At 43.3% G+C, this 486,112-nt stretch overlaps 11 protein-coding genes, 3 long non-coding RNA genes and 1 other non-coding gene across 29 annotated transcripts; 10 read left to right on the top strand and 5 right to left on the bottom strand.

The window, feature by feature from the left end:
• Positions 1–17,997: 17,997 nt before the first annotated feature.
• On the bottom strand, positions 17,998–25,532 carry TMEM100 (transmembrane protein 100). 2 transcript variants are annotated; one of them, XM_064676035.1, is made up of 3 exons: positions 25,257–25,532; positions 22,348–22,534; positions 17,998–19,252 (listed from the first exon to the last, which is right to left on the bottom strand). In XM_064676035.1, exon 3 carries the CDS (start codon positions 19,188–19,190, stop codon positions 18,786–18,788), a length of 405 nt encoding a protein of 134 aa, XP_064532105.1. In that variant the 5' UTR covers positions 19,191–19,252; positions 22,348–22,534; positions 25,257–25,532; the 3' UTR covers positions 17,998–18,785. The 2 variants fall into 2 exon arrangements, with proteins under 2 accessions (XP_064532105.1, XP_064532106.1); XM_064676036.1 differs by having other exon boundaries at positions 25,252–25,532.
• Positions 25,533–33,817: 8,285 nt separating this feature from the next.
• On the top strand, positions 33,818–42,099 carry PCTP (phosphatidylcholine transfer protein). Its single transcript, XM_064676057.1, has 6 exons — positions 33,818–33,840; positions 35,776–35,893; positions 39,098–39,177; positions 39,512–39,683; positions 40,332–40,399; positions 40,910–42,099. Exons 2-6 carry the CDS (start codon positions 35,851–35,853, stop codon positions 40,973–40,975), a joined length of 429 nt encoding a protein of 142 aa, XP_064532127.1. The 5' UTR covers positions 33,818–33,840; positions 35,776–35,850; the 3' UTR covers positions 40,976–42,099.
• Positions 42,100–45,799: 3,700 nt separating this feature from the next.
• Positions 45,800–66,786, bottom strand: LOC135424625 (uncharacterized). The gene is made up of 3 exons (XR_010435286.1): positions 66,137–66,786; positions 63,224–63,306; positions 45,800–47,280 (listed from the first exon to the last, which is right to left on the bottom strand). It is a non-coding gene; the product is annotated as an uncharacterized LOC135424625 (long non-coding RNA).
• ANKFN1 (ankyrin repeat and fibronectin type III domain containing 1) lies at positions 66,187–198,412 on the top strand. Of its 3 annotated transcripts, XM_064676040.1 has the most exons (21): positions 66,187–66,211; positions 71,582–71,639; positions 72,543–72,783; positions 127,513–127,648; positions 130,822–131,023; positions 137,808–138,018; positions 142,420–142,614; positions 144,531–144,644; positions 158,220–158,317; positions 159,812–159,902; positions 162,945–163,052; positions 169,498–169,597; positions 170,726–170,858; positions 171,470–171,586; positions 175,224–175,439; positions 177,560–177,726; positions 179,181–179,331; positions 181,125–181,293; positions 184,657–184,823; positions 187,994–188,213; positions 190,381–198,412. In XM_064676040.1, the coding sequence occupies exons 5-21, from the start codon at positions 130,838–130,840 to the stop codon at positions 191,175–191,177; spliced, it is 3,240 nt and encodes a 1,079-aa protein (XP_064532110.1). In that variant the 5' UTR covers positions 66,187–66,211; positions 71,582–71,639; positions 72,543–72,783; positions 127,513–127,648; positions 130,822–130,837; the 3' UTR covers positions 191,178–198,412. The 3 variants fall into 3 exon arrangements, with proteins under 3 accessions (XP_064532110.1, XP_064532109.1, XP_064532108.1); XM_064676039.1 differs by lacking the exons at positions 66,187–66,211; positions 71,582–71,639; positions 72,543–72,783 and adding exons at positions 86,958–87,233; positions 127,265–127,362; XM_064676038.1 differs by lacking the exons at positions 66,187–66,211; positions 71,582–71,639; positions 72,543–72,783 and adding an exon at positions 86,958–87,233.
• A 2,549-nt stretch (positions 198,413–200,961) lies between these two features.
• Positions 200,962–290,771, top strand: LOC135424627 (uncharacterized). The gene is made up of 3 exons (XR_010435287.1): positions 200,962–201,477; positions 283,489–283,581; positions 285,663–290,771. It is a non-coding gene; the product is annotated as an uncharacterized LOC135424627 (long non-coding RNA).
• Positions 217,107–219,160, top strand: NOG (noggin). The gene has a single exon (XM_064676037.1). The coding sequence runs from the start codon at positions 217,871–217,873 to the stop codon at positions 218,540–218,542; it is 672 nt and encodes a 223-aa protein (XP_064532107.1). The 5' UTR covers positions 217,107–217,870; the 3' UTR covers positions 218,543–219,160.
• C19H17orf67 (chromosome 19 C17orf67 homolog) lies at positions 287,063–292,885 on the bottom strand. Of its 2 annotated transcripts, XM_064676059.1 has the most exons (5): positions 292,799–292,885; positions 292,152–292,402; positions 291,379–291,479; positions 288,231–288,370; positions 287,063–287,582 (listed from the first exon to the last, which is right to left on the bottom strand). In XM_064676059.1, exons 2-4 carry the CDS (start codon positions 292,204–292,206, stop codon positions 288,254–288,256), a joined length of 273 nt encoding a protein of 90 aa, XP_064532129.1. In that variant the 5' UTR covers positions 292,207–292,402; positions 292,799–292,885; the 3' UTR covers positions 287,063–287,582; positions 288,231–288,253. The 2 variants fall into 2 exon arrangements, with proteins under 2 accessions (XP_064532129.1, XP_064532128.1); XM_064676058.1 differs by having other exon boundaries at positions 292,152–292,885.
• Positions 292,886–294,157: 1,272 nt separating this feature from the next.
• DGKE (diacylglycerol kinase epsilon) lies at positions 294,158–311,284 on the top strand. The gene is made up of 11 exons (XM_064676049.1): positions 294,158–294,730; positions 296,379–296,538; positions 297,019–297,138; positions 298,040–298,183; positions 301,022–301,179; positions 301,465–301,516; positions 301,661–301,774; positions 302,244–302,315; positions 302,839–302,966; positions 303,873–303,984; positions 304,302–311,284. Exons 1-11 carry the CDS (start codon positions 294,300–294,302, stop codon positions 304,455–304,457), a joined length of 1,647 nt encoding a protein of 548 aa, XP_064532119.1. The 5' UTR covers positions 294,158–294,299; the 3' UTR covers positions 304,458–311,284.
• Positions 311,285–311,415: 131 nt separating this feature from the next.
• LOC135424621 (meteorin-like protein) lies at positions 311,416–318,748 on the top strand. 3 transcript variants are annotated; one of them, XM_064676054.1, is made up of 5 exons: positions 311,416–312,388; positions 312,597–312,688; positions 314,362–314,771; positions 315,133–315,192; positions 317,635–318,748. In XM_064676054.1, exons 3-5 carry the CDS (start codon positions 314,438–314,440, stop codon positions 317,949–317,951), a joined length of 711 nt encoding a protein of 236 aa, XP_064532124.1. In that variant the 5' UTR covers positions 311,416–312,388; positions 312,597–312,688; positions 314,362–314,437; the 3' UTR covers positions 317,952–318,748. The 3 variants fall into 3 exon arrangements, with proteins under 3 accessions (XP_064532124.1, XP_064532125.1, XP_064532126.1); XM_064676055.1 differs by lacking the exon at positions 311,416–312,388 and having other exon boundaries at positions 312,580–312,688; XM_064676056.1 differs by lacking the exons at positions 311,416–312,388; positions 312,597–312,688 and adding an exon at positions 312,704–313,478.
• A 1,455-nt stretch (positions 318,749–320,203) lies between these two features.
• Positions 320,204–329,869, bottom strand: TRIM25 (tripartite motif containing 25). 2 transcript variants are annotated; one of them, XM_064676041.1, is made up of 9 exons: positions 329,132–329,869; positions 327,931–328,026; positions 327,295–327,528; positions 326,673–326,832; positions 325,972–326,049; positions 325,517–325,597; positions 324,807–324,833; positions 324,358–324,468; positions 320,204–323,657 (listed from the first exon to the last, which is right to left on the bottom strand). In XM_064676041.1, the coding sequence occupies exons 1-9, from the start codon at positions 329,750–329,752 to the stop codon at positions 323,137–323,139; spliced, it is 1,929 nt and encodes a 642-aa protein (XP_064532111.1). In that variant the 5' UTR covers positions 329,753–329,869; the 3' UTR covers positions 320,204–323,136. The 2 variants fall into 2 exon arrangements, with proteins under 2 accessions (XP_064532111.1, XP_064532112.1); XM_064676042.1 differs by having other exon boundaries at positions 324,358–324,456; positions 329,132–329,868.
• Positions 329,870–330,466: 597 nt separating this feature from the next.
• On the top strand, positions 330,467–349,910 carry SCPEP1 (serine carboxypeptidase 1). Of its 4 annotated transcripts, XM_064676051.1 has the most exons (16): positions 330,467–330,625; positions 331,619–331,715; positions 333,496–333,581; positions 334,317–334,477; positions 339,729–339,874; positions 340,744–340,833; positions 341,756–341,911; positions 342,273–342,347; positions 342,554–342,626; positions 342,961–342,998; positions 343,182–343,310; positions 344,792–344,876; positions 345,660–345,773; positions 346,102–346,239; positions 347,559–347,722; positions 347,844–349,910. In XM_064676051.1, exons 5-16 carry the CDS (start codon positions 339,800–339,802, stop codon positions 347,907–347,909), a joined length of 1,203 nt encoding a protein of 400 aa, XP_064532121.1. In that variant the 5' UTR covers positions 330,467–330,625; positions 331,619–331,715; positions 333,496–333,581; positions 334,317–334,477; positions 339,729–339,799; the 3' UTR covers positions 347,910–349,910. The 4 variants fall into 4 exon arrangements, with proteins under 4 accessions (XP_064532121.1, XP_064532122.1, XP_064532123.1 ...); XM_064676052.1 differs by lacking the exon at positions 330,467–330,625 and having other exon boundaries at positions 331,610–331,715; XM_064676053.1 differs by lacking the exons at positions 330,467–330,625; positions 331,619–331,715; positions 333,496–333,581 and adding an exon at positions 334,124–334,202.
• On the bottom strand, positions 333,211–338,576 carry COIL (coilin). Its single transcript, XM_064676048.1, has 7 exons — positions 338,304–338,576; positions 336,195–337,371; positions 335,782–335,868; positions 335,383–335,430; positions 334,703–334,778; positions 333,913–334,001; positions 333,211–333,413 (listed from the first exon to the last, which is right to left on the bottom strand). Exons 1-7 carry the CDS (start codon positions 338,555–338,557, stop codon positions 333,324–333,326), a joined length of 1,821 nt encoding a protein of 606 aa, XP_064532118.1. The 5' UTR covers positions 338,558–338,576; the 3' UTR covers positions 333,211–333,323.
• A 2,837-nt stretch (positions 349,911–352,747) lies between the features above and the next one.
• Positions 352,748–356,547, top strand: LOC135424624 (uncharacterized). Its single transcript, XR_010435285.1, has 2 exons — positions 352,748–353,086; positions 355,216–356,547. It is a non-coding gene; the product is annotated as an uncharacterized LOC135424624 (long non-coding RNA).
• A 483-nt stretch (positions 356,548–357,030) lies between these two features.
• RAB11FIP4 (RAB11 family interacting protein 4) lies at positions 357,031–472,427 on the top strand. 5 transcript variants are annotated; one of them, XM_064676043.1, is made up of 15 exons: positions 357,032–357,402; positions 392,673–392,760; positions 401,972–402,060; positions 452,289–452,506; positions 455,591–455,782; positions 457,270–457,404; positions 458,874–458,909; positions 459,811–459,910; positions 460,324–460,427; positions 460,971–461,111; positions 461,641–461,722; positions 461,978–462,115; positions 462,600–462,758; positions 463,109–463,252; positions 464,487–472,427. In XM_064676043.1, the coding sequence occupies exons 1-15, from the start codon at positions 357,259–357,261 to the stop codon at positions 464,601–464,603; spliced, it is 1,887 nt and encodes a 628-aa protein (XP_064532113.1). In that variant the 5' UTR covers positions 357,032–357,258; the 3' UTR covers positions 464,604–472,427. The 5 variants fall into 5 exon arrangements, with proteins under 5 accessions (XP_064532114.1, XP_064532113.1, XP_064532116.1 ...); XM_064676044.1 differs by lacking the exon at positions 455,591–455,782 and having other exon boundaries at positions 357,031–357,402; XM_064676046.1 differs by lacking the exons at positions 357,032–357,402; positions 392,673–392,760; positions 401,972–402,060 and adding an exon at positions 409,182–409,204.
• A 5,152-nt stretch (positions 472,428–477,579) lies between these two features.
• TRNAT-CGU (transfer RNA threonine (anticodon CGU)) lies at positions 477,580–477,651 on the top strand. The gene has a single exon. It is a non-coding gene; the product is annotated as a tRNA-Thr (tRNA).
• Positions 477,652–486,112: the final 8,461 nt, after the last annotated feature.

Here is a 486,112-nt window from a genome sequence, read left to right on the forward strand (position 1 = left end):
CAATTAAAAAAAAAAATAAATAAATATTAAGATACAAACTGTTCTCTGAGAAATTAATCCCGTGCTGGAAAGTTTTTCTAGCAGCTCGAAGAAGAGGCAAGAAGACAGAAGGAAGCAGCTCAGGGATTTGTGTGCAGCAGGCTGTTCCCTGCCCTGCACAGATTACATTCATAACATAACCTCTCTAATTGAAACAGTTTGATCACTCATAAGCTAGCTCCAAAGTCCTCTGAGCTCTGTAGGAAATTCCCAGGATCCTGGATGGGCTTTTGCTCAAGTTCTCTATTGTTTGCATGAGGGGAAAAAATCTGAATATCGATACAAGCCCTGCAACTTGGAGGCCTTGCTAACAAACACTGAATCTGGACAAGGGAGGACAGAGGGATATAAAGTATGGCCAGAAAACTGGCACGGTCCACTGAAAGAGTGTTTACAACTGCTATCTATGGCTCTGGTCTAAGCCTGCAGCACTTCAGTTGCTTATATTTGGTATGTAAATTGTAAATCAAAGAGCACCCCACATTATCTCCAAAATGCCTTCTGAGGCACCGTCCTCAGAAGTGACGTTATCAAAGTCACTCAAGCAGTGGCTGTAAATTTAGTGGGCAGTGTTATTTTCTGTGTTACCTGCCTACCCATATAACTCCAGGAAAAGGTGTTATCCTGGTACACAGAGCCCAGATTTACCAGTGTGGGCTGTGTTCTGATGGACACTGCATGCAGGGAAAGCTACAGAATCCAAATATCCACCCAGGTTGGGAGCATCCAGCTTTCCACCTTTCAAATACCTCTAGCTCAGATTTTACTTCTGCTGAACCATGATTTAAAGTCAACCACCTCCTGTGAGCTTCAGGCCCATCCATGCCAGCTTTGTTTATCCAGACCTGTCAGCAGTTTAAGAAACCAGACTTAATTGGGCTGACTCCATCCCCACGAGAACACTGTGGTCATTCTTTTCAAACACTTCCCAACCCAACATGTTACTGAAACCAGAGAGCCCACACCAGTCCTCCTCCCCCAGCCACTGGGGTGTACATTACATTCAAACAGGTTCACCACCTTCACCAAGGCTGTCACCTTCTCTCACTGGGTTATTCATTTTTGGTGTATTTATTTGCCCAGTGCTGGAATATCCCATGTCTGCTGACACCGGGGATTGCACGGCAGCCGGGGCTCCTCTCCCACACACAGAGTGTGTTTGGGCTCGTTTGGGGTTTCTCAGACCTCACAGGCAGCTGGGCTCGGTTCTCTCAGCCACTGATCAATCTTTCAGAGCAGCAGCTGACAAATTTGTTTTAACCCAAGTTGCTAAACAAAAAAAATCCTATTGCTCTTTTACTGCAAGAGTTAAGGGGGAAAAACTTGTTTTTCCTACGGTGAAACCTGACTAGCAGGCCTGCTTCAAATGGTAGAAAACATAAATGTTATGATTAGAGAATTTAGCGTGGAAGAGGACAGTGCTTTCTACCTCAGACTGAGATTCCACTGTGCAGCTACAAAAACATGCTGGGGAAGGTAAAGTCAATGCCAAGCCCTAATGACTTGCAGTCAGTGCTGAAGTACACAGATACAGCAGTGATCTCTGGGGAGGGCATCACACCCCTCTGAGCCTGAGCAAAACACCATTCCCAGGGTTTCCTCCAGTAATTTCTTTAATTTGCTTAAACTAGAACATAAACTTCTCTAGATTTGATTTCTCTTAAAAGTTTAGAGCAACAGGCCACTTGCTTAATCTCACGCCTGAGAGGCAGAGCATTCATTAAACGAGCTCGTAATGTGCTAATTCGGGGGAATATCTTTCCTAAAGGCTAGCATTACAAAATAGTGTCACTAAACACTACCAGGAAAACAATCCAGTCGTCTCTAAAGTTCAGCAGTGTTCATGACGACATTCCTGTCCTGAGACTGCCACCAAGATGTTCTCATACAGCCCAGTCATATGGAAATCATAGCTCTCACAGAGCAGCTGTGTTTTTTGGAAGTGACTTCATATTTTTGGATGTTGTCTACCACATGGAATCTAACATCTTCAACAGCAAATTAAGCTCTTCCTTTCATCCTGTGCCCTGCTTCCTCCATGTAATAAAGGTGGCAAATGATTTTTAACTCTACAGTGACTGCCACCATTCCTTAAAACGCAGGGACTGTCTCTCTGTGAATATCTTCACAAGTTTCTGGTATTTCTAATACAAATTGAGCTGAGATTTTATACAAAACTGGAAGGATTCTTATTCCCTTTTACCTCATATCTGGGCTGACTTGGATATACTGACTCACTCCCAAATAGTCACTCTTGCAAGTGAGTTCCTTTCCCAAAATTACATGTTTCATAATGACATTTCTACCATATGTATGTCCAGCAAGCCACAAGAATTGTTGGTTACCATCTTGAGGAGAGGTCCAGACTGTGTGGGACATGCCAAAACACACCTCTGGACCCTTCCCTGGGGCTGTGTGAACCAGCACCTCGGAAGGCTCAGGGGTTGACAATGGCCAACACCTCCACAGCCTCTGTTGTTAAAGGGATGTTGACAAGCCTTGTAAGAGGGTAATGAGAGAGGACATGGCAAGACAAAGGGCTGGGGTTCACCTTGTTCACAGGGGAAAGCTGGAGAGAACTTGGCTTTTGACCAGCCCCTCACCTTCCCCAGCCACCCCTCACACATCCACGCAGAGGAAGCAACACTGCTCCCCACACACTGAGGCAGATGGGCATAGGTACAACAGCAGCCTGTGGAGTCTCAGCACAGTTCCAGAAATACCAGTAAAGGTGAAAACTAACACTCCAATCACTCCTCCCGCCCTGCTCTACGTGATAACCAATTCCACTCTCAGCCTTCCTTCAGCAAACAGTGCTCAAGCCTCACTGCAAACAGCTGAGGAGAGCTGTCCTTTTGTCTGCTTGGGAACACACTTGACAAATAAAAAACAAACATTTCCATCTGCAAGAACAACCATCTGCACATGCTGCTGTAGTGTATTTGCCACTCTGTCTCACCAGTCAGCTGCTCACCCCTGGAGAGCAGCTGGATCTCCACAGGCACCAAATGGACACACAGCAAACACGGCTAAAGCAGCACAGGGAATGCTGCTCCCTGAGCCTGCACTCAGGATCTGCCCCAGATTTTTTGATTTGAGAAGTTGTGACAGTGACTCCCAAATCCATTGACTCTTATCAGTTCAGGTCCTGTAGGTTCAGGTGACCATATTTACTCCCTGGAGTGCCAGGAATTGATAAAAGAACAGTTGATTTCAGCATTTTGAAGTAAACTCCAGACATACACCAGGATGTTCAGCTGTTCCAGGCCCAGATCCCTCAGGCTATCTGCAAATTGCAGATTTCAAAGAAGTGCTTGAGGATCCAGATGCTCAAAACAGCACCAGGATCCCAAGTGGCTTAAAAAAAAAAAAAAAAAAAAAAAATCTTTCTTTGCATTTGTAAATCCTTAAAGACCTTTTATTTTCAGGGACCTTTGAAAGTGGGAGGTATGTTGGTGTAAGCAATTAAGGCACTAAAGGCCTTAGCTTCAAGTGGACAGACCTAAAACATCAACATTCTCCCTCAAGAGCTCCATTAGCTGCATTTGCCTTCCAGTTTCCTTACACCGAGATCAATGTAAACTCAGATTTATTAACCAGGTTCTGTATATAATGGTGGAAAGATCCATATGTGATTATCTATATACATTTAAATAAAAAAAAAAAACCAACACACTCAAACCATTTTTTCTCTTCAGCTTAAAATTAATGGCAACAACACAGTAAATGTCTTATTAAAAGATAATAACACAACGAGGTACATAAAAGTATCTAATAGAGCCCAGGTGATGAGTCTCAGCCAGTGACTGGGAAGAGCTACACAAAATGGTTCCTTTTCTTGGGTAAGACCTGCCTGGAGTCGAAAATTTGCATACATATATAAATATATATGCAAGCTGCTGCTAGCCAGGAGGGAAGCAAACAAGGAAGTAGTCAGGAATTGGGAATAGCAGGGTGTCTTTTAGTTATTTAAGGTATTAGCTGAGCCAATGGGCATGCTTTTCCTGTTTTAAATAGACACAATAAGATAAAGGTCAGCAGGGGAATTGGTTACATTTCTCTTTCCCACGTATAGGTATTGCTGTGGAGGATGTAATCCTGTCAGAACACTTTAAAGATACAGAATGATTTGGAGATTTTAGAAGGATCACACTGGCTTCATCAGCCCAGAGCACAGTACATTACAGGTACCAATTCCCTGGGAAAGCCAGAAGAATTTGGGCTTTCTGGTACTCAAACAGCAAAACTAAATCCTGTTATGAAAATAAGGGACCCCATAGGAAACATTATGTAGCATCAAAGCTAACTACCCTGTATGCTTTTTATATAAGAAAACATCACACTGTAGGGAAAGCACATTTTCTAATCAGCTTTTCTGTGCTTCAGTAGATAATTGAACTAGAAATCAAGCTCCAAGCACGCCAAGAGGCTCAATAAATACCACCAAAACCGAAAATTGCTTAGGCCAGGCAAGAAGATATTCAGTGGCTCTGTTCCAGCTCTATTAACATGCAAACTTGATACAGACACCAGGCCACCCACAGAACACACCTTCGTTTTAGAGTCTTTCCTTCTTAATTTGTAATGAAACCCATATTTTGTTCAGTACACTAAACAATTATAGAAGTAGTTCTTTCAGAGAAAAAGAAATAAAAGATACCACAGTCTTACAAACCTGCATATCCCACTGGGATCAGTAGGAGCTTTCAGCTTGCTGGGAGCTCAGGCTGGCTTGCAATTACATTTATAATGCACTGTGGTTCATTAGAAACCAATTAAGAACAGTGGCAGCTGTAGATAATTCAGTTAATCAGTTGCCAGCTCTAAAGTGCAATGAAAGTAATGCTTCTTATTAGAAATGACTTCTAAAGATTACATAATTTCTTAAAGGAAGAATATTAGAGGTTGGGGGGTTTATATGTGTATTTACAAACATGTATATAAAAGCCCAAGAGAATTTGTTTCATGGACAATTGTAGAAGGACCTTTACAAGGGGCACAATGCACACTCTGAGTGCTGCTTCTGTAGTCTTAAACATGAAATCCAAGACTGACCTTGCAAAATACCCAGCAGTCTGGCTGAGGTTTCAAATATACTGTGTCTTGTATCCAGGTTCTGTTTTACAGTTTCCTCATTGCCTCCAGGATCAATACTCTGGAGAACGTGCTGTTAACTCAGCAAAAGTCAGAACTCTGCTGCCAAGAGCTCAGGGAAAAGCTATTACAGAAGCCAAAGCATAAGGTGTGATGTTATTGGAATGTTCCTGAATAAGGAACTCAAAGCAATCAATTTGTTCTACTTATGTTTCAGAAAGAGAGTAACGAAATATTACTCTCAGGGTCCAAAATGAACAAGAGATCCACTCTGTGCCTTTATTGTAAAAAAAGCCCCACATCTTGCAAAATCTGTTTTAATGGCTTAATCCTGGTCCAGGGATTTCAAAATGTATATGGCTGCCCTCCAAACTTTCCTTGAAATAAGGCTGTGTTTTGGTTCAACTTAGAAAAAAATATTTTCATTGTATGCAAATTCCTTCCCCGGCCTACGGCAAAAATACGTCAGAGTGAAACCTTCAGTGTACCAACCACGATGTGTGACTTGACAGACACCTCACTGCACCTTTCTGCTTGACCCCTTTCAGCTGTCACTGAAGGGCAGAAGTACAAGAAGTCACATAGGGTTTGGCTCAGGAGTCACAGGCATTAGCTCAGACTTGGTTCAGCAGAGCATTAGAACCCCAGTTTAAACCTTAAGCATCTCTGTATTCTTTGATTCACAACAACAGCAGAAAGTCATCCCAAAGTGCAGCCCTCGCTGTGACTTTCATCTGAACAAATGTAGCCAGTGGTTTCCAAATAAAATACGTAGGCCAGGGAATAAGGGGATTTGATCCTGAGTTTAACTGCTGTTCTTTGGATGCGTTCAAACACCGGTTTTTGGAAAGGCTGCTTTCACAGCTCGTTGTGATACTACCAAGAACCTCTGGCATGGGAACAAACAAAAGGAGTGCAGAAGAGAAGGGAACTGGCTCTGTGATATGGCAATTTAAAGAATAATGGACCTCTAGTGACAAAGTCTCCATGCTGTGCTGTTCTGTTAGCAATTACTGCAGAGGAAGTTTGTTTAGGATTTAGGCCCAAGGGTCCCCAAGCGAGGCTTGTAAACAGTGTGGAAGTTGATTTTCCTGTTGGTGATAGAAAGATTGACAGCTAAGAGCAACCTTTTGTGTGGCAATGACAACTGTGATCACTGTGCAGTTTCACTGCAACGTGATTAGACTGTAATCAGACTGCGACTCTGCTGGATTTTTGGATTGCTTAATTGATGGCCCCAAACCAAATGACTTTCACTATGAGAAAACCCCTTGAAACTTGAATTCCCTGACGTTGAATAGGTTTAAAGTATTCTAGTGCTGTTTCATGCTTGTGGCAAATGAACCTTCTTTCCATATATACTTTGGATAAAACCCACAGAAAGCATGGAAAGATCCACTGACAGATTCTGGACCTCAGTCCAGGTGACATCTGTGACTAAAAAGTTCCTCAAATTTGGTTGAGAGAATTAGTTTTCTAATTTCATTTAGAGATAGTATAAATTTCTTTCCTCGGTTCCATAAAATTCTCATGAAAACAAAACTCCTTTTAGAATGAAAAAGTTGTCGCCAACAGATAGACAACTGTGGGTAAAATCTTTTGGGTTTACAGAAATCTGAAAGTTGGGTTATTATCCCATTTTGGGGATTCAGAATAAAGGAAGTGCTCTAGATTCTTTATATTGTATGACTTTTATAGGTGCATTGCTCAGGGCACATTTCTAAATTTGCAGAATTACTATTTACTTTAGTGAAAAGATTAAAGCATAACAGGATGATTGTTTTTATGCACGAGAATAATACATTTCTTAATTGAGCAGATGCTAAAGGCAAACAAACAACAAAACAAATAATGTCTGGAAAAAAAAAAACAACTTTGAGAAAACCAGATCACAATTATTTTCATCAATTAGGAACAAGTGTCTGATGGAAAGTGTAACTAATGAGCCCATCTTGGAAATTTTTAAATATATCCAGAAACTTGAGCAACAAGCTTGTGTTTGGCAAACACTGTCAAAATGTTCCAACATCGTATGATAAGACTGTGTTATATAAACACAGCACATGCATGAGAAAGTTGCCTCTTTATGCTTCATAGATCAAACAAGATGATGGAAACATGCCAGTATTCAAGAGATGCTGTTAAAACATAAAGACTTCTCTTTCCATTCTCCACAAACTTTAAAGATGGGAGCTGAATTCTCTTCTCGGGCCCACTACCAAGGTCTCCATTCAAAAAGCAACACTGCTTTTCATTCTTTCCCCTTTCTGGCATCTAGGTTTGCTCTCTGCTCACAAGGGAGGAGGCCACTTCGTGCATGTACATGTTCATCTACAAATAGGCTTCAAAATCCCCTAAACTGAGCTGATGTTTTAGCTCACATCCCTCCTCCGTCGGGAGCCTGGAGCGTCTCTCTGCAGCTCAAGGCCATTCATTAGCAGCTGCCCCTCTCTAATCAGTCATTCCATCATCACTTTAGGACACTTGTAATGCTTGACGGGACTTTAATATAAAACTTCCCAAGGCAGTTGTCAGATGGCCCCGAGTTCTGACCATGATATAACTCACATGTCCAGGAATGTAATTTCATGCTGAACTGCAGGATTTTAGTTCTGACTTCATGGTGCTTAATCCCTTCCATGTCAAAAATTGCTTCAATAACATCTTTTCTGTTCAGCTGAACTGCTGCACAAACCCAAAGGGAAAACTTTGTTTCAAGGTGGATTTTAACTCTGCTGGAAAAAAATAATCTGATTAGACTGTTTAATATAATTTACACTGTTGATCCTTCTGTGTGTGACGTGCAGGGGATGCAGAACAGCTCTGCCCACCTCGCCCCTACCAAGGAGCAGCACACAGCCTCTCTCTGCTGGAAATGAGGGTTGCTTCTCTTCTTCCCATACCCAGGAGCTTTTAGGCCCCCTCAAAAACTTGCTGGTCTGCTGGAGCTGCCCAGGTGTTGGAGCTCTGGAGAGAGCTGCCCAGTGCTGTGCTGTGCCCTGCACACCCACACGGCACTGACAGCCCTGCTCTGGGGAACCTGCAGTCTCACCAGCAAGGCAGATCAAAAAGCACCATCTGGGGTATGTTCCACACACCCCACAAAGACTGGAAGATCTAGAAACTAAGTACTAATCCCTGAGCACTGTCATACCAATAGGTCAACCCTCCCACTACCACTTTGGAGCTGGAAAGAAAGTGAAGAGTGACTTTTCAGGGTGTCCTTCACATGGCTCCTGCTCAGACTTGTCCCGGTGATTAAATGATCCCTCTGCTCAGCCCATCCCAAAGAAGCTAAAAAGAGTGGCTGAATGAGATGGAAATAGCAGTTGTCCCCCACAGATGGAGTGTTACCATCAGGGCTAACAGTGCTGGAGTCTGAACAGCAGCCCTCTAACGCTGGTCAAAACTGGCCATTTATTGCAACAATCATTTCGCTGTGACTGCAGCTTCTGTCTCAAACATTTCTCTGCTTCTCTTTCTCCAAATTGCTCCTCAGTCTGCTGCCCTGTGTCCAGACTGCAGCTTTCTGCAAAAAACTCCCCAAAACCTGATGTTCATTCAGGGTACGATGCTGGGGAGAGACCAGGGGAGATTTTTCTTCTTTCAAGGCCAGATCTGTGCAGAGGAGAACTCTCAAAGTGCTCTGCAGAGCTGATGCCAGTCACATTTTCAGAGTTCCAGCATTTAACAAAGACTTCACTCTGGGGACAAGAGCATTGTCCAGCAAAGGAGGTGACAGAGACACCAAATCTATCTGCCAGATGTCGGTGTCGTAACTCGTACCGAGCCTCCTTTCTCTTTGTACACTTGGCCCCGCCGCCTGCAACGTGCATTTCCCAGCTGGAAAGACCTCGCACACTTCTATTACTGGGAAAAAAGAAAATTGCCCAAAGGGAGAAAGTACAAAAGGTTTGCCTCTGCTACAGGAAACTGGAACTGCCAACAGTCTTGCTGAACTGAGTACGTCGGCAGAATTAGGGTTTAGCAAGGTATCAGCAGCGGGACAGACACAGGGAGAAAGAATTTCCCAAGTCAGGCTATTTTCTCTCAAAACAACATAAAATGGAGAAATAAAAATTCAGGGATCAGAGCTCTTCACAGACTGGAATTTCATTCCATGAAAACCTCCAGGGTCGTTCTCATTTTGTTGCCTTCCCAAATAAGGATGAAAATCTCAGCCTCAGGAGTTTATCTATGCATGGATTTAGGTACAGAGCTTTCCCACATGTACATATTCCATTTCAGCAAGATGAAAATCTTTTGTGCTGTCTTTCCCTTTCTGATTTTTTAAAAACAATGCAGCTGAAAATTAAATGTGGTAATCCAATGATTACGATTTCCTGTAAAAATGAATAAGCAATAAAATTGTTAAGTTTCTATGAAATGTTTTGGCTTAATCAGATCATCATCTTTCAGTGGAAGACTATTCCCTTGGGAGTTTCTGACCAGCTGTAGCTCTTGTATTGGGAAATCTGTCACCCTAGGAAATGAAAGACTATCAGAACCACAGGAGTGTGACAAAGTGCTTGTTGTGACGTTGGGAGATGCCTGAGTCATGGAGCACTGTGGTGCTGAAATCTTACTTTCTCGTTTTTCTCAATTTTAAATCCTTCATACCTCTGAACACAGACTATTACAGACGTAAGAACACATAAGCAGCACACCAAGTGTGCAAACAATTAGAAAACAGATAAAACTCCAGTAGATGGCGCTCAAAAATATCCCAAATTTGTGTCCAGAACCTCAGTGCTGTGCAAAGGGCCTGGTGCAGGCAGCTCTGTGCAGCCCTGAGCTTCTGAGGACTCAGGACAAGGTGCTGGGCTGGGCTGGCAATGTCACCGTGATTCTGGGAGACTGAGGATGCTCAGAACTGCAGGACCTGCATGCAAAGCAGGGTTCAGCAGTGACAGGCAGCTGCTGCTCACCCATGCAGAAGGAAATGGGGTTGTGCGTGTCCCAGTTCCCCCAGTTTCCCTCAGCACCCTGCTCTGTCATGCACTGCCATCAGTTGTCCTTACTGGCCGTGGCCTGGCTCGCTGTGAGACTAAACAGAAAATACATCTAAAGCAAGTGGATTTAGAGATCTGGGTCCTATAAAAACACAGCGGAGTTTTGGAGAAGTGCTGAGACCCAGGGCAGTTGTAGAACATGACCTGCCAGGCAGGGGAATGTCTGGCTGCCCATTCCTGTGCAGTCCTGTTGTTCAGTAATGGCCACTTCAGGTGGCAGCTTTAAATTTTGTAGTTCTGACTGGAACAAGCTTGTTGTATTCCAAAGGCAATTGAACAGTAATTCTTGCACAGAAGCACAAATGGTTTCACCACCACCAGGGGAATGTTTTTTATTGACCATTTTGGCCAAAAATCCAAGTGAGAGTTGATACCATCTGATTGAGTCCCCGGCTGGTGGTCCTGGGAAATGATCTAATGGCCAGTTCCCCTGAAGTCCCACAAAGTCACTGCCAGAAGTGCATCAGAAACACCCCGCTGTGATTCATCCCCTGCTCCGGGGTGTCCAGCAACACTCTGTGAGGAGCCCAGACCTGGCTGTCATTGCTTTATGCAAAGGAAAACAAAGCCCTTCACCCAGCCAGGGATCAGACCCGTCACAGCAGTAGTGGTAAAAGCCTCCCCGAGCTGGTTGCCAACGTGCTTCAGTCCTGCCTGCAGTACTTACCTCTGCTGTAGCATCAGTGTGAGCCAAGCACATGTGGGCACATGGATTCTGCCTTGGGCTTTTTTGTCCCACCCTGAGCTCCAGGCTCCATGCTTTCACTTCTGGTCGCTTTACAGACCAACTGTGCTTTTCCATGTCTGGAGGTAAGTTCCTCCAATCCTGCCTGGCATGATCGAGCAGCCCAGACTACAGTGAGGAAGAGGTGGTTGCTCAGATAAGCCACCTTAGACCTCCTGATGTCAGCACACAGTGGGGCAGAACCTCAGCAAGTCAGTGACTGTGAATGCTGTGCCCAACACTGATGGTTTACATCTTTCACAACACTTGGTGCTGGTGGCAATTGAGGCTATGACATCTGTCATGTCCCAGCTGCTGTGGTGAGGAGCTGAAATGCTCTGCCAAGGGAAGAACAGCTCGTTCTCTGGCTTGTTGGGGTTTTTATTGTGAAAGACAAATGAAGGTGTTGGTCCTATTACACTTAGTCACTCATCTTGCAAGAGTTAAAACATGAGCAATAACTTGACCATCTCTATGATCTTTTGCAGGAGTTACATTATTGACTTTAGCAGTTTTGCCTTTGAGCAAAAAGGAAAAGGGGTGACAGGAAGCTTTGCTTCAAGCCTGTATTTCATTAAACTTCTGCTGTACCTCTTCTGCTCCAGATCAGGCAACAGTTTTGCTCCACATCCAGTCATTTGACTTTCTTGAGGAAAATATTTATAGGGAAATGGTTAAGAGATCAGGATGTTTCTTTACAAATTTATTTTACAAGCCAGAGTGAAGGCTGAAAAGCCCTTTGCTTGTGTGATAGCAGAGGTCATTCTTTGAAGCACCATCAGTTGGTAGGCAAAGATGAAATGATCTTTGTCTCTATCTAGCTAAAAGCAAATCAGAAGTGGCAACACAGATGGTCATACATAACATACCCCATGGAGTCCAGAAATAAGCCTGTTCATAGACTGTGTATCTGACCCCAGCTTTCTTAGCCGAGGAGCTCTTGAGTTACATGATGTGAAGTACAGCGGGATTTCAGCTCTTCCATTACATGTGAGATGAGGGGAAAATGGTCATGGCTTGATTTAGAGGAGAAGACATCTCACCACAGGAAGCCAGAGCTTCTTGTGATCAGACATTTCTTAAACCACCAGGCAGTGGGGAGCTGGTGAGCCCTGGCTTGCAAATAAACTTCCATTTCGGCTGCAGTCCCAACGTGCCTGGCCCTTCCAGCAATTATCCTGGCTCTCAGCCATCAGTCCTGGGAAGGAGCTTCCTTTGGGGGAGTGCATTTTTATGTTGCAAGCACTAGAAATAATTAGAAAATTAGGGGCTATTTGCCCCTACGTGTAGTCAAAGAGTGTGTGTGAGTATATATGATCTTTTATCTTTTTATATTTATTTTTACCAATACAGAAATTTTTAAGATATAATAAAATGGACTAGTGACTTTGGGTTTAAAAATGGTATGTCTTTCAGCAGAACACAGCTATCTCCTTTACCTTTGAGATGACGAACAAGAGGACTTATATTCCAGATTAATACTCTGAGTACCTCAGAGAATGTTTGCCATATGAGAACCTAAGCAGATTTGTCACATTTGGTCTGGCAGAGGGAAAAATGGGAATAAGAAGTCTTTCTGTCCTCTCTGCATTCTGCCCAATGCCTATGCAGTATTTGGGAATGCCAACTAACCAGATGGACAAGGGGTGGCTGGGGTGGTCTCAGAGAACACACATTTCAGTGTGCACTGTGTCAGACACTGAGCCTAAGCCTGATTTAAGGGTGATTTGGGCTCCCCTGACTCACCACCTAACATCCCAAGAGTTTGTCCTGCAAAACACCGAACTGAGGTACTGTTCTCAGGCACAAGAGGAGAAAGCCATCTGCAAACCACTTCAGGCTCATAACTCATGTTCCCCCACCAGTGCATTTCCCTCTCGAAGCAGTAAAAGTTGCTCAATGAACCTTTTGTGCTCTTTTGGGGGGGTCTCAGCAAACTCACATACCTGCCTGCTTTGCACTTTTTCACTGTGTGAGGCAGCCCTCGTGCTCTCTGCAGCACAGCGAGCGTGCAGGGCGAGAACAAAGAGCAGCAGGCGGCGAGAATGTGACACCGTCCCTTCCCATGCGGCTCCTGCCGCAGCTCCGCCGGCTGGATGTTATTTTAGTGGCTGTGCATCCCACCCATGCGCTGCCGAGGGCCCGGGAGCCGCTCTGCTGTGACGCCTGGTGAGCTCGGAGCTTATTCATGTTCAGGAATGGGAGGGTCAGGGCCATCGACACACACCAGCATCCTGCTGCCTATTATTTCCTGCCAGCGCTGGCGTCGCACCAAGCCCTAACATGACAGGTGGATGGAGTTCACAAGGAAATAATGTCATGGGCCAGTTTTCCAGGAAAGCTGTTAACTCTATTCACAAACTCAGGCCTTCAGATTGAAAGTGAACGTGGCTGAGAAGGGCTGCCCTGCAGTTATTTACCCTTTTTCATAGATAATTCACTGACATCTCTCGCTGCAGTTCAGAAATCTTTACCTCTACACAGCACCTACCTCTTGAAGAGCAGACTGTGGCTGAATGCCTTATAACTCACAAAACCAGGGGGCACTGCATTTGCAAATCCCAAATGGCCATTTGATTTCAGTCAGACTGCAAAAGATGGTAAGAGATTCTGCCTTTTGCTGAGCTAAATGGTTCCTGGGAAACAGAAAATAAACACGAGGTGAGATCTAAGACTCATGTTAACCTGGGGACTTTCAGGCATATTATAAGAATGAGAATGAGGATATAGCCAAGGATGTTGCAGAAACAAGACTTACATATTTTTTAAAGTCTCTGTCTTTCAACAAGGCACTTATGTAAAGCTTTACTATCCCTCCACGTCTTTATGCATAGTCCAACATCTGCAGTTGTGTGATCTTCACTTGCTTCCCTCCTTTTTGTCCCTGTTTTTAAAGTTTAATAACTCTTTTTCTCCTAGTCTAGAAAGCACGGAAGAAGAGTTAAGAAAAAAAGCAATCAAACAAAAAAAAAGGCATTTTTCAAAAATGCCATGTTAGCCACAAATGCAAATTTTAAGATGCACAGAATCAGGACAATAGGACTCCAACTGGCTGCTCAGAAGAGGAAGGATTAGGTCCTGTGTCATGTTAATAGTGACATCAACAACCTGAATAAAAGCCAAAAATTCAAGTCGATTCTGCAGTTTAAGACCATTGTTCTCCCATATGGTTTAGCCTGTAAGATTTAGTCTACACACAGATTTCTGCCAGGATTTATATTTGTTTGCATCATACAGTGCAATTCTTGATATGTAATGTAATTTTATATATAGAAGCCCTTAGTAATTGGCAAATATTTATAGTGATATAGCTAAAATGTCCTACAAGCTAAAGGCATCAGAGGTACTGGAAATATAAATGCACAATGACAGCTGCTAATACTTAGAGGTGCTGGAAATATATATGCAAAATGATGGCTCCCAATATTGTTCTGCTCTTCTTATTTTGGAGCCCATTTTAAAAACATTTAAAACATTTTAAAAATTAGGTGGAACCTGCTAATAACATACAACAACTTCCATCTCAGATATTAAAGGATTTGACTCTGGATAAGCAAAGCTGAGACAAGAATAGGGGATATTCCAGAGGGCTTGTTCCTGGCCTGACCCTTCCGGATCCTGATGAGACTCTCAGGCCTGTCTTGGTTCCACACTGCGAGCCTGGTTCCTGTTCTGAAGAGCTGCAGTAATACTGTACATTTGGTGTTTGGTAACAGGAGCTCTCCCAAGTGTCCCAGGCAGAGAAACTTAATTCTTGACTCAAGTCCATGAAACTAACCTTTATCTCTCTCTCTCTGTCTCTTCTTTTTTTTTTTTCTAAACCTGGGAAATTACGGTGTTAGAGCCACAGTCACGTACAAAACACGACACGTGAAGTGACTGGGGAATCGTAAATTGGGCGTTTGGACTTGAGCAAAATCCTTAAGCATTGTCATACCAAACCGATTATTATTCTAAAATACTGTCCCAGGCTATAACTGTCTTTGTGTACAATAGCAATACAGGGTGTAGTTACAGACACAATTTCCTGTGCTTGGGTTTTGAAATTATTATTTAAGATCGCGGCAACGTTTGCCCGGCGCACCAGCGCAATTCCTCCATTAGATAATTTTCTATCCTTGTGAGGGCAATTTTGCTTGCACAGTCCTGCCAGGGCTTTCAGGAAGGGAGAGACAAGCAACTGCGACAATAAAATTTGCATCAGCTCCCACCCAACCTCTCCCAGAAATATCATTTGTGGCATTCAAAGCCTTTTCACACCAGAAGGGAAGGTGTTTCTAAACTGGAAAGTCACTGTGATCTCCCCAGGGCTGCATCCTTCTGCCTCCCAGATTCCCATGGGAAACACCAAACAGCAGTTGTGGAGTTCCAATGGCTTTGTATCAAAGACTTGGTGGACTTGGCACACAGGCATGAAAACCCAAATCAATCCAAATTAGGTCATTAGGGTTGAAAATCTGAAGCAGAAATTTTGCTGGTTGTATCCAGTTTGAGGGGGCTGACCCTTGTAAAAGCACTGTAAATGTGCTCCTGTCAAAAAAACTTCTCAGATCTAACAATATCACCAGACTGTGGGAAAAAGGAGGTGCTGAGCCTGCACACTGTACTCACACAGCACCTCCCAGAATGGCTGGGCTTTAAAGGCCAAAAAGGATGTGTTGTTCCTGTGTTGGAACCAGGACAAGGGGTGCTGGGAGAGAGGATAACAATGAAAGTGTCTGAAATATGTAGATTTGCAAGACTTTGTGAGACTTGTGTTGAACTCATCCTTGGCCATTCAGAAAAGATGCTACTACTGCTTCAGGTTGTTCCAAAATCAATGCACACAAATCGTGGTGGAGAAGTCTGTGGCAGTTTCTAAGACCATGTGACCATTCAGGTGATGAAACATCTGAAAACATCTTCAACAGCATAAGGTCTCTTACTAAACTATTCACAACCTCTTGCTCCTGCAGGACACCAGAAACAAGTGCTGGGATTCTCCCCAATAAAGTTACTGTTTTGCTTCTCTGAATAAAGGCCAAACAAGACTGAATTCCTGCACAGACTTTCACTCAGTGCTTGATATGAAGATGCCTGTGCATGTACCTTCTCTCTCTGGGATACAGCCAATGCTACTGAGCTCAGCAGTGTGTGCTCTGGCAGCCCCATATCACCTGGAGGGCTCCCAACCTGTCAGTTAGAGGGTATTATGGGACACCACGTTGTACCTGAAGCTTTGCTGTGCCAGGGGATCATGTCTAGGGTCATGCAATGCTGCCTGTCACTGCTCACATGCTGCTTAGTGCCTGGGTGCCCCACAATTAGCACGGCAGAGGGTGGAGCAGGAACTCTGCTGTGGCCTTGTATGTGCGCTGCAAATATAAAAGAGAGCAGAGATAAGGGAAAGGAAAACTTCTGTAGTAGTAGCAGAGTGACTCTTACTCACTTTTATTTACCCTTCCTGAAAAAACTGCTCCCCAAACCCCATTGTCTCTGTCCCACTGAGTCTGGTTTTATCTTTTGACTTGGAGCTGAGCCTCACCTTTTACCTCTACTTTCCTGCCACAGCAAGCTCAGCTGTATCACAGCAGTGGAGAAGAGAGATGGGAAAGGCTTGAGGGAGGAATGGGCTGCTCCTGCTCTGGGCTCAGCCTGGGAATTGTGGGCCTGAGCTGCCACACATGTAGTGGAAATCGTTGCATCTCTATAGCCCTTGCAATTCTCTCCTCGGCAGCCCCCCAAAATTCCACTGAGGAAAAAAAAAGAAACGAGGAAGGGGAGGAAGGAGTCAGAAAAACTATTGTGTTCCCAGGGAGGGGAAAAAAAATAAACAGCCCTATTTAACTTATCCAGCTTTGCTAATGTCAATCACTTTTCTCATTTTAAACAGGAAAGACACCACTTTAGTCCACCTGTTCCATTATTTATCATGCTATGCATTTCCCATGAATTGTCACTCATGCAAAACCTGTACATCGTAAGGGGACACCCTAATATTTTTAATGACCTTAAGCAAAGTGATTGACACTAGACACCGGTGTCAGATGTTCTGGTGACGCAACATGTTCTCCTAGCAGCAGGAAAGCTTCCTGCCGTGATTAAGTTTGGGGCTATGGAAGTGCTAAAATGTGTTGTCAGCTTTCCTCTGATGCAAGTGATTTTATTATAGCGTCTGGTAACCACGGAGTGTGGCAACGCAAATACTGACCCCAAACATCCCCTCCCCGCACATATAGGCCTGCTCTATTTAAAAACACGGAGTGCACTCTGCAAATCCGGGGATAAGTTATGGATGTAACAAGCTTAAAGCGCGGAGGGCAGAGGAAATGGCGGCACCTGAGCCAGGATGCCCGGGCGGTTTCGGCAGGAGGAGCGCGCGGGTCCGGGACGACCTGCAGGAGGAACCCCCTGCGGCACCTGTTCGGCAGGTGTGCTCTGCAGGGGCATCACCACAGCCCTCGTGGCTGCCAGAGCCTCTGGAGGGCAAAGAGGAGGCACGTTAGCACAGGCCGTGCTCACTGTGGCAGGGGAAAGCAAAAATCACATCCAGCCTTTTGGAGTCTGGAGATAGCAAGGGGGAAGAGGACTTCGTGCAGCTCCTCTGGCTTCTGACACCCTCACACAGGCCAGGGAGGAAATCTGTGACTCAGCTCACTTGTCCTTTAAGATATAGACAAAGAAATCATGTTCTGGTTTGCTTCAATTTGGGACCAGCCCCTCAACAATTCATTAACTGAGAAAAGCTGGAAGAGCTCTAGAAACAAGAATTACAGAATCAGCATCTCAGACACACACAAGGGACACCTGGCACCTGCTTTTCATAAAGATTCATAATCCCAAAGCTCAGTCAGCAAACACCACACACGTGGCTTTGCTTCCACGAGTAATTATTAATAGTTGTGTTTCAAACTGACTGTGCCAGTGTTTGCAGAACTGACTGCTATGATTTTTCAATAACCGAGCTGGTATGCAGAGGGATGGGCTATCAAACCAAAGTCCACAGGCTACAGAGATTTTTGGAAGAGATCAGCAGTGCATGTGTTCACACTTATTGTCACAGGGGTTGTTCTACAAAAATAGAATCATAGAGCAGTCAGAGTTGAAGATACAGGCTATCTTGATAGCAATAAAGATTTTCTAAAGGTCTAGCAGCACTGAATATTATTTTAATGAAATTTACTTTTTAATTTTATAGCAAAATAATCAAAAGTGCTAAACCTGACCACTTTAATTTACAAAAAAAGTCTCATGTTTTAAGCTATAATCATACCTCGTTATTCAGGTTAGACAATATAATTACACATTTCTACTTATTTCTATTCAATAGGAAAACAAAATTAATATTAGTTGGTTTAAAAAAGGGGGAAAGTACCACAGATATTGTGAAGGGAAAGTTACATAACATATAAGAATCAGCTTATTGAGCAAACTGCAGTGTGTTCTTATTGCCTTCTTTTTTTGGTTTTGTTTGTTTGTTTGTTTCTGAGCTACAGTTTAAGTCCCAGGTACTCTGACCATAAGCTTGTAGTCACTTCAAATGCTGTGACTTCTCCCTTGGTCAAATGTCACAGTGTGTGTTTAAGGAGATCTCTGGCATGTCAAATCAGTTCAAATTATTTTCTCAGTTCCCACAGGTTCCCTTTCCAACACGATCAGCATGTTGGAGAATGCAGTTAGGATGGTTGCAGTTATGATGACCAAGTTTTCTGTGAAGGAAAAGTGGTTTTTCCTCCGTCTTGGAAAGAATCGCTACCAAGTCTGCAGTAAGAAAATATCAAGAGCACTTGCAGAGTTAAGGGTATTTCTTAATCCATTCCATTTCCATTTCCACTCATTTCCACAGTTAAATTAAAACCTGCAATCTCTCCCACTGATAAATAGCCAAGCTGACTTACAAAGGCTCTGCCTTCTGTCCAGCCTTCTCCTGGTTGTCTTTAACCAAACAAGGTTCGCTGATTTGCCACGAGCGCCGTCTGGCTCTCCCGCCTCTTGGCTTTCTTGTTTTGCTGCCTGATTTTCCAGCACACTGCACTGGAAGCCAGCAAAAGGAGTCCTGATGACAGGAGGACCAACCCAAACACGGAGATGATGGATCCATGGGAGTTGAAGCTGTATGCCACGGCGGTGACCACGATGCCGGCTATGAGGATGACCACTCCGAAGGGCACCGTGCAGCGGTAGCAGGAGAGCTCTGCTCCCCCCGTGGCTGCCGTCAGCTGGCACTCACTGACCAGGGGGATGGTGGTGACCACACAGTCATTGTTGTTGCTCTTCTCCGTGGTTACAGAATCAGGATGCTTTGGGGAGCCCAGGATCTCTTTAATAGGTTCGTTTGTCATCTTGGTTGCCTTGAGTTGGGCAGTTCCTAGGCTAGAGCAGGCTCTGCTGAGCTCGGGCGGCGCTGCGGAGAGAAGAGCACGAGTTCAACCAATAATCACCAATTACTGCTCTGTGACACGTGGGTGATCCCAAGAAGAACTGTGATCCCACCTGGGATCACAAACAACCAGACGCTCAGAACCCACAAGGATTTATGCACAAGATCAGTAGTGACGCTTCTGGTCGTGGAGGATTAGAATCAAATAGTCATCCATCTAAGTTCTAGAAAGAACAGAGTCACAGACCAAGACAGACACCAATCTTGAAGTGTTGTGAGCCAAATCCTATTTTAGGTTACATCCTGAAGTCAGCATTTCTGGATGTAATTTAGATTTCAATGGCATCACATCTTCTCACACAGAGGTGAAGTTCACAGTCTGTTTTGATTTTTGCTCACATGCTTTTTCACACTGTTTCTTTACATATACACCTAAACACACACGTTACATAGATTTGCTCCAGTGCACATCACAGTACTGTGGGCAAGCATGGGCCCAGCAAAAACCAGGATGAGCAGTGAGCCTTTTCTCAACACAAGTGCTACTTAGGGAAACAATTCAAATGGCCATGACAAAGTGTGGATGTGGGGGGAGTGGGGATGCAGAAAGTTCCGTGCACTGAGCTCAGTTCAAAGCTGGTGAACCTCCCACTACAGCAACTTCAGTGCCAGCCTGACAGCTTGCCATTTACACTGGCTTCATGCAAAAGCAATGAAACCATGAAACCACATCCCTGTAACCGTGTGGGAGGGAGTTTTATATCCATATTCACTCCTCTCAGTTACAACATGTTGTTTTCCTCCTGTCTCCATAGTGTAAACACACTCTCAGTCCTACACACGGCAAGCACAGTTTGACTGCACCTGCATTATGAGGCAAATACCTTCTGGCTCCATGGAGCCAGTGTGTAACTGGAGTCCACCTGATCAGGGGAGGATGAGCCCACAGCTCTGCACTGCTGCAGGCTGCCTTCACAGCCCTGGGCCCTCTCACTGGGGCTCTCGTGGTGTGGGACCACCCTGGGGCCTGTCAGTGACCTCTGCCAATGCCAAGGCTGCCGCTGCTGTGCTGCTTTAGAGCAGGCTGTGTGCTCAGTGCACCCCAACATGTGCAACAGAGGCTGGAACACTGAGGAACCAGTAATTCTCCTGCTGCAAATAGCTCCCTCCACCACTCTGGTGTGGGCTGTGTAGCTTTTGCTTTCATGAGCAGCATGATATGCAGCTCAGAGAACAAGGAAGAGCGTTGGCAATGCCGTAATGCTTTTATCACTTTTATCACCTTCACATCTGTGACTAGGAAGTTAATTGCCAGATACTTGTATTCTCCTTTTCCTTTCCCACCACTCCACCCTTGTTGCTAAGATATATTCGTTCATTGTGGAAAGCCCTTGGTTTTATATCTCAGCACCTCCTATAACTGACCATGGGTTTTGAGAGAAAGAGGATTTCACTGCTTTCAAGCACAGGCACAAACAGGCTTTACACTGTTTCTACTCAGAAAGTTTGTATCTGAGTGTCAAGCCCTCATGAGAGAAGGACAGTTCAGATCTGGTTTCCAAGGCTGTTCTAGTGCTCTGTGGAGGAGTGCTCAGCACACAGCCACACAACCCTGAGCACACACTGACAGCACCAGGGGCCACGGGCACACACCGGAACACTCGGAACACCAGGAAAGGCTTTTCCAAGTGAGGGTGGTGGCCCAGAGAGGTTTTGGAGCCTCCATCCTTGGAAGTATTCCAAAGCCACCTGGACAGTCCTGGGCATCCTTCCTAAGGTGACCCTGCTCGAGCAGGACGGGGGGGGACCAGACAGCCTCCAGAGTCCCCTTCCAACCACAACCATTCCATGATTCCATGAGTTTCTGTCAGAGTACTTGCTGCCTCCAGGGGCAGGAAGGAGACTTGTTCAGTGCTTATCAGAAAAGCAAATATATCTGTGCTGACACCTTAGATATCCTAAATTCCCCCAGGTTCTGTTGCTTTGTTCTTTGAATCACAACATGATTAAGTACCTTTTATATCAGAGAGGAAGAGCCCAGGAAAGCCATGGGTTTGCTCTAGAGTGCCATTGATCTGTTCCCACAGGGATCTGAGCCCAAGTTCTGCATTTTCAATAAGTCCCAGTGGCAGTGGGACTTACACTGGTGCCATCATGTTGCTGCATTATTTATCTATAAAAAGTTACAGGAGTTCAGCACAATATAAGAATGTGGCCCCCAAATGTCACCTTTTTCTTTGATCATACCCTTAGCCATATTTAATTAGTTTAACACATTATTATTAAAGTTGAGGTAGAAAAAAAATTAACAATTTTCCATATAAAAGATCTACTGGTACCAATACACTGTAATAACTTCAAAAGTTCAGATACTCTAAGAGTCATAGACATACGGAAAATTCTTAATAACTTGAAAAGGCTTTGGATTAGGCTCATAATAAACACTATTATTTTAAAAAACTGCAACATTCATTCAAAGTATATTTACTCCTGTCTCTAAACTCATTGTCCCTCTGCTTCAGATACATCCCCAATGAGCATTTAAATCTCTTAGATGTCTTGTACAGACACTTATGAAGAAAGAAGATATGTTTACACAGTTAAAACTAACAGGAATTAGAAAAAAAATCCTCTAAACTACCAAAATTAGGTCAATGGCAAAATACCTGTTGACTTCTGAGGAGCACAGTTCTTGCATGAAATAGGATGCAAGCAGACGGGCATTCACACAAAACAAACAAACAAGCCTCTATTGAAAGCCTATTAAGTTAAATAAACAACAGAACCTATTCAAAGTGTGAGTAAAGGTATTCAGCCCTAGAAAAAAGGGCACTGGATCCTCATTGCCAGCAAAGTCAGTTCTGACTTACGCCAACAGGTGATTTGGTTCAAGTTTCAGGGTAAGAAATTTAGGCAAAGATAGCGACAGCACCAGCATCCTCTCACTAATCATACCACAAGTACTGCCTTAAGGAGCTACTTGGGGCTGAAGGAAGAATGTGCTTCTGTGGCAATCCGTGGCCAACACTGGGTAATGGGGAGAGGAAATTTTTAGCCACTACTAATTCTAAGTTGAGATTTACTGAAAAGACGTGAAATCCATCAGCATGCACACCTACCAGCTCCATGAGAAATCCATGGGAACAAATCCTTGTCTCAAAAGCAGAGGGACACTGCTGAAGATGTCTCTTTGTGTCAGTTGAAGGCAGAGTCAGGCAGCAGAAAGAACTGCTTTAGGCTTTGAAGTGTCAGATGTTGCTGAATGATGAATTGGAGATGACAATATTCTAGCATGGAAGTTTCCTCCTACAAGAAAAGTTGTTGGATATTTGTCAGCTTCTTAAGAATAAGACTCCTGCTTGGAAAAGCTCCCACTGTATGCTGACTCCTGCTCCCAACCTAACGGCAGCAGGAGATGTTCTCCCTCTGGCTCTTCTCTTTTCTTGGCAGCAGCCACCCATGTCTGGCCCTGAGTAACATTTTCCTTTGATGATGTGACGTCTCGATAATGAGTATCATAGCCCAGGCAAGTCCCCCAGAAAGAGCTAGGCAGGAAAAGGTAATGCACATGAACTTCTGCAGATAAAAATCTCATTTAACCTCATTTCTATTGCTCACTTCACCTCTGTGAATAACAGCTCAGAATACCTGGGGGTTGGTGTCTTCCATGTGTCCAGTTTCTTTGAGCACATCACTCCATCTCCTGACTCCATGAATTGACCATGACAACACACTTCCCACTAAAAAGAACCCTTTTAAAACTACCCTACTATAACAAAACCTAAGTAATATGATCCCAAAAACTCTTCTCAGAAAAAAAAGGCAGACTAACAGAGTCCAAGAACCCACTGTAATAAACATAACTCCGTAATATTTATCATTGTTCATTTCTGTTATTATTGGATTTTTTTAAAACAAGATTCATAACTCAAAGAGGGACAAGGTGGAATCTGCAGCAGGGCAGTGTGAGGACTGCAGAGAGCAGAGTGATGGAAATTGTTATCAACTGCAGAAACAGCTGTGAAACCAGCAGGCAGCTGGGCAAAACTGACCAAGCAGCAGAGATTTATGTTGCTAATCTTATTTGACATTCCCTTTCTTTATGTGCATGATTATGGAAGATCATTTCCACCCTAAAACAGGAGTTCTAAGTGACAACGAGAGCAAATTCAAGAGAATAAGTCTGTATAATGATAAACTTCAAGGGCTATTCTCTTTTTAAGTTATTTAGACCATACTAACATTTCACTAACACAAACATTTACAGGCACAAACTGCTGCTGTTCTCAGGGGATCCTTGGAATAAACCTGTGACATAGCTAAAGTATATTTAGCTGATTATTGAACTTAGCTAATAATAAGGAAGTCTCCTTGCTTGTCTCCTTGACTATATTCCTGTACACACCACCTAGCAATTAGTTTAACTTTCTGAAAAGTTTGGAGGGCAATGCAGGAAAAAAAACCACTTTAAATAAAAAATCTAAATTACATTAAAACAAACACACACCTCGGAAATGTACTTGCAGCCAACTTCCACTCGGATCACAGAAAGGTTACAATTGTTTGAAAACCTCTTCCTAGAGCAATTGTGCCCCCTAAGCCACTCTGCCAGCATCTTGCTTTGAAAAGATTAATTGCTCTGTCAGTTCTTTATTTGCATTTATTCTTGACTACACACAGTTTAGGTAATTTTCTCAAATTAATGTCTTTATCAAAAATCCTGACTGACAGAGCAACTTTTCAGAGATGAGATTTCTTCTTTTCCACTTCCCTCCCTCACCACAAAGCTGAGAATCAGAAACACATGAAACCTACACATGAAGCTTCCAGTATTTTAACTCAGAATCATTTCAATGTGGTGCTCTTTCAGGAGCTTCCCACATAAGGAATATCTCTGTGCAAGGGCAAAGAGATGACATTGTTCAGCCACTACAACCCTTTCCTCCTTTTTTGCATTTTACTCAGAACCAGCGGGTCACATTTGAGTTTTCTGCCTCCAGGCTCTGGACCTGATTCTCTCTATTTTGCACAATACTTCAGACACGCTTTTTGCTTATGTAAAATTCCAATAAATTTTTATAATGCTTACACTTCACACTTGGTTATGCATTAAAGTGACTATGGAAAACAGTGTAAGGAGTCCTCCTGTACCGAGAGAAGAGCCAGAGTTAATTTGGAATTCAACAGACTATAGTAACCCTGAACACAATCCCTAAGCTCTTCCCCAGGTGAACATTCCTGGAAACACACAACTAGAATTTGTATTTACCAGACTCGAGGATCAGGCTCTAAGCTACAGGGGCAGGAGGAGAACACACCACCTCCACACCAGCTGCCTGAGCCGCAGGATGCAGTGAAAGTGTCTCACCAAGTTTTTACGTAAAATATGATCAGATTTAAGCTCACACCTTTTTCGTCTTTCCGACACAGGTGAAGGGTAGGATGGAAGCCAACCAAACCCCTCCACAAGCGGACTTTGTCATCTGCAAACCGCAAAACTTTCAAACGCTCCCATAACACACAACACGCACACACACCTGGGGTAAAACCCTGCGTGTTACGCCTGTCCCCGAGCACCTCTGCGAGAGTGCAGGGACGGGAACAGGCGGGGAGAGCCTTGTGCACCCTGTCTGCCCGTAACCCCTCCGGGCACAGAGCGGCACCGGGAACCCCCGACCTGCCACTGGGGCAGCGGCTCCGGCTGCGGGGACCCCGAACTGCGAACAACCGGGAGAGCCCTTTGCCACGGCCGGAGCGGGTCCCGCAGTGTCCGAGCAGCCCCAGCTGCCCCGGAGAACCGGGAGCCGGGAGCCGGGATCCGGAGCCCCGCGGGCACCGGGAGCCGGCGGGGGCGCGGCCGCCGGGCGAGCGGGTCCAGCGGCTGAGAGCCGAGCCGAGCCGTGCCAAGCCAAGCTGAGCCGTGCCACTCCATGCCGTAGTACAGGCGAGCGTGCCACGGTGTGCCGAGCATGCCATGCCTTGCCAAGCCGAGCCTTGCCGAGCCGAGCCTTGCCGAGCCGTACCTTACCTCCTGGCCGCCGGGCGGGACTGCGGCGGCCGCCAGCCCGCAGGCAGCGTAAGAGGGGATGCAGCTCGCTCGCTGCACAAGGGACTGTAAACAAAGTTCTCGGTGAGAGCGAAACAATTAAGGGACCGGAGCAAACTCAGCCGCGGGCGGGGCGGCAGCGGGACGTTCTCCCGGGTGCGGGGGGGCCGGGAAGGCTGGGGAAGGCTGTCCGGGGCTGGGCAGGGCACGGAGCCGGCCCTCCTCCCTCCTCCGTGCTCGGCTCACACGCCCGGCTCAGGGATGCGCACGGCGGGGACGCGCCCGGCTCCCGCTCGGCACCGCGGGGACGCTCCGCATCGCGACAGGTCACACACGCGGGGCGTGGGACAGCGTTCCCCAGAGCTCCCCAGCCTTCCCCTGCCCTCCCTGTCCTCCCGCACACCCACCACCACGCGGGCTGTGCGGCCACATCCCCGCTGGAGCGGGGCGGGTGAGGGTCACTGCCCGTCCTGAGCCGCGCCGGGTCACTTGAAAGCACAGGCCATAGCGAATTCCAGATGAACTCCCAGTTCGACTGCTCAGGAATTACATGAGGAGGAGCATAGTTTTGGGTTACATTCTTAAGGGATAAAGTTTTGTGTATCATTTAGAAATATTTTAACTGGCTTTTCTAAGCTTTAATCTCTCGTTTCTGTGGCACATCAAATACTGCAGGGGTTTGGAGTGGATGGATGTGGGTGGGTGTTATTTTTTTTTTACCATGATTCCTGTTATTTCAGATAAAAAGCAGACAAATTATGCTTTTAAGTCTTGTAAAGGACGTGTTTGAATTTTGCGGTTAAGCTTACCCGAAGTTTATATTTAAAAGGCACTATTTTATCAATGATTGATAAAAGAGCAGTGCAGCAGATGTATTTAATCAGCCACTCTGTCTCTGAAAGCATGCATGTACTTTTGACTCCCTTTCTAGGGTGAAATCCTGGCCTCACAGAAATTAATAGTGAAACTTCCACCAACTTCACGTGGGGCAGGATTTCACCCAGTGTGTTGTTAAGAACTGCCCAGTGATGGAGATCCTGCCAAGGGTTCATCTGCTCCAGACAAATCAACCAGGAGGTTCTGGAAAAGCTCCACAGCTTTATATGAGAAACTGGCATTTTTTCCCCCCATTTGCTGGTGCTCCTTTCAAATACATCAGCATTTGAGCAGAAATGACAAGCCAGCTGGGTCTGAGGGGAACTTCATTAGGCCATGAAGTCCAGTCCTTCCTAATGCAGGCAGCAGTGTCAGTAATAGCTTTATTAAACTTGCTGAGTTCCACCTCAAACCAACTGGGTTTCCTACTTCTCCTATTGGAATGCTATGAGTCTTATTCTGTTGGTATCTAGGAACCTCTGTCTTGTTTCTAGCTGCATGGATTCATAGACAATTATACATGGACAAGTAAGCCTTTGGCTGAAGTAGATGTTCTTTCCTTTGGCAATTAAGCCTCTACTGTCCTAAGAGGGATAAATGAGACTATCTCAGGCTTATTTTCAATAATTTTTTCAGATGTGGCCTTACCAATATTCTGCATGGAAGTGCAAGTATTTTCCTGTCCTGCCAGAAATACTAACATTTCATAATTTTCCTCTGATTGTTCAGGATGTCTGGATTTTTCTCCAGTATCAGTTTCATTTTTCACTTTATATCAGAAATTCTTGCTGTTAGCACATGTGTGCATGACCTAAATTTCACCCCATTCCTATTACATCAATTCCTCTCTAGTCCTTCCAGTGCAGTGTTTGGTTCTCCCATGCTTACACCATCCACAGTTCCACTAGTACATTCTCACTTTTCTATGCCAACTTTATTACTGACAGTATTACATAAAATAACTCCCAATACTGATTTTTTGAGGAACTAATCTGAAGTACACATAAACAAGCACTGAATGCTAAGCTGGGCTTAGAATTCACATTTCTGCACAAATAGATGTCCTAACAATAGGCTAGAAAGTCAGACTCTGTCCTAGACTATTGTAACTCCTTATTGTGAAGCATAAAAGCTGCCATGAAAAGTGATGGGAATGAGGCCTCCTCAGTGCTGGGAGATCAGCAGGCTCTCCCCTAGAAGGGTGGGTTTCTAGCACTCAGGCACTGAAGGGTCACACACAACTTGGGCACCACCTCTCTGGCCTTTTTTGAAAGGGATGAGTGACTTCCTCTGCCTTTTAAGGTCCTGCTGTGTTCTGAGCACAGCTCTCCAAGGATGTAAGGAAAGAAGGACCAGACATACTCCAAGCAGCACGTTTGGCACCTGTAGAAATTCAGTGCAAACAGCTGAGAAAACTTCAGGGCTGAGCAACAGCTGCAGTGAGGGGTTACAGGTTCACAGTTTTGGACCGCCCTGCTTCCATGATACATAGTTCCCCTTTAGGACCTGCCCTAAATGACAAAATCTCCTCCCTGGGGCCGTAGCACAGCTGCTCAGAGGGAGGTGTAGCCCCAAAGCTGGGATGATAAGCAAGAAGCCTGTGTGATTCTGGAACCCACACAGCCCACTGAGAGAGCAGAGTTCTGCTCCTAAATTGAGCAATGCTGTTGCTCTGCCGACTCAAACACACTTGCAATACTTCATGGCTTCCTTTGAGTTTCTAACAGTCTCCTGGGCCTTGACAGCACAGCAAACAGTGACTCATTAATCTGGCAAAGTACAGCCATTGTGGGCTCCCTATTCAATTAGTTTTTCTTGCCTTTTCCCTAACCCTCCACTGAATTTTCCTTTATTTCATTCCTAAGCCCACACACGGACACAACATGCCAGTTTACTGCATTTACTGAAACTTTCAGAAAGCACTCTTTCAACATGTTTAATATGTTGTAAATTATCCTTACCATGTCATGCAGCGTATGTGTTTTGTGATGAGGAATGGAGTCCAAAAGGAGCCCAAAGCCAGTTAAACCAGAGAACCAGATCATTCCACATGAAAGGCTGTAGCTCCCCTCTCATTAACACAGTTCAACAGCACAAGGGAGTTCAGCCTGGTTGGTTGATGGCTATGCAAACCACCCACTCCGGGGGTAATCAGGCTCATGAAATGGATGTGCTTACAACGACTGTGAGAAACCTTTCTGGTGACCAAGAATATGGAAGGAATTTTCTTTGAACTCCATTAGATCCTACCAGTGCTTTGGTCAACATCAGTTATCCTGCCGTGCATGTGAACTTTGTTATTGCCCTGCTCGACTTTCACTTAATCATCTCCCCGCGGTGCTGAAGAAGACAGGACATCTGGAACTGAAAACAATTATTCTTATCTCCTACTGCTTTCATAATTACATGACGTTCCCATTTGAAGAGCTGCATTCCTTATGTGGACAATGTGCTTTTAATTAGCACAGGGATACACCACACCACCAGAAGCCAAATCCTCAGTCTTGCAGAAGTTGGTTACAGAACCTCTGAATCTTTAGCCACCGTGGCAGCTTTTTGGCCAAGCCAGGGGGAAGCCTGGGAGCAAACTCCAGGCCCTGTAATTTCACCACAACCAGGATTTGTGTTAGAGGCTATTGCAGCAGGATCCAGCAGATTCAGCTGAGATTTAAGTCAGAGTGGGAATGATCTCCTCCCACAGCTCTACAAAGAGGGCTTTTCTTGTTTTGCCACCTGCACTGAGTACCCCAAAGAACTTACAAGGCACAAAGACATGAAGGGAAATGCAGACAAAGAGCTGAAAAAGTGACTTGTCCAAGCTAGAGGATGGTGTCAAGAGACATTTTGTGGTTTGCTTCCCTGCTCTGCCAGTAGGTAGGGCACGAAGAGCACACACTGTTCCCTCTGAACATGGTCAGTCTAATGAACATGGAGCATTTCAGCCACTTGTTGTGGACTCTCCAGCAGTAAAAAGAAAATTATGAGCTTTAAGCTAACCTACAGGCCATTGGCTGAATTACTGCCTGACTGATGAGCCTTTCTCTGTCCTAGTCTAGTACAAGTTATGCACAAGATCTATCTAAAATACTGCATATAGGTAAAATACACAGATTTCCTCCTGCATAGTAGATGACTTCTGGGAAATTAACAGTAAGTCAAGTGTCTGACCTAAAGGGTAGTTAAGAAAGAACAAAAAAAAAAAAAGAATTATTGCAGTAAGACCAGTTCTCACAAAAGAGAGCTATTCCTATATATCATCTGCTTTAGCATCACATGCTAAAGGAAATGTTTAGAAGTATTTCTACATCCATGTAAACAAGTTAGGAAAGTAGAGGGTGTGGTGGAGGTGACAACCATTTTCCAAATCAAGTCAAGATTTAAATAGCCTTGCTTATCTTTTGAATGAGTCATTTTAGGTCGTGCAGGTAATGGTGAAATCCCACCTTTCCTACAGCGAAGTTTTAAAACTACCCCTCTTTCCTCAAGGCCGGGTAAATAGGTTACACCTCACCACTTCCAGTTTATTTGCACTGGGAGTGCATTACTTTCCAGAAAAACTGTGGCTAAAAGGTCTAAATCAAAATGGAAGAGAGGGGTCTTGACACGAGGAGTCCAGATGATAAACTATCTACCAAAGATAAAAAATATTTAGTATCGACAGGCAGAAAACCAGCAGAACTCCAGTTATTTTCTGAATCCTATTTGGGTGGAATTCTGTTGAAATGAGATACTCAATACAGATACAGTCGTAGTTTGGGGTTCAATTCAACTCTGTGAAGAAGACCATTATAAACCAGTGTTTAATGGCCACTTAAGACACCTTTTGACAGCTCAAGCAGTGCACAATTCTTTGCAAAAGAGGTGATTGTCACTCTGGATGCCCCTTCCTGCCTAAATACTTAGGAATAAAAATATATATAAAATATATAAAGAATTTTGGTCTGGCAGACAGGCTGGATTTTCTGCACATTCCAAAAATGTTGAAAAAACAGATTTCCCTTTGACTCATAGAAGAGAGGAGAATATAGACTGGCTTCCACATGCATGGCTGTGATGGGAGATGCTGTTGTTACTTCTCAGCTTTCTGGATTTAGAATTTTCTTCTTGAAAATTGCAAAAGTCATGAAACAATTTGTAAGAAAGGCTTTTACATAATGCAGTTGATAAAACAACAGTAGCAGAAGCTTATAATTGCTCTGGCTGTGTATAGTAGAAATATGAACGTGCACACTGTATAAATGGTGTGGCAGGACTGTTCAGCACTTTTGCACAGTTTTTGGAAGGCACTGAGTAAAATGAAATGACAACAATATATAAATGTCTGCACAGCAGCTGAATCCATCAAAATCCCACATCTTTAGTTCATCTTCAAGAATTTCTCAAAGTGCACCAGTGCCACACAGAGACAGATGCAGGAAAACACAATATAGCACTGTTCCATATACCAAACCCATAGCCAAAGCACACACTGAAAATCATCTGGGGCCTGAAACATCAGTGGAGTGTTCATTGCTGTTTTCACTTCTGGCCATGGAGGATTTGCTGATGGGGGAGTTGTCCAGTTTGCTGGTTTGGTTCCCCACCATGGAATTCAATGGATTACTCAGCATTGATTTCAGTAGCAGGAAGGTTAGGTATTAGGCTAGAATTAATACAGATTGTTTTCATTCTAAAAAACAGGTGGGTGATTTAGGTGCACTAATCCCATTGATAGGCCAGATCAGCAAGTTTCCTTGAGGTATCATTTCCCACTGAGAGGAGCAGCAGCTAAAGAGAATCATAAAATCACAGAATGGTTTGAGCTAGAAGGGACCTTAAAACTCATCTCATTCCAATGCCCTGACATGGGCAGGGACACTTTCTACTAGACCAGGTTGCTCAGAGCCCCATCCAACCTGGCTTTGAACACTTCCAGGGATAAAATCAAAAGCTTCCCATACCAGGAGTTCAACCTGGACCACCTGGATGAAAACCAGGTATCTGAACTCCTAAACCATATGGGAGACTATCCTAAAGCCTGAGAAATACTAAATATGGGGGTCAAATTGTGGGCACTTTTGAAACTCCCACTTCTGGCCCCAGAATAGTAACCCTCTGTTTTCATTCAGTTAGTATTTAAGTCCCTGATCCACGTGTGGGACTGGGTTGTGCTGTATCTTAGGCTGCCTTTGGTAGCTGTGCTGGAGCTTGGGTTTGTGTTCCCAGACCCAGCTGCCCCAAAACAGTTGCTATCCCACTGTGTTGAGGCAGAGCTCTAGGAAGTCAGTCTCTGAACTCACCCCAGCCTACAAGCCACACTACCCAGTAATGCAGATACCAAAGGTCTTGGGTTCAAACTTTAGCTTCTGTCCCTAAGCTAAGGGCAACACATGGACATACAAGTGATAAATAACAACACTTACATAAAGGTACATGAAAATAGAAAATAAATTCTCTTTTCAGAACTGTTTGTGCTTTCTTAGTAATCACCACTCCTTATTTACCAAGAAAAAAGGTCACAGAGTAATGCTTTTTTTTGAAAGCTTTGGTCCCTGGAGTAGCCTTGTGAGATAAATCTTTTTTTCCATGAAAGTGCTGGGGGAGGAGGGAGTGGCCAGGCAGCTGTGCCAACTGACTGATGCCATGTTGACAACCATATAATGCAAAACATTGACCCTAAAACAGTCGGCAATGTTGAGCTGTGATCACTTCAGTCCTTTTGCACAAACAAGGCTCCTTAAGGGATCCTGCAATCTCACAGGCACGTTTCCTTGCTGCATGTTAAATATCAGCTCGACTCACAACTCCTCCTGTTTCACACCGGGTCAAAGTCACCTCTGAGCAAACAGGAGCCCCAAGCTCTTCCAGTTTCACTGAGTGCTATTGCAGAGCAGGAACGGGAGACAGCAATCTGACAAAATCTTTGCAAAAATCAAGAAATATTTCTGCAAGATAAACTAAACCAGTCTCACCTACAGGCCATTGTCTCATATTGCATTTTGAAGACCAGCTTCTCAGCTGGGTGGGCAGCACAGCTCCCCTGAAGGTAACTTAGCAAAGAATTTACTCATAAGGCTTCAGCCATAAGAAATGTATTGCCATGACATTTGGAGGACCAGCTGGGCTGACTGAGAGCAATTGTAATTTACAAAGAGCACAAATAAGCCAAAATATTTATATGTATTATATAAATATTAGTAATAAAAGGTCATAACACATGTAAGCATACTACAAAACATAAAAGAACTGAAAAGTTTGCCTAGCAGTTTCACTGGGGAGCTGACAGCAGATGAGATATGAGCAGATATTTATCACCATTAGTGATATTAATTTATAAAGGTGCTACAGGTCAAGTTCTGGCATCAAATTTACATTCTGGGGGGAAGTTTGATAGATACCATCTTGCCTTCTGCCAAAACTCTCTGAAAGTTTTTTGGACTGTGCAGGGATGATGGTCAGCCTGTATGTCCAAAGCAGTCAGCCAGAAATCCCCATGCACTGCTTGCAAACCAATTGACTGGAACTGGAAAGGACAGCTGACATAAGTGAACCCTTTGTCAGAGCTCAGCCCCTTGGCAGGGAAGCTAGAAAACACTACATTATTCCAGCCTTGCACAGAGGTTACCACCAAGTACTCTGGGCTAGTGCTGCCAGTCAGTAGGTTGATGACGTCCCATGCCTCAGAGCTGCCTTCTGTTTTATTCCAAAGACACAGTGTTCAACAGGAAAATCTCATGGGAATTAGAAGAATAAAGCTGTAATGAAAACAGATTTACAGCTCCCAGGAGAAAACCGGCTTTAGCCAGTTACATTTTGAGGGCCTGATGCTTTGTCTGTGTGTGGCAGCCTCACACTGTTATAGGTGGTGTCATACAGCAGGAGCCCAAGCAAGATGTGAAGTGTGTCCCTGTCAGTAGATTCCTCCTGCCAGGGAGCTCAGCCCAGTGGGAGTTTTCTGTCCCCTTCCATCCTGTCCACCCAGTGCATCCCAGATTGCCACAGGGCAGAGCCTGCTGCCCCCTCCTCTTTGCCAGGGTGACTGGGCCTCCTTGGAGTGTGCCAGGGTCACCCCTACCAACCAGCTGTACAGCATTTATGGGTTCTTTATATGTTCTCATTCCTACACTCCATAAGGAGAACTGCTTTTTAGATAGTGAAAACGTATAAAAATACAAAAAAAAAATTACAAAAATACAAAAAATACACAAAAATACACGTGCCCACAGTGTTCAATCTCTATCCTTAGGGAACACCCGAAAGGAAAGGCCCTGACCATCACCCTCACAGAACCTGTTCCCATTCCCTCACCAGGCTGATGAGACGCACATTTAAAGCCACCACCGAGCGACTGAGACCCCACAAGGACGGGGAGCGCACGGAGCACCCCTGAGGGCCTCCAGCGCTCCGCTGTCACACCCCGCATACCCCGGCCCCGCAGGCTCTGGGCGGGCGGGAGGGGCGCACCGCGGCCGAGGCAGCTTTCCCCAGCAGCAGGTAATGGGCATTACCAGAAAGCTGCTTGCTGGGAGCCCGGCGGAAAGCCGAGGCCCGGGGCCTGGCAGCGCCAGCCTGGCCTGTGCGGGGAGCCGGGACGCGCCGGGGCCCCCATCGCGGGCAGTCCGGCCGCCCGGCCGGGAGGCCCGCCCGCGCCGCTCGGTGGGACAGGGCGGTAGATCCGGCACGCGTGCGGATCTACCGCCTGTACCACGAGGTGCGCGGGCGGGCTCCCGGCCGGGCCGGGGGATGCCCGCGATGGGGGCCCCGGCGCGTCCCCGGTTCCCCGCACAGGCCAGGCTGGCGCTGCCGGCCCCGGGCTCGGTTTACGCCGGGCTCCCAGAAAGCAGCTTTATGGGTAATGCCATTAACTGCTGATGGGGAAAGCTGCTCGGCCGCGGTGACCCCTCCGCCCGCGCAGGCTGCCGGGGAACCCGAGGCTTTGCAGGGGTGTGAACAGCCGGAGGCTGGAGGAATTCCCGGGGGAAGGTGCTCCGGGCGGTGGGAGCAGCCGTGGGCCTGTCGGGGGGTTTGCTGTGCTCTGCCGAGCCCTCTCGGAGGGGGGTGTGTGCTGAGGGGAGCTCTGTCCCCGCTCGCCTGCTCCGAGCATCTCCCGTGCCAGAGCATCCTCCTGGTCTCCAGGCTTCCGCCTCCCTTCCTGCCGCTCTCCAAAACTCCCTTCACACTGATTTCCCACCATTCTCCCTCTAAAATCGGGTAGTAGTTCAGAAAGGGTTGAAATGAAATTCCACCCCTTTTTGGGGGACTGACTTCTTTAAAGAAGTTCAATAGTTTAGGCTTCTGGGACTGGCTTGTAAGTGGTTGACAGTGAATGTTTGTATTCTGATGCAGATTTATGATTTATCAATGACTTTAAAATCCATATATAAATGGATTAAATAAATTTATAATAATATATTATATATTATATATATTATAATATATATTATATATTGTATGTATTATTATATATTATATTTCTACATTATATAATATACAATATATAAGTATATCATATATAATATATATTATATTTATATATTACATATAATGTTATATTTATACAATACAGATTATATTTATAGAATATATATTTATAATATATATATATTAAATCCATATATAAATACGCTATTTCTTGAGCTCAGTGATCACAGTTTCCTCTCAGCTCCTTACAAACCTGGATTTCATGCTGTTCTTTGCGTGACAACTTTGTATTTGTATTCTGAAAAATCATTTCAGACATGGTCATGTGTAACAAAAACAGCAAACATGCAGGTCTGTGCAAAAGGCAAAACGGGGCAGGGAAAGGCTCTTTAAAAACACATCATAGACCTTGGAATTTTTTTGGTGATAAATAGTCCCTGTTTACAGTGTGGATGTGGTAACTGGTGGTAGCAAGACAAGCTTATCACTGAGTGCACACAGCACAGGCAAGGCTGGGGTGCCTGCCAGGTGTCCATGCAGGAATTAAATGTGCTGATGGAATTCAGGGTGCTGGGAGTGTTGCTTCTGGAGTGGATGAAGTAGAGGCTTTAGGACTGGAGCTCATCACGGAGCTGGAAATGCATCTTGTGGTGGATGAAGGCAAAGTAACTTTGGGAAGCTGGAGGCTGGATTTAGCCACACAAAAGGGACCAGGCCTGTGCTGGGGTACCTTGTGTTTCTGCAGTGGCTTTGCTGCTGTTGTGTAAATGGCAGCTGGCAAGATGGAAAGTAGCTCAGGCTTCTTCTTGTGCTTTTATGTAGAAAGACTTGAGCTAAGAAGACTATTTGAAGCTAAGAAACATTTAGAGGTGTCTGTCTTTTTTTTTTTTTGCCTTTTTTTTTGGTTGTTTTTTGAAAAGGGATGTATGTGTATAGAAACATGCTCCCTTTGGAAGTACTGATGAAGTAAAAGGGTACTAGTGTAAGGGAAGGAACAGCCATTGTGCAGGGCAGGTCAGGCTGGCTGGGTTTAAACTTTCATGTATAGATCAAAAAGTCGAGAGGTTAAAGACTGAATCTTGCATTGTTTTTTGAAGATTTGCTTTCACAGCTCTTGAGCATATTTGTAGTTTGTGCCCCACCTAACTTCCTTCAGCTGTTCTCCCTGATGCAGAGTACTTCCCTTTCCTGCGTGACTTTTCCTCTCCCCATTCTGTTTCCACAGCAATCAGGACTTTATGAGTATAAAATCTTCGGTGGTCTTGCTGATTGTCCCCCAAAACTGTGTGCAGATGTCTACATGGACTTAGATTTCAGAAAAGAGTGGGATCAGTATGTTAAAGGTAAGCTCATCTAGGCAGTGTAAAAGCAAGCTTTAGTCCACATGGATTCTTCCCACTAAAGCTTTCCTCAAAGGTATTTTGAAGTTGCTGTATCCAAAGACTTTGGGCCAGACTTAAATATCTCTTTGGGATAAGGTTGCCCTCTGCAAATATACAAGTAAACACTGATATGGAACAGCTAATGTCTCAACAGCATATGTCTTTCCTCTGGAATGAATTCTTTCCATGTTGGTTAAAGCATATAATTGGCATCACTGGTTATGCTGGAGCACCTTGTAGCTTCTAGTTGTTGCAATTCCTGGGTTAAATTTTAGCAGGTGTTCCAGGGAGAAATGGAGATGGTACCTTTTGAGCATTGGAGCAGAGCAGTGAGCACAGAATACCAGGGGGTGGAGAAGGGACCTCTGGGATCATCTGGTCCAACCTTCCTTGGCAAAAGACAAGATGGCCCAGCACCCTGCTCAGCTGAGTCTTAAAAATGTCCAGTTTTGGGGAATCCACCACTTCCCTGGGGTGATTATTTCAGTGGCTGATTGTTCTCACTGTGAAAAATTTTCCTCTGGTTTGCATCAGTTTGATGTGTGATGGAATGACTTTCCTGAAAGCACTGGTTGTTCTTGGCACCTTTTACCATCAGCAGTGGGTGTATCGAGAGAATAGGTGGTGGCTTTGGCTTTTACAGAGAAAGGAATAACTAATTTAGTTGTGTTTATTTAATGTTGTCTTTGAAAAAGGGCATTGAACCTGGATATCCATATGATGTTAAAACATCTTAAGTCAGCAGTTACAAGGTAAGGATTCAGCTGATGCAAGCATCCAGTAATCCATTTATTTTAAAGATGGGGAGCCTTTCCTTTTTAAGCCTGTGCTTGGAGTCACTTCAAGCCAATAAAACTAAAACATGGTCACAGTGTTTTGCTGAACAAAGAGCGTGCTAAAAACCAAAGGATTGTTAAATGTTTTGCTTGATAGGTTTAGGACAGTTCCATGGTGAACCTTTACTGGCAGTGCCTGTGGCTGTATTGATACAGAGAACCACGTTTGACTCGTGCCAGTACTTGGTCAAGTTTAAAGTGTGGTGTCTTCATCAGTAAGTCTTATTTGTCAAAATGATCAGTAGCTTTCTTGTAGCAAACACCTCTTTTGAAGCAAAAAGAGCCAGACAGGGACTCAACATTATTGTACTGGATGTTAAATATTATGTTGAGTTACTTTAGTAGTCCTTAAGTGCATTTAGGAGAACTGAATCTTTCTTAACCAAACACTTTTTTTTTTTTTAATGCCTTCTTAGAGATAAGAAAGGAAGCTGTTGGGGGAAGCTACACCCTTAAACTAAAAACTAAAAAATGTTGCAGAGCTGACATTTATATCCTTGCTGACCATGGTTTGTTCATCTGTGAATTTGTACTTGTGCTGGTGCCTTTAAGTCCAGCATTTCAAGAGTTAACATCTGTGAAGGGCATAAACATAACAGCAGAGCTTTCCTTCCAGCTTCAAAATTGCCACAAGCCCAACTATTCTTTAGCTGTACATATTATGAAATAGTGCCAGCCAACATTTTTAATGTAGCCCATTTAAGCATGTTTTTTCTCCTTTCACATTCAGGGAGAAACCCCAGAAAACTTCCACTGAGAGCCTTCATGCTCTTTGTGTTACTGTTTGTGTTCCTTGGTGCTCTAACAGCTGTGCAATAGTGGCAGTCCAAAGGAGAGCTCTCTGCTGAACTGCTGGCTGGCATTGAAATAAAAACCTGACCAGAGTAGAAGAAGCTGCCTCTCTACTGAAAAGGCAACTGCTCCCACGTGGTCCAGAACATCTACAAGATGTGGCCATCCTGAGGTCTGGCTTGTGCTGCAGCTGCCAATTCAGCAGGGAAGCCGTGACTGAACTGCAGAGTTGTGACTGAGGAACCAAATGCTTCTGTGGCATGATACAAAATGGGGGGGGCCTGAGCAATACTGAAACTTGCTACTCCTGATTGCAACACTGTCCTGATTGAGATCACACTTCTCAATAACTGAACAAGTGCTGCTGTGCCTGTTAGAATAGAATGGATTTGTGATCTTTTGTAGCAATGCTACAAATCTGGTTATTGATTAAAATGTGCTGTATTCTGCTTTTATCAGAAGCTGTGCACTAGTACTGACAGACTAAAGTGAGTGCAGGTGGGACTTGGCTTACCTACTCTATGCTTTTCCTGTAATTGTGAAGATACAAAGGTAGATGAGTTAGGTAATAATAGTTGTATCAGGGTCTTTAAAAGTGTTTTAATGCCTTTGAAAAAGGAAAGTTCTGTGGTTAGAAATGAAAGCAAAGTGAATAATCCAATGCTCCAGTGACCTCTGGTGGAAAGCATAATGCTGTGGGTTGTGACAACACCGGGTGCTTCCAGTACTGCTCCAACCTGGAGGAGAAGGTGTTTTCGTGGGTGACAGCTGATTTCAGGACATACTAACAGAAGCCTGGTTTGGAACATGTTATATAGGGAAAGAATCTCCCATCTGTGGCACTGTTCTTGCCTTGGCAATGAGATTATCAGTCTGTTCTGGCCTGGTTTTCAAAAGCACCGAAAGGATGTGGCTGGCTGTGGGCGTTTTAGCTCAGGAGGATATAGAGCCCCTCAGGAGGATATAGAGCCCCTCAGGAGGATATAGAGCCCTTCAGGAGGATATAGAGCCCCTCAGTTGCCTGTATATACTGCTGTGAGATTCCTGATAGCTTTTGGAAACTTCATTAATCCCTCATGTAAGACCTCTTCAGATGTTAGAAAGCTGCACTGATCCTAGTTCCATGTTAACTCAGAATGATTTACAAGGATAATGACATGTGAATTGTGCAGAACATGCAAGGAAAAAGCTTTGAGATGGCAAAGCTTTGAATGAGCAAACTGTCTGCAAAGGAATTTCACTCTGCCTCTTCCAGAATTGTTCTACTTTTGTCCTTTTGGTTTTGTTTTTTTTTTCCACCAGGGAATCCAGTAGCCACAGGAAAACACACCTCCTATTTATGCATATTTGGTTCCTTAACAACCCTGCTACAGAACTTTTTAATGTCTTCTACTGCTACTTTACATACATATCAGTTTTGACTTCAGGGTTGTGTGTAAAATATGCTCATGTCAGAAATCTGAGCAGTTCTTGATGTCATCTATAGTCCTGCAGTAGAAATTAAAAATATCTCACAGTCTTCCTCTTTCAACTGTAGAACTGTGTGAGAAAACATACGATGGTGAAAAAGTAATCTACTGGGAAGTGAAGTACCCTTTCCCTCTCTCAAACAGAGATGTATCCTTTCAAGCTTTTGTTCCTCTGGCAGTTTTTGTCTCCTGGTCATCCAGGAATCCCAACAATGAACTGACTGCACTGCTCTGCTGCACTTGATCTAAGATCCTGCAGTCCTCACGTTACATGAATATGTACAGCATGAAGGAGAGCGTGGGTGCCTCTTCCCACACACAGCTGGAACTCACATAGCTGAGTTATTACTCTGCAGGACTGAATCCTGTAGAAGCATGGGAAGTAACTTGAGGGAGCTGCTGTTTGTAAGGGAATTCACTTGTCAATTTTTCACCCATCAAAGTGACAGTGTTTTGACGTTCCTCCTCAACTCTGAGCACAGTACGTCTATGTTCGGGAACGTCGGGAGATGGACGTGGATGGGAGGAAGATCTGGGTTGTGTTGGCTCAAAGTGTGTCTGTTCCTCAGTGCCCTGAAAAGCCTGGTATTATCAGAGTTAAAAGCTATAAACAAAGTGTGGCAATTGAAAGTGATGGCAAGGCTGGATCTAAAGGTAAGAGGCCAAGAAAATGTGTCACAAGTCATGTAGGCAGAGAATGTGTGGATTAGCAAAATGCATAAAGAGGGGGACTATAAAGTGAATGCACTGAGCCTTGGGACCACTTTAAAATGAATTAAACTTGAGAATGTCCAGTGCAGTGTGCTACTGTGAAGAATCTTTCATTTAACAGTTGGGCTGGGTAGTTAAGAATAGTTTACTGACCATTCTGCCCCCCATCCCACCCCACCTTCAGCGTGCACTTCTTTTCCTGCCAGCCAGTTCAGTAGGAGAAAGTCTGCTGCAATCTGCTTAACTCAGCAATGATTTGAGGATCATGTTTGACAGATGTAGAGATGAAAGGATTTGCCTAGAGTTTGTCTCCTGTCTGAGATTAGTCCTTTAAAGACAACGGTATTTTATAAGACAGGGTGACTAAAATGGTTTGCAATAATCTAAATTAATGTTATGGCTCTGTCAGCTTCACTGGCAATGCCTATAGTTACTTCACATTCCTCTTCAGGACAAGTTGACTTTTTTGTGAAGAATTAAGAGCAGAACTGTTGTACTTGGTGCCTCAGTCCTGCACACTGACAGCTTCTGTTGTGGGGTGTTAGAGCTGATACTCAGAGAACTTTCTGGTAACTCCTCTCTCCTCTCCAGTCTATATGTACTACTTTGACAATCCTGGTGGCATGATTCCATCGTGGCTGGTCAACTGGGCTGCCAAGGTAAGGGAAAGTTAACACACAATGAAATATCCATTTCAAACAAGGGAGTCACTGCATCCATACCCATCCTCTGCATGCTGGGTAGAGTTATTTTTTCTGAAATGGATGTATCCACCTTTCTGGCTCTTGCACAGTCCTGGTTTTAGAGTTTCAATGTTGTCTGCTCTCATGACAGTAGTACTAGTTTATTCTTTTTTTAATTCCTGTCAAATTCCTCTGGTTCATCAACCTGGCAGGTGAATTTCTGCAGCCAGCCCCAAAAATCCATGTTCCAGAGCATACATGAATAGCCTAAAGACAAGCAAACTTCAATAATGCAGTCTGTTCCCAAGGTATTAAAGGAATGGTTTGCTGCTTTGTACCAGATCTTAGAATTGTATCTTAGACAATTGTATCTTAGAACTGTATCTGTTTGGAGGCCTTGATCTATACAATGGGAATTCTCATCTTGCTTATAGTTGTTATTGAGTGCATTATGCAAGAATGACTTTTCCACTTTTCTCTTTACAGAGTGGTGTGCCTGCTTTCTTGAAGGATATACAAAAAGCTTGCCTTAATTATTCTAAGAGAACATAGCTCAAAATTGATCTTACTTCTTTAATTCCAAGAGCTCTGCACTTACAGGAATGGCTGTTATATATTACACTGGATAAAATCTACCTCTAACATTGGAAAGAATTTTATTTTAGTTGAGTTATGCCTTGAGCTTTATTAGAGTCCTTTTCCATCTCCAACTGAAGAGCTGGGCACTGTCAAGGTAACACCAACATCAGCTGCAGCTTTTGAAAGTACTCAAGGATAAGCTTTGCTTATCCTGACTGTCCTGTCAACTGGAGCTCTGTGATGAATATGTTATGTCCTTGCACAAGAGACAAAGATTTAGCTAGGAAAAATGTCTGAACTTGGACTGCAAATTGCATGTTTGTTGCCCTGCAGGGTGGCTTCCTGCTGAAACTCAGTGATGGAACTTGCATTGTGTAGGAGAAACACTTTTGCTACCCAAGTTTGTCATTCTTAAACTGCCTAACTGCTGTAAACCTAAAAAATGCTGAGGGCATGTAGGTAAATCACAAGAAGTCTGCAGTAGGAACTGGAAGTCTGTGTCACTGAGCTTCCTTGTGATGGTTTTAAGTCCAGATGTAAAAAGGACTGGAGCCTAAAGCCTTGCATTCCCAGTTCTGTACCTCTATATGAAACCTAAAACCCACCAAGAAGAAAAAGAAGGAGTTGGCTTCTTCCATGTCTGATTTAAGGGGAACAAGTTTTATCTTCAGAAGTCAGTAGCCTTTTCTGTAAAGCAGCTTGGATACCAGCTTGAAATTGGAAGTAATTTTGAACTGGATGCCTGCCACTGAATGTGAATGAATTTGATGTGAAGCTTGGGCTTGCTTGCATTTTTAAATTTCCTGCTGATCTAAAGACTGAAACTGTAATTTTGGATGGTAATCCACTAAAAGCTCAACTGAGCAAAAAATCAAATTTCCAGCACCTTTGTGGGGGGTGGGGCAGGGAGTGCATAAAAGATGAGAGGACCTCAATCTCAGGGATTTAAAATATTCTGCATTATTCCTAAATCTAATCCTATTTCTGAATAAATCTTGTAATGGGGTAGCTTTGTCTTGTTAAAAAACAAATGACTGAAATGATTACCTTTTTACTTTGTGTGAATATTTGCTTCCAATAAATCGTTATTTTATCCATGTTCTTGTTCTGTCTCTCCTGTTTAAGAGTGGCCTTGCTGGGCAGGTCACAAATGACAGGCTGATATCATGGGCTGCTTCTTTTTTTTAAAGGGTTTTGAAAGAATAAGTTGGATTAGAACCAAGCAGGATTTGATGTGTCCTGAAGAGCTTTCTGCCAGCAGTTTAGGCATTTTTCAAGTGTCTTTGGCTTGGACACCATTACTGTATTGAGCATTACAGTGTCACACAACAGGATACAACAAAATTTTAAAAGGGGACTGACTAGCTGAGGATGAATCTTCCTGGAACAGTGATGCAAACTAATTAATTTCCAGTTCTTTCTGAACAAAACTGACCTCTGTGCCACAGCAGGACAAAACCTGTGGGCTTTCATTGTGAGAAAGGTATGCAGTGACACCAGTTTAAGTCTGGATTACTGCTCCTATCTTGTATTACTAGGGAAGACCAGGAACTTCCAGCTTTGTGTGATGTGGTTTCTTGTCTAAATGGGAGACTGTGACAATCTTTGGATGTAGAGACATTCTTAAAGCATTTGAGAGCTTTTTTAATGACTGATTAAATATTGATCTCGTATAAATTATACATGCATCATGTGAACCTTTCTGGATAGCTTGAACAGGAATTTTCCTGCTGTGAAAGTTTAAAGTCATCATGCATTTCAAGTTCTGGTGCACAGGGTTAAGAAACATGAAACCCCCTTCCCATGCTGTTTGTTATGTAGCACCTGGAAGTCAGCTTTGTTTCCACCAACTTGCCTAAAAATGGAGTGCAAAGTTTGTCCTTTTAGAAGGATCTGTTGTAAACAAAGTGTTGTTGGGTTGTTTGAATAAAGAGAATGAGGTATTTCTGTTGGATGATGATTGAGCCTCTCCTCTTCTATATCCTACCCCAATTCACAGATTGGTAGGGATCACACTACAGGCTAATGGGGACTAATGAAGTTTTCTCAGTAGCCCAAAAGAACTAGAAAAATGCTGTAGTTTCTGGCAATAAACAGGCATCTGCTCCAAAGTACAATATCAGAGTTTCCCTAAATCATAATGATATATTCTCATACAGAACTTCTGGTTTTAAATTACCAGCCCATACAGAAACATGTTTTTGCATGTTGTTCTTCTCAAAAAGAAGTGGTGTTTTTTTGGGTCCCCCATCCCCTATTTCTATAGGGAATGATGTTGTAACAAAGTGAATATAAAACATTCTTCCATGTTGTGTTCTAGTCATTCCAATCCATTCTTTCCATACGATCTCTCTGTAAAACTGATGTATTTGAGTTGGAAGGTAAGTAAAGGAAAGATTCTCAGTAACCCAAAGTCAACACAGTGAATGATGGCAGGTTCCCAGTCAGTGGTGCTGCCCCTCAGAAGATGGTGTGTAAGGGGAAACACGAGTCTTCTTTGCTCAGGAAACATCTGGTTGATGCTTCATTTCTCAAGCAGGTCATTGGCTGGTTTTATAATTTAATGGAACAAAAAATGTGGGAAGACAGGAACATAGACTTCTGATATTAGTGCATAGTAGTAGATGATGTATCTTGCCACCAACACTTTTGTTTCCCAATATGTTAGTTTTCTGTGTATAAAGAACATTTTCAAAAGGGATCTAATGATACTTAAATTTCACTTAGCTGAGAGTAATTCCTTCCTGAGCATAGATTTGCCTTCCTCTAAATAGGAGGATAGTTCATAACCAAATTTACTGTCTCACTGTAGTCCTCTGATCAGAGGAGACTACTAGACTTTCACACAGAAAACTTTGTTTTCACTCATCTCAGTTAAAAGACACTGAAAACTTCCATACAAAAATAGAAAGGAAGGCTTACAGCAGGAGGAGAGTTGCTATAAACCCAGATGGACTGTAAAAAAGATAACTGCTTTTTGAGGAGTAATAAAAAATAACAAATCTTTATAGCAAGATTAGTTTTGCTGATTTTTTTTCCTACCACTCTGGCTTATAATTGCAGACTTAGGAGGAATCCTGATCAGTAAGATAAATAAAGTTGGTGTTTAAGCATCCTACTAATTATTCTCTGCACCTGCCAGTGAGCATATTAATTGGGATTATATATATGCACATATAAAGAGAATGTCATCTTTCTCTGTAGTTCAGTATTCCCTGTATGTTGAGAACTTGACCATAAACAATTATTCTCATCTGGAATCTGAATTATAAATGTATCCTGGAATCCTGCTGTGAGACAGGAACATTTTACATGGGAACAACTCTCCACTGGAAACCTTCATTTCCAGAGTAAGAACTGCATCCTGTGAGTGTTTCAGTGGAATCTGTCATAATAACCAATTATGTTGAAAGGCCTTGAATACACGTAATAATTTTAGCCTTGTGAAAAATTTCCTGCCTCCCTGCTGTGCAACATGTTAAACTGAAAGCTGTTCCTGCAGTGTAAACACAAGTACCTGTAATACTAAGATTTAAGTGAGTTTGCCTTTATCTGTCCTCACTAGATTTCATGCATATTTTTATATTTTTCTAAGGCCTATTTCATCACTGGAGGCACAAGAGGTTCTCTGATGGACCTTGGGACCCTGGAAGAGTCAGTTTTTGCCCCAAGCTTAATTGTTTTATTATTCTTAATCTATGGAAGAAACGCCTGAGAATTAATCATTTTAATAGATTGTGGTGTTCCTAGAATGGCAAGTTTGGGGGTTTTGCAGTTGTGCAATATGGAAGGCCAAGGGTTACTTATGTGCTGCACATACTTTGACTAGATGCCTGCTGGGAAGTCACAAGGCTCATTGCATTTCTGCCTGAGCATGTCTGGAAAGGGTTTAAGTCTTTCCCTGTTTCACTTTGAGCTGTGGGGGGTTTGGCTTTTAATATTCCTAGTGCATATACATCTTCCAAAGCAGGATAGAAATTGGGTGTAATTGGCTGGAAATAGATATTTCATATTCAACTGCAACTTGGAGTTATAGTTTAAGAGTAGGTTTTAAATATTTTTATTGAGACCAGGCTACTGCTGTGCATTTTAAAGTTAATGTGTTTTCTCAGCATGGAAGTCATATAATTGATTTGTACATTTGAGTGGATCCTGCAAAAAGCCAAAATTGCCTGGCCAAGCCATTTACCCTGTGAAAGGCTCATGATGCTGTTCAACTATTCAAATTAAACCAAGCAGTAGGAACATTCTTCCAGCAGGAAATTACTGTGACACTGGAAGGGCCTTTTGCCTCAGAGTGTGAGGTGGGTATGTGAAAGAGTACATTGCCTTCCACTCATTTTTTTCTTTTACCATGGGAATAAACTGACCCTTGATAACACTTGAGGTGTGGTTCTAGGAACCATGAAATTCAGAGCTTTATCATTGAATAATGAGCTTGATTAATTCACTACAATGGCAAGCAGACACGTCAGTAATTTAGAAAAATCACTTTAAAATCCATTTGGAACAACTTAGAGATTAAGAACAAACAAGTAATCTGAGGATCCTTTAAGGTCTTTCAGCAAAGACAGGCCTAGAAATACCTGGCAGATCATCAAATGCAATTATAGGCATCACATTATAGAAATCATTCCCTTGCATAAAGTGTGTTTCACAATTATGTGTTTAACCCATCTTCTCTTTCAGACTAGTAACTCTGTATGCTCGATATCTTTGCTAAAAGTTTGTTGTGAAAATATGACCTGAGTAGAGAACTAATATTTTGTTCTTCACCTTTTTTTTATAGTCAGTAGATTTCAGAATATTTTATGCCAATATAAGGGAAGTTTTTTCCAAAGTGATCATTATCAGTAATGAACCAAGTTGCTTTGAGAGACTGTGAAGTCTCCAGTTTTGGGGATACTCAAGGCTAAGGGGGACACAAGGCCCTGGGCAATTTATCTGACCTTGAAATTAAAGCCAACTTCAAATTTGGTGCTGCACTGGGCTGTGAGTTGTACCAGGTCATGAGATGATCCCATATGTCCCTTCCAAGCTGAATTATTGTAAGAATTTTAATATTAATAAATCCAGGAGATTACAGTGTGAATCCTTCTGAGAAGGCAGCACTATTTTCTTTCCAAATGCTGTTATTTAACAGATGGACTTGAACTGAGATACGAGATGCACAAGTGTATGAAAAACCTATAATCAAGATCTGTATTAGAAACAGGTGCATACACATTTCTGGCAAGATGCTTCTTGTGGGCTGCATTATTGCTTTAGTTTATTATTTTAACTAAAATTATTGGTAGGGAATTGGTGAGAAATCTGGGAAATTCAAATTAAATGAAAGCAGACTTTCTGAATTTTTGCTAGTGAAGGTTAGTATCACAATGATTACATTATTGAGTGAAAACATGATGACTGTGTTTGGAAAAGGCCAGCAGTAGCAGGCAAACTGAGGCTGTGCTGCACACTCACAGAAGTGTTGCTTTTGCCAGTTGTTACTGTTCATTTCCTGTTGCATCCAGCAGCTGCAGATCAGACCTGAAAGGTTAAAAGCTGGGAAAGGGTCAACCAGGCCAGGTTGAGATGTAATAAAAAGAGAAGATGAAATGCAGGTTTAGGATATCTAAGCATTCCACAATGATCCTCTGGCTTTACCTGAACTGTCACAGCACAGTATTTTTCAGGCCAGCATGCTGAGCCAAGGGGCACTCACTAAATATTAGCCTAATGCATGATGGGATTCTCTTTTTGTCAGATGGGAATATATATTCAATCACATTTAATTAAAATTAAATTATTATTAAAGGATGTTTAGTGTTAGTAAGTAGAGCCTTCTTCACCAGATCTGGTGCTTGTTACCAGCCTAATTCAATATTTAGGAACAGAAGAAGAAGAACCTTTGTGTTGATTCTATAGAGGCCTTTCCTCTCCCAGGTCCAATGATGGATATTTCCAATCAACATTTACTGCTGAATACAACGTCCTTTACTGTCACATGCCTTTCCCTTTCCCTTCCCCCTTCAATACTGTGTCAACATTTGGGATGAGCCCAAATCCTAATGTGTGATCTGACCTTCTGACACCGAGGCCCCGTGAGCTACCAACCTGGCCATGCTTCCTGCTCCAGAGTGGGAGCACAAACACCTCTCCCAAGGATCTCCTTCTGCCCATCAATTCTTTTCAAGCCTGTTGCTGCTTGTGCATTTTACCCTGGTATAAAAGTCTTGCACGTGTTCTTGGTTGTGTCCCCAGAACATGGACGTGGATCTCTTGATATGTATTTTCTGTGGGAATAAGAATTATGTCTTTTGGAATTTGTAACTGTTGAAAGAAGATAAATGAGGAGGAAGAATAAAAAACTGGACTGCAAAGACAGTACAAAATATGAAATTATGTTGGTCAGCTTTAAGAAGCATTCTGAAAACAGAATATGATTTTGGTTTAAAACGATGTAATAAAGTATATTCACTATATTTTATAATAAAATCTTTGCTTAAATTTCCATTTAAACAACAGGCAGGGTTTTTTTCAGGTACATTTGTCTTTCTTTTCATTAAGCAGGGACATATTTTGAAATATGCAAATTGCATGTTTTGGTTTGCTGGGCCAACTAATCAATGTTTGACAGAGTCCCAGTACATGGGACTGTCTCTGACTTGTAGAACTGCAAACCTGTGCTGGTTTAGCACTGTTGCACTGATGGAAACACCAAGTTCTTAGAGAATTCTAGATAAGAAAGCATCAACTTTTGCATGTTTTCTCCTGATATTTTGAAAGGTAAAAAAACCCCCAAAACTGCACTGCTCCAGCCTTGCCTTGCACAGAGGCTCCAACTCCAACACTGTTTTCTTTGTGAGTAATTGTAAGTTCACTGCCCTACAGCGGCAAACAAGGAGGAAAACAAAAAAGATTCCTTTTTTTCCCCCCTCAGAATGGCAGTTTCAGTAACACCCCATCAGTGGTTTCCACAGCAGAGATCAAAAGAGTGAAAGCCCAGTGACAGTGAGGTCTATTGTTGGTAGTGAAGCATCCACAGAGCTCCTCTGGTTCACTGGGGACATGAGAGGAAGCTGCAAATACTGTAGAAGGCTGTTCTGATGTCATGTGCTTTTCGGTGGGTTAAAAGGACAAATACTGAGCCTTTCACTTTGGATTCCTCCCTGTCAGTTGCTGTTTATCAAGTAAAGTTGTGGTTTTGTCTACATCACCTACATTGTCCCTCAAACAATTTTTGTTCAAGTACTGGTGAAATGTCATGGAGTAAAGTACATAAATAAGCAGAAAATTAGTTTGGATTTTTCACTTGGTTTTCAAACATACATTAAAAATAGTTAATGGATTTGTTTCAAATGCAAACACAAAACATTTAAGCTTTTCCCACCTCATTTTCTTCCCACTTTTCAATTATTAATTATAACAAATATGATGGGCTAGAGAAAGATGCAAAGAAAGGTACAGCAATGAGGAAAATAAATCCTCAGGTTTGGGGGGAAAATGGGGACAATGTTCCAACTGTCGTTGAAAAATAAGGAAAATAGTATTTTTACTTTTGTGAAACAATTTAACATTTTTTCAAAATACTAACAGCATTTTCCACTGCTGGAAAGGAGTTAATACTGTGGACAAAACAGAGACAAAGCATTAAATCTGCAGAAGCAAATAACTCCTTCCTCCACTCACAGCTGGGGGACACAAGGTCACACTGTAAGACAACGAGGCTGCCAATTTAGCAGACATCATCCCCTGATCAGAACACAGAGTTTTGTTTTCAGCATCCTGCAAATCATCAGGATCTGCTGCCTCAAGCGCCATTAAGCAACGATCTGCCTTTCCTGTGGGTGTGTGGTTGTGCTCTCGAGGTAAGCTCTGCTGAAGCCAAAGTTAGGGTAATACTAAATATATTTATTTCTAGATTCCAAGGAGTCCCAAAATTTGGTTCCAAATGAGATAAAGTAGTACTTAAGATTGCTTCAAGTACTACTTTATCTCATTTGGAACCAAATTTTGGGAATCTTGGAATAGAAATAAATATATTTAGTATTACCCTAACTTTGGCTTCAGCAGAGTTACCTCGAGAGCAAACCACACACCCACAGGAAAGGCGATCGTTGCTTAATGGGCTTGAGGCAGCAGATCCTGATGATTTGAGGATGCTGACAAACAAAACCTCTGTGTTCTGATCCAGGGGATGATGTTGCTAAATTGGCAGCCTCGTTGTCTTACAGTGTGACCTTGTGTCCCCAGCCTGGTGAGTCAGCTGGCAGCAGGATCAGCGCCTGGAATGTGGCAGAGGGGAAGGAAAGCACAAATACCTACGCACACAGAGGCATGGTACAGTTACAGGGGAAGCAACTGAGGGCAAAGCAGCACCTGGAAAAGGGCAGTAAATAGGGCTTAGGAGTGAGGAAAGACTACAGGAAACTGGATACCCAAACACAGGAGAGCCAGGAAGGAGCATCAAAGCCTTTGGAAAGGGCCACAGGTACCATGGAACAAACAAGGGCACCAGCGGGCACACAGCGCTCGTGGTCTGTGCAGGGATTTGGGAAACAGGACCAACAGAGACACAGCATCTTTTTTTTTTTTTTTAATCTGAGAAGTCACATCAGCATTTGGTTTCCTTTTTCCTGATACTTTCCTGATGTTTCACGCCAGGTTGGAAAAACATCAGAAAAAAAATTGAAAAAACGCAATTACTTGGCTTAAGGAAACATAATTATTTTGCTAATTCTTGCCATTCAGAGACTAAAGTACATCTCTAATATTTCTGTGTAGGAAAAAAATGTAGGATGTGGCCATTACTGAAGAAAATACTGAGGCAAATTCTGAGTTGGGAGTATCAGTTCCTAGGAAGGACCCTCAGGTCTATGTAAGAATCACACTCAGAGGTCAGTTCTGGAGCAGATATTAGACAGGAATCTTACCCTGCAGTTTCACTGTCTCAGTGAATCAGAAACATCAGCACAAATCCTTCAAAATAGCATTAATTCCCTCCTTACTCGAACAGACACGTGCACACACAAAGCATGTCCCTTGGGCAGCTTTGAAAGTCTGTTGGCTGGCTTTGTAACCTGGAATACTGCAGAACTGCTTCAGACCCAAGTGCTTACTGAGAGCTGGAAACGGGAAGTTTTAAGTCCTCCCCAAATAATGAAACTCAGCAAAATGATGAGCTGCCAACCTTGTTCTTAGATATATTAATTCCAGTCTGCAACTGCCACTTGGAAAGCCAGGGTGAAGTCCTGCACTCATCACTGATTTAAAACAGCCTGTGAAGAGTTCCCGGCTTTGGTTGGTGACACCCAGTGGTGACGATTGTATAAAACAGGCTCCCTGGAACATGGAAATTCCGGGCTGTGCCATCACCGAGCAGGCTGGGGCCATTCTTCTCCAAATTTAGCAACAGCGTTTGCTTCTTGCTTATAAAATTGCAAGCAAGGCTTGTGTGAGGCTGTGAGACCTCCCACAAATTGTGCACAGTGACAAGTATCCTTCTTGAAAAGTTCTGCAGATATTTTGTTCCTTCTTCAAGAAACTTCCCTGGGTGACAAATAAACTGTTAAATGCCATACTTTTCCCTGCAGTGCTGCAACAGGTGACATCCTAAAATATTTTTTCTCCCTCCTGAACACTCTGCTTTGCAATCTCGTGATGTGCAGCTGAACATCAGGCAGTTTCAGAGGGCCCATTCTAAAACAAATTAAGAAAGTGCAAAATCCCCAGCACTGCATCTGCAGTTGGCTGCCCTCTGCTTTCATTTACAAAGGCAGATTATAATGTACATTCAACTTGCATGTAATTCATTGTGATCTAAGGTTTTTAAATTAAAAATATTTTATTACCATTAAGGCCCAAACCAAATCTGTTTAGGTCATGGACATTTAATGACAGAAATCTTTCAAAGGGTCTGGACTGCTAGAGACAAATCTTTAAAAGAATAGCAATAGATGGATTAAAAGCCTGGAAATTTTGCTAATCCCATTTAGGGTTAGAAATCCAGCCTTTAGATTCAGCAGGGCTGAATGGGATTATTCACTCAATTCTATTAATAGTTTACTATGTCCATGCCAGGGTCACTTAATATTCGTGTGCTTCTTTTTACACCATCTTTCATGTGGGTGTAATTACTGTGCAGAAGATTGATGGTTTCAAGGAACAAACCCTGAAATGCCCCATTGGAAAACATTAGTGATGTGCATCAAATCGGGAAGAGACATTTGTTCCTGTTTGAGGATATTATTCATAATAATAAATTCATGGAATCAAGGAATGTCCCTGACATTACTCACATTAATCTAATATTCAGAGCAGTTGCATGATGGTAGATTTGCCTAAATGTGATAAGCATAAAGCTGTTTGATTTTACTGGTGTCTGAACTCCCAATATCCACAGTTTCCTTGGCAGATCCATAAAATTAGCTGTCCCTTGCAGGGGAGTGTGCTGTGTGCAGCATGAGAAATGGGGCTTGTGGGCAGCTTAGATCAACTTCAGACTGTGGACCAAAACAAACTCAGGGAAGAAATGTGGTTCTATTTTGCACTCAGTTTACATTTCCCAGCCCAGATGAGTAATGGCAGTGAGGGGATGATTTCCCTGGAAGTGCAATATGGTACTGCCATCTAGTGCTGTGCAGCAGGCTCAGCCTCGGCCACACAACTCAAATATAAGGTTTTCATACTACACATGGAAGCATTAGACAAAAAGATCACATTTCCTATCCGTTGATCTATGAAGTTTAGGATTCTGTTGAGTGACATGAAGACTTTGAGTGACATGAAGACTTTGGGTCAGGCTCTGTGATCTGCCCACTATATATATGGAATAAAATAAGATTGCAACAGTGAGAAAGCTCCATAGTCAAACAAAAGGCGTGATGGAAATTGTGTTAGAAAAGTGAAGACTATTATCTTCAGAGACATCAGACGAGTGGAGTTGCTCAATGAGCCAATAATCCCCAGCCAGGATTGGGTTGTCTCTCCTTCTATTAAATAAAACACCCAGAACTCTCAGGTGGCCTACAGATGGTTTCCCATCAAGGTTTTCCTGAGATCATATGGGAAAAATTTGTCAACATTCAAGAATAAGGCAATTTCTTGGTCAATATTTAGCCCCTTGACTCATAATGAAAAGAATGATAATTAAAGTTTTGGTTTATGAGACCAACTTCTGGATGCTGATAAAACACTGGGAGGGAAATGATGCTGAACCACAAAAAAAGGCTGCCAAAGGAAAAACATATTTTAACTGTAAGGACTCTGAGCACTGTTAGGTAGGATGTGACTAAAATAACTTTGGCTGTCAGCAGAGAGGATCTCATGTTTATTGACAACTGTAATTGTTAGTGGTGCAGTAGGAGGAAAGTTGAAATTCAAAAAAATATTCATCCCAGAATAGTTCAAAACTTGATCCAAAACCTATCAGAGTCCATTAAACTCTTGGTTTGAATTTTGGGCCAGTACTTCAAAATGTGCTAAGAGAACTTCAAGCATGGCTTGTAACCAGAATGAACAGTGCAGTTAAAATATTTGCAGGGCAAGGCTCATGAAAAAGTCTTTTCTGCATTTCTCTCATTTTAAACTCATTATTATTTCTCAGAATAGAGGTGCTGCTCAGGAACTGGAAAGGTCAGGATAATCATTCACTCGCTTCGGACAGTATTGGGAAAAGTCCCTCTTCTTTTTTATAGTATATTCCACAGCAAGATGGAACATAATGAATGTAATATATAATAATATGCATAATAAATAATATATGGAATATATATGAATGTATGCAGTAAATATGAGCTTCATTCAGTATCCACTGAAATCTTCAAAAGTCCTCTTCTTACTTAAGTAACCAACTGATTAAGCCCTAAGAGTAAAATTAGAAGTCTAAATTGAAATTTAAATTTTTTAAAGGATTCAAAGATTGTTCTTTTTCAAACATGGCTCAAGGTAAAAATGAAACACATAACTTTCTCTCTCAGGGCTTTTTTTTGGATCAAACCTGTAAGGTTTTTTTTATGCTTTCCTTTTTACTGAAGCAAGTGAATAGCATCTTCATGGTTTGTCCCACCGAGATTAAGTAGTTTGATAAATTCTATATCATATCAAAATGTGATATTGTAACATTGTTTTTTTGTATTGACAAAGGATGAAATGTCACACCAGCTGATGAAGCCATACATGTTTTCATAAGAAGTTTGTGGCAGCCTCTTGATATAAAAAACTTTCCATAAATTAGGTAGCCACCTCCATTTCCCCATTTGGTGAAAGTACACTATAAGAAGTTATTCTTTTTGTCATTCTTTTCCAGTTAATTGAATCACACAGCTTGCCACTAGAGTAGGAATAATACTTCAGAGTAATTTCTAGGAGAGCACAGAGAAAAGCAACCCATTGTTATAGTTCAAAGTGAATCTTTCTCTATTTCTATGCATTTCTTTCTTGCAACGTGCAAGAACCCTACAATAACATCTAGCAAAATACACTTCAGTCCAACTTCACCCTATAGCAAATGGAATGCTAAAAATGGTAAAATCCAAGTCAAAGTTGTAACATTTGTTTCTTGAATTTAATAAAAATACCAACCAGGAGTGCTGGTGAGATCTGCAACAGCCCTCTGGTGTTATAAGAAGCAGATTACAGATCAGATCTTCATTTCCTTTTGCCCTGCATTGGACCAACGTTTTATGACCTTTATAAAACTAAGAAACCAGTGGAATGTTGTCATTTTGCACTGTTTTGTGTAAGAACAACCCAGAATCAGTCCTGTCTTGGATTTACCATTGAACCTGCAAGTCATCCTCAGTGCTGCAGTGATTGCAGGAGCTGATCGTGGCCTCTGTGTTCTCATAAGATGCAGCAGTGATGTTTCTATAAATTATCTCCTCGAGCAAAGGCCTGCAAGGTTGAGCTCTTCCTCCCCTTTCTGGTCCCTTTCCCATCTCCATGTTTATTCAAGTCATCATTCAGGATCTTCTGAAACCACACTCTCTACTTCCTAGTACCAGTGTCAGTTCACATCTTCCAGCACCTGCCCGGGATGGATGACCAATAATGTAGGTTTGGAATGAGCTTTTTATTACTGGAATTCCTTGTGCAGTGCAAACCCACAGTAACTCAAACCAGGCACACAAGTCTCCTGGCTGGGCAAAGAATTCATCTCCCCTCAGGCTACTAAAGAGTGAAAAAAAGCACCTAAAAACCTGGCCTTAGGTGGTTGTTTTCTTTGCAATGTACATAAGGCCAGAGCAACAGCAAATGTAGTTATTTCCCACTGAAGAAAAACTATTTGCTTTTTCTAAGCAGCTTCAAAACAAGCTTGGTATGCTTTAGTACAAGAATATTGCTTTCAAGTCAGACATCTTCCTATTGTTGCAACCACAGCAATGGAATAAGAAACTGAGTAACAGAAGTAGCAATCCTGGAAGCTGTTAATGATGGATCTGGAGCTGGGTTTGTTCTGCGACCTTAATGATAGGTATGAGAGACAGGAAGAGAGGCTGCTGAAGCGTGTAGGAAACAGCCCTGTTCACAAATCAGACTTAGTTAAAATCAGCTTCTAGAAGAGATTTAGCCAGACTGCTTCCCAAGATTAAAGGAAAGGCAAGGAAATAGAAAACAAATATTCAATTCCTGAATAAACAGCACTACTGTACTAAATCCATGCAACTCATTCCTACATCCTCTTGGCAAAGACCAACACGTTTCTTCTACAATGCAACTGATGTCACATAAACTAAGCAAACAATGGTAACTAAAGAAGCTCATCCAAAAGAACATCAGCAGAATTGAAGACAATTAAGCAAAGACTTAACTACAAAAATGAAATCGCTGGTCTGGAGTGCAAAAACCAGCCAGAAAGATCATAACTGTTGATTCTAAGCTCAGTAAGTCTTACCAACCAAATATGCAGATATGTCCCTGTCTGAGCCTGGAAAAAATGGAGCACATTCTGATGGTAGGATGACTTTTCTTCAGATTATATCAAAAAGAGAGATGGGAATGATTTGTAGCATGGGAAAGTTTGCTCTTGTCACAAGGGAAAGAGCTACTAAAAAGGCAGCCTTGGATTGTCTCAGGGGCAAAGGTTTTCCTGATTAAGATTATTTATAGAGAATTAGCTTTTACGGTGGGCGTTTTATGATTTTCTTTTTCTCTTGAAGATTCCACCCGTTCCTTGTTCTTCATTTCAGATGCTCCACATGAACGAAGCATAGCAAGGTGTCCTTTGTAGAAAAGTTCCAGCAGCATCTCACTAAACTCACCATCACTGTAAGTAACTTCAACAATCAGAAAATTACTAATATTTGCCAAGAATGTTTTGTGCTTTCCCTGCTAATCAGCTCGATGGACTGGAATAAATGGGGTGCTTTAAAGTGAATCATCCACATCACAGAGTGGATGTATTTGTTATCTATGGTGTAATTAATTTCTCTCCAACCAGATCAGAGCCCTCGTGAGCTGTCTGCATATTTAAGATATTTCCTGGGTTGTATCTGCCAGGAAGGATGTTTTTCATGGGAAACTGATTGCTGCTTCTGTTTTATTGTACTTGCAGAACTGGCTTTTTCACAGTGGCTGATTACCATGACTGTGTTTTACCAGGATTAGTGTACCACACAGTCTTATACACTGTTAGCAGTTCTAATATACTCAGCATGATTATAATACAAGTTTCCATTCTCTGGAGTTTTTTATTCCTCTAGATTTCTCATTAGTGACTCTAAGGAAAATAACACCTTCCTTGTTTGATTAAAATATCCCATGTTCATGCTTTCAGTGATAGAAAAGGCTCTTTTAAATCAGCCTTTAAAACCATATCAATCTAAGAATGTCTTTATTTATGAAATCCTAAGCCATTTCAAGATGATGATTAAATGATTTAAAATTCAGATTAAAAAAAAAAGAATCAATCACATACCATTAAAACTTCAGGACATGCTTAGAGGACTATACTGAGAGATCATGTCCTTGCCCATCTTCCAAACTGCTCTTCAGATCATGCTGACTCTCCTCTGGATCTCTGATATTCTCCTCCCCAGAGAGAGGTGTTCCTCTCCCTGTTGGAGGTGAACTGCTATATCATATCCCACACGTGCTTTTTATCTCCAGCCTCACAGTGTCCCATGTCCACTTTATGAATACAGAGGCTTCTAAAGTTGTCAGGAGCCGTAAGAGCTGTGGGCAAAGTGTTTTCTGGGCTCAGATCATATGGATGCAGCTTCTGTCACAGTGGGAGTGTGGGAGGATTCGCTTTCGAGTTGTTTCTCAGCCAACTCTGCAAAGTGAGGATGAAATGATGACACTTCCAGTGGCCACAGAAAAGCTGCTCAGTTGTCTTACAATCTGTGCTGGGTATAAAGTAGAGTTTTGTTTGGGGTTTTTATGCCTGTGAATGTTGTTTCTACACGAACCCTCTCACCTTTCTGGGTGACTTGGTCTTTGTGCTGTTTCTTTTCTCTGGGCACAGAGCACTGCACAAAAACAGGCACAGAAAAAAAGGGAATTCTCCCTCTTTCCATCCCTTCACATTTTTAATAATTCCTATTGACCTCTGGCCACTCTGCAGAAAAGATGCAGAGAGTTATGAAACTGTGGACTGTTCAGCACCGAGATTCTAAAATATAATCCTGATGGGGACTGAAACAGCTAAATCCCCCCAAAACAATAAAAACAAACAAACCAACTCCCAACATTATAGTCTCTGAGTCAATCCTATGGCTGGTGTAAATCATCACTCCTCCTCTGACTCCCATGTATTTCTGACCATATCAGCCACCTGAGACTGGTCCTCCTCATGCTGGAATGTGGAGAGTATCCTGCTTAAAAAAACAGCTCTAAAAACCAGCAATTATCATTTTGACCGCCCTGCTCTGTTTTTAAAAGGACAGTGAGGAAGGAATGGACTGTTTCCTTTCTTTTAAATAAGGTTTTTTCTTTCAATTCTCTCTTCCTGTGCAAGAAAAAAAAGGAATTGTAAAGGCAGTTTTAATTTCCATCCTTCTTTTTTTTTTTTAATTGAAAGATAATGTTCTTTTTCAATGAAAATAGAAAAAGGTTATTGAAGATGGCCTTCTCTCCAGAGAAAATATATAATTAGAAAGCAATTTCTTCAATGAGGAGTGATTCAATAAATGACATTCGTCCATTTGAAGACACAGGATCTTTTAGCATAATTAAAATGGGCTCATTTTACAGCTGAGTACCAGTGTCTCTGCCCTCCCACCTTCAGGTGTTGGCTTTCAACATGCTGAAAACACTGAGGCCAAGTTTGAGACATTGCATATATCAGTCTTTCCCATTTGAACCATTTGTAGTTCTCTATCTTTGGAAAGAAAGTGCTTTAGATAAGCAAAATTTATTTATGAATCAAATGGACAAATCCTTGCTTAAGAGATTAACATTCTTCCTAGTTCACATTCCCTGCAGATTTGAAATATTGAATAATTTCTGGCTTCAAATTCTAAATACTGAAGCATATAGTTCCTTGTAGAAAACTGCTTGTATATTTTCTTCCAGAAATAACTGGATGCATGAGTTTGGTCTTTATATATTGCATGTGAAGTGTCCCTTTGATGTGTGACAAACAAGGGCACTACAGCTAAGGACACCAGAGTTTTGGTTCCTTTCTTCTGATATGAGTTCAGACAAATACTTCTAGATCTTGATTCCTCATCTGTGAAATGGAAAAAGAATCTCTGGTTCCCTCAGATGGAAATCGCTGTATGAGCCAGAAATCCTGTCCCCTATTTCAGTAATATGAAGCACTAAATAAGTAATTTGTGCTGCAAGAAGATGGGTTTGTCTGTGTCATAAGTAGCCTGGAAGCTACTCAGCTCTACTTCATTAATAACAGCAATGACTGACTGTGTTAGAGATTTGAAATGCATTCAGATCTGCTCTCTGCCCCAGGAAACTTCAAGCTTAGGTCTGGCACAAACAAAAGGTCGCTGCCACAATGCACTGAGAGATGCAGGAGCCCTGGCTGGTGGGCATTTATCAGTGTTCACCAGTGAAAGGCTCTTTTTGTCTGCAGCACATTTAAGCAAGTAGGAAAAACTAATAGCTTTGACTTCAGGAGGCCAGACAGTCTGCAGACAAGCCCTGTGCAGATCTCCAGACCGCCCTGCGAAGGCTCCTCAGTTCTTGCCCTCAACACTCCTATTATTCCCTTGCAATTGCTGCCAGTTGGCTTGGTAACCAGGCAGTATTTGAACAGCTGAATTCTTCCCTCAGTTACACTTGGCACCGCCATGGACTTCAGGGGAGCTCCAGGGTGGAACTGAGGGCAGGACTTGGCTCTGGGCACCCACTACAAACCAGGTCAGGGCCACCAAAGGCAATTCTGCCCTTAAGGCTTTAATCCACACCCTCAGCTAAAGGAACCAAAAGCCTTTAACTGTGTCACCAAGAAGGTCCTGCTCCTCCATTTGGGCGCAGGATCATGTGCATGGAGCTCTGTCCACGTGCCAGGGAGTGTGAAAGCAGCACATTTGTCATCCCTGAAGTGTGGCCTGGGTGCCACTCACGCCGACCACACCGAGCTCAGCCAGATCCCCGAGCTGGGCTTGAAACGCTGCTTTGTTTTAACCACATATTTTTATTTCATGAAACAGAGCTAAGTATCCTGAAACTAAAGGAGTATTTTTTCATGCTGCTATAATTTGTGAAATAATGAGACATTTTGGTCTGTTAACTCCTCTTAAGTCTCACCACAATGTTATGCTTTGACTTCATTTGTGGTTGCAAAATATTTACTTTTCTCTTTAGCAGATTATATGAAGCTGTGTATTTTGTCTTGGGAGATATATACATATATTTATATATATTTAATCTTAGTAGAAGCTGTTAGTAAAGCTACTTTTGTGCTCTGATCTGTTTTTGGATCCTCTTTAAAAATATTTACCAGGATATTGTGGATTTATTTGCTGATGCCATCTTTTCTCAAAAAAAAAAAAAAGTTAAGACATACTAATAGTGTGGGGTTTTTTCACTATGCAGGTCATACACACACAAAAAAAAGTCCTCACTTGTATGGGGAATATATTCCCCAAACAATTATTTAGTAATATTAAACTTTCCCCCATTAGTGATTATTAATGGAAGGTGGTATTTCTAAAATGGCCAGAGGGAGTTAGAATCTTAAGCCTTCTAAAAAGTCAGAGTGAGTTTTTACTAGGACAAACTACAGCATAAAGGAGGCTGTACTGTCTACTTAGGATTTAAACAGCAGGACACCTGAGCTTACTTCCCTTCCTTTTCCATCACCAACCAATCATCAAAACCAGACCATCACTCATTTCCCAGCTGAGCTGCCACCCAAGGAAAATTCGGGCAGGGAAGATCCAATCCCAAAGCGAACAGCTGCAGTGTTCAGGACACTTCTGATTCCACATTTGAAGCACCTGTAGTTACACTGCTGCTTCTGCAATATGGCTGTGAAGTAATGAACTATTTAATTTAATGTTTGGAAGAGGGGGTGACATTCTTTGGAAAAAAACAGCTGTGTGTCCAGTCATCCTTCTCTCCCCCCACTCCTCCAGTGACGATTCAAATCCAACTTCCTCCATGTCCAGGAATGCCCCCTTACCCAGGTTTTTCATGGTATTTGGAGTCCATCTCAGCTCTACTACCTCTCTCTTCATGCCCTACCAGCTTAATGCTTTGATGTCTCCATCACTGCCATCATCTTGGGGACTTCTGCAGTTTCCCTACAGAATCCCTAAATTTCCACAGGCAGCTTTTCCCACATATATGGTGTTTTACCTGGTTATACTGAAATGCAGTTTAATGTTCTCACCACAGTGAGTGTTGCAGACTCCTGTCAGTGACCTAAATTGTTCCTGACTTGCCAGTCTGTATCTGACCTGCCATTCCTGTCACTTGGCTTACATCTTCTTTTTGCCTGATGTGGAACTCTGGACTTGAGAAAATTAGATTTTCAGAAGTCTTTAGGCACCTAAAGAAAGGCACTTTGTTGCACTAAAAAGGGACTTAAAGAAATAAGGTACCTAATTCCTGTTGACTGGCAGTGGAAAAGTGCTTAAAATATTTAATGAGTCCTAGCAGTTTAATTAGCTGCTCCCAGGTGCTGTAAAGTCCCCAAGACCACTTTCGAAGATAACAACCTTTCCTTTTAATTTGTGCATTGTTTCCTATTGTGGAAGCAGAGAAAGGATGCAGAAATGAACACAAATTATATACATTATATATATATCTGTATTGGAGAAGCAGGATAAAGAAGGTGTTTCTTGTACTTTCTGCTTGTGCTGTTTTTTACCCCCACTTCCAGCTGTATACAAGCTGCAACTGGCAATCTTTCTATTAAATATCTACATTAAGTAAAAGATTCCTCAAAAGATATTAAAGTAATTCAAACTGAGCCTAAAATTCACTCTTTTTTTGTTGATGTTGTTGCTTTATTTGGGTATTTTTTCCAGAACTTAGCAAGAACATAAATGCCTGACCTTTGTTTTCATTCTTATATGGATTTAAAGCAATCTGGGGAGGGTAGGGGGAAGAGGGAGGAGTGAAGGGGAGTTTCTAATTTTTCCACATCTTGGAGAAAGATGAACTAATTTAGGAAACAACAGATGCATATGTTTTCCAAATGTCTCAGGGATTTTTGAGCTTGTGAAGAAAAATGATGTGTTTTATTATTGTCTTTGATACCTCCTACTTTCTCCTGGTAGAATCCCAGGACTTCTGATCCTTAGGTTACACAGGAGCCACAGGAGCTGGATTGAATGAGACACTCTGACACTGCTCTTGCACAATTCAGTTTTGCTGAGAAACCTCAGTCTGGGGATTCTAAACCAAACACTGAAATCTACACTAAAGAATTAGAACACAAGCACTGAGGTGATCCTGCAAGAATCACTTATATTTTAATCAAACACTTTGGGGTCTAGCCAGGGATGAAATCCTACATAGTAACATATAACCCGTGCAAACATGATCCATGCCCAGAAAATTCGGGGCTAAGTGAAGTGAAACACTCCCTACTCATCCTGCTTTTCAAAGAGCTTAGCCAAGGCTTTCCTTTTTCCAGTGATAATTTTCTTGGATGCCATGAGGAAGAGCAGATGCCTATAAAACTTTTACCATGTGGTGCTTTGTCAGTGTACTCCAGAGGGCAGCATGGTAGTGCCACTGAGATTGTCTACCAAGTCAGACAAGATCCCTCTGAAATTTCTTGTTAAAAAGAAACATGAAATTATTTACTAATATTTTCTACACGCCATCAAATATATGAAAGCACCATCTGAAGAAATGCAGTTCAGACTTCAGAGGTAACGATAAAAAAGTGGTTTATAAGGAGATGAAGTTTAAATTAAAAATAGCAGTCCTCCTCTGCAATATGTTAGTTTTATAAAAGGATTGCAAAATCTCAAGCTAAATTCAAACAGAAAACAAAATTAAACCAGATTTCATCTTCTTTAAAAAATGTTTTTTTTCTGATGATTTTCCCACTCAGCCTCAATTTTGGATGAGAAAAATGTTAATATATTAACTTAAAGTATAACATGTTCTGTATTAAGTGCTCTCTTCAAAGTCAAAGTTATATATGAAAGATTTCATGATTTACAGTATCTAAGTAAGGGAAGAAAAAAAATCAAACTTCTAAATACTTTAGAAAATGTTCACTGTGCTTTTGTTGCTTCTACATATTGCAGCCTAAGAAATTCCTTGTTTTGGTGATTTATATGTAAGATAGATCTTAATGAAAATCACACCTCTTTACACAAAAAACCCCAACAGTCTGCAAAGAGTTGATTACAATATTTGACTAGATTATATTATTGGACTGAAATGTATCCCCTTTATCATGGTCCTTAATCTGGCAAGTATCCAGTCCCTCATTAAAAATACTCATACACACACACACATATAAAAAAAAAAATAATATATATATATATATACTAAGTATGCAGGTGCCAGAATGCTGAGCAACTGAAAATCAATTGCCACCATCACAGTAACATTAAAAAACTATTTCTCAAGAATATTATTATATAAAATTACAATAGGATCATATTCCAATTGTTTTAATAAAGTGGCTACAATATAGGGCATTGTTTAGTCAGGCTTGGCCATAAAATGCTGAAATTAAGCCCCAACCTATATGTAGGAGAAGGTTTCTTATAAATAATGCCAGCAAGACGAATGAGAATCCCTTTATATTGCAACCATTAAAAAGCTTATGGAGTGTTGCTTTGCTTATTATGGATTTTATCAGGGTTTTGTTGAGTGAAGTAGCAATTAAACTAAATATGCTGTCCCAAAACCCATTTATTACTGCTCTGTCTGCACAGAGCAGACTATACAAGAGGCCATGGCTTGCATTTCAAAACATGATTTAGGCTTTCTCTTCCATGGCTGTAAAGAACCTGGTATGGCTCTCTCACAAGCCACCTGATGAAGCCAAAAATCTACTGGGTCAAACTTTTAGAATTTTGAGTCCTATGCCACTTGTCTAAAACAGCAGGTGCCTTTCCCAAACGGTTCCAAGGTCATTTCTGATGCCTTCAACAATCTGATACAGTGTTCCTAAAGTCAAAGGAAGTCTTTTTGTTTGATGAACCCTGGAACAAGCCTTGCAGCCCACAGATATTTTTCATTCTGAGAGTTTTTTCTGGAGTAGTCTAGATGTGAGAAAACTTCCCAAGGAATTTTGGAGAAGTTACCTTCTCCTGAATAAGTTTTAAAAAATCAGGATCTTTGGAAGAAATATTTTGCAGAATCACTTTTATACCAGGGCCTTTCCAGTCCTACACAATGCCAGGGTTGTACCAACACAGGACACTTGAAGAGCTGTAACACTTTGGCCCACAGTCCCCTCCAAAAGAAGGAGGTACTTAAGGAAGGCTCAGTCTGAGAAGATCAGTAATTACAATCTGTAGACAATTAAGCTTAGAGGAAGGTTGGTTAAAGATAGTATCTTGCAAGAGAAAACACATTTTCTGCAGTCTGAAAAGACATAGATGCTATCACAATATATTTTTGACAGTTCATTAACTTTGTCTGCAAGCCCTGACCGTGGACACGGGGATTTTGGGCTGAGTTTTGCTTCACTGTTTATCTGTGTCCTGCAGGCCAAGCAAAGCTGCTTTCATTTCCCTTTGTCCACTTACCTGCTATGAAAATAGATTTTAATAGCCCAACTATTTTAATAAATGTTAATTTGTGCAACTCAAACTGCATGCAGCTTTTGCTACCTGTGTTCAAATGTGCACCAACCTGGGCAGATACAGCATTGCTTTTCCCTGTAGTGATCCATGTCTCATCCTTCCGTGGGAATCTACGAGGATTACAGTGGACATCTAGACACAGAAAACATGACAGAGATGTATTGTGATAAAAATATATGGTAAATATGTATTTAACTGACCCCTTTCATTAAACTGCAATAAAAATATTCCATTACATAGTAAAGTAACAGTGTGGATTGTCACAAAAGTGACCAGCAAGAATACTCTTATAGGTAAAATATTCCCTTCAGACTTGAGATCTGTATTCAGCTCCTCCCAGAAATATTTTCTGTTTCACAGAGAAAAACCTCAGCTTTTTTATGCTGTATTTCTCCATGTGTAAAACTCACCCTTTGTCTGGCACACTAAACCAAGACAGAGACTGTGTAACTACACTTTTTGTAGAACCTTGTAGTAGTATTGGCTGATGGCAGCTGGGGCTGCTGAGTGGTGTACGTTAAAAAAAAAAAGAAAATTCTTGGATTTGATTTGATTTCACTGCCAGCACTTTAGGTCAGCCCCTAAGCTGCTTTAATTTTTAATTAAAATACATGAATAATACCCTTTGAATTCTTGCTTCTCTGTTGTTTCCAGCTACACGCTAATTTTGTTGTCCTCGTTTACACAACATTTAATTTTCTGGTTGTTATCCGGAGAATTTCCATGGTATTTTTTGTTGTTGTTGCTGCTGTGGTTATACTGGCTTTCTCCAAAAGACACTTGCTTCAATGGTAAATCAAAACCTTTACCATCTTACTCACTCCCCATGATTTCCATAGGGTAAGAGCATCAGTCATTGGCCTGTAATTATCTTTAATACACCAGTACTTTCCTTGGACCAGCTGCATGAGGGACTGAATTTGGTGCAATGAAAAGACTGCAGCAGATTCTCACAGCAGCAGAAGAGTGAAGCTACACAGTCTAACACATAACTGCATGTGCACCACTCAGCCACAATACAATTAAGGCTCTGGCTCCAAAGAAATTGTGATCCAAGGCTTTCTGCAAGCTTTAAACAAGGGCTTCGATGCTCACTGTTGTGTTGTCTGCGTTGCCAACTCTCTCAGTTCCTACCAAGAATCTTACAATGATATCTGCCTAAAATCTCATTTCTGAAAGTCATAAATCTGCATGAGAACCTCCAGATTCATTTCGGGGAAAAAAATAGAGTTTCTGTCATTGCAAAGAAAAAGGCTGGAAAACATGACACAGATGTTTCCTTAAGGCTCAGTAAACAGAAAGCAAATTAAAAAATACCTTTTTAAAAAGTTCTTTGATTCACAGATCAATCTTTTAAAACTTAAAGGCCAGCCTGCTGATGTTTTAGTACTTCAGGTTGACAGAACAATCAGTGAGACTATTCACAGAGTATAAAGATAAAAATGTGCAAAAGATCTTTGTCAGATCTGGGCCTACAGCCAACCTCTCACTCCCCAAGAGCATGTCATATGGCACTACTTCTAAATTTGGCTCAAATTTGTTTTGGTGAGTGCGAAATTTGTCTAGATCCAAAGCTAGTTCTGCATCTACCATTTAAAGCTTTTCCATCACATGCAGAAACCTCCAAATAAATAAAATTTACAAAGAAGCTTTTATCTGGATGTAGATGTGTTTATAAGTAAGAGTGAAAGTAAAACAACATTGGGCAGGGACCCAGAGCCTGATACCTGAGCTATAAACTACCACTGATCACAGTATTGAGTAAATTCACTAAAAATATCTTCCTCAGCTTCACTGCCTAATGCCAGATAGACTCCACAGCCTCCCAGCTCTTCTTGCCTGGACTACAATTTGCCCCCATAAAGCCCCAGGGAATCAAGATAAAAGCAATGGCAGAAACTGAATGGGATAATTTCCTTCCTCTCCAACATTTTCCATGTAATGTTGGCTGCTAAATCTGCAAAGTAACAGTTAGCAAAGGAAATCTTTGACAATGACTGCATGTCTCACATTGCAGCCCCTTCCTCCCCTTTTTTAGTTGTTTATGCTAAATCACTTTTTATTTGCCACATGGAAAAAGCCAGTGCCCAAGATGACGATACACTGAATGCAGCATCTCCCTTAACCCTTTCCAAACTCCAGAAAACTCGGGGAAAAAAAGGTGGAGTTCACTCATCTCTCAACAACAGCACAAAATATAAAAACCAAAAGAAAATATCTATCAAAGCAGAAAAGGGTACTTTCCCTTGATCTGCTGATACACACAGAATATCACATGAATAACACCCGTCTTCTGTCCCTCCCTGAGTGATTCCTTCCTCTGTGAATGTGTTTTGCTCTGAACAAGGGGAAAAATGACAACAAAATAAACAGCAACATGGCAGTAAAATATAACCCAGATCTCGAAAGAGCTCCTGGACCTGTGGCTGGACCAGCACTTTAGCATTAAAGCCCTCAGGAATTTTCTGACCAAGGACCATTGGATCAGTGGGATGGCAAGGAAATGGCTCTCCTCTTCAGCATGATGGCTGAGGGAGATGAAGCAGAGTTTATAATCAAACCTATATATAACCTATGTATATCAAACCTGAAGAGTGGGGATTTCTGTCCCATCTCACCTTAGCTCAGCACTGAGGGAAAACTACTGTCACCTGAAGGAAAACTACTGTCACTTGAGGGAAAAATCCTCTCTTCTCATCTGAGAGAAAACTACTGTCACCTAAGGGAAAGCATCTCTCATGACACCTCAGGAAAAGCTTCTCTCCTGCCACCTGAGGGAAAAATGTTGTCACCTGAGGGAAAACTGCTGTCACCTAAGGGAAGACTCCTGTCCTGCCACCTGAGGGAAAACTACTCTCCTGTCACCCCAGGGAAAAATCCTCTCCTCTCATCTGAGGCAAAAGTACTGCTGCCTGAGGGAAAGCTGCTCTCCCGTCAGGAGGAAAACCCCTCTCCTGCTCACCTGAGGGAAAGCATCTCTCTCGACGCCTCAGGGAAAGCTTCTCTCATCTGAGGGAAAGTTTCTCTCCTGCTAAAGGTCAGTGGTGACAGAGCCAGATTTCAGACACCACTACACTCTTTCCCCACAGCTCCACCGCCCCTGGGGCTGGAGGGTGGCAGTGGGATGGGATCCCCTGCAGAGCTGTTTTGGTTTTTGGGTGTTGGTGGAAGGTTTGGCGGAGGCCGAGCTGTGTGGGCAGGTGAGCCGGCGGCTCCTGAGGCCTCACGGGCAGTCGTTCAGCCCCCACTAAACCTCTGCTTGAATTTCAAGATGAAGTTTTGAACTTCAGCCACGTGATGGCCACGTTTAAAAATTTAGGTTCGGACAATGCCAGTGCTGTAGTCTCGGAGATAACGAGCCCAAAATTTACGTGGTCGGAACATCCTCGAGACGACCCCACACGGGAGTATGTTTGCGCACGTGGCCATTTTGATTGCGTAAATATTTACTTCAATACCTCTCTGAAACAAATATATAACGTAACGTGGGGGAGAGGCAAATGTTTTACAGATGAAGTGGTATTTCCAATTTAATGCTCCGGTCCCGTGGCCTGGGATGTGGTGGCTCTTTGGCACCTTGGATCCTGGAGCCTCGGCTCACACTGCAGCTGGGATGTGACTGCCCAGAGGCTTGGAATAAACATAGCACTGCCTGTTTATGCTTGTACACAGCATAATAACATAAAAATAGAAATATTAATATTATAGAAATAGAAATATAATAATGTAAATATTGTTTCACACAATCTGTGAAAGAACTAGCTGCGGTTTGAGACAGTGCCCAGCCAATCCCTCCCCTGATTTTAATACTGAAAGAGAACACATGATAATATATTTTGAGATTTGCTAAGTTTCAGATTTATAAAGAAATGTGGAAGCCTAATGGTGCTTTCAAACTGAAAAAGGTAAGACGCTTCATGTGGAAAGTGGGTGCAAAATTGGCATTCTGATATTTTTCAGATTTAATTTCTTCCTAAAAAAAATTAGATAAGTCAAAATGATTTTTTTTTCTGTTGTAAATTTGTGTTTTGAGCCTTTGATTGAACTCTAAGCCATTTTGGCTGAGATCATGGTCTGAGCCTTTCACCTGAGAAATGCAAACCTGCTTTTGACCTTTTATTTATTTTGAAAGTATTAACCTTCAAATGATTCAAGGATATAATCCTAATGGATGCAATATCCTCTTGCAATTTTCTTCTGACATGGCACATTCAAAAGTTGTGGGACTGGTTGTCATTGCTTGTACTAAAATTCTTTTGCTCCTACCATAACCTCAGGATTACAAGGGCTCATTGGCAGGATAATGGCAGTGTTACTTCAAACAGCATGGTTCCTTTTAATTGTCTTGAGAGAATCTGACCATTTTATAAAAGGAAAACAAATAAGCTTATTGTTGCCAAAGGATCTTGGGGGGAAAAAAGAAAAGAGGCTGCAATAGTACTAAATAAAATAAAAATGGTATATGTTCCTATTGAAATTTGATAAAATCTGCAGAATTTAAAAAGCCATGCTTCTTTGGATTGCTTTAAAGATTCTTGGTTATATTTTTAGACATTAGGCTGTTTGTTTCAAACTTAATTAAAAAAAAGGCATGTTTGATATATTTTCATCATGAAATAGTTTATCAAAGACTTTGGGACAGTCTCATGAAAATTCACCAGGATGTACAAAATGAAAGGCTCGAAGGAAAACTATGAGTTAATTCATGCTGTTTCGTAAGTTTGGGTTTGGAACTCCCTTTTATTGAAGGCTGGTTCATTTGGCTGACTGTTTTTCTGTTCAACTGCATGTGTATATGAACTGATGGACAAGAAGAGTATTTATTGTTCATTCCTTATTTTGAATCTGCTTGAAACTTTGATTGATAAAATCTAAAATGACCTGTCTTCACTTTGCCTACCATGGGTTCTAGTAGTTGCTCTTATGTAATAATGAAGGAAAAAAAAATCATGCTGCAATTATTACTAACCTTTGCTTTCTTCTTTCACTCATTTTTGCCTTTCCTCATTTTCCAGTGTGACTGTGGCATTGAGACAGAGCTGGTTCCAACCTCTGGTACTTATTTTTGGTTCATTAATTTTTGGCAAACAAGGGACACTTAATAGGTCTGACGTTCCTGGCTAGGTGGTGATTGATCAAAAGTCAGCACAGTCAATGTTGTTATTTTTTCCAAACTTGTAATAATGTTATTCCCTAAGAGCCCACAAAAACAAAGCAATTAGGCTGGCTTGATAGGAGTGATGGTGGCTAACCTGGCATCAGAAGTGAAGACAGCAGCTTTCTGGATTACCTTTCCCCTATCTTAAGTCTGCTGCAGTCCAATTTATAAAATGGGAAGGTAATGAGTGTTGTATTTAAAGTACATTATCTGCATTATGCCAACTGTGCTCTTCAGGAATGTGACATTGTGAAATGAGATTTCCACACACCTACAGGAATGAGCAGACACTGTATTTATTAGCCTAGTAAAAATACAATCTTATATCAATAACACCCAGGCTCTCTCTCCATTTCTTCCTGTTTGTGTTGTGTGTCTGTGTCAGCCTTGTTCTGAGCCACTGTTGCCAGGTGCACTCGCCAGAGGCTGCTCAACTGGAGCTGTGAATAGCAGCCAAAAATAGCCAGCCCTGAGCAGAAGCCCCAGCCCTCAGAAGGTGCCTGCAGAAGGTACACACAGCTATTGCCTGCTGGGGCTTGAACTTCTCCACTGGAGATGTGGTTGTGACTGGCAGGGGCTGTGGAGCTCTGTCAGCTCTCTGGGCAGGCTGGTTACTGAGGATCTGGGTGGGAACTTCAAATATTCAGGTTCTAAGCCAGCCTTGGGCTGTGGAGTACTGGGTACTTTTACTTAGCCAGTACCTTTCTTGTGACTTGATTTCCCCATCTCCGAAGCAGAAGGGTGCTGCTCATGAAATGGAAAGATTGGATATTCCAAGAAAAAGCCATTATTGCTGTTATTGAAAGGGAAAATATCCCACTTGGATTGATTTGGGATTTCATGATGTCGGTAATACACTTCTGAATAAGGTGGTGCTGCAGGTGTTCAGTGGATGATGTTCACCTTTGCACAAATTAGGGACTGTTGAAATTGTTTATATAAATGTGCTTTGTATACATTTCAGTAACTCCCTTTTGAATCTCTGAAAGAATCTCTGTGGGTGTTGATCAGGCCCAGAAAATTGAACAGCTGCCAAAACTCTGGCAGAACTTTTTCCTTCATTTGGACATGGATGGCAACTTAGAAAATTGAGAATGTCCATTTTGGCTTTATCTCAGCAGGTTTAGTGTCCCCCTAATTCTGATAACTCTGTTTTGAGAAACTGAGGTTTTGAGTGAGCCCCTAGAAGCTCTGCTTCCAGGGTTAATGGAAACAATCCATGGGTCTGGTACCCACTGAAGCAGCTCTGGACTGCCTGCTGCAGCTGGTAGACTTCCAGGAGGGGTCAGAAAAAGGAAAACTCACCTTTGGTTAGGAATACAGTTGGATAACAAGGCATGGCAGCCTGAATTCTCTGTCAGAGTCTTCCTCTATAACGACAGACACAGCAGGACATCGCTTTCTTTGGATGGCAATGTCTGACTCGTTCTCCTCTGAGCCTTAGTAAAGCTGAACTGTTGGTGCTTCAGAGAACCAGGGAGCTGAAAGATCTCTGCTGAAGTCTGAGCTTGAAAGGAGTAAAAGACTGTTTATGTGTTATTTGAACTTCAGGAAGGAATGAAAAAAATGTTATCTAACTGTAGTGCTGAGTCATCTGAGCCTGGAAAGTGTTAGGAGCTGCTTAGGTCAGCTGAAAGATTGAGGAGGAAAACACTGACTCAAGTATTTTCTTGTGTCAGCAGAGGGTCCCTGCTGCAGTTTGGGCTCAGATTTAGAAGTGGAAATCTGAAAGGGAACATTATAAACAGCAGCTGATTTTAAAATAGCCTCATTCCTTTGCTTCTGACAATTGCATAAAGTTGTAGGAAATCCTGCAATAGCTGTCCCTGCTAATTTTTCAACAAGCAATATTCACATCTCAGTTATTTTCTAGCCTAGTTACATTACTTGGTGCTTGTTTAAGAAAACCCTGGTTGTACATTCTTTCCTTAGATTGGCTTCATCTCAAGCACAAGTTTCAGATGCACCTAAGATGATTTAGAAGCCTGATCTGACTGAATCACTCCTGAAATTTAGACCTGCCATTCATGAAAGTTTTATCTGTGGGCTATTCCTAAAATGAATCAGGATATAATATTTTTTGTCTTCTTTGGCTGAAGGTCTCAAGAACCTTGTAAACTTCTAAATTAATAATTTCATTCTATCTAAGTGTAAAAATACTTATTGACTGTCCCCCCATATGATGACATCAGCATGGCTCCCCCTTGGTTACAGGAACATCTCAGGAATTTTCTGACCAAGAGAGTGTGTTGATGGAAAAGGCTTCAACTGGGGCTCTCAAGGCTTCATTTATTGCACTTTCTGCTGTTATTCCTGTGAGCTCTGCAGACCAAGACCTTTATTTTGGGCCTTGAGCACAGTTTGGTGTGAGCCTTAAAACCTTGCTTCTTTCTCCATTATAAAAGGGTCTCCTCAGGCTCCTCTTTGCTTTTTGCTTTCCACCTGAAATGGAAGAGATACTTCACTCCTCTGCTCCTTCCAGCTACACCTGCTGCATCTCCAGCAGGGCAAGGTCTGTTAAGAGTTGTAAATAGCTCAGCTGTGAGAGACTTTTCTTTACTTAACTTGTGAAATGGTTTGTCTTCTACCAGTTCTTTGCGTGAGGTAAAGGAAATAAAGATTTACAGCAAAATAGGGAATTTTTGGAGTGCATTGGAAGATCTTTCATTCAAACTATGGGGTACAGTGAAATTTCCCCCGGATTCCCCTCTCCTCCCTCTTCCTTCAGTTTATTATCTATCCAGGGGACGAGAACAGCCCCTCACTGGCTGGACTTGTCCATAGAGGGTCAATCTTAAACCCTTGTGACTGTGATTATTTTGTCTCCTTGCTGTCCAACACTGCCATGTGAATGAGGTCATGGTGTTAAGGGATTGTAGGCTGGCTCCATAATACCTTCACTTTATGTCCTAAAGGATCTCTGGGATCTGAGCCCTGTATTGGGGGACTATTAGGCAGGAATCTTTCCTTTAGATCTTAATGACATTGTTGGAGTTATATCCTTACACGCTTTTGTCTTTAAGTGATTATTTCTTCCCAATAGTACAAACACTTTGAATGTCAAGATTCTGATACTGATTCTGCAAGGAGAGTGGGGGGCAGAAATCAAATTGTTGATTTCAATTCCAAAAGGCAGTGCCCTCTTATAAAAGTTGTGTTATCTCAGATCCCAATGTGGAAAAATGAATCAAGGCACTTAAACTTTTCTTCTGCCACTGTGTTTAACATTTCTTTCTTTTTTCTCTAAAGTGTCAGGAAGTGGTGCTGAGTTGGCAGCAGTATACACCATCCCAGAGGAGGCTGTAAAGTAAGTGTTAAAAATGTTTAGTCCTGTCTATAAAAATGAGTTTTACTGAACTTTAAAAAAATTAGTAACAGAACTGCCTCTTCCAGCAGTTTTTGTGGTTATTAATAGATGTTAGTGAGTTAATTATTTTCCAATGGACATATAAATTCTTATCTGAACTCTCTATCCAAATTGAATAGTTACCTAACCTTAGCTATCTGGTAAAATTTCTGTGAACTCCTTTATATAGAATCAAAATAAATTAGTAGGCTTGTGGGAATGATTATTGATTCATACAACTGAATCTTGAGAAGTCTTCTCTTTTTGATGGAGAGCTTGCCTTGAAAATTCGTGTCACAATTCATCTGTTCACTTGTTTTGCCACAGAAGGTATCTCACACACTAGAATAAATTTAGGAAGCTGTGTTAGAAAGATGGCCCTTCAGTAGAATATTAGAATTATTTCTTGTTATTCCTTTATTATTTAGACAGTTACACTGTTTCTGATCCTCATTGTCAGCATGATAGTGCTAACATCAATAGTGTAATTTAATTTATTGAAGGGAATATCGTATCTGTCAGGAGTATTTCAGCCTTTGCTGTTCTCTTGGTAAAGAAAAATTGAGGTTTTTGTCCTCTTATTAAAACATAACTTCATTTTAAAGGAACATCTCCCTTTTGGACACCATGCTATTCATGACACCGATTATTTTACAATCCTTTTCCATTGCTGTTGTGCCCTCACAGGCTTATTACCAGTATTTTATAGTTTTTCTGTGGGTTCAAAATGCCACTGGAGGACAGATGACACACTGCAGTGTCCCCTTACCATCTAAAGTGTTGCTCTGTGCTCTCAGGTTGCCTTCCCCCAGCAGTTGCACACTATCCACTGTCAGCTGCCCAGCTATTGTTTCTTGCCCGCAGAAGCTCCGGGACTGGGAGATGACAGAGCAGCCACACTGCCCGTGCTCGGGGAGCAAGAGAACTCCAGTGGTGACATAAATTATTGGAAGAGTGTTCATCCAGGGAATTGCAGGCAGACAAAGCAGCTCTGATGAAATGCATCCCCGTCAAAGACAGTTTGTTTCAGCTGAGGCTTGAATAACAGCACAAGTGAAAAACAAAGTAGCCTGGAGAGGGGGAAAGTGAAGTGGAGTCACTGTACGTAAGTATTTTCAAATAATTCCTTACATAGTTCACTTATCTGATGAGCAGATTACTGTCTGTGTTTCTGGACACAATTTTTCATCTTTGAAGAATGAAAATTGCATTTTCTTTGCTGTGATGCACAGGCAGATTATTTCTTTGCTGTTCTCTGAATACTTAAAATATTTTATACGAAGAATGGAATTTGAAATATCTGTAGGGGAGAAAACACTTTTGTTTTGCCTTCCAAGTATATGCTGATATTTTAAACCAAGTATATACTGATACTTTGATGTGTGGTCAATACCTTTTCACAGGACATACTTATAAACAAGTAATGGTCGTATTTAAGACTCAATGTTTATACTTTCCATTTACAGAACTGTTTATATTTCTACTGTTTCCTTCAAGAGTCAGTTTAAGGGAGGGTGTTAATAGTGATAACTTACCTGCATTTACACCTGAGCAAACTCAGTACTAAAAATTGGCAAACTGGAACGAGTGTGCAGAGAGTTTTATGACAGTCTGAGACAAACTGTGGTTTTTTAATGAAAAGTTCTTCTTTCCTTTGGTTCTTCCCAAAAAGGTGCGTGTTTGGTTGGGATAACTAAAGAATAAGTAAATTTGGGAGTTACCAAAAGCTTTAGGGGACCAGTTTTGACTGGAACAAATCAACTCCAGCCAATGGAAGATGAAGGAACCTAATTAAGATTAGGTAGCATTGTGCTACCAGACTCAGACTGCTATGACACATGGAATAAAAAGGGATCATTTGGATTTTCTGAAACCTGGTTATTAACCTGCAATTATTTCTCAGTGTGTTTTCCAAGCACTCCTCATTAGCAACGAATTCAAAGCTCATGTTCCTGCTGTAGCAACAGCCCTTCTGGTTTTTAGAACATTTGTGGGGAACTGACACTGCAACAGGCTACATTTTTTTCACGTCTCATAAACTGATTATGTCTTTTTGAAGTGAAAAACAGGGATATAACTTAGCCTGAGTCTGCCTTCTCTGGAAGAAATCGATTTGGCTCTATCTTGTCAGAGGCTCCAGATAAATAGTGATTCATGTAACTAAATAGTCTCCTGGAGACTGCTCCTTCTGATGGAAGAAACTTGGCCTGCACATGCATGGTACAGTTTAATTGACTGCCTTGGAAGTAGCATGACATTCTTGTCTGTACTCTTTCCACATACTGCATGAAGTGGTACTGATTTCTTTTTTTAAAGACTGTTTAATGGTTTTAAGCTCATGATAAAGAAAGTCTCCAAAGAACTTACCTAAAACTTCGTTCTGAGCTCAATACAAGCAATGACAGAAGGGCAGCCAGTAATTCACTGAGGAATTAATGCCCATTTCCTTTGTTTTCAGTGTGATGGCATGTCCAATTACTCTGAGTCTTTACTGCTAATCTCAACAGGCCCTCTCTTGCACTTCTTGCCTTTATTGTTCCTACAGCTTCCCTGGTGTAGAGTTAGTGGATGATGCTATCAGATGTTATAAGTCTAGGCTTTTACAAGTATTTTCTGCATTTATAGAATAAAGTGAGGAGTCCTTGTTCAGCCAAATTGAATGATGACGGGTAATTCTCCCTGTCATTAGAGCTGACTAGAAATCCTTTCCCCTAAAATCAAATCAGTTTTAGTGAAGTTACTATGAAAACTACAGCTGCTCTTTTTAGGAGGTTTTAGGACAAACTTGGTCTCCCCCCCAAAAGAAGATAGATTTTTGTTTCAATGAAAACTTATTTCCCCATAGATTTATGACTGAAAAAAGCTCCTATATAAAATAGTCTTAATCTTTATCTGTTAGCTATATTTATGATATTGGAAAAGCAGAGTGAAAGTCACCAATAAGTCAGATGAAAACATTCTGCAGCCTACAGCAGTTTCTGTGCTCCATGGCCTTTGAGTTGCCTGAAGAACAATTGGGGAATTGCTTTAGAGAAGTCATAAATTGTTTGGGGATTTACTCAACAGATTCTAATTTTGGATGAAATATGTGATTATGGAAGCACATAATAAGCATTCTCTCCTACACTCACAAAGAGTTTTATTTTCAAATCACTCTGTGCTACAAATACTCAGATTCTATTGCACTGTATCAGCCCCTTCACATGCTCCAGTCAGGCTCCAAAACAGACTCCTAAGGAAGAAGTGATTTTTTCCTTCTAAACAGATAAACAAGCAGAATTCCTACCTGTCCTACAAGCACCACTGTCCTTGTGACAACTGCTCTGCAGTGGTGCTGGCTTTGTTCCATGGGTTACATCTTCCATCCTGCCTTAAAGCACAGAAAAAGAGGGAAGAGCCCAGTCATTAGGACTTCTCCACAAGAGGTGGAACCTTTTTCTCATGTTCTGTTGAGGAATGAGCAGACCAGGCCTGATGGGAGCAGCAGGTGGGGATATTTGGCCAACATTCCACCCAAGCTTCCAGCAGACTGACTGAATTAAGACCTTGGCTATCTTGAGGTCCCAGCCCATAATAAGGACCTTGGTGACAAAATGGGAAGAAATTATATCAAAACATGGCAAGGATGAGAACATTCTAAAAATTTCTGAGCCATGGTAAAACCCACAAGGTGCTCTTTTCTTAGCTAAGGAAGCAGTTAAAAGGTTTATTGCACATAACACTTTTTTTTAAAGCACTTTTACAATCATTAGCAAAACTATGTATCAATTGGCACTGCTCCTTGGTGTCCTTCAGTAATGACAAAGAGGTAAAACAAAAGCATGGAATTAAGTGGAGAGATCCAGAGCACTGATTCATGCCCTTTATATGTAAAAAGCATGCCCTGGAAAGTTCATATTTAAATTTTCTGAAAGCATGAGTGAATTTTCTCCTGCTCTTGTCCTTACCCTTATAGAGTAATTTTCAGTGGCTATAAAATGTGGTTATTAAACCTAGAATGTATCTTCTGCAGTGCTATTTCTTGTCCATATATAGATATCAAGACAGCTACAGATTGCTTCATGACAGCCTTTTGGTCCAATGAATGTGTCAGTAAAGGAAACCAAGCATTTCTCTTAATAAAATGGTTTTCAGCATCCTTGAGGACACATTAAGTGATCTCTTTAGAAGTCATATTCAGTAAGCTAATTAGCATGATCAGAGTGTGCATTCCTTCCTTATGATTAACTCCATGGCTCCAAAAGGAAAGCTCTAGGTAAAAGTCTTACAGTGACACTAAATACATAGATTCCTATATTCTGTATTGGAATGCATGACACACTGGCTACAGTTTTGAATAACTGTTTCAAGTATTTTGAAAGCAGCAAGGACATAATTCAAGTTAAGCTCTCACTTTCCCTCCGCAGAAATACACAGGGCATTAAACAGCTTGGGCAAACAGTCTGGAAAGTTACATTGCGGTTCAGCTTGTTACACTTGGTGCTTTATGTGCAATGGTGGTTTTTACTCAGAGTTCTACCCAGTAGAGCAGGGACTTCAGCTTCTTTATGAAAACATGAACATTTGCAATACCTAATCTTCTTTATTGTGATAATCTCCTCGCCCTGAAGCAAAGATGAAGCCTCTGTAAGTGACAAGGATCACTCTCATCACACTCTTAAAAGTTTGATATTTAAGAGGTTAAGAATGATACAATATTAGGTACAGCAAAAATATCACTGATGATTTTTAATTTTTTTTAAAACTGAGATATAAGTGACATGACCTATTGCTGATGCACTTGCATTAAAGTTAATTGGCACAGTGGTGTTTTCCCAGCACCCACATGAACACTGCTCCATAGGATTGTGCTCAGGGTAGAAGATCAGCAGTGATGCTCAGCTTTGCTGTTCCCTATGAATTAGTCTAATCTCAGTTTAGCTGATTGAACTACAGGTATATTATTGGAAGACAACAGCCTTTGGTGATATCATTTTGATTGTAGTAAGATGGAAACCCAAATGTTATAATCCTTAGAGTCTGGGACTGAAACAGTTCAGTGAGAGGGTGTCATTTAATACTGCCCACAGAGTTTAGGTGAGGAGTTCTTCAGCAGAATTGCACAGCTTAAACATTCTGTTTTCCTCTATGTCTGATGTGCTGAACTGCCTGCCTGCTCCTCTTCCTTTGCTTGAACAGATGTCTTCTTTAGCTGTGATGAGATACATCAGTGTAGCTCCCACTGATACTCTGATTTCCATTTTATTGCTGGCTTGTATCAGTTTATTGATCTGTCTCCATTTGGAGATCTCTCCATGTTTCCATTTGTCAGATGGTCATTGAACCACTTCTAGCTGAAGCCATACACTGAGACAACTCTTTAGATTAAACTCTTTACTGATTTTGAGCCCCCAGGTTCATATGAAAATGAATGGGATTTGGTAATTGAAAGATAAGTTTTGAAACAAAAATAGGAATGTGCTGTATGTTGCAATTTATTGTACATTATAAAATGATAAGCTTTCTAAAATTAGAAGATACTGTTCAAGTAACAGAACAATGATGCTTTATTCGTAAATAATGCTAATTATTAACTACTTAAAAGGACAAAATTGCATTTTTTCAGTAAAAAATTTTTATTGATATATCTGGCATGATGGCAATGTAATTAAAAAAATAAGATTTTAATGAAAATACATATCTCCATCCAGACTTCTGGTTACTGTGCATGTTCTGCCTGTGGTCATGAACATCTCTTTAAAGGACTAGTACACTGGATGAATGACCACCATTTATGTATTAAAGATGACAAATTTAAAAAAAAAGCCCAACCACCAGATCAGTATACCAAGGGGGGGGTTGCTATTAAATTAAATCTGGAATCAGAACTGTCCTGGTTGTTTTCAGCACTTCAGTACTCTCATTTCTTATTTAAAATACTAAGCTCTACTTAAATTTTATCAGAGAATGCTGCTTTATGGGGGTCTGTAGGTACAGATTACAGTCTCTGAAGTTTGTCCCACAGAGCAGAGAAGGGGAGAATGCAGTTATATGTTCCATCTTTACTACTGCATTCCTTGGAAGGTTCCAGATGTTTACCTTTATCTGACTTTAGATTTTGTGCCGTTGTGGTTGCTGGCAAGAGCAGTTGAATTCTTTCATGCCTGTTGCTTTAATAAGGAATGTGAAGCCACATATATAGTAACACGAGAACACAACAGTCTGAAGCACAAATAATCCCTGATGAGATGCATATCTTGAGTAGGGATTAGGAATGCTTTGCACCCGATTCTTTATTTGGACTGTTACTCTGAAAAATTCCAAAAGGGGGCAATCTTACCCTCTGCCTGGAAGTCTATAAATATAATTCAACTGAGAAAATACAGCACACTACTTTCTAAGTTCTCATTTACCTTAGAAAACTGAAGGTTAGCACAATGGTAAAAGCAACTTTTAAGGGCTTGGGTTTGTTTCTGAAAAGCAGATTTTAAAAGTGACACTGGATTTTCAAACTTTATTAACTGCAGTAGTATGAATACCTGTGCTCACTTTCAAATTGAGATGGTTAAAATCATCTGATGCCCTTATAGTGAAAAATCATGTTGTTGAGAGGGAGAAACATTAAAAAAAATTATACACTGAAATTCCTCTTGGATATAAGTCAAACATGCTTGTGATAGAAATTTAGGGAAAAATAGAATCCTAGACTCGCCCTCCTTTACCAGCTGATTGATGCTTATTAATTTGAGACAAAAACTGTGTACACACTTGGAGGAATGGAAATATGCCTTTGTAATTTCTTATCTTTCTGTAGTGAAGCAGGAAAAATAACCTGTAGCCATGTGCTTGCCACTAATTTGTAGCAATTTTTAACTATATAGAATGTTTTCCTTAAGGAGAATGCCTATTTCCTTTGTACATGCTTTCCCAGCAATGTGTTGTTGACCCGTGTTTTGTAATTCGATGGCAACAATCATTGAACTCTGCAAAATGAAAATATTTCATGTGTATGATATATATGCATCTACTGCACACACACACACCACCAAATAGTTTTTAAAGATATTAAAAAGCTGATACTAAGCCAATATCCTTTGGTTGAACCAGATGGATGTTCAAAAGGAGGGCTGCAGGAATGTGGTGAGGACCATTCCTGCTCTGGACTGTGTGGCACAGGATGCTGCAGTCACAGCTCACACTTTTCTCCAGGGACCAACTCCCTGAGCATCCTGTCTTGCTCTAAGACTGAATGTCTGCCACATGTTCATGATTCTGGCATCTCACTGATAACTCTCTGCCTTGGAAATCCCCTCACCTCGACTAGAACAGACCTGGCAGCCAAAGGAGGTGTGGTGTTTGTCACAGGGCAGGTGAGAGCTGAGCTGGGTGGAAGGAGATGGACACGTACACCTGAGGGGTATCTTGGCTTTATCTTAAATTTATAGAACACTTCTGATGTTTTAAAGATATTCAAATTTTTGAGAGCCATCTGAATGGTGATATTTATGAACTGAAACATCATTGTTCAGAATTTCTCTTTTTACCTGAGGCTGATCCCCGCAACGCTGGGGCTGCGAATTCCCCCTGATAAGGCCAGATCCTATAATGAGTCATTCCTGCATGGAGTCTGGCTAAAGCTGGCAGATTACTTGTAGTTAAATGAGTTTCAGTTTGTGATGTTTGGAAGCTTGGGCTCCAGTCCATATGGTATGAATAAAGAGGTACAGACTGTCAACCTGTGTATGCTGCAGTGGCTCTGACCCCTGATTCACAGCCAAGAGTGAGGCTGCTCCAGTCACAGCTCCATAAAGCGTTATGGTTAAAGATGTTTTCGTAAGATGTAAATGAAGCTAAAATAAATTATGGCACCACTTTATTTTTATTGTGTTAAGCAGTATACATAATAAATTAATTTTTTTTTTTTTTGCCTTGCTTCACATTCATATGATGTGGACTATTTTAAACCCAGCTGAGGTTTTTTCCCCTCTGCAGAAGATGACCATACCAATTGCCTCACTATCTGTTTACATTCTGGAAAGAGTCATTTGGGATTTTCTCTTTCTGAAATAAACGTTTGCTTATGGATTTTTTTTTATTGTCACATCCATGGCATTTTTAAAGTAAATATGAGTACAAGGTTTATATTATTTTAAATGTATATTGTATTTGTCTTCCCAACACTGTGGTTTTTAGTACTGTGAATAACGTAGTATGGAGCCAGCCTATTAAACAGCCTGTTTTTGTAAGGAAACTGTTAGTCCACCTACAATATTCTATTGCTTACTGTGTTCTTCCAATATGCTTAGCATTCCACAACCTAAATGATCATTTGTTGAACAAATTCATGCTTTTATTAGTCAAAATACAGAGAAAACAGAGCCCCCCTGTTTCAAGATATTTGCTAATGCACGGTTAATTATCACATATAGCTTACTATAATTCATTTTACAGGGAGACCTCCTGCAGGTAACATACTAGCAGTTTATGAAGCAAAATAACCTCACTATAGATTAGAACTGTTTCACTACTGGTCAGACAGTTGCTGCTTCTAGGCCTTCTCACTTCACATTGCTAATTTGAACAAGGCTTTATTTTTATATTTGTCAGCAGCAAGACTGTAGCATGGTTGTTAAACCTCTCCCAGGCCTAATTAGAGTAGCAATGCTCGCATTCATAATGAATCTCGTGTCCTGGGTTGGAGGAGGTAGCCGTGGTGCTACAGTAGCTTCCTGGCAGACAGTTGCTGGCAGGTTTAAGGTAGCTTGTGGCTTGCAATATTAAGTGACTGTTGAAATTCATTGACTCCACTGCGGCTTATGTGTCTAGATGACAACAAGTTTACACGGTTCTTTTATAGTTACAGCAAATGGGTCCATTTAAATATTTATTAGGTGATTATGGTGATGTGAAATGGAAAAAAATTGCAAAGTACGGTATTGCATGTATAACTGTTTTAACTGTTTGTACAAAATGGGCCTGTGGTATCATTCGAAATTACAGCATCTTTTTTTCCTCATAAATATTTATAGTGTATCAGTAGCTAGGAATGCTAATTTATTTGCATTTTGTTTCTTATTTAATTTGACAGCCTTTTGGGTAGCCATTAAAGGCACTCACTCTGATTTGAATGAAGGATATTTCAATCAGCAGTTGAGTGGCATTTTGATTGGAGTGGGTGAAGTTCAATTTTAGGAGTTCTTTTCGCTTTATGAGACACAGAAAGGAGTATTACCTGTGTGTGCTCGATGATGGGAGCACCCCCAGAAGACCTGCTTCTCTGAAAATCTTACTTCTGAGGAATTATTTGGCATAATTGTTGCATTAAATGCAGTCAGCTTCTTTTATTTGGTAGCTTGTCTGGCTTAATCAAAGTGAAAATAACACAAGATCCAGGTAGATATTTCTGCAAAAGATTAGCCAAGAGTTTTTGTAAAATATGAATGTGACTTGGATTATAGAACAAGGTATCTCAGGTATATAGCTAAAAGGATTAACTGAAGACAGAAAAAAAAATCCAATTCATTGACAGCTTTGTAGCTACTGTTTACTTTTTCATAGCAACAGAAGAGATGGAAGTGAGTCAATCTCACTCAAGGGCATGAGAGAACATGATGATGATATCCAGAGGTGTCAGAGCAAATATGTACATTGGAAATGCTCTCAGTGGTGGCACAGAAAATAGTTATAGTGAAGAGAAATCAAGCATAGTACAGTAAATTCAGTCTGAATATATGTATGTGTCTATATCTACATGTAAAGTTAAACATAGCTTGAGAGACTTGCTCTTTGTAAAGAGAATAATTATCCTTCAGCAGCCTCACTCACGACGCTGTTGCTGAACTTTGCTGTTGTTTAGAAATTTAAATTTGCTGCAAGTGGGTGGCAAAGCTTTCTAAATCTACATCTTATAAAGAACAGCAATCAACAGCAGAGATAAATCTGAATTCAGCTCGTCAGGGAAGTGTAACATGTCATTGTCAAGTAGAGGAGCGAACACCAGCTGAAGTCATTTGGCTGTTTTGAGATATTGAACAAAGTGTATCCACAGGTCTGACTTGTTCTCTGCTAACTCTCTACAAATACTTCCTTTCATAGTTTCACACCAATTTCAGCAGGCTTGGAAAACTTCCTATTTTCTCCTGTGGAAAAATTAATTCTTTATTGGGAAAAATTTTGTCAGTTGTACTTGAGGAAAGTAGTCACACAGCCCAGGAATATTGAAATGGAGATGGAGAAGTTTCATACTCCTGAAAATGAGATGAGTTACTCTTCCAAAGAGAACAAGAATTCTAGGGAGTAGAATGGAGACATGAAGCTGAATCAACTCTGCCACACTGGAATGTCCACAGGCTTCCTTAAGATTTGCTGCAGTATGTCCAGGATTGGGATTTAGTCTATACAGCTCAAGTCTGGCTGACATTTTGTTACTGCATTAATGCTTATTTCATTACCAAAAGTAAGACAGCAATCCTATAGGCATATGTTTAATGCTGATTTTGGTTCAAATTTGGTGCCCATGCTCAAAGTTGAGAGAGCTGGTGACTGAAGGATAATACTACAGTACCAGTAATGAGAATTCCATATCAGTGCTCAGGTGAGAATGGCTTGTTCAGGTTTTTTTCTGCTATGAGAACTCAAAACCTTAGGGGGTGAATTATTGCATTAATAAAGTGTCTTTGTGATTATAGAGATATTTACCCTCAGGCTTAAGGGTGAATATCTCTGCACTAGTTTTGAGTGAAGTTCTATGATGCCCAAGATGGGAAGTTTAACTTGCAGCTCAGTGTGAAGGCACCTGAGTGTGAAAGGAGGACACTGAAAATGTCTGTATGTTGGGCACCCACAACAGCCCTCGGGCCTTGCACTGTCCATCTGATGCTTTTCACAAAGTCTAAATTCATTTAAAAGAAGACAAGGTAGGAGGGAGGAAAGAACATTCCTTAGCTTTTTGAGTCTGGAACTTCTGTCCTCTGTTTTGCTCAGATTTTCCAGTGAGATCACTTCCTGAATGGGGCGTAATGAATGAGTGTTCTGAAGGCAGGTCAAGAGCTAAGTGTGCAGGAACGGTCCAGTTTTGCAGTGTCCCATCACTGGCAGAACTGAACTTGGTTCAGGTTTTCCAATAAGCTCAGAACTGTCACATATGCAGCTTGAATAAGATGAGCTAAATTCTATATATTACATATACACTTTTGTCCTGAAGAATCTGTGGAATCAAATATTTGATGTGTGTGGGGGTGTGTTGTATTTGCATTCAATGTACAGTTGACTATTCACCCAGTGCTGTGCCTTCTCTACCTCAGTTTTGTGCCACAACTTGTGACATCTTTCCTCAAGATAGTGTTAAATATTTCACTTTCGAGAGATTTATGAAGTTCAGTAGTTGAAGCTGATACGTTTTCTACACTTGTCAGAACTGTTACAGGTCTATTGTTATAATCCATACATATTAATTTTAAAAACACTGCAAGGTGTACTGTTTTCCCTACTGAACTAATACAGTAAGACAGAAATCGAGTTCCAGAGAGAGGTATTAAAATCTGTCTCTGAGTACGAACCAGTGGTCTCACCACTCTGCTGACAGTCCTTGTGACACTGAGGGGTGAGGAGATGCCAAAAAAGCATGGAGGTATGAGACAGCAGCACTTGCTGCAGATGGCAAAATAAAGCTTCTTTTTACAGTGTCAGGAGAAATCATTTTATACAATCAGCAGTACAGTAAACTACCTTCTGTCTCTGTGCATGACACCGGGAAATAAAAATCCATTCTTCAGCTGAATGAAAAATACGAAGCCCAAGTGTCAGGATCTTAGCACTGGGACAAACTGGAAACTTTCCAGTGGAACATTTTTCCCTCAGCTAACGCCGGTTCACCAAAACCTAACACGTTGCATGAAAATGTCTATTCCAATGAAATTTTTGATGGAAATGTTCTTGGCCCCCTGCCAACTCGCCCGCTTTTCCCAGCTCTCAGCTCCCCGGCATCTCACGTGGAACGGTGCCAGAAAGTCAAGTTTCTCCACGTTCCTGGCCTGCTTGGCAGACTGCCAGGAGGGATGGGAGTCTGGGCTCCCGAAAGTGGACAAGAAACCTTATACATGCACATACAACCCTACACTTACTCTCACAGGTCATTTAAATCCATGTCAGTTCATTCAAACTAAAGGGTTGGTTTTGTTTTGTTTTTTTTTTTTACATAGAGGGTCTTTTAAATATGACCCTCCTATGGAAAATTTCTCATGTCGGACTTTTAATTCCAACTCGCGACTGAGAAAGAAAAAAAAAATTGAGGAATATGAAAAATTTTCCTTACAAGGGGAATACTGGTTCCTGTGCGACTGCACGTTGCACTATTGTCACTGAGGCTATCAACAGCTCCATCTGCTTCTCCTTTTCATTGCATAACGAGATCTATATTTGTAACAGGTACGGTGTTTACACACTTAGCCTTAACAAAACAAGATAATATTTTTAGAGCTTTTGTAAATATTTATTTTAAAAATTCCTCTTAAGCCACCTTATATAAGGCAGGCAATCTTTTCTTGGTCACTAAGTGGACTGAGGGGATAGAGAGTTTCAATGTTTTTGGCTGAATAATAAAGAGAAAATAGGCACATATACTGAAATTCTGGCTGAGAGGGCCCTGAAGCAGGAGCACTGTAATGTACTTTTCCATAGCCTCACTTCATGCACTGCAAGCTGCTCAGTTCCTTATTATATGTAAGTAAATAAATAAACTTCAATCACACTGTGTTAGGTAGTTTCTGACTGGGGGGATGTGTTCACATCTGGGACAAAAAGTACTTGATTCAAGTAGCCATTAATGAATTCCTTTTCTGACTATTCTTAATACCTTGGATTAGCATAACAAAGACTCTTTAGGACATCAGTAGTTAATGCAGTTTATTTTTAAATTGAGAAGATGGGATTTATAGTAATAGATACAGTTCTTACTATTTCAGCGAGGAAAGGTTCCTGAGTAGAATTCCACTTCGGTGTAAAATCGCTTTTTTATCATCAAATCTGAGCCTCACTGCCCGTCTGTCAAAGAAGTGTTGATCTTGTAATAATAGGAAACTGGTCATGTCCTGTATAAGATGCTAAAATTTCTATTAAACAGAGAAAATTCCTGTCTTTGTTAAAATAAGGGGAAAAAACATCGATTTTTTTTTTTTTTGAGGGGATAATTGTGTAGCAGTGCAGGAGGCTGCACTTTCACAAATGTGATCTGATGTTGCTCCCTCTGTCTTTTTATTCTGAAGTGATAAAGTGCAAATGATCATCAGAATGTTCCTGAATTAATGATAGCATTACATACCCAAACATTTGTAAAAGGCTTAGATAAAGCTCACTGTTAGACTCACTAAACATTAATTTGAGGTGCTGAAGAATTTTATTGTGCTGGGAGTTAAATTTGAATCCTCTAAATGTGCATGGGTTTGCCCTTCTTGTACTTACACTGAAGAAGATTCCATGGCTTGCAAGCAGCAGAAGAAAGTGGGTAAAGAATTTATTGGCAGAAACTTTAGTTTGGTCCTAAAAACTCTTGTCTCCCTGGCTGTGGCTGCACAGAATCCCAAGGTCCTTCCCTGGCATCAGCCTTGGCATCAGTCTATCCATGAGAAGGAGAAAATGGGATGAGTGTGTGTGTATACCCAGCAGGACTGAGCAATTCAAAGCAAACCTCTGAAGGGAAAATAATAAATACAATCACCAACTTTTTAATTGGTTTCCAATTAAATGTTCCTTGCTAGAAATGATGCAATGGCAACCTGTATGTTACCTTGCTTTCTAATGCCCCTAAACTGAGCTCTCAGTTGCCCCTCTCTAACCTCCTAATCCTTTTGCAGAGGAGAGCAGAAGGGCCTCTCCACAAAGCAATCCTGACTGCTTTATTGGACTCATTGGGGTGAGAGGAAGAAGGGAGGGGGTTTGCAGCACATATCACACTGCAAATACAATTCAACATGTGCACTGAAGTGACAGCTGAATTCTTCAGGTCTTTATGTCACAGAGTCAGTGCTGAACTATGGTGTGTAAGCAAAGACATCTCATATTCATTTCTGACTGGAGTTCTCTAAGAGGGGGGGAAAGTCAGCCCAGCTCTCTGGAAAATAGAACACTGGCCCTGACTCCTCTCTACCTTGCAGTAAGTGAAGCTCGGCTCTTTACCACAACACCAAACTGGCCTCCCTCCACTATTCCAGGCTCTCACAGCTGCTCTCTGGCAGAACAAGAAAATTCTGTTTTCCGTATAGAAGTGCATCATCTAAGGTTTGAACTTTTGTCTGTTCATTCAGACATAATGTAACACATTTCTCTGACTGTTCTCTGGATGTGCTAAGAGCCTCAGAGAAGGCTGTGCTTGAAAATTTCTATCTGAATCCAAGTCTTTGACCATTTCTCTCCCCGTAATATTGAGGTACTGAAACAAGTAAGTTCACGGAAAAAAAATTGCCCTCACAGTATTTCAGCGTGCTGGTTTTGGTGCCAGCTGAGAGAGAGCAAGATACAATTGTGTTGTGCAGTGCATGTTGTGCTATATGTTTGCATAAGGAGGCTGATTTTCTTCATACAAACAAAAAGTTTGAGGTTACACTCAAGGTGCTTCTGTTCTCAGTGTACCAATCTTCCTGACAACTTCTATTAGTTCCTCAAGTTGCAGGAGCTCAGACTAGCAGGGAAATCACCCTTATTCAGAAGTACACATCCTGGTGTATTCTTTAAAACCAGAGATGGACAAAGACAAGAAACAGGGACTCCTAACTCCATATGCTGGATTGGGCTGAGCCCAATGGGCCTGTGTAGAAGGTAGATTCTCAAATATTTGGGGGTTCAGGAACACGGTCAGTGCTGGACCTGGAAACTCAGAGGCAGCAGAGCAGAGCAGCTACAGAAATCAGAGCTGTGGATTCAGGCTTGGATTTTTATAGGAGCCTGTGTAAGTAAGGGCATCTCTCTTCTAGTCCATCATGGATACCTACTGTAAGTTTTATTTCTTGCTATTGATCTCTCTCCATTCGCTGCTGTAAACTGGACCTGATTTCTTGGTCTATCTCTCTGTAACCATCTACCTTGACCCCCGAAAGCTGATTGCAATAAGTAAATTAAACTCTGTGCAGTGGTGTATTGTCCCATCAGATGGCACAGATGAGTTCTACAGCCTCCTTGGAGTCACCCAAATCAACTATTAATAGCTGCTTTTCATGTAAGAATTCCAAGGCGGTTCAGTTTTCCTTTGGTCGTCAGATATTCCGGAGGGTTTTTTTTTTCTTTCTTTACGAAATTGTTGTGCTGTTTTCGGTACTTAAGAGACAGACTCCAAACGAAGCAGCCATTCCTAACCTATGCAGACAAAGGGAGTGGTTCCCTTAGCAACAGGAACCATGTGGAGGTTCTCAGAGAGCTCTCTTTTCCCCCTACTCGTGTTTTCTTTTAACTCAACATTTTGCACAGCATCTTGCATGGAGACTCCGGCAGCTGGGCTGGAGGCAAACAGTTCTTCCAGCTCTGGCTAAGCAGTGCTCGGAGGGCAATTGTTCCACGCTCATCAGACAGAAAAAATGATAACCATGGGTAAGTGAACTGGCACACAATCAGAGTTCATGCTGAGGAGGGGGAAAGTTTCCTGGCTGGCAACCAGAAGTGGCCAGCACTTCCCAGTAGGGCATGGATGTTTGAAACAGGGGTGCTGATGTGATGCTTGCCTTGTTTACTGGGAGGGTTGCACGTCTGCATTTAGCATTTCAGGGGTTTGGGAACATTAGCACAACTGGGTTCTGATCCTTAGCCTGCTGCTGACTTCTTTTCTAGCCCTGAACATCTCACCTCTCTGTTTTCCTTTCTCATCCACCAAAAGGATATGAGGATATGCCATGAGGACCTGGAAAGGGCTGTAAAGTACTGTAGGAATAGACCAGATTGCTTGTGAAAATCATGTTTGCTTTTGAAGTTGGTGGCAAGGTGTGCAGAACCTGAGATAAAGTATTGATCTTCTATTGCAGATTTAACTGAATTAACTTTTCTGTAGATAGATCTCCTTGCTTTTCTTCATAGTGCACAAGAGGTGTGTGCATGTAGTGTTTGTACATGTATGTCTATATGTAGAAAAATTTGTCTATGCTGATGTAGAAATAACAGAAATAGAGCAGTTTATTTCCTTCAAAATAGCTACAGCATTGATAAAGTAGTAGCTGTGATTCAGTGAAATCTAGCATACTGTAAAATAATAAAATTTAATTTTTGCGTGTATTGAAATAAATACTTCATCTGCTGAACCTAAAGTGTTACGTATTATCAGAGCTCTTGCCAGTCTCAGTTAGAAAAGCCTAATACATAAACTCCCTAAGTCTGTAGTCATTTGATCTAAAAAGAGACATCTGAATTATTCCAATTTTAAGTCAGTTTATTTTGTGGGGGATGAATTAGTCTCTCAGTTCTTCCTACTTTAATGTACAAAATTCCTCCAGTCACAATTTTTCATCATATTTGAATTAAAATTCGGGCACCCAAGTCCATATTTTGCCAGAGGATGCAGCACACTGACCATTTGGGTGCAGGCTCCCTCTGGCTGCACCCTCACAGACGAGTCTCACAGTGTCGCAGTGGGTGCATTTCCCACCACAGGCAACTTCGGGGTTCGTCTTTCAGCTGTGACACTGCAGGAAAAAGGAGCTGTTGGTGCCTGCACACCCAGAGCAGCTGCACAAGTGTCACACACCACCTCTCCTGGGGTGTGCTGTCAGTAATAATGTCCTGTCCTTACTTTTCCTATTCCTCACACAACACTAACCTGCAGATCACTTGCTATGTGCTTGTCCTGCTGAGCTTTTCCTGGGTGATCAGAGGTTCCAACAGTCACAACACCCCCTTTTGCGTGGGGATTGACAATTTGTCTCTGAGCTCCAATTTAAATTAAGAACAATTGCCACGTTTGCACCTTTATGAATAATATTAGCTTTTGTGCTTGAATAAAGATGAAGGCAATAATGAGTCACTCAAATTGTTTCCCTTTTCTGTCTGTGCTTATATTTCCATCTTTTTATACCCTACTTCAAACAATATTACTGCTTGAATCAGTGACACCAGCTAAGGTACAGGATTAAAATATTGTACATTTAGTAAACAGTGTTTGAGTTCCTAATTACAACTTGGCATGTACATTTTGCAATATGTGAAGAAAATCCTGGATTTATGGTGTGTGGGGGGTTTAACCAAGGATTTTAAGTCATTGCAGATTGATCTTCTTAATTTCTTCCCCCGTCCCCATTTGGTGTCTAGTTCTGCAGTTCTGCAGTTTTTCCTTGTTTGACATTTACATTTTTGGGTAGAGTTTATTTTCAATTTTCATTCAGATGAACAAAAATGTCAGTACTTTTGCCAGGCCTGCTGGTAGAGATTTTGTATGAATAAACCACTGAGAGCACTTTTAGTTACTTCACATTTACTGAGCCTGTCCTGTTATCAGCATTAGTTATAGTCTGCCTTTCATCCAAGCATTTGAAGTGCACTGCACACGTAAATGAAGCCTTCCCAGAAATCTGGAGACAAGGAAGTAACACCAAGGGATCACTTCATCCAGAAACTAAGTAAATAACAAGAATTCTAATAATATAAAGTGCTGCATATCTTAGAAAAGGCAGCAAAGATCAAATGTAGAATAAGCAGATCAGATTGATGACAACAGCTATTTCAATTTCTTAATGCTTTACACATAGGACACATACGTATACACTAAGCTGAAACAGGAGAAAAAGTGGAAGTTAGTCTTAAAGATTAAAGAAATGAATGATGATTGACCTATAGGAAGAGTTATGAGAAGCTGATTTATGTGGCTGGCAGCCAAGGAGTTGGCAAAGTTTCATGCTTTTAGCAAGAGGGATAATCTCATACAGATCAAATATCAGGATCTTACCATTTTTATATAGTATATGGTTTTTCAACACCAAGTAAAAGACAAGGCTTATAATGTGGGTAGTTCTTTGATCAATCTGATTTACTCATTAAAAGATCAGCAGGTATAAGTCCTCCAAGACACCTCTAGATAAAAGACAGATCATATATCAGCTTGTGCATGGCTCATGGCTTTTTATAGTGTAGCCCTGAAAAGTGGACTTGTGTGATGGTCTGGTGTGGTGCTGCCCCTTGCAACCTGCTTTCACTTGTCTGATTCCTCCCTAAAATCCATCACTATTCCATGAAGGTAGGCAGTGGGCATCCTCTTCTGTGAAAGCTTTTCAGCATCTTTTGCTGGAAGAGCCAGAAAACCTAGGAATTGTGAATGGTCCTTACACAGGTGTTTCCAATCCTAGAACAGGTCTGCCTTTTTCAGAGAGCCTTAAAGGATTTGAGAAGCCAGGACTAGTCACCACCAACAGTGTGTGGCTGGAGCTGCAGGCTTTATGCCTGTGTCATCAAAGTCCTGACTGGGGACTGTCTACTTTGCAGAGTTTGTGTTGTGACCAGAGAGATGTGTGTGGATCAAATACTGATCAGTCTGTGGGACTAATGGCCCAGCTACTTGCTTGTATAGATGGAGGCTCTGAAAGCAGACAGATCATCCCAAATCTTTCATTGCCCCAACATCCCACTCAGTCATGTTGTATCACTGAGCCAGCTACAATTCCTGCTGCAGCACATGTAAGAGCAGTGTGCTCTGACTGACAGAGGGAACAGCAGCTGTGAAAACACTGCAGCAGTGGGCTTAGCTTGTTCCAGGTTGATGAGAAGGCAAACTCTCCAAAGACCCCCGAGAGCACTCTGGTTTCTAAGGTGTACTAAATCCAGGGCTTTCACATCTTCATTGCTGGTGTCACCCTTGCTGTGTCATTTAGGACAAAATTTGCTATAATCACATTATGTTGGCTTGATGTGTAGGCACTCAGGCACACTGAAGAAACAACTGGAAAGTGTTGGAGCCCAAAGATTTATTTTACTGAAAAAAGCATATTCCCCAGCAATTAAGATGTAAAACTAACAATGTGATGTGTTGAAAAACGTAAAGGCAATGAGCAGCACAATTCTGAAGTGCAAGAGTAGGTGGGACATCTGAAAGTGTTCAGGAAGGAGTTTGGGTAAACAAACCTCACCTCAAAGCCTTTTCAAATTCACAAACATCACACATACAAGAAGCCTTGGATTAATGTTTCTTCTCTCCTCCTGAATGTTTTCAATACAGTTTTAATGGATCACCCTATGGAGAATCAACATTACTTCCTCATGCCCTGCTTTTATTAATTCTCTAGCCATGGGATTTGTGGAGCTGTTCTCTCTTCTTCCTATGACAAGCTGGTTTTACTTTTTCTTTTACCTGAAACAAGTCCATCATTGATTTTGCAGCCTGCTTTTGTGTCATCTTTGAGCCTGTGCAAAGGATCATCTCATAGAATATTTGGATTGGGATTTTTCTGTACTAGTAAACCTTGAGAGTTTGGAGTGCATTTTGGAGGAAGGTCCTGGAAATTCAGTATGAGCTTGAAGTTGATGTCTAAACTTGCCTTCCCCAGAGACATATCAGAAATGCATCTAGAGCAGCTCTGAGGTCAGGGTTAGTGTCCTGCCTTAAGGCAGAGGGTGCACTGGGAAAGATGGAAATCTGCAGAGGGATCCTAAAACACTCTTTGCTAAATATTTTAAGGCTAATGTCTCCTTTGCCTTTTGCCTCCTGACAATGTTGAAATTAATGATCTTTGGATTTAAATTTCACATGGAGTCAAGCTGAGATGATGTACCTGCATCCAAGTTCCTTCTAAACACAGAGTTGCTGCAGCTTTTGTTCCAAGCTAATCCTTGTGTGAATCATATGGCAACGCTCAGCAGGCCTGGGCTCCTGAAGATGTTCCTCTGAGGTCAGCAATTGTCTCAAGCAAATATTTGCCACTTCATAAATCTCTGCTTGTATAGGCTGGATTCTATAGCCTCTCTTTTTGGGCAGTGCAAGATTGTACAATAGCCATCATGCATCACCGGGGAGTAACAAATTCTTTTGGAAAGGGAGAGTGGATACTCAGACTGAAACACAATGTTTTTCGTAGCCAAACTAAGTTTTAGATCAGTCAAACTGTCACTTGAAACAGAAATTTCAGGTCCAACATTTTAATGACCGAAGTTATATGTTGTAGCAGTTGACATGTGCAGCCAGTGCACTTTTGAAAAGCAAAGGGAAAGTTTGAAATATTTCGCTGAATGCATGATTATAGTGCTTGGGGAAGTTTATGTAAGACTATTTAAAATGATGACTATATTTCAAAAATTGTTATAATGAAGTGTATCAAATTTGTTCAGAAGTTAATGTTGAGTTAGAATTCCCATTTAGCCATTTGTTCCCCTTAAATATATATATATCACTAGGCATTTTATATATGGAAAATTTGATCTATGGTCATTGCAAAAGGATATGGAAAAGAACTGGCCAGTTTTATTGGATTCTGTCTGGTGTGACAATACTTTTTGGCTCACAAGTGAAAGTAATCATTCAATTTTTATTTAATATATAGCCAGAAAGTTATTCTTTAAAATAATCAACATAGCATTTTACTTTGTTTGAGTTGGAATTTCAACCAGATCATGGTTGTTAGGGGCTTTTGGGAACTAAATGGGTTAATACAGTATAAAATCCCCCCCATCTAATTAGTTAATGTTGATTATTTTAGAAATTACCTCTATTGTGTAATTCCTTCTGTATAACCTGACAGCTTTCCACTGCTGGAACTGTGTACAAAGAAACCCTAAGACATCACTGGGCACCTGAATGTCTCTATGTTGTTTATTTACAGTGTTCTTCAGATTTCTGACACAATGTTACATGACCTGGACTGATACTGCCTGAACTTGACCATTGTGCTCAATTTGGGATTAAAAACAAATGTCATAACAGCCATATCTTCTTATATAACATATATTTTTTATCATTATCTGCCTCTATTTCGAGCATTTGGGACAGCAAGTGGCTGCCTGAGTGTTTAGAGGGGCAAGGAATGAGCCTCAGCTGTGACATGTTTCAGCACTACCAAATCCAGTTGAACTCCTGCAGTTTATATCAGCCAAGGAATGGTTCCTTTCCATTGTAAAATAACTTGATTTCATTTTGATAACAATAAGAAGCTGAAAATTGCCACACTTGATGTCTTACAGCTAAGCCTGTATTTTTACTTCCCGACACGCCACGGACACGATGTTATAAGGCATTTTTAAATTCTGTAGGATGATGGGAAGATGAAGCTTTGGAGAGCACACCAGATTCTGAGAAATGTAAGAGAAAAACAGGATGGAGGGGAAGATTGGTGTGAGGAGTTGAAATTTCTTTCATTTTGTCACTGCTTATCTGCAGTCTGGGGACAGCCATTGCTCCAGACAGCTCCCATCCCATCTTGTTATTGTCCCTATCGACCAACAGTAGCTCCTTGCTATTTTCTATTTAAGGGAATGAAACAGGATGGCAAAAGCATTTCTCCAGTTAATATCTGCTGTCGTGTTCATAAGGCTCTTTATTCAAACCCCCAGTATGCCTTAGTTAAGCTGTGAAAGGGCTGTTATTTCCACTGAGCACTGTCAGCCCTCACAGCCTGATTATAGTGCCAGTTAGGATTAGATTCAGATTCATCATTCAAGAGGCAAAGAACTGGGATAGAGAGAGGAGAGATGCTATGGGAGGATGGTAATGGGAAAAGTGAAATATTTTAGCCTGTTACCCTCTAGTCTGCCTGGCTCTTGCAGGCAGAGGGGGCCAAGTGAGAGATAAATGTATGTGGTTTTAAACAAACTTCATAACTTGTAGCTAAACATCAGTTATAGATATTAATTAGCTCCCTGTCTCTGCTATTTTGTTATGAACCTCTGTCCACTTTCTGGCCCACTTTTCATTAGGTTGACTAATAGTGGATTTTTAAATGAATTAAAAACGAAGTGCCCTGCAGGAACGTGTGGAGAGCAGAGGTGACAGCAATGCACTGCTTTAGTGGGAGCCAGAAGCTGCATGTTGAGAGTAACTGTGGTCATTGTTGCAGGGGATTTTATTTCCTTTGAAAAGTTTTACTGAGCTTAATATTGCTGCTGAGAAAGGTGATGTTTTAGACTTCGTATTTCAGTTGTTGACTGAAATATGTTGACTAAATACACACTGAAGTGTATTTAGTTGTAAACTGAGCAAGCTCTCTGTAAACCATGTCTCAGTCCTTACATTTTCAAACACCTACTCACGGGTCTTACCTCATCAAACCCAGCTATTTATGCATACAAACGTGTTGATTGGCTTTCCTTGCTTTCTACCAATGAGGTAGAAAGACTCCTGCTTTCAGGACACTGATGGATTTATTCATGTTACCAATAAAATACGTAAGGTACCACAGTCCTTTCAAAGTGCCCAGCCAGCTTTATTGGGGCTTTTATCCTGCTCACAAACTTTGCCTTACAGGACCAGGTTTCAGCACTGATAGACTTCTCAACAAGTGGTTGGATTGTTTAATTCATGTTAGTTAGGCCCTTACATTTCTTAAAGAGGGTTCTTAGATTTATCTTAGAATTTCAAATTAATATTATAAAAGGGTTTTGTTGGGACAGAAAGGGAACATAATCCAAAAGCCTCTAAAATTAATGGAAGTATTTAGCTGATTTCAATGAGCTTTGAATTTAACTGTCAAAGGATGGTTCAGAAAATTAATTAGCTTATTTAAATAGAAACCACATTTATGAAACTGATAATAAGTTCTTCTGTCTTGCTAAAAAGCACATGGTCTCTAGGATCAGAATCCTGAAATATTCAGTACTCAGTAATGTAGCTGAAATAGTAGCTCCTACTGCATTTTACTCTTTTTTTTTGTTCTTAGAGATTGAAATTACATATAAAACCCAAGACACTCAATGGTCAAACATGGGAATGGGACTAAGCAGGGTCAGCTGCTAATCATGCCTCTAACACTTTGTAACTAAACCCAGAGATAACTATCATCTCTTCATCCTTCTGTTTCCTCTGTGTCTTATTTATTTATAGTGAAAGCCTGAAAGGGCAAGTATTCTCTCTTGCTGAGTGTTTGTAGAGCACGTAGCCCCACTTTCAGCAGGGGCCTCTTGATACTGTAGTAATAAAAATAAACAATTAACACCCAGAATAATTGCTTTAATTAGATGTTTTAGAGCTGACCAACTTCTGATTATGGCAGAAATGTGCCGTGCTGGCTGCTGTACAGGGGGCAGAATAACTGGTTTGTTCCTTAAGCTTGCCAACAATAGTCTTTTGAACTGGAGTTATTAACCTTTATTCCCCCTGAACTGAAATGCAATACCAGTGTGGTAACAAACAGAACAAAAATGCAAGCCATGTGTCCATGCATCACTAAATGGTTTTATTCTGAAAAAAACCCAACAAAATCTATTACATTAGGGATCTCCACAGATCATAATTCAGTCCTGGTTCTCAACACATTCTCTATCATTTTCTTCATGCTTCCGTATCACAAGATTAAAGAGTAATTTCCTTAAGATCCAGAATTTTTCTCATTTCTGGAAGTTCTGATTTATGTTCATAGTTCTCTGCTTTGTAGAGTTGAGAAAAAAAAATTGTTCACAGCTGGTCATTTGTAAAGTTCTAATTTGCAATGGGTGAAAGTTTTTAGGGTCAGGCTCGATGGAGCTCTGAGCAACCTGGTCTAGGGGAAGGTGTCCCTGCACATGGCAGGGGCTTGGAACAAGAGGAGCTTTAAGGTGCCTTCCAACCCAAACCATTCTAAGGTTCCATGATTTTTACTAAGTTTGTGTTGTTAATTTTCAGTAGCTCAGTGCTACAACACAAAATGTGCCCCATGTTTGGTAAGGGTGGAAGGCTGGAGAGAAACACCTTGGTTTTGTCCAAAGATTGACTGGAATCCTCTGCTGTGCCTTTCTTTCTGCTGAGACCAAGGAAATTCTTGCAGACAATAAAAAAACAGACTGAGGGTTAGAAGTGTAGAGTAAATCAGATAAATTATTTCCTTCCCTTAATGAAACACGAATAGTTTGTACAAGATTCTGCAGGTGAAATTCATCATTAATGGTTTCCTGTTCTTTGGTTAAATCTGAAACAGGAATGCAGAGCTTCCGAAAGTTCTCACTCATAGTTTCTTACTGTGACCACTGAGAAGGGCTTCCACCATCCTTCCTTGTGTGTGAGGCAGCTCAGAAGGCATTTCATAAAATAAGACCCTGTTCTTCTGAACAAAGAGTATTTTAAAACAGTGGCTTTCAGAAATCTGCCTTTCTTGGGAGTCACTTCATTTTTTGATTTAAAGGTTGGACTCAGAGATTTGTACAGGAAGAACTGGATTATTAACATGCAAAACTAGGCACCAGCAGACACATAATATACCTGTCTCAAGGTATTTTTGAAATGTCACCTAAAGTAGTTAATAGCTAATAGAAAAACTCTGCAGAGGAAGCTGGGGTGTCAGATTCTGTGTGCTAGCACATGCAGCAGCTCTGTGTGGTCACTTTGAACGCTCAGAACCAGACAATTTATTCCACTTTCTAAAGATTTGGGGTATAGTGAGCAGATTAACACAGGGAATTACTTCTGTAACTTTATATCCCAGTGTAATTTGAAGTAACTTCCTGGATAGACAAATGCAACAGAAAATGAAACAGAAGCAAAGGAACAGGCAGAAGCCAAGCAAGCCCCAGTTTGCAACGCAGACTGCAAAGCTGGAAGAAAAAAAAACCAGTTTCCATCTGGCTGAACATAAAGGAAACACGACCCATAAAAGGGGATATTGAGATCTCCTACAGGTTCAAACGAGGACAGCTCTGCATCCTTAGAGAAGCCAGGACCAAACTTGTATGGGAAGAAATATAAAAATAGCCTGTCAGCAACTTTGTGGTTTTGTTTTCATGTTCTCCAAGACAATCACTGGTGGCAGACAGACCACCCCAGTTTGCATCTGACTAATCTGCATTGGAGGCTTAAAAATGAAATACAGTTTTCCCCTAGTTTCTCCTAGATCTCCCAGTTGATAGTTTGTGGGGAGGGCTTTTATTTGGCATATTTGGTCAGATGTTAGGTTGGTTAGGAAGAAGTGGTAAAAATAAATTATTTGCTAACCACTATGAAAATTAAATGCATCCCCATCTATGAGAAAGGATCTTCTTATGTAATTCTGTCTTAGTGTGCTCAACCATTTGTCCCTCCCAAAGTGCTGTGGATGTAGGAGTGGGACCTAAAGGTTCCACAGCCACCTTTTCTCCCTTGCTTAAATGCCCCACTGTAGCTAGAAATAAAAACATTAGAAATGGCTCACATAGGCCAGGCACCTGAGCACATCTTTAACTGTTATAATCTGATTTTTTCAGAGATTGTTATCTAAAAGAATTCCAAAGGGACATGAAAGGGAAAAACAGTTCATAGGTGGGTCCAGTATCAGCAGGGACACCAATCCATGGCTCTGCTGCCACACTTACTACTAATAGTAGCTACATAATGTTACAGCCTGAGCCTTCCTGTGCCAGCCCCAGCTCCATCTCCTTGGAAATCTCTTTGCAGCACTTCTTGTGGAAGAGGGGAAGCCAACTTGGAGTTAACTCTGTTTGCCATGAATGGAGTAGTGCCCCTTCATTAGGTCACACAACAAACTCATAAAACAATAAAAATAAATCTGATTTTCATTCCTATTTTGTTCCAGAAAAGTTCTTTTGTGTAAATGAATGTTGTGGTTCTTTTTCCAAGAATGATGTGGCTTCATGGGACAGGGAATGGTGTCTTCTGAGTTTACATGGAAATTGCCAAGAAAAAGACAAAAGAAAAATTGTATTTTCCTCATTTAGAAGTCACTCCAGGAGGCTGATTTCTCAAGAGCATAAACCTCTGCCACATGATTTTATTTTGTGCTTTTCACAACTGATTAGGGAAGATAATTCTGGAGAATTTTAAAGAAGAAAATGAGAAAAATACAAAGTCATAACCAGGAATAAGAATGGAATCTTAACTATCATCTGTAAATACACTGCCTTGATAAAGGAGCGTGCCTACTGGCATTTTCTCTTTCAGACTGAAAACTAACTCAATATAGATAATTTGCTAGATTTTTCCCTTGAAAAGTTGAGCTCTGACCCTGGCTATTACCACAAAAAACCATTTAAAATTCACATCCCTGATGTTGTATTTAAAGCCCTTCCCTTTCCAAGCATCAGCTGACCAAGATATTTCAGCTTGTCCCTAAATATAAGCAGATTATTCAATTGTGCTGAAGTGGCTGTGTGAATTTCTACTCCAAAAAGAAGGGCTCGTGCTTTCAAGTATCTTTTTTAAATGCTTCTAAAATCTTCAACCATATTGACTGAGAAGAATTTTAGAAAAGAGACTCGTGCAGTAGGAGATTCCAGTGTTGTGTTACTCACTGCTGTAGTGATGCTCACCTACTTGATCTAAGAAATCAGGATCTGGGCCAAATCTTGTGAGTGTTTTACGGCCTAGAATTTCACAGTTTGCAAATGGAAATCTGTTGCTCTGAAACTTTCAGCTTGTCTTCAGGCTGTCAAAGCTCAGAGAGAACCCAAAAACTGGCTGAGAACCCAAAAACTGGCTGAGAACCCAAACCCCCAAAATTTTCACCAAACTGCAAAATGAGTTGAGGTTTTCTTGTCATGATGTGTAATGATACTGATATTTACAGCAGAAAATACTCCTTTCCTAGCTAGAACTGTAAAGCTTTTAAAATAAGCTTCTTCAACTTAAATATGGTGACATCTATGAACTTCTGCCAATTTTTATCAGCAGAATCATTGGTTCCCTGGAAATAAATCCTACAAGCCTCTTGAGAAAGCACTTTAGAATTCAGAAATGTCCAAATTCCTAATTGTGATCAATAAAGGATTCTTCAGCTGGCAGAATAACTTCTCCATTTATATGTGCTTTCTCTACACACCAATTTTGTTGACATCAGTGGATTCTGTACATGAACCAGGACTACCAGACAGTGGAGTAATGGCTTGAGCAGCAAGAACAATTTTTCAGTAATTGAGCTTGCATATGGAGTAGTGAAGAATTTACATGGTTACAGATGTTGTAGAAGATTAAATATAAAGGCACTGTTACCTGCAGGGATGAAATCCATCTTGCCAGCCCGTTGGAAGACTCGTGAGAAGGAATTTCCTGTTGTGGCCAATTCCACCTCTCCTCCCTCCGCCCCCATTACGTCTTTGCCGCTCCTGCTCCTCCAGCTCCATCCGAATATATTTTCTCTACGGCACATTTAGTTATCAATCAACAGGAATCTCAGCTGCTGTTGTGCTTGGTGGACAAACTGTTCTTTCTTTACACTAACAAGGAATGCCTGAAATAGTCAGACACACAGCACTGATTGATGCAGCTACGGTTTATACACCTAGATTCAGACAGTCTGCAACTGCCAGAATTAATGGCTTATTATTAGGAAAATACTTCTGCTAGACTTATAATTTAAAGCCATTTAAATGTCTCAGGCATAATCACTGAAGTTCAAGTTTTAGCTCGTAAAGTGCTTGATGGTGTGAATTAGACACGTCTGCCTGTCTCAGGTGCATTTGCTCTTAATGTTTTTGCTTTTTAAATGGGGGTTTTGTATTTGTAGAATGTGATATCTGGGGTAATCAAGATTGATGCACAGCTTTCTATAGATTACAGAATGTCCCCACCTTATATCACTGAGCAAAAGAGAAAACTGTTTCTCTTTCACTGAGTCACACCCAGCCCAAGCAGAGTCTGGGTCTCCTGGGAATGCAGCTCCCACTGTTCAGTCCTCAAAGGATAGCAGTGTTCTGGTATTAACTTCAGAGAGGGAGGAGTAATTAAAAAGTGAAATGCAGACTTTCTCACTCCATAAGCTACAAAGGCAGGGCAGGGAAGGACACAGCAGGCAGCATCAGAGGTGGGAGCTGTGTCTCACTTATCGTGCCAGGGAAAAGCATCTTGAGGGGCTCTTGCAATGAGCACAGTTCTACAGGGCTGAGTACAAAACATCCAAACTTCAAACCAGAATATTAATGGTCTGATTGAGGGGAAACTGGAAGAAAGATGAGGGGACCTAAAAAGTTTAGGATAGTTTAAGTTGTTGCAGGAACAGAGAATGACCAGATGTTCTTGCTTACAGCCTTGACTTGTCTGGTTATCTCAGCTCGGTGAGTGCCCACTGCTCAGGGAGAGCGCCGAGAGCCCATCCCTGAAGGGATCCTACATTTGCTGTGGTCTTGGCAAAAGCAACAACTGCTGCTTCTCCTGGATTTATTCTCTGACATAATCCAGAATTAAGGGCCCCAAAGAGAACACGTTGGCAATGAACGGTACCAAGTGAAGTGTGACAGGAATAAGATGCTGCACAAACAGGGGCTGTGGGACAAGTAGCTCAGTTTTGCCACACACGTGCTTGTTGCCTTTACCTGGCTCTCTTAACCTAATGGTTGGCCTTTCTGGTTTATATAGGAGAGTTTAAGTTTGTGACTGGCTTTCATCATGAAAATGAAGCATGATTTAAAAGCTCCAGCAGCACAAAAAGCAGAATATTGAGCTGTGGAAAGCCTGCCCAAAGGCTGCATTAGCCTGAGTGCTCAGAAACAGTGCACGGGCTGCCCAGTTGGGTGAAAACAGAAAAACATGAGGGACTAAAAAAGGGATTGTGGCTCTAACTGAGATTCAAAGCACAAGGCTGTGTGTTGTCTAAGCAACAGTCTGCACCCAGAAAAAGCTGTCAAACAGAGCTGGGTTTGCTCAACTCACCGTGTGTGGTTTGCAGTGTTCAGCACAGAGCACCGGGGTGCCCACGCAGGGACAGTCTCTTACATGGTGTTGAACTGTAAATGGCTGTAGCTTTGACACCTGTGTTAATGCAGCACTTTGAGGTGGTGTTGCTGGGGAAAACTGTAAGAGAAAATTACCAGTGCACTTAAGGAAGCTTTTTAACTGATGGAGTTCTGCTAGCTAACTAAAAGAACTTGTTTGGGAATATCTAACATTTCAAAATATTCATAAAGGCTGGTGGAAATATTTATTTATTTATCAACTACTGGATGTCTTGTTACCTCTATTCTGTTGTAGCCTGGTCAATCAGCACATCTGCTTGAATCATGTAAAGGTTTTTGTGAATTGATAAGCTGAAAAAAGTGCTGTATGCTGAGAAGCAGATTTTTTTTCTTACAAATTTTATGCTTTAAAACCACAAGTTCTGTTATTTTAGCAGTCCTCTTTCGAAAGAGAATGTTTTTCATGGTCCACTATCCCGCTCTCTCTGTCATCAGTAATGAGAATTAAAAGGTCTCAACACTAAGGCATTTTCATCTTGTGCTATTCATCAGCTTTCAAAGAGAGAGAAAGGACTTAGGGTTGATCTGGGAGGGAATCAGAGGCCTCTGGTAACTTTGAGAACATGTGGGGCTGCATCCAGGGCTATCTGTGTACCAGGGTGCACAGTGACACTCCTCCAGCTTGGCTGGAAAAACAGATTATTTGGAAAAACAGATTATTCTGCTGCTCTTGCAGAGAACATCTTTTTCTTCTTTTCTCCACTGGACTCCTGGTAGCTGAGCTTAAAGTGCTGCTGTGTAGGGCACAGCACTGGCTGTGGCAGACCATTGTCCCTGGGTTTGTCAGAGCACTCAGTCACTCTGTGAGTGAGCGGGGGGGGTTCAGTTTATCCCTGTTCTCTTCCCACAGGAGCTGCTTCTGAAAAGGTTCTTTTAACTGGAGCAGTGGCAGGGAAAGCACAGTTAGTATTGATTCCTCAGCTCATCCAAGGCAAAATCTTGTTTCGTGTTGTCTAGATAATTCGAGGCATCCTTTATAACCACGACTTTCAGACACCCCTCAGAAAGGAAAGAATTCTGGAGCCTTTTTTTTAAAGTGAATTCAGATATAAGTCCTTTCCATTTAGCCAGTCTTGCTGAATCTCAATGCATGTGCTGTATTTAAATGAAGCATAACTTTCTTCTCTATTTATTTACATTTCATTTATTTCAGAAATAAATTCCTTCTATAGTCAGTGACAATATGCAAGTGTATTTTTTTTAAAATCTGGCTCTGAGTAGTTAATATACTTTTATACAAATTAGGGCTAAATTAATGATATGTTTGCACAAGGAACACTAGGACTGTTTGCACTCTCACAGCACTAGGAAGTTCATGCAAGGACATATTTCTTATTTTTATTTAACATCCCAAATTTTGTTGACTCAGAGTCTTAAGGTTAATAGGCATATTTATAAATATAACCACATCAATCTATATTGTGGCTCTCAGTAAGTGCTAGAGAGGAGTTATTTGCACAGGAAGCTAAGACAAATTAACTAAAGATATGATTTGAAAGTATATTAGTTAAAGTGCATTAAAGCTTGGTGTGAATGTTCTCATTCAGAAACAAAGTGACTGTAGTTCACTTTACCTTAATGCACTTTAAATTCACACCTTTCAGCTAATTTAGCTTAACTTCCTGTGTGGACAAGCCTTAAGATTGTTCCCATTAAATGGCTGTGCTGAGCTTTATTTTCTACTTCTTAAATCCAAACACGTAAAATAGTCTTATGTTCTAAAGAGACTGTTTTAAAAAGAGAATTTGTTACGAGTTTTCCAGGCATGGCATTTGCTCGAGTGGGGTATTAGCTGGTAAATTTTAGGTTATAGTATGTTTTTTAACTTTTATTTTCAATTTCAGGGATGAGATTAGTGAGAGATAGAATGTATTTATCAAACAAAAATCATAAGGCACTATAGAAAGCACATAAAACTATGACAAATCATACCCAGTGAGTCTATTTTCACTTGGGAGTCTACTGGAGCAGAGCTTGAACAATTGTTTGAAGGATTTCTGAACTTCAATGCTCTGCAGAGAAGGTGCTGCACATACACAGATCAATGCACCAGCACAGCCACAGTGGTTGATGCTCCGAGGATGTGAGACTTGGAGTGGGGACACCCACACAGAGCTCTGCCCAGGAAGCCTTGGCACTAACATGGCAAAGCACAGACATTTGCTGTTTAAAACAACCCATTTCCTCTCAGTGTTCAGCAGTAATTTTGGTGTAGGTATTCCACCTTCAAGATGGATGTTTCATCATTATTTATTACACTGTAACCCTTTGTGTATTTTGGGGTACTTAAAGTGTATGAACTACTCACCCTACTTCTCAGCATAGATTTTTCACTAGTTTAGGTTTAGGTTAGTATCCTTTTATTCTTGTGTCTGTTTTCAGATAATTGTTCTTCTCACTTCCATTAAAAGCAGAGTATTTCAAGCAACAGAGCTCTGCTCACAAAAACATTTGGTTTGCAAATTGTTTAACGTTATTTGACATGTCAGGCTCTTCTTAATGTTACATATCTCTAATATCAGGGATGTAGGCACGACTGACACAACTCTCACTAACTGAAGTTTAATCTCTGGGATGTGAATTTATCCAGTTTACTCACAGTGACATTATTTCCCCTTCCCAGCACTGGTGCTTCTGCATTCTCTGTGTGTTGCTGTCTCAGGAACAAGGATGTGAACCAGTGGTTGGATCTGCAGGGACTGTTGGTCCTGATCCAGGAGCCCACCTGAGCTTCCACTTAATATTTAAGTACTTAAGTGGTCTCCTTGTTTTCAGTGGAACTACTGAGACTTTTGAGGCGTTAAAGAAAATCATGTGCCTATAATGCTTTCCAGGGTTAGGAGCAGAATGCTGAACACATTTTAGGGTTTAGCACTATGCATTTTACTCTGCTGATGACATGAACTTTAACCAGGGAGTGTGTGTTACAGTTGCCAGCTGTTATCCACCGTGCTCCAACTTGATCCGAGCTGGCAGGTGGCTCCAAGGAGACTGTGTGGCAGCTGATAGCTGAGTACATGTTTAATAAAAATTGTAATTCTGCTCTTCAGATAATGCTAAAAAGGCTCCAGTTTTCTTTATCATACTCTTTTCACCATTTGTCTCACTGTTCAGATTTTTAGGAAGTGGTAAAACAATCTTTAGAGCAATCTTTATTAACTTTTTCTCACTTCAAACATAACTTCTGTTCCCTCTTTGCATTTTTGATAGAAGTCACAAATCGTTTGAGAAAATGAAACTCCCAAGTAATTCCAGTAAAACCAGTAATTCCTGATGGCCTTTTCCATAAAAATCAAACCCTAGTGAAATAGAAGAATAATATATTAAATTGTACATTTTAAAACGGGTAAGCAATAAGCAATAGTAGATATGGTAGTGAGATACATTGCCAAAGACCAGCTTTTTCACACATCTACTAAGTAAGATAAAATACATTAATTGGTGCCTGAAAATGTATTTGTATTTCATATGTACTAGAAGGTTTACAGTGTACAAAGGAAATTAAAAGCCTCTGGCATCATTAATGGCTCACATATTTGCAAGACCGTTTTGCCACTGGGAATTAAGATAATAATAATGTTTTCTGTGAGTTTGACAGTAATATGGTGCCATCTCTTGAATCATAAACACAGAATACCATGGAGCTAATATGCCTTAATAAACAGAGGCAAGAAGCATTGTACAGATATTATTTGTGCTGCAGGATCACCCACAGACCCTATTTGATTAGGTTTTCCCCCCAAGAAGGGGAGCTTGCTGTGCAGACAGATGATGGATGAGGGTGGAAGGGGTCAGAGAAACAGGAAGCGACTTGGGCACAGTCACATAACAAGAATAGAAACGAAGTCTCCTCGCTCCCAAGCCCAGTGTGGTATCCAGTGTGGTGTCCAGCATTCCACACTGCTGCTCCCTCGGTGTTAGTTCTTAAGCTCAACCACTGCTTGAAATCTGAGCCCACCTCCCCTGGATGTGACAATAAGCACCACCAAAGTTTTCAGTAGGTAAGTTGAATGGGCAGGTTTAGCATATTTTTTAGCAAGTGTAATATCAGGTTTCTAATTTAGTCTGCAGAGACCATCATTCCTGTTGCATTTTAACACCAAAATAGCACATCAGGCAAAATGAATTTGGCAGAAATAGTGAGTTTATCATCTCTGTGTTTCCTCTGTACATGTGAGAGGTTCAAAGTTGCATTTCTAGTTTCTTCACAGACAAAAGTGTAGTGTGTGGGAAGGCCTGTAAACTAGTGATGTCTGCAGCCAAATTTTTAGATTTAGGGATGGTTGTCAAAGGAAACCTTTTTTTCAAACTGTTTTAGCTTCAAGAGAAATAATTAACTTGTGCCAGCTTTTAAGCTAAAGTCATAAATGCTGCAGACTCTTTTCCCTGGTACACCCTGTTCATCTTAAAATCAGTATTTTGTTAAAAAAAAAAAAAAAAGAAAAAAGAAAGAAAGTCAATCCTGTTGTTCTGAATCAAACACATAATTTTATGGCAAGCTTCTGTAGTGAGAGGTGGAGCAGTGAGATTGCTTCCTTTATGATGCAGTGTGAGTGTAGCAAAGGATTCAGGGAGAGAGATGAAGTGTCCCATAGCTACAAGAAACCTTCTCCATGTTCTATACATGTACATTATCTCACAATTCCAGTAGGGGAATGTTTAGCTGTTATACTTGAGTCATGTTTTAACATTATAGTCATTACAGTGACTCGGGAATTTCTTGGGGAACAATTCTTCCCACTGGCATTTACTGCGAAGGAACACTGGATACCACACCCCCAGATTTTCCTTTCTGGATAAAAACTTTATCTGCCAAGATTTTGACCTATTCATTTATCCAGGCTCTCTGGTAGCACAGGAGGCCACCTGGAGCATCAGTGACTGTGTCCACACACAGCTGTAGTGAGATGGTTCTTACAAGAAGCCCTTGAGTACGTGCCCTGTTCACTTGTTGTCTGCCTGAGGCTGAGCTGACACTTCCCAGAAGTTTTGGACAGACCTGCCCTACCTCACACGTGCTTTCAATTCTGGGTGCACCCCCTCAGTAAGTCAAGTCTTTCAGGAAGCATCTGAGCTGCTCCACAAGCTCTGTATATTTTTCCCTGTTTTGTTCCTTGTGTGCACAACAATGATCCCCCCTAGAGCGGGTCTGACGTGACATTTCCAAGGTGCTGAGCTGGGACTGCACAGGTGTTGCCCAGCACAGGTGTAAGTATTTCAGTCTGGATTTCCTACAGCAACCCCAAAAGCTGTGGCTTATGTTTGGCTGAAACAGTTGCAATCAGAAAAAGCACCGAGTTGTTACTGTATGGACCGACTGGAGATGAGGGAGAGAAGGAACACCTCAAGTCAAGGGGGTCAGATTTGCACGGGGCAGCCCTGAGGACACACTCAGGCTGCAGCAACATCAAACACAGCCCTGATCCACACACGGGGGATTTGAATGCTTAGGAGAGAGTTGCAACTTGTGCTTCACTTGCAGAGTTTTTTAGGAATTACTTTTCCTCTGAAATACGGAAGAAAATTCATTCCTGAATTTCCATAGAAGAAAGACAACCTTTATTTTAATTGCTGATGGAAATAAATTTCATTGTGCAGCCACTCTTATTCACAGTTTATTTGGAGCACGTGTCCTATCAACATACTAAATTCTCTGTTTACTAAAATAATATATTCAGAAGTGGCTGGCTTTTACTTGTTTCAGACTTCATTGTCTGCTCTTCTGAAAATTTATTTGCTTTAGAAATTACACTTGCATGCAAGTTGTTGTCAGATAATAATTACAGCCAAAATACACCAAAGCCATGGCTCTCATGTTTGCATTCTGTATTCCTTCACTATCCACTAAGGCAAATTAATTACACTGTGTTTCTTTTGCAAGTCAGCAGGAGGTAAATTGGTATGGTAGAAATGAAAGGGAAGAGTTTAAAAGAAAATTGTCAATCAATTTGTTAAGTTTTAATTTCTCTTTGCTGCATCGTTTCGCAATATCAGAGCCTGAAAATGAAATGCCTGTCACTGCTCTGGGCATTGTCCTGGTGCTGCTGGCACAGGAACTGTTAGTGGTGAGAGAAAATGCCAGATGGCTTTTAGAATGGCAGCTAAAGGGCACCATGAGGACTGAAAAATGTGTTTAATTTCTAATGGGCTTCATCATTCATTATATTTAAGAGATACTGAATAACATGGACTTGATTTACTTTTTTTTTTTTTTGAGGCTTCTTGTATCTTGGTCTTTGCACATGGAGGGGGTGGGGAATTCCATCTTAATTTTTTCATGAAAATGGTCTTTAGGCTTGAGTTTATATAAATTAAAAAGTGCAGTGTTGTAGAGTGTGTGTATTGCTCCTACTCTTTACACCTTGGTTTAGATTAAAGAACTGAAGGATGAGGCAGAAGCACAATATGGACATACAAAGGGGAGAGACACCTGGGTTGAAAGGAGCAGCAAATATTAGAAAAGCTTTTTTTTTTCACTTTATTTTCTTTATTTTGTTTTATATTTATATTTAGGGGCAAGTCTGGGAAGTTCACAAAACTCATATGTAATAATTCTGGTTCCTTCATTGAAGGGGTTAAAGATCTGACTCTGATCTGAACCTTCAATACAAGTACAAACTGAAAGATGTAAATCTGATCTCACAAGTCTAGACATAACTGCCAACTGCTTTTAGCCATTGGTCTGTATTGATTTTTATGTTCTTAGTTTTATTTAATGAACAGGTTATTTTTCCCTTCCTCTGTAATTCTGACCTTATTCAGTAGAATCTCAATCTGCAACTCCCCTTTAACGTTCAAAAAGATCTCTCCCAAAACAGGTTCAGAAAGCAGTTTCCTGTGCGTTTTTATGAGGATGTTATGAAAATTAGAGTTGCATTTTTGACCCCATTTAATCTCCAAGCATCTGGCTTGCACTGTTCTGTTTGGTGATGTTTCTTTCCCCCAATATGACTTTGATAAATACTTCTGGTAGGCTGCTTCCCCTCTGCAATTCAAAGCATTAGAGTTATTTACTACACTCCTGCAAACTTTCCTATTGTTTCCACTGTCCTTTGTATCAAATAAGTTGAAGAACTGCACCAGCTTTGCAGGAGATTGATTATGTGGCTGTTGATGGCTGCTTCTTTGGTAGTTTTGAATTTCAGTGCAGAGTAAGAAGAACTGTGCAAGTACTATAAAATTATATCTTTCTTGCTTTTATTTTCCCTTTGCACATGATGCTTTTATTAAGATGATATACTATTTTTATTTGCCATGAAATCTTAGTTCTACAAAACTAATTTAGTTCAGATGGAAATACTTGACATATGAATTTTTAAGAACTTTGATGTCCTACAGGACAAAATTCTTTTCATGCACTTTTAGTCGACGAGCTGTATTTTTACCATCAGTAATATTTACCTTTTTTTTTTTTGTGGCATAGTAATACCCCACTGTGAGCAGACAACCCATTGTAGTAGGCACTAAACCAACACTGATTAAGAGAATTCTTGCCCTGAAGAATTTACTGTCTCAAAATGAACATATAGAGGAGAGGAGAGGAGAGGAAAGGAAGAGTCTTTTATTCTCCTTTTACAGAGGAAAAACTTGAATGACTTAAAGACATTTCACTGCCATTGAAATCAATTAATTGATTCAAAGTCCACAGTCACTCTGCATAATTAACAAGAGGGAAGACACCCAAGTTAGAGACACATGTCCAAATAAAAATACTGGGAAAAATTAACATCATATAATCTACCCCCAAATGCATAGTAAATCATATGGTAAATCAGGATGTTGGTGGAAAACACTCTTCCAGGATGAATCTTGACAGCAAGAAACCCAATTATATCCATGGAAATCTGTGGTTCAGTGCTCTGAGGATCAGAGAAATTAAGAGGTGTCTCAGGTATCTGGTCAGAGAGACCTTGGAGTTCTGTGGTTGTGCTGGAAAGCTGATGGTAGAGACTCCAATGTTCCCTGACCCCCAGTCATCAGGGCATGGTGGGTTTGGTTGTTCTGCAGCACAGTTAGAAATACATAGTTTATAATGCTTTTATTTAACAGGGGAAATACCCTTTGGAAGCACAGAAGTTGTTTGATCCGTGCAATGTTTTCCTTCAACAGAACCTGTCCCTGACCTGTGGGAGATCTTGGGCTTTGGATCTCTACTCTGGATATCCCCAAAACCAGGAGACAACCTGATAAAACTAAAATTGTCATGTTTTTCTAGGGACTTGTATAAAAAGCCCTTTAGATTGAATAATTTTAGAGGAAGACTAAGAGAAAGCTCCCTTAAACTATGCACTCAAAATGAGAGGAATGTGTCTGGTTATGCCACCCAAAAAAAACCAGATACAATGTTCGAAAACCAAAAATTATATATAAGCTTTGATGCCTGCTTTGCCACTTATTGGCAGCCAAACTGATGTAAACCAGCTCATTCTGTGTAAAACACTAAATTTCAAATGGCATCATTTCACTGAGCAAATGTTCTATTTTTAAGGAAACTAAATGTTTCATAATTTGTGAGAAGCTTAACTTTTGTCCTTCTCTTGACACAGATTATGGCATAAAATAATCAGATAATCAGAAGATCTATGCAAAATCTCAGAAGTTCATTTTGCCTCAGATCAGTTCACTGGAGCCATATCTCCACAGTTAACTTACAGATTGCTCTGTTTCAAAGTTTGGGGAGGAACTGCTTTTCCATTATCTCACTGGATAACAGAAAATCCCCAATAATTAATGCCAGATCCTCAGCTCTGATAGTTTCATGGAAACCATTAGGTCGATGCCAGTTTACATCATTTGAAGATCTGACCCAGCAGGTATAAAAATGAAAATGGCAAGGCAAAAAAATATGAGCAATTTGATATCAATAAAAATGTGCACGAGGTCAGGGAGGACAGAGCCTTTTCAAGTTTTCCTTTGACTTTTTTATCCTAAAGAAGATTTTTTTTTTTTTTTTCAGTCATTGAGCAAGGTAATGTACAGCAAATGATAAATTACAAAAGAAAATAATCTGTTGCAATAAAACCTGGGCAGAGGCCCAAGTATTTGTTCCTAAAATATTTATTTTTCCCCAGCTGTATTTATGCGTGAATACGGTGATGTTTGTAAAACAAGTATGGAAAAAATGTAACATTTTGAGTTATGCACGTTCCCCCCAAAAAAAGCTTTTCATTTTTGAAAATTCAAACTTTGACCTTTCTGAAATTTCCCTATCACAACTGACAAGTTTCAACTGGTTTTGCTGGAAAATGTCTGCAGAAAAAGAAATATCAATTCAGAAGTTTGAATCAAATTTCTGACATAAAAAGTTATTCAGTTGCCCAGAAAAGAAACTGTACTAGATCAGAGAACAAGTTGGTCTCTCACTTTGAGTAGCAAATACATTGATTAGTTTGTATTGGAATTATTGTCGCTATAACTTATGCCCAGAAAAGATAGATTAATAATTATTTCCAAAACAAAGTTGAATCAGAGACAATATAGAGTTTGATGTTAACAAGGAGGTGTTTTCATTGTATTTCGCTGCAGCACCGGTATAAATAAAACAAAAAATAAATTAAAAATATTTTTAAAGAAAAATTACAATTTCAGTAACGAGCTTAGTGGAAAAAAAGAAAGCTCAGGCTTGAGATCTGAACGTAGAAAATGAAAAACTTGAATTTCCCTGAGCCGGGGCGAGCGAACTTTGTCGGAAGGCGTGGGGTGTGCAGCGCCACATGTGATTAATTAGCTGCACCCCGGTGGCGAGATAAAAGAACAACAAGCAGCTTAGCTGAGAGAGCGCGGAGAGCTGCGGGAATTGGGAAGTGCCGGGTCAGGGAAAGGGGCTGCTCTACCCGGGAGATGAAAGGCCGGGCTGGGTCCACCTGCTGCGGGGCCAGAGGCAGCAGCGCCCGGGCACGCAGCGCTGCCGAGACACCCCCGGCAGGCTGGGGGGCTGTTTGCTTTGCTCTGCCCCGGGAGGCAGCAGTAAATCCAGCCCTGAGAGGGGGACGCGGCGACGCTGAGGATGCTTTGCTCTAAAAGTGTGCCTGGCTCGGATCCCGGGGGGAAACTGAGGCAGGAGTGTTGGGAGGGGGGGGTGTTTCTTGTATTGCGCTGGCGGCTCTCCTGAGCCTGGGTCCGAGTCCCCCCTGCAGCTCTGCTTTGCCTTTGGAGCCAGGAGCGGTTCTTCAGCTCTCCCTGAGGGGGAATGGCAGAGATAACACTGGCTGCTGGGAAGAGCTGCGCAGGCAATCTGGGAACAGAGGGGAAAATAGATTCTCTTCCACAGGGGATCCTATAGAGGAGCAGCTCCTTGTCTAGAATGGTGTGAGTGTATGGTGGGGCCTAACCTCGTTATAAGGAATGGAATATATGGAATCAAAGTGAAATTCTATATGGGACAAGAAATGGGGTGGTCTTTATAGCAGGGTGGTCTTAAACTGAGGTTTAATGTATGTACAATATACAAACATTTTTGACAGACCATTAACACCTATAATCTTGTAAATATTTGCAATTTTCTAGATCATAAATATAGCTGCATAAGCAGTTCTTTCAGGACATCATTTATACTCCATTAAAGGTTAATTTACAAGTTAGTACCTTATAGAAAGAAGATATGTGTACTTTTATGTTAACTTTCTGTAAAGGGAGACTGGTGTCTCCAACAGCAATTTGTAATTCTCCTGTGACGCTCCCAGTGGCACTATTCAAAGCACTATTTGAATTCTTTTCATCAGCTCATGTTCACAGCAAACTTAATCTTCTGTTTTGAAGACGAGGGAGAAAGAAAAAGAAAAAAAAAAAAAGAAAAAGAGCAAGATCTTAGGTCTTCTGTCTGTGTTCCCAAGCATCCAACTGTTTGTTTGAACAGTCTCCCCTGACTCACATTCTCATTTGTCACAGTGCTGATGAGACCTGCTGCTGCATCTGAGCCCAACTGAACCGGCCTGGCTGGGCTGGCTCTGGGAAGGGGGGCAGGGAGGGAAGAGGTAAATAGTGGGGGATTGACTCTGTGGGCTATGACTTTATTCACTGTAATGGCATTTGTGCTTTCTAAAGATCAAAGGCCAGGGGGAAAAAAAAGGTGGGGGCAGGGGGGGAGAGAAAGAAAATTGTTCACTGTAGACCCAGTCAGGAGCTTTCAGAAGTGCCTGTGAGAAATTAGGTGCCTCTCTGCACATTTGATCATCTAACTTTGAAATCCTGATGAGAGAGCTTAGAGAAGGATCTGAAGAGAAGGGAGAATAACCACTCCTAAGTTAGGACTATTGGGGGAGAATGAACAAGGAAGGTGCCAAATCTAACAGAATTTTGATTTATTTTCTTTCTCTAAATGCCAACTTTCCTTGTTAAGCCTGGTAGTTAAACAAATGAGGGGCTTTAAAGTTGCAGTTAGCTGCAGATTTACAGGAAAAAAGAAATCTGATGTAAATGCATATACATTGTCAGCTACTGGGATAAAAGAAAGCTTTCTCAAATGGTAGGGTACGAGTTCCTACAATGGTCTCTATGGGTTTATTCACCTTCCATAGGATTTCCCACGAAGAGAGATGAAAGCTTTATGCTTGTTACTCACCATGTAGTATATGTTTACCTTTGTTACTCATATCTTAATACTGTAAAGATTTCAGCAGCATTCCTTTCCTGCTTCAAACTACTGTGCACACTGCAGAATGTTCCAAGCTTCTGTATTTCATATATTGAGTTCCTTTCAGCTGGTTTCATGCACAAAACAGAGGGTGGTCATTATGACACTAAATAGGAGCTAATTAGGCTTTCTTACTGTACTGTTTTCACTGGAAAACTCTTTATAAAAATTGAAGCTTTTCTCAAAACGCAATGACATCAACACTTGAATAATTTCCTCAGACTTAGGAATGAATTTCTGACTAAGGGATGCAAGAACCGGAAACTTTGGCCATTTTACATTGGATGTGTGATCTTCCAGTCCATACTTACATTTCTTATCTGCAAAAGGCAGATCAAGGACCAATTAAAAACTCACAGGCTGCAGCCTGGTGTGAAGAGGAGAGAATGAGCTTCTCTCTTACCGGGTCAGTGATCTGATTACAACAGTCCAACCTGTCAGAACTGCTCCTCTTGGTTTGAACAATTGCTTATCGACTAAGAGAAGAATTTTCTGAGGTACTGCTTGTAACCTCAAACTAGTTTTTCTCAATATTTATAAAAACACATGCTTATAAATCCAATGTTGAATGAAGTAACTGCTTTCTCAAGGCCTGAACAAACTGGCACATCTTTTTGTATGAAATTCAGTGGAAAGTCTGCTCTAGATGTAGCTGGAGTTGTACCAAGCTCCAGGACATCTCCAGAACACCAGGGACAGCACTGGGACTCCCAGTGTCATACTCATGCCTGGAAATCCCAGCGTTTTGCAGGGCCAAAGAGGCATCTTAGATTATTTTGGCAGGCTCGTGGATCTTGATGCCAAGGACCAGCTGTGTGGCACGATGGGGCTGTTTAATGCCACGTGCTGGGTGGCACAAGAACCCCAACAAGAGGTTGGGGAGGAGCACATTCAGGTGGCAGAGCTGCCCAGCTCAGTCCCACGTCAGCCAGAGCCCTCGTGAGGCTCAGAGGAGGTTTGCTCTGTTAACTGGAGCGCTGGGTCTGCACGTGCACATCGAAAATGTGGGGTTAATTCATCTTCTAGTAGTTACCATAAATAGCCTTATTATAGTTGGTGGTGTAAGTGGGTGGGCAAAACAAGAGTAATCCTAAAGGAAAAGTCTAAAATGATTCATTCACCAGGGAAGTCATCAAAGAACAGTTTCTTCCTCCAGCCATTACTGAAGGGGCTGTGGGGAAGGAACGTCAGCTTTAATGGCTGTGGAAGTGCTTTATTACAATTTAGCCTTAGTGAGCCTCAGTGTGTGCAAGGCCCCTCACTATTTTGGTGGTGCTGGGCCTGCTTGTAGGTCTGTGACTTGCCATTGCACACCTGAGGCTGTTTAAAGATATATTAAAGAAGCAGCTCTAATAAAATCCTGAAAATGTAGATTAAAGCTGGATTCATTCTATTAATTTTATTTCCTAGAATGGAAGCTATTTCAGCAACATGAGAAACTTAAAGGAGTGTCTTTTAACTAATAAATCCACTGTTTAAAAATCTAGCAGACTTGCTTGGAATTGCATTTTTTTTTAAATTTATGTAAAAATAGGTTCAGTTGCCTCGTCTTTGAAGTAGTGCTGTGTCACACATTTACTCAGGGAGCTTTACAGGAGGTTGCTTGAGGACACCATTTATGTGTAACATCTTTCTGATGTGATAACTTTGAATATTTTATCATCAATGTGGCTCTTACATTCATCAAACAAGTATCTTTTCCCTTTTCATTTAAAGAGTGATGAATAGAGACAAGAGAGCAGTTTTTCTTTGCCTCTGTGAGGGAATGGGAATGTGCCAGTGCTTATGAAATTACCATGTTATGGTTTGTTCATGACATAATTAAGACATCGATCAGGAAGGGTTTATTCCTGCAGTAGCAAAGTTAATGAGATATTAACCAGCACTTTACAGCTTGATCAAAGCTATCATTCCACTATTTTGCAAGTCCTCCAAATTCCTACTTTTATAGTAGAGTGTTAGTGTGAGAGAAGACATTTTAATGTTTTCCTGTAAATTTTAAAAATGCTTTGTTATAATTCCAACTACAAGAAAGCAATTTCACCATTGCAGTGAATTTCTGGATATAATGAGTTGCCCTTAAATTGTTTTGCAGTAACCAGCTTGTTGCAAATCGACAGTACAACATCTTCCTGGGTAACAGCCAGCTCTGCTGAATAATAGTTTGCATGAGTTGAAGGCACTGACAACTCTTGCTGAATGCACCACGCTTCTGACCTTTCAATATAAAGCACAAATAAATAAATAGAACTGCTATGAGAGCAGTTTATCCCCAATCCCTCTCTGAAGCACTGTATTTCCCAGGATGGTTGTTGTGAGGATGGCCAGCAAAGCAGTGAGAAGATCAAGATCTCAATTTTTGAAGAGTGAAATAATCTCACAGTTATCTAAATATTTGCTCCAGGAAATCCACTGCAACTTTTTAAAGAGTCTTCTCTGACCTTATAACCAGACAGCACAGAGGGGCACAACTGGAGCATCTTCAGACTGTAATAAACAGTTGCTGAACTGCAACAGAAAGCTGCAAGTTGAGCAGTTGCACAGATTTCTTATTATAAAATATCTTTTTATTACTTAGAAACTACTACTCTCTTCAATAAGCTTGTATCATTTATATTCCCCTGTGTACAAATGACTGAGATTGTGGAGGCTTCCTAGAAAGACAAAATGCTTGAGATATATATATATATAGGTAGATATATAGATATAGATATGTGTATATGTATATACTCAAGCAGAGATCCTTAAGTTGTTTGTTTATACTTTCAAGATCCAATAAATTAGGGTGTTGCTTTCATTGTTACACAGGGTCAGTGTAGTGGTGCTTCACTTAGATTTTGGAAAAGGAAATTCCTGTTTCCTCTGGCATAGAATACACCTGATACAGGGGGTGTCTTATTTTTTCAGCTGTTTACAAACTGCTGTTGTAATGGAAGAACTATGATCACAAGTTGCTCTTAGAAGACCCCTGTATATTCTCCTTTCCCAGAGCCTGTCACAATTCCATTCTAAAGAGAAGTCTTAACACATCCTGGACTGTTCCTTTTAAAGTTCTCACACTGAGTGATCCAGAATCACATCTATTGGGGCTTTCAAAATTATTGAGCAAATAGCAGCTCTTTTCTTCTACTTATTAAAATTGTATCAGTGTAAACAGATAAGAATTATTTCTCTAAGAGTACAACTACTTATTCCACCACTGAAATTAACCTTCAATCTATTTTGGTTTCAGTATAATCTATCCTTTCTCTACCCCTTGGTACTGAACTAATTTTCAGCACGTCTTCCTGCCTTAAACATTGTCTTGGAGGAACGTTGTGGAGGCAATGGTAATCTCCTTTGGGATTTCTAGGCCTTTGCAATTTTTAAATAAAATACATTTCAGGACTTTAAAAAAAGTCAGTCTCCAAACTAGCAGTAGGTGGGTGCTGCACATCTGGATTCCCTGACAGCTGCTGGTGCTGCTGGGATGAAATCAGTGGAAGTTGAAGAAGCTCCTTCTTGGGTGTTCAGAGTCCACACGAGGTGCCAACAAAGAACAAAGACAGATGAGTTGTGGGTAGTAGGAACATGTTGCAGAATGTTCAACCTGTGGTTAAGAAAAGGCTTCCACTTCTTCTGTGCTGTCCCTCAAAGAATTAAAGAACCAAAACCTTCTCTTGGAGCAATGCCCAGCTCAGAGCCTGTTGCAGATAACATGGTTGGTGACCTGGGATGGTAATTTCTGCTCCTGCTCTGATTGTCTTCATTTCTCATTTGTGGAGGGTTTTTGAAGATATTTTTGCTTCATTCACTCTCAATAGAGTATTATTTTCAGAATAGGACAGATAATTCAAATTTCATCTTTTGACCTTTTTTAATCATGACCTGTCAATCGTAAAGAAAGGCAATTTGGGTTTGAGGGTTTTTTTCCTTATCCATTTGTTTCTGGATTAAGAAAAGCGTAAAATCCTGTGTTATTTGAAATAGGTGACACTGTGTAACAATATTCTGCTTGTCTTCTCAGAGACAGATGTGAAAATGAGTTTATATTGAACTAATATAAAGTACCCTTTACACAGAGAAAATGGAATAAAATTCCACTGTAATTACTTTCAGACTTTTCTTACTTTTGTATTTCACTCATAAGCCTAATTTTCTTACCCATCTGTGTATGCTAATCAGTTGTATTAATTATTCCACATTGAAAGACACTACTTGATAATTAGTTGGTTGTATAATTTGAAGCAAATGCTGTCGTGAATTTTACCTCTCTTTTTATTTGGAAATCATCAGCAAACAGTTTTCTCCAAAGTGCTATTTACAGAAAATTATTTACCTGGTAGTTATACTTGAGGAAATGAAATTGCTCTCTAATTATGCCTTAAAAACTCATTATGTGTATCTCATTTTCTTTTTTAATATATTCTAACTCTGTTGGTTGCTTTTTTTTTGATAGACACGTATGGATGTATTAATTTTCAGTGCAGTAATTCCTTAATTTTCTACATTGTTTTTCAAGGAAAGGAAAAGTTCATGAGTTATCTCTGAGAAGACCTCTAGTTTTATGTAATTGTTTGCTTGGAAATACAGTTGAGATGCTGCTTTGTCCAGACAGACAAAGGAAATCAAAAGGAATTACTCAGCTTGGGAGCAAGCCCTGGAAAAAACACACCTTGCAGGCCCACAGCTTTTCCTGCAAGTTCCAAACTTACCACTACAATCCTATTGGCTTTTTCCTGTACACTTGTGGTCACTCATTTATTTCCCACTTTTAAAAGTATTTCTGGCATGTGAGTGACATTTAATTCTTCCCCTGTCATCTCCTGTGAGCACCATGGGCACGGTTGGAAATCCTGCCTGAGCTCAGAACCACTTTGCTGCTGCATTTTGACAACTCACTGACAACACAGAGCAGCAGCAGCTCGGGCCTGCCAAGGTTTGTTAGGGCTGCTCTTTGTGCTGGGATTTGCTCTTTGGGATTGTTGAATTTAGGGTTAAAGAAGCTGAGGAAAGTAAATATTTCTCGTGTGCAGCGAGGTTTTGTATTTGTAACCTATGGAGAGATTCTCCCTATCCAAAGCTAAGAGCTAAGGAAGCTGAGAAACCAGCAGCTCTTTAGGAGATACCCAAAAGGCAGTAATTTAGAGGAGTGGTTATTATTTGCTAACAAAATAAGAGCCCCCATTATGGAGGGAAGATCACAGAAAATTGGAGAAGATTCATTTCCCTTTAAAGCCTGAAATCTTTATTTTTCATAAGGGCTGTATAAATGATTCTGGCTGAAAGTACCAGTTGTATTATTCTCCTTATTATTCTCAAAAGCCTATTGAACATGATGATGCATATTAGAATAACATTCATGGATAAGTTCGTGGAAAAACTCTGTCCAAAATTTCTGGGTTTAATGGTGTATAACTATGATTGCATTATTTCTTTAAACTCATATTAGAGCTATTTGGAATTCTGTGAATCAGGTTTTCTCTAGTACTTATATTTGCAAGCTAAATTCTGGTACAAATAGAGGGAAGTCCAGGCAATCTTTGTGGTGGTGGACTGCTACTATTAAGCTTATATCTTGTGCTTCTTCCAGAGTTAGAAAACAGAACTGCTTCACTTGCCTTTTTATGTGTCCCCCAATTTTGTATTCTCCCAGCACAGTTTCTGTGCTGATATATCAAAGCATTCAATTTTTAGATTGCCTGTTTTCAGGAGGCTGGTAGTTAGTCTTGGATTTCTCAGCCTTCTAAAAAATCATCCTTTAAAGATTGAATCAGTTTGAACATGCTTTTCTGAGTGGCTGCATGTCCTTCAGAAAATAAGAACTGTATTATAGCAATATGTCAGTCTCACAGTCGTATTTAAACTGTGAGACTGTGATATAATAATGAGTTCAGTAATCAAACTTTTCTGTGATATTAAAATACTGATACTTTGACTTTTGCTGAAGTACAGATTCATTTCTTAGTGCTAAACTGATTTTTAAAGTAGCCTCATTTAAATAGCCTCATTTAAAGAAAAATTATGGAATTATTAGTTGACCACTAGCTTTATCCTGTTCTAACTTTATGTAATCTAATCTATGGGTTTTCCAATTATCAATGTAGCATGTCAGTAATGTGAAAATTCAGTTGCATGGTAACTTCTTGAATGGGAGAGTAAAAATCAGGGGAGGGGGGTAAAAATCAAAAGATTGGACAGAATTTCAGCATTTCTGTTAAGCCATATAATGAGATTTAAATACTGGAACAATATTAATGTCCAATTCTAGCTCTGCCACAGCTACACTTAGTAACCATTGGACAAACCTCTCTTGCTACTTTCCTTTTCCTGTTCCATCTGTTTGCAATCCCTGGACCTTTCAGGTGTTTGTACTTCCAGCAGTAATTCCCATACAAAACACCCATCTCTGTGCTGAAGACAGTGTGAAAATGTATCTCAGTTTTCTGATAGAATATTGTGAAAGGGATTGCTCTGTCATTGAACCCCTTTGTTAAAATTTTTTTCATGGTTGCTCCTTACCTATGATTTAATGCTGAAGTTGTTCGTGCCAGCTTGACTTTTCCCCCCCTGTCTGTAGCTCAATATTTCTCTCAAGAACAGTCACCTTGTTTGTATTGAACAGCAGGCAACAGAGCCATCTGCACCAGCAATTCTAAGAAAGAGCCCTGTGATTCATGTTTAACACTGAGTCTTCCCAAGTGCAGCTGGAATCACCAAATCGACCTTCTGTTATTCAGCAAATTTATGTAAAAGATGAAGCAAGGCAACAAAGTCATCCTGCATACCGACAGTTGCTAATGCTCAAGTTCTTTCTAATTAGGGCCCCTAATTAAAACCAAACTACACAGTTTTATCAGAAAGTACAGGCAAGAGAAAAGATCAGGTGCTTCCAAAGTATTGCAGCACAAGATTTTCTGTTAAGAGGATTGTGTATAATAAATTATCATCCATGTCATTGGAAATCTGTGGCTTTATTGCTGGCTGAGTAGCAACACTGGATGTTGTCTGGAATCTGTTGCAGTAGTGCCTATTTGGGAAAGGGGACAGAGGCCCAGATGCAGGAATTCTTCCAGAATAGTGCCTTCAAGAGGCAAATTATATTCTCAGTTGCAACCGTTCAAAAGACCTGCATTGAGTGACCTAAAGCATATTATTTACCAATATAAAAAAAGTCACAAAACAGGGATTCAAACTGGTGTGATAAAACTACACATTTTTGGGTTTGTGCCTTGGGGGGAAGGGGTGATTTTACAATCAAGAAACCATCGGAATTAAAACCTTGGGAGTTGTTTGGTTTTTTCTGTACAAACGCTCAGGTGTCATATTGACCAGTGTTATTTGAAGGATAATTCTCTTGTCAGCACTTAATATCTGTAAAACTTCACTTGGGCTCAGTGTTGCCTCTGGGAGAGACTCACTGCATCAGCACAGGAGAGAATTCTGTGCAGGTTTGGGGGCACTCATGGACAAGTTATCTCTGACTCACACGCACACAGATCGTGCCCCTTTTTAAAAAAAATACACAGAGAAAAGCTCCTCAGTGAGAGGTTTCACATTGTGTGAATTCAGTTAATTTCTCCTTATAGCACCTCATAATTTTTCAGAGCAGGGATCATTAATCATTCCGAAGTGTGTAGAAGTTCTTGTGATAGCTGTAAGACCACCAAACACTGACCCTGAAGGAAATTAATTCCTAAAGGTGAAAAGCAAGTGTTTTCTTAATTAAGCCACCTAAGCAGCCTGGGTTTGCAAATATTTATTAAGGCTATTCAGATGAAGTCAGATTAGCACTTCTAGCTGCAGAGAATGTTGTTTCATTGGACCATGAGTCCTTGTTTTCAAATCAATATCCCATCTTTTAACACAGTAGCAAATTATATTCCCCATCTGTCTCCTGTGACAGATCTAATGAATGTAATATCTGGCTGATGATGTACAAACACTTTTGAAGTTCTTCATTTATAAGAATATAGGTAGTAGTTATTTATAATATTCTGTTGGGGTGTTGGTTTTTTACACTTTTTGAAGTTAATTTTTAATATTTTCAATGTGCTGCATGTAACTGAAACATAAGTGAACAAGTAGATAACAAAACATTCTTGATACAGCAAACTTTTAGGGTATGTGAGCCTGAGATCTCAAAGGTTTTCCCAGCCAGCATCTCTACTCTGGGACTAACAAGTGTTTTAATGTGGTTTGAAGAAGAAAAGGTGATGAGACTGAACCAGCTCAGAGTGTGATTTGGAGCAGGCCAGGAGTTGTCCTGCCCACAGTGGATCCCAGCACTTGCCAGAGTCCTGTTGTGTGCTGGAAGTGCCAAGATTAGTCAGCATTGTTATTTCTGATGTGAGGATTAGGAGACTGAGTAAAGACATCCCAGTGGGCCTAGGAACAGGAGGGAAGTTCATAGACCTCAGGATTTGGCCTTTACCACAACCCCTCCTGAAGAGGGACTGGGTTCCTTTCAGTCCTGAAAGGAGTAATAGGTGGCTTGAAGGCTGCATGCCGTGGATTTTGCTAAGTCAGAACCTGAATATGGGAAACAAAACCAAGAATCTCATGGTCTGAATCAGATTCTCTTTGACTTTTTGGAAACCAGAGTAAGGCCTGCTGCAAGCTGCCTTGAAAAGCAGGAGTTTATTTCAGCTTCACTTCTCACCTTTGGAGTTGGTTGATGCATTAGTGAGGATGGGAAGAAGGCAGAGGAATGGGAAGAGAAGCTGTGAACCACATCCATCCAAAGAGGATGTGCTGCAGGGAGCAATGATCCCTCCCTGCTCTGATCTCCTTTATGGTGGTGGAGAGGACTCAGAACACAGGGAGGCTGAGTACTGGGGTTTATTGCTTACTGACATGACTAATTGAAAGGGAACAGATTCATCAGTTTTAGAGCTTAAGGAAAGTGATGAGAAGATATTTCCATGAGCTGCTGTTCTCGCTGCTTCATATTGTAAAAGCCTCCACTGCAATAAAAAAGTAATGATTTTTGGCAAAGTATGTTACAGATCTTTTCTGCTCTACACAGGAAAGATTTGGTTGCATCTCCTGCATTTTAATTTCACTTTTATTGAAATGTTGCACTTGAGGAAAGAACAATCCCGTATTTTGAGTTTTGCCACTGATTTTGCTGTGCCCCTTGAAAAGTATACACAATGATATGTCCTTGTCTCTGTAAAATACAAAAAAGGTTTTAACAAAATTTGTTATGTCCCTGTACATTGCCTCTGCAGTAAACCTTGGATCTTCGTGATTTGAAAGCTCTCATAAATGCTGTGTAACAAATGGAGGTTTAAATGTGCTCTTGAACTCCATGTGAGATAGAATGGCACTGGAAAATCTGGAATTACTTCACAGCAATTGCTTCTATTCTGTTTAGGTTTTTGTATCGCTCCTGTGAGACACTGGTTTGGAATTCCTCAGAGTTATTTTCATTTTAACTCAAATGTAAATGAACAGCCACATCAGACCAAGTGATTGCAGTATGAATTCCAGCCTGTGGAAAACTCTCACAGCCAGAACCTTGATGCTCCTCTGTAACAGAGATGGCCTACGGGGCTATTCACAAAAGCTGCTCCAGTGAGACAGATCTCCTTTGGTTCTTCCTCTGCTAATGCAGACAAATAGGCTCTGGGTTTGAATTGTTGGTATCTAGAATAATCTATCTCCATCAGGATCTGGACAAATTATTCTCCCCAGGTAAATGTTAGCCTTTGAAAACAGCCCCCCTCTTCCTGCTACTTGTCCTCAGCAGCAAAGTTTTCCTGCAATGGCACCTTCTTCCAGTGTTTTTTGGTTTGGTTTGCATTTTTTTTGTTTGTTGGTTGGCTTTTTGTGTCTCTTTTTAAATGCCTGATTTTAATTTGTTAAAGAGAGATCATTGCTTGCAAACAGATCTCTGCTTTTATCAGGGCAAACAAGGTGCTCTTTAAGGAGTATCTGATTAATGAAATAAACAGTGCTTGGTGTTCACAGAACAGTAGGAAGTTGTTATTTTGTTATCAAAGTTGTCTCTTTATTCAGTATGAAAAATGATGACAGTTGTGTAGTGCTTTGTAACAGATGCTCTTATACAACAAGTTTTGAAGGGAGATCAATCTTCAGAAATATGTCTTATATTAGTAAGTACACTGCTAATTGCTGCAATCACACAAAAATTGCAATGACACTTACCTATATATTTATATGTTCTTTTTGGGTTTTTTAATGACAGTGTCACAACCCTAAAAATGTAGCTTAAAAAAAAATGTGCTTCTCTGGAGTTGTGTGTCTGCCTCTGTTCAGCTTTGTTCCATGCTCAACATTGGTAAATTCTGGTTTTTCTTTATTCTTCCCTAATCTAGAAATTGCCAGCTGTGAAAAGCCTCTTAATTTCTGTTTGTAATATATTCTGCTGTAACTTGAATTAAATGCAGTGCAGCTGGGAGTAGTCATGGCCAAACAATACATGGCATAAATTATCTCTATCTGGAGCATCTGACTAGATAGCATAATCAACAGGAGGCTGACAAAACATCACAGTTGTGCTGCTGTTGCTGACAACTTCATTATTTCTGTGATGTTCAGCTGGGTAATTTGTTTCTGATGAACAAATTATCTTATAGGAGGATAAGGATCTCGGGGAATGAATATCTTTGGATATGTCCAGTGCTCTTACGTACTTTTACATGCTTTCTGAAGATAAATGTGTTTGCACAAATTTAGGGGGTTTCCCCAATCTTGAGAACAATTACAGGCACCATCAGCAAAAAGTGAGCTCTGTTGGTTCTGAAGGAGGGCAGCATTCCCATCAAGCAAGGTTGGTGCACATCTCTTGGTTGGTATGTGGATATGTGGATCCCTAAGGGAACAGCAGCTGCTCTTTAATTCCTTGGTTCAAACAGGAAGGTGGTGGACTTATTCTACCGAGGTATTTCTGTCTGCCTTAACATACACTCCAAATGATCCCACATGACTAAGTAGTGTTTTGCAGCTCAGACACTCCAGGCCTGATTCTATTCCACTGCAGCCAGGAATTATTATGTTCAGGAATTTTCCAATTAAAAAGACTGAGGTGGGGAGGGGGGAAGACACTGTGACTATACCAGAAACCATGCCATCTTTATGGAATTCTGAGCAAACAGCCCTGGTTTGCTGCTGGTTCATCTAAAACCAGACTCAGAGGTACAAGCAGCAAGCCCACAGCTCCGAGGCAGCGCTGCCCTCCAGGCTGCCCCAAAGCTGGAGAACTCCCGTCCTGCACAGCCCTTCCTGTGCAAGTGGGAGCCTGTGAGCCCCAAGTGCTGCTGGGTCTGCCCCCCTCAGCCCTGCAGCAGAGCCTGGCTGTGCTGAAATCCGGGCTGTGCTGAGAGGAGCACAGGTTGGGAGCCCTGGATGCAGCAGGGAGCCTGGAGGAGCCGGGGCTGCCAAGCTCAGTTCCATTTAGTCACTTCGCATCACGGGCGTCTCAAATATTTCAAAACACTCGGGAAAATTATTTCACTGGGAAATTTTCTAAACTTACTCCAAGCACAATTTTTTTTCTTCACTCACAATTTCAGAATTTCTTAAGTTTGATCACGTCTGTGACTGATGAACTGGGAAATATTTGTCTTTTTTTTACGAGCACACTGAATACTACTGTGTCTCTGTGGATAATAGGTTATTTGCTGTGGGTTTGGATCAAGAACACTGCCTAAAGGAACTAGTGAAATGGTAAGACTCAGATCAATGTCCTTGAGGAAACACAAGAAATCAGGGAATAGGACAGAGAATTAACAAATTGGCAAAGGGGTATGTGTGAAAGATGATAGGTAAACAAGGAGCCAGAGAGGCAGGAATTGCCAAAACCAGAGTTGGAATTTACTGCAGTACCTTATATGTATAAATGCTTGCAAGAAATAATGAGGGGGGGGCAAAGAAAGATATACTTTTATAGGCTTTAGGGAGTTTTGTTTTTATTTTACCTTTCCCACTGAATACTTTTGACTGTAATAAAAAAACACCCCAATATTTCATTTCAAGGAAGAGAGTCACTTTATCCACCTTTCTAGTCATGGATTTTCAAAATGAGAGAGCATACAAACGCCAGACAGAGCTATCCTGACCATGCTACTTTGGGAGAGGGGCTGGAGATCCCATTCCCAGGTATCCAGTCTGCCTGGCTCCGTTGCCTGATATCAGATCTGACAATTGAGCAATATTTGTTCTTTGAGGGGGATTATGAACAGCCTAAAATACAGCTTTGTCTCTTATGATGATGAGAGCTTTGTTATGGACTGATTTGGAAGAAAAGTCAGGCTCCATGTGAGATTCTTTGCTCCAAACTTCCCACCCGGCTTCCAGACTATTGGTCTACCAAATGTTTTTCCCAAACTCAGTCTGTGCGATATAAAACATGGGAATGTTTCTGGGGATGGAGGACGTGGGATGCCATCTGCAAGGAAGAGTTGGACATCGTGTGCTGGGGACAAGGCGGTCCCTGTGTGGCCGCTGCTCCAGGGACCACTCCAGGATTTTGGAGAACTGGGCGAACGCTGCCACCTATCGATGGAGGACGCGAAAACCTGGGACACGGAGCGGCGCTGAGAGCTCCTCATCCCTCGGCTCCCTCATCCCAGAAACGTCCCAGTGAAGGAACAAAGAATTTGCTAAATGGAGCTGACGGCCAATACAACAGCAAAAAATATCTGTGGGGTATAAAGCTCAGATCAACAGAGGGGAACGTTTTGGTGACAGTGTCGGTGAATCAGCCAACTTGGGTGGCCTCTCTGAACGAAATGTCCCATTAAACAAACATCTTCACAAAATGTGGGGCTCTAGCAATAGCAATAATAACAACAACTTGTGGAATCAGCTCACGGTGTGCACTGCAGGTAGTGAACTTTTGGAGTCATCAGTCATGGAATGAAAATCTCAGTAAGTCAGCAGTGTGAGTATAGCCACCAAAACACTGTTTGACTAGTAAGTGTGGAATATCAGCAAGTGCAGTAATAAATGGCTGACATCTCCAGGTCATCTCATGGGAGCATCAAAGGCTTGAGAACAAACAAATTTCGGTACAAGATCAGACTAACAGATCTGCTTCCCTGTGTTTATCAGAAACCCAGGTGTTTGTTTTCTGAAGGTCTTTTAGTCTTCTCCATTTCCACAACTAGATGTAAGTGCCTCTTGCACCCACTTACACACATGCATTAATAATTTTCAGTAATCGATTTCATGACTTTATAATTTGATAAGTTTATTATTACTCCTCTTACCTTGCTGAGTGCTCTTTTGTGTCTTCTGGCTTTTGAACAGCTTAATAATGAACTTATATTCATAGGTCAGGGAGATCATAAATATGGGGGGGTTTTAGATTAAAAAAATCCTAGTTGTCTTTCACAGAACTAGCTTGGGCAAGAAAACCTCCTGACTTTTGCTATTGTACCAAATATTGCCTAGGTAGCAATAGAGGAGTAGTAAGCATTATAAAAATTGAAATGGCAACTGTACAAGGGCTACTTTCCACCAGTCTGAAGAGAGAAAGCAAAGGAAAGAAGGAGTACTGACCCACAATGAGAAACTTCTAGAAAATGGTCCAGAATAGACTAGTTTCAGTAAACTCACTTAAGATTTATCCCTGAAAGCAGCTAGAAATTGAGAATTCCTTCCCAAGTGAGCTCCATAGGTGGGGTCCATACAGACCAAAAAAACCTTAACCAGGGATTTGGACTCAGAAGAATCATGTCTATTTAGCACAGCACTTAAAATGGATTTTTCAGGCTTACATTTAATTTGAACTGATGTAAACCTCTCAGATTTTCAGCATGCTTTTTTTCCAGATAGTATCTCAGTGTTAGAGAGGTATTTGGTGGTTTTTAAAAGATTTCCAATTTCCTCCTGTTGGCAAGGAGCACTGACCTCAGTCAGCTGTCCTGCTGCCTTCTGACTGATGATCCTTAGGAGGGGCAGAACAAAAGAGGGAACCCTACACACTCTGATTTTCACAGTATAGGAGGAGGAATGTTGTTCATAGTATGTTGTCACAGCACTTTGCAATTCTCTGCTGCAGTAAAACACTAAGTAATTGCATTTGATATTCTTGTTATGTCCTTGAGATATATCCATGTGTATGTTAACACCCCCACGTGGATATGGATGCATATGTGCATAGAGAAAAACCCTCAGAGAAGGGTTTGGTCCATATCCAGATTGATCTAAAAATACAGACTAAGTTAAGGTTCCATTCTATACAAACATCAGGCCTGGGACTACGTTTTAGGTTCAGCTACTTGGGCGAAAGGCTGCTGTTTGGTAGGAGGCACAGCATCCTTAACTGAGTCCTGAAAGGTGGGAGAATCAGGCTGATCACCAGATTTTGGGAGGTTTCAACATTTTCCAAAAGATCAAGCATCATATCTGAATAAAACCAGGGGAATTTTTTCAGCAGACTGTAACTCCAGCTCTGATATCCCTTTAAAAACAATAAAAAATACCTTTTCTGTAGATATTATTGATCATTGGCTATGACAGACCCAGGAATTAGTGTGTTTTAATTCTTTTCTATTGCCAGATCTACACAGGAGTGTTCTGGTTACACAAATTTAACCCAGTGGGCTGTCCAGAAGGATAACAATTTTCTAGATTGTTGTTTCTCTTTGATTATCACCTACACTATTTTTAGAATTCTAAGTACAGCTATTCCATATTTGACTTAGCAACATTTTTGTGGGTTTCCGTGGGATCCTGCATTTGCATTTTTAGCCCTATAGTAAAAAAAAAATAAATTAGATTTCGAAATACCACCATTCTACTATTTTGGAAGCTGCTAATGCAGACATTACAGGATCTGTTTCAGTAGGGTTTGTTTTTCTTATTCCTTTAATAATCTTTTTTTTAAGCATAACCTGCTCAGGCTGGGAGCTTTCCAGTGATCCTGCAGATGTCCCACAGCTATGGCTCTGGTTGCTGCTTTTGTTGCTATGATTGCAGACAGCTGTAGTGGCAGCGTGCTTCAAGAAAGAAGAAACAATACATCACATGCAACAAGCATTACTGCACTGAGTGTAGCACTGTGATTTTTTTCTTCCCCTTTTGATTGTTTTAACACAAAGCCAACTGCTTGAAGATGGCTGCATTAATGTCTTTTTGCTCATATTTCGTGGCAAATTAATTACGATGGCAGTTTGGTTTACTCTGGCAGTAATTCTTTTTTCTCCTTGCACGCTGTGCTGCTGATCAGTTTTGGAGGCTACAACAAGCTAAAAGCACACAGGACCCATGGCATCTTTGACATGGAAACAAGAGCTTCCCATAGCAGTCACTCCTGTAGCTGCACAGGTAACTCGAGTACAGTTAAGGCACCAAACATTTTACCTGGGATACAACACTATTTGCTTTCAATACTGCTCTGCTCTGAGATTTTATCAGCAGTCTTGGACTTGTGTAATTACTAGTAATAAGCTTTTCCATATCTGATCATTCATGCAGTGTAAGGAAGAGGTTTACTCATTCTGCCCAGAGGCTGAGCCAGCAGAGACAGCAAAGCTAATGTGATCCATTGAAGGAAGACAGTGGACAATTACCAGCAACTTGTTCACGTTTTTGCCTTGGACAGCCTAAGCTGGTAAGTAAAATTTAACTCTTTCATGCATATATTCTTCATTATTAGTTTCAACTCTAAGACGGTTTCATAAACATACAGTGTGGAGTGGTTTCTCAGCTGTTGTGTTTTCCTAAAATGTGAAGTTAATGCTTTTACAGCTATGCTGTGCCCTACCAGTGCACCTGTCTGTACAGTTTTGCATATGTGTGCCACAGACAACAGAGAGTCAGCTATAATTTAGGTTTGGGGTTTTTTCTCTCTCTGTAATATATTTTAAAGGGCATGAACATTTGCTCAGTATTTGGCAATTATAAAAAAAAAAGCTTTTGTAAGGGCAACTGTTTCATATTCATTTGTATTTGAATTTGAATTTAAAGCACCCTGATTTGGGGGAATAAAATGATTACTTTAGTGGTTAGAGGGGCAAGTAGAAATTCTGTCACTGAGACTGAGCTCCAGGATGTGCAGCATGAAATGTGTGTGGGGAGCCCTCGGTCCCTGGGTTGGTACAGGCAGGGTGACAATCACACAAACCAGACTGGGCTGGTGGGTGTTCCCAGGCTGGTGCAGTAACTGTTTCCCCAGAGAGCTGCCCTAAGACTTTTGTGGGGTTTAATTCTTGGAAATGCAAACTGCTGCTAGTTATGAACAGTTACAAGGGGAGCTGCTGTTGTCATTCTGTCTAGTTCTGCCTTTTACTGAGAAACCTTGGGCTGTGCTGTTTGCTGCAGTTCTCCACTTGCTGTGGGAATGAAAGTTGGATCACACATCTCCAAACCATAAGGAAATGTCTTTATTTCATCCTGACCTGTGTCACCTTTGTGCAGAGGCTTCCATAGGTGAAAAATCAAATGGATCAGTTCTGGACATCTCCTGTTTCTAAATTAGTCTTTGATGTGCTGTAACAATTTTCATTGTGACAATGATTTATCCTGAGGCTAAGTGCATTTCAGCTGGGGGATGTGTTATTTTAGTTAAGACAATGCATATTTCAGGACTTCACCTGATTGTTGAGGCAAGGATTTGGTTGTAAAAAAATCCAAAATTAGTAACTTTAAATGGAGCCTAAAACTGCTCTCATGAAATAGTTTATGTCTGTAAAAACAAAGTGACAACATCTAAAACCCCCCTCTGCTTACCATTGTAGAATCACGGGAATCAAGCTGTTTGTTTCCTTATTTCTTATTATATTTTTACCCATGATTTTGCCCTATCTCATTCACATTGCTCTCCTGGGAGTTGTTTCTACAGCATAATAAGACCACATTTCCAGAAAGTTTTCCAGAATATGCAACTTACCTTTCTTCTTTCATTTCATACCTTGTATGTGACTAGGAAACATGCTCAGTATGGTAATGTGCAGCAGCATTTTGCATCTTACTGTTTCAGTACAGTGCTGAAAAAATGCAGTTCATTTGTATTATGTTATTCCAGCTATTGCTTTATTGTTCTGTGTTTATTCCCTGCACTAGTCCAGGATATTGATGCTGAGTATACAGGGAACATTTCTGTGTTTCAAGTCATTTGTGATGCACCAATTCTGTGTGGATAGCAAAGGTGCCACCCATTTTATTGGTGAATAGCTGCCATTTTTAAGGTGCAGACTCACCTGCTCTAGATTTAAAAGAAACTTTGATGAGATTATAAGTGATTCCATTATCTTCTTCCATGTGTTTCAGGCTTGGGGGTCCGCTCTGGCCATCTACTGACAAAGCTTCCATGTGTAACATGGACAGTCCTGAGGGTGTTTAGGTTTGCACAGTGAATGCAAACTGCTCTGTCTCTCCTGAGTTTACTACTGACTGTGTGGTATTTGGTATTCAATGACTGTACTCTTGAAATCAAATGGGTTTGGGAAATTGAAACTTCCTTTGCAAACATGCCTATGGCAATTATTGGCCTATTTTTGTCCACAGTTTGGGACTGTGTCTCGACCCACACTCCACTCTTAGTAGGGAGAAATTCTTGAAAACAGATGTTAAGAGGAGAAATTTATGTGGGATAATCTGTAGCACTATATAAAAATAGAAACTGGATGTGTTACTCTAAGTAACTGAGAATTACATTATTAAATTTGATAAATTGCTGAGTTTCTTTAAAATATTAATAACAGAGAAAAGTGGAAGGCGGATAATCATTTTATTCCATAAGCTCAGAGAAAATCAGTCCGAAATCTTTGCAGTATTGAGTCTCAGAGAGCTTGTTCCTCATCATATCCACACTTGCACATTAGTTTCAGGGATGCAGCTCACATAATTCCCTTCTGATTGCACATGCTGCTGTTCTAATTTAACAAAGTCCTCTCATCACATATGACAATTGTGTTGACTCTGTCTCTCCTCATTCAGAGACCTGGTCTCCCTTCAATACCCTGTGCGTGTGGAGAATATGTGAGATTACACAGAATCAGATACTTTTGTGCTCAGGGTGTCTGCTCACCACAGTGTACAAGTGAGAAAGAAAGATGTAGACAGGAAAGAAGGAAATGTGAAGAAATGGTGCATTTTTCTCACCTTTGACTTCAAGGGGATAGTTTCCTATGCTTGAAGTTGGGTCAAATCTGAATCTTAGGCAAAATTATTCCCACATAAAGTAATTCCAGAGTTAAATATTAATTCAATTTTTCCTAATATGGAAAAATTACTGTAATCATAGAACATAGAAAGTATTGTTTAATTATGAGATAATATGGAAATCTCATCAGGGTAGGCAGTCAGAGGCTGCAGTCCCTCTTGGAAGGGCTTGTGGTCTGAATGGACAGGACAAACACAGAGCAGGATAAAGTGATATACAGACAAAACCAGTGCCTGTCCACTAACTGAGGAAGAAACCACTCAGTATGAAACTGTAAACAGCAACATTTAGTTTGGGTGTCATTTTTTCTGACACCTGCACACCAGAACTCACTCTGTCAAAAGGCTGTTTTCCTCACTCATTGAAACCCCTTCTTAGACAAATTAGTGAATAATTTTGAAGTGATCTGTTTTATTTTTGCCATCCTTCGTTCCCCCTCCCTGTCCATATTCTATAAAGAGCAACTTGCCATTGGAAAAGCCCAAAAAAGTGGGTTCTAAGTGTTCCCAGACTGTGGGTGAGCTCTCAGCCCCAGCAGCCTTGTGGGGAGCCTGTCACTGGAACAGTCCCAACCGACGGTGCGGCAAAACCTCGTTAAACAGCTGCTGCTTCTCTTCTAGAAACTTCCAGCTGAAAATGACCCAGCAAATGCACAACCTGAGTCTCCTCCAGACCAAGAAGCACAGCATGCCCTCCTCTCCCAACGCTGCCAAGCGGCTCTATCGGAACCTGTCGGAGAAGCTGAAGGGCAGCCACACGTCCTTCGACGAGGCCTATTTCCGAGCGCGCTCCGACCGCCTCAGCCTCCGCAAGACCTCCATGGTAATTACTTGATCTCTATCAACTTGCCAATTTACTGTCCTATTAATCTCCTCAATCAGTTTGCTTTTAATCTGCGCGGTTTTCATCAGCTGGCTTTTGTTCCCTGCCCAGCGCTGTGTGTTCCTCACAGCCTTACCCTTTGGGAGTCTTTGTAAGTCATTTGTAAGACTTTTATTTGAAAATAAAAGTCTGCCCTTCTTGAAGGCTAAAGACAGGCTGCCTTATGCAAGTGATGATGCTTTATTTTAGGAGTAAGGTTTTAACTTGGCACTAATGTGACCAAATGTGAATTAAATCTATACATGCAACAGCTTCTCTTACAAGAAATAAATAAAAAAGTATTTTTAGAAAACTGAAGGTGGCTTAAATAGAAGTGGAAGTGGAACTTGCAGGCCTGACAGATAAATGCAAGGTTGTTCAGAGACTGTGGTGATGGTCACTAGGTAAGACCACAGAATAAGATCACACATGGAGCAGTCTGGCCTGAGTACCCCATCCAAATCACAGCCAAGCACTCTGCTGTCAGCACTGCACAGCACGTGCTGGACTTAACCCTCACAAGGGCTCCTGTTTCTGCCAGTGCTGGTGAAGTCACACAACCTCCAGTGCACAAATTTTGAAGAATGGCCTGTGTCCCTGAAATAACACCACAATGGAAGTTCAGTGCACAGCAGAATTTTTTGCTGGAGGAAGATAAACCTGCTGTTGATATTGCCAAAACAAAATAAATTCCCCTTTTCCATAAGTAGGAAGAATATCCTTCAACTTCTCCTCTGAATTATTTTGAAGGAGAGAGCTCCTCTCCTCTTCTGAAGAGCAGTGACTAATGGAGTGTCTGTGAATGCACCAGCAGACACCTCTTGGAACCACTTCTGTGCTGCACTAGAGCAGATGCTCAACACAATGCAGGAGTAAACTCTGAGTGTGTCTGGGCCAGACAACAAAAATTGTCAGGAGGAAAAAGCCCACTCTAGACTCCTTTAACACTCACAAATCTTTGTTATGTATGACACAAATTGTATGAATCAATGCAGGAATTGAAAATGATTTTAAAATCAAGTGGCAGATGCTATCCCCTAGGATCCTGCCTTTCTTGAAGTTAGAGGATCCATGGAGACTGTTGTCTGTCTCCTGTGAAGAAAGACCAGGACCTGAAGGAAGCAGGGGATCATCACTGCCTCCCTCAGCTCTGCCTGAGCCAATAGATTCTTGTTTTACAGGGGAAGCCTGAAACTCAAACAGGGCTTGAGAGCTGGAAAGCAGCCTTTGCATGGGAGCCAACAGCTGTGCTTTTGAGGCCATGGGTTTCCAGATGCTTTTCAGTTTGTAGGGATGATTTGAATTGGGGTCTCAAAGTATGAACTGTGGGAAAAGATTCTTTAGATGAATTTTTTTAGCCACTATCTTTTCCTGCCTTTTTTTTTCTAATTGCAAGCTTAAGTGTGACTAAGTGAGTGAAAGAGGAGGATAAAGTAGAGCTGGGGACCGTGCCAGAGCAGAGTGACATGCAGACTGAATGAATGCCAGTCTGTCAGCATATCATCTGACCAGTGTTTCTCCAAATACACACTTCAAATTACATATTCCTTCAAATATGGGATCTTCTGTCATACTTAACTAATGAGAAGAGAAATTGCCAATGAGCCCAGCCAGAAGACTGAGGAGCAGGGCACTGCTGCTGAGGGTTGAGTCCTCTGCCAACCAAGCCAACTACTCACAGTCTCACTTCTGTCCCTCCTCGCTCCAGATCTGTCACGTGCTGGGAGTGCCTGTTCAGTCAGTCCTAGCTGTGACACTCCATCTCACCTGCTGAGGTGGGTGGTGTTTAATGGGACACAGACTTACTTGTGCTCACTTTGTTTCCCCAGCCCACCCCACTGTCCTGGGGGTGTCACAGCTTTTATCACTGCTGACCCACAGCGAGCAGAGGTACCTGTAGGTCCTGCCAGTCCGGGGGCTGAGCTGGTGTCCACAACACTCAGTGAACACATTCCCACTCGACTCAAGAGCTTTGGGATCCCATTCTATCCATCCTGCTTGTTGTTTTCCCAGTTTTCCCTAGAAATAAATAGCGAGGGGTGGAAATATTCCAGGTCAAGTTGCTGACTGATGTATTTTCTGATCACTGAGTTTCTGTGCCCCAGAGCGAAGTTGATGAGTAAAATCATGTCTCCAGACAAGTGAACAACATTTGTTAGAATTTGTTTTCTTTCAGCTTTGGCTAGTGAAGAGTTTTCTTTCCAGTCTCTCTTGCTGTGCAACACTTTCCATTCAGTAAATTGTTGTCTTGCTGCAGACATAGCAATGTCCCAAAATAGCTTTATTCTTGAACTCATGTTTATCAAAACAAGTCTTTGCAGAAACTACTTTACCACTTTTTCCAACTCCAGTAGCACATAGTGGACTTTTTCAGTCAAACCTAGAGCAAATAGCTTGAAAGGGGCACTTCATTTTAATTAAGCTACATAAGATTGCATTTCTAAACACTCTGGCACTGAATCACTTACTGGAACATGGTTATTACTTACTGCAAAGCAATACTGTAGTTCTTTTCAGTATATACATTTGTGCATCAGAGTAACACCTAAATAAATTAATCACATAGCACAGCTGTCCAGCTAATGATTAGAGGCTGCAGGGCTGAGTCAAGGAAAAAGCAATGTAAAAACTGCTCCTAAATTTCTCCCAATCACTTGTAAATGTGATTCAGTTTCTCTTTGAATTCAGTGGTTTTGTCCTTTCAGAGCAGAAGAAAGTTATCTAGTAAATGTAAATGAAGGCAGAAATCACAAGGCTTTTGTTGGTATTTGTGACAATACCAGCTGGACTGAAATTGAGCACTTGGGTCTGAAGATATTGCCCCTTACCCCTGTTTGGATTTCTTATCCTTGGACTGCAGAAGTCTGAAAAACAGTGCAACACTGGAGAGCCTTTTACATGGAATATGATCAGCTTTTTGCAGAAAACTATATAATCTTCAAATACATTTCTGTTTTCTGTGTGAAAGCAAATAGTTGGGGAAAAGTTGGTCAGGTGTGTAGAGTATTTTTCTGGACTTAGTGGATGCAAACTTCCAAATGGGGCAGTTCCCCAGCAGGGCTGAAGATGTAGCAGATATTTTGCTGCCTCTCCAGGATGTTTTTGAGTGAAAAAGCTCCAGCATGGTTAGATGGGCACTGCTCTGAGCGTGAGGGGTGCACACAGGGGCTAGAAAGGCCATCTCACAGTTCCCAAGTTTTTACACTCTTTGGAGTCACAAGACTTGCCAACATATTTCAGCCTATTGCTTGTGTCTGAATTGTTCATTTGGAAAAGCTGATATTTGCAATTTGGTCTCATAATTGTTTGAACTGGATGAAGTAGCTTATAATATTCATGTTCTGCTTCTCATTTAAATCAGGGCAGCTTTTTCAATCAGATTTCTAATGAAATGAAGAAATAGAAATTTGCTTTTATTTTTTTCTCTTTTGGTGAAACAGTCTTGCCAACAGGTTAGTTGGCAACAGTGTTTATGACAAATTAACTTAAACACGTGCTTAGATTCTGTTCAGCAACTTACTTAGGGCCAAAATTTCACAAATACTTCAAGTATTTCACTTGGCAAGCAAAAATCCAAAGATGCATTTTGAAAGGCATCTAGGCAGGTCTAAATCTTGATAACTGAATTAAAAAAAAAAAAAAAAAAAAAAAACCAACAACAATTTAAATCAAAGTTTTTAAAATAATTCTACAATAATCAGTCAGATAGGAAATATCTGTTGTTAAAGTGGGTGTATATATATTTGAAAACGACCAAATGCCTTTGCAAGCCATAATTTGGGTTAATGTCAGCTGTAATACCAAAGTTAACCATCTCTTATTTTTTTATTATGTAGCAGGGAATTTTTGTTTTATATAATGCAAGAAACTCCTGAGATGTAGCACAAGATTTTCTGAGTTTCACACAAAGTTGGAATTAAAGCCAAATAATGGTATTGAGCACTTAGGGTAACACTCCACAAATGTTAACTCATTTAACTTTTGTGCACATATGTAAAGCCAATTAAAAGAGAATTACTATTCTGGTTAAAAAAAAAAAAAGGGAAAACCATGTGTGTACCCACTGCCACAGAAAGGAAAATGTGAACAGAGGAGTAACTACTTTCCTGTCACTCAGTAATATCACCAGCTTTACCTTTTTGCTCTGCTCTCCAACGGTTTCCAAAAATGAACTTAACTAAAAGAAATGCAGACTGATGTAGTAATTTAGTTTCCTTCAACAAATTCCCTTTGTAATAAGCTCTTGATTAATTTACTGCTAAATAAGTAGATTTTCCTTGCTGGGATCAGTTACAAGAGCAATATGATTTTGCTGGTTTTCTGATTGGATAAAAATGCAAATGACTCTGAAGCAAAATTATCCTGTATTTCCGTAAACAATAGTAGAGAAGAACTTCCTATATCACTAGTAGGAGCTGATGATATACAGCAAGTATCAGAATCATACCATTAATTAAAATATTTTTTAATTATAATTAAAATTACTTAAAATTCTTTTAACCTCTAGCCAGATCACTTCATGTTTCAGAGTAGGGGCAAAACACCAGAACAAGAGGAAGGTCTCGGATATCAAGATTATAAGGTGTTATATAAGCAAGACATCTGATGTGTGGAGCTACTGGAAGGCAAAAAAATATTGCTGCATTGCAGTAAAAAGTTCTGTCATTTTTTAAGTTTCACTTTATAACAAAAGAGATATGTGCTGTCTTCTTTGCTAACATTTTCTGGACCTGTGCTCTCACTAATGACAGTGCATGTCCTCAGAGACAATTTTTTTTCTTGAACAGTGGTGGATGAAGAATGATGAATTGAGCTGCTCACCATCCAGCTCCCCCTTTTTCTGAGGCTTTTATCTTACACCTAACACTGAAATGTGGTCTAAGTATTTGATAATAAAATTAAATCAGAATCTTACAATGCAGAGAAGAATCTCAACCCAAGAATGTGACAGAGCCCTGGGATTAGCACTGATGTTTTAGGCAGCATCTTTTTATTCTGCGTGGAAATCTACAGAAAAAATATTTCTCCAGCATGAGCTGTCTTGTACTTCAGTGTCTAAAAGGGAGATTCCCAAGTCAGCACTACTGTCCCAGAATTGCTTTATTGCTGCATTGTTCCTCTCACCCTTAGACAGCCATTTAACATGGGAATCTCATTTCTCCATACTGGTAATTTTGGGTAAAGGTCATTTAATGTACGTCTGTCCTCCTGTTCTGCTGATCCCTAAAATCCTGCACAGGTGGGGTCCACATTAAAACTTTTAGATAACATGATCTTTGCAATTCCTGAGTGTGGCACCAACACTTCACATGCCAAACAGTTGACCAGATCTCTGTCAGGCCTGGGAACTTCTGAAGACACTTTTAACGTCAAGCACAACTGAAAAAAAAAACGCTCTAGAACCATCAAATTCCAGGGTGTAGCTGTGGACTCTAGTTCCCAGAACTGCTTGCAAACCATTAGCCCATGAATTTTAGGAGACAAAAGATGTTCCAGCAGGTCAGTGCTCTTTTAAAAAGTGCCAGTTCACTGAGAGCAAAACTCAGACAGGGATCTGCCAAACAAAACTACATCAATTTAAAAAAGAAAACGAAGTTTTGATGTGGTTGAAATGTTAATTTCTAATCACACTAGAAGGTGGTTTCTATTTAATATTTATTTTATAGAATAAAGAATACATTCTGTGATAAGGATTTTCTCTGTGGTCCCTCCATGTGGTTTCAGGACACAGGGAGCTGGTTCACATCACATATCTGGATGAGTTGCTCTCTGAATTCTTGCATTTCTTTAACTCTGCCCAGGAGCACAACACACCTACAGAGATCTCAGTTCCTCTGCATGCTGAGCCCTCCTTGCCAGGCTGGGCCTCTTGCTCCTACTAATTCATTCCAAAGAGGGGAAAAACCCTATTGGCTAATTATGGCAATGGGACACTGGGAGAGAATGTAAAGAATCTTGGCAAATAACATGTCATTACTGTAGCTCCAGAAGGATGTTCTCATAACAGAAACCTGCAGGCCATGCTACTCTCCTGCACCTGCTTCTCCCCAGCTCAATTAAGGAACAACAGGTGCCTTTGTGTTACACCATTCTTTTATCTCCTTGATGTTGCTAAGGAAAAGGTTCAGTGGTTCTCCCTGCTTGAGGGGCAGTCAATTTTTTCAGACTCATTTCTACATCCTTTTATGTATTTCAAAGCTGCTTCTGGTTACAACTTAAACACAGTAATACTAACACCTATAAATGACTGAAGTGGTAAAATGATCAATACCTATTGCTGGCTCACACTGGAACTGGGAGGGTTTTCCTCCAGAATAGCTTGTTTGATTCAGATTTTGATCACCTGAGTTTGTAGATTTTTACTTTAAATTTTGAGTTTGAAAACTCAGTAGTCCAAGACTTTGCCAAAATCACAGTGTCTGTTTTCACACGAAATCCTGTTTTCACACTGAAAACATATGATGTTGCTCATATAATTTGATTACAGGACAGATGTCTAAACACGATAGGTTTGTTTCATATGGGTTTGAAACTCACTTGAATCTTCACATAGACCTGAAGCAAGGTCAGGCAGGCCAAGCCCAATTCTGCAGCAAACAATTGCCATTCTTCTAGCTGAACCTAAGTTGGGGCTGGAGGATCAATATTTTATAGCAATCTCACAAAACACAAATCTTCTCCATTTATTTTTAAGGCACTAACAATTGAAAAATTTTACTGAATTTCTGTTCTCATTGCTACACAGAATTTCCAGTGCAATGAAGCAATGTTTGAGGCCGTGGAACAGCAGGACCTGGATGCTGTTCAGATTCTTCTTTATCAATACACACTGGAGGAACTGGACCTGAACACACCAAACAGTGAGGGACTAACTCCTCTGGATATTGCCATTTTGACAAATAATGTCCCTATTGCTAAGACCCTTCTGCACGTTGGGGCAAAGGAAAGCCCACACTGTAAGTAAAGAACACAAATTGACTTCGATAATTGCCTGTAAGAGATCAAGTGTGATGTGGTTTGGGGAAAGTTTTTGACACACCAAAATTGCCTGGTTTTATGATAAGGGTGGTTATACCAGCACAGTATCACAGTTCTGGGGGATGTTTACAGCAATAACTGCTTGTTGAATGCATGCTCAGGAGATATTTTTGTTCTCTATCTCAGATACACCAAGGGATGAATCAGGTTGAGCTTCTAACATGATTAACACTGGCCAGCTGAGTTAATACCAACACTGAGAAAAAAATCTTTAAAAGTACAGAAATAGGGACTGAGTGACTCAAAGATCATGGGCTGCAATGAAGAGTTTGTTATCAAAAATGAAAGGACGATGGGTTGTCTAGACTTTAGTTTATTTTGATTATCCTTTTGATTTTGGCTCTGCTGCCTTCAGGAGACCGGTTGTGTTGAAATCTGTCATTTCCATTCCCCAAAGAATCCTCACTCCTCGTCTTCAAATGGCCTAAAATCCCACTTAAAAGAGACTCTCAAAGTTCTACCGAACCAGGGAAAACCTAGACACAAACCAAACCTTCTCACTTCCCTGGAATACCGATATTGCTCAGAACTACATATTGTACTTATAAAACTTCTTTGTATTCCTTCGTGGGCCCTTTTCTGCCCAATGTGTGGGTTGGAGGGTGACTTACCAACCCAATTAATCAACCCTATACCATGACACAAACTCTGACGCCTTACTTGGGTCTAAAAATACCCCGATGTATGAGAATTTGTTTTAAACTGTCAATGCCTATATTTAGGACATTCCCAGCAAGGCTATAATGAGACTGTGTTTGAGGGGTTCGGCCACTGCAGACTCTGCCATTAATTTGAAGTTAGTTAAATTAACAACATTTAGTGCTGGCATGTCAATCTCAGTGCTCCAGGAAATTGCACCTTGAGGCTACTAACATTGCCAGTTTTTTCACTGCAGAGTGTGTGTGCATGTGCATGTTGAGTTTTTTTGCCAGACCCTCAGTGTTGGTACACCTTTATTGCTTTTCTATATCCACAGCACTTATATTATCATTTATTCTGGCCTCCTTTAACCTTCCCTGGAGATTTTTGCATAGTGTAGCTGCTCAGTGAAAAGAGTTTTTTAGTTTTATATTTATTTGTTTATTTTTCTGTCATGGTTCATGACTGAGGCTTTAAAAAAAAGTGTGACAGCATTTAGAGTACATGATTGACTGCTGAAGCAACATTCATTAACCATGACAAATCTAGAGGAAAACACAGTCTTGAGTGTTCTAAACAGCAGTAAAAAAGACTAAACTAATTTTTCATTGACCTCATCTGTAAATAAATGCAGTCTGATGGCGAGCAGGGGCAATCATAAATTAGTATTCATTTCCTGTAATTAATGCAAACATGCCTATGAACACAGAGAATATGAATATATAACCACCTCATTTCCATTTCAAAATATACCCACCAAATTTCCACTTCACTTATCTTGATTTTTAGTTTTTCTGATTGAAATAATGGATGAAGCATTCTCAATAAAAAGCAAACGATTGTTTGGTTTGGGTTTCTTACCTCAAGGGTTTGCAGTTGCTTCTTGAGAGCAAAATGCACAAAGTTATTTTCAGCCCTCAAAACAAGGGGTCACAGCACCTTTGTAGGTGGCTTCATTCTTGTGGAACTGATACCAGTCACTTTGTATCTGCTTTCTGTACTTAACCAACCCTGCTCAAATGAAATCTGTTCTGTTTGTGTCATCTCAGGGCTGCAAGAACATGACCCAGCACCCAGCAGGAGCATTTCCATTTCTCTGTGGTGGGCAGTTGAGCTCAATGGGAGGGTAAAATCCTGACTCACCCAATTTTGGGACCGCACACAAGCATCTCTTGATCTGATTAGAACTGTACAGGACAGATGCACAGAGCTGGGAGGCTGCAAGATAGAGGAATTCCCCATTCCAAGTGCTTCCTTTGGAGAAAACTCTTGCTCTGCCACTATATTAGGCGTAGTGATCCAGCTGAAATCTCATTATAGCCCCCAGCCTAATGCTGTAGAAAAGAGGATCTGGAGGACAGATAACTTCCATCTGTATCCCCTGGATTTCTGCCTGGAATAGGAACAGCAGCAGATAAAGCAATAGAAAGTAAAACTGTGATCTTCATCTCCACATGGATCTCAGATTGTATAAATCTTAACAGGAACCCAGTATCTTTTAAATACAAAATAACTAAAGTCAGAGAGTACAGCATTTAAAACACTAATTTAGCTGGAGAGGAGGCAAAGTCCACTGTGTTATCTTTTCAGTTACTCTTATTCATCATATACTCATGGTTTGGCTTGTTCATGTGAACCCAAATAAAAAATAAGATTAAAATTCCCACTGGCTGATTGGACACGTTTCCAAGACCTGACAAATGTGAATCTTGATTAAACAGATAGAGCCAGATCCTTGGTGAGAACTTGAGCCAATGCCAATTCTCAATCACCTGAAGTTCTGGCACATAAAATCTCCTTCCCCGGTCCTGTTGTGCTGTCAGATGTGTTGCACACTTATTGTAGGCATGGATCCAGGAAATCCTATCACCTTTGGCCTCCCAGTAAACCAGCAGTTCTGAGGATAGCAGCAGATTCCAGGGAGCCTGCCCATATGTCCCTGATGTCCATGTGAAGAATGATCCAACTTAAGAAGGATGGCTGCAAGCCAGCTTATGAAAGCAAAGTCTTAGAGACAAACATTCTTCAAAAACAGCCCTTTGGATGTCAGAGGTGTCGAGTAATTCTTTGCTCTCCTCCTGTGGCTTTAGAGATCCCAGGGCAGTTTTCATAGCAGTCCATAGGGTTATTCTCAGACTCTGCTAAACTTTGACTGTCAATTATGAGAGATGGAGGGAAAAGTTAAAATAAGAAGTTCAGGTTGGATAAAACAAACACTCTTTTCACCATCAGGACAGGGAAGCACTGGAACAGGTTGCCTAGAGTTGATGTAAAGCCTTCATCCATCCTGGAAAGTTTTCAAGACCAGACTGGATAATGCCTTCAGTAACTTGGTCTGACCTCTTGGCTGAGCCTATTTTGAACAAGATGGTTGGACTAGAGGAGGTCCTTTCCAATCTGATTTGTCCCATATGATCCCAGTTTGGAAAATAGCACATTCATATCTGCAGACATATTTGCTCCTGTGGTGTTTTGATGTCAAAAACCCGTCAGAGCCTTGGTGCTTCATCTGGTACAATTTGATGTTTTCAGAAATGTCTGGCTTGTGTGAGTGCTCAGTGCAGCCTGTGCAAGATTCCTGCTGTTCCTGTGAAATCCTTGGGGAAACAAGAGCTGTCCCTACACAGCAAGCCCCCACCACTGCTAAGAGAAGCTGCATGTGGTAGGGCACTGGTTTTGGTAAACAGAGGCCTTTTAAATTAAGACTATCTCAGAGCTCTTCTGCAAAAACACCAATTACTTCCCGTGATTTCAGCATTTCTTCTCCTGTACACAATTTCCTGCATATTGAACATCTGATCAGTACTTGCATTTCTTTTGAGATTAAACAATGTTACAAGTCCTATTTTCCAAACTGCAAATTGTTTGAACAATTTTAGGCAAAGAGCAACTCTGAAAATATGACTTGATTCACCACACTTCACTGTATAATCAGGGAGATTTTATAATCTGGTTTAGGGCAGTCTTGTGGACTTGGGATAAAATCAATCCTATTTTATTTTGTATCCTATGTGATCTTCATTTTCACCTTTATGTAGCCCACAGTAGTTCATACAGGCATAATGCTAAACATTAAATTAAAATTACCCTGAGCACTGGAGGAAAAAAAAATCTCCATGTCTCAAGCTGCTCACTGCCTGTTCAGAGAACTAATTAGGTATTACATGGGCAAAACTGGCACAACAAAAACCTGGAAAGGGATCCCTTCTCTACCACTCGTGGCCCTCAGGCACAAAACTCTCATTCTTAATTTTGTCAGTTAGCTCTCTGTTTGTAGAGGTTTATATATTGTATGTGTTTATAACCAGTACAATCTTCTTTTTTTTTTTTTTGTGAAAGCTTATGATCTTATGGCAAAGTAGGGGTTGGAGAGAGAGAGGTTATTGCTTTAGTTTGGTTTTCATATCCCACTAACTTAAAACACAAATGCAATTTCAGTCTAATTAAGACATTTTTAAGCATTTGAGAAATACCAGCAGAAAAAAAATGTGCTAAATTTATTCATGTTGCTAATCCCACTTAAGGGGCCAGATCTTTAAGTGGTATAAATTGGCTCTAATCCACTCGATGACAAGATAACTACTGGAAAGCAGAGCGTTCAAGGATTTGACCTTATATGTGCTTTGCAGAATTTTGTCGCCACCAAGAAAATACTTTTTCCCCCCCCCTTTTCTTGGCAGTTGTTGACATGGAAAGCAGGTCGGTGCATTTGAGCACGTTGGTCCAGGAGGCCCAGCAGAGAGTGACTGAACTGTCTGCACAGGTGGGGAGCGAAGGGCTGGGCACCGACACGGCGGAGAGGGAGAAGCAGCTGAAGGCCTGGGAGTGGAGGGCCAGGCTCTACCAGCGCATGAAGGCCGGCTACGAACACGCCCGTGAGTGAGAGAGGGGGCCAAAATTCTCCACAGAAACCCTACAGCTGAGAACATCCTGCAAAGGTGCTCTCACTGACTGACCCTCCCAAAGGTGCTCTCACTGACCCTCCCAAAGGTGCTCTCACTGACCCTCCCAAAGGTGCTCTCATTGACTGACCCTCCCAAAGGTGCTCTCACTGACTGACCCCCCCAAAGGTGCTCTCACTGACTGACCCTCCCAAAGGTGCTCTCACTGACTGACCCCCCCAAAGGTGCTCTCACTGACTGACCCTCCCAAAGGTGCTCTGACTGACTGACTCTCCCAAAGGTGCTCTCACTGACTGACCCTCCCAAAGGTGCTCTCACTGACTGACCCTCCCAAAGGTGCTCTCATTGACTGACCCTTCCAAAGGTGCTCTCACTGACTGACCCCCCCAAAGGTGCTCTCACTGACTGACCCTCCCAAAGGTGCTCTCACTGACTGACCCCCCCAAAGGTGCTCTCACTGACCCTCCCGAAGGTGCTCTCATTGACCCTCCCAAAGGTGCTCTCACTGACTGACCCTCACAGCGCTGAGAATGTCAGGGAGGGAAAACTGAGGCCTTTCCAAAAGTGGGAAGGGAATTGATGTTAGAACAATAAAGGACCAAATATCTGAGGGCAACAAGCACTTATCTCCTCAAGAGGGGCTGCATAAACTGATGAGACCTCCAGACTCCTGGTTTGGGGTGTAATGATTCTGTCCTTCTTACTTCACATTTACTCCTGGATCTCATTTAACATGATCAGAGTTTAAAACCAGACGACTATAAAAGGACACATGAATAGGCACGAAGAGGGATGGGGATGTTGCCTTTTTCTCAGCTGTAATTTGATTATTTTTCACAAAAACTTTTTCTGTTTGGAACAGAATTGTTCTAAACATTTGGTCAAACAATGAAATTTCATTTTGCATATAAATATTGCAAAAGTTTAACCTTCATTTTGGTAACCACTTGGTATCCATTTCATCAGCACAGTTACAAACCGAGTCACTTTAACCAGTCGTACAAGTGAGTGTGTGTACCCCAAGTAAATGGAAATTTGGGCCCATGGGAAGGAGTAAACAGGACTGAATTGTTTCACATGCAGATCTTTTAGCTGTATCCTATTTGATGAAATGCAATCATTGCCATTAACATTTTTACAACCATCTTTATATAAATGTACTTACAAATAATTTCCCCAAATTTATTGTATTCTAAGGTTACTTCCTCAAGACAGATGTAGTGCTCCCTCTATTAGATACTAAATACAGGAAATGCAGCAGTAGTGAAAGGTAATATACTGATTTTTTAAATCAATCCCAGCAGTAAGTCATGACATTATGTGTTTGATTTCTGAATTGAGTCTGATTGATATTCTGTGAATTAAGCTTTTTTTTTTCTTTTTTTAAATCAAAATGTTAGGCCTCAATTGACAACAGTATTTTGGAACTATTACACAGAAACACTTGTGGAATTTGCAATTTTTGAATCACAATAATGTAAAAATGTTTTCTGCTATTTGATAAATTTGAATTTGCTAGTGAAACCATGAAGGTTTAATTAGCTCTTTGTGGTTTTGTCCTTTCTCTCTCCTCCTATCCACCCCAAGAGATTTATAGGGGCTTTTCATTGACATAATTAGCATGAATCTGTTTTATTGGGTTACATATATGCAGGAAGATATTTTTAACTGAAAGGAGCCAAAAAACCCATGATAGAAACAAATGGTGTCTGCAGGATATTGTTAGCAGGGGCACTAATTAAAATGCTCAAAAGGCAGAGAACACAAACACCTACAACCCGAAGCTCACAATTGCAGGGTGATTTTCAGTGGGTTCTTTGAAGACCCAGAAACATTGTTTGAACAGGATTTGTTGTGCTGAAGAGCTGATGTTTTCTCTTCTCTCCCAGGAGCCCCTGAGGCGCCAACCAATGTCTGTCTCATGGTAACAAGCAGTACATCACTCACTGTCACCTTCCAAGAACCTCTGAGTGTCAACTCAGCTGTGGTGACCAAGTATAAAGGTACTGGATTTAGACATCTTTCATTTGCCTTAACAATGTACAAAAATTGGAGGGTTAAGTATATATCTACAAGGGATTATATTACAATGCAAGTAATGCTTGAATTTATTTTCCCAGTAAATAGCCATAGAAGTGGAATTTTCTTACAAGATTCCCCAAAGACAAGATTTTTTATTAAGAAAAAAAAAAGGAAAATGAATTAACCAAAAGCTTTCTCCAGGAGTGCTTTGAAGGAGTTTGCTTGACTCACTGTGGTTAGGACATCAGCTCAATGACTGGGTTGAGATGAGCAGTTACAAAACACAAACTAACTTTTGGTGCCTGTGGGCTCCTGAAACCATGTGTATCCTTGCAAAAGCCAAACCCACACCACCATTCCTTAAAGGAATGCCTCTGGAAGCTGAAACTTTTGGCAGAGGCTTCATACAGCCCAGCTAATTAGCTATTCCAGGGCTGCCACATCATTCTTGGAAGAGCAATACATTTGGGGTGGCACCAGTTAGTTGCAAAGTGGAATGAATAAGAAAATGCTTCCATCTGAATAGCCCTGTTGAATAGAAATGGTTTTAAAACAGAATTTCTGTTCCACAGGAAATTCCAACATTAAGGAAAAAAAAAAGTCTCATTGAAGATTAGAACAAAAATGAGAAATTTTAAAATTTCCTGTTTAAAGGAACTTCCAGGTTTTCTCAAATGTTTGGAACAGTGAGTTCTTCAGTGCTAAGCAAAGTAACCCACAGCCTCCATCTTCCAAGTGGGAGCCCAAGTCAAGGGGCTGAGGATCTGAGGCCTTCATTGCCCTGCCCAGGGGAGTCAGGAATGAGGCCCCTGAAAGTCCTCTTAGTTATTTCCCCCCAGTTTCTCTCTTAATGCTTCCTGTTGTGTTTGTTTCTTCATATTAATCATGAAAAACTCATTTCAGAGGTACTTGAACCTCAGAGTTCCACAGCCACAGCAAGAACCCTCCTTGGCTGTGTGGTGGGTGTGGTGGGGGAGTCTGTTCCGTGTTTCCATGGGGGGATGTCCCAGGGATTGTTTCAGCAGGAGAGATTCAGAAAGACCCAGTGCATCGAGGTCCAAAAGCTCCTGGAGCTGTTCCAAAGGTGGGACATGCCAGTGCCCAGGCTCCACTGGCATCAAGCACAAAGCACCCAAAGGACTTATCCTGGAAAAGGCATATTCTCTTTCTTTCCTCCTCCTCTTTCTGGTCAGCAATTCCAGTCATCCCTGCCTATGCCCAACAAAATAATTTTCTACATTCTGTGAAACAAACCCAACCACCCAGACACCACTGAAGCCATCAAAGTGATTCTATTCTTCAGTAGAAGGTAAATTGCTGTATTACACCTAGTCAGCTGGGCAATGCTGCAGGAAGTGTGATTTTCAAAAACATCAAAGCCCTTTAAAAGCCTAAATCTAATTTTCAGCAATGGCTTGGGTTGCCAGGAAACTAAATTTCATTTAAGGGCTTCCTACTGCCTGATTTACTTGTGAAAACAATACTTGGGCTCCTGAAACACCAAAGTTCTCTTGAAAATATCAGTCTGCTTTTTGTAATACATGTATTGTAAACAAACTTGAAATACTGCCCCCCCTCCATTTATAGTGATTGTTGATATTTTCACAGGAAAGCAAATTTCCAAATAGAGCTAATTTTTAAAAATAACTGTCTAAGGGCTGTAGTATTTTTCTCTTGGTTATTCATTTGAGTTGAGTCTGGTTTGTACCATGTCAGTGCTGACCTCTTTTTGGTCAGCACCACATTCAGAGAAATTTAATCCAACTTGACCTAACTTTCTAATCAGACCAGGTAGCACTGCCCTGGATTTTGAATTACCCTCACTGGTGATCATTTTATGCTTTATCAGGTTGACAGTTAGTCTTGCCAGAATGTTCTTTTTAAATCCATTATCCCAGGAGACTCCCATATTTATGGTTAGATAAAAAGGAAAGATCATTAATAGCTCCTTTTGGTGACTTTCGGGAATTAATTAAGCACTGGTTGTGGAATTGTTTATTACATTATGGAGTGAGATTCTTTGTGCTTAGTTTGAGGGGTCATAAAATGAACCTTTCAAATGATCATTTGCAAGAATGATTAGAACCAGCTAGCAAATACTAGCCCTGAAAGGAGAGCTTGATAACATTGTGTGAGGATCTTTTTAGTCAGATATATAAACCTCCTGTCCAGAAAACCATCGAAGCATTTTGCTAATTCAGGGTAAAAAAAAAAAAAAAAAAAAAAAAAAAAAAGGCTTTTAAGGGTTTTTTCCTCTCAGTACTTTACCATTTCTTTTTCTAAGTAAATTAGATTCAGGAGCATTTGCAGCAGTGTTTAGGGAATACCTGCTCATTAACAGAAGCTAATAATGTTCTTTTCTCTGGACCTGAACTATAGGGGATAAAAACTGACATCAATTCTGTTCAGTTTAGTTTAGTTCCCTGAAAACAGTGAGAAACTGCCAATTCCATTTTTTTTCTGTGTCATCTTTTTTTTTTTTTTTAATATATTTTTTCCAAAGCTGTATTTGCCCAAATGTCATTTAGAAACTGGGCTTGGAACGTTATCTAACTGTCTGCTGCTTTCCTGTGTGTGATCTTTTCCCTTGTTAGCTGTATAACTTACAAATAATAATACAGGAGAATAATACTTTGCACTCACTCTCTAACCACTAAAACCATCTCACTTCATTAGGAGATTTAATTTTAACCACACACGGTGAATGGGTATTGACTTTGGTGTCCCAGCTGGATGGCAGCTCAGTGACTGCATTCTGCTCAGCCATTGCTTTAAGGAGCCAGAATATTCTTTACTTCCTCTCCTGGATTGTTGTTTAATGTTGCAGGCACCATCCTAATGGCTCCCTTCAGCTTCCCTCAGGAGAAAGCTCCAGCGTGGTGGTGGCTGATGTGAAATGATTCCTAAGTATATTGTAACTCAGTAAAGTGTTTTGAGGCTGGAAGCAGACAGGCCCGACATAAATCAATAATAACAGTAATAATCTGCTCCATGCTGGAGAAAGACTCAAAGCCAGGGACACCTCAGCCCAGCCAGTTTTAGAGAGGATGTGAAGCATCACTGTAACACTGAGAAGAAAAACCCCTGCCCTTGGCTAATGGTGCCCTGGAGCCAAACTTCACATCCCATCCTGGAGGTACTTACGGCCCTTTGAAAACACAATCAAAACGTCCCAGGCCAACATACAAAAGAACTTTGCCACAGTCTGAAGCTTTCTGTGAGCTTTCTGTTTACATCATCATATGGTTACTGCAGGAGCTGCTGTTATCCCAGAGCTACACCACTGGAAGCAGCTCCATGAAAAAACAATCCCACAGCAACATAATCCAGACAGACATCACTCTACTCCTGGGAACAGTCCCACTCGAGCCCAGTGGCAAGTGCTTGTAGGGCTTTTAAGAACTCTTGTCTTTCACTAATCAGCCTTTCTAGGGTTCACATGTTTCACACAAAGCAGCACCTCTTTTTAGAGAGCAAAATTATAAATAATTTTAAGCAATTTTGTTGCACTTATTTTCTGTGCATTTTAAACAAGGTTATTATTTTGCTTTTGTGGTGAATAAGCACAGATAAACCTCCCCTTATTGCATAAATTTTTTTCATCCACTTCCCATCAGAAGTAGTCATAATAATGCTGTGATCCCAAAGTATAAGATAAGGGAGAAAAATGGACATAGTGCTGATCATTACCTACTGGAAAGGATCACTATGAAATGGAAAAATCTCTGTTTATATTTTATTTACAATTTTTAAACAAACATCTATATTCCCCTTTGGAGAAAAAAATGAAACAGCTTGTATAACCCAAGTTGAGCTAATTTATTTAAGAGCCTGGAACTATTTATGTTTGAAGAGAGAGGAAGAGACACATGTTTGATGTAGCAAACAGAGCTAATCTTCTCTCTGTTTGGATGTAGCTGCAGACTTGGATGCCAAGGTTTTTTCCAGATAATGATGCTAAGCTGTCTAGGCCAATTTAGCCCATGTTACCTTTTTGTTTAGTTTGGTATTTTAGCAGAATATTTCATGTTTGTCAAGACTGCCCAGCTTCCCTCTAGGATTGCTTTTGGATGGAGAGAAGATTTTTTTATTTTCAGTCAGTGTAGCTCCTAGAAAAAAAATGACACTGGCTTAGGTCAGGAAAGAAGGAGTTATGTCTTGCTTAAATTTTGAGAAAAGGTCATTCTCTGCCTTCATTCTTCCAGGGCAATTTGTGGTTCACTTTTTTTTTTTTTTGCAGGAGAATAATTTAGATTGTCTTGAAATTACTAGTTTAGTCCTGGCTAGATGTGCAGTAGCCAAAGGATGTTGCTCTCACGTGGATGCATGAAATGGGTTGGTTATAGTGCAGAACAGGCTGGGGCAATTCGGTGTTGTCAGTGGAGTTCTCAGCTAAAGGAGCTGCCTTTGCACTCAGGATCAGCACCTGGGACCAGGGGTGAGGGAGCCTGACCAGGCTGGGCCTGTTTGAGATCTGCTCTGTAGCTCAAAACAAACCTGTATTCGAGATTCTCAGTTGACTTCTCACCCTGTAAATGGAAAATTTCCATTGAAAATTTCAGGGTGAAAAGCCTCAAAGATTTTACAAAATCTATCTACAAATTCTGTGTGATTCTGCATGTTTTGTTCTCAGGGGTAATCCTTTCCCAACCAAATAATCTCATCATTTTCCATGGGCTTCTGCTTGTCCCCGTGAGCCCCTAGAAACAGCACATACCACGTGTTTTGTAATTATGCATTTGATTTATCCATCAAAAGCTGACATTTCATGTTTGGAAAACGTGGTGGGGTTTTTTCTGTGTCTCTCTAAGCAGATGCTGTGTCACTGCCTGATCCTGTTCCAGTCTGTGGTGGAACTGAGCATCATTCTGCACTCAACTTAGTCTTCAAACCCTTCTCACTTATTATTCAAAGTTTCTTTGTATATTTTGAAACTTATTCTTTCTTTCCTCAAAACAGTTCTTGCTCCATAAAAAGAGAAGAGAATACATTTCTTTGTAAGACATTTGAATTTATCCTGCTGAATAGGTGTGGTCTGATATTTTTTACAGTAGTTCATTTATGGCATTTTATTAGGTCTCCTGGGCACTTTATTTGCACGTTACATTTTGGTAGCTAACAGGACTGTGCAATTTGACTTCTATTTTTATGCCTAGCAAGTACAGAAATGTATAAAAGTTAAAACAAACCTTTCTATTTCTAGCTCCTCTCAATGTCTGTAGTATGTGCTGGACTTAACATAAAACTTAAAAACTTCTATTTCTTAAGTTTGCTACGTATTTAAAATCACCTTTGGACATAGATCACATATTAAATGACGGTGTAATTAACTAATGTACTTAATCAGACACTGGTTACTCGGTTGAATCATTCTTTCCTCCTGCTTTGTGTTTTATAAGGATTTTGAACAGCAGCTCAGGATAAATGACCCTGAGAAAACCCAGACATACAGGCTCTGCTTTTGTCTGCCTTGGTGTCTAAGGGAAAAGGCTCATAACCTAATGTTTTTGAATTTTAGACATTGCTTTGCCTCTTACATTTGCTTTGACTTACCAAAATTAATAAGTATTTTTTAAAATTGTTTGCACGTGGGTGAGTGTTACAGCTCCCAGTCCACAGGTACAGCACAGGAGAGGGGAATTCCTTATGGTCCCTGGCAGGACTGGGACTCAAGACCTTCAGCTTCTGTCTTGAAGGAGGTTCCTGATTTAGCAGGTCTTTTGATTCATGGATTTGGGAATGTTTCCTCACTTAAACAAAACCAGAATCTCTTCAAAGGGTTTGAGGCAGTTTCCCTACTCACTGCTTTGTCTTAAGTCTTCTCTGGTCCATCATGGACTTTTCTGGACCATTTACAAGCATAAAATGTCTAAAGCTTAGTCAGCTTGCCTCCACAACCTGATACTGTTCTGGTAACTAGATCTGACCCACAGAACTGATACATGAATGTAAATTTGGAATCAGGCCTTTGGATCTGCTTCAAGCTCTTACCTTGTGTATTGAGCATAAATTGCAGGGTTTCTTGCTTCCCTGCACGAGTGCCCAGTGAGTTCATGCATGAGCACCCAATCAGCCCCTGCATGAGCACCCATTTAATTAACTAATGAACACCCAGCTGGTTCACACACCAGCTCCCTCTCAGCTCATGTCTGAGCACACGAGGAGTTCACGCCTGAGCACCCACTTGGCTCACTCCTGAGCTCTGGGCATATATGGCAGCTTCCAGTAGGCAGGGGCCACAGGGCTGGGTGGGGGTCAGGAGATTCCAGGTGCTGGTCACAACTGGCCTGGCTACATCTAAATGTGATGGAAACTCCATCACTGAGTGTAACCCCAATGTGGAGACAAGGGAGGCTGACCGCAGAAAAGGAGGAGGAAAGGTGTTTGGCTTCAGTTTAGCCTGGGGAAGGTGGTGGAAAGGTGTTCACTTGAATGTTTGTTTAATTATGTTTTCTTTCTTCTCACTCTGAATGAGTGATTAGAAGTTTGTGTTAATTGGCACTAAATTAAATTAAGTAAAATATCCCCAAATCACGACTGTTTTGCCTGCAACGACTGGCTGCATTGCTAGGGAAAGGTGAAAGCTCTTTAAGTTACTGCAGGGATTAGTTTATAAAGAAATAAAAGCCTTAAATATGATTAATTAACATCCATGCAGCAAAGTCCCTCTTTCTATCACAGGAGAACTAGAGGAAAAGGAGTGGAATCCCATTACACAGATTACTTGAATTAGTGTCTGTGTTTCCTTCCTCTGCTCCCCGTGCTGTGCACTGCTCTGCTTTGCCTCCTACATTGTGATCGATTACTTTTTTTGTTTGCATTTTCCCAACTGCTCACTATTAATTAGATTTTAATGTTATGTTTTGGGAAGAAGCTGGGCCTAACCCATGTGAGCCTCTCACAAACAAGTAGCCCTCAGGTCCATAAACTTCCCCCCTGGCTTTGGCTGCCCAGATTACGGGAGTCAAATGCACCCACTGGGAGGGGAAATTTGCAGAATCCAAGCCAAGCTTTTCTAGGATGTGAAGCCTTTGCATAAGAACCTCATTTATTCTCCAATCCCTCTTCTAAAACATATTTTCTCCCACTTTCCTCTCCACAGCCAGAGTGGGATATGTTTGTCATTGCAGGGCTGAGAAACAAATCTTGGCTGTTATGATAATCCATTGTAGCTTTTTAACCACTGGCCCACATTGGAAGGCAATGTGCACCCACATGGCACATTTTCTTAGTTATTTATAAAATGCTAGGAAGAAATGTCATTTTCACTAGCAGAGAGGAAAAAAAAGTTCCTTCTTTCTGTACTGGAATAGCTGACCTTATTGCAAACAGATAAAGAATTGCTAGGATTTAGAAAACACTGATCAAATACTTGAGAAAAAAAGGTCAATAATTCTTTTTAATTTTCTCTTGGTGAGAATTTTATTAAAAAGCAATAAAAATAGTATCTTATAAATCATTTATATAATGTAGATTTGCTCTAAGATGAACTAGTGAAACTGTGATCAAGCAAAGATGTGTCTTTGGCACCCAGCCTGCTGTCAGAATGGTTCCCATAAACGTCAAGACATAAAATAGAGTGTTCTGGCCCAGGTCAAAGGAACATCCAGAAACAGGGCCACAAGAAAGGTTATTTAACATCAGGGGTTATTATTAGCGGGCGTAAAACCTAAAGGAGCCCACAGCTGTTGGGAAGAAGATTTACTGCAAATAAAGTATTTGATTATTAAAAAAAAAAAAATAAAATCTCTGAAACAAGTCTCGTGAAGATTTATAGCCATGGAAGTTTCAAATGAAGATGTGCTCTCTAGGAATAGTCTAGGAATGCTTTTCTTGGTGCTCTGCCTGGCACTGCTCTGACTGTTGTTCTGATGAGAGGCCCTTAAACCCGCCCGTAGCTCTTTCCCACTACACCCCAGCAGTGCTTTGTTACCTCAGGTGGGCACAGACCTGTTTGTTTGCATCTTTTTTCACTCCTCTTCAACCTTACTGATGCTCCTACTGACCCAGTACAAAGAGCCTCGAATAAGTGTACAGGAATAACTGAAATAATAGATAAAATCCAAAATAATGAACACTAGTATTGAAAGCAGTTAGAAGCTCAGGTTTTAATTTAAACAGTACCTAGAAATCCGAGTCCCAGGCCATGACTACTCTCTTTTAACTTCTGTGTTTGCACAAACTCCTCAGTGCCAAACATTTGTTTTTTCCTAATGGAAGCATTGTGCTGGGATCCCTGTCACTGCTGCCTGGTATGACTTGTCTCTCTCTTGTCATTCTTTGGAGGATTTCCAAACATGAGAGAGGCATGAACAGAGCCTGAACTCAAGTCTGAAAAAACTGGACTCCTTTCTGAAATCAGGCTGGAAAGAACAGTTGAAGGCACCAGGGAGGAGCTGACCAAATACTGCAGTGTTCTCCATCTGAGCTGCTGATACTCTACACCAACAAGTTCTGCTCTTCACTGGTGTTCAATTCTCTTCACTTGTTCTATCCTTCTAAATATTTGTTTAGGTTCCTTCACTCTGCTTTTATTCACACAAATGCCAGTGTTTAATGTCCTTAAATCCAGATGCTAAGACATCATGGGTGTAAACTTTTAAAATTATTTCTTAAAGATCAGCAGGCAGAAAAAGTTGGTGTGAAGCAGTTTCTGGTGGTACCTTCTTTCAGTTTTACATTTCAAAGGCAGCTAATAAACAACAGGATTATGCTTGGAGGCCCTTGGAAACACAAGCCAAGATCACCTTATCCTTCAGCCCAGGTCCTGGATATGGGGAGGAGAGGAAGGAGCCAGAATCTTTGCTGCTTTAGCCTCTGTTAAAAGCCACAGTGGCATAATTCTTTGCTCAAGGTCACACAGCAAGTCAGAATGCAAGAATAAAATCCAGAATCCCAGCTCCATACGCTGTTCTGTACACCCCCAACAAGCAGCAACAGAGCTCATGTCCCCTGGTCTAATTAATCTACTCAGCAATTCAATGAGTGATTTAAGTGCAAGCAAAAACAAACATCAAGAGAAGTGACAAATTCTACTGTGGCTGGGGCTATTTACTTGACTCAAGAGAAGGTGCTTTCCTGAATAAATCTACAATAGGGTCAGGAGGTGTTTTGTGCCTTCCCTTTGCCTTCTGTCTGCCTGTCCATCCCTCTGTTAAGCTGTTTATGACGTGCTCAGCACAGCAGAAAGGTAGTGAGTGGGAAAGAAACAGGTGAAAATAAACTTCTCCCTTTATTTTAAAGAGCTAGAATTGAGTATTAAAAAAAAAAAGGAGAAAAAAAAAGAAAAAAAAAAAACTTGGCCACAAGTAAGTTACATAACTTAAGCCAGTCTAAAATTATGTGCCAGCAATTTACATGAGTTTTATGTAACTGTTTATACTGCTGTTTATTTAAAAATTACTACTTATCTTGGCGACCGCAGCAACACATCGTGCATTCGCTAGCTCTGGAATACAGGGCACCTTCATTAAAACACATAGTCACCAATATATTAAACACACAAAAAACCCCTGCTCTGACATAACATGAAGTGTCAGATGGAAAGCCGCAACAGCAAAGACATTCAGCGTTCACAACAAAGCAGCCCTTTGGGGTGTTCAGAACAGGACTGGAACATGCTCCATCCTTAATTCACCCAACAGCTTTCAGGGCCTTTACAGCACAGTCGGTGCAGTCTACAAGACCAGCTCCTGTTCCTGGGCTCTTATAAAGGACCCTCTTCATCCTCGGGTTTCTATACTCCAGCGTGTTTATATTCAGCATTTACGTGCTGAGGTGAGGCAGCCTTTTGTTCTCTCTTAAAGTCCCAAGTACTTCAGCGTGACACAAATGGTTGGTAATTTCTGTTTACTGCCAGAGCTGTCTCCCAGCACTCCCACAAAGAGGGCAAAGAAGCAGCTAAATCTTCCTGATGGGTTGCTGTGCTCAAATTACCTAATTTTTAGATGCAGGTTAATCACAAGGGTAAGACCATTTATGTGTAGCTGTGTATTGGTACCAGGAAGATCTGTACAGAGCCAGAGTGGGAGCAGGGGCAACACTGGCCTAAAAAGTGTAACAGAGCTCATGGGATTTTGCCCCTTGTTTTAGGGCCTACAAGATGCTCTACCTCTCCTTCCTTCATCTAGGAAACAGGAACACTGATATCCACATCCTTCTAAGAGGTTTATAACCCAGTGAACGAGTACAGCAGAATATTATGTATTATTTTTAGGTGACCATTATGGTAGAAAGCTGAAATCTGTCAATGTATAGCAGGAGACATAAACTTAAGCGATAAATTACTTCAGTTGATTTGCATTTCTTTAAAGCTAAAGCATGTCATCTTCTTCTCACTTGAATCATTAAAAATCACAGGGGGGAAAAAAGTTTGTTAAAATCAAAAGTAAGCAAAAAAATTCCAGAATTTGTTATGAGTTTCTTTACAACAGATATACTTTGAAACGAGGGGAAAAAGAAGGCACTATTCCAACACAGCTGTTGAAAAAATATTTATTTTTCAGTTATGGAAATTTTTATTGAAACTGGGGGACGGGTTTTTTTCCAAAAGTGAGGTTTTTAAATAAATATATTTAAAAATTAAGTTTTGAGTAACTTTGGATACACCATCTTGTTGGGTAAATATCCTTTAAAAGGGGGGGGTGGTTCTCAGTCATAACGATAACCATAACCTGATCCACAGGCTAATGTCGTACTCCTACGTTTTCAATTCCATGGGGCTCAGCCACCACAGGGCAAGCTAAAATAAAGTGAGTGCAAAATGCTGGCAATCCTGGCTGTGTAATGAGAAGCACAGCTGGGCAGCCAGGGAAGGCTGGGCTGGGTGAGGGGGTCGAGGGGCACCCACAGGGGTGGCACCTCAGCACCTGGCACAGGACAAGCAGGGAGTAGTTTTCCTTCAAGGGACGGGAGATCGGTGTCACCCAGCAAGGGGAGGAGGGCCCTGCACGTGGGGGTTAACTAACAACAGGAGCTGGGGCAGCAGTTTGGCCTAGAACATGAGAGCAGAGCTGGGATTTACTGTCACAAAACCCATTCCCTGCTGTTCCTGAGAGGGCTTTAAAGGCCGAGTCTGCCTGTTCTCCCCTTGGAAACTCAGCTTCTCCCTCTGAACTCAGTGGTCCTTGATTATTTCTGAGAACAAGCTGCCATGCTGTTGGTAGTCCCAACACCAGTATCCTGGTGTTCCTGCTGGTCACATGCCTGCAATCCTGTGATATAACTTAGAGAAGATAACTTATCCTAGATAAGTTAACTCCTCTTCAGGCAGAGTGTCAGGATCTCAAACATTGGAGCCCTCTGTTAAATGCCTAATACAAGAGGAAGGGTTGAGAAGGAGACCCACATCAAGAACAGGGCTGCAATGCTTATCTGTGAAAGCCACCCAAATTTAAATATGCCTCTTGAGCTACCAGCTTATGTTTGGGAAGTCTCCAGTCCAGAGAACAGTTAAAAATTTGGGAAGCTCAGAAGCGGCTTAAAGCCACTTCTTCCCCCCTTGGCTTTTGTTTTGTGCTGCCTGAAGTGTGACCCTGCCACTGCCCCTCACATGGAGTGGGACACTCAGGTGTGCCTGGAGATTCCAGTGAAGGCAGAATTTGCTGGCAGAACCTGCCTCAAGTGACTCTGTCTTGTTCGACGTGAATCTTTGATAAGAAAAATGGTGAGGGAAGTGACTCCAAGCTGCTGACAACATGTTCAGCAGTCTGAACAGGATTTCTCCTTCTGGTTTCTCCTTCTGGAAAACAGAAAACATGTCTAAGTTTGTAGCATGTGTAGAGTGTCTGCAATGATTTAATGCAAGTGGAGTTAGAAACCTCGAAGATCACGGTTTACAATGGAAACTCTGACAGGCCATCAAGTTCAATGTTACTTATAAGTATTCCTATAATTAGGTTGTCAACAAAACCCTAGAGTATGGTACCGTAACAGTCTCTATATTTTCATACTAATGTACAGAGATAGCTGCCATTAAAGGTGGCAGCAATTAGCTATTTAAAACCCGTGGAAAACTAAAGAAATACGTAGTGAAAAAAGTTGATAGACAATAGACAAAACCAATATTCTTTTCATTGCAGCAAACACAAAAATGTTGCAGATCATGCTGGGCATTCACAAACTGCAATCATAGACCAGGAGCTACTAGGGGAGAAGGGGAAAATGAGTTGTGCTATTGATACTTGGCTATTTTGGAAAGAATGTGTTGGCAGTTAAATGTTGTATATGCTGAGCAGAAAATTCTCTGAAGCAGTTTTCTTTTAATATGAAAATACCAGTATGACACTGCCAGAGGATGAAAATTTCCCATGCTGAAATTAGAACACCTATATCCTCTGATCTATTCTGAATTATTGACTCCAGCACTAATGAATATGCAAATAGAGTATCTAAGAACTATTCTGTAAATTTAAAAGGAAAGCTTTGTGTTGAAATCTCTGCTTTGGTGTAAATCCAGGATATTAATGAGGTCTCCCAATTCCCACTGTAGAATAATTCAACAGATTCATTTCATAAAAGTTTTGATAGGTTTTCCTGGAAGTTTGGGTCCAAAGGTACAAGTCACTAAATCCCAGAGGTATCACTCCAGGATCAGCCTTACCTCTAATCATGGCATCTGTCATTAATAAAGAATAATTTAAGAAAAAAGGCTGGTTTTCTACCTGCAGCCATCAGTTCCCCACTTGCATATATTTTTTCTTTCTTCAAATCACCCAGTAATTTCTCATGGTCTGACACTGTTTTATGTGCACATTAATTTTTGCAAGTACTGAGGAAGAGCACAGACAGCAGGACCACTAATTCCACAAGCCCTGAAGCAGGAATATGAGTGACAGGGGCACTTTGGTGAAGGTGCCCATTGTACTTCAGGCTGCAGGGCAGATGGGAGGGATCTGTCAGCCCAGCACCTCTTCATTCCCTCCAAAAGTGGACACAGCTTAATAGGTCCTTGTGGAGCTGTGTCATTTCAGTGACCACAAGAACATCAGGCCTGGACAGCAGAGCCAGAACCCACTGAAACCAATGCTGAGGCTCCACTGAGGGTCAGGTCTAGTCCAAGGAGGATATTTCTATCCAAATTAGCCAAGGGTAGGTGATGAAAGTTTTGTGGACCTGTGGAGCAAAAAGAATTCTCTGCCCATGCAGATCCAATGCAAACCAGTGCTTTTTGTTGGTTTGGGTGTAAAAACTGCCAAATGGCATTAACAGGCCCAATTCCTCTACCTTCTCTTTTCCACTACTTCTCTTTCTTTAAAAGGAAATTGTTTAAATGAGAGCAAATGTTGGCTGAAGGTAATTTGTATTGCAGTCTATTTCTAAGCATTCTTTCCTGAAAAGCTTTTGAACAATATTTTGCTTTTGTCTCCCATACACAGAGATATAATTTAATTATTGTGTAAAGCTTTCCAAAACATTACTGTTTAACATGACTTTTAGTATCCACACGGACTGGGAAAGTGCTAGGAGAAAAACTAACCTGGGAGTGACTCAAGTACTTTGACATCTTTGCTTGGACTGGTATCTGATTTGATTTTCTCCTGCCATTTGTTTCCTAGTGGAGTGGAGCTCTTCAGAAGACTTTTCTCCTTTGGCTGGTGAAATAATTATGGATAATCTTCAGTCTTTGAGGTGCTCCATCACGGGTCTCAGAACAGTAAGTGCCAGAGGACTCTTCAGACCTTGATGACCCCCGTGATACAAAGATGGATGATTTGCATCCCTGCCTGTTGGTAATCACTGCAGTGCCTTTCTTGGAGCAACATTTTCCAGTGATTGAGCACAGTATGTCTGGTAACCATAATCCAAAAGTGACAAAGGAATAGACAATTCAGCACGAACCATTCCATCAGTTATCATTCAGAGGGGAGACTGGAAAAGACCGGAGTGAAAGGTGCTGTTTTCTGGATCATGGGATAACCTCAGAGCAGATCAAAAGCTCTTGAGAGATCTAGTCCTGACTCTGATGACCAATACCTAAAATAACAACTCTTTCTCTTCTCCCTTTCAGGGAACACACATATTGGTGGAAATCATTTTAATTTTTGTTATTTATCTTTGTCTATCTGTTTTACACCGATCAGAACTGGGTCAGCAATGGAGAAAATTGATGAATATTGATACGGATTCTTAAGCAGAATCATTTTGACCATGTGTCTGAAAGTCTTTCTCCTACATTCAGTGCCATTTGTACAAATGAATTTTGATTCACGAAATACTTGATGATAACAAAGCCTCTCAAAATACAAGTATTCCCACCAGAAACAGCATCAGAGGGGCCAACTCAGCAGCCACTGAGCTGGAGCCTTTCCACTGAATCCAGTGCACACTGAATCAGGCCTACAAAGTCAGAGTAGGGGGAGGTGTGGGTGTGGCCCTTGGGCAATGTCCCAAAATAGAGGCTCTCAAAATGAGAGAATAGAATAGAAGAGAATAGAATAGAAGAGAATAGAATAGAAGAGAATAGAATAGGAAAAAAGCCTTTTTTGATACTTTTTTCTAGCCTTTCATCTGAAGAAATCTGTGATTTGAAGCACACTCTTCCAGGGAGCTGAGCCACAATATGCATTTACTCTCTGTTTCTCATTTCCTAGCAAAAAAACAGAGTAATTGTACTTAAAATGAAGCCAGCCAGCACAGCCACTTCCATAGGTACATGTTAAGATCAGTGCTTACCATGTGCTTGTCTATACTCTCCAAAGTATGTAACATATTTAAATTAAAAGTTAAGCCTCCAGAAGTGCTCTCTGCTGGCCTAGATTTATGCATCAAAATCAGTGATAAAGGTCTGACTGATTTTAGTGGCAGCCAAATGAAGCTTCTCCCATTGCTGTGCTGGTAAAGAGGCTCTGTTAAATACAAGAGGGAAAAGGGGAGTTCCTGCTCTGCAGTCTGATTGTCAGAGTTCCCAGGGTTCAGATTTGGCAGAAGAGGCTGTGGTTTGTCAGCTGGAATGGGGGTGTTCTGATAACCCTGAGGAGCTCATCTGCCCTCAGATCTTTGCTGGTTCAATCTGTCACGGTGCATTTAAATTACTAAAGCTATTCAAGCCTCTCAAAGAAAACACCTTTGTGATGGGCTGCTCTGCACTTATTACAGCCAAGATTTTGAATGCAGTGATAGTTTTGACTCCAGCTGTTTCCATCTGCAGGGCCGGAGGTATTATGTCCATGTTTCAGCGTACAACATGAGAGGATGGGGACCTCCAAGGAAATCTACTCCTGAATATGCTTCTCCTTCAAGTAGGTTGAGTTTGTCTGCCCTCCTAGTTTGATTGGTGATGGTGCTTTGTAAGAACTCCTTCCTCTTCAAAGAACAGAAAAAGAAAAATATCCTGGAGTTCATGATGTAATTGTCATGTGCTCTAGGAGTGAAATAAATAAATAAAAACTCCCCCAAAAATGAGCAAAATAATAATATATTTATGCGATATTTATGTCTTAGCTTGTATTCTTCTCCAGTCCTTTGACAGAACATTGTTGTCTAGTCATTAACACTTTAAAAAAATGAGAAATATTTTGACCTTTACTTCTCTTAACAGAGTTCTGATATATGGAATTTCATTTTTCAGTACAGGAATGGATCAAAAACTGAATCTGAGCTGCTGAAAGCAAAACACTTACATGTATCTCATGTAATTTTGTATTCTGCCTTGTAGCATTACAGATCCCATTCACTGAACCATTCTTACAGCATCCTGTATGTCAAATACTCTAGTGTGGACACACATGTTGACAGGATATAGCCTGTAAGCACTGAAATGTTCCAGAAATGTCCAAAAGCCTTTTTTCCCCTTCCAACCTCTGACAGGTTTTCTCAGACTCCATTAGGACTGTGATTTGTCATTTGTAGTTTTTTAATCTATTATAATCACATTGTATTGTTAGTTGCTTTTGCAGACTTAGTGTTCCCTGCCAAACTGGCTCAGTGGATTACAGCTCCCCTTGTATTGATTAATGCAGTAAAGTGAGACTTTTCCTTTTATTGCATTAACAGTAGCATTTATTAAGCTAATGTAGCAATTTAATAACCTTGCATGCTAATGTGAGAAAATACAGCAAGCTGTACCTACTCTCAGTAGTCCTAATGGAGAGGGTTGGATAGACAAGGCTCTGGCAGTACCATTGGCCCATTTTGCTTCAAGTTTGCTCTTGTTTGCTGCAGAATAATACCAGAATTAGGCTAAAGAAATACTCTGTTGGAGAACAAAAATGTGCCGCAATCATGGGACAAGTCTCTGTGTGGACAACTGAACAACTCAGTGATGTGCAATTACCTTGATTATAGCCAGGTATAACCACACAGGACTGGCCCCAAAACCCACAGACTTACATCAGCTGGGGGACAGACTCTTTTACAGTAGCTGCAAGTTATCCAGCTAAATATTCCCAAAGAAGGGACACTCCTGCTGCATTTAGGCTGCATTTAGGACTGCAGCTTTGTATGATGTGAATTTTGCATCAGAGAGACAAGATGTTATTTACCACTGGAGTTACTGGAGTAACTTCAGAACTTGTCTACCCATGTGACTGCCTCCACCACTGGTTTTGAAAACCAGCAGATTTGTGCTTGGCAAGAAGGCAGCAATCTGACATTATGCCACTGTTGAATAACAAAATATGGCCCTAAGCTAAAATTAAAATGTGAATACATTAATACTCTGCAGAGTTGTCTGTAACAGCAGCCAGAAGTTTGTGCAAGGGAAATGAAAGCTTCAGGGCCTAATGCTGATCCATCCCAGAGCATCAGAGGTTTGTGACATCCTTGGAGATGTGTCTGTGTATCAGTGAACACTTGCCACTGTCCTCCTGGTTTTCCCCACACACAGGAGCAGCCTGGAAGGTGGTGGCCAATGTTGTGCAGCTGCTCTATGAAATGATAGCAGATTTCTAGGCTTATTCATTAGCAGGTGAGAGATGGACAATGAGGGAAACTGGTTTCCATGTCATTTTTAAGGTAGTCAGCAATCTGGAGGTTCAAAAAGCACTGGGATAGAGAAATCATAAGAAATCCCAGTTTGGTGACACCAAAGCACTTTGAGATTGGTGAGTTCCAGTTGGTCCCTCTTGGCTGCTCACAGGAGATCCAAGGACATTATCCCACACAGAGCAATAAATGCAGCTGGCCCTGGATCTCTGCAATAGCCCCCAACACAGGGGACAGCCCCTCTGCAGCTGTCACACTGCCCACAGGCTATTGGGATACCAAATGTCTTCTCTTTCCAGCCTTTCAGGGGCTTACTCTAGCTGCTACTAAATGTAAATAAATAGGTATTTATATCCCTGGCATAGTGAGCCCATTGGAAGGAATGTTTGACTCCAAACTTGCACTAGAAACTAGATCTGTCTATTTAGTGAGTGAGCAAACTGTTGGTGGCTGTGAGTACGCACGTGGGCTCTGTGCCAGCAAGATGGAAGCGTGTCTCCTGTGCAGACAGATCTCTTAATACCCTGATTCACCATTACTTTGGGTCAGGAAATGAGTGCAATACTCTTATCTCTTTACAATCAAAGTATGAAAACAGCCAAGTCTGGAATTAAAAAGCACCTCTCTGACACACACAATTTTTTTCTCCTATTCGTGATAAGTTCGGTTTCTAAAATCAAGATTGAAACTGTGACTAGCAGCAAAGGAGTGAAAACAAAGTCTGTTGGAGGTGGAGGTTTGTGGGACAGAAACCGCAGCTTTTTGCCTCAGGAGTGCAGTGCTGAGCAGCCCGAGGGCTCCAGGGCAGGAACTGCCAGCGTTCCTTCAGCCACTGCCGGGAGCAGATCTCCTGAAGTGATTTTACATGGAACATGTGTCTCTGGCTACAGAGCAAGCTCTGGGTGTGGGAAGATGTTCATTCCCCGCTTTGCAGTTTCCTATAAACTGGAGTCGAGTGTCTGAAGCCTCCCAGTGTCTGAAAAAGAGGCAGAAGGAGCAGAAGTGTGATCTTAGTGAGGGGCTGAGTGTCGGGACAGGCTGGGAGCAGCTCTGGCTGCAGCAACAGGGCCCATTCATGTACTGAAGAGAAATAGTCATTGTCTACTCAGGCACTACAGGAGCTTCTCAGAGCTGGTTGGGAGCTCTTTGTTAATAATCATTATGATTAATTACCCAGCTGGCACAAGGCAAAGAAAACTCGGTGTACAAGTAACAACAGCAGAGTCGAAAACAACTCCTCCTGCCTGCCGAGATGTAAAACTCCCCTGAAGCCAAGGAGGACCAGAGGCAAGAAAATATTTTTAGACCTTCTCCCGCACCTTTGTGTTTCATTTCTGTTTATTTCCTTTGTTCAATAGACTGGAAAGACTGCAGTGGAAGAGAACCTCGGCACAGGGGACACACTGAGGCCCTGGAACGCCTCCTTCAGCAGGTTCGAGCAGCTCATCAGCACTATAATTGCAGAGGTAAGGATAAATATCTCTGTGGTAGGGCACCAGCTGAAGCCTCTGTGGCGCCTGTAATTTTAGCAGTTTTCTAACTAGGTCATACCTTCTCATTCATCAGGAAAAGAAAGATATTAATATTGGCCCATCTGGAATCACTTTAGCACACTATCTTGCTCTTAACCCTTGAAATTAGTTGGATGAAAACATCTGAAAGCTCTAATGCACACACACAGGCACACCCTTTCCCCCTCTGTACCCTACACACCTATGGATTTGTTTTTCCCTACAAATTAGTTTCGCACAGGATTCCACTAAAATGTTTCAAGGATGTCTCTTTTATTTTTTTTCTATAAGGAAATACTTTAGAAAGTTAACAACTGGTTTGGATCAAAAGAGGGGAATTGGCTGCCTCCAAATGGAAGACACTAAGTACTCCAGGGGATGCCATTGCCAATCCATAATGAAAAATACTTGCACAATGCAGTGGGAAGATAAGATTGCTACATTTCAAAATAGAATGGATCAAAACTAGGGGAGAGTTCAAATCTCAGCCAAACTTCATTCATGAGAAACAGACTGTGCCTTTAATAGCTCAAGAGCCAAGGCAACAGCTTGGCATTCTTTTTAAAGCATATATAAAAACTCCTGTTCTATACGGGTTGTTGAAAAGTACTATTTATTTTCTTAAAATAAACTTCTAACTGGAATAATGCTTCATTGCAAAGGGAACTTATTTCAAACTGAAAAGTTAAACTACCATGAAGTTTTCATTTTTCTTCACCTAGTATGACTGCTATGTCAAGCTGCATCAATTGATTTAAAATCATAGAAATACTTAGGGCTAAAATCATCTGGCTGAAATGAAAAGATGCAGCCTTTGTTCTTTACGTGCAAATATGTCACCATCACAATGATCCACAGTCTGCCACAACCCATTGTAACCATAGCAACTTAACCTATTCATCTATGGTGCTTGGAAAGGGAAAGAAGATATTGCAAGAAAATGTTGTTTCCCTAATTAAAATTCATGCAAGCATTATCACTTGCAGGTGGTCTTGGTACTGAAAATACAGATGATGTATTCTATCTCTTACCTAGCTTTTTCAGGCTATTAAAGAGTATAATGTATGTACCATTTTTCCACAGTACAGCTTTTCCTTTCTGGAGTTAGTGCCTATCTCAGGTCTTTCCTGCCACCTTCCAAGTGAACAGGGAGTAAGTGATGGACCATCTGAAACTATTCGCAGTATAGATTGTTTTACTGACATACCAGTCTGGAACAGGAGCAGGTATAAACAACATGCAGAAAATCCCTCCTTTTGAGAATCTGACACCAGGGCCTGGTTCTTATAAAATTCCACCACTCCAGAAATTAACCCCAGCCTCGAAGCAGAGCACAGACAACTCTGTTGTTGATTTCCTAACTCCTTTTCCTTAAATAATAAATAACAACAATGCAAAAAATCCGTTTCACTCCAAACAGTTTCTTCTGTGCCCAGAAGGCTGTGGGAGCTCCTATGGGGCAGCACCACATGTGGAGTCAGCCTGAGCAACACCCATGCCTACAACCAAGTAAAAATCTCATAATTGCTTCTAATGCTAGCATTACACAGTAGTGTGTTTTGGATAAATCAGGATGGCAACATCATAGGAGAACTTCTGGAACTTGCTTTAAATATATGACTGATGTCAATCCCTTGTATTTCACTGATTTGGTAAGGCATCAAGACAAAGTTTGCAGGAAAAGTAAGAATTATGCCATCACTTTGACTCTGAAATTTGATTCTGGTATTTATCAGCCTCAGTGGAATCTGAAGAGTTTGGTCAAGGATCTGAGATAAGCTGCTGTGCAAGACTGACAAGCCCAAATAATGGCTTTCACTTCATATAACACAGAGGTCTGATCTAGATTCTTAATTAATGTACATTTGCATGGTTCAACTGACAGGGATAGAAATCAGCATGGCCATGCTGTTATACACAGGCTGAGGACCTGCCCAGGCATTTATCCTTTATCTTTACCCTGCTTCCCTCCACCAGCTCCTTCATCTAACTCTGGTTGGATGTCAATACTGTGATCTCTGTTTGCCCCATTTGGTTTAGAGCTGTCAGTGAACAGCTGGACATTGTTTGAGGAGTATCCCTGGATCTGCCAACAACCACTGATTTGTCTGTGGTTTATTAATGAGAGCAGAATCAAACTCTGTGTGAATTAAAGCTCTGTGAGGACAGATGGAACTCAAACCTGGTGTCCAGGCACCTTGGCTGTTCCCGGGGTGATTCCTGTTGGGATATCCCATTCATGCTGCTCGGGCTGGGTGAAGGAGAGTGGAGGATGAGTGCAAGGGAGGTGGAAAAACTGAAGGTAATCAATCTAGAAGGTCTGAGATTAATTGGATAGCACAGGCAAAAGCCTCAGAAGACAGAGGAGCTGGAAGGGCCAGGCTGTGTGCTGGTGCTCCAGTGGGATCTGGGAGGGGACATTGCCCGGATTCCAGGCAGATCCTTTGCCCAGGTCTGTTCATTCAGGCTCTGCCTTTTGCCCTGTGCTTTGCACTGCAGGGGCTGGAGAAAACAAGCTTACAAAAATACCAGGAAGAATACACTGGAATGTACAGTGAGTTTAAGAGCTTTTGGAATTAGATCAGCTGTTGCTTTTGAACCTGCTCTGTGATATGATGAAATCTCCTAGGGAATTACTTAGGAAGCTTTGCTTTCATATGTTTAATCTTCTGGAAAACCCTGATGATTACAAACAACAGTCATCCATTTGTCTTCATAATACCATGCTACAGACTATCATAACTGAGTTACTACAATTGTATGTCCTGGCAACACTTCAAATATATTTTTAAGTATTTTTTTTTCTTGTAGCTCATTTTTTCCAAACAATTCTGAGTGGATTAAGCAATCGTGTGATGCTTCATTAAGAAAGGAACCCAACTCTTCAGTAAAATTCTTACCAGATATTTTCTTTCTGAAGTTTAATTGAAATGTATTTTACTGGACAAGTCAGAAGAGAAATAAGTATGTTCTAATTGTAATTTGATTCACAAGCAGAGCACATAGTTTTAATTGCCTTTAACAAAGAGAAGGATCTCTGATTCCCCAGGACATTTAAAATGTTTAGATTATAATTGTTTGTGAGAATATACATAAGCAGACTTGAGAACCAAGCCATAAACTGAGTTTAGGTGGGGAATTTAAGAAGTTACAGTTTTAGCTTTTGAGCCTGACTTTGTCATCCAAGACATACCACACAGTGGTAGAAGACTGTCAGGCTTCTTCATGAGATACAGAATTTTCTTTTGAAGGACACCCCACCTTGAGGTGAGGTAATACAGGATCTGTCATGGTCTCAAGCTACTGAGGTGTCTGGCCACTTTAATTTCTATGTGGAATGATGTCTCCATGCACATTATCCCAGTGTCAGCTGTCTGCACTGCTAAAAATGTGCAACTTTGCATTGAGTTTGAATTCATCTGGAAGTTTCCAGCCATTCAATGCATTTTCATAAGGTTATACAGTAAGTGAAAACTCTAAACCCCATTTTATGCCCTCCACTAGGATTTCAGTGGGATCTAGCTCATCTTGTGCTACTTTGCTTCCTTATCCAGGGTCACTCCAACAGATACTTAGCTGTTCCACAGACTGCCTGGCTTGTGGGGCCAAGACCTCAGATAATTTTGCACTGAGGTAATTCCATTTACTTCACACCTGTCCCACTTGAGAAGAGGCACCCACTTGTCTAGTGACAGGACAAAGAATTCCAGATGATCTTCCTCCTCAGGGACATGGCACAGCATAACACACATTCCTTAGAGACCCCAGACACACACAAGCATGAGTGGGCATTGTTCCTGTTCTTCCACGAGGTTGCTCTTAAGCATTAGTTGTATTTACATAAAAAACTGCAAAGAAACATTTGCACATCCTACCTTTGAAGAGAAAGGCTGCCAATGTCATAAATACATCTTTTTATTTAATTGCCCATTTCAATCCAGGTTTGAATGCTTCTGATCTAAATCTAATCACTGGGAATTCTCTCATCTCATCTATGTGTTCATTCCTAGGCTTCTATTAAAAGAGCACACAGCTCTATTGCTGTATCATTTATTGATATAAACTTACTGTGTTGCTACTGGTGCTTTTCTATGGAGTTACTCTATGTTATTTATTAGTTAATTAAGTAACGGCCAAGGTTCCATTTCCTGCAGATCCAAATTATCCTCCAATCTCAGCTCCATGTTTTCTGGCTCCTACACACATGTTACTGTAAAACAAAAGCAAACAGCAACATAGGAGGCTTTACAGTCTCCATCTAGTTTTACATTATTTCTTTTGCTGTTGGCTTCTGCAAAGCTGTGGACTAAACCCAAACCACTGAATAGCCCAATAACATATATTTCACTTGTAATGTGCCCTCTTATTTTAATGCTGCAGTCTCTGGGAGTTTTATACAGAATTATGTTGCTTTGCCTACAGCAATTTCCTCCTCCACTCCCTCTGTATAGATGGAGGGAATATAGAAGAAAATAATTAAAATGAAATTTATATTCCTAAATTGGTCTTAACCTTGGAAGAAGGAAACAGGAAGACAGGAGTTTTCATGTAGCATTTGGTTTACATTACTGCAATACACTGCAAATGTTCCCAGTAAAATAACAGTTATCTGAGGAGCTATGGTAGAAATGCAAATTAGTATTTTTAAAAGGAAAGGAAAACAAAGGTCAGTTGCTTCAAAGGAGCAGTCATGGATTTGGATGAGTCTGTTAAAACTAAGCTGAAGAGTGCACTGGAGAATATGCCATGGAGAACAAGTTTGCACTGGAAAGACAAGGGATTTGATGATCTAATAAGTCTCATACATCTGAATTATATGATTTCACCCCCAACAGAACCCTGCTCTCTTTGTACTCGCTGTTCCACAGAGCAGTAATTATTGCTAACAGTGTGTCTGCTTTCTGGGGTTTTTAACGTGCGAATTATGGTGCAAATTTATTCAGCATTTAAAAATACGCCGAGTGCTTCCACAGATGGGGTTGTGACAGCAGCAGATTTAGATGTTCTTTAAATGTTCAAACTTAGAACTCAGCAGGGAGACACAGACAGACACCTCCCATTCTGGAGGTAAGTGGCAAACAAGTTCCTCTGAGAACACCTAAGCAGATGATCAGCAGCTTTCAGCAAATGCTTCTTCATGAGTCATGTTTTTTTCCCACTGGAGAAGGGTGTCCCTCAAAATGTTTCACGCTCCCATCTGGATGGGGATCCATGATTCATCCAAATAAACAAGTCAGATCCTGGAAAACTGAGATGCACTTTCACAGCTGCGTTTTTCTTTTTGCCTTTCTTTTTGCCTTTCTTTTCCCGTCGCAGTAAATAGCTGAAGAATGAACTCTTTTTTTTTTTATTATTAAATATTCCTGCTGTTTCTCTTATAACAGCATTAAACAGGAAAGACACTGCAAAAAACAATGCAAAAAAAAAAATCAAACAGTGTTTAGTGCCTTTAAAATGCCACATGTGGACAACTGACAGTGCATTATACAATCCTGCATGTCCCTGACTGCCATCTATTGGCATCCCCTCCAACCCTGCTCACAGGTACACAGGTGTTCTCAGCTTGTGAGGTTCCACTCCCATGGGAATGTACTTCTCTGGCTTACAAGGCCATGCATGAGAGAAGGAAAGACATTAGGTCAAATTCACCAAAGTGAAAAAGAACACAGTGTTATAAAAATTTAACAACATTTTTTTTTTAGAATACTGGGACAATATATGAATTTGTAAAATCCTTCTAATTGAGAAAGCTGGTCTGGAGGTCCTGGCAGGCACACAGCAGGTCTCAGCTTCCTTGGATTCCAGATTAGTAGGGAGCAAAGGTAACTGTGAAAGCTCTGAGGCAATTCAGGTGAGTGGAAGTTGTGATGGGGAAAAAAAAAAAACAAGCAAAACCAGATGCATTTAATGTGATACAGAGAAAGATGAAGGTCGACCTCATTGTCTCCTTAAAGCTCTTCCTGAGGTTAGACTGGTGATGCTGTGATATTAGTGACTGCCAGGTCAGTTCTTAGAAGCTTAAGCTATAAGTGGAGAGAAACTGAAGAATTACAAAACCTAAAATGTTGGCTGATGGTTCAAATCTCTTCTTGGGTTTTTGAGCTCCCTTGCAAAATTCACACTATTAAGAGTAGTACATAGTGCTGGTTCCTTTACCTAGGAGCAAAACATTTTTATCTAGTCTGAGTTTGCTGCAAGTAAGGAAATTGTTTGCTGGTATCACTGAGTTAATGAAAACACAGTCAAAGGGTTTGAGCAATTTCTAAATGTTGCTTTTTGAAAGGAATAAAGTGGACACTGACTGAAATTTAGTATTGTGGTTTGAGAAACAAAGGTTCTTTATGAGGCACTAACCAAAGTTTAAGAGCTGGGCTTGGTTTACTTGTTTTTTCCATTTCAGAAAGTTCTAAATTACAAAATGCTGGTCGCAAGCAATCGGTTTCCAGGAGCCTGAAGCACCTTTTCCATTCATCAAACAAGTTTGTGAAGACCCTGAAACGGTTTGTCATTCATTTCATCTCCCAGACATTCTGAGTTTTAGCTGTTGTTGTTGTAATAGCAAAAAGCACCTTAGAAATCTGTGTGAAGATGCCACTCCCAATGCAAGAGCAATCAGACAGAATGAACCTGCTAAAATCACACCCGTGTGAGACTGACAGGGAAATAAAGCTCCAGCCCCAACTGAAATCAAGAGAACCTGTTCACTGTTACTCTTGGAAAATGGAGTCAAACTGGAACAGAGGGAAATATTCTGTGCAAAGTGCAGCTGCTGAGGGATTTGGGAAGCACTGCCTCTGCTGCTGCTCAGTAATGAAATTGTGACATTTATTTCATTCATAACATAAAGTGCAGAGCTCAGATAACATGTTTGAATAGTCCACTGGCAACAAGCTACACATGCAGAATTCTCTAACAGGTTTGCAGTCCAGTGTGACCCAACCCTCAGCCGTGATAATTTAGCAACTGGAAGTTGCTTATGCTGGAATCATTTCTTCTTTCATTGCCAAGGAGTGTTCAGTTTGCTTTTTCTCCTTTGTATTTTGATAAGAGTTTGATTCTTTCAGAAGAGCTCTCCAGAGTCTTTAAATTCCCTACGGCCACTACTTAACCTATGTAACTAATTGCAAGGGTAAATATTGAGGGGAATGATCTCTATAAACAGTGTTGAAGATATGTTGGCCAAATTACACTCAATTACACTAATGTAAATCCATAATAACCCACCTGATCTCAATTGAGTTACCTCAGATTTGCTCTGAAGTAAACACGGGCAGAACTAAGCACATTAATGATAAGTTTTAGTAAAATTTCTGATTTCCAAAGGGCATAAAGCCTCCATTATGTACTGTGTACTCTGGCAAAATTCTCACTGAAACTAAATATCAGTGGCTTGCACAGATTCATAATTTCTTAGATTCACATAGTCTCACATCATCTAAAGTGATAAGCTTCCCAAATATTATTTAGAATTCACTGGCTGAAGTTGCATGATCTATAGAACACAGAATTTAAGACCAGATGATTCAATCTCTCTCCTCAGAACTTAACATCTATGGTTCTTTGACTAAATTTGGCATGGATGTGAATAGACATGAAAGGTGTTTGATAGTGTTTCCTTCTCTCTTTAGGGGACTCTACTTATGTGTTATACTTTTTTACAAAGACAATTTGTTAGTAACCAATGAAGATCAAATCCCAATTGTGGAAATCGATGACTCTCACAGTAGTTCAGTTATGCAGGATTTCCTGTGGTTCACAAAGGTAACAAGAGTCTAATTTCATATATTGCTTCTGCAAATCTGTTGCTAGCAGTGCCTGGGCCTCAGCTCATCATTCTGAATACATGAAATGAGATAATTAACAAGCGAAATGATGAAGTGCTTTATCGCTCATGTTAAATGCAGTTTTCACAAACCATTTATGTGGACTAAATTCTGACTGGGTCACTGACAGCAGCACAATTAACTCTCCAATGTACAATCCTACATGAGTGATTGCTATGTGGGTACATAGAGGTTTTATGGACGTTTAGAGGAAGAGCCTAAAGAAATAACTAGAAGCTTTAAATTTGCTATTGTGGCTGTGCCATCACTCAACTTGTCTTCATGCTATTCTTTCTATACCCCAAAAACAATAAATCAGTTTTGTGCAATAGTCCAAAATCAATTGAAACAGGTGCCTGACACTTACAGAACACCTGTGTCTGAGTCCGTATCTGTGTCATGTTTATCCAGGCAGCTCTTTGCCAGCCACAGAAACTCAAAACGAGTGATACCCACTGATTTTTCCAAGTCCAAAATGCTGTTTAGCTTCATTTCTGATTTTTTAAGTGCTGAGAACAAAAACTGATTGAACTGGCTATGTTTTTGCAGTTGTCTTGCATGTGGGATGACATCAGGTGGCTGAGGCAGAACATGGCTGTGTCCGTGTCCTCATCCACAGCCCTCCAGGCCAGGCAGAAGATGCTTTCAGCAGCAGCACAGCTACAGGTGGGTTCCCTGGCATATTCTTGGCTATTAACTCAGTGACTTTCTGATCTCCAAGGCACAATGCTGCCAGCTGTCCCTCCAGCCTGTTTTTTGGAGCAGCATTATCATCTATAGAGAAATGAAGCACTGAGCCCCTCCTGCCAGCTAGGAGCAAAGAGTGACATTAAAAGTGAGGAGGAGGAAATACAAAGAAAAGAAACAGCAGTGGCAGATGAAGAAACAAACAGATATAAACCCATAAATAATGACCACAGACAAGCCTGTGAGTTTGCAGGTTGGGAATTCAAGAGTTATAATCCTAATATTTGCTGCGCTTAGGCCTCTGATAGGCCTATTTGTTATTAATTATTAATCTATTAATGAAGCATTTAAACTCTGGGTAAGATTCAGCACTCCCTTGTGCTGTATGAGGACCTGCAGCAGTAGGCAGCTTCTGTCCCTGACAGGAAGGACAAACACACTGCTGAAGTTGCCAAAATATGCTCTTTATTCACCCATGGCTCACAAACTACTCAAGTACAGCTTCTAGGGCAGAGTTACACTGTCTGACAAACAGGATGGCCCTGGTGGTGTGGATTGTCAGTGGGGAAATAAAAACAAATCTTTCATTAAGTTCTCCATTGAGCTGCCAAAAGTTTTAGGTTCAAATGTCCCTTTGTGCACAGAACAAGTCAGATACCTATTTAGACCCTTAAAAACAGAGCCTAAGAGAGATTAAGTGGTGCACAGATCTTGCCAGTGGTAAGGACAGCAGCACCACGTGTACAATTCATGCCATGTGTTAAAGGCATAGCACTGACTCTCAGGATTGTTCTAGTCCAACCTCTGCTACAGATACAACCTGAGTCACTTAAACCTTCTGTGTCTGTGTCCACTACTCGTTATGCAAATAGAAATTATCTCCAGAAGAACATTTTGACATTTATTGTAAAGCTTTGAAGGTGCTTTCATGATACCATAAAAGCTCTAGCTGGAAGGCAGATATTTTCATTAAAATATTTGCTTTTATGGGAAAATACATTTTCAAAAAACTGTGTGCACAACCCTTACAGGAAAAAAGTATATCCAGGCCTCACTTTCTGCTACCTTTTGCTCGAGTGGAGGCACCAAAGCTTCCCAGAAGTCTGTGGCACAGCCATGGAGTTAATGAAGATCCTCATTGCTGGGCACGTGTTGGCCACACGTCATCCTGCAATAACCTGCTTTACAGCAGCTCTGAGAGCCACACACTTTGGGGCCAGTATTAGGAATATCCATGTGGGGTTTTGTTTTACATCTTTTGGCAAGGCACACTGCACAGGAGAGCAGCCTTCCTGGGCAACCACCTGTCTTGACTGATTTCCCCAAAGTGCCCCGAAATATATGGAATGCCAGCCTGCTGCACCTTTATTGGAGGACCACCTGTGTGAAGCAGCAGCTGCCTGTCAGTCCTTGGAGCTGTCACCAGAGAAAGTTTTAACTATATCTGCCGAGTATTCCCTCTGGTGTGGTTGGCTCAGCTCAGGTAGCACATATTCCTGGGGTTAGCTCAGCTCCATTCCCTCTGTGCAGATTCCCTTTAGCAGAGCACTGCCAGCCTGCATGGACTGCACTCAGGGATAACCAGCATTCCCAGTACATCGTGGTATTATTTGTTACCAGGGATGCAAAGCCCTGAGATACAGCAAATGTGCCCATGTGGTGTATTGCTCTGCTGAATTTCTGGGAAATTTATTGCCCTTAATGTCTGTTCTTTTAGCTTGGTCCCCTGATGAACACAGGGATTGTCACCAATCTGCCAACCTCCAACGGTGTGTGGCCTAATGGGATCCACCAGCGGAAGGATCTCAATAAAGTTTATATGGTTGAATACATTTTATTGAGGAAGTTAATAGACTGACTCCACAGGAATTTAGGACAGAATGGAAAAGATCAGTGACAACACAGCTGCTAAGGGACTAGATCAGGAGTTTCAGAGACAACAGGGACTGCAACTTTGCCTGTTGTTACCGCCAGACAACTAAAGCAAACAAAACACAAGTGATGGGGTGCCAAGCTGAGCAGACACAAAACTTTTTTAGTATATTAATCAGTCCCACACTGATATTAGTAGGTCCCCTGTTCTCTGTGCTGGAATCCATTCACAACACACACTCAGTGACAGTAAAGAGCTGTTTGTTTTCATCTCGGCACATTCACGTGTTGCAGTGATTAATATGACAACTAGATGGCTATGTCTGCTGCAGTGACTTGTCCTAGCTGGAGACACATGGATTAATACAAAATGTACACTCAAGACAGCCAGTGTTAATCAGAGATGGAGGCAAACCTCAAAAAGCACAACAGTTAAAAAAGGCAGAGGGGAGGTGCTGTATAGACACCAACAGTCTGCCCTGGAGAGGGATGGATAAAGCTAAAATTATTATGCCACATAAAGGGCAGTCACTGTGCTGACTACCTAGAGCTTATAAACAATTTAATAATACAGTTTATAAGTACATATTGCCTGCTAAGTACAGATAAATAATTTCAGGGTAATCTCCCAGTGCACAATGTCATGGTTAATGTACAGCACTTCTCTAAACATACAAAGTGCTTCATTGTGAATTCGAGTTCTCATTTGAAACTATCCCTCTCCCTTATCCAGCTTACTGTAGATCTCTTGAAAAATCACAAAGTAATGAGCATATTTTAAATGTTAGGCATTTTTCTTTAAGACATCTGGGAATCTCTTCAGTGGCTGGTCACTGGATTGAGTGTGTTTGCACCTATAAGCAGATGCCTTACTGTGTGAGGAAAGGGATTTTGACCAAAATATGTATTTTATGTGGAGCCTTTTAAAATTACTTTTCTTTAATCCTCACATATTTTCCTGGAGAGCTTTGCCCTGGTAGTTTTGTTAGTTTCTGCCTGTTTTGTCTAGCACATTCTTGGTATCTGAAGTAAAAGCAAAAGGGTCCGTGTCTTTTCGAATCCCGTGTTTCTTCACAAACACACTCCACAGTTAAGCTACAGAATTATTTACATTCAACACAAATATCTCTTGCTTTTGTTCCTGAAAATAGTCTGAATAATTTTAAAACAGGGAACAGAAAATAGAGATTACAGTTAATGGAGAAAACATTTGAAGTGTCCGTTATGAGTGATTTGGGGAAAGAGGAAGAATTTTATATAATCTCTGACATTTGGTTCTGGGGAGGTTCAGATAAACACCAAGCTCTTCAGTAAGTTCAAATTAAAGGACTCACCACTGGACTAACATTAAGTGCTTCTGAAAATTGCATCCTTCATCTTTACATGACTGAGCAAAAATAGGAAGTTCAGCCCAAATAAGTGAATTACTTTGCAGCATTTCCTTTACAAAGGCATTGGGTCTCAATGGTCTTTCTGCTGTTCTCCATTAAACATTGGACTAAACCCTGCCGGACCAAATACACTGGAGGACCCACAACTCAATCCACAAACACAACCTATGGAAAAATTTTTCCTTTTGCCACTAAATGATCCGACTGCAGGGCAAGGGTTTGAGAGACACCGTGTGTCCAGTTTTTATTGAAGTCAACAGGACTGATGTCAGTGAGCACAAAGCTAAGTTTAAAAAAATACTCGCCTACTATGTGATAAATAACTTCTATTTTATAATTTGCTTGTTTTCTAGAATTTGCTGGGAACTCACAACTTAGGCAGAGTTTTTTATGAACCAATCAAGGATCGACATGGCAATATGCTGATAGTTACTGTAAGAGAAGTGGAGAGTCTGTATTCATTTTTTAATGGCAAATGGATGCAGGTATCCAAACTACAAAGCCAGAGGAAATCCCTTTCAACTCCAGAGGAGCCAACAGCATTAGACATCTTGCTTATAACAATCCAGGTAGTGCTTTGCTTCTCTTACTGTATGTTATTTGCTTTTGTAAAGCCTGTGCCAGAGCCCTGACTTTTGGAAGCGTCTTGTAGAATTTTAGGCCAAAGTCCAGTGCCCAATAAAATTAATGGCAAGGCTCCCACTGAAAGCAAAGACTTATATTACTTCCAGTGGGTCTGGGATCAGATCCTTAATATGCAAAATATCCAAGAGATTCAAAAGAAATTATTTCAAAGTCCTAGCAGAGAATAGCAGTTTCTATCAGTTTCGGGAAACCACGCTATGGAATTCTGTAGCAAGGGATATAAAAAGCTTTAAAATTCTCTGGGATGTTCTTAAGCACCTATACAGACACTTAGAATTTCTACACTCCATAAGATTTTTCCATCCAACCTTGAAAACCAAATCTAGGTTTTAAACTTTACTGTTCTACTTAATAAACTTGTTCTGTGGGGTTCAGGGTTCCTTGGAGCCTGGTATAGTTGCTAAAGAATTCTTTACTAACCATAACCCACCTTTAATTTCTGCATAACGTGCTCCTAGACTTACAATTAGGAAAATACCAAGGTAAGGACTGATCTTGGAAGTTGCTTGGCATAGTCAGTTCAGTTACCAAGACTGAGAGACAGGGGGGTTCAGCCCTTCAAGAACTGGGGTATCTGTAAATTCAAATTAAACAGTTTATGTTAAGATCAATACATGTTTTCTGTAGGTAGCAGCGACCTACTTCTCATAATATATCAGTAGCCAATCTCCCTAAAAATCAGTTGCACAGTTACCCAAAATACAAGACAAATTGTCATCTTAGTCCCTTCTCTAGCACCCTCAAGAAGAAGATGACTTGCTGTGGTTAATTTTTGAATTAGAGGCACTTTCTCAGGCAGAGACTCTGCCTTTCATACCGGGAAGTGACAGGCAATCAAAATACATGTTACCAGGTTTTAGGAACATTAAAAAATTTCCAAAAGACAATAAAACTTACCTGATCTATGTTAGATTTAATGTATTAAAGTGCGTTAAAGGTGTAGAAAAATGTCAATCTGGGCAAAAGTTTTATATTAGGAAAAGCAAAATACAGGCCCGATCAGATTTCCACAGAGATCCTAGTGGAAAAAATGTTCCCCTAATGGTTTACACATTCCTATCTAATGCCCACCCTTTCTTCTATTACTTGTTTAATCATCGAATGGGTATTTTGTTCATGAAGTGCTTGTGAAAATGAGGGTCTAATTGCACTGGTCAGAGCCAAGCATAGCACTGGCAGATAATTTGATGGTTCCAAGAGCAAAGGCATAAGGCCAGGTGTCATAATCCTCGCCCACTGCAGAAGCACACATTTCTCAGGATGGCAGCAGACATCACTTTTTGGGTAGTTCTGGGGGACTGCTATACCTAGCCTTAAAAATGTCTCCTGGCCTCAGCAAATACACCATCAATACTCATTTCTCCTATGCTCCATTTGTTGGTAAGGATATTTGCTCAGAAAACGTTGCCACTAATTAAATTCTGTAAAAAGCCAAGCCCCAGGCTCGCAGGGAACTTCCTGGTGACAGCAGGTGATACAGAACAGGTTTTGGAGAGCTGGAGGCTGGGATTTCTCTGGGGACAGTCCTGGCTCAAGCAGCCACTCTCTCCCACCTGCCCCAGGTGACAGCTTTTCCCCAGTGCTCTGTCTGTGCAGCCTTGCACCAAAGCTGAACCAGGGAACTGCTCTGCCTGAAAAACAACTGCTCCTCTTCCCAAGTTGTTTTTCAGAGGAATCAGTTCCCTGACCCAGCTCACTGCTGAAATGATCAGACAGGAGGCAGAGGTGGGGGTTATTTAAGCCAGTTTAAACACCACAGTTGTAGAAGATTGAAAGCCCAGGTTGTTAGAGCCAATTCCTGCATGACATGAAGAGCTTAGGGATCCTGTGTATGGCTTTAAGTAAGAAGCTGTCCAAGTGCATCCAAGCTACCAGGGATTATTCTTATGCTTAAGCATGTGCTTAAATGCTTTGCGAATTGGGAACACACTTGAAACAAAAAGACGGCTGTAAAAACATTTGTTGCTTTTTGATCTCAAACTCTTCTGCTTATGTGGAAAAAAAAATATGAGATTTTTATGTAGGACTGTTTCCCTTAAAACAGGACATACTTTCCTATCACAAACGAAGTCAGCAACGCCTCCCTCCCGGCCTGTATCTGGGTTACCTTAAACTCTGCAGTTCTGTGGATCAAATCAAAGTGCTGGTGCTGCAGAAGTTGCCCAATGTCCTGTGTCATGTTAAAATCCGGGACAACAGCAATGTCTCCAAGTAAGTAAATAGATATATGTATTTACACACACATACACACAGAAGAGAGAAAGAAAATTTGTTTTTAAGTTTGAAACAACTGATCAAATGTAAACACCAAGGCAATTCTGCCATTGCAGAGCTGTGGGTGGCACAAAGGTTTGGCTCAGGTGTGTGGCAGGAAGGTTTGGCTCAGGTGTGGGCCATCCCAGAGATTGGCTCTGAGCTAAACAGGGGCACCTGTGTTTTCCCCGCAGTCTGAAGGCCAGCCCAGTACATGTGCACATGATCCTATTGGTTTCTAAGGATGGCATTCCATGGTCATTCAAATTCTGCACAGGGGTAATGACCTGTTCATAAGATCACAGCCTGCAGCCCCGACTTGGCCTCCAGTGGATTCAGTGCCACCCTTCCTGTGGATTTTCACTGACCACAGACTGCTGTGGGTGATTTTCCTGTTTATTCTCTTGTGTCATACCTGGTTTGTCACTCTAAACCACAGCAAACACACAGCAACTGAAAACCATATTTACAAATGTGACCACCCAATGAACTGCTGTGCTCTGGGAAAGCCATTTTCCCTTTGTCCACTCCTTCCCTTATCCACTGGCAAGTGCGCTGTTTGTACTGCCTGGTCCTTGCCTAGTGGGCAACATATTTAAGTGGCTTTTTTTTCTGGAGCTTTTTAATCCCATGTAATTTCAGAAACCAGCTGAGAATTTTGCATGAGGAAAAAGGAACTGGATATCTACATGGATAACAAGGATATCCAGAATGTAGTAGTTAATACTAACAACAATGTTGGAAGGAATATAAAGCCTAATGCTTCAGAGTTTATAACAATCCCTGACTCTTGAAGTTTAAGACCAGATCTTTATTTAGGAGCAGACTGTACCACATCTATTACTTGTCTTGTAGTGGGATTTCCTGTACAGTTTTTTTTTCCTTGAATGTCTGATTCTGGCTGCTTTTCAAGACTGAATACTGGGCAGGGTGAATTAAGGATCTGATCCAGAGAGATGATTCCAATGTTTATCAGGTCTCAAATGGATATATGTTGAGCAAAGCAGGAAGTTCTTTGGCTGCAGTGAGTAGAAGAGAGAGCATCACAGAGATTAAACTGTCCACTATTTGTTGTCATTTCCAAAGCATGTTTTTTAAACGCACTGTAGTAAATAGGGAACAAAGAATATGAAAGAGAAAACCTGGAGTGAGAAGACTTAGTGAAATATTTCAAAGGCAGTTGGACTTCCAGAGGCTTGCAAGGCATGTTCAGCCTGGTGTACATGTGCTAGAAAAATTAAACTTTTCAAAGTTAGATTTTTAGCCCCAAACAGTTGAGATTGCACAGGTTTAGAACGTTTGGGTATATGAGGATTAAACGATCAACAGATCCCAAATGCACATACACTGAATTCCTGCTTGTGCACTGAACTTTTGTTATATTTCTAATTTTAACTTGACTCAACATACAGAGATGAGTGGGAATGGATCCAAACACTTTCTGGCTCAGAATCTGTGGAAAGTATGGATCATACTTCAGACTGCCCTACTCAATTGTTCTTGTATGAGCTCCAGACGGCAGTGAAAGCTCTCCTCAAACAGATCAATCTACCTCTGCATCAGGTATTTGCCTTTGTGGTATTTATCACCTTTTTAAAAACTGATTCTTAAGAACACAACTAAGAGCTACAAACTGTGTAACTTGCAATTAGGGATTCAGTGTCAGGGCTACAAGGCAAGCAAAGCAGAGCAGTTTTGTATTCTGTTATTTTAAGTGTGTGGAGGGGGGAACATCTCTGACAAACAGCTTCCTGGATATTTGAACATATAAGGATTAAGAGACAAACTTCAATTAGCTCCTATTTTTGCATCTTTTAGCATATACGTGACACTTCAGGCAGGTGCAAATAAGCACTCCTGCATGAAACTGGTAGTTCTGAGTTACCCAGCTGACAAAGAAAAATATAGTTATTTTTCCAGGCAAGCAGGGCAACTGAATGTTGTTTGGGAGCTTCAGAGTGAGGCTGCATGAAAGGCCTGCTAATGACACAGCATCCTGCTGTTCTTTTACACCCAGATAAACGTAGCACTTCTAAAACACATATCTCCAGACCTCCAGATTGCTGTGGGTGAGGAGAGGTATCTGGCTTCTGGCTTTACATTTAGGTACAAGAAATGCATATGTGAATAAATAAAGTCAGGGAGGAGAATCTATGATGTGAAAGATCTGTGAAAAAATAAGAAGTTTGTTTCTTGTTTATATGAAGTCCATTTTATTTTGGTCTACAAGGGTAAAGAGGTCTTAAAGTAGAAGTAAATCATCTTTATATTCACTTCGAGGTCTGTCTGTGCAGCTAGAAAGATGTGGCCTTAAAATAAATTAATCTAGTTCTACATTTCTTGATTTTGAAAGGTTTAGGCTTTGCTTTTAAAAAGGAATCCATCAGTGCTGTACCTTCTAGCCTGGGAAGAGCCAAGTAAGACTCAAGTAAATCCAAAATTAAGACAGATGGTGTGCTGCCTTGTGGTCAGTCACTCTAATTCAATAGGGCTCTGTACAGGTCTCTATGTTACTGTATTTGCTGGGAGGTTATAGCTTTTGTGCATCTTTTTTCTTTTTCTTTCAGAGTTAGGGACTAAAATATTTAAATCACTGTGCAATATGTTCCTGAGGCTGCAGCTCAGCCAAGCATTTGAGCTCATCTATCGTGCATGAGAGACAGACATCAACATGACCTTGCAGTTCAACACAGTTGCAAATGGTTTGATGGCTCAGGACCAAACTTTTATGTTAATGAATTGAATTTTTAATTCAACAGATTTGCTGATGTGTTGTTATTATTTCTGTGGTGAACAGGAGCAGGGGCAGTGACACTGGTGCACACCCAGGGTGCAAAGCAGTGCTGCACACAGTGGCTCTGAGCAGCCTCAGCCCAGCTCCTGCCTGTGCCATTTTCTCCTGCTGCAGCACTTGTTAAACCTTTTCAGTGCTGTGTTGAGGGAGAGCTGCATATTTCTCTTAACCAACCCTAAATTGAATCTTAAAGGTTTTTAATTGAATCCATTTTCATGTTTTCACATAATTATGCAATCATAATCTTGAAAAGCACATGGCATGTGATCATTTTCTGCCTAATAAGAAACATAAATGTTGTTTTCAGGGGGGTTGTGCCTGCGTGTGTTGTTTTAATGTGGAACATTGCAGCTTTAAATCTTTATTTTATGTAGTGACATGAACCCACATTTAGACCCGACTCCCCCCTCGCCCCCGCCCCAAATATTTATGTTTTATAAAAATTCCGAGCTTGATGTTGTGCAAATTTTCTTTAATGTTTTATATCATTTGGGGTGTTGTTTATATAAGTGCCATGTTGTAATTCTCTCCTATTTCTTCCCCCGCGCGTGTCCCTGTACAGGCAAAGCACTTCCGTCTGTACACACAGGAGGTGTTGGAACTGGGTCACAATGTCTCCTTTCTTCTCCTGCTCCCCGCCTCAGACGACGTCTGCACTGCCCCAGGACAGAATAATCCTTACACCCCACACTCAGGATTTCTTAACCTCCCTCTTCAGATGTTTGAACTCGGTATAGTAGCTTGCTTCACCCAGAAATATTAACCCAGTCTCCTTATAATAAAATCACAAAGTTGTATCTGTTTTCCCCCTTGTCCCAGTGGAGAGTCAATAAATCACATGATGGCTTTGGCAACAACACTACCTATAACTGTGTACAAGTTACAGAGGGAGCAGAGCGGTTAAAGCATATACTGTAGCCATCGTTATTGAAATGCAAAGCAGAGAGCAAAGCCCACAGTTATCCACTATGTGTCTATAAGCTTATTTGGAAGATGATGTTCTTTAAAAAACAGAACCACACAACACAGCAAGGTTGGAGCCTGAAAGGAGGTGCAAAAACCATCCCTCTGAGTTGTCAAGGGGATAACCACCGGTTCTGTAATGAGAATATTTGCAGTTCCCGACTGCCGATGGTCCCACTCAAGGTCTGACTCCCTCACAACACTGTGAAAGGTCTGAATAGGTTTTCCCATGTGAGGGTCATCTTTTTCCTTTTGATTCCTGGAAAAATGCAGGAGACTGTCCTATTGCTGTGGTGAAAGAAAAGCTTGGTGTGAAAAATGCCAAAGCACTGGATTTGAATCTCTTTCTTTAGGGAGCACATCCTGCACTGTAGCAGATTCAGCCCTCTTGTTCCACTGCCTTGCTGACTGGGTAAGAATTCTCCAAAACAGAGTTTTCCAGCTGTTTCACAGAAGGCATAAGATGCTTTAGCTTCAAGGTCCTCTATTTCTCATTTCTTCTTCTTTGGTCCACAGAGAAAAGAAAGGTTCCACATAAAAGCAGCTCATAAAGACTTAATAGTTCTTTTTAGAAAGAATATTATATTTAAGTATGGGGACTGCTGAGCCTTTCACATCAGTCTGCTCTGTTTCTTTCTGGCCTGTAAAACTGGGTATCTTTCCTTCATTTGCCTTCGAGAAGAAAGATATGAGCCAAAAGTGATGGAGTTGGTACACCAGGAGCCACTACACAACAGGCCTCTTGCAGCAACTGTGTCCTCAGTGATGTCTCTCTCAGGTGTTATGTGACACCATTACCTTCCTGTCTCTGTATATCAGTGCTATATTTAGATATTAATGGAGGGTCTTACCATGGCTATGTTTCTGCAGTCACAACAGATCCATGACCCACCATCACCCAGCAACACAAATTTCATTTGGATCAGGCAGGAATACACGACTGTATTCATGCCACATCAGCCACAGTACACAAAGTGGTGCCTGTGACAACCCTGGGGTTTTGTGGTGGCTGTGGGAGGACAGATGCCAGCTGAGCTGCCATAAAATTCTGAGGGGTACAGCCACACAATACATGGTGTAGGCTGCCAAGGAAAAGTTACCCCTTCAAAGGAAAACTAATGTAATTGAACATGAAGGGTTAGTTCAGTGCTTTGGGTCACGTCCCATGGCTGCAGTGCCCTAAAGCCAGACTTTTGTCTCCTGCCCTGCCACCCTGAGGCCTGTTGCCTCTGTGTTTGGAGCACATCATTTCTCCTGGTGAGAGGGGACGGCTGTGTCACTGTGCAAATTAATGCATGAAGCATATTAATCTCTGATGAAATTAATCTCCACTCTAGAGGTTGTGCAGACTATTTAACTCTCGTTATGTGGCACAGAGGCCACAGGCAGGAGCCACTCTCAATTCTGGAGCACAGTCTGCATCGGGCTGGCAAAGCAACAGGTACTGCCTGGGGTGATGTGGTGCAGGTAAACACGCAACAGAGACATCTCTCAAAAGGAATTCCAGGTGCAGCCCTCTCTGTTCAGCAGTGTTGCTACAGTGGGAAAGCAGTTCATGGTGGAGAAAACAGTATGGAAATCTGAATTTTACTTTTGAGTGGTTTTTTTCAGTAAGCAATCTTCTGGCCAAAGGCAGACATTTCTATATGACTTATTATATATGTATCCCTGATGTTCTATAAAGTGACTGTGATTCACATCTCAAATATTAGAAGCTTCCATTCCCCATTAGCTGGTGGCTACCAACTATATAATTGCATAACCACAAAAGACTATGTTGAAGTAACATTTGTTAAAGTAACATTAAAGGGTCTGACTTAAAACCACAAAGGCTCGAAACTTCAGCACTGGAGCCGAAACCGCGGCTGTAATTCACTCAAGAGTCCACCACATATGGCACATGCACTGTAAGACCACACACTATTCAGACTGGATCCCTGCTATATCTAGGCATGGCTGAAACCAGAAGGTAGAATTCTTCCTTTCACTCTTTTTTTGTGAGATTTCTATGTTCAGATTAGGCCTTTATTGTCACAGTGTTTGTGACTGGATTTCTTCGTTTGACAAATCTTCTCAACTATTCTTATCATGTTGTTTGCAAGGGATAAGTAGACATGTGACACTGTTTTCGTTTCTCTTTTTAATGTTTATGATAAGACTGTATGCAATTTACACTTGAAACACCCTGAAAAATACCTGCCCCAGTCCAGAATCCAGTAAACGGACAGGCATTCGCTGCTCTAACAAGATCATGCTGTATGTTTGCATTTACTGAAGCACCAATGAATGGGGAAGTATTTCTGAAAACTTGTTCTCCCTCAGAAGTTCCAATAAGTCTGCACTGCCATTTGTAGAGGTAACTGCTAAGTTTTGCCTGAGCAGTTACAGGTTCTGGAACAATAAGCTTTAAGAAAGCAGGTAAATCAGCATTTGAGAAGCTCCGTGGCACTGAAGCTGTTCTGTCTCTGCTACCTCTGATGGAGCTCCAAGAGCTCTGTGCTGCTCCTAAGTCAAATGACACAAAGCAAAGGGTCATGTCTGAACTTTCTGTGTCACCTTCTGCAGGAGAGTTCGGAGAATGATGTGTAGCAACACCTAAAAGGGTTTTCTTTCCCCCAAACTGTGCTATCACTGCAATGCTTTTCCTGCTGAGTCATTTACCCTGAAGTTCCTGATTTAAGCCAGCACAGCCCAACAGAAAGTTACTAGCCTTCAAAATGATCCTTTCTTTCTGAAACACTCAATTAAAAGAAATAAAAGATGAGTTTAATTTTCCAGTCATGTCACTACTTTCTTGATAAAAGAAATGATGAGCTATAAAAGCCTCAGAAACAGCCTTTCTGATTGAAGCTATCAAGGGCAAGATAGCCTCTGGAGCTGCATACTAAGGGCCTGATTATCCCTGCACTTAGATATAAATTAGAAATGACTCTTTTGAAATCAGTGAAGTTACAGAGTAAATCCAGTGTAAACGAGAAGAGAATTAGACCCTGTATTATTTATTTCTAGCTTAAAGTAACCCATCCAGAGCTGGTTACTATATTTAATAAAATTTGTGTTCTGAAACCTAAGGATTTCATATTTCATAACCAGAATATAACAATTTTCCTTTGCGCTTGGTCTTTTCACAGTTCATTTTTGCTGTTACAAGGAAAAATTTATAAGCCTGTATTGCCGCCTTTCTGCTGTCATAGAGCTGGACTCTCTGAAAACCCAGCAATCCCTGAGGGAAGCAATTTCAGACAGTGAAGTCGCTGCAGCCAAACAAAGACACCAGCAAGTTATAGACTACATACAGGTAACAGTCTGTTTCTGACTATTCCAAGGAGATTTTAAGGTGGCTTTCTTAAAAATTGCATAGGGCTGTAACTTGAAATCTAAATGGAGAATTATTCACAGACATCATAAAAAGAGCAGTTGTATCAAAAGTGCAATTCTGTTTTTATGAAATTCAAACCCAGAACATGCTTTCCTTAGTTGTTGCTTTTATAGAAGGATTTTTATGGGCGAAATCAAATGACAGTTATACTAGACTGTTATAAAGAAATGTGTCAGTCTGCTTGTAAAACTCCCTCCCATCTAACGTGAGGTAAGTTAGCACCATGTCTGGGCATTCAGTTGTGTAAGAGTTTTTCTTTGTCTGGATGAATTGAAGACATTTTCCACCACGATAAGGTGGCAATTAAAAAGATTAAAATGAATATTCAGGCTGGGTTGTGGAGACAATCTGCATCAACAATATCACACTCAAGAATGCAGCTCTGCATTTCAGATGGCAAGCTGGCCCCAGAAAGGTCTGTGAGTCTGGCCAGCACCATGCAGTGGCACTGCTTCAGTCTCCCAGTGCAGAAGGACCACTGATGTTACCATCCTTATCTAATTTGCTTATTCTCTGTCTCTCACACTGATTTTCCTGGACTGTTCCCAAATCAAGACTTTACCAACTCAACTCAGGGCTCTTTGAACTACACCCCATTGTTCAGAATAGCAAAGGCTGTCCTTTTGTAAACCACTTCCAGACAAAGCTCATGACCTTTGCAGAGTGTGTCTGTGGACATGGATGAGCTGCCTTTCTACAAGAGAGGTGCAGATAAGTTTTCAGCTCTCTATTCTTAGTATTCAAGGTATCTTCTGCTGGAACAGGGGCCGAGACAATCATTTGTCCCATTGACAATATGTTTGACCCTCCATAATTATGAACAAGATGAATTCCTATTCCTTTGTTCTGCATTCAGACCCCCTTTGCCTTATTCACTTGGTGCTTTTGGCAACCTCCAGAGGGGCAGAGAGGAATGTTCCATTGTACTTTCACCTCTCAATCATCTCCCTCTTTTTCACCTTTCCATTCTCACACTCAGAAAATCTAGCTTTTTCCCAGTATGCAGGAGAATTTGGAAGATTTTTATCCTTCACATCAAAAATAACCATATGTACATTAATATGCATGTGCTGTATAGACGGCTCTGTGTCCCTCTTCTCCAAAGTGTCTGAGTCACATCTATAGGCTGGGAAAAACGTGGGAGAACATTTTAAACTTCAGTGCTTCGTGCTGAATTATTGTGACAGTGTATTGGGCTTGTCAGGTTTCCTCTCAAAAAATGAAAACCAGCTGTATTCCACCTATTGGCAAAAATCTCTCAGCCCACCACATACCGCAATCTTCAGGGGTGACCACGAAACCGCAAGAGCATTTGTGTGATCCCAGATCTAAGACAGTGTTGAAGTCACTACACAAACCAAACATTGTAAAGAGCAAGGGAGTCTGTATAAATGCAGGTCTGAAAAGGAGTCAGAGGGCAACTGAAAAGTAAAAATTATTAAAAATAAAAAAAGAAAAATCAAAACCAAAACCAACCAGCAGATAAGGTGCTTGAAGTCTTTACCGGAATGTTACACAGCAAGGAAAGAAATCTTCAGACACTGAGACTAAAACCGAAGTTAAGCTGTAATTTATATCCTGTAATGCTTCTAATGTTACTAAATTTTAAAAGAACCACAGTTCATTAAAATGACCTGCAGAATGGCATCAGGGGGAAAACCAACAGGATTTGCATTTTACTAAACTGCATGCAGTATGATTCTTGATTGGGGTTGAGGGAGGATCACAGAAAGGAAGTATAAAATCTCTATAATCAAATAGGTGAGATGTTTGCTAACTGGCATTCTCTTCATGGAGCTGCACTGAAGTCTTGAAATGATGCAGGATTATGAATTAATCCCTGAACCATTTGCTATTCTTATCAGTGTATATTCTTAGCTCAAATTAACTCAGTGGCAAGGCTTGCACTGACATCATTGGAGTCGGGATTTCACCTTTACATAAAAATGGCCATACTAGGTCAAAACAAAGATCCATCTCGCCAGCTATCCTGTCTCCAACACGGCTAATCTGGCATCTACAATATCCCTTGGGAATAAATTCCACACTTTGAATATGCATTTTGTGAAGTATCTCCTGCTAAGAGTAATTGCTGGAGAACTCAGAACATCAGTCTCAGTCTCCTTCTCACTGATCCCTCTGTCACTCCCCTATTTGACAATTCCCACTGCACAAAGTACCCCTCACTTTTGCCTCTCCATTTACTGACCCAGGGCTCTCTGCATTCTTGCAGAATGTTTCTTGTGTAACTACAAAGCAGTTTCCCTCAAACACTGCAATATTAATATGAAGGCTCAATTTAAATGAACTTGTAGAAGTACAAGGGATGTTCTAGAAGGACACTGCAGCAGGAGGATTTTATACCCACAGCTACTGTCATTTCATGGTTGCAACAATATTTGCCCAGTCATCAATGATCCTGAACGGCCTGAAGATGTTAAAAGTGTTCCATTATCAAAAGACTTCAGACCCACATTAAACAGCATCTTTCCTCTCTGCAGAGATGCTTAAAGCTACATCCTGCTATTGATTTAGGCACTTGTGTCTTTTTATCTCTCATGTGTTAGAACTGGTTTTGTGTAGATTTATACTTTTAAAATGTATGCAGACCAAAATGGTGATAAGGGAGAAACCTGCAGTTTGACTCACAGCTGTGCCTCAGCCCTCCACACAGGTATATTCTTCCACACCTGTGTGTGTTCTTTATCTGTTAAAAACTACATTTAAACTGAGCTGGTTTTGACACCCTGGGTTTGCAATGGTGAAGTCTCACTTTCACTCCAGTACAGAATGAAAGCACATTTCAAGTGTGCTACAAATTGATCAAAAGACAATTTTCATTTTCTTTCCATGTCCGATTTTAGGCCTGAAGTACATAATTTGAGAGTCTGGTGGCCCCTGCAGTGGTGGAAGAGAACAAGCACTTCATCAAAATCACTTCAGACCACCTCAACCTGAAGAGTCCTGTCGGGGGATTCTGCTGCTCTCTGTTGGCAGTGACCACACACCTACTCGGGCACTTGAAGAAAGCACACTCTTAGGCAGAATTAATACTCAACTGTATTTTTTCACCATTTTTTTCCCCACAGCAAATCGATGAGATCTGGAGGGAAATGAGATGGATCACAGAGGCACTGCAGTATGCAAGGTACAAGCAGCCAGCAGCTGGCCTGCCCATAAAGAAGTTTGTGGATCTTTCAGAAGAACACCCTCAAAAGAAAATGAGCTCCACCTCTTCACACCTAGACTGTCTTCCTTCACCTCCCCCTTCCCCTGAGCCCAGAATCCAGAGGAGAAAAGCTGTGAGTGGTAAGAGAATTTTCCTGTGTTCACCAAGTGCAATCTTTGAACTCACTTTTAATTATAACAGTTCTTGCACGTCTTTTGATAAAAGGAGTAAATTTTTTCCCATACCTGCCAAGGTACCTGCCAAGGTATTCTAACAATCATTTCACCAATCATTTGCCACTCAATATCCTGAGATCCTCATACAAGCTTTACAATCATTTTTTGCTTTCAACTACTCTGAATTACTGCTCATCATCCGCCAACTTTGTCACCTTCCTGTTCCAGATCATTTAATGAACAGGCTGGAAGTGACAGGTACTACCACTGGCTTCTCCATGATGTCCAGAATTCCAGCAAAATCCAGCCATGCTGAAAGATGACTGCTTCATTTGTTGCCTACACCAAAAATCTGCTATTATTATATGGAGGGAGCTTTCTCTTCATCTTAATTACAGCTTCCTTGCTGCAGAACCTGTGGTAAAGAACCTTGTCAAAAGCTCTTCAGAGCTCTGAGGATGGCTGTGTATTAACTGAGCACATGTTCAGAGTTTTATTACACTGATGAGGCATGAGTTGCTAAGCAAAAGCTACTGACCCTTTCTCATCACTCATGTATCTATTATTCTTCCCCACAGTTTCTATTAATTTGACAGAATCTCAGATTTTTCCATAGTTCCCATTTGCCACCTTCTGTTTCTCTGATATTACAGCCATTTTCTTTCCAGACTTTGACTGTTCCTCTGCTTTGCAGCAATTGTTTCTTATGCCCTTGTTTTGTTTTGATAGAGCAAATTTTACTGCCAATAGTCCAATTTAATAGCTGTTTTCACACACCTCAGTGTTCTCAGTGGTTTAGACAAGCATTTTAAAACACAGAATTACACAAATAAGTACCCACCTCACTGACAATTATTGCTTCTCTGTATAGCCAGAAAATTAAACTGATGAAAGAAAGGGATCACAACAAATAAAGATGAAGCAAATGAAACAGTAACACCCATTTTGCTAACAGAATTAGGACTTTGGAGAAAAAAAATAAACCATCATTCTGCTGAGCAACAAGTAAATGAAACAGCAGAAACAAAAGCAACAGAAACTGCATTAAACATCTGCCATAACCATTTTGGTAATTATAATTTGGGTTTTTTTTTTTCAATTTGGCAGTTTTATACAGTTAAGAAAAATGAATCAATCTATTCTGATTAGATTTCATTAGGTTAAAAGCAAAGAAACCTGAAGAGGCTGCTGCTTTGATCTGCTCCATTACACAGTGGTGTTCATTCTCAGCCCCCCTCCCTGAGCTATTTTTCCCCTGTATTACAGACCATGAATGCAGAATAATCCTCAGCTCTGGCACCGTGCAAACTGGAGCATTATCTTGTCCTGCATGTGCTGGATTCATTATTGCTGGGCTGTGTCAACTTACACCAGCTCCAAGGGAACAGTCAATATAAAATCTATGTTTTATTCCTTGGATCTAACATAAACTATCCAGGGCAATGGAACATCAATCCATTCTGTCACACGTGCCACTACTTATTACATTATTGATCCTTCTGAAGCCAAAAGACAGCAACTATTTCAGTGCCAGTGTGAGATTTTCTCTAAAAATTCACATTTGAACTATTTGTGTCTGCTTTGGATTTGAACACACATCATGCACCTGATGGGCAAAAGTGTGGTTTTTGTTCAGCAGCCTCCACGTTGTGCCTTGAGCCTCTCAGCACACGTGCAGTCACACCCTGCTCACAGTTACAGAGGTATAAATCCAGATAACTCAGCTGATATCTTTAATAAAAACAGAACCTGGATTAGAGATTTTCACTCTCCCAAATCTCCATCTCTATGAAATTTAGTGAAAACAAGAAAAGAGAAGACAGATCCTTTCAGAACTTAGTCCCAATTCAAATTCAAATTTTTTCCCTGTACCTAATATAAATTAATCCTTTCTGCCTTTCCTAATTCTACAGCACCACTACAACACATCTGTAAATCCTCCCTGATAAATCCTCCCTGACTCCTGTCTTTGCTGTCACCTCAGCCCACGGCAATTCCACAGAGGCAACACACGCACATTTTCAGAATTCTAGATTTGATTCTAAGTTAAGACAAAAAAAACCCCCATAAACAACAGTTCAGCAGCTTCTCTCCCCTGCTTGTCCTCAGTGTTAACCAGTTCTCCCTGCAGACTCCCAGCCCTGCTCAGACGAGGAAGGCTGCTCTGAGGTGTTCCTGCCCACCGACAGCGACTACGACTCCAGCGACGCGCTGAGCCCCAGGGAACTGGACCTGATCTACTCCTCGTCCCAGGACATCTCCCAGCAGGCCAGCAGTGGCCTGGGAGGGAGCGCTCCCGATGTCCTCCAAGCCCACGACATGAAGCCCTGCCTGACCCTCCAGGAAGGCCTGACAGAGTGTGGTGCCTTCGACCCTCACGCTGAATGCTGCACAGAGTCCATGAGCAATCTGACCCTGTCGGGGCTCACATCGAAAAGCACTGACAAGTCCTCCAGCTCCAAGCAGCCCCTGGGCTTTTTAGGGAAAAGAAAGCTCGGGAAGCACCAACATTACAACTACTTCGGCCGGCAGCACCGCTGGCTGCGCGTGCACAGCGAGACACAGGCGGGCTCCCTGTCCGAGGGGGTCTACACCCAGCATCTCATGAGATCTCCAGATTTGCCCCAAGAACCTACCTCCAGCGAGCAGTTAAAGAGCCCCAGCGATGGCTCTCGGAGCACTTTCGTACCTCATGCATCCAGCCTCCCAGAAGATGAGCGAGGCAAGTACGAGGAACCGAGGCAGAATGTCCACAGGATACATGTGGAGCCTTATGAAACGACATTTGGGGATGAGGAGGGCAAGCCCTGGGCAGTGAGCACGCGGCCTGCAGGACACACAGATGTGCACAATGCTATGCAACAGGCCACGGGGCCAGACGAGCAGCTGGGTTCTGCTGTCCCAGAAGTCTTCAGCAGCACCCTTTAGCCCCAGAATCCTGCACGGCTTCCCATGAGATATGAGCATTATGCACATAAGGCCATACTTTCAAAACCACTTGTAAAATTCCAGCTCCTGAAACAGCAACTCACGCCACCCAGAAGAATCCTGATCTTTTGACTTCCTCACCAGGTTTCTGGTCTCACAGAGGTATCATCTGTCAGGGTGTGAGCATTATTGTTATTATTGGCATCTGCAGGTTTGCAGGTAGAGTCGCAACAATCACCACATAACAGAACAATCTGTGGCTGCAAATCCAGTAACAGCAGGTCTCTTGATGTCCATGTTTCTCTGAGCATGCAAAATTTTAAGCATGAGTGGTTCTGCCTGCAAGTTAGCAGCAACTTGGTGTCCTCATGTTAGGGCTGTGTCCTAAACTTCTATTTACCTGTTTTCCACTGTTTCCTGTAAATTTTTCTACTTCTCAGCCTTCTCGAGTGGATTTAGGTTGGATATAACTGGAGTGCTAACTGGTCTAGTAACACAAATAACCCAGAGTTTCTAGGCATTTAAAGAAATGAAAATTCTTTCAATATCTACAAAATGCAGTCAACACCATCTCTGACTGCCGTCAGAGCCTGACATAATTAGCACAATGGGGTTTTTTCAGGAGCTTAGATTTCAAATTATTTATGTAGCAAGTTATTTTAAAACCTTAGGAGGTGAACCTTTGAGGTCAAGAGCAGGCAGAGTGAGGCCAGGTTCTAGAGGAAAAATAGGCAGGGTCTGCATGAGATTGAAGCAGAGTTTGATCTGTCTTCTGCCACCACACAAGAGCACATTTCATTATGTTGGAATAACTCTTAGACATCCCTTGGAAAGAAATGCCCCTATTTTTGTTCCTGAATATTCACTGTAATTTGATCACCACATCTGAAATTGGGATATTCTGGCAATTTAGGTGAAGGAAATCTGGGGTGCAGTTTGAATCCAAGATTTTATCTTTGGGCTCCCAATAAATACTCATATCATAAGGAGGGTGGGAGGTGGTGAGTTATCATCTTGTATTGTTTAAAGGCAGATCACACTGAGTCAGGATTTTGTCCTTTGCAACCACAATAAGACTTAAGAGAACTACAGAAGATGATCTCAAAAATGAAATCTGTATTAATGAGAACCATAACACTGGAGTCACTAAGAAACGAACTAATGTGGAGAGAAACCCCAGCTGTTGCACAAGCTTTAATTTTTCTTAAACAGTTCTTGAAGTTTAATTTTATAGGCCACATTCCTGCTGGTTAAATTCCCTCACTCCGTGTTTGCGCAGCCTTCTACCTTTCGGTTTTCCAGCCTCCAGGTGGATACATTCTAAGGCCCCCAATAAAGAGATTTGAGTTAAATAGTTGAGTTTACAAGTCCTTGAGGTAAAGGTAAGGATTTGGGCCCATGATCTGTGGTCCTTATTAAAATAGCACTTCCATAACCCCAGTGCTATTAAAATCCCTGTGAACTCAATCCATAAATTCAAAAATAAATGTTATTCACTATTTTATGCTTGGTCAGTCTGTGGAAGCCAAGAAGAGTCTTTGCAGTGATAGGAAAGGCAAAAACTTTCTCACAAGGGATTTACATTTGTAACTTCTCTTTTTGGGAGCGGGAAGTTAACTTTTTTGCACCAAAAATATTCATTCATTACCTGATCCAAAGCCCAGTGAGGATGGAAAGACTTCCATTCACTCCCACAAGGTTTGGATGAGACCCACACTGAAAATTCCTGTGGGTGAGAGCACACGGGGGGAGCAGAAGTGTCAGTGCCCATTCGCAGTTAGAAGGACACACATTGTGTGGAGCTGGGACTGGGGAAGGCCCCACTCACCCTCAGAGCCAAGCAGAGATGTCTGACTGTCACTGAAGGCACTCACAGCTGGTTGCTTCAGATTCTGTTCATTAGCAGAAGGCTTTGCACCAGGGAGACAAACAATGTGATGCTCATATGCAGAGCCAAAATAATTTACACGGTTTTCTAGTGCCCAGCCCCTCGCCCAGGCTCCCCTAATCTGTCTCACCTCAAGGTAAAACTGCCATAAAACTGTCTATTGAAGAATAAAAATAACAATGCACTGAGGCCATATGTTTTTGCAGGAAGTGACAAGATAAAACAAGATGTTTCTAAATGAAACCCACCTCGCTTTGCTCTGGATCATCAGGAGCAGCGAGGGCGAGAAGTAGCAAAATATTCAGCAGACAGGCACACACTGCTGCTGAGATAAGGATGGAAAAATCTGTTCCCTGCTCCTGCTGCTGGACCTTTCCAGAAGCAGCCATGTAGCTAATAAAGACTAGGTTCTTTACTGGTAGGAAGGGCTTGACTTCATCATAATCTTCTGAGCTGAGATGGAATTTGGGAGTGCAATGCCAGCCACAATCTACCCTGCCTTGATTTTAACCCTCCTATGTGGAAGGAATGTTTAGGTCATGGCCAATGGGACATGCTTCCTCGATCCTGTAACCACTGGATTGAGGTTATTCCACATACTTCAATAGTCAAAATAGTAATTAATAGTTCTGGGTTTAAATACTTCTGGGTTTAAATACTTCTGTTCAAAATTGCTATCCCTACCTATTCTGAGTCTCGTTAAAAGAATAGTAATGAACACCCAGAGATAAATAAATAGTAGATAGTGCTGCCTTTCGAGTACTGCCATAATATAATCATAATAGTTCTGCAGCTCTCTTAGGAAGATCACTCACACATTTCACAAGTAACTACAGCAATTCAGAAGGATTCTGCAAAATGCAAAATCCAGCACTGTCATCCCCAGTCCACAGAGGCACAAGGGACTCTGAGCAGAGCTGAGTAAAGGCTCACAGTCAGGAACTGAATTAAAATTAGGAACTCAGACCTTTGCTTCAATTACTGGGAACCCTTTCTCCACGTTGAGCTCGAGTGCCCCTCCAAGGACTCTTGCCCAGAGCTGGGCAGTGCTGTGGCTCAGAGCCCACAGCACACCAGAGTTTCCTCAGCCAGCAGACACTTCATTCAGCCTGTGCCCACTTGGTATCAGCTGAAGCTCTGCTATCAAGAGGGTACTTGGGCTTGTAACTTCTGGATCTCTCTCTCTTACTCATCTATCTTGCCACAAAACCTTTGTCCTGCATTTCCAGGGAGTGTATTTCTCTCCTGGGCTGAACCCAGTCCCTGCCATTTCTAGACATGACATTGACTGGCTAGAAAAGTGTATGATGCTTTAATATTATGACTCCACAGAAAGGAAAAAAAATGTGGACCAAATCTCCCCATTTAGTGGTCTAAAACTTTCCTGTTTCTGCTGGTAGGAAGTGAGACAAACTGCAAAGGTTTACACTCAAAATTTCTTGCACTCAAAAGAAGGCTGTCTGCCCATGGACAGTTTGCCTGAAGACACCTGTGGCTCAAGCATTTCCCATGCTTCTTGTTTGTGGTTTTTTTCGCTTTAAATACTAATTAACAATTGGATTTTCTACGCTGTAAGACACAGAGAATTCTATAAAATAATGTTTTTAAATATAGACTTTAAAGGGGGAAAGGGGAGACAGAATATTTTATCCTGAGAATTTAAAGTGTTCTGGAAAGAGATGGTGCATCTTCAAATTCTCTATGGTATAAAGAAATGCATTAAGTTGCTGGTCAACTCTTCCAAGGTGATTAAATGCATGGCTCATGACTGTTATGTAAAACTTCAATACAGCCTTACAAACAACAAGGGTATAGTGTATCTGAAAATAAGATATACAGCTTGGAAACTTACTCTGAATTTCTCTGAGGTGTTGAACTTTGCCATCAGCAAAAAGTGTTTTTAGGAAACAGGCCTCTAATTTTCAGACAACAGAGATTTCATCAGGTTGGGTCTCTCATTTTTCCACTACAGAAACACATTAAATAACTAGAATACTTTATTTGTAAGTATAATTTATCCTCTGACTCCACGAAGTAGAATTCACAAGGCTAAATCACTCCCAGAAGTGAGAGACAGAGCTTTTGGCCCTGTATATTCTTTGCAAAAAGCAAGGGCAGCGTTCCCCAAGGTGGGCTGCACGTTGTGCCCCTGCAGCACGGACTGGTCACCCCCCCAGCCACCCTCCTGAGTGCAGGCACCCCACAGCCTCCCTCCGGCGGAGGAAGGGTCTGCAAAGCCATCGGGAGTTCTTTTGTTGGTCTGATTGGGCTCTGGAGCAGCCCTGTCATTGTTGGACACCCTACAGATCCCACCAGCTCAGAGATCACCTCTCCTCGCTCCGGGTGTCTGTGAGCTCTGACCCTGCCAGCTGGTTCTCAGTCTGGAATTTTGGGGTGAATAAGAGCCAGACTGGAACACCTTCCTCAGTTGTTTCATACCACAGCACCTTGCGCAAGATTCAGCCTTTAAATCAGTCATCCCATAACAAGGCAATGTGTTACTAAGCTTGGCTGTCACCAGGCTACAGAAACCCCTCTATTTGGCTTGTCAAATAATAACAACAGATTTTTTATGTTTATTGTTATTTAATTTTCTTTCTTGGAAAAGCTACGTGAAACTGAGCTGACACTGGAGGAAAGGATTGGTGTAGCACTAATCTACCTTATTACTGTGAATTGTAGTAACTTATTAAGCAGATTTTAAGCTAAAAGCACAGACTTTATGCGTTTTATAAAAGTCTGTTTGGGCCCAATCCTGCTGTCCTTGGACCTCACTCCAGGTTCTTTTTCACCAGTGTAGATCCAGAGTAGTTCCCCCCAAGCTGAGCCAGGTGTTCCCCTGTGCAGGTCAGCACCCCCTGACTCGCTCCCAGCCTGGCTCGGGGTCAGCTGAGGCCCCGCACCAGCGGAGTCACCATGAGAACAGCACATTCATGCTGGTGTAAAAAATGACATGTGTAAGGAAGATAGAAGGGTCTTATCTCATGGAATATCACCCTGGATATTCCAGGGACCGCTGGATCCGGACTGGCAGAGCGAGCCCAGCAGCTGCTGCATTGCCAGTGGGGGAAGCCCTGCCTGAAACGCTGCTCCTCCTCAGGACAGGGACCAAACCCCCTCCCGTGTTCTGCAGATGAATGCAGTGGGAGTCCCAGTTATTCTGCCGATAAAAACGAAGACTTAACAGGGTTATTGGGGACTTGGGGGAGGGGAAGAGGGGTTGTTTGTTTTTCCCCCTCAGAGAAAAAGTAATTTAAGTGAAATGTGCGAGGCGGTGTTTAATTGCTTCCTGCCTTGTTTGTACATAGCAATTTGGCTGTTTATTGGTTGTCTTTGTTCAGATTTTTATTGTAACTTGTTGCTATATACGCAACCAAGCGTATGCTGAAGTTTAAACTTTGCCACACAATAATGCACAATTTTATGTGCTTTAAAACTTTGTAAACATCTCGATGAACGATGTCTGCTGTGCTAACTGTGAGCCTGGGACTTGACACAACAATATTTTCGTGCGTATGTACCTGCAAATGGTTTGAAAATAGCAAAATATATATTGAGGATGGCCACGAGCCAAGAGTAAATGAGTGCCGTATGACTCATGCTTCTTTAATAATTCCTGAAAGAGGCATGTATAGTACATAAAATAGACAATAAAAATAATTTTCAAGACTACAAATATTTTTTATAACTTCAGATATTAAATACTATTTTAGAAAAAAAAAAAGGTTGGTTGGTAAAAGAAATCTTAAGTTTATTCGAGTGAATCATTGTCATAAAAACGTTCTTAACATAGATTTTTTTGTTTGATCTAATATCATAGAAACTCAGCTCTTTTAAGATTTAGAAGACTTGAATTGCTCTTGCATTCTTACAGCTCCTGTGATCTTCTAAAATTATGGACTTCAAGTCTTTTCCTTCATTAACAAAAAAATACTGGTGTGTACACTCACATGATCCCAAATACCATGTGTACTCATACACAATCTTTAAATGGTGTTTTTTGAAACATGTTTTATTTTACTATCATCAAGTTCCCCTGTATGTGAGCTTTACAATCCATGCAAATCTGACCATGGTTTGTGTTTTTCCTTGAATTCCCTTTATTTTATTAGAAAGTTACTTTTTCTAAGGCCACGCTTTCAAATCTGGTCTCTAAATTTTGATTTTAATTCAGACACCTGAATGAAATAGGCATGGCTTCCAGTGTTTGTGGGTGAAAATACCCTCCCACCAAAGGCAACAGAAATTTAAATTTTTTCACATATTCTTGTACAAAGAAAAGCAAATCAAGGTAATACTTCTCATGGAGTACAGGATTGGGCTACTGTGTGCAAGCAAGAGAAATAAGAACAACTCATTTTGAATGCTGAAGTGAAACTGGAAGGGTTCTGCTCTGGGTCACTGTTTACCTGGTTTCAAAGACAGACAGGCTGCTAAATGTATTTTAACAATGAGATGATGCCATAACTGGAATAAGTGACATTCCAAGGTCACAGAGAGCTTGTGGCAGAGCAGGGACATAATTCCCTGGTCAGCATCCATTATCAGGTGATTATCCATGGCTTGTGCATGAGTACACATGGTAAAGTACACGCTGACCAATGCCTGCATTCCAGCCAGGACATGCCAGCTCAATGCAGGCTTCAGAACAACAGCATCTTACTGGAGTATCTGTGAATATTTTCACACATGGAAAATGTTTTAGGTAAAACACAGCCAAAGTGGAGTTAATCAGCAGAGCAAACAAGTCTTAAAATATAAGATAAAACGTGACTGTCATTTCCGCTTCCTCGATTTTTAATTTCAGAACATGAAAACTGTCACAACATTTACTAAGTTAGTACAAGGAAAAAAAAAAAAACAAATGCAAATAATTAGTCATGGACAGTAACCTAAGAAATTACCTGGGAAAAACAGCCCAAGACAAAGCAGGATTTTTGTGTGCATGTACTTCAGTCACTCTGGTGCACTTTGCATGTCCCATGCATTTTTAGAGCCTGCTTGTTTGTATGTTTTGCTTGCCCCAAGCTGAGATTTCTTCTCTCTCTAAGAAGAGCAGTAAGAGAGCAGTGCAATTCTTACAGACCTTTCTCACACGTCTGCCATGAAGGACAGTGCTGTTCTCTACCTGCCTTTGTGTTCTCTGCTGTTTTACTGAAATGCTTTTAAACCAATTGGAAAAAAGTTGCAAACTCTTCTAGGCATGTTTCTGACTTGCTCTTCTGACAGTAAGATACCCATTTCACTGTTCCACCCCAATATATTGACCTATAGAAACTCTCATCTCTCTGAGAAAACTATTAACTTATTTTTTAATCATGTCTTTAAATAAAAGCTTTGGGTTTGATTTGGGTTTTTTGTTTGTTTTTGCAAACACACAAAAAATCTCTATTCATAAGCTTTGCTGTTCTCTTCCCCAGGCTGCTGTTTTCAATCTCTCTTTTCAAACAACTATATGTTCACTTAGAAAAGAATTATTAAAATGTTTCTATTTTCTTCAAGTTTGCAATTCATAAATATTAATGAATTGGTCCTAATTAATCAGTAGGACTTCTGCTCCTTACTTGTGTGAATAACATAACATCTAATTATTCTAATTATCCAATTCATCTTTATTATACCAAAAAAACCCAGGTGGAATCCTCTGCTCTCTGCTCACAAACACAGTTACAAAAACAAAATAATAAACTGAGCAGCAGCTTTCAAGCCTTACAAACTAATATTAAAGTCAATTTAAAGACAAAAGAGCCTTTTATACCAGTAAATATCAATGCTGTCTTTTGGAAAGAGCAAAATAAAATCACCGAATTTGGTGATCTTTTTTTTTTGACTGAATCAATGTGACATTTCAAAATAGATAATTTTGAAATTTCAACTAAAGTTGATTTTTCAGGGGGGAAAAGCCAATGCCAAAATGTTTTGTCTGGAACTATTTGTAATCACTTTGTGAAAATCCTGAAGCAAAACATTACAAGTGTGGATACTTTCATTAAGTGATGATAAACAATTCTGTAAGAGTTGAAACGCCTTCAGAAAGAAACACCAACATCTGCCACTGCTGCTGATTTTAGTGGTACTGGGAGTGCTCGTCACTTCTGAAAATTGGGCATTTTGTTGAAGCCCTTTGTCACACAGGTATGAGAACGTGGCTCTGGTTCCCCTCAGCTGTGAGCATTTCTGGAGCACAGTAAGATTTTTCCACCTACATGGGGGTTCTTCACAAGAACCTGCATGGCCTTCACCTTTTCCCATATTGCTTCGTAACATTTCTGAGAAGGGAAAGTGTTGCTTTTTTTTTTGTTTGTCTCCTCTTCTCCTGAAACGGTCACAGAAAGGAGCTAAATCAGAACTCGGGCTCGGACAGTGTAATGCTCCATTCTCAGGGCTACATGTGCTTTGGGCCCCATCCCAGCAGAACAAGGATTTTTTCAGGCTTTCTTCTGGGGCACACTTGCTCCTTCCCCCTTCTGTGCCTTGTGGGTTGGTCCTGATCCCCTGCTCTCTCGTGGCTCCGTCCTGATCCCTCTTTTCCTCGAGTCTGAGTCACAAGAGCAACAACCCTGCCTGCTCCGACCTACTCAGTGCCTCAGCTGTTAGGGTAAAGCCCACGCTCCCGGGGGACTCACGTTTGAGTACAACCCCAGGATTGTCAGGGCTCTGGCTGGCAGTGCTGCCGAGGGGACAGTCTAAGGCTCTATTTTAATCTTCTGGAGCCCGGCCAAACACTGGAACGGAGCTGCCAGCACGAGGGGGGCCCTCCTGCTCACTGCGCCTGACCTCCCATCAGGAGAGGTGCTGGTGTGTTCCTTCTCTAACTACTAGGGCTCTTTCATTGCGCCTGACCTCCCATCACGAGTGCTACCAGGGATCCAGCTCCGACTACTGGGGGCTTAACCCTGGCACGGGTCCAGCACACGAGCCGCACGCTGCCTGTCTCCAGATGTAAGATGCTCCCAGTGTAAATTCTCGCGCCGCAGGCTCAGCTGGAGGGGCTGTTTCAGGTACGTTGTTAAGCAGCCATGAAGCGACATCGACTCCTCATCCAGTCTTACAGAGCTGGATGCATCCCCCCCCCAAGGTTTTTAACCGCTTCTTATCTTTTTAATTTGGGGAAGTGTGTTTAACCAGCATTTCAGGTGCGTTTGTGGTTCTGGCCTGAATCTGTGCCCTGCAGCTCAGCTTCAGACCCACGCTCCTGTCCTGAGTGGCATCGGCTCCACAGCCCATCCCCATGGGCAGTAATGAGGTGAGACCTGGCTGTGCCGTGGGCCTCAGGGAGAAACCCAAACACAGCAGTGAAGCAGAGCATGTCTTACCCACTCCTGGGTACTCAGAGAGGTGAATTTTACAGAAAGCTCTCACAGAGGTGAGTTCAGCTCAATCATGCCCGTTTTTGCTGCTCAGCTCTGCAGAGCTCTCCTCCAGCACAGGCAGCAAGCACAGCAGTGTCCTCCTGACTTATTCCTGGTTTGCTCAGTGTCCTCCCGACTCATTCGTAAGTTTGCTCAAAGCCCTGGGACACCAGTGCGAGCCCATCCAGGCATTACATAAACCACTACATGCTACACTCCATGCCATCCTGACACCCCTTGAAACGCTGTTCTTTTCCATTGAAAGGGAAATGTATTTTTGCCAGCCCATGTCAGTCTGTCCCTATTAACTTCCCCGACGCCCGGCGGGTCAGTGCCAGAGTTACACACAGCTTTACACCAGATTTACACCTCGGCCGCGCGGAGCCTCTGGTGCTGCAGCGGTGACCGAGCCCGGGACAGCGGGATAAAGCTTCGTCCTGAGGAGGCTCGTGTTGAGCTCGGCACCAGACACGGGCTAAGGCTGCCCGTGCCCAGTGTGGGACAGCCCGGGGGTCGCTGCCTGTGCCCGGTGCGGGGGCAGCGCGGGGTGTGCTCTGCGACCGGCGCGAGGACAGCCCAGGAGTCGCTGCCTGTGCCAAACCCGGTGCGGGGACAGCCCGGGGGTCGCTGCCTGTGCCAAACCCGGTGCGGGGACAGCCCGGGGGTCGCTGCCTGTGCCAAACCCGGTGTGGGGACAGCCCGGGGGTCGCTGCCCGGCTGCCCCAGTGCCGCGGGCTCGCTGCCCCCCCGTCCCCCTCACGCCCGCCCAACATGGCGTCCGGCGGGCGCCGCCGCGCCCCCTCCTGGCAGCCCGCGGCAATGGCGGCCGCCGGGCGGGACGATGTAACGCCCTCCTGTGCGCCCGGGCTTCGGCGAAGCCATCCAAAAAACATAAAAAAGTGAGTTCCCTGGGTGTTTCCCGCAGCCCTGGACAAGGTATGGCAGGTGTGGCATCCGCTTTGCTGAAGCTCATCCCACATGGATCATGCCCGTCGATGGCGACCGACACCACCCGGGTGATGAACGTGCTCAGAGCTCTGAGGTGACACAGATGACACAGGTAATACTTTTCCTTAAGGTAAATCTGTGAACTCCCACAATATCAGAAAAAGGGGCAGCTCAGAAGGAAATTCTCTCATGCACTGGTCTCCCACATTCTGGGGTGGGGCAGGCAGCCTTTGGCTCCACATGGCGTCCAACACGACCCGAACCTTCCAGAACCTGCAGCCACCACCGCCAGCCTTTAACTCACCGTGCAGGGCTCTGTGTCGTGCCTTTGGAAAACCTTTACAGCTTTTCAATCAAAAGAGGTTGGAAAGCACCGCGCTAAGTCATTGGGAAACACCTGATATGGGAAAACTTCCAGGCGTTGGTCTCCATGGAGGAGGCATTTCGGCAGCTGTGTCACCCGGGGCTCAGGAGCCTCGGGAAGACAGTTTGCACAGGGATTCTTGGCAAAGCTAAACTCATAAAGATCACTCTGTTTGAGTGATTGCATCACCGCAGGTTTCTGAGTGACTCCAAACTTGAGATGCATATTTTAAATCTCCCCTGCTGTTGCTGATAATTTGTTCCATATTTACCGTATTACTTAGGACTTGCAAATGGGGGGGGGAGTTTTTTTAGAACGTAAATGTTAATTGAATTAGATAGCCACGGCCACAGCAAGCCAAGCTCATCTCTGGCCCTTAGGGCCATTGCAATGCATGGTTTTAACATTCAGGGTGAATTTAGTGCTATTGACTTTCCCCCAACATTAATCCATGGTGCTTGAAAAGAGATGGGACTTTCTCTGCTATTTAAGCTCAGATGGTAACGATTTCTCTTTGAGCTTCGTGCTGGCTTTGGGTCCCAAGGTTTTCAAAGGATGAGGCTACTGAAACTGTATTGCTTGTTCAAATATAAATATGGGATCAATATATACAGTTCTGGACTTACTCAAAGACCACAGTTCTTAGATCTGCATCTGTCAAGGTAGGATTTGGGTAACAATGGAGGTAGAATAAAAGGCTTAATGCAACAAGCTTTTAAAAGCACAGTTACTCAGCGGGAGTTTTTATGGTAATATTTTTCCTTAAAGTAAATCCGCAAACTCCCATAATGTCAGAAAAAGGGGCAACTCAGGAGGAAATTATCTCATGCACTGCTCTCGTACATTCTGCAGAGATTGCATCCAGTGTCCAGTACTGCATTGTTAAAACCCATTGAATGCAATTGTATTTAAGGGGCCACAGTTACCATTTATGAATAGAATATCCTTTACATGCATGATGATAGCCTTCACTTTGGAGGGATGGAGTAAATGACATCTGGGCCGTTGGGCCCATTAATGTGCAGGCTGGCGAGAGAGCCACTGTTTCTGTCACAGACAGCTTGATTATTCCATTTTCCACGTTTTACATTATTTGCTAAATCAATTTACAGAAAAATCACTTCAACCAAGGCTGAGAAAAAAATATTTTAGTTTCAGCAATTAATTTTAAAAGCAAACTGAAGCTTCATTTCAGTGAGAGCGTGCAGCTGTACTGGGCCTCAGCTACCTGATCACAGTCCAAGTAGACAATAATCTAGTTTTCAGCTTTCATGTTAAAAATCTCATTTGAAGTGAGAAACTAATGTCTTTTGCTGGTATTCTTGCTAAATGTCTCCTCTATTTGTGGTTTAACCAATTATTTTAACTTTAATTCTTTGCCAAATGACCAGATTTACCACATACAGATCCATATTAATGCACATTAATACAAGCAGTAAAGTATTTCATCCTGCTCTGGAAGTCAGACTTCAGAAAGGTTCAGAAGGATCAGTAGAGATTTATAAGAATGATTCAGGGATTGGAAAACATACCTTAGAGCAAGATACCAAGGCAACTCTTTCTACTTCATTTAACCAAGAGGTGACTAAGAGCTATTAGTTCACATCCTGTTCATTTTGTGTGTTCATGAGAAGGAGGTTTTGGATCATAAAGGTGTCCTAACATGGGCAAGAAACTGCCTTGTGAGACCCAGTGTCAGGGCACTGGAGCAGTTTGGGGTAGGAATAAGGAGTACAATTAACTTTTGGAGAAACTTGCTGGAGATTGATTTACCCTTTGCATTGAAGTGCTTCTCTAAATTCATATTATTGGATGTGAAAAAAAAAATACTATAGCACAGCATGTATTCCCATGAACAATATTAGGAGGAGCTGTGCTCCCAAAAGAGTTTGTCTCTGGCCCTGTGTATGCGTTATTCATGGACACACATAATTTCTGTGAGAGGTGAAAGAAATAAATGAAGACATTAAAAGTAAAATCAATTCAGGTGGTCACACTTCATCCCAATTTGTGTGCCTAAGGTCTGTTTTGGCTTCAAGGTTTTTTAAGGCTATTTGCAAAGTTGTAAGACAAAAATGAAGAAAGGGTTGAACTTTGCTTCTGGAACGTATTTCTTGTATTGGGGCATTCTTTAATTTTTAAAAAAATCTGCTGAATAGTTTTTCATACTGGATGGCATACAAGATAGCAATAGTTTTCATACAAGATAGCAATTCCCCTCTTTAATGTGAGATTTGTGTGAAAAGAACCAACTGTCCCTATTCCCTGCAAAACTTCACCATGTGCATTTAGTGAACGTATTTTCAGCATAAAATAGCTGGTCCTGCTGGTGTAACAGTTAATGTCTCCTGTGCTTTAATTCAGACAGGAATTATTTTGGTCTACGTTGTTAACTAGCCTGAACAGCCTGCATGTTAGCAACCACTGAAGTGAGGCATAGCTTCAGCCTCCATGTGATGCTTAGCAGTTTATTATTAGCTTTGTATTTTGTGGACTTTCATAACACACAGTCACTGCCCTTTTGTAATAAAAATCAACAGCTGTGGAAAAAAATGGTGCAGTTGGGCTGTACCTCTTCCTCTGTGGCCTTTCTGTCCCTGGGCTGACCCCTGAGCCCTGCTGGAGGATGCAGAGAGCCCAGAGCTGTGCTGCACCAGTACCTTTGTGCTGCTTCCCCAGTTTGGGGCAGGAGCAGGTTGTTGGATGGGGGGGGGTTGTTACTCAGCAGGAAATGTTGTCTGTGCAGTGCCCACCCAAGTGTGGGAGCATCTCCCCCAGCCCTCAGGGCTGACTGCCCCAGTCCACAGCCAGAGGATTTATCAATACCCCCAGACCTCTGGAAAGGACATTGGAAAGCTATTGGCAGTGTGAGTGATCTTGACTTAATTCTTCCAGCCTGGCACATAAACAGCTCTGGTTCTACCCTGTGCCCTCTAGGCTGGCAAGAAGGCACAGACTGAAAGTGCAAATTAGCACACTTTGCAGGTTGTTTTGGTGTGAAGTGATGGGGGGGCAGGTAAAAACACACAGTAGGAACACTGAGGCTACAGAATAAATAAATTTGGACTTTGAGCACCCAGTTTTACTGGGTTGAGACAGAACTTCACTTTCTGAAAGAAGTGAAGGATACTGAAAATTGAATGGCCCTGATAAGAGTGTTGGTTCTGGGAGATGAGCACAGGTAAGACCTGCATTTTTGGATGCAATTTGGCGGGAGTGAACATTGGCAGAGCTGAGCCAACAGCGAGTCCTTTAAAAATCCCATCCTTGCCCTCTTAGTTCCCTGGGTAATCCATCCCCTCGGGCTGTGTGACTGTACACAGCAACACACCTTTAAGTACTTCCGTGCTGGGCTGGAGTATTGGCTCGTGCTCTTCTCCACTTGCCTGTGGGCAGGTTTATAAATTATCTGCTGAGGCTCATTTTGCTTATGTGGTTTCTTGAAACATGCTTAAACTTAGGAGATACTTAGTCAGTACCTTTGCCTCTTTCAAGACATTCTGCTATAATATGTTGCTCTTATATTAGTTTTTTGGCTTCACAGACACTCTTAAAGCCTCCTGACCAGCAGATCTACAGTAAAGCCCAACCTCCTGCTCTCTAACCATGAGCTGCTTGTCAAGGTGCCTCTTCTTCCCCCCCTGGTTCATCAACTGAACCTTGTTGGCAACAGTGAGCATTTAAGTAGCTAAATGTCTATTCAAAGACTGGTCTGCCAAGTTACCAGTGCAGGCATATTTTTGTAAAGAAATATGCAGCTCAACTTGTGGTGGCCATTGAGAAGCTGAGCTGCAAAAACATCAACACCACAAGGACACAATATTTTTCTCCTGATTACAACACGCTCATTTATTTTGGAATTCTTATGCCAGCAGAGGACTACAGGGCAGTGACAGTAGAAGAGTTGTCCAGATGCCAAGGAAAAGAGAGAACTGTATATGTACTCCTGTCCTGAAATGGTAGAGGGTAGGGAGAAAGGCTAGGTAGTGATTTCCATAAACTTTCCAAGGGAATCCACAGATTGCTTCCACAACAGATACCTGCAATACTTTGAAAATATGTATAAAATCCAGCTGATTGCCAGATTCTCAGGTCTGCCTGTTCCCTTTGCAGAGATCTGCAGATTCAGAACAACCTTTCTTTTAAGACTAAGATAAATGATTGCCTTTCAAATTAGCTGGGAAAGCCATCACATAATAAAGTACTTGTGGTGAGAGGAATCCCTGTGCCTCGGGCCAGAGAGATAGTGGGCTCTAACATCTGACTGGGGTGGCCAGGCAGCAGTACAGAGAATAAACAAATAACTATAATAGTGACTTTGTTTTGGTTTATGTGGAAAACTCAAATCACTGTGTCTTTCTCTAATATATGTAGACAGGGTTTTTTAGCTCTTACTATGTGATCATTTCTACATGGAGACAACCTCTCCAGCACTCAGCTTTATTTAAAACTTTTAGATTCCCTGGCAGTTCACAGCACTGACTTTTTGAAAGAGACTGTGTTCATCAAAATGTAGGGAGCACAGGCTGTATAACCTCATGCAGAGGCTGTGCAGAAGTTTTTTTCTGGGTCATACCACAGTATCTTAAGTTTTCTAAGCCTTTTTTAAAAGCCTTTTTTTCTGTTTTATCTGATTTTTAAAAAAATTAGCACAGGTGTGCTGAGGCAAACCAGCAGACAGTTCTGTTTCATTCTCTGTCTTCTGCCCTACCATCTGTTACCTCCTGGGTTTAACTTAGGCTATAAACTTTTGAGGGAGCAAAGATGCCTTTTTTTTTTTTTTTTTTTTACACATTTATACAATACCAAAAATGGTCGGTCCACCTCCAAGCTTTTAGGTACTGTGATAAAATAAACAATAAATCTTTGAAAGGATATATATTTTTTTTTATATATTTCTATTATCATCATGGGTGTGATGTCATTTTATGGCTGGAAAACCAAGACATGGATGGTCTACAGTCAAAGTTATCAAGTATCCCCTAATTGTGGCTGTGCTTATTCAAACCACCTAAGAGCTGCTATTTCATACCAGGACTTTATGTGTTCAAAGCCCAGTTCCAGTTGGCTTGAATTGCAGCTGTTGTGAATGCACGCCCTGCTATGAAAGGAGCCCAAGTGAGGCTGCATAGCTTGAGTGTTGTTGAAAATGAGACATAGACATTAAGTGGCCACCTGTGAAAAGTTTTCAGTTGCTTACATGCTACTGCACTGGGATTCCTGGCAGAACCCAGGGAGAGAATTCATTTTTCTGGGAGGATGTTCAGTTCCTGCAAGCGTTGCCTTGTCTTCCTGCAATCTTCTGCTTGGGTCAGGAATTACTGTAACACATCAGGGAGTCCTGTTTCTGCAACATTTTCCTTTCACTGTATATCCATTGTCAGGTGCACCAGCAGCCAGCTCAGAGGTCAAAAAGGAAGTCCACACACTGACTATAGAAAGAAGTACAGGGAACAAATGGCATTTGCTCAAATATAAAGTGTGAGAGCAATTCAGGGCTGTTTCTCAGACACTGGTGGCACATGACAGAACATGGTGCATTATTAAAAATGTGCTTCCTCCACACCAAGGCACTTCAGCTTCATTCCTTTGTATATCACACTCTTGATTGAAGGTGGTGGAAGATCCTCTATCCCCAGGGTGGGAATTTGCAAAACAATTCAGATAAAGCACTACAGAATTAACAACTATGTTTCTAATTGATGAGTAACTTCCACTGTAATGAAATCAGAACATGCTATAAAATCCATGAGGCTCTGTGGTCTATCCTTGCCAACAAGATACTCTATTAAAGATAGGAACCAGTCCTAAGCAAGGAAAACAGAAACCTCTTCTCAGTTTTGCTGGTTTGTGAGCTTGGGCAAGCTGGTCTGCACTTCATGTGCTTTTATCTTCTCAACTTTTGTCTTTGATTATCTGTTGAGATGATCAAGAATTCAGCCCCTGACCTGCCATTCAACACATGCCCAATGCCCACTGCAAAGGGATCCTGAGTACAGTGCACTGACATCTACCTGATACACTTCACTGAAAAACCAAAGTGACATAGGGACCTGAAGGACATGAACTCAACAGAATAATCACTGAGCAAGTGCTGAGCACCCACAGCATGGTGCAGAAAACACACTGGTTTGGATGAAATCTGTTGGATTCTCTTAGCAATGTCTCTGATAAATCTCTTTACAACCCCACGGCTGTCCTTGTGTGCTACTGCATACGTGTTCTTGATGGTTTGAAAATTTTCAAAGCAGCCTTTCAACAAGGAGCCATTATTTTCCAACATTCTCAGTCCATGATACAACAGTCTTGTACGAATCTCCTTGTACGAAATGGCTTCTTTGCCCAGTGAATGATGTAATTTAAGCCAATCAAATCAAAGTCAACTTTCATTATAAGCAGCGTCAAGTGGCACAGCAGGATTTTAAAGCACTAACTGGGGTTTCAGAGCTCAGTTTTCAGTTCTGTCACAGATTTGTGCAACCATTCTGTTCTGGTGGTGGTGACTGGCTGTACCTGTATGAGGAATGAGCCATGCAGCCCACATGGGGAACAGTCAGGCTGCCCTGGGCCTTGGCACAGAGGGTGAGATGGGCTCCTCTAGCAAACCAAACTTGGCTCTTCCCACTGTAGTTTCGCCACTGGTTTGAGCAAGTCCAGGTCCTACTGACTCAATAAACATGGCTTATTCAGCAGCTAAGCCAGCAGGGATCTAAGGGCATCAAGGGACTCGATTGCTCTTTGTTGCTGTCTTTTGGAAGGCTCTGTTGCCCATTAAAATGCATGTGAGGTTTTTCTGTCACTCCACGGGCTTCTTGAATTAAAGCCTTTCCAATGGCAGGATCTAAGCTGCAGGATCAGGCTCTTACCTTGAAAATCTATGCGTCAAATGCCTTGTATCTTATCTATATAGCTATTGAACTAATCAATAAACCCTCTACTAGTTACATTTATCCTCCCAAGCTGAGGGACCATGCACCACTGGCATTTAAAAGGCTGAATGATTTGCCCCAGTTCATGCTTCTGAATAAAACTGACAGCTATGAGATGGAAATGTTCAGCTCATGTTTTAATTTGCTGCAGGAAAGATTTATCAGGCAGAGGTGAAGTCTTTGACCCAGTTTTGTACTACTGGGGTCTCTCTGTACAAGCTGCAGAGGGAAAGGAGGGGTCCCAAGCACTGATATTTTCAGGTATCTCTTACTCTCCCAGCTCCAGCCAGTGGGGTTTTAGGGGAACTCGTGGCTCTGTGCTGCAGGCTGAGCTGAGGTGCTGCAGGGCTGGTCAGGGATTGCTGCAGAGCAGGGCTTGGGGCAAGGGGAGCCAAATCCACTTACAAGAAGCAGTCAGGGGGCAGAGGACCCTCAGGATGCTGCTGCCTGAACGACTCCATCGGCTCCAGGGGCAGCTCTCAGGGACCCTCGCTGGGGGAACAGCAGGGTGGGCCGGGGGCTGAGCTGAGCTCGGCCCAGGGCTGAGCTCCACGCAGGGTGGGCCGGGGGCTGAGCTGGGCTCGGCCCAGGGCTGAGCTCCACGCAGGGTGCCGGCGGCCCGCGGGCCTGGGGGCAGGGCGGCTGTCTATTTTTAGTGAGGGTTTTATAGAGTGGATCCCTGCGGTCTGGCTCCACACTGAAATATTGTCCTAGTCTCAATGACATAAACACAGGGCCAGCCTGTGATCCTGGCGCCAGCTTCAGCTTAGGGAATGTGAATGAAAGTACCAGTGGGGTCCAGGCAAGAAGGAGAAGAAAAAAATCCCGACTGTAATTACAAATAAATCCCAAACCCTTTCGCTCTCATGGCTCACTTAGTACAGCAAATAGCCTCTGATTCTCTACAAATAAGTCCCAGCTTAGTTACTGACAGATCTACCAAGAGGCAGTTAATGGAATAATGACTAAGGGAAGCTTAGGGTAATTTCCAAACAGTTCCCAGTGTTGGAGGGTGATTGCCCCCACCTCGGCCCCCGCCCTGCTCCCTGCAGGTCCTGCAGCAGTGAGCACCGGGCAAGAGCCGAGCCTAGGGACACCAGGGCCCTCTTCAGCTCGTGGGGGAAGGCTGCTATTTATTTATTTATTTGTTCATTTATTTAAGACATCTCACACAAGAATAGTGACAGGCAGACTCTGGTGTCTGGATCTGAACTGTCCCCCCAGGGAGAGCTTAGGTGAGGGTCTGCAGAGCAAGGTTACTCCTATCTTCTTTTTTGATAAGAAAACTGGGGAGATTTTAAATGGAAGTGGCATAAAAAGCCATCCCTGCCATGAGACACTTTAAATGCAGCACTCTTCCTCTTGTTTCTTTTTCTGTTACAAAGGCATCTCTTTTCTTTGAATCCCTTGTCTGAGCTTGTTCCAATACCTCATATTTGAGTTGAAATGCTCAGTTTGCTTACAAAAGTTAAACTTCATGTTCAAAGTATAGAGAACTCTTGTGGCACTTCCAGAGTGGCCAGGGCAGTGCTCTTTTATGTTTGGTTTTGATCTTTCTTTAAATCAGAACAGGATCATATGTCTTTGGAACACTATTTCATCAAGAATGAGAGTAATGGAAAGGCTGTTCCTACATAGGAACAATTGTAAATGCATACACAGAGAGAGAGAAAACAAATCCAAATAATAGTTGACATATATGCCATTGTGGCTGGCATCTTATTGAACTGCTGTTGTGTTTATTATGACAATAAGTACTTCAAAAGGTGATGAGGCTTCAGGGGAAGCCTTGCTAGGCAGCAAGGATACTCAGTTGAAGCGTTGCTTCAAAGAAAATGATGCTGATCAAGGTCTATGCTGGAAAGTCTAGCTGATTGTTAGTCCTGTGATGGCTTGTTTCTTCTTACCATTCCATCTTAGACTTTCCAAATATCTCTGTTAAAAGGAGGAGAATAGTCACTTGTTATCATATGAAAGAAAACCTCAAAGTCCTTACTTATCAGAGGAAGTGGACTGCACATAAGCAATGCTGTGCTGAGAGCAAAGTAGTAATTTGTGCCCACTTCCTTCAGTGCTGTTTGTCTCATATTCCTGCTGTAGCCCCCTGTACCCTGTGTCAATTCTCTTTTAGAGACCGTGGCATTGTGGGATCTTGCTCTATACCCAAGAATGGCTCCAAAAGCTTTTAACTCTATCCTGTAATTGATGTTTAGTGTAAACTGCAATAAAGGAAGGATATTTAAAAAAAAAAAAAAGGCGGTGGGGGGAACAACATATTTAATGAGGATGAGTAAACACACCCAAGATGTAACTGTAGATATAAGAAAAATAAAAGCAGCTGGGGGGCTTCTGAGACATTGTTTGTCTTGAAAGTGATGAGAAGAGGCACCATCAAAAGACTTGTTTTACTACAGTCATGCTTCATTATGGGGAAGGAGAGTGTGGGGAAGGGGAGGGGTGGGGGTTCCCTACGTGACCAGGTTGCCAGAAGAGAGAACCTAACTCGTTTGCATGGCCTAATTAATCCCTGAACCCAGTCAAAGCCTGAGTCAGAGGGAGAGAGCAAATGTCAGATCTGTGTCTGGGAAGCCTAGATTCATTATTTTACTCGCCTGGGTCCCTTTGCCTTCAGAGGCAAAGACTTGAAACTCCCAAGTCAAAGAAACACATCCCAGAGATTCCTACTGAACATGAGCAGGTTTGGAATCAGTCTCCTTTGTGTCTGTTTCTATATCTGAATTAATCCCATACCCCCATGAGTGTGCCTGTTTCATCATTTGTGAGAGAAAGGGGAAATCATTCCATGTGCCACTAAAGGTACAAGTTTCTTTGAAAAGTATCCTATTGAACATCCAGCTTTTCACAGCCAGCCCCGGCACTGGGAGCGTGTATCTCGTGACAGTTCGTAGTGGCTGCAGAGATAATGCTATGCACACAACTCTGGCTGATCATTGTGGTCCACTTCTTTTTGAAGAGATCAAATTCCCTAAAGGGATAAAGCATAAGAAGCTGGAAAGAAGTGATAATTCAAAATGCGGGGGAACGATGCATACTTTAATCTTTTTCTAGTTATTAAAGCTCCTTCATCCTTGCACATTTTCTGGCTAGAGCAAATTTAAAGAATGTCTAATAACTCAGCAGTTCTGAATTTGTGGGACCTTCCTCTGCTGCTCTAATTCTTGAGGCAAAATTATAGCCAGGAGTTGTTTTATATAATGGGCTAAATTCTGCTCTTTTATTATACTGTAGGCAAGATATTTCTTCTGAGCATAAAGTGCACCCCTTCTAGATTTAGTTCAGGATTTCTGAGTTGTATATATTTGTGATCCAGTTCCTGGCTCTCTGATCAGGATTAGAAGCTGCCTCTGGGACTTTGTACTTCCACAAAACCCGTGAGTCTCTTGGAACATTTTACACGAGAAGCTGAGGCCGCATTTACTGAGTGCAGGGGACCTGGGGGCTCAGGACTTAGTTGATAGAAGTACTTTTAAAATAAGTTGCATTTTCCTTCATTCATAACCAACAGGCTAAGTATGATGTAATCGGATTTATTTTTTCCTCTTTCACCCCCACTGGAGCCAGGCAAATGAAGTAGTTGAGAGAAAAGGGGTTGTCATTTTCAGCGAGGCAGCCATTCATCACGGAGCATTAGACAATTAGCAATAAAACATGTGAAGGGCTCCATTGGTGCTAAAAGGGCGAGGGGGTCCTTTTAAATATCAGAGGTGAGAAATGTTATGTATCAGGGTTATTCAGTAGCTGGCACCAATGAATCACTCCCAGGCACACAGGGCTTGATTGGGGGGGTTGCTGTATTTTTCGCTTCATTGAATCTCTGTCACTCAGTTGTCTTTAGTGTTTTATAAAAAAGGAATAGTAAAAACTTGGTTTATCTCAATAGATGTTTATCTTAATCACCAGGCTGGCTAAAAAGGATAAATACATTCCTACTTGTCATGTGTGTATATATGTAATATATGCTGCCACGGGGAGTTTGTTTGGATAAACAATGTTGCCTGTGTGGAAATTCAAATCCCCATCAGGAGCCACTGCTTGTAAATGTAAGTGTCATTTTTTAACATAAAAAATGCCTTGGTTTCTGTTTCATCTTTGCCAATTCTCCCACTGGCCTCTCTCTCCATAATGAATTGGTCTGCGCACTGTGAGACGCTGGAATCTTCTCTCATCTGCTGGGATGTGAATATTTGGCACAAAAAGTGGGATGGTTAGGTGGGGTAGAGAAGGGGAAGGATTTAGAAGAACTTTGGGTTTCCTCTGTTGCAAACCTTTCCCGTAAATAAATAAATAAAACTAATTCCTCCAAGTGGGGCTGCAGCCAAGAAAACTGTTCTGAGAGGTTCAGATTTACGGCAGAAGACACTGCTGAGAGAAAGAGCGAGAAACAGAGACAGTGGAGTTCCACCTCCCATGATATATAGAGCCAAGGGAGGTATAAATACCCGTCACTTCCCGGACCCTCTTTTAAAAAAAAAGACAAACACCCAGGATCCTGTCTCTGGCTGCCTTGCAGCAAGGCGCCCTCATAAAAGCTAAGATAAACAGTTTATCAGCAGATGAATGCACAAGCTCTGTTCGAAAGACAAAAGTCTATACCTTAGGAAAAATGCAGAGGCAAGAGGAGAGTGGGCTGAGAAACAAGCACAGTATTTCAGGAGGAAGAATGACATGAAATGAGAAAAATAAAGCAATTCTATAAGGATTCTTTTAAGGCAATGGGTACATCTCCATGTATAGATGTACTTAAAGACTAAGAAATAACATGTTTTATTTCTGGGGTCTTATTTTTTTGTGGTTTTATTCTTCATTGCTTTAATGCATTAGTCATTTTAGGATTTACTCCACTATAAAACATTCATCCCATAGCTGACTTTCAAAATATATTATTTATACATCGTTTATCACTGCAGATAAAGATTCTTGGCCAAATGTATCCTTCCCTGTCTCCATTCTGTTGGGATTTCAAGGTAGAACTTTTCCCTGTCAAAACATGTTTTACCTTCCAAAGTATGTGGTTCATAACTGTTTTCCTTCAGAGCAGCTGATCACCTGCTGACACTGGGTCATCCTTAACACAGTCTTCATTCTGTGGCCCCTTCTGTGCATCAGGAACGGGGCAGAGAAAGGGATGAGCTACCTTGAGACACAGCACCACATTTCAAAGGTCCAGCAAGATCTCCCTGAGTCTTTCCAGATTAAAGAATATAGCTTGAAAGTTGTAGAAAAGTGATTTCCTACCGGTGCTGTGTGAATTCCTGGTCAAGGTCATCCGTGACCCGTGATAGCTCATAATGTAGATTGTCATCTGGTACATTTGAGTGATGTAAAATGGTTGACAGCTGTGCATCTCCTTTAGAATTGTTTTAGGGATTCACAGTTTAAAAAAAAGGTAGAAAATTAATCTGTAAGGAGTTCTTTACCAAATTTATAAGGCTATGACCACGGAAGAGGGAACGGGTCTAGCAGAGGGAACTGCTTTAGCAGCTTGCTAGGACCTAAGACTAAAATTAAGTGATTTTTAATTCAGTTGTTTTCTCTATAATTTTTGTAAAACACTTGACTCTTCCCTCTGCATTGATACATTGGTACTGGTAGCATCTAATCAAACTCTCCAGCATCTCCATGGAAGAGGCAAGGATTAGCATTCGTGCTCTACAAATAAGAAAAGGCAGAGCTATGAAATGTGTTGCCTAAAGGCATATGAGAAATTTCCATGAGAGTTGGGCAGAGGACTCATTTGGTTATGGTTTTGGTTTTCTTTCCTTAACAAACTATCATTGTTTCGTGCCAATGGATTTTTAAAAACAAGAAGCAAAAGGCAATGAGATCGTGATTTAAATAATCTGTAAGTTTAAGGGAAGCAGGAATAGTTTCAAGGAAGCCTCCACTCCTAAGGAAGGCACATCTTTTCCAAGCACAGCTGGCATGGTTCTTCCTCCCAGTTCTATAGTGGTTTATTACTTTCTGGGAGATTCCCTCCGTGTTTCAGAGGTTCATGCATCGTGCCTGAGACCATTGCTCCTGGAGCAGACTGATTCCACACCATGGGCTGAATTCAGAGGGATGTCCCTGAGCGCTGGTTTGGGTGAAGTAGGTCAGGCCATTTTCTCTTAGCAGATTTAATGGGAAACAAATCTATCCTGAATTCTTGCTGTGCATCCTCGCTGCTGCGGCCTGAAGTCAGCTGCTTACATAATGTGTTTGCAGCGCTGTGCCTGTGGAGCTGTCAGCAGGGCCGTGCAGGCTGCATACCTCTCCTCTCCTCATCAGCGATGTGACCCTGCACAAGTGGCATCTTACTCTTGCCCACACTGGCTTCCTGTGTGCCTTGAAGGTTGTATTTGCTTTGTCTACTGAAAAAACACATTTTTACTACTGACAGCACTCCAGAACCAATAAAGCTGAGGCGAAGAGAGTTGTTTTCTACTGTGCTTCATGCACCACTGCCAGTAGAACGACCAGCTAAGGCCTCTGTGAGCTACTGGCCTCTCTCCCTATCCCAGGAAGGGCTGGCATCATACACAGCGCCTGGATCACACCCTTTTACCTCCAGGTTTCATTTACTGCTGTTTTCAGCAAACCCTGAAATAAACCAGTTTCTTTTCCATCTGATCCGGAGGCCTCTGGCAGGGTCACTGGCAGCTCTTCCCCAGTCCTGCTATCAAGCCATTCCACCAAGAAATTCTTGGGCCACAAGTGACTTCTGTCACTTCTGCATCCCTCGAGCTTTCCCGGCCTCGCCAGGAGCCCAGTGCACCCGAGGGCAGGTGGACACACGTCTTTGAGGAACTACTGACCTTCAGCCTGCTCTGCTCATGACAGACCTGTACCTTAATGAGCCTTGAAGAGCCTCATTCCAGAAACTTCCTCCTACAGGTAACTCACTTCAGGAGGGAAAGGTCTTCCAGTCCTTGCTTATAGTCGCAGTTTTGAACGTAGAATCTCTAACACGCATTTGGCTTGAAATAGTGGAACTCAGTCCTTATAGGCTTTGCTTTTCAGACTTAGGGACTGGTAGTTGAAGAATTGTTTTCAAATACCAGCTGAGAAAAACTGAATTTATCATTAAAGGAAAAATACAAACCATTAGGTGTAACTTCCAAATTTTTGCTTTCTGTTCTGTTTCTGAGGTGTGGCTTCTCACTTGTATCCAGGGACAACTTTTATACCAAACTTTCAATGAAAGTTTATGAGGTTCTTGATGAACGTAGAGACCTCAACTTCCAGATCTAAAAAACTCTAATAACGCTCCAGCAGATCTTTGACTGACATTGTAGCAGCAAGTGTCACTGTGAGGTTTTTACAGTGTCGAGTTAGGGTCAGTTTTCCATCTTTTTCATGTAATTTTTTTATGTATTATTTATAAAATGCCCTATATGCTCAGGAATAAAGCAAAATAAGAGTTGTTTTAAATTGAAAATTAGGAGTGAAAACAGTTGAAAAAATATAATTTTTATAAAAAACACACAACCTTGGTAATACAATCTATTTTATTACTTTCATAATGAACCTAAATATGAAGGTTAAGATTTAAACAAATGCATAAATAATTTAGGTGAAATGGCTAAGCTTCAGTCCCATTAAAGTTAGGCTCCTAAGTGCCTAAATAGCCTGCAGGAATGGGATTCAAGCACTTGAGGAAATTTTACTCAAACGGTAATAGACCCTTACAGCAAACTGTCCACAGTGCCCAGTAAGTGCTCTCTGCGAGACAGTAACTCTGCCACGGAACAGCATTTACTATCAATTTTTAAATTGTTTTATGTATTTCCCATTGAGGTACTTTCCATCTTTTCCTGTATGGACTGGGGGCATAACTGGAAATTGCGTTTCTGAGGGAGAAGTCTTGGAGAACTCCCTAGAAAATCGCTGAGCAAGTGTTCCGAGGAGGGCTCCGAGCGGGGCCGCGCAGGCTGCCGGAGCATCCGCCGTGGGACCGCGGGTCCGTACCGGGGTCCCGCCGGTGCCAGCCCGCGTCCTCCCTCCCGCAGCAGCGCGGGGGCCGTGCCCGCCCCCGCCCGCGCTCACCCGGGGGTCCCTGCGCTCACCCGGGGGTCCCTGCGCTCACCCGGGGGTCCCTCGCTCCGCGCTGCCCCGCGGGCACCCCCGGCCCGGCGCGGCGCCGCCAGCAGAGGGCCCGCTCGGCCCGGGCACCGCGGGCACCGCGTCCGCAGCGGCGCCGCGGGCGGGCAGCGCACCCCGCGCCATGTGCGGGGCCGGCCGGGCGGCCCCCGCGGCCGCGCAGCGCGGGGAGGGCGCGGGGAGTCCGCGGGGCCCCCGGCGCGGATCCCCCTCCGCGGGCGGCCGGGCCGCGCCGGGCGGGCGGGAGGGGCCGCGCCCCCCGCTCCGCGCCCGCGGGGTGAGAGCGGCGGGGCCGCGCCCGGAGCCGCCGGCGGAGCGGGCGCCGGGCCGGGCGGTGCCCCGGGCAGAGCAGCATCTCCCTCCCGGGGCGCGGCGGCCGCTCGCGTGAGCGGCGGCGTGCGGAGGGCGGGGGGAGGCGGCGGCTCCCGCCTCAGCCTTCCCCAGCAGAGGGTGCCTGCCGGTGGGAAGGGGGAAGCCGCGCTCTCCTGGACTTTTGTGGGAGTGGGGGTTGTGTTGTGTGTGTGGTGGTGTGGTGTGGTTGTTTTTTTTTTTTTTAAGGGGGGTGGGGTGGGTTAGGAGAGAGTCTGTGGTTTCCATGGAGATGAAGCTGAAAGTGCAGGAAATTTAAAGGCTTTGGGTCCTTGCAAAGCAGACAAACTGGTGCCAACGTGCGTGGCTGCTGTTGCTGCTGAGGAGGCTGCTTTGCAAACGGCGGAGAGAAGCGGGGAGGAAGAATCGGCAGCAACTTCTTCCACACGCACGGGCAGACAACGAGGAGCGGCAGCAGCAAGCAGAATTCGCAACAAAAAGAGGCATCTCCCGTTCCCGGGAAGGGCGAGAAGAAGCAGCAACAGCAGCAGAATTTTGGAGCGGCTCCACCAGGAGAAATTTTTATAGAGAAGGCTACAAGAGAGTGTTTGCAGGGGGCTTGTTCTCCGGGCTTATCAGGGGGCTGTCTTTGCTGGTGGTGCGGCGAGTGGAGGTGATCCCCCTCAAAGACGAGTTATTTTGGATATCCCCGTACAAGTTTTCTGATGTATTTGCTTGCACCTTCTTCCCCTGCTGTTTGGTGAACCCAGCCCCCCTTTCCCCCCCCCACCGGTCTCCCAAGGATGGATCATTCCCAGTGCCTTGTGACTATATACGCCTTGGTGGTTCTGCTGGGTCTCCGGCTAGAGCAGGGCGCCTGCCAGCACTATCTGCACATCCGACCGGCTCCCAGCGACAACTTGCCCTTGGTGGATCTAATCGAGCACCCGGACCCTATCTTTGACCCCAAGGAGAAGGATCTTAACGAGACCTTGCTAAGGAACCTCATGGGCGGTCACTTCGACCCTAACTTTATGGCTGTTTCCTTGCCCGAGGACCGGCTCGGAGTGGACGATCTAGCTGAGCTGGACTTGCTGCTCAGGCAGAGACCCTCGGGAGCGATGCCCAGCGAAATCAAAGGGCTGGAGTTCTACGACGGGCTGCAGCCGGGCAAGAAGCACAGGCTGAGCAAGAAGCTGCGCAGGAAGCTGCAGATGTGGCTTTGGTCCCAGACCTTCTGCCCGGTCCTATACACGTGGAACGATCTCGGCAGCCGCTTTTGGCCCCGGTATGTCAAAGTGGGCAGCTGCTACAGTAAAAGGTCTTGTTCAGTCCCCGAAGGCATGGTTTGCAAACCTGCCAAGTCCGTGCATTTAACGATCCTGAGGTGGAGGTGCCAGCGCCGGGGAGGGCAGAGGTGCACATGGATACCCATCCAGTACCCCATCATTTCGGAGTGCAAGTGCTCCTGCTAGGGCTGGCACTTACCTTCTCGCCCCTTCTCCAGCGGACTCACGTGGACCTTTGCTGCAACAGAAATAAAAGACATTTGCTTTCTGGTTAACGTTGTAATGCACTGTAACGTGTAGGAGAATGTATATTGTGTGTATATATGGCACCGGTTTAATATACTATTAAAAGGTCAGTATTATACGTGAAATAATCAGCGTCTACTGTATTTTTAAGACTATTACCCTGATCGTTGCTAATGTATCTTTTTTTTTTTTTTTGGTATTTATATTCCAGAGAGAAGTTGCTTCGCTTTGGCGAAGTAGTTTTTTGTTGGGTGTGTTTTTTTTTTTTAATAAAAGGATTAAAAAATACAAACCAAACTTTTTGATAAGAAAACGGTTAAAGCTATTTTCCATTATTCGGAAAGCGTGTGTGTGAGTTTTTTGGTTTTTTTTCTTTTTCCTTACGGACTTTAGATTTAAAATAAAAGTGAATAAACGCCTAGAGCACAATGTTATTGTAAATAGAGAGAACAGTTTGAATGACTTAATCCTATGTAAATGAAGAGTATCTGCTATTTATTCTTTATATCCTTGTAGTAAAAGTGCAGTGCAGAATTAAAGTCAACCACTAAAACACGAGCCGTTTGGATTCTGTTTGCTTTTTGGTTTGGCCGCCGTCGGGGGGGCTTTCTTCTCTCTCCTCCTCGTTCTCCACGCTCAGCAGGACGTTTCGTGGTGGCAGGGGGAGGTGGGAACCTGCTCACGACTCTGTTAGGAGGGACTGTGCGGCACCTTCCCGGCCGGGGTGCCGGGGGGTCCGGCCCCGGGGGGGTCCCGGCGCTGCGCTGTCCCCCCGCGGAGCCGCTCCCGCGGCCGCGCAGCCCCGGCGCGCTCGGCGGCAGCTGCTCGGGGACTTCTTTTTTTTTTTTTCTCTCCTTTTTTTTTTTTTTTTAACTGCTTGACATTTCATTTACAACGGGACACGTGTCTTTCACACCTACCATTGTGGTGGGACACTGCTGAAACTTGACCCCTGGGCTTTGGGGGTTTTCAGCGCAGACACGTTATTAGGCTGATCCTGTGACAGCCCCGCACACCGCCCGGCCCGGCCCGCTTTTAACTCTTTGGGCTCCCGCCAGCGCCGGCCGATCGCTCCCCTGCCGGGCTGCCCCCCTTCCCCGGGGAGCGCCGGGCTGTGCCGCCGCGGGGTGCGGGTGCCCCGCTCCCGTCCCGCCTCCCGGGGCCGCCCCCGCCCGCCCCCGCAGCGCTGGGACCGGCCCGGCCCGCGGGGCTCCGCGGGGACCCGGCCCAGTTCCCCCAGTGCTTGACTTCTACGTGCCCGGAGACCCGACGGTTCGTATCTCATAGATACCAACTGCGAAAACAAACTCTCCACGTGCTCTTCAAAGGCTCCCTGACAGTGCAAAAAGCCTTTTCCTTATTTATCTTGGAATCAAAAAACTTTTTTTTTTCCTTCCCCAAAACTCGGAGGGAATCAATGCTAATCATTTTAAACCCGTGGGTCTTTCATTGAGGCAACCCAGCCCTGCTTTTCTGTGACGCTTAGTTCGGTATCTCCGAATGCATATTCATTCCCTCTCTCCCTCTTTCGGTGCGTTTTACCGCCCGTCTCTTTGCTTCTAATTTCAATAGTTTGAGGGGAGGGGGGGAAAAATCAGATCTTGGGACATTTAGGGTATTCATTAACCTAGTGAAGAGGAACAGAGGCATTATTACTCACATAGAAGGCACCCTGCCCCCATGTCTATCTAAGGGTTCATTGTAAAAGGATTAAAAGTTAAAGACCTTCATCTTATGATTCTTTCATTTAATCTTCGTGGCGCCTGAAAGACATGCTGGATGGATGATCACATTTAAAATATTCCTAATGTCGGCTACCTTAGGACTCCAGGCAGGGCAAACAAACGTAATTTATTTCCAGAAGAAAGGGTATATTGAGATGTTTAAGTTTATGAACCACCATTACCATGTATATTTGTTAGGTTCTGACAAATACCCAAATAACATTAAAATCAGCCATTCATCACATATGAATTTATGCAAAACCTTGTATGCCTGGGGCCAATATTTTTTTAGACAGAGTTTCACTTGCAAAAAAAAAAAAAGTTTATTTAAAAAAAAAAGCAAGAGTTTTTCATGACTGGTAAACACGAGAATTATGTGAACAGAAACTATTTCATGCTGGGATGGCAGCCAGGGACTCGGGAATGTCAACAAAAGTTCTCCGAAGGTTGAAAATGTCACTGGATTACAATACAAGGTCCTTTGCCCCATTAGCAAACTTTACTAAAGTAATATTCCCACTACTTAGTGAGGGGGCTCACCCAGTGATTTATCTGTCGGTGATCCCAGCAATGGGGCAAACAGAGACTTCATCTGGAAACCACCTCTGACTGTTGCTTCAAGATTTAAAATGTTCCTGTGTGCAGAGCTGGGGGTGTGTTGGTGAGTGTTGTGTGAGTGCAAAAGAAGTGTGCTGGTAATGTAGTCTGAGTATCTCTCACCGGATCTGCCTTAGTTTTCATCCAAGAGTCATTGTAATCAGAGAGTCATGTGTACACGTGTGCTTTCCCAACCAATAACACCCCGTTAATAATAAATTTACAAGAATATTTTGGGTTTTAAAAAAAGTCAAGTTTCACCATCCACAAGGCCCATGATTTTTTCATTTAAATAAATAGCTAAATTTTGTCAGCTGGTGGAGCAAAAATAAACTAGTAGTTTTCACTGTTGTTTCTGGTCAGGTCCACTTTCTGGTCCTCTTGCCCTGGTGTTGAAATATTTGGCTTGTAGTGGAAGTGTTTCAAGCCAAACAAATAAAATATCTTTCTGATGAATGTTTCTATGCAAATCTGTTTAATATTGGATTTTGTAATATGTTTTTAAAGCAAAATTGAATTATAGCTCTTTTAAATAGAAATCAATTCATAACACAGACAATTTCTGTTTGCTGGTCTTTGTAGTGGCATCGTAAGACCTCACAGAGATCACTGTGGGGAAGAAATAAGAAGGGAAAGGTTGAAAGTTTGCTTTTAGTTAATCTTCAGTTTCTTCTTTTGCAATTTTAGGGTCTTAAAGCGTAATACTGGGAATTTAAATGAATTTCTGCTTCAGCCATAGACTGTGCAACCTCACTTGGGTATTCAACCTATGTGCTGTAGTTCCTGATGAGGAGTGGAGGATGTCATCATCTTCATCACTGTAGTTAGTCTTTATCCAGAATAATTCCTTCTCTCACACCATGTGTTTATTCAAAATCCACTAAAGTTAAGGCCTAAGAGTAACACAGTTGATAAAAGCATAAAAGAGTAGACTAGAGGAAGTTGGCCGTTCAGAATTAGTGCAGGTAGTGTGATGAAAATGAACCATCTAGAAAATATTAGACACACCATTAGAGTGCTGTGTCCTCACATATGTACTTAACTGAAAAAATATACTTGATTCATTTTATCATTTTCAAAATACTGCCACAAAGATGAATTCTTGAGATTGCATGAGTGCACCATGGAGTCATCACCAAAACAACCACAGCCAGAAATTACAGCAGTAAGATTTGTGTAAATACCGGACAAGTTTTTGCTCTCTCATAGTTTTAACAGAGAAGTAATCTTAATTTAGTAACATCAACACTTCACCTTGCTTGGGCTGTGTTGTGTAAATGTAATCTGCACACCACGTTGGCTGGATCTTGGACCCATTAAAAAGAAGATATTCCAGCTCGGAGATTTGCCAGGAATCTTCAATGAAAGTTGAAATAAATATAATGATGTCATCATATATTATAACATCACAGCCTTCAAGGTAAGCCAAACCAAAGGTATGTTGGCAGGGGAGTGCTGCCACCTGGTAGATCCATGCTAGGAATAGATATGATACTCCCATCCAGAGGGGAGGAGAACAGCCACGCTCTCCCTGGAGTGCCCACACGGCTCGGGCAGTCTCTCTGTGCCTGCAGGTCCTGCGGGAGCCTCGCTGCACCAGAGAGCTGCAGAACCTGTGTCAATGCTCTCTTTTAAGAGAGCAGCTACAGCAAATTTGAAGAGACCCTTTCATTCCCTCTTCCCTGCTCCCAGACCAAGCGAGAAGCTCCAATGGTTAAAAGGAAGGGAATGAATACATTCGCTTGAAACAACTGTTGGAATGGTTCAGAGGGGAACAGAAATATTCAGCAATCAACATTAAAGACTCTAAATCCTCGGAGGTGTTATTGCAGGATCAGCAGCTTACAGCCCTCTTCGTGAAGGCTGGGTACCAGTGTATTACTGTTAAGTCCCCTGCAGCTTGTTCCCTGTGGGGAAAGCAGCTGCTCTGTGTGATGTGCTTTTGAAGAGTCTGGGAGAAAAGCTGCTGGAAGAGAAATCTGCACGGTATAACGTCACAGTGAGTCACTTCTCCCTGCTGAACTGGAGGACAGGAGTGCAGAGATGGCACAATTTAGCCTCTGACTCTGTTGGGGGATAGCTCAGATGGGGACCAGCTGAGAACAGATGCTCTGAGGCTCCCTGGTTGTACGTTCTGCCCTCTCCAGGGGTGTATTTATGCTGCCATCGAGCATCATTCTGTGTCAGCACTCAAGGCCAGACCAACCTGCATGTGCACTCAGGCCTGGTCAGCCTGTGGATGTCCTGGAATGCTTTGGAGCCATCCCTGTGAGGAGCTCTGGCAGTGGGTGGGTGCTGCTGTCCAAGAGCTGCCGCCCAAGTGGAGGCAGCAGCACACACATCCCAGCACTGACCAGCCTGGAGCCTTCCCTTCACCTAAGGCAGACATTGCCCAGGACTCAGGTCTCTCCCTTGGAGAATCCCAGAGTAGTCACTGCATCAGATAATCATAACACAGTTTGAAAATAAGTTTCACACTCCCTCCTCGTTGTTTTTTTTCCCTCATGAGAGGGGGAGTGGCAAGACTGCCATCACAAAGAACGTTACTCAGAACCAGAACAGATCTTAAGGCACAACACTAAAAACCTGTATGCAATGGAGAAGGACTGGGTGGCTCGAGGGATTGGTAATGGTATAAAGAGCTTTTCACCACTAGGCTTCTGGCTCTGATCCAGAGGTAGTAACTGAAAGCCACAGTCATCTGATGCCTGCAGAGTGGGCTCTGTAGAATGAGTTGTTGGTCTCTGCATAGATCCTACCAAGCAGGATCCAGATCACAAAGCCACCACCAGAACTGACATGCTTGCAAGGATTCTCAATCCAAAGTGCAGAATGAAACAGGCATGGGGACGTTTGATCTGTGTTTGTGATTTAGTAGCAATAAGAGGACGTTGTTGTTGGGGGTTTTTTTGTTTGTTTTGTGGGGGAGGGATTAATATAGGAGAATATAACCAGCATAGTGCCTTGTATTGATACAACCCTTATGCTGTTTTCCTTCTGGCATAGTAATATCTTTATTTTTGGCGTACAACTGGCGACTTACTGCCTGGCTTGGATGCACAACCATGGTCCAGAGGAAGATGCAGCAAACACAAGAGCCAGGCTCTGCCATATTAATTGAAGTTCCTGCTGCACTGGATGGTGCAAATAACTACACAGTAAACGCATCTTATGCCTACCAGTACAAATACCTTGGTTACAGCAGAGCAACTTTCCAGGGCTCAGGTTAGAGTTTACCCTTCCATGGGATCCCCAGTCAGGCAGCTCTGAACATGCATTCTCTGAACAAAGGATGAACAGGCTGTGATTCAGAATATTCTTGCCAAGCTGCTGCATTGTACCTGTGCAATAAAAAATCCATCCCTTTTTCTGAGCTATAAATAAGCTGAGTTGAACTGAGGAAAAAGAAGTACATAAAACCAATACATATTTATATAAGGACAACTGTAAACATCACTCCTCTGTTTCAAAATGAACCTTCTGGTGTTCCAAGCACTTCATAATACTGTCTGTGAGTAAAGAATGGACAGAAAATAGTTTTTCCTCACACCATCTCCTAGTTTGCTTGGCCATTTAGAGATACTGCATATCTAGGCAGGTTTAATTTGCTCTTTGCATGGATTGTTCCTCCAAGAGCACTCCATTTCTCTCATGCAGCAACAGAATGTTGAGAAATACTGCATAAATATTATTGTAAATGTACATAAATTAGTAGAGGGACTTTATAACCTGAAATACTGTCTTTTAAAACTGAGTGAACTTCAAGGTTCATCATGTCCTTTTGGAATAAGTGGATAAAATTTTGTTTTGTAGGTAATACTTGCACAATAAATGAGGTCATTGACTTGAACCTTGAAGCTCTTGTAAATAAGCCTCAGCTAGAATCACTTCCCAAATTAAGTCTCAGTGCTACATTAGAAGTCTTTCTCATGGCCTTAGAAACACTCAGGTGTCTCTGTCTCGTTGTGTCTGCTCTTGGCTCCAGGAGGGTGTGAAGAGCCCCTTTTCACCAAGCAGTTTGCTGGGTCTGGATCTTATGTTGTTGTGGTGGGTTGACCTTGGCTGGACGCCAGTGCCCACCAGAGCTGCTCCATCACTCCTCTCCTCAGCCAGAGCGGGGGAGAAAATATGATAAGAGGCTCTTGGGCAGGGAGGGATCACTCACCAATTACCATAACAAGCAAAACAGACTCAACCTGGGGAAATTCATTTATTGCCAATCAAGTCAGAGTAGGGTACTGAGAAATAAAATCAAATCTTAAAACACCTCCCTCCCACCCCTCCCTTCTTTCCAGGCATAAATGCACTCCTGATTTTCTCTACCTCCTCCCCACCAGCAGCACAGGGGGGTGGGAGTGGGGACTGGAGTCAGTTCATCACACATTGTCTCTGCTGCTCCTTCCACCTCAGCCACAGCATTCTCACACTCTTCCCTTCTCCAGTGTGGGTTCCTCTCACCATGGGACCACAGGTACTGCCAGGACCCTGCTCCAGCATGGGCTTCCCATGGGGTCACAGCCTCCTTTGGCCACACCTGCCCTGGTGTGGGTTCCTCCAGGGGCTGCAGGTGGATCTCTGCCCCACCATGTTCCCTGGGACAGCCACCTCACCGTGGGCTGCAGGGCAATCTCTGCTCCCAGAGGTGCCCAGAGCACCTTCTCCCCTCCTTCTGCCCTGACCTGGATGTCTGCAGAGCTGTTCCTCTCACATGTCCTCACTCTTCTCTCTGGCTGAAGTAGCTGGGGGGTTTTGTTTCCCATTCTTATCCCAGAGGTGCTCCTGTTATCACTGATGGGCTCAGCCTTGGCCAGTGGCAGGTCCATCTTGGAGCTGGCTGGAATTGGCCCTGTTGGACAGGGGGGAAGCTTCCCACAGAAGCCATCCCGTAGCCCCCCAGTCCCCAAACCTCACCACACCCCCAGCACCATTGTGTGTATACACAGTGGAGTATTCCAGTTAACAGGAAAGTCTAATAAAGTTCCCTGAGCACTACAAGAATAAGGCATTAAGGCTGGACCACCAGGTCAGGGGTAGTTACGCTGCACTTAAGCTGCCTCCAAAAGTGCAGAGCGTTCTGGGCTGAGCCAACAAAGTTTCAAGCACACACTCAACCCAGGCTTCACGAGCACCTCCCCAGAAGGACTGACTGCTCATCCCACGTGCCTGTAGGTTCTCCCTTGGACCAGAACGCTCAGCACCCTGTCCCAGAGTCCCGAGGGAACCAAGAGCAGCTTGGGTGTTCAGGGGAGGGCTGTTCTACCTAACCAGGAACAGCTGAGTGTTGTGGTTTGTATAAACTGTTTGCCATGTATGTGTGGCATGTGGCAGTAAATGAAACACTTACTTTAAAACTTATTGAAGTTCTTTCAGCAAAAAAATTAATGTGGGGTTGGCTTTTATGCGTTGTTTCAAATGAAGCAGAGATTTATACACCTTATTATCCTAATTTTTTTCCAGACACTGCCTTGAATATCTCTCATATCTTATGGGAAATCAAATATCAGAGATCATTTTTAATTTCCCATCCATGGTACGAACAAAAAAAATGAGTAAATCTAATGAAGTGGCATGTAGTCAAATGTTCAGACTGTAATCATCCACCAAATATTTAAAGCAATCTGAATGAAACTTTTCAGACAGCCAGACTAGGTTCCTCTTACTCCTAAGCTTCTGAGAGATGCCAACAGATTTTAAGGTTAACATTTTCAGTCCTGGGTGCCTGAGATTAGGCATCTTGTTCAACAAGCAGACACCTGTGGGGGAACAAAACCTATGGTTTGAGTTTTTGGATGCAGAAATTCACAGCTCTCAGTAGGAGACAATGATAATACACAACACTGTGAAAACAGCAGATGTAGCTTTACTGCTACATACAAGTTCTGTCTGATATGGTGCATTTTGTAACTGGTTATAGTAAGGTTTGGAGTTTTTTTCCAAAAAGAGCTAATAGATGTACATTTAAAAAAAAATCTGGGATTTAGGTATATAACTTTCCTATGAGCTGCAGAAAATCCCATTTCCAAATCTCACTCTGAAGTAATGAGAAAAAGAAAAGACTTAAAGTTTCTCACAGAGAAGAGAAATCCTAAAGCAAAACAATTGGATTCTGAGCCATATCTCCTGCGAGGCTGGATCTGTAGGGGAAAGGGGAGAATGGGGAGGAAGAGCTGTGGAAACGTTGCCCTCTCTTCACTTTTTTCCTCCTCCTGCCTCCCCTCAGGATGGTTGTTGTTGTCACATGCTGAAGGAGTCCCCTCCCTCCTTCCTCTCAGTTCTACATCAGCCCCTGCAGATGTGATGGAGAATCATATTGACGTCAGTACAGTTATTTTATGCCACTCGAAGATCTTAATCTGCTTTTAAAAATATGAAGTATTTTCAGGAGTCTCTTTTTCTGTTTCCTGTTGCCTAAAATCTTCCTGCCTTTGGCACAGTAATTACCTGTCACCAAAGTTTCTCTTTGCCTTTATATTTTCCCTGAAGGTGGTCATAATATTTTGATTAAAATATTTTTTGACCAAACAGTAGATGTTCGGTGAAATTACACACTTCGTCTTGCAAGTTTAGCTTTGTGAAATTTCCGCAGCGTTCCATAAAAACAAAACAAACCCTGGACTTCTTTATCACCCCTTTTCTGTTCTGTAAAATATATGGATTCTAGAGCTGTGCTGCCAAATCTTGAGGAGCTCATGAGTAACTTCCAGTATAGCCTTTGCCATTTTGCTACAGTTAAGGTGAAAATCTGCAATTAAAGTGACCTTGGTCACTTCATAGTGTGAAGAAGTACTGTTGAGGGGCTGAGCAAAAATATTATTTCCCTTTTAGGCAGAATATCTGGTATAATAATCCCTGTCAGTGTATTGCAGGATCTTTGGTGTCTGTGCAGACTTACCTTCAGAAAAGAACACAATCTCTGTGTTTCCCAAGAGTGCAGGGATATTCTGTGTTCAAGTTGGGGACAGCTACTACTGTCACCTCCAGTGACCCTCCCATTTCTGGGGAGCAGTGTTGTGCCTCTGCACTGCAGCTCAGGTGACATCAGCTCAAATATGTTATTGATTTCAGAGGATTTTGCTGCCTTCCAGCCTTACTGAGCAATTCCATGATTTGTTCTGTATTGACCTTGTATTTTGGATGAGTTTCATAGTACAGTAAATGAAATACGATTGAAAGTTTCTTTGACTCCCTGTTTCTATATTTCTGGTGTAAATTGCTCAGAATGGTTTCTGTTAAAACAGTAAATTTAATGCCCCTGGCCCTACTTGTGCAAATTGTCTTCTTAAGGTCAATAGATTTGTCTACTGGTACAGCTGAGAAAAATATTTTAGCAGCTTTTCTGGGGCAAAAATGGTGACTCAGTGGCAGTGTAACATTTTACAGATTCACATCAGCTGAAAAAATGTGGCCAATTTCCAGCTTTGAAAACATTAAATAATTTTTTCAAATAAAGTATTTTGTTCTGATGTTTTCAGAGTAATACCTGTTGATTTCTTTAACTGAAAACAGTGGGGTTTTTTCCTTTTGAAAGTCCTCACTCAATTCTGAGACAAAAATTAATTCCTTTTTAACCTGCATAAGCCAAAATCCCATTTCAATCAAAATTACACTCCGTAAGATTGAACAGAGCATTTCGTGTCATTCTGAGCCAGCATTTCTTATTTTTCAGCTCACCAAAAATTTTGAAAATGTTGTTATTTTTGGTGAGCTCAGAGCATATATTTAAATTATTCACCAGAGCTGTGAGGAATGGAAAAATTAGATTGTCTCTGAGCTCAAATCAGCCACCAGATCCACGGCTGCAGTAAATCAGCACAGCTCTGCTGCTGTTGGACGAGCTGTTCAGTTTTATGCAAGCAAGGAATCCAGCTGCATTTTGGTATTTGGTTCAGTGGGAAGGTGTGGATGGGCCCTCCAGGTGACTATGGCTTGGAGCTGAGATCCTTGAGAGGAAGGACTTGTAAGACAAAAGTATTACCTGACTTATCCACGGCATTGAGGTGTGCTGCCTGTGTTTGAGTGCTAAGTGTTAGTGTAAAGCCTGTGTGCATGGCCACTACTACATGAATTCACTTCTCCACTCCTTCTCTAGGAATATTAAAAGTTGCATGACTTCCAAGTCTTTCTATGTGCTGTTGATTAGCATTCCACCAGGATCACTAACCTATTAGAGTGTCTGTCACTATTGGTGGAAAAGAGTCTTTTATTTCCTTCTCAAATGATTTTGCTTTTCTTCAATGGTGTCCATAGCAACACATGCTGGTGGTGATGAGTCCCTGATTCTGTTGCAGCCTTTCCACAGCAGTGTCTTGCCAGTAACAACAGTTGACCCGACATTGGGAGGCTGCTGGGAGGCACGTAGCTGGTTCTCCTCGGGAATGAGAGGTGTCTTTCCATACGTGGCAGGTCAGTTCTGGTAAATGCCATGGCTGATTTCTGATCAGAGCAGCATCCTCCTTATTCTGAACATATGTGTAGTGTTGGGAATCTAACTCTGGAAGGTCTTTGGCCCGAAATGTCTTTCCTGAGTGTGTCTGTGCACGTGTTCCTCTGCTTGTGTGTGACTGTCTCTACCGGTTTGCTGCTCTAAGCTGAAAGATAGTTCTGATAGCAAAGAGTGTGTGGAAGAGATTGTCCAGAATGTAGCCAGAGGACAAGGGAAGCCACTTGTCCCTTATCTTCTCAATCAGCATCCCTGCTTTAACCTTTTGTCTAGGTAAAAGATGTCTCAAGAAATGAGTAATCTGCATGGACTCTCTCTGCTGCAGACTTTAGATCAGAACCAACAATTTAACATCAAGCTCAAATAAGAATGACTTCATTACCTAGACTGAAGCTGGCAAGGAAGACAAAGTGCTCTCCTGTGCCTTAACCTAGTATTCACAACTAATGGGAACAAGTCTTGGACTTAGTAAGAGTTGGCTTTCTATCACAACGTGCATAAAGCAGGGACCAGATCCAGTGACCTTTCTTCATGCGAGCAATTCTTGCCTACATATGTAATCAATGGGATGGTTTGCTTAGGTAGAGTTTCTCTGCATGTGTAAAAGTGGAAAGGACCTGGACAAAATTCCAGAGTTTTTCTTTCTGTGACTCATACTTGTCTCTGGATTTGCTTTGTGTATGTATTGGCACTGTCATTGCATCCAAGCCCCAAGTACATCTCTGCAGTTCTTTAGGTTGTGTTTTGAGTGCCAGACAGTCATCCTGCATTTCTCATGCACCCATCGAAGAATCTGCGTTTTGGGAGCAAGAAATCTTCGCCAAATGTCTACCAGGTGAAATGAAAATGATTTGTGCTGACTGCAGCACCCTTGCCACGTTCATTTGTGCTGCTGGTGGGGTGTCATTTCTGCTTTTCAGTGTCTCTCTTCCAGGGACAGCTTCCCCCTGAAGTCTTGGTGTGAGGGTCCCACCTGAGCTGGGGCCAAGCACAATGAAGGTTGTGTTAACAGATGGACATGCCTGCAGTCAACAGACCGTGCCTGAGTGTGAGTGCTGAGAGCAGAACTCACAGGTGGGAATGGCCAAATGTCTGTCTGTGCTGTGGTTAGGGGGACATACCATTGCTAATTCTGCTCTGGGCTGACTTAACTGAAAAAAGAAATTCTTCCCTCACCACATAAGGAGAGGTTTTGGCCTGTTGGAATTGCCTGGGTGGTGCAAAGGAAGGTGGGGTGCAGAGAGACATTCTAATTAAGTCTCTATCCCCTTTTGTTCATATCTTTTTAGGAAAGCCCCCATGGAATAGACCAAAATAAGCTCCTACCCCTAGCTGAATAAGTTGTCAGGGTGCAGAACTATATTCTGCAGACTTATGCATGTGTAAGGGGTGTGTAACATTTTTGTCTGAATGGAGCCCTATGTTCTCATAATTTATAGTAAGTAATCTTATTTGCAAAGCATGCCCTTACAGTTTTAAAAAACAAGTTAATTGACTTGCATAAAAATCAAACATGTCAAAGTTTTCCATCTCGACACAAACACCACATTGAGCAGCACATTGCTACAATAGCCATGATGCAGTCTGGGCTACCTATTGAGATATTTCATAAACCAAAATGGAATCTTAAAAAGGTTGTCAGTTTTGCATACCTCTGAGTTGCTGAATTTAGGAGTCCATTGCTCGACTAATTATACAATGTTTTATTTTTTTCCTTGTGTAAATAAACAAACTTGTGTCTGAATTTTGGCAAGGGGCACTAGAAGCCAATTAGAAGGTGTTCCCAATGTATTACAGTATTACAAACAAGATGCCTTTTCTTAGAAAGGCCAACACACCGTGTTTCTTTTAATGAGTGTGAAAATATACCAGTTGCTTAATCACTAGCAACTTATAGTTATAAGCATAAGTGAGTCCTTTCTCAGGAATGAAAAATATAGCTTAGTTTCTTTACTAACAGATGACATTTTAATTTAAAGCTCCAGTTTTTGTCTGGAAGGGCTAAAACATCTGAATTATTTGAGAGAGAAATAAGGGGCAGAGGGGAGGTGTGAGGGAGCAGGAGGGATTTTCTTCTCTGAGGAAACTTCGCCCCCTGTTCCTTTGAGTGGTGAAGGTGGTGTGTGTCCCCTCAGTGTGTGTCTGCAGTGCCATCTGAGATACTGTGCCGTGGTTCAGTCTCTCAGTCTTGCCTCACTTGAGCACAAAGCTGGATCCAAAACTAGAGCACTGTGAGTTATTTAAAAGTAGATGATTCTTTCTGCATGTTTTAGGTATGGTTTGGAGCACAGCAGCATCCCTGGCAGAGTGAGCCCAAGGAAGGGTGGTGTCTCAGCTGTAGTTTCTTCCCCTGATCCTCTTCTGGGGGAAAAACAGGGATACAGCCTTGAGTTACTTTGAAAGGATAAAGCATCCTCCCATGGAGTCTAGACAAATCACAATATGCTCATTGTGAAGCAATAAAAATACTAAGCTGGGTAAGAGGCTGGATAGAACAAATAGCTCTATATAGAGATCCTTTATCCTTGTTTTCCTTGAAATGTTTGTCTAGAAACATAAAGATTGCTTGATTTATGACTTGTTCAGCAAGCTCCAAATCAGATGGTGTTGCATTCAGAGCAGTGAATCTGTCAGCCTGGCATTACTCCACTGTAGCCAGTGGAGTGCTGCAAATTCCACAGGACACATCCCCAGCTGCTGCTCACTGGGGTTATGGCAGGAATATGTTACTTGTCAGCAGATAGAAGAAGTGTGGAAGAATCTGGACCATCACGATTTTTAATCCTTCTCATAAAAATAAAATAAGCCTTGGGAAAGCTCTCCAGTGTTATTTAAAAATAGAAGAATGAGTGTTAGTGGTTTTATATGGATTACATAAATTACTAGTTTATTAGAAAAAGGGATAATTTTAAAAAGAGAGAATTTCCCTCGAAGGGAACGTTTAACTTCTTTGCGTTACTTTATGGATATTTTATTTTACATTTAGAAATAATTAAATCTTTTAAAGCAGAAATTTTCTCTTTTTAATTCTTTTTTTTTTTTTTCTTGATCAAATAATGCCTTTCCTGCTTCAGAGCTCCACAGCCCCATGTGAGCCATCCTTGGTGCTGTTCAGCCCCGAGGCCTGAGCTCGTGCAGCCAGTTACCGTGCACGGCTTTGTGCAGGATCTGTGCAGACACTTCATTCAAGGCAAGGTAATGCTGACTAGCAGGAAAACCAAACACAGGAGGTTTAATCCAAAGCCAGCTGCACTGCCCAGCTTTAGTTGTGTCAGGTACACACATTGGATTCCTAAGTTGGGAGCTTAGTGTCCCTGGTTCCAGCGGAGCGTTCGGAGAGGCAGAGCACGGGTCTCAGCCTCTTTACTGCCTTATTGCTCTAAATCGTGATCAGAATTTTCACACAGGCATTATAATAACAGCAAAAGCAGTTCAGGACTCCATGAAAGACAAAGGAGTGCCAACTGCCCACTAAACCCACCCCCTAACCCTTTGAGGTGCAGGGAGTAAGGGCCTGGATCCTGCCTGGAGCAGACTCTCCATCTCCAGTGCATGGGCACTGTCCCTGTGGGGCAAGTGGTGGGGAAGTGCTAAGGGTGGGAAAGCCATGGCTGGTGAGGTCCTGGAGTGCAGGACATTTTCATGCAGATGTAGATCAGGAGCAATTTCTGCTCCCTGCTCTGTACAAGGAGAGGACTGGGAAGGGGCTGTGACTAGTGCTGAGTCTACAGGACTGCCTCCCACAGCTGGTCCTAGAGTGGTGCTGCTGGGAGACAGCCCTTTACTTCCTTCCTTCCCACCACTCACAATTTTGATGAAGAAGAGGAAGAAAATGGAGAAAATTGCCCCTTGAGCTGTGATTTTTAAGGGAAAGTTGACCTTGTCAAAAAAATTGCCTTTTTTTTTCTTTCACAAATGCATCTGAAAATGTCCAAGTTCGGGTTCTGAAAAAAATGTGAGGCTTTGATTGGGTAGCAAAGTTTCTGTTAAAACGAAGGAAAAATCAGGTTTGCTTGTAAAAATTCTTTGGATTTCAGTCCCCAAAAGCGGAGGGGAAGAACTTTGTTCAAAACTAAAACATTTCAGCTTTCTGTCGCTGAAAACCAAAAAGTTGTCATTGAATTTTTTGTGGTGGAAGTAATAGTTTCTAATCTAGTTCTGAGATTTTCCAGGACATTTAGGGAATAGGCTGTGCTCTGGATGGGGACACAGGACGCCAGTTCTCACTTTGTTAGAGTTTTTTGACAAGATACATAATTTCATTGGGTATGTCTTCATGCCTTGATAGAGGTGGCCCAGGGCTCTGCTGGAGTCAGTTCTGTCTGGTTTGGTAGAAAATAGTCAGTTAATGCTTTTCTGTCTCAGTTTTTCTTCTTTAAAACTGGAATAATATCCTTGACCTGTTTTCTCTCTTCAGTTTGTCGGTGCTCTCTGACAGGGTCTGTGTCTCTTGGCAAATGAGGTCCCGTTTGTAGCTGCAGAGACATGGCTGTTAAAGGTTCCTGGTACTACTGCTGAGGAAAGAATATATGTCTAAATACTCCCTTTTATTCAGATTTTTATGAGCATTTTGCTTTACTGGGAAAGATCCTCAACTATTGTAAATTTGGCAGGCATCCACCAGAGTGAGAGCAGCTCTACCAACTTCCACCAACTGAAGAGCTTGGACTCAAAGTGTGCTTGGGGGGGAAAAAAGAAAGCTTGGTGTAGGAATCCTTTTGTTAATACAATTAACATATTCTGTGTTTACAGCATTTTTAAAAGTTCTGTTAAAAATAAATTCCTGAAGCCCTGGATAAATAAATAGTTGTACAGAAGAGTCCTCTGTAGCCACGAAGTTGCCAAAAATTATCAGTAATCCTCAGTCAGATGGAATGTACAGTTGGCAAGGGGATGGCAGGAAAAAGTCCTCACCAGTTCTGCCTCATATTCCCATACAATGAGAGATGCCAAGTTTTTCTGTTAGTGTCTGTGATGCAGTTGAAGATGGGAGTGTTTGTCATTACAGAGACCCTGTTTTAGTTAAATAACCAGTGAAGGGCTCAGTTCAGTTGCATATTTTTCCATCACTAGGCGTTGATTTCACACAAGCTGCCTTATTTTGTTAATGAAATCTGACCCTCATTTCTTCTCCCTCTGCATCTAACTCAGTTTAGGTCAAAACATAATATGCAAATGAAGAACCACAAGTCCAGCCCACTAGTGATGTGGTTTTAAAGTCATGAATAAAAATAAAAATTATTTACAGACCAGTCTGGGGCAATATCTGCCTTCAAAACTGACATCCAGGATCCCGGCAGCTGACGTCTGTATTTATTTAGGCTTTGACACTGCTAGGATTCAGAATTTGGGGTGGGTTGGTTTTTTTGGAAAGCGGCTGGTGATTTTAAGGGCCTTTATTCTGAGTGACGAAATTCAGACAAATGAAACTGGCGTGTGCTCCCTGCTGTCTGAAACACTGCTTTATTTGAGCCCTGGGTAGTAAAGCTTCAAGCTCTTGAGGAACCCCCAATCACTTGTCAATTCTGTGTATCTTGGCCCCTGGGCACAGTGCATGTAAGTGGATAATGGGCCAAGAGCTGTTTTTATTTAAAACTCTGGAATTCCCGCTTGGTTCGACAGGAATTACACCTGTTCAGCCAAAGGCAAACTTTGGCCCAGGGATTGAAATCTAAAGATGCTGCTGCATCAGAGCACAGTCACACCGAGCAATCACAGCCTCAACACAGGCTTCTCCCAGAAGTGCTACACCTACACCAGGCACAGCATGAAGGTGAAATAACAGAGTAGTAAAAAAATGGGAAATCTGCTCAATCTGAGGTTCTCCCATCAGTTTGCCTGGATCCAGCTCTAATAAATATACCCACTAAACGTTCCACCATTAGATCTATGTGATGGCATTGCTCTGTGCCAACAGAGAAGTTATAAACACTTTGCTGCTTAGAAAAAACATCTGCTGAAAAGTTTAGTAGCTTAATTGCAAAGTGTGTAGAAATGTTTAATGGAAGAGTAGGAGTGACTGTGTCTGTGTAGCACTCAAGTCTGTTCAATTAGCCCTGAAGGAAGACGTCTGAGAACAGAAAAATTGAGAGACTGAAAAGATTTGCCATCATTAAGCCCCATTCATACTCAATTTTTCAGCGTTTTCCAGACCACCAGAACATACAGGCAACGTCTGAACTGGTTAAGGACTGATGCAGCTCCAGATTAAATTAATATCTACGTTACAGCAGCTACTTACTGTGACTGTCAAAAGTTAGTTTTACCCCAGGGAGAAGGTACAAAGGAAACAATGGAAGGTCTTCTGTGTGAAACCCTGAAATCAGATCCTAACAGGCACGCAGAGTGGTGCAGATGTAACACAATCTAACCTTTTCATGTTTAGACTAAAGCATTTTCATTTAACGTTACACTTAGCGGAACAGCTTTAAACCAGCCGCAAAGGAGTGACCTGGCATGTTTTGACTATAATAAGCATTGATTCCATGCCTATAAATTTTATAGTTGAATCAATTATACTCTTTCTTTATAGGATTAAGGAAAACGTTCCATTCCAAATGGAATTTTTTTTTTATTCTCATGACAGAGAGGAGTTGAAGGGAGAAAAAAGAAAAATGACTGAGCAATGCTAAAATTATTAAGAAAATGCCTAGAGTATTTTCTGCTAGAATAAAGACTGTCTAGTTAGAATATCTCAGCCTGTGGAAAGATCCACAAGCACTGAAAATATTTCTTATTTCCCATAAATTAGAAAGTCACCAGCTGTGGTCTATCAGTTCCCAGAGCAGTTAGGAGCTGACACTCAGGTCTCACTGCAGATGGGCCTGTGCCATCAGACTCGGCACTGGCGGGAAGGCACGTGGTTTTCCATCAGAAACAGTAGACTGGGCTTTGGGGAGGGCTCAGTTAAATTTTCATCTCTGCCACAAGCTTCTCCTTTCATCTGACAGTATGAAATGGTCAGGCCTGGTGCTGTGTTTTCATAAAGTGCCCGGTCAAATGGGACTGTCAGTCTTTGGTGGGGCTGAACACAAATCCTGAGGATCTCAAACTGATAGGATTAAATGATGTGCATGGAATGCAGTGTTCTCAATGCTTTTTGCCTGTTGAGTGGTAGAGTTGCAAAATCAAGTAGTAGGGAAAAGCTCTGGAAATCTTTGGTTGAAGCTGCGTGGAGGTTTTGAAGTACTTTTTAAACTCTTTATAAATCAGACATGGTTCTAGACATTTGCAGAGGATTCACTGAGATGCCAAAGGCCACTGTTAGTCAGTGGTCACAGAGCAAGGAATAGAAGCCAGAATAGAAGCTCTTCCCATTGAGGCACATCTCACTCTGGAGTGAAAACATCCCCTCACCGCGCTGAAGGGATTGTGAAGTAGCTGTGACAGGTACCAACAACACAAACCAGAACTCTTCACAGTCTCCAAAACTCAGCTTGTGTACTGCTGTAGTCTTTATTTACAAGTGCTCTGGGTGAGGTGCCAGTCCAGAAGTGCTAAAGATTAAATCATACATAAGGACTGAAACCACAAAAGCAACCAGGACACAATTCACAGGGGTGCACTCACACCCCGGTGTCAGGGCAGTGCCCACCAGGGTGGAGGTGGGGACCGTCGTGGTTCCTGTGCCGTTGTCACCATGTCACACCTCATGCCCATGCCTGCACAAGCATCACTGTAGTTGCACAGACCCTGCAGAGCAGTGCCAGGTCAGAGGACAGCAAAGCATCCTGGCCCAGATCAGCTCACTCCACCCTCCATCAATAAAGAGAAGAGAGAAAAGGAAGAGAAGAGAGAAAAGGAGCCATTGGCTACTCCTTTGCACTCCCTGAAGGTCAAGGCCTGGGGTAAATGCAATAATTTCAAGTAATGAAGTGCAGTAGCTGATCAAGGTGTGCTAATTTATGATGTTTGATTTTATAGTTCTAGATTAATTATACCTTTTTTTCCCCCTCCTTGACAAAACAGAGCCCAAGCAAATTTCCACAGAATGGGGGGCTGTGAGCAGCTTCTGTTGAAGGATACATCTGAAGTTTTGCATCAGAAACAGTAGAATATCCTTGAAGCTGCTACAAGCTGCTGCTAATGCCTTTTGAGTTATTTTGACTGTGGTTTAAAGTAGATGAGATTTTAAAAACTCCTCTGGCCTAGAAATCTGGAAAAAAAAAATACTGATCTCTCTTTGCTTCCTTTGTTGGAAACAGTTTAGTGCAGACATTACTGTAAGCATCATCCAATCAGCAGATAACCCATTTAGTCACTGAATTTCTTTAAATGCATAACCTTTAAGACCTGTTGATGCTACCATTAAAGATGCCCTTCAAAGGTATTCATGGTTCCTAGGGCTGGAAGCTGTGGTAAGGTGGTTCTGACCAGGTGAAGATGGATTCTTTTTGTAAGGAGTTTTATTTCACCCACAAGTAGCATGCCCTGGTTTGCCTTCAGCAGTAGCCTAAGATGGGGAGTGATAACGTAACATTTCCCTGATTGTTTGGTTTTTTATTTTTAGAATAGTAGCATTTATATAACAGTCTTGGTAGAGATTTAGGGTACAAAAACCCCCTAACTGAGGCTGCAGCTATTAACCTCATGTGTTGTGTTTATAAAAAGCCACTTTAATACAGTGCTGTATAAAGTACGTATAAAAAGAAAAACCCATTACAACCAAGGGGATTTTCAATGAAGTATTAGCCTGGTAAGAGGGTTAACAAGGTTGGTGCTTTGCTTCCCTTCCTTTCTTATTTTTTAAATCAAGGCACAACTTAGTATAAGCAGTTAATGTGCAATTTTGGTGCCATAGATTAAATTGTGCAGGCAAAAGTACTACAAGGGTTTTGTAAAGACATATATTCAGTACATTGATACATATAAATAAGATTATGCCCTTTCTCATGTATTTGCATTAGCCAAGACAAGTATTAGACATCATAATACAGAATGCTTATTCAGAGTTCACTAATTATGGCTTCGTATCTTTAAATGAGATTATAATATGGCCAGCTCTGGATCCTGGTACAGGCTGACTGAGTTATGCTGTGACACTTGGAGGCAGCAGAAAAATAGCCTGGCAAAAAAGTTCACAAAATATTTCATATCAAGTTGGTGAAAGAGAGAGAGAGTGTGTGTGTGTGGGCAGGAGAGAAAATGGACTTTATCCCGCTGCCCCAGAGCTGGGATTCCTGGTGCTGGCAGCTGTCTGTGCAGGTGCTGAAGGTAAATAATAGCAGCCTGCACTAAACCTGCCATGAGAAATGGAGGTGGCTGCCTCCCAAACACTCCCACACTGCTCCCGTAGCAGCAGAGTTTGTCCCTGCTGGAATGCTTTCAAGGACTATCCCAGAGATTTCCGATTCAGCTGAAGATGTGGCTGTGCAGTTGTTATATTGGCTCTGGGCTCAGCAGACCTTTCCCAGTTCTGGCCTTCAGATGTTTGGGCAAAGCTGTGTGTGAAAAAGGAGAATGCAGGCTGGGTGAATTTTTATTTTGTATGGGATTTTTATGGGAATGATATCCACATTTCATCCTTTTCCTTGGGAGCCCTTTGAGTCTCTGCTGCTCTCCCCTTCTTCCACCTTTTAGTTTTTGAACACAGTCACATCCCTGGCTCTCTGGGTGGCAAAGGGAGCAGGACACTGCAGTGGAGGTGGCTGAGTTTTCCTTCCTTTCCCTGTGGAGCTACAGCCTGGTATGTTTAACATCATGTGTAAATCACAAATAACAGCACAGAATTCCATGTAGCTGCAGTAAGATATGGAAGAAGAGATTCAGGCACTGCATGCTCCCTACTGGAAGCTGCTCTATCATATTGCTCTGGGCTGCTGCCTCTGAACACACTTCACCCCAGGGCTGGCTGCATTTCAGTGATGAATGAAGCCACCCTGTGTCCAACATGTCTGTTTTGTTTTAATTCTGCAGAGCCCTTTGGAATCTTCTAGGATGAAAGGCGCTGTGTAAGTGTGAGATTGTTGTTTTTATTTGAATTTGGAAATAGCCTTTCTGAAAATAGTAACTAGTAGATTAAATGCCAAACCGGGATGAGGCAATAACGCTTTGTACACAGAGAGGATTATTAGAAATATTTCTTTAGAATGATACCCAGAATGCGAATTACTCAACTTGCCAGGTTACTTATGAAACAGAAAAAGTTACAGAAGCGCTTATGTAACATTGGTTTTTTCCAGAAAAAAAATAGGTGGTGATTTTTCTCCGCAGTTCCGTCTGCTAAATGGACTCACATCTTGCAAAACCCCCTCCCTGCCTTCCCTCCCAGAACTCCTGCAAGGGGGGACACACAAAAGCATAGCCATGCGTTGCAAAGAGCAATCTCAGATGGTTCAAGTAGGCAATCGGATACAAGGACAAGCTTGGACTATTTGGTGGGTGAGAAAGGTCAGTTTGTTTTTAGCTTCTCTGCATATAAATCATCTATGAAAAAGTTTATTTTGCAAACGTCTTGAGCAGCACAAACAAGCAACACAAAGTTCAGTGATTTGGGGGTGGGGGGCAAGTTGGCCAAAAAGGTCTCTTGACGTGCTTCATCCTTGTCACACCAACAGCCCATTACACCACTCAGACACAATCCCAAATTACCTCCTTTCTGCCCAGCAGGGAGGAGCAGAGGGTCGGTGTCAATGCAGAGTCACTCTTGCAACACTCACCTCTCCCCTGGATGCAGCATTTATAGGTTATATTATAGATTAACAACTGCTCCCTCTGCCTTTGGAAAGACTGGCTAGAATGCTTAATATTTGAGGCTGAATTCTTCTAGAAATATAATTATTGTTTAACACTGAAGGAAAAAGGCTTTGTCAACAGGCAAATATATGGGAGGTCTCCAGTGATACAGAGTTGTGTTGTGCTGCTGTTTAGTCTGCTAATAGCATGTGCAGTTTTGGGTACTGGGCTGACAGAGATCCCTTTCAGAGGGTGTATAATTTACCCCTTCAAAACAATGCTTCTTGATGCTTATTTTTTATAGTATTTTAAAACGTTCTACAGAACAACAACAACAGAGAAACCCTCCTTGGCTCCCCGGTAAAGCTCCGAGTGGGTGTTTCTGTCACTCCTTTAATGGGCATTTCTATTTTATGCTTCATTTTTAAAAATGCATTTACAGATTTCTTTCTAATTAAACTTTATGAGTGAATTTACTGCTCATGAAAGCGAATGATTAATAATACTGGCTGGGGTCAGAAGTGGTGGGGTGGGCATTATGCAAACTTCCCTGTGTGGCTCTGCCAGAGCATCTCAGTCTTGACCAATTTTCCCCTGGAGAGAGGGTTGCCCAGTCGTGTGACAGTCGTGGCACATGGCATGACTTTTGCATCACATGCCACCAAGGAAGAATTTCCCCTTGGGATATCAGTGGCTGGCATGGTTCTGTTGTTTCTGCTGCTGCCATCCGTGGTGCTGGCACCAGGAACAGCAGGGAAACCTGACTGGGAGCTCTGCACTTGGCTCCCATGGAAGCAAAGAGTAGGACTAACATTCCTGTCCCTTGGAGAGGGGCTGAAACTTCAGTACCTGAATGACTTCAAGGATGTAAATAATCTTACTGCCTTTAAGAGGAGAGTCATCTTCTTCAAGTCAAGTATGTGCTGAAGTCATTTCTTGCCTGTGAAAATCCGAAACCAGCAGGAGCAGTGAGACAGGGGAGGTGAGAAAGACAAAGGCTTGAAATAAGTCATTATAAACTAGAAATCAGCATATCACTGATCTATCTGTATCAAAGCATACCTTAGGCAAGTAATAAACAAGATCCCCTCATTAGTACTCACCTGCTGTTCCTTGAGAATCCCATATTTTTTGCAACTCATGGCAAACACTAGGCCATTCATGACAGTGGGACCTGAAGTAACTGTAGGAATAGCTCCATTTCCAAAAGTTTGTAATGCCCAGTGTGTCTCCCAGTGAATCCTTCCCAGTCCTGAAATGTGCATCAATTTTCAAGGCTGTAATACAATTCTGAGTTGACACTTTGGCATCTTCAGAAATCTTTCTGATACCAAATATATGAAGTTATACCAGCTCTGAAAGGTACAGTTCTGAGCTTCACTCAGGGTGATTTTTGAAAACATAATCTTGAGTATCACTTGTTCTTTGACACTTTCTCTCTCACAGCAATCCTTTTATTTATCTGGAAAGGAATCTTATCTTTACAATGACTTTCACAATAGAGCATTTCTAGAAAGCAGAATTCCCTGTGACAGCTGTTCCAGTCCTTCTCTTCCTTCCTATATTTAGACAGTGGGCACATCCCTCAGCTGATACAATCACAAATAGCACTGTTAGTAAAGGTAAATTTTCAGCAGCAAGAGTTTAGCCTCAACACCTTAAACATGTTTTTCAAATACACCTTAAACTGTGACAATCTTTAGCTTATTTCCTTTACATGCCTGTTACATTTTTATAGAATAGGCCCTCTCTTCACCACATACTTTCTATTAACAGTGTTTCCAGCCCTCTTACTGCTCACTGTTTATACATAAAGGCTTGGCTTTGGGATCTGCATGAAGACATTAGAATAGTAATTTTCAAGTTTTGTATCTAAAAATACATTTCTCAGTGCTGTGGTTATGAAGTTTGGACATGTTTCTCAGAACAAGAAGGCAAACAGAGGTCAACAAATATTTACAAACTGTCATAAGACTTTATTTGTTTTCTAAAAAAACGTAATTCTGAGTCTGCTACATCATTTCTTCAAACACTTTGTAATGTTGTAATAGATATAAATTACCATCATGAGGCAAAAAGGGCTCTGGACAGAATGAAATGATGCTACAGTTATATGAAGAGTAATTAACTGCAGTGTGTAAATAATGCCTGTGCTGCTTGACCAGAATTAGCCAAGCCTCACACAACTCATCTGATAATGCTATTTGTGGGCTTAATTTTTCTCCCAGAGAGAGTTCTGGTGCTCCAGAAGAGTCTAATGAAAAGTCTAATGTGAAGACTAATGACATTCAATAGATTATTTAATGTAAGGCTGGTTAACACTGGGGGGTGAGGCCAAGGACGGTTGCTGAGAGGTTTTTAGCAAACAGCAGCTGATCCAATAACATTGGAATAATGGATAAGGTGTTCCTGGACACCAGAGTCAGTGCTGGTACAGCTGTAGGTTGGACATGGAATCAGCTTCTGCAGGGTGATAGTCTGCAATGGGATTTGAAGTATGGACCACACCTGCACTGCTAAAACTGAACACAGACCCTTGCAGGACATCATCGGACCCCTGGGACATTCTGGGATGTATTTACTGCATTATTTTCAGCACAGATTTTAGGCCACTTCATAGGGAAGTGGCTACTTCCATGTGGAAAATGCAGCAATGTCTTCCTGACCACAAACAGAATTTCCAGGGAATATTTAATGTTAGGCAATGTAGACATCTACAGTAACCAGCAAAGTGGCTGCCATAAGTGCATACTTTACAAATAAGTAAATAAATAAATAAATGTTGCACCCACATTTTCTTTCTGCTTTTAAAAATTTAGCCTTGTAATCCCATGTTACCAGACAGGATTTTTATTTCTGTGGCCTTATATAAATTACTTTCTCATACTGCTTGAAATATATCTCTCTCATACCAATGAAACTATAACCCACTTTATCACACATTGTCTATAATTTCTTTATACCATATTCTGCAAGACTGTCATAATGGAAACTGCTTATGAAGAACGTTCCACCAGGCAGATGAAATGACAATTGAATGTGTTATGGAAAACTGATTAGGTAAAAAAACCTGATTGATAAGGTAATAGGTTTTGTTTCCTGGTGAAAATCGTGCTGTCTGCACTGAATTGCAAGTACACTTGTTGCAGAACTCCATAAAGAAGCTTCCATCCCTCCTCCTCCTGGCTTTCACTGCTGTAAATCCACTCTAAAACCTGATAAATGAAGAAGAATCTTCACAAAAGGATTTAACATTCGCTCCTTGGGAAAGCATAAAGAGCAATCATCAGATAGGACTTGGCAGAGAAAATATTTACCTGCCCCAGCACTGATGTCTCAGTAACTGTGAAGAGCATTTTCCAATGAATAGTCAATGTTTGGCTTAAACTCAAGTGGCCCAACACCTGATTCAAGTCGGCAGGTTTTGTTGACCTGCAGACCTAATTATTTACACTCTCCAAGTATTGTGACCTTTAAGAAGCATATTTCAGATTGAAGTCAATGGATATATGCCAATTTACACCAGCCATGGAACCTCCCCTTAGCTTTACACCCTGTTCTTAAACATTCCGAGTCAAAACCAAAAGTACAAGGATTCACTGAATTTAAATAATTTCTGGGTGCACTTTTGCATCCATATTCAAGGTGGCTTGTCCCCTTCCCCCCTCTCTGAGCATCAGAAGATGTCTTCAGCACAACAGTTCATGCCTCAGAAAGGCAGTCATTGCTGTTTCAGTAATTCCTGTCTACACACAGCATTTGTTGTCAAGGCCTGCTCTGCTGCTGGTTAACACAGGTGAAAATCAGGAGGAGTGTCACACACCTGGCTGGGAAAAAATGAGTCTTTTCTAAAGACCTCACTTAAGGAAGAAAGAGGAGGGAGCGAGGAATACATCAGCACAGAGCAAGTAAACTATAAACCAGAAACAGCACTTGAGTTTTCTGACATTCTCTGAGTACCCTGCCCACTGGACTACACAAGTGTGATTAGGGGGCTGAATGAAGTTGTAAACTAAATCCATGGGAACTCAGCAGAGAAGAGCTAGCCAGAATATCAGGAACAAAACTTGGTTGTTGGAATTTGAAGGGCTCTTTTGCCAAGTTCACAGAGCACTTCTGGAGTACTCTGCATGTAGAGCACTTGACTGTGAGGCTGGCTCCAACCTCTAGACACTAACAGACAATTCCTTTTCATCCCTTGAGCAATCCTACACCTACAGGGAAAAACTCCAGAGAAATACATGGATATTGGTGCAAAGAACTGCAGCTGTCCAACACACAGCAACTGGAAGTGTCAGAGAGCACTGCATTGGTGACCTTGTGGCAGAAAGTCATCAGATTCTGGTCAGGAGAATTTAATGTGTTTTCTTACAAGTAATCACAGTGGAGAGTGTTCCAAATCTACTTATTTTAAAAATGGAACTAAATTTCAAGAGTTCCACTCTTAATTTTGCCCATATTGCTATGATAAGAATCTCTAGCTGCATCTAAGGCCATTAGTTTGCACTGTGTGGGTTTAAAAAAGGGCACATCACAGGGTGAATCTGCAGTCAGTGAAAGATTTCAGGGGTTCCTGACTCAGCATGTGACTCAGGTGCTTTGAGAAAAGACAATGACCAGCACTAACTGCAACTGTGCTGTTAGTTTTTCATAGAAAAAAAATGCCATTTTGAATTTTAATTCAGTATTCTGACGCTTAGGAAGGAACTTTGGGTCAAAATCAGAGGAAAAAAAAAGAGTGAAAGAAACTGTTCCCTCCACCCATTTCAAAATAGTCAGTAAGGTGGTAACTGAGACAGTTACTTGGAACATGAGATAACTGGCTTCTAATCCCTCTGATTCAGAGATTTAAAGCCTATCCAGCAGCTTTATGCTAATTGTTACTCTGGAATCATTACCTTTTTGGTTTCTTCTCTTATTTTTGTGGACGAAAATTCAGACAGACTTATTTTTGTTCTTCAAAGAAAGGCTTGAGAGCAAGTGCTAATATTTAGCAATTCCTACAAAGTCCAGTTCTTATTTCCTAGCCTGGATTTCTTTCTGAAGCTGTCACATAGCTATCAGGAAGAGTTGCTGCCTTATTCCATCCCTGTTTCAGCTTTGAGTACACGTAAGGCCAGGGAACTCCAATGCACTGAGATTTCTCAGCAAACAGAGAGATTACACTGTACAGGAAAGACTAGACAATATATAAACATTCTTATTCTTTCAAAGTCATATTTTTATCTGTTGGCTTTAAACTCACAACCATGTGTATGAGGAATTGGGTGTGCCAATCCCATTAACAATAATGGGAGCAGAGGGCTTAATTCTCCACATACTATGCTGAAAATGTCCCCCCTTCATAATATTGTGTGTGTAATTGATTTGGGCTATTTGTTTGAACTTGCCAAATGGATTTCTTGAATATTTGTAGCTAGTTCTGAAAGCACTCCCATCCTCAACCAGACACACACGTTATTAAAGGATTTGATTTGACATTTAACAATTTTGTATATTAATATTCCCCACTTTTCCCTAGATCGACATAATCCTCCTAAATCCCAGCATCAACAGTCATTACACCAGAAGAACAAGATGTTGCTGGTGTCTCTGGGTTCCAGTATTGAATTTTGTAGGAGCTTGGCTGATTTGGACAGATTTATATTCTGCTATTTCCTGAGCTGTGAGCAGGACCTTGCAGGTTCAGCTCTTTGAAAACATTCACATAAACAATCTCACTTCATTACTTTGAAGGAAGTAGATTCAGTGGCATCTGCTTGAGTGGTGATATTCTGTGACACAGAAAGATATTTTTTCATTCTTAGTCCTGGCTAAATAAGACTAAACCCTGGGTACCAAGAGACTGGTGCAGGATGGAGATCTGATCTCAGGTATAATGAGGATTCATGTAATTTGGAGCTACTCTGGATTTCAGCTGTTTCAGGAGGGAATGACAGCAAGCAGCTTAGTTTCAATTGATGTAATGCTTGATAGTTCTTCCCATAGCCAATGTGAGTTGCAAACCAAGGAGTTCAGTGTTTTATTCCCCAGCTTTTCCTAGGACTTTTTCTCTGATAGGTCTTCATTCTGTCTCACAACACTGAAGTGCTTTTCCTGTCGTCTCATCCTACGATGTCAAGCTATAAACTGTGTTTCACCGTCCTGCCTCAGACCGAGTATTGCATCACTCAGCAGATAATTCCATTGCAATGAATTGGGCTACTCAGAAAATTTACCCTTCAGCTTCAGATCTGGGTGTGATGGAGTGAAGAGGATTCACTCATCAAGTGATTTCCTTATTCCAGTAGGTAAAGTGAAGAAGGAATGTTGGCTCCACGTTTAGAGTCAGTAGCCAAAAAAGCAAGGTCAGCATAGCAGGAAGATGCTGTAATTTGCTGCTGGTGTAAACCAACAGTAAATTTCTACCCCAGAGGACCAAGAGTAAGTAATGAAAGAAGAGTGACTCAGAGGTGTGTCTGTGAGTCACAGAAACCCTGGGGATTATCTTCAAGACATCCCCTTGTTGGAGGCTGTGCCTGAAGGTGCAATATGTGATGAACATTGATCTGAGTTGGGACTGCTGTTGTACTGAGTAATGTAAATGCTAATCCCAAAGTCTGGAAGTTGTACAAGTCAGCCTCTAGCAGAGGATGCTTTCGAGAAATGAGAATACCTGAAACTTTCTGTGGAAGAGGCTTAACTCATATTTTTTTTAACTCTTGTCAGACACACTTCAAACCCAGGGTGAGGAGCTTGGAATAGGTTAATCTGGATACAGCTGAGTGTTGGTTATAGCAGAAACACCCAATGTGTGAATGAAGAACTATGTTTAGTGCCATCCATTTATCAGCACTGGTTTGTTCAGTGTATCAGCCTCACACGGACACTGTAGTGCTTTCCAGGCCTGAGTGCACCTCTCCAGCCTGTATGTATGGAAAATGGGAGAGAACAGTTGTAGTCTAGAGAAAGGCCTGTCTGGCCATCCCTCCCCTTGGTTCTACTGGTCCATGCACCACACTGAGCACTTTGGGAGCTCTTTCTGACCCCTTCTGCCTTTAGGAGTTAGTCCTGACTTGAGACATCTGGGACCTTCTAGAGCTTGCTCATCATATAAACCAGCAGTAACTAAGAATATACCTCTTCTTTTATATACCTCTTCTTTTTTTTTCACTCTGCTATACCACTCTTCACATTTCTGTTATGATTCATGGAAAGACCTCGAGTCTGTGATTCACGTATTTTAAAAATCACCAGTGTTATAACCTTTATTTCCTAATGTGCTGACAGAAGTTGTGGTCTTGGTTGTGTTTTGTAGTTTTCCCCTATTAAAATGTCTTGAGAGAAAGTTGTGATTGGTGTTGTTATGTAAAAAAGGATTCTCACAGTTAAGATGATGAAGAGTGCAGCTAATTTGCTGGACTCAGCAGGACCGATGGGCTGCATTAGCAACACAAGCATTGGCTTTTCTAAGGCTACTTAGGACAAGCAATCCAAGTCTCAGTAGTATCTCCTCAACCTTTTTTAGTGCTTGCAAAGCAAATTAATTAAGTATCAGAGAGTAATGAGGTGAGAGCTTAAAGTCTTCTCTAGCTGATCAACATCATGTTGTACTTTGATCAACAAGATGTTGTATTTTTTTTTTAAAAAAGAGAGATTTTTTTAGTCAAAATACTGTGTTCTTGCTGATAGTACTGGGTTCTAGCTCTTAGTGTTGGAGCCTCAGGGATCCCTAAAGGAATGGAAGTGGCAATCTGGCCATGGACCATGGTAACATAGCTGACTTGCCCGTGGTGTAGGAGCTGAAATGGTGCAGCTGGAACTGCTTGCCTCCAGCCTTCACCTTCATGGCACAGTTACCTAACACATTCTCTGACCTCAGCAGCTACAGCTCAGCATAAAAGTTGCATTAGCAACTTCAGGAGGAAGCCAGATACAGGCTCCAGTGTTGTGTTCATGTAAGTCCCTGGCCCTGCCTCTGTCAGCTGCCACTGGCTCAGTCACTGCTGCAGAGAAAAAGGATTTCCCTGAAAGCTGCTTCTCCCAAGGCCAAAACATTTTTGTGAAAGACAGACACACAGCAAATAGTATTTGGGCATTGCTGAGAAGATCATTTAGGGGTTCCTGTACTATAAATGTTGAAGGGCCAGTACTTCTGGGGAGGTGACATTCAGTGATATTGTCATATTCCACTCCACCCTCTCCAGGTTAAGATGCAGAATTGCAGTCTGGAAGGAAATTATTTCCCCTCCACAGTCTTAAACTTTTCATCTGGGCTTGCATGTTTGACTTAAAAAAAAACTGAATTAGGCAGGAAAAGAAAGAACTCTGAATAAAGGGAGCTCATTGGAGAAAAGAAACTCTTTGAGCTCATCTTAATTACTCTGTTAACAGCCAGTCTTTCCCAGCAGCACTAAAGACCTGTCCAGCTCTTGGGGAGAACAGGAACTCACCCACCCAAACCCACCTCATCTCCAGCACTTGCTGCACGGTCCTGCAGCACCACATCCAGCCTGGGCCCAGCTCCTGGAGCAGGAGCTGTGCACAGGGAGGGGTTCCAGCCCTCACACCTCCACCCCCTGTCCCTGCAGCTCCTGGTGCCCCAACAGCCAACACAAAGCACAGTCCCACCCTGGGAAGGACAAACACCTTGCCTGGAGTGCTGGAGGAGAGCTCAGGCCCACTGTGTGAAAAGGGGGTGAGTAGAGCAGCAACACTGATCTTTGTGCTTTTGATCAATGGGGTTATTTTAAGATTTTCATGTCCCTAAAACCAGTACATAGTCCTTTATTTTATGTCAACAGCCTGCAGCTTAACTCTGTCAGCTCCACTGAGTTCTGTGCACGTTCCATAAATATGAATCATATAGTGCACTTAAAAAAAAAAAAAAGGAGGGCTGATTTATGCTTATTTATTCTGTACAACTACAAACATCTGTGTAGAAAATAAATATGGACACTGAAGGAAAAAAACACTTCACCCTTTTTCCTCCAGCCCCCCCCTTATTTTGAAACCTTACAAAGGCAGGCCATGTGGTCAACATCTGGAATGTATGTGGGAATTATTCAAATGAGCCTTAGTGGTAGTTGCCTTGTGCCAGGCTCCTGAAGTGGTAAGGAGGAGTGACAGCCACCACACTGTGTACATGCCACAGTCTTGTGCACCACATCCACATTCCAGTCTTGCTGGGTTTGCCAGTGGTGGCCAACGGGCCTGGTGGAACGAAACTCCACCTATTTCATGTCAAGTATATTTTGCATGTGTATGGACTCGTCTATTCCAGGATCTCAGTGCTTCACAGTGCCCCATCTTTGGGAGGGAGGGAGGCAAGGGATGTTGTTGCTGGGTTGAGTTTGGCAGGATAATGTTGAGCTACCAGAGCCATATGCCATTTGCCAGGCAAGGGGAGGTCAGTCACATCCATTCTTACAACTACTGAGCCCCCCATCCAGCCTAGGGGGAAACAGGCACTTCCTGGCCAACTGAAGCCTGTGCTGGAGCTTTCACTGTGTTACTTCCAGTGAAGCAAATCAATGCTGTTATAAATTGAATTTGATGGATCAGCACTAGGACAGAACATGGGCCACTGCAGAGACAGTCCAGCTCCCTGGGAGGTTGTGGCACTGAAGGTGAATGGCCATCAGGTAAAGTCTCTGGGCCTCGTGCTTGGGCTGGGGGCTCAGGCTCTGCTTGCCTGAAGCACAACCCAGGCTCCAGCTTGGCATTCACCTGTGCAGCCACGGTTGGAACACCCCACCATGCTCTGGTTGGCTTCCCTGAACTTGAATATGCATTTGTGAATATATGTATCTAAAACACTGCATTTAGTATCAGATAGTTTGGGGTTTGTTTTTCTTTTCCCATGGCTATCAGCTAAGAGTCAATGTCCATACTTAGGGAAGACTTCAGCAAAATCTTTATCTTCTTTGCTACTCCGTGAAGAATCGCAGGAAACACCCTGGAACTAAGCAGACCTTCTCTCCTGACCTGACAGATCTTGTTCCTTTTCTTCCCAAGTAGCCAAGCATCTTATAATTCAAAGCTGGATCGTGAATGCCTTATTCACATCAGCGGCTCATTACCTCAGTCATCCCACTTACGTCGGTGCCGGGCTAATGCTCTCCCTGTTAACTTCGGTGGGAACCGGCGTGTGTGAGTAACCAGGGCGAGCCAGCCCGAGTGTGCCGCGATTCCTTCTGAGCTCAACAGTGACCCAAGCACTGCGCTTTCATCAGCGGAGCTCACAGGCTTGGAAGGAGGAGCTGGGACCGTGCCGGCGTCCCGACCGCAGCGGGAGCTGAGCCGGGAGCGGGGCGGGAGAAAGACGCGCGGTGTTCCCGCAGCTCCGTGGGCTCCAATCCCCGGAGCATCGGGAAACCCTCTGACGGGGGTGTCCAGGCTCCGCGGGAGGGAGGGGATGGGGCGGCGGCGGCGGCCCCGGGTCCGAGACGGGCCGTGCCGAGCCCAGCTGGGTCGAGCCGAACTGAGCCGAGCTCAGGCGAGCCGAGTTTATCTGAGCCGAGCCGAGCCGAACTGAGCCGAGCCGAGCTTATCTGAGCCGAGCCGAGTTTATCCGAGCCGAGCCGAGCTTATCTGAGCCGAGCCGAGTTTATCCGAGCCGAGCCGAGCCGCCGCCGTGGGCCGGGCCGCCGGTGCCCTCTAGCGGTGCCGGCCCCGCGCACCCGCTCCCGGCTGGGGCGGAGCCGCTCCCGGTGCCTCCAGCCGAGGATCTGCACACGCTGCGGCCCCGGCTGTTCACTCAGTGGCCCTGTTTGTTCACTCAGTGGCCCTGTTTGTTCACTCAGCGGCCCCGATGCACCAGCCACGAGTGCCGGGGCTGTCCGTGGGGATCGCTGGGCAATGTGCGAGCGCAGCTCTTTGGAAGGGCAGAATGGCTCGTTATTGGTAGACATGGTTACAGACGTTTTGCCAAAACTGTTTTTCAGTGGGAAACTGAATTGCTGAAAGCCCCCCATCCTTTTCACAGTGGAGATGTGGTTTTGCAGAAAAAATGTGTTTCCCTTGAGCACAATTCAATCAAAATTTTAAACTTCTCTCTACTCTTAGTTTCTGTTAAAATTATTAATATTTTAACTTTTTTTAAAATACAAAGTTTGCACTTCTGCAGCAGAGGAGGAGTCATTTTCCATACAGGTCTATGAATTAACTCTCATAAAACCCCAGCCAGCAGCTCGAGCATAGTTTTCTTTTTATGGATGAGAAGCCGAGAAGCAAAGAGGTTAAGTGATTTGGCTCCAATCCCTACAGGCACCATTAAAAGCTCCTGGCTCCCAGTTCTGTGCTCAGAATGTTAGATCGCATGACATATCTTTGTGAGGCAGTTAAATGCTTTCAGACTCCCTTGGATTTCAGCGGGAGAATCAGCCAGTCTATGGAGAACAAAAAGAGTGATGGAGTGGCCTTGCCTCAGCTCACACAGCGTGTCCTCAGCAGAACTGAGTGAGGCCTGTTGGCTCCTGGTCCTGTGCACGACACATCCCACAGCGTGGCTCATCAAACAGAAAACTGGCATTTTCTTCTGACCCTCCTGGACAAATCTTATGTCCTAAGATGGAACAGTGTGGCTGTTCCATGGACAATGGTGTTTGTCCTGGATCTGAAATCTAGTTGATATCCAGAATTGAAAACTGGAACTGTTGAGTCTCACTGAGTGATGATACCACAGCATTACACCATCAGCCCCAAAATGTGATGGTCAGCCACTGGGAGGAAATTAAAGACTTAAGTAGGTTGACAAGGTGACTGAAGGTGTCATGTCAGTCTTTTCTTGGTTAGAGCCCTTGAGCTGAAGTGCCTAAGCTGTATTTCCAGTTTTGGTACTCTCATAATGTCTAAAAACAGTTAAATCATAGCATTCCAACCCAAACCATCCATGTTTTCCTTATACCTCAGTTTTCGTATGTGCTTATACAGTGTCTCCAAAGCTTACGAGGGAGCAAGATCTTGCTAAAAGGAATGGTGTTCAGCTGGGCAGAAGCTTAGATCAACCATGCTGGGGTTTATGTGTGTTCTCCATAATTAGGAGAGGTGAGACTGCCTCCCACCTGTGCTCTTAAGTGTGCACATGTAGCTCCAGAGCCTGACACCTAAAGTGAGGTTCCCACGGTGGTGAGGCATCATAATCTGAAGTGGCTTGGTTTTTAGTGATTTCCACTAACATGTGTCTCTTCTCAGATATTTTGAAAACTGAATCACTTTGTATATTGACTGAGTGTTTTACTGAGAAGAGCTAAGATGGAAAATCTTACTTAGATTCTTTTGTACACTGGAAAACACCACATTTGTTCCTGGGCGGTTCAGATCTTCTCACTCAAGCAACTGTGTGTGTGTTAGTATTTTTACATTGAAGTTTTATTACCTTCATTCACAATTTCTCTCTTTTAGGTCTTGTTACTTCTTCCCTTGGCATTTTTCTTTTATTTTGAACCAGTGTCATGATGAACCAGGTCAAGTTCAGGAGAATTCACAATCTTGCAGGAGCTGCTCAAGAAGCCCCATATCCAGTTCAGAGACCACTGACCAGAGCATTCCTTTTATCACAGGATCCAGTACGATTCTTCTCCTTTTCCACTTCGAAAATGGTTGTTTTAAAAATCCAGTTCCAGAAATGTTAGTGATTTATTTTTAATGCAGAATAATTGATTAAGGAGCCCTTAGAACCTAAACACCAGCAGTTTTTTATGAGTACCTTCCGATTTATTTTATTTTTTTTTGCTGTTCCTTGGCCAGTTGTGGAGTTGATAATATCGCTGAATATTCTAAATTTTAGGAGGAAAAAAAAAAATATCTTTTTTTCCCCCTCACAAAACTTCCAATCTTGCTTTTCTTTGAACTCTAATTTCTGTTTCTTCCCCAGCAAAAAAACAAGGAGTGTTCCTTGTTTTGGGGCCCTGTGGGCACTGAAGAGTCTTAACGTCCCTCACCTGTGGCCTCCCCACACTCCGCCCATGGCTCCAGGAGCCCTATTTAAGCTCAGCTCTGGGCTCTGAGGTCTTCTATGCTCAAGGCTGTTGAAGCACCTTTCTGCAGCCCTATCTTGGCTCTGTTTGACTGTGGCTCCCAGAAATCTGGGCCTGCCTTGCAGACTGCTTTCCCTTTTTTAATGTGCGTTCACCTCACTTGGAAGAGGGAGCTTTGAGTAATTCAGTTTTTGTGGCCCTCCTCTACTCTGTTAAGGAGTAGCCAGATAAATTGGCTCCTCTTAGCCCTTGGTATTTCTGCTGTTTTGAATCAGAGAACTCATGCTGGTGACACTTCCCCTTCGTGTGAGAGGTTAGTGTGATTCTACTGAAATTACTTTTATTATCAAGTCAGTTCAGATTTTATAATCTCCAGTTAAAGTTTATCTCTTTTGCTACTCCGGCAGCAGGTGAACATTTTCGTCTGGATACACCTGTACATGAACCTGGGACTGGCCTCAAACTAAGGAGACAGAGGCACTTGGAGCCACAGCAGTGTGAAGTGGTGAGTTGGTGGCTCTTAGGGGAAAATAGCATGTCATGTACTGGTGTCCATCACTGAAATACTCCACAAATATTAGTCCTCATAATCCCTCTTTCAAAGACACACAGAGACAGAATTAGTTTAAAATAGCCTATGCTGTGCTGTGTCCAAGAGCCTGTATTAAGTCACTGGCAGATGCAATATGAACCCAGGCTCTTCAGTCCTGTTACTGTGCACCCGGTTCCCCCTCTGGCACATTGACTCTGTCCTGTGCTGCCAGCTTGAGCTGGGAACCTCCATACTGGGGGGAACTGGGAAAAAGACCTAACTTGTGAACTGGTGACCTAGATTGTTTCCATTTTTGACATATGATTTCTTCAATCCCTGAAAAAATGGGTCTTGCCATCTCACACCACCACAAATGGAAGGAAAATGATATTTGGTGTATTTGAGGGAGAGGGCAATGAGGAGCACTGCCCCAAAACATTGCTTCAAAAGTTTTGTGAGGGTTGGAGCTCCAGAGTTGGGAAAAGGCAGTTCATCCAGGTTTTCAATGTCCTTTTTTTCAAGCATTCTTTATCATAATTTATTATTGCTGAGGTCTAAAAGGGAGCTACAGAAGTGACCAGAACTTTTTTCTGGTTAAAACTGCTGAAATTCCCTGTAACTTGAGCAGTGTCACATTGATTGGCACAGCCTAGGCATGGTCTCTCTGGAATTCAGTGGAGCTCCACTCGCATCAAAAGCAGTGTTAGTTGGAGATGCACTCTGATTTGTGTTTGAGGTGCCTGGCAACATGGTAATGAGTAGCTTTATAAATAACTCTGCATTATTGTCTTTACGTCTTAGTACTGGTATTGTTATTTTTATGGTACTGTAATGTTTATTATGGCTATTTTATGGTGTAATTTGATTAGTGTGTTACCCTAATATCACATAGAAAAGGGGAGGGCATTCCTGTCATACTTCTGAACACTACCCCTTCTGTTTTCATCTGAGGAACCCAAAGCCCTTTGGTGATCATTAATTGTCCCACACCATATAAGTAAACTCAAGCACAGAGAACTTAAATGATTCCCCCAAGCCCACACAACAAGTCAGTGGCAAAGCTGAGAGCTGGACCTCGAGATTCCCAACTCCCTGATGTCTGTGTTAACCACTAGAAAGCATTCCCATCACAGGAACAGCAGGTATAATAGAAATTAAGATTGCCATGCTGCAGTTCTTTTAGGTCAGTTGTAATGAGAACACTCAATGTTTTATAAATCCTTTAGGTTTCCTGTTTAGGACTTGATCAAACCATAAACTGCTCGTTTAAATAAGCTCCAAAAACAAAATGTGCTAGAAAGCTGAGGAGCAAGGAGACAACATCTAACAGCAAACTTATGTTTATTGCTCATTTGCTTTCCTTGCTGAGATGATGCAGTTTACTTAGATTAAATATGCAGAGCCAAATTTATCCCTAGGGTGTAGTTTTTTTGGACTCTGAATGACACCAGGGTGAATTTGGCACATTTACACTCAAAATTATTACGGGTTTTACAAATATTTGGAATGGTGTCAAAATGTTGTGGGTTAAATTCTGTTCTCAGTTCCACCAGTGCTAACACAGGTTAACACCGTTCTGATCTCGCACTGGATTTACAGCAATGTAATTCCACTGGCCCAGCCTTCAGCTGGTGTGAATTAGTTTATCTGCACTGGAATGCAGGCAGCTCAGCTGCTTTACACCAGCTAAGAATCTGACCCATATTTAAATAGAATTACTCCTAAAACACACAATAGCAAATGCAATGTGAATTAGGTCCACTGTGCCCCTAATTTGCTCAGGGGAAGCAAAGCCGTGCAACAACCCAAACTGGTGTCACAAACCTGAACCTGACCCCCATTCGCTCTCCTGATGCTTTATAAGTTTTAAACTAACACTGCAGTGTTACACATGCTGCATGTGTGTAAATCATCCCAAACTGCTGCAAGTCATCGCCCACTCTCTTGTTTCAAAGCAGAGATTGGGAAGTGCCTGGTGATATTTGGGCTCAGCTCAGATATTCCAAAGCTTGGATGGATGGATTGTTTTGATTCTTTCTTTGAACTCCTTTCCCACCCCTGCTAAAAGGAACAGACAGATCCACTCAGTTCAGCGACAGACGAGTTGGAGACAACGCGCCACTGCCCTCCCGGTACCACCCCCCACATGCCAAATTTGCAGACATCTGCGAGCTGGAGCCCAGCGCTGCGGCAGTAAAGAGGGGCTGGTATTCCCGGGATGTACTGCCTTTAGCAGGCACAAATGACTGGAATTAACCCCTCTTCTATGGACCTTAACTTGGTTTACGACTGGGGGTCTTTTGTTTTATACCACCATACAGAGGTGCCTTTGCCATGCTAAAGATTTAACTAAATTATAATGAATGATCCTCACCAGCGCTGTGCCCCTAATTAGAACAAGTCGCACAGACATATTGTCTCCTTGATTTCCTCTGTTACATTTCTCTCACTCTCTTTCTCTGCCTGGGACACATGGGTCCCATTAAACATTTTAGCATTTAATGTGGTTCCCTTAAATGACTTCTCAAGTTTTCAAGTTCCATTTAGAATTGTATGTTACTCTCCTGACTGTGGTTTTGATTTTATGTTTCATGCATTTAGCCAAAGCAACTGCTCTTCTCCCCCCTCTAGTGGGGAGCAACTTGGGTCTGTGGAAGTAGTGTCTACCTGTACATTTTGTAGACATCCTTACAAATCTTCACATTTATATATAAAATAAGGAGATTGGGAAAAATAGCTCCTAATGATTAATTAATGCAAGCATGGTGGGTTTGTGATGTTCTTTCAGTGCAGTTGATTTGTTGATGAAAACAAAGCATCTGTTAGTTTACTATCACTGTATTTCTATCAAGATCTCTTTGTAAGTGGTTCTGCAATATAAAGAGATTCCTATTAATCTTTATGTATTTCCAACCTAAATAGAAATGACTGACAAGAAGCTTTTATAATGTGGGGATATGTACAATGTGTATTATCCCCATTGAGGATCCTGTTGTACAGCTGGAGTGCTGAAGGACAGAGATTTGGTTGTTGACTGCATTGTCTGTAATGTACTTCCTCAGTAATTGCTACAATGAGAATTCCAAATTGTCTTTTCCAAGAGTATCAAGTCAAGTTCAAGGTCTGGACCCTAATCCTCGAGGTATTTTGTGGCCTGGGCCCAAGGTGTCTCGTAAAGCTCGTCTGTGATTGTCTTAAAGCTTGTCTGTACCACTGTTATCCCATTTCAGATCTGTGCCTGGATAATTATTTTGGAATAAGAATGCCTTATTTCCCCCACTCTTTCCCTGTTTAGCTTATGCTCCTCTGAAAATGGTACATACCTGTTTGAAGGAAAAGGGCATTCTTAATCCAAGATAAGCATCGCTTTCCAAATAGCGTCATTAGCAGTAAAGAATACTGTAACAGCATAACTTTGCAATGTACTTATCAGAGGTAAGATTTATTTAAAAGAAAAGGCCTTTCCGTAGTCAGAAAGGAAATCTGTTACCAAAGTGAGCAGTAAATCTGGGTTTCTGTGCTCCTGGTTACGTAAGTGGCATTATATTAAAGACCCGTGTCTGTAAAGCTGGTGACTTTCTCAGCACCAGACTGACACTGTGTTCGGGTACTGTTAGGATGGTGAATCCAGAAGCTTTTTCCTTCCTGTTAAAGGCCTTAATTCCCTGGTTCTCATCCTGTTGTTTTAGTATTTTAATGGTGTATCTTGACGTGCTGTAACAGAAACGTGCGACATCATTTCAACGACAACGTCTTGCTGCTCAGATCCCTCAGATGTGAAATCAGCAGAGATTTAATTATGGCGACTTCCCAGCATTGCTTGTTCTCTAGATAATTCTGAAAAGTTTCCGTGCTGTTCTGCCTTCCAGGGTTAAGCCACAAGAAGCTTGAAATTTATCTCTGGCGCTGAGATTTAGGTTTCATTAAGAGTTAAGCCTTCGTCTGGAGTGCTGATGTGTTCTGCAACGGGGAACTTGGCTTGTTAGTAACATTAGCAGATTTGTGAGCCCTCAAACACGTCCATGGATAATTGTGTTTCAACCTTGTGTTCTTTATTATAATCCGCTGTCTGATAATGGGTGACAGGGGAGATAAGGGAAGGAAACGTGCCAGGAAGGTTTCATTCAGTCTTGTACACTCTGCCCACAGCTGCTGCTTCCTCTGAGGTGATGCCTGACTTGGCATCTTCTGCTTTAAAGCAGAGGAGGCTGGGATTGATGGCAGGCTCTGTAGTGCCTCTCTCACGGTGACTTTAACATTCCTGCAGAGATATCACAGGTCTGGGAGCCCCTTCCTGGAATCAATCTTCTTGCAGTAGTGCAAATGGGCAGCTTTTGTTTCCATCACAGCAATGATCACTGTTTAAATTAAATAGAGCTCTTTGATTTTTTTTATTATTTTTTTTTTTGGACAGAGCAGTTTTCTATTGATAAATGCAATTTCACTAAAATTGAAATGCTTCTTCAGAGCAGGTATCAACTTTGGAAACATTTTCTATGGGAAAATTAAAAAGCATCTTGGCTTTGTGGAGAGGAATTTTATGAAGTTGAAGTATTTTGGTTTGACTCCATAATTTTAATTAATGTTTAGATTTTAATTTTATACTAATGTTACAAAGATAGATATTGGATACCATACAATTGCATTAGTACATTTCATTATTTCTATGTGACTGTAATAAAAATTGTTTAGCTAATTCTAAATCCTGGAAAGTGTTAGAAATCCTGATTTTGGGGGGGAATCTGACATTTCAATTGAGAATGAAAACAAATTTTAAATACTGAAATTTCCTAATAGAAGAAATTCTGATTTCTGAATAATTCCTGTAGTAAATGCAGACATTAATTTCTCTGGCTGATCTTTTAGTTCTTCATAGCTCTGCAGCCTTCTGAAAAAAAAATGTATTGCATGAGAGCAGTTCCCTAGAAAAGGTTGTGATAAATATTTGCCTTTCTAAACCATAGAGTAGCATTTCTTCATCTTCCCAGAAAAGTAGCCCTGTTTCCTACTGGCCTTTTCTCACAATACTGATTATTTCACTTATATTTAATACCTCATGACTGCTACTGCTGTCTTTGCAACATATTATAATTAGTTTTATTTTATGAATTAAAAAAGGTGACAGAGACACTAATATTCAGGTTCTTATACTGCTTTGGCTCTGAATGATTCGTTCCATCATAGTGCTCCTCTATGATCTTAGGTGAGGAATTAACAGTCCTAATTTCCCTGAGCACTTTGTGGTGACTTTCTAGCAGCAGCTCTGTGCCTCCCACCAGTGACAGCCTGTGCTGAAAAATCCTGACTCATGTAATCTCAAGGGTTAAAAATCAAGGAGGCAAAGCACCACCAACAAAATGCCATGCCTTTGATTTAATAAAGAGATAATCCTCTTTCTATTAGCTACGATAATAATGACTCACCAGTAGTAAATGAAGGAATACACACAGAATGACATCATGTGAACAGCACAGTGTCTGTGGGACTTAAAACGAAGAGGATTATTCCAATATATCAGTTCTGAGCCTAAAACTGGCAAGGATGGATCTGGAGTAAAATTTAACATAAGAAATGTTTATTGAAGCACTGACATGAGAAAGGAATTATATAACTGAAGTTATTAAAAACAATAAGCTCCTATTTCAAAAGCTTTAATTTCAGTAGAATAATATACACCCAGCTCGACAGAAGGCTGTAATTCTATTGAGTCATTCCAATGACATCAGGAACCACAAGAGGGGACGTGCCGTGGCTTATTGATGTCTGCAAACCACACCCCATCCCCTGGATGGAATTACAGCCTCCATCTTTCCATCTTACGCTGGAGACCAGAGTCTCATCTGGTTCTTCATGCAGAGGGAACTGCCCTGAAGTCAGTGGAGTTGGTCTGGGCTGACACTGGTGAAGAGTTACAGCACTGATGGCTCACAATTCCCAATTTCCAGGCCTCCTGCTTTTGTGCTTTATCACAGCAAGAGTTTCCAAGTCCTTTCCGTGGATCAGAGATTATTTCAAACAAATTATAAACTGTAGCAAATTAACACTTCGTTTTTAAGGTCTTCACCTGATTTTTACAGATAAAAGACTTGCTTATGCTGATTTTGTGGGTCGGGATTTTCCCTGATCACCACAAGGATTACGTTGCTTGCGTGGAGTGGGAGCTGGGGAGTGGCTGGAAGTCACCACTTTGTCTAATTCTAGGGTTTAAATGGTTATTTTACTGTACTGTGAGCAGAGAGAGGCTCCTAAAGAGAAGGATTCAGAGCAAAAGTTGAGTAAAATACAGATGAGATGCTCAGGCTGTACAGTTGCATACTGGGAACAGGTGATACCACTGACTCCTGTGTCCCTGGTGCAGGCTTGGAGAGGTTTCTCTGCAGCTCTGGTGGCCCCATCAGGGGTATAGCTGTGTAGGCTGCACACCTGAACATGGTCCCACAAAATGCTTCTGAAAAGTCGTACAGCCCACCTATTTCTGTACCAGACAGTGCAGATGATATCACTTGTGTGTTCTGTAGATAACTGGGCTAGGTACCAGTTCAGCTTTATCATACTAGCCTTAGATTTAATGTTTTACTGTAACAAGTAAGGAAACACCATTTAGATCTAACAGGCCAAAGCTCCTTCTGTTTACTATTCTTATATTTGGATACCAAATCCTGAATATCTATTTCTGGTAAACTGAATTCCAGTGTGGAGCAGAAGAAGAATAACTCAGAGGTCAGTGAGATTCACAGTGGTGCCACGAAGGGACAGGTCCTGGTGTCAACAGCAGTGCCGGGGGGAGGAACCACCCTGCTCCATTACTCACAGGGTGCTGACAGGGTATCTTTTATGAGGAGTTTGAAATATTCTGGAATCTGCTCCCTACCCTAGTCCAAAGGAGCCCAGATTTGGTGACTTTCCAGGCACGTTGCAAAAGACATCCATTGTCAGATATGTGGAGAAAGTGAGGACATGGCTCTGCTCCTCTGCCCTGGGAGGGGGGTTGAAGTGCTGATGTCTGGTTATTTTATATATATTTATGCTGAAACACTAGCAACTTCATTACCTGAAAGCTAAATAGAAAATATATACAGATTTGATTAGGGAAACTAGGCAATAGGGAATTCTACCTGCAGTTCGGGGTAGGAACAATTCTTACACTTGGGAAAAAGGAATTGTTTATAAAAGGACCATCACGGTTTCTTTGCCCTGTGTTTCTCTTCCTCACCCATCTCTTCTCATTGAATGTAGAAATATTTTATCATTCAATGCTTTCTTGTTTTGGATGTTGTTTTCTGTTAACAAGTTTCTAAGTGCCTGATTAAATTTACTCCACTCTGCTGCTGCACATTGCATTGGGAAGGCGATTACTAGATGAAGCTGCATCAGTAAAAAGTGGATAAATAAATGAACAGGAAAGATGATGTTTTGGAGCAGAGCTGTAAGACTTCTAAGGGTCATTTTTCTAATTATAGGATGGTGAGGCTGAAGACTCTAATGCCCAGGCAAAGGATGAAAAAAATATCCAACTGAATAAATAAATCTCTTAAAGAAAAAGATAGTTGTCTGCCAAGAAACCTAATATGAAATGTTGAGAGTGCAGTTCTGAAAAAGATTTAATTGGAGATATACTCCTAAGAATATGTAAATAGTCTTTCCGTTTCTTAACTAAAAGGAGAAACAGATGCCAGTTCTAAGATCAGAGATGAAATATGAAAAGTAGTGAGACCTCTAAATGTCACTTTAAAAAGTATGTAATTAGATTCTTATCTTGCTAAGAGGTTGGCCAGTAGTTTTTCAGTGAAAGGTATAAACTCTTTGGGTATATTTTACAGCGAGCGAATGGTTCAATTGTCTGCTTTAAGTGCAGTAAAATTCAAACATCTAGATTTTAAAATGTAATTTAAAAATTTAAATGGCCTTAAGACAAAACAGCGATATGTCAGTTTTGACTAGCCAGTGTTCTGGCATTCCTTAGTTTGGAATTACTGATCAGGGATCCAGTATCTTTTTAGTGTTTGGGTGCCCCACCAGTAAAAATTTCAGTGATCGTGTGTGGACTTGATTGTGATGTGAGCTACAGAGAGATCAATGAATTTGAGTAAAATAAGTAAATCTATTTTTATTCACTTAAGGCCCTGCTAGTCAACAGAATGTCAGTCATTACAAATGGAGGACAACAGTTCCATGGTGTTGGAGGTCAGTCACTAAATTCCATCTGGTTTTCCCCTCCCTGGCTTCAGTAGGGACCATCAAGGAAAACGCTGACCCATAGAGTAGAAATTAATGTTGACAGAGGGGATGGCTCAGTCACTGCCTGCCATTGCAATTCTTCATTTGCATGGGGACATTAGATAATTCAACAAAAATTAGTATACTCCACTCTGCCTTCATCAGCAGCCAACAGACTGAGACCCAGGAGTTTATTTTGTTTGTCTGGGGCAACTGCTCTGACTGCAGTTCTACCAAAAGCCAAGACATAAAATGATTGTGACATTTCTGATCCAGTAGGAATTTGTAAGTACCAGAAAATTCAAGCAACTTTCATTCCACAAGTCACAGGTTCAGGTAGGAGGCTTGGTCTTGGGCTGATTTCGTTCAGTTTTGATTACTGCAATAAATCTGAAATTAAACCGAGCTTTCCAACACTGAGTTTCCAGTGATGCCAGGCTAGATTTATGGTTCTGGGAACAAACCATACAGTTTTGCAGAGATTGTGGTGTTGCCATAGAATCATAGACCTAAAGAGTCTAGTTCAGTCCCTCTGCCTGCTCTATACAGAATGAACCCCACCTAAATGCCTTCTGATCAGATGCTTGTCTGGCCTGTTTTAGAGACCAGTAATGGTGATTCTCCCTAGATGTTCATAGAAAAACACCCAAAATTAAAATTCCACAGGCCAGCTCCTTTGGTACACCCAGATGTATCTCAGTGGCAGTCAGAGTTACGTGGCTGTGGCCCATGCACAGTGAAACCAGATCTTTCTTGTGTTAAATGTTTCCATTTCACTGTTCAAAAACACTTCAGTGACAAGGTTTATGCAAAACGATGGGGGTAAAAAATGATTGCAATGAGCCCATTTCCCTTATCTTGGGAAAAATCTTGATTTAAACCTTAGAAAAATCAGTGCTTTCTTGTTTTTCCAAAGAAATGTCCCACTGTTATGAAATTGTGACAAAATGTGAAATTCCTCAAAACCGAAGTTTTCCAAGCATTCCTAGCAGAAGGTCAGCACGGTGCTAGAAATGGAATTTTATACTCTTTCCCTGCCCAGCCCTGTCCTGTTGGATGTGCTTCTCTTTCATGCTTCAGAGCTACTTTAGAAGGATAAGGAAAGAAATGATGAGTGTCATTGTCTGTGAAGCCATCAGGAAACTTTCCCTTTGCCTTCTGTTGGCTCTGTAGCAGACCTCAACAGAAAACCTGAGAAGGATTAGGGCTGCCTAATTCTCCTGGGTTCTCCTGTGTGGCCTTGTTATCCCCAAACACAGCCTGCAGCCTGAGCCAGAGGCACTGCTGCCTCCACTCATCATCCTCTGTCCCAAACTACTGTAAATCCACACCATAATCCCAGCCTGCCGCTCCACTGCTGTCCTGTCCTCTTTGGGACCGACAACAAGTGTTTAGCCTGGCCAGGAGAGCATCTGGGAGGGGGTTTTATTTTTGTGAGGACAGTAGCCGTGACCCTGGTGCGGGCGGCGCCGGGGCCAGCGCAGACGGGTTGGCACCTCTGCAAAAGCATCACCTTTGCCTTTGCCGTCTGCCTCTGCTCTCAGATCTCCCACACGGTCCTGGAATGTGCCTCTTGTCTGCTACCCGGCTGGCTTGGGAGGTTCTGAAAAGGTTTAATTTAGCTCTCATTTGAGTCCCTTTGCGCTGCCAAAAAATCTGAACTTTGGTTCCAAGCAGAGCTTAGGAATCCCTGTTCCCAGGAGAAAAGAGGAGGGGAGGACAGGGGAGAAGAACCCGGGCATTTTAAAAGAGAGCGAAAGAGATGATACCAGATAACTAATTTTTTTTTCTTTTCCTATTTAAAGAGGCAGTTGTTTTGTGTTCTCATCTGCATCGTGCTGTAACTGGAGGTGAGTGACCAGCTCCAAAATTTGGGGTAACAGCGACACTCTGTGGCCAGCTATGGCTGCCTGGCTGCCCTTGGCCCCGGTGGCTTTTGTAGGGGGTAGGTGACAGTTCTCTGGCTTGTACCTATTTGAGATGTAGAGATGTGCCAGGCCAGCCTGTGCTCTGAGAGCAGGATGCCATGGATCACACCAACCTCTGATTCATGGCATCCCCAAGAGCTCCTGCTGTGCCTGGGACAGAGGATTCCCAAGTTATTGTGAAGTGCCAGTGTCTCAGTTACACTGCAGCCTTGCACCTCGGACCACAGGGCTGTGTGTGATGGGGGGGATCACCAAGCTGGCACAGGTGGGATGCCCAAGGCTCAGGTGGGCACTGAGGGCCTGAGGAGGTCAGGAGAGTGAGTCTCAAGCACTGTGCCACAACAGAGGGGAGACCTCACTGCAGTTCCAGCTTCCTCATGAGGGAAGAGGAGGGGCAGGCCCTGAGCTCTGCTCTGTGGGGACAGGGACAGGACCCCAGGGAATGGACTGGAGTTGTGTCAGGGGAGGTTTAGGTTGGATATTAGAAAAAGCTTCTTCCCCCAGAGGGTGGTTGGGCACTGACCAGGCTCCCCAGGGCAGTGGGCACAGCACCAGGCTGCCAGAGCTCTGGGAGGGTTTGGGTGATACTCTCAGGCACAGGGTGTGACTCTTGGGGATGGTCCTGTGCAGGGCTCAGTTGGAATCAATGATCTTTGTGGGTCCCTTCCAACTGAACATATTCTGTGATGCTGTGAGCATGTTTATATAGTGCAACTGTGAACAGGGTCTGCCCTGCAGAACTGCAGAGGTGCAGAGCAGAATCAAATTTAAGGCTTCACGGACAAAGCAGGGACCACTGTCTGGCCTGGTGTGAATCACCATCACTCAGGTGAAATCAATACAGTGCTGGTAAATCTTGTCATGCTCTTGGAAGTCTGGCAATGTTCGGTGCATTGCTTAGAGCCCCAAGTCCTGTCTCACATGGATGCATAAGAATCTCAGCTTTCATTTTCCAAAGGCCTTGTGCTGTGGGGAGGGAAAGCTTGATAATGTGACCCAAGCACTCTGTAAGGACTTAAATATCTGGAGGCAGATGGAAAATAAAGAAAAAAAAAATTTAAAATAATTAAAAAAGGGTGGGGAGGAATCCAACATGAGTTCTCTGCTACACTTTCAAACTTTCAAAATAGCCTCATTATTCTGGAGACCCTTGTGGCTCCTCTGCTGGATTGTAATGAAATTAAACAATTTGCAGTGGTTTAGGATTTGACCTAAATTTCCTTAATATAATAGTATGGGTGTGGCAATAAATTCTTCTTTCTTATTAGAGAAGGACACTGTATTAAAAACTGCATGTGCTATCCTACTAATCTTCCTTTTTCAGACCATTTTCCCCCTTCTCAGTGATGTTTGTATATCCAACTAATTATGTAAAACACAGCAGCTTTGGTCTCATTAGCTCAGAGAGAGTCCAGGTCTGTGAATTTATAGCTATTGATAGTTTTTGGTGCCATCCCAATAATTAGACAACCAAAACATTTCATGTGTGCATGTAAGGAGCAATTACACGAAGTAGCAGCCCCAGGGATCACATTCTCAGGAAGATATTTCTCTCCTCTCTGGTGCATCTGGGGTGGGCAGTTGAGCAGCTGTCAGGGAGAGACTCTGGGGCTCCTCAGAAGATCAGCAATGGGACATGTCCAGTGATCTTGTTGACCTCAGATGTCAAACATAATCGGGTTAACACGCCAAGCACTGAGCTGCACAGAGCTCTCAGCTTATTCCAAAACCAGCACCCAAAGGGTGCAGTTCTGCAGCCTGTTCACCAGCCAGCAGGACTCCTGAGGCAGGAGTGGCCCCTTGGAAGTGAGCACAGGAGGATTTCTCCCAAAAAATTTCTGTAGGAGGATATTGATGATCAGTAAATATTGATGATATTTACTAATAGCTGCAGGCTAAGTCATGACGGAAAGAGCAAGAATAAAGGGATTTATGTCTAGAGAGAGGACGTTTCTCTCTGAAAGTTATTCATGCACTGTGGCAAGGGACACCAGTGGCCAAAAGTTGTCAGGTTTTCAGGCTGACTGCAGTGTAGGATGTGGAGATGCCACTTGTGCTTATGCTGGAGATGTCAAAAAATCTCAGGGAGTTGGGCACCTAAATTCCAGGCACATCTGAACAGTAGTTAAGTGGAAAATACAAAAATCTGAACTTGCCCCATAGAGGTGTTAAATATCATGAAGTCCTCTACCACCATGGAATGTAGATTGCAAGGATCCAATTCACAGATGAATGTTGGAACTAGATTTCAAACTTTTATGCTATATGCTATAAACTATGCTATACAAAATTTAAGTTTATACTTTGCTAAGAATTGTATCCCTTGCTACTGACCATTTCCAGATGTGAGAAACGTTACTGCTTTTTTTGAAAGTGGTATAAACTCAAAGTAGAAGCCTGATATACACTGTGGGAAGGTGAACTGTTGCAATAATCTGCTGCTGGATGGAAAAGGGAGCAGAGCAAAAATATGGAAAGGAAGGGAAATGGGGTGGGTGTGTGGAATAACCAGCTGGGGAAACACCCTGGATGTTTGAGCTAAAATTGCACTACCTTCGTAAAGATCTTCAGTTGGTTCTGAAATGAGGAAAGCTCATCTTGAATCTGTTCTATTACAACAATGTAAATAATTACTTTGGAGACTTGTAGTGATATAAAGTGGAGGTAATTAAAAGGAGGATTGGACCTGCTTGATGAGTAATGAAGAGCCCCAAAGTTTCAAAGGAACAGGTGACAATACTTTGTTTCCATGTCAGTCTTCATTTGAAGTTCTTGTATGCTTCACAAATAGTAATTAAGCTTCAGAATAGCTACTTTACAGATTACCAGAATGAGGTGTAAGGAGATTAAACAATTTGTCTAGATTGACAGCATGAGTGAAAGCAGAAGGAAAAGCAGGAATACATCCTGCTTTCCTTTGCAGGAATGCAGTGACCACAGTACTGCCAAACACTGCAAATCCATTACTTGTGGAAGCAGCATCCCATATGATTGACAGACTGATGCTATTTCTGTGTATACCTTGTGCATAAAGTTAGTTATAATTTTCATCTTCCAGGATTGTGTTAAGACTGGCAAACCAGATAGGCCATAAGAGGCCTGAAATGGCTGTATTGGTAAAGTAATCCCCTGCACACCAGCAGCAGCTCTCAACAGCACCCAGTGCCTCCAGGAAGTTGAGCTCAACTAATGTTTTATAAAGAGGAGACTGGAAAGGAGCTTTCTGAGAAGGGCTGCCAAGGTATCACAGTTGTAGCTCAATATAGCCCAGATGCTGCACAAACACCACTCACATCTCACGCTTCATTAACTTCTTTTGTAGATTAATCCATGTTTGCACAGAATGCCCTAAGCCTATCTGCACTGATCCCTTGGATTCACCACATGCCTTGCAGCTGAGGGCTGGATGATCCCAGTCAGCAGTTCTGGGAGGCATAGGATGTGGTCTGGCCAGTGGGTACATTCACGTGGGTCTGGGCAAGGGACAGTGCTGTGACTTCTCTGATGCCTCATTTCTGAGAGCTCCGTTTCTGCAAAGTCATTGTAAATCACCATCATTCTGCTCTGGCTTGATTTCCCATTTCATCCACTCTGCCCTGGACACCCTGACTTGGAATGCTGTCACACCCAATTACAACTAGGTGGGGAAAAAAAGATTTGGGTTCGAGTGCAGCTAAACATCTTAAATTCATGCTGGGGAATAGATCTTGAGCTGCTGTATTTCAGCAAGGATGTTATTCTATATCTGCTGAAGACATAGCTTCTGGTTTTTGATTAGCCAGAAAATAGCTTCTAAAAAGCCTGGGAATATAATATGCTGGGAATTCTTCACAGACTGTTTTTCCATTAGAACTGGCTGCCAGCCTGCTTATGAGGCTGTCTGACATCAGGTATATCTTTCCTAGGAAGTCTCTATTATCGGATACTTGTATTATTTTTGTGCCAATGATTGAATTAAACTGTTCTGTTCTTATTTCAAAATGAAACCATTCTAATGTGAAAGCCATGGACGGATCATATCCTTTAATTCAAGCGTCCAAAGGCACTTCCTTTTGTTTTAAACAAATCAACCCAAAAATTGAAACAAAAGTTTGACAGTCGAGAAACTATAGTCCAGAACAGCTCACAGGTTACAGAGAGCTAATCAGACAGATGTCTGAGACAGTGGAAGTAAATACTGATCTTATTCACACTGATCTAAACTGAGTTACATGATAAAAGCCATAGGAAGCTCAGCTCCAGGCTGAGATCATAATCAGCTGTGGAACAGCAGCATTTGGCCACGGCTGCAAATGAAATCTCACATCTCTGTGAGAAACCCCCTGTCCAACTGCAGCAGGGACTTCAGGAGCAAGGAGTGTTTGGGGATTTTTTTTTTTGTCACTGACTAGAGTTGAGCAGAGACTGATGAGGTGTTATTCTGAGACACCTCAAAGGAACTGATTTTTGGAAATCCTCAAACTATCAGGCTGTTCTCAGGGCTGGCTCAAGTTAGGCACCCCAGAACAGGCATGCAAAATCACTAGTCCCTTTTAAAACACATCAGTCTTCATCTGCCCAGCAGGCAGATTGGAAAATCAGGCTAATGTAGAAATATTAACTGTGAAAAGCCTTGAAAGTTCTACAGATCTAAAAAAGGTACTTATTAGTGCCTGTAAAATCTGTGTGCATAGTGCAGGATTTCTTCTTCCACCAAGCAGTAGAACATGCTGTACTTAGCCCTCATCCCCACGAAACTGCTCCTATGCTGTATTTATGAATAGTCATTAGAGAAAGCGAACTGTCTTTGCAGTTTGGTACTCAGCCAGCCAGCCCACTTGCCCTTATTCTACTAGAACTGCTGCTGACTGTGCTGTGTTGCTCTTGAGGATGAATTAAGGCAGAGAGGGGAAATATTTCTGATAATGATGCAAACTGAAAAGGGCTTGGTTCGCTTTAGAACTGTGCTCTAGGTTGGTTGGGAACCAGCCCAAATGGGCTCGAGCCACTCGCCCAGATCAGTTTACACAGATTGCTCCAGTGTCACCTCCTAACAGTACTAATTAACATCCGAGAGATAATTTATTAAACATTTGACTCCACTTTGCAGTTAGAGACCACGTAAATAAGAGTTACCCTGGAAACGTTAAGAACGACTGTGGCAGACGTTATTACGACCCCACTGTACTTTCAGATGGATTCTAGGAACATGTAAAAAGGTGTTGGAAAATCCACTGCTGGAACTGAATACACTGTGATACATTTACTCAGGAGCTGGATTTTTTTTCATTTCTGTCTCTTTTACCTCCTCCCACTCGTCCTACCTGTGACTCTCATCCTGGCACTCTGATGAGGACTGTAAAAATTCATGTGTTGGCTTTGAGAGGCAAAACGATTCTACCCATCTGTGATGATATTAACATCTACTAAAAACTAATGAAATGGGTGGCATTATGATGTCAGGAGGATCAGAGCCAAAGGTGGTTTTCTGAACGGAGACTCTGCCTGAATCTCCCCAGACTGCCCAGCAGTCAAGGAGATTATATTCTCAACTGTTAAAGCTGTTTACACATACCAACCAGCACTGACTGCCTCTTTGTGGCAAGTTGTTTACATGAATTTATTTTGGGAAAATTCCATTAGACGGGACCAAGATTTCTTCATAAATCATTGAATTTAGCTTGTGTACTGATAAAATCTGGTTAGTCATTTATTCTTCTGAGCAGCGTTTAGTTATGAGTGTTCATTATTTGTAAGGAGCAACTTGCATGGGCAATATAAAAAGAATGGATTGCCTATGGCTGTTTTCAGGGGTGGGTGTTTTACTCTGCTGGGAAAGATGTATTAGAAAATGACCCTCCTTACTAATTCGTCTAATAAAACAAAGGACTCATTAACTGGAGTCACAGAGCTAATGTATGCTCTGAATTTTGCTAATTTAGCCAGCAAAAATCTCCCAGCGAGACACTGAAACCGCTTTGAAAGTGGTCCTGCAGGTCTGTTTGCTGTAGTCTGTGTGGCTGTGTCCTCTGGAGCAGTGGGGATCTGGCTGAGATCTTGCTGCTGCTGCTGCAATGCTCAATGCTTTCTTAATCAAAGGACTTGGTGCTGTTGGACTGGGCTGCAGAGCCCGAATTTCATGCACCAGCAGAGTTTTCACAAAGTACCATTTACCACATCACGGGAGGGATACACAGAGTCTGAGAGGGCATAAAATTCATTCCTTAGTTTTGAACAGAAACTTATTCTTGCTCTGAACTAGCATATATATGTGCTCGCTCTGCAATTTCAGGTGAACATACAACATCTGAAAAAAAAATCTCAAAATTCTTGAATTTGTAAAGCATCTTTCTGCTGATTTGTGACTTCTTTACATTTGCTGCAGCGCATTCATATAGCAATAGATCATCACTGTGCAATAAAAAAAGGCCCAGAAAGCAAAGCCAGGATCTAGACATCGGTTTTAGTACAAAATTCTGGCAGGACCAAGATTTTGGTTGCTTCATTTCAAGGAAATGGACCAAGGTCAGATTCTTTGTCAGTACAACTGGAATAACATTTTTTATAACTGTCTGCATCAGTTTACACGAATGTGGAATTTGACACCTTGCCATCAAATGGAAGGTGGCTTTTCATCCTCTAAATTCACACAGACATACTAATCCAACGCTGAGGTTTGGCATAATCTCTAATTTTATATAGCACATTTCTTCTCCAAGTGCCTCACAAATATCACTCAAACACAGCCATGTCTGGTAGGGAACTTAGAAACATTCCTCAGTGCTCACCAAAGAAGGCAACTTAACGCCTCCTTTTATTAAAAATAACATTAATTCAGGGAACCACAGTTTCAATTGTGTTGGAAACATTCAGTCACTCAGACTGAACGGCATGAAGCTCAGTTAATGAGGTGTTTAGCTGCTCCTTCCAGAGCAGCTCCTTTACACCTCTGCTTCAGGCAGTCTCTGTGTCTTTTGGAGGATTCTAGATCTTTACCTTGAATTAATAATTTGCACGTAACAGGTCTCCTTCAGATGTCTCCTTGTTGTAATGACCAGTTTCCATAAGGACAAACAAGGTTATACCTCCTGCAAATAAGGTGTTTCCACTGAAGTTAAATGGTAGGAAACAGTTGGCTGGAATGCTCGAGAGCAAGCAATATTTTGTTATGGAAGAAACATTTCTGATATTTGACATATCTGGTGATGTAGGATTTCTTGTTCCACAAGGTTGTATCTTCACCTTCACCAGGAAAACTAATATGCAAGTTACTGTGTCTGCTTGTATGTCTCAGTCAGCAGCTCCTCTGAATAAAGTCTGTGTGCAAATAACTCAGATGAAAACTCAGGCTGTCCTCCTGAGAGAGAGGAAGAAACAGAAAATCCCACTTTCTGGACAATAGAAGAAGGCTAGGATTACACAGGTGCCTTATAAATTAGTCTCTGGATTAATTCAGTAAGATAAGAGGATTTAAGACAGACTAGGACAACTGGAATCAGGATGTTTGTTGTCTGTGCAGGCAAGGGAGAAATGCAGGATAAACAACCCTCAAGTTCCCATAAGCTTCTTCCTCACACGTGAGGCTGTGGATGCAGATTTAGGACAGAGTTTACCTCTGCACAGGCAGTGGCAGCAGTGGATACTAGGAAGTGGAAAGCAAGTTCCACACATGCAGGTCCTTGCTGGACTTGCCAGCTGTCACACACTGCTGAAGTTTAAAAGGACTTTCCTACGTGAGCAAGAGCTTTATTTCCCACCTTGGCTTCCTGAAGGGCTTTCTTATCAACCTTTCCCTGAGAAATGCACAGAACCAGCCTATCTCCCAGCCAGCTCAGCCCTGAACTCTTCTTGTTTGGCCCAACCAACTTTAGGAGCTCACCTAAAGCCACATCTAAGCATTGGAGCATCTCTTGAAGAACAGATGTGGCTGAGGCCAAGCTTGGGTGTGAAGTGGACCCCAAAAGAGAACACTTCCCACTTTCACTCCTCACAGTGTGGAAAGTCCTTGAGTAGCAACAAGCTTCAGGCCAAGCAGTTGCTTCATTTTTTTTCTCCCCTTATTGATTGTTTGCTTTTAAAGTAAGATTCCCAAATCCGGTCATCATGAAAGCACTGGATGGATCCAGCTGTAGTGAGGGCAGGATTTGTGTGAGTGCCTCCACAGAGCTCTGCCAATGCACTTTTGTCCTGGCCAATTCCTTCTCTTCCAAACCTTGGCCTGTCCAACGCAGACACTACCAAGTCAGGAGGAACTGAGACGTATTATTAGGTGGTTTTGAGCTGTGGATCTTTGCCTATGAAAATGCTGTGCTTGCTTTCTCCCCGACCCAACACAGCACTTGCACTGGGCTTCCAGAGGCAGAAAGTGGAGCAAGGCTAAGTGTGACTAATAGGGAAAGGAAATGGGGAAGAAGGGCCATGTTCACACCACTCTCAAAATACACCCTGTGGCGAGGGCCCTGCCTGGGTGTTCCAGGGCATGTTCTGCTTTCTAGAGCATTAGGCAATGATGTGGCTCCAGTCTGTCTTGGGGATTGGATTCCCCTCTCTGGCTGAATGTGGAGACCTCTGTCTTTATTTCAGTTGCTGTGCTGTGCCTATCTCCACGCTGTCCAAACCCATCCCAAAGAACAAGGAGGGCCATTGTGACCTCCCCCAGCACAGGGCTGGGAGGTCGAGGAGATCCTGGCTGTTCTTCCCCTGAGGATTCCCATCCACGTGTGCTGGGGTTTGCTCTACCCAGGTGCCAGGCAGGGGTTGAGAGGCAGCATGTCTAGTGACATGGAAATACAGAGAACTGATTTTCTGTGTGACTTTTGGGAAAACTCCTTGGCATTTCTGTTTCTCTTTTTTACCTTTTACACAATCCTCAGGGTAGGGCACTGGCACAGAATTGCTTGTATTAGAGAGAGGGCTGCTGTGTTAGGAATGATGAGGCATTAAAGGTCATGTTCTTCATGCTGGAAAATCTCACACTGAAATGAGTAAATGCAGAAGCTGGGAGGGTCTGATGTTTCGCCCAACAGATAACTTTTAACTGATTAAAATTAAAAGATTAGGGAAAACTTTACCTTCCTAAAAAGCAACCAAAGTAAAGATAAGTAATTAAAGGGAAAAAATACAGAACTCACAGAAAACAGTTTCCCTTATGGCTAAAGGCACAGGCTATAAAATAGAATTTTTTTTTCCCTTCACAAATCATTTAAACATAAGTAAGAAATCAGTAGCTCCCTCTTCAGAAGCACCCTAAGGAATAAAAATGCAGTGAATCATGGGTATTTTATTACTAGTTTGTGTGTCTATCTGATGGCAAGCATCAATGGCTTCCCTTACACAGGGTGCCCAGGGGGATAGAAGAATGCAGGGAATAGCTTACTAGTTTCTGTGTCTGTCTGGTGGCAGAAATCCATGTTTTCTTATAGAAGACACTGTGGTACTGCAGGGGCAGCGTTTCAGAGTGTGTGCCTGGCTTTCTGGTGGCAAAGCACAAAGTGGGATTGAAATGTTGCCGCTCAGCCACGCCTGCTGTGCCAGCAGGGCACAATCCCTGGGCTCAGCCCCTCGCAGGGGAGGCAGGAATGTTTGCCAGGCAGGGCTGTGAGGGGAGCCAAGGACGAGCGTTAGGAACTGGGAGTGCTGGGGGGGATTCCAGGGTTTAATAATAGAAACAGATACTGATGGAGGAGTTGGTTCTGACAGGTGGGGCGGGACTACAGGTAGAAAGAATCTTCTCATGGTGGTTGCTGCTCTGGTTCGGATGGAAGGACAATAAGGCATCAAGTGCTGGTGTTGCTGCATCTCACTGTTTCCAAGCTGCTTCTGGGGGAATGTCGACAGCAGTGCAAACCAGGCAGGTCCCAATACTCGACTCCCCACATAGTCCAAGCTTCACAAACAGGAACAGGGAGTCAGAGGGGGCCAGAGCCAGACAATCCCAGAGGAAGAAATACTTTATCCATAATGCTGGGTGATCTGTTCAAGGGATTATCTCTGGAAGTGGTTTTATTTTATCTGCATAGGCTTCAGAGAGGGACTGTCTAGCTGGCCTTGAGCATCATCCAGTGATCTCTCCGTGGAGTCCATAAATTCTGCCTGAGCTTTAGCACCTTGTATAACAGTTAACCACATTACATCTACACCACAGGGTAAAGATACATAGGGTAATTTTAAATAAGCTGGTGGGGACAGAGAGCAGTCTAGCTGAACTCAGAATGGAATCATTTGCCCTTCCAGCACTACTCTGCATTTCTCCTGCTGGATTCCTGTTGCTCCATGAGCACGGTGGTTTCCAAACAGGGCTCCTGTCTCTGCTTTACATCCCAGTGTGACACACAGACATATCCCAAGTCTTGATTTAAAGACTGTAAGTAACAGGAATCTTGTTCGTCCCTAGATAAGATACCAGAGTGATTAAGTGCCCTCATTGTTAAATTTGTGCACGTTATTTATTGGTATAGACACAGTCTCTAATGTTGACATTCTGATCTTAAAGGGAAAGGGTTTCTAAAGACTGTGGCTGATGCTCTTAAACCTCTTGGCTGCTTCTGAAGATTGCTGATTTTTTCTGATAATAACAGTGCTCCAAGGTCTAGGCAAGAATAGCTTTTTTCTTCTTAGTTTGGTTCATGCTTCTATTCATCATTTCCTTATGGCAAAACATAATTTAAAAAACAAGCCATATAAAATTTTGTTCCTGTAGTGATTTATTTTATTTTCACGGTGTCTGGAGACATGATGTACTCCCATCCTCTCAGAGTGGTTATTAGCATTTGGCCTGGCTGTTTCTTGTGGAAAATCATAAAAATATTTGGTGAGCAGAAGAGATGCTAAGTGCTTTGGTGGTCTGATCAGGGAGGGTATTTAGGAAGACTGCATGTTTTGTTTTGAATGAAATGATTAGCTGTATCCTTTTCTGATGGCAGAGACACAAGACTTGCAGCAGAGTTCTGCACTTTTCTTTTAAATCATTATTTTCATTTAGAATGTTTGAATGTTTTGCATGAAACTCCCAACTGGAATGTTTTCGGTTTTTAAACTACTTCTGGTGTTTTGGTGAAGGGTAAATAAGCATCCTGACAAGGCACCATTGGAGCAGGCCAGGAGCCAAGGCCAGCTGAAATTTCATAAGACAGAGGGGGAATAATTTCCAGTGTCACAGAAGATCAGGAGACAGGGATAGTGGGTCTGAGTCAAAGGGCTGGAAATCAACCTCAGCAGGCTCTGGATCAGGCAAGGAAGAGAAGAACTGGCCAGCTGAGAGAGGACAGCTTCCCAGAGGATGTTGGGAATGTTTCAGATGTAATTGCTTGGGTGAAAACCAGCTGTAATCAAACCCTATGAGCACCAGAAATGTCCCTTTTCCCAATGTCATAATAACTATTGAGCTTATAAGGAATTAGAGGTACCACTTCAGTGAAAACATGCTGCCTTAATTCAGTTTTAATAAGGAAACCAAATTTTTTCTAGTTTTTTCAGTGCTTTTGGTTTATGCTATTTTTGAAGGAAAAACAGTTCAGAGCATTCATAAATGTATTGAAATCAGTAAATGTGAAAGAACAAACTCAAGAAGAGTTATTACTGAAATTATACTGGTAGGACAACAAATTAACGCCTACAAAATTAAAACCAGAAATTACAGCAGATTATTGGAAAAGCTAAATCATTTCATTAAACTTGCAGATAAACTATACAAATCCTAATAAAATATTTAAGGATATGGTAGAAAGTAATGCTCACTGTAAACATTCTGGGACAGGGCCACTTTCATAATGGCATATGGGGGGTAATTTTATAAATAGCCCTGAGTCACTTGAGGACCAGACATGGAATTACCATCACCAGCACTGGAATTGCTGTCATTATTGCAGTGACCTAAAATAACATCATGCTGCTCCTTGGCCACCTGTAGGAGACCTTGGATCTCAACATATCCTGATTTATTCTGCTTTTATGATTTCTGCTGAGATATTTTCTGCATTGTGAGAGCGGAAGATTGGGAGAGCTCGACTCTTCCCTTGGGCCTTTCATTGCAGGCTCTCAGCTGCTTCAGGGCAGCATTGGCCCACAATTTCCTGCCTCTTTCCATGGTGGGAATTGCTAAAGGAAGCTGAAATTCCAAGTTGGAAGCTCAGACCTTTAGTTCCAACCCAGAAAGAAGATACCTTAGGGAAAGTAGAAAACTTGCAACACACAGTCAATATTTTGTCCATAATCTGTATCAGTCCATATTCCATATCAACCCCTTTGCACTGCAGTCCCTGTTTTCTATCTGTAACTAATGTATATGCATACACATGCATGTTTTGATTTGCCACTTCATTTAAACTCCTCTGTGCTAAGAGAAATACTAATATTTATTTCAGAACACTGTAAAGCTTTTCTGCTGCAGTGTCTGCTTTCTGATTCCAGGAGAACACTATCATGTGAAAGAACCTATTCAAAATCCATTGCATTCCCGTCCTTTTAATTTATGCAGCCAGATTTATACTCTAACTTCACATATCAGTTCTTGTCTGCTCTTGAGTTCATTTGCTTTCATAGCAGACAGAGCTGCTAAAGTAGCTGCACACATACCAGCCTTCTTACACTGGAATGATATTGTCCCTAGGTGGGTTTCCCTATAATTGCCACAGATCCTCCCAGAAATTCTGGCAGAGCACAGAGCACATCACAAGTTCAGCAAATGTGAGATGATGGGATGATAAAAGCCTATTTGTGCTGCTCTTAACTCAGTAGGAGTAATAGCTGATTCTTCACATGCCCAAAATGAAATTAAGGGGGCTCCTCAAAGAGGTTGTGGTTACACGGTCACTTTAATCTGGCATAAATCTGGCTGCTGCTGAAAGGGGTTGTTCCACTCCTCTCCCCCCTCTTCCTCTGCACCCACTCACTTTTTTCACCCACTCTTGTCTGGCACCAGGGTCTCTCTGGCTGTGCAACACATTGGACCACAGAATGATCCAGTTGAATATCAAATCAATTAGTTGTATACTTTTTTTTAAATTTAAATCAGTTTCTTAGGGTAGCACAGTCACATGAATGCTTGTGCTGGCGTAAGAACTGGGTGTCTGGGGGAAGAGGGAATGGAAGAACCACTTCTTCAGTAGCAGCCATTGAATGATGGCCTGATTAGACTGGCAGCATCCAACCCACACAACTGAAACTATCCAGGCCAGGCTGTGAACTTCTTGCCTTCCTTGGCAACTCCTCTTCTTCTTTCTCATAAGCCCCTTCCCATTTCTCAGTAGCCACTGGGCACTGAGGTTTGCAGGCACTCTCTGTCCTGGCAGTCTATCTCTTTAGCAGTAAACACAGTTATCTGTCTTGCCTTCTTTTTCTGTTTGTAATTTCTACAATCCCTCAGCAGCCCTACTCCCAGCATGTCAAATTAATTCAAATTTCTTGTTTGTTCTCTTTTTTTTTTTCCTTTTTACCACAATGTGCATGCCATCCTAAACTTTTCCAGAGGCCAGTCAACCAAAGGAAAACAAGGTATTTTTTCCAAATTATCTAAACAATGAACATTTCAGTTCTGAGACACAGCCCAAAGATCATTCCCCAGTTCAGTGAAATATTGTCCTAGTTCTGTTGGGCTTAGGGGCAAACACACAGTATACAGTTGAGTTATCCCAAGAGCAAAGCAGTGCTTCAGTTGTGGCTCCTGGGTTTCCTCCCTTCCAAAAGAAGCAATCCGTGTTACATTGTGCTTGGCTCCGGCTGCGTTCCCGCCTGGCTGCCTCGGCGAGCGAGGGGTGCCAAACCAGAATTCCTCAGCTCCCCTTCCCAGCCCACCCCTTCCCCACCCGTCTGTGTGGGAATGGGGAGGCCACTGCTGGGACCTGCCACACCAGCAGCCAAGGTAAGAGAAGAAAGGGAAAACTCCCAAACTCTTCCACAAGAGAGAAATTCCGTGCCCGCTGCTCAGGCTGGGCAGGTTCAACCCCACGGCAAAGGGAACTTCTGTGGCATCTCTGGCTTTTTCTTCACTGTGGTGTGAAAATCCCATGTGTGCAGCACACTTGCACAAGACTTGACACCAGAATGCACTAGCAAAGGGAAGCATCAAAACAAGAAAAAATGGAGGATCACCCTGGAAAGACACAAAATCTCCCAGGTCAGTGTTCTGCATTCGTCCATCCTCCTTTCAGTTTTATCCCAGAGCTGATGGTGATTAGTGCTGGTTGGTGGCACCTTCATCCAGTTGTCTGGTGCAAAACAGCTTAAACTCCACAAGCCTCATCCTTTACCACTGTTTAAATCATAATTGGTGAGGGCCTGTGATATTTTATCCCCAGAATCAGCCCATTCCAAAGGGTAGAAGGATCTGGGGGTAAACACAGATGTGTTATAGTTTTTCCCCTGACACAGTGGAGGCCCATACATGGAATATCCATGAAGTCACTGACTGTCCAGGCTTGTAACAAATGAGGGTCTGACCATTCAACTTAAAATCCCTTCTTGGAGAAAAACATTATCCTGAAACAAGGATTTATTTTTACGCGGAATCTCCAAAATCAGCTTGGTAGGACTTGCCATCTTTTGCCATTCTAGTAAAATCTGGTCTGATGAGAAATACTTGCACTGTTGGAGTAAAACTGAAGATGACAATAAGACTTACAGCTTTATGTAACTGTGGTCTCAGATAAATCATACATCATTTAACAAGGGACTCTACAAAACAAACGGAAGTTTTTTGCAGAGAATTGTCTTCATGGTTTTAGTCAAAACACAAGGGAAAGATTTTTAGCTTCCTTTTTATTTTACAAATTTTCAGGAAGAAAAGTGCTCTTCCTCACATTTTCTTTTTTTTAGTTTTTTTTTGTTGGTAGCTTGAAATGATTTCTGATTCTCTGAATTGCTCTAGTCTGTTTTATTTCCTCTCTGCTCTTGGAGCTAATTTCTATTTCTTTGTCTCACAAACTGATTGTATTTGTATCATCTCCAGACAGGTCACAGGAGGTACATTGAGTGCACACTGGATACTTTGCACATCTGGTTTATATCCTCCTCCACTGAGCCACTTCCCACCCCACAATGCAATATTTCTGTATCGTTGCCATATATCAAAGCAAAAGAAGGATGCACAGACAGTGGAGCTAAGTGGACACAGTACATGAGACACAGCTAAAAATTCAATTAGTTTAAAATAGCCACTTTTCTTTTAAGCACAGTTCCCAGTTCCTGCAGTAGAATCATACTGAAGAACACAACATACACTTCTCCACTAGGCAAAAAAGGCCAACAGACTCAGTGTTCTGGGTTTTCTTTGCAGCAGCCTTCTGGCATTTGTGTATAATCCTGAGAGACTCAATTTAGGGACAGGAAAAAGCAATTTCTATTTAGACAGAATCTGTGTTGGGGTCTCATTTTCCATGATGTGGACTAAAGCAGTGATTGCCATACTATCCATTTTTGTAGGTCTTTTCTTGGGGGCTCTTGGACCACAGTTCAGGGGCTTCAGCAGAGGGGTAACGTCCTGTTGGTGACCAAAGGCAGTGGGAAGGCACACCCTTGGTGTCTTCAGTCTCCCTCTTGGGAGATGGGAAGAATCCTTCTCAGCCAGCACAGGACAATAGCTCTGGATCAGTGTGAGAGGACTGAGCCAACTGTAATCCCTCAGACCCCACCACTGCGGGCCAGGGGATCCTCAGAGCACGGCAGAGAGAAGCACTTTGTGCTGCCCTGGGCTGCTCTGGGTCTGGCACAGTCTTGCTGTGGAAGTGTTTGTCCCATGGGCAGGTTTGGGTTGGCCTGTTATCAGCAGCAGAAACTTGCCTTGGGTTCATCTGTAGGTTTGAGCAGATCTTTGCTCAGACCTGCTCAGTGTTTCAGCTTCTGCAGTGGCACGAGCCAGGCAGGGCTACAGCCATCCCGTGATGTGATGGCTTCACACTGTTCTGAGGTGAGCAGGCAGTGCTGCTGGACTGACAGACTGACTGACAGCCCGACTGACAGCCTGGGAGATGTGCTGCCTGACTGCCAGTGCTGGGCAGCCCCAGAGCAAGCAGGTCCATGGGTGACTGCAGCGTGCAGCCCCTGGTAACCCGCTCGTGAGTCTGCAACATCACAGGGGAATCAGGCATCCCAAAGAGCAGCTCTTGTAACTGACACCTCTGCTTCCATAAGCACTTGGGTTTGATAAAAAAGTCCCTCTGATTGTCAGACCTGGGCCCTGGGAAGGTGTGCCAGGAGTGGGAGCTGGCTCGGGGATGTTACGTGCTGGGAAGAGGGACAGCACCAATTGCCCATTGTCTCCATCCCTCCATCCCCCCATATACGTGCACACCTGCACCTCCACACACCCAGTTTCACTCTGATTTGCCCCTGGATTGAATTAAGCTGAAGGATCAAAGAGCAAAGCTGGGACAGTTTCCACACAGAGCATAGATGGGGCTCTCTGCTCTCAGAAACCAGCCCAGTGTTTGTCCCTGCTGGCCTCACCTGATTCAATCAAAACACAGCCCAAGGTCTGCTGTTCCAGCCCCAGCTCCCTCCCATCACACCCCCCTCAGCTTTCTTCCCACTTGGACTCCTTCCAGCTTTGCCCCATGTGCTAAAAAATGCCAGAAAGTGCAATTCCTTTTTTTAATTTTCCCTGGAGTTGGCATTAGAGCTGGAAGCAAAGACATTTCTGTCTGGTCAGAGAGGGAATATCTGTTCCAAATGCTTTTGAAATAGGCACATCAAACTTTATGATACTCCTTTTAGAATAGTGGATTCTATTTTCCTCATATAAAATTTGGAGACATTTTCCATGCCCACATCCATGCAGACTGCCTTATTCCTGGGTTTGAGGAGGCTGAGCAGTGCACAGTTTCTTAAGGTGAGCTTGCATTTCTGGAAGCATTAAATCTTCAATTTTAGCATGAGCTTCTATTGAAAGTGTGGCTCTTAATAAAGAATAATGTATAGTTATACAGCTTTTTAGCTAAATGCAAACTCTAGAAAGAATTAAGCTACTTTATTTACTGGTTTCCTCAGGGAGTGCAGCTCATTATTCCACCTTAATAATTTTAGGACAGTCAAGGTGATGTATTTACAGTTCCTAAGTACCCCAGCCTAATACCAATCAGTGTGGGCAGTGGCATGCATTGTCTGTGTGATAGCAGCTGAGACCAGGAGGGGAGCTTTGGAGGTAGTAAACTCTGCTCAGGAGGCAAATGAAGTGAACAATGTCAGAATGATAATGTTATGGTAAATGCTGATCTCCCTGATTTTCAGTAACCACTACAACTGCTTGCAACATCTCATCAACTCTGTCCCCAGCAGCCTTTGCAGCCCTGAGTTAGTGAGTTTGGCTACATAAAACACAGCATTATGTGGGGAGATGTTTGCACACTGTGTGCTGTAACAGGAGTTGAGTTTTAACAGGGGACATTAGGCACTTTTGTGACTGAATTCCAAAATAAAAGGAAGCTACCAAAAAGTGCAGAAGGTAATAAAAGCCTACCATCTTTTGTAGTCCTTCTCCACTGATAATGTCCTGTATCCATCCCTTGCAGGATAGAGGTAGCAGAAGAGCATGGTTGAAAATAAATGAGGCACATGTGTGGGCTTAAACTGGAGCAACAGTTAAGGACCTTGCTGTCATTTCATATATTTTCCTATCTTGTTTAAGGACTCATGTTCTAAAAAAGCATGTTTTGGTATTTCTGATGTCCCTGTGCTTCCCTCTCTGTGCTGTGATTTACTGTGTGTAGCCCAGAGCTGGAATCCATTTCTCCCTCTGCTCAGTTGGGTTGTTCTGGGCACGTGTGTGTTCCGCTGTTCACTTCAGACCTGCTCAGGACAGAATGTGGCTTGTGGCTTCAGCAGCAAAGAGGTCGATGCACATGGAGCAGAATTAAAAGCTTGGGAATAAACTCACTAAGTGGCTTGAACATTTGTCATCCCTGCTAAATAGGAAATAGATGGGCAAGTGAACTGATGGAAGTAGCATCCTCCTACCCCTGGGTAGCCATGAATTTCAGACCAGGTGGGATGACTCCTTTCCAAAGCAGAACTGAAGATGCATCAGCAGTCTGAGGGTGTAAATGGTGCTGCAGCCCTTAGCCAAGTCAGTACATGATCTGTGCCAGAACCAATCTCCTCAGGGTAGATCCCAGCCAAAGTTAAAGCACTGCCCTCTGTTCAGGGCTCTCTTTGAAATCCACCATCAGACTGGTTTGTTTGAGGGAATTCCTTTTTGTTTGCTGGGTGGGATGAAACTCTGTGAGTCCCTTTGGGGTGGGTCAGCTCCAGTGCAGCTGGAATGATGAGGACACGGGCTGGTCCATGGCACAGCCACATGAGACAACCACAATATACACCCTTGGACACATTGGTAGTGCTGGGTAAGAAAGCTTGGACCTCCCTGGGCAGTTGAAGCACAGCTCTGGGGGAGGCTGTGCAGCTGCTGGAAGCCCCCTAAACTGCACAGAGCTCCCCTCAGCTCACTGAAGCTGGTGTGGAGAAGACCTGAGACAGTCCAGGTCACACTGAGATTTGGGGTGAGAAAAGGAAGATTTGCCTGGCTCCAGAGGTCATGATCTGTGGCATCCATGAGCAATTCTTTACTGAGGCTGGACTAGAAATTGCCACAATCACACAAAAGGAGTTCTGTAGGCCTGCACCAATAAATAAATAAATTGCCTTTCTATCGGCTGGAGGGATTTTGGTCTTTGACTCTATTTTTGTGATTGTTCACTTGGCTGAAACTCGTTGCATTGAAATGTCTCTTAAGAAATGCTTTTAGCCCCAAAGCCATATTAATATTTGAACAGTTTTTCTCGAGCAGTGCAACAGCTGTGCAATGTGAAATAAAGGCATTTTTCTCTCTTTCCCTGAGCACCTCTAAAGCATCAATTAGTAAATGGAGAAGAAGGGGAATTTTTTTTCTGCAGACCCTTATGTAAAATACCAAATATTAACAATCCACCACCCAAGCCTCCTCTGGTGCTGTAGATTTGATCTTAGCAAAACTTTGTGTATCGCTGAAATGCACTCAAATATTGAGTACCTAAATATAAATCACTCTGGGCAATCTCCTGTACTGAAGGTTGGCTCGCTCAGTTCAATAAATGTATGTGCATGATGCTTGTGTGACATAGAGAGATACCCAAATGGATCCTTAGACCCAAATGCCCACAAACTGGAAAAGAAATGCACTTCAGCTGATGATCTCTTAAAAAAAAAAACCAGACAGGAAGTACCAAGATGAGCTTGAGATTTGGAATAATCACAGGGCTCCAAACTTTTGGTTTCATGTTGAGCTTACACTGGGCTGGCCATGCTGCTTTGATACAATAAGGATAGTTTTATTAGCTCAGAGTTCATTGAACCTTTTCTGCTTTTTACTGTTTTTCATTTTGGTACACAGCTTTGCCCCCAGACCTGAAAAAGGATTAAAATGCCAGATAGGAGACAGATCACTCAGCATTTCTAATCACATACCAGAAATCTCAAGACACATAGTTCTCACAGGGTTTTCTACTCTTTGTAGACCATAAAAGGCTCAGATAACCTTCTAAAGTCCACTCTGATCTCTTTAGTCATTAAAAAATAAGTTTTTACTGAGAAACTAAACTAAGTTCCTGCTGCAGTGATCACATTCAATCCATCCAGTTTCACTCCACTGCTTCAGAAGTTACTTATGCATTCATTCACTGACAATAACAGAAGTCTTCATTCAAAACAACATTCTGACAGTTGAAACAAGGCTGGAACTATTGGGAAAAAAAAAAAAAAAAAAGCCCTGGAGTACTGCAGGGAAACATTTCCATATATATTATTCCATCATTTCATTTCAGATGGTTATAGGCATTTGCTTTCTAATTATATTTCATGTTCATGTTTCAGAAATGCCCCAACTGTTGTGGGTGGAAGAATAGGCTCACCTGCTCAGCCTCCCTGAGAAGCAGGTAAACACTGAATCACCTAAACTGCAAACTGGTAAGTTTAGTCTTGCATTTTCCATTACCTTCACCACTACGAAAGTGGATTTCAAATGAACCAAGTGATTGACCTTCTTTCAGTGAGCTTCCTGGAAATTCCAATCTTAGTAAATTAGTACTTCTGGTGCATGTTCTTCTGCAAGGTAAGGCAGTCTGGTAGAAACAGCCAATTATTTGAGCTGCCAAAGTGCTTAGTGGCATCAGTGTAACTACTTTGTGTCCTATTTATCTGTCTGTGATAAAACCTTTTGGTCTTGGCCTTGCTGAAGAAGTTGATGCTTTCAAAAATTCCAGCCTTTGTGTTTTTTCATTGAATTGTTGCGTGTTTAAATTAGAGTTGATATTATTTATTTGCTCTTTATTGAGAGGCACTGCATTTCAGGCTCTGGGCACAGTCTGCTTTTTCAGTACAGGTTTGTACAACACCTAAATCACAGTCCCTCACGCTGGTAAAGATAATAAATGTAGGAAGATAAGGCCATGCCTTCAAGAGTGATGCTTCTCCCGATGTGTTAATCTGCAGCTTACGTTTGGGGTAGCTGAAAATAGATCAGATGGAACCTGCTCTGAGAGGGAAGAGCTTCTGCAAACACACAAAATCCTTTCTTAGGATCTGTATTTGAATGGCAAACAGTAAAAAGTCACAAGCCACTACAGTGTGCTGTGCAGGAGCTCTCTCCATTTCTTTCTATGGCATAATTAAACCCAAGCAGGTAGCCAGGCAGACACCACACTCACACCCACATTCATGGCAGCCTGTGATCCAAAAGGGGGAAAAAATCAGCCATTTGCTGAGGGTCTTCTTTTTATGGTTTAGAGGTGACTTTGCATTTCAATCATCTGAGCTGAACATTTTAAGAAAAGGAGTAAAATAGCGAGGGGGAGAAGGAGGGATGAGGTGTTTTGAGTCACTGGGGGCTGTGATGCCGAATATGTGCAGAAACAGTGGCATCTAGTGGGCAGGTCCTCAGCTGAGGGAAGGCAGCAGGCCCGGGATATGGAGCAAGTCAGCAATTGCAGCTAATGGTTATCTTTCTCACTTCCGTGGATGAAAGGTTTTCCCAAGCCTTTTGTAATCCTTTCCTTTAAAAGCATTTGGAAATCAACTATTTTTCCAGCTTTCCCACCTTCGGTATACAACTGTCAGGACACTTCTGTTCCTATTTCATTTATATTAAGCCCTCTCGTGGCTTCCACAGGCAAATTCTAATTATGAATTATTATATCTTAATATGATATAGATTATCATAAATCTTCACCCAATAGGAAAACTAATATTTTGCATGCATGTATAAAAGTTATCCCCCAAGATTTTAGGCATGGACAAAAATAAACCTCCAACTAATCCTTGAACACACTCAACTTAGTTCAACTTCAGATGATTTCCAGCACAGCCTTGAAGGAAAGATCTGAGAGAATAAAATCACACTGAAGGACTCTGAAACAAAGCTTCATTACACCATTTCTGTAGCTATAACTAAGTATAATATTTATGCAGTGTTTACTTTTTATGCTAATCATGTATAAGTTTCTTCACTGCTGAGTCATAATAAATGAGCTAATTTATTTATACCTGATCCTATGATCCTGTTCTCTTATTAGTCCACTGAATTATGTGTAAAACACTCTGTGTGTGTTATGGACATGCAGAAGTGTATAATAAGCAGGATGAGGGGTTGCCACATCCATGGCAACAGCCTAAAGCAGACACACTCACACCTTCACTCTCTCTTTAGCCTTCAGAGTTTGCCAGTGCTGAGCAAACTTAGGAAAGTCTGCTGGGCTGGGCTGGGCTGGGCTGGGCTGGGCTGGCCTCCTCCTCTTCTTTGGCTGCCTCTCAGGGAGGCTGAAGGGTGTTTCTGTGTTTACTTGCAAGGTCCAAATTAATTTGTATGAATGGAAGACTTGGCTTCTTAAATCTGTCAGAAAAGCTGGATGTCTTAAAAAGCAATATCTTGGCTATGTTCTTCATGATCACAGGATTCCAGAGAATCCAGTCTAGGGATTTTTTATTTTTAATTTCAAAATTTTCTGTTCTCTCTCTTTTTCTTTACACTTTTTTTTCCCCCTGTGTTGCAGACTTTCCTATATGGTGTCTGCTGATTTTTTTGCCTTGATGGACCAGGAGGTTCTTCAATGGTCAGTTCTAAAGTAGAAGGGAAGTGTAGATACATTCAAGAGAGATTCTGCTTTTGTAAAGAAGCTTAAATTCTGGAATTCTAGAAACACTGGTGATGGTTTTGATTTGAACCTGAATGCAAATATGAGTTGGCTCTTTTGCCCATTGACTAGATGAGTGGGCTAAAGACTATTAACACTATACCATAATATCTTCCCTTATGAAGTGGGAGAGAACATGGATCATTGACCTGGAAGTGCTTCACCTTTCTATGTTTTTAGTTTTCTCCTTGTTCATTAGATTTAATAATACTTAACTTTTCTTTTGAGTTGCCTATATGAGATCCTTCAGCCCTAATGTGAAAAAGCAAATTTTAAAACAATAAACAGTCTCCATTCCACATGTTTGTTTTAGGATTAGCTCAGTGTTACTGAGGTTGGCCTAGAAGCTCCTATTTAACCTTACCAGTTATCTAACAAATGATTGAATATAACTAGATGGGAGTTCTTTTATTTCAAAGAAGTAATTGAAAATCGACTTTCACAGGGTGAAAGTTGGCATAATTGGCATCAGCATGAATTTTTCATTGTGCAAGTAAAAACAGGGCCAGGATTTCACCTAATGACTTTAACTCAAAGAGATATGCAAATTTAGATCTGTGTATTGTGAGTATTATGAATGAAGCCCACAATAGCGGCCTGATTATGCTTTTTTACACTCCCAGATTTAATCTAAGATTTATCTTGGCAGTAGGGGAAAGCAAGTCTTTGATGCTTTGAGATTTAAATTATTTCCTTGGAGTCATCTAGGGGAGTTCTCTTACTGGAAGAAAGTATAGTGGAAGGACTGTTGATCCATTCCAGCCTATTGAAAGCTCTGTAGCAGTAATTACCTTATATATCTTCATAAAAATGTGTTTTATTTTGCTACCAGTCCTCAGGCTCTTTGAGTGACTGCAATGAGGAGCTCTGAAAGTTACTTTGGTCCGTTCATAACTAATTCTCTTGCCTTTACAGATCATAACAGTCGTGTAAGAGCCATCAAGAAACTTTTCATGTTGTTTTGCAGATATCATATGTTTGCCATCTGACTGTACAAGACATTCTGTTCCAAGGCAGAGGTTATAGAGGCACACAGGCAGGAAAGGGTTGGCTGGATACATGTAACCCCTCCTGGCAGAATTCTAGAGGAAAGGGATAGTTATGCAGAGAAATACAAAATTGTTAGACTGCACTGTAGTGCTTCCCAGCTGCTGATCCTAAAAAGTCCTCTGATGTTTCCTTAGTACTTCACAATACTGAGCCTCACTTCCAGTGATTTTTGTCAGCAAATAGTATGGAAGACTAAGGTAACAAAATCATTTGAATATGGAATTGAGCCAAGCTTTTATTATGAAACAATACATGAAATACTCATCAGGCAATTAAACACAGTGTTGTGTAAATGTTATGTCTTCATGCAATATTGTTATTTAACCTAGAAAACTGTAATTAAGGATTCCTCTAAAGTCCAGAAAGCTGGCTGCCTCTTCATGTTGATATTCTCCCATTTTCAATGGACCTCTCCCTCTAAGTTCCTCTTGCTTCAGACAGTCTAAAGCTGTGCCCTTTAAAGGGCTAATCAGGGACTTATTCTTGCCCATAACTCAGAAACTGGGGGAAACCCTTGGTTCATTTATTCATGTATGCAGTCATTACTGGTAGAAAATATATGGTGGTCTATAACATATGTAACCACTTGTAGCTGGAAGTTTTGCTCTATCACTAGGATTGCACTGTACTGCAAAGAGGTTCAGCTCTACAATGAGCACGTAGCCAATGCAGGAATAATCTCTTCCTCCCTAACACAGTCATAGTATAAATCCATGTGCCCATGGAGATCTGCAGAAAAAAACAAAATATAATTAAAAGCCATTCTGACATTGGCCATACTAATAACATCTAAAGGACTTGAAATCATTTAAGCACTTTTCTAACATGAATTCTTCACAGTGGCCTGTGAGAAGCTGCTGTGCAGAATTCCTGTAGCTAAGTGAGCCAGCTCTCAGCTGTGCCTCAGCTGGAAGATTTTTTGAAAACTGCCAGCTTACCTCCTAAGGGTGAGGTTTGAGAATTTTATGTTTTTGTTTTTAAATAAGTTTCAGACCTTTGGCTTGTTGTGGATTAGCATAACTCCATTGAAGTCTACCACAACACGCAGATTTTTAAAGGTATTTAGGTATGTACAAATAGCAGAATTTTAAGCAGACGAACTTTCTGTCTCTTGAAACAGATCGGCCCTGACAGACACCATCTCTGTATTCTCCTGCTTAAAAGCTTTTGAAAACATGGAGCTAAATCTGCAACTTTTATGTTAAAAAGGTAATTGGGAGTGATATAGAATCACTGTTGTGGCAGTGATTCAAATGTATGCCAGTTGACAAATTTTAAAGAATGCAGGAAGGCTTCTCCTGTCATAAAAATGTCCAAATATATGTTATATATATATGTATATAAAATAAGTATGCACTGTAGAAGAAATATATATACCAATTGCAGGGTAGGCAAAAGCATTAGATTGGATGCACTAGATCCCTGTTGCAGTGGGGGAGACAATGTGGATTCAGCCAGTGTTCAAGGAGTTGTTCTTCTGATCTCTGCTCCAAGCGCTGGAGATAAAGCATATACTCCTATTTAAAGAAAAGAAGTAATTTCATTATGTAATCACTCCATTCTAATGTCAGGCCAATGAACCAGCAGAATTTTACAGCTTATGTAAGAGCAATTCATTTACCTCTTAAAATAATCAAATATAGTGAAATAGTCTTGCTGGTCAGCTTGCCCCAACCTAGCAATATTTAATGAATGACATCATCAGTAAAGGTGGCAAGCAAGAATTTTACAACAATATTCATAAATTTGGAAGTCTACATACACATTTCTCATTTGCATATCAACACAGAAGCCTCTGTTGGTCCTGAGGGCACAGAGGATTCTCAGGGATAGGTCTGTTGTAGCCTCTTTTGAAAATTGATTCCTGCTGATTAAAGAACATTAACCCCTTGCAGGATCATGTGGCAGAACTCTGAAGGGTTGTAGGAGGGTAGCACACATCAGTGCTGACTGGTCTTTCTGGGATAAATAAAATAATGTGAATTTCCCATACCACTTTATATGGAGAGGGTTTGGTCTAAGCAACAAATTACCAAAGTAAAGTGGGCTGTGTATCAAAAACTTGACCTCCTTCAGGAACAAAATTTACTTTTAAAAAGCCCCAGTCCCAGTGCATGTGGGCTCATAAGCTTTGTGAACAGTAGATACATTTATTCCAAATACACCCCATTGCTTTGCACAGCAGGCACTGTTGGAATGGAGGCTGTAGCCTAAACCCTTTGCACTGGCCAAGTATTCCTGCTGTCATCCAGCTCCCTGCTCTTTGTGCTGAGCAGAGGGTGGGTACCCTGGGTGCCAGCAGGCAGCATTAGATTCCTGCCTTTTACTGGGCTTTCTCTCCTCACAGCACAGGGAGACTTGGCTCAAGTCCCTGGTGAGAGACTGCATTAGGAACTGGCAGAGAACAGAACTGTATGACTGAGAAGAGGCCACCTTATAAAAAGCAGGATCTCAGTCAAAGTAAGATTAAAACATGCTGACAACATAAATTACATTTTTGTAATAAACAAAGGGGGCAGATCTTGCTGTCTGTAACTGAACAGGTTTTTGACTCCAGCAGCACTGTGGAAGTCAAAGAGTGTCACAAAGAATTGCAAATTACATTCCCCAGCTCAGCATGATCTGGCCTAGTACAAACAGCTTTTGCTTAAAATAGATGAACAGAGGTGGGTTCATCCCAGAAATCATTTCATTCTGCTACAAAGCATCCATACAAAATCAGTTTTTCTCCTTGAGCCAGTGGTAGAACCGTGCACAGGGATGCAGCAGCCTTGCACCTTCACTCACAAGGGACAATCTGCATTTTCCACATGGCAGCAAGGGTTGGCTTTTTACCAGAAGATGTTTCCTTTGCTACTGAAAACCTTGACAATTAGTGAGCAAAACAAACACTCTTATGTTTGGGTTTTCTTACAGAAGGTCAACTTTGCTGTCTGGAAAAAAAAATAAAAAGAAGGTTGGAATTCCTCAACAAGTGTTTGCTCCTAATTGAGTAGGATGGAGAGTGGCAAGGACAGAACAGCTGAGTCAGTGATACAACATTTCTCTAGCCCTGGCTCCCTTCTGTCCCCACACAATGTCATAGACTCATAGAGTGTCTGGAGTGGGAAGGAACCCATAGGGATCATCAAGTCCAACTCCCTGCTCCTCACAGGACTCCCTAAAACTAAACCATAGGCTAAATGTTGCATGTCTGCTTGTAACTTCTTGCAATACAGGATTTACCTCAACCCAACTGTTCTACTGCTTTATTTACTTTGTATTCAATATGTGCTATATTTACTATATAACATTAATCCTGGTGGTATATTAAGCATGAGCACAGATGGGAGCTGTATTCCTGCTAAATTGCAAAAACTGCAGGGCTCATTTAACAACAGCTTAGAAACCAACCCCGTCCTGAGTGTTTTGGGCAGCAGTGAAGCCTTGTGAGTTTTGGCTCTGTTGTGCAATCCTCAGTGTACAAGGCTGTTAACAAGTGTGGAGCAACATCCTTGTGACAGCTTTGATTTGTCGTGGTGTCACACCTGACAAACAGTGTCCATCCAGAGTGGTGCATGGCCAGGTGGATTCTTTTTGGCTGGTGTACAATACCCACTGGAAAGGGAAAACCAGGAGCTGTCTCCACAGTCCTGGCACAGTCTCAGCTCAATCCTCAAGGTCTCTAGTGCTCCTCGTGTCTTACAGAGTTCAGAGATGTTCAGTACCTCACCAAACTGAGCCCCTTGCACTCGTCACACACTCACAGGTGCTTCTGGCTTCTGTGGGGTTTGCCTCTTCAGAACCATGTAATTTTAGCTCAGCTTATTTACTTTGGAAAGGAGCAAGCAGTAATTTTAAAATATCTTAAGTACCCTTGAGAAGTGCAGAATTATATGTTACATCTTGTCAAAGCAAGTAAAACAGAAGGCCTTTTAATTCTTTTACTTTTTCTTTTGTCGTAATGGGGTTTAGAAATAAATATGTGTAGATATCACACACAAAACCAATGCTGTTGCATTAAGCTAGCAACTAAAAACTCCTACAATATCATAAAAAAAATCCTATCTGTAGCACTCATAAATAAGTGAATGAAAGTGATTTTAAAAGCTAGTTGAGAACTACCTCAATCTCCACACTGACCACTGACACCTGCATCTCCTCTCTGCCCACAGTGCAGAATGTACCACAAGCAGAAGACATTTCCTGTTATTTAGTTTTTCAGGAACAACCTGATGAAATCCACATTTCCATAAATGAAAAGCCACTTTCTTCTCGATAATTCGATTGGTGTTTTTGAGCTGTGATAAATAATCTGCACGTTCTGGGAGTGAACATTTCCTGAGCAATATTCAGCACTTACCGAGAGAATGCAAAGGGGATTTTTAACATTTCGTGGGAGAACTCAGCAGCTGAAAAGGGTGACACTCATAACACATTGCTTGGAATTAAATCTGTAGAAACTTAATGCTAAGCACAAACGTTTTGGGGGTTTTGGTGTTGGGTTTTTTTAGTTAATGTAGTTTAATAGTAAATGTCAAGTCACCCTCATTGGCTCGTCAGGGAAACCAGCTTTTCTCGGTCTGCTTCCACGACGAGTTCTCAGAAGCTGTTTGGCCTCTTTTTCAGACAAAATTGGTGAAGTGTCTAAAGACAGAAAAGCAGAAATTAGTTCTGAAATTATTAAAAAGTTAATATTTTACCTGTCACTTGCAAAATGAAGTGTCTCCAAACCTGATTTTTGTCTATATACAAAGTGTTCTTTCTTTACAGCCCCTTCCTAGGGGATATTGCATTCCAGGAGATAGGAGTGGAATTTTAAACTATTTTTATACTTGTGTTTTCTCTAGTTCTACTAGTAGGAAGCAAAGTCTACATATTCATGTTACTATAAAATGAGGAACTATAACAGCACTGGCATTAGTGACTCTTCCAACTCTCTGTTCTTTTCTGTGTTGTTTTATAAGATTCTTTTTCAAAGTAATGAGTTAGATGTTGAAAAGGAGAGATTGCAATGAACATTCCACTTGCAGGACCTTGGTAAAGTAAGATTAAAATAGTAAGCTACTAAAATTAAACTTTTTGGGTTTACAACAAATTACTACAGTGTGGTGATGCAGAGAGTTAAACACCAAATACAACAGTATGACTGTTAAAAATCAAATAGTAGAAACCCTGCAGTATAAAAAGTTAAGTACTAAAAGTGAAAGACATGAAAATATATGAATAATGAAAACTAAAATAGAAGGTTGAACTAATGCTACTTATATGCTCTTCAGCTCTACACACATACACAGGTTTGTTGATATAGACTCCTACCTGTAACAGAGGTCATCAGGACCAAAAAGGAGACAAACACAAGAAACTTCTTCATTTTGATTCTGCTTTCTCTCGGTCTGTTCCAAAATGAGTAACACTGACCAAGGTATCCTCCTATTTGAAGCAGCTACGTGGGTCACAAATGTTTGTTTATGCTTTAATTTGGGCGACAGTATGATTTTGAGAACAGCTGGTCTGAAGGTTTGAATTAGTCTATTATCTGCACACACATTCTCAGCATAACTCTGTTCCTGGGGGAAAGAAAATAGAAGACCTTTTTTCCGCTTCAGGCTTTGGAGTTACACTGGGTATTTTAGATTTGTGAAAATAAAGCACCTTACATTTGGCACAGCAAGCGAAGGTTTTGGGTGCCTAAAGTATATTAGGGTTTTTTAAAGAAACAATTGCCTATTACAGAATGTTAATCTCAAAGGCAGCTGTATATCTTTTTCAAAGATTGTCTCTAACTTTACTCCAGCAGAGAAGTACATAGTAAAGGGGTTTAACTCTAGCAAAGCCAAATTATCACTGCTGAGAAACACAGCAGAGTTTTTTACCAAATTAATAGAATCATACAAGTGAAAACGCACATAATTCCTGTCTTTGCAGGACAAGCTAGTAGAAAATAGGATTATAAATGTCCTTACTAGTAAACACAGTGTGAAGTAAGGGTGAAGGTTAACAAATGTCATTGCGAACAGGTAGTTTCAGCCTTGAGAAATGTGACTGTCTGGAGCTCTCCTGGGCAGTGCCATGTTGGACATAAAAATCTAAAAGCTAAACATGTGAGTGCTGTGGGCACAAGGGCTTGACCAGAGTGAAGCATGAGGTGGGGATGGGGCAGTTCAGGGGTCAGGCTGTTCTGACGTGCTTTTCTGATAGGACTTTTCTTGGAAACCTGGGTATTGGCCACTTGTGGAGCATTTACATTTTTCAGACCCTAAAATCCCAAGAAATTTTTTATATATTGTATGGATTTATGTCATTGCTCAAGATACTGTTTTGAAAGCGCAAAAACCTGTAGGTTCTAATAGCAGTCACTGTTCTTAGAACTGCTGCAGGGGAAACAGCCGAACACATGAGGGCAGAATGAAATTATGGGGGGAAATTTATGTTGGGCAATAAAGGCACAACTCGGGGGGACCTCATTGCTCTCCACAACCACCTCAAAGGAGGGGGTAGTGAGGTGGGGGCCCATCTCTTCTGCCGTGCCTGCAGTGAGAGGACCAGAAATGGCCTTAAGCTGAGACAGGGGAGATTCAGATTAGATATTAGAAAAATTTTTCACTGTTTGTGTGGTCAGGCATTGGAACAGGTTGCCCGGGGAGGTGGTGGAGTCACCATCCCTGGAGGTGTTTACGAGGAGCTGGGTGATGTGGTTTGGTGGTTTAGGGGTTACAGTGGCAGTGCTGCTGGACGGTGTGACAGGATGATCTTAAAGGTCTCTTCCAGCCTTGATGATTCCGTGATTCTACGACAGAACGAAATTATGGGGAAGAGCATTTATGGTTGGGCAAGCAAGGCACAAACAGGGCGATGATTCGCCTCGGGCCCGGGCCAGGCGAAGCCGGAGCCCAACCGCTCCGTCACGCACTGTGGCGGGTGCCGGAGGCCCCCCTGGCGACATCCCCGATGTCGCGACAGGCCGGGGCGGGCGGCGCCCGTCTCCTGGCAACCGCCCTCGGCCGCTTCTTCCGCTTCCGCCGCTCGCGCGTCCCGCGGCGCCGCTCGGTCCGCGCCGTGTCCTGCGGGCCCGGCACTGCCCCGGCACTGTCCCGGCACTGCCCCGCCGGGGGGACCTCCGCGGGCCGAGGGAGCGGCGCGGGGGGCGAGGGGCCGCGGGCGGGGCCGCGCCGTGCCCCCCGCGGAGGGAAGGGCGAGGGGCGGCCGGGGCCGAGCGGCCGCTCCCCCGCGGGAGCAGCCCCGGGGGCGGCCCGGCCCCGCGCACGGCCCGGGCGGGCGGCGGAGGAGCCCCCGCGGGAAGCCTCTCGCCCCCCCATGTGGCGCAGGTCGGTGCCGAGCCGCGAGCAGGGATTAGAGGATGGTTCATGAAGCTGCGCGCTGGCTCCCTGAGCGAAGGGGCCGTGCCGGAGCTCGCCCCGCCGCCCGGCCGAGCGGAGCGAGGGGTTAGTGCGGGGAGCCGCGGGGATGGAGGGCCCGGGCGGGGCCGACTGGCGCCTGGCGCTCTGGACGCTGTTCTCCGTGCTGCTGCCCGTGCTCATCACCGCGTGGTGCAGCTTCCAGCGGTCGCGGCGGCAGCTGCTGATACGGGACATCTTCCGCAAGAGCAAGCACGACTGGCACTACACGGACCTGTTCGGGCAGCCCTCGTACTGCTGCGTGTGCGCCCAGCACATGCTGCGCGGAGCCTTCTGCGGCTGCTGCGGGCTGCGCGCCAGCGAGCGCTGCCTCAAGAAGGCGGACCAGCGCTTCCTCTGCAAGGAGATCATGACAAGAGGCGCCGGGGCAGCCCAGAGCTCCATCCCACACCACTGGGTCAGGGGCAACGTCCCCCTCTGCAGCTGCTGCGTGGTGTGCAAGCAGCAGTGCGGCACCCAGCCCAAGCTCTGCGACTACAGGTACTGCTGGGGGCTTTGACTCTCTAACACAGCGTACGGTGCCCTGTCGGTGTTGTATTTTCTGCGGGGTTAATGGTAGACATCACCCCCAAGGAGGTCCTGCAGTAGTCAGATAAGAAATCGTTAAAAAACAACAACCTCAAAGAACCTAAAATTAAAATGGATGCTTGTGGGTAATTTGAGTCATAGATTAAGATTAGTGTGGCATTGCATCTCATGTCCACTCGTTCTCTTAATTGCATTACTCCAGCACGATGGGCAAGCTGCTGTGTAGTTACATAGAAGAGACTCTCTGTTCCAAGAGAGTTTGTGTTTTAGGGGGTGACATTAAGAAGGTTCTGATACATTTGTCATTTGTACAGTGGGTAGCCTCAGCAATGGGGGGCACAGCTCACAGTTCAGAACACCAGTGTGTTTGCACATCTCAAAATTGGCATCTGCTCAGTGCAAATAGAACAAACAACTGTCCTATAGAGGTTTCAGGTTTATTTTTAAGGATGCACCAAAAAAGCTAATGGGAAGTTTTATAACCTACTGTAATTCAATCTGTTGTTAAAAGTTTCTGCTAAGAGTGTTTAAAAATTGAAGGAACCATTAAATGGGCTTTCACTGTCATTAGTAAGGCTGCTTAAAGTTGTCTGTGCCATGTTGTGCCAAAATACAGTGATAGTGTCCTAGGTCCTGGATACAGTGTGTTGGTTCAGCCTTCCCAAAGGATGTCCTCTTTTAAGCATATATTCTGCCAGCTTTTGCTTTGCTTCTGTGTGATACTGGCAAACTGCTTGGTAAGTAAGCAGAATTACAGTATAAGAGTATTACTTTCAGAAACAGAACCTTGAGAGTGTGTGTAGAAGAAGAAATGGGAGGAATTTGGAGGCAAAGGGGAAAGGAGGGAAGAAGAGGAAAAGAAAGTCACGGTATAGGGCAAGTATCATTGGTACTCATGTGTTGGATTAGTCAGGGGAACTCCAAAAATAGCTTTCCCAGCTGCTTAAATCAAGGCTTTGGATGTACCAAATGAGGATTAACATTCTGCAGAGGCTGGTAGTGGGTATTGCAGTATTTCCTCTTGTTCCAGTCCGTTTTCCAGGGCAGCTTTTAGAAGAGGTCGAAAAACACAGCAGTTTTGCATAACAAAATCCCATCAGCATTGCACTGTGCCTTTTAGGTTTCAGATTTAAAGGGGTATTAGCAATGTTAAGAAATACATCAATTAATATTACCAGTAGTACTTTATTAAACTTGAATGTTTTATCTGTGCTCTTTAAGGACAGAGAGGAGTTCAGGTTCTCATACAGGCTTTCAGTGTAACTGTTAATATCACAAACAATGCAGGAGGATATTTATAGCACCTATATTTTACTGAGAACAAAATTAGTTTACAACTCTCGGGGGTTTTTTCCCCACAGAATTCAAATGCTTTCCTAGACTTGAAAGCACATGAGCAATTTATGCAATTTTCTGTAGCCAATACATAGTTTTCCAGGGAATGCAGGGTTTTCCCTGTAATGTGCTTTAAATATTACTTATAATGGTGTGTGCCAACATAAGTACTTTGCTGAAAGTTAGTCTGTCTAAAATAATTGAGCAGAATCAACATGCCTGTTGTTTGAGGGTTGTTTTCATGTTCTTTGGTCTTTTATTCCAGATGTGCATGGTGTCAGTACACTGTGCATGATGAATGCATGGTGGATTGTTTAAGGACTGAGGAGTGTACATTTGGAGAATTCAAAGACTTAATTATCCCACCCTACTATTTGTCTGCAATCAACCAGATGCGAAAAGACAAAAAAACCAGTTATGAAAAGGTAATGGCCTCCTGCTTCTTGGACCAAATAAACCCACAAACACACAATGAAACTTGAACTCAGTGCATTGTCAGGTTAATAACTATCAGGTAAATGTTCCAAGGTATAATAAATTCTTGCTGTGCTAATTCAGAGGTCTTTGTCATTTTACTAACATGGTTGTTGAAGCACAAGTGTACAGGTGAGCTTTTTTATTCCACAGTACTGAGCTTTGGGTATTTTACTTTCTTGAATGTTTTGTCATTATATATATATTTTCTTTTTTACTGCTGTGTTCATAACATTGTAGTGTTTGTTTTCCTGGGGACTGCAGAATCTTCAGCCTTGCTGTGTCAGAAATATTTGTTTCTGTTTTGACTGCTTCAGACTAACTGTGACTTCCTCCTTTCAGCACTTACAGGGGATGGGTTTTGGAGCAAGGCTGAAAACACTTTCAAACGTGCAGTATTTGTGTGACTGACTGACTTTCACCCTTTGCAGGTGGTACCTTACTGCAGAAAACACTGGATGCCAGTGATCATACTGGCAAATACTCGCAGTGGGAACAACATGGGTGAAACTTTACTTGGAGAATTTAAAATGCTGCTGAACCCTGTTCAGGTACTTGCTGTGAAAAGCCACTATCCTAAAATGAAAGTTTAAATTAGAATAAACATCACTTCACTTACCCAATGGCAGCAGGGTCTTGTGGAAGATCAATAGGAAACAAATTCATGCAGTTTGTTGCTTTAGAAAGAACAGCTTCATAAAGAAAAACCAAAAGTGTAGAGACTCCTCCCACCCCCATGTTTGTTGTGATTCTAATACCAGTCCAGATTTTTTTATTTACAGTAATAATGCAGTCATTAAGTTAATGAGAAGTATCTGACTCTTGAAACAGGGTACACTTTTTGTAAAATGAAGTATTTAGATCTCAATTTGAAACCTGTATTATAAATCCTCACTTGTGGAAATGTCAGCATTTACAGTTTCTGCTGTGTGTAGTTGCTTTCCCCTTAAAATCCCTGTGGGATGGCACAGGATGTTGATGTAAGGCAGGCAGTTGTTCCCTGGATTTCCTGGCTGCACCTTAATACTCTTCCTTTGAAGTTCAAAACCCAGCCATGGAATACAGCCTAAGAGAAATCACTGTGCATTTGTTTTAAATGCATCAAAGAATGAACCTCTTTGTGTGCTGGGTGTTTTAAAATTACTTTTATCTGAAGTCTTTCATCTTTACAGAATTCATCATCATGCTTCTACATACAGACTTTTCTGAGGACTCTCTCAGCTCAGTTTAATAAAGTCCATTTAATCCTAGTGAGAGAGCTGGAGCTGTTGTGAATTTGGGAAACCAAATCCTGCTCACAAAAGTCAGGACAGCTCATTTGCTAATGTGATATTGTAAATGGAGGATCTTTGCTTTGCATTGGAATGAGCTTCTCGAAGTTGTTTATCCATGAGGCAAATCCTGAGTCATGTCATGTGAACTGATGGAATTCCTTATTTCCCTTTCTTCCAGGTTTTTGATCTGAGCAAAATTGCACCTGCTAAAGCCCTCCAGCTCTGTACCTTGCTGCCTTGCAATGCTGTCAGGGTTCTTGTCTGTGGTGGGGATGGCACAGTGGGCTGGGTCCTGGATGCCATTGATGAAATGAAGATAAAGGTATTGTGGTTTTAATTTTAAAAATGTCTTAACGATGAAATGAGTTTTGTTGCTGTTGTTGCTACCCCTAATCTCTTACCTGCATTTATTGCCTTCATCTTCCTGAATAGGCCTGCAGAGAAATGTTTGCAGAATTGCTTGTTCATATTGGGGGAGGGCTGAGGGAAGTGCATCTTGTTCAGGAAAAATATGACAGCTTTTTAAAGTTGTTCTCTTCTGTAAAACAAGACAAGAACAAGCTGCAGGATATTTTATGCATTGTTATTTCCTCTTTGTCTAAACAGATTTATTTTGTCATAAACAGCGTGGCTGACACTGGCTAATGTGCTCTGACTGCTTGCTTCTCCCAGCACTCTCAATCTTTTATAATAACCTCATAATTTTGCCAGCTGTACTGGTTATATTGCCAGTGCATGAATGAGAGCAGTAATTTGCTTCTGCTCCTTATGATATATTCTGAAGAGTCTGTCTGCCTGCACCCTCACCTATTAACAGCAAGTAGAGAAGGAAAAAATAGAATCATAGAATCATAGAATCATAGAATCGATTGGGTTGGAAAAGACCTCCGAGATCATCGAGTCCAACCCTTGGTCCAAATCCAGTCCATTTCCTAGATCATGGCACTCAGTGCCACGTCCAATCTGCGTTTAAAAATCTCCAGGGATGGTGAATCCACCACCTCTCTGGGCAGCCCATTCCAATGCCTGATCACTCTCTCTGTAAAGAATTTTCTCCTGATATCCAACTTAAATTTCCCCTGGCGGAGCTTAAGCCCGTGTCCCCTTGTCCTATTGCTGAGTGCCTGAGAGAAGAGACCAACCCCCACCTGGCTAGAACTTCCCTTCAGGTAGTTATAGACGGTGATGAGGTCACCTCTGAGCCTCCTCTTCTCCAGGCTAAACAACCCCAGCTCCCTCAGCCTCTCCCCATAGGACTTATGCTCCAGTCCTTTCACCAGCCTTGTTGCTCTTCTCTGGACCCGCTCCAGCACCTCAATATCCTTCCTGAACTGAGGGGCCCAGAACTGAACACAATACTCAAGGTGTGGCCTCACCAATGCAGAGTACAGGGGAAGGATCACTTCCCTGCTCCTGCTGGCCACGCTATTTTTGATACAGGACAAGATCCCATTGGCCTTCTTGGCCACCTGGGCACACTGTTGGCTCATGTTGAGCTTCCTGTCAATTAGTACCCCCAGGTTCCTTTCTGCCTGGCTGCTCTTCAGCCACTCTTTGCCCAGCCTGTAGCACTGCATGGGGTTGTTGTGGCCAAAGTGCAGGACCCGGCACTTGGCTTTATTGAACTTCATCCCATTGGAATCAGCCCATCTCTCAAGTCTATCCAGATCCCTCTGCAGAGCCCTCCTGCCTTCCAGCAGGTCGACACTCCCTCCCAATTTAGTGTCATCAGCAAATTTGCTGATGATACACTCAATCCCCTCATCTAAATCATCTATAAAGATGTTAAACAGGACTGGGCCCAACACTGATCCCTGGGGAACACCACTGGTGACCGGCCGCCAGCTGGATGCAGCTCCATTCACCAGCACTCTCTGGGCCCGACCCTCCAGCCAGTTCCTAATCCAGGAGAGGGTACACTTGTCCAAGCCATGGGCTACCAGCTTTTCCAGGAGTAAATAAGCTGTTTACTGCTGATTTGAAATGGAAGATAATTCCAGTTTATGGGGTACTACTAAGAACTCCTGAGAAGATTAAGAATGGAGAATAATTACAAGGGCTTTAGTGATTTACCTAATAAACTTTCTTCTAGTGCTAAAAGGAAGTTACTCTTCTTATATCAGTCTTTTTTTTTTTTACTGCAGCTTTCTTGTTAATACATGAAATATTGTAGTTGAAGGCCATTATTACAACTTCATGCATAATCAAACTCATCTTGAGAATTATTGTGTGCTGATAAAGTAGAAATAAAGTAACTATAAAGGTTAATGAATATGAGGGTATGGTTACATGGTCTTGGACACTTGATATATTGTCCCTCAGAGCCAATAGAGTTCATGAAATCTGGGTTTTTCTTTGCTCAAATCGAGTCACTGGTGTTAGGTAAATACTGTTGAGGTTATTATCAGCAGGAGGTTATTTGCTCCCTTCATTTATCATGACTCTCAAATACAGGTTACCTGGCTGATAACTCTGCTTGAAAAAATAGTAACCACGGTGCCAATTCACTGCAAGGGCTTTTCACAGCTGAATTTCCAAGGCCATAGTACATGTGAAATAACTGCTCACCCTGCTGTGGTGAGGAGAGCCAAGCCCTTTGCTAAGGCAGCTGTTCTGAGTGTCTGCTTCTGTCACTGTGCTCTGCAGAGGTGTTTGTCACCTGCTCCATCTGTGGGTGACAGTCTGAAAGTGAGACACTGCCTCTCCTCCGTACGTGTGTGTGTCTCTCTGTGTGGTTGAACACTGGCATTATGTGCATGTGTTGTTTAGACCCATCCTCACCTCAGCCTGTAAGAGCATTTTGGTGTCTTGTTGTTCACAGTCTGCTGTGTTACATCTCTCAGTTCATATCACTTCCCAGATCCAAAGCATCATTGCTTTGAAGGAGTACTCTGTTCAGTGTTCCCAATGCACTGTTTCCATATTGTGTTTGTATTGTCTTTCCTTCTCACAGCAGTTTAACATTTCCTTCCTTTACATTATCCCTGTGGTAAGCAGTTCAATGTGCCATCTGCTGTGCTGACAGTGCCAGCCCAGTGCCCTGCTCTGTGTCACAGGCTGCTGTCAGGATTTATGGTATTTACCCAATCTGAGTTTTTGGGGCTGAAATGGAGACAATGAGTGCTGGAGCAGGAGCTGACACGCAGTGTTTGTGTCCTAGGGGCAAGAACGATATATCCCACAAGTTGCAATTTTACCTCTGGGAACAGGGAATGACCTGTCCAACACACTGGGCTGGGGGGCAGGTTATGCTGGAGAAGTCCCTGTGGAACAGATCTTACGGAATGTCATGGAGGCAGATGGAATCAAACTGGACAGGTAAGGAACAGTGAAAAGGTAAAATGTGTAGGACCCAGTACTGCTGTAGCTCTGCTGATGGCCCACTGCAGCACTTTATGTAAAGAAACACAAGTGTTGCTGGAAGGAACTACAAAAACTGAGGTCCAAATTTGGTCTTTATATAATTGTTCTGCAGGGCTTAACTCTTCCATAATTTAACTAAATTTAGTCTTTTGACTTGATCCCAGTATACATATAGGATTCCTAACTGCAGCCTTACACTGAGAACTGTCACGAGTCTAAGTAACAACTGTTGTTTTTCAGATGGAAGGTTCAAGTAACAAACAAAGGATACTACAACTTAAGGAAACCAAAGGTATGGCTTGCAAGTATAAATATGAATTCTGTGGAATACCTCTATAAGTATTTTTCTGTTTACCAGCTTCCCACTAAACACTCTGAATTTTAAACCTTAATAATAATATTTAATAAGGCCATAACTGGAAGTTCTGTCTTACAGGTATTCACAATGAACAACTACTTTTCTATAGGACCTGATGCTCTCATGGCTTTAAATTTCCATGCTCATCGTGAGAAGACTCCCTCTCTGTTTTCCAGCAGAATTATCAATAAGGTGGGTTTGGTAAAGTGGGATTTCCTCCTTGTAGTTGTGGATTTGACTTAAGGCTATTTTCTGCTTTACATTGCTTCACTCCCCTACTTCCTTTCATGCAGTTTTAAGAGTTTGAATCCATTTTTCTTGGTGAGGGGATTCCATGGGTAAAAAAACATTTCCAGCCCACTCCCAAGTGTTACTGCCTTGGCTCTGCTTACAGAATTTGCTGTTTGTTCAGTTTTTACTCAGAATTTCTCATTTGCTTTGAAACTTAGTGGGTTAAAGACATTGCCTATTTCCTTTTCAAGTGGAAAGTAAGTTTCTGATTCAAGTTGTAGCCCATCTCATTTGGAAACTTTAGTTTGAGTGCAGATAAGGTTTGCAAAGCCATAACTGTACATGAATATTTAAAATAGTCTCCATATGTGTTATCTTTTTCTAACAGTGTTTTCTTTTCTCCCTGTTTTGTTTTGGGGTTTTTTTGTAGGCTGTTTATTTTTTTTATGGAACCAAAGACTGCTTAGTACAAGAATGTAAAGACCTTAACAAGAAGGTTGAGGTAAGTTTTTTTAGCTTGCTTATTCTCTGGATAGTCAGTGGAGTATAAAAACTTATGAGGGAAAAAAAAGGGAAGAAGCTTTGCACTTTACATCTATCTGTGTGATATTTGTGTAAGGCTGGGTCTGGCCTTGGAGTATTTTTGATGTTCCTTTTGCTATCTGCAGCTTCCTGGAATTTTTGTCTTTGAGCTTACTGAAAATTCCTAATTTTTTGTCTGGCCTTGACTCAGTTCTATGAGTTCAAGCACTGATATTCAGATAAAATTTGCCTTAGCACCAGAGGCTTATGTAAGTGAGAGTTCTTTCTCTTTTCTTTACTAACAGAAATTTACTACAACTCAGGATATCTTGGGAAATCAGAAGTATTTTTTTTTAAAGTATTGAAAGAAAACACATTCTATTCATACAGGGCCAGTTTTCCTTCGAGTGGAAGCTTATTAAAAGAGCATAAGGAGAATAACTAGCTTATACTGAAGTACTGAATCTGATCCACAGTAATTAACTTCTGTTTGTCTTTTAAAGCTAGAGTTGGATGGTGAGAGGATCGAGTTGCCCAATTTGGAAGGCATCATTGTGCTGAATATTGGATACTGGGGAGGGGGCTGCAGGCTCTGGGAAGGAATGGGGGATGAACCTTACCCCTTGGCAAGGTACCCAGTACATTTTTGGCTTTGCTTTTTTCCTTTAACTGTCACACTACAAGGATAAGGAATTCCCTCCAGCAGACTGTGCTTATGTAGCCAGGCTTACCTGCAGATCAGAAGGATGCCTAGGCTGTCTCACATTTATTTTCCTCATATTAGAGACTTGGACTAAATGCATCCCACACATCAAGGGCTTTTTTAAAGACTTTTTCAAAATGTCTGGCATGACAGACAGCAGTAGCATTGAAGAGGCTGTTACAAATTAAGGTAAACTTCAAAAAGTATGGATCTATTTCAGAATCTTAAAGAACACATCTCAGTGGAGGTTAAAATAGAAAGTAAAAACAAAACATGTCCAAATTTTAACTCCTATGCTTGAGTAAACTGGAGCAATACTAAGGAGAAAAATGTATGGGAACATTAGTTATTCCCTCTTGTGACTTCCTTCTTCAGAAGCTATATATATAAATATACTTTGTAGTTCTGTTACAAGGCTTGTGATCCTGAAAGATTTCTGAAAGATACTTGAGCAAGGTCCTTTACCCAAATCTGAAAAAAATTAAACCATTAAAAGATTTTCCTGTAGGTTAATATCTGAGTGAAAAGAAAGAAAATTTTACAAGTTCATTGAAGAGAAGTCCACTGTGAGCTTTAAGTAAACACAATGAGCCTTGGGAAGTCACGTATCCATAATTTCCAGAAGCCAGCTGGTGTGTTGCTCCGTAATTGCAGGGTTTGATGGTTTTATTTGCTGTTCAGTGTGCTTTGTTGTCCAGCACAAATAGATAACCCTATTTGTAGAACATTTGTCCTCTCCGTGTGGAAGCCATAAAAGGACTGTGCAATATTTGGACAGGTATGCTATGAGCCCATGAGCATCACTAAGAAGAGTCTCCTGTTTTTGTTTCACAGACATGATGATGGACTTCTGGAAGTTGTTGGTGTTCATGGTTCTTTCCACTGTGCCCAGATCCAGGTTAAACTGGCCAACCCTGTTCGCCTGGGGCAGGCACACACAGTGAGGGTAAGTGCTCATTGGGAACCTGCTTCCATAAATTTATTTTTTTTTAATACACAGTACAGAATCTCAACCACTCAGCTGTCAGATCTGAAGTTGCAATTTGCAGTTGAGGTAGATGTTTCTCTTGCTTAGTAAAAATTAATTATGTCCTAATTCACGGCCTTGCTGTGATCAGTGGCCTGTGAGTGCAACTCCTTCTGTGCTGGTTTCTGCCTGCCCAGGCTGGAAACGTGCCTGGCATCAGCACATTGGACCTGGAAAAGGGGTTTTCAGGGCTCCTTTGAGCTGCTGTGATTGTGTGTTGTTCTGTTTGATCCCAGCTGATCCTGAAGAGCTCGAAGATGCCGATGCAGGTGGATGGGGAGCCCTGGGCCCAGGGGCCCTGCACGGTCACCATCACCCACAAGACTCACGCGCTGATGTTGTACCACTCGGGGGAGCAGACGGACGACGACGCTTCCAGCCTGTCTGAGTAGGACCCTGGGACAGAGCAGATGGATGAGGACACGGAGATTTTGTGGAATTCAACGTGAGACAGTGAGGAACTTCAGCTCGTTAAAACACACCTAATTTAGAGCGAGGTTTGTGTCGTAAAGTTCATACTTGGGAATGAACTAGAGCTGAGGAAAAAGCCATGCTTTGACACTTCTGAAAACTTTCACAGCTGAATTACCACAACTAATTTGCCTTTTACACTGGTGGTGATGCCCTCCAGCCTTTCTAGCAGGAGTGAGTTACTGTAATGCCTCAAAAAGACAGATGCTGCAGCCCTTCCTTGCTGTGGAATCAGACCTTCTGCACAAACACAGTCCAGTAGGTGGATGTTTCATACCCTTGGAAAGGGGAACAGCTGGGAGTCTGACCTGCTGCCACCTGCCCTCTTTCTGAGGACAGAAAACCAGACCAAGTAGGATGTGGGCTGATTTCCTGACAGCAGCCTGCTCCTGGCTGCCACCTCTGCTTGGGAGCAAGAGAAATAACTGTCTGCACAGTGCATTTCTAATCTGTTCTCTGAGAGAGTGGAGCATCTGGGAGCTCTTGGGAAGGTGGTCAGCAAGAAAAAGATGCTTTTGGACCAAAGGTTTCTGGAAATGTTCTGTCAGTGAATGACCTTTTTCAGTGGCTTTGTAAGCCATAAAGTACCCCTGACATCCTGAGTATCCAAGATACAACTCAAAGTAATTGTACCATGACTTGCACTGAATGATCCTGTAACTTGACTCTGCTTCAGTTCAGTGAGAGACTAATGCTAGTTTTTGTAAATAACAGCATCACAGTTCTTGGTGAGGCTTTTTGGAGGCAAACTTGGACAAAGAGCAGCCTTTTTCAGCTGTTCAGAGGGAAAGGTTTTAAAGAAATAATGATGATTGACAAATGTGGGGTATTTTTTAAAGACTTGTTAAAGTTCTTGGCTCGTAATTACCTGAGAAGGGTCAGTAGTAAATCGGTCTGTTAGCTGTGTCCATTTTAAGTGTGGAGGTTGAGAGCTGAGTTTGCAGAGGTTGGCAGGTTCTTGCATTCCTGTGTATGATTGGATTGTGAAAAAAGCATGAAAGCATTTGTTTTCTGACTGGCTGTTAGGGAGTCAAAGACACCTTGTTGGTACCTACATTTCCCTTATGAATATAAGGTGAGAAAAAGATGAAGGGTTGAAGGTTCAGAACACGTAAACAGTACACAGGGACTGTCAGTTTGGCCTATCTGAAGCTTCTCAGGTTAAAGCTTCTCAGGTGAAAACATCTTCATGGTTAACAAAAGCAAAAACCTGCTTCCTTTTCCCTCTTTTGTTGTAGGCATTTTAAGCCTGCAGTGGGTGAGAGATGAATTGGGGTTTAAAATGTCAGTTTAGTCCAGTTCAGTTACTGAAGGTGCTCTTCCAAGTAGGAAGAGAATTTGTGCTGCATAAGCCAGGATTGTAAGAGAGGTTGAGAGCTCTGGTCTGAACTTTAAATGTTGCTGCTTTTGTCATTAGTCCCCCATGTTTGTTTGTTTTTTCTTTGTGCTTACAGGAAGTGAAACCACTGGGTAAAGTAGGCTGTGTTTCTAGGTTTTTTAAAATGAAACCATTTTCCAGCAATCTGTAAAATGATGTTTTCATTAACAGTGAACGAACTATTTATATTTTAAAATAATTTATTGAGAACTTGGCAAAGTCAGTATTTTTAAAACCTTCAATTGTAATCCTCTTTGGAGAGTGTTTTTAACTTGATGGTATTCCTTGTAGAACGTGTATGTACTAGAACTTCAATACTACTGATTCTCGGTGAATTTATAGCTGTCTGAAAATGTGATTAGAGTGGAATGAGCTGTAAACAGAAGCCATTTGTAAATTCCATATTCATTAGCCTTATACACCTCATTTTAATTATTTTATTGTATGTAAATATAGATAAAAAATAGTTAAATCTATGTAAAAAGTGTTTAAAATACCCTAAGTATGATATGTTAGATGAATCCACTACCTTTTTTTTTTCAGTTACAAGGTTCAGTTTGTATTAGCAAAAATCCTATCAGTTAAGTTATTTTACTTTTTTTTTTTATAACTTGTTACCATCAGCATCCTAAAAATATTTAAGTTCTATGCTCTGGTTCTTATCTAACTGTTGTTTACAAACAAATGACAAGTCTCTGGAAAAGCAGGGTGTGTGCTCTGAAAGGCAGTTTTTGCTCAAGAGAAATGACACCACTGGCTACTTTAAATGATGCAGTTTAAAGAGTTACCTGAAGTTGATGAGGTGATCAAATTGATTCAAATTGGTTTGTAGCCTGAGAACTTTTAACTGTTCAAAAACTTCAGTCTTTGGGCTCCTGACATCTAAAAGAGAAATAAGTGATGCCCAGGCTTTGAAGGCTCCTTGTGAGCAGTGAGTTGGTTTCTCTGCCCCAATGGGTGTTTGTGCATCCTGCCACTTACTGCAGCTCCCTGGGAGTCCAGAAACCCTCTGGGAAATGTAAATCCATCATTGCTACTGGAGAAACGAAGTGAAAGCATCTCACTGGGTGCTTGTTTGGCAAAACCCCCTGGTGAATGGCCGTGTTTGTGGAGGTGAAGTTTGTGTCTCAGATGGTGATGGCAGCAAACGTGGCCGTGGTGAGCACGAGGAAGCCTCTTGTGAAATTGTACTGATGGTTCTTTAAGGTTGACATGTCCAGTTCCCAGTGGGCCATGGGCTCACCCTTCCACTGTAACTGTGTGGCTGTCATACCATGACACAAAATGTTCTTGTGAGACACACGTTGTTAGCACTGGCATCTGTTGGGAAGTCTTGCTGCTTCCAACTGTCCTTTGGTTTCAGTGTATCCTCCTTCCCTCTTGTTGCCAATTGGGTTAACACCTGTTTTCAGTTCCCTTGATGGAACTGTTTTTAGTCCCACTGCAGATGGTTGGTGTCAGCAGTGGGCTCCCAGAGTCTAACACAGCACGAGTGCCCTTGGCTGATCTGTAACAGAGCTGTAGCTGCCTGATACCCTGTGCATTGTGACTGTAAACTGTTCCATGCTTTTTTAATGTTGTAGTGCATAAAGCACCAGTTCAAACAGCTACAGGGAGGGGATACTCCTCCTGTAGCTTGGAATCCTGAAAACCACACAGAGAGAGCCTCTCTCTGTCTGGGAGAGGGGACTCTGCAGCTGGAGCTCCTGTCCTGCGTGGAAGAATTTTCCCTTATCCTGTTAATCATTAACATTGGAAAAATAGTGAAAGCAATGTTTCAGAAAGACAGGTAATGAATTGTTTTTTTCTGTCAATCTTCATACATCATACCTTTGTATAAAATGTACAGAGCAAACAATAACATCAGTGGTCAAGCACTTAAAAGCAAATTCACAATGTTTAAGTCTTACTGCTGCATTTATCAGCTTAACTGAAGTTCGCTCTGATAACTTAACTTTACTGTGGTTTCTCAGTCCTGTGACATGAAATACAAAAAGTTTGCATGGGAAGCCTTTCAGTGGGTCAGCTCCCTGCCTGGCTCACACCGGGCTTGTTCACAGGTGTTGAGAGGATGTGGTGGGTGTTTTCCTGTGCACAGAACCTCCTGTCATAGGCTTTGTTTGACTCTGTGTTTTCACTTCAGCAATTCGTAGCAGGGTTAAGCTGTTTCAAATGCCAGCTGGATCTTTCTTCCCGTCTGGACTTCATAAAAAGTCGAAACCTGCATTTTTTGTCTTCAAAAACAGCTGAGGTAAATGGCATTCATTTATGCTTCGGCGTTTTTTTGGTATGTCTGTTGTTCTTGGTATTTAAAGCAGGTCAGGGTAGTGTTTAGAGCATACCTTTAACAGCATTTTGGAATTTTTGCAGTTATTAAAGAACACAGTCTTGTGTTTTCTTTCCCTGCAATAGTAATATATTGGTTTCAAATTAATTTGGGATTCTGTTCAAATTTGAGCATTTTTCTCAGCACTGTTACGAATTGCATTTCATGTTTATAATGTAAAAACTATAGCATAATTTATGTATTTGATACTTTTTTATATGTTCACTTCCAATGTTTCTCTGTATGGTTTTTTCCCCCCAGGGCTTGCTTTTCTTGGTCACTGAGGAACTTGAAACACCACTGTCTTTAGTTAGAAGTGTTAAGTACTTGCTGTCAGAAAACAGACTGGAGTTTCTCCTGGTTGCAAAAAACATGTTACCATGTTGAACACACTTGGAGACAATAATCTTGAGGCAGTGCTTACAGCAAGAGTGAGGTAAAGGTTTATTCTGTGCAACCTCAGCTGATTCAGATTGAGAATTTATTCCCCCTCTTGCTGGTGTTTACAACTACTCTGTAAGCACTTCTGTCCCTCAGTCATTTAATTACTCATTTTGTGCTGGCTTAACTTCAGCTAAAACCGTCATTTGGGACAGTATCAGAAGCTCTGCTGAAGCCAGGACAGGGAGCTGCTGTCCAGTTTATGCTCATGCCAGCCAGCCTGTCAGCAGAGGAAGCTGGAATGGCTCCACACAGCTGTGTGAGCCCAGTGAGCCACCTGCTTGGCTTTTCCAGTCACCATCACCCCCTGGGAGGTGTCAGAGGATCCCAGACCCCCTGGTCTGTTCTGGAAGGACAGTTTTTGTTCCTTGCTGCTGGGGAGGAACCTCCTCATTCTCCACCTTCTGAGAACTGAATGTTAAAGGGTTTGGTTTCAGTTTGGCCCCTTCCTTCTGGTTCTGTCTTATGTTGCACTGAAGCTCAGAGCTTTTATATAGTGTGTTATTGTATCTCACTGGCTAAATAAAAGCCTAAAGCACTGCACCTTTAGCTGTGAGCAGCACTATGGTACCAGTGTTATAGTAGTTACTCTTTTTTTACTTGGCAACAAATGCTTTTGGTAGAGCAGCACTGGAACCCAGTTAGTCTAAGGGTAGGTCATTTAGGAATCTTTGCATGTGTTCTAACAGAAAATCCTTTCAGACTACTAGCAGTTTTCTTCCTTTTGGAAAAGAAAAAAATGAATATTCAGTTAGGAGTAGATTAGGATTAAAAATACCAGTACATAACTGATTCTGTTGAATGTGAACTACTTAATTAAAAAGTTCCTTTTTTTCTGAGAAATCAGAGTTACTGCTTGAACACAGGGATGAGACAGCAGAGACCACTTGTTCATTGGTAATTAAACATACTGAGAGAATTTACACAGTCTCTCTTGTTGAGGCCACAGTTCTAAAGGCACGACATGATCACAATTTTGTTTTCTTGCTAAGAGTGCTGAATATTCAATTCAGGTTTTGGGCATCTCAGGGAGATAATTCCAGCTGGATAAAGCCACATGCCTTGACTAAACCTAGTGATGTTGTGCAGACTTTTCTTAGCTGAGGATCTGGCCCTTCACACTATGAATGTATTCAGAATTGTACTTTGTTAATGCTGCCCTGTTTCCTGTGTACCCCTACTGCTGTATGTAATTAATTTTTTGCATCATTTAATTTGCAGCTTGTTTGTAGATTTCAGCATAAAAATAATTTTCTTTTTAAGTGGGAACTTATATTGTGAGTTTATTGCATTCTGTAACGTAAAGGTTTACATCCCTCGAAAGCCATTTTGTCTGCTACCAACTGCTGTAATCCTTCCAGTACCTCCAGCCATCTTCTCTTTCTAGGATTTTTATAGTTAAACAGAATGCATTTTTATTTTTGTAGCTTGTAACTTCAGATATGTATAGCAGTTGTTTAGTAATCAGTGATCAGAATACTGTAAAAACGTTACCTTTAAGAGCTGTAACTTTAAATTAGTAATAACTACTTACAAGAAAATACCAGCATGTTAGCAGTTAAAAAATAAAAGTTATTCTTTATCGTCACATACTGTGATGCTGCAACTTGGGATTTGCATTGAATGTGTTTATCCATATATTCTGACATTGCACTAAACAGGAAAAATATGAGCTTAAAGTGCAATAGGTCAAAAAATAGAATTTATAACATCTTAGATTTTTTTCATCTGATAAAAGTAACATTTGGGATTCAGTATTTTTTTGTTTCCCACCGAGCAGTAAGGGAGGAGTGATCAGTGGACTCTTGACAGATCAGTTGTATCCTTATGGTGCAGTTTGAGATCTGTATTTAGTGCTCAAACATAAACAGACACCGTCTGCATCATTCCTGCCTCTCTCCTCAGAGAACAGAAACTCAGAGCAAACCCCACTGCTGACAGCTGTACAGTATGTGAGATCTTACTTGCAAGGAAAGAACCAGCCACCATAATCTTGAACCTCCAAAATAAACATTTAAATCAAACTTTTCCAATTTTTCCTTGACATCAACTGACATTTTCAAATCCCAAACTGGTTTTCCTTTGGTTTTTAAAAGGAGGCAGGCTGAAATGGGAGGATGAGGAAGTATTGCTGTAAAAAGTCTTTGTCATAAAAGCTGGGAGGGCTGTTCTTTATTTGCTGCAGAGGCACAGGGACTGTGATTGTGTCTCATAAACATTTGTGACGTGTGCTCCAGTGTGTGCTCCAGTCATGACATGGGCTGATGTGAGGTTAGAGAGCTTGGGGCAGGTTCTGTCTGTGAGAAGCTGCAGCTTCAGCAAAGCCACAGAACTGCCCCATTCTGTGGTGTTACTCCACAGTAACACAAGGGAGACTGAAAACCTCAGTGAGTTGTACCATGGCCTGTCCCTGTGACTTATACTCCCAGAAGGCTCTTTTGAGAAGCATCTGCTCCATATTCGTCATAGAAGTTTGTAAATACAGGTTTTTCACAGCACTGACTCTGTTACTGAATTTCCTGTTGCATCTTTTTGTTGTCTTGTTGTTTGTACTGTATTTCTCTGTAGATTTAAGTGTGTGGATTAAAGTATTTAAACTCTGATTCTTTTATTCCTCACTATGCATAAAAGCAAATATGATTTTTCAACTCTGTGACAACCCCCGTGACTGCCTGGCTTTGCAAGGGCTGCAGCAGGATGAGACCAGGGATTTTAAAAACAAGATTGCATTTTGTTGAACTCCATGGCTGTGTTCCTGCTGGAAAGTCGAGGTGTTTCAAACCCCGATGCATGGGGAAGATTCTAGACAGCGTGGTAATGTCATTGGGAAGTAAATCTAACACTGGTAACATGCAGAGATTTGTCTCAGCGGCTGCTGGTTCATCTTTCACCCCTGGGGAGAAGGTGAGTTTGTGTGGCTTTAGAATAGATGTGGTTAAAGTGGTGTAGCCCCCCAGGCTTCAGCAGGGAGGTGAAATGTCCAGATTGTTCCTTCTCACCTCTGTTGTCAGTGATTTGGGATCTTAAAAACAGCTTGTGACCCTGCCCACTCTTTATTTAGTGTAAGGGGGAAAAGTCCTACAGATGTCCTACCTATAATGAGCAATTTCAAGTAAGAGTTCTAACAGGAGATGTTTTGGTGTCATGTGGTGGTAATAGAAACTGGAGATGGGGTGGGAAGGCTGCTGAGAGTAAGGCAGGAAAACCCACCGGGCTTTCCCCAGAAAGGGGAAATGCTGCTGCTGGAAGAAGTTCAGGGATCAAGTGGCTCAATGCTTTCTCCTGATGGCAGCAGATGGGTTAGTTTGGGCTTTTGGAAGTGAATAAATTTTCCTGTGGGGCCACTTTATCATAGTGTCAGTTCCCTCCCCAAGTCCACTCTGTTCCCCAGTCTCATTTGCACAAAAGAGAGAAGGGCTCTGGCCTCTCAGCTCCTGTATTATGCCACGATCAAACCTTTTAAAGAGTATTTGTGTGTTGTTTTCCATTCAAGATGGGGTCAGAGCATAGAGATTCTGCAGGGTTTTTTTTTTCTTAGATGGGTAAGACAATCGTTTCACAGAGCTTTCAGGATCGCTGGCACTAATGTATTTAAGCATCGAGGTTTAACACATTTTAAATGTTTTTAGAACTGCTGGAGTGAGCCGTGCACAGCACCAGCTTGAGCCACACTTTAGCCCAAGGTTGTGTGAGGAGTCAGAACACAGGTACGTGTGGGGAAGAACACAAGTCCTTAGCAAAGAGCAAATCAAGGCTGAAATTCTTCTTTGATAATAAAAGTAAAAATGTAAAGTATTTAGCGAATGAACAGAAAAGTGGTGGGGTGTGGGTTCAAGTATGATTCAAGGAGTCTAATGTTAGACAGTTGAGGGTCTAACAGGATATCTCCTCTGACAAATCTCTTTTCCTCTTCAGGAAAATCCCTCGCTGCAGAAAGGCAGCGGCCAAACTCTGCCTCTTCCCCTGTGCATCTGTGGGCAATGTGAGAACACGCTGGTAACCGCAAGGTAACAGATGGCCGGAGGGTCCCGGTGACCGCGGGCGCTGCGGCGCTGAGCGGGAACAAAGCCCCGCGGATCTGGGGATGTGCCACCCAGCCGTGCCCAGGGCCATTGTCCCCGCCCGGCCGCGAAATCCCGATTCCACGCTTAGGAGCTGCTTAAAAGAGCCTCGCTCTCCCAGACCTGCAAAAGAGCAGCTCCCCATGTCGTTCATTGAAAATATGGAAAGGGCAATGCATATAGAAATCTAATTATTGGCAGGCACAGCCCGGCTTTTAGCATGATAATCGTGGGCCCCGGAGCTTTCTTGTGCACGGACCCCGAAAGATAATCATGAAAACAAAAGTTAAAACTATTGAATTTCCATCACTCACTCAAAAGTTCGCTTTGATTATGTTGACACGATTTTTGTTTGTCCCTACGCGGCGACGAGAAACTGTTATTAATCACTTCTAAATATTTCAAAGACAAAGGGGGCTGCCCGGCCCGGGGGACGGAGAGGGGATGATGATGGGATGAAGGCTGATGGCGGGGTGTCCCCCGCCTGTGCTGGGGGGTTCTCCCCGAGCTGGCGGGGCGGGGGGAAGGGGGTCGGTGACGGGCTCGGCCGACACCCCCAGCCCACCCCCTTCCCTCCCGCCGCCCTTATAGCCCGGCCCGCGCCCGGGCGCTGCCGGCAGCCCATGGCCACGGTGCGGGGCTCGCCCGGGCTCCCGGCCCTGCTGCGGCTGCTGCTGCTGCTCGGGGCGGGCGGGTCGCGGCCGGGCACCGCCGATCGCTGCAGCTGGAGGGGCAGGTACGGGGGTACCGGGGTACGAGGGGCTGCGGGCACCGGGCGGACCCGCCCCGCGATCCGGGGGCTCCCGGGGAGGGAACGGCCCGTTCCAGCACCCGCGGGCGCGGCGCTGGCGCGTTTGCTTCGGTCGCTGACAGGAAAATCGGCGACAAATATTCTCGGTATTCTCAGGTGTTATATCCTTTCCCTCGACGTTTTGTTGGCTGTTTTCCTTTAATTAATTCCGCTATTGCGGATTTGATCCTCGTAAGCTGACTTCAGCAAAAGTAACTGTTCTGAAAGCGAGAGCTCGGGAGCAGGGCCAGCACGACGCTTTTCCATCGAAAGCATTTCCTTTGATTAATTTTTATGGGAAATATTAGAAATTATTTTGGAAATCTAGGTCTTTGAACCAAATTCTTTCAGGCGTAACGTCAGTGCTCATTGAGCAGCTCCCGCTGCGGGTCGGCGGCTCTCACCCCCGTCCTCTCACCGGTGGGATTTTCCGGACATCCGAGCACTGGCCAGCCCTGCCTCACGGAAAGGTTTGGAGCTGTTTAGCAGAGAGAAGTTGCCCTCTGACATTTCCCTGGATGCTGCAGGCATCCAAGCATGGATTTGCAGGCGGGCAAAAGGGGCTAAGCTCCTTCCCGCGCCCTCAGGTGCAGCCCCAGGTGTGAGCAATCCGTGTCTCCCCATCCCTCCCGCACGGTGCTGCAGCTGTGACCCGAGGGAAGGGAGGAAGGAACGCAGTGCAGCCGGAGGAAGCCAATTTAAGAGTCATTAGAAGCGAGTCGGTTGGCAGTAGGGTTTGTCTCTCTGGGCAGTGTGGTAGTGTTTTCCGGGATGTTTTGGCTGTGCTGTGGGCACGGTTAGTGACGGAGCGATGGTGTTGCCCTGGCAGCGGTTTGAGCCGGGAGCCGCGTTCCCGCGCCGTGGAGCAGGTCCATCTGCGCTGCACCGAGGGCTCCCTGGAATGGATGTACCCGGCGCGAGCCCTGCGAGTGGTCCTGGAGCCCAACCTGTCCAGTGCCCAGCACACCACCGTCTGCATCAAGCCCGCCAGCGACTTCCAGGGTGCCAACATCTACGTGGAGCGCGCCGGGCAGCTGCACCTGGTGCTGAGCGAGGCCGAAGGGGCTCGGCCCCACCACGTGTCCTGCTTCAGCGCCCACAGGCCGCAGCGAGTGGCCCTGTTCCTGCAGGCCAGCCCGCAGAGGGACATCAGCCGCCGCACCGCCAGCTTCCAGTACGAGCTGCTGAGCAACCAGAGCGCGGCCGGCCCCGACTTCAAAAAGATGGCCCTGGTGGAAGGTAAGAGCAGGGGCAGCCCCGGGGCTCCACTGCCAGGGCAGATCTAGGATAGCATTTGGTTTTCATTGGTGCATCCCTTGGGACAGAAGCTGTTCTGGGTTGAGGGGTTTGTCGCTGCAAGGGGGGTCCTGGTGGTGCCATCCCTGAGAACATCCCCTGTGCTTATTTCTTTGCTGTGGTTGCATTTGCACAACAAGAGACTTGGTTTGCATCTGATCATAATTCTCTCTGACCTAGTAGTTCTGCCTCATTTCCTTTCCTAATTCACCAGTCCTATATTATCTAATGTACATATTATTGTATAATAATGCATGTATATTATAGTGTTATAAATAACTAACTGGTCTGGTTTTTTTTCTAGCTATGTGCCGTCCTTGTGACAACGTGGAACTTCTTATGGCCATTTGCAGCAGTGATTTCGGTAAGCTGACTAAAGGAGAGTCATTCTGCCTTTCATTTTTATTGATTATTTGGATTTGTTTGCTACTTTTCTTCAAATAATGTCATGATTGTGCTCCCTGATCTGGGAAAGAAAATATCTGTGTGAAAAGGAATCTGAAGGGGGGGCAGGAGTGAAACCTGGAAGGGAGAAACTGGCTTGTTTCCTGCAAGCAGAAAGTTAAGATCTAAAACTGAACTGTGAGTAATTCTCACAGGTGTGAGCTGCTGGCTCTTAGGTGTAGACACTCATACACACAGGTTGTACATGCTTGGTGTGGTCATTTTTATTCCCTTTGTCTATGTTTCTTTTTATCCCAACTATGAATATGCTCTCTCTCTTCCCTCACAATTCACACACTTCTAGTTGTTTTTCTGCAAAGGCAGTGAGTTGTTTGTAGCTTAGTTAAAGACTTCAGGTGGTTTAAACTTCCTTCAGTGATGTCCTGGTTAGGTTTCATGCCTTATGAGAAAACAGAGCAGTTATAGTCCATAAGAAAAGAAATAATAAGAAATACTAATTTTATGATACCTTAGAGTTTTTTTCCTTTTTCTCTACTTGATAGTGCAATAGGATTTTTTTTTTCTTCTGAGTGGTTTGTCCATTTTATTCCCCTGTTTTTCCACACCCACATTTGTTCCTCTTCGATTGGGTCAAACAGCTAAAGCTGTAGAGCTGCCTCTCCACGTGGCCACAATTCCATTGCTGTAAATGCACCTACGTGAAAATAAAACTACAAATTCTGTTCAATGTTTACAAAACCCCACCAAATCACTGCTTCCCTACCCCGGGGTTGCCACACTGCAAAGCTGATAAAACCAGACACCGACATCACTGTGCAAATACAAACCCAGTGCAGAGCAGGCTTCCCTTGGGGTGCTCCTTAGCTGGTAATTTTTATTCTTCCTCTAAATTAATCGGTGCAATCCAGCCCGTTGTTTTTCCTTGATGAAGTCCCTGGTTCCCATGCGGGTGCTCTCCCTCGGAACAACCGGAGACTGACAGATGTGGAGGCCCAGGCACACAATGGGGGCACTTACACTCACAGCAGCAGCAGACCAGAAGAAATGGCCCTTTGAACTGACTCTATTTATGGCCTGACTTCCTTGCCCCGAGCCCACAAATCGCTATCATCGACTTTTTTGATTAGAGAAAATAGCTGCTAATGAAAGTGTAAATGACACTGGGAGTGAATGGGGGCTTTATAGTCCCCCTTGGGATGGGGGTCTTCAGTCACTGGGCCCTAAGCAGTGCAGGAGCAACTTGGAGCACCAGGAACAAGTGCATTATAGCTTGTCAATAGACTTGACTGCATCTGATTAAAAATGATCACACAAAGAGGGAGAGAGAGCAGAGACATCTGTTACACAAAATTCTGCATTCCCTTGGAAAATCTAATTAAATGAGGAAGTTCTTGGGGGCTTCGGAAATAAGTTTATTCTGCATCTTGGGTTGTTGAGTTTTCTGTACCCAAATGAGTGAGTTCTGTGGCAGGAGGGTGGTGATGTACCCATTGCTTTGCAAACCTCTAATTTGCTGAAGAGCTCGTGGCTCAAATGGTGGCCTGTTTCTGAGCCTTCTATGGATGTGGCATTGAAACTAACTTAATTAGTAGAAGCATAATTGATTGCTGTGAAAAATGGGGGCAGTGACATTGAGAAAGATGGATTCAGGACAGCAAACACCTGTCAGATGGAATGTTTTATTCTTCATGTGGTTGATGCAAAGGATGCTTTCAGTCAGAGACTGTGGCTTCTTGTGCTTCCCTTCCAGCTAGGATTCTTCTGGGAGAAGAAGGTACGTGTATGCTATGTGATTTTTGAAATAAGGCTTCAAATAAAGTCGCTTTAGGAGTTCTGAATGTTGTTCATCATCTCCCAAAGTGTCATTTGGAGGATGGATGACATTTTCTTTTGAGTGGAAAAAAACACCAAACCTTTAAATGAAAAAAAAAAATTTAAAAGCTCTCGCTTCCTTCAAGTCATATTCTGATTTTTCTTGGATTAACCTCTGTTAGTGGTGTGCAAGGAAAAGCTCCAGAGTCCCTTGGAGTCAGTAAGGAAGGCAGCCTGTGATAGTCATTGTCTTGGAACACAGAGCGGAGAAAGCGAATCCCTGAACCAGCCTCTTTTCATGTGCTTTTTAATCCTTCACTACTTTTCATTATCAAGCAAGATAGATGCTTTGTCTTCAATGTAGCTGGTTTGAGTAGTCATAAAGCACAATTCCAAGGACATAGCACTGTCTGTGTAGGGATCCCCTGGGCAAAGGATGCAATACAAGCTCAGAAATGTGTCCACGTGTAGGTGGGAGGTGTAAAAACTGCCCCGCTCCTGCTCTCCAGTTATTTCATTCAGTGAGCTCCTGGTACCTGAGCTGCTTCCCTGCTGCTCCATAACCAACTCCTGTCTTCCTCACATCCAGTGGTGAAGGGATCCATCCGAAACGTTTCCCACGACTCAGAGAACCACATGTCCCAGGTGGATGTCAGTGTCCAGAGAGTCTACAGGCAGAAGAACAGGATTTTCCAGCAGGATGAAGGGAGTGGGGAGTGGAGAGGCCCAATCCGAACCCTGCTGCAGTGCAAGGTGAAGAAGGGAGGTGGAGATTTCCTCTTCACTGGGAATGAACACTTTGGGGAAGCCTGGCTGGGCTGTGCCCCTCGCTTTAAGGATTTCATGGTTGTTTATCGAGCTGCCAGAGAAAGAGGAGCCAACCCCTGTGAGTTTGAGCTCAACTGACAAACAGAGACACTGTTGTTGAGAGCTCAGTTTTCAGATACTGAACCTGGAGCAGAGTTAAAACCCAGGACTGAAGCTGACAATTCCACCCAAACTGGGAGCTGGAGAATTCCCTGAGGATAATGGCTCTGTGAGCCCTGTGAACTCTTTTAACTCCCATTAGTTTCTCCTTCTACAAATTGTCATTGTCTCACAAAATAACTGTGAATTTTGAAGAGATTGTCTTTGGGGGGATTAGAAAGCAGCTTGTGCCCAGGATTACAAAATTCTAAAATGTTTTGCTCTGTCTACATGCAATGTGCTTTTTCTCCAGATATTTTTCTCCTCCCCAATCTCTACTTGATTTCTTTTCCTTTACAGGCGAATGTGGAAACTCTCTCTAAGCTGGGGGAGTAGGAAACCACCCTTGAGGGGAAAAAAAAAAAAATCCCCAAGAACTACTTCCTTTTTAAAATGGAACATAGGTGCTGTAAAAAGTATGTTTTCTTTTCTTACACTGAAAGACACTAAGGAGCTTAATATAAGCACAGACAAAATACAACTAACTTGACTTCTGAAAGTTCTGTTGAACTGATTTAGAATCAAGAGTTGCTCATGATGGTGTTTTCACCTAAATTATCTGCCTCTTTTCAATTAGCTTTCATTATTTGAACCGTGGCTCCTCCCACCCTCCCTCAGTGCTTTGGCCAGGCTCCCATAATTGCCTGTATTTTATGTAAATGGAATTGCTACACCGTAAAATGATATACAAATGTGTCTACCACATAGAGCCCAATAAATGGTGTGAATAAACCCATTATTTCCCGTGTAACAGCATCTGATTGCAGCCTGGGAAACACGGGGCTGACAGATGTGAGCCCGTGACAAGGCCTGCAAAAATCTGAATGAGGAGCCCTCTGACAGGCCACAATTAATTGACTTTTGAAATGACTCCTTTTTTTTTTTTTCCACAGTTCTACTTGGCTGAGCAAGATTCACAAATTGCTGTCTTGAACTTTTTAATGGGACAAAATAGCTGCCAATGAAAGTCTAAATGACATGAACTTTGAATGGGAGTCGTACAATGGCCACGCCGTGACATGTTTTTAACTGACATATTGATTATTTGAGAAGTAGCAGCCACTTAATTGGGAGGGAATGGGGAAGGGGGGAACAAATGGGAGGGAGTCAGAGGACTGGGTATAGAAATACAGGGTGTTAAACAGTAGCCAAATATAGTTTTATTAAAATAGGGAGCATCCTGATAAACACTTTCACGTGTTTTCCCAGAGAGTACAATTTGGAGTCCAAGTCAGTTTTTCTTTTTGCTGTGAAAAAGTGTTCACAAAGCTAAATCCAGAGGAAATGTCATTAGCAAGGAAGAAAATAGACCTTGTATGAGCAATGAGCCTGCTGACTTCCTGAGGATCTCAGTACTTGCTCAAGACCCAGGCTGTAGTCACAGTCAAGTTTATATGGGCTTAAAATATCTATTTATCTGGCTTTGGAAACTGAGACCAAGCTCTGACAGACCTGATTGACCTCCTAATCCCAGGGCCATCATGGTTAGTGAAGATGAGGATTTTTCCTCCCCTAGTTTTTGCTGGTTTGTTGTTTTGTGTTATGCTGATCAAGAAATACTGTTTGAATCTCTGGGAACTCTTTGGAGAAGAACTGACTTGGAGAACTTTAAGTGGAAAAGGAAATGCTGAACTTGTTTTGTGGATGTCTTTGTTTGGGCCGATTTTTAAACATATTGAGCCACCAGAACAGCTCCCTCCTGAGCTGTTTTCCACTGGCCACGTGGGGAGGCAGCAGCCTGCAAACCACCCTCCCTTTAGTTTGATTTCACTGGGTAATGTTGGGAATCATCACCCATTGCTGCTTCTGGGTGTACCTTAAGTGGGCAGATGCTGGACATCACCTGAGGGTTTTTTAAGCAATTCCACACTGAGTCCTTAGTTGTTCCTCTTCCTCCAGCTGATGACCACGTTTTTGTTTACTTGAAAAGGTTCCAGTTTTGTTTACTGGTCAGGATGTTCCCCTTCTCATCAGCTGGTAATGGGTGTGTAGCTCAGGGGAAGGAGATCTAGGACAGCATTAGACAGCCCAGAGGACACCACAGCCTCTGCAACTCTCCTCTCTTACCCACTTCTTGTATAACTCAGGGAATTATGCAGTAAAAGACCTGTTATTTGTACTCTGCTATGTCTTCCCTTCTGCCTCCCTCACTGCTTTGCTTCAACTCTGAGCACAGAACAAAACATTGAGAGTTGGGGTTTACTGTCAGTATTTATTGAATTCAAACTATCACAGTTCACCAGTCAGCTCCTGCAGCAGTTACAGGCCAGGGACCAGATGGCATAAAATCCATGTTGGTGGCCCTGGTGGGGACACCTGGGTGACACAACTACATGGAATAACCATACACATACTGAAGTACTTGGCTGATACATCAATCCAACCAACAGATAACTACATAAGCGTTTCTTTTTCTAAATACAATGTTTTTCTGATGTGTTTCATTGAAGAAAAGATTAAATTTAAACAGATTAGTTTATTTTTCAGTGAGCAACTGTTTCTTGATTTACTCTCTTGATTTACTTTGATTGATTTGTACATTAAAATGCCAATCAATCCACATCCTCATGGTGTTATTGACACCAGAATTAGTTCTATATCTAGACTGGGTAAGTTGGGTTCTTCATAGTATTAACAAGAGAAGTACAATTAAAATATATGCTTCTACAGGTGTTTTGTTTAAAACCAGTATTGCTTTGATAGTTACTGCCTAAGTACAACCACTTCAGTTGTGTTGAAAAGGTTTTTGAATCATCACTTATTATGCTGTAACTAATATTTTTCTTAATATTATATCACCCTAATGTTTCAATATATCCAAGATATCTGAAGCTAACCAAGAGTTTTCAGAAATCCAGCGATTCCATTACATATTTCTGATTTCATTCCAAACTAACAGAATTTCCTTCTATGATTTCTAGTCATTCATAGCACTAAAGAAAGCAAGAAATAGGACCAGGAGTACAGTGGCAGGCTTGTTTCACTGCCTCGTAATCCAGGACACCTTCTGTCTTCCATACTGTTGGTCATTCACCAATGTCACATTTCAAGAATTCCCACCTTGTCCAGAATAAAAGCTGCTCTTGACTTTGGGTGTCACTCCAGACTGTGGCTACAGAAGCCCAAAGACTTAGAGGTCAGTACTGACACCCCTTTTAACTCAAGAGGCAACAGAGAATGGGGACCTTCTCCACTGCACAGACCTTTGTCCCAAGGGGACAGAGTATCTTTCAGCACCTACAAGTGGATCTGCAGCCCGTGGCACTGCCAAGCAGATAAAGGATTTCTCAGAGGCAACTGCTCTTGTCCCTCAATGCTGACAAACTGGAAGGGCAGAAAACCCAGTCTGTCATTCATTGTTGGCTCCCAGCAGGACATATCCTCCCTCCACACCTTTTAAAGACTTCTGCTTAGGTTGGTAGTTTCAGTGCTGACTGTGCTTTGGAGAGTGGAGACCCTTGAAATAGTACAACTGCTCCAGAGACAGCTGTGGCACTTTTAGATCCACCATCAATTCCATATCCTATCCTGGCCAAAGAAATGGAAGAAATCAAACTTATGCTATCCTTGACAAAGTACCAAGAGTTTACAAGCCAAGTGAAAACAGAGACACCAAGCCCTGAAAGTCTCTCTCCAAAGCACTTTGGCTAATGTGGAATGTATCAAAGAGGGTCTTTTAAGCCTTCTAACAATTCCCTGCCAAACTGCCAGCAGTGGCTTTGTGTTCTGTTTCACCAAGTCCCACAAGGGGAGTTTTACAAATCAAAGTCCAGGAAGTCTCTCATGTGAGCTTCCCTGTTCTTCATGGGATTCAAGAAATAGGAGCTACCACAGTAAGCCCAGAGGCATCAACAAGATACAGACCCAATAACTATGAGATCCAAGTACCTTGATTGCCTACAGATTGAAAGTAGGAAGTACAGATTCCTCTGTACACAGAACTTCTGAAGACATATCACAACCCAAAGCAAAGAACACCAGGAAAATTAAAAATCCATCCCAGTAGGAATGGATGTATATTCTCCTTTGTGCTAATTCCCTGCATGTTTCAAAGGACTCACCTGTCTGCCCACAGGCTTCATGCAGAGAAGAAACAGCATTTTCTAGGTCCTGTGCACATGTCTTGAGACTCCTCAAATCAGAGTCCCAAAACCATACAAGAAATCCAGCTTCTACCACCTAAACAACTAAAGATACACCAGCAGAGAATATCCCACCTCACAAAGAGGAAAAGCTTTATGACAGAAGACCCTGCTTTAAGCAAACAGCAGATTTATGCTCCATATGCAAGCCAAAAATGCACCCCCTGAACTCCTCAGCACACAAAAAAACCCCCAACACTAAAGAGCCTTCAGTGTGAAGATGTGAAGCATGTTCTGGGTCAGCAGATGAGACAGAATACTTCATCCCCTAAACTGTGTTATCACAGGACACACATCACTGCTCTGCAGGATGTCTTCCTGAAGACTCTCTGGTGTATTCCCAGAGTCAATGTCATTTATTCCTTGGTGATTTTAACACCATTTCTTTCCCATCAACTCTAAAAGTCTCTGCATTTCCATTCTGATGAGATCTGTCATATTGGCTTTTACAACTTTGTGCCATAAGACCTGGACTTACTGATTTCAGTAGCTCTTTCTGTAGCATCTCATGGAGTCATACACTGAGAACCTGTGTATGAAGAACAGTCTGTGTATAGACAAAAAGGCAACACTGAGAGCTCCCTCAAAGCCTGGAACCTGAATTTGTCAAGGAATTCTTCCTGTTTCTTTCTCAAAGGGGTTATAGTTACCTGTGGAACACATTAATTCTGGGGCTCCTTTACAGGCAACCACAAAAGCCACAGCAGCTACTGAAGAGATTTAACAATGGTTCATACCATGACTTTGATTTTAGGGCAATCAAAGTCTTTGCAAAACCTTTCATTGTAGTTTTTACTATCATCAGCATTTTGCTAAATCACTCTCTAAAGGCTTCACACCAAAGAATCGGCAGATTTCCCAAACTGCTTAAAAGAGCTAATAATTTTTGCCTCAAACAATCAATCTTTGAGACTTTGGGTTTGATTACGTGCATATAAGTACTTAGGTGAACTAAACTAAGATAGGAGACCTTGCTGTTTCATTTAAAGGAGAGAGAGCACAGTGCCACTGGAGAACAGCCAGAAGGCAGGGTACAAGGCCTCGGTGAACTGGGCTTTGAATTTATAGATCAAGTTGTGCTTCTCCCCCACTGCCATGAAGATCACAAAGCCCCCCTCGCAGTGGAGCAGCACCCCAATCCTGGTGGCCTTTGTGCTGGGTAAGCACTTTTCAATGTCATCGTGCCAGGATGATATTTTGTTGTTGAGCCACTCGATGCACCAGGAGCTGCTGTTCCTGCCCAGGCGGCTCTCGGGGCCGTGCCGGGCCATGCTGCCGTAGCACACCCCGATGCCACAGAAGCTGTTCTGCTGCAGCTCCACCTCCCAGTAGTGGATCCCCCTCTTGAAGCACTGGAACCCCAGGACCTGGCGGAAGTCGGTGAAGCGCTGAGGGTGGGGGTTGTAACCCCTGAAGTTGTCTGAGACGGACATCCTGGTGTAGTTCTCAGACAGCATCACGTTGTTATGAGCTGTGTTGTAATCCAGGGTGATTTGAGCAGTATCTGCAATGACATGAATCATGTGAAGGTACTGAAGAGCAAGGCACTTTTTTTTATTTATCCTGTCCTGCCCAAGCACTTGTTCCCATGCTTGTTCATCTCCCAGCTCTGCTCTCCTCCTCAGTGCAGGCAGTTCTGAGGGCCTCAGTAAAACCTTCTGGGTTTAACTGCAGCTCCATGTTACACAGCAGGCAAATGGAGGGCGAGTTTCCTTCCTTCCTGCATCCCCATGGCATTCTTTCACCACCCAAATAAATGCGGTAAAAAGAAGGGGATCTTTGATCTGGCAGCAAAAGGTATACCCATGTTGTACAGCATCTTAACAAGGCATCCTGAGCTCACATAAAAGCCTCCATTTCATTAAAAAAAAAAAATCAGTGCATTACACCATATTTCTAGGCTACCCTGATGCCATCATTTTGGAGGAAACCAAAGCCATTACTTAGAAAACTTCATTTATCTTCATAAAGATACACAAATACTGGAGACAAATTGGATTCATCTGGCAAAAGAACTATTTAGAAAACTCCTGCCCCTTTTTCCTCCAAAAATTTCCTTCATTTGTAACAACTAGCTGATGGCCTATTAAGCTAACAAAACCTCCTCAGAAGTATTTCTGTTAGGTAGCTACAGAGGACACATAACACCAGTGCAATAAAAGCAGAAAGTTCATCTTTAAGTAGTGTAATATTGAGTGTCTTACACTGCAGAAGCTCCTCTCTGGATTTCTTCAGAAAGCTGGCAATAAGCTCTTTAGTTGCAGCAGCAGCAGCAGTTGCAGTTTTTGGTGCTGTGGTTGGTGCTGTGGTTGGTGCTGTGTGGACAGAAGAAAAGAGAGTTTGGCCAGTTGGGAAAGAAACCCTGCATGTTTAACACACCACCACAGACACACTCAGGTTGGAGCATGTCTGGTTTAGCCTCCTGCTCCACACCAGGTTAACTTCAATATTAGCTCAGGTTATTCCCCATCCTGTCAGGTTTTGAAAATCCCACTGTCTCTGTACAACCTCTATCAGTGTTTGATCACTCTGGTGATCATTACACCAACACTATTGACCAACACTCAATTTACCAACACTAATGACCATCTGCTTATCATTTTAAGAGCTGTCAATGCAAATTAGAATAAGCATGCTGAAAGTTTGGACTTACCAACTTTAGCAGGTTTGGTTTTCTCCTCTGGAGGGGGAAAAAGAAAAAGTAGACTGTGAGTTCTACTGGGAATGAAAAGCCCCTGATAAGATTGTGTCAGCTGTAACACCATTGTCACAGCTCCTCTGAAGCTGCAGCAGTGGATGGAGCTGACAGTCCAGCATGCTGAAGCCAGGTACAAATACACCCACACCAAAAAGCTGCACGGGAAACACAACCTGCTATTTGCCTCCTATTTCCAGAGTCATAGGAAATATGACCCTGGAATATTTCTCTCCTCCAGGATGCTGCACGTTCAGGCAAGTGGCAACACACCTGTTCCCATGAGGCACAGACTATTCCTTTTCTTTTTACAACAGAACTTCAGTGCAGCAACAGGAGCTACAAGTCTATTAAACTCCATCTTCCCCAACAGACCCCACTGAGTGCTCCACACCCAGGACTTGTGAATGGAAAGGACCCTTTGTCAAGAGCTCTGTGGGAGTAACAGAAGTGGTTTCTTAACACTTGGATTTATTTCCAAAGGAAAATATGAAAGATCTTCCAAACAGACTACAGTGCCCATTAATGCTGGTATCTGGAATAAAACAGCACTGAAAGGCCCCAGTATAACCTGCCACAAAGACTTCTCTCCATCCCCCCAGCCCTACACTGTAGGCAAGATGTGGCCAGCAAAATGTTTGAGTAAGGCTCCTTTAATCACCACTTACTGGTATTTGCCTTCTCCTGCGGAGTGGCTGGAGTGTGGGAAAGGGTTCTCTCTTTGTGGGAACGATCTTGTGAGGGAGCACCTAAAACAACAGAACATGAACAGCCCATAAGCAGAATTCAATACGTACAAATCCACCAAACAAGCCAAGAGGTGTTTGGTACAAATTAAAAAACCCTGAAAGAACCAGAGGGTGGGGAAGCTCTGCTTTGCTTTACAGCCTACACTGACACCACTACAGGCTGATGCACCACTGTACCTGTGCAGTTCACTGCTTTCCAGCTCACAAGGCATCCATCACTAAACATCCCAAAGCACCCTCCCTTTCCCGTGCCAAGGTGCTCATAGAGATAATCTCTGCATCACCACTACAGCAAACAGCTCTTGGGTAACTGCTTGAACTCTTATTTATTTGTAAAACCATAGTTAGGAGAGGATGATTTCTTTAGTACTTACGTAGTTGATGAGGCCTTCTTCCAACAGGGGTTTTGTCTCTAGGAGCCACTGGAAGGCCCACAGTTTTCCCAGGTGTGGCTGCAATGGCAATATTTTACATTATGGTTGGTATTGCCAGTACACAGAAATGCACAGTAACTACAAAGAAAGGCGTGAGGACATTTTTCAGTCTTATTTATCCGTTATGTGAATAGAACTGAAGGGACACTCAGCAGAGATGGAAAGTGCATCCCCATGCCCCAGTCCAAAAGACAGTTTTGCTTAACCCAGTAAATAGGACTCACACAATCAGCACCTTGACAGTTGGGTAACCCAAGTCCTGTCACTCTAAAGAGTTTCACATCTCCCCTCAAATCTATGTCCTAACCACATCCAAGCCTGCTACATAATGACACCATAAATTACTCTAGGGAAGAAAGGCTGGGCTGTGCCAGAAGGGTGTAGGATCATGATACTCATCAACTTATCCAATTACAGATAACAGTGAAGAGACACTGGCATGTTTTGTCTCCCAATTTAGCCCACACTGTGATGGTTTTGTGTGGAAATGGAGGGAGGACTGCAGAGGTTGGAAGACATAATTTACATTAACCAACTGTATTTGTTGCACTTTTTTTTTAAATTACATTTGGAGAGGGAAGATCCCTCATATGAGCTCACAGCCAAAGCAGAAAATGCCAGTTTTCTCAGTGATACAGTACCTTCTGCTTTTCTCTCCTTATACTGAACCGCTGCTGCAAGTTTCAGTGTTTCTCTGAGGCTAACAGCAAACTTATAAGTGGAATTCATCACATTTTGGTCCATTTCAACCACAGGAACGAAAGCCTCTTTTGGTGATGTTCGTTGCAGTGCTACTGCTCTCTGAAATGACAGATGGAAGATTTGGGCAGACCGCCTTGCGTAGCACATACCTTAAAATATAACCAGGTTATTTTAAATGGCACAAAGGCTACAGTTGGACACAACCCAGGGCAAAATTTCAGCAGCAGCCCACATGCCTTAATTCCCAACTGATATCTGAAACAATGAGAAGGATCTGGACAGAACTGCAGCACCTCCTGGAGGTGAGTTCTCTCGCCCGCTGGCCCCTCTGTTTGTGGCAGAGGTAGTGGCTGAACTGGGGGAGTTTCAGACACCATTCCAGTGTTCTTTCACTCATATTTGTGTACTCATTGGTACATCCTTTCATAGCAGGTTCTTGCACACAACTGCAATACCGTTTGACTGAAAGTGTCTGGAGAGCGGGATGACCACAGCAGGTTTTTGTGATTCTGCATTCTAGAAACATGAAGAATTGGATTCACATTTAAAGGACATTAATACCTTCATAAACAGAACGTCATCGCTTTCAGTCAGTGCCGTCTCAATCTGATCTCTGAGAGACTGAATTTCATTCTTCTTCTTTCCCAGAACACCGTAAATATAATCAAACTTGTTCCAGACTCTCTTTTCTTCATCTGCAATTGCTTTCATGACCTCATTTTCTCTTTCTTCAATTATAGCTTTAATTTCAGAAAACTCACTTCTGATCAAATCCTTCTTTCTGGAAGCTGTCTCCTGGAGCAGACAAGAGCAGACAGACACTGGTTTCAAAAGAACAGTTTGTGAACAAAGTACTCTTACTGCTACTGCACAAAAACCTTTCAGGAACATTTAGGCTTCTCTTACTTGAAACAGGAAATAGAAGAGCTGAGTATTTCTGTGTAGCTTGTAAAGAAAACTGCTTCACTCGCAAGGAATGGGGGCATTAAACACATAGTGCCTGGTTTACTCCCATATCCCACAGAGCTGCCTGGCCCTGCCAAAATGCCTCTTTTCTGTTCCTTCCTAATAACATCTTCTTCTGCCAGTTTAACCTCAGTACTACAGCCGTTGTCACGAGGGCACAATCACCAACACCACACAGTGGCCAGCGTGTGCCAAGCAACCCGACAGCACTTTGAACAGTTACCCACTTACAGCAGATTGGCTTTGGTTGGTTTTCACAGTGCTCATTGCCTGAGCAGCTCTTTCACTCTGATTATTCAGCATCATGAGTTTCTTCTTCAGCATCACCTGCAATAGGAGAGATCAGAAATTATGTCAGAGAAGCACTTGCATTGGGTCACACTCACTGAATAAGAATCATGTTCACAGAAAGTTTTAAATAATCTTGCAAGCATTTAGTACCAGCAGTTCAAAACCTATTTCTCCTGAAACCTCCCAGGATGTAGAAGTACTGTCCTGCATATATGTGCCTTGTGGCACCCACACCCTCCCTGCAGCTCCACCTCTCCCAGAAGCAAGATGCACACTGTTGACTCACTCTCTTGATAAGGACTGAGTGCTTTCAGCAGTTCACATGCTAAGAATAAATGTTAGCTCTCAGGCTGGGCTTTGGGCACAAAGTTAATGCTACCGTTCACCCCTCTCACTTTGAGAATTTTATCACTCAGGTGTGAGTTACCTGTTCCTTTAGCTCAAGATGCTGCTAAGCTCAGTCAGGGGTGAGTTCTGCAGGAAAGCTGTACACTCACTCACCAAACAGATGGGAGTTTGGCCACCTGAACTTTTCAGGCATGCTTTACTCAACTACCCTTCAAGTTTCAGCTGCACTGTAAGATATGAAGGCCAGGCTTCCACTCTCTGAATCTCCTTCTGGCTGGAGAAGAGCACTTCTATGTGCTGGAGATCTCCCTAGGCTACTTTTATAATTCTTTGAGTCTTAAAAAGATACACAGGGCAATGTCTGTCCACAGCCACTCAGGTCAGCCTGTGAGAAGGCGACGCAGTGAGCCCTGGCAGCAGAGGAGGCTTGGAGTTCTGGATGACACCAGGAGTGTGGGAGACCTCACTGGTCAGCCCAGCCCAGCCCAGGAGCTGGCAATCAGCCCCATGACAGCACCTTCCCAGAACCCTGGCCCTTGAGCAACATCTTGGAGAAAGGAGGAAAATGCAAGGAATGACTCTCTCATTGGAGAGAGGAGGAAAACACAAGGAATCAATCTGAAGATGTGCCTGGGAGGGAGATAACAGTCTGCCAAGGCCAAATGCAAGATTTACAGTCCAAGTCTTGGTCCAGCCTCCCCCTCGCTCTCCCTGAAGGAGAGAAGGGAGGCTCCAGGGTGTCCCTGGGAGGATGTTCCAGCCCCGGAGAGCACCAGACCCCGCAGCTGCTCACCTGGGCATTGGCTTTAGCCTCCTCCAAGGGGCTGGTGTGGCACACCTTGTGCCCGAGCAGGCACAGGGAGCAGATGCAGCTGCCGTGAATGCTGCAGAAGAACTCGAAGAGCCGGTTGTGCGAGGGGCACTTGCGGTACTGGAGGTCTCTCAGGGGCGGGCAGAGCTGGTGGTCGCGGAAGGCGGGGCTGTCGCGGTGCGGCCGCAGGTGCTCGGCGCAGAAGGACGCGGTGCAGGTCAGGCAGGTCTGCACGGCCGGCGCCTCCCGGCAGCTGTCGCAGTACACGGGGGGCTCCTCCGCCTCGCACTTCGCCGCCCCTCCATCATCCTCCTCCTCCTCCTCCTGCTCCTCACCCCCGGCCCCGGCGCGGCCCTGGAGCTGCTCCACCACCCGGCACAGCACCGTGTTCTTCTGCAGCTTCGGGCGGACCGCGAAGGTGGCGCGGCACTGGGGGCAGCTGAACCCCTCCGACAGCCCGGCCCAGCTGAGCTCCAGGCAGGCGGCGCAGAAGTTGTGGCCGCAGGGCACCGTCACGGGGCTGCTGAAGAGGCAGAGGCAGATGCAGCAGGTGAGTTCCTCCTCCAGCCCCGCCAGGCTCAGCTCCGGCTCCAGCGTCGCCATCGCCGCGTCCGCCGCTGCTCCGAACAGCCAGAAATGAAACTGGGGATGGAGAAACGAAACCGGGTCTGGAAAATCGAAACTGGGGCCGGGGCTTTCCGGAAAATTGCGTGTCCCGTCCCCGCCCGATGGGAGGGGCAGCACCCGCCCGTCCCCCGGACCGGGCAGCCCGGGGTACTGCGGACTCTGCCCCGGGATGGGCACGGGGGAGCACCGGGACCGGCCGCCCGCGACCCCCGGGCTGAACTCACACCCCTCCACGCACCGGGGCCGCGGGTGGACCGGGTCGAGGGGCTCCGGGGCGGGGGGTCGGGGCAGGGTCACTCACCGCGCCCAGAGACCTCGAGTTTGGTTTCTAAACCGCAGCGGGTGATGTCGGGTGCGGTGCCCACCCGGGCTGCCGGCCCTGCAGCCCCTGCAGCCCCCCCAAGCCCCCCGCAGCCCCCCCAAGCCCCCCGCAGCCCCCCATAGCCCCCCGCAGCCCCCCATAGCTCCCCGCAGCCCCCCCAAGCCCCCCGCAGCCCCCCATACCTCCCCACAGCCCCCCCATAGCTCTCTGCAGCCCCCCATAGCCCCCCGCAGCCCCGCTCCCGTCCGGAACCCGCACAGAGGGAACTCGGGACACCCAGCGCAGTCCGGCAGCTGCCGCGGTCACAACCCGCGAGCTCCTGCTTGGGGCTCGGGGAAGGGATGACCCCCAAATCCCGGCTGCTCTGCGCTATGGGTAACCCGGCTGTTGAAGATCAAATAGACTCGTAGAGTGGTTTCGGTTGGAAAGGACCTTAAACATCGCCTGGTTCCAACAGCTGATGTCAATCCAGCATTTTTAAAGCACGGGTTACTGTGCTGTGAATGTGGAAGCCATCACAACAGAAGGTATTTCCTCGAATTTTTGTTTTATTTTCCTCAGTCTAACTGTTAATAATCGCTGTTTCTAACAGGAACATTGATGCTGAATAGCAACAGGTGCAACTACTCCCGTTTTAACTAACCTGATTCCAAATTCTTACTCCTCCTTCTTCTGCCCTGTCTGTTGGTATCCCAGGGACTTGCTCAGGGCTCTCTGTACTTCTCCACCCACACTGGCAGCATGGATGAAACAGAGCACCCTGGCACAAATTCTGTGGCCCCCAAGTAATTTAAACAGAGCCTGGTGATCTGCAGCACAAAGAGCTGTCTGCTCTCTCCTCTTGTCCAGTGGGCAAAGGACACCTTGTATGGAGAACTGCTGAGGTTCCTTTTAATGTCATTAAAAAGTATTAGCATGCAATTGTGCAGTCATTTGTCCTTAGAGGCTTCTAAAAATGTTCAGGAATTGTATAAAGCACTCAAAAGAGGCAGTAGTGGGTCATCTGTTACAGTTGAAATAAATTCCTAGTCATTTCTTTTGTAAGACTGAATTAAATCTGGATGGTCGTTGCAAACCTACATTATAGAGATTAACGTGGACCTCTACCCACATCAGTTATCACTCCAGTCTTGCAGTACTCCTTCGGGATAAGCTGCCCAGGGCTCTGAGTCACTGCTTAGTGACAGATACAGGTGCAGAAAGGACAAGAGGAGGCATTTGGAGCTGCAAGGCTGTGACAGGAGCAAACCTTCAGGGACAGAGTCTCTCATATGCTGGAGGGTGGAGGAGTTTCAGTTTCGAGATGGGCACGGTGCCATGCACTTACAGCACGGTTGGGATGGGCTGATCAGGACTTTGTAACTGCTGTCAGAGGAAATGCAAACAACTGGGGGAGCCTGAGAGGTGGTGGCTGACAGGGACTGCAAAGGAACATTCTTAGAGAGCTGTGTTGTGCATGTGTTACTGGTGACTGGACCAAGGAGCAGCTCTTAATGTTTACATTTTTTATTTTTCTATAGTGAATGAACTCCTTGGGCTTATCTGGACCAAGCCATTGTCATCTTTCAAAGGCTCAGTACCTTCTGCAGCACTCATCTGGTATCTACTGATACAAAGGTATGTAAATAAAAAAGGGTAAATATACGCCCTGGCAACTGTAGCTTTTGCTTCTGGAGCAGAGCACAGGATGTTTAGAGCTCAGATGAGCAATTTAAGTTCCCCATGGTCAAAGAGGGCTTGAAATTCTGGTTTTGAGGAAGCCAAATCACTCTTTTTGTCTAAAAGACAATAACGTTGTAACATTAAAAATTAATTACCATTTACATAGCTAATGGAGTTACTGCTCTCTTTGCTTCCTTGAAATTACTTGAGAACTTCCTGTGGTCCTGAACTACATGGCCAAAATACAGTGTAGGCAGTGGAACAAGAGGCGAGTCCTGCTCTAACAGTGCTGTGAAATACTTGCACTTAGCTTTTACAATTTCTTAAGGATTAAAAATGAACAATTTCCCTTAGAAAAACAATCTTTCCATTAATCCCCACTGTCTCAGCATCACTGTGCTAGTGTCTGGCATTTTCTTCTTGTCCAGTTTGCAAGAACAGCCACACATGAATCTAACTGTCCATTTCTCTAAAAAACCCAAATTCTAGCATGAAATAATGGCAACTAAAGAGAACCACAATACACAAATCAGTTTTACTTGTATAAAAATGATTCCTTCACAAACAAGACATTTTAATAGGGCTAATGGAAAGATGTGCAGTATTTTAATGTAATCATGCACTGGTCAGAGCACATATTAGCAAACCACCATGTACAGTTTTTCAGGTGTTTGTATCTAGAGTTTTGGGGGGTTTTCCATGTCTTCTCTGTAAGAGTCAACTACCCAGGACAGGGATTATCTGGAAGTGTAAGACTTGCCAGGTGTACAGAGGTACAAGTTGTCCCCTCAATGTTAATAATTATCAGAGCTGTCAGTGCAGCACATTGGCAGCACCCAGTGACCCACTGTGCTGCTGGGAAGGAAAGAAGAAAGACAGCACAGCTCTTACAGAGCAAAAGGGTTTGATGTAAAACAAACAAACAAAAGGGTTTTCAGAGCCTACACAGATTAACACAATGGGGCACAATTTTGCTGGGCATTTGTGTTATTTTCCACTGGTTCTAAGCAAGGTTGAGTTACCACTACTATTTATATGCCTCAAAATTACAGAAGCTTGAAATCCATATGGATTTCTGGACATGTTCAGATGAACTCTGTAAGTAACTGCAAACTCATGGCATTTGTATGATGCTCAGCAGCAGCAGAGGAGGAGGTGTGCATATAAACAGTATTTAATTTTTAAATAAAAACCTAATTTTTAAATAATAAACTGACCTCTGTAGGACAGTTATATGGTTTTAGCCAAACCCAGACATTTCAATAAGTTACTGACAGCACAAGGTTGTATTTTATCTTCTGATCAAACCATTCCAGTTCTGCAGCTCACAGCAGTAGGATATAAATATTAAGAAAAAAACCCAACAGACCTGTGTTAGACTAAACAAAGTCTTCCTGTACAGTGTAAAAACACACCCTAAGGAAAAAAAAGTGGTTTTCTTTTGACATACTTCTTTTTAAAACAATTTATTAACAATATCCACCAGTGCACCTGCCACCCTCAGAACGAGAAGGCAGCATTTCACAAAACAAGTCTGTACAGTTATGTACATTTTTTCACACTTTAGATGGTTCCATTTTCAACGCTGGATCCATTGACTGGAGGCTCAACAATCAGTCTTGGCTCTATCAGGGCATCCCAGCTTTCAGTTATCTGAAAACATAGCACAGACAACACTTAGCAGGTACCAGCTACACCAACAGATGCAGTTGCTCTGTCATTACTCTTTGTCTAGGCCTGAACAAAGACTCATTCCTGTGATTCACTGATCCTCTTGATGAACCTCAACCTGCCTGACATCCTGGGTAAGGGAAGATGCAGGTAAGAACAACAGTGCATGAAATCAATAAGCTTGAAAGAATGGATACTCTGTGAGACATGATGTTGTTTATTTTATTAGCCAAAATGAAAAGTTACAGTTTGATGACTGGCTTTGACCCCAGTTAATTGAGTAATATCCAAGAAGTGATTCTTACCTTGTGATCATGCACATTCTTGCTAGGAAGGAACATTTATTTTTGCTTCCATTTATTTTAATCAGATTACTCCCATTATTGTAAAGGGAATCTCCCTGAGGTGCACAGAGCCATAAAGCAGGGCAGGTATCAGCTATGCAAAACTGGTAAGGGGATTCCAAGCAGGACCCACGTACCTTGGTGTCCTGAGGGACAGCATACTCGATCAGCTCTGCTCCATCTGCAGACTGGTAAACCAGATCGAATTTCCCCGGCTCCTTAGCAACTTACAAACAAACAAACAGCTCAATTAACTATAAACAACAGCAAAAAAAGTTTAAATGTTTACCTCAAACCCCAGTTTTGTTCTGTTTGGTTTACAGTTATGTGTCTGGGCTTGTAATTCCAACAAAAAAAAAATCTGAGGTAAAGCTGAATACTGCACACCAAAATTAAGGTGACTCATATGCCTACATGTACAAAAAAGGTAACAATATGTTGCTTAAGTTTGAGAAAAATATCCATATGACAATTCATTAATTCTGGCTTCAATGGCAACTGCAGGACACCCCCTCAGTTTCAGAAACATTCCTTGTTTCAGGTCTCAGGAACTGCACCTTGTCACTGCAGGGACTCACTTCCACATCCACTGAAGGCAGTGACTTCACTGATGTTGCAAAGAATGGCATTATGGTCTCACATCTTCTCTGTAATTCCACATATTGATTTCAGCTTTCTTCAGAAAATGAAGCCACACCAGAGGTAAGTTACTGAGCACTCATACTGACTGAAGAAATTCACTTTTCTAAATGCCCACGAGCATCTTCAGTTCAACTAGCAAGGGTTAGAACTCCTCCATTTAAAGAGACTTTTTGGGGAGGGAATGAGGAGGGGAGGGGTGTGTTGAGAATGAACCCAAGGAAACTGGGAATACTCCTGAAACATGAGCTGTTTGCCAAGTGATGCACATGACAACAAGGTACATACTTTGTCCTGCTGGTGCCGAAATGATCTCGAGCTCGATCTGTTTTTTATCAGCATTCCAACTGATTATTTTTGCCTCCTTCATAAAGCAACAAGAAAAGAATCAGGTAAGATACACTTCAGCACTGGATAACTATCCCATATCTACAACCACTGTGCTACTTGATCAATTCTAGAGGAAATCTGGCTATCAGTTTTTCCTATCTCTGTGTAGAAAATGTGCAGAGAATTAAAGCTCAGCAATCCGTACCTACTGGCAACCAAAGTTTACTTACTGTCACTGACTTTTTAGTTTAACTCAGTACTTCTCCAGAAACCAAGTTCTCTCAAGTAGCTACGAAATTTTACTTGCACCCGTTTCAAGAACTTGCCCTGACTTCAAACCACAGCAGACTCAAATACATCTACATTTTTCTAGTTGAAGGTCTGTGTTTTTTGTCATCTCCACAATCATTAATAATACTTGCAGTTGGGTTTGGCTTTTTTTTTTTTTAAATAACTTTTTTTATTTTTATTCACCTTTCAAATTTTCAATTAGTTTTCATTTTTACTGCTGCACCAGGAATGGCCTCTGGAGCCAACTGGATGCAAAGGAAAACAGTGCACAACCTCAAAATATTTAAAGTCATACCTCACCTATAATAGTTCTGTGAGTGAATTAAGGGAGGAAAGAAAATCAGTACCTTATAGTCTGAAACTTCAGGACTGTAATTTTCAGTTAGTTCCAAGCGCTGTTGAAAGAAATACAAATAACAAATTGTAAGTTTTTGCAGTGAAGTGTAATTATTTGTATGGTAAGATTGGCAATAATATTGTAGAAAAGGTATCTAGAGAAATAACAATATGTGCATGGAAATTCACACTGAAATGACAGCAGACACAACATTTCTTTGTGTTACACAAATACAGAAAGTCTAAAGAAATGCATTTAACTTATGCACAGGCTCCAAACCTTTGTAAAAATCTAAGTCAGACTTTACAGTGAGAGAATTTTTTAGAGAAATTATTAGGTCAGAAGCTTAGAGTGGCCCAAATGAAGCAATTTTAGCCCACTAACATTCGGTATTTCCAGAGTTCTTTACCTTAAAGGCAATCTTTTCTCCCAATTGGGGTGGAGCAGCTAGAAGAGGTAACACACTATAGTCTCTCTTGGGAACTTCCACGGGATTCTGTGGAAAAAAACAGTATCCCATTGACTTAATTACTGTATTAATAAAACCAGAAGATAATGTTTATGCTGTATGGGTTGTGAGAAGCTCTGAGAAGGGTAAGGTACCCACGTGAGTGCTTTGTTTTGAGATGTGTAGGACAATCACTTAAATACAAACACTTCCTCAGGCTGACAAATGGAGATATGATAAATAACAGATTTACTAAGATCAGCCTTTATCCCATTAATCTATTTCTGCTTTCATGAATTACTCTCATCCTATAGACTTTTTGTATAGTTAAAGCTGCAAGAGAAAAGTGATCCCTGACTGTGCAAGTCACTCACCTGGACAACAACAGAAGTGTTTGTCGCAGATTCATTTAACTGCCTCTGTTTCTGGCCTTCACTGCTGTAGTTATAGAAGAAGCCAGGGTTTGCTCCTCTCCCATGGCCTTGGCCCCTCATCATCCCACGAAAGCCACGGCCCCTGGGTCCTCTCCAGAAACAATCCTCTCCCGATCCACGCCCCCTTCCACGGCCTGGGCTGGCAAATGGTCCCTGAATATTGGTTGGCAACTGTTTAATACAGTTTCTCCCTACGGAATTACTCAGCCCAGCATCTGCTGCGGGTTTTTTAGTAACAGGTGTGTCTGAATCTGAACTGTCAGACTCTGAGGAGGAGCTCTTTGCTTTGGGAGCCTTGGTACTGGCTTTTACAGCCACCGTGTTGGTGGGCAGAGGCTTTTCCTTGGCAGTGCTGCCTTGTGCTGGTGTCGCCTTCTCATCCTCGGTGCTCGAGTCAGAATCTGAACTAGAGGACTGGGGTTTTTTAGCATTTTTACTAAGTGCAGTCTTAGTTTTTTCAGTGTTAGACTTTACAGTCACTTTATTCGTTTTTGCATCAGAATTTGCAGCAGCTTGGGATTTGTCTTTGGGAAGTGTCGCCACTACGGGTTTATGGGAAGATTTGTTTTGCTTTATGTTTAGTTCACTGCTGTCACTGTCAGACGATGTGCTGGAGGAATCTGAAGTTTCCACCCTCTTTTTTCTGGACTGTGTTGTGATCTTTTTGGTGCTATTTTTACCAGAATTTAGAGAAAAGTTCTCATTTTCCCGTTCTAAAGCCATCTTTGCTGCAGCAGCCTTTGTCTGCTTTTCATCCTTCTTTTTTGTTGCCAACTGTTTCTCCTTCTCTGTTTTTTTAAGCTTTTTAGAATGGGCAGTAGAGCTCTCTTCCTTACCTTCTGCAAGTCTATTTCTTCCACTAACTTCTTCCTTCCTTTTTCTTTTCGTGTACCTTTTTTGAGAGTCCCAAATATCTACAGAGCTCTCTTCCCTGCAAGAGGAATACTCAAGATTATGCTTGTCCTTTTTCTTTTTCCTTTTATGCCTGTCTTCATTCCTAGAGAATTCTTCCTCATCCTGCTTGTGTCTGTGCCTTTTTTTGTCTTCTTTTGTTGTGTACGTAAAGCCATCATCTGTCTCTTCATAATCATCTGCAACTATGTCGTCCAATTTTACTCTGTCAAAAAAAATCCAAACAAAAGTCACTGCTGAGCAAAACGAACACTTTTTCCTACATGTCAGCACCTCAGGTAAGTTATTCTGGAGCAGGGATGCTCCACCTGTGCATGGGACAGTCAGGAGCCTCCCCCATGAGCACAGGCTGTGACAGGCAGGTGCTGGGGCAGGGCCCAGGCAACGCTCCCCTTCCATCCTCAAGGACATTCCCAACCCCTTGGCTCCCTCCAGCCCTTTCCAAGGAGGTCCTATCCCTGTCTTGCCATGTTCCAACCCCACGAGGGGACTCAGAATCCCAGAATGGGTTAGGCTGGAAGGGACCACAGTGAGGCATCTGGACGGGGCAGAGCCTGGTCCATGCTCTGACACCCCCTTTGGATACTGATGGGCATGGATGGGGTTTATATGTGGGATTGACTCCCTGCTCCCGTTCCCGCTGTCACGATCCCATGGTCCCGGTCCCGATCCCAGTCCAATCCCCCTGTCCCTGTCCTGGTCCCCCTGTCCCTATCCCCTTCGCATTCCCACTGTACTAGTCCCTGTCCCTATCCCTGTCCTGATCTCATCCTGCTGTCCCTATCCCATTCCCGCTGTCCCTATCCCATTCCCGCTATCCCATTCCCCCTATCCCATTCCCGCTATCCCATTCCCGCTATCCCATTCCCCCTATCCCATTCCCCCTATCCCATTCCCGCTATCCCATTCCCCTATCCCATTCCCTATCCCATTTCCCCTATCCCATTTCCCCTATCCCTTTCCCCTATCCCTTTCCCCCATCCCTTTCCCCCATCCCATTCCCCATCCCATTCCCCATCCCATTCCCATCCCATTCCCATCCCATTCCCATCCCATTCCCTATCCCATTCCCTATCCCATTCCCATCCCATTCCCTATCCCATTCCCATCCCATTCCCATCCCATTCCCGCCCGTACCGCAGCGAGTCGTTGTCGCGCACCAGGCGCGCGCTCTCGGCGGGCGGCAGCAGCGCCCCCTGCAGGAAGAGGCTGAGGCGGGCGCGGCGGCTGAAGCCGAAGCGGTGCCGGATGAGGCTGAGCAGGTCGGTGACGAGGCGCGCCTGGCCCGGCTCCAGCAGGAGCCAGCACAGCGCGCAGCCCGGGCTGGCCGGCGGAGGGTGGTCGAACTGCAGCCGCAGCCGCACGGGGCCGCCGCCGGCAGCCGCCATCATGGCCGGGGCGGGGCGGGAGGAGGAGGCGGGGCGGGCGCGGGGGGCGGGGCCGCGGGCGGGGCGGGGCCGCGCGCGCGTGACCCGCGGGAGCTGAGGGAGCGATGGGGCCGCGCCGGGCCGGGAGCGCGCTGGGTGCGCTGCTGCTGCTGGCGGCGGGGACGGCAGGTACGGGACGGGACGGGACGGGACGGGACGGGACGGGACGGGACGGGACGGGACGGGACGGGATAGAACAGGATAGGATAGGAACGACAGCCTCGGGGCACAGCGTGTCCAGCGGCCGCTGCCGCGCAGGCCCCGGGCTGAGCCCCGGGCGGTGCCGCCGCCCTGCCGGGGGTGGCGGCCGGGAGGGACGGGTGGAAGGAGGCAGCGGGAGCGGCAGAGCCCGGGCACTGCGGCGGGGGAGAGCCGTGTTGCTGCTTCTCCAGTGCGCTGCTGCCTTCTGCCCTGACCCAGGAGATAAGGGATGGAGTTACAAAGGTCTGTGCTGGGAGAGTGCCTGTCCTTCGCGGGCAATAGAGTGATTGCTTAAGGGGACCAGACTATACTGATTTCATTAACTCTAGGATTAGATCTTGGAGTCATTTAAAAGCGGCCCTCTGTTTGTCCTGCATTGGCTGTCCTTGGGGACTGCAGAGTGACTTGGTCCCTCCCAACACTCAGATCAGAGTGTTGGAGATGGCTCAGCTGATCAGAACACCGTGCTGATAACACCAAAGTCTCACGGGCCACTCACTTCAGAGTCGGACTCGATGGTCCCTGTGGGTCCCTCCCAGCTCCGAATATTCTGTGAGCCCTGGGGACCCTGAAGCTGGTGTGAGTTATTCCATCGTGTCCAGTGGGGCTGTGCGTTCAGCTCAGGCCTTGGAAAGACTTTAAGTGTTTCCTGATAGTACAAATTATCCCAGTGATTGGGCTGTTGTTCCAGCGGCAGCTCTAAGGGCTCTGATAAGGAAGCCCTTAATTACACACTTAGCTTCATTCATTGATGATAACTCAGCTGTGGGTGGGGGTGTAAGTATAAGTAGGTTTCTTATAGTATTTTTTTTTTTTAAGGGAAGCGCTTCTACTTACCACACCCAAGACTAAAATGAATTTGGAACAAGTGTAATGGAAAGCCCAAAGCTGAGCGTTTTTACCTGGCTGATTTTCATTTTTATTTCCCCCCAAGGTGTAGTTCTGAGGCAGTCCCAAGAGCCCAAAGAGCTGTGGGGATATGTGCAGGTTCGGAGTAAGGCCCACATGTTCTGGTGGCTCTACTATGCAAATAACCCAACCAAAGATTTCACAGAACTACCTCTCGTCTTGTGGCTTCAGGTAAGGTTTGCTGAAAGACACCTCAGTGACAATTCTTTCCATCTGTGGTTCAGTTTGACTGGTATCTTGCAGCCCTCCAGAAACAGGGTTGAAAATTGCCTGATTCTAAATGACTCACCTTGTGAATGAGGTGTTCAGGTTGGGAAGAAACAATGATGATGACTCCTGCAGTTGTGGGGTGTTCCCAGCTGCTCACCTTCTGTCAAGTTCAATTACAGAAACAGAGGTTTTTCTTGTCTTTCACACAACAGTAGTGACTTTTGTGCATCCTTTCCTGGAGAGCTTGCAGTCTAAACAATGTTCAGAGAGAGAGAGAGTAGATAAAATAATCAGCGATTTAAAATGGAAACAAGAGAGACTGTTTATAGATTGGTCCCATACTATCCCAGTCTGATAAAAGCAGTGGTATGTTCTCCACAGTCACCTCCAGAAGTACATTTCAGAAGTTAATGTTGAATAGAATCACTTTGAGGTTTTGGTCTTTTTCTTTCTGGGTTATTTCATCAGGGTGAAATGCCCAGGCTGTACATGCTGGTTAAACTAATGACTTGCAAACCCCCACAGATCACTGACTTCTGCATTCGTTATTCAGGGAACAAGGTTCTGAAACTGCCCACTTAGCATGCAGCTCATCAGGTGATCTCCCAAGTGACTGCTTCTCTGTTTAATTCTTGCTTTCAGAAATGGGATGTGTGCACATAATGAAAATGAGGAACAGAGCCTGCTCTGCAAATTAATGTGTAGTGCAAAAGCCATTTTTCAAAATTTACAGTCTGTCATTCTACTTACTGGCTCACTTTTACTTTTCTCCTATCTGTCGTGTGCCATGCTGCCTTTTAACTTCTTTGCCATTTGGTTTTTCCCCACAGGGAGGTCCAGGATCTTCAGGTTGTGGATTTGGGAACTTTGAAGAGATCGGTCCACTAGACAAAGAAATGAAACCAAGAAATACAACCTGGGTACAGTAGAGAGTTAAGCTTCTAATTATTGATTGCAAATGTTTGTTTGCTTGTGTAAGCAAGCTATGCAAAAACACACAGAACAGTTTTCATGTGAAGTTCAGTAGAACTATAATATTTCATCTTAAAATAGTGTGGTTAATAAATTGGCTCATAGGATTAACCTTGTTTAGAGCTGAAGACTGCACCTAATAATTTGATTTGCTGGAATATGTCTGGGCTTCCATGAATTTGTGAAGTGCAGTTATCTGGGAAGCAGAGAGCAGGGAAATTGTAGAAAGTGTTATTTCAGATCACAGCTTCATTGTGTGCAGTCATAGAGCTTTTTCTGGATGGATGGCAGTGTAAAATGTATGGCTTGTAATTACAGGTCCAGTGTGGCCTTGAAGGGAAAAACAAATTACAGCTGCCTATGAAGGTGGAAGTTCAATTAATGAAATGTATTTGTGCTCTGAGCTACAAACAGTCTGTAGTACTTTGGAGTTCCCCACATCATGTGGGTGACCTGCCCCTGGATTGCTGGGGTTTTTTGGGTGCATTTCTTTTTGCAGATTGGGCAGTTTGAAAGACCTTATGTTGTACTTCTGTATTGGTGAGCTTTGCTGCTTTGAGCCATGAGAGCTCTCTGTGCTGATCTGATTTTATTTTTACAGTTGTAACTATACAACGATATTATTTACTACAACAATCTCACAAATTCCCAGCAACCCAAAAGAGAAGACTTTTCTGTAGAAGGAAACCTTTTTCTCTGTTTTACATTCTGACAGACAAGTGTCACCTGCACCATTTCTCTCTTTTGGTCTTTCACCTAATCTTTCTGCAAGTTCTTTCAGCCTCAGTTAATCATTTGTGCCATCAAAACTTAAGTTTTTTGCTGGAGTTGAGCTGTGGTTTCATAGAAACCTTCTTTCTGCTTGTACAGTTGCAGGCAGCCAGTATCTTGTTTGTGGACAATCCTGTGGGCACTGGATTCAGCTATGTGGATGATTGTAGCTTGTTTGCCAGAAACCTTTCCATGGTAGTTTCTGATATGATGGTTTTCCTTGAGGAATTCTTCTCATGTAGAACAGAATTCCAGGTAAGTGAATTGAATTCTCGTTTAGCATTTGCTTTTTCTTTGCTTTTAAATAGAACTGAAAAAGAATGAATGAACATATTTCCAGATGGGCAGTGTTTGCTGCTAGGTAGGGGTTGGTGGGACTCAGTGCAAGTATAATCACTGCCTCTTATTCCCCACAATTCAGAAGCTGTATCTTGAATTTGGGGTTAGTTAGATAAGCATTGGGGTGGATTGTTGTCTGTTGAGTGATCTGAGAAGCATAAGAAAAATACTGAGTGTTTGGTAGTGAGAGGTGAACAGCCAGTGCCTGGCTTCTGTGGGCTGTGGTTGCAGGTGTCTTCTGCCCAACGAGTTCCTTGTGTGGCTTTTCTCTCCCCAGACCATCCCATTCTACATATTTTCTGAATCTTATGGAGGCAAAATGGCTGCTGGCATTGCTTTAGAGCTGCACAGGGTAAGTAGTTGGAGGATGTGGTTTGCTTCTCACTTTAAAATGTAGTCTTCTACAAATTCTTGTATTTTCTGGAATACACTGTCCCTGTTGCCCAATTCACAATGGTACTTATCTTTTTCACTTAAAGAAAACTGTTTCTGGAGTCATGAATCTATAACTAAAAGTCGTGGGTTTGTTTGGTTTTGTTTTTCATGTTATTTACCCAGGCTGTTCAAAAAGGGACCATAAAGTGCAATTTTATGGGGACTGCTCTTGGAGACTCGTGGATTTCTCCCTTGGGTATGTTTAAAATCCTCAGACTGTGGGTGATTTGTTGTTGTTTTGTTGATTCCTTTAATCATTCCACAAGTACCTAAAGTCAAAAATGCCATCCCTGCCTTAAGTGAATAGATTTCACTGATTAATGCTTTAGGGGGTTAATGATGTTGCAGGATTTGTAAAGAACCTGCTCTGTGGTAATAACCTTAGGGCTAAACTGAGCTGACAGTACTTTTTTACTGATTAATTCACCTCCATAGATTTTTGTCACGGTCAGTGTTGCCACAATAAAAGGAAAGTAAGTTAAATCGTAAATCAGAAAGTTCCATGTTTGAAATCTGTTCTGTTTCTTTAGACTCTGTGCTGTCTTGGGGGCCCTACCTTTACAGCACTGTAAGTACCTTCTTAAACTCTTGGTCCTCACCTGAACACTTGTGCTGCCATGCAGTGTAAATGAATGTTGAATTTGAAGGTTACCTCTTACCCAGAAGAGAACCTGGAAAGCGTGGAGGCTGTTGGCAATAAATGAATGTGAAATCACAATTAAAGCTGTCCTCTTTTGTGTTTGCTTTCCAGTCCCTCCTTGATGATAACGGCCTAGCAGAGGTGACTGCTGTTGCCAAAGAAATAATGGATGCGATAAATAAAAATCAGTATGGGCTGGCCACTGAGCTCTGGGGCAAGGCTGAAGGTGTCATTGAAGAGGTGAGAGCTTTGACCAACATGAGTAACTAACTGGTGCCTGGGGAGGCACATGATTTCGGGTTATCCTTTCTGTGAGCTCTGGGTTGGCAGGAATTCTCCTGCCCAGTCGTTTTTGCCAGTATTTATTTTATCCCAGTGCTGATGTAAAGGAGCTGTTTGTTTGCTGTGCACCACTGTGTGGTTAAGAGAGGCAGTGGGTAGGGCAGCTCTCAGGGGTTTGTATTGCATCAAGGTTTCAACCTGGCAATCACTGAAATAGATGCTTAATATTTAGCATGCAAGTGGTCCTGTTGAATTCCAGAGAATCCAGTTTCAAATTAAATGAGCTGTATCTCCTTGAAAACTTTGAATATTGAAAGCTGCATCCAGCAAGACACAAATTTCAAGTTAAGCACAGATCTCTATTTGAAGAACTACAGTAGGTGCACAGGATGCAAAGGAACTTCAAGTTATGTCCTGTTACTGTGAGTCACATCTTGTTACTTAGCAAGTTCCAGCTTAAAAGATTGGTGAAGTTTTGCTCTTGTCTCTCCTGTTGAAAGGTTGCTCTAAAATCTCATTCTTTTTAACATCTCATTCTTAAGTACAGGTAGCACCCTGGCTGCCTCAAACAGAAAGGCTGATCTGGAGCCAATTCCTTTTCTTGCTCTTTTTTGGGGTTGGGTTTTTTTGTGGTTGTTTCATAACTGACAGTGCCTTGCACATAGGTGGTTTCACTTCTTGCTGTTTGGAAGGAACTTGTGGTTCCTGTTTTACCTTCCTCTTCAAGTCTGCTTGTCCCCTCCTCCCAGTTGGGATGGTGCTGGCAGGTGAAGGCACTGCAGTTCTCCTGGGGTTGCTGTTGTGAGCTGATTTCTGACCTTATGCACCAGAAGTATAAAAATAAAAAAAATTGAGTAAAGCAGGGCTTTAAGAATCTCAAGTAACTTCTGTAATGGCAGCACTGATCACACCTGTCCCCTGGATACAGGCAGCCATTCTGTAATCCTTGGACACATCCAGATCCCAGCAGTTCCAAAAGAGGGGTGGCTCACACCTACCACCATGTTCTTGAGGAAGCATTTTAGATTTTGGAGGGTGGTAGCTTGGAAGGATGTTGAGGCAGCACCAGGCCAGACTAGATGTGGCAGCAGAGCCCATCTGAAAGCATCACCTGGCACTGCAGCTTTCTGTAATGAGTAATGAGAATCCAGTCATTTGTGGGATGTAAGGCTTCCTGTAGCTTCCCGTCTGTTTTGGAGGAGTAAATAGTATCTCTGGCACAACCCATGAGAGAGCAACACAAGCCTGAGGAATCCCTTCCTCACTTCTCAAAGCAAATGTAGGACCTGAGTTTTTCCATAAGTATCTTCCTGAAGTGCTGGTAAAGTGGCAGGTCACAGGGTCCTTTATTTAGGATTCACTTATCTCTTTTTTTCAGAATAGTCTGTTCCTCATATCTGAGAAATGGTTTTGCTACTGAAATTATCTTGTGTTTTCAGAACACAGACAATGTGAACTTCTATAACATCATGACTAAGGATGTTCCAGAAATGAAATCAGATGAACAAGAAAATCTCTATCTCAGTAAGTTGTATTTAAATACTTAAGCTTCTGAGACCCTATGTTTGCATTCATACCTTCAGCTCTGATAGTGGAAAGAGCCTCAATTTAGCACATCCTTAAAATGGATGTTGGTATTCTCCTGAGCAGAACTTGTTTGCTCTTGCATAAATAGAGACAGATAGGAATGTGGAACAACCCTGTGGATTACACCTCCACCTGCACATCCTGCACAAATTACAGCAAGGAAGCACTCAGTAGAATTGCAACACATTTTATGACCTTTACGTTACTTCCTCTTGTTGTCTTTCATTTCTGTCTTCAAGCTAGGACACAGAAATGTCTCATCAGTATAAACAGTCTGATTAGACTCTTTTGCTCCATGATGTTTGAGCATCAGTGTGAAAAACACACGTGTAGAGTTTCTTTCAGGCTCATTACCTCTTTCTCTTGGCTTCATCAGGGAAGGTGAAGTTAACTCCCAAAAGTAGAACATTGCAGCTCAAAAATAACTGGTCATTTGAGAAGCCCTGTCTGTACCAAGTGGCTAAAGCAGAAGCCGAGCTCCTGAAAAAATGCTGTGTTAGCCAAAAGTAGACATGGATGGTTGGGTTCCTCTCACATCATTCCCTGACCTAAGTAAGGGTAGAGTTCAGTGGTTTCTAGTAAAAGGAAGCAAATCTCTCTGTGTGGTGTTGCATTTTCATTAGAGCAGAGTTTGTTGGCCATGACTGTGGCACTGAAATCATCTGTGCAGGGTGACTGTCTCAGATGTGCCACTGATCAAAGGGTTCTCTCTTTTTCCAGCGCGACTTTACCAGCGCCACGTCAGAAACATGCACCAGGGCAGCCTGGATGAACTGATGAATGGCCCCGTCAGAAAGAAGCTGAAGATTATTCCTGACTGTGTGAAATGGGGAGGTACATTCCTGTGCACCTCATGAGTCCATCACTGCTGTTCAGAGCTTTGCAGCCTGTAGGAAGATGCTCTGGCAATTGGTCACATTCCATTGTCATTATCCTTGGGGCTAAGAAGGGGACTTATTCTCAGAAATGAAGATGTCATAGGGCAGATGTGGTCCCCTTTGGTTCCTCAGACTGATAAATCACTGGCTGCCACTTTGGGCTAGGACTGGTTTTTATGCTGCTGTGAACTGCATTTCAGAACCTTTAGCCCGTGCTTCTCTACCAGCTTGGGGATGACATCCTTTGAGGATCAGTTAAAATTTGTCTTTCCCATTCCAACCAGGTCAGTCCAGACAGGTCTTTGAGAACATGGCTGAGGACTTCATGAAACCTGTCATTGATGTTGTTGATCAGCTTTTGGCAGCCAAGGTTAATGTTACTGTCTATAATGGGCAGCTGGATCTCATTGTTGACACCATGGGTAAGGAACTTCTTGGCTGGGGTTGGGAACAGAAGTATGAGTGATGAGTAGAATGTGAAGTTGCCAGGATATTGGTACCTGGATTTCTCCAGTCTCCTGTGCAAATCTTCTAACTGGCAATACTTAAATACTACAGTCATAAATGAGCAGCTTTTAGTATGTTTTGCTTATATCCCTCTGAGAGAGGCAAATCCTTTACCTCCATTATGCTGTTGAGAAATGCATCTGAAACTTTAGTAATTGCTTGTTTCAGTGAAGCCAATAATTCACTTAACTCTTCTGATAGATGCATATATCTGTGTGTTTGTGTGTGTGCTTGTTCATAAATGAAGAATGTTGTAATTAATGAGGGAGGTGCAGTTGAAGAGTGATCACACCTGCCCTCAGTAACATGTAGGCTCCTGCACATCTTGGGCTTTGTTTGTCCCTCACTGCTTGCAAGATGCAGATTTGGTCCAGTGGCAGTTTGGGAGGGAGGCCAAGTACTCCTGCAGTGCTTCCTGCTACAAGACTGCTCTGCTCCCTTCCACTCACCTTTTCTTTTGAGTTAAATAATCTGCAATCACAGACCACCCAACACCTTCCTGTGTTGTGAAAGCCTTTACTCTTTGTCTGTCTCTGCCCACTTAGGTATTCAGATGCCCTTCATGAACAATACAGCAATCAATAAATCCAGGAAACAGTATTTAGGCCATCAAAACAGATTAGCAGTTAGTGGTGCTCCAGTTTATCATATTTTGAGCTAAAATGGAGCTGCAGTTAAGATGTAAATTCTTCCAGTAGTTCAGAGGTGGGCTAAAGGTTTGGCACCCTTGGTGTCCTGGAATTGGTCTTTTTTCTGTCTTGTCACCTTCTCTAGCAGCACCTGAAAACAACCTTTCCAGGCTCTTCTCAGTGAATGTCTAACAAACAGAGACACAGTGTTTCTTGATTTCTGAGATGGGGGCTTGGTGTGGCTGATCCTTCTCCACGGCAGGACATTCAGGTGTTTGAGGAGTAAAACAAAATAACATTGGAATTTCTGGGGCAGCAGAGCCTCCAAGAGGCAGATGTTTAACTGGTGCAATCATAAGTCCACTTCAGATACACCTTCAGTGTTTGCTTTCCCCTTCTCCCTCCACTGATTTGTTTCAGCCTGTCCTGAGCCAGCCTGGATTATTTTCCTAGGCATAGCAAAATTGTTTTTAGAACCTGAGCACACAGAGACTTTGTGCTCACTCTGCTGTATTGGTACCTTGTGCAGTGGGCATCCAGCTGAACTGGACTCCCAAGTTGTTGTGTCAGTATCTGTAATCAAACATCTCTCTCATCTCCTGCAGGCCAGGAAGCGTGGATCCGGAAACTGAAATGGCCCTGTTTGGACCAGTTCAGCCAGAAAAGGTGGAAGGCACTGTATGTGTCTCCAGATTCCACCCAAACAGCTGCTTTCCACAAGGCCTATGAGAACTTTGCTTTCTTCTGGATTCTCAAGGCTGGGCACATGGTAAATAATGACCTTCCTGGGGCAGGGGGGCACCATTATCAGCAAGGAAACTGCAGAAGGTTTGTGCCTGCTGTCTGCTTCCTTAGAGCAGCTGCTTATTGTGTGCTTACCTCTGTGCCAGGTACCTTCTGACCAAGGGGAGATGGCACTGAAAATGCTCAGGATGGTGACCCAGCAGCAGCTGTAGGGAGGGGGAGCCCAGCTGGCCTGGCTTCCTGCCCAGCCCCAGGGCTCCTGAGGAGTGAGTCCAGACTCCGGAGCCGAAGGAGGAGCAATGGCTGTTTGGACACACAACCTCTCTGATCTTGTGATAAAGTGCACAAGCACTCATGGAAAGGCATTTTTTTCCTTGAATGAGTTGTTGCTTTTGAATTTTTAAGCTGGGATTTGCTGCCTTAATAGTGTTCAAAAATGACTCCAAAAATGACTCAAAAATGAAGTCCACTGTCATAAAGAACTAACTCTGATCCTTTGACTTGGAAGGATTTTGTGTTCTTGCCCTTCCCTGAATGCTCCCTTCTCTGTTCACACACCAAGACTAAAACTGATTTGACCCCTGATAGATTTGCTTTGTGTTTCTCTCTGAGAGCTGATCTGCTTCATGAGGCCGTGGAATGTTCCTTCCTTTGTCCTGAGGCCTCTGCTTGAGTCACCTGGCTGGATTACAGGCTGAACATATGGAGACGACAGGATAGAGGACCTGCCCCAGAGGAATCACAGTCCATCTCATCTTGCTGGGGGGCCTGAATTAGGATCCAGGATTCTTCAGGTTTCCTGTGTTATGGAGATAGAAAAACACCCCCCAGAGGAGGATTTGACCTTTTTCATGTGGCCATTTGTTTCTTGTTTTCATTCTCTTTAATAACTATTACTCAAACTTTGCCTTTAGCCTTAACACCTAAAGCATATCCAGCAGGAATTCCTGCTTTCCTGGAAGCAGGAGCCCTGTTAATACCCTCTTCTTGTACAGGAAAGAGTCCTAATGGACAGAAGCCACTTAAACCTTCTGGCTTTAGCCTGGAGAGTGAAAAGGAGCATTATATGAACAATAATAGCATAGTTCTGAGAGATAATAGCAGTGTTTAAAAGAAGGGTATATAAAATCTTGATCTATATTTTCTAAAGATTTTTTTTTAAGTCTTGCAGAGACCTATTATTTTGAAACAACATTGTTTTTTATATACTAGTTAAGAAGAGACTTGGTCAGACATCATTTGACTTCTGCTACGGAGCTCAAAGCCGCTGCTGTTTATTGGTGTCTGATAGGAGGCACAACAGCTCATTCCAGCTGTCAGAATCCTAAATAAATAGCAGCCCTACAATTACTTCAGCAACTGAAACTGCCATGAAATGCCTGAGAGCATTGGCTCAGCAAGGACTGAGGCATAATGCTGTGCAAACACATATGCAGTCACCCAGCAACTGCAGTATTGGCACCTAATAAGTGCTTTCCTTTTTTGTGTTCTCTCCTTGAACTGTATTCTAGAGAACTTTAGCAATGCAAATCCAGATTTATTTTTTTAAACATTTGTTGGAATAAATAGGTCTAATTGATCTCTCTTCAGCATCACACTGATGTCACTGCTTGAGAATCACAGCTTTTCTGTTTTGGCTTTTGGATGAACAGGAGGAGGGTGCTGGAAGTGTGTAAGTGTGAATATCTGCATTTTTGAAATATTTTTAAGTAACTTGCCAAGCAAATCAGCATGTTTGAGCCTGGGCAATGTGCTGGTTTGGGCTGGGATAGAGTTCCTTTTCCTCATAGTAGATATTCTGGGCTGTGTTTGGATTTGTGCTGGGGACAGTGTTGATAACACAGGGGTGTTTTAGCTGTCACTGAGCAGTGTTGTCACAGCATCAAGGCCTCTTCTGCTCCTCACCCAGCGGGAAGGCTGAGGGGCACAAAGAGCTGGGAGGGGGCACAGCCAGGACAGCTGACCCCAGCTGACCCAGGGGATATCCCTGACCATGTGGTGCCAGGCTCAGCAGGGAAAGCTGGGGGAAGAAGGAAGGGGGGACATTTGGAATGATGGTGTTTCTTCCCAAGTAACTGCTACATGTGATGGAGCCCTGCTTTCCTGGGATGGATGAACACCTGCCTGCCCATGGGAAGTGCTGAATGAATTCCTTGTTTTGATTGGCTTGTGTGTGCAGCATTTGCTTTCCTATTAAACTGCCTTTATTTCAACACATGTGTTTTCTCACTTTTACCCTTCAGATTCTCTCAGGAACAGCTTTGTGGTGCTTGTTTGCTGGCTGGGGTTAAACCATGGCAGCAGTTTGGATTGGCTTGTAGTCCTCAATCCTGTTATATACAATATTTTGCATTATGCCTAAATAAGTAATACTATAGGGCTTGCTAGAGGAAAAGAATTGAGGTGGTCTCTCCAGAAAGCAAAACTGAGTGCTGTTCTTACACTTCTTTATCAAGTGGGACATTGATTCACATTGCCTAGAGCTTGTGCTCAGTCATAGGCATGAGACATCTGTTTCTTGTCCTGCTTTGTTTCAGCTTCTGCAGGTTTTTCAGTTGGCAGAGATGGGTTATGAGGAGAAAGGAGGTTTCTACAAGGCTGGTGTTAGCGATTTGTTGATTTTAGGGGCTATGCCAGATCTAAACTTGTTAGAATAAAAATACTTGCCCATGGAGACAGGCCTTTAAATAGTGTCCATTCAAATGCAAACAGCAAAAAAGCAGATATCCTTTAATATCAAGGAGGATTCCTTTTATCTCACCAGAGGCTTTGTCACTGGTGTGTCACAGCTCTAGATCATCACAAAGGTAGGTCACCTGTCCAGCAGACGCTGTAAGAAATGAGTTGCTTTGAAAGGAGTTCAAGTCCTGCTGTGTGTATCTGATTAGCAGTGACATACTTTGTCCATTTGGATTTCATGCAGTGTGTCATTTCCAGATAAGGGAAATGTCACTTGGCAAATCCATTAGAGTGAGTCGTTCTAAATATTAATAAGATTTTTTACAGATGCTGGGTCAGTCAAGAGAAAACAGCCCAATACTTGTATTTTATTCTCTGCAGCTGCAGGATTTGACTGCATAGGTAGTCTGACAGCCACTGACTTATTTTGCTCACCATCAGTTGAAGATAATTTTCATAGAAACAAATCTGCGTTAAAAATCAATAATTCACCACTGCTGCTTCAGCAAGAGCAGTTTTGGCTTCCTATAACAATCTGCCTTTTCTCAGCCAGAGAAAGAAATCTAGAAGTTTCTTTCAAAGCCACAACAGAAGGAGAATGTCTGTGTACAGAGGCAAGATGGAAATCTCAGAGCACTTCTTCACAGTCATGTTGTGTCTCTTATCCTGTAAATATTCTGATGTATGGCAGCACAATCTGTGTATGTCAGTTCTGAAGTCTCGGATATATTAATGGTTTTTCCAGGAGGGATTCAGGAAAGGAATAATTTATCTGGCCCACAGCAATGAAGGAACAGTAAGAATTTGAATAGAGCAGAGTTCACCCTCAAAAGCTTTTCTGGACCTGGTTTTGGCATTTGCTGTATAATACATTTGGTAGTTAAAGAGCAGTTTCAGCTCTTATGGAGGAACAAATGTCATTCGGTCACTGCTTGGGGGGGATTTTTTTTCTTTGTGATTGGTGATTGAGGTAGACAGAACTATGTTGGATATACCTGCAGGACTAGAGGTGTGTTAGTATGAATGGCCTAATGCAGTGGGTTTATAGGTAGATACTGTTCTGACTAGGGCTGTGGCTGTTTGAAAATGCTGTGAATCATCCAAGCCTAAGAGACAGCTGGAATAATTCCATCTGCAAGCTGCAGTCAGTAGATTTGATAATGCCTGCCACAGTCATTTTCAAAGGCAATTATAAAGGCTGCTAGAACCAGCCTGGTTAAGGTGCTTTTCTAATTGCTTCTCTGTTCCTAAAGTGTCCTTTTCAGGGCTGTTTCTCTACAAGCTGGTTGCAGTGTGTCTTTGAAACAGCCTGTTCAGCACCATTAGCCCCACAGCCAACTTGGTCCATGGATGGTCACAGTGACAGTGATGCTGCACTTACATTCTCCTGTATAAATATTTTTGTTCTGTCCTTTATCTTCCACTACTCAGCCAGTTGGGACTCATCTCACACAGTCTGTTTGGAGACACAACAAGTGATCACTCTTTGGCATTAGCATCAGTGTGGTATATCATGTTCTAATTTGATTATTCTGTCCCACTTTTCCTTGCTAAATACAGCAGTATCTGGGAATTACATTCCTGTAGTCAGCTGTAGTAAAACTGCAGATGGAATGTGTTTATTCAGATGTTGTGTAGTCCATCTTGGATAGGACAAAATAAATGAAATTGTAGAAACTTTATTTGAAGCAGTAAGAGAGAACTTTGAACAGTTCATATGCTGTGTTATGGGTGAGTTAGGCTAAAGAAAATACACTGGCTGGTGCATTCTCAGTCTGTTACAGCTGCTAGGTGATTTTCTAGATGAATCATTTATTTTTTAATAAATGGAGGAAGGGGAAAAAAGGCAAAAATGGTCTCCAAGAATTTGTGGCTTAGGTCTGTTAAAGTGGTTTGCTTAGATCCCTCTAGAGAGGAATGTCTGTGTATCACTCGACAGTTCTTTTGGGGGTAGAAGTTGATAATAGCTTGGCTGTAGCTACTACACTGGCTTTTGGAGTTTTAAACATCCCATTGCTTTCAAGAGGTAGCCAGATGCCCTTGCATGTTGTAATCTGAGGGCAATGTAATTCTGCCCAACTGCTCAGAGCTCGTCAAGAGAAAAGTGGACAGGTGCTGTCCCTTCCCTAAGGCAGCAGGGAGGCTTCTGGGATGTGCCAAAGAGAGGTTCGGCCCCAGGGCATTCGGAGGGCTGTGGGACTCGTTGGAAGAGGGAGGAAGCAGGCTTTATCTCTTGTCTATTGCTTTTCTTGCTTCACGTCGCCAGCCGTGGATTCCCTGGGCTGGGACAGGCGTGCAGTGGGATGACCGGCCACTCGGTGGAGTAAGGAACCTGCAAATGCCATGGGAACACGCTGGCCTTGGGCAGGGCAGCACTTGGAAACGCGCGTTCGATCCTGTGAATTCACAGTGAGTCGGTTCTATGTGAACCGGGGCAGGGGATTATTTAATTTTGGCAATAACTTCGGGAGAACGGATACTTTGGTCTCTGTGAGCACAATCCCGACTACAACAAGGCTTTATAGTTGCAAGTAACAGCTGAATTTGGCTGCTTTCACCTGCACACAGCATTTGAGGTTGTGATTTGTACCAAGGGATGCTGTTTTTTAAGTGGAGTATTCCTTGCCTGCCCTTAAAGCTTCCTGACCAATGTCTCTGAGGGTGGTACGTGTGTTGTAAATGAAACAAATAAGGCATTAATGTGTTTGAGGTAAGTGCAGTTTGGTTCATCTGGCAGAGTTATGGCCATGCCTAATTCATAATCTGGTAGGAGTTCTGTTGAAGTAGAGCAAGAGCGTTCAGACTGTGTAAAATTAAACCACTAAAACTTTTATGAGGTGAGGTCCTTTAGCACCTAGAAAATTTGAAAGGAAGATCCTTGCTTATAGAAACATTTCCCCAAAATTTCTGAGGTTTGTTTTGTTGTTTAACTTTTTATCACAGAAAAAAAAAGATTAGCAAAAAGGCACTAAAAAAAAAAATCAGGTATCTTCTGTGCCATACCTAATTAAGCAAGTCTGAGAAAACTCCATTGCCTCTTAAGTAATATTTTTAAGTTATCAGGGGCAAGAGTGTTAATAAGCTAATTCTTCCTGCCTGTTACCTGTTGTTTGTGACACTTAAAGAGAATACCCAGCTGATAAAGCACATCTGTTATGTTTTTAATCAATCAATGGGAAACAAGATTTGATTTAAAACCAGTAAGACTGTTAGAAGCCAAATATTCAACGAGGGCTGTATTGTGTATACTATAAAGAGAAATTGTTCTGAGAGGCTGGGTCTCAAAATGTTGCTGTGATATTCTGGCACACAACCAGAACTGTAGATAAGGTCATCAGCCCTGGGGAATGCACTCTTTAGGCATTGTTTCTGACACCAGATTACAATTTTCTCTGTAAATGGAAGTGACATTGATGGAAAAGCAGCTGATTGTAAAGAAATCCTGCAAATGACAGCCATGGCCTGTGGTATTCAATGAAATATTTCCTCTTGAACTATTTATTCTTAACAGGCAAATATGGAATCACCTCCACTGTCATATTTCAGATTCAGGAAACTAGATTGGCAGGATGTAAAATATTTACTTCACATAGTGCATGAGTCAAATGGAGAAGTTGCCAAACATTTCTGATTAAACATTTTGATACACCAGTAGGGAAAAACAGCCCACTGGTACCAGCAGACAGGTCCTACCTAGGCCTGGAGAAGCAGAGATCAGCAAGGAGTAATGCCAGCTCCATCCACTGGCAATAAAAACTGACCTCCTCCATCCAGCCTTACAGAAACTCTGCCTTGGCAGTGCAGTTGCCCAGCAAGTGGGTGGCACATGTTTGTCTCCCTGTCCTGACTTTAGCACCCCTGGGGCACCCCCAGCTTTCAGATCCCAGACCTTTACTGACAACACCTCGCATCCCAATTCTCCTGTGTTCAGTGCTGTCAAATCATCTCCCAGCTGTCAGATATTTGCTCAAAATATTCAGCTGCCTACAATGACAGCTTCTACAGCCTCTTCAGCTCTCTTATCAGCTTGATTCCAGTGCTTGCTGGCACTCAGCCTGTCTGTGGCAGTTCTCAGACTATAGTGCTAACTCCCCAAACCGCAGTGTCTCAACCTGGAGCTTTTGTTCTTCCACCTCCCCACCAAATTAATGCAAGAATGACACAGATTTTAATACTGACAGTTTGGGTCTAAATCTGTGTTGCTCCTTACTTGCATATCTAGCCTAAGTTCCTTCTCCAGGAAGAGAGAGAATCAGTGGAAATTAACTGGATTTCATGAAAGTGAGTGCAACCCCTCCAAGGTGTGGGAATTCCTCCCATGGTCAAGGCAAACAGGGATAAGTATTCCTTTCTTTTTCCACCACAGCACTTAGTGTAAGTCCACTTCCCAGTCTGGAACTGCACAGCTGCCCACCTGCACACAGAGAAGTGAGTCAGATGGTGCAAGGAGTCACTCTGAGACATCTCAGCAAACAAAGTGGGACAGTGACACAGATGTGCTCTGAGGCTTTGAAGAGGCTGAACTCCACTTCAGAGCAGACAGACTGACAGTAACTGATTCCACAACTCCAAGGGGCACCAGCTCACAGATTTTTGAATAGGTGCCCCCAAGGGGTGTGCTGAGCTCAGTCCCCATGTAACCTGAAGATGAGTTCGAGGGTTCCTTTTTTCTGAGATAAAAGCTGAACATCCCCACATCTTAAGAATCCTGCTCTAACTAGACAGCTTCAGAGAAGTTTGCTGATCAAATATTTTGCTTCCCTTTTCTCTTTCAGATCTCTTCACATCTCTCCATAAATTCTCATATCTGATCTCTGCACTTTGATTTTTTTTTCCCAGTCTGAGAAGACCCTTTAGCACATCAGTGAGGGAAAGGAGAACTCTTCATTTTTTTTTGTAAAACTAAAGGAAGGTAAAGGTGGCAGAGGCTCTGGAACCAGCTCTATATGTCTGTGCCAAAGAGTGAATACGTGGGGAGCTGTATTGCTACTGCAGTGTGTGCTGTCACTGTGTTGTGGCTGACAGCTGACTTACAGTCAAGCCAGCCTCTTCCCTAACCCTGAATTTGTACATAAAAGGAATGAGAGACTCGTGTTCAAAGAAATACAACTTCCTGAGAACACTCCTATTGGTTCCTAGAAAAGAGATTAATTTGACCAGCTTGCTCTAATCATGGGATTTTCAGGGTTGCTAAGGGCCATATGGACCTCTCTTACTGAAGGAAGCAAATGAATGGATACTGTCTGGATTCAAAACCTGCTGCACTTACATGGTCATTTTAGTTGGACAGCTTCATCAATCACCTCCAGAACGTCACTCAGTGATGGATGGTCACCTGTGCTCAGCAACCACAGCAGGAAAGACGTGCTGGCAGAGGCAATAAGTACCTGAGTCTCACTGAGCCAGTGCTCCTTCCTACCCAGAGGCCGACCCATCATTCCTTGTCTGAGGCACAATGCAGAAACCAGAACCGTTCCTGGTCTCCCCTCTGGCAGCTCACAGCTGTGGGCTTAAAAAGCAGTCCAAAAATCTGCATGAGAGAAAAGGGACAGAGCAGAGAGATCAAATTAAAACGCAGCCATGGAGCACAGCAGTTGCAGGAGGCTTTAATGAGGACTCTTTTAAAGGCAGGGACATCCCTTTGTTAGCAGCTCTGTCTTGTTAAAGTGTGGGTGGACAGTGGCTGTTCCCAGCCATGCCCTGCCACGAGGAGTTCCTTTGCCTGGCTCTGCCTTCTCTCTTGAGCGCAGCAGAGCGTGGGAACCTCTGCCCATCCTGCTTTTCCTTAATTGCCCCTTAGCTCTCTACACTCAGCTTTTCTCCCCCTGCCCTGGGCCTGTTCAGAACAGGATCAATGGCTTTTCATCAGAAGAAGTACTGTAGTGTGACCAGTGTTTTATTTGGGATGTCAGACTGACGTGTGGAGCAGTGAAGGGGCTGGGGACAGGTCTGCCATAGAATCATAGAATGTAAACGGGTTGGAATGGACTTTAAATATCATCTACTCCCAACACCTGCTGCCACAGGCATCTCCCACCAGCCCAGGTTGCTCAAGGCCTTATCCAGCCTGGCTTCCAACACTGCCAGGGTTGGAGCATCCACAACCTCCCTGTGCAACCTGTGCCAGTGTCTCACCACCCTCACAGTAAAGAATTTCTTCCGTATAGCCAACCTAAATCTCCCTTCTTTCAATTTGTACCCATTCCCCCTTGTCCTATCACTGGTGCACAGTCTGCAGCTTCCTTTGTTACTGGCAGGGCTGCGTGGTCTCCACGGAACCTTCGCTTCTCCAGGCTGAACAGCCCCAACCTTCTCAGCCTGGGGAAGGCAAGGAGGCACGAAGCCTGGCGGGGAGCCGGGGGGTGCCGGGCCTGCCGACGGTCCGTGCCCACCCTGCTGACTGTCCCAGGTGCCCACCCTGCCGGCGGTCCGTACCCACCCTGCTGACTGTCCCAGGTGCCCACCCCGCCGGCGGTCTGTGCCCACCCTGCCGGCGGTCCGTGCCCACCCTGCTGACTGTCCCAGGTGCCCACCCTGCCCGCTCTGTCCCTGCCCATTCCCAGGATTTCCCTTCCCCGCTCCCGCCGGCTCCTCTCCGCCCCCTGGCGGCGCGCGCCGAGCGCGGGCTCCCCTCCCTCCCTCTCTCTCCATCCTCCGGCTCTGCCCCATTGTTCTCCCGTCCCTCGCTCCCTCCCTCCCTCCGCCGGCTCTCGCGTCCTCCCTCCGCTCTCCTCCATCCCTCCCTCCCTCTCTCCATCCCTTCCTCCTCCTCCTCCTCGCCGTCCCTCCCGCCCCGCTCCCCGCCGCTGATGTCACGCACCCGCTGAAGGCGCGGGCGATCATGGCTGCTGCGGCCGCGGCCGCGCCGCCCGCCTCCCGCTGATGCCCGCGATGGAGCCGGCCAGCCTGCTGCGGTTCCTGCGGAAGCTCAAGGAGGTTTTCGACGTGTGCGACGAGGATGCGGACGGGTTCATCCGCGTGGAGCACTTCGTCGCCCTGGGGCTGCAGTTCGGCCAAGGGGATGAGGTGAGCGGGGCGACCCCCCCGAGCCCCCGCAACTTTCACCTGCTGTGCGCGGCCGGACCCCGCCCGGACCCACCCGCCCGCACCGCCCCTCCCAGGGCAGCCCAGACCCGCTCCTTTCGGGGACCCGTCCCTCGGGGGGTCCCACAGCCCTCCCCAGGGCAGCCTGGACCCCCTTTCTCCCCGGCCGCCCTCCGCCTTTCCCGCGGGGTCCTCCCTAAAGACATCGCGGCTCCCTCCATCCCTCAGGGGGTCCCGGAGCATTCCTGGTCCCTCTGGGCGGCCCAGACCCCCGGGCTGACTCGGTCGCGGTCCCCTGGGGTGGAGGGACCTGTCCCGGTGCTGGGAGGTCGCGGTGCTTTTTGGGGGGTGCCTTTGTTGTGGTTTTTCTCCGTCCTGGCTGAGCTGAGCCCGCACCGGGGTGCCCGGCTCCGTTGGGGTACTGGGAGCAGAGCCTGGTCTGGACAGGCAGGGAAGCACTGTCCGGGCACCCCAAAAGCTGCAGGTGATGGGTTGGAAGCGAGGGCTCCATCCAGCCCTCCCTCCAGTGACACAGCGTAAATCTGGAGTCGCGCCACTGCTCTCGGAGCGGTTGCGTCAGTGGGACCACTGTACATCGTGACATCAGTGTAAAATGGGAGTGGGATTCGGGCCAGAGTCAATGAGGGCAACGGCGTGCGCTTGGTTTGAAACGGTTCCCGTCAGTGGTTCCATCCAGGGCTGCAGCTCCAGCGAATTTAAACAGCAAGAAATGCTTTCCCGTGGAGAACTCTCGGGATACTGCACTTAACTCCTCAATACACCCCAGCAATTTTGGGTGCCAGGAAGGAGGAGTGGAGTTGGGACTGGGATAGGGTTCAGAAAACCAGTATCAAACAACCTTTTAAACTGCAATAAAACAAATTAGTGTGAGGAGCCCATGAAACGGTGGTTTATAAAGGGATGCCAAAGAGGCAGCAAAACCAGAGTGAATTCATAGTAATTGTTGGAGCAAATTACTTATTTCTGGCTTACCACTCTTAATGAAACACAGCTTGTGAATTAAATCAGGAAACCAGGAGACAGAAGGCTTATTGCTTACAGATAGTCACAGGTCTGTTAAACGTTTTCTTAATGAGAAGATGGAGTTTCTTGTTTTAACCAGCAAAATAAGGAGAAATGAGCAACAGTAACGAGTTCTTTGATTTCTGGTTTTATTTGTCTCTTGGTAAGTTGTATATTTTTATATAAACTAATAGAAATATTTTTAAATCCTTACTACTGCCAGATACACTGCATCCAAATTGCTTTTTGCACTGCTGTGTTTATCTGGAGGCAGACCAGTGGCTTTCTCATGCAGCACTGAGTAAGACTGATGAAATTCCACTGGCTGTTTTGCAGCAGGATGACACTGATGATCAAAACAATCCTTTTGGGTCTTAAAAATCTTTAAGGTTGTGACAGGGGAGCGGGTTCTGTGAGATGCAAGAAGGATTCAGGTGGTGATCTTGTAAGCTTTGAGTGATTTGGAGTATATTAGCTGGAAAATGTTTAAATGGAGAGAAAGAGGAAACTGGAAATGTCAGTACAGACAGCACTAGAGAAGTACCAGTTGTCAGTGGTTGTGTGTGGGTTTCAGGACAGGGTGACTTGCTGGGCAGGCACAGGAGAGATTGCCAGGGATGAGGAATGCATCCCTTGTATTTTGGTCAGTTGTAACTGGCAGTGTTTGATATTTGCAAATCTGGGACAGAGAAGTCTTATCTCTACATCTTATCTATTTATCTGTCAGGGTTGTTCTGGTTTACTTCCCTGTGTCTGGTGTAGTCAGGGGTGGGAGCACGTGTCAGTTGAGTAAATGGGATTTGTAAATCACCAAAAGAGGTTTGCTAAAGGAGTACAGAATCAATTTTGCAAGTGCAGATTTACTGTAGAACAGCCACTGCAGATGACCTAGTCTGGTTTTAAGGCTTATTAAAAATGGGCTTTCTGTGTGATGAATCACAGTTGATGTTTGGAGATGGCAAAAATCTACTCTTTCAACCTTGCATCTGCAGGAGCCTAATAAGTTCTGTGTGGGAATACATCTCATGAAATTAAACTGAGGAGACACTGTTAGGAAGCAGTTCCCTTTAACACATTAGAACATATTTACTGTCAATGGAAATTAATTATATTTTTGAATATGGTACAATTCTTGGGCTTGATCCACCTCAGCTCCCTTTACATTCAAAAGAGATCTTTCCATTCTCATCAGTGAAAGATGGATTTGCCCTCATGTGTCAGTTATTTGCTCCTTCTGTTGACATAGTTCATGTGGTGACAGGAAGGATCCTATTTGGTAGCACTGTGGACTGAGTAATTATGACTCTTACCAACAGTAGCCCTGGGTTATGTTTATGAACTGAGAGAGTATTTGTCCCTTCAGTTGTGCCAGCTGGGCACAAGCAGCTTTCCAGCTCTTCTCTACTTCTCCAAGCCACTGCCATCCAAAGTTTGGAGTCTATAAATTCTTAATATTGACTTCAGTGGGGCTTGTGGCTTGGACTGTGTAGGGCATTTAGCCTTTTCTGGCTGTTTCTGTTTCTTTCTCCTTCCTTTTTCTTTCTTCTTTGCTTGTTTTTGTGTGGCATGTAGTAAACATGCCGAATGTTACCATTCCTGAAAGATAACAACTCTCTGAAAACTGCCCCAAGGCAAGATGTTGCAGCAAGGCAGCAGCTTTCTGTTGAAGCAAAGCAATCCTTACCTGCACAGTGAAAATAATAAACTCTAACCTTTCTGGTTAACTTTTTTACTGTTTTATTTTTAGAAGGCTTTTGAGGCCTCTGTTTCTAATAGCTTGGTGCTTTTCTTTTCCTAAGGCCGCACCATCACTACTGTACCTCATTCCATTCTGCCTAGCACATGCACATCAAAATCCTCTTCTTGCCATGCAGTTTGATGCCCACTTGCAGCAATGCCAGTGGCCTCAGAGTGGCTGTTTAGGTGAGGTATTTTGGCTGTGGAAAGACTTTTAGCAAGTTTGCTTTCAAGCTTTTGCTTTGCCCTAGAAAACATGTGGTTTAACTAAAGGAAGAAATGATTTGGCCATGTAAATTTGACACAGCCAGGAGCAGTCATGTCTCTAAATTCCTGAATTTAGAGCAGATTAGCTGTCAAGTACTGCTTGCCCTTACAAATGGTTGTGGAACTTGTGCTTTCAGGCAGTTTGGTTTTCTGGCCTCTGTTCATCCCATCTGGCTGTGGGCATTTAACTGAGTTGTTTAAATTAATCTTTCTCCATGGAAATTGGTGAGCAATTGAACGCTCAGAGGCTCTAACAGGACCAGAGGATGAAATAAATCCTTCAGAGGTGCTTCTTTATCTCCAGGACAACAGAAACTCCGAGCTGAGACTTGTGGTTCAGTGCTGAAAGCCGGCAGGGTTGGGCCTGGCCTTTCCTCTTGAATGGGGTGTTTGCTGTTTGTGTGGAAATCTGAAGAAAGACATGAAGGGCTGTTTCCAAAGCGACTTGACGGGATGGCATGTGCTCACCAGCTACAGAAACACTTCACATTACACTGAGAAATGCCAGGAGTCGCTCGCCATCTGGTTCCCTTTCACTGGGGAGGGAGCTTCACTACCAGCCAAGTGTCTGGGAGCACTGTGAGTGACATGTTCAGCAAGCCCCAGTTCTGGCAGGGGATTGTGTGAATGTGTATTTCAGGATAGTGCCAGTTGATGTTTTATTGTGCCAGATTCTGCTTCAACTCCACGTTGAGTTTTCAGCAACAAGTGAAATAGGCTGAGCACGTTTACGACTTCTTTCTGAGACAGGTAATCACATTTGGGAGGTGTGCAGACCATGCAGGTGCTTACACAGTGATCTGGCATGGTAAGATCAACTGCTGCTCATCAACCTGAAGCAGTGTCACACCTGAAAGGGAAATGGTAAAATATATGGGCCAGTATCAGTTATTCCTGTGAGTGGCCAGTAATTCATTTGAAATCAGTGGTTTTTTGCTGGTGTAGAAGTAGCTGAAAACAAGTTCACATATTTCACATGAACAAATGAAAGTTTCTGGCCAAAAGAAACTATGACAATAGTTTGTTGCTAATTTTACTCGCCTCCATTTATCCCCATTCTGGGCTGAAGTTAAAGGCATCAGCCTCAAGTGCTGCCCAGGCAGTAGATGCTCCATTTTGACTTGCTCTCAGATGTGTCCCAGGAGCTGATGTTGTCATGCTCTCAACTCAGCCCTTCTGTTGTAACCACTCCAGAAGCAGCTTCTCCTGTGAGGAGCAGGGCTGTAGTTTTACCACCTGACAACCCAGAGTCTTCCTGAGGGGTCTGGGTGAAGTTCAGGCTCCTGGCTGTGTTGTTGCAGTTTAGTTGCACCCAGAAATTAATTAAATCACTGCAAATTTACATCAGTGTGCATGATGACAGAGCTCACACCTTGATAATGGGCACTATGCTCTGGACTTACCTGCAGCCATGAGAAAAAGAAATTTTGGCACTGAGACGTTGAAAGGAAAGTATCAGGGTGTTACCAAGTGATACTGCCATTCATAATGGAGGGAGAAAAGGGTTATGACTTCCTTCTTCTCTGCTTTTCCTGGAAATAATTAAAGAAAAAATAAAATATTTGCCTGGAGGTAACAAGGATACAAAGAGCACTCCCATGTGACAGTGTTTTCTAGGTAGCAGCAAGGCTGCCACACATTCAGATTCCTTAAAACTGCATTTGCTAATGACCCAGATATTTCATATAATTTACAGTGGCTGGGAAAAAATACAGTTCTGAAATGGCACAGTGGGGTACTTATTTTATGGATTAGTCGAGGCAGAGCCACTGTAGCCTTCCTAATTCAATGTTTAAGATAGCCTTTTGGAATATCCTGAAAGTAAGCATGTATTTCCAAACAGCTGACATAAAGGGAGCTTAGTACTCACCGTTAATCAAACGTTTTCCAAGGCACTGTGGTGAGGAGGGGAGCTGTAGGTTTGCTGTGCACTCATGAGTTTAATTCCTTATGTAACGTTTGCATTTCAAAGGTAAGAGCTCTGGGGGGGTTACAATACACAGTTAAGAATTGATTGTTTTGATTGTTGCTGTGTTTTGCAATACAAGTCAGTGATCTGAAACAGTAAATTCTTAATCCCTGAAGGAAGGGCCATCAACTTGGATAGCAATTCTTGGTATTTAAATGACTGTTTTTTATGGCTATTTCAGTGTTTGCATTTACTGCAGGTACAGTGAAATTGTGTTTTCTTATCAGTAAATGCAAAAGTTAAAAAAGCACATCGATGAAGCATAGGAGACAGTACAGTATTGAAGGTGACATATGTAGCTGGTGAAGTAAAAACATTCAGCTGCCAGGCAAGACCAGCTATTTTCTATGCAAATTTTTCTCCCTCCATGCCTGATTCAGTCCGTGCTGTTAAGTTGTAAAATTGGTGTTCTTTGTCTGTGACATGCCTGCATGTTGTGCAGAAATTTGCTCTTGCAAATCCTAGGGAGGATTTCAGATTTCTCTCACGTATTGATTTTATTCCTCTAACATGATTAAGCTTTGAAAAGTGACTTAAACAAAATTGCTGCAAGGGAGGGCAAGTCTTGGAGGGAGAACAAGCCCCTGCCATCTAGTATTTGAGAGTGTGATCCCCAATACAGATTTTTCTTGGATTGTAAATTGCATTGTTACCTACAATTTAGCACAATTGACTCATACTCAGCAGCAGTGCTTTTCCAGCAACAAAGTGGGAAAAATCAATTGCCTTCTAATGTTTAATGTTTTTTATTCTCTGTGTAGTGGACAACATAGTTTCCTATTAATTCTGTCTGATTTTAATGCTGATATTCACAAACATTTTAAAATCCCCGATCTGATTTTTGCATCAACTGTCTGCTTAGGAGTTCTAACAGTTCTTAAAATATGCAATATTTGGGGACACACGTGATCTCAGACCTAGATACTCACACAGGCTGCTGAGTAAACCCCCATCCTGTGCAGTTAACTCAGTGCAGGGTGTGATTAAGCACATGAATGATAAAAGAGAGCGTCAGACACAGTCACTAGTAGTCTAACATATGGTTTTACAACAGCAGTGTGAGTGTAAACAAAGCACTGTGTAATACCTCTCAGTTCCTTTTTACTCGAGATATAATTGAAGGGCCTCTCTTGGAGAGAGTGCGAGTGTTTCTGTAGGGCTGTGAACGCTGTTTTCACATTTTGTGTGCAGTTAAAACCCAAAATAGCAGGGCTCCTTCCTAAGCCTGGCATCCAGTTCAGTCCTGTGGGATGTTCAGCCCCAGAGTGATTGACAGGAGTGACCTGCAGGGTCAAAACAGTGCAAGGGAGGCAAGGCCAGTGCTCGGGGATCTGGAAAAATTGCAGTGTACTCCTCAGATTTTAAAGCTGCTCTGACAGTTTAGTTTGAGTGTAATGTTATGGTTTTAGGGGGTCAAGTGAAAAGCTTAGAAACAGTAGAGACTTTTAGCATTCCTGAAATTAGAAGGAAAGGCACTGGAATGGTCTGTTCTGGAGTGGAAGTGCTGTTGGCCTGGGGGAATGAGAGGTGTCAGCCAAACCAATTTCTTCCTCCAGAGTGGTGTCAGTTTTAAAATTGCCTACATTTCGATGCTCACAGGTGGGTTTTCTCAAGTGTTCTAACATCCCACATACACCTGCATTGTCAAACTGTGGGGTTTTTTCCACTTTTGGGGACATTCTGGTGGTGTTCCATCACCTCCAGGTGAACTGACCCTCCCCAGTGGGATCCAGATGGCTCTTGGAACATGGGATATTATTTTCCACTGACACTTCTGTTGCTATGATAAAAAACCCAAACAAATGTGCAGATGCAAACAGCTTTGTCCATATGCTTGCAAGGTATAAATAGATTTGAGAAACTGTCCTAAAATATTGGTGATTTCACTGTTTTTGTAGCAAGTGACTATAGGATCAGTTTTAAACCTAACATGTGTGATGGGTATGTTAGGGTACTGTAGGTAATAGCAATTCAGAAAGTGAAATGCCACAGAGATGTCAATGGGGAGAATATTTGTCATTGTTGGCCCTTACCCTTTTGTCCTGTGCAGTAGCATATTCTGTCACCCTAAAATAGGACAAAATCCTCTGGTAATAGCACTTTCTCAGTGTTGTTAACTACTGGGAACAGGAGAAAGCTGTAGGATTCTCATTAGGAGAATTTTGTTGCAGGATTCTCTTGTGTGCTGGACTGGTGTGGTATTGTGTCAAAATACAATAGTCTGCTCAGGAGGGGTTTAAAGGCAGCCATGGAACTCATAGGGATAGGGGTGCTAATGAAAGGGAAAGGAATGTAGTAAAGAGAGGGGTTCTGCTGTTCTTTCTCACTGGGATTACAAGCAGCATCCATGGAGCAGATTTGGCATTCTGACCCCAGGAATCCTGGTGCTGTCGCATTCAGTGATGTGACCCTTGTGTGTTGTAAGAGAATAAGGTCTGCAAATAGGATTTGCAGCTCTGGTTTTGGTTCTTTATTTAGTTTTGATGTTCATCATGCAGCAGCTCAAGCAGCAGCTTGTGGTCAGTGGGACAGACCCCCTTTGCATCCAGCCTGGAGAGGGTGGGAGCCTGGAGTCACCTTGTCTCAGTATTGTGGCTGCTTTAATTCAGGTTTTAAGACCGTTTTATTCTTGAGGGCCCTGGTTGACTTGCTGTTAGCTGTTGTGTTCAGTGATGTCAGGCTGGGATGGCCCCACATTGGCTGCTGGGCCCCCCTGGTAGAACTGTGAGGGTCATGAGGGCAGCTGTGTTGGAAGGGCAGCAAAACCATCTCATGCCACAGAAACATATTTCATGGGAGTGTAGTTTTTACAGCACTATTTCAGGCTTTATGCAGCCTCCATAGCAATTGTTATGTGAGTTTGGCATGTTATTTTTGCCTAAAAGAGGTAGGAGGGTAATTAACCTCACCTTTTGGGGTTTTTTTATAATGATATCTTGACTGATTTCATTTGAAGCTAGCTTTTTATTGACAAAACTTAAATTGAAATATTTGGCAAACAACAAGTGAAGATGCTCCAAAACATAAGATTTTGCTCAACACAGAGCATTTTTCCTGTTTCCTTCTGAGAAACGTGAAAAAGAAAACATGATTTTGATTTTCTCTACTTGGCAAGAAAGCTGAAAAATCAAGTTTTTGCAGGAAGCAGGAACAGCTTTAAAGAGTGGTACAAGAGAAGGTAGGATTTTGGCTCATGAAGATTTGTATTTTTGGCTATTGGTTTTCACAACTTGTGACCACAGTTACCTTACCAGGCCCTGGTCTTGAGCAAATGAAGCCTGACTTCATTTACTGCAGCCACACCTTGGTGAAACTTGGAAATCTCAGCCTCCAGCGTGAAGAGTGAATTGTGTGTTCCATTCCTCAGTTCTCTTTGGTCTTGCTTGAAAATAAAGAATTGAGGGGAGTGCTTTGGGACACATCTTCAAAGGAGCTTTGATAATGTCAGTTGTGCTTTTCTTGCTGGGCAATTACAAGCCATGGAAGTTTCCACTGAGGAAAAAGCTGCATCTTGCCTTCTCACCTGGGAATTCTGTGCCCTTTGCCAAATGCAAACTCCCCTGCACGGTCTGATGCGTTCACTGGAAAGTGCAGTGATATTTTGCTTCCAGTCAGACAGTCCAAGGTGTCTTGTTTAGAGAATGAAATCGGTCTGAACAGTCTGCTGTTGACGACTGTCACTTGGGAAGGTCTGAATTTGAAGGTCAGTCCGTCTCTAAGCGCCGGTGCGACTTTGGGGGTGGCAGGTCCTTACCAATAACCTGCCACCTCACCAGTGTCCTAGTAGTGACCTTGCCTGATGACTCTGCTGGTGCTCCAGAGGATTTCTGGGTATCTGTCAGCCAGATTGGAAGCTTTGGCTCTAACCAAGCTCGTGATGTCTTTCCAGTGGGTGAAAAGATAATTTGCTATGTGCAGTGAATTTGGCACAGGTCAAGTTACTGTCCTGGTGCCAGTGCTGGCAGATGCAGGTCATTTGTTTCTTGATTTAGGTAGTCACCCAGGTAACCTCAGGAAAAGGTAAAATATTCACAAGTTGCTTGCATTTTGCCAGAGGTCCATGGCACAGACTGCTTTTTCTGTGTGCATAGCCCCGTGTGATTTCTCTTACTGTATTTTTTCTTGTAAACCTGGTCTGACTGTTGTGAACTGCATTTCTTTTCCCAGCAAATATTTTCTTTCCCCCGTGGCATTCTAAATAACATTTTTAGAAACCTGACAGCCCTGGTGCGTGGAAGCATCATCTTGGCTCAGTGTGAATGAACCCTGCTGCTCCCTGAGGTGGTGGAGGCTGGTGTTCCTCTGCATCAGCCCTTTCTTTGGAGTGGACACTGAATATTCTGCTCATTCAGGGCCAAATTGTTGCTCTCATTCTGCTGCCTGGGGCCACAAGATGGTAGGAGGAGGGAACAGTGCAGGGATTTAATGTGTGAGGATTGATGATACCTCAAGGGTCTCATCCTGAACAGACTGTAATTCCTACTGTCATTCCACAGCTCTGCCTGGGTGCTGTTTTTTGCTGGAGACTATTTGAAGTAGTGCACGATGTTCTGGCCTCACTATGTTGTTCTCCCAGTTTATTCCTTCCTTCTTCAGGGGCAGCTTCAGTTTTGGACTCACCATTGCTGGTGTTTTTTGCTGGGTGGCTCCTGTTTAAATGGTGGTGGTCAGTCAGCTCTAGTTATGTTACAGCAGATTAGCACCTGTTGGGAAGGGAATGGAGCTTTGGAGGAGTTGGGCTAAGTGGTTATAAACACAAATGATTTACACAGCATTTCAGGTGAAAAGCTTGCTTGATTGAGTTGGTGGAATAATGTGGCTATAAACTACCTTTGGGTTTATTGCAGTTGGCTGCCTCAGCGGCTCTTTAGCAATATGTTCTGTTCAGTGGCACTTCTCCTAATTCAGTGCCTGACATTGCTTGCATTTTGTAGATGTTGCACTATTCTGCAGAGCTGATTCCCTGGATTTATGGTACAGGGTGAAGAGAGTAGGAGGGTAGACTCCTCTCATAGCAAGAAATTGCTGCTGTCTCTATTTTGGGGAAGAAGTGTGAAGAGGCACATTTCAAATACCTTTTTTACAGGAGGAAGTGTTGCCATGGATAACAGTTGTGAAACATTAGGTCTGATTTAACACACCCACACACCCCACCCCTTTTTACTTTGTTCTGTGATGAGGTCAGGTTCATCTTTCCAGACTTCTGGATAGCACAGGGGGGCTGAGGGGACACTGGTATTTACTGTTGTTGGCTTCCGGAGATGGTTCCTGAGCCCACAAGGACACCAGGCTGAGCACCCTCTGCAGAGCAAAGATGCAGAACTGGCCTTTTGTTTTGGGGATTTTGTATGGACAAGGGTGTTCTTGGAGTCCTTTGAAGGTGCCTGTGTGATGGGACCTCACTGAGCTGGTACACTGGTACCTTCCTTTCCCTTTTCACACTGTATAACCACTTTACAGCTCACACTGTCTTTATTCACAGAATAACAGGTGTGCCAGTCACAGAGGGTATTTCTCTGATTAACCAAAAACTATTTGAACTTTAACTTCTCATTTTTGTCCCCCTGTGTTTTCTCTCCCCCTCTTGCTGCTGATAGAACCTTACCCATTTTACAACCAGCCTGTTAGTCATTATGCCAGCTTAACTCAGGTGAGCTGCTGCCAGAAACACTGACTGTGTGTCAGCAGCAGCACCAACCTGTGTTCTTTCTAAATGAGTTGGACAGAAGGATCCCAATGGGGAGGAGGAAGAAGGATGTTCTCTTCAAATGGGTTGTAAACAGATGGACAGCATTGAAGGAACACAAAGGAAATAGTGGGGAAGTGAGTGTGTGGAACAGTATCAGTGTTGAGTATCTCTGAGTATCTTAATACCCACGTGCAATAACTGATTTCTAGGAGTAAACTGCCAGCCTGGAATGGGAATTGATTTTAAGACCCATAGTATGTGCTGAGAGCACACTGTAATTAGATTGTGATTGCAATTTCAGCACAGGACTGAACTTCAACCTTTTAAAAACTTAATCTTTCTTCAGGAGCTCACGGGGCTATTTATGATATCAGCAATGAACTCGGGGAATGTCACGGGCTATCAGATGGGGAGGAAAGGAGAAGCTATCAAAAGATTAAATTTTGATGGCATTTTAAATGTAAGCTTCCACACTGTATTTAATGATTCTCTAGTTCTGCTGAAAGTCAGTGGCTCTGAAATGCTCCAGTCATTATTGAAAATGTGATTTTATTTCCCCAAGTACAGCAGAGACTTAGTAAAATTTTACCTTGGCCCTAGGAAAAGACTCAGGAGGTGTTAGACCCAATATTGCATTGCTCTCCACAGAGCAATTTTCCCCGCTGTCAGAACTGGCTGTTGTACTTTCTGTTATTAATGAGGGAGTTATAGTTCTCTTTAGGTGAGGTTTCTGTGAGATCTGCTGCTTGGCACTTCAGAGACTTTTGTTAAAGGGCTGATGTGATTCCCATGAAGATTCTGGGAAGCCTCTGTTAAATGGGTCAGCCCATGCCAGAGAACATGAGCAATGTCTGCAGCACTCCTTGGGACCAGCAAGGAAGGCAGGCTCAGAACAGTGCTGAGCTGTGTGTCAGCACTGCTGGAAAGAAACCAACACCCCACAGAATTTTAAAATATTCATCTTAGTTCAATTAATATTACCAAAATAATAAAATAAACTGTTGTGGGGTTTTTTTGGTGCCAGATTAATAGATTTAGGTCACAGACTGTAAATGAGTGTGACTCAGCTGTGCGAATAAATCAGTTCACTTGATTGTGGGATGAATTTACACTTTCAAAGCTTTTAATAGGTAATGAATATTCAGGGTCTACCACATGGTGGGAGATCTAAAATGAGGGCTTAGTTTCCTACAGCCTTGGCTCTCAGTTGGCATGTGTTGTTACAAAGGAGTGTCCTGGAGTGGGAGACAGCAGTGCTGCTCTCATCCCTCTTGTTCTCCCTCTTTGCTGTTCCTAGCAGGAATGCAACAATGCAATACACTGACTGGTGGCTTTAGAAGACAGGTTTTACCGTGCTCAGAGCTTGTTGTCCTCTTAGCACTGTTTGCAGACATCAAGTGGGGTTGAATGGGTGTCAGAGAAGGGGATTTGAAATCCCTCAGTGGCTTGCAGAAGAATCTGGGAGCAACACCCGTCCTGAAACTCAGTTCTCTTAAATTTCTTGTTCAGCGTATCCAGAATTGGAAAGGACTCCTGAGAAATTCAGGATTTTGTCTCCTCTTGGGTATGGTCTTTCTGTGTATGAATTGGATTATTGGGTTCTTAAAGTGTGAGGGGAGTTTTGTTCTACCTTTGTACATCCTGGGGTGGACTGTCCTCTAGAACCTCTTGCTATAAACACAGGCAAATAATAAACAATAAGTCCACTTGGTTTCTGGGGAAACTGTCTCCCACACACGTTTTTGTGCTGTCTTGCAAAAAGAGATGATCTTTGATTCCGATCATTTGCAAGGTGGTTCCCCAGTGCAAAAATCTGTGCAGTAACAAGAAGTATTCAGTGAAACAGGTATCAGCTAAGTTCATGCTGAAGAAGACAGCTCCCCTGGGTTTTTATGATGGGATACAAGCTTTGAGGTGGTAAAAAAACTGCTTCAGTGAGAGTCAGGACATCGATTTGAACAGTAGAGCCCTTGCTCTTGCAGGAAGCAGACAAGATATGCATCAGACTTCCCTGGGCCCTGTGGAGTGACTCAGCATCCTGTAGGAATTCCTAATTTGTTACTTTTTGAAATATTATTCACAAGAGTACTAGGGAAGGGAAATAAAGATGCTGGTGCAAAGTTTTGCAAGTTAAGAATAGCTTACGACATGACTATGAAGTGTTCTAAGTTTGATATTTTTGCTTGCAATAGAGATTTCTTGCCAAAGCTCTCTGTGGAATTAGTTTGAAAATCTTGAGTTTGAGGCAGCTGAATAAGAAAAAAGGATTTGGCAGTTCTGTGAAAATCTTTAATCAGAAAGGGTCTGTAGAGCACTTTAGCTGAGTTCTGGGTACAGCCTTTCACTGCCTTGCATGTGCCAAGAGTGAATCACAGCTGATGATGAAGTGGAGGAGGTGACAGGGCCCATCTGGAATGTGTCAGGTTTAGGTGTAGCTTGTACTAACCTGCCATGGCAACACTGTGTAGTCCCAGCAGCCCTGGGAATGCTGCTGATGGTCAGCACTTCCTCAGGTAGGGAAAAATGAGAGACACATTTGTTGAGAAAGCTGAGCTGGTTTTTTCAGTAAGGGGGTTAATTTATTGTTTGATTCTATTATCTGTAAGGGGAGCTAAGTGCTGAATTGGGGCTAAACTGCTCGGCATTCCTGCAAGGTGAGAGTCTGAATAGCAGAGCAGGGCTGGGGAGGAAATGAGTTTGCTGATCAAGATGTTCCAAAGTGTATCTTCAAGGCAGGTCTGAGTCAACACTTTGAGATAATGCTGTCAGACTAAATGATAACACAAAATATTCTGACAACCTACTTGGTCTGGAAACAAACACTGTCTGTTCCTTGGCAGGGATTTCGGATTAAGCTGAGGGCTCTAGTTGCCAACAGCCCAGAGTTAGCCACTGTGACTCAAGCCACTGACTCCTCCTGTTTGGTGTAAAACATTCAAATATTTAAATAAATTCAAGTGAAAGACAGGACTCATCTTTTTATTTGGAAAACTAAAGTGCTTTGTAGCTTTATTAAGGATCTCTGAGCTCCACCTGAATCACAGACAGCAGTAAGGAAGCTCACATACACATGCCACGAAATCAGATATGCAAGACAAGATTTTTGATGCAGGTACCCTCCATTTACACTTTGCAATTAGATCTGACCTTTTAAAATAACCCAGATGCAGAAAACGTGCTTGAACACATCACACCTATGATGAGCTTCATATATACTTCAGGTTTCCTGAGAGCCCTGCTCTTGGCAGTGAAGAGCAATCAGGTGAGTCAAAATAACTGAGAAAAAGGAAATTATATGCAGGAAAATCTCTGCTGGCTCACCCAGCTATACAGATTTTGTGTCCTACCTGGGTAGTAAAGTCTTGCTGACTATAGGGCAGAGTCCTGAGACACTGAGCAGTCTTCCTGGTGTGTGTGCAGCTGTTCATACAGAGAGTAAAAAAATATGCTAAACATGTTGCTGATACTTTCCTTCATTTTTTGTTTCCTCTCCTGTCTGTTTTCTATTTCTGTGTCAGTCTCTTCTTTTTCTTTTGCTGCCTATAGCCCTGCTTTGAGGCCCATGGCAGGATTTGTGCTCTTTCCTGCAGGCACAGCAGCCTTTCCAGTGACTGTTGTCATACACCTTGCTGCCCTTAAATCTTCCCTAGCTAATGTAGGTTCAGAACACTTAATGGAATTTCTGACTTCTGTGGAATTTCAGATGGAGCTCAGATGCTGGGGCTCCAAAGTATGAACAGCTTTGTTTCTCTGGACCTGAGAAAACACCTCCATCACCTAGACAGCATCCTTCAACTGGGGCCTGTCTGGATGTTGGGTAATCTGTGCATTGGGAACAAAAGGCCATGTGCAATTCCATGAAGCTGATTTACAGCTGGAAGATTAACAATAAAATAAACAGGTTCCTGTTCCCTGGTGAAGGGCTGTCACTGTGATGTGACAGTTTGTTGCAGTGATGCATCAAGTCAGCACAGCAGCATGTCATGGGAAAATGTTAGATCTGTATCTGGCAGGAAATTGGCCAAATTACCTATAACTCCCAGGACTCCTGCTGGCTTTTTCTTATATCCATTTTCCCCATCCCATCTTCTTCCTAAATCAAAGATGGGGTGTTGTCAGAAGCTGCAGCCTGAAGCATGGCATCCTGTTCAGAAAGGACTGAGTGGACATTGCTGAAGTGAACATGAGTTGCTTTTCCACTTCACTCTTTGCCCTGAGTGTTCATGAACAGAGCTTGACCAACTGCCTGGAAACCAACCTGTGAAGTTAGAGAAAGATGGTGTGGTCATCTGCCACAGCCTTTGTGTGGCTTTAGGAGGGCTCCCTGTGTCCTCAGAGGATGCCAGAGCAGAGCCTCACTTATTTGCTCCAAGTACATTGAAGAGGAGGGAAAGAGGATCAGCCATGTATTAGAAGAACATCCCTTATTGAGGGCCATGGTGGTTAGAACAGAGCTGAAAATAGGTGCAGAGAAAATTAATAAGCCTCGGGATCATTGGGACAGAATAGAAGAGAACAAGGTACCTTTCCTGGTCCTGTTCAGTGTGTTTAAATTGTACTTGGACTTTAAAATTATGAGACAGACTCAGCAAACAATCAGACCTGACACTTTCAAATCAGCTAAAGGGCACTTAGCAGAAATGTTAATGGATGAGTTGTGGTGAACACAGAAGGGAGAAGGATGGAAATTGCCTCAAAGGCTATCAGCAGATTTCTCTGCAGCACTAAATGCAGAAGACTAATGAGCTGAACACTGTGACCACTGCATCTATGGTACATGTCTTCCTGCAGTGTTCACTTTTTCCTACCAGTGACAACTCTGATTTGTAACCTCTACCGACTGCTTAAAGACAGATCTTCTTGTTCCTGATTTAATTTCTTGCTCAGGAAGAACAAAAACTTACCCCTAGCTCAAGTCTGCATTTTTACAGACAGGGTCTCTGTGGCAGTGAGGGAAGGGACAGGTCTGATTGTATGAAAGATTCACCATTTTGCCTGAGCTGGGCTCAGCCAAACCTGGACCAAAATGCCTGTGAGCTCTGAATTAAAACTTTTAAATGCAGAGTACTCATTTAAATCTTCTCCATCTCTGTCCTTGTGGTAAGATTGCAGTGATCTTTTCAAACAAAAGCAAAGATGTTTCATCTTAGACTGACTATCTTTGGTCTTTACTGCTGAAAATCCCAGAAGCCTCATATTCTGTTTTTCATTGGCATGAAAGAGATAACAAGAGGGAGAACCTGTCTGTCCTCTAGCACTCTAAAGAAACATGAACAAAAGAAAACAGAGGCTTTAGTGACCTCGTGGAAAACCACCTGGAAAAAAATTAGAATTTCTCTTTGCATGTTAATATAGATGAGTGAGTTCTGTTTAGGATTTTTTATTCCCTTAGATTGAAGGACATTTCAAGGGTCTGACTCTGTTTTCCATTACTCTTGCATTGGTGTAACTGAGCGTTAATGAATTGCTGATTGATGGAATCAGAGCTGTAATGGTTCTGTTAGAGTAAAAGCAGCTGTACCAGTTTATGCTTAAAACTCAGGAGCCCTATTCCCAAAGCAGTTATGTAACATTTATACAGAAGAAACAAGGAAGTGATTAATAAATGCTGTTTTAAACACTTACATGTCTCTTTATCTTTCTTCTTAGAGATGCAGGTATGAACAGCTGTTGTGGAAAAACTGTCCCATCTCTCTGCCTGGCCAGGAATTTCCCTCTTTTTGTACACAGGAGACAGAGAAAGGGGTGGATGGCAGCCCAGCTGAGAGCTGCTGTGCTGTGTTGGAGCATCTTTCTGCAGCCCCCCAGCCCTGCACAGGAGAAAGCAGTGTGTGTGTGTGTGTGTGTGTCAGATATCCTTCAGAAACCTTCAGTAATCACTGTTGTTTTGGTCACATCCTGGGCTGCCTCCTCCCTAACTGGGGGTCCTGAGCTTTGCTTCGTTCACACTCCTGCTTTCCTGGCTATGTATGAAAACAGCAGCTCCAGTTTTCCCAGGTGTGCTCAGAGAGCTTCCTCCCATTCTTTGTGATCTCTGCTAAACATGGAATTTGGGCTCCAGTGCCAGGGGTGGAAGGAGGATGAACTGCCGTTCTAGCATCACTTCTGGGAGAGGTTTTCCATGCATATTGCAGCTCCCTGGCTCTTCACAGACATCTAAACCCATAATCATAACATGTTTCTCAGCACTGCAGTGGGGAGTGGGAGCACTGGTGGGATCAGCTCTGCTGGTGGGTGAGCAGAGCAGAGGGGCAGGGACAGAGGTGCTCTGCCCTTGCTCCCCCAATATTCAGATTGCATCAGCTGTCCTGTGCTTTAGAAATATACACTACTTTTATAGCTCTATTTGGCAGTTTTTTCCCACTTCTAAGAGTAAATATTTTACATTAGTTGCAGGATTTTAGTGTCACTGATCCCTGTTTGTGCTTGCTTTCAGCAGCTCATGCTTAAAGTCTTTTCCCTCGTTCCAAATCTTTATTGGTGAGTTTTTTGCACAGGATTTGCTGCTGTCTCTTTTCTGCTGTTGGAATTTGAGCTTGCTGGCTGTATACTCTGTGCTGGGTGGTGATTTCTTTGGCATATTTCCTTTATCCTTTTGGCAGGTCCTGAATTTGTTCCATTCTCTTTATGAAGTGAAAAATGCTAAGCAAAATTTTCTGTGGCTTTCACTTTTATTTAATTAGTGCTTTATCTTGACACTGTCTAGTGTGTAAATCTTGTCCTCTTGAAGACCAGGAGCAGGTGATGTATGGTAGCTCTGGCACTGGCTGTAGATACCTCTCTGCTCAGCACTTGGTATGTGACACAAGTTTATTTCTGAGGTGGGGAAGTGGAACCAGCATTACCAGTACCTGGTGAATTGTTCTGTTCAATAGTCATGCAGAATGTGATGTTTTATTGCTGCCACCTGACCCTCTGGATATTCCATTCTCCTTGGTTTCTCACACTTCACCCTTCATTTCGTGCCTCAAACAGTCCATGAGTTTGCAATATGCTGTGCCTCTGCTTCCCTGTCTCAATTCCAAAAGCTGTACAGGGCACACTGTACTGAGCCCAGTGCAGGGCTTGCACTGGGCAGTCCAGGTGCTGGATGTGGATGTTGGTCTGATGTCTTGGACAAGTATGGGGCATTAATCTGCCATGCAGTGGGATACTCTGGAGAGCCACTGTGGAGCACTCAGGGGCCTCTAAGCCCACAGGGACTTTTCAGGAGCCTGTGAAATGGCAGCACTGACAGATCAGCTGCAGGAGCAGTATGGTGTTTGCTACATCATATAAGTCAAATTATGTTCATTGTGTGCCATGGTGAGGTGGGATTGAACCAAATTATATAATGCCAGCGTTTCTGACTGTATGATTTGAAGTTTCTGTGTGTGCTTGAACGTGTTTTCTTGTGAGTGGAGGACTGCAGAGACCTGTGAGTCCCAGTGGGGCATCCACACACTGGATATGGGGAGCAGCACAGCTCAGTTTACCCTGCACAGTCTGCCTGAGGCTGGGGCTGAGGTGTGTGTAAATGCCATCCACAGAGCAGGACACAGAGCTGCAGCACTAACCAGAGCCTGAGGCTGTAGGATAACAACTGATTTTCCTTCCAAATCAGTGACAGTAACACTGAAGGACTGAGATTAGGTAAAAACAGTTGGAGCTGTTCCCAGGTTTGAACTGAGAGCACAGTTTTGTCATGTGTTTGTTGGGAGAAAGAAAAGCCTCCAAACCCTCTCACTCATTCAGTGCCCTTGCTAGAGAAGAACAAGTTAATTGTACATCTGACACAGCAGGAGCCTTTCTGGATGTCTTTCAGATGAGTTGACAACTGATAATTATATGGGAGCTACAGGCTGGCTGTCCTCTATTACTCCAGCATAGCTCTGAATGCTTTCACTAGGGGAAAAACAACACAAGGAGTATGAGAAAATCTTTAATTACAGGGAAGGAAGTAAAATTTGTTGTTCTTCTTGTTGTTGCTTGCTGTCATCCTGTCTGGTCAATGTTAAATCTTACATCTGGTATAATTGCACGGTGTTGGGAGTGTTGCTGTTGTGTTTCAGGGTGGCTGGAGAAGATCTGCACATCAAGCCAGACTTCTCTCTGTGGTTTTAGCTCCATCAGGACTCGCTCAATTTGCAAGGGCAGAATTTGGGATGCAGCACATCTTGTGCCAGCTTGGGTGGTATCTTGTGCCTGATCTCCTGCTCTCTCCGTATCTGCCCATCTCTCAGCAGTGACTTGAAGTCAATGTTAATGGGAGAACACAAGGCACTGGAAAATGTCAGATGAAATCTGGGTGCTGTGTCTGCTTGCAGATTGTTCCCAGATGTTGTGATTTAGCTCTGTGATTTCCTATGGACTGTGCTGTGTCCATATGAATTAATCTCCACAGACCAATTACATTGCTTTCATCATTGTCCCTAGGACTTTACAGAAAGCCTTTTTCACTTGTGCAGCACCAGTTGTGCAAGAATTGGAATATGCTGTAGTCAAAGTGAGAATGGGATTGGGAAGTGGAGAAGAACAGTATTTTTCCAAGCATGCCATGAAACTTATGACCCAGACTCAGGTTGGAGCCCTGGAATAGCAGTCCAGGAGGAGAGGAGAGCTTGCACACAAGAATATATTTGATTGGGTTTTTTTTTAAATCCAGTTTTACAGCTCATATAAGAGACCTCTAGCTAAACAGGCTGGGGACTAGATTGCTGTGACTGAATTAGCAGCTATGTATATTTGACTTAGCATCAGGGTGATGTCCTACATCAGTTCTCTGACAGCTTGATTTTGTCTTGTGTCAGAGCTCTCTTTTGTGACAGTTTCTGGCCTGTCCTCAGACTGAAAAAATCCCTTCTTGCATGTCTTATATATGTATTTAGGCCATGTTAAGTTTCCATAAATGATCTGCCACCAAGACAGTAGGGAGTGCAGGGTTTCTAACAGAGCAGGACTGGAACCAAGTGTTCCTTGGGCACTGTGAGCTGCTGCCTGATCCACAGCCAGGCCAAAGAACCATTTTCTTCCTCGTGCTTCTCTCCCTTTCCCTGCAGTGGTTATTTTTAGAATCTCTCCACCTCTGCATGTCAGTTGTGTTGCAGAAGATGAGAGTAAAGGCCAAATAGGTTCAAACCAGCCAAGCTCAGTGTTTCTAATGGTTTTTATATAACCCTTCATGAGGCATTTGTTCCTTTTCACATGCCCATGGTATATGTCAGCTACCCACTGTGGTATTGTTGCAGTGCCTGAAGTGGAATAACATTTTATTTTTCAGTAATGAGATTCCTTCACACAGGACTTATTTTAAGAATAGATCTAGGGATAGAGAAGCATTTGCTTGACCTCTGAGAGTTCTTGGAGTGCTATAATTGCCCCAAGTACGTACTGTAGTATATACAAACCTATGTATGCTCACAGATTTGGGTTCACTGCTGTGGTGTCTGAGTGTCTCAGTTGGTGTGTGCTTATTATCACTGTTCTGGGGGTTTGGGGAGTGGACATGCAATGGAACTAATGACCTGTCCATGATGAGAACACCAAGTTTGTGGCAGAGTCATCATTTAACACTGGTCTGCTCAAAGCTGAGCTGCTCTTTCAAGAACTGAGACACATTTTGTATGGAAGGAGGTGCTGGGGTGAGTGTGTGTGTGTGTGCCATCCAGACCATTTCAGCATAGAATTAGCCTTACTAATTACTTGCCCTCCTTCCTTAATTGAGTATTTACTTAACATTTGACCTCCTTGAATATATTCAAACAGTCTGAGTTGGCTTTCCTGAGGAGTTCAATCTTCAGCTCTTTAGTCAGACAGAATTCCCTTTATACCAGTTATGCTCACTCTGGAGCAGGGCCAGCAGCTCCTGCCCAGGCTAAACCATGGCCTTTCAGACAAGGCACAGACTTTTTCCATTCTTGATGTTAGAGGTTTTATAAGCACTTGGAGAGTTTTGCCTCAGTGAGGACAACAGCAGCATTCCAGAAAAAAAGAAAAAAAATTCTGTTTCTGTTAAAGGCAGAGGTTTGTTCTAAGTTCAGCAAGGACTAGAGAAAAACACATAAGGAGTTGTGTAGAAAAACTCTTATTCTCTGAAGGTATTTTTCCAGTGTCACCCTGCTGAATGGGTGCAGAGTGAGCACAGATGAGATCTGACTGCATTTTGTGTCACTGTGTCTTTTAGAAAGAGAACTCTCTCTCCTCTTCCCACTTTTATTTCCCATCCCTTTGCTCTTAAAGCTTCAGAGTCTCACCCTCCCTCCAGGGGCAGCTTCCTGGCATTATGGACTTGAGTGATGTTTCTTGTCTCTTCTGTAAGAAGTTGTTGGTGTTAGAGTGGTTTTGAATGATGAAGGCAGACCCTGGGGCAGTAAATGCCTCAGCTGTGTTTGCAAACTTCCACAGATGAGCAGTCAGTGGATGCAGCTTAAAACTACCCTGAAAGGACAACAGGAAGGGTGATTTTTTGAGAATAGCATCATATTATATTCTTCTCTGAGCAGATAATTTATTCAAGGAGTGACAGATTGTCTTGTCTGTCTGAGGCACTACCCTGCAACTTGGATTTAGCCGTGGTTGCCACAGGTTCCCTTTGCTGTCAATATGTAGGGTATCCAAGCATAAAATGAACCATCAGACCACGTCTCAGAGGTGCTGTCTTAGGTTTGAATGGCCAGGATGAGAAACTTTGAAAAGCTGTTGCCTGCACCTGATTCACAGGTGCTCTTAAGCCTTTGGTCTGCAAGGCTTTAATTCAGCACTCTGTATTAGCACTGAATTTATGTCTCTATTGTATGTCCAGTAAGATACTACTAGCTCACAAAGCAAGTGTCTTTTGGAGCAAATGTAGCCTTTCCTATTGGAATTGGCCAAGTAATTGATCCTGGAATATGGGCACAGGAAAATGCTTGAAAACCAGATGAGAAAGGCTAGAGTTTAATCTGAAAGGTCAAGTATACAAGAATGCAAAATTTACTTAGAGATCTAGCGCAGGAAGGAAATGTCCAAGAAACAGAGTATCCCTTGTGATAGGGAAAGTGCCAAGAGAAGCAACAGAAAATCATGAACAAAGAAGCAATTTTTCAGGAGTCTGACACTTGCAGTTTGCAGCTTCTTCCTGATACACTTCGGGCAGAGCTCCAAAGAGCTGCTGATCTCTGTCAGACCCCTTGGTAAGTCTCACTTCTGCTGAGTGCTGCTGCTTGAGAGGAGTTTGACCAAGGGTGAAAAGGACCTGCTGTTAATTGACTTATCCTGGTTCCCAGTTCTTCACCCTGAGCAGGAGGTGTTTGTGTCCATGGGAAGGCTCCTGTTCACTTCTCTGTGCAGGGTCCTGTGCAGGGTGACACCTGTGTCACTGTGCAGCTGGCCTGGCTGTTTCCTCCCAGGCTGTCCCTGCAGTGTGCCCTGTCTGTGTGATGCCCTCAGCAGGGCACTCAAGGCTTGGTGGGGATCTCTTGACCCCAAGGAGGTTTGCCCACCTTCCCCTGGTGCTGACACTGAAGGCACTGGTGACCTGGGCAGTACTTGCTTTGTTCCTAACCCATGTCAACCTCCCCAGTGAGCTTTTGGGTTTGTGCAGCTTCAGGCTGAGGTTGTTGGTGGAAGCCTGTCAGTAAAACTCTGCAGCTTCCCTGAGCTCAGCACTTGCCATTCATCTTCCCGAGTCCTTTGTTCACCTAAATTCCCTAAGATTGACAGTAACAAGGACACAAACATTACCTCCTAATATTTCTTCCCTTTTTATGAATGTTGCCTGCTGTTTCTTTGGCACAGAGACTGAGCTCTGGCTGGTGTTGGTGCTGCCATTCCAAGGTGCACCATTCAGTGGGCACCATGCTCTTCGATTCTTCTTTTGTTTAATTATTATTATTTCTTCATTTTTATCCCAGACAAAGCACGTGCCAGGGCAGCAGCCTTTATAAGGCCTTGCCATCATTATCTGCAAGTGCAGCAGTAATTCAGTTATTGCAGCTTTCTGTAATTCTCACCAGTGCAGCAGTGTAAATAAACAGGGAGCAGTGAGACACATGAGGGGAGCCAGAAGCAATTTAGCCACAAGAGTTTATCATCAAGATCCAAAGCACCCTGGAGCAGGGAAATTGCCTCCTTTGCCAGCTCATGGCTCTGACTGTTGGCCAGATAGATGGTGCCCTTTTTTTTTACTGAGAAAATACTCCTTTTTGTCTAGCCTTGGTGCTTCCCCTGACCTCATTGCTGGCTGCAAACTACATGAAAGAGCTGTGCTGATGCCGTTCAAAGAGATGTGGAGCCTCCCTGTATGCAGGGAGGGTTCAGCAGGAGACCAGGGATATCTGCACAGAGTTGTATTGGACAGGCTCTGGTTTGGTTGCTCTGTTTTGAGAGGCATTTGCAACGCTTTCCTGTGGTCCCTTTCCAGAGATAATTTTACATTTGTAAACTCTGGGAAAGAAGTAGTGTGTCCTGTTCTGTGGCTTCTCATCCCATCTAAGTCTGCAAAGCAGTGGAGGTGATGAATTCCTGTTTCCTGAGATGTGTGGAAAGATACCCTTCACATGCAGCTTCAGAACAACAGTCTGGACCAGCATTTCTGAACTCGGGGATGACAGAGAGTCCAAACCCAAGAGTGCCCTGGGCAGAAACACACAGCTCCTGAGACCAGCAGGTTCAAATCAGGTTCCTATTTGTAATTCTCAGCACTTCATATCTGTACTCACCTTGTCTAATGAGGCTTTGACAGACCTGGCTATAAAGAGGTTTGTTCTGGACCAGTGGAGGTGGGGTATGTCCTGTGGTACAGGGAGTCCTGACTGCTGGATCATACCTGGAGGCTGGTGGGCCACTGGAAAGTGGCATCCATCTGGAGAAGGTCAAAGTCCTGGTATGAGACAAGTCTGATTTAAGTCCCACATCATAATGATGCCTTCCAGCATCTCTCAAATGAGGGGACAAGTATTTGCCAAGGTTTAGAAATTTATTGCAAAAGCACTTTTTAGAGTCAAAAAGCTCCCTGTGGTTTTGGTGATTTATAGATTTTATGGCCATTAAGTTCTCCTAGCATGACTTTCATTGTATAATACAGTACAAGTGGTTCCTGCATCACATTCTTCTGGCTTTGTTCAAGGTCAGGTTCAGTATGATGCTCAGGGAGTTGTTTCCCCCTCCTGTCTACTTCCCTCCCCTTGTTAACCCTGTCCTGTGAGCATTTAATGATGTGATGGTTCTATGGCTCACACAGTGCAGACAAACATGTGAAAATGTCTGTGTTTAACTTAGGATGGTTACAAACCACAAAGCTGCTCCACTCCATGCCCAGTACGGATTTGTTTATTGAACTGGTCCAGTGAAAGGTGTTCCAGAAGGTTCCTTTGGTTCTTTCAGGCTCTCAGCACCCCACCTCATGTTTCATACATAGTCTTTGCTTTGCTGAGCCTTATCACTCAAGGGTGAATTGCAGCCTTGTTGCTGCACCAGGTATCTCCTGAGCACCTGCAGATAAAGCACATCAGAGACTGGCAATGCATGAGCAGTAACCTTTGCTTTCCTGGCCCTGGTATACATCCAGGAATTAGTGAATTGGCTTCTCACATAGCACTGCAGTGAAATGCAGCTGGGTGAGGGCCTTGCAGTATAAATCTATTGTGATTTCTGCATTCTCTCACCTCTTGGTCATAACTCCTACAAGGCATCTTTATGTTGAAGGAAAATAGATGCAAGCACGGTTTTGGCAGGTTGAGAGAAGGCAGCAGCAGCAGAAGCTCTGGGTATTTGAGAGAAACTGCACTGTGGAAAGTCTGGCAAGTACACAATAATCAGTTTTTAGCCATTAGGGATTTCACAGGGGATCAATAAATTTGTCAAGAGTGTTTAAAGTGGTAACTGTGAAGCAAAGAAGAGCCTGTGAACTGAAAGGCCAAGATGGGGGTGTGAGTTCCTTCTCTGATTTTTAAAGGGGCTCAGCTACTTTAGAAATAATGTTTCACTGTATGTGTTATGCCTGGAATTGGGGTGAGGTACAGGGAAAAGGATAAACTAGTCCACTCACCTCTTGTGTAGGTGCTCCAAAGCAGAACTGCACATAGACTGACTGGCAGTAGGGGATGTTCTACACCAGAGATAATATTTTGAGATCCAGTGACCAATTCTTACCTTATTTCTGGGGTTTCTTTTAGGAGAACCTCTCCTGATTCCCTTGAACAGGACCTGTTCTGTTTTGACAGTGAAAGGGTTGGTTGGTTTTGCTTTCCAAGCAATTCATTTTCACTGTCTGTGGCCCTGTGGTGACATGTTGTCATGATAACTACAGGGGACTTCTATTAGCTGGAAAAATCAAAATGACTACGTTTTTGGTCAGGCTGTTTGGTTTGATTTTAATGTGGGGAAAAGTGAATTCACATAGTGATACACAAAGCATCAGCAGATATCAAAAATAAATCAGCATAAACCACAGAGAGATGATAAATATACACAAGTTGACAGAAAAGGCGAGCTACATTCCTACTAAAAGGCACTGAAAAAGGCAGCAGTAGAAATGAGCTAGATCCAAACAGTAACTTCTTAAAAAGGCTTTAGGAGGAAACAATTTCACACAACAGGAGCAGCCTTGTGGACTTCTGTGCCACACATACAGGCATGAACAGTCACACTCCCACATACAGCTGGACAGAAATGCCTCTCTGGTGACTATTATCTTGATTAACAGCTGGACTGGGAACAGTGACCTGCTTACCTGAGCCTGTGAGAGGTGATTTTTCAGCTGATGGAAGTCATCACATCATTACCCAAATCTCTCTTCCAAAATCTGCCTTTCCTACTTAGTCCCTGGGCCCAGCACACCTTGCAGTCCATCTGTTTCTGGATAAAAAGAGAAGGTAAAATCACATGTCAGTAGAGAAAATTACCTTTGCAATAGTGTGTACAGTGAGCTGAGAATTGTGGCTCCAGTCCCTCACTGAGATTCTTACAACACCAACACTAATTGATAGCAGATGAATTGGGCACACTTTTTAAACACAAAAGTACAATCCCATTGTAGCTGTGCACCTTTATTTTGTTTCTTTTTGTACTGGGCTTTGGATCTGTCTTCCATTCAGCCTTGTAACCATTAAGAAGTACTAATGTTGACCAGGCTAATAAGGATGCAGGCACAGTGCAGGCAGCCCTGTAACGGGGAGCACTCTTGTACAGCTTCTGAGGCTGGGAAGAGCATTCATTTTCTGTGCACACAGGCTTTGTATTTCATCTGTCCCTTCCTACACAAAAATGCCAGCTAATTATCATTCCTTCTAAAGTCTTTCCCAGTGGAGATCAAAGAGCAGTGTGGATTTCTACGTGTGGTTTTACACAGTGAAAATCTCCGCTGCGGTTTGAATGACACATTTCTCCAGGGGAGGAATTGCTCAGGACACAGGGAACCAGGGAACGGAGGTATGAGGGGGCTTCTGGGCTGCTGCATTGCCTGGAGCTGCCAGCTGAAGCAAGGCACGGGGGAATTACAAAAGATGAACAGCGTGTGAGTGCTCTGGTCAGGAACAGCAAGGACTCCCTCCTTCCCTCAGCCCCTGGTAGCTCTTGGTCGGGGCTTCCTTGCTGCCCCCTCTCAGCATTAACAGTCCCAATTCATCCACTGCTGTCACATCCTTCTTATCTGAGCTTCCCTTGGCTTGACGTCAGAGGAGTCAGCTGCTGTTCAAACCTGTCAGCCTCATTGCAGACTTGGTAATTATCCCACCACAGTGAGTGGTACTTACTGCTCATTTCCTCCTCTGTTCTTTGGGGAAGGACGTTATCTCCCAGCCACACTTTTCTAAAGGTTAAGATCTTTCTCTTCAGCTAAAAGCAAGATTGTTCTTTTAATCATACCTTTCTGCCTGATGTTTCTCGTCTTAACTAATGTGTGTCTCCCTGAGCTGGATTCATCCCATACTCATTCCTCCCAGGATTTGTGTCAAGGCATTAATTTGCCGTGAAATTTCTTTCATTCAGTTTAATTTCAGGACTGCTGCTCAGGCTTTTGCATTTGAGATCGGATCTCAAGACCTACATTTCACGCTCTGTGTCTGTGAGAATGCCAAAAGCCACATTCCCTTTTAACAGCTGGGTTCAAAACTGCTTTCAGGAGACCAGGCTGAGAGAGCTGAGGATGCCCAAATCACGCTGCCCTGGGCAGGTCTCTGGCTGACTCTCAGGCCACTAAATTGTTTTTGGGTGTAGATGTTGTGTGGGAGACACAGCGCTGTGTGCTGGCTGCATATTGTTGGGTTGGTTTTATGCATTAAGGAGAGAATGTAACAATAAGGCACATAGTCAAGAGAAGTGACTGTCTGAAGTGTAACACTTGCCTTGTGTCTTTGAGGCTGGAATCCAACCTGTTTGGATTTGCTGGCAAAGTTGGGTGATATGGTGTCTCGTGAGTCCGCTGCTGCACTTAGAGGTGGTTTTGACCAGTGAATCAGAAATGAACAAGTGAAGTGCTGGCAGAAAATGCCTTGTTGTGGTTTTGTGTCAGCCCTGCAGTCTGCAGGCACTGCCTGGATTTCAGCACAAGCCTCGTGCTTTCAGGACCACGCTTGTAGCAGTGGCTCTGGCTTTAGGCTCTGGTTTGGTGAATCTCCTGCAGGTTCCATTTGGCTCTGGGCACTGTGTTTTCCCTGGTATATCCTTGGACATCCCCTGATGTCTGAGCTGCACGCTGTGACCTACCTACCACTCATGGTTCACAGTTGCTTTGTTCTCCCCACCCTCTTCATCTCCTTCCTGCTGGTCTTTGGAATTTTGCTTGTTCTTTGCATATGATAACACCTCAATTAAAATGTGACTGCAGATGTGTCAGCAGGGAAGGTGACAAGAAAGTGTTTTCTGGCACCGTGTGCCCCACCTCTCTCCCCAGTTTTACTTCAAAAAATGATAATTATTCCAAGAGTAGATCCCATCTGGCTGATGTCTCACAACTGAAAGCCATGAAAAACATCATTCTGTGTCCCTTTATGCTTTGATGAGAACAATCACACACACCACAAACTGCAGAGAGGAAGAATATTTTCACTGGAAAGGAATCCTTGCTGCAGCACTTGTAGATAAGCCTGATGTTATCCAAACATTTTCCTCCTTGTTTAAAGGCAAACGGGCTGCACCCACATGACCACTTGCCTCATGTGCCTCTTGAGACCTGGCTATTTTGTGTTACATTTGACTTATGCTAATGGGACGATGATGGGCTGTGCCTCATTTTGCTTGTCACAGTTTTTCCTAACAGCCTTGTTTTCCAGGAAGCCTTGGTTGCAGTTCTGGGAGCTGTGGAGGAGAAGGTGTTAATGCAGCTCTGCTTATTTTAGCAAGTGGGTGAATTAGTGGTTTTAGGAAAACAGTTCAACGTGTTAACCCTTTGTTTCCAGAGCGACACAAAAAAAATCACTGTAGAGTGAACAGATGGCCTGGCATATTTTTAGCCTTGCTCTCTGTTCCCATGGTATTCCAGACTGTGTGGGATTCCCCATAGACTGTTGTAAGATTGGTGGGCCCAGCCAAATGTCTTGTTTTGCAACACAGCATCAGAGGGAAGGAGGGAAACGGAATCCTATTCAAATCAGCTCTGTTCAAGTAGCTAAATGAAAGGCTCTCACATAATCACAGATGATGGGGGAGACTGTAGAGAGATCCTGGTCTTGTGATTGTGGTGCTTGCTCATTGTCAGCTGCTATATTAAGTCAGGAGGGACAAAATAAATGTGAAATGCTGTTCTAATGGTATTGCCTGTATAAACAATTGATGCATCCAAAGGTTTAGATGGCAGAGGAAAAACTCACCAGGATTTTGGTGGTCTCTGGCTTGCAGATAGGATGGGGAAAAGTAGTTTCTGAGGCTGTGAACTGTGTACTCTGAGGAAGTTCTGAATACATAATTCCAGGCAATGATCCTTTCTTGAGTGAGGTCAGATTCAGAGCTGTTCACAGGCACTCTGTATAAGAGTTTATTGGTGATTCTCTGTGGTCATAAACCATTTTGTTCTGTAAGCAGAGGGGTATAACCAGTGAGGTATATGGTGTGAGAGAAGGGGTTCCTCAGGTGTAATGACTTTTGGATCTCAGCTGTGGTTAGAAATTCTAACTGTAAGGTATGAAATATGGCAAGAATTGTATTTGTTGTTATCCCAAATTAGGTTTGTGTCATCATGTGTATTAAACACTGCAAGTGATTTCTCAACAGGGAACAGAAATCATAGCATCAATTTTCCTAGCAATGCCTGGATTTCTGTTTTGCACAAACATTCATTGAAGTTCATGGAGTATTATGTTCTCCTAATAGCTCATTTAGCATATTAGAATGTTTTAAACAAATTCATCCCTCATGAGTTCTCTCTGTGCAGTACCACGAGGCTCAGTCTTTTTCCAGAAGATAATAAAATGATGATGAAAAGGGTCTGCCCAGTGGGGCAAGTTTCACTGCAGCACAGCACAGGTTACTAATACACCATTCCTGATCCAGCAGTTCAGCTGCACTCCCCATCTGTTGCCCACCTGAGCCCAGGTGATGCTTACACGGAGCATTAATAACACATGAACAGCAGAAGCTTTCCTTTTTCCTCTGAATGCCCTCAGCCACCTGCAAAGCCTCTGGAACCACCTCTTTCCTTCTGTGCCTTTGTAATTCACTGATACACTTCACACACTCCTCAAAACGCCACATTGTGGATGTTGTCTCCATCTGGGTAACTGGTGGATATTTTTCTCCTGCTGGGCCAAGGCCCCAAGGACACAGTTCATGTTTGGAAGATGATGCAATTCCATGTGTTGATGCTAAACCCAGGAGAGACAGTGAATGGGCCCCCTTGAATTTGATGAGATTTTTGTTATTGCGGCCATTAGTAAATGATGGATTTGACAGATTTGGGAATTTGCTCAAAGTCAAGGCCAAGATTATTCAACAAATTTGCTGATGTCATTTAGTATACAGCCCCAAAATCTGCCCTCTGGCTGGTGAATTGGGTGTGCACAGTTAAAGCAGAAAGCGAAGCAGTCGTTTCTGTTTACAGAAAGCTTACAGAGAAGCCAACTTTCAGGCTTGAAGGCTGCAGATAAAGGGGCAATGACTGATGCTTCAAATCAAAATTCAAAGCCATTGTTTCCAGCAATGATGTATGTCCCTGCATGCTTTGGGATCAGACAGCAGCTGATGGAAATTCATGACGCCGTTTGCCGGGGTGTGAATTATTCACGTACACAGTCTGCCAGATCCCAGTGGCAAGGGCAGGCAGTTTGTTGGACTCCTGATCCCTAAATGCTGCTCTTCCACTCCTTACACATGTGACTGGGAACATGGTCCTTTGTGTGCTTGAGGGTCAGGTTCAGGGAGAGCATCAGGTTATTTAGTGTGATGTCCTGAAATGGTGACAGCACAGCTTTTAACCCACTTACCCCGGGCTGGTAAATCTTCCAGGTGTATCTCACTGTCTTCTCAAAAAGCCTCAGATGAGGAACTCCATTTCCTTTTTATAGTCCCAGACCCCTCCTGTTTTATAGTTCTGATGGGTAAACAATCACGCTGATATAAAAATTGTGCTTTGCTTTTAATTGTAATTTGTTCAGTTTCATTTTGCAGATAATGGTTCTTTATGGCTTTCCTCTGCTAGACTAGAGAGTCTTTTAGAACCTGCAATTCCCTGCTTTCAGAAGTCTTTATACCTAGTAACAAATCACCACTTGGTTTCCCTTTTGCCAAATTAAACAGAAAAACTCTCTTTGTTTGGTTGCATAAGGTGTTTCCACAGCATGTGAATTGTGTGTCAGTTCTCTGCGACCTGTCTGGGTTTTCAGCAGCTCTTATGACAGTGGGTACCACAGCTGTGGGAGTGTTAGTTTCTCCACTGCAACGTAAAATAATTTCCCTCATCTTGCACTGCTTCCCTGAAATGCCAGAATATCACAAAGAAGTCTTATTCTTTTCCCCTCCCTCTGTAAATCCCAGCTCATCAAAAGATAGCTCTTGTGTCTGAAGAGCTCCAGCATCCAGGACCACATCGATGCTTAGGACACCCAGGGATGTTTAAAGAGCCAGGGGTGGCTCTTGGCACAAGTGGTGGCTGCACTGCCTGGCCCTGCTCAGCTGGAACAGATCCTGCCTCTGCATTTTTGTTCCGTGAAGGTGTAAAATGACACCCCTTCCCCAGATTTCTGTTAAAATCAGAGCAAGTGCAATTGCTGCTCCCTGTATAAATCATGTGGGAAGCTCACTTAATTCCACCCTGCAGCATTTACATGTTTAATCTCCTTTTGCTGTTTTTTGAGGTTTCTCACCAATGCTCCTGCCTCAGGAGATCCTGCCCAAATGTCGCTGCCGCAGCACAGCCTGACCTTTCCTGCAAGTGCTTGTCTTGCCATTGTCACAGCTCCCAGGTGCTCCCTGCTTGCACTTCAGGGTGAGACGTGCTCACAGGCTCCTGCAGCATGAAGGCAGACTGCTGAGATGAGGTGTTTATTTCAAATGGCATCTTCTGGCTGTGATTTGGATCCTGCTGCAGGATTTCAGTGGATAGAGTCAGCATGGGGTCCCTCTGAACTCAGTTACATCTAAATCTTACAGATTTCTGTGTGTTAACAAAATCTCTTCTGTGCTGGTCGGTTTTGGAAGCAAATTAAGTGAGGTCAGTAGAGGTCTGAGTTTCTTCTTGCCTGGAAATGGAAGCAGGATTTAGTTCCAGTCAGAAAATCTTTGCTGGAAGAAGTGCCTGGCTGCTTTGGCAGCATCAGTACGAGAGCTGGCCAGGAGTCCTGGGAGGGTTCCTTGGCCATTCAATACCTGTATTGAACTCCCTTGCAGGAAAAGATCAGTTCCAGTAAATCTCTTCTGAGGTCTGTCACTGACTTCTCCTCCTCTCTCCCCTTCCTCCACTCCCTCTGCTACGAACATCCCTTCTGTTCTTTCTTTAAAGTGTTCCCAGCTTCCTTTGATGTGTCAGAAGGCAGCACGGGGCAAACACCCCTTCCCAGGGCAGTCAGGATAGCTGGGAAACCCAGCAGAGATGAGGAAAATGCTTTGGCTGAAGTGAGCTGTTATTACAATGGAGAAACATGTTTGCATTGAAAGGATAATCACCCTTCATCCAGGCAAGTTAAACAATACAGACAGAGGTTTGGTTTTCTCCGATTGTTTCCCAAAGCAAAAATGATTTATGTCTTCTCTCTGAGACTATTGGATGTCTACTGAGGGGTTCATTAGAGAGACCTTCGCAGCTGCCAAAAGAACCAGCTGGATTATTGAGCCTGCAGCTCATTTTTTCTGTCCTTGTCTGCTTCCTACAATGCAGAACTAGTTTGCAATCCAGACCTTGTTTGTGGTGTGTGAACCACATGGTGTGGGACTGCTCTGTGCAGTGTCTGTCCCCAGCCCAAACCACGACCTCTAGCTCATCCCAATGGCTTATGATGTTAAGCTCTGGAGCACATGGTATGTTCCCTGTGCTGCCTGTAGATATCACAAGAATCACACAGTCATTTCAGCTCTGGATTTTGGCAGCAGTTGGTTTTGCAGTCCTGTGTCCCCTGCAATGACATCAGCAGTTTATTTGGCCACAGACTGAAACTTGAGATTAATTTTAAGTAACGCCTTCAGTCTGGAATTAACTAGGAGGAGCTTCTTGCCTTGTCCCAGAAAGCTACTGGTAAAAAGGCATGATCAAGTGCACTGCAGGCTCAAAACTCAGATATGCAGGGATTTATACATGTGTGTATATTAATGCACAAACTCTCTGCAAGTATCCACCTAAATGTAGGCCCAGTTGATCAAAATCTTATAGCCCCTGACCTGTGCTGGGAGCTGTGGTGATCAGGCCTGGCTGAAGATCTGAGCGCTGCTGGCATTAATTCCATCAGCCTGTTCTGTAAATTCTTCTTCATCTCCAGCACTGATGTCAGTTATTTGCATTATAAAATCTAATTGAAAACCTGCAAATTAGATTTAAGGGAAACTGGAGACTGAAGCACTTTGCTCAGGTGATAATTTCATTTACTGTTAAGACATTGCTTAGACCTAAACGTGAATGTATTCTCTGTTCCTCCATAATACACACCCCCAGGCATATAACATCTTATTTAATTTGGTTTTAAAAGTGTAATTGTATATGTCTGAGCAACAAGGTAGACTAAAATCATTGGATCAACTTTGAGAAATAAACTTAATGTGCCAGATTCACTGGGAACACCCAGTGACACTACTGTGTTATAACACAATATGAAATAGTGTAGAGGCTTCCCAGCTGGCTGCAGGAATCTGTACATTAAAACCTACGACACAATTTGTTGCCTCTTAGCAAAAGACCTACAGGAAATAAAAATCTCTAAAGCAACCCTGCAAGCATCTGAAATGGTATTTACTGACATTACAGTGAGGGGAGCTTGCCATGTGTCAGAGAGTTAGAGGCTGACCCTGTAACCCAGAAGGCTGGTGTCTGATTAGATGCTGTTGCTGGATCCCTGAGGGGACAGATGCTCAGCTGGTGCCCACACCAGGGTCTTCATCAAAGCCTGAGTTACACCAGGTGACACATCTGCCACGTATTTAAGCTGCCACAGCGATCAGGAAGATTTTCAGCTGCAAAATCATGCTGCTCCCAGCCTCAGCAGCCTGCTTGATCCTACTGCTTTGAATGCACCCCCAAATTGCCTGAAGAAGGACATTTCTGCCACTGCTTCATCCTTCTATGGCATCGATGTTGTTGGTGAAGGTGAGCAGGGATAACACTGACCCGGCTTTTCCGTGTCAAGTGTGTCTCTATTTCATTGGATTCAGTCAGGATTTCCAGCCAGCCTGGGGTGCATTAACCACACATTGCAGTTTCTGGTGAAGTGGCTGTGTTTTGGGAAAAGAGACATGTCTTCTCCTGCTATAAATTAATGGGGCTACAGTGATCTCTTGTGATACCAGGGATAGGAATTTGGTTGTGAGTCACACAAGAACATCTGGGCTCTGCTGCCTGGCTGGCAGGGCTGCAGTTCTTGAAGTCTTCTGCAATATGCAAGTTTTAAGAAGATTTCTAACTTGTCCTAGGCTCTGAGCTCATCATGTAGCTCCTTATTTGCCCTGCCTACATGAGCTGATTTTTTTATTTTCCCTAAGAAAAGGAGAGGGGAAAGGATTCAGTGTAAAGGATCAGATCGTGCCTTTCTCATTCAACAGAGAATTTTGCACATGAGTAAAAACTTTGTCATTTTCTCATCCAGATTTGCTTGTTCTAAATGAGCCCTTTGGCTTATCATGGCATTTACTGGCACAGAGGGAATTTATAAGCAGAGAGAATCTGAGGGAAGAAGTGTCATGCGCACACATTAGTGCATTATCTGCAGGGCTTTGAGAAACTGCTGGGTTTTAGAGCATGTGGGGAAAAAAAAAAAAAACCACACCAGAAAATTGAGAAACTGGGTCATCTGGATTCGTTTGCTGCATCTTTCCAGCTGGGCTTTTGTTGCTGCTCAGGCTGACATATCTGAGCTCACATGGATTGTGCTGCACCAGGATTGTACAGGGTCCTGCGTGCCTGCTCTCCCTGCCTCCTGCACTCGTCCTGTTCCTTCTCCTGGGGGTCTGCAGGGCCCAGACCAAGGTCAGGGTTGTGCTGCAGCTGCTTGTGAGCTCTTAGAGCAGCCAGAGGGTCCCTGCTGGGTACTACAGGCAAAGCCACAGGCACACGAGGGGACTGGGTTATCACAGAGAAAGCCAACTGGGGGGTCAGCACTGCCCCACCTCCCTGCACTGTTTTGCCTCTCACTTCTTCTTTTTCAGCTACTTGTTTGCCCATTCCTTTTTTTCCGGACAGCACAGCACACAACAGCCTCTCCAGTCTAGGCTGCTTTTCTCCCTCTGTCCCAAAACCCTCTTGAAAAATCTTCCAGACAGACCTTTGCTGGGGCAAATGCCACTTTTGTGGCTGCGTTTAAGTTCAGTATAATCTCATTTTATGGTGAGTAGTGATCAGAAAGGATAAACTGTGAAGCTGAGATTGTAAGCAATAAGTACATTGCTTATTTGCATAGTGTACTGAACACAACCCTTCTCTGTCTCATCACATGAATATATTTTTGGACTGCTAATTTTCCTATACAAAAATTGTATTCTCTGCTGCGTCAAGGAAGTTTTGTTTTATCCCAAATGCCCAATGAGTTTTCTCTCCTGTAATCTGGATTTTTCAGGGAATGAGACTGCTATGGGTTGTGCACGTTTTTGTCTGTCCTTTCTCCCTCCCCAAGAACTTCTGATAAGAGGGATGGGAGTCACTGAGGTTTTAAGTTCTTAGGAGCTCCATGCACAGCAAGAGCTTGCAGGGAAGGAGATTCTGTTGGCACCCTGCTCTGAGATGAGAGGGTAGGTCACAGATTCACCACTTATTAAGTGAGATCCACATAGGAGAGTACTGAGTCCCAGCTGAAGAAGGTTTGGTCAGAGCACACCTTACCCAAACAAAGACATTATTTCTCCTTGCTGAACGATTTGTTGGCTTATTCAAGTGAAAACTACTGATATTCTCCCAGTTGTGGTCTTCTGTAGAAGATACAGATTTTGTCTGAGCAACAGATGATATACCAAGCTCAACACATATTTTCTGATCTTTTCTTCTAGGTGGAAAAACTGGCAAAGTACTTGGACCCAAATGATTTGGGAAGAATCAATTTTAAGGACTTCTGTCACGGAGTTTTTGCTATCAAAGGTATGTGCATATTTCTTAAAAATAATCCCCTTCAGTTCCACTAATGTTTCTGTGGTTGCAGAAAATGTAATGATCAAAGACATCCTCTCTTTTGACTGTGGTTATTTGTAGTGACAGTAGAGCAGCTCTGGGAACAGAGCCAGGATATTTTTCCTTTTTGTGCATCTCATGTATTAATGGTGAGCAGTGCTGGAGTTCCTGCATCCACTGGTGCTTGTGCGTTGGTTTACTGTTAATTTTTGTCAAAATAAATGTGATGTGGTTTAAAGACAAATACAGCAGAAGAAGGAGTAGCTTTGTGGTTGGCAGGTAGTGCCCAGGTCTGATACTTCCAGGTTCTGCTGTTGATTTACCTCAGGAAGTTAGAGACCCCTCAGGCTTTAGTTTCTCTTCCAGGAAATGTAAGACTGTTATACTCTTCTTGAGGTGTCTATAGTTAATTAATGTTTTCAGAGTACTTGTGGTCATATATTGTGGAATGAAAAGGGTTAATTACAGGTTGGCCATGCAAGCCCTGAGGATAGAGACCAGGTGGACCAAATCACCACCTTTGCAAGGAAACACAGTCCTGGACAGAAGACACAGACATTGCTGTGCTTTATAGCTTGACCAAAGGGCAGCAAAGGAACCAGTGAAGAGGCACTTTGGCTGCTGATTAGTTTCCTAACTTCCCATAGTGAAATAATCCACCCTGTCCTCTTCCAGGCTCATGGGATGTCCTTTGTAAAGTGCTGGAGTGCTCTCACAGCCCAGAGGCTGCACTTCAGGGACAGGGTGAATGTCACAGTGATCGTGGTGTGATTCTGGGAGAGGCCTCTGGAGAGTCTGCTATGATGAGATTATTATGAAGCCATAACGATGCAAGACCATAACACCACAGCAATTTTAATTAAAGTTTATGGCAGCCAAAGACAGTGTGTAATTAGGTAAAATTACAGTGGGAAGCTGCTCTCGTCCATGTTCTTGGAGACACCATCCAAGGTGACACTGATGTGTTTGAAGAGAAGGCAAGAGAAAGCCCAGAAGGAAAGTTAATACCTTAGTGCATAGACACTAAAATCTGTGCTGGAGGTTTTCCTTGAGCAGGAAATGCTGTGGCAAACTGAGTTCTAGGTTAAGGAAGACACGGGCTCTGTAAATCATCTGGTAGTCGTCTGTAATTCACAATCTAAAGACATGCACAAATGCACAAAATATGATCAGGGAGGGATAGAAGTGACCCAGAACATCTGTTCTGTAATAACTGTGCCCTTGTCCATGGTGGGCAGTTCCCTCAGTGATGGAGTGGGCAACTGTGTTTCCTTTACTGGGAGGGACAGTGTGTCATATTAACAGGTACCAGAGAGTGATGGTGCCCTGGGAGTTTTCATCCTTGCTCATCTTGTGGGAACCGATTCCTGTATCCATATCCTAAGGTCTAGTCCTGCAAAGATGTGATTGAACCAAACTCTCTGGAATACCTTGTACTCCAAGTTTATGAATAGCCTAAAGCTCTTACACTGAGCAAATCATCAGTAGGGTCCAGATAATTTGTGTGATGGTTATTGGGGTGGGGGGGTGTGTGTGAACAGATGCAGAGAAAGCACCCAATCCTGCAGCACCACCCAGAGCTCCCTTTGCACATCATTAAGGTTTCAACACTCCCCCAGTGTCAGTGCTAAGTGAGTATCATCACAGCAGCAGCTCTATCTCTTTCTGATAAGACGCTGTGCTCCCTGTTTTCACAGCATCTCTTTAGAACAGCTGGTTCTATTGCTCACCTCACAGCATGGAAATTTTATTGGTCTTTGGCTACCAGCCATGTTTTCCTTAAAAATGAAATTGCTCTCATGTTAAAGTTCAGGAAGGGTACGTCAGCCTTTCAGAATGGAAAGCTTCCACTGTGTTGTTACCTCTCATTTTGCAGTGCAGCCACATCTCAGGGGTAGCATCAGGCTTGTTATCAAACAAAAGCAATTTGTCTTGGCAGCAACAGATTATAAATATGATTCTTTGACATCTCAGCCTATTACAATGGCTTGGGGCAATCAGATTAATAGACCAAAATGAGATGCTACTGTAAATCCAGTGGGTTTTTCAGTAATGGAGTATGAAGCTATGCTATTCTTAGCACTGGAAGCCAAATATTGAAATTCAAGTTCTGCTATCCTAATGCCTTGCTGTATTTCTTATTTATGAGACTTCAAATTAATTTGTCTCATAGATGCTTTCCTTTATAGTGTGCTGAAGAAATTGTTTGCTGGCCAGAGGTGATACAGTGTCAAGGTTTTTGTGGTAGTTTGGTGCCTTGAATTTATTTAAATTGTGAGGGTTTAGGCATCTAGAACAACAGATTCAGATCAGAGTTGACCTCTGATGATGTTGGTTTGAGCATTTCATATCCAGGGATGGATCTGAGCAAAAAGCTAAATGTTGGAACCTGAAAAAATCCCAAACATCAGAGTGTTTAATGCCTGCTCTGTAACTGGTTGGTAGCAGCTCCTGCTGCAAGGAGAAACTCCCATACCTGGATCTAAAATCTGCAGCTTGGCCTCTCTCCTCCACAAACCAGGACACTGTTCACTCTTGCATGGTGCAAACAAAAAGTGTTGTGTTCCTCTGCAAGTGGACATAAGGCCTTGCCCCCTCCTTAGTACTTCAGGGCTGGGTAAACCTCATGACATAGGAGTAGTGCACCTTCACAGCAGCTGATGGGACCATCAGGTGTAAAAGAGAGTTAATTTTCTTCAGCTGCTGAGTAGCAGGAACTGTGGGGAAGGATGGGCTGAGGAGTCTCACTCATGGTAGGGACCCTTGGAAGTGGTGGAGAGGACTTTTTCAAGTGGAGGTAAATATGCTGGAGAGGAGAAGTGTGTTGGAGGAGCTCATTCCCACTATGTCTCTGGGGGTGGAATACTGGACAGGCATGGTACTTGCTATTTATGGAAAGCTTTGCTTCTTTTTGCTGGTCTCTTGTGGATTAAAGGACTTTGCCTCAGCATCTGTGCTGAGCCCCTGCTGTCTAGGCTGCTTTCCCTGAGCAATTAGGCTCTGCCAGAGCCAGGGACAGACTTGCCATCAAATTTAAAGCTTTGCAGCAATTTCATTGGAATGCCAGAATATGAAAGTTTTACTCCTGCTGAAGCTGCCCTCTTTATCTGCTCACTGCAGGGCTTTATTTCTAATAACTGTGTCTGTCTGGAGAACAATTGCCATGAAATAACACCTGTAACCTCTTACCAGTGTGTGTCAAATCCAGGACAGCCTAAGGAGTGGGTCTGCTCATAGACACCAGAGCAGCCAGAACATCACTCAAAGGCTGAATTCCCATTAATTCCAGCAGGGTCAGCATGGGATCCATTCCTGTTTGCTCAGCAGAGCCAATGGCTGGTTTTGCTGTGCTGAATTTATTGTACTGATCCAGTAAATATTTTCTGCCACTTGTAATACTTAAAGGCTTGAGTGGAGCTGTTAATTCTAAAGTGCTGTGTGGGCTGTTGGGTTCTACACTCAAACGTTTGCAGGACCAGGCTCTTGCTATGATTTCTGTTGTCTTTCCAATAGTCTCTTTGCTTTGATATTCAGCTTAAAAACACCCAGACCTTGACAAATAAAGGGGGAGCTCCCCCTGCTGCCCTTGGTGTTGCAGCTCACAGAGATGAGAGGGTATGGAACAAGCACAAACTAAACCAGAATTAAAATTTAAAGGTAGATGTATTGTGACTCTATAGTTTATTTTAACCATGAAAACAGCACTGACTCTGTAGCATTGGGGGATCATGGTTTTTGTAAGGGGAGAGACTGAGCCGTGGTAGCACAGAGCACTTCTGCAATAATGAATTGTGCTTTAGCACAAACTCTGGTTTTTCAGATGAAACCATACAGCCTGTTTTTCTCCTGGAGCGAGAGAGTCTTTCCTTCATCTTGTGGAAGTTTTAATGGCATTTAAGTTTTGCTCTGTCACAGTATTTGAAAATGGAGAGTTGTAGGAGCTCCTTCATATTCATGAACAGGGTGGAAGAAGCACAGCTGTGAATTTATACACTTCCCCACCTGCAGCAATAGCAACCCTTGAATCTTCAAAATAGTAACACAGACCATTATGTGCCTGCAAAAATCCATCTCTGTGCCTCCCTAGATCCTTAGGCAGCTAATTACTGCAGCTGGCTGGAAAGCTTCTAGAAGCAGGCTTTGTGTGAGCAGATAAAAAGTAGATGTTTCTCTGTGAGTTCCTAGCAATTTTGATGAAAATTCCAAGGATACAGATTTGCCCAAAGTTTTAAAGAACTGTTCCAGGAGGGATGTTGGCTGTTCTGGCAGCTCAGACTGTCACAGGTTATTTGAACTGTAAAAGAAAATAGTAAATATGAAATTTGATGGTTTTTTTTCAAAACAAAGTTTTCCAGAGTATTTCTGCTCTTCTGTTTCATTGGAGATTTTTTTTTTAAAATATGCTTTTATGGTTTCCTTCATATGCTCCAAACAAACATATTTCTCACAAAACCACTGCCAAGTTCTGACCACCTCTTTCAACTAAAATGAAAATGTAATTTGCAGTCCCATAGCTGAGAAAAGTATTGTACCAGCTTTGCCCTGAAGATCCAGCATGGAGTAAGAGATGAATGTGTTGCAGTTATATAAAAGAGAGTTTATTTGCCAGACAGCAGTATTTGTGTTATGGACAGGGCAGCTGCACTGGGAATTTCAGTAAAGCACTGCAGAAACCCCCAAAACTGATGAACCCATTTAGGCTCGTGCTGTAGATCTCAAAATTCACAGTAGGCCATCACTGGAGATGATCTGATGGTTCTATCCATTTTATTAAGAATAACTTACTGACAGGAGAGGTGCTTGGGGTGGCTCCAGGGAGGAGGACTGTCAGCAGATGTGAAGAGCTGAGCTCCCCTGTTGTAAATTAAGCCATAGCTGTTCAATGAACTGAAGTTGGTTACTCCTAAAAGTACTTGAGAGTTTTAAACTAAATTTTACTAAGTACAGCCTGAAACCATAAATGAGTCTAATACACCGTTAAAGATCCAAGGGTAGATAAGGTAAAAAGCCATTGCTGTTAGGAAAAATGCCAGAAACCAACTACATTCAATTAGGTAACCAATTTGATTTCCTATAGTATTAAAATTGCCTAATTGCCTGTGAAAATTGCTTGATGTAGTATGGGTTAAATCTCCTTCTTGGAGCATTTGCAGGAAACAGCTTTGCTAAAATCGAGTTTATTTGTGGCCAGAATGTCTGTTTGCAAATTGACTGGTTGTTAGGATGTGAAAACCATTTTTTTTTTGTTTAATGAAGCTGAATGTAAATTTGAAAAATTATCTCATGAGATAATCATGTCTAGCAACCTGAGTGAACTGACAAAGTTAAAGGTTCATACCTTCCCAGCTTCAGTGACTTGTAAAATGCTTTCATCATCTTTGCTTAGGGCTAAAGATGACCCTGTTCTGGCTAAATGAATTGTGTTTGTTTATGCATTTGTGGTATTAGGATAAATAGGGTTTAGCTCAGAAAATTCTGACAGACCAAATGCTGCCCAAAAATGTTTGGGGGGGAATTCTCCCAACCATAGCAAAGGAGAGAGAACATCAAGCACATGAATATCTGTAGACACTCAAATGAACTGTCTCTAATCAGCCATGTAAGTGGCTTTCAGTTCTGCCTTTTCCTGGGAAATGAAGTTATAGAAATAATGGGGCATCTCAGTGCAGGATTCCTTTCCTCCTTTGCAGTGGGTTATTTTTGGACAGATTGTAGCCTTGGGTGCCCAGTGCTGCACAGCTTTGACATACCCACCGTGGCAGCTCTGCAGCCTCAGCACCACGGCTCTGCTCAGGAGTGGCTCTGGTAGCAGAGAGCACTCTGTGTTCCAGGCCAGGCTGCTCCCTCTGCAAATCTCTGTCCAGTTTTTGTCCATATTTCCACACTGGGATTTGCCAGAGTAAACCTTGATTCATTGTTGTTTTCTGTCTGGACTGTGACACAGTAATTTAGCTCCCTGGCATTTCCCAGTAAGCCAAAATGTATTCTGGTGGTAAGAATATGCACAGTATTTGAGGCACTCCAGTGTTCCCTCTTTGTGTGATGCCCCTTGTGTAAGCCTCTCAGAGTACCTGGAAAATTCAAATTGTATTAGGTTAGGGAAGCAAAAGGTGAGGTGTATTGGCATCGTTGCAGAAAAACACTGAATAAGAAAGCTGATATATTGTCCAACTGTGCCCAAACCCACCTCCTTGGTGATAAGGAGTGGCCCAAGGAAAACACCAGCACCACAGTCCTGCAGAGGGAAGAGATTCCTATTTGTGTCTTCACAGGGAAGAAGAGCAACAGAGAAATTATTCTTTAAACTCAGTTCTTAACAGAAATAAAACCAGTGCACAGCCCTAAGATTCTTGAAGCCAGTGGTCATTTTTCCATTGATCTGATGGATGTTGGGACAGGTTCAGATGTCTGCAGGGTAGCAACAATGTGGTTTAGTAATCTCAGGGGAAAATGGCCTCAGTGTTTCCTTCTCTTCTTCCCTTTTTTTATGGAGTATAATAACATGCAGACCTTCCCTGGAGGATGAGGAGATCCAAGCTGTCATGCCAGCTTCCATGCCAAGCAGTGCCCAGGGGACACTGCCTGCTGCACACTGAGGCATCTCCCCACCAAAAAGTCACCTTTGCAGGAGGAGATAGTCTTACTTACACCCCGAGTCTGTCAGTGCCAAGAGAAACTTGGCCTGAGCAAGATTTGGCTTCTTTTGCCATTTTCAGCTGTGCAGCAAGGTAAACAAATTGGATTAAATGCCTGTTGATGTTCTGGAAATGGGTCAAAGGCTTGATCATTATTGTGGTTCTGGATCAGGCTGTAAAAGCCTGTGCCAGGAGCTCTTGTGAAGAAGTGGTGAGGGCTTCCTCTGAGCTGGTTGGGTATAAAGGAGGCAATGCTTTTCTCCCCAGTGTGTTTACTGAATAAATGACAGGCTTGAATTTAAATGGCCAAGGGCTATCATGAAGTGATCCACCCTGATGGACAAGGAAAATGAGAGAATGTGGTCAGGAGTAATGTTAGGTAAGAACTGAACAGCAAAGAGGGGACACAGGAGACCTTGCAGCTAAACTCTAGATTTGGGACCCTGGAGGTCTGGGATCTGTTTGTGACTCTCTCTAACAGACCAGTCTGGCTGGCCTGTTGAAAGGAGGCAAAGGAGAAACATCTCACACCTATTGCTTTGGGTAGTTAAATCCTTCTTTGAAGACCCACAGCCTTCATGACTTTTCTCCACCAAAACCAAAAAGGTTGGGAAGGTGCTCACCTAACAGGCTCAGATGAAGATTGACTGCTTAGAGCTCTTTAACTAGAAGCACTGTTGTGAGCACAACTGCATGAGGAAAATGAAGCTTGGAATTATGGCTGAAGATACTGTTGTTGAGAAATTTTAGAACGGTGTAAACATATTTCCTTCATTACACTAATCTACACCCATTACTGTGCAGCACTTGGCATTTATTTTCTTTTTTTTTGCTGGGGATAGCTCACTTTAACGAGTAGCTGCTCCATATCATGCAGAGACCTTTTAGCAAAGCAGTTCATACATGTAATGACTCTCACAGTGGGTGCTGGCACAAGGCATTTTGATGAGTAATAAGCTTTGGTTATTAATGTCAAAAGGTACAAACCGTAAATTGAATTCTCCTCTGTGAGAGGACTAAAGAATAACCTCAGCCAGGCACAGGCTGAACACTTAATGCTAAATCCAAGGGAAAGAAAAGGGTCATGGCTGGGTGGGAAATGCGAGTCACAGGCAGGGCAGGTTATGTAGAAAGATGCCCTCTCTAGGCAAACCAGGTTAACATCTGGTGTCTCAGCCAGGAGGTTGTTAGTCCCAGATGAGCTCCTCTTTGGGAAGTGACCCTGACACACCATTTTTGTCCATGAACTTCTCCAGCAAAGTGTGCATTTAACAGCTTCATTTTTTTCTCTGTTCAGTACCTTGGCAGAATCTCACTTTGCTGCAGAAGCTGGAAAAGGGAAAAAGTCCTTCTGCCTCTTGTCCAAGTGTCACTCCTGAGATCTCAGGGTGGCTTCATTCCCCAGGTGCTGCCTCCAACGTATGCCTGTGTGTGGGAGACAGGGACAACGTAGTGGTCCCCCATTTTAGGCTTCCTGCATCTCTGCTCACCTTTTCTGGTTTTTCAAGTGCTTCTTTCCTTTGTAAAGGACTCTTCTCCTTAACCACACCATATCTTCATCCCTACAGATGTTACTGCTGTATTTAAAACCAAGAGGGAAGATCAGCTAACAGTATAAACCTGTGCAGTTCACACGTTCTTACGCTGCCCTGTTTCCTCTGGCTCACCTGCCTCCTGAGAGGGTATTGGTGTGTAACATCACCAGCATTGGTGATGGGATGGGAGGGAGGGATAACTGCTGGATAATTGCAGTTTCCAAGTAGAATAGTGTACAACACATGCTGAGAAGGTTTCACACAGTCTGAAATAACCTGGCCTGACATTCCTGCCTTGTGCTGCTCACCATGCCAAGTGCAGCCACTGGTAATTAATGGGGAACGAGGCATTTGGTGATTTCAGTGTTTCTATATTTGTCTCTGGATGCCAGATGAGGGAAGGACTGAGGGATACACAGACATTGATTTTTCCAGCTCTTAATGTGGTTGTTAACAAAAGCAAACACGGAAGCTGGAAATCTCCAGTTGCAGGGCATAGATACTTGCTTGCCAAACACTGAACTCTCGGTGACAGAGCTTTTTGTGAAGGGAAATTTGTGACACTTAGGTATTGCCCCATTGTCATTTTGACCAGAGAAAATTAGAAGCAGCTGCACTGACACTTATGTGCAACAGTCACTAGCTCATGCCAAGCCTGCAAATCCAGGGTTTGACTGCGGAGTTTGAGTTGATCAGGGCTGGGTTTCTGTTCTGCAGGATGGTTCACCAAGCCCAGCAATGTCCAGCTCCCAGTTTCATTGCTGTGTAGTGTATCTGTGCTGAGAGTTGGCATTAGTGGAATTGCACTTCTCTAAGTGCTACACACTGAGTATGTGCTGGACAGAACTCTAAAGGCAGAGCTTTGTTACAGCTCTTTAAATATATTCCAAAGCTGGCTTCCAAGTGCATACAGACTGGCTACAAACCTGTGTTTCTTCCTCCATTGTCCATGCAATGTCTGGGAAGATGAACTCTCAGCCTTGACCATTTGCTCTCATTTCTCTTTGCCAGGCTGTGAAGACTTACTGAAAGATGTCCTGTCTCCTGAGAACTCTGAGCCTCAGCACTATGAGCCACAGTATGTTGATTACTATTACCAGGTAAGAGAAGCACTAATTCTGTCTCATGTTAGTGGGCTGAGGAAGCCTCTGGAGTGATGTGTAGTTGTGTCGTTGTAAGTGCTGTTGTTTTACTTGGCCTATTAACTCTTCCTTCCCAGATTCACAACTGTTAGCAAACCATCCATTCTGGTTTATCTGCATTTAACACGGGGTAGCTGTCAGCTGGTGTGAGAGTATTTAGCATTTGGATTGTGATACTCCTGCAGGCCTCTTGGCTGTGAAGGCAGATACCAGTACCAGCTTGCTGGCACCTCACAAGTGCAAAACACTGATCTGTGTCTAATTAGATCAGTCAAACTTTGTAGGTGAACAAGGCCTCAGGGACCTTCTGCAGATAATAAACAGGGACTCAAGAGCTGTTGGGAGGCACAAACAATACACCTTTGGAAATTTTGGTAGTATTTTGGCAGGTAGGTGTAGCATATTCTCAAACTATTAAATGTCTTCATTGCTATCCTTAGTTTGACAGTGTCTGTGCAGTCTAACAAGAAAAGCAGTCTGAAATTTTCCTTTAAGCATCTCTTTGTCTCTCCTTCACTTTGCTTTGGTTTTAATCACCTCCACCCATGTAAATCCTGAAGATTTAAAGTGCAGTTAGCATTGTACATTCAGACAAGGATTGTGTGTCAGTGGTGTTATGAGACTACAAGTGATCCTGAAGTCAGTAGGGAAAGCATTTTACCTTCACAGGTGGTGAAGTGTGAGAACAATACTCATGTGTTGTGGAAGGACATGTGATGAGCATGCTGGTGTTTCACCACTCCTTGGTGTTATACAGACTGTTTTCCAGTGTTCATACAAAAAGCACAGAGACATTTCCTTCCCCTCAGTGTCCATCACCACTCTGCTTGTTTGTAAACCCCTGGTTCTTTGTAACTGATGACATAGATACCCACCGTGCTGTTGCTTGGTTACCTTAATAGATACCATAAACCAAACTCCCTGTTCTGCAGTAGCTGATAGAGGCTATAAAATTAAACTGGGCTCTCTGCACACTCCTGATGTTCCCCTGTTGCTGTGCAGACATTGCAGGCTGGATCTGACACTCGTTGAAGGCTGCTGATATGGGCATTGAGTCTTTATTCCTCAGGGATTTCACATCTGCTGTCACCCAAAGATGTGCTGAGGAGAGACAGTTCTTGAAGACAAACTTGAGATTGGCTGCAAACTGCGCCTCTCTTGCCAGCTGTCCTCCAGGAGAGCCTGAGGGTGGGAATTGAGGTTGTTAATCCTGATAGCAGCTGATGAGTTTGATGAGTGCTGGATATTTGATTCTAGGAGAGGCAGTGGGCAGAGGGTGACCCTCCCTGGTCAGAAAGAGCTGCTGTGGCAGTGCTGTGGTGGAAGCCTTGCTGATCCCTCCTCCTGATGTCCACCAGCCCCCTGTATGGTCCCTGCAGTGAGGGCACCACTGCAGTGGAGTCAGTGCAGTGTTTGCCCACTTTAATTTGGGAAAAGCAGGATTTGTGCAGCCTGGGAGCAGAACCAGGTCCTTCCCCACCTTCCCCCAGGGTGATCTGTCGCAGAGGGGAGAGGACAGGGAACAGTGCACGTCGTTGTACAGCCCGTGCTTATCCCACAGCTCTGCACCGCCGCCCCCCAGAGGGGCTCGGTCCGTCTCCCATCCCCAGGTCCTCCAGGTGCAGTTTGGAAAATGTTCGCTAGATGTCAGCTGAAGACTGGGAAGAGGCTGTGAACAGGCTCGGTGCGTGCCTTTGAGGATCCTCTGCTATGGCAGGAGGTTGGAGTGTTCAGTCTGATGAAACGGGAGAATCGAGGGGCAGGTGGATTTGAGATTATCACCATTCCTGGCAGTTGTTCCCCCTTCTGAAGGAAACACGGACTGAAAATATACGAGCTGCCCTTGCACCTCCCAGCCCTTATTGAGTGTGAATTCCTGGTGCTGTAGTCAAATTTATGGACAGCTCCCAATGGCACAAATGGTAGTTGCCTGTCTAATCTGATTTTCATCCCATTATACCCTTTGCATGTCTGTCTGATTCTCAGGTGAGGTCAAATTCTCAGGCAGCAGAAGGACACAACTGCTTTGATGGCACAAATAGATACTTTAAAAGGGAATGCATCCCTTTTTTATTCCTCTCAGGGGGTTGTGCTTACACAAAGGCAGGTACTGAGCTGGTTCATTGTTATGCTGTCTCTGTATTCACACCATGGTTTGTGAGAAGAAGGAAGATTTATCCTTGTCCTGTATTACTCCCTCTGTCCCCTGCTTTCATTTTTCCTTCCCCTCCCAAATGCCCACTCCCTCTGTTGTAGCTTTCTGAAGCCCACAGGCAGCAAACTGAAGAGGTGAAGGTAATTCCAAGAAGTGGGATGAGGTGGCAGGAGCCACAATAAGGGGCTGCACTGATCCAGCTGTTTATATATGTTGAGTCAAATGGGGAAGAAGAAACTGCCAAGTCTCCAGCCTTTAATTGCAACCAACTGGGTGCAATTTATTTAAATTGATATATAAAATCCCCTGATACCAGGAACTTGGGGCATTTCATTTGACTTTTTTGAAATTATCTGCTTTTACTTTTTGGGTTTTTTTCAGTGTAAACGAGAGCAAAAGCTGCCAAAATTTTAATGTCTGAAAACTTGGTCTAAAAAAGGAGAAAAAAAAATTACTATTGTATCTGCACTTCAAAATGCAAAGACCATTCCGTGGAAGGTTCCTAAGGGTCTATATTGAGAGGCTGTGTGAGTGACATCTCAGGTAAATGGAGAGCTCTTCCTTTGAGCTTAGGTCTCTTAGGGTGTGATATGCAAATGCAAAGAGCAGCACTTAGTTACTATGTGACTGTGACTCTACATTCAGTGAGACCTCTCCCACTGATTTCCATCAGCATTGATTCAGCCTGCAAAGAGTTTGTTTTCCCTTTGGACCAGAGAAAGCTGGTCCACAGGAATTTAGGAGGCTGGGGTTGCAGTTAGGATCCAGCAGTTGTAGAGCCCCTCAGCTCCAGGACCTACAAATAAACCTGCCCTGTCTGCCTGTGAATTCAGAGTCTGTTGATTTGGTTAAGGTCTGGACTGTGCTCCATTTGAGGCACTGCTTCAGTTAAGTGTTGTTTATTAGTATAATTTCTGTCTCTCACAGCCTTTAGAGAGATAATAGAAATGCTCTGAATTTGCCAGAAGCCAATTTATCACTCCTGAATTCCTTTCACAGTGTTTGCTGCTACAGCCCCAACTCTTGTTTTGGCTTCAGTTTGAAGGGAGACAAAAGTCTCCCTAGTCCAGTTTGCTTTGTGGCAAACATCTGGTAGCACTTCAGAGCCCTTGGATAGCCTTTTGGAGATGGTAACCCACACAAAGTCCAGAGCTGAAGTATGTGTGTGAAAGCCCAGACCCAGATTCAGCCAGCTCAAACAAAGCAGGGTGCCTGTGTCTAGGATTTCCAAATGGCTGGCTCCAGGCCTTCCTGGGCACCTGGCCAGCTGGGAGCACTAGCCACAGGACTCAGGGAATGAGGCTGGCTGCAGCTGCAGCTCCCTGGCCAAGGTTTGCATGGCAGAGGAGCAGAGACCTGGGTCTAGGTGCTCATCTGTCTGAGCATCCCCTAGGGAAAAGGGAATCAGCAACAGGAGCTCCTTGTTCAGCTCTTCACCTGATGTATTTTATCTGTTCAGACTTAAAGGGAGCCTGACTCTAGAGCATCCCAAAGATGACAAAAGAGAGGGTTAAATGACAGGTCTTGGAGCCTCTCACCACCAGCTAGCAGGGTCCCTACCTGAGCAGCTGTGAAGGGACAGACCACAAGTTTTTTTACTTGTGAGTAGTTGCCTTTTCATCTGAAATCAATGCCCAAAAGCCACACATGCAAACCTAGTGGAAGAGCATGTTGTGAGGTACAATAATAGCAGGGCCCTTGTTTTAAACAAAGCTGTTTGTTCCTTATTCATTGTTGCTGTATTGAGTTGCCACTTCCCTTTTTTTTTTTTTCCTACTCTCACCTGTAAATAAGAGAGTGAATCTGCCTCTTAACAAAGTACAGGACAATTTCTGCATGTCAAAGAATGAGCTGCCTTTTCAGTCCTGTGTGTGTGTTCTCCTGCCCGCCAAGTGATTAATTACACTGTATGAGCAGCAGAAAAATTGTTGAAACATGACAAATGAGTTGTGTTTGCCTCTGGGATGGAGCTGGGGCTGCTAGCTGATCTGCTGCTTTGGAAATATTTCCAGTAGCAATTAGGAGGCCCCCACCAGCTTCTGAAAAAAGTTTTCCTTCCTCACTGGCTGCATGAGGATCTGTGCTAGCACCTGTGTCAGAGCAGAGCTGGGGGAGCCCTTCTGCACTGGGAAAAGGCTGATCCAAATGGGTTTTTCATTAGGCTGTGGAAGGAGGTGGCAGTCTGAGACACAGAGGAGAGGTTTGCACAGGTCTTCCTTGGCAGTCTGGGATTGCAGTTGTTATCTCTGATCGTGCCATCTCTTGCTATTTATTGAAAAGCAAAGTACAGGAAAGCATTGACTGTTTTTTATTGAACTCAGACCTGCTGTTCTCTTCTTGTTTATCTCTTAAATAAAGCTGTCCTTTTTTCTTCCCCACTGAGGACATCCCTTTCACCAGGCACACCAGCAGCTGCAGCAGTGCCAGTTTGCTGGTGAACAAACCCCTCTGGGTCACTTCAGTAGAAAGGAGCCAGCAAAGACATCAAATCTTACCTGAGCCCAAGAAAACCTGACTTATCACTTCTGGTTTCCCAGCAGCCTGTTCTGCCCAGTTTGGGGTGGTGTCCACCACCAAAGCAATGACAGTCAAGCCATAGTACTAACCTGACACCACAAGCTAATGCAGCTCTTCAGTACAGGTAGCACCACTCATCCTTCAGAGCTGCTGATGTATTTTTATTTTTGGTGCAGGCTTGGCAGTGCTGAGCCCCTGACAAAGTGTCTTCCCACACAGTTTGCTCTGGGTCTGTGCACTCTTGCTGTACTGAGCCCACTCGTTCTTCTGGAAGCTGAGGCAAAGTTTGAGTGAAGAGTATCAGATCTAGTGGGGAAACCAGAATATTTTTAATTTTCACCTCATACATGCTGTGTTTTGAAGCAAAGACTCCACCTCGACCATTGAGTTGACAGTGTTCTCAGGCAGAATAATTGACCTCATTTATCAGGAGGGTTTTCTTGATACTGTTTTTCCTAACATTAATCCCAGGTGTTGCCTATCTGTTAATGTGAAATACATCTTTCCTCCTGCCCTCTGTGGCAGCATTAGCTGAGACACTCCTGCCTTAGCAGAGTAACTAAGAAGTGGTTAAAGTGGAAATACCTTTTCAACCCATAGCCAAGAGAAAAAGCAGCCTGTGCAGTTAGAAGCAGCAATATTAAACACAGCAAATTGAAGCTTTTTTTTTTCCTTCTTCTTATCAGCCTCCAGTTTTCTTCACCACCCACATGCTCTCAGTCATTCTTGGCTCCCATTGTGTTTTCAGCCCTGCAGATGCTCCCTGTCAGTTGTGTGTGAAGACTCCCCTCCCTGTGCTTGACCCTCTCGGGGTGTTGATGCCACTCGGTGATCACACGGTGCATGTTTGCAAATTGGAACATTCTGCCTCTCTTGGATAGGCCAAGGGAAGCAGGAGGTTTTCCCTGGGTTTCCTTGTCTAATCTAGAAGTCTGTTTTATATTTGGTGCTCCTAAATCTGCCAGGTTCTCCTTCCCTTCAGCTTCTGCTGCATCCCCTGGGAAATAACTATGTTCAGTGTAAACCTTTTGGGAGGTCCAGCCTAAGGACTGGTCCCAGCTCCTGCTGAAATCAGTAGAAAGAGTTCTTAGACCCTGGCAGATGTTGGATGAACACCTTGGGTTGTTCCTGAGGTGATTGTTGCCTGAATCCCTCGCTGGAGGGGGAAGGTGGGAGAAAAGCTTGATAAAGCACAGTCATACAGTTATAGAGAGAAAAAAGTCCCTGCTCCTGGATAGGACTAGGCAAATTTTACACAGGCAAGGCACTGTCCACAATGATGAGAAGTTTATTGTATCCTCTACAGGCAACACTCTCAGTAATTCACTTTTTCCTATTTTATTCTTATATATTTTTTCCTATTTTTATTCCCATATATGCTTGGAAGCATCAAAAAGCAACATTAACTACAACTGCTGAGAAACCCCCAGTGAGCAATTACCAAGAGCAATGAAGAGCACAGTGTGCCCCCATTTGGGACTCATTTACATGGAAATTGCCTGATTTCACCTGGCAATATTCTGAATTGTATTTTTTATGTTTGTGCATACATGCAAAAATAAGTGTCCTTGGTACAAAACACCTGCATAAAAATAAACTGCCTCTCTGGCTGCTCAAGCTGATTCCAAAATGCTGCCCTGAGAATGAGCAGTTCTGCACTCAGGGCCAGGTAGGCATCTTCCAGCAAAATAAATGCCAACTCCTCCAAAAACAGCCATGAGAGAGATTGAGGATTATTTTCTTTTTTAAAACCAGGTTGAATTTTTGAGTTGGTGGAACATCACACACACTGGCATTTTTAAAGGGAAAATTACTTTTCCCTGACTTGTTTTCGCTCAACTGTGGTATAAAACACTCGTTAAAATAACACAAAAAAGTCAAAACTTACCATTTCTTAGGGCTGTATTTGGCTGGGTGGTTTGAAACGGGGAGGTTTGACTGCCTGGTTCAGCCATCCTTGCTGTGACTCAGCAGCAGAGATGAAGTTCCAAGAGGATTGTCCTTCCAGACATCCATAGGAAAGTAATTTTGTGCATTTATTGTTATCTGTGGTTCTTTTTTTTTTTTGAGTGTTTCTTTCTTTTCTGTGGCCCAGGTGGGGTTTTGTGAAGCATTCAGAAGCTTTATTTTAAAGCCTGTCACCCATCTCTTTGGCAGAACTGCTGTTTAATAGACATTTTCTGTGTCATCCCAAGTTTTTATTTCCAAGGCGTTATCTTCAAGCCTCTAATCTGCTGATTTTCTTACAGAGCACAGTTTTGGGGGTGTTTTTTTCTGAAATTGTCAGTTGCCATGGCAAAATATTCCTCTCCCTGGATAAACCAATTTAGGCTGTGGCTCGGTGTTTAGGTAGAAACTGTGAAAGGACTGAAAGCAAAAGTTGGGCTCTTTTATCGAGGAAGTCACATCCCTATTGATTTAATCCTTCAGGTAAGTATGGCTTTGTGGTTTAGTGTTTTTTGCCTTTTGTTTGACATATTGAAAATCTGTCCACGCTTATTTGTGGTGTTTTCAATGCAGCATTCTTAACAACATAAGCAAAAGGAATATTATGAAAGCACTCGCCTTGCACTGTGTTCCTGTGAAAGAAATGCAACTGCTCAGTCAGAGAGTGGTGAAGGAATCCTGACTCTGATATTCAGCCTTTGGGGAATCCCAAAATATCTGTAATACATGTAGCTGCATAAGGGCAGGGCACACACAGCATTCAGTGGGTTTCTTGACACTTGTGTGACTGGGCAATCTGTGCCCTCCAGTTCATGAACTGACACTGGCTCTTTCTTTCTTGATTTTTTTTTTTTTTTTAATTCTTATTCTGTTTCATATCTTTTCTCCTCGCTGCTTGGGGAAATTTGTGCTCCATTTATGGTAGACTGTGGGACGCAGAGTATTGTTGGATTATTTTCAGGGGGAAGGCTCTGAAACTGAAATATAAGGAATTCCTTCTTTTTCAGTAATAGCACTGGTTTAAATAGGTTGTTTTCTTTTTATTTGTTTGTGGGTTTGCTTTGTTTTTTCAGAAGCAGAAAGTTCTGTGTAAATGTGTGAAAGTTGGTTTATAAAGCCAAGATTCCAGGTTGTTATGAAGCTGTAAAGAGAAAGCCAACCACAAAGGGATGTTCTAATAAAACCAGTAAAATCCCTCATTGCACAAGCAAACAAAAAGGATTTGACTGCTTCTTTTCTGCCTTCTACTCTCTGACCAAACTGAGAGCAGTGTAGTTTTTTGGGGGCAGCTTCTCTCGTTTTTTCAGAACAGAAGAGCTGCACATAACGCTAAAAATTTTCCCATTATGTAAAACTGTTCCTCCATAGGTGAAATCTTACAGGAGTCATTTCTGCCACACAGCTGCTGCTGTACTGGCACAGTATTTTAGTGTTAAATGCATTATTTCAGTAGCCTCAAGAACTGCCACCCAAATGACCCGTGCAGCTCATGGCATTGCCTGAAGCTTTTCCTAGTTATGAAACCTCTCCCCTGTCCTTCATCTCTCAGGTCACACCCAGCTCTTGCCATGCCCAAAGTCCCACAAAACCACGTGGTCTTTGTCCTGCCTGCTCAGGTGTCTCCCCCCTGGTTCTCCTGGCCAGGATTCAGCCCCAGTCAGGTGTCACAGGGGACTGTGGCACTGTCCTCTATCAGAGGCAACAGAACTGTTTAAAATTAAACCATCCTACTCAGCTGAGCTCACAGAGCTAAAAATGAGATCTCCATTATCTTGTCTATTTTTAGAAACTGGAGAAAAATCAAAATGTGACTTTTTTTTTTAAATTTTTTTTTTACATGCTGCAGTGGAGATTTTATTTGTCTGGGAGGAGGCAGCTTTGCCAGCACTGCCACACATCTGGGCTATGAGAAGCAATTTGTAACTGAACAGAAAGAAAAAGTAGGCCAGCCTACAAGAGAGTATCTAGGAATTACTCCTGAGGGATTTGTGCTACACTGCCTCCAGCAGCTGAAATAACAGCATGAAATTGCGATTAAAAATTAAGAAGAGATATGGGCTATTTGACCTTCTTTCAGTCAGGGACACAGAGGCCCTGCCTGGAATGGGGATGCAGAGAAATGCAGCTTCTGTTGAGTGATTACGTGCCAGCAAGAGGCTGCTGAAGTTCATCCTGAGCTCAGTGGATCAGAGGAATCGTTTCCTTGCATTTGACGTGGTCCAGACTGGTTTTGGTGCTGGTGGCACAGTGACACCAGGTACAGGTTATAGTAGAGTCAAACAGTCCATGCTCCACAGCTGCAGTCTAAACAGATGAGAAACAGGAAATAAACTGTCAGTTGTCACCTTTCCTAAGTTTACAGAAATCCAGGAAAGATTAATTAGTCTCCTGAGAGGCCTTGTTAATTAGGAGTTAATTTGCCAGGTTCGCTCCTCGGCTCACCTTTTTTCCCAGGCTGTTATTACTGTAATCACCCAGTTGACTCCAGCATCACTTGGCCATGAGACAGAGCAGCCTGTCTGGGTGGATGTGAATGCTGGACCCCGGGCTTGTTTTGGTACTCAGTGTTATGATAAGCTTCTAGGAAGGTTCAGTTGGAACAATAATATAACCATGGCAGTGTTGATACAGGGCTGACGCAAATGCTGATGAGGGTTTTGGGCTGACAGTGTGAACCTGGCAGCCCAGGCTCCATCCACCACGCCTGGGAAGGCTTTGGAGAGGGAATGCATAAAGCAGAAAAAGGCATATCCAGAAGGGTGATTCCTTGTTGCTCGTGCCAGCCCGTGTAAATAGGGCTGTGATAACAAACTGTTGGACTTTGCAAGAGGCTTTGATTTGTCCTGAGCTGTGGAGCCCGAGAGTCTGCAGGAGACAGCCCCGGTGGGAATCCTGCTGGTTTGTTACCTTTGTACATAAGTCTCTGGTCATTCAGGATATTGTTTGGGGAAGAGGCTTTCTCAGTGTGTGCAGCACCACTTAGAGCCAAGCAGGATGATGACTGGAGGAGAGAAAATTTGCAGGTTCTTCACACTTTTATAGATACATCAAATACATAAATATGGTGTAAATACAGTAGAGCTTTGGCCATCTGTTTTTATAGAATAGTGCAATACTCAGGTAAACTTTCTTGACCTTGGTAGGAATTTATTCATAGCACTGTATACAAAACCTGACCTAGTTTAAAATGGGAGGAATGTCTTAACTTACACATACTGAATCTGCTGCCACCTGCTTCCAGCAGCAGAGAGGATGTTTGGCTTGTTTTGGTAACAGACAGAACCTCGAGTATTTTTATATATTCTCCACAAGAAGTTTCCTATATCTGTAACAGTTCTGCCTTTATTACTGGCATGTGTATGTTGAAAAAATTATGGGTGTTTGTGGCTTCAATGAGTTTTTAATTTCTGTGTCCTTGAAGGTTAATGTCATTGAGGAACATTTGTGGGGGGAACTGGGCCATGTGTCTTCCATCAAGGGATGGACCATATGGTTACAATGCCCTAAGGCACACTCATGGAAAAGTCTAGAGCGTGGAAGATGGGAGCCTGTCCAGAATGGGGAGGGGTGTTGAGCTAAGAACTCAACATGATGAAAATCAACTTAAGAACATGAGAAAAGAAAGCCTATGTTCCACCTGGGTTGGTTGGGGCTTTTTTCCCACCTTGTAAGCTTTTGAGACTGTTACAGTAGGAGCTTTTCCCATATTTATCCCTCCTTCCGGCTCTTACAGCTTTGCCTTTGCCAAGGTTCTCTTTTGTGTTTCAGAGTTTCAGAATTTTAAATAGCCTGTCATAGTTAGAACTCTAAAAGGTCTCTGCCATAAAACTGTACATTTTGGACTAATGTATTTCTTGGGATCTTTGCTCCACTGGATTCTCGTTACGCTCCTCAGAATATTTCATAGTCTAGTTATTGTGAAAAAGGGAGGAGGGGGACCTGAATAATGAATGAAGGCAGTATTTCACTGCACCTCTGAGATCTGATTTTTATGGAAATCAGTAATGCACAGTATTTTGTGAGACAAATGGATAAATATTGCCTTTCATACCTGTGAACTCTTCAGCACAAGGATCAACAACCATCCCATTATGAATCACACTTTGCAGGGTTGTGTAGCTGCAGGAGCTGACACAAGTTTCTCACCTGGGAACCTGTCAGTTAAGTGAAAGAGTAAATCACCAGCTTTCTCCTTCTGCTGTGTTTTGAAGCTGCACTTAAAATCTTTGTTTGTCTCATTGCCAAGCCAATGGTGAGATATTACAGGGGAATTATAAAAGGGAGTTTTGTACAGTAAATTCAGATTTCAGCTGTTGTCAGGTACAATTCCTTGCCTGTTAAGAAACTCGAGTAAGACTTCTCAGATTACTGCACCATGACAAAACATTGCAATCAGGAGACATCCCGTGTCGTGTCGTGGTTCTCAAATCAAAGGGAAAGAGTTTGTACTCGGATATCACTGAAGATGCCCTGCCAAGAGTCACTGATCTCCTGCTGGCCTACAAAGAGGAGTTTTAGCAGTGAAATGTGCTGGATAACACTGACCCACGTGCTTCACGAAGGAGAGTCCTGGGGCTGGGGAAGGTCCTGGAGCACTTTCTCTCCAGTTATTGGAGGTTACCAATTTTTCCCCGTAAACAAATTGTCAGATGTTTCCTGACTTAGGGCCAGGGCATTACTTGCTGTGCTGCTGAGGGAAATGCTTTTCCTCTTTTCCTCTAGCTCGTGTGTAGTCTTACTAGATCAAAAACCTTTAGAGGAGGAGACAGTCTCTCTCAACTGTATTTTTATAGTGCCTGTCATGTAGGGCCCTTTCTTTGCCTCTCCCCTGTGAGGACAGGGCCACTTCATTTTAGAAGGAAGAGACTGGAAAGTGAAGAAACCAGCACTTGTAGGAGTATATCAATATTTACTGAACAAAATGGTAAGATTTAGTTTGACTTAGATACTTGCATTCTGTATGGACTCACCTTCACCTGCAGTGTCTTCTCTCTTACGAAGGAACCGATACTCAAGGGAGGAAGGACTCTCCTGAATAAGCTCCCAGGAGCTCAGACTGTGTTAGGATATCCCCTGTGACCTGCTCTGGGCTCACCTCTGTTAGCACAGCTCCCTGGGACTGGCATGTGCCACCTGGGGAGGCACAACATCCTTTCCCCAGCTCCCACTTTCCGGGAGGCCGGGGCTGCCTTCGCGCTCCTGCCGCTTCCACAAGAGCCAGTGGGTAACAAGAACCACATGGACCACACGGGTTCCTGCTTCCTGAGGTAATTCTCCATCTGTAACTGCTTCTGAGATGACGTGGGGTCTCAAAGCTTCCCCCCTGCTGACAACTCTGTGCCTCACAGGACCTCTTTTCTCATGGCATCTGAACATTTCCATATTGAACGTGATTAATTAGAATGGAGAGGGGGGTGTCAAGGGCAGGAATCAGTGTTTAAGAGCAGTTCAGTGTTTTAATCTGAACAGATTATGGAAACAGAATGTGAAAGGTAACTGGAGGTAGTTTGCTTCCTGCTGAAAGCCAGGTCATGTTTATCACGGGGAGAGCCCCTCCCATGACCTGTTCTTTACAGGACATGGGGCACTGCAGGCTCCTGGGCTGTTTTGGTTTTCAGTGGATGTTTCCAGCCTGAGCTGCTGCTCTTGGTGCAGCTGCTGCGTGGGAATCTTCTTCATTGGCTTCATTTCCCTCTAATATTGTATATTCAGAAGTATCTGTGCAGCACCAGAGTAATTGACAATGCTTCTGATTACTTCACATCACTATTTAATTAGGATGAAAGACCAGGAATGAGCAAGTGGAGATGTTACCCTTGGGAAAGGAATTGATTTGTGGAACAATCAGTCTCCCAGCTCCAGTGGGCTTTTCTTTACAAAGCAAGAAAAGTATTCTTGTCGCTTTTGGGTTGGTCTAAATCAAGGATTTCGTGCAAAATTATTCTTCTGAGTCTGTGATTGCAGAGATGTAACAATGGGGCAGAAATGGGTCCTCTTTTACATTCTGTGCTGTACCTCAGGAGTGAGGAGGAGCTCCAGCCTCTACAACCTGCAGTTTGCAATGCCTTAGGGGGGTTCCAGTGAGAGGCCTTGCCTGGGCTGTACCATTTCAGTCACAGTGCTCTGCCCTTGCCATAGCAAGGAATTTCTTTCCTTTCGCCAGAGTAGGATTGCTTGGGAATTAAAACTGACCTTGCTTTAAAGGCAGCTGTGGGATGAATATACGTGCTGCCCTCCCCCATGACTTATGTAAATGTGAACATCACCCCAAAGCAGTAGGAAATCAGTGTGATGGTGTCTCAGAAAGGTCTGGATGGTGCTAATACTGCCACAGCTTTGCCCACACTGGTGAGCTTTGTTGGCCAGCTCTGTTTCTCCTGAAGACGGGAGTTTTCCCTGCGGCATTCTGACAAAATGCCGGAGCAGTTGAAGGTGCCTTGCCTCCTACAGCAGATCTGCACCTGCTGTTCCCTGCTCGTGTCTAGGGCCCAGCATCACCCAGTCTGTCGTCATCACACCCGGCTTTTGCCAGGCTGCCAACAGCCCATATGCAAGGGCTGGTCCCTGCTGTCTGACACGAAGTGTCTTTCAGATCCTCCTCACAAGTGAAGCTGAACCAGAGGTTATGTTTTTCCTGGTATGTTTGCATTTGTTATATTTATAGTCTTAGCCATGAAAGGACTGTGATAGAAACAAAAGGCTTTTTTTATGTGATTCTGAGGCTGCTGCAATACTTGTTGCCCCAGAATTCCTCTATAGCTGTAGGTGAGTTGCCTTCTCTTCCAGTTTCTGTAGCTAGGAAGGGACACATTTCTGTGACCAGGATGGAGAGGCTGATGAACATTTGTCAGCTAAGAAAAATTAATTCCGGCTTCCCTGTTAATGAAAGGTGTACATGGAGGGACTATAATGCTAAATGCAGGACCAGGAGAGAAAACAGCTGAATTCATTTTCTTAGTGCTACAAACCTGCAGTGATTTTTGGGAAGGGCAGCTGAACCATGACCTCCATCGTACCATGCTGTCCTCCCTATCGGTAAAATAAGGATAAAACTATTAGTTCTGGCTCTCTGGATGGTAAACTGACTGGCAGGGCACATTCCCCTGACTGTATGTGCCAGCTGTACTGAGCAGAGCATCCCTCTCCTCTTATCTCTTGGCCAGCTCCAGAGAATTGTCATGGAATTAACATGTCCTGCCCCACAGTCTTGAGAACAGCAGCCACATCCCTCAGCAAACAACTCCAAAAGTCCTTGACAGTTCAATAATTGCCTCTGCTGTCTGGCTTTTAAGAAATGAAGTGAAACTTAAATGGGAGTTCTGCAAAGTTTGATAGCCCTTGCACTCTGCTGGAATCATTCATGGTGGGTGTTCAAGCTTCCAGCCTAATGGGGATTTGTGAGAAGGAATCAACTCAGAAAAAAGTGTCAACAGCACCACAGGTCAGACAAGGACATATTATTATGTACCTTTGAAAACACAGCCAGACTTCACATCTCAGCCCAGCATGCAGCAATCATTAGTCACCCTGCATAATCCTCTTGACCTGTTTTTTTTTTCCTTTCACAGTGGTCACATTTGAAAATATTGTCTAGAGCTGGTTGGACCCACACAAAGTTGTTAATTGGGAGCTGTCTAGTTAAGGGGTAACAGAGAGGCAAAGTTCAGCACAGTGCTCAGCGCCCCAGGCTGCACTGCTGAGCACTCCCAGGGAGGTGGTGGCCAGGAGACCCAGGAGGCACCAGTATGCACAGAAACTTTATTCCTGTTGCTTCCAAAGGGGCTGGTCACCTGAGTGCTTTGGCTTATCTGGAATTAAGGGTCTGGCCCAGCGGGAGGGTTGGAATGTGAGAAGCACTAATGACATTCACATACAGGAGTAGGAAGACACCAGTTGGAGCAATGGGCCAGCCAAGGAAAGCCTGCCTGTACACCTCCATCCCAGAGAGCTGGGTGGGCATGGCCTTTGTCACTAGGGGATTTTTAAAGGGTTTTCACCCCCGTGGTTTCCCCCTGAGGCTGATCCCAAAGATGTGTGAAGCAGCACAGCTCCCACGCTCTGTGCACTGGGGCTCTCACTCAGCATCATCTCACAGCAGGCTGCTCTCCCCTGTCCTGGAGGGACAAGTGTAGGGTGGCCCCCTGCACGGGTGGGGAGATGTGGAAATGATCTGCAAACTTGGTACCTCAGAGGCTTGTAACTTCTGAGATTTATTCCATATATCTGTTAAATTCCTGGAGGCTGCCGCCACAGTTATGTAGATGAAGGAATTAGCATAAAAACTATTTACAATACTTATTCCATTATTATACTACCAAAGCACTTCACAGGCTCTAATGAATTCCTGTTGCAGCTTCTCTGGGAGCTAGAAAATTGTTATTCATCCAAGTCTGAAGAAGATAAATTGAGCTGTTCAGTGATAAGGCCCAGGTTGGTGGCAGAGTCAGACTGGTTTCCAGAGGAGCCAGGTGACTGCATACCACTGAGGTCACAGATGTACCTGTGTCTCAGCTGGTGCCCTGTCTGCTGACCCAGCTTTTATATCTGAGCATCTGTAGCATTCAGCAGTCCTTTTTTGCATGTAGGTGGAATTTGATACTAAATTTCACAGCTTATAGTTTTCCAGAGTGCTTTTCCTTGTTCCTCTGTCTGCAGAATCCACTCCAATGAAAGGCAGAGCAGAGCAGGGCTCCCTTGCCTCAGCCAGGGAAAGGATCAAAGGTCTGGTTGTGATGGTGCTGAAGGCATGTGCCTCTCTTGCTTACCTGCACAGGGTTATGAAGCTGCTGGACTGGCAAGGTTGGTAGGTGTTTGCAGGTAGGGTCTAACATGTTTCTTGCTCTTTATAAAGCTGTTTCCTTGTCTATTCTTGACCTGCTGTGACAGGACAGGGCTGTCAGTCTGTCCTGCATATTTCTATCTTCATTAAATCCCTGGGTACTGACAGTGCTACTGTCTGTGCTCTTTTACCATTCTTTCAGGGATTTAAGGCAGAAGTGCTTTATGCTGCCATCATCATCTTGTAAGAGGCAAAGAACAAATTCAATGTATTCCCTAGATCCAGGATAATCATATCTTGACAGGATACTAATTAATCATCTCCTAATCAGGTAATTCTTTCCCATGTAGCTGCCTAATTACTATTTAGTAGCTCAGACTTGAGTATGCAAATAACTAATATTCTCAAGCAATGGTTTTAAGGAGTGGAACACAGTGGGCTGTGACTCCTGGTGTAACTCCTCTGTCTTCCTTGAATTACTCCTGGGATTAATTTGGTCCCCCAGTTCCTTTAATCTACAGACCCACATAGCAGCCCTAATTATTGCCATATTGGCAATGAGGAAAGAGTGTGCCCAACTCCACTGCTCAGTGCCACGGGTTGAGCTGCTGCACTGCAGCTGATAATGTGCTCAGAAGCACATCCATATGTTGGCTCCCCATGAGCTCTTCCTAACCCAGCAGATTATAAGATAATGAGCTTGAGCCATTATTATTTGGGGACCAATATACAAGATGCTCTTGAAAGATGGGGTTGTGTATTAGAGTGTGCTGAATGTCTCTGTGGTAGAGATTTACTTGTAAACCAGGGAAGATAGCAAAGATAAAAAATTACAGTTGCTTAACATTCATACCTTGAGATTGTTTTCACCTCTGCCTCCAGCTGATTCCCTTCTGGATTAGTTAGGTTTCCCAATGTTTGTGGGGTGTCCTGACTGTATGTGTGTGCATGCATGTGTGAGTCTCAGTTCTATCCAGCCAAAAATTTACACTCTCTCAAAAACTTTAAATACATTTGGAAGAGCAGCAGGAACGTCTCCATATTAGTCTCCGATGTTTCATAAAAATAGGCTTTTGTATGGGAATAGTTAAAGCAAGACAGGCCTTCATTTGTGTGGCTTTGCCAGTGTAAAAATGATTTAGTACTTCGACACTATTCTCATATGAGAAAGAAATGAGTGAAAGCTGATGTAAGGCACTTTCCCACTTGCAGAGCTGCCGCTTGGGCTGGAAACATTATTTAGGTGCATGTGTTTTGGGTTGTTGTTAGCTGTATCCCATAATATCTGTGTCAAAGCTATAAAACTAATCCTCAAGACATCAGTGTGCAGCTCAGACAGCACATGTACACCTACCACAATACTGGCTGTGGACACACTGGTAATTTAATATCTCCCATTTTTTTAAAGCTGTGTGACCCTAACAAAGAGGTGACTTCACGTCTTGGTGTCAGGTTTACCTTCAACAAATTGCAGCAGTTCTCTCATGCCTTTTACTGCTCACTTGTACCCAGCTGCCTCTGGATGTATTTGCTGCATGATTACACCTTCAGTGTCCAGATCACCAGACCTTTGCCCAAACCAGCCTGAGAGTGGCCTTACAAACACTGTGAGGAACTGGAGTGTGTTTGATTTTCCTTGGCTTGTTTGCTTTCCATTATCTGTCTTCATGGTGATAAAGAATGCTGCTGTTGACCTCAGAAATTCCCTGGCTTTGCTGTGTGGAAGACACAAAAGGAGGAACGATGCTCCCAGTAGATGCCTCGTGGAGCTTCTCCCCAGAGAAGCCAAGAGGAGGGAAGTGTGGACCCCATAAATAGCAGGGACTCTCCAAGAACATGTGCTGAAATAAAAGCAGCTAAAAATAGTCTCTGAGGCTAAATGTGAATCATCTGGAGAGCAACTAGCAAAAGTTTCTGCAAGAAAATCCTGAAAGGAGGAGGCTGAGCCCTCAGAAGCAATCATGGAAGCTGGAAGCAAATAGTCTTCCTATGAAAAACTGCCACTTCCAGCATGTGCTGCTGGGGGCTCCACACCCTTCCCTGGCTCTGCCTTCTCTGGTTATGCTGAGGTTCAGTCTCATTCTTACCGGTGCAGTTTTTGGCTAAGTCTCCCTCGGGATGGGATTTTTCTCCCAGATTTTGACCATGTTTCAAGAACTGGAACTCCGGCAAGTGGACTCAGGCTTTGTTAGAACAGCCAGACCACAGAATTTCTCCCTTTCTCCATGGTCAGGCAGTTCCCAGAAACACGGCAAGGCAGTAAAACTTTTCTAAAAATGGTGATTTGCCTTTGCACCCCTTCTTCCAGTGCAAATGCTTATCCCCTCCCATCTTCCCTCAGCCATTCATTCTTCCCTCCTTGCCAGCTATAATCTGCTCCCGGGGGTTATGAGCTCTTTCCAATGCAACATGTTTAATCCCAAATTGAAAAGTCTTTGTGAGCCGAGGCCTCAGTGTCATGCAGTGAATGTCTGAGATGCAGGGAGGGATCAAGGTGGCTTCTTGGTTACCAGTAGTTAACACAACCTATTGTGGTTGATTTAATTGCCATTTATACGTGTCTTTGTGCCTCCTACTCGGAAGAAGCCGAGCTGGAAATGAGATGGCACATAAAGAGCTGCGGTTTTTGCCGTGGCACCAGGCGAGGCTTCAGCTATAGTGCAGCCATAGTGTGCTCTGACAGGCATTGAGGAGCAGCCGAAGCCTTTCTGCTGGACAATGCTGGGCCACAAAAGCAGCATTAGGGCCAGCAGCCCCGGCTAGGCGGGAGTAGCTGATCCCAGATGAATCCCGAGGCACCAGCTGGGAACAGGACACGCCGTCCCAGGGCCCCACTGCTGTGCCAGGAGCGGGGACTGACCTGTCACAGGGCTGTGGAGCAACCCTGGAGCTCACCTCTGCTCTCCACCTGGGCATGTTTTCCCTCAGCTTCTCGTTTTGTGATGGCATTTCTAGCTGAGACACTCCTACAACAGAGTGCCAAATTCAGCAGTGAAGCTGTTTTCTGTCAAACTGGAAATGTCCATAAAAATGCTGATTTTTGACAACTTGGCTCAGGGAAAAGGAAATTATGTGTAAATTTCAGAGCATCTCGCTTTGATGCCTTTCAAGAGTAGAAAGCTTCAGTTTCGTTTTGACCGGATTTTTAACAGGTGTATTTAATCACAACATAAACGTTTAAGAAACATTTAAAGAAACTGATCGGCCCCGGCTTTTAAAAAAATTCTTTTAGTGCTAACTTTCACATTTTCCTTTAATTGTTTTCGGGAGTATCAAAATTTCTCTTTCAGAATTCCCGTTTGCAGCCCGAGGCTGTTGAAAGACAGGGCAGGGCAGCTACCCAACAAAGCAGTCTAGGAATATATGGGAACTATATTTCATCAGAAATTGTTCTTTTCCATTCAGAAGAGGGATGACTAATGTGTGGTGCTTTTCCACTGGCTGTTAACAATGCATTTAGTTTTTCCTGACATGTTTAGAAGAATGCCACAGGAGCCCCGAGGCATCTTCTAACAAAGGAACGGATCACTTGGCGTTTTCACAGCGAGCTGAGGCTTTTCTGGGTTACACACGTCAAAACGAAGCAGTGGGTGTAACCTCCATTACCCACCAGAAAGGAAACAGAAGGAAACAGTCTGATAAAACCGTGGTGTTTTATTAAGCACATGTTCCCATGTAAGGCCAAGAGATTGCTGCCTGCTGAATTTATTCCAGACTTCTGGCCTGCTTTTTAAAAAGTGTAAAGTGTGAGCAGATAAGGAGTTAATTTACCTTCTCGGATTTAGGCCTTCTGAAAGATTCATGGAAATTGTGAATGGGAGAGATACATTTTTAGTCGTGCTCAGCTTATTTAATTGTAATCTCTGCCAGTCTTTGTGTGGAGTGTGGAGCCCTTCCCTCTGGGTTCACACCCAGGCACATCCCATCCTAACTCTGGGGGTTCTGGCTTCACCCCTTTCCTGGCCTAGGGGACACTCTGTGCCAGCCTTGCTGCAGAGCTGAGCAGACCCATCCTCTGTCTCAGCCTGCTGAGGAATCAGAAATAACATTTCTTTGGGTTTGGATCTCTCCAGGCAGGCTCCAAATGCAGAGCTGCTGAATTAAGAAGCTGTACACGCTGCTGTATTCCTAAATTTTATGGAGAGACAGATGATCATCTTTTTGGCAGAACTCTTTGTGCTTAATCTCTCGTGGGCTGAGTGATGAAGCTGGTTGAAGGCTGCACACCCCAGGGCTCAATGCAAAGGCACTGCCAGGGGCAGGCAGAGGAGCAGTTTATTCTCCTTTCAAACTGTGTTTCTGGGAGTACAAAGAAGTGTGAAAACTCAGATGCAAAACCAGAGTTGTCTTCCCTCACTAATTCTGTGACCTCATTGTCTCCTCTTGCTTCCCAGTCTCCCTTACAACACTGCTATTTGAAGTCAGGAACTGAGGCCCTACTGGGAAGTTGTATTTAATTGGTTTACTCCAGCCACACTACACGTGGTCTTGGAGGAGGAGTTCATTTTAAGTTACTTCCACACCCATAATGGTAACTGTAGGAGGAAAGAAGAGGATTAAAAGTATATCCTCCCTGAAAACTCTAATCTTTTAAATGTTTAGCCCTTCCCACTTTGAGCAACCCTCATCAGCAAAACTAAGGGTTCATAAATTTCCATTGTTGCAGAAATCTGAATGTTAGGAGTTCGTCTAGTTTATGATTAACTAGTAGAAAAGGGCAGGAAGTGTTGTTATTATACCATTAAAAATGGAAAGATACTGAAACAAAATGTTGCCTGCCCTAACTCAAGAAGTCATTTTCAGAACCACTTGTGAGCTATAGGAAAAAAGGAAAAAAAAAATCTGCCAGATGAGTCATACTGAGAATTTTAAAATGCTTTGATCTGACTTCCGCAATGTAAACATTTTTATTGAAAGCAACTTACCTGTAGAAGCAAAGATTAATGTTGAACAAGGAAGTTGGAGTGCATTTAGCTGTAACAGAGGAGCAATGGAAAATAGGATTCTTAAATGCCTGTTCATCTCTTCTGGTTTTGCACAGGCTTGTGTGAGCTCTGGGAACCTTTTCCATCTTAACACCTCTAAGAAATGGAATAGCCATTAGCACAATTAGCACGTTATGAAAGGGACAACACATTCAAAAGGGTGAGAGCCCGAAATGACAACTGGTTTGAGAGGTAGCACAGAGGTGGTATGTTTTCAGATAGGCACTTTGGCTTCTGCTGCACTTGAGACTTCTGTTTTCCTCCTATTTCTTGCTCTCTGCAACTGCACAAATCTTGTATTTTGGACTGTGAGACCTCTGGGATAGGCCTTGGATCACAAGACCTGACTGTCCAGGACCTGTTGCCGTAATGCAAAAGTTTAGTCACGTGTGTTGCTGCAGCATGGATTGTTTGAATTCCATGTTTCCATCAACTACAGATGATAAAATTTTGGCATAGCAGATTGTTACAGTCGCTCAGAAATAACTGATTCCACTGCAGGCTTCAATCCTGCCACTTGTTTCTGTGATATCTGAGCAGCTCAAAGCAGGGGGGTGAGACAGAAAACTCATTTATTTCAAAAAAATTAACTTAGAGAGCTGGTTACAATTCCAGATAGAAAATGTTTTGTTAATAAGCAGTATTCCAGACTGATGGGAGCACTTCGTGGAGGTTTACCTTTACCTGAACCAAAGAAACTGGTGCTGTTCACAGCTCTGTGTGATGCTGAAAGGAGCATTTGATTAGGAATGCCTTGGCCAGGGCGAGATCTGGAGGCTTTAGAGTCTGCCCCGGGTGTCTTGGCAACGATACACAGTTGAGAGCCCTCATCAGCACAGACACAGCGTGTCCCAGGTCTGGCTTCACATCCCACTCGTGCGCGGCAAGAGGGAAAACTTTGCTGCTACCGAGACGGGCTTTGGAGACACTGCAGCTCCCTCAGAGAACTCCACAGCCGTTCTCAGTAAGTACAATTTTAAATCAAGGGACGATAAGTTTTCTTCCCTCAGAAGTCATCCTTTGTTTAAGCGTGGCTGCAGGTCAGGGATGAAAATCAGGCTGAAAGTTAAAATATTCAGAAGTCTGCTTTCGGTTAGTGTGAAACTGCTCTAACCAGCCATTAGTTAAGTGATGTGGGATTGAAGGAGATGAGTTTTAGAAAACGTTATAGGCTGGGAAAGCAGAGGCTGAGCCTTCCCCCTTTGTCAGCATTGTGTGTGCAGTGCTACCTACAGCAGAGCGGGGCCAGCGCTGCGGGCTCGGCAGCAATCCCTGCACGGCTGATGCAACAGGGAGCCCTTCCCACTGCTCGTGCTCCGAAGGCAGAGCCTGTGATAAAGCAGATTTGATGAGAACTTGAGCTGTTCTGTTTTTTTTCTAAGATGTCTGTTTTCTTATGCAGAAGTGGGGTATGCTGTGAGGTCTTGTTCCCTCTGAGGTTTTCTGCTTTCTGAAGTGTTTGTGTTTTGCTTTTAGTGGAGTAAAACGTGACTGTGGAGTACCTGGAGAGGTATTGCAAGCCAGAGGAGAGGGTTGTATTGTGGTTGTATGGCTGGTTTAGGAAAGGGGTGTCTGGGTCCATCTCCAGCCTCTGTCACAGCCTCTCGGTGTGGCCTCAGGGAAGGAGCTGCTGTGGCTGTGCACTGCTAGAGGAGCCCACACAGAGCCTTCTCTCCCTGGCATGTGACGTCCCTGCGTGGGCTGGCCTGGCGTGGGTGGGCATGACTGGCTGGTCTGGTGCTCATGGCAACCTCTTCCCGTGCCTGTGATGCAAACAGCAGCCACTGCAGGTATTGCTGCACTCCTGGGGGAGGCGTTTCAGGGCACACACAGGGGCACAGCCTGCAAAGAAGCAAATTCCTGTGAAGGACCTGTTAGCACCCGGAACGTGTTTCCAGGCATGTTCAAACACCTGGAACATGCCTGAAACACACCTGGAATGCCCTGAACATGCCTGGAACACCACTGGAACGTAACAGAAACACATCTACAACACACCTAGAACACACCTAAAACCTGCCTGGAATGCAGCTGGAACATAGGAACACATGTACCTGGAACACAGCTGAAACACACCTGGAACTTACTCAGACTGGAACGTGTTTCCAGGTGTGTTCAAGCACATGTGGACCTGGAACATGTGTGGAACACACCTGGAACCTACCTAGACCAGAACACATTTCACTGCCCAAGTATTTCACTGTGATACTTGTTTCCTACAAGGCTGCTTTAGGATTCCTAACCCAGTTTTTCACCTAAGAGAAAAATGGGATATTTTAGTAACAGAAAGCAGCATGGATATTACTTGTTCATTCCAGGTCCCTACAAATTGTGGTGTTGCCTGTCTGATTCCCTCATTTATCTCAGCAATTGTGCTCCATGAGGAGACTGTGCACAAGCAGGAAGCAAGTCCCCTTCCCTCTGCTCCTCCCTCATGGAACATGCTTGTGTGTGTTAAATAAAGCCTCAGTGTTGGGCAGCTCCACCTTGGACTCATCTGATGAGTATTTGGGCCTCCCTGTCTCCCTCTCCTTTATCTTCCCCCTCTTTTCTTTCTGTTCCTTCCTCTATTCTCCAGTAACAGTGGCACCTAATTAGGTCATGGATTGCTTCCTACTCAGAACCTTTCAGGAGGTTTTGCAGGAGCTGTGGGGTTTGTTACTCAAGGCACTTGTTCTGCTTGCCCAGCTTTCCTGCTTTGTGCCTCTATTAACTGCTCCAATACTGAAATACTTCTTACAGGGCTGTGGCAGTAAAAGCCATGTTAGTTCCATAACAAGCTGCTACTGACTGCTCGGGGAGCTCCCAAAGAAACATTTTACTCTGAGATGAATCTGCTTTTCTGCATTCCCTACTGTTTTATTAATAAGACTATTTTCATGAGAAGAAGATTCTCACATGAAGCCGCCTGCAGCTTCAGCTGCTGCTCCTCCCTGGGGCCCAAGCACGGCCTCCTACTTGCACAAGCTGTTGGGATCCACATCTGGGCAACAACACACACGGTGCTGCTTTCAGGGCAGGACTGGCAGAATTGGATTTTTTTGTATCTCTAACTAAAATCTAGGAAACACCAGATACACCCAATTCAATCTGCAGCCAGGAGTCTGTGACAGGGGGGGCTGGGACTAGATGCAGACCTTGCAGTGGGTATTTGTAGGAGATTCCTACCTCCTTCCCTCAAAAATACCAATTGTCTCCTGTTCTCTAATCCTGCCTTTGAAACAAGCAGTTTATTGTATGGTCCTAAATTACAGTTGTGAATATTCTTAATAGCTGTATAAATACCCAGACACTGGAAAAAAAAGCACAGATGAAAGAAGGGCTGATAGTTCAGAATGATTAAAAAGATTTCAACTTTTCTTCAGAGTTAATTGAGAGCAAAGGCTGTTGCCCCCTTACTGCACAAATTTCAATTAAGCTCACGGCAGAGCTGGTCACAGTGGCTGAATCTTTCCTGTAACAATTTGTTAAGGGAAATCTTTCCTGTTTCAATCATTGAACCTTGTTAAATGAATTTCATACAATGTTTTAGTCATTGCCTTTCCTTCATGCCCAACTAAAGCTTTTTCATAGCAATCAGTGGCAGCAGAATTTGCACTCTGGGAATGACAGGACTGGCTTTGCCTGGTTGTGTCCTGCATAAGAGACTGTCCAGAAATCTTCATTCTGTGCTCTGCTGTGTAAAAGAGGGGCAGGTGGTACTTCCAGCTTCTTCATCAAGCAAGGTACCAGTCATCCAGGTGAGATGGTGGTGCCTGAGTCCTTAGCCTGAGTAAATGTTTCACCTGGAATGTTTTGTAACACTTTTCAAAGTGAAGGTCACACATGCCTGTGGAGGGACCACCTGGGCTGGCTTTTTTCCTGTGACTTTTTTGCCATTGCTTGCTAAATGTGGCTTAGCAAGAGTGGAGAGATGCTGGAAGATGGGAAATGGGTGAGGGAGACAAGAAAGCTGCATAGAAAGTAAAAGGAGATAAATCTAAATTGAGGGGCAGTTTCTCAGGGTACTTAGGATGTCCCAGGTCTGAGCATCCATGCTGTCTCCAGAAATCTCACAAGGCAGGTTATTCAGTAAACTTCGTGGACTAGTAGATAACATCTCTTTTGTGGTGCATTTTTGCTCACATTTATATCCAAGGTTTGTTGAGTCACCTCTGATTTTTTTTGAGATTCACTTCTCCTTCCTTAATCAGCTCAAGCACTTGAAGCCAGTGGGTGTTTGGAGTAAGTCAAGAGTTTTGAGCTCAGCCTCTCCTTCTGTCTGAAGCTGAAATGGTCCAGCCTCAGGAACTTCTTGAGATACCCTTTTTGAGCAGGACATACTGTCAGGTTTACATGGAAATAACAACTGTCTTGATAGTTTTAATTTCTTTTTGCCTTGTATCCCTGTCCAATCTGCCAGCAGCACAGGAGAAATCAGGGATGCAGGCTGACCTCCTGGAGGAAAAGGCATGCTGCCAGAGAAGTAGATCTCAGGTCTTTAGAGAAGGAAGTGTCACATTACCAGCTGATTAAACAGATCTGACAGAGCCTAAAGCATAAAGCGTTGAGCCTGAAGCTGTAATCCAATAACTGTCCTGAGAGGAGCTACATGGCCTTTGGGGTGTTCCCAGGTGAGTTCCTGCAGTGTCTGCAGCCTCAAAGGAGAGTCCCCTGGGTCTTGTGCATTCCTCTGGGTTTGGGGTGGAGAAACACAGTTGTTGCCTTTTCCAGAGGGGATGGAGGGGAGAACTGGCCACAGCTCAGAGCCTGCTGAGGTCACTAAAAGGCTCTGACTGGGGTACCTTTGGCTCCAGCAGCTCAGGCAGCCTGAGGAGCCCAGCAAACTGGGTGGGGAGCTGGTGTTCACAGCTCACACGGGGCAGTGGAGCCGAGTGCCAGGAGGGCCCCTGTGCTGCAGCCCCCATGAAGGATGTGTCTCTCCTCACCTGCAGCCCCTGGCTCCTGGGTGCCTGTTCCCATGTGGTGCTGCTGTGTGGAAATGCTCTCCTGGAGGGGCTGTGCCACAGCCCTGTGATTGCCTCGAGCATATTGGGTTTTTAGAGTGGCATTAAATGTCTGTGTTCAGGCAGCTGAAGCCATTCAGTCCTGCTGGACACCAGGTGGGAGTGACTGATGACTGATCCATCCTTGGGCTGTCAGTGCTGCCTCTGCCTGCCTGGGGCTGTGCCACCGGGAAGGAAACAGGGAGCAGACACCCCACATCAGGGATAATTGACAGCAGGGGCCCTATACGGACACTGCAATTATTTCCTTCATTTTCCTTTTGTCTAATTGTAAGATGTGTGATTGCCGTGGGGGGGACCACCTACTGTTTTACTGTGATTTGAGAAAGCCTTTGAACTCGTTTCTTTTGTGCTCTGGTCACCCAAATGTAAAACAGAAGCAATTAAAACATGGGAGAATTGAAAAGGTCTGGAAGATGGACATGAAAGGCTGGTCTGAGCATCCTTGGGGCCAGCTCTGCAAGGGGGGTGGAGGAGAGGGAGGACAGGTTTATCTTTGGAGTGAAGGGCACTTTTCCCCTGAGACTTACATGAGGTCTTACACCAGACTTGCAGCTTCCATGCTGTTTCCAGACAGAGCAGTTGTGTCTGCAGGACAGGTACAAATGCCAACTCTTCTGGCAGGGCTGACACTCAGCCACGGATCTGAAGCGTTTGCTCTGTCTGTGGCTACTCACCAGTGCATGAAAATGCCCAAATGCAGAAAGGGCATTTGTTCTCTGTGAGCCTGGAGGACAGAAGTTATTCCTGGCGAGGAGGAGCTGCCAGCATTCAGAAAGTTGTAGGAGCAAAGTGGTCTGGTAGGACATACTTTCTGTTCCCCTTTAAGCTTGGTGGCTGAAGGGCACCAGAAGCTTCCAGCCTCATCTCCCAGCCTTGGAGGGACATTCAGACTCCCTGGAGGAGCTCACATGGTCAGCACTGTCCCCAGGCAGGGCACAGGTTGATTAAACCAACAGAGATGCTCAAGAAATGTAGTTGGGACTCAGCATGAGTGAATGAGGGGTTTGAGGGCTAAGGCAAAAAGTGTCTTTAAGGAAAGGAAGGTTTGCTGCTGATGTCAGTAGCTTTTAGACCAGGCTTGGACGGGAGTGCTGGTGCTCACTGCGTCATTGTGGGTGTGTCTGGTGGCCAGCTTGTTTTAGCATATTTGAATACCAAAAAAGTCATCACTTTTCTCAGGAACAGCAGGTGAAATACTGGTTTCAGCTGGGGAGCTCTGTGATGTACTTTGTTCAGGCCTTGGGGAGACTTTCAGCTTTGATGTTGACTGTGATTTAATGGTAAAATGGCAATATCCCTTGGGAAGGAAAGACAATTGGTGCAGTCAGCCACCCTCACAAAAAACTGCTGTGCTGGGATTCAGAGTGCTGCTCTCACTCCAGATCACTGCCTGATCTCCTATTGGAGTAAACTCATGGTGTGTAGAAACTGTTGCATCGATCCCAGAAGAAACCACAAACCCCAGACATGACACTCTGACTGCTTCCAGTCAGACACACACACACAGTAGGTTCCTTTTACATCAGCTGGCATTTGTCAAACCTGTCACAGTTTATGTTTGCCACAGTGTTCTTTTGGGAACCATTAAGATTGGATGTGTAACCTGGGGAAAAGGCCACGGGAGTCAGGTTCAAAATATTTGTATTGCTTGCAGCCAAGTTTCACAGCATGGCAAGGGCGTTTCACTGCCTTGGGCTGTTGGAGGTGTTGGTGTAGGGAATTAGTTGTGGAAATTAAAGACATGGCAAAGACAGAAGGTCACTGGGACCCCCTGCACATGTTGATCTGTGCTCCTGAGGCTTAGATTGCTTACAGCCACCCCTTCCCTCCTCTCTGCTGCCTGGTTTTTACTATGAAAAATAACAACGAAAGGTTTGACTTTATTAAAGACATTTGCATTTGTGATGTTTACAGTACAGAGGCAGGTCCTCCTAATTAACTGTATCATGACTTAATGCAGTCATTTCAGTAGCAAAGCCTGATTCTGAGTTGATTTACACTGGAGTAATTCCAGGTTAACTAAGATATAACCATGGAGCAATCACAGTTATAAAAATATTGTTGAGTGCTGGGAGAGAAATAAGGGAAGGTGGAAGGACAGGCCCCCCTGGCAGGTAGTCAGACCAGTGTGAGTGTTTACAGACCTTACTCTGAAACAGGAACATGGGGCTGAAAGAACTGGTGATTGTGTATCTGCACACTCAGCCTCTCAACTGGAGTATTGTGGGTTTGGGTCAAAGCGGGAAGTTTGACAGAAAGTGCTGATTAAGACCAGGCTACTATCCCAGAGCAGACTAAAATTACATTGCATTTGTCATTGTGAACATTTGCACTTATTAATAGACAATACTAAAAAAGCCCTCCGATTCCATCTGTTGCAGTTTCTGATTCAGGCACTGTATGTTCAGGGGATTTGGCAGGTTTTTAAAAATCTCTGCCTTGGGAAAGATTTTTTTGCTGATTTTAAAATGACGACAGCGTTTTTCTGAAAGTTGTTAAAAACACTTCACTTGTTCAGGTCGATAAATCAGGACCAAATGCTCACTGTAACACCCCTGAGCAGTGGCTGAGGAGTACTGAGATCAGAACTGGACATGAGTGATGAATCCAGCCTCACATCAGCATGGTCAGGAATTTAGCCTCCCCTTATCAGTACATCAAGGACTTGAATAAAACAGAGAGATCGTGCACGAGGTGAATGATTAATAATGGTCATTTTTGATAAGACAAGGAATACAAGATTAATGTGCTGGGGAAGTCTATAAGAAAAAAGGCCCTTAAATTTTTCAGCCTGATCACAGGACATGGCTGTTGTGAGACATGAATCTAAAAGGCAGTGTGTGCATCTGGTTCTTAAATAATTATCTTCATAGGAGTGCTAGCTCGGTGTGGAATGGAAGGGGCTGTAAACTGCAGCCCTGCAGTGTGTCACAGAGCCAAAGGGAATCTCTGCATGTGACCCTCCCAGCCCCTTGCAGGGGAGGGACAGGACACTGCCACCGTGGCTCTGAGGAGCCTATGGTGGTATTAAAGCTGTGTTGTTCCAGGCAGGGAATGTGTTGGAGGGTGAGCATCTCCTGTCAGTAGTTCCCATGCTGGTGACTGGTTTGTGCTGGTGACTGACAGCTGTGATAATGAGGTTATTGTGAGGAGGCAATCAGTGCACAGAAATGTTTTTATGTCTTATGGTCTGGGATCTTGGGCTTTTTTGTGTCCCGAGAGGCTCTGTCTCTAGTTGGCTGGGCTGGAGCAAAGGGCAGAACATCAAATGACTGTATAAGAAAAATCCCTGTTGCTTTCTCATCTGCATTAGGTGGTTGGTTTGTCATAGCCCTTGTGGAGCTGTTTGCTGTAGCATCAAGACAAGAGTTTTGGAAGCGTTTTTATGTTCCTTTGAAGTGAAAACACCTGGGGAGCAAAGTGAGTCCATTAGTTCCTGTGGACAGCTGGGGGTTCATAGATGCTCCATCTTTAGGTGAATCCCCTTTGCTGCCCACTCTCTCGATGTTCCCTGAACTCTGTGGACTGAACTCCAGGTTTTCATGCTGGTTAATCTCAGTACAGTGCTTTGCCCCCGGGAGCCTCGAATCTGGATCTTGGCTTATATCAGAACAGAATCCTGGGAGAGGGATCTGACAGCTGGGCAAGGGTGGCATGGGGGAAGCAGGCATAATTCTGGTTGCAAGGTTTGATAAAAAAGCTTTCTGCATGTATCTTTTCTCTCTGTTTTTGTCTCACTGGAGATTCGGAAGGTGGTTTTCCAAAGCACCACTTTCACCATGCAAAAAATCTTGTTTTCTTTCTCTCTTCCCACTGACCTTCTCCTTATTATGCATCTGTGAGTTGCAAAAAAAAAACCCCAAACCAGAAATGGCTGTCAGCTCCTGTCTCTCAGGGACAAGATTAAAATCCACCAAAATGAAATGTCATGGAAAGCATTGAGTTGTCATTCTGATGCCACAGAAAATTGACTTGCTGTCTCTTCCTGCTGCAGTGCAGAGCTGATGGAAGTACCTGACTTGCTAGATTTCAGTAGGAATGGGGATGGGTGATGAATAGGAACCACAAATCACAAAGCTAAAAGAATGTGCTAGGGATGGTCCAGGTTGGAAATTGGATCGTTTTGATGTCTGTACTGAGTCGTTAAGGATAGAATTCATGTTTCAGATGATAAGACTGTCCATGTGTGACTTTTAAATTACAATCTGTATGTTTCTTACTGAGATTGGACTTCCCTCTGTAATATCCAACCATGGCTCTGAAATGCTTTGTAGGCATTACTTGTAGAAAATAGTGAGGGTTTTCCATCCATATGTTAATATTTTAGTGGTTGCTATTTTTTTTTTAGCCATATCCCAGAATGAGAATTGTGTTTCTGGATAGAACTGATGATTGAGCCCATTCCTGACATTCTGCATGATCCAAGATCCTAAACTCAAAAATAATCCTGAACCAGGCATATACAAATGTGCAGCAGCTGCAACTCGGACTGAAATGATTTTATTAATATTAGTTACTGAAAGGTGCTTACCCTGACAAGGCAGCTCCTCTGCTCACAACTGGAGCAGTGACTCTTGGTCAGAAGGAAGTGGAAACATCTGGTTCCTCAGTTGGTGGAGTAAAGAGCCAGGAGTCTGCCCAAAAGTGAAAGATCAGGGATGCAGCAGCTGAGTGAACTGCAGAGTCACAGGAACCAGACCAGTTCACGTCTCTCTTGTATCCATGGAGACCCAGGGACTGCAGGGGCTGGGATGCTGGGGTGTCACACTGTGCTGTCACCAGGTGACAGGGGAGGATGGAGCTCAGCTGGCAGGGAGGGCCCTGCAGTGCTCAGTGCTGGCACTGCCAGATCCCTGTGAGAAATCAGAGCCCAGGCAGAGCTGCACCTTAACCTGGTGGAAATGGTCACACACTGCAAACAGTTCAGCTCCTGCACTTTGCAACCTGCTCATCCTTCTGTCAACCAGCTCCCCACTCAGCCTGCATGGAGAGACCACAGCTGGCAGTGCCAGGGACTGAGTCAAGGCCACCTTGTTCCCCGGGGGTGCTTTCCCTGGTGACAGCCAGTTCCTGGTGTTGGTGGCACTGGGCTGGAGGACCAGCTCTGCTTAAGGAGTCCCACTAGGTATGTGCTACAGGAAGATGGCACTGGATTGATAAGACAGAAAAGGTGAATGGCCTCAGCTGCAATTTTCCAAGCAAATAAAACTTTGATCTGCAATGTAATTTAAATGATATAAATCATATACAGTCTGGGGCCTGAGATGTATCTGGGTTCTCAACTAAAAAGTATTTCCCATGGCACGGTTTGGTGTCTTTAAGGAATAGCAAATGAAAAAGGCTTTCTTTAAACTTCTATATCACTCCTCTCCCCAGGTTTTGTTGTCTTTCCTTACTGTTCACACCTACCGCATCCATGTCTAAAAACTGGGGCTGGAGACAGGAACTGGTGTTGGGCAGACCTGTGTGCTGAGCCAGGAGGGCACTTCTGAGGCCTTGTGTGAAAGAGATCATGAGATGAAGCAGAAAATAACATCTGTATTGCACTAAAAGTCAACATTTTGACAGAGGAGTTTTCTTTTGAGGTAGAAAAGTGTCCATTTTAGGATAGAAGAGGGAGGATCAAACATATCCTGGAAGCTGTGATCCATGATCATATATTGCATGGTCATGTTATCAGTCTAAACACTGTCCTGGATTTGCACATCTCCCTAAGCACAGATGTGCTTTGGGCACAGTGGGCTCATTGTCCAAATAAAGGTTGGAGGGAGGTCTGGAGTGATGTCTTGTCATATAGATGTGGCTGCTAAAAGCAAATTCTCCCAGCAAGGAAGTGCAGATTGTTTCTGTTATTGATTGCCACGGTCTCTGCTTCATTGGGACCACATGGCCCACGTTGTTTTTGTAGCTGTCCTTTATTAAAACTGACAAAGAAGTATCAGCGTTTGAAAAGATGAGTCTTGAGAGTCCCCTGGGCGGCGTTTTCGTGCTGTAAAGTGATACTGGCACATTTGATCCACAGATGCTTTTAGCACAGTGATAAAACAAAAGCTTCCCTTCCCAGGGTGGTCTTCTACACTACAAAGCTTTCTGGGTTTTTTCTGTGCTTAATGGGCCAGACCCCAAGAAGTGGAGAGAACCTGCAGTTCTCCCTGCCTTAAACTGTGCTCTCAGCATTTGGTCCCGTGTTGTAAAGGCAGAGAAGGTCCCTATGTGTATAGTTTTTTAAGGTATACTTTGCTGCTTCATCAAAGGCTCTAATAATGTGTTTTACATTCACATGGGTTATCTGTGTTGGTTTTCAATATTCCAGAGACTGGTGGTTGGAAAGCTTTCATCCTTTCTGGTGACCAGCATTCACAGTCCCTAATCCTCCCCTGTTCTTGTGCCTGACTTTGTAAGAAGCCAGTCAGAGCTCTGTTTGAACACACAAACCAGAAGATTTTTGTTTTGGCGTTATATTTGAAGATACCTAAAAAAATTTAGATCTGAGACATTTCAGACTAGGACCTATCATGAGTGGAAATGTGTGACCTCAATCTGTCTGTGCAACAGCTCCTGATCTGTAAAATGGGAATACCATCTTCCCTCATTTTGCAGAGACTCTATGAAGATAAATTAATCGTTGCAGAGCACTCAGATGTCAGAGTGATGAACACCACAGAAAAGCTTGGGGGGAAATAAATAGTTCTGTCTGCAGAGCAGGCTGTTAGTAGTAGCCATAAATAAGACATGAAGCTGCACTTTGATCAAGAGACTAAAGCAGATATTGAATAGTGGCTGATAAACTGAGCACCATCCAGCCTGTGTCCTGGACACATCCAGACCAGTGGGAAGTAGTGTGTGATTGTGTGATTAAAGAGATGTGTTAATGCAAACAAGCCATAGGACCAAAATGTTGCACCCGTGAGCTCAGTACAGCCTTTCCCTTGCTTTAGGATGTTCTGTTCTGCAGCCTTGCCCTTAGCATGTGTCATGAGAGGAGTATTAGCCACTGGTCAGCATGAATTATTCTTGTCCTGGACAGCTGATTCTTTTTCTTTTCCTTTCCTCTGCTAACAAGGTGTGTTATATGGAGTAGAGGCTAAAAGCTTAAAAACGTCATGAAAGTGTGCTCAGAGCTGAAACTACCAAAAGGTGTGTTCTCCAGGCAGCAGCCTGTCTTCTGCACACCATGCAAAGCAGAATCCAGCAGAATCCAACACATCTGTCAGAACCCCCAGCTCCATCCACAGCTCCAGGCTCACCTGAGTCCTGGCCAGTTGCTTGCTCAGGTAGGGCAGTAACTCCTGGAGCCACGGAGGAGCAGAGTCAATTTGCCAGAGCAGAGACAGCTGAATAAATGTGATTCCATCTTTCTGCTTGGCTCCCCCTTGGTTTAAGCTCTGGGGTGGCTCAGGGATGCTCACACTTTCCTTGCCATCTGTGCTCTTACCTGCACAGTGAACGTGTCCGTGCCCTCGGTCTGCAGAGCCCTCCCAGCCCATTTCTAAAGGACAGGCTGTGTATTTTTCGCTTGAAATTGCTCACATAGCCTGTTGTTTTATTTTATTCCTTATTATTGGGCATTTTGACAAAGGCTAAACAGAGCAGATTTTGTGTCTGGCATATTTTTGTAACGCTTTTGACAGAGGTGCTTTAATCGTGGATTCACAGCTACCATTATGAAGCACCTTCAGGGCTTGATACAAAAAATGCCAATGGTACAGTTGCAGTGATGAACAAAAAATAAACTGCTTTTCAGAGGGAAAGACATATCCTTTTCCATTATCTGGCCTTTGGACTCACAGTTCTTGACTACTTGTCCCTTGTGAGGGGTTTTGGAGAGGAACACAGAAAATCTCTCCAAACGCAGCCTCATTAAGCAACTAAAGTGTAACCTACGGATGGCAAAAAGGTTACAAGTAGCTCCTCTCTAGAGAGAGCAGTGGGTAAGGCCCCCAAAATGTCTTTGTGCTGTAATTGGGTGTCACAGAGTCAGGTCCAGCTTCATTAGAGGCCCAAGGAATTGATGCTAATGGGCCCTCAGCCAGCCCCGTCCTGCCTTTGGTGCTCTCATCTTGCACAGAGACCTTCTCCTGTGAGCCCTGTTTGACCCGAGCTGTTTGATGTGCCTGGCTGCCTGCCCTGCTCCTGAGGGTAGGACACAAGCAGGAGCTCTGCTCTCACTGATGTTAAAGGTCGTGGGGAGAGCAGACCCCCCTGGTCTACCCCATGGTGTGGAGTCTGAAGAGCTGCTTCCTTACTTACTAAAATAAGCCTCTCTGCAGACACTTGGGGTCTTGGTTTTTTGGGAGTGGGAGCAGGGGTTGAGCTGAGCCTGCTTCACTCAGAGCAATGTTCCTGTGCAGCTGTAGTTTGGAGCTGACCTCCTCACCCCATCCAGGGGTGAAGGGATGGGGAGGGCAGGGAGGAAACTGCAGAAAGTTCTGGATAGGCTCTGTTGGCTGTAAGTGCAGCCTGCTTCTTCCCCCTCTACAGTCTTCATCTCACCAGCTCCACACTTCTCCCATGTTCATCCTATCTCAGCCTTCTCCCAGCCTCCCCTTCAAGCAAGTCATGGGAACAAATTGTAGTCTGGAGTGAGCTCATTCTGCATTCCCTCTGTCCCCTTTTCCCTACCTCAAAGTCTGTCTTTGCCTATCCTAATTGTAAGGTCTTTGGGGCAGGGACTGTACTCTCCCTGTGTTTCTGCAGAAACTTCTTAGCTTAATTAGGGATCATTCTTGGTTTGTTCTGTCGTAATAAAAGGGATTCATAATAATACTGCAGTAATTCACACCAGTCTTGCTGCATTTCCTTCAAAGGAAGCACTCCAAAATAAGATGAGAGTAGATGAGATGAAGATCAGGCCAGCTGTAATTACAAGTCTGCAATATCTCATTTTGAAGCAGAGCAGTTACATGCAGTAGTAACTTGGCTGGCTCTTATTGTAGGGGAAAAACCCTATACAAAAGGTATTTTTACATATGTCTCTGCGAAATAGCCACCAATATTCATCAGAGAGAGCACGATTAAAGGCTCTTGAAGCATGATTGGAGTTGCCAGTTTTCATGAGATAATTAAGATGCAGGTTTGGTATATACATTCCAGTGATCTCATTATCTTCATTATTAATTAGTCTCTGTTCTTCGCATTTCAGCTCCAGTTTCTTGTCATTAGGGTGACTCGCCTGTGAGTGATGAGTTAGTGAGATTCAGAGGAAGCATTCTGCCCCTGGAACAGCAGAGGAAGTGCCAGCCTTTGTTCAGAATTGCTCCAGAGAAATTGCGGTGCTTTGCACCAGATCAGCAGGTTGTCCTGCCATAAACCCTTTCAGCAACACACCCTGCCCAGCGTTTCCTGGCCAGGAGCCTCTGGTTTCAGCAGGGACTCTGGGTGCTACTGGAAATCATCGGATCGTGGGATCATAGAATGGTTTGGGTTGGAAGGGACCTTAAACATCATCTCATTCCAACCCCCTGCCACGCCTCTCCCCCTTCACAGGGAAGGAGTCAGCAGTGATTGTAACTTAGGCAGTTGTGTATTCAGCAGTCTTCCTCTTAAGCACCCAAATAGGAATATTTTTCCCAAATTTCCTCAGGCATGCTTCTCCATAGCATTATCTGTGGGATCTGGCAGTACCAAGGGTCCTTTTGCCAGTGTAACCATCTCTTTCCTTTCCTGTGGTAATGAGGATAAAAGTTTACTCTCCATTAACAGGTAGTTGTCAGCGAACCCCACCTCAAATCCTGGACAGGAGTCAAGAGTGCACAAACACCTCCTTGTAGAAGTAGGCACGTGGCAGGTGGGATTTAGGGAAAAACAAGGTGAGTTAAGATGGAAACCGGGTGTGAAGGAACGCCCTGCCGTTTTCAGGGGCCAGCTATTAAGGCACTGGATGAGCACATCTGCCACCGTAGGGCTTTCCTTTGAAAAGCAGCAATTCTGCTGCTGATGGAGTCACAGAATACCCAAATAACCACGCTCAAGAGGGTCTCCATGTGTAGATCCTATTCATGCAAACTACACGTGAAGCCTGGAGCGAATTTCAGTGTCTGTGGTCATCTGAGCAATTACAAACCTGCACAAATCCCTCAGCTGCCTGAAATCATGACAAGAGAACAGACTCCAGCCTCAGATGGGAAAAATGTTATCACGCAACATCTCCTCCTGTGGCGCTGACTCAGGGGAGTCGCAGCTGCTGCCCTGGGCAGACGTGCACCCCCTCTGCTCCTGGGCATGAAGCACTTGAAGGCCTGGGTCACTCCCAAAATTAGTCCTCGTCCCTCCAAGAGAAGCCAGCGATGGCCACCTGCCCTCCCTCAGCCGTGACAGCGTGCTCAGCATTTCCCTTTGTAGGAAACGAATCGTAAGTCATATCAAACAGAAAATTGTCACTTCACCATGAAATATGTAAAAATAAGGTTTGTGTCTCAATGGAGATCAAAGACAGTTTATAACAATCCACTTAATCAGGCTTAGCTTTAATGAGGTGAGAAATGGACCTGTATTATTACTAAATAAAGATTTTATACAGTCATTGTTTAATAAGCAGTGATTGTCTAAACCCTGTAGGTTTTCTAGGACCTTTATGAGAAACACTTCTCTCAGTGAGAGATTTGTGCCTTCTCAGTTATTACTGTGTAATAAATGGCAAAGCCCTGGGTAGCAAAGTGAGTAGTACATTCAGCTGGTGTGCCACACAGTTGTGCTTATGTTCTTAACATCTCTATTATAATATTCATTTTAACTGTTGCTGCTTTATCTGTTTAATGATTATTTTACGTTTTGCTCATCACAAGCTATTGGAAGTAGGGCTGTGTTGGTTAATGGCTCTGTAAGTGTCAGGAACCATTTCACAATATCTGTAATGCTGCCTAATCCCTGTAACAATACAAACACTTCTGACTTGCATCTTTCAGGAAACCATTACAAAATGTACTGTGCAGGTAATTATTTCATTTAAGGCTGTTGTTTATTCTGCAGTGAACCCCTGACATACAACTGTCTCTTTCAAGTTGAATACTGAAAGGAAAAGCGGATTTTAGGAGTGCCCTATTTAATAAGCAGTGCAGTTTTCTGTCCCTAGATCTGTCTTGTAGAAAAGTGCTTTCCCGTTCATTTAGATTAATGAACAGAAGGGTGTCTGGGAGGTGTTTTTGATCGCTGTTACACCGTTCATTATCAGCTTATCAGCTTCCCAGGAGAGCTTCCAACCAGGAAGGGTCTGGAGCCACCGCAGGGAGCTGGGGGTCTGCTGGGTCCTGTGTGTGTAGGGACCCACCCCGAGCTGAGCCCTGCTGGCTCCCAGTGACCTCCCTGGACACGTGGGGACAGAGCCTGTGCTGGCTGAAGCTGCACTTTGCTTTCATCTGTTGCTGTTACACCAAACCTAAGGCATCCCCCACCCCTCCAACACTTCCCTGCTCAGCACAGAGGGAATTCTTTTCTTTTTCCTTCAGTGAACTGCGTAAAGGGTCAAGTTCAGTGCTTGCTTTAAGCGTTGCATGTGAGAATCAAGGCTAATGAATTTCCCTCTCTTCTTTCACATTTTGAACAGCAATATTTCACACTTAGGAGTCACTGGCTGTGATGAAAACAAGGGAAGGCTCAGGCAGTACCTGGGACATGAGATATTAAGCTGGTAGATGGGTTTGTCTGGTGGGCTGTGTCTGCCTGCTTTGGTCTGTTTGTGAGAATTTCCTTGTCCCCTGCTTCAAGTAACTCTTGGGCCTCTCTGGAAAATGCCCTGTCTTTGGACACAGCGAAGTCCGAAAGATTTGAGGACAGAAGTATAAAGTACTTCAATGATCTTCATTTACAGCATCTCTGTAACTCTGTACATGAGCACTGTTTCTAAAGTACAACCTGAAGAGCTTTGCCTCTTTTGAAACACCTGTAGGTAACTTTAAAAACAGGTTTTGGAATATGGCCGGATCCAATGGCCGGGTAATGACTGGGAATTCTTTCCTTTTCCAAGTCTTTCAGTACCTTAAGGTTGGGAGGGAGGTGCTTGTCTGCACGTGTGATACAGCAGTGAAAACTGTCACAGTCAGTGAGGGCAGGGTTAGGTCCTTGGACAGGGTAAATAATTTCTGTGGAAATAATACCCCCTTCTTCCTCAGAGTCCTCTGCTGCAAAGCCACAGAAACAGATTTTCTTTATTTATTTTTTTCTTCATTGGCACAGACAGCACAGCAAACACAGTTCTTTCGAGGTGTTGCGAAAAAGGAAATTACACAACTTCTAAGTGAAGTGAATGTAAAATAGTGAAGTCAGTGTGACTGTTCTCAGCCTTTCTGTTTTGCTTCTCTTTATCTTGTAACTAAAGGGATTAAAATCAAGGACAAAACAGACATCACTTCCTAACAGGATCTGTTTTGCTTTGCAGCACACTGAGGGTGCTTTAGCCTGGCACCACCATAATGAGAAGGCCATAGATTTTTGTTTTATCATCACTCTGTTGTAGGATTGAGGGAACACCAGGCAGGTGAGGTGATCCCCAGTGAACTCTGATGTTCCCAGAGACTGTCCCTGCCTGGGGACCTGACAGCTGTGTCTGCCAGGGCAGGCCCTTCACTTACTAGGTGTCAGAAGACCAAAACTGGTTCTTAAAAATTCCTCTGTTGGTGTTTCAGACATGTTCCTGCAGACTCACCACCTGCAGGAAACTTGTCCATGACCCTGGGGTGGGGAGGCTGGTGGGTGCAGTGCCTGGAGTGAGGCAATGCTTTACCTGCCCTCACCCAGATCTGCTCTGGGACCTTCTCACTGCAACCTCCTCCCCACAGAGAACAGGTCTCTGCCCACCATAGGCTTGAGCACTGATAAAGATATATAAAGATATATAGATATATACATATATATACACACATAGAATCATAGAATGGTTTGGGTTGGACAGGACCTTAAAGATCATCTCCTTAAAATCCCCATGCCATGGGCAGGGACACCTTCCACTAAACCAGGCTGCTCAGAGCCCTGTCCAACCTGGCCTTGAACACTTCCAGGGATGGAGCAGCCACAGCTTCTCTGGGCGACTTGTGTCATGTACACACACGTAATTATATAAAACCTTAGAAATTTCATATAAATATATAATTAATATATATTTTATAAACACAGTTGCATATAAACATTATATGTAATATATATATGTGTGTGTATATATAAATGTAAATTATATTATTTATAGAGAATTACTAAGGTTTTAAGCCGCACTTCATTTCTCAGGAATCCCAAGCAGCTTTCCCCTCTCACTAGCAATCGTGGCTGATTTTAATTACGAATAATTCTGAGCGACATCGAATTATTTTTGAGCAAAACCGGAGTGCAACTAAACCCACCAGCGAGGTCGGGCACGCACCGCTCCCACCCACCCACCCACCCACCCGAGCACAACACCCAACCGCGGGCGACCCGCGGGGGACGGGGACCGACGGACGGACCCCGCGCTCCGATGTCGCGGGTACCAAACGCCTCTGCCCGGACCCTCCGCGTCGCTTGGCAACGGCGGGGCGGGGATGCTCCGAGTGTTGCCCGCCCCGCCGCCCCCCGCACTCCGCCCTCCCCTCTGCGGGGCGGGGACGGGGCGTGGGCACCGCACCGACCTCCCGGCGCCGCGCCAGGTACGGGCGGCACAGAGACGGCGAGGAGGAGGAGGAAGGAGAAGCGGCGGTCGGTGTCTCCGTGCGGGGTGAGGAGGAAGTTCTCGGCGGGGTTTTTGGGGTGGGGTGGGGGTTTCCACGCCGCAGCCTCTGCCCGTCCGGAGCTGCGGCGTCAGGACGGGAGGATTCCTGATGGAAAGGGGGGATCCGTGAGGCCGCGCGGCGCCGGGGGGGACCGAGGAGCCGGGGGGGGAGAAGCGGCTCTGGGCTTTTTGCTGCGGTGTCCGCGTGTTCGTGAAATGCGGGGAATGCAGGTAGAGCGAAGCGGAACCCCGCTGGGGGTTTTCCTTCTTGTTTGCCAAAGGAGGGGTTTTTCGCTCCGGAGTTGTGTGTGCTGGAAGGTTGGGCTCGCTGTGGAAGTGAGCAGGTCCTGGGGATACTATTATATGGGAAAACGCCAAGCCATACGTGGCTGTCAGCAGCCATGTGGGGTGAAATGGGGGTGTTGGGGAGGAAGGGGTGTCTTCCCGCGTAGCTGAGCCTCATATAGCACTCTGCTCTATCACCTGGAGATGCCCAAAAATCTGGGATTTAACCCTTTACAAGGGGAAGAGGAGGAAAAAACTACTTTTTTAGGATGAACACAAGCAGGGGGGCTCGTTCTGTAATTATTTTCAGTGGCACTGGCAACGTGTTTGGATTGCCATTACTTATTGTTGAATGTTTTTAATACCCACTTGTGGTTCTGAATGCATTTGCTGGCTCTGGGATGCCGGTGACATAGGCAGGAAAAAATGATTTGCGGCTGGTGTGTGGCTGTCGCGACAGTCTGTGCTGGAACTGCAGACGCTGCCTGTAGCCCTCGTGTGGGACCCGTGTTGCCCTGATGGGCCTGGGTTAGATGTGCCTGGCACCGTAGGAAAGCAGCTCGCAGCAGAGATGTTCCTCTGAAGCTTTCAGTGGTGGGAGTGTAGACTTTGTGAACAGTTCCTGGCCTGCAGTTGTTTGTCGTGTCTCTGAAATGGAGAAGAGCAATTGTGCTTTCCTGTTATGCAGAAGTGATCTGGGGCAGTCCTTGCTCTGTGTATTGTGCTGCTGCTGATTTTGGAGTGGCAGTTCAGTGTTGTTGCTTTGGTTGGTAGCAATACCTTCATTACTTGTGGCAGATCTGTGAGGTTATTTGTGGTTTTGGGGACACAGGTAACAATTTATCCTTGTGTTATTTGGCTGATTTATCAACGTACGTTGAGGAGGAGGCACAGAGGAGAGAAAACTTCTGAAATGGGTTCAGAATAGGCTCCCTGAAGGTGGACTCTGTGGTACCTGTATCCAGGCCTTTGTACCAGTGATAATTTGTGATCATTTTGCTCCCTTTTTACATGCTGTCATAACTGCTTCTGTTGAAAACAGTCTTACTGCACTCAGATGACACACTGAATGTGGGGTTGCTCCAGTGTTGGGATCAGATTGCCCTGTCCTAACTGTGATTTTTCTGCCTGTAGACCTTCTGATTTTTGTGGAGGTGGGGAATAACATGGAGTCACCAACAGATATCTGCAATACTGGGGAATATTATTTATGCAGCTGGGTACAGAAGGACAGACTGGAATTTCCACTGGCTGTTTGGCAGCATCTGCCCAAACTGAGAGGAGCTTGAGCTGTACCCAACACTAGATGTGGCAGCCTTCAAGCAGTTTTAAATACTCTTTTAATGGGCTTCTTTTAAGTTTGTTATTTGAAGAATTACTGCAAACAGCAGCAGGTCTCCCAGAAGCCACCTGATGTGCAGATGTTTCTCAGCTGTGGTTGCCTTGTCAGGGGGCTCTTACCACCAGCATGGTTGGGGAATCTCTGCCATGTGCAAAGCCTGCAAAACAAAACACTTCCCATGCCAAAATAGCACGGGGAATGGAATCACTTTGCTCCAGTTATTGATTAACCAGTGCTGTTGCATGTGTTGAGTGTGGCTTGATCTTAACTCTCAGTCTTTTGAATAGTGTCCTAGTGAGATGTTTTAAATGGTTATAAAACTAATGGTGAGTTTCTGCTGAATTAACCATTATCCAAACATTAATATTCTCAAATGCTCGCCATGTCTGGGTAGCTGACCCCTTAAATTCTGAATTGCAGCATAGTAGTGTCATTCCTTTTGTTCTTCCTTTAGTCATGTAGGTTGATTGCTACACTGAACATAAGACAGGCTCTGTGAGTCCTTCCTGACAACATAAAACAGCGCTTTGGGCACTGTGTTGCAGCAAATACTGCTGGTTAGTAGTAGGGGGTCTCTGCATATGGCTCTGCTTTGAATCGTGTTTTCAGTGTGCAAATTAACGTTCTTATAAATGATTTCTGTTTGGTCCCCATCTGCTTTGTCTGTGAAGGTCCAAGGGTAGAAATATCTCCTGCCTTATGTGTATTTTACTGTATTAAGTGAAAAAACACAGCTTGTTGACTGAGCCAGAGCTTATGATCAGTGGGTTCTTAATTCATGTTTGTCACGTGTGGAGCTCAGTGATGTGCTTGGCAGCCCTTCTGCAATTAATGCATTCACTTCTCTGTAAGAAAGTAGAAGAGCAGGTATGTGAGAGATTGTCTTCAAAAAGAAATAAAATGTCTTTTATAAATAGACGGGGAGATGAAAATTTTTTTTAAAAATCAGTGCTTACGATCTTTGCTGGATAAAGGCTGCAGTTCCAGTTATTCCTGCAGCAGAGACTTTCACCTGTGGTTTGCCCAGCCACCAGCTGAAGAGCAGCCAAGGTCCTGCAGCTCCTTCCTCCTCCTAATGAGGAGCTCTTCAGAGCTACTTCAGTATTTCTTAAATGTGAAGTAAATTACCTTTTAGGCTTGTCTGCATTCAGTGACCAATGAGCTCTGGGAAGTGTTTCTGTATAAACTAGAGCAAAGCCACATCCTTAATGCTTTCCCTCTGCTTGCCAACATAAACCACTCATTATCAGGCATGGCTGGATTTCTTACTGTGCTGAAGAAACTCGAGATGTTTCTCTACCTCTTGGGGTCTGAAATTGCTCCCATTCCCCAAGCATCCCTCCCCTCTGGAGATTGCAGTGTAATCTAATCTGGGTGGGTGGCAAGACAGAAATATCATTTGTGAGGCAAACATCTCTTTTTCTTTGTTTTTCTTTAAATGGCTTTATTTCCCTGTGTTTGCTGGAGGCCAGACTTGCAGTGGTATAGAAAAGAAACGTGAATATTATAATTGCCAAGTTCTTTGGGGGGATGGGAGTTTGACCAGCGTTCCTGTAAATAATTAGCTCAGACACAGGCAGAACTGTTCCTGCCTGGGACGGCTTCTTCCTGTTCTTCACGCTGTTTGTGCCTAATGGTGCTCTGGAGGTGCCAGGAATACCCTCCTTCTCCTCACCCACTGGGCTGGGCAGCACTAAGTCAGCTCAAGGAACTCTTCACCCATTGCCTGCAGCACCCCCGGGCAAAGATGATGCAAGTTTTTTTTGTTATTTACTGAGCACCCAACTGGGTGACCTTGAGGCCTGTCAAGGAAAACATGTTGGCATGTGAGCTGAGTTGTCTCCTGAGCAGCAAACACCAGTTACAAAGAGCATCTTGTAACTACAGAGTTGGTTAATTAGGGAACTGAACTGAGAGGCGAGTGCTGGACTCTGCTTTAGGCTTAGAATAAAGACATTTCTTTGGAAGTAGCCTCCAGCTCTCCCTGTCATGGTATGGGTGTTCACTTGTAGCATTGCTTCAAAATAACATAATCTGGCCATAGCTCTGACCCTTGGTCTTAAGACTGGTCTGTACTGGGGGTCTTTGGGGTGCCTTGAACCCTCAGCTGCAGCTCTGTGTTTGCTGTGTGAGTGATGTTGTGACACCTGGCACCCAGGGCACAGCAGCCTCCCTAATTTTGCTGCCGAGTGCCCATGCCAAAGGAGTGGTAAATGCTGCTGCCCACACTGTGCCAGAGCTGCCTTCACTGGCCCTGAAGGGGCAGGTTCAGCAGGGACAGGTTCAACAAGGTCAAGTCTGAGCATCAGTCCCAGGCAGCCAACCCTGGTGAGAGTTTGATGTTTTCCATCCCCCCTCCCTGTTACTGCTGTTCTGACTTTTTAAAAATAGAATGAGATTGTCTCATCTGAAGGCAAAGGCTTCTCAAGAGGGTTAATTATGTCACATTTATTATCTGCTGCGCAGATCTTTTTAAGCAAATATGAATAATTTTTTTAGTTGCATACCAGCTTTTATAAGCCAAGGTCTGCAGCACCCCCACACACGCTGCAGAGGCAATGCTGAGCTGCTCACAGCTCATTTCAACACAAGAGCTGCCAGACCAGGGTGTCCTGTCCCAGGGCAGGGGGTGGCAGGGGGGTACCTGCTGTGGGCTGTCCCAGCAGTTCACTGTGTGGGAAGGACCCTGGGATCAGTCTGCAGAGGGCTGGCAGAGTGCACAGTCACAAGCATTTCACTCTAGAAATGGTACCAGAGACTTTTTAGGTAATTAGGTCTTGTTTCTGCTCCTGCTGGATGGACACCTTAGGAGTTTCCTGAGTGGTGTTTGTGACATGCTCATGGTGTACCAGCATGGGGACACTTTGCACCACTGGGGATGTGAAGGAGAAGGGAAACTGTCTTGCAGCTCAGAGCTAAATGTGCCCTAAACAACGTTAGAACAAGGTGCCAAACGATGTGGTGGGTTTCGTTCTGAACTCTGTGGTTGACGTGCTGGCCCTGTTTATGCCGAAGATAATGTACTCTTTTTCCTAACGCTGCAGATTAGGATGTTTTTTTCATCTGCAAAGGGATGCTCCTTGCTTTGATGAGCCTCCAGTGATGGCTGATGAGTGTATGATAGTCCAGCAGTGGGAAGCAGCCTGGGGAGTGATGGGACACAACTTCAAAGTAAAGGGAAGAGCTTTTTTTTTTTTTTTAACTTTCTTTAGAGGATCAAATTAGCAGTCTGCTAAAGTCTTTTAATGTTAAAACTTTCAGAGCATAAACAATGACCTGTGAAAAGGAGTGCTTGGATCTGGACCCTGTGCATGATGAGGTCTGGCATCTCTATTACGGCCAATTAAAGTGACAGGTAGCAGAGTGTAACCACTCCTGACTCCTGCCGTTCCCTGGCTGGCTCCGGGCTGCACACGCCCTTTCTCCCTTGCCTTGGAAAAGGCACGTCAGTTTGAACTCCCCAGCCAGAGCACAAAGCAGCCTTTGAGAACCCCTGTGCCCTCTGCTCGTGTGCTTCAGCAGGAACAGCCCAGAAGCTGAAGCTCGGTCTTTCAGTCAGAACCTGCTGTCCTTGAATTGCACAATTGTGTGAGATACAGATGTTATCCTGCAGAGGCTGGCAGTGCACTGCAGCACAGGCAGAGCTTGCCCTGTGTCTGGGGACTCTGCACTGGCTTTCCAGGATTCTGTCCAGCACTCGATCCTGGATTTGGATTTTAGGAATAAACTTGCCCCTTCCAATACCCACAGCAGGAGTGTGTGAAGGTTTGCTATAAACTGAACTTCAAATATTAGATTTGAGTAACAAAACAGTCAGAGGAAGCTACTGCATTGAGCAAACTAACCCATGGCCCTAAAATAGCTTCTTATTTGAACAGCTTGGTGAAATAACCATGCTCTGCACACCGATGCTGAACTCTGAGAGATTTTATCCTCCCAGCTATGTGGGGAGACTTGGTGTTCTTCCGTGCTGGAGGAGGAGATGGAAGCAGTTTCTGTGGCTTCCTGCCTCCCCTGCGAGAAGTCCCTGCTGTGCCCTGTGCACGGCCACAGCTGCGTGGGGGAGAGCGAGCCAGATGTGGGGGAGAGCGAGCCAGATGTGGGGGAGAGCGAGCCAGTCGTGGGCGAGAGCTCTCTCACATCACGGCTGCAGATGCCCACGTGTGATCTCGCTCAGTGCTGCTACATTTTCCTCTTCCGCGGTTTCTCCTGTTCCCGTGAGATCAAAGGGTAGATGAGCACCTCCCCACCTCTGCCTGACGATTGAAAAGGGAAGGGAAATATGCCGGGGAGAACCTGGGCGTTAAAAAAAGTTCACGGCCCACTTGGTGTAAATATGCAAATGTTTGTAGAGGAGTGGCTGTTTCTAAAACACATTAGCGAGAAACGCTTCACACCCTTCTTTGTCACCCAGTAATTAAGAGAATATTTGCCTTCCAATGCAGTGGCTGCTTAAATAAAGATGAGAGAGCCTGGATTTTCTCTTATGATGGATGTGCAACAGTAAGTAACAATCATCTGAGACCACCAAGCCTGGCACACCTCCACGTGGCACTTCTTCCAGTTGTGGTGAAGTGACTTTTCCTGCGTTTTTGCTGGGAAGAAAGTGAATGAGGAGGGTGCAGGGACTCAGACTGGCATCTGCCCCATACCCAGCAGGTTCAGGTTGTCAGAGTGCAGGCTGGGGGCACGATCCTGGCGAGGGAAGTGCCAGAGCTGATGTGCATGTGGCATTGCTTGTTTCTGGTCGTGGGTGGTGGGTCCAGCTCTTACCAATCAAATTGCACAGTGGTGGGATACGTGGATGCTCTTTTCTTCCCTGTCTCCTGTCATACTGTGAAGCTGTCTAAATGTCAGGGGTGCTGGTGATTTGGCTGTGATGGGAGTGAATTTTAACGAGGCTTGCTCTTCAGCGTGAATGTATTGATGTAGGCATGTCATGTAGCCTGCCTGTCAGCCAAGTTACTAGCTTTCAGCTGTATTATATGCATATTTTAGGGACTGCTTCCAACCTGGGAAAGCCCAGTTGGGTCACTGCAGGGCAAGGCAGAGCTGTATTCCCATACCCACCTAATGCTGACGCCGCTTTCCTGACCCACAAGGATCAGAAGGAATCCATGGGAATCGCTGTCTTCTGGCTCCTGCTTCTCTTTGGGGTTGCTGTTGCAAAGGCAGGCTGGGCTTACTCATCTGCCTTCAATGCAGCCACACAATCGCCTCTTTCGAGGAAGGGAATTCATTAGTTTCTGTGAAGTGGCCTTGGATCTCTGGGCAGCAGGTGCTTCTATAGAGCAAACTGTTGCTGAATATTCAACAGTTGCTATACAAGCAGTCGGGCTGCCTGTGAAGCACTTGGAGTTATCTTGAGCATCCCATTAGATAAAGTGCAAAGCACTTGCAGGTTTAAACCTACTCGCAGCTATGTTGTGTTGGTGGTATTTTAGCGTTCAGGGCTGGATTTTTGTTGGTTGTTTTTTTTTTTTAAATGTGAATCTTCCAAGATCATAAGCAGCAACTTATCTCTTTTGACTCAGCCAACAAAGGGAACTGCCTAGCAGAATGACAACCACAGTGATTCATATTCAAGGCATCATTCTCGTACTGGTTTGGGCTAATGACATGTGCACTGGAAACAAATGACTCAGGCTGGAAGTGTCTCTTCATAGTTAAACTTTTTAAACTCTCCTTAAACTCGAGTTAGCTCTTTCAAGGCTACCCAAATAACACTTGTTCTTGCCAGCCTCTAATTTGGTACCTGCAGTACTGTAGATATCTAAGCTATGAAGGAATAATTTGAGGGGTTAAGGTGTGCAATCAGCCTTTTTCTTTTTTTTTTTTTTAGCAGCTTAGGTGTGGTCTGTAAGCAGCTTGTGCTACATGGCATCACTGAAAGTAGGGTTCTGTGAGAAACCATGATCACTGAACAATTGCAGCTTCAAATAACTTACAGCTTTAGTCAGGAAGGCGTGGATGCCTGTATATTGTTTACTAGTGACATGCCCTGATCCTCTTGTCTTGTAGTGGCTTATTGAACCTGTATCAGTTGTTTTAAAGGTGCTTTGTCTGTGTTCTCCTGCTGGTTATTTAGGCCACAGAAGGAAAACCTGTAATTCAATGTGTAATTGTGGCAGTTGCACTGAAGGCTGGTTTCACCGAGGAGCTGAAGACACCTCAGTGGTGTTATCCTTGTTCCGTGCTTTACAGGTATCCTTGTGCCTGGAACACTGCATTATTAGGGGTGTAGTGATTCCACATCCCTAAGCTCTTAAAACTTAATAGCAAAGCACGTAGTTCCTGCTCACACAGAACAGGTTTCAGCACAGGAGCTGGTCCTGGTTGCTGTACATCTTGCTGAAATGGCGTTGGCACCGATTGGAGGTGGACCTCGAGCACTTAAAAGCATGGAAAAGCAGCTGATGCAGCTGCTGGAGCTGAGCCTTCCTGGCAGGGTTGTTTGTTGGTGTTGCTTGCTTTGAAAGGGCCGGGGGTCCCTCAGGGTGTGATTTGGCTGCCGGGTGCTCAGAAAGCAGCTGAGCACTCTGTTTGTGCCGGGCGTGGGGTCGGTGCCAGGTTTGAGGAGGGCTGGCAGCCTGGGATGTGGGATCTGCTTCCCCTGCTGCGAGGAAGCAGCTGAGGGGGAGCTCCTCCAAGGAGCTTGGCTGGCCCATGTTCTTCATTTATCCGGTCCCCATCACTCCCTGAGCTCCCCTCAGCTCAAGGGTGGGTTCAGCAGAAGGGAGGATCTCCTTCCAGAAGGGGTTCCAGGTCTTCCAATGGGTCATCGCCTCCAAAAGGTCGTTTCTTTTCTCCTTTTTTTTTTTTCACGGAACTTAAAAGTGTAGGAACAGAACAGTTGCACTTGGGAAGGAATCCCTGGTACTGAGCAGGCTGGGAACAGTGCAGCCTGTGCTGGAGCTGTGGATGAACACTCTTAGACAAGTAAATGTGTAAAGGTTAAGTTGCCACAAAGTGACAGGGAAGAGAAATGAGCCCTCAGCCTGTACAGATGACACTGCACATTTAATTGCTAATGGACTCTTTTTAAAGAGCAACTCGGCAGCTATTATTAGAAAAAGCAAATGTGTGGTGTTACCTACAGAGAGCAAAAAGGGAGTCTTTCCTGATCTTCTCGACCTTTACTTTCTTGTGTTAATTTGTTTAATACCAGTGAGATTTTCCTGCTATAAAAACTTGCTTAAGCAGAGACTTCTCCAAAACCTCTGAAAAAGACGTGCTAATTGGGAGCTTCAGGGATCCATTGTGTGCTCCGTGCTACTCTCTTTCCCTCCTGGATCAGACTTTTACCAGCTGGTGCAATTCCATAACAGCAGTCAAGGGCTTTATTGCATTAAATTTGTTAGGAGAAATGGGACCTCTGTGCCTGTGGGGCTCAGCGTGCGGGAGGAAACTTCGGGGAAATGTTAGATAAACAAACACTCACGGGTACTTCTGAAACATTTTAATTGCTCTTAACAATATTTGCTTTTTCAGCACCTACTAAAAAGGTCTTACTGCTTGTGCTGTTTGTAGATCCCAAGGTACTTTGTAAAGAGCAACAGTGGCATTGTCCCTGCTTGCTTGTGATGGTGCAAGGTGCAGGTGAGATGTGCTGGAGAACCTGGGGCTAAGGCAGGGCCAGGACAGGCTCTAGGGCTGGGGTCGGACCTGCCAAACCACCCTGTGGATGAGGGGCTGTGGCTCAGAGCTGTAAATCCGACTGCATGAGTCAGCATGGCTTCAGTAGAGACTACATGGCAGAAACCAAGGCTGAATATCCTTTTGGACATCTCTGAGTGATACCTAAGGAAAGTTTCAGGTGTAACAAGGTTGACACAGAGCAGTGGGAAAAGGCATCTACACGTGTGGTTGTTATTGTATAAGTGTCTCACTGACATTCCTTGTTCATCTGGAAGACCTGTTGAAAGCTCAGCTAGAAAAGCACCCAGTGTCTGCTCTCAGTGTGTACCTGGAGGTTCAAACACAGCAGGCAGTGCTGTGCTTTTCCCTGCTCGGGTGTTCATTAGTTAATGAGGTTTGAGCAGGTGGGGTTGTTTTGAATTTTTTCAGCCTCCATATGCTGGGAGATTTCGCAGTTATATAAACTGGTGTTTCAGGGGAAAAAATGGACAGTGAGACCTGCATTTCTAATAGGAGTTTTTGCAAATCTTCAGAAGCTGCAGCTTCTGCCTGACTCTTGTCATGATGAAGTGAAAAAGACGCTGAGAACAGTTTGTGTCATCAGCACAGAACATCTCTGGTTCTGCAAGAGGGGCTTTAAGCCTCCTTGGTTCCAGCAGAGGAGTGTCCAGAGGCTGAAGCAGAGCTGTAGCAAGTGGTGCCACTGTGGCAGTGTCCCAGTGAAGGTGCTTAGCAGAAGGGCAGGGGATGCTGGCCTTGGTGCCAGGCTGCCAGTGCCTTGGGATTCCTTGGGGAGGAGCTGGGCAGGATGACAGTTATGCCTAAACATGAGGTATATCCGTGAATGAAATATTCCATTCCTTGTGCCAGTGAACTGAGCTTTAAATGCCTGATTGTCTTCACTTCCTGACAGCAGCTCAATGGTCAGGCTGCCTGTGGAGCTTCCAGGTGAGCTCTGGAGTGGAGCTCTGGGTCAGAGCATTTGCAGGACTCGCTTTGGACCTTTTTAGTTATTTGTGTCATGCTGGATGGGAATTGTCAAAGCAGCCCTGTGTTGCTGCTTATCAAAGGACAGAGTGAAATCTTCGCCTTTATTTTCTCAATTAAGAATTTTTATTTGTCCCTCAGGGCCAAGCAAATAGAACCCAGCTTGTCTTGGCTGTTGTGAGTGTTCACGGGGCAAGAAGGGGAGGGAGAGGATGAACAGCAAGAGCAAAGAGTTGCATTAATGAGAATGATGTCTTATTTTAGTTGATACATGATCAAGACGTGGTTCCAGGAAGCAGGAACAGATGATTTCAGTCTTTTTTTTTTTCTGCTCTCTTAAATCTTTGTCACCATGACCTACCATAAACATTTTAACACCTGCCAACTCTTTTTTCACCTTATATATTTTTGTGCATCCTCAAAGACAGAGTAAACTGTTAGGCTTATCTGGTTTGCTTTTGTTTATAATATTAATCACAGGACTAACTCTCAGTGACTCATGTATTATCTTCTTTCAAAGGATGCTTCATTTTGTTATAAAACTTTGAGGATATTTGTTACTTCAAGTGCATTTTTTTAGTAAATTAGGGCAAAATTGATTGCATTTCATGCCTGAGTGTTGTGTCCTCTGACCCTTACTCCCATGTAAGAGTCAGAGACAGTATTTGAGCCCCTCTGGAAGGTACAAGCTACCCCAGGGGCCTGCAGGAACTGGCTTTGTAAAAGCAGGTCAGCTTGTTGTTTTATGGCTTTTATTCAGTATCACTGTTGCTTACCAGGGCAGCCAGAGAGTGGGTTATTGCTTCTCCTGTATCTGCTTGGCTGCCTTAAGGGGCGATCTGAACTGACTCCCAACTCTTCTCTTTCCAGGGGGGTGAACTCCAGGACTGTGCCTACTTGGACAGCGAGAGCGCCTACAGCGAGTCGGAGCTGTTCCCTGATGAGGACGGGATGACTCTGGCCCAGCAGGAGGTTCACCATGAGTCTGACATGGACAGTGCCATCGAGAGTGCCCAGAGCTCGGAGGCCTCTGACGTCTGCCAGGACAAGGACGGTGTCCTGGGGGGCCTCTTCCTGCCCGGGGACAAGTGAGTGCTGGTTTTGCCCCGTGGCAGCAGCTCTGTTCTGTTCCAAGGCGTGTGCCAGGGAGGAAGGAGCCTTTGTGTGACTAATCCCTGCTGTGGGAGGCTGAGGATGTCTGGTGGATTGAGAGACTAAACATCCATTTGCAGTGTGAGGGAGATGGATGTCCAGGTCTGCTTAGGTAGTCCCAGTCCTGGCTCCTTCTGGCGTGTTCTGTGAGCACTCACAGGACTCGTGTGTTGAAGTGAAAGCACTGTTGGGTCTCTCCAGGATGGATCACTGTGTTAGCATCCCTCAAAACTTAGGATCTTCTGTGTTCCCTTAGGCTTTACATGCTGGAATTAAATACTTCCTGCAAAGCAGTTCAGTATGAGGAATGCTGCTTTAGTCTTTTGTGCATCTAGTTACCTGGCAGTGTGGGCTCTGCAGATTTGCTTTGCAACTTCACGTACCAAGTTAATTCTTTGTGTTTCTAATTTCCATAACCTTTAGTGTTCAGCAGTAAATGGTGTTTAACACAGGGTGTGCTGGCATGTGTGTGTGTAACCATAGTTTGCTGTTAACACCAGTGTCTCTGTAATCCTAACTTGACTCTTCCCAGGTGTGTCCCTGGGGTTGTTGGTTAAAGATGACTGGGGTGGGAAAAGGACCCAACTTGATTTAATCCTGCTTTGAACTGTGTTAATGCAGTACCACAGGACAGAGCTCAGCTGGGCTTGCTTTGTAAGCCTCTGCCTTGTCTTCTCTATTTTTGGCTTGCCATCTCGACTTGTGTGTCCTGAGCTTTGTTCCTTTACTCTCCTGGGCCTCCTCAGGTGCTCCCTGTGCAGCCTCATTCCTGCCCTCCTCCTGAATTTCTCAGCTACCTGTTCTGACCTTTTCCCACTTGCCCAAGCAATCTCAGAGATTTATCAAGATAATTACAGTTTTCATCAGCTCTTTATCAAACTTGTCTCCTTTGCTTGCCATTCCCAGTTCTCCAAAGCCCCATCCTTGCAGTGACTTTCACCCGTACTGGGTTTGAAATGAGTGTCTTTCCTTCCAGCTGTGCCAGTCAGGCTCTTGTGAAGGGGGTGGGAAAGGCATTGTGCATCCTGTACCCTCCTTCTAGGGCAGGCAGGAACTACTAAGAGCTACTGTGCTACTACTGATAGACCTTGGTTTATCCTCTGAAGCCTCCTCAGCCTTGATAAATCTGTGGGAAAACACTTGTGAAGCTTCATGCAGATCAGGAGATAGCTTTAAAAGACAAGCAAACAAAAAACACCAAACACATGAAAGTTTCCTTCAGAAAGCGTTAGAATGAGGGAAATCATCTGCTTTTAGCAACTCTTTTGCAAATGGCTTTGCAATTCCTAGACCTCCAGTCCTGCTGGAGGTGTTACGAGGAGCTTCTTCCCAAACTGACTCGGTGTAACTATGTTGAGATGCAAACAGCAGTTGCAGTTACACAGATCATGAGATCCCCCAAAAACTAATCAATACATGGCACAGCAGTTCTTCATGAATAGATGTTGAGCTTCTCACTAATGCCCCAGCCAAGGAGCCTTGTTAGATAAGTTTGATCTATTTCTAGTGTGAGTATTCCTGTCTTCATCCTTTAATAGTGTGCCAGGCTTGACTTGCCCTAATTTCTGTTAATGTGAGTTAGATAAATGAGTTGCAGGTTATAAATGGATCTCATCAAAACAGGAGAAACAAAAGAGCATACATCTGAAATGTTGGCAGGCTTCCTCTTCTGCTAATTGCTTTTGGAGGGAAGGGATATGCAGACAGTGCTTGCCAAAGGAACACTGGTGCATCTCTTGTTTACAGCTCACCAGTGTAGTATTACGGGAAAAAGAATCTCCCTGTGGAGAGGTTGGGAGGTTCAAGGCAGACTCAAAAGAAACATAGGGGGAAATATTGCTGAGCTGCTGTAGAACCATCAACTGGGAGTTACTGTCCCGTGGCTCAGCTGGTGGAGTTGAAGGTGCAGGCACTGTGCACTGAGGCAGAGGGAGTGGAAAACTTGAACCAATCTGCACAAAGTGCCAGCAGATTCCATCAGTGCCTGTCTGTATTCCAGAGGCCCTGGATTCTGCTCTGTAGTGGGAAGAGCAATGTGTTGGGCAAAGCCAGGGTTCCACAAGTGAATCATCTTACTTCAGGCCTTCCAGGTGGGTTTTCTCTAGGGAGAAGTTTGTAAGAACTTGTATGTGAATTTAGTGGCTTCTCTCTGAATGCCTGACTGAGGTGGGAGCTGAGCAAACCTGTGTGGAATCCCTGCCCCGGCAGGTGCACTCTGGGGCTGCAGGGCAGTCTGGACTCCGGGCAGGAGAACGCTGTGCCCTCTCTGCAGCCAACTTGCTCTGTTTTATTAGATGTGATGTGCTCAAAACTGCTCTGCCAGCTGCTTTCCTGTGGTGCCTGGCTCTGCTGATCTATTTACCTCTGTGCCCTCTCTCTCTGAGGTCACAGGGTCCTGCCATTCCTGCCTGTTGGGCATTATTTGAAGTGCTTCTCTGGTAGCTAGGCAGCCTCTCCTTGTGGTCCTTATCTGCTCTGAAAGACACAATTTGTCATGATGGAAGGAAGGTCACATCAGTAGCTTTAGTGACTCTCAGGTGTTGTGGTGAGCTCAAGTTTGTTTCTGACCACACAGAAGAGAGTGGCTGGAACTCATGGGGTGTGGGAGAGGGTTTATTGGGATTACTGGAAAACTCTCTGATTATGGAATACAGCAACAGCCTCTGTCTTGCACGTGTTCCTCTCACCACCCCATGCATTTTGGAGTTGTCTGCATTCAGAGCAGAAGTCCCCACTAGGAAATGTTGACTGAGGATCATCAGGGTGTGCTCTTTAAAGTGAAATGGTTTGTGCTGATCCAAACCTGTCTCACAAGCAGCTTGTTTGTACATTCCCGTGCTCGTGCCTCTCAGGGCACCGTGTCCATTGCATATCAGATGCATTTAGCACTTCAGGGTTTTGGCACAAAGTAAGTGGGGTACAACTTCCTGTGAGGGGACAGGCTGTGAAGGTGGCAGATTCCATGTGAGGTGAGGTGCTATCAGAGTCGGCCTTCGAGATGTTTTGACCTCTTGTTTCAGGTCAAGTCCTCACAACCCTTCTGCAGCATCTGACCTCTCCACTTACTCTACCGCCTCTCTGATCAGTAATGAAGAACAGTTTGAAGATTATGGGGAAGGAGATGATGTGGATTTTACTCCCAGTAGCCCATGCCCTGATGATGAGACCAGAACCAACGCCTACTCTGACCTTGGCTCATCTGTATCTTCCAGGTTGCTCCTTATTCGTTAACAAACAATTTTTAATTTTTATTCTTCTCTGACCATACCAGAGTTTACACTGGTTACACAGACTCACCTTAAAATGTTATCACTTCATTTTCTGCCCTCCAGTTGACAGACTGCATTTAATAAGAGCTGAGCAAATATATTGTTTCTGATAACCTCTGTTGGGTTCTGTTGAAATAACTGGGCTGTTTTGCTTCCAGGGATTGCATTGTATTGCAGACAATATATTTCACAGACAATATATTTCACAGTTCAGGGCTAGTACTGGAAGGGATCTGCTGCAATGGAAACCAGCTTAGCACTGTGCACCAGCCCTGATGCAGTGGAGAGAAGATTTACAGGAGAGCTGTTTCTCTTTGGTGTTCTGATACTGCAAATCCTCAGCACTGAGCTGTGAGGGGAAGTGCTGCCCACAGACAGGGGGTTGTCATAAGCAAGTAGCTGCTCTCTGTTGGGAGCTAGAAATGCCACAGCAGTGCACTGGTTTCCTGCATGTGACCTCAGTCTCTGCAGCTCTTACGTCCTGTGACCAAGTCAGTTCCAGATTTTACAGTCCTTCCCCAGGCAGGGGAATGGGGCAGCAGGGTTGGGAAGAGCTGAGCATGGAGATTCTCTAGGATTTGCCTGCTTGGATCAACAACACACGAAGGTCTTGTGCTTCATGGCTAACACAGGACAAGCTCCCTGCATCCTTCTGTTCTGCATGCAGCCCCCACGTGCTCCCCTCTGTTTCCAGCACTTCTGCAGTCCAGCCTTGCCACCTCTGTCCTGCATGCAGAGCCAGCACCCTTCTCCTCTGCCCTTTCACGAGGATGGCTTGTATCCTTCATCCCCTCCTTCCTTGGGTTTGTGCAGCCCTTTCCATTCTCATTCCTGGGGCTCAGTGCACTTCATGCCATGATTGCTCTTTTTTATTTGAATTTATTTTCTCTTTATCATGCCAAGAGCTACTGTTATCTCCTCTGTGTCCACTTCTCCCTTCCTCCTCATTCCAGGGTTCCTTTCATCCTACCATCTGAGGGGCTTTGTGTGACTTCTTACCCAGCCACTCTGTTTTTCATCTTCCTGTCTTTCTCTTGGAGAAGAGACTCTTTGGTTTGCATGCCAGGCTCTAATGGGAAGATGGGCAGGATGAGAGGAGGGCATTGCTGAGGTGGAACATAGTGATCTAGCTGCCTTCGCTACATGCATCCCAGTGGACTCTGTATGCCTTTTGCTATTCTTCTGGTCACCCAGACTGGTTCTTTGCACTGACACCCAGCCCACGTCCTCTGGAAAGGCTCAGCTCAGACAGGTAGACTTGCCCTAAGGCCAGAACGCTCCACCATCAGCTCTGAATTAGATGACTGTGGTTAGAGGTGATTCTTCAAGTCCCTCATCTGTGATTCTGACACACAGACACACAGTCAAGAGGAAAGCCAGTTGTGAGTTGGTCACTACAGCCAGTAACATCTCTCCTTTCCTGCAAACAGCGCTGGCCAAACCCCCCGAAAAATGAGGCATGTTTATAACAGCGAGTTACTGGATGTTTACTGCTCACAGTGCTGCAAAAAGATAAATCTCCTCAACGATTTGGAAGCCAGGCTGAAAAACTTGAAAGCAAACAGGTAAGCAGCCTATTGCACTGCTTTTGGCAATGCCCCCTGGAAATGGCACCAGTTAGAAGCAGGAGGAGAGGGAGAGAGAACCCTCTCCTTTCCTGTATCCCATTCTGTCTTACACGTGTGTTGTCCTTAGAAAACAGTAAGAAATTTAGAGTTTGACGTCTAGCCTGAACCAAAATGCTGTTCCTCATTAGCTAGTAATTATTTTTCTGACTTAAGGTGCAGACAGCATTAGTAAACTCAAATATTTTAACCAATGAGCTCTTTGATTGCAGAGTGAGAGTGATATTTCCAGGAATTTTTCCCAGGAAGTGAGATCTGTTGTGCTGCTTAGTGCAGATCTACAGTTAACTACTGCTTTCTCCAGGTGGGAAGGAGGGATCTGCAGATCCTTAGCTAATGCATATAACCTTACATACACCTCTCCTAAAGCTACTAGTCAGCAGAGGTACTTTGTTCCTATGGGATTTTTTGTTTTTTTTTAATCCTCAAGGGAACTTGGAAAAATGATAAATTCCTATGGCAGAAGTTACTTTTGGGGTTCTTTGAAATTTCAGCTCTTTCCTTACATTTCTGTGAGGAAATTTCCTTACATCTCTGCCACTCCACCCCCTTCTGAGCTGTGCTGAGCACTTGGAAAGTGCTTGCAACAATCACCCGGGGTTTTTGAAGGGAATCGTTTGGTGGGATTCTGGCTCCCCCTAGAAACTGAACGTGAGTCCTGCCTGTTGGCACAATCCTTGGGCCAGAGCACGCTGCCCTGGCGATGGCACAGCAGTGGAGCACTTGACATGAACAGTGTTCCTGCCCTAGCAAGGCTCTGCCAACACCCAGAGCATGACCCACCAGGGCTCTGGGAGTTTTGTGAGGGAGGCTGTGAATGCCTGGCTGGAAGAGAGCAGTGCCCTGGCAGAGAGCTGTGCCTGTGCACGCTGAGATGTGACATCCTCTCATGGAGAGGTGCAGCAGGATATTTTGATCTGGTTCTGGTGCTGTTGTCTGCAGTGTGGCCCTTTGTCTGGATAATTCCAGTCCCTGGCTTGCAGAAGGGAGCTGTGAAAATGGGAAGCACCTCAGTTCCTGTGCTGAACTGGGAAGCATTATGGGGAAGAATAAACTAACTGTTTACAAAATCATCTAAAAACTGGGAATCCAGAATCACTAGTTCATCACTAACTTAGTGTCCCTTTGTGGTGTTTCTAATGTTAGTTTTGCTTTGATTTACACTGACAAATCTCTGCTAAACATAACAGTATTTGCAAATTGACTTATTAATGATCACAGTAATTTGTGGCTTCACTCATCTTTGCATTTGTTAGTAACTGCAGCTTTTGGTTAAGTTGTTAAAGAATATTGTTCACAGAATCATGTTTTGACTTTGCTAAAATAGTCAATATTCTATTTCATTATGCAATTAAAATTGGATCAAATCAGTATTTAATTCCTATATCATTCCTTCTGTATCCATATAGCCCTAACAGGAAAATATCAAGCACAGCTTTTGGAAGGTAAGAGTCTTCAACTTTTCCATGAATACTTGTGGAATCAGTCATAACAATTCCATAAGTGGGAGTGGGAGAAGAGATTAAGAATAAGTTTGGAAAACAAAAATTTGCCAAGATAAGTTTTCAAGGAAAGGGGCCTGTATTTGGGTAGGGATGTTAAAGAATATAGAAGCCAATACTTGGCTTGGAGCAGGCTCCTGAACTGGAAAGAGCTCTTAAAAACATAGATAGTTGCTTCCTTGTCTGCCAACTTTCTTCCTTTATACTGCTATTCCATCAGTCCAGGTATTGCTTCTTTAACCCTCATAATGTGGGCCTTGTTGTTGTTGCCAAAATGCAAAGGAAAACAAGAGCACCCCTTTAAGGAGGACATACAGCATTGTCATCTTCCTTTGAGTGAATGAACCAGCCCTGGGCTGGGGAGGCCTGGAAGGGTTGGGAACATTTTACATAATCTCCAGTGTTACGTATTTCTGACACTATTCAGCAGTGGGAACTGCTTGGGATTTCTTTTTTTATATTTTTTTTAAATTCTTACTCTATGAAATTTTCAAGATTAACTGCACCAACCAGTGTGCAGTGGTGACCTTTTTAAAATTTCTAATAAGGCAAGTACAATTCAGTACATAGTGTGAATAAGACTTAAGTATTTTTAAAACTATGTTAATGCTGGTGGCAGATCCTATCAAAAGCAACAAAGAACTCACTCCCTAGAACTAATGTCATTGACTGTGCTCAGTGTGACTTCATTTAGCTACCAGTCTCTTGTAAGACTTGTGTTTAAACAGTCGTAATTGTCACTGAAATGATTGCACAGATTTTAGCATCGGATGTTCAAAGTCTCAACCAGACTCTTTGTCCTCTCTCCTCATCAAGCAAAGTAATTATCCTTCTGATCTTTCAGACAACTCTTCCACAACAGTAACTTCAGCAGCAGCAATGGCAGCACAGAAGACTTGTTCAGAGACAGTATAGACTCCTGTGACAATGATATCACTGAAAAGGTGAGAAGCTGTGTGCCTTGGGATTAATGGACCCAACCAAATCCTGCTGCAGACCTGCACCAATGGATGGAACTCCTTGCTCACAGTGACCCCTGATCTGAAGTACCTCATTCAGAATTTCCTTGATGTTCCATTGATATTCCGACTTTGTTTCCCAGTATTGTAAGAGCTGTGTGAGCACAAATCCAGGCATTGTGTTAGTACTTCTTTGGGGTGTATTTGCATTGATCACCTTCAAGGAAGATGCTGGATCTGGGGAACCCAGAATTTCAGAGCTTAATTTCACTGCTGACTTTGCAGAGAGATATGCCACATTTAAAAAAGAGTAGAATAGCTAAATGCCAGTTAAGAGCAGTGAAGGAGTGTTTGAAGAGAGATTCAGACTCTTCCATTTTTTCCACTTCCCCTTCCAGGTAACGTACCTAGAGAAGAAGGTGACAGAACTGGAGAATGACAGCCTGACAAATGGTGACCTGAAGAGCAAACTGAAACAAGAGAACACACAGCTAGTTCACAGGTAACAGGGCACAGAGCCAGGTCTCCTTACCATGTCAGAGCAAAGCCAGAACACAATTGTGGGGAAGGAACATCTCTACCTGCAGAGTATGACCAAGTCTCCTTCCTTAATGCTGACAGATGAAATAAGGCTTCATCTGAGAAGTCAAGTGCAATAGGGATGAATTTTGAGCAAGCAGAGGCCTTCCAAACTGGTGTCTTTAACAGAGATGTTACTGACTTGCACAGAGCAAGCTCTTCTGCTGTGAGAAAGGTTACTGTGGTGGATGGATTTGGTTTTTTTTCTTGCATGTAGCAAGAGCATAAGGCTGGGTGGTAGTCCTAGCTTCTTGAGATTGAAAGAATAATAGATGAACCAGTACTACTTAATTCTGTGCTTATTGGGTAGATTAAATACCAGGAGAGATACTGGGAGAGATTAAATGCCAAGAGAGAGGGTGAAGTAGAATGAAATAAAGGAATGGGCCAGAAAGACGGAGGCGATGAAGTTGCACACTTATTTTTTTTGTGAAGCTCTTACTGAAGTGAGATCTGGTTTCCTTAGAGTTCATGAACTAGAGGAACTATTGAAAGACCAAGAAACATCAGCAGAACAGACCCTGGAAGACGAGATAAAGAGACATAGAGAAGCTTACAGCAAATATGAAAAAGAGAAAGGCACTGAAATCGAACTGCTGAATACAAGGTAACAAACACCTTGGTGCCACCCAGAACAGAGCACAAGGTTCTCTTGTCTTCATTTTTACTTTGCATGTAAATGTAGGCTGTTTACCACCAGACAGTGCACAGATGGTGGCAGGTTGGCAGGTCAGTAGAGTAGCTGTGCAGTTGTGTGTCTTAAAGCCCAAAAGCTGGGAGGATGCCTTACATTAATGCTTTAATCCACGTGGCCCATGTAGGCAGCTTAGCTGGATATTTGGCATGGATTCAAGGAGGGAATTGTGACCAGCTGTAGCAAACATTTGTTTCTTCCGACTTGATTTATTTTTTTAGGTACCTGTTTTTAGGAACACAAGAATCTGAGGGTCAGTGTGGTGTTTTGGGCCCTAAAAAAAACTATCAAAAAGCTCACGTTAAAAAGTGCTAAGATTAGAAAGATTTTCCTGTTTGGTCTTTCTGTCAAGTGCAAGTGAAATGGCTTTTTAGAGCACGCTATTTTGCATGTCTGCAGTCTTGAAGAGATATCTGCTGTAAGGTTTTTGTTATTAACACAGGGTTCAGCAGCTGGAAGAAGAAAATGGTGATTTGAAAAGCACTGTCACACGGCTGAAATCCCAAACGGAGAGATTAGATGAGGTAACAAAACCCCCCTGAGTGCTTGAGCAATTTAACAGCAATTTCATTTGTGTAAGAGCAAAACTCATACGGTGCTTGGCCCAGCTTCTTAAATTTTTCTTCCTTAAACTATTAATGGAATTGGAACATTTAGAGGCAGGAATGCCCCAGGACACAAGCCAGCTCATGACCCGCTGTGTCTGTAGGTTCATGTGGTAAAACTCGGGGTTTCTCCTGCAGTTGCAAGCTGGTTATGGAGTTCCCTGTTTATTGTAGGAAAGGCAACGCATGTCAGACAGGTTGGAGGACACGAGTCTGCGGCTGAAGGATGAGATGGATTTGTACAAGAGAATGATGGACAAGCTGCGGCAGAACAGGCTGGAGTTCAACAAGGAGAGGGAAGCCACACAGGAGGTAGGTGTGAAGAGGGATGTAAGGCCAGGCAGTCTCTTCTCACCTGCATGGAAACCCATCTGAAAAAGAATGGGCAGACAGGATGAGCACTGAGAATAGCACAGCCAGGGAATGTCCTGCTGGACTGTGTTTCTGAGGGAGGGGTGCCCACAGGGTGATGAACGCTGCAAGAATATAAATGGCGATCCCTGACCCAAAGGGTTTACAACTCTTTGAGTATTTGCAACTTCAAATGTGTGCCCTAACACTTCCCATACTAGGGCAATTATGCTTAGGGACATGACGCTTAGCAGTCAGAGCCCCTTCCATCTCTGCAGTGGTGTAAGTGAGCTGTGCTTCCACAGAAGAGCAGGGGGCTGTGCTGTAGGACTCTGGCCTCAGCCAGACTCACAGGGTGCTTGTCTGAGCACGGAGGTGGCTGTTTGCAGGGGGGATGGTTGTGCAGGTTGTGCTGGAGATACACGACCTCCTTGCGTGCCCACAGCTCATCGAAGACCTGCGGAAGGAACTGGAGCACCTGCAGCTGTACAAGCTGGAATGTGAACGCCCTGGGCGTGGGAGAAGCTCCTCATCCAGCGTGAGCGAGTTCAATGCCAAAACCAGGGAGGTGGAGATGGAGCACGAAATAAAGCGGCTGAAGCAGGTGAGCAGAAAAGGCCTCTTGACCCACATGAAATGTGTGGGGCTGCCTTGGAAAATGCTTACAGCTGCAACCCCAGCACACTGCCTTTAGGTTTTGTCCCCCCTTTATCACAAGCATGAGACACACATTGCATCTGTGCAGGACTTCTTTGCATCAGTAATGTGAATTGTGCCCTGTGATCCAGGCAGGGAGGACTTGTCACTGGAGGTAAGAGAGTTGCTGTTAACTTGCTGCCTCACCACGTGTCACTCAGATTACCTGTGATGTTAAAATATTACTTATATTTAATGAAACCTTGTAGGAAGAACTTAAAAGTGATTTGTCTTTTCATTTTCATCCTCCTGAAACAGGAGAATCAGAAACTTCGTGACCAAAATGATGACCTTAATGGACAGATCCTAAGCCTCAGTCTTTATGAAGCTAAAAATCTCTTTGCAACGCAAACAAAAGCCCAGTCACTGGCTGCTGAAATTGATTCTGCATCAAGAGATGAGGTAATGTGCTCTTTTAATCAGGTACCACATCCAAGAATAAGCATTTTGCAGTGTAATTAACTGTCAAGGTTGAACTATCTGAAGTTGACAAATGAACAACAGAAATTCTGCTTTGATAGGAGTTCAGGAGTGTTGGAAGATTGCCTTAAGTCTAACAGTGTTTTGGGATGCTCCTTGTAATATAACTCTCCCATTTCTCTCTCTCAAAAAAAAAGGAATTATGAGACTCTCAGTGAACTTTTACAGGTTTAGGGTATTGTGATAGTATGACATAAGTTTCATACAGAAATGACCATAGGTAGTTATTATCTAAATTTGAGCTATATATTGCCTATATTCACTGTAGCAGAGCTGAATTCTTGAAGAAAGTAAGTAGATTGCAATTAATAATCTGATAATGCTTTGGAAGATATTATGGGAGGCCCATTTGTCTGTGGGCTGAGTCCAGCTCATGTAGCTTCCTCTGAGCTCCAGGACAGATTGTGAAATCAGGCCCATGGATACGTAAGAGCTCCCAGGGAAGAAGACAGGTTAGTGGTGAATGAGATTAAAAGGAATTGTTTGCCCTTTATGCTCTGTTTCTTCCAGACAGAATTCCCCATTTCTTCATCAAAAGGAGTCCTGAGACAGGCCTTTTACCCAGTGTGTACTGGAATGACCTGCCAGCCTTTTAACTCCTGGGCAGGCCCTTGAAGTGAAGTGCATACTTGAGTTTCTTGCTGAACCAGAGCTCTGTGAAGGAAGGTGTTTAATTGTTGATCTCTAATTAGGTAAAAGCAAATTGGGCTTTTGCTATTGTCAAGAAAAGTCTGACTTTCTCCCTGTGTATCTCATGACTGGCTCATGCAAGGGATGCCCAGCACTCCCCCTTCAAAGGAGGGAAGTGCCTGACAGCTGTGGCCCAGGCTCAGTAAAACCTCACAGACCTGCATAAACTGTTCCCATTTGTGGCATTTTTCCTGTCTAATAAAACAAAGGTAAGAAACTGCAGATTCAGGGTAGTACTTATGTGAAGGCAAATGAAAATGGACACCCAAATAACATGGGCTTTAGGAGGATCTGGGGCTCTGTCACTCCTTGGCAGCTCTGCCGGTTTGGCATTGAACGTGCGACGTACAAAGCAAAGCAGTCTTCATCTTTGGAGAGGTTGAGGGGCCTTTCACAGCTCACAAATCTAACTATTGGTAAACTAGTGAGAATATTTCAAGAGTAACTTGGAGATGTTGTGTTTCAGCTCATGGAAGCCCTCAAAGAGCAGGAAGAGATAAACTACAGATTGCGACAGTATATGGACAAGATCATTCTGGCAATCCTGGACCACAACCCGTCCATCTTGGAAATAAAGAATTGAAGAGAATAGGAGAAGGAAAAGCAGCAACTGCCTGATATTTCTGCACATGCCACTGGATCTAAACAACACTCTGATACTGTAAATTAATCTATAAATATATATATATATACACTACGTGTGAGTGTGGGTGCGCGGGTGTGTTTATATGATGTTTGGTACACTGTTATTTGTCATTGAATTGGCTTGGTTAGACTTTTTCCATGCACTTTCAATACCTGTGATAAGATGGATACTGTATATTAATGTAATAACAATATAACTGGATCATGCTGTTTTAGATACTGGACAAAATGACTCTACCTCTAGTTGTAAAGGTAAAAAAGACAATGGAAACATATGGATGTGGCCCTAACTTTAGGAGCAAGAATTTTTTCTTCGTTCTTCCAGGAATTTGGGTACCACAAACCAATTGACATACCCAGGTTCAGTTCCTGACTGGTGCTGACTGTGTAATTTACTATTTGATTAAGTTTTAGTACTTCAACCACACATCGGGTTAAAAAAACAAACAAACAAAAAACCAAACACACAACAAAAAAACAAACTTTGGGAAAAGACAAGACACAAAGTAAACAGGAAGAAGAGGAAGATACTGCAAAATTGTTTGCTATTTGTGAAAAAAAAAATCACCATCCACTTGTTTGCCACTGTCAGCACAAAGTGCTTTTGATGTAAGATCACTTTGGAGCCTGCTTTGGGGTGCTCTGAGCCAGCTGCTCCTCGGCGTGTGCACGTGTGTTTGTTGTGCCGGGAGGGGGGTCCCTGTAGCATTGAGGCGAAGAGCTCTTCCAATCTCTTCCCCTATTTTCAGGGGTATATCACGGGCCATTAAGATGAATTCGGGGATCCTGCCCCTTCCCCTCACCCTGAGTTTAAAGATTTCACTGAAGGAACACATTCCAGTTCTTACCAAAAAAAAAAATAAATTTTTGCATGACATATCTTCACTTCAGGGGAGGAGGAGGAGGAGCAGCCCTTGACATCACGTGCTGAGTTGCTTTTCCAGCCCATATAGCTGCACTCCTTTGACCTTTTTTTGGGCAGACTGTGGAGAGGATCCACTGGTTGCTGACACAGCCATGGAGAGCAGTCTGGTGTGGAGTGGATTTTACCTATAGGGCAGAAAAAAGAAGGAGCTTGGTCTTGCAGGAGTTACCAGTCCAGACTGAGCACACACGTGCATATCTAAAGCTCTAAATAGGGAACACATCCTCGCTTAGATGAGCAGTTGTGCAGGTGCTTAACTTTTAAGTGTGTACTGAGACTGCTCAGAGAAGTCAGTGCGACAGAATATAAGCTTTAAAGTTGAGTTTATGCTTAAATGCTGCCTTAAATAGGGATGACTTCAACATGTGCCTGTGTTCTCCGGAGCTGGATCTGTGTACTGTAGGGCTAGGACCTTTTTAATTAATAATGTAGCTTATGTAAGGAGCTTATGGAATCATTTGGGTAGTTGAATGCTAAAAAGGAATTTTATTCCATGCACTTTTTTTAAAGTAAAAGTTTCACACTTTTGATTCACACCAACTGGCACAGAAAAATAGGCCCGAGTGTCTGGCTTTCCCCAGTGCATAGAGATGTTTCCTCTCTTGAATACACTCCCCAGAAGAACGTTACAGTAGCAATGACTGTGCTTTTCTGTGTATTTCTTGCTGTTGGCAGTGTCTTGCCCTTAGTATTCTCTCGATGTATCTTGGTGTGTATATGTGATGCATTTTCCCTGAATTTGAATACATAAAACTGTATTCAGTTATGGATGTAAATATATATATATTTTTCTGCAATCTCTGTGCTCTTGCCTTCAGTGATGTGTTACTGGAGCGATGGGAAGCAGGGGATGTGCTGGAATCAGGCTTTCTTGAAGGCAAGAAAATAAAAACAGTTTGTTTCTATGTATCTGCATTAGGCAGGTGTAAAGTAACTGGAAAGAGAGAAGGGACCGGAGGAATGACTGTGGGACACAACACCCCACACAAAGGTGTCTGCAGGAGAAATGGTGCAGTGTGGTTTAAACAGTTATGTCTCAGGGCTGGGTTCCTGGGACTCTAGGGTAATCTGGAGGAAGGGATTTTAAAACCACTCCTTTGCCACCTGGGAATGGTGTAAAATGTCTTGTGCTACATTGCAGCAGCTTCTGTTTGTGGAGAAGCTGGTGGAACACCATGGAAACCCCACACAGCCACCCTTCTGCTGCTGCTTCTGGATGTGCCACCCAGAAGGTAGGAGAGGAACAGTTAAGCCACTTGGTGCTACCTGCCTGCAGGACTCCTCACCTGCACTTTAGTGATGCCATTTCCCTCTGCCTGGTGCTATCTGTGGCTTGTGCTAGGGACTTTGCTCTCTGTATAGGCCACAGAGGACTCTTCCACATGGTCAGGTGGCTGTTGCTCACCTGCTGTGACAAGCAGGGCTGGGTGACCAGCAGCCCTGCTTCTGGAGCTGGCTGTTTGGGAAGTTACACTGCTGGCCTGCTCTCGTGCGCTGGATTTAAATGTGAGTGAAGCTGTTGCAGCTTTTAGACTGGTGACTGAATGTTTTTCCCTAATTATTTTTTAAGTAAACTAGACTTGGCTTCAAAATTTTAATAATCTAAAACCCGTCCCCACTAGGGTGGAGCATCAGCAAATGTTGAGGACTGTTTCACTGAAAGCAGAGCCTGGCTTACTTCACTGAGACCACAGAGCCCATGGACGCCAACAGAAGACATGACTGTAGTGGTAGCCAAGTTCCTGTGAAGGTAATTATATGTAAGAGGTGAATAGTCACTACTAGTGACAAATAGTCACCGAATCTGGCCAGAATCCTGAAAGGGATATTCCCAGCAGTGGATTTTCTAAAATCTTGGAGGACTTCTTCCTCAGCTCTGTACCCAAGTGTGTCAGCATGTAGAAGCTCTTACTTGCTCCACTGTTTGCGTTTGAAGAGTTGTCTTACCACCATGTTGGTGGTGTTTGTAGCTTTGGTTTATTGTGTAAAGGAGTTACCCTTCTGCTCCTGTGGGGCCCTTGGTGTGGTACTGCTGTCTGGTACTGTTGAAATACGTATCCAGATACTTGCTATGTTTGACAGATAATGTGAGTTGGAGGTGGGAGAGGCATTTCACTGGCAGATTTTCCTCTAAGGTATCCACTTCTAAAAATAATAATTAGCAATTGCATTCTTAGACTGAGTAACTGCAGATATTAGACCAATCTGTCTTGCAGTTCAAGCCCTGGAAAGCCCTTCTATCCCAGAAAAGAAGTCATCACATTTTATGACAAGCAGGTAACTTGGTAATAAGGGATCACTTGATGGGTCACTGGGGCAGGGAGGAATCTGATGCTGAAGGTGCAGAGAGTGCACACTTTGATCAGGTGCCAGACACTTTGGCGGAACAGACGGGAGACGTGGCAATAGGGAGGCACCAGTTTGGGTGTCTGTTCTCTGATAAGTTTTACTTCTTTGCTGTGCTGCCTTTGTGCTCTCAGGAGAGCTGGAGAAGTACAGCCTGCCTCTGTCAGTGTTACTCTTGCTGGAACAAGGGCCTCGCTTCCCTGGGTAAATAACTTCAAACACAGAAATGTAGTATCACCCTGTTGTAGCAATGCACAAATGCAGCAAACATTCCTGTGTCAGACCCCTGCTTCTCACTTAACCCTTGGGGACGTGAACACAATCCCAGGTTCTGTATCTTGATCTGTTCCTTAGTTCATTCAACCTTAGACTCTCAAAAGCAAAGTGATACTCTGGTCAAACCAGTTGCAAACCACTGCAGGTATTTTCGTACCAGTGGCTTTCGGCTGAAAGCTGCCCTTGGTCAGGGCAGTCCTACACACAGAAAAATTACCTCTTTCAAAACTTGCACTTGAGAGTACCTGAAATTAGTCTCTCAAGATTTTTCTGGTATTGGTTGCTTCCCTCCGGACTTCAGTCTTCAGCTGTTGCCTAGTATTGATTTCAGAGTGATGCTGATTCAAAACTGCTTTGACATCAAAAGAAGATTTTTCAGCTTTCTTAATAACTTCTGTTAAAGACTCAAACTCTTTAAGAATTTGTCTTATTTTGAAGTGCAACAGTGACAAACTGTGACTTTCTCATCTATTTTTAAGGATTTTTTAATATGCAAATTTGTAGCAAGTCTCAAAAAAAACCCCAAACCGTCCCATGCACTTTTGCTGCCAACTTTCCTTTCATGGTCTTTGGGAGAAATTCAGATGTTTCTCAGCCAGCTCTGTAGGGAGTTGAACACAGCATTATTAATTCTCAAAGATATGTGTATCAACAAATATTTTGCTGTCTGAGTGCAGCAATGCTCCATTTACTTGGGTAGAACTGCCTTGCTCTCCAGAGAGGATCTAGAGCTACAGTGTTTAGGCTCCCTAATCTGGTTTGTAAATGAGGGCTTGGAAGCTGATACATAAACACACACTTTGGGCTGTTACACCAGGCTCAGCGGTCTCTGCATCATAGTGCTGGTGACATGTGATGAGTCTAAGAACTAGAATTTACAAATAAAAGATCAGTTTTTTTCCTTCTTTGATGACAGTGAATATACAGTGGTTTTCTCTTAAAACAAATACTGTATGGTGTGGTCTGAGGGATTTTTTCCAAGGAAGGAAGGAAGTAGCAGCTGATCAAACACTTGCCAAATCAGTGGCTTGGCTTATATTGATTTAAGTAAAAACTTGACTCAAACTTTAACTGAGCAGCTCCTGGTGTAAGTAGCAATGCTCATATTCTCGTCAAGTCATTTGTTTCTCGAGAAACATTGTCAAGAAGTCATGACAGGTGATGTAACACAGCTGCTTCGTTTTAAAGGATATAGTTCCACAGTTGCTGACATTTTTTTCCTTTGCATCATCCCTGGGGCTTTTTCTCAGTATTTTTGAATTCAGAGTATTGATTCTAGGAGCAGTTTGCTGTTGAAGCATGTGTGGGTTTCTGTTTAATGAAACTCTGCATGCACCTTTAGATACTGAGAAGGATTGCAGTAGGTGTTGAGTCTGAATCCTGTCATCCTGCATAATGCACTGGGAGTTGCTCCTATCCATGTGCAAGAGAGTTGTTTCTTTCTGGTATTCTTCCCCAGTATTTGTTCTGTTGACATTTATACTCTCTGTCTTGTCCCTAGCCCTGTGCCCACTGTCAGAGTGGCTGTGTGCCTTGGGGCAGCACTAGGAGCAGATGGAAGGGACAAATTCAACATTCTTGGCTTCAGTATGGCTTTAGCTACCGAGACAAGAATTTCAGCCTTGTCTTTATACCAGGCCAGTCCTGTCCTTGCCTTTTGTGTGGTCATGAAAGCTGGTTGTGTTCCATGTACAAAAACACTGAAGCTGATTCTCACAGTATGCAAGCAGGTAGGGTAAGTTTGAAGGTGATCCAGGTGTGGGATCACTGGGATGTGCCACAAGTTTTGCCTGGATTCTGTACAGGTGTCCCACTGCACTCTGTACTCACAGCCTGTGAGAGGCACAGCCCTGCAGCTGAGCCTGGCAGGCACACCTCGAAGGGAGCAGGGAACGGCAGCAGCCCATAAAGACACAAACATCTGCAGCCAGGGCCACGGTACCAGGGTTTGCCACAGTGTGGTGCCAGCTGACAGTGCTATGTGGTGTTCTGGATACGATGGGTTTTAGCTCACTGGCTTAAGTCTGAGGGTTTTGTTTCAACTCAAGAGTTCAAACAGACACAGAGGGATTACTTTTGACTGAAACTTTAAACCTCATGAAAACATAACAGTAACAAACATGGGCTTCTGTGGTGTAATTTGGACACCTACTCCTCAAATCCGTATTTCTGGTTGGTGTAGGTGTTGTTAGTGGTGCAGCTGTGACATGTGAGCTGTAGCTTTCACACCCCTGTTGTCAGCAGTGACACTGGCCCTGGCAAACCCCTCAGAGCTGCTGTGCCCCATCGAGGGGCAGGGACTCTCCTGGGAGAGTGTGCAGAGGGTAAGGGGGCAGGAGGGCTGCAGTTACTCCTCCACCCAGGGATCTTACACTACCCAACACCAGCCCTATTTTATATAATACCTTATCTGTAGCTAAATTATTCTGGCTTTGGAGAAAGGACGCCAGAAGGGGAACTGAGAATTTTGTGTCTTGTGAACCTGCTACAGGGCAGTAAATGTTGCACTGATGTTATGTTTAAATACTGAAACATTTTGAGAATTACTGTAAAATCGGTTGTGAGAGCCATTTGTTTTTCTTTGTTGCACAGACTACCCACGTTTTTTGCATGGTTACGTATTTTAGTACTTGTGCCTTTTACTTCTCTGTTGTGAGGATACATTTTATTTTTGCATTTTATCATCTGTTTCGGGCACTTTTTATATACACTTCTTTCATTTGATCATCTGGTTTCTTGTACATGTGTATATATAAACTAGATCAGATTTGTATTCATGTGCCTCTGAGATGTAAAAAATACTCATTTTGTACAGGTTTTTTTAGAAGCACTAGATCATGGTCTAAATTACGTAGCAAATGAAAATTAACATAATTAGCAGTTCTTTGTCTTCTTTTAGAAATGTTGTGTCAGATGGCTGGTCTCTTTTGTAAGGCAATGTTTCACACACACACTCGCAGATTTATTGTTCTAGTATCGTTATGAGACCAATTCTATCCACTTGTTGGCTTCAGTTAATTCAAAATAATAAAACACTTAACTAAATGTTATTGTCCTGACTTGGCAATTATAGTTTTTATTTCCATTAAAGCCAATTTGCTTCTTTTTATACTTGAAATGGACACCAGACCAAAACCTCATTTGAACACATTGCCCATTTCAGGTTAACTGCAGTTCTGGGATTATTTTTGTGGGATTGGGCAAGTGATTTACTTTGCCCATTGAAATGGAAAGAGAAATAGTATTACCAATTCATAGACTCACCATCTTAGAGTGCCTCAGATACTTTAAATTATTCCTTCTCTTTCCTCCCTGGCTTCTGTGGCAGCGTTTCCCAAGGACAGACCCTGGATCTGCATGACTGGAGATCTTCCTCTTGCAGATGTGAGAAACTGGGTGTCTCGCTTTTCACATTTTGGCAAATGCTGAATAAACTCCTTCCCATGGGGGTTGTAGCACAGCACTCTCCTGCAGCATTTGGGAAGCTGAATAGATGTGTTGTGAGACTTGACATCTGTAACTGGCAACCAGGGATCTGGTCCTAGAAGTGTCCTTCCCTCCCACCAGCCTCTTCCTGAGCTGATGGTTTCATTTCTGGAGTGTTGACCCCCTCATCTGGTGAGATCCCTCCACTCACACCTTGTGGTTTATCAGTACCCCACTCACCAGCCCCCAGACACAGTGAGATAATAAACTCTGCTAAGTCACAAGGAAGAAATCATCAGTATCCCCTAAATCTTACAAAACAATATCCCCTAAATCTTACAAAATCTTACCAAAAAAAATGATTTATCCCCTAAATCTTACAAAAATCTATAAAATAGTATGTTCTGCTCTCACAGAGCAGAAGTTTTTTGACTGAATTCAGCACCCATTTGACAGAATATAAAGCTGCCTTAGAAGCAATGAGGTGGTTTTATTCTTTTACTTTAAAGGCTGCTTAGTATGAAAATGAGAAAAGTCCACTTCTTCCATTATTACTGAAAAAAAAGCAGCCAGCAGAAGTGGCATTTTTAATCTCTTTCTGTAATTTACACCACCTGTGAAGTGATGTCAGTACTGTTGCAATGTGCCATTTACACTATTTTCTTTGTATTTTCTTGAAATACTTTCTAGGGACAGTAAAGCTGTCCTTGCTGATGTGGATCCTTCAGGTAGCTGTAATGTACAATCAGACATGTAAATAAATTGTTTGCTTTTCCTGCATGACTGAAACGTTGTCTGTGGTGGATGACTGATTTGATGTCCCTCCTTACCTTCCTTCCTGGTCCACCTCTATTTCTGTGCTTCATTTAAAGGAGGACTGCCCAGCTCTGCTCTGCCCTGCCCAAACACCAGCTTCCTTATCTTTGGCTGAGTTATGAGGGAACTCCAGGATGGCAGGGAAGGAGTTTGCTCAGCACGTGCCTTACCTGACAGCCACAACCGTGTAAAACATCCAAGAGCTGTGTGGGATATGTAAGGCCAAAGCTTTGTATGGGACCAACCCATTAATCTCTCCCCTTGTGTGTTGATGGGCATTCCAGCTGTGAGCTGTTTGCAGGATTTGGAGCCAGCTTTTTAATCTGGCCTGTATTTACTGACCCGTGGTGCTGCTGAGCAGTGCTGTGACTCCTGCCCTGAGGGGCAGTGAGCAGGGAAGGCACAGCTGCAGGGAAGGCACAGCCCGGAGCGGAGCGTGTCCTGGGGGAATCTGGTCTGGCCTCACATGGCCAACAGTGACCACCCCAGGGCGTGTGCTGGGGGAGATGTTCACTGTTAACCTGGAGGCGCCTGTGCCAGGAGAAGCCTGAGGGCAGACTCTGTTCCTGGGAGAGGCTGAGGCTCCCGGGAGTGCCTGGAGGGGCCGTCCTGGGAGCAGGACAGCAAGGATTGTCCATGAGGGGCCAGGGTGGTGCTAGGACAGCTTGGGCTATGCCTGGGAGCTGGGACCTGTCACTGCTGCCATGTGTGGAGGAGCCTGGTGAGGGCTCAGGCCAGGACTCACCACGTTCCCATTCCTGGCGGAACAGGCTCTGCGTGAGGTGGGATGCTGGAGGACACACCGGGGCCCACTCGACCAACACTCTGAGGTAATTTTTTTTTTTCATCTTCTATTTGAGCTGCCAGACCCACTGGCCTCTTCTTTGCACTGTATTTTAACTGCTAGACTTAAAAAAATAAGTGAGGAGCAGTTTGGGTTTGAGGCTGCTTTTTGCAAACTCTGTGGAGTGAGGGCAGGGCACGGTCACCTCAGGGGCAGCTGGGGTGTCTGTGGGCACTGTTGCCCAAAAGAGTGGGGCCCATGGCTTTGTGAAAACGCTGCTGACAGAGGGGCAGACACAGCCAGCCTAGGGGAAGGTGCTGGCTGCTTCTTACTTGGTAAAAATGGGGGGGGATTGTTGTGTGTTGGGACAATCCAGGGGCGAAGCATCTCCTCAAGCAGCCCTGTGCAGCTCCCTGCCTTCTCCAGCCTGCCAGGCATTGTGTTGGAGGAAACCATCAAGGCTGGTCTGGGAGCACCAGCAAAGCCCACACTGATACAGCCACAGGGTGCAGGTGGCTCAGGGATGTGTTTCCACAGCAGTTTTACTGGGTTTGAAGTTTGGCTCCTGAAAATCTGCTGCTTCATCAGGTGTCATTTGTGCCCTTGATGTAAAAAAATGTGACTGTTTTTCAGCTGTGTGGAAGATGGTGAAGGGTGTAGAGCCAGGGAACTGAGCCTGTGGTGTATTATTTAAAATATAAAGTGGAATCTAAGGTGGTAAGATCTCTGCCTCCAGCTGGGCTTGGAGCAAAGGAGAGGGGGAAAGGGAATTTTGAAAAGGCTTCACTAATCAGTTCAAGCCTTGCAGGGCAGAGTTTTTCCTTATAAAACATTTTGATGATCTTCAAGTGATCATAGTGTACCCAACAACTTTCATCTGACTGTCAGAAGTCTCTAAACCTAGTATGTGTCTTTTACAGTATCACCCTATGTGGCTGTGGGGCAGCTTTTCTCACTGTGGGTACAGATATTTGGGGAATCAGAGCAAAGATAGTGTATAAATAATACATGGAGCAACGTACCTGAGTGTTATCTTCTCAGGCTTTTCCATTCCCAGATTCCTCCCAGCAATGAGATGTTGGATATTCAGATTTGTAACTGCAGGCTCAAAGAAAACTCCCTACTGTGTATGCTAAATTACTTCACAAGAGAGACAGGGAGAAGTTTTGTTCCCAAATCTCAGCACCTCAGGCTAATGTGATGTACTACTGACCTACTTCCAGATCAGTTACACACTGGTACACAAGAAAGGCACAGTGGGAAAGCAAATCACCTGTTATTCTGGGGATAGGAATCATCAACACTCTGTACCACAAAGTCCATAATAGTTTCTAAAAAATTATGCTGTTTTTACATGTTTTTACTTGGCCAGGGAGAGCCACAACTCTTGGGTCATTTTACAGCCAGGAACTTTACAAGCTCAGAACTCCTGGGAGGTGATTCTTATCTTGTTCCTATCTTTTGAGAGAAGGGAGGAGGGAAGGAGGGTTTGAGGGCAGACAGGTTAAATGAGGCAGTAGCAGAGTAGGAAATAGATTGCAGGAGTTCAAACTGCTGAGAACTTGAACAGTGACAAGGAGAGCTGTTACAAAGAGGAAACACATCTCATGTGAGCACTGAGTGAGTACATTGTCCAACTCCTGTAGTCTGGCAGCAGGCTCTGATCTCCTCATGTTGTCTTGGCTGACACGTTGTTCAGCAAAGCAGTCTCAAAGCCATGACTTCAGTGCTTTCCCTTGCTCTGTTCACTACTCTTGGATGGCCTGTTTCAATACTTTCCTGAATCTCTGAGGGCAGACTGGGATGTGTGACTCCACTCTGAATGTCTTTTGACCCATGCAATGCAGCAAGGACTCTCCTGGCTTGCATAACTCGGGTGAAATTTGTCCTCGGAGCTAACTGCTTTTTGGATGCAAAAAAGAAGTTAGAACATATGACTAGTAAATTGAAGACTGTCCCAGATGTATAATCATAACTGTTTGGGTTAATGGTGATTTTAAAGCAACTTTGCAATGATAATATGTCAGCATGTCCTCTGGCACGGTGCTTATTTCCCTCACACCGAGATCTTTGTGCCTGAGCTCAGTGACTGATGAGGCAGTTTGCATTTTGAGGCAATAGTGTGTAACGTGGGGTTTATGACTCACAGTACAGACTGTTTCTGAAAAGACAGAGGAGCTGGGCTGTGGCACCAACTGAGGTAGATGGAACTCAGCTGCTGAAAGACTGCACTCGCTCTCTCCTTGTTGTACTGGAGCAAATTGCTGGCTCTGTTTTATGAAACACTGTCTCTGTGGCTTTTCCTTATGTGCTCAGGCTTTTATTTAAAACCTGAACAGTCACCAGGCAGGGCTGCTCTCAGGCCCTCAGGAATCCTCTGGTCTGCCTGAGCACTTGTGCCATGTGACACAGAAACAACACCTGACCAAGGCTGTACTTGAGCCTCTTGGATCAAAGTGTGGACTGAGGAGCCGAGCTCTGGCTGTGCAGAGCAGTGAATTGGGGGGCAGCAGCAGAGGAGTTTGTTTTCATTCATGGAAATACTGTGTAAGTGTGGATTAAAGGTGAAGCCCTGAAGCCCCCCCCTCAGTGGCCCCATGCTGGGGAGCAGCAGGACTGGGCAGTGGGTGCAGCATAAAACAGGCAGGCTCTTCCCATCACTCTGCCAGAGGTGGGGAGGGAGCAGGAGCACTGCCAGGACTGTCCTGTGCCCAAGGATGTGGTCAAACACCCACCACCTGAAATGCAAAGTCCAGGGCCATGGAGGGGGCAGGATGTGGCGGAAAAACAGCTGAGAGTTCTGCAACCCCAGCACCTCCTGCCATACTGCTTTTTTGGGGCTCTGGGTATCGCTGGGATGCCGAGTTCCCAAGCAACTGTAGCCTCAAAAAAGTAAACCTTAGCAGCAGAGACAGGCTGGGATAGATTCGCTGCAATATTTGTATGAACACCTTAAAATGGGACCCTGAGGAAAGCAACTTTTCCTCTTTGGAATGAGCTGCTCAGACCTCACGTGGTTGGTTTATTTGAGCAAGGAGAACACTGCAAACACAGGATGCATTCCTGTAATAAAGGTTGTGTAACTCAGATCTGATTTGACAGACAGTGGGGCCTGGTTACAAATTCATAGTATAAAGAGAGATTCTATTATGTGAGATTGGCAGTAGGTTCTAACTGTGCCTTTTCTTTCCTCTTTGGTTGGTTGGTTCGGTTTGTGTTTTTCAGGACGAATATGTAAGCTAAAAAATAGCAGATTACTTTTTGCTGCCCAGCATTGGTTGAAAACCAGAAGCCAGGATGAAAAATGTCAATGCAAAGCTAAATAATGGTTCAAAACCACAACCTTCAAATTCTTCCCTCAGCTAGTGGTGATAAAAATGAGAGCTGATTCATTTCTTGGGTTTTAACCAAGCGTTAGCCATAAGACTAAATATTTGGTAGCTGAAAACCCAACGGAGGAAATATTAATAATGCAGTATTGTATTTAAGATTTATGCTATTATGATTTGACTGTGTAAACAGAAGATAATGGGATTGAAGTAAAACGTGAAAATTCAGTTTGAATATCAGGAAACACTTCCTGACACAAACCATATTAGATTGCCTGATGCTGTCCCAAGGGAAGGGTGGGGAAACGCTGCTGCTTGGCTCACAGGGAAGAGACGGGAGGCTCCGGGACAGTCCCCGCCAGCCTCCCGAGTGCCGGGACAGTCCCCACCATCCCGCGGTGTCCCGGGCCCTGCGAGGGGCTGTGTCCGATCCCACTCGGCTCCTGCCCTCGGGGGATCCTTTCCGCCCCCCCAAACCGGGAGCTGGCCAGCGACAGGGCCGGAGTGTGAGCTTGGCAGTGCTTTTCTCACACCGAGCAGCCGCTGTTTGTTTCCCGAGGCAGCTCCGTGTTCCCGCAGGGACGCCCCGCGTTACTCCGCCGCGAGAAGGAAAGGAAAGCGAACCCTCCCCGGTAATTCCGCGGTGTGGGAGCAGCAGCGCTCGGGGACACCGCGGGAAGGGGTTTCGGAGGGGTCCCGCCGCGGGGGACGGGGCAGGGCGGGGCCGAGCCCGCGGGCGGGACACGGTGCGGGCACACGGGAGAGCCCCGCCCGCTCCCGGCGCCCCGCCCCGCACGTGCCCGCGGCAGCCCCCGCGGGGCGGCCCCGCGGGCTCCCCCCGCACGGCGCGGCCGCTCCGCCCCGTCCCGCCCCGTCCGTCCCGCCCGGTCCCCGCCCGCTCCCCGCCCCGTCCCGCCGCCGGCAGCGCCCCGGGACGCGCCGTCCGGTCCCGGCGGCGGCCGCGCCGCCCGCTGCCTTCCACTGGCGGCGCGCGGGTGCAGCCAGCCCGTCGGGCGCGGTGGCCAAGTGGTAAGGCGTCGGTCTCGTAAACCGAAGATCGCGGGTTCGAACCCCGTCCGTGCCTGCCGAGGCAGCGCGGTGCGCTGGCAGCCCCGCCGCGGGGAGGCCGCGGACGCCGCCTCGTTTGCGGCTCATTTTTGCTCTCGGTGCCGGAGATCCGCGGCCCCGCCGCCCTTCCCGGGGTGTCGGACATCCGGCCCCGGGAAGCTGCGGGTCGCGGGGCTGCCGGTGGCCGCAATGCTCCGCGGGTCCGCACCGTGGAGCTGCTGGGGTGGCCGCGGTCCCCACGTGTCGTGGGGTGGCATCAACAGGGCGTGGGGGTGCGCAGGCTTCGGGCAACACCGGTGGTGCACCCCTGGGACCCCTGTGTCCCCTCTGCACCACGGGACCCAGGAACCACGTCCTTGCAGGAGACAGTTCTCTGTGTTTTGCCCCAGGACAGGTGTCCCGAATGCAGCGAAGCACAGTTAAAGTAAAGCTGTGCTGTGCGAGGGGAGTGTTGGGTCCGCTGGGATGTGAAGAATCCCTCTCGCTGGTACTTTCTCTGTAGGTGCTGGGTTTGATGTACTGCTCACATATAGAGTCCTTAAAGTCCTTAAAGAAGTCGAATCCTGGAATAAAAGCTTAGTGCAATTAGAATCAAAGAATTGTTAAGGTTGACCCTCTGAGATCATCGAGTCCAGCTGTTAACTCAGCACTGCATGTTTGCCACTAAACAATGTCCTCAAGTGCCACAGCCCCAGGTTTTTAACTCTTTCAGTTTTAACCCCATCCCAGGGCAGCCTGTTCCAGTGCCTTACTACCCTTTCAGTGAAGTTGTACCATTTACTCAGAATTGACCTTCATTGTTTGGTTCTTAACGCACCAGTCTGAGCAAAGCTTTAGACATGTGCAAGGGCATTTCTGCTGGCTCTCTATAACATCACTTTGGTCACTGCTGCTTCCAGACAGCTTAAAATATGTAAAGAATAACCATTGCACTGCAAAATCACAACAGCCAGATATCTGGGAAGAGTGGAGGAGCCTCTTTCAAAGAACTAGCTGCTTCCTTTGATGCTCAGGAAAAAGCTGGTTTTGCTGTTTCAGGTGCCACACTCAGCCTGGGCCTGACTGGGCAGGAGGCTGTTTGCCTTTCTTAATAGGGACTGCACTGTAAGGTGTTCGGGGAGGTCTGTACAAAATGGTTGTACAGTATGTTATTAACGAGCCACAAAACAAGCTCTAGTATGTTTTGATATAAAAACAGGAAATGCAGTTTAAAACTTGTTTAGAAAAATGTAGATGCTATTTTACTTGGAAAATGCAGTGCTGTCAAAATCCTGACACCTTTGTTAGATGAAAGTTCCAGCTTTGAAACACCTTATTTTGACTTTTTTTTTTTTTTTTAATTCTGCAGTTTCTCACATCAGATTGTCAAACCGAAATGCTTCTAATTATTCAAAAGCCATCTTGCAGCTTCTGCAGAGCATTTCAGAATTCTGTGGGTTTGTTTCTGGTTGAAAGCAGTTGTGAAAGCGAGGTCCTCCCTGAAGGAGGCTTCCCACCCCGTAAACTCGAGCAGTTGAGTCTTGCCCAAACGTGTGCCACGAACCCAGGACTAAGAACCAGGTATTTCAATAAAGCTCTGGCTCTGCTCTTCTCTGTGACCAGAACACATCCAGGCAGCTTCCCAGTTGCCCAACTTCAGTCTCTGCAGAACTGGAATATTCACTTTTAGCGCCCACACGTCTGTGAGGAAGGTCCTTCCCAGGCTCCATGCTCAGCTCCTGGGGAGGGGCAGGGGACAGCCCTGTCCCAGGACTGCTGTTGGAAGGTTGTTGTGCATTTTCCCTCCTGGAATAAGCTCACCTTCCCGGATCCTTTCTGTCCAGGAACACATAGTTCTGTCAGTGTGTTCCTACTCATGTTGTTGTCTTCAAGGCAGGGTTGTGTTGAGGCAGATCACGTGTTCCCTCACTTCCCAAAGTCCTGCCCCCCTCTTATTACTCAGGCAATAAAATTGATTTTTGCCTTTAATTTAATAGCTTGTCCTGAAATGCCACTGAACTTTAATCAAGGTGCTTATGATCTGATCATAGCTGTGCTGGAGATGGGTTTGGGTTGGGGTTTTTTGGTGGGTGGAGGAGAACTGTTTGTTTTGGACACAAGTCCTGACTTTAAACATAAAAATTTTTACATGGCCCTTTTGAGTTGCTTTAAGGTCTTTGACTTTATTCCAGAAAATACTGAGAACCTCCCTCTGAATATAACACCTCTGTGAAATGAGGATTAAAATGAGGCCCCTTTTAATTACCCAGTAAAAACACATTACAATTAATGTACTTAAAAGATGTGTTACTGCTGAAAATCTTGGCCATATTGAGATACAGAATTGTCTAATCTTTCTGTCTTGACAAACCAGTTATTCAGAATCCAGACTTCTTCATGACTGCTTTAAAATAAGTGTAAAAATGAATTGATTATAACAGCAGTATTTCTGGGTTTGATGTATTTTTGAGAGGCTGACACGAAATGTGTGCTTTTGAAAGGTAAGATGTGAATGGGGACTAAAAGTATAATGTTATTTGTTTGGACTATTATAACATTTTCAGTGCTTTGCAACTCTCCTGAGTCGCATCTTCCCTGGGGTCAAACTTCAGCAACCACAAAGCAGTGTGTTGGGAACACAGGAGGAGCTGTGTCTGCTCAGAAATAGCAGTGAGGTCACTCCACAGCCTTGCTCGGACCTTGCTGTGTGGAGCCAGGCAGGGGGATTGTCCCTCAGGCTGGGCAGACCCGCCTCTCCCATTAATAATGGTTTGGATTGTTTTCCCACCTCTCTTGTCACCCTTCCATGGGATGGCTGACACCTTTAAAAAAAAAAAAAAGAGGGAGAAAAAAGCTCAGCCATCCAAGCCCTGAAACCTTGACCTTGGAAAGAAAAGGGCTGTGCTGAGTTGTGCAAACGGAGTGTGGTGTGCCAGGGGTGACCAGGCTGAGCCAGCTGGGCAGAGCCCCCACTCTCAGCCTGGGGGGCTGTCCCGGGGGCCAGGACCCCCTTTGTACACAGTGAACGACTGGGCCAGGCTGGGAGGGTGTGCAGTGTCTGCAGTACAAAACTGAAATAATGTTTTCTGCAGGTTGGACAACTAAAAGTACAAATTTTTTTACGAAGCTGCAACCACTGGTGAGGAGTGGTGGAGGAAGCAGTGAGCTCAGATGAGGCAGGAGAACACTATTTGCAGTATTGTCCGAGTCCCAAATACATGGCAGGGTAAATTAACCCATGAGTAAATAAACCCCAAACTGTGGAAATCTTCACATGGCTACAGCAATGTGATTCCCATTTCCATTACGCCTGGAATTTAATGGACTGCTGAAGTTTGACCAAGAGGCATTTCTTGTGTCAAAATGAAAAATTACAGATCAAAAGGGTGACTTTGCAGACAAACATATCGATCTAAAGCCTGGGTGACACAGACTTCCTGGAAGAGAGCCCAGAAGCATGTCTGTGTTTAAAGTCAAATGGCTGTAGCCTTTTACCACTGATGAATAAAAAATGTTTTTGTCTGCATGCCGAGGGCTCGAGCAGAAACAGAAATTACTCGATTTGTTCTGCCGGAGGAGCAGGTACGTGTCTGTGAATATTTATCCATTGGATGCTGCAGAATCCAGTAATTTAAAAAATGACAGCGAGATAGGAAATAAGAATTATTTTTTCCCCTTGAAAACTCTGTTTATGGCACTGTAGGAAAGGCAAAGTAGACTCCTCATTCTGTGTTCAAGGGGCAGAGTTACTGCTGTCCTCTTCTCCAGAAACATGAGGAGGGGAGCAGTTGTGAAGTTCCTCTGTGAGGATCCCAGTTGTATTTTTGCTTTGGTACAGGAGCAGCAACTCTTCAGAGGCCCCTGAGGTTGCTGCTGTCCTGTGTAATTAGGCACTAATGGAAAGGTCTCGGTGTGCCTCCCTGACCAGGATGGATGGAGGGCCCAGCACAGGAATGCTGCTGCTGCTCCTCTGAGAACGAGGTGTAAGGCAGGAGTGGCAGCAGTGGGATTTTGTGAATGAGCTCTGTGGGCACCAGGATTGGAAGCTGGAGTCCTTCCTGCCGTGCTGGTGGAGTGGAGCAGCTCTCGGTTTCCCAAGGGAACCCGTGAGACAGATTTTAAATGAAAAAAGTGGTGCTGAATGGCAGCGACTGCTTCTGGGAAGCCCAGAAAATGCCAGCTGACACTCCAGGCAGTGTGTCTGAAAGGAACTGCAATTATGCAGGGAAGGAGGAGCAAGGGGGATGGATGGGAGATTTCTAATCTCATCGGCAGCCTGTTCAACCTCAGCAGCACTGGGCCTGCTGGGCACAGAAGCCCTGCTCCTTTCCCTGACTCTCTCTCAGGTATTTATTCATGTTCCTGGCTGTAAACTGCATGAAAAAAAAAAAAAAAAAGAGGCTCAGAGCCAGGCCTGGAAGGTTTGTGCACGGGGTTCTCCTTATCTGTGTGAGTAAGCTCTCACATTTACCACAGAGTGAAGTTTGCTGCAGTGAGCAAGCTGTTGCAGGATGAAGAGCAGTAACATGAGTATAGCTTTTATTATTATGATCTTGCTGTAAATTGGAAAAAATTTCTATTGGAAAAAGTTCTCTTGATGAAATTATATGTTTGTAAATGCAGTGCCATGGGAGCAGAGTCAGGTGTTGGATTAATATAGAAATAGGACAAGAGGAAATGGCCTCAAGTTCCACCAGGGAGGGTTTAGATTGGGTATTTGGAAAAATTTCTTCACCAAAAGGATGCCAAGCCTTGGAATGGGCTGCCCAGGGAAGTGGTTGAGTCACCCTCCCTGGAGGGATTTAAAGGATGTGTTGCATAGGGACATGGCTTAGTGGTGGACTTAGCAGTGCTGGGTTAATGGTTGGACTTAAAGGTCTTTTCCTACCTGAACAACTCTGTGGATTTCGTATTAGGTGACCCTGCTTGAGAAGGGGTGGGTCCAGATGACTTCCAGAGGTCCAGCCTCAGCCATTCCATGAAACTCCTTTGCCTCTGAAGTTTGTACTGAAAGGCCTGGGGCCAAACCTGCCCCTGTACCACCAGCAGTGGCTGCCTCAGGGGGTGTTCCCTGGGACTGTGCCTTGACATCTCATTTGTGGCAGCGGTGATTCAAACTAGTGCTGAGTTGGTACAATCACCCAAGTTAAAGAATTTAAACTGTATATGAATTCAAGGCAAGGACAGCCTAATATAGAATGTAGTGTTTACTGTCTTCAAAGAAGCTGTAATAAACTTGGACAGGGAGCTGAAGCAAGAGATGGAGCAATCAGTCAGCCTTGCAAGTGTGTCAGAGGGTCCTTGGGAGCCCCAGCCTGAGATTTCTCTATGTTATAGCTGGGCACTGTGGCCATCAATTGAACCCAGAGGGTCATAAGAATTTGATGGCATTGTACAGCTTGCACTGTCACAACCTTATTGGAATTGTGAGGATTGTGCATCTGGATCGATGGAATCCTTGTCACTAATTTCACAGGGATTGTAGCCAAGTTCAAACATGTATTTCATCATAGGAAAAGGAAAGCAGGAGTCATGTGAGGCTCTGCTGGTGTAGCTGGGTTTAATGCCTCATTTCATACTCCTGGTGTGTAGAGGGGAGGACTAACGCTGGGGCAGCATCTTTGATTTTAAGAAAGCATCTTGTACAGTCCTGTGATCACTGTCCCCTCTCAGCAGTCACTGCAATGCCTTGGTGCCCGTGCACGGTGAGAAATGAGCTCCAAGCCCGAGCCTGCTCCCTGTGAGACTTGGCTTGAGCTGAATTCCTGACTCCTGTCCTTTCATCACTCCGGGCCCAACTGAAAGAGTACTTGTGAGCTACCAAATATAGAATGTGCACAGCCTATTTCACAACTGGAACTTGCAAATGCTGGAGTGGATTTCATGGACTGAAGCCCCCCAGGGAGGGAACATTACAGTGAATAATGTTAGTGCATTTGTTTAATCCCTGGGGATTGTGGAACATAGGATTAAAGTGGGCTAAGGGGATTTCCCCATTGACAGCTGCTCCGCAGTGCACAAACGCACACACACACACAATTTTTTATGTGCAACTTGTTCAGACCCAAAGAATTTAAACTGCATATGGCACTGTGCATAACATGACCATTGTTTCCACATCTGGTTACACATATCTGTCTCCCCCAGTAATTGTCTTTAATAGACACAATTGGGGATGAGGTAGTTGTACTAAGAAGAGACATAGCTCTGTGTTTGAACAGGAAACCATTATTTCTGGGCTTAATCACAGCTCGTTAGTCCTGTGATTTTCTCCTCTCCCCCATATACACACAGAACACATGCTTTAAGTACGAAGGCCCAATTTTTGGTAGGGCATTCCTCTTGTACTGACAGTTTGCCAGAGTTTCTTTGGACAGGCAGAGCCTTGGCCAGGGAGCAGAGAACCAGAGCATGTCTGAGCAGTGACAGGAGGCTGGAGCTCACTGGTGTTACGTGGGTGCTCTGAGGTGAACAACCATGTTCTAGTAAATGTCTCAGAGTGGGGACTGCAGTTCTATAAATCCTTAATGAACTTGGCTGTTCGGTGTTCCTGCAGAGATACATGGGGTCAGGCCAGCTCTTTGCAATACATCCTATTTGCACATTTCAGACCTTTTAATCACAAACTTGTTATTCCTATTGTTCTGATTCAGATCTCACTCCGGGTCTTTGGCATGGATTCATATTTTCAGGTGAAGATGAGGGAATTTCATCCTGTGCCATCAGTGGATTTCAGCTGTTTCTATCACTACATTGTGTTCCAGTTTACCTTCTCTGACAATCCAGTCGCTTTGTCAACAAGGTCTGATGCCGAAATACCAAGCTGTTGGCTACAAGCCACCCTTGCTTACATATTGCTCAGTGCCACACGCTGGAAAGTTAATAAATCAATGGATCTACTTGCAGAGAAAGGTACTGCATGAGCATAGGCAGGATTGAGAGAGAGAAGCTCAGAGTAATGCATGCCTTCAGCTAGACTAAACAGTGTGCACAGGCTCTGTGTCCCGCTCAGCAGCAGGCCAGCCTCCCACCCACAGGAGGTCCCTCCTAACTTTGGAGGTTTCACACCAGGCTTCCCCTTTGTGAAACCTTTGTGGAGACCTATAAAGAAGCTGGTTCATGGCTCTTGTAAAAATGTTTTCTTTTTTCCAAAGAGGGCTATTTTCAGAAGTGACAGAAGCTGTTGTTCCATAGTTGATGTTCAGGGCTATTGTTGGTCAAATGTTATTAATATATTAGCCTTTTGGCTGCCAAACAGCTTGAAACAAACTGGTTATGTTTATTTTTAGAATTGTGTAAGTTGTGATGCTTTACAACTTGATACGCTTGTGATTACATCTGAACTGTATGCAGAGCTAATCCTCTTCCCAGCTCCCATCCAGACAGGGGCTGTAGTCATGCATTCCCAGCACATGGATTCTGCACACCATGGAGAGCAGCCAGCAGGTATTTGTGAGAGGAGATGAAGTCCTAAGACCTGACCTTCTCAGGTACGGAAGTGCCTCCTGCCAGGGGAAGACTTGCCTGGAATATGCCTTATCCAGTTACCACGAAAGGGCTGCCAGTGGAAGTGGGAGCGGGCTGCCAGCAGCTGAGCACATCCCATGGGATCAGGCTCCCTGCACAGGAGCTCCCGCTGGGCGAAAATGTTGTGTGAAAGTCTTGCTCTGCTCCCATGGAAATTACGAGGCGCTTCACATCACTGCCAGTGGGGGCAAGGTGAAGACGAGAGGCAACATGTTTGAGGCCGCTGAAAATAGCGAATTAAACGGTTGGTCGGGGCATCAGCTAAGCCCTGTGCCATGAGCTTCATTAGGATGAAAATTCTCCACTCCCTGGCTCGTTCTCTTCCTTCCATGCACGTAGGTACATTATTTGCTGTGAGGTTGTTCTGCTCAGAATTGGTCTGTGGTGTTAGAAGCAGCTGTTTGATGGAGCCAAAGAGCAAGAACAGGTTTTTTTAAAAAAAGGAAAAAGAGAGTAAGAGGTTGGCAGATGTAACTTGCAGTGTCTGTAAGAGTAACAGTCTCTTAATTTCTAAAATTTTAGGCCTTTTCTTGTTCAACTCAAATGATTTCAACAGCATCCCTTTCCTTCACCAGAGAAAAAGTTAGTCTTTTATACCTTTCTGGGAAGTCTTAATTTCTACCAGTACTCGCTGGGCATCATCACTGCAGAACTGTTCCAGATGGTTCAAGGAATTCTTCATTTCTGTACCTTCTGCCAGTATGTCTTTATTTTCAAAAGGCTTATACAGCTTTGTCCCTCTTTCAAACCTTTTTGCCCATGGTGTATGATTCACTTTGCATTCTACTATCAGTTTTAAACAACATGTTCCTTGGCTCTAAATACTCATCAGGCTTCCAGCCAAGGAACACGTTCTTCTGTGTAGAGGATGGCTTCACAGTGTTGATCGAGAGCAGTTACATGACAGATCAGTTCAAGTTCCCTCTCTGGCATTCCATCCACCCAAGGCAGGTAGAGTCCCTTGCCACATC

This window comes from Pseudopipra pipra, chromosome 19 (assembly GCF_036250125.1).
Source record: "Pseudopipra pipra isolate bDixPip1 chromosome 19, bDixPip1.hap1, whole genome shotgun sequence".
Classification (NCBI taxonomy): domain Eukaryota; kingdom Metazoa; phylum Chordata; class Aves; order Passeriformes; family Pipridae; genus Pseudopipra; species Pseudopipra pipra.

Excerpts from the sequence above, each read along its gene's own strand:
- TMEM100 (XM_064676035.1), bottom strand. The coding sequence starts at position 19,190 with ATGACAAACGAACCTATTAAAGAGATCCTGGGCTCCCCAAAGCATCCT.
- PCTP (XM_064676057.1), top strand. The coding sequence starts at position 35,851 with ATGGACTTAGATTTCAGAAAAGAGTGGGATCAGTATGTTAAAG. Across the intron at positions 39,684-40,331 it reads TGGCAAGGCTGGATCTAAAG|TCTATATGTACTACTTTGAC; the intron begins GTAAGAGGCCAA and ends TCTCCTCTCCAG. Across the intron at positions 40,400-40,909 it reads TGGTCAACTGGGCTGCCAAG|AGTGGTGTGCCTGCTTTCTT; the intron begins GTAAGGGAAAGT and ends TTCTCTTTACAG.
- ANKFN1 (XM_064676040.1), top strand. The coding sequence starts at position 130,838 with ATGACCCAGCAAATGCACAACCTGAGTCTCCTCCAGACCAAGAAGCAC. Across the intron at positions 175,440-177,559 it reads TCTTGCTTATAACAATCCAG|GACATACTTTCCTATCACAA; the intron begins GTAGTGCTTTGC and ends CCCTTAAAACAG. Across the intron at positions 177,727-179,180 it reads GACAACAGCAATGTCTCCAA|AGATGAGTGGGAATGGATCC; the intron begins GTAAGTAAATAG and ends CTCAACATACAG.
- NOG (XM_064676037.1), top strand. The coding sequence starts at position 217,871 with ATGGATCATTCCCAGTGCCTTGTGACTATATACGCCTTGGTGGTTCTG.
- C19H17orf67 (XM_064676059.1), bottom strand. The coding sequence starts at position 292,206 with ATGAAGAAGTTTCTTGTGTTTGTCTCCTTTTTGGTCCTGATGACCTCT. Across the intron at positions 291,480-292,151 it reads CCTGATGACCTCTGTTACAG|ACACTTCACCAATTTTGTCT; the intron begins GTAGGAGTCTAT and ends TTCTGTCTTTAG. Across the intron at positions 288,371-291,378 it reads TCCCTGACGAGCCAATGAGG|GAGTATATGCTTTATCTCCA; the intron begins GTGACTTGACAT and ends TTCTTTAAATAG.
- DGKE (XM_064676049.1), top strand. The coding sequence starts at position 294,300 with ATGGAGGGCCCGGGCGGGGCCGACTGGCGCCTGGCGCTCTGGACGCTG. Across the intron at positions 301,180-301,464 it reads GATGGAATCAAACTGGACAG|ATGGAAGGTTCAAGTAACAA; the intron begins GTAAGGAACAGT and ends GTTGTTTTTCAG. Across the intron at positions 301,775-302,243 it reads CCAGCAGAATTATCAATAAG|GCTGTTTATTTTTTTTATGG; the intron begins GTGGGTTTGGTA and ends GTTTTTTTGTAG.
- LOC135424621 (XM_064676056.1), top strand. The coding sequence starts at position 313,198 with ATGAAGGCTGATGGCGGGGTGTCCCCCGCCTGTGCTGGGGGGTTCTCC. Across the intron at positions 313,479-314,361 it reads CGCTGCAGCTGGAGGGGCAG|CGGTTTGAGCCGGGAGCCGC; the intron begins GTACGGGGGTAC and ends TTGCCCTGGCAG. Across the intron at positions 315,193-317,634 it reads CATTTGCAGCAGTGATTTCG|TGGTGAAGGGATCCATCCGA; the intron begins GTAAGCTGACTA and ends CCTCACATCCAG.
- TRIM25 (XM_064676041.1), bottom strand. The coding sequence starts at position 329,752 with ATGGCGACGCTGGAGCCGGAGCTGAGCCTGGCGGGGCTGGAGGAGGAA. Across the intron at positions 325,598-325,971 it reads AAGAAGGCCTCATCAACTAC|GTGCTCCCTCACAAGATCGT; the intron begins GTAAGTACTAAA and ends CTGTTGTTTTAG. Across the intron at positions 324,469-324,806 it reads AACCAAACCTGCTAAAGTTG|CACCAACCACAGCACCAACC; the intron begins GTAAGTCCAAAC and ends CTGTCCACACAG.
- COIL (XM_064676048.1), bottom strand. The coding sequence starts at position 338,557 with ATGATGGCGGCTGCCGGCGGCGGCCCCGTGCGGCTGCGGCTGCAGTTC. Across the intron at positions 335,431-335,781 it reads GAGAAAAGATTGCCTTTAAG|CGCTTGGAACTAACTGAAAA; the intron begins GTAAAGAACTCT and ends TTCTTTCAACAG. Across the intron at positions 334,002-334,702 it reads TTCGGCACCAGCAGGACAAA|TTGCTAAGGAGCCGGGGAAA; the intron begins GTATGTACCTTG and ends TTTGTTTGTAAG.
- SCPEP1 (XM_064676050.1), top strand. The coding sequence starts at position 338,659 with ATGGGGCCGCGCCGGGCCGGGAGCGCGCTGGGTGCGCTGCTGCTGCTG. Across the intron at positions 340,834-341,755 it reads AACCAAGAAATACAACCTGG|TTGCAGGCAGCCAGTATCTT; the intron begins GTACAGTAGAGA and ends CTGCTTGTACAG. Across the intron at positions 341,912-342,272 it reads CATGTAGAACAGAATTCCAG|ACCATCCCATTCTACATATT; the intron begins GTAAGTGAATTG and ends TTCTCTCCCCAG.
- RAB11FIP4 (XM_064676043.1), top strand. The coding sequence starts at position 357,259 with ATGCCCGCGATGGAGCCGGCCAGCCTGCTGCGGTTCCTGCGGAAGCTC. Across the intron at positions 392,761-401,971 it reads CGGAGTTTTTGCTATCAAAG|GCTGTGAAGACTTACTGAAA; the intron begins GTATGTGCATAT and ends TCTCTTTGCCAG. Across the intron at positions 457,405-458,873 it reads AAAAACTTGAAAGCAAACAG|CCCTAACAGGAAAATATCAA; the intron begins GTAAGCAGCCTA and ends GTATCCATATAG.